The sequence below is a fragment of the Rana temporaria genome, chromosome 3 (assembly GCF_905171775.1).
Source record: "Rana temporaria chromosome 3, aRanTem1.1, whole genome shotgun sequence".
Lineage (NCBI taxonomy): Eukaryota > Metazoa > Chordata > Amphibia > Anura > Ranidae > Rana > Rana temporaria.
The window spans coordinates 198,913,860-199,454,200 of record NC_053491.1 but is presented as its reverse complement, the minus strand read 5'-3'; the positions used below and the strand labels follow the sequence as shown (position 1 = coordinate 199,454,200).

General features: G+C 44.0%; 7 protein-coding genes across 9 annotated transcripts in view; 2 read left to right on the top strand and 5 right to left on the bottom strand.

Moving 5' to 3' along the window:
• NR2C1 (nuclear receptor subfamily 2 group C member 1) overlaps nt 1-41,464 on the bottom strand; it is a 72,140-nt gene extending 30,676 nt beyond the window's left edge. The window contains 8 exon segments of the mRNA XM_040344118.1: nt 9,682-9,769; nt 17,811-17,958; nt 18,406-18,585; nt 18,982-19,066; nt 23,251-23,481; nt 26,976-27,086; nt 32,238-32,368; nt 41,286-41,464. Of these exon segments, the coding sequence (XP_040200052.1) occupies nt 9,682-9,769; nt 17,811-17,958; nt 18,406-18,585; nt 18,982-19,066; nt 23,251-23,481; nt 26,976-27,086; nt 32,238-32,291 (897 nt within the window). The 5' untranslated portion in view covers nt 32,292-32,368; nt 41,286-41,464.
• A 12,701-nt stretch (nt 41,465-54,165) lies between these two features.
• Nucleotides 54,166-213,019, bottom strand: FGD6 (FYVE, RhoGEF and PH domain containing 6). The gene is made up of 21 exons (XM_040344117.1): nt 212,857-213,019; nt 163,484-165,638; nt 132,004-132,142; nt 126,406-126,473; nt 126,299-126,329; nt 98,403-98,554; nt 96,759-96,915; nt 93,742-93,829; nt 80,044-80,094; nt 77,804-77,862; nt 76,074-76,145; nt 74,637-74,705; nt 72,250-72,333; nt 70,413-70,492; nt 67,935-68,037; nt 64,975-65,118; nt 64,433-64,535; nt 61,550-61,674; nt 60,460-60,588; nt 57,027-57,175; nt 54,166-54,382 (listed from the first exon to the last, which is right to left on the bottom strand). The coding sequence occupies exons 1-21, from the start codon at nt 212,864-212,866 to the stop codon at nt 54,346-54,348; spliced, it is 4,005 nt and encodes a 1,334-aa protein (XP_040200051.1). The 5' UTR covers nt 212,867-213,019; the 3' UTR covers nt 54,166-54,345.
• Nucleotides 213,020-225,831: 12,812 nt separating this feature from the next.
• Nucleotides 225,832-292,059, top strand: VEZT (vezatin, adherens junctions transmembrane protein). 2 transcript variants are annotated; one of them, XM_040344116.1, is made up of 12 exons: nt 225,832-225,936; nt 245,821-245,946; nt 247,252-247,341; nt 257,762-257,937; nt 259,111-259,392; nt 269,288-269,428; nt 274,311-274,458; nt 278,291-278,622; nt 281,162-281,355; nt 282,875-282,975; nt 284,792-284,999; nt 291,004-292,059. In XM_040344116.1, the coding sequence occupies exons 1-12, from the start codon at nt 225,901-225,903 to the stop codon at nt 291,522-291,524; spliced, it is 2,355 nt and encodes a 784-aa protein (XP_040200050.1). In that variant the 5' UTR covers nt 225,832-225,900; the 3' UTR covers nt 291,525-292,059. The 2 variants fall into 2 exon arrangements, with proteins under 2 accessions (XP_040200050.1, XP_040200049.1); XM_040344115.1 differs by having other exon boundaries at nt 269,276-269,428.
• A 31,870-nt stretch (nt 292,060-323,929) lies between these two features.
• Nucleotides 323,930-331,604, bottom strand: LOC120930408 (protein kinase C theta type-like). Its single transcript, XM_040341595.1, has 6 exons — nt 331,155-331,604; nt 330,381-330,634; nt 327,374-327,575; nt 326,411-326,599; nt 325,588-325,716; nt 323,930-324,052 (listed from the first exon to the last, which is right to left on the bottom strand). Exons 1-6 carry the CDS (start codon nt 331,602-331,604, stop codon nt 323,930-323,932), a joined length of 1,347 nt encoding a protein of 448 aa, XP_040197529.1.
• A 12,773-nt stretch (nt 331,605-344,377) lies between these two features.
• Nucleotides 344,378-414,081, bottom strand: LOC120932029. The gene is made up of 18 exons (XM_040344114.1): nt 413,895-414,081; nt 408,560-408,613; nt 402,339-402,442; nt 394,997-395,562; nt 392,219-392,293; nt 390,578-390,677; nt 390,077-390,301; nt 387,767-387,910; nt 384,267-384,387; nt 381,446-381,577; nt 379,185-379,295; nt 371,363-371,516; nt 368,816-369,068; nt 366,644-366,739; nt 363,191-363,518; nt 359,347-359,463; nt 350,685-350,827; nt 344,378-344,700 (listed from the first exon to the last, which is right to left on the bottom strand). The coding sequence occupies exons 2-18, from the start codon at nt 408,596-408,598 to the stop codon at nt 344,658-344,660; spliced, it is 2,751 nt and encodes a 916-aa protein (XP_040200048.1). The 5' UTR covers nt 408,599-408,613; nt 413,895-414,081; the 3' UTR covers nt 344,378-344,657.
• Nucleotides 414,082-425,167: 11,086 nt separating this feature from the next.
• METAP2 (methionyl aminopeptidase 2) lies at nt 425,168-446,839 on the top strand. Its single transcript, XM_040344113.1, has 11 exons — nt 425,168-425,394; nt 431,528-431,635; nt 431,995-432,057; nt 439,385-439,487; nt 440,281-440,442; nt 440,710-440,891; nt 440,988-441,082; nt 441,166-441,262; nt 443,655-443,758; nt 443,834-443,949; nt 446,195-446,839. The coding sequence occupies exons 1-11, from the start codon at nt 425,217-425,219 to the stop codon at nt 446,445-446,447; spliced, it is 1,461 nt and encodes a 486-aa protein (XP_040200047.1). The 5' UTR covers nt 425,168-425,216; the 3' UTR covers nt 446,448-446,839.
• Nucleotides 446,840-460,084: 13,245 nt separating this feature from the next.
• On the bottom strand, nt 460,085-512,367 carry USP44 (ubiquitin specific peptidase 44). 2 transcript variants are annotated; one of them, XM_040344111.1, is made up of 7 exons: nt 512,180-512,367; nt 508,734-508,926; nt 501,755-503,246; nt 472,002-472,200; nt 468,000-468,108; nt 466,433-466,638; nt 460,085-462,197 (listed from the first exon to the last, which is right to left on the bottom strand). In XM_040344111.1, the coding sequence occupies exons 2-7, from the start codon at nt 508,739-508,741 to the stop codon at nt 462,019-462,021; spliced, it is 2,193 nt and encodes a 730-aa protein (XP_040200045.1). In that variant the 5' UTR covers nt 508,742-508,926; nt 512,180-512,367; the 3' UTR covers nt 460,085-462,018. The 2 variants fall into 2 exon arrangements, with proteins under 2 accessions (XP_040200045.1, XP_040200046.1); XM_040344112.1 differs by lacking the exon at nt 508,734-508,926 and having other exon boundaries at nt 512,180-512,366.
• Between the last annotated feature and the right edge of the window lie 27,974 nt (nt 512,368-540,341).

Below are 540,341 nucleotides of genomic sequence, written 5' to 3'. Positions count from 1 at the left end.
TGTAGGCTTCTTCCAATGCATGGCAATGTTCTTGCGGGCATAAAAAAGCAGTAGGCTGATCAATGTGCGTTTAGCAGAGGACTGTACTACATTCTCAACAATACCCAGGAGACACACCTCCATTGCTAATGGCAGCTGAACTGCCGCAATCTTATTGACCGTGTTCAGTATCTCTTCCCAGTACTGTTTTACTGCAGGGCATCGCCAAAAATGTGGGAGAAGTCACCTGGGGAGGCACTACATCTCCAACATTCCGGGGGATGAGCAGGGTTCATTTTGTGAAGTCTATACGGGGTGAAATAAGCTCTGTGGACAATCTTAAACTGCACTAATCTGTCACGGATGGAGACCAGAGCACGGAAGGGGAGATCCCACACATCGTCCCAGTCATCAGCATCCAACGTGGGAATATCGCTCTGCCACCTGGACCGCAGCCCATCCAGAGGAGGAAGAGACACAAAGATCAGGTAAGAGTACAGGCGCGAAGTAGGCTTCGCCTCACAGCAGAACCTAAGTGTTCTCTCCAACTCCGACTGGGCCACGATGCAGGACGACAGCGGGAACTGTGCCGCGAACGCATGCGCCACCTGGTGGTATCGGAAGAGATAGTGCGGGGGCAAATTAAATGTTGATGCAAGCTCTGCGAAAGGTATTAGTTTGTTTTGCGAGACGATGTGCGAAACCAATTTGATACCGCACCTCGCCCACGCAACGGGGTCTATAAGTTTATAGAAATGGGCTAGGGTTGGATTCCCCCAAATGGGGGCATTGGGAGAGACCTCAGTGGGTTTGCACTTCTCGATGGCCAGTCCCGTCTTCCACACCCGGATAGTGGTAAGCATGGAAGGGGTCAAGGGGTACGGCGCGCGGGGGCCACGGAACAGCAAAAACTGAAGGGCCTCCAGCGAACCGACCACTGAGGCCTCTAGGGCAGTAGGGGCCGCAGGGCAGTATTCCAACATAATGACCCCCAAACACACCTACAAGACGACGATGGCTTAATCTCGAGAGCCCTGAGAGAACTCAGTCAGGTTATAGCCAGTCCATTTATCCTAATCTTTGAAGACAGCATACCGACATGAATTGTACCAGCTGATTGGAAAAAAGCCAATGTGGTACCAGTATTCAAAAAAGGGCAGAAACAAATCCCTGGAAACTACAGGCCAGTCAGCTTAACATCAATAGTGGGTAAATTATTGGAGGAGATAAGGAACTATATCCAAAAATGTTAAAGAAAAAAAAAAAAACATCATTAGTAGTAAATCGGCATGGGTTTACGAAAGGTCGTTCTTGCCAGACCAATCTGCTAACATTCTACAAGGAAGTGAGGGCCAAATTCTCAAAAGAGATACGCAGACTTAACTGCTGTTCAGCCTGCGTATCTCTGTGCCTAACTTTGGAAACGATTCTCAAAAGGCTTTTTCCAAAGTTAGGCAGAAAATCCGGCATGTGTAAGACACTTACACGGTCAGATTTTAGGATGCAGTACCGCATCCGCCACTGGGGGCATTTCTCATTGAAATCCAGCTTTGCGTATGCAAATGAGGACTTAAGTAGATTTTCAAAGCATTTCAGCACTTTGATTTCTGCCTAAGTTCCGAATTTGCCGGCGCAAAATTAGGGCTGGGTTTACAATGTGGAAAGTTAGCCAAACCTTGTAAAGGCCCATTTCAGCGACGGCATTTGGTATGCATTCCTGAGGGAGAACTCCACGGCAATTTTTAAATTCAAAACCGGCATGGGTTCCCCCCCAGGAGCATACCAGGCCCTTAGGTCTGGTATGGGTTGTAAGGAGACCCCCCCACGCCGAAAAATTGACGTAGGGGGTCCCCCTACAATCCATACCAGACCCGTATCCAAAGCACGCTACCCGGCCGGCCAGGAATGGGAGTGGGGACGAGCGAGCGTCCCCCCCCCTCCTGAGCCGTGCCAGGCCGCATGCCCTCAACATGGGGGGGTTGGGTGCTCTGGGGCAGGGGGGCGCACTGCGGGCCCCCCCACCCCAGAGCACCCTGTCCCCATGTTGATGAGGACAGGACCTCTTCCCGACAACCCTTGCCATTGGTTGTCGGGGTCTGCGGGCGGAGGCTTATCGGAATCTGGGAGTCCCCTCAAATAAGGGGGCCCCCAGATACCGGCCCCCCACCCTAAGTGAATGGATATGGGGTACATCGTACCCCTATCCATTCACCTGGAGGCAAAAAGTAAAATGTAGTAAACACACAACACAAGGCTTTTTAAAATATTTTATTATTCTGCTCCGGAGGCCCCCCCTGTCTTCGTTATTAGCTCTATTTCCAGGGGGGGCTTCTTCTTCCGCTCTCCGGGGGTCTTCTCCGCTCTCCGGGGGGGCTTCTCCGGACTCCGGGGGGCTTCTTCCATCTTCTCCCCTCTTCCGCTCTTGACTCGGCGAACCCCGGTTCTTCTGCAGCTCTCCGGTGCCTTCTTCTTCAGCGCTGGCTGCCTGCTATGTTTGTGTGTTAGCTCGATTTCAAACAGGCAGCCGGCGCGGTCTTCTGTGGCGTCAGGGTCTTCTGGTCTTCTGTTCTTCCGATGTTGCCTCGTCGCCTGTTGTCGCTGTAATGATGGAAGCGCGCCTTGCAGCCCATTTATATAGGCATCACCGTCCCATCATGCTCCGGTAGGTACCCACGTGCACCCACCACGTGGGTACCTACCGGAGCATGATTGGACGGCGATGCCTATATAAATGGGATGCAAGGCGCGCTTCCATCATTACAGCGACAACAGGCGACGAGGCAACATCGGAAGAACAGAAGACCAGAAGACCCTGACGCCACAGAAGACCGCGCCGGCTGCCTGTTTGAAATCGAGCTAACACACAAACATAGCAGGCAGCCAGCGCTGAAGAAGAAGGCACCGGAGAGCTGCAGAAGAACCGGGGTTCGCCGAGTCAAGAGCGGAAGAGGGGAGAAGATGGAAGAAGCCCCCCGGAGTCCGGAGAAGCCCCCCCGGAGAGCGGAGAAGACCCCCGGAGAGCGGAAGAAGAAGCCCCCCCTGGAAATAGAGCTAATAACGAAGACAGGGGGGGCCTCCGGAGCAGAATAATAAAATATTTTAAAAAGCCTTGTGTTGTGTGTTTACTACATTTTACTTTTTGCCTCCAGGTGAATGGATAGGGGTACGATGTACCCCATATCCATTCACTTAGGGTGGGGGGCCGGTATCTGGGGGCCCCCTTATTTGAGGGGACTCCCAGATTCCGATAAGCCTCCGCCCGCAGACCCCGACAACCAATGGCAAGGGTTGTCGGGAAGAGGTCCTGTCCTCATCAACATGGGGACAGGGTGCTCTGGGGTGGGGGGGCCCGCAGTGCGCCCCCCTGCCCCAGAGCACCCAACCCCCCCATGTTGAGGGCATGCGGCCTGGCACGGCTCAGGAGGGGGGGGGGGACGCTCGCTCGTCCCCACTCCCATTCCTGGCCGGCCGGGTAGCGTGCTTTGGATACGGGTCTGGTATGGATTGTAGGGGGACCCCCTACGTCAATTTTTCGGCGTGGGGGGGTCTCCTTACAACCCATACCAGACCTAAGGGCCTGGTATGCTCCTGGGGGGGAACCCATGCCGGTTTTTTCTTTGAAAATTGGCATGGAGTTCACCCTCAGGAATGCATGCTGAGCGACGCTGTCATTTTTTTTTATAATTATTTGTTTTCCCGGCGCGTCTTTTTTTTTCACCCGTCGCAACTTTAGTGTCCCGTCGAAATTCTCAAAGCCGACCGGCGTTAATTACGTTCGCGCGCTGCACGTCGGGAAAATGACGTCACACGCATGCGCAGTACGGCCGGCGCGGGAGCGCGCCTCATTTAAATTTTAAACGCCCCCAGGAGAGGAGGACCGCCTTACGACGGCGGCACTTAAGTTACACTGCGTGTAATTTCTACCTAAGTGCTTTGACGATCAGGTACTTAGGTAGAAATTTTAAGTCAGTGTAACTTAACTGCTGAAATTTAAGTTACGCACAGTTTTTGAGAATTTGGCCCTGAGTTCCCATCTAGACAGGGGAAGGCCTGCAGATGTGGTGTATCTTGATTCTGCAAAACTATTTTATACAGTTCCCCATAAGCGCTTATTTTACAAGCTGAGGTCTGAGCGCATGGACCATAAGGTTTGTTCTTGGGTAAAAAGTGGTTACAGGGGCGTATCCAAAGGGTAGTGATAGATAACGTGTACTTAAAATGGTCTGGAGTGGTAAGTGGGATACCCCAAGGTTTTGTCTTGGGACCAATTCTATTAAATGATATAGGAGGATGAGATAAATGGCTCAATCTCAGTTTTTGCAGACAACACAAAAATAAGCAGGGCAATAACTTCACAGCAGGATATAGAAATTTTACAGAAAGACCTGAACAAATTAATGTAATGGGCAAATACATGGCAAATGAGGTTTAATGTGGAGAAATGTAAAGCAATGCACTTCGGGGCAAAAAACATAAATGCAAACTACTCACTAGGGGCAGAACAGCTGGGGCAATCATGGATGGAGAAAAATCTGGGGTTCCTAGTAGATGACAGACTGAGCAATAGCATACAGTGTGAAGCTGCAGCTACAAAGGCCGGGAGAATTTTAGCATGTATAAAAAAGGGGATATAATCCAGGGATAAAAGGATAATCCCGCCACACTATAAAACTCTGGTTAGGCAACATCTGGAATACTCTGTCCAGTTCTGGTCACCAGACCTCAGAAGGGATGTGCTGGAACTGGAGAGAGTCCAAAGAAGAGTAACTAAATGAATAAGGGGACTGGACGAACTCAATTATGAGGAACGACTACAAGCACTAAATTTATTCTCGCTGGAGAATAGATGCTTAAGAGGGGACATGCTAGCAATATACAAATACCTCAATGGTGATCCCAGCATAGGAAATAAACTATTCAATCTCAGAGAAGCATTCCTACCTTAAGCTGCGCAGGGGTTCTTTCACTGTCGGGGCAATAAGGATGTGGAACTCTCTTCCACAATTGGTGGTGCCGGCAGAGAGTATGGATATTTTTAAAAGACTCTTGGATGTGCATCTTAATGAACACAACATATAGGGATATTGGAAATAATCATAGACACTGACACAAGTAGACCTACACAGGTTGAACTGGAAGGACTACTCTTTATTCAACCTTACCTACTATGTACTGTAACTTTGTAAGTGTATTTGCATTTTTAAAGTCACATTTGAAAAAAAGTTTGTGATGTGTTCCCTTCACACAGCATATCTAAAATATCTTTTAAAAATATTTCTTACCTTTTAATTAATTTCTTTGCAGCAGGCCTTTGTCAGACTGCAACTACTCTGAACAATTTCAAAGTGAAAGTGGAGGGACAAGGTGGGTACAAACTAAAATTTCCCCTCATACACATCCAATGCAGAGCCCAATCCCCTGGATTTCTAACCAATTATTATGACATACAGTGTTCAAATCTAGTTTACAACAGATAATGAGATCTGCCAGCACATCATAGACAGGGTAATTATGGTAAACGTTACCCCCCATTAAAATTACATAGAAGGGAAAAACTTCAGCTTTGGAATTTTCAGAAAACAGCAGGTAAAAAGGCAAGCATCAACTTAATTTTTATGTTATGCTATGTCAATTGGAACATGTATGAGTTATCTTGATTTGGCTGCAGAAGTGGGAATACACTTTAAAGCGGTTCTAAACACAAAAGATTTTCTTAATGTAATGCATTGTCTCTATTGAGGTAAAAAATAACTTCCAATACCTGTTCCTCTCGCCCCCATTCCTAAACACTCACCAGGATCCTCTCACACTCCAGCACTGCCCTGGCTGCAACAATGTTGCTCTCTGATCCTTGATCTCACAGGAGACTCAGAGCAGCGGGAGCCATAAACTCCTGCTGCTGTCAGTCCAATCCTATGAGGAGGGATGGGAGGCGTGGCTGAGCTGCACTTTGTGTGTCTATGAATGCAGCCCGGGCACAGGAGCGCATCCATATGGAGCGCGAAGAAGGAGCTGACAGAGCCTGTAGGGCACTCCAGAAGAGGAGGTAAGGGGCAATATTGTAGGATATATATACTTTTAAGAACAAAAAAAAAAAAACTTTAATATTACTTTAAGGCCCCTTTCACATTGAGGCGTTTTTCATGCGGTACAGTGATAAAAATAGCGCTGCTATACCGCATGAAAAAATCATGCCCTGCAGGCTTCAATGCGAAAGCCTGAAGGCTTTCACACTGAAGCGGTGCGGTAGCAGGACCGCTCCAAAAGTCCTGCTAGCAGCATCTTTGGAGCGGTATAGGAGCGGGGTGTTTACCGCGCCTTCCCATTGAAATCAATGACAAACCGCGGTAATACGCGGGCGGTATTAACCCTTTTTCGTCCGCTAGCGGGGGTTAAAATCTCACCGCTAGCGCCCGAAAATCGCGGTAAATACGATGGTATTTACGACAACTAGCGCGACTATACCGTCACCGCGGCTCCACAGCCCAATGTGAAAGCAGCCTAAGATAGATATGGGATCACAAAGTTTTTTTTTGTGATATAGTGTAACAATATATAAATTGGAGTTTATCTTCTTAATGAGTAGTGACATCAGATGTTAATGTTATCGCACTTCTCAAAGTGAATATTTTTATTTTGGAAAGTAAATATTCACTTTGATTAGTAAATAGGGTGAAGGAAATAAGGAAAAAAAAAAGGAAAAATGGGGAAAAGAAAAGTAGAATTTTTGCTTGCACCTGACTGTATTATTGAAGTGAACATTGTTTCACCTTATTCAATAAGCTAAGTGAATATACATGTTGCCAAGTAAACAGGGTTTAAAAAAACGCTGCTTTTACAGGCATTTGACTTTTTTTCAGTCTTTAAAGCGGGAGTTCACCCATTTAAAAAAAAAAAAAAATCTCCCCTTAGCTTCCTGCTCGTTCGGTCTAGGGGAATCGGCTATTTATATTAAAATATGTGCAGTACTTACCCGTTTTCGAGCTGCATCTTCTTCCGTCGCTTCCGGGTATGGGTCTTCGGGAGCGGGCGTTCCTTCTTGATTGACATTCTTCCGAGAGGCTTCCGACGGTCGCATCCATCGCGTCACTCGTAGCCGAAAGAAGCCGAACGTCGGTGCGGCTCTATACTGCGCCTGCGCACCGACGTTCGGCTTCTTTCGGAAAATCGTGACGCGATGGATGCGACCGTCGGAAGCCTCTCGGAAACCTGTCAATCAAGAAGGAACGCCCATTCCCGAAGCCCATACCCGGAAGCGACGGAGAGGATGCGTCTCGTAAACGGGTAAGTACTGCACATATTTTAAAATAAAATAGCCGATTCCCCTAGTAATAACGAGCAGGAATCTAAGGGGGAAAAGTGCCCTCTAAGGGTGAACCCCCGCTTTAACCACTTCCTATCCACCTTCCGTACTTATGCTGCGGCAAGGTGGCTCTATTGGGGGGGCCACTGAGGGGGCACGTGCATTCCGCCGCGATCATGCACTGATTGACCACCTGCAATTGATCCCCGCAGAGACAGAACGACGGTCTGCTGATGTAAACAAGCAGACCGCCGTGCTGTCAGGCATGGACACTTTGATCCAGTGTTCCTGCTAATCAGGAACACAGAAAAGAGTGTCCATGCAGTGAGCCCATCACTCCACACAGTTAGAAACACACTGAGGGAACACTGTTAACGCTTTGATTGCCCCTGATGTTAACCCCCTTCACTGCCAGTGTCATTTATACCGTGTCAGTGTATACTTTTATAATGTCACTGGTTCACAAAAAAGAAACAATAACTTTTGCGCAAACCAATCAATATACGCTTATTGGGAATTTGTTTTACCAAAAATATGTAGCAGAATACATATTGGCCTAAATTGATGAAGAAATTAGATTTTTTTTTTTTATTGGATATGTTTTATAGCAGAAAGAAAGAAAAAAAAAGTCTTAAACTGACGTTTTCTGTTTATAGCACAAAAAATAACAACAGAGATGATCAAACACCACAAAAAGAAAACTCTATTTGTGGGGGAAAAAAAAGGACATACATTTTTTTGGGGTATAGCGTTGCACGACCGCGCAACTGTCAGTTAAAGTAATGCAGTGCCGTATCGCAAAAAATGGCCTGATCATTAAGGGGGTAAAACCTTCCAGGGCTGAAGTGGTTAAAAGCATCTCCACGTTAGCCTATGTGTCCATGCACACATAGGCATTTACAGACATCTGAGAAGAGGTGCATTTTACAAGCTGAAAAAAAAAAAAAAAACCCAATCAGTGCGTTCAGGAGAGGAGCTGAAAAGCAGAACAAAGTCCAGATGCGTCTAGGCCAGGGCTGTGGAGTCGGAGTCGGAGTCGAAGTCGGGGGAAATTTTGGGTACCTGGAGTCGGAGTCGGCAAACAATGCACCGACTCCGACTCCTACTAAATTTAGATTGGAATAAAAAAATAAAAAAAAGCAAGTTTAAATGTCCCAATTCACAAAAAGTTATAATTAATGACTTCTCTACTGTAAGAATAAAGACCAATGCATGCAGTGCCTCACGTAACCGCAAAACGAACACGTTAAGTGACCGTGAAGAAGCATGCTTTTCATGTGCTTCACTATATGGCACGCAACGCACAATTAGGAGCTGCAATACTTATACTTTCCATAGTGTTGTGTTCTGCTTTTACAGGGAACGCATGTTAGAGAACCAGTAAGTGTCCAAATAAAAAAATTCCAACAGGAGTTTTATAAAGCACTAAAAGAAGTTGAAAAGTATGATCGCTCATCAAAACTTACTGTTGAAGAAGCCATCCTTGTTTATCCAGAGATCGTTAGTGATGTGGCCAGAATAGTTACTGCAATGCCACCCACCCAAGTCAGTGTCGAAAGATTATTTTCAGCCCTAAAAATAATAAAGTCTGACTTAAGAGCCTCTATGAAAGAGGATCTGGCAGAGGCAATTCTCTTCCTTAGAACTCTACATTGAATTGATTTGCATTTGCTAAGCCTAGAACTACATTTCAAGATTAATATAAACCATTTCTAGGTTCTGCAGATTTTGTTTTTGGTTCATTATAGATAAGCTTTGTTTTTGTTCTAAAACAACCAAATAATGTGGTTTGTATTTTTGAACTGGTAAAGATCCTGTTCCTGATGTTTATGCCTGCTGCTACTATCCAGCCACTTGATTGTTTTCATTGTGTTTGTCTTTTGCTTAAACTGTGCAATACAGTAGACTGTTGGCTTCCCAGCCAGTAGTCCTGTGGTAGGTTGCGTTTCTTTCCCTCAAGGAATGTATAAAATACATTTGCATATTAATACAGAGGAGTCGGAGTCGGGGAGTCGGAAGTACATAAAACTGAGGAGTCAGAGTCGGAACATTTATCTACCGACTCCACAGCCCTGGTCTAGGCATTAATGGATTCCATTGGCCAGAATGTTACACTGGAATATATTAACGCTCAAATGCCTGGCGCGACTAAAAGCGAGTTCAATATGAGCTCTTTTTTTTTTTACATCTTTTCTACTGCCAGGAGCAGTGTGCCTGAGCCCTTAATGTTATTTTGGAAGAACTGACTTAGTGTTATTGAGCATTCCCATACAAGACAGAATATATGTCTGGTGTAAGCTTTATTTTACAGACAGGACATGACATGACTAATGTGGGTTTCTCCCATATGTCTCTCTAGTTTCATGCGCTTTGTGATATTTTGGAGAAGATAAGCTTACCTTGTCATGTGTAAAAAGGACAGGTTCAGTTTTAATTGAAGAAGGCTGTAAATTAACCAAGACTCCGGGGTCTAACAAACCACTGGACCTGCAAAGAAAAAAGGCACACTTTTTTTCAGTATATTTTATATATATATATATATATATATATATATATATATATATATATATATATATACACATACACACACACAAATGACATTCTTGTTACACACACGCCACAAGCTGCCTTTCGGCTTTCCTCAGCTTTCTTAGGCCTCATGCACATGGGAGTAAAACACCTCAACATTTTTTACTGATCTCAACACAGGTGCATTTTGTCTATTGAAAAATGCACACAGCTGCGTTAAGATCACCAATATAGCACAGTACTGAGTACAGAGCTGTAAAATAAAACTAGAAAATGTTAAGTTAGAGTGCAACAATTTACACACATGTATTGCAACACTGGAAATTAGAAGAGGATGAAGACTTTTACGCATGTACACGTTTACACAAGGTATTTACGGAACATTTTACTCAGGATCTTTCTGTCAACCAGATCCTGAGTATGAGGCTGGGTTCACACTGATACAACACGTCATCCTACTTTGCTCTGCGACATCAGTCCTTCATTGGTCCTACATCCATTCAACTTTCATGAACAGGATACTACTTTGATCCGACTTTGTGATAGTCTGACTTGTTCTTTGACCAATCAAAACAATCCCAGTGTGAGATAAATTATTTTTACTGCTGCTGTAATCACATGTCGGATGTCACAAGTCGGATGGTAAGGACAAGGATCCTACTTTGATCCGACTTCAATGATATTCAATGGGCTGAAGTAGGATCAAAGTCGGACCAAAGTAGTGCAGGGGGCATTTTCAAAGTCGGACCGACTTGTGTCGGACCAGTTAAGACGGCTCTCATAGGGAAACATTCATTTTCACATGTCTTACGTCATGAACTCCTAATGTCGGAGCGTTTGTCGGACAAGTGTGAACCCAGGCTAAACATCAGTAAATGATTACGTCTGTGAGCTGCTGGCCTAATGAAAGCAATCTTGCAGCTGTACACCTGCCGGATCCCTTTCTGTAACCCTCACAGTGTGCCCCCCCCCCCCCCCAGCGGAAGAGGGACATGGAAACAGGTGAGACATCAGAGGCCTAAAAGAGAACATGTCTTAACCACTTGTTGATTGGCCGCCAGTCGATTGACGGCGACAGAATGGTACTCCAGCACAAAACGCTGTATCTGTACGGCAGGAGCTTTAATGATATAGGGCGCGCACCCGCAGAGTGACACAATAGTTTTTATGCATTGGCAGCCAGCTATTCGTGATTTCTCCTGAGAAGGAGAGAACGGAGATCTGTCAATGGAAACAGACAGATCTCCGTTCTGTCAAGGGTGAGGAGAGTGATCTGTTGTTCCTAATGCTTAGGAACAATGATCTGTTTCCTTACCCAGGCAGTCCCATCCCCCCAGTTAGAATTACTCCCTAGGTAACACAATTTATCCCTTCCCTGCTGATTACATTTATACAGTAGACAGTGGCTATTTATAGCTCTAACGCTGTATAAATGTCAATAGTCCCAAAATAGTGTCAAAAGTGTCCAATCTGTCCGCCCCTAATGTCACAGTCCTGATAAAAATCCATTACTAGGAAAAAATAAAACGATAATAAAAATGCCATAAATCTATCCCCTATTTTGTAGACGCTATAACTTTTGGGAAAACCAATCAATATATGCTTATTGTGATTTTTTTTACTAAAAATATGAAGAACAATATAAATCAGCCTAAACTGAGGAAGAAATTTGTTTTTTATATATATTTTTGGGGGATATTTACTATAGCAAAATGTAAAAAAATAAATAGATTTTTTTCAAAATAGTCTGTATTTTTTTGTTTATAGCGCAAAAAAATAAAACCGCAGAGGTGATCAAATACCACCAAAAGAAAGCTCTATTTGTGGGAAAAATGGACATCAATTTTGTTTGGGTACAGCGTCACATGACCGCGCAACTGTCAGGTAAAGCTAGGCAGTGCCGTATCGCGAAAATTGGCCCGGTCAGGAAGAGGGTAAATTCTTCCGGGGCTTAGACCCCTTTCACACTGGGGCGCTTTGCAGGCACAAGAACGCTAAAAAAAGCGCCTTCAAAGCGCCCTGAAACAGCCGCTGCTGTCTCTCCAGTGTGAAAGCCCCGAGGGCTTTCACACTGGATCGGTGCACTAGCAGGGCGGTAAAAAAAAGTCATGCTAGCTGCATCTTTAGAGTGATATGTATACCGCTCCTGACCATTGAAATCAATGGGCACCGTGGCCATACCGCCGGCAAAGCACCTCTGCAGAGGCGTTTTGCGGGCTGATAGAGGGGGTAAAAGCGGGCGCTAGCGGCCGAATGGCGTTTCAAAATTGACGGTAAAGCGCAGCTAAAAATAGCGGTGCTTTACCGCCGACACGTCCACTGCCCCAGTGTTAAAGGGGCCTTACTCATGGTTATCTCTAAACCGATGACCAGCAAGGGCCTTTACCACTTGAAGACCAAGCCTTTTCTGGCACTTTTTGTTTACAAGTTTAAATCAGTATTTTTTTGCTCGAAAATTACTTAGAACGCCCAAACATTATATATTTTTTTTAGCAGAGACCCTAGGGAATAAAATGGGGATAATTGCAATTTTTTATGTCACACAGTATTTGTGCAGCAGTTTTTCAAATGCATTTTTTTTGGAAATAAAACTATTTTAATACATAAAAACCCACAATATATACACCAATTTTTTTGTACGATATGAAAGCTGTTATGCCGAGTTAATAGCTACCCAACATGTCACGCTTTAAAATTGAGCATGCTTATGGCATGGCGGCAAACTACGGTACTTAAAAATCTCTATAGGTGACGTTTTAAACGTCTTTACAGGTTATCCGTTTAGAGTTACAGAGCAGGTCTAGGGATAGAATTATTTCTCTCGCTACAAAGTTTACGGTGATACCTCACGTGTGGTGCAAATATCATTTACATATGTGTGAGTGACTTACGTATACAAAGGAATGGTAGTGCTTTAATTGGAAAAAACATTTTTGCAGGACAAGGACAAAGCTTGTCCCAACGTGACAGAATTTCCTTCTGTAGCACCCGGGTGTGGAATTGGGCATACGGAACTGCCCCGAAAGGCCACCATCAGACCCAGAACCCTCATGCAGAATCGAAGAGATGACCACTTCTGGGTCGACAACTGCTGCACCGCAGATTGCAGTGTCTGAAGTTTCTCTGTTGGGAGAAAAACTCTCGCCTCCGCGGAATCCAGGACTAACCCCAGGTATTCCAGTCGCTGAGACGGAACCAATACTGACTTCTGGATATTCAGAAGCCAGCCGAACTCTGAGAGTCTGACACGTGATAGACACGTCCTCTTCAAACTCTAAGCTTGAGGAAGCTCTCAGGAGAAGGTCGTCCAGATATCCCACAATAGCGATCCCGCGCTGCCTCAGCAGAGCTAGGATCAGGGCGAGCACCTTGGTGAAAACCCGTGGTGCCGAGGCCAGGCTAAACGGGAGGGCCACAAATTGAAAATGGTCCTCCCCGATCGCAAAGTGCAGAAACCTCTGGTGCATTGTGCATATGGGAACATGTAGGTATGCATCCATGATATTCAAGGATGACATACAGTCCCCCTGATGGAGCGCTGCCACTACCGAGCGAATCGGCTCCATCCTGAATTTTTGCACTTTAACAAAACAATTGAGGGCCTTGAGGTCCAGGATTGGACGGACCCCTTTCTTCTTGGGAATTACAAACAGATTGGAGTAAAACCCCTGAAACCGTTCCATCGAGGTAACCGGCACAATCACTCCCCTGACCAGAAGATCCTGGACAGCCCCTGACAGATCCTTCCGGCGATCCCAAGGAGGTTGGAAGGAAAAAATCTGTTTGGCGGACAAGAGTGAAACTATCTTGTACCCCGAGGAAACTACTTCGCAAACCCAACGGTCGGAAAGAAGAGACCTCCACCCAGTCGCGAATTCGCAAAGCCGGCCCCCCACCCGAGACACGGGCGGGGGCAGACCTTCATGCAGAAGCAGGTTTGTCCACAGGCTTGTTAGGCTTGCGGTACCAGGTGCGCTTCTGCCCTGCAGCGGGGGTCTTAGCACCATAAAAACTTTTTCCTGCCGCACTGGGCGGGCGGAAAAAAAACGCTTGGGGGTAGTAAAGGAGGGCCCTTGCTTACAGGGAGGCTCCTTGCCCTTCCCAGACTGTGGTAGCAGTGTGCTCTTACCACCTGTGGCATCCTTTATGATGTCATCCAGGGACGCCCCAAAAAGCTGTTCACCCTTAAAGGGTAAATCCACCAAGTCCTTCTTTGAGGACTGGTCCGCAGACCAACACTTCAGCCACACAAAGCGACGTAGTGCCACCACGTAGGCGGAGGCCCTGGAGAGCAAAGGGAGCGTATCCAGGGCCGACTTACAGACAAACTTCAGACCCTGAACCAACTGTTCAGCCAGGTCCACACAGGTCTTACTGCCGAACCCACAACTGTGAACATGGAGCGGGCCACAGCCTCCACTCCCCTGTCTGCGGGGTCCTTAAAGGCGGGAGCCCCTTCCACAGGCAACGTGGTGGCTTTGCTCAATCTGGACACGGGGGGGTCCACTGACGGAGGAGAGACCAACTTTTTTTTAAAAGTCCTCCTCAAAGGGATAACGGGTCGCAAAGTACTTTGGTACAGCAACTTTCTGCGGCATATCCCATTCCTTGCACAACAATTTGTCCAGATATGGAACACAAGGAAACACTTTTGCGGTGCGGGGTGGCTTGCGGAACCCAAAATGGACCAGCACAGTCGATGCCTCCGCCAAATCCTCAACTTTCTGAGTATCCCGCACCGCAGAGATAAGAGCTCCAACAAATTCCTTATCATGCACTGACCCTGAAGCAGAGTCATCCTCACTGTCCGCGTGGGTTAAGCCTGCATCATCTGACATGACAGAACCAGAGCCAGACGCAATAGCAGGGCCTGATTCTGTGTCAGAGACATCCCCAGAAGCAGGCTCATGGAGGGGGCGCTTTTTACTCCCCTTCTGGCCACTTGTCGCTTCCATCCTGGCGAGAAACGCCTCAAGGACTGCTGTCATAGCCTCTACAGAGGCGGCAGGGGCATTAAGGGTTAACTCAGGCATTGCTGTGGTAGAAGCTTCTGGTTCAGGCTCCATGTTGCCCCACCGCTGTGCCTCCCTAGCACTGCAAGGCAGAAAAACCCACCGGTCACCTCCCGGCTGCAAAACAAAAGGCAGGGGACCCCCAGGGAACTCACCACCCCACCCGGTTGCAGTGTGAGCTGAAACGCTGAGAAGTGCTGGCTGCGCTGCGCTGTCCCCCAGGAAGTGATTTGCGGGCTTTTGCTGCGCTATTTCAGGCACTAGAGGCCAAGACTTTTCCAAGATGGCCGCCGTCTGAGGTAAAAAAACACCATGCAGGCTACAAGAAAATGGCCGCCGAACTATGTAAACCGCGGCAAAATGGCGGCCATACGCAGTTTAAAAAACAGTGACACAGCAAAAAACACGGCCAGCACATACAGCAACTCCCCAAACGCAAAAAAACATAGCACCTTACAGCACATGGTCCCCGGTAGCGATAGAACCCCAGGAGGAGCCCCCCGTACAGCCACCACCCAGCATGGGGAAGGGAGAGGAAAGCAGGGCGGACCCTCATTCGACCTCCCCAGGGAAGCACCAGCCATACCACCTTGGGGCCTACTTACCCGTCCTGCGACCACCGGCTGGAGGCATTCCGGACAGAACCATGTCCGCTAAACGGCATGGCTGTCGGCCAGACACACTGTGACAAGGCCATAGAGTGGGAACCGTAGTTCCGCGGCCACCCCTGGAGCAACGGGGGCATGTCGTGGACGACCCAGAGCTGAGCTGAGGGCCGGCACACGCTCGATGGCCGAACATGGGGGGACTTCAAGAGTCAAGACCCAGCCTGTCACCCAGTCGGCAGTTGATAGTAGAATCTCAGGATTCAAAAATGCAGGAACAAAACAAAACAAAAGCGAAAAAAAAAAAGCGAAAAAAAATTCCAGAGTACATGGACTCCAGAAGGCCATGTCTCTCCTGACGTTAGGCAGAAAAAAACTGGAGCTGCTGAGGCAGAGTGTGGGTTATACCCAGGGGACCACGCTTCCTGGGAGGAGCTGTACTGAGGAAAGTGTTTTAACACTTAAAGTGCTGTTCTTTGCCTAATCCCTCCTGGAAGGAAGGATATAATACCCTAAGGTCAAAGGCTGCTGTGTCCGTCCATGAACGGAAGAGAAAGTTAGATTTTATTTCCATCATTTACACTTTCAAAATTACAGAAAACAAAAAAATGGTGTCTGCAAAAGTTTGGGCACCCTGCAGAGTTAATATCTTGTACTGCCCCCTTTGGCAAGTATCACAGCTTGTAAACGCTTTTTGTAGCCAGCCAAGAGTCTGAGGTATCTTTGCCCATTCTTCCTTACAAAAGTCTTCCAGTTCTTTGAGATTTCTGGGCTGTCTGTCACGCACTGCTCTTTTAAGGTCTATCCATAGATTTTCAATTATGTTGAGGTCAGGAGATTGTGAAGGCCATGGCAAAACCTTCAGTTTACGCCTCTTGATGTAATCCCCTGTGGATTTTGAGGTGTGTTTAGGATCATTATCCATTTGTAGAAGCCATCCTCTCTTTGACTTCAGCTTTTTCACAGATGGCATCAAGTTACCATCCAAAATGTGCTGAAATTTTATTGAATCCATTTTTCCTTCTACTCGTGAAATGTTCCCTGTGCCACTGGATGCAATACAACCCCAAAGCATGATTAATCCACCCCCATGCTTAACAGTTGGATAGAGGTTATTTTTATTAAATTCTGTGCCCTTTCTTCTCCAAACATACCTTTGCTCATTCCGGCCAAAAAGTTCTATTTTAACCTCATTGTCCCACAGAACTTGTTTCCAAAATACATCAGGCTTGTCTATATGTTCATTTGCAAAGTTCAAACGCTGATTTTTGTGGTGAGGATGTAGAAGAGGTTTTCTTCTGATGACTCTTCCATGAAGACCATATTTGTACAAGTATCTCTTTATAGTGGAATAGTGTACCACAACTCCAGTGTCTGCCAGATCTTTCTGGAGGGATCGTGCAGTCAATTGTGGGTTTTTAATTGCTTTTCCTCACAATCCTGCGAGCTGTTCTGTCTGAAATTTTTCTTGGTCTTCCAGATCTTGCTTTAACTTCCACTGTTCCTGATGACTGCCATTTCTTAATTACATTCCGAACAGAGGATACTGACATCTGAAAACGCTTTGCTATCTTCTTATAGCCTTCTCCAGCTTTGTGAGCGTCAACTATTTTCAGTTTCAGTTTTCTAGACAACTGCTTAGAAGAACCCATGGTGCTGATTGTTGGGGCAAGGTCAGATGAGTCTGGGAATTTAAAACCTTTGAGATTGACATCACCTGGTCTTCCCAGACGATGATTGAGAACAATCCATGACACTGGCAGGTCTCAGCTTTGCAAAGGGGGCAGTGCATGCTATAAATTCTGCAGGGTGCCCAAAGTTTTGCAGACGCCATTTTTTTTATTTCTGTAATTTTGAAAGTGTAAATGATGGAAAAAAAATCTAACTTTTTTTGACATATTATAAGAATGTCTAATCTGTAATTTGATGCCTTTTGGAGATTTTTCCATCTTTTCTTGGCTTCGTAATGCACATTAATACAAATTTTTACCTGGGGTGCCCAAACTTTCGATCCCCACTGTAGTTTAGCATTTTTTACTCACCAAAAATGCAGCCCATTGTTTATAATGTGCCTTTACACAAAGGCGCGTAAACAAACGCTTCATATTCAGAAGTAAAAAATAAAAATAAAAACGAAAGTTCTCTATTCCCGGTCAGTATTTTGTGTCAGTACATGCGCATACGCCAGTATGGGCATGAATACAACAACATTCTGGGAGCTAGAACACGATAATACCATTAAACACATGCGAATACGCGCAAGTGGGTGCACATACGTCCAACATAAACGCCTGAGATTTATGACTAAAAATGCATATTTTTAAACATCAATACCGTGTGCAAGAGGCCTTACATGTAAATACATGCTATTGAAAGACGCACCTTGCAGTTTTATTTTCAGTTACAAAAGTGGCCGTTGCAGCAAGAGGGCTGCGTAAATCTTTTCTAATGTAGATCTTTTCTGTGGATGCAGCACAATTGGAGGACTTTTCTCTGGAGACCTCAATGGGCTTTCTCTCACATTGAACAGCTAGAAAACATAATCAGAAGTGGTTCATTTTAAAGTAAACATCAGTTCATTTCCACGAGATGTGCTTAAAAATGCATGAATAAATGCTCAGTTCATTGTGTGTCTTGAGGTTTAAATATGGTGCATTTTAAAGCATTCTATTCAAATTTCTTGAAGGAAAAAAGTAAAACAGAACACCAAAAATGCTGCATGCAGGTCTTTTTTCCTGTACGCATCAGCAAACAGCAAATCTGATGTGCTTAACCAAAATCAGTATAGACTACTTCATGTGCTTGCAACTTCTGGAAAATGGAGCATCATTCATGACAAAAAAAAAGCCAGCTAAAACATCTTTAAAAAAAAAAAAAAAAAAGAAAAACGTGCACATACTATAATAGGTTTATTATCTGCTGTTCACTAGTTAAGAGTTATAGATTAGAAATAGACCAGTGTATGTGAAATACTTACAATCTTGCTTCATTCCAAGTGCAATACACCTTTGTAATCGGCAGTACTGACATCTGTTTCGGTAGTGCTTATTGATAACACAATCTTTTGATCCTCTGCATGCATATACCAAACTTTTTCTAATACTTCTTTTAAAGAAACCTTTGCAGCCCTCACATGTTACTGCCCCATAATGTCGCCCTGAAAGAACACAACATGAAGGCAAAAGCTAAGTTTGTAGACAGAAATTGCTTTACTATCATTACTGCAATCCATTCCATGCAAAGATAAAATAGAGTGCTTTCCAGCTCTATCATTTCAATTTATTGTAGCACCACATAAAGCTAACCTCTCTGGTGCAGACTAGAGATGGTCCGAAATGACCAAGACACAGAGCCTCAGCATGCAATAACAGGAAAGGCACTGTACATGTCAATTTATTCTAAAATGGCTTGGAGTGGAATAACACTTAAATACAGTATTTATTAAGCTGAATACTTTAATTATTTCATAGACTTCTTAAATTGGCAAAACAAAAGTTATCGGCTAAACTCACTAAAAATTAGTTTTCCTTATATGCGGTCTGAGAACACATACCTGAAGCTTTATCGCCACACACCACACAAAGATCCATAATCGGCTTGTTTAAATTCTGATCTATGCATTGGGAGTCTGATAATATCTGGAAAAAAAATATTAAATTAGCACAAATGCTTTGGAAAATGTATAAGGCCCCCATACACACAAGAGGATTTATCCGCGGATACGGTCCAGCGGACCGTATCCGCGGATAAATCCTCTTGAGGATTTCAGCAGATTTCTATGCGATGGCGTGTACACACCATCGCATTGAAATCAGCGCGGAAATCCTCTGGCGATGACGCGTCGCGCCGTCGCCACGATTATGACGCGGCGACGGGCGCGACGCTGTCATATAAGGAATTCCACGCATGCGTCAAATCATTACGACGCGTGCGGGGAATCCTTTGGACGGATGGATCCGGTGAGTCTGTACAGACGAGCGGATCCATCCGTTGGGATGGATTCCAGCAGATGGATTTGTTGAGCATGTCAGCAAATATCAATCTGCTGGAAATCCATCCCAGGGGAGATTTATCCATGGATAAATATCCGACGGAGTGTACACACCATAGAATCTATCCGCAGAAACCCATTTGATGGGATTTATCTGCGGATAGATTCTATGGTGTGTATGGGGCCTAAGGCTTCGTAATGGCAAACTGTTATGGATAAAAAGGTTTCCTATGACACAAACATTAGGAAAAACAAATGAGTGGAACATTTCTATGAAAAAAAAAAAAACATCTATATATTTGGGTACTGTATATTCTACTTAATAAACTTCTTCAAAAGAAAGTATGTTTATGCCTTCACTATTGTACTTCTTTCACACAGAGTGCCGCCCTAAAAAATCACAGGTCCCCTTATTATATCACAGCCTCTGGTTTTCTGCTACATGAAGTAATATCATGTAGCTTTTTTGTTCTTACATTTTTTCAGCTCCAAAATTACAAGATTATTGGCTGCAACCATTTTTATATACATGTTCAACTCAGATTTAAATAAATTCCTTTTAAATATCACATTGCAAGTCCCATACAAGATTACTGACGATTAACAGTTACATTTCAATTCCAAGAATTCAGCCACCATCATAAATGTGCAGACATACTATGTACAACAAGGTGCATGCCACCTTCTGAACATATCCCTTATTTACATCTGACAATTTTATGGAGCTCCCGAAGGATAGCTATGCTACACCCCTGGGCTCTGAGAGGAAAGATGTTATATTCACACACATAGCATCTATGCCTCTCCCCTCACCCATTCACAAAAGCCAATGTTTTTTGTGAATGACTTCACATAATATAAACCATAAACCACTCTGAAATTAAGGAGGGGAGGGCTGGGCAAAGCATCTGCTTGCGTCACGTCAGCTGAAGTAGCCGAGACCAGAAGGTCCAACGCTGGAGCTCATTAAAACTGTCAGATGTAAATTAAATAGATAAGTCCACAAGGTGGCATGCACCTCACTGTACTCATAGTATGTCTGCACATTATATAAAGTACCAGAATTCTTGGAGTTCGGCTTTGAACCTGTTTACCTTAAGATGACTCTCTTACTTTCCAAAATATCCACAAATCCTGGCTTCTGCAAGGGCAGACACGGAATATTTACCTCTCTGGTGCACAGGAGGTTCCAATGCCACTTTTTTCAAGCACTACAATTCCAGCATTTCACACTCCTGGGAGTAACTCCTGCGTCTCCTGCCCTATGCTGTGGTTTGTCCCACCATAATGAAATAGGGGCTGGCAGGAGGAACCACTGACTGAAGGCATTTGACAATCCCAGAAGTATTAAATGCTGAAGAATCTGTCTGAGACTCTACTGCTTGAAGACAGGGGACTTAGGATTTGCCACCCATATCCTGCGTCATCTCCTACCGGAGCCAAGATCTCTTTGGAAAGAGAAAGAGTGACTTAAATTACTGAATTCTCTTTTCTGTTTATCTAAAGGTCACATTGCCCAAGTAATTAAAACTTGAGCACTTTTCCTTTATGCTGCTTGAAAACTTCCTTTTGCCTTAACAGCACTGTCCCTTTTAGCAAGCGTGCCAAGCACAACAGGTGTTTTTTACCACTTCCCGCCCACCATATAGCAAAATGACAGCCGGAAAGCAGTTCCATTATCCTGACTGGGCGTTATATGATGTCCAGCATAAGCCGAAAAGGGGGCACGCAGTGCACTGACAGGCGTGAGTAGAGAAGAGCCGATCGGCTGCTCTCCCAACAGGAGTGCATTGATTATCAGTGCAGAAATATCGAGGATGCACACCAAGGTTCACCAGGGATGCCCACCCGTAGCCACGAGTGATGCCCAACCATTACCACAAGGTAAGCCCACTAGGGATGTCAATCAGTGCCCATTAGGGATGGCACTCTGTGCCCATCAGTGATGCCTGCCAGTGCCTCCTGATCAGTGTTGCCTATCAGTGCCATCTATCTGTGTTGCCCATAAGTGCCCTCCAGTGCCACCCATCAGTGCCACTTATGAGTGCCCATCAGTGCTGAATATAAGTGCCTCATCAGTGCCAATCAGTACTACCTCATCAGTGCAGCCTCATCAGTGCCCATTGGTGAAGGAGAAAACTTACTTATTTACAACGTTTTGTAACAGAAACTAAAAAATCTAAAATAAAAACCCCAGTGGTGATCAAATACCACCAAAAGACAGCTCTATTTGCGGGGAAAAAATTATAAAGATTTAGTTTGGGTACATCGTTGCATGACTGTGCAATTGTCATTCAAAATGTGACGGTGCTGAAAGTTGAAAATTGGTCTGGGCAGGAAGGTGTATAAGCCTGTATTGAAGTGGTTAAAACTGGAAGAATGTGCCCTCCATTTGACAAATATATGCTCAAGTCCTTTACAGGAGTGTTGCTTTTATTATTGTTATGGGATGCTCTAGTCATGCATAGTACATTCAACTTTACGATATCTGTTTATTAGTTTTATTTTTTCCCCAGTTAGAAAAAGTTAAACGATAGGTACAAATATGAACAGGTCAGTAAAGCACTACAGCAGGACATTTAAAAGATCAAGGCTACGTTTACCTTTAAACCATATGCTGGGTTTAATGTATTTAACTAGAGAAAAGCATCTCTGGTCCCTAGCAATTAGTCACATCCAGCTGCCAGTTTTCTAGTCTAGGTTAGAAAACAACAGGAGGCTATACTGAATATGGTCTGTTAAAGGAGATTGAAAAATAACAGATTTACTGGCTGGATCACCAGGTGAAAAAGGGAAAGAAGTCTAATGCCGCGTACACACGGTCGGAATTTGGAAAAAGTCATCGGATATTCCGACCATGTGTATGCCCCATCTGACTTTTTCCTTCGGAAATTACGACGGAGTTAGAAAGAGAACATGTTTGGAAATTCCGTTCTTCTGTATGGAATTCCAATGGAGAAAAAAAACATGCATTTTTCTAGGCTCGTCGTAGTGTTGTACGTCACAGCATTTTTGACGGTCGGAATTTGGTGTGTGCGCTTGTATGCAAGACAGCTTGAGTGGATCTCCGTCGGAAAAACCCGTCGGAGTTTATTCCGACGGAAAAAACCATAGTGTGAACGAGGCATAAAAAAGAAAGAAAATCAATGCAGCCTCCACATTTAAAGGATTGGTCAGCTGCAATTTAGTAAATTTTTTCTTGTGGGTTTATGCCCCAAACATGATCACTTTTTGTGATGAAAAAAAATTACATTTTTAAAAACGTCATTTAAAATGATCGTGTGATGATTTTTTGTCTTCTGAAAAATGTCCAAAAAAAAAAAAATCGATCATGCTTCAATTTTTTATGTCATTTTTTAAAATGTAATTTTTTTGTGTCGTAAAAAATGATCGTGTGTGGGCAAAAATGACGTTTTAAACTCGCACATGCCCAGAAGCAAGTTATGAGACGGGAGGCAAAACTACCATTCATAGTGGAGTAAGCACATTCATCACGCTGTAACAGACAAAAAAGCACGAATCGTCTTTTACTAACAAGTAACCAGCTAAAAGCAGCCTCAAGGCGAAAAGAACTTCCCCTTTAGAGTGCCGTAACTTTGTTCATCATTTTTCAAAAACGATGGTGTGTGGGCAACATCATTTTTAATGATGAATTTGGAAAAAATTTATTTTTTTTTCATCACAAAAAGTGATCGTGTGTACGCGGCATTAGACACTTTAATGGTTCCTAACATACATATTTTCTTTTGTTTACACAAGAGCCTTGAAGAATAAAATGATTAGTAATGTTTGCATACAATGTGTAGTATAGCATATTTTACAAGTACACACCTGAATGTGCTGTGTAGAAACATCCGGGCTTGAGAAAAAGAGTTGATTGACACCAGCTGCATCAGGACTTGTTAGATACACTTTGCCATGACTGGGTTCTTGCCTAGCAAGGATTACCTTGTTCGGGGATGAGCCATCATTATTAGTCAAGATAAACCTTTTACTTGTACCACTCTGATCAAGTGCTGTTACAATTTGAATCTTCTGACCGGTCTGTTGATCTGTTACAAACTGATACAGTAAAAAAAAAAAAAAAACACAACTTTTATTAAAATCAGTTGATAACAGATCATCACAAATTCACAGAAAAAAACAACTCTTCTAAACAAGAGGTACAGGAAAACTAGGGAGGTATTACTACACAATTTTATCCACTGCACAAATTGACCACAGTAGGAAGAATTTACTACATTTGGAGTAGCTGTGCAGGGCAACCAATCAACTTCTAGCTTTCATCTTCAAAGCTTAACCAAATAAGCTGAAGTTAGAAGTGATTCAAATGCTTACTAAGACTTCAGTGTTAGTAAATTCAACGCAACAAGTTCCCATATACATACATACCGATCAGTCATAACATTATGACCATTGACAGATTAACACTGATTATATCATTACAATGCCATCTGGAAGTGGATGGGATACAGTGGTGAAAATAATTATTTGATCCACTGCAGATTTGGTAAGTTTGCCCACTTAGGCCTCAAGTACATTACTGCTGCTGCTAAACAGATGTTTAGGAGCAGTTGGACGTTTTTTTCAACGTCCCCTGAACTCTCATGTATGTTATCTTATCAGTACATGTACACAGGGTCATTAATAGTCGTTTCAAGGCAGTTGAGTTTAGAGAAATTCTTTGGAATGCAAAAGAATGCGCTCAGAAGTAGGGCTTGCAACTAACGATTATTTTTATAATCGATTAATCGGCCGATTATTGTTTCGATTAATCGGCCAATTATTGTTTCGATTAATCGGATGAAATCATTAAAAAACGTAATGTGGCATTTTTTTCATTTATTTAACAGTAATAATTATTCCTCCCGGAAACACCAATGATGGGGTACTATTCCTCCCAGGAACACCAATGATGGGGCACTAGTATTCCTCCCAGAAACACCAATGATGGGGCATTAGTATTCCTCCCAGGAACACCAATGATGGGGCACTAGTATTCCTCCCAGGAACACCAATGATGGGGCACTAGTATTCCTCCCAGGAACACCAATGATGGGGCACTAGTATTCCTCCCAGAAACACCAATGATGGGGCACTAGTATTCCTCCCAGGAACACCAATGATGGGGCACTAGTATTCCTCCCAGAAACACCAATGATGGGGCATTAGTATTCCTCCCAGGAACACCAATGATGGGGCACTAGTATTCCTCCCAGGAACACCAATGATGGGGCACTAGTATTCCTCCCAGGAACACCAATGATGGGGCACTAGTATTCCTCCCAGAAACACCAATGATGGGGCACTAGTATTCCTCCCAGGAACACCAATGATGGGGCACTAGTATTCCTCCCAGAAACACCAATGATGGGGCATTAGTATTCCTCCCAGGAACACCAATGATGGGGCACTAGTATTCCTCCCAGGAACACCAATGATGGGGCACTAGTATTCCTCCCAGGAACACCAATGATGGGGCACTAGTATTCCTCCCAGAAACACCAATGATGGGGCACTAGTATTCCTCCCAGGAACACCAATGATGGGGCACTAGTATTCCTCCCAGAAACACCAATGATGGGGCACTAGTATTCCTCCCAGGAACACCAATGATGGGGCATTAGTATTCCTCCCAGGAACACCAATGATGGGGTACTATTCCTCACAGGAACACCAATGATGGGGCACTATTCCCCTCCCTCTCCCAGGAACACCAATGGGGCACTATTCCCCCCGCCCCACCCAGGAAAACCAATGGGGCACTATTTCCCCCTCCCAGGAACACCAATGGGGCACTATCCCCCCCCCCCCACCCAGGATCACCAATGTGGCACTATTCCCCCCCTCCCAGGATCCTAGTAAATGCCTCACGATTAGCGTAAAGATGGCCAACATATGTGAGTGGAGCTTTAAGCTAGAAAAACATTTTTTTATGAAAAAGAACATGCAAATGTGATGTCACATTCCTCTGATAAGCTCCAAACACTAGAACCCACTCCACCTTCCTATAAAATATGAGATTTAAAGTGGATGTAAATCCAAAAAAAAATTTGATGTCACAATGTAGAGTATAAGATTTCCTATCATCTGTGCCCAGTCTTGCCACACAAAGTTAATCCAGCTCTGAGCAATCCTCTTATTGTTCAGTGAAATAAAACGGACTTACAGAGAAAAATCTTTAGGCCAGATTCTGGCGGCGTAGCGTAAGGCATTTACACTACGCCGCCGCAAATTACTGGAGCAAGTGCCGTATTCTCCAAGCACTTGCTCCGTAATTTGCGGCGGCGTAGTGTAAATGGCCCGACGTAAGGCCGCGTAATTCAAAGGGGGCGGCTTGTATTTAAATTAAGCACGCCCCCGCGACGATCGAACTGCGCATGCGCCGGGCATAAAAATAGCCCAGTGCGCATGCTCCAGCTCACGACGGAAAACGTCAATGCCGCCGACGTGAGCGTCATTGACGTCAGGTCGTATTCGCGAACGACTTACGAAAACGACGGAAAAAGACGACGCTGACCCGACGCCGTACTTAACATGGCATACGACAGACCTACGTAAACTTGCCCCTCATATAGAAGGGGCAAGTTTACGCTTACGGAAACGTCGTAAATTCACTGCGTCGTCCGTGCGTACGTTCGGGAATCGGCGTAAATAGCTAATTTGCATAGACGACGGGGAAAACGACGAGGCGACACCTAGCGGCGGGAAAAAAATTTGCATTTAAGATCTGACAGCGTAAGAGCCTTACGCCTGTCAGATCTAAGGGATAGCTATGCGTAACTGATTCTAAGAATCAGTCGCATAGATACGCCGGGCCAGATTAGGACTTACGACGGCGCAAATGGCGTTGCGCTGTCGTAAGCCTTTTAAGAATCTGGCCCTCAGTCCGTTCCGCCCCCTTGCTGGGAGTGACAGGTTATTTACATATCTCATGCACTAGCTTGGAGACAGGAATTATTTTTTAATTCCCACCCCCACTCCTTTTCTGAAGTCATGTGGTTACTTTTCTGGATTTTAACTGGATGTTAGTGATCATATCAGAATTTAGTGTAAAGAATACACAGAAAAAAATGCACGTTGAGTGTAGAGGAGGGCGGGGAGTCTACTGACATCACGACTCCACCCACCGAGCTCCAGACAACAGACCCACCCACAGAATCTGCAGTTTTTCAGTTCTTATAACAGACAGAGGGGAAACATTTGACAGGTAAGGATACATGCAGGAGGCATCTATATCCTTATAGATCAGCACTATGGCAGTAGTTTAGAAAGGATGAGAGTGGGTTTACATCCACTTTAAGGTCCTATTAAGCCAAGCTGATCTTTAGATTTTAATACATTTATTGATAGTATTATGTGGAAAAAATAACTTTTTACTCTTGAAATTATAAATTTGTTTAGAGTAGTTTGTTGAGAATGGTATTTTGTTATATGGACTGTCTTATGGTCAGCTTACAAGGGGCCATCTCTGCACCGGAAAGCCACAAAAGGTGTCGGAAGGCTACCCCTGCCTAACAAATTGATATAGTATGTAAAGTGTTCTTTAGACATACCTGTATTCGCTGAGGTAAGGTAACGCTGGAATCTGAGGGAATAAGCTGTATTCTCTGGGTACTTCCATCCATCAGGGCTGTATGTGTCACTTCTGTCTGAGTGCGAGAAAGCTGAAAGTACAACCAATTTTGTGTATAACTAGTTCTCACATTTTCTGTATATGGTTAACATTCATGCTGTATCCACATTTTAAAAATATAGTTTCTTTTAGATCCCTTTCACACTGAAGGCACTTTTTTCAGGCGTTTTATCGCAAAAAATAGCACCTGTAAAAGCGCTTCTCAATCTTTGCAGGACCGAAAATAAAATAGTCCTGCGAGCAGCATCTTTGGGGCGGTATCCTAAACCGCCTCTGACATTGAAATAAATGGGCAGTGCTGCCAATGCACCTGCAAAGAGCTTCAACAGCGACGCTTTTAACCCCTCGTTAACACCTTTGGGGATAAAAGCACCCCGCTCCCGCCCGCACAGCGTCACTAAAACTAGCGCCGCTTTACCGCTAACGGGGCCACGCTAGCAGTGTAAAAGGGCTCTTAAACAGAATGAACACAAAAACTAAAGGAGCCCTATGCTTATAAGATTGTCATATGGTCAGTTAAAATTTCCCAGGTTAATGACAAGTTCAACCTTAAAGTGGTTCTAAAATCAAAGCATTTTTTACCTTAATGGAGTCCCTGCTTTAAGATAAAAAAAAGTCCCAGTGACGGGGGTAAACATTTGCAGATCTCCTGAAGCCGCGCTCTTTCACAAACTACCTGATCACAGTCCCATCATGCTCCGGTACCTACCCACGTGGGTAGGTACCACGTGGTTAGGTACCGGAGCTTGAATGGGACTGTGAGGCCTATATAAATCGGATGCAAACCACGCACCTGTCATTGCAGCGAGAAGAGGCGCCGGGTCAACATCGGAAGAAGGGAGAAGAAGAAGAAGTCACAGAACAGCGGGCTGGCCGCTTGCTAGTAATTGAGCTAACACACGAAGCTAGCAGCGGCCAGCCCTGAAGGAGAAGGCACCGGACATCAAGAGAAGAACCGGGGTGCGCCGAGTTAACAGCGGAGAGCGGTGAAGATAGAAGAAGACCCCCCGAGAGCGGAGAAGACCCCCGGAGAGCGGAGGAGACCCCCCAGAGAGCGGAGGAGACCACGGAGAGCGGAAGAAGAAGCCCCCCCTGGTAAAAGAGCTAAAGAAGACAGGGGGGGCCCCCGGAGCAGACTAATAAATTATTTTAAAAACCCTGTGTCGTGTGTTTATTAACTTTAACACTTTGCCTCCAGGTGAATGGGTAGGGGTACGATGTACCCCATATCCATTCACTTAGGGTGGGGGGCCGGTATCTGGGGGCCCCCTTATTTGAGGGGGCTCCCAGATTCCGATAAGCCCCCCGCCCGCAGACCCCGACAACCAACAGCCAGGGTTGTCGGGAAGAGGCCCTGTCCTTATCAACATGGGGACAGGGTGCTCTGGGGTGGGGGGGCCCCGCAGTGCGCCCCCCTGCCCCAGAGCATCCAACCCCCCCATGTTGAGGGCATGCGGCCTGGTACGGCTCAGGAGGGGGGGGGGGCGCTCGCTCGTCCCCACTCCTTTCCTGGCCGGCCGGGTAGCGTGCTTTGGATACGGGTCTGGTATGGATTGTAGGGGGACCCCCTACGTCGTTTTTTCTGCGTAGGGGGGTCTCCTTACAACCCATACCAGACCTAAGGGCCTGGTATGCTCCTGGGGGGGAACCCATGTCGGTTTTTTTATTTAAAAATTGTCGTGGAGTTCTCCCTCTCAGGAATGCATACCAAATGCCGCAGCTAGAAATGGCGGGAATCCAAGTCGGATCTCCCGTCGCTTCTATGACGGCTTTGTCTCCATCGCGGCAAGCCAGCTCGGCGCTGGCTCCCGCGATGGGGCTCGTAGGTGGTCAATCTCGCCGAGAAAGGGAGCGAGATTGACACAATATCGCAGTCACCTACTGTATGTCGATCGACCAGATCTAGGAACAGACTATTCTCTCCTCATCCCCCATACCGCACAGCTTGGTCATAAGCTGGACATGAAGATCCTTAAAGAACCATGATGACCTGCAATCAGTCTAATGCTGTGGAAATTTATCATTATCTCTCCACCGTTTGGCTTCAACTCTGATCTACCCTGCTGTTACTTTGAAAAACTTTTTAAGACTATTATGCTGGACTTGCTAGCCATATCCTCTTTTCGTGATGGGAGTGTGTCCTAACACAGCAGTCTGTCCATTTGTCACCTATAGCAGAGTCAGATGCACTGTATCAGCTGTTTAAAATCACAATCCCGCACCGTTATTGCTATATAACCAGCAGACCACGACTTTGGACCTGAAATTCCAATTTACATCAAGCTCTCATCGGGGGAAGTGGGATTGTGAAATAACCCTTGCAAATTAGCTGATTCAAACACACAGCACTGTGCCGATACTGCTATCCAGCCAGTAGATGCACGATCTTGGGACTGGAGGACTCCAATTCCCATCTATCGCTTATCGGAGGAAGCGGCACTGTGAGTACTATATTAACTGCAGACCGATCATATTGGCAGAAACGTTTGCGGTACCCGGTGTGCAGTGTACTGCAGCTGTGTACTGGCCAGATCTGATGCTTCTTTAAACATCTTTAATAGTAAAGTATTTTACTCACAGAGTTTTTTAGCTTCAGCTTTTCAGTGACTTGAAGTACTATGCCTTCATGAACTAATATCAGTGTTGATTTAGCCAATGTGTGCACCAAGCTTTGGGAAGGTCTAAATTGCACATATGTGAGCAATCATACACAATGTAGACTGCCTTTCCCCTGGAAGACTTAGTACAGAGGTGCTCACTATATTCGCCATTGAGGTTTAGGATATAGGGCTCTCAGAGATTAGTTATTCAGATGGCCATAATGTACCACATGCACATCGCTATGCTGTTTTTTTGTTATGAATTCATATTGAGAGTAAGCCTGTGGGTGTTCATTTTTTTTTTTTTTTCTGAAGTTAGGATAGGAGTTAGAATGGGGTTGGGAGCAGGTATATGAATTGTTAGAAAAAGCCTGGACTTCCACTTTAAGCTTGTGTGTGAAACACTGCATTAATATTGGTGTTTATTTACAACTGCCTTGCAGTAGAAACAATGATAAATGCACACCATAGTGCTTCATAAAGCAGTCTCGTTTTCAATTATTTTATATTAGTTAAAGAATAAACAATTACAATTAAGATGCAATTATAAAAGCTTTGCTCAGTGAAGGGTGCAACTGTAAAAAACAAAGTCATTTACATGTAAATCTTTACAAATTTTTTTAAATAGACATGATTGCGCATAAAAGGGTCAGTAATGAGAAAAATAATCAGCTGCTGGAAGTCTACAAAAAATACTGGCGACTAGTCATTTCTCCTTTGCTTATTTTGGGGCACAGTACATGTGCAATTTAACAGTAAAACAAATAACTGTGTACTAAACAATTGTTTGTATTTATAACATTTAAGAAAACGATCATCCCTGCTTGGCATGTTGGCATTTCACAGAATCATCTAAAAGATATGTATCGCCCTACTCTAATATGCTGTATATGATCCCATTATGAAGGAAAGGTTTTCCTTCAATACTAAATACTTAACATTTTAAGAAACACTTCAAAGTGAAGGTAGCCATACTTATTAGATAAAAGGTGGCCTTGTAGCTCTTTGGGCACACTTAAAACAGATCTCCAGCTGTTAGTGAAGCTTAAATATTTCATTTAGACAAAGCTGGTCCAAGAAAACTATTACCCTTCACTAATGCCGCGTACACACGACCGTTTTTCGGGTTCTAAAAAATGACGTTTTAAAGGGTCTAGAAAAAAACAACGTTTTTTTCAACCCGATCATTAAAACGGCCTTGCCTACACACGATCGTGAAAAAAAATGCTCTAGCAAACCGCGGTGACATACAACGGCACTATAAAGGAGAAGTTCCATGCGGATGGCGCCACCCTTTGGGCTGCTTTAGCCGATTTCGTGTTAGTAAAAGACGATTCACGCTTTTCAGTCTGTTACAGCATGATAAATGTGCTTACTCCATTACGAACGGTAGTTTTACCAGAACGAGCGCTCCCGTCTCATAACTTGCTTCTGAGCATGCACGGTTTTTTTCTCGTCGTTAAAGCCCACACACGACCATTTTTTACAACCTTAAAAACGACAGCATTAAAAACGTGAAAAAAATAGAGCATGTTCGAAAAAAAATTGGCCATTTTTTAGATTGTGAAAAATGCTCTGAAGCCCACACACGATCGTTTTTAATGACATTAAAAAAAAAAACACTTCATTTTTTAGAACCCGAAAAACGGTCGTGTGTATGTACGCGGCATAAGAGATGCAGCAGCTGAAAGTGCTGTAGAAACTACAGTACAGTATACATCTCTGTGTTTCGGGACTGGGATGAAAATTTTCCAGGCCCAATCACAGAACAGGGCTAAGCGCTCAGCCAATAACAGTGAGCGTTGTATTCTATGAATTGGCGGAGGTGGGCGGATGATGTTATGATCTCCAACTTGGTACTACATGCAGAACAGAGATATTGTCAATAAAAATGCTCTGGGACACAAGGCGGTTTTAGAGTGCAAGAGCCTAAAGCCCCGTACACACGGTTGGACTTTTGACCGGCCAAAATCACATCGGAATTCCAACAAAATGTCATCAGCGTAAAAGAGCACATGTTCTCTATCTAAACTCTGATGGAATTCGTCAGAATTTCCGATGGAAAAAATCCGATGGGGCATACACACAGTCGGAATTTCCGATGGAAAAAGTCAGATCGTGTCTATGGGGCTTTAGGCCCCTTTCACACCAGGCGGATCCCTCGCAGCGGAGTCTGCCAGCTCCATCCAGCTCAGCAGGAGATCTCTCCATGAATCTCCGCTGAGCTGGCGGATGACAGGTCCCTCTCTGCTTTCTGAGCAGGGAGGGGCTTGCCCAGCGTCGCTGTCTCATATGGAGAGATCTGATGAAAACGGACAGCATGTCCATTTTCATCAGATCTCACCCGATCCGATATGCATGGATGGCGACGTTTCGCAATCTGTCTGATTTTAGCGGATCGAATCGGATGTCAGCAGACATGCCACCGCTGACATCTGACGCTCAGTAGAGAAGAATGGAGCGGGTGTTCAGGTCCACCGGAAAAACTGACAGACCTGAACGGCCCGACCGTGTGAAATGTGCCTAAAAGGCCTAGGGACTCAAGTGGTTAACTTTGTACAGTACTGTAGCTTTTAACTTACCTCTCCCATTTGCTGTTCAATAATCTGGTGGGCTATTTCTTCTATAGATGCCATGACCGCTCTTTAGAAGAATGGTATCCCTGGTAGGAACGATGTTGTTTAAGGTGTGTAGTTTTTGGCCTAACTGAAGCCTATTATAATAAAGAATAAAAATAACATCTATTACTTCCTGATATTTCAAAGGTATTTAACAGAAATCAAAATGCAGTTTCATTTTATTACATCTAAATATGTAACTGCAATTAGTGAAGAGCATGCAATTTCTGTGCGTCCTTTAAATGTTTATGCCGGCTATTATGGCGGGTTTACATCATTACTTTTTATGTGCGCTACAACACAGATCAAAGCAATCTAAAGGCTCATACACATAAAAATAATACACAAAATACCGCTTTCGAAGCAATTGTACGATAATCTGATCGTTGGTACACAGCTTTCGAGAGCGGATCACAATTCATGCAAAATTATCCAATGGGACCAGCATGAAAATTTTTCTCATACGATACCAGATCGTACGATTTTCGTTTAATCAGTACAGTTGTCCTCCATATTTCTGATATGTTTGCATGGAGAAAATGCAAGAAAAACGCAAATTGCACACACAAAGAATTAAAAACATGCCAAAAATGCCCCATGTGAATCCTATACCTATACTATAATTAAAGTCTGCTTAAAGAATAAGTGCACTTTCATTTTACCCCCCTCCCACCACAGATGCAAAACTTACCTCAATCCAAAGGTTTTATTGTTCTGCTATTATTATTTGTATATACTCAGTGCAATCCTTTACTGTCCTGGCAGCAGCACCTGTGCATTACACAGACCTCTAAGGCCGCGTACACACGATCAGTCCATCCGATGAGAACGGTCCGAAGGACCGTTGTCATCGGTTAACCGATGAAGCTGACTGATAGCCTGATGTGCCTACACACCATCAGTTAAAAAAATGATCGAGTCCAACGCAGGGACGTAAAACACAACGACGTGCAGAGAAAAATGAAGTTCAATGCTTCCAAGCATGCGTCGACTTGATTCTTAACCAATGCTTTTGCATACTAACCATCGGTTTTGACCTATCGGTTAGGCGTCCATCGGTTAAATTTTTAAAGCAAGTTCTAACATTTTTGACGGAAACATAACTGACCGATGGGGCCCACACACGATCGGTTTGGACCGATGAAAAGGTCCTTCAGTCCGTTTTCATCGGTTTGGACCGACCGTGTGTACGCAGCCTAAGAGACTTGATTTCATAGAAGAATTTTTTTTTTTTTTTTTATTACCATTATGTAATTTTTTGCGTAGAATGTAGCCTCACACCCAGACTGATGACCATGCTAAAATGTTTGGGCCATGCCAAATAGAAGGGGAATGAACAGTCTTCACTGTTAGTCTCACAAATACAAAGGTTTTTTCCTATTATGAAAAAGAGCTGCACTTGCATGACACATGAAGAAGTTTTCAATACATGCAGAGAATCCCCTTCTCATTGGTATTACTTGTATAACATTAGAATGACGAGAAGGTCTGCCATGTTGAGGTATAAAAAGTTAAAAAAGGAGAGGATTTTTTTTTTTGTAGGGGTCTGTACATGAATAGAGATTATATTGAGGCCTTCTTTATGTACCTTGATATTTTGTTTTGATTTACCTAACCATTAAAAGATAATAATATATGGATGTGTATGCTTTGTTTATAAAATGTAAAAAAAAAATGGGGAAAAAATGAAGGCAAGAAGGAATTTGGAGCAGTAACAATAAAAAAAAATAAAAAAAAATGTGATGATAGAAATATAGAGATTTACATTACAGACCCCAAGAAGAAAGCCTGGGGGTCTTCCATAATCATAGTCTTCCATAATCCTCTAACAGGGATACTTTCTGAGTTACTGACATGGAACATGCATGTAGCCAATGAAGTCAGAACTTATTTGCTTAATTTCTCTGACAGGTTACCTGGGAAATACTGAAGCTAAGAGATCAGCATACCAGCCAGGAAACTAGCATATTCAGAAACAGAAATCTACACTGTTTCGGTGTTGTAAATCTGGTTGATCTATGCTGAACAGGGAGTTTGTACTAAAAGAGTAGGCTGAGAGGGAGGATAAGGAATATGGGAGTGGAGTGGAGTGAATTGCACTGAGCAGAGGGGGTCATTTTGGTGGGACTTTGTAAAGTGGTCTGTGCGTTAGGGCTTGTTCATACTAGTGGTTGGGGGGCAGTAAAACCCCTCAGCTGAGCTGGGAATGTACCCACGCTGTGGTCACAATGCTTTGGTTTGCGGCCACGTAAGGAATTAAAAGTCTTTACTTATTTATGCTAGTAAATTTATTTTTACTATAAATAAATAAAAAAAGATGCACACCGGAGATCTTCGATCTCTTCCATGTTGTTCTGGTAGATCTCCACCTCTGCCCTATCTCTAAGACCCCTTTCACACTGAGGTTCTTTGCAGGCGCTAGAATGCTAAAAATAGTGCCTGCAAAGCGCCCTGAAAGAGCTGCTCCTTTCACACTGGAGCGGTGCGCTGGCAGGACGGTAAAAAAAGTCCTGCTAGCCGCATCTAAAGCGTTGTAGGAGCGTTTTGCGGGCGGTTTTAACCCTTTTTTGCCCGCTAGCAGGGGTTAAAAGCGCCCCGCTAGCGGCCGAATAGCGCCACGAAAATGACGGGTAAAGAGCCGCTAAAAATAGCGCCGCTTTACCGCCAACATCCCCACCGCCCCAGTGTAAAAGGGGCCCTAAGGAGCAGTGTTTCCACACTAGACTGCTTTACTGATTTGCACAAGTTACCTCCCTTCTTCTGTATTACATAAGGAAGAGAAGTTATAAAGACAGAGGATTTCCATCAGGGTCTACAGGTATCCTTTGTACTTGCAGAAAGTGTACGTGGGCTGAAGAAAATTAAAAAAATCAAGAAAACCACCAGCCACCACATCCAACGATTGGTAAGCTGCAACATTATTGTTCTTGGGTTTAGATACACTTTTATTTATTACATGTATTTATATAGCTCTAAAAATGTACACAGCGCTTTACCTTTACAGATATTTTTCACATCAGTACCTGTCCTTTGGCTGCATTCACACCAGAGCGTTTTGGAGCTTGAAGCTTCAAGCTCCAAAATTCTGTAGGGGGGTCAATGATTCTCTATGGAAATGGTTCACATCTCCACTCCAAATCCAATTTTTAGCACTGATCACCGTATTGGTGTCACTCGTCCCCAAAAAGTGTCACTTAGGGTCAGATTTGTCCACTGCAATGTCGCAGCCCTGCTAAAATTTGCTGATCACCGCCATTACTAGTAAAAAATAAAATGAAAAGTCCATAGTTTGTAGACGGGATAACTTTTGTGCAAACCAATCAATATACGCTTATTGCAATTTTTTACCAAACATATGTAGAAGAATACATATTGGCCCAAACTGATGAAAAAAAAAATATTTTTTTAATATATTTTTTTATGTATAGCAGAAAGTAAAAAATATTGTTTGTTTTTTAAATTGTAAATTTTTTTTGCTTATAGTGCAAAAAAAAAAAAACGCAGAGGTGATCAAATACCAACTAAAAGAAAGCTCTATTTGTGGGGAAAAAAGGACATCAGTTGTATTTGGGTACAGCGTCACAGTATGGTATGGTTCGGGGGGGGGGGGGGGGGGTTCGCTCTTCCCCTTCCTTTTCCTAACCTGCCGGCATGCTCGGATAAGGGTCTGGGATTGATTTTGGAGGGGACCCCACGCCATTTTTTTTTTTAATACTTCCTCTCTGAATCCTTACTAGACCCGAAGGGCCTAGTATGGACCTGGGGGGGGGGGGTGGAACCACGCCATTTTTTTTGCGATTTTTTTTTTTTTTTACATTCAGCTGTCAGTGGGAAATTCCGCTGACAGCTGATGACTTATCGGTTGTTAAGGACGCAGTGGCCAGTTTCTCAGCCCCCTCCTTAGCAACCGGCTATATACAGTGTGTTAAATAGAGAAAAATACATGTAAAATGCAGAATGCATGAAAACTGCATGCAAAAATGCATGAAAAATTAGGGTTTAAAAATGTAAAATGCACTGCAAAACATGCTTGAAAATGCATCCAGCGCAGCCGCATAGATGTGAACCTAAACTTAGATCACATATTCCAGAAGGCTGAAAGATTAGCATTTAAAGCTGTGAGGGGTGGGCCTTGTCTGATCAATGGGGCTAAATGCCCTCACATAGAAGATGCAGCTAGCTGAACAATACCTAAAAACCAGATTGCAGCTGGATAACACAAGATTTGATGCGTGGGTTAATATGTGCTTTGAAGGGCATTTACAGGTAAGTGTTAAAAAACAAGCATGGGGGTGGTGGGAGTTTAGTGCCCCTTGACCTTTTTTACACTCTCCCAGTGTGCAGTGCAATTCATCCACCTGGGAACAAAATGACTTGGTAATTTCATCAATGATTCTCTATGCAATACAGGCAGATCATGGCTGCATGGCTGCTGGGAGAAGCTAGCAGGGTTCTATACATAACTTGCTTAAAATACCATATCCTGCTACGTCTTTACTCCTCTTAAGAATCCTTAGCTCTGAAGAAAGCAGTGGACTGGCTCTAAGGAGGAGTTATGCAATTATCAAAATGACTTGATGTCAGTTTAGAGAAGTGGGAGTTCCTAGGCAGGCCGTATTTGCATGCACACTGCCCCAATTAATGCTCATGTGATATTGAGCCTCTGTAATTGAAAGAGCTGAAATACAATAAATGAAAGAGGCAGACCAGTAAAGCTGGAAAGAAGCAGCTAGATGCTGCTGGACATTATCCAGCCAGGAAAAGAGGCAGACTGACTTGCTGCAGCATCTAATGCACATTCTGAGAAGCTCCTAGTGTGCATTGAAATCAGAGTAAGCTATATCTTTACAGGAGAAGAATGGACCAAGACTGGAGGTAAAACTGGAGTTCAGCTATAAAAATGATCATTGTGATAACCAAACCTAAAGCTGACCACACACTACAAGATTTTCAAACATTTTTACAATGTTCATTTGAAAAGCACTTCAAAATGTTGTTTGCTTCTAACATTTGATTTCGGATCAAATGAACATTCCTGAACGAAAATCACATTCTCATATGATTCTCATACAATAACAGAACAAAAGATTTTCATGTAATTGCAGTGGAACCTCGGATTGCGAGTAACGTGGTTTATGAGCATTTCGCAATACGAGCTATATATTTTTTATTTATTCTGACTCGCTTTGCGAGTGTTGTCTCGCAAGATGAGCAGGATTCAAGCTGCCGGGGTGTGCAGTACCGCATTTGGCCAGAGGTGCGGGGGCACTGGAGACACTCGTTTCCTGAGTGTCTCCGTAACCCCCGCACCTCTGGCTACATGCGGTACTGCATACAATGGCGCCCCCGCACCTCTGGCCACATACAGTACTGCATAGACCAGCAATGGCTGTGGAACGGATTATCTTAGTTTACCTTATTATTTTATGGGAAAACTCGCTTTAGATTAGAAGCATGCTTCTAAAACGGATTTTAGTATTTAGTAAACTACTGTAGTATGGTATTTGTACAAAAAAAAAAATCATGCACGCTGGGATATGAAAGAATACATTACAATATAATACATCATATCACTTCCAAAGTTGTCGTAACTCAAGTAATCTATTTGTTTTCAATATGAGACTAGCATGCAAAAAAAAAAAAAACATATGATCGTTCGACCGATATTCTCATTGTGTACACCAGGCTTAAAGGATCACTAAAGGAATTTTTTTTTTTTGCTGAAATGACTGTTTACAGGGTATAGAGACATAAAAGTTAACTGATTCCTTTTAAAAATGATTAAAAATCAACCATATAATGTGCCTACAGTTTCACGTTCGTTTTTAAAGTGGAGTTCCACCCATAAATATAACATTGCATCAGTAGTTTTAAAAAAATGTCATTAGTCCTTTACGAAAAAAAATTTTTTTTAGATGCCTTCAAAGTGTTGTTGCTAGGCAGAATAGTTAATCCTGCACCTAGGTGCTTAATGCTTCCTAACCTACACCGCACAGACTCCTGGGAATGTAGTGGGTGTAACTTTCCAGGAGTCTGTGCACAGTGTTTTGTTTTTAAAATCAATCTGTTTTTTTTCTGTTAAGTTTTAGACACACAGTAATGACAGCTTAGACCACCGTGAAAAGCTCCCAGTATGATGGTTATAAGGAGCCAGACAACCAGGAAGTGTGGAGATCAGAGCAGTTTTACAGCAACATCAAAGCAAAAACAAGCAATGAGGACATGAAACCAGTACTGCAGTAAGGTAAAGGAAGCTATTTAGCTAACAAAAAAAAATCCTTTAATGAAGCAGCTGCCTGTCTGTTTAGGAACTGATTTACCCTCCTCATGACCAGGCCAATTTTTGCGATGCAGCACTGCGTTACATTCAATGACAATTGCGCAGTCATGCAACCAAATAAAATGTATGTCCTTTTTCCCCCCCACAAATGGAGCTTTTGGTGGTATTTGATCTCCTCTTTTTTTTTTTTTTTTTTTTTTGTGCTATAAACAAAAAAAAGTGACAATTTTGGAAAAAAAATGCTTTTACTTTATGCTGTAAAAACATCTGAATTTGTATTTATTTTTTAAATCTGATTTCTTCAAAAACTTAGGCCAATATGTATTCTGCTACAGTTTTGGGGGGGAAAAAATAAACAAAAAGCAAATATTGACTGGTTTACGTGAATGGTCAGCAAGTGGTTAGGTGGACCAACCACCTGCTTTTACCATCACCAGTGTGAATGAACCCTTAAAGGGGTTGTAAAGGTCAATTTTGCTTTTAAATGTCCTTATTTCTTCTGAGAATTCCTCACTTCCTGTTCTTCTGTCTGTAACTCCACACAGTAATGCAAGGCTTTCTCCCTGGTGTGGAGGAAGCCTCTTAAGGGGGCGTGCAGGAGTGTCAGGACGCTCTCTACTTTGCAGATAGAGAAAGGAGCTGTGTGTAAGTGGGCGTCCTGACACTCCTGCTCGCCCCCTCAGGAGGCTTTCTCCACACCAGGGAGAAAGCCTTGCATTACTGTGTGGAGTTACAGACAGAAGAACAGGAAGTGAGGATTTCTCAGAAGAAATAAGGACATTTAAAAGCAAAATGGATGGATGAGATAAGTGAAGGAGGACTGCACTAAGGTAAAGAAAGCTATTTAGAAAAACATTACAACACCTTTAAGCCGGCCAAAGATGGATTGAATTTTGATCCATGTATGGGCAGGCTGGTTATACTGATGTCGATTCACCGATCAACGTCAGTACATGCAGCTTGCCATTTTTTTTTTTTTTGTTCAATCCCTACTGCCAACTATGGCAGCCAGCAATGATCATTGTGATACATTTTGTATGGCTGAAATTGTGTCTGCTCCAAAATAGTGCAGGACCCTTTTTTCCGAGCTGAATCACATGGGTATTCACACTTTTGCAATCTGTTTTGGGGTGTTGTTAAAGCGAAATTCCACCCATAAGTGGGACTCTCACTTCTACACTTCCTCCTGCCCTCAGGTGCCACATTTGGCACCTATCAGGGGGAGGGGGAACTGTTCTTGACAGGTCACCTTCCTCATTTCCGGAGATGGGCCGAGGCCCGATTTCCTGAAAGTTTGGCCCCATTGCTTCATCCCCTGCTGCCAGGCCAATTACAAAGCGCAGGGCATTTCACGTAAAAGGGCGGGTGCGGACATCACAGGCTCCTTGGACAGGTAAGTGTCCCAATATTAAAAGTCAGCAACTACAGTATTTGTAGCTGCTGACTTAATTATTTTTACCCAGGCTGGAAGCGGAGTTCCACCCAAAAATGGAACTTCCACTTTTCAGGTTCCTCCCCCTGTCTAATCCGGTTATTTTCTCCCACTTCTGGGCATAGATCGCCGCAGTACCCATGGTGATCTGCCCTCGCTGTCTTCTGGGAGACACACAGGTCCCAGAAGAACAGTGAGGACGCGCAGCGCAGTAGGGAACCAGGCTGTGAAGTCGCAAGGCTTCACTTCCTGTGACTCTCATACTGAAGATGCCGGCACCTCTATCCAGAGCTGAGGGATAGATCGGCTTCGCGTGAGGACATTGCAGGCGCCCAGGACAGTTAAGTATGTACACATATTCGCCAGCACACCAAGGATCATTGAAAAATGTAATGCATAATAGCGACCAAAAAAGCAACGTTTCGAGGTCACGCAGGACCTCTTCGTCAGGCAAGTGTCTGAATATTTGGCGGAAATCCGCTTTGAGATAGCATTGACACCCGCAGCAGATCTCATGGATGCTGTGCGATTGCTTTGGAGTGCAATGCGGAAAACGCAGCGAATCTTGTGCATTTCTTGCATCGCATTAGTGTGAACCGGGGCTCAATGAGGCCGAGGGCTAATGGCTTGCTTTATAACATCACCAGTCAAAACAGAAGTCGATGTGACCCCACTAACAATTAGAAATTTGAATGAATGATCTGAAATTTTCTAAGGAAATCCTACTAGTGAACGAGCAGTTTTATTCTCAATCGAAGGCCAATCGTGTACTAAAATCAGTGGTTATGAATATACAAATATAAGGTGGGGGAGGGAAGCCCCCATACAGCTCAGTGTCAGGACACGAGAGGGGAAGGCTGGGCTTTACACAATCATACACACAGCCCAGACGGTGATTATGGTGTGTAATGCGGACGGAAGGCCTTGGCTCTGTCCAGGTATAGGCGCCATGTGCCGCCGCCGTACACGAGCCTGTCATAGAGCCACACTCCGCCATGCTCGCTTCCCCTCCCGCCTAAGGCGCGCGCACAGAGGGAGGGCACACAGAGCGTGCATAGGCGCGAAGGGGGGAGGAAGCTGCGTGTCCGGGAAGCTGTTCCTGTCGGGTGGAGGTCAGAGGTCACAGTGACAGGGTTAAAGCGTCACTCGGGCACGACGCTCCGGACGCAGTCACGAGTGAGGCTGTGCGGAGATAAGGGGGGTTCCGCGTTACTCTAGAGTGCCCGGTACATAGTGGCGCGCATTACACAGCCGCAGTCCCCTCCTTTGTAGTATCCTCAGGCACTCGCCCGCCTCTTACCTGCGTCCCGGGAAACGGGCCTGGCCTCTGCGGTAGGCCGCACCCCTGGCAGAGGACGTGTTCTCGGTAAACTACCGCACCCGGTTCCCGGCGGGTCAGAGTTCGTGACCCTCCCTCAGCTCCGCCGAATGCGCAGCTCCTCCCCGTGACCGGTGCGTAGCTGAAGGCGCGCTGACGTCAGCGGGCGCCTTGTGCGGGGTGACGCACTAAGGAAGAGGGCTGAGGGAATGGCTGCAGCGTGGGGGCTCTGTATAGTGAATGGAAGGAACAATGTGCTAAGGATAGAAAGGCTTTGTTACTTACGTGAGATAATTCTAGCCCTTCCTGGAAGGGAGAGATGTATGGAGGAGCATTCGTGGGCTTAGTTACATCAAGGTGGCTCCATTGCAGTCCATGAAACCAACTTCAACGTGTAGTGACTGTACATGTGAGTCATGTATGACACCTGAACCTTGGGGGAGTAGAAATGTTCCTGTGCAGTGGGGCTGCTGCATGCATTGTAAGGCTTAAAACAAACATGTGAAATGGTGCAACTTACCAATTCATAAAGCAGAACTACAGTAAAAATGAGCTGCTTCTTCCGGGTTCCAGTCTGTGGCTGTGTTGATTGGCATTGATGACATCCCTCCTATGCACATCCAGGAGTCCCTTATCTTGGCCTACAGACACTGTACTGGAAATGAAAACGGAACTGCACATGTGCGACTGCAGTGTTCATTCTGCAGGATATTGCAAACAAGCAGGTGTGTATTTTATTGCAGAAGTGACCATGCGTGTTTCTTTTCCAATAAAGACCATACCTGTTGTTTTTTTATTTTTATTTTTTTATCTGCTTTAAAGGTGATGGATGCATGATTTCTTTAGGCTCTGTTCACACTGGATGGCGATGCGGCTCCCAGCAGGGGTCCTGTATGTCACTGTTTCAGGTCCAAATTGTGGGCTGAAACGGACCAAAAGACGTGCAAATTCCCATCGGAGATATGTGAACCGGCTCCATAGAGAGCCAGTCACATTCTCTTGCTTTTGCGAATAGGATGTGGAGATCACCACATCCAATTCGCAATAGTGTGAACCCGGCCTTAAAGCGGAGTTCCACCCAAAAGTGGAACTTCCGCTTAATCCACTCCTCGCCCCCTTACATGCCACATTTGGCATGTAATTTTTTTTGGGGGGGGGGACTTCCTGTCCCACTTCCTCCTTCCGCCGAGGGGCTGCTAAGGCGAATAGTCTAATCGCCTTTCTGCATCCCCCTCCCTGTAGGCGATCGCCTGGGACACGTGACAGGTCCCAGGCGATCGTCTGTCCAATTGAATGACGCAGCGCCACTCGCGCATGCGCAGAGGGTGCCCTGCTGTGAAGCCGAAAGCTGTCACTGCCGGGTGCCCACACTTGGAATGAAGACGCTGGCCGGAGAGGAGCAGAGCACGGCCGGCGCGTCGCTGGAACGTGGAGCAGGTGAGTGTATGTTTATTAAAAGCCAGCAGCTATACTTTTTGTAGCTGCTGACTTTTAATAAACATAAAAAAATACTGGAACACCTCTTTAAGACTGGATTCACACCTATGCATTTTTTGTGCTTTTTGCAGATTTGCACTACAGTCCATTTAACATGGTTTCCTATGGAACATGTTCTGTAGTGCAAATGTGCAAAAAGAACTAAAACTGCATAGGTGTGAATCCAGCCTAATGTCGCATACACCCGATCGGAATTTCCGATGGAAAAAGTCAAACGGACTTTTACCATTTGATATTCCGATCGTGTGTAGCCCCATCTGAGTTTTTTTCATCGGAAATTCCATTGGAGTTTAGATATTGAAAATATTTTTCTCCGATGTAATTTGGCTGGGCAAAAGCCCGATCGTGTGTACACGGCATGTTTTTTTATCTTTAACCACTTCCATACCAGGCACTTACGCACCTTCCCGCCCAAGCCAATTTTCAGCTTTCAGCCATGTCGCACTTTGAATGGCAATTGCGCGGTCATACAACACTGTACCCAAACAAAATTGGCGTCCTTTTTTCCCCACAAATAGAGCTTTCTTTTGGTGGTATTTGATCACCTCTGCGATTTTTTTTTTTTTTTTTTTTTTATTGCGCAACAACTAAAAAATGACTGAAAATTTAGAAAAAAAATTATGTTTTTTCTGTTAATTTTTTTGTAAATACGTTTTCCTCTTTCAATTACGGGCACTGATATGGTGGCATTGATTTTGCACCGATGAGATGGCACTGATGGACATCGATGAGGTAGTACTGACGGGCACAGATGAGGTGGCACTGATTGGCGGTGCTGGTATGTGGCACTGATGGGCACGCTTGGGCGGCACTGATGGGCACTCTTGGGCGGCACTGATGGGCACTCTTGGGCGGCACTGATGGGCACTCTTGGGCGGCACTGATGGATACTTATGGGTGGCACAGATGGGCACTGATAGGTGGGCACTGGGCATGGATGGGCACTGTGGGGTGGCACTGGACACTGGGGTGGCACTGATGGACACTGTGGGGCAGCACAGGTGATTTACCCAGGTTGCCAGTAAGTGCCCATTTGTGGGCACTGATTGGCATCTTTTTATTTTTTTAACTTTTTTTTTTTTTTCAGGCTTTTTTTTTCTTCCCTGGTGGTCCAGTGTGGCGATCCGAGGGGGGGCTGCGCTGATAAACAATCAGCGCGAACCCCCCCTCTGTCAGGAGAGCCGCCGATCGGCTCTCCTATACTCGCGTCTGTCAGACGCGAGTGAGGAAGAGCCATCGACGGCTCTTCCTGTTTACATCGTGATCAGCCGTGGTTGGACACGGCTGATCACGTGGTAAAGAGTCTCCGCCGGAGGCTCTTTACCGAGATCGGAGATGCAGGGTGTCAGATTGACACCCCGCATCACCGATCGCCACGTTGCGCGCCCCCACGGGCGCGCGTGGCATGAAATCCTGCAGGACGTTCGTGAACGTCCTGTCAGGATTTCACAACCACTTCCCGGACGTAAATTGGCTATAGGCCGGGCGGGAAGTGGTTAAGGGCTCTGTCACACGTCCTTTCAGTTTTTGTGTCCGCTCCGTCGGCTCAGCGGGGATCCCCGCTGAGCTCTCGGCGGATAGGGCGGTCCCCGCACACTGTGCAGGGACCGCCCTGTCTCAGCTCCGCTCTGCCCTATGGGGAACCGGATGCAGACGGACCGTCTGCATCAGTTCCGTTCCGCCAGACGGAAGAAAAATAGGGTTTTCTTCCGTCCGAAAACCGGATCCCGACGGACGCTAGCGGATGCTCCATCCGCTAACGGACGCGCTCCCATAGGGATTCATTACAATTCCGTTAACGGACTTGTAATGAACGGACAGGCGGAGCGGACGTGTGAAAGAGCCCTAACAGTGACATGGTCAGTATCATGCTTCCAGATTGACTTCTGCAACTCCCTCCTCACTGGCTAACCCTTAAAACATGCCTTGTTTTGGGGAACTGTTAAATTGATGGGTTTAGTTTTGTCTTAAAGCGGAACTAAACCCTCCTAATCCTTTTCAGCCAAGGAATCTGTAATCCTAGCCTCGGTTGGATCTGTAACTGCCATGGTGCTGCACATGTAACACCAGCAATTTTATGGTTTAACCGTTTGGTTGAGAGCACTAGCAAATTTGACAGTTGGCAATGTAACTGTTTTTTGAGCCTGGGCTCACATTGATGCGATCTCAGAGATCGCATGTTATTCGGACCCGCACTGCAGGTGCTGATCACATGCGATCTCTGAGCAATGTGAGTTCAGCCATACAGTTGTATGGCTGAACTCGCATTTGACTCGCACAGAGCATAGTGCAGGGACTTGTGTTTCGCTGCACTAGAATCAAACCGCATGGATGTTCTCACCTATGCGATCTAATTCCTGTGCAAGTTCACAGTTCGCACTGCGATCTGTGAACAAAACTGGGGAGGTCATTAACTTTGTTAATGACACCCGCAGCAGTTCGCACAAGGCAGTGTGAACTGCTTGCGGAAGAAGAGCGATGCGGGAACCAGCACTTGTTCCCACATTGCATTAGTGTGAACCCAGGCTGAAACTTTTAACTAGATGGGTTTAGTTTTTGCTTTTAATAGTTTGTCTCAAAGGTCTAACTGCCACTTTGGACAGCTTGGTGTGTTGAATAAGTTTGAAAAATAACATACAGTGGAACTTTGAATTACGAGCATAATCCATTCCAGAAGAATGCTTGTAATCCAAAGCACTCACATATCAAAGCGAGTTTCCCCATAGAAGTCAATGGAAACGAAAATAATTTGTTCCGTATTGTGTTTTATTGCATGCAATACCGCATGTGGCCAGAGGTGGGGGGTGCCAGAGAGGCTCGGCTTAGCTGACCTCGGAAAGACTCAAACACCCAGGAACGTAGTATTTCCGAACGGCTCCGAACCATTCCCAGTGTCACCGGCGCCCCCACACCTCTTGCCAAATGTAGTACTGCACACCCCGTTGGCTTGAATTCTGCTCATTTTGCGAGACAACACTCGCAAACCAAGTCAGGATAAAAAAAAAAGTTGCTCGTCTTTCAAAATGCTCGTAAACCAAGGTTCCACCGTACGGGCCTGATCACCAGGGGGAAAAAAAGCCTAAAAGAAAACTGATGCAGCCACCACAACGAAGAATTGGTAAGCTGCAATTTATTACATTTTTGTTTTTGGGTTTAACCACTTCACTCCCTATATCACCCCCTTCGTGCCCAGGCTATTGTTTAGCTCTGCCACACTTTGAATGACAAGTACTCAGGCATGCAACACTACTCATCTTCATTAGCAATATAGAGCTTTCTTTGGTTGGTACTTAATCACCACTGGGTTTTTAATTTTTTGCTATAAAAAGACTGAAAATTAAACAAAAGTTTTTCTTAATTTTTGTTATACAATTTTGCAAATAAAAAATGTCTTCATAAATTTAGTCGAAATTGTATTTGCTACAATTCTTTGGTAAAAAAAATAACTCATCAGTGTATATTATTTAGTCTGTGTGAAAATTCTAGAGTCTTCAAACTATGGTATATTATTATATAGGATTTAAAGCGGATCTCCACTCTAAAGTGGAGTCCCGCTGATCGGAACCCTCCCCCCCTCCGGTGTCACATTTGACACCTTTCAGGGGGGAGGGGGGTGCAGATACCTGTCTACAGACAGGTATCTGCACCCACTTCCGGCCCTACGATACGGGCAAAGGACGGGTTTTTTCCTTCCTTCCCGTCCGTCCCCCGTTGTATGCTGGGAACACTCGGCTCCCAGCACACAGCGGGAGCCAATCGGTGGGCGCAGCGCGACTCGCGCATGCGCCGTAGGGAACCGGGCAGTGAAGCCGGAGCGCTTCACTTCCTGGTTCCCTCACCGAGGATGGAGGGGGGGAGCAGCAGGGTGACGAGCGATCGGCTCGTCATCTGCTGCGATCGGCGCTGGACTCCAGGACAGGTAAGTGTCCTTATATTAAAAGTCAGCAGCTGCAGTATTTGTAGCTGCTGGCTTTTAATATATTTTTCCCGTGGCACATCCGCTTTAAATAGCGCTAACAGTTTGCGTTGTGCTTTACAATATAAAGGGGGGAGGGTACAATTACAATACAGTTCTATACAGAAGGAATAGAAGGGCCCTGCTCATGGAATGTACAATCTAAAGGGGGGGGGGGGGATGGGTGGTACAAATTTAAAATTTCCATATGTTGGGCTAGTGGAAGCCAGTGAAGGGATTGGCAGAGAGGGGCAGCAGCCATGGATTGGTTATAAGTCTAGCAGCAGCATTTATAATGGACTGAAGGGTGGATCGTCTGTGTAAAGGTAGGCCAGTGAAGAGGGAGTTGCAGAAGTCAAGGCAGGGATATAACCAAGGAGTGAATACGTTTTATGGTGTTAGTGAAGAAGGGGAAAATTCTGGAAATGTTGCAGAGGTTTAAGTGGCAGGATTTAGCCAGTGATTGGATGTGGGGGGGGGGGGCCCCAAAGGAGATGTCGGAGTCTAGGATTATACCTAGCACCCTGTCATGTGCGGAGGGACCAACAGTTGTGCTGTTGAACTCAGTGGTAATGTCGGGGTGGAGGAGGAGGAAATATTACAAGCTTTTTAGTTTTAGAAAGATTAAAGGGTTTGTAAAGGAATTTTTTTTTTATTTTTTATCTTAATAGCTTCCTTTACCTTAATGCAGTGCTATTTTCACGTCCTCATCGTTCGTTTTTGCTCTCAAGTTGCTGTAATTCTTCTCTGATCTCCACACTTCCTGGTTGTCTGTTTCCTGATAACCACAGTACTGGGAGCTTTCTCTCTGTGGTCACTAATCAAGGAGGTGTGATTACTGTGTGTCTAAAACCCCACAGCACCAATCAGTTTCGTTTTCCAAACCATCACTGCCCTGTATTGGCTCTGTGGCTCTGTACAGCAGAGATAGGAAACAACATGCAAAAACGAAACTAGAAACTACAGGTACATTATATGATTGATTTTTTTTTTTATCTATTTTTAATCGTTTTTAAAAGGATTGCTCTGTAAATTTGTGATACGTGAGGGGAGTGAGCCTGGGGAATGGTGAAATAGATCAGAGTGTCGTCGGCGTAGAGGTGGTGTTGGAAGCCATGGGAGGTTATCAACTGACCCAGAGAGGAAGTGTAGAGAAAGAGAATAGGACAGAGCCTTAGGGTACCCCAACAGACAGAGTGGAGGAGATGGTATTGTATGTGTGCTGAGATGTGTAAGAGGAGAACCAGGAAAGAGTAGAGTCGCAAAGGCCAAGGGAGTGGCGTGGAGTGGTCCCCAGTCACCTTTTCTGTACCTCAGCAAATTTGAGAAATGTTTCTCTAAGTTTGGCGAGTTTTTGCCAAGCTGCCAGCAACACAAAATCCACCAGTTTTCTCTGAGTAGAAGAGTGGGTTGGATTTAGTTTATACAGCAGGAGCTTCCCAGGATTGCAGGCTTGATGTTCAAGACTGATCTTATAGTGTATACATACCCATGTCCAAATCGGGTAGCTTGGGCAAGACTACAAAGTAATGGAGGAGAGGTCCCCCCGTTCCCTACAGCCCTGATACAAATTGGAGAAGCCAAGGTGACACATTTTGAATATACAATCTGTTGGGGGTAGCAGAACAGGGACTGTCAATGTAAACAAACAGCTCCACCTTCTGTCAGGGCAGTACAGAAAATCGACTGTTCCTAGTGATTCCCACAGTTAGAAACACCTCCCAGGTAACACATTTAATCCCTTGATCGCCCCCTAGTGCTAACACCTACCCTGCCAGCATCATTTATACAGTAATACGTGTATTTTTTATAGCACTGATTGCTGTATAAAGTTCACTGGTCCCAAAAAGTGTATTCATACCCATTGAAATCCCCCCCCCCCCCCCAGTCAATACTTTGTAGAGCCACTTTTCACTGCAATTAACAACTGCAAGTCTTTTTGGGTATGTCTTCTAGAGTGACGTTTTTGCCCATTCATTTTTGCAAAATAGCTCAAGCTCTGTCAGATTGGATGGAGAGCGTCTGTGAACAGCAGTTTTCAAGTCTTGCCACATATTCTCAATTGGATTTAGGTCTGGACTTTGACTGGGTCATTCTAACACATAAATATGCTTTGATCTCAGTAAAACATTCCATTGTAGCTCTGGCTGTTTAGAATTGTTGTCCACCCAGTCTCAAGTCTTTTGCAGACAAGGATTTCTTTTAAAGATTGGAATATCCCTAAGCGCGGGGATTCCATCTATTTTCTTTTCCTTTTAAGATTGCCCTGTATTTGGTTCCACCCATATCCCATCAACATCAACTCTGACCAGATTCCTGTCCTTGCTGAAGAAAAGCACCACAACATGACGTTGCCACCACCATGTTTCACGGTGGGGATAGTGTGTTCAGGGTGATGTGCAGTGTTTGTTTTCCGCCACACATATCGTTTTGCTTTTAGGGAAAAAAGTTCAATTTTGGTCTCATCTGACCAGAGCACCTTCCACATATTTGCTGTGTCCCCCACATGCTTCTCGCAAACTGAAAACGGGACTTTTATGGCTTTTTTTCAACAATGGCTTTCTTTTTGCCACTCCTTCATGAAGGCCAGATTTATGAAATGCACAACTAATCGTTGTCCTGTGGACAGATTCTCCCACCTAAGCAGTGAATCTCTGGAGCTCCTCCACAGTTACCATGGGCCTCTTGGCTGCTTCACTCATTAATGCTCTCCTTGCCTGTTCGTTTAGGTGGACGACCATGTCTTGGTAGGTTTGCAGTTGTGCCATACTCCTATTTTTGGATAATGGATTGAACAGTGCTCCGTGAGATGTTCAAAGCTTGGGATATTTTCTATTTATAACCTAACCCTGCTTTAAACTTCTCCACAACTTTATCCCTGACCTGTTTCTTGGCCTTTGTAATGCTGTTTGTTCATTAAGGTCCTCTAACAAACGGCACCCAGCATGTAGTCACGTATGTCTGCACGGATCACAAATCCAGATTCACAGGGTCTTTGGAACGCAGGGCCCCGCTGCGCTGCCTACGTTTATGGGTTTTGCATACCCCCACGTATGCTCCATCAGGACACCCAGTGGTTCTGCATTTGTGATCTGTGCAGACATACGGGACTACATGCTGGGTGCGGTGAGAGAGCATACATACAGCACAGTGGACAAGCAACGTGATCAGAGCACCGCTTGTGGGAATAACCACAATGGCTTATGGTACTTAAACCCTACCTGTACATTATTGGTGGAAAAAGGTTCGAGCGCTGCAACCCTCCAGGAAGCCCCTGGCTCTTATCCAATTCTTTGAAATTTGAACCTTGCTTTTTGCAGTCATGTTGGAACAGGAAGGGGCCATCCTCCAAACTGTTCCCACAAAGTTGGGAGCATGAAATTGTTCAAAATGTCTTGGTATGCTGACGCCTTAAGAGTTCACTTCACTAGAAACTAAGGAGCCATGCCCCACCCCTGGAAAAACAACCCACACGTCATATTCCCCACTCCATCAAACTTTACACTTGGCACAGTGCAATTAGGCAATTGCCCTTCTCTTGCAACCACCAAACCCAGACACGTTCATCGGATTGCCAGACCGAGAAGCGTGATTAGTCACTCCAGAGAACACGTCTCCACTGCTCTAGAGTCCAGTGGTGGCATGTTTTACACCACTGCATCAGGCGCTTTGCATTGCACTTGGTGATGTAAGGCACGGATGCTGCTGCACGGCCATGGAAACCCATTCCATGAAGCGCTCTATGCACTATTGTGCTAATCTGAAGGCCACATGAAATGTGTGCGCTTCAGAATGCGCTGACCCCCGCTCTATCATTTTGCATGGCCTACCACTTCGTGCCTAGTTTCTGTTGTTCCACTTTGTTTATAATACCACTAACAGTTGACCATGGAATATTTTAGTAGCAAGGAAATTTCACAGATGGCAACCTAATCACGGAACCACACTTGAATTCACTGAGCTCCTGGGGGCGCTCATTCTTTCACAAATGTTTGTAGAAAGCAGTGCTTGGGTTATATACCTGTGACCATGTTGGTTGATTGGAACACCTGGAATTTCAATGATTTGGAGGGGGTCCCAATACCTTTGGCAATATAGTGTATAGTGTAAATGTACAGGTAAAAATGCACCGTGTGAATGTTTTTACTCCACCCGCCAGTGTTTTTTTTTTTTTTAATGCTAGTACTGTTTTAATTTTCCCACAGAGAATGAAGCATTATTTCTTTGGATATTTGCAGCTGCCTACTTTTGCTATGATTTTCAGCAGCTGTGCTGGATAACAAGAGTAGCTACAGGAAGCTGGAGAATTCGTCGAGTAGATGGCTCCAAATGGTCGATATCTCAGTGGCTACAAATCAATATCTCTGCTGTGACAGACCTTCTTTATTGACTACAATTCATATTTGCAGTTGTAGTGAAGATGTAGGTTGATGTGTGCATTAACATAGATGGTACCTTACCCATTATAGTGTGGTAAAAAGTAAAAAACCACCAACTAGATTCTGGGAAGTGTAGAAGGGATTTTATACACTGTTAACCTAGGGCAGAATTTAAAAGTTCAGAGTGATATAAAAAAATGTTTTACCATTAAGAAAAAAAAAAAAAAGGTTTTGACTACACATGCACAAACACTAAAGGGATCACCTAGTGAAAAAAAAAAGTTTAGGAGTTAACCACTAGGGGGCACTGTAGGGGTGAAGTGTGACCTCATATGTGTTTCTAACTGTAGGGGGGCGGGGCTGGACGTGTGACGTCAGTGATCGTCTTTCCCTATATCAGGGAACAGACGATCACTGACACTGCCACAATGAAGAACGGGGAAGGTGTGTTTACACACACCTCTCCCCGTTCTTCAGCTCTGGTGACCGATCGCGGGACACCGGCAGCGGTCGGGTCCCGCGGGCGCGGTCAAGGAGCTTCGGACCGGGTCGCGAGCACGCCGGCGCATTTGTGACCCTACGGCTGGGCTTAAAGAGACACGTACAGGTACGTGATTGTGCCCAGCCGTGCCATTCTGCCGACGTATATCGTCGGTAGGGGGTCCTTAAGTGGTTAAAGTAACTCAAAAAATGGCCAGGTCATGAAGGGGGGGTGTCAAGTGATTAAAGCAAAGTGTTTTTTCCTGACATGTTGGGGTTATATCTTTCACTTGGAACATACAAGTTGCACTAGTAAATACAGCTAAATAAAACAAAAAATGTGTCTGCAAACCAACAAAATGTGATTATTTGAAAGGGGGTGATTCTTTTCTATACCCACTGTAAATATAAATCACGCCCGTGAGAATTCTCTTCTTTGTTGTACAGCATTATATTGTATGCCAACTGGTACAATATAATGCTATTTTAACCCCCATGAACCATCGTTGCATTACATAAGGGGCGGACTGACCTTTCGGGGGCACCATCGGGGTTGCCAGTAAATGCAGGAACAGTGTGTGTTTTTTTTTTTTTTACATATGTCCCTGAAATGTCTGTTACCGACATCCTTTTGCAGTAAAAATGCCCCCTTCCCCAGGTTGTCTTATTTGACTTCAGAGCAGGAGATGCCGACTGCTGGAGGACAGGAGAGGGATGAGTGTACAGCCTGCTAGAAGAAGGTAAGTTGGCTGAGCTAAACTAAATGTATTCTTGTCAGTGCTTACCCTGGTGAGCAGGATGGGGGGATGCTGTGTTTTCTATAGCAGGGCTCCTCCTGTCTCTCAGGCCATTAGATCGATTTTCTATGTGAGAAGTGTACTGCTTCTGGAGGAATGACATGTTCTGAACTTCTCCAATCTGTGCTACACTTCCCTACCTGCTCACCAGTACTCAGGCACCTCTCCTGCATTACCACCTCCTATGTCTGTGAGATGCTGGGGCACTACAAGTCCCAGCATGTCAGGAGATGAGGGCAGCAGCAGTGTGTTCGATCAGGCTGATTTTAAGATGAAAAGTGCTATTGTATATCTGTGTGCAGGGCCGATCCGCCCTATAGGCTCACTATGCAAGCCGCTTAGGGCCCCGCAAAGCTGCGGAGGGCCCCCCAAATTGCTAGAGGCCCCGCCTGGTGAGAAGTCATTTTTGTCCCCTCACTCCGCTTCTCAACTCGCTGGCTGCATGGGAAAAGGGATAAGAAGTCAGCACCCCCCCGCTTCTCAATTTAATGTAAGATGTCATTTCCGACAGCATAACTCAATCAGCGGTTGTGTTGCCAACCATCCACAAAGGGGAGAAAAATGCCCGTGAAGAATCGACTTGTTGCCATTGGGAGCCAGCTAAATGGTGCACTGCTGAGCTCGACCTCGGATCAGGCAGCAGAGTAGGTCTGGGTGCGTGCCTGTGCAGTGACATCATGGCACACATCAAGCATGGCTTTTATTCACATGCCCCACTGCCAGATCTGGGGCCAACCACGGCAGTTCACTATTCCGCTGGCTCCGTGACTGCACCTGCGCAGTTCAGAGCCTGAAACAAGTAGTTTTTTTTTATTTATTTTTTTTAAAGCTTTTCCTTGCCAGCTGCCTACCACAACCCAAGCACTAATGTAAAAATGTGTGTGTAGGGTTGCCACTCTGGGGGCTCTGCGTAGGGTGGCACATGTAGGGCTCTGCGGACCTGAGATGTATAGGGAGAATGTTGAGGACTTTGATGTAAGGGAGGACGCTGATGTGAGTGTGGGGCTCATCCTGACTGCTGTACTCTACAGTATATGTTTTGTTTATTACTACTCCTGACCCTGTACTCTATACATTATATTGTACAACAGACCTAACCAAGGTGTTCATTGTCTCAAGAGTTGCTGGGTTTAAGTTAAGTTCTAGCCTCAGAAAGACAAATATCCATTTTTTTTTTTTTGTGCATAAAAACCTCTAAAAGAGAAACATTTTATTAAAAAAAAAAATATCTTTTGACTGAGATTTATTTGTGTCTGCGAGATTATCGGTTGCGACGTAATTTGAATTTTATGGGTACAAGGACTGTGGTATGTTTGCATTGTATACAGCAGATGCAGATTCTGTTCAATCTTCCTTTAAGACTCTCCCATCTGGCCATGCCCATTGTTGGCCATTGTGCGCTATGCATTGCCGCAGTTCATCTCCCTGGTAGGGGGTCCCAGTGCATTATCTTGCCCAGGGGCCCATGATACTGTTAAGGTGGCACTGCCCATGAGAGGCTCCTGGTGCCTTTACTGGGTCACCAGCTTTAGGTCTCCTGCCACTCTGCATGTTGCTGAGCTTGGAGCCCACATTAATGTTGCGTCAAAAAGGTGGCGGGCTTCTGTAAGCCTGGGGCCCCCATTAACTCCTATTGCCCAGGGGCCCCCATGAGTTGTCAGTCCGCCCCCTGCATTACATAATAGCACTTACATTTCAATAGTCCAAATCATTAATACACAGATACTCAACACAAAAAGTCTGAACACATTGAATACATATTCAACCAGGTTGAAATCTGTATTTAATAAATAATCTGTACAGAAGTTTGGAACAAACTAATTTACAAATGTATAAAAGATCAAAAAAAGACATGAATATCCAAAAATATGAAATGCTATATAAAAATGCTATGGCAGTATGTAGTGTCCATATAACTAGCAGGTCTCCAAGTGTTACAATACTGTTCCTTCTTGAAAAGCTTCAATCCACCTTGGAGAAAAGAAACCGGAAAAAAAGGCTGTCATTTCAACTAGTCATGAAGCTAGTGCATATAACAGTACAAACAACTATAGTAAATGTGGTAGTTGCAGGGCTTTTTCATGAGCCTGTTTAAGACACAGTACCCCAGAGGAAATGTCGGGCCTATCACTGCACCATCTCACCAACATTATCTGAATTCATATCACAGTTTAAACGTTCATACATCGGTCAAATGAACGGGTGCATTTGTATTTACCAACATCAAGTTAGAATATGTTAGACTTACAAAAAATGATACAAGTTGCTTTTTGATGATTTCCTTTAAAATACCCAGACCAGTCACAATAGCATAGCAGCGATGGCCAGTTTATTTGGGCACACCCATTGTTTATTTTGCCCTGTTTGTGCAACCCCCAAAAGCTCACGTTCTATCTGCTGGTGCCCGCTTTCCCCATTACCCTGCTGTATATGTAGCCAACACATCAACATTCAAAGTAACGTTGAGATTGCATTAAGGCCTCATGTACGACAGCAAGCTGATAAACTGACATTTAGAAGAAAGATGGAAATTTTTTTCATGGCCCCTTTATCACAGTCTTCCTTGCAGTCATGCCCCCCCCCTCATCACAGCCCTCATTGGGCGAGTCATACCCCCCCATCACAATTCTTGCCTGCCCGTTATGCTCCCCCCATCACAGTCCTCCTGCATTAACACCCCCCCCATCACAGTTCTGCCCCACAGTCATGGCCTCCATTACAGTCTCTCCTGCATTATTGCCGCCCCCCATCACAGTCCCTCCCCCCTGTAGTCATGGCCCCCCATCACAGTCCTCCCTCCCTGTAGTCATGGCCCCCCCATCACAGTACTCTGTGCAGTCATACCCCCATCACAGTCCTGTCTGCAGTCCTCCCTGTCCTCCCCCCCCCCCCCCCCCCCCTCCCATCCCCAATCCTCCCTGCATTAATGCCCCCCCCCCCCATCACAGTCATGCTCCCTAAAGTCATGTCCTCCCTCCCTGCAGTCATGGCCCCCATCACAGTCCTCTGTGCAGTTGTGCCCCCCATCACAGTCATGCCAGCCCATTGCAGTCTTCAATGCAGTCATGCCCCCCATCAGTCTTCAATGCAGTCATGGCCCCCCCCCCCAATCAGTCTTCAATGCAGTCATGCCCCCCCCCATCACAGTCTTCAATGCAGTCATGCCCCCCCCATCAGTCTTCAATGCAGTCATGCCCCCCCTCTCATTACAGTCCTGCCTGCAGTCTTGTCCCTCTCATTACAGTCCTGCCTGCAGTCTTGTCCCTCTCATTACAGTCCTGCCCTGCAGTCTTGTCCCTCTCATTACAGTCCTGCCTGCAGTCTTGTCCCTCTCATTACAGTCCTGCCTGCAGTCTTGTCCCTCTCATTACAGTCCTGCCTGCAGTCTTGTCCCTCTCATTACAGTCCTGCCTGCAGTCTTGTCCCTCTCATTACAGTCCTGCCTGCAGTCTTGTCCCTCTCATTACAGTCCTGCCTGCAGTGTTTGTCCCTCTCATTACAGTCCTGCCTGCAGTCTTGTCCCCTCTCATTACAGTCCCTGCCTGCAGTCTTGTCCCTCTCATTACAGTCCTGCCTGCAGTCTTGTCCCTCTCATTACAGTCCTGCCTGCAGTCTTGTCCCTCTCATTACAGTCCTGCCTGCAGTCTTGTCCCTCTCATTACAGTCCTGCCTGCAGTCTTGTCCCTCTCATTACAGTCCTGCCTGCAGTCTTGTCCCTCTCATTACAGTCCTGCCTGCAGTCTTGTCCCTCTCATTACAGTCCTGCCTGCAGTCTTGTCCCTCTCATTACAGTCCTGCTGCAGTCTTGTCCCTCTCATTACAGTCCTGCCTGCAGTCTTGTCCCTCTCATTACAGTCCTGCCTGCAGTCTTGTCCCTCTCATTACAGTCCTGCCTGCAGTCTTGTCCCTCTCATTACAGTCCTGCCTGCAGTCTTGTCCCTCTCATTACAGTCCTGCCTGCAGTCTTGTCCCTCTCATTACAGTCCTGCCTGCAGTCTTGTCCCTCTCCAATCACAGTTCTCCCTGCATTAATGTCCCCTATCACAGTTCTCCCTGGATAAATGTGCCCCCATCACAGTCCTCCCTGCAGTCATGGCCCCCCTAATCACAGTCCTCCCTGCACAGTGCCCATTTTAATCTGTCTCACCTTTGGCAGGGCAGAGGCATTTAGCAGCCTGTGTATATTCTCTCATGTCAACCTATTAGCAAGGCAGGGGCGGGGAAGGCAGATGGGCGGCTGCAGATCAGGACAGAGAGTGGGAACTGACAAACTTATATTAACAAGCGGGCGATCACCCGATTATTATGAAAAGTCTCCAGCTCTCTCTCATGAACTGCAACCCGCCCCCCCCCCCCCCCCCCCACCCCCCCCCCCCATCCCCTGCCTTGCTAATAGGCAGCCAGTCAGGAGACTGAGAGAATACACACACAGGCTGCTAAATGGACCACAGTTCATGAGAGCACTCCCCTCCTGCTGTGATCGTGGCCCGCTCAACAACAGGCCATGGACCGGTACCAGTCCGCGGCCTGGGTTGCCCTAAAGGCTAGGTGCACTTTAATACAAAGAGCACTTTCCCACCTATCCTAGCCTAACTGACCCATACGTGAAACTTACCTTTCTGTTGTGTTCGCATCATCAGCTCTGAAGATGTAAAATAAAGTGTTTTTGTGCAGCAGATGAATGGCTTTCAGCTCGGTGCTCTCATCCTGTACGACTTTGACTGTGAATCCCAGTAGAGGCTGACTTTCCAAGGCTGCAATATCCTGAAAGGATATACCAAAGCACAAGTTAAATGCTAGTTTTATAAAGTTTGTACACACACAATTGTGTAAAGTCTTTTACAGTAATAATTTGTAGGGTTTTTTTTTTACAATGTGGAGGTGTGCCGTCTTCAGGTCCAAAACTGATTGGATTGATTTTGACTTCAGGGGTAAACACCTGAACACCTTACGTTTTTAATTTTTTTAGAAATGTGTTTTTATAAATATTTATTATAAATGTAATTGGATTTATACACATGATTATAGGGTAGGAATAACACAAGCTCAATGCATACAAATCTATATGTAGTATCCACATTATAGTAAACTATAAGAATTCTGTTGCACCAGCACTATATTCGCCAGCACCAATATTCCTCTACATATGAGTTTATAAAGTGAATACGTTTACCCCATAAAAAAAAATCTTATCCAAAACCTCCAAGAAAGTTTAAAAAAATGACAAGTGTCAGAATATATTTTTGATAAATCTACTTTTACTTATGAACACCAGTATAATCATTCTGTATTAACCATTTCTGTGGCAAAATTACAAATATTGACAGTTTTCTAATTTAGCCCATATACAAAATGCAAACTAGGTACAGATTGTTTTTGAAATGTTTTATTTAATTCATCTAAAATTCCAACCACCTCTTCATCATACTGAAACCAGTGTACTGGAACTGGGATGTTTGCTATCATGTGGTCAGATCTTGTAGGCCAACCATAGACGGAAATAGCTGTAATTTCGACCCATCTATATATAGGAAGGCTGGTTTTACTGTAGTAGATCAATGAACTTCAGTACAACAAGCCTGTTTTTTTTTTTTTTTGTTTACTGACAGTGGTTATAGCCACCAGCAGTAATCATAGTATTCTGACGGCTGAGAAACCTCCCACTGTCAGAATACAACAGCGCAGCAGGAGGGATGCCCCCATCAACAATGACTGTGTTGATCAGTATGTGTTGAGTATTTTACTTTCCTTCAACAAAATATTACTGCATAATGTATGGCCTGCCTTAGACTCAGGGGTGCACTAACAAAGCTAATGTCAGAATTGCTTTTTACATGTTGGAAAACCTGTTTGTGTCTTGGCCAATTCTCTTCTCAAAGTGAAGGGGAAAGGAAGTTTCAGCTGGATATGTTTTAGGCATCTTGCACACTGCAGCTTAACCACTTAAGACTTTTTGCGATTCGGCACTGCGTCGCTTTAACTGACAATTGCGCGGTCGTGCGACGTGGCTCCCAAAACAAAATTGGCATCCTTTTTTTTCCCCCACAAATAAGAGCTTTCTTTTGGTGGTATTTGATCACCTCTGCGGTTTTTATTTTTTGCGCTATAAACAAAAATAGAGCGACAATTTTGAAAAAAATGCAATATTTTTTACTTTTTGCTATAATAAATATCCCCCAAAAAGATATAAAACTTTTTTTTTTTTTCCTCAGTTTAGGCCGACATGTATTCTTCTACCTATTTTTGGTAAAAAAAAATTGCAATAAGCGTTTATCGATTGCGCAAAATTTATAGAGTTTACAAAATAGGGGATAGTTTTATTGCATTTTTTTTTTTTTTTTTTTTTTTTTTTCTTATAAAGGCGGCGATCAGCGGTTTTTTTTTTTTTGTGTCTGTGACATTATGGCGGACACATCGGACAATTTTGACACATTTTAGGGACCCTTGTCCTTTTCACAGCAAAACGTGCTATAAAAATGCACTGTTAACTCTGAAAATGACAATTGCAGTTTAGGAGTTAACCCCTACAGCGCCCCCCCTAGTGGTTAAGTGTGACCTCGTGTGTGTTTCTAACTGGGGGGGGGCTGGACGTGTGACATCAGTGATCGTCTTTCCCTATATCAGGGAACAGGCAATCACTGACACCATGAAGAACGGGGAAGGTGTGTTTACACACACCTCTCCCCGTTATTCAGCGCCGGTGACCGATCGTGGGACACCGGCGGCGATTGGGTCTGTGGGCGCGGTCATGGAGCTTCGGACCGGGTCGCGACCCCACGGCTGGGCTTAAAGAGACACGTAGAGGTACGTGATTGTGCCCAGCTGTGCCATTCTGCCGACGTATATCGGCGTGAATGGGTCCTTAAGTGGTTAAGAAAGCTGTAACATTATGGGCCTATGCACACAGGTGCGTAAACAAGCGCTGTGCATTCTTGAGTAAGAAACAAAAATCGGCTTTTTTGGTCAGTAATTTACACCAGGGCTTGACAAATCCCGGGCGCCAGGTCGCCATGGCGACTAGAAATAGGGTCCTGGCGACTTGAATTGGAAGGGGGGCAAAAAAAAAAAAAAAATTTTTTTTTTTTTTTTTTTTGAGCTGGGGCCATCTGGTGGTGAGCCGTTGGTATTACAAGTTAAGCATTACAAGTTAAACAGCAATTCTAATGTTGTTTTTCACTATTTTCACTGCCATCTTCTTCCCTCTTAATTAGAACCCCCAAACATTATATATATTTTTTATCCTAACACCCTAGAGAATAAAATGGCGATCGTTGCAATACTTTCTGCCACACCGTATTTGCGCAGCGGTCTTACAAGCGCACTTTTTTTGTGAAAAAATTACACTTTTTTTAATTTAAAAAATAAGACAACAGTAAAGTTATCCCCATTTTTTTTTTATATTATGAAAGATAATGTTACGCCGAGTAAATTCATACCCAACATGTCACGCTTCAAAATTGCGTCCGCTCGTGGAATGCCGACAAACTTTTACCCTTTAAAATCTTCATAGGCGACGGTTAAAAAAAATCTACAGGTTGCATGTTTTGAGTTACAGAGGAGGTCTAGGGCTAGAATTATTGCTCTCGCTCTACCAATCGCGGCGATACCTCACATGTGTGGTTTGAACACCGTTTACATATGCGTATGCGTTCGCTTCTGCGCGCAAGCTCGTCGGGACGGGGTGCGTTTTCTGGCTCCTAACTTTTTTACCTGGCTCCTAGATTCCAAGCAAATTTGTCAACCCTGATTTACACCTCATGTGCGCAAAATGTGCAGAGCGAGAAAAGTTTTTTTTTTTTTGCACTTGCACGAGAAAATGCTCAGACGCATATACACAAAAATGTGAGCAAATACATACAAAAAATAAGACGTCTGAAAAAGTAGATGCTCAAACAGAAGCATCAGTGCACAAGATGAGTCTCAGTCAGCACTACCCAAAGGTGGTGGGTCTGGCTGCCTGTGGCATCTCCTAGTAGCACAAAATGAAAAGCTCCCGTTTGGTTTACAGCTGCTTATATATGTATATGCACTACAGAATAATTTCTTACCTCACTAGCAGCATATGTATATAAAACTTTGTTCTTTATCACAAACCACATCTGCTTCCAGGGCTTTTTGCTACCCTTTGATCTTTGTAAGTAACCACTCATTGATGAGTCTTCTGTACTGGCACATACCTGAAAGCAAACAAAATGATAACAGTCCCTACATTAGACTTTATGAATTTCATTAAGATGAAGCCTATAGGGAGCAGGTTCTTGGGGGCAGATTCTCGTAGATCTGCGGCGGCGTAACGTATCATTTACGCTACGCCGCCGCAAGTTCTACGGGCAAGTGCTTGATTCACAAAGCACTTGCCTGTAAAGTTGCGGCGTAGCGTAAATCCCCCGGCGCAAGCACGCCTAATTCAAATTAGGCGGGTAGGGGGCGTATAGCATTTAAATTAGGCGCGTTCCCGCGCCAAACCTAATGCGCATGCGCCGTCCCTAAAATTTCCCGACGTGCATTGCGCTAAATGACGTCGCAAGGACGTCATTGGTTTCGACGTGAACGTAAATGGCGTCCAGCCCTATTCACAGACGACTTACGCAAACAACATAAATTTTTAGATTTCGACACGTGAACGACGGCCATACTTAACATTGGTTGCCCCTCATATAGCAGGGGCAACTTTACGCGTCGCAAATCTAACGTAAACATCGTAACTTCACTGTGTCGACCGCGCGTACGTTCGGGAATTCTCGTATTTTGCTAATTTGCATACCCGACGGGGAAACTAACGGAAGCGACACCTAGCGGTGGAAAAAAAAATTGCATTTAAGATCCGACAGCGTAAGAGCCTTATGCCTGTCGGATCTAATGGTTATCTATGCGTAACTGATTCTAAGAATCGGTTGCATAGATACGACGGCCCAGATTAGGACTTACAACGGCACACATTGCGTTGTGCCGTCGTAAGCCCTTTGAGAATCTGGGCCTTAGAGTCTGTCTGAGACAGGAAAGAAGAACCAAATTCAAACATGCCTATTATTTCAGTTACTAGAGAATAGTAAGTGGGATAGTTCATATACATTTGCCAATCCATAAATGATAACAACGACTAAAATCATTGACAGTCCTGCTAACATCCAAACTTACTTTAAGAGCTGCTGGGATTTTCTTGTGTTTCCTTCCAGATGGAATGCTATGTAGCACCGAAGAAAGGGCACTGGACGGGGACTTATGGTTTGCAGGAGAACTTGATTTGGCTGTGCTTGGACTATCTGTTTGGAAAAAGGTAATCGTATGGAAAGAGATATTAACTAAAAGGCAGTACACAGGAGACACAGAATTGTATTCAGAACATTAAAATCTGTAGTGGATGCAATGCCTCGTACACGTGATCGGTTTTCACGTGGTCAAAAGTCTGCCGGGGAAAATCGAGATCCGGCTCGGGTTGCTTTTCCCCTGTACACACGGCCAGTTTTCCCGACAGAAAACTGCCATGACAGCTTTGGTCAGGCAAACCGGCCGCTTGTATGCTGCACTGCAGTGTTTTTCCATAGGAAAACTGCTGAGCAAAAAAATTGCGGCGGGAAAAAAGAGAACAAGTTCTAATTTTTTGGTTGAACTGTGGGGCTCCCTGAGAAGACGGAGGGAGGGACCCCCACTGAATTTGTTGAACAATGGCTTTTGCAGGTGTTTGGGAAGGAAGTGTTTACCCCGCTGTACTCAGTGGAGAGGGCGCACAGGGTGTCACCCAGGCCCTTACCACCAGGGAGTCCACCGCACACCATGATAGCCAGGCTGCTCAACTATAACTACAAAGATTGTGCTCCGGCAGGCGATGGAGCGGCAAAATATTTATTTAATGGGGCCCGTGTCTCTTTTTACCCTGATTACTCAGCAGAGATACAGAAACGCAGAGCCAGATTCACTGATGTCGAGAAGAGGCTGCAACGGCTCCGGGCCACATATGCCATGCTTTTCCCGGCAAAACTCCGGATTACAGCAGGTGGCCAATCTCACTTTTTCAAGTTTGCGGCTGATGCGTCCTCGTGGTTGGACGCCAATAAGCATGTCGTCCAACAGGGGGATTGATCGGATGCCCCAGAGTTTCCGGAATTTATACAGGTCCGTTTCATCACATTTGGCTGGGAAGCCACAACCTACTGACACTCTACCAGCGTTAAGAGCGAGTGAATTTATCTAACTCAGCAGTTCAGAGACCTTTTTGGTTCAAAGTGCCCCCTTGGAAGTGTTACCCCAAAAAAGGGCCTTGGGGGTTATGGGTCCTGTTGTTCTGAATGACCCGAAAAACTTTTTTGCTACCTATGTTTTTTTCAGTTTATTATCCATTTGTCTTTGCAATCCCCACCTTTGCCTTGCAGAGTGGGGGGCTCTCCCTCGCAGCACAGGGGATTCTACCACCCCATCCAAGGGAACCGGGGGGTTTTGTTTACCTGTTTTATCTATTCTCTTTTTTTTTTTCTTTTTTTTTATTATTTTTGTATGTTTTAACTTTTTGTTCTGTTATTTGCTTCTTTTTTCTCTCAATAATGTTTGTTTTTCACTTAAATTGCTAAGATGCAGTACAGAACCATTTCTGATATAGTCTACATCTTTGGATGGGTATGAGTTATCCTGCTTCGTACACTTTTGTATGAGTAAAGAATTGTGTTAGGATGACACTGGTATTATGTATTCTTTTTGCTGTACAAAGTAATGGAATAATTGTTAATCTGTACGATTTTTTTGCAATAAAGCCTTTTCTGATTTAAAAAAAGTATGTGGCTTGATAACCTTTTATAGTCATGAACTATTATACTAAACAAAGGAGTCTCAACCAGACAGACATTTTCTAGTTTATGGAGATGCCTCTTAGGTATTTACATTCAGTATGAATAAAAATAATAATTTCATTGTAAGCTTTCGCTCTACTCAGAAGCAAATGCAACTTAGAATGTGCATATTTGCTTAAAGCGGTTGTAAACCCGCGATTTTTTTTTTTTCACCTGAAAGGCAAAAGCCATAATGAGCAAGTATGCACCGCATATTCGCTCATTATGAAATACTTACCTCGGAACGAGGTGAGAGGAACTTACCTGGTCCACACCGAGCGAGATGTCATCTTGACTCGGCGTGTCTTCCGGGTATCGCCGATCCAGCGCTGTGATTGGCTGGAGCGGCGATGACGTCACTCCCGCGCATGCGTACGGGAGACTTCAATTCGGCAAGGTCCGGCGGCTGCCGGTCCTTTAGCCGAGGATCCCCGCTGCGCATTCGCCGCTGCAATCAGCGGCGCATTGCGGGGGGAATATCTCCTAAACTGTACAGGTTTAGGAGATATTCTTTATACCTACAGGTAAGCCTTATTATAGGCTTACCTGTATGTAAAAGTCATAAAGTGGGGTTTACAACCACTTTAAGTCCCTGTACCTGAGTAAATCTAGAAACATCTCCACCTAACTAAAGTGATTGCAAATGCTAGATATTTGTTTTTTTAAATAACAAATATGTTATAATTACCTGCTCTGTGAAATGGCTTTGCCCCAGTCCTCTTCTTGGGTCCCCGCTAGCGCCTCTGGTTTCTTGCTCCCTGCCAAGTGCCCTCATAGCAAGTCACTTACTATGGGGGCATGCTGGCTCCCAAAAACTGCTCGTGGGGGCCATACAACACAGAGTAAGGCTTGCTCTACCCCCTCCTCATTGGCTGTGATTGACAGCAGCAGGAAGCAATGGCTCCCGCTGCTGTATCTGAGCCACTGAAAAGAGAGAGAGCCAGGAGAGCCTCTGCTCTCCGCTGGAATGAGTTTGGGCTCAGGTAAGTATTAGGGGAGTGGGGGGCTCAGGTAAGTATAAGAGGAGGGGGCTCGGGTAGAGTATTACGGAGACTCTGTGGAGGCTGCATGCAGAAGTTTTTTTTTTTTAACTGAATTAAATGCATTACGATAAAAAAATTCTGCCTTTTACAAACAATTTTAGGCGATTAATAACATCAAAAAAAAGGTTTTGCAAAACCATGGTAAGACAATTAAATACCTTGTTTCTGCAGTTCCTGAAAACACAGGTCACATACTCTGGCTAAATGATACTTGAGATACTCCAAGCTGTACTTGTTAGTTGAACATGCTTGACATACAATCTGAAAACAAGATAAGAACAGAAATACTCAGTGAATCTATCAAATTTCAAACATTCCTTTTGGTGCATAATTTGGGTGATTTAGTACTGAATTTGCATAATCCTTTGCCTTACAAACACAACAGATGGCAAACTAAACCAAAATTCATTTATGCATTTTTAAAATAGTATAACTTTAGTAGTGCCTCTATCAGTATTCTCCATCTTTGAAAAGGTGATTGTAGTACGTTTTTACCAAACTTTGGCACACTTCCTTAATTAATTTCACAAATATTGGTATTGTTCGTTGTAACTCTTCATATTGGAATGCAAATACCTGCAATATTCTGCATTATAGCGCAGGCAAGTTTTTTTTTTTTTTTTTTTTTCCTTTACTTCCTCTATTTCTTAGCAGTATATCCAATTTGTAAGCAACAGTTAAATACTGGATTTTAACAAACCTTGCCACATGCTCTGCAGTGATGTCTCCTGTAGGTCAGTGTAAATTCACTAGTACAAATCATACACATGGTAGCTCTGCCATCAGGAATCCAAATGGGTGCTTTTGTGCCAAGTGTATTATCTCCTTCCTCTTCGGGGTCAGTCTGAAAGACATATTACTTGATATTAATACTGGTGTTTGTCATATTTTGTAGGCATTTATTGAAATACAAAGTATATTTATATGGCCCCCCATTACTAAGTTTTAGGGGTCCATTTATAAAAGATTTGTTGGACAAATGTCATAAGCATTCATGCTGTCTGCACAATTTTTTACATATTTTCTGTAATACATTTATGATCGCCAGCTCCATCTAATGGTCAAAATTCAGTTTTTATGAAATACCTTAATGAGAAAACATATAGCATTTTGGCCACTAGATTGAGCTAACAATCACAGGAATTAAAGTGATATTAAATGTTATATTTTTAGTTACAATAAAAAAAGATTATTTTTACCTGTCCTGTGCAATGGTATTGCACAGGGCAGTCCCTTACCCAGTTTCCTCGAGTCCCCCACCACTGCTGTTCGCTCCTTCTTCTTACAAGTGCCCCCCTCAGCAAGCCGTGGGCAAGCATGCTCCCAAGCCAGGCTGTGTGCATCCCTAAACACGCACGACGTGGCTCAGCCACATCCCCCCGCGCCCGCCTTACAGGATTTGACTAACAGCAGCAGGAGGCTATGGCTCCCCTTGCTCACAGAGACCAAAAAGAGGGAGCAGCGGCACTGTGGATGGGTAACCAGGTAAGTGTTCAGGGAGGGAAGGGTGCACAATAAGTACTGGTATGTTTTTATTTACTTTAATGCAAGCCATTAAAGGTGCAAGGTTAAAAAAAAAAGCAGTAGTTTTGACTTTAGAGACACTTTAATATAAAATGTGGGCACCCTACACAAATGATTTTGAGATTTCTCCAACTGGTAGTGTTTAGAGGCAATGAAGTCACTCTAAATATGCACTTAAGGGCTCCTGCCCATTTTATTTATCAACAAAAGCACATTTACACAGGGGTTTCCCTTCCAGGGGTTCTTAGCACCTTACAGAACATAAGTTCAGCTTCCCGGCTATTGAATTGTCCAAGTTGGGCTGTATAGGCTCTCAGCCCACTCAAGCACTGTCTCACAGAGCTAAACAGTAACCCGCTCACTTTCTCTCAGACGTTGGTCTGGCCAGGGTGGCTGCCTGTCTTTGAGGTCAGACAGGCTGGGACATACACTCTTCTAGTGTGCCTGTACAAACACTGCTCCCTGCCCTCTTACTGCATATGACTGTCTCCCCGCCTGGTGAGACTCAGTGCCTTTTGTGGGTCTATATATAGACTTGACAATCAGTCCTCCGACTGCTCAGGGACTCTTGCATACTGCAAAATCCGTCTCTTTACAAAGTGACAGAGCTCACACACACACACAGTATGTATACCCACAGACCTACACTATTGCATGTACAATGATGTGGGCTAGACATATCAGATCATATTTTCCCACAAGTTGTGGGAATTTCCCCATTATCACTAACGCTTAAGTAGTAGTAGTAGTAGTAAACCTCAGACTTAAGAAAAAAAAAACTTGCAAGACAATGGCATAATGTGCTAGTAAAATACATTGCCTACAAGCACATTATGAAATACTCACCTTGGAACAAAGACCTCCAGGGGTGACCACTGACAAGGCTTTTATCTTCAATCAGTCTTCCTTTCCGGTTCATGTGCTCTGCCTATCTGATTGGCTGAGCCGCGATTACATCACTTCCGTGCATGGAGCAGCACAGAGCTCTGAAGGGATGGCACGGGTATGCCATCCCTTCAGAGCGCATGCGCTGGTGACATCACGGTCTGCATGTGGTGAGAATATCTCCTAAACAGTGCAAGTTTAGGCGATATTCACTGTACCTACAGGTAAGCTTTACTACCACTTTAATGCACCATATGTTAACCTTACTAGGTTAGAGTGTGTTTTATGATTATTGGTCCTCTTTAACTCTTTCAGGAAGCTATATCTATTTCAGCTGTATATCTATATAAACTACTTAATTACCCACCACCACCAATAACCACTCTTGATGTGCTTTATACCTTTTTCCTTATCCTTTACCACCTCAGTGTTGCATTCCAGGATGCCATTTTAATTTAAAGTGGTTGTAAACCCAAAGGCCCCTTTCACACTGGCACAGTGCGCCAGCAGAACTGCCTGCTCGCTGATCAGGTGGATGATAGGTCCGTGTCCACTCTGCTGATGCAGGGCAGACACAGCCTGCTGTCTTCTATGGGCTTTCAGATGGAAATTAACCATCTGTCCATTTCCATCTGACTATCATCCGATCCACCGGATGGATGGGGAACGGATGTTTTTAGCAGGCAAGATCGGATCGCATGTGTCAACGGACACATGTCTTTTTGACATTCACTGGTCTACATATACCCAGTAAAGTGACTGGCCTCAGGTGATACACAGAGATAAAACAAATACTCCTAAGTAAGTTGTACCTAATTATCTGAAGCCTTCTCTTCTCTACATTTCATTCAAAGAATTATTAAAATAAAAGATTCTGAGCTGTCAGAGGAAAAAAAGAGGGCGGAGAGCTGAAATATACACTCTACAGAGCTCAGTGAGGAAAGCTGTAACAGCCGATTGAGGAAAGGGACATGGCCCCTTCACACAGCACATAGGAACAGGGCTGAGGTTGTCAATCTGCTGGAGGTCCCTTCCCTGTCACCATTTTTCTCTTGGTGTCAGCAAAACTTGTCAGAAGTAATGCATGCCGATTATAGAGAAAGGAAGCAGCAGACAGAAATTACATTTAGTGCTCGTAATTGGGACAAGTACATACTAGAAGGATATGCTTTGTTCATATTTCATGCCTATGGTTTACAACCACTTTAAGCAAACAATGTCAATAAACCTTAACATATATTTAGGACTTGCCTCTTCTTGACTTTTTGTTGGGTTAAAGGTTGTTTTCTTCTTGGCATATTCTTCAATTGCCGTGGAAATTGCTTCAAGCCAATCATCCCTTTCAGTAGCAGAACTGCAATGAAAGAAATCAATGCTTTACCTGCACATTCCATCCAACATGATCTAAATATAAAACATTTCTGCAGGAAAAAAAGACCTCACTGGTAACATTCATTCGATGCAGTAAAACTATAAATACTTAATTTAGTCAGCATCAAATGTCCTAGCAAAATACAGATACAAAAATAAAAAAGCGCAAAGGTTGTTACATTTTTAAAGTGCATAGTCACTGATAAACTATAAAAAAAAAGACGCCTAAAGCCCTGTACACAACGATCAGAATTTCCGATTGGAAAAAGTCTGGCTGATTTTTCTTTTCCATCGAAATTCCGACCGTGTGTATGCCCCCATCTGAGTTTTTCCATCAGATATTCCAAGGAATTCCATCTGAGTTTAGATAGAGAACGTGTTCTCTTTTACTCCGATGGAATTCCGATGCGAGTTTGGCCGGGTAAAAGCCTGGATCGTGTGTACGGGGGCATACAGAGGAACTAAACTTGAAGCTGTTTCCAAAAAAAGAAAGAAAGGCAGAGGGTGAAAGACAATTTACCAGTATTGCCCATGGTCTCTCTGCTGATCTTTACTATGCCTTGTTCTACACTGTCTTTGCTTGGAGGTGACCATTCTGGTAGTCAGGGCTTTGCTTCCTCCTCTTAGATCCTCCAGACAGGAGAGCAGTGAGCAGTACAGTAATGGCATCTCCAAATTTCCTAGGTCTAGCAGTTAGTCACTTTATTTTATACTGTAAAGCTATGAGGCTATTGGTATAGGGGTGTCTGAGCATCCTGACAAAACCAAGCGCACTCTTACTTTTTCAGGGGCAAATCAATACATAAGATACATTTCCTTGGCACTGCTTCGGTACAGTGAACACATTTTTCCTATACCATAGCAAATCTTCACTTTTTTAATTCTGTTCCACCTTATTGTCAATGCTTTTTGGCGGCCTTTAATTTAGTGACCAGACTTCTGACCCAGGCAAGCAGTAAAACAAACAGGAAACAAGAGTAATGAACAGTATCAGATTGTGGGAATCATAAAGGATGTTGAATCAGAATTACAAGCTGGGCTTTAACTCTTCTATAAACACAGCTTGTTAAGTTCATGATGATGATGGATGATGATATTTGCCTGTATTTTAAACTTTAAAAGAGAATGAATGTAAAGCAAGCTTCAGTTTTGACTACTTTTCATCAATAGATTTCCACCACGTGTTTAAAACAAGTGGAGTTATTCAATTGTGATGCACAATGACTGCCAATGCGATACATTTCTGTTCGGTAGAAGGCAAAAGGCCCTAAAAGTGAACCAGGAAAGATGCGAGTTCAGATTCTTTACTACATAGTGTCAGACAATGCAGTCAATTTCTATGTGAGAACAAACCTAAAAACGATTAATCTACTCTCAAGTGGTTGTTTACCATATATGAAAGGAGTAGAATACACCATCTGTCCCTGCATCATATCCACAGGTGATATTTTGCTGGTTCCTGATACACGGTCTTACACAGGCACAAGATTTTCTTTACATAAATCCTAACTCCAGCTTTCTGCCAAGTTGGTCCAAACTAAGTATTAACTTCACTTACAGATGCATCTGCTGTGAGCGCTATATGCAGTGAGGGAAAAAAGTATTCAATCCCCGATTTTGTACAGATTGACAATTATTTTGTATTTCTTCCATTTGCAAATAATCACACCAACTGTTGTCACCCTCTAACCAAGCTGCTTGGCGATGGTCTTGTAACCCATTCCAGCCTTGTGTGGGTCTACAATCTTGTTCCTGACATCCTTGGTCTTAGAAATGGTGGAGATTGGAATCTGATCAATTGCTTCTGTGGCCAGGTGTCTTTTATACAGATAACAAGCTGAGATTAGGACCACTCCCTTTGAGGCTGGGTTCACATTACTACACTACTTTCATCCTACTTTGCTCTGCTACATTGGTCCTACATTTATCCTACATTTGTCCTACATCCATCCTACTTTCATGAACAGGATACTACTTTGGTTCGACTTCAATGATATTCAATGGGCTGAAGTAGGATCAATGTAGGACCAAAAGTAGTACAGGGAGCATTTTCAAAGTCGGACCGACTTGTGTAGGACCAGTTAAGACGGCTCTCATAGGGAAACATTGATTTTCACACGTCATGCTACATGAGGCTCCCAATGTAGGACCGTTTGTCGGACAAGTGTGAACCCAGCCTAAGAGAGTGCTCTTAATCTCAGCTCATTACCTGTATATAAGACACTTGGTAACCAGAAATCTTGAAGATTGATGGGGGATAAAATACTTATTGCATTAATTAAAATGCAAATCAATTAACGAACTTCAGAAACAGAACTCCACATGAAAAGCCCTAGAATTTCATGCATAGTTCAATACCTGGCTGACAAAATGAAGGACCTCTCCACACTTTCTATGTTTAGCTCATTCTGGTAGGCCTCTTGTGTTGGTTTTCTCACCTAGAAATACAAAGTACAATGACATTTAAAAAAAAATATGTTCAATAATAAATTAACACTCTTAAACCAAACTATCAGCCTTTAGTCCAGCCATGTAATAATCAAAATCATTAAATCATCAAGTGTATCTGCCTGAAATACTCAGCATTGCAGAAATCAGAGGTTTTATGGACTAGGAGCCAATCGGAGCTCTACCACTGGAAACTGGAGGAGAGATGTTAGGCAGTTTACAGGAGGAAAAAAGCACAGGAAGAATCCAATAGAAAAAGTAAAAATCCAGCACCAGGACATCTCGACATAAAAACTGTTACTTTATTTCTTCCATTGAAACATAAAATGGATGTTCTCCTGCCTCCTTGTAACATCCTCTATGAGCTCCCAAACTTCTTCTTTTTATGCTTCACCTGTTTTTTTTTTAGGAGTGAGCATTAGTTGTGGCCATGCACACTGCTCTCTACACACTACAAATCTCATAGTTCATAATAACTAGTCCAACTCTGGAGCATTCAAGTGGTAGTGGCGGCTACGTTCTTAGTTACAGCGGTACCATAGAGAATGAACATAGTCAGCCTCTAACACAGGTGTCTCCAAAGTTTCTAAACAGGGGGCCAGTTTACTGTCCCTTGAACTTTAAGGAAGCAGGACTGTGGCCACTGGAAGTAGAAAAGGTCCCAACATCAGTGGGGAATAAACAATGTCCCATCTTTAGTGTCAGTGGGAGGAATTGTGCTCCATCATTGGTGTCATTGGGAGGAATTGTACCTCATCATTTGTGTCATTGGGCCCAGTTGTTAGTGTTATCAGGAAAAATTCTGCAACTCCGTTGGTGTTGGTGGGAGCAGTTGTGCCCCATCATTGGTGTCACTTTTACCAATTGTTGGTGTAATTGGAGGAATTGTGCCCCATCATTGGTGTGATTGGGAGGAACTGTGCCCCATCCTTGGTGTAATTGGGAGGAATTGTGCCCCGTCCTTGGTGTAATTGGGAGGAATTGTGCCCCGTCCTTGGTGTAATTGGGAGGAATTGTGCCCCGTCCTTGGTGTAATTGGGAGGAATTGTGCCCCGTCCTTGGTGTAATTGGGAGGAATTGTGCCACGCCCTTGGTGTAATTGGGAGGAATTGTGCCCCGTCCTTGGTGTAATTGGGAGGAATTGTGCCCCGTCCTTGGTGTAATTGGGAGGAATTGTGCCACGCCCTTGGTGTAATTAGAAGGAATTGTGCCCCGCCCTTGGTGTAATTGGGAGGAATTGTGCCCCGCCCTTGGTGTAATTGGGAGGAATTGTGCCCCGTCCTTGGTGTAATTGGGAGGAATTGTGCCCCGTCCTTGGTGTAATTGGGAGGAATTGTGCCCCGTCCTTGGTGTAATTGGGAGGAATTGTGCCACGCCCTTGGTGTAATTGGGAGGAATTGTGCCCCGTCCTTGGTGTAATTGTGCCCTGTCCTTGGTGTAATTGAGAGGAATTGTGCCCCATCCTTTTGGAGGAGGGCGAGAGCAGTAGAAGGTCATTTTTGACTTACAAATACAGTACATAAGTGAAAAAATAAATTAAAAAAAATTATATAATTATATATATATGTATATATTTTTTTTTTTCACTTAACAGAATTTTGTGTCACTTTAATCACCAAACTGGCTGAGCATAATTACAAATAATAATATAGTATATGTATTATGTCTTTAGCAGTTTGCCTGGATATCTACATTAAAACAGGAAGTCTAAGAATGTTGACAACATTGACAAGTGAGAAGTTCCTACCTTCATTCCAGCCAAAGAGAGCATGTTGTTAAGTTTAAACATCCCCGACTGAACTAGGGTCGTATACAGCAAGGCATCATTGAACTAAAAGGAAAAAAAGCATCAGAGTTATTGTTTATTACAAATATGTCCATTTATTTGTAACAAATATCTCACTCTTCTGATAAAATGTATGAAAACTATAAAATGTTCTAAGGCACGTGGTAATGCTAATCTTCAAGCTGTCAAGGTGACCCAGTACCTACGCCCTAAATCCTTAAACAATTAAGCAGATTCGCAGTTGTGATTTCAATCCTGATTTCCTCATACTGAAATCAGACAGCCAGGGAGCCACCATTTCCAGAAAGTCAGCAATGATAGCCCTCTCAGCAATGGTTTTCTTCAATGTGCACATATTGTGCAGCACCAAGGCTGGGTTTACACTAGTGCGATATGATATGCACCACATTGCTGTGCACATCACATGCGATGTCTGTGCAATGCAAATTTATGGCTGAAATCGCATCGCATTTGCACCATAGTGATGCAGGACCCTTTTATTGGTCCGCATTGGAATTGGATTGCATGGGTGTTTACACCCACTTGATCAGATTCCTGTACCATTTCACAATTCATACTGCGATCTGAGAACCAATTTAGGGGTGTCCTTAACTTAACATTGACACCCGCAATGGTTCTCAGATGTCAGTGTGAACCGCCTGCGATTCAGGTGCGATGCAGGAACCCACACAGGAACCGAGCCTAAAGAAAAAAAACACAAATTAAGGTCTTTTTTTTGTTTTCCATGTTCACTTTTCTACATGTATAGCCGTGAGAACATTTGCAAGTTACTAATCTTATCACCAAACTGACAGCTGGCGAAAAGTGCCCAAGGCTGCTTTTACACGACTCCATTGCAAGAGCACGGTGAAAACATATGCGTTTTTGCCACATATCCGGTGTGTTTGGCACCTGAGGATGCCAAAAATGCAACCACGGGTGCTTTTCTGATGCGTTTTTTTAAATGGTTTTGATGCATGTCAATAGGGAGATGTATTTTTTTTTTTTTTTTTTTAACGGCACCAAACATGCAGTATTCAGGACTTTTTAAAATGCAACTGACTGGTGTGAAGAGTTCCTTTAGGATTTATTTTTCTTCCACTTTTGGTAAGGAAAATGGAAGAAAAACTGATCAGTGTGATAAGGCCCTTATGGATAGATTCGCTTGTGTTCTACCCCTATCCAAAACTGACACATATAGCTAGATTCAGAAAGCCCGCCGCATCTTTGCGGCGACATAGTGTATCGTATTTACACTACGCCACCGTAAGTTGGCAAGTACTGTATTCACAAAGTACTTGCCTGCTAAGTTACAGCGGGGTAGCGTAAATGGGGTTGGCGTAAGCGCACCCAATTCAAATGAGGATGTGGGGGGCGTGTTTTATGTATATGAAGTGTGACCTGACGTGATTGCTGTTTTTTAACACCGGTGCATGCGCCGTCCGTGTACATATCCCAGTGTGCATTGCGGCTAAGTACGCCGCACGGACGTATTGGTTTTGACGTGGACGTAAATTACGTCCAGCCCTATTCACGGACGACTTACGCAAATGACGTAAAATTTTCAAATTTCGACGCGGGACCGACGGCCATACTTAACATTACTAGTCCAGCTATTTGATGGAATAACTATACGCCTGAAAATGCCTTACGTAAACGGCATATCTGTACTGCGTCGGCCGGGCCTATGTTCGTGAATCGGCGTATTTAGTGATTTACATATTCTACGCCGAACGCAATGGAAGCGCCACCTAGCGGCCAGCCTAAAAATTACACTTTAAGATATGACGCTGTAAGACACTTACGCAGCTCGTATCTTAGCCTAATTTAAGCGTATCTGGTTACCAGAATACGCTTAAATTTGCATTGGCGCAGATTCAGACTTAGTCTTTCTGAATCCACCTAATAAGCTTCTTCCATTTTGTATTTATGAAGTGTCAATAAAGGATTATCTTTGAATTCATGGAAGCCTGTACTTTGAGAAATATGTAGTCTGCCTACAGTGAGCTCTTCTTTTTAACAGTGCTAACTGCTTGGCTGTAATGTTGATCCGCTGACTTTGCAGATCAGGAGTTTGAATTTCACTTGCTGCATGCTTTACTGAGGCTGACTAAGACATCTGACATAAATGAAACCAGACACAGCCAAGCAACTAGCATTTTTGATGGCATATTTCTCTCAATACAGGAGGCACTTTTCTAAATGTAAAAAGGTACTGAAAGAGTTACATAAAACTACACAACAAGACACACTGCTTCCTGCCCTTGGTAAGCAGACGACTGCACAAATAGACGGTTATGGTCACTAGAGGTTTCCTCAAACGTGTTTGCACTAATTTGGCAACTTACCAAGAAAAACATTCGTGGCTGCATAACCTTCCGGGAAAGCTTCATCAAAGTCCCCTCTTTTAGAAAAACCTGAGCAAGCAGAATGAACAATAAAACAGTCTGTGGAACATGACCTGATTACTTACATAATATACTTCATGTACTACACCACAACGTGACAAGGGATTTGTTTACTATACAGGACATTTTCTGTAGGTGCATCACATTTAGGCTGCTTTTACACTGAGGCGCTTTGCAGGCGCTATAGCACTAAAAATAGCACCTGCAAAGCGCATTGAAAGAGCCTTTCCTTTCACTCCAATGCGATAGCGAGAGGGCTTTCACACTGGAGCGGTGCGCTGGCAGGACGGAAAAAAAAGTCCTGCTAGCTAGCCGCATCTTTGTAGCACTGTAGGAACGGTGTATACACCACTCCTAAATTGCCCCTGCCCATTGAAATCTATGGGCAGCGCTGCCAAAGCGTCGTTGCAGCGGCACTTTGCAGGTGGTTTTAATGCTTTTTCGGGCGCTAAAATTAAAAGCTAGTGGCAGAAAAGCGCCTCAAAAACTATGCAAAAATGTACTGCTGACGCCTAGCGCTGCTCAGTGTGAAAGCAGCCTAAGGCCGTGTACACACGATCGGATTTCTGATGGAATAAAATCCGATGGATTTTTTTGTCGGATATCCGATGAAGCTGACTTTTATCAGTCTTGCATGCACACTATCAGACTAAATTCCGACCGTGCCAAAACGCGGTGACGTACAACACTACGAGGGGCCGAAAAAATGAAGTTCAATGCTTCCGAGCATGCGTCAACTTGATTATGAGCATGCATGGATTTTTCTCCGATGGAGTTCCACACAGACGATCTGAATTTACTATCATTTTTTATCCTTCGGAAAAATGTAAAACATGTTCTATTTTTTTACACCGATGGAAAAAAGACAGATGGGGTCCACACATGATTGGTTTGTTCGATGAAAAAAGTCCATCGGATAAACCAATCGTGTGTACACGGCATTAGGCATCATGCACACTGGACGTTTTTACAGCTGCTGTTTTTGGCTTCAGCCAGTAAATTCTCCAGCATGTTATCCTAGGTGTCTATGCACACATAGGCTGTTAGCGTTTTTGGCTGGAAAAAAAAACCAAACTAGTGGGTTTTGAGAGGATTTTTTGAGCTGGAGAAACAATCTAACTCTGAAAAATGCGGCTATTTGACATTTATGAGAATTTTTCAGCCATAAGCTTTTGCAGGGGTATAGTTTTGCTAAAAAAAAAAAAAAAACACTAAAAAAGTGAATGCAAAAACACTGCAAAACTTGCGGTTTTAACGCAGCCTTCTACAGCTAAAGCTACTGGCTTTTTTTTATAACATCCAATGTGTATGAGGCCTAATACTGAGCAATACAGGGAAGCATAGTTTATATTGCACCAACTTATTTTCTATACATACCCTTCCAGGCTGCACAATCTCATGATGGCCATTTAAACTATACTGGATCTGCATCAGCTTTTGAAAGTTGTCCTAAAAAGAACATAGCAAATATCAACTGTAGGTGAAGAACGGTAAAATCCTCACTATGAAGAGAATTGGCAAAACAAATGCATTCTGTGCAGAAATGGATGACAATTTGGCCAGCTGTAAAAGTGTTGTAGCAGACTCTGTTGCATATTAGCCTTAGAAATCTAGGCGAGTCCTGTGCGCCCCTTTTCCTGCTGTCATGAGAAGCACACCAACTTGTTCTTATGGTTGTTGTATAAAGAGTGTCTTCCGCTGCTCATCATTAAAAGGGGTTGTAAAGGTACAATTTTTTTTTACCTAAATAGCTTCCTTTACCTTAGTGCAGTCCTCCTTCACTTACCTCATCCTTCCATTTTGCTTTTAAATGTCCTTATTTCTTCTGAGAAATCCTCACTTCCTGTTCTTCTGTCTGTAACTACACACAGTAATGCGAGGCTTTCTCCCTGGTGTGGAGAAAGCCTCTTGAGGGGGGAGGGGGCGAGCAGGAGTGTCAGGACGCTCTCTACATTGTAGATAGAGAAAGGAGCTGTGTGTTAGTGGGTGTCCTGACTCTCCTGTAGTCCAAGGGAGGGGGCGAGCATGACACTCCACACCAGGGAAAAAGCCTTGCATTATTGTGTGGAGTTCCAGACAGAAGAACAGGAAGTGAGGATTTCTCAGAAGAAATAAGGACATTTAAATGCAAAATGGAAGGATGAGGTAAGTGAAGGAGGACTGCACTAAGGTAAAGGAAGATATTTCGGAAAACAAATGTTGTACCTTTACAACCCCTTCAATCCAGAAAATGTACAACATTCCTTCATATGCACAGTAGCACCATTAGGAGCTCCCAGTGTGTAAATATGGTATGATGCGTGAACAATGGACTTCAGGATAGCATTTGAATTACACGCCTATACTGTATATGAAGGCATCCTTTAAATAGTTCATGGTAACATCTGTACTGGTTATTAAAGCAGACCTAAAGGCAAACATTTTTTTTTCATTTTGGACCGATTAAGGGAGGGTTATAACCCCCTGCTGTTTTTTTTTGCCATCTGTGCCCCATTGTCCGTTAGTCAAAACAGGAGGTTAGAGGAAATCCCAGAAAAGTGAGAGAATCCCTGGTTGTTACCAGGGTCACCAGAACTAGTGTCCACATTGGAAGATTTCCCCTCTATTGCTCTCCCGGGGACACCCCAAAATTTGGGATTTTATTTTACTTTCGGTGATGATGGTAAACAGGTCAAATAGAGAGGGTGAATCTCTTTAACAGGCCCCAGACAGCAATTAAAAGTCATAAGTGGTAGCACTGTAGAGCAGGTCTCATTTCCCGAGCCGCCCTACTGGACCTGTATCATATAGTTCATTTTCTTCAACTATATGTAATTGCAAACCATATATTGGTGTCCCAAAAGATCCACTGTATTGCTACAATGTATCAGTAGAGACGTCTATCTATCGGCTACGCGGGTAACATGTAAAATGATTGTATTGAACAAAAGTAATAATGTTTGTGCATTGGAAAATTGTACATTTTTTGAGGGGGGGAATAAAAACGTTTTAATAATAATAAAAAAAAAAGTCATAGGTGGTCTAACCCCTTTCTTTGTTATTGTCAGGGTAATGGATCAATTGTTTTATCAAAAATGACATTCATATACATTTTTGGCACCACTTACCCCTTGCTTCAAGATGTCATTGGCATGATTAGCAACCTCAGTCACGACACTCAGGGCAGCTGAAGAAGAAAGTTAAAAGGCTATCAACTCCTCCTACCAGAAACCAACAGGCATCAAAAAAATCTGCATAGTTATGTCAGGTGGGTGGTTTTTATATAATCAAGCAGATAAACTGGAATCTTAAATTAGAGAGTCAAAGTTATCCTTTCCTGGTTGCTAGCATTAAAAGCAAACTTAATTCTCCTAAATAGTATCAAATTGTGATTCCACTTAGGTGCCCCCCTCCTCCCTCTGGGTCAATTGATCGAAGCTGGGTTCACACCATTGCCAATTGCATGTGGGGGTTCTCTGCATCCAATTCGCATAGCAAGAGATTTTGACCAGCTCTCTATGGTGCCGGTTTACATATCTCCGCAGCGTGTCCGGTGCGATTTGCACAAAAACGCTGTGCGTCTTTTGGTCTGTTTCAGGTCCAAATTCGGTCTGAAATCAGACCCGAAATGGTGAACCAGGACGCACCAGACCCCTGCTGTAATCCGCATGCAGCTCATATATGAACCCAGCCTTAATTTCTTTGTACTCACAGAAATTTGGAGGAGTAAATATGTTCACCGAGATAGAATGCCCATATTGGGCCTGAATAGGTAAATATATGGGAGGGGGTGCACATTAGGGGAAGGGATGGGTAGAATCCGAGCGAAAGCTAAGAGTAGCTCCTCCTGGGTGCTCCCCCTAAACCTTTATAAATAGTTCACATAATTTTTAGTTTGGCTTTTGCGTTGTTCTTGTTTTTTAGGCTCAAATGGGTAAATAGGTGGGAGGGAGGGTGAAAAGGGGGGTATGGATATGGGAGCAAGGTGTAGGAAGGGTAGAATCAGGGAGGTAGCTATGAGTAGCTTCCCCTGGTTCTTCCTCCTAAATAAGTATAAATATATATATTTATAATTTTTTTTGGTTTGGCTCTGGTTTTGTTGTAGTTTTTTGGGGGCTTTTGGTTATTTTTTTTCCCCATCTTTCCCACTAACATAGGAAGCAGTGGGTGACTGGAGGAACCTGGGGATCGGGGACTAGGCGAAGTGGCCAGGTAGACCCTAGACCAGTGATGGCGAACCTTGGCACCCCAGATGTTTTGGAACTACATTTCCCATGATGTGCAACTACACTGCAGAGTGCATGACCATCATGGAAAATGTAGTTCCAAAACATCTGGGGTGCCAAGGCTTGCCATCACTGCCTTAAACTATAGTTGGGAGGAAGATCAGAAAGGGTACCTACTCTTTGAAGAAGGTTTCCCCTACTTCTCCCTGGTTTCTTGCCTCTTTTTTTGGTGAAGAATGTGATATATATGGATGTAAAGCTATGCTCCAAGGAGATACACCTTGTATTTTATATCTATTACACGTTTGTAACTATTTATATATTGTGGCGTATGTGAAACCTTTATGGTTTTGTTTTCTCGCTTATTTCAGGAATATTATTATCTGTGTTTTTTGATGGTCTTGTATTGTTATGTCCTTTTTGATTGAATAAAGATAATTGAAACACTTAGGCCTTGTACACACGGTCGGACCAAACCGATGAGACTGGTCCGTCGGTCCGTTTTCATCGGTTCACCTCTGAAGTGGCCTGACGGCCTGATGTGTGTACACACCGTCAGTCCAAAATCCGATCGGGTCAGAACGCGGTGACGTAAAACACACGACGTGCTGAATAAAACGAAGTTCAATGCTTCTAAGCATGCGTCGACTTGATTCTGAGCATGCACAGGTTTTGAACCAATGCTTTTCTGTACTAACCATCGGTTTGGTCCGATGGGGCAGCGGTCATCGGTTCGGTTTTGAAGCATGTTTAGAAATTTTGGACCGAAGGAAACCAGACCGATGGCCTGTACACACGGTCAGTTTGGTCCGATGAAAATGAACTTCGGTTCATTCTCATCGGACCAAACCGACCGTGTGTACGGGGCCTTAGGAGGCTTTATTTTTATATTCACAAGGAACGCATTCAAACAAGATCACTGAAAGCCGACAGTTGGACCCTAACAACATGCAAATAACGGGTCTGTTGTATCTTACCATAAAGCTCTACAAAAGAAAAAAACAACAGCATTTCTTCAAGCCTCAAATAGCTGTCACAGACCATAAAGGACGTGATGTTCCCATACAACCACAAGACCGGCTTTTAATAACCCCTATTACAAAAATGCACGTAATATTTCATAAATGTGCTGGTGAGTTTACCTTGTGTGTCACTGTAGTCTGATGATTCTTCTGAAAGGTTCTTTAGATAATCTGTAGAGGAAAAATGCACAGAAAATAAATAAAATAGTGGTCTTAGAATGAACAATGGCAATTTAATAATGCTAAACGGAATAAAGGGGAGATATATACAGGGAGCATGGTGTAATCTCAAGTATGTACCTCCCTATACACAAATTATATGTACAGAAATACTCCTAATTAGGACTTTATCGCTACCCATTCATCTCGCCAAACACCAGGCTAAAATATTTTACATTATTTTACTGCAAATTCCTTAAAGTGGTGGTTCACCCAAAAAAAAAAAAAAAATTAAATTACATCTAGCAGAGCCAGCATACTAAGGACATTACATTTTGGCATTTTTTTTTTCTCGGTACATATCTTTATATCCTGATGTTGTCCAGGGCTTCTGGGTTCCGATGACTGCAGGACTGGGCGTTCCTATCCTTCCGTTCGATGATTGACATCTTGTGAAACAGGTGACCTGTCGCACAACGCGCGTCACCAGATTTCCTGGAAATAGCTGAGCTGCGAGTCGGCAATATACGGCGCCTGCGCAGTCAGTTCTACACGGCGGGCGCTGGCGCCGTATAGTGCCGACTCGCAGCTCGGCTATTTCCGTAAATCTGGTGACGCGCGTTGTGCGACAGGTCACCTGTTTCACAAGACGTCAATCATCGAACGGAAGGATAGGAACGCCCAGTCCCGCAGTCATCGGAACCCTGAGGCTAGGATAGGAACGCCCAGTCCCGCAGTCATCGGAACCCTGAGGCTAGGATAGGAACGCCCAGTACCGGAGTCATCAGAACACAGAAGCCCTGGACAAAATCCGGATATAAAGGTAAGTACAGAGCAAAAAAAAAAAAAAAACCTGCTGAAATAAAATGAAATGTCGTTACTATTGTACTATTAATGTAAAAAAAATGTTTTTAGGGTGAACCTCCACTTTAAAAGAGACATCCACATATAAAAAAAATACAATTGTTCAAAAAGAACATCCAATAGGTGCGGTCCATCAGCTGGGCTTTGTTTCTTTGGAATGATCTGTTCCCCCAGATAAAGAATACATGATAGAGCTCAAAATAAAATAATGTCATGAATGTTACAATCTTGTTGATAATTCTGGGTGGAAAGTGGATATATTTATATAGGAGAAAATTATGTAAACTACAATATGCCTGATTTCATTTGATTTGATGAGTGGAAATCACTTTTAATTGTTTTATAGTAAAAGGGATTAGTGTTTTATGGGATAAAATAACCAGTACCAATTGGGGATAGTTAGGGATGTAGAGATATTTTATAACAGATTTTGGACTTATCAATAATTTTTTACATACAATTAGCCAGATTCAGATATCCGTGCCTAACGTTACGCTACGCCGCCATAAGTTAGAGAGGCAAGTGCTGTATTCACAAAGCACTTGCGTCCTAAGTTACGGCGGCGTAGCGTAAATGTGCGGCCTAAGCGCGCCCAATTCAAATTGTGAAGAGGTGGGCGTGTTTTATGCTAATGAATCGTGACCCGACGTGATTGACGTTTTTAGCGAGCGGCGCAAGCGCCGTCCGTGGACATATCCCAGTGCGCATGCTCCAAATTACGCCGCAAAGACTTATTTGTTTTGACATCTACGTAAATATGCCCAGCCCCATTCACGGACGACTTACGCAAACGACGTAAAATTTTTAAAATTCGACGCGGTTCCGACGTCCATACTTAACATTGGCTGCGCCATCTTTTTGGTGGAATATCTTTAGGCCTGTAAACGCCTTACGTAAACCGCGTATCTTTACTGCAACGGGCAAGCGTACGTTCGTGAATAGGCGTATCTCACTGATTTACGCATTCTAGGCGTAAATCAGCGTATAGACCCCTAGCGGCCGGCCTAAATAGACAGCTAAGATACGACGGCATAGGAGACTTACGCCGGTCGTATCTTAGCTAGATTTAAGTGTATCTCAATTTGAGAATACACTTAAAGTTACGACGGCGTATCTACCGATACGCCGACGTAACTCTCTCTGAATCTGGCTAAATATTTCTAAAGTCCGCAAACATTAAATCGCTGCCCATACAAGTATTAGGCCCCGTGCAAGCGGCGCCATTTAGCTGCAGTCTGTCTCTCCTGGGGTTTTAGAGTGTCTGGGAGGGACGGCAGCAGTGTCCAGTCCTGCCTGCAGCCTGGAAAAGTCTATGGCAGGTTTCAGCTGGATGCTGTACCAAGTGGTACCCATGTTTAGGACCTTATGCATTCAGGGACGAGTGCCCTGAGTACCAGTCTTTAAAACTGATCACATGGGGCCATGAACGCAGTTACCACTCAGTAAAGCATTCAGCACCCTCCAGCTGCAGATTTTTTGCAGGCAGTGGAGTTGGATGCTGCGGTCTTTCCCAGTTGCACCAAAATGCCAGGAACAACGCACTGAAGTTAGGCGGTCCCATGTGCAAGGGGCCTTTAAAATAAAACACAGTTAAGCATTGTAAGTTATACTTTATTTGTTCTGATCGTTTGTCAAGGCAAAGTTTAGAGAGATGCAGCTCATTCTTCCAATTCAAGCAGTATCAGGTTACAAGTACACCTACTATATACGCCTACAATGGCGTCCCAAAATGAATGTTCCAAAATAGCATACATTTACTTTTCGACCACTAGAGGGCAATACTAGCAAGGGGTTGTTTCTGCTGGCTCTACACTACAAGCTCTCCAGATCCCCTCCAGCATTTCTTAGCACAGCAGAAAGATAACACACTTGGCATTACATCGTTGACTGTGGGCCGTCAGGGAGTAAAAACCTTCCCTCCCAATCTATAAACTTAATGAAAAATAACACTATGTTGTTTTAATAAGACAGCCCTAAATCAAACAGACGATCAAAGCAGAAAACTGAAGCATAGCCATGGCCTTGACTATAAATAGCCTTCTGTTGACATATTCAATGCATTTTACCAAGACAAGCATAAAAAAAAAATTCATTAAGAACACTTTGGCGTAATTCCACTTCTCAAAAAAAAATAAAAGTATATTCAAACTAACCTTAAACTGTATATCCAGACCAAAAACCCTTTTTACTTAAGCTGGCCATACATGGCTGAAAGCAGGAATCTCTAATAATTTGAGCAGCATCACCCAGCTTAACAAACGTCAATTGAAACACACTGAGCTGGCTCGGAAGCAAACCTGCACAAGTGCCCCGGGGGAACCTAGAGCACCAGCAGGGGCCCCAAGAAGAGGAGGAGTGGGGCTGCTCTGTGCAAAACCATTGCACAGATCAGGCAATTATGACTTGTTTATTATTAAATTAAAAAAAAAGTCAATATCCAAGAACAATTTTGCTTTTCAAAATATCTATATATTTCTGGTCAGCCAGTCTTGTAATCTAGACATTCCTACCATGCAGCAGAATTAAAGTAGTTTTCAGGCGTTTTAGCGCTACAAATAGCGCCTACATACTGCCAGAAAAACTCCCTGCAGTCTCAGTGGGAGGGCTTTCACACTGGAGCAGTGCACTAGCAGGACCGCTCCAAAAGTCCACTCAGCAGCATCTTTGGAGCGGGGTGTTTACCGCTCCTTCCCATTGAAAGCAATGGGAAACCGCGGTAATACCGCCAGCAATGCGCCGCTAGCATCCGAATACTGCAGCAATTCCAACGGTATAGCACCGCCCGCCTCAGTGTGAAAGGGGCTTTACTGCCCATTTATCTTTCTAAAGCACCGTATATCAAACTGACACCATGTTTTTTCCCCCCCCTTTTTAAAAATACCCGTTTTAACAATTTTTCGAGATTTTTTCTGCTACTTTCTATCTACATGTACTTGCTGCAGTGGTTACTGTACGTCTTTGCTCAGGCGTGCTTCCTGTTGTGACAATGGCAGAACATGCTTGTGCAATGAACATGGTCACAGACACTTATAATTTCCACACTGCAATGACTGTGACATGGTGACAATGTAGCAGAGAGTTTGGGAGATGGACAGAGCATTTTTCAACTATAACAGAAGGGACCCAATTAAGGACCTTCATGGTAGTATCACCAAACACTATCCTAATTAAAGCTAAATAAATAAATAAATAAATAAATAAATAAAGATGGACATGACTTATTTTGTTCTTTTTTTTTTTACGTTAAATGTTTATATTCTTCATGACATTTATGTTTACGTTTATATGAGATGTTAGGGACAGGGTTTAGATCCACTTTAAGTTTGTGACATCCCTTTGCAGTTAAGCAATACAACTTGAACAACAGTCCACCCCTGCCTGTTGGTTGGACAATGAAGGATCAGCTGAGCATTGAAGCGATTACCCTCAACATTACCCATCTGTAACCATGCTCAGAAAAGGAGAGGGACGGTACTCGCTAAAACAAGTTTGGGTTTAGAATTCTAGGGACATGGTTAGTCCAATTAGTACAGCTTGGACAACGTTGTCCCTTTTTGTATTACAGGTTTTTAATGACGGATAAATTTGTAAATAAATATTTCTTAGCTTGGCATACTCTAAGGTTGTGTCCTTATTACTTTCTTCTTTACTATCTTATAAGGGTATCTGACCAAGTTTGGGGGGGAAAATTATGTCATTCAAAACGCGTACTCCTGCTTCCACACATTTTATCTTATTAACACTTGAAGAGTGAATCTTAGGGGTTTATTTATACAAACAAAATTACATTAGCCATTCTTTTACTAAATCTACATGTCCTGTAAATTTATTCTGTATGAATTTGGCAAAAGCAAAATGTTTTTTATGCTATTTTCTCCTCTGAACAATTTGTTCTTTCATTGTGGGCAGTAGTAAAATACCACATTATGGCCACTAGATGGCACAGAGGAGTATAATAAATACATACAGCTTTGTAAGAAGAGATACAATGCAACAATTCTAGAGAACATTAGAGAGGAGTTACAAATGTAACCATCACACAAGCAGATTTAAGGCAAATAACTATACTGTACACATCTTTTATAAATTGACCCCTTAGTCATGAGTATGCAAAGCCTATCGCATTAGATTGTGCTCCCCAAAGCTCAAAACACACACACACACACACACACTTGTTTTAAAGCTTTGTGAACCGAGCCTAAATTCTGATACTTATTATAGATTCATGTAAAAGTACATTCAATTATTTTGTTTAATGAATACATAGCTGAATTAAATTCTGACTGTGTTTTGTCCTGGAGTTACAACTTAAAGGGGTTGTAAAGGTAAAAAATGTTTTCCCTAAATCGCTTCCTTTACCTTAGTGCAATCCTCCTTCACTTACCTCATCCTTCCATTTTGCTTTTAAATGTCCTTATTTCTTCTGAGAAATCCTCACTTCCTGTTCTTCTGTCTGTAACTACACACCGTAATGCAAGGCTTTCTCCCTGGTGTGGAGTGTTGTGCTTGCCCCCTCCCTTGAGGGGGGAGTAGGCGAGCAGGACGCTCTCTACGTTTCAGATAGAGAAAGGATCTGTGTGTTACTGGGCGTCCTGACTCTCCTGCTCGCCCCCACTTCCCTCAAGGGAGGGGGCGAGCACGACACTCCACACCAGGGAGCAAGCCTTGCATTACTGTGTGGAGTTACAGACAGAAGAACAGGAAGTGAGAATTTCTCAAGAAATAAAGACATTTAAAAGCAAAATAGAAGGATGAGGTAAGTGAAGGAGGACTGCACTAAGGTAAAGGAAGCTATTTAGGGGGGAAAAAATACCTTTACAACCCTTTTAACTTGCAAAACTAACTCCAGGCAATTTAATTTGAAAAAAAAAAGACAAAAACAAACAAAAAAAAACATTGTAAAGATGTTTGCAAAGTACTACAAGTGTCTGAAGTCTTAGAACCTCCACTGCCACTTTTAATAGAGGAAATGCCAGGAAATAAGGAGCAAGAGAAGAACAAATAAATCTATCATCACATCAAAATGCAAAGCTCATGCCTTTTCTGAACATGCCGGCTTTGATGTGGCACAAAGGTTAACACATAAAGTGGATACTCATTGAGCGGAGAGGCTACAGACTTCAGAGCCAGCTGAGAGGCCTCTGCCCCTCTGAGCCAATGAACTGTTCTGCTTTGATGTCGAGTTTTGATTAAAAAGAAGGCTGAATAAACTAATCTCCAATTTCACAGGCACTAAAAAAAACACAAAAAAAACAACATACACCAGTGGTGTCACTAAAGGGACAAGGTGGGGGGGAAAAAAATGTCTTCTTCATTTCCTATGTTAATTACACAGAACTAAACTAGACAATGTTTACATGGCAAATCAGCCACTATGCAATTAGGTGCTTTCTCAAATGAGCAGATCACATGCACTATTCCTGATTTCTGCTGCAAGTGCCATCAAACCAGGAGTCTCCAAACTTTTCAAACAAAGGGCCAGTTTACTGTCCTTTAGACTTTAGGGGGGCCGGACTCTGGCCAGTGTGGGTAGAAAATGCCCTGGGCCTAGCATCAGTGAGAATAAACATAGCCTTAGTGTTGGTGGTGGTCAGTAGATAGGGAAGTAGTGCCCCATCATTGGTATTAGTGGAAGAAATAGTACCCCATTGTTGGTATCAGTGGGAGGAATAGTGCCCCATGTCATTGGGAGCAATAGTGCCCCAAAGGGGACGGATGAAGGCTAGCAAAGGGCCACATCCGGCCCCCGGGCCACAGTTTGGAGACTTCTGATCTAGACTTTTGTGATGTTCTATTATCACCTACAGAAAGGCAGAGGGGTAGTATAACCAGTACTGGACACATAGTAGTGTCTTAAGTACCTTTGTGTCCCATCAATAAATAACTTAAAGAATAATTATATGTGCTATTGTAGACACACTAAGTTCCTTCCTCTGTAGGTGGCATCCCGCTTTCAAACAGAGCCCCTTCCCATTTTTTCCTATTATTTAACCAACTGTAAGGCTCTGTTCACATCTAGACGTTGCTCTTTTACAGGCGTTTTTCGAGTGTTTGAGATGTTTTTTGGCCTTTTTTGGGCATTTTTGCAGTTTTGCAGCATTTTGTACAGGCGGTTTCACGCCCCTGTACTTTGAGCGACGAGTGAATTGCTTCAGGCGACAGAATGCTCAGATGTGAACAGGGGCTGTTGAAATTAATAGGATTTGACTTGTTGGCGTTGGAACTTTACCAATGCGGTTTATGCAAGCTTAGTTTTTTTTTTTAGTGGCTAAAGCCCCATACACACGGTCGGACTTTTGGCCAACCAACTTCAAAATCCGCAACAGTTCGCATTTGTCCGACCGTGTGTACGTTCCATTGGACAAAAAGTTGGGTCTGCAAACGGACCAACTTTACGTCAACAAAAGTCCGATGGTGCAAAGTCCGACCGTGTGTACAGCAAACAATCGGACTTTTGGACAAACTACAAATGCGCATGCTGAGCAGCCGGAAGCCTTCTGTCTAGTAAAACTGCCTTCTGTCTAGTAAAACTAGTGTTCGTATTTGAAAAAGCACGTTCGTGACGCGGCAAGTTTCGAAATCTAGAAAGCACTCACACGAAACATCAACTAACTATAGAGTAGCTGAAGGAACTCAATGGCTGACGTCGGAGAATTGAAGTTCCTCTTTTAAACACTCGGCAGTACGTTGAAACGTCACTACGTTCGTGTTGGTTGCCGAAAAAGTCCAAGCGTGTGTATGCTATGGGTGTGATCGGACAAATCAATTAGGACAAAAATCCAAGGGAAATTTTGTTGGATGTCTGACCGTGTGTACGAGCCTTTAGAGAAAAAATGAACAGATAGTATAATGCATGCAAATGAGTTGGATGGAGGAAGACTTCCACCCAGACTCATTCATTGGGACTGATTTACAAAAATTGAAGTGTGCAATATCTGGTGTAGCTGTGCATGGTAGCCAATCAGTGTCTAACATCAGCTTGTTCAATTAAAGTGTTATTAAACCCACAACAGTAAAATCGTTCTGTATATGCATGATTGGTATACTCGCTGTGGAACCTAAGGGGTTAATAAGCAATTACATTCAAACTCATGGCAGTCAGTACACACCCGCTATCATTTAAAGTGCCTCTGATTAACCCCAAATAAAGCTCAGCTGTTCTAGTAGGTCTTTCCTGACTTTTTCTTATGCCCCGTACACATGAACCGAAAATCGGATGTCAGATTGTCTGACTTTTTTTCGATTAATAGTCGCAAGTAGAAATTGAATAGGTGTATGAGTGTAGCGCTTAAACAATACAAAATATGATACCAAGTATTGCATACAATAAATAGGTATGACACAAAATAATGATAACTAACAGTGACAAAGTAGTGATAACTCACTGTAACATAAACAATCCAATAAAAAATATAACATAAAATGGTAAACTAAAGTCCATAAAGAAATAGATGGTCCACCAAGTGCCGAGAAAAAATTAAATATAAAATGAAGAGAGGAAAAAACTTCCAAGTGTTTCTTGTGAACACAGAATCATGACTTCTTGTGCAAAGTGTGATGACCCACCACCGGTAAAATTGTGAGCTTACCGGAAAGGATGGACTCAATCAAACAGGCATGTATGGAATAAACCAATATGTCGATGACTGGAAGAATCCTTATAAGGCCCCGTACACACGGTCGGACAAAACCGATGAGAATGGTCCGACGGACCGATTTCCTCTGAAGTGGCCGTACGGCCTGATATGCGTACACACCGTCAGTCCAAAATCCGATCGGGTCAGAACGCGGTGACGTCAAACACACGACGTGCTGAATAAAATGAATGAATGAATGAATGACTTGTATAGCGCAACGCATGCGAACTGAATCGCCTCTGGGCGCTTTTTCCAGCCAGTATCTGCTTGGCTGGTGTGGTCATTTTCACCCCGTAGGATCATGACACGCTAGGGACACACAGTCATACACACATATATACATATATACTGGGCCAATTTGGACGAGATCCAATTTACCTACCAGCATGTCTTTGGAGTGTGGGAGGAAACCGGAGTACCCGGAGGAAACCCACGCAGACACAGGGAGAACATGCAAACTCCAGGCAGATGGTGTCGTGGTTGGGATTCGAACCAGCGAACCTTTTGCTGCTAGGCGAAAGTGCTACTCACTGCACCACTGTGCTGCCCAAGTTCAATGCTTCCAAGCATGCGTCGACTTGATTCTGAGCATGCGCGGGTTTTGAACCGATGCTTTTCTGTACTAACCAACGGTTTGGTCCGATCGGGCAGCGGTCCATCGGTTCGGTTTTGAAGCATGTTTTAAAATTTTGGACCGAAGGAAAACAGACCGATAGCCTATACACATGGTCGGTTTGGTCCGATGAAAATGAACTTCGGTTCATTCTCATCAGACCAAACCGACCGTGTGTACGGGGACTTAGGTGTACATCTTGACCTCCGATCATCAATAGTAAAGGTGCGACAGAACATGCAGTGGAAATTGATAATGGATACACAAACTTGCCGCCTGTCGGGTGTTCTCAAAGTGAAATGAGCTCAGGTTAGGAGAGGAGGAGGAGAGGATCCCACGACAAGTACAGCACCACCAGCCTCGTCCACAAAGTCCACAGTAGACATTGAATAGGTTACTAAAGTCACGAAAATTCTCGTACGACAGAAAAAAAAAAATCGGAAGTGATGTCATGTGTTTGTATTGTATTTTCAGACGACAACTATACTGACTAAACAAAAATCATATGATCTGGTATTATGCAAGGAAAATTTTTGCGCTTGTTCGATCCAATAATATTGGATGAATTGTCGTGATCGGCTTTCGAAAGCTCTGTACCAACAATCTGATTATCGTACGAGTCTTCCTCGGACGACAGTTTTTTTCAGATTTTTGGATCGTGTGTACGGGCCATTAGTTGCATCCTACAGCAAAAGCCATGGTCCGCAGAGAGCTTCCAAAGTATCATAGGGATCTCATTGTTAAAAGGTATCAGTAAGGAGAAGGGTACAAAAGAATTTAAAAGGCACCATGGAACACAATGAAGACAGTCATCATCAAGTGGAGAAAATATGGCACAACAGTGACATTACCAAGAACTGGACGTCCCTCCGAAATTGATGAAAAGACGAGAAGAAAACTGGTCAGGGAAGCTGCCAAGAGGCCTATAGCAACATTAAAGGAGCTGCAGGAATATCTGGCAAGTACTGGCTGTGTGGTACATGTGACAACAATCTCCAGTATTCTTCATAAGTCTGGGCAATGGGTTAGAGTGGCAAGACAGAAGACTTTTCTTACGAAGGAATTCAAGAAAAACATCAAAGCCCGGCTAAATATTGCAAAAACACATCTAAAGTCTCCCAAAACCATCTGGGAAAATGTGTTATGGTCTGATGAAACCAAGGTTGAACTTTTTGGCCATAATTCCAAAAGAGATGTTTAGTGCAAAAACACTGCACATCACCAAAAGAACATCATACCCACAGTGAAGCATGGTGGTGACAGCATCATGCTTTGGAACAGGGGCCTTAGTCAAGATAGAGGGAATAATAAACAGTTCCAAAGACCAGTCAATATTGGCACAAAACCTTCAGGCTTCTGCTAGAAAGCTGAACATAAAGAGGAACTTTGTCTTTCAGCCTGACAATGACCCAAAGCATACATCCAAATCAACAAAGGAATGGCTTCACCAAAAGAAAATTTAAGTTTGCTCATAGAGCCCAGACCTGAATCTGATCTGATGAGGTCTGTGAACAGGAGATGCCCTTGCAATCTGACCGATTTGGAGTGTTTTGCAAAGAAGAGTGGGCAAATATTGCCAAGTCAAGATGTGCCATGCTGATAGACCTGTAAACTGGTATTAGTTTAAGGGTGTGCACACTTATGCAACCATGTTATTTTAGTTTTTTAGTTTTACCCCCCCCCCCCCTAAAAGATTTCAATTTAGTTATACAGTTTATAGGTCAAATCAAAAGGTGGAAAAAGTTCTCTGAAGTTATCTGTGTTTCATTTTTTTATTAGCATTAATATTAACAAAAATTGATCATTGTGAGCACCCGTCAGTGGAAAATAGTTTGACTTAACCCTCCAGCTGCTACACCTGCAGGGCAGCTTGTTCTGTTGAAAAATAACAGACTTACTGGCCAGATCACCAGATGCAAATGTTATTATTATTATTATTATCATACTGAATTTATTTAGGGCCAACAGTTTGTGCAGCGCTTTACAACATGAGGGCAGACAGTACAGTTACAATACAGGAGAAAGCAGGGGGAATAAAAGCCTAAAAAAAGAAAAACAAATGCAGCCATCACATCTAAGAACTGATAAGCTGTAGTATAATAAATGTTTGCTATTGGGTTTAATACCACTTTAATTTTTTTTAATTTGTAGGGTCCATAGCCAAAGAGATTCAATGTCATTCTGATCGTGCATATATAGGACTAGCAGTACACTATGCAACATTACACTTTATACAAGATGCAACAATCAGAATTTTGATTTACAAAGCAGTAAATGATATGTGATATCATTTACTATTATATATCATTGCGCAATGTTTAACCACTTAAGGACCGCCTAACGCCCATATACGTCGGCAGAATGGCACAGCTGGGCACAATCACGTACCTGTACGTGATTGTATAATGCCCAGCCGTGGGTCACGGGCGCGCTCCCGTAACCCGGTCCGAAGCTCCCTGACCGCTGCCGCGGGACTCGCAGACCCGATCGCCGCTGGAGTCCCGCGATCGGTCCCCGGAGCTGAAGAACGGGGAGAGCTGTGTGTAAACACAGCTTCCCCGTTCTTCACTGTGGCGCTTATATAGGGAATTACAATCGATGATGTCACACCTACAGCCACACCCCCCTACAGTTAGAAACACAAATGAGATCACACATAACCCCATCAGTGCCCCCTAGTGGTTAACTCCCAAAGTGCAATTTTCATTTTCACAGTAAACAATGCATTTTAAATGCATTTTTTGCTGTGAAAATGACAATGGTCCCAAAAATGTGTCAAAATTTTCGGAAGTGTCCGCCATAATGTCGCAGTCACAAAAAAAAAAAAAAAAAACGCTGATCGCCGCCATTAGTAGTAAAAAAAAATTATTAATAAAAATGCAATAAAACTATCCCCTATTTTGTAATCGCTATAAATTTTGCGCAAACCAATCGATAAACGCTTATTGCGATTTTTTTTTTACCAAAAATAGGTAGAAGAATACGTATCGGCCTAAACTGAGGAAAAAATTTTTTTTTTTTATATATTTTTGGGTGATATTTATTAAAGCAACAAGTAAAAAATATTGCATTTTTTTCAAAATTGTCGCTTTATTTTTGTTTATAGCGCAAAAAATAAAAACCGCAGAGGTGATCAAATACCACCAAAAGAAAGCTCTATTTTTGGGAAAAAAAGGACGCCAATTTTGTTTGGGAGCCACGTCGCACGACCGCGCAATTGTCAGTTAAAGCGAAGCAGTGCCGAATCGCAAAAACTGGCCTGGTCCTTTAGCTGCATTTTGGTCCGGGTCTTAAGTGGTTAAAAACTGATATTAGGTCTGGAATACAAATGATTCGACTCACATTTGATTAAATAACCAGCGCGTGTTACAAACGATCACATGCATATAGCGAATATCCTCCTCACTCCACATCTACTGTGTTGAGGCACGATAGATGTCGTCACTGGCCCAGTGAGTCGAATCATTTGTATTCCAGACCCCAATATCAGTTTTTAAACATTGCGCAATGATTGATTCTCAAATAAAACAAGAGAAATCTATGTACACTAGGAAACCTAAAGGAAGACAAGAGAGATCACCTGAATGCAAATCGTTGAACTGATTCTGGGCAGGTTTGCTCTATATGAGAAAACAATAGAGAACCTATGCTCTAATTAATTGAACAGGCTAATCAATGTAAGTAGGTGGTGACTATTGTGCACTTTGGGAAGATATATTCTGTCACTTTCACTTTGAAGATTTTTTTCACATTTTTCATATATTTTTTTTTTACAATTTAAATGTGTCTTAGCATATATATTTATTTATATCTATTTAATCGGTCCCTTAAAGGGTTTGTAAAGGATTTTTTTTTTATCTTAATAGCTTCCTTTACCTTAATGCAGTGCTGTTTTCATGTCCTCATTGTTCGTTTTTGCTCTCAAGTTGCTGCAATTCTTCTCTGATCTCCACACTTCCTGGTTGTCTGTTTCCTGATAACCACAGTACTGGGAGCTTTCTCTCTGTGGTCACTAACTTCAAGGAGGTGCAATTTTTGTGTGTCTAAAACCCCTCAGCACCAATCAGTTTCGTTTTCCAAACCATCACTGCCCTGTATTGGCTCTGCGGCTCTGTACAGCACAGAGGCAGGAAACAGCGAAACGAAACTAGAAACTACAGGTACATTATATGATTGATTTTTATCTATTTTTAATCGTTTTTTAACAGGAATCAGTTAACTATTATGTCTCTATACCCTGTAAACAGTCATTTCAGCAAGTCATTTTTTTATTTACAACTCCTTTAATAGGAGGTTGATTGCAGCGCACTATTACTTGCTAAAATATCACATATTGACGATGTCAGAACACTATTTTTATGGTTGCAGCGTTAATCATTTATTTATCTTTTAATAATTATCATATTTAAATATTCATATCAACGCTTGAGTAAAATCACTTTAATCAGTAAATGATACATGATACTATAAAACGACAGGTCACGCCACACACACAAAAAAAAAAAAAAAAAAAGATTATTCACACTAACAAGCTGCATTATGTACCTGTTAAAAGTAATCTGTACTGAGGAATCCTTTGAACTGGTTTGAGTAAATAGTGCTTCAGAGCCAAGTTGGCACAACGAGGGCTGATCTGAAAGGAGAAGAGGTCAGTGTTTAAACAGCTTTGTATTCCATTACTGTGTGTCTACTGGTGGGTTACTACTACATCTGTAATTATGGACCACTTTTGTATTTTATAGTTCAGAGCAAAATGTTATAGTACAGTAAAACCTTGGTTTGAGAATAACTTGGTTTGAGAGCGTTTTGCAAGACAAGCAAAATGTTTTAATACATTTTGCCTTGATATACAAGCGATGTCTTGATATAAGAGTAGCGTCATGTCACAACTGAGTGTAAAAAAGGAGAGAGGAGCCTCTAAGTGTAGCAATATGGTTACATTTAATGAAGGTACAACATTTAGCAACTTATTGCTACACTTAGAGGTGCCTCTCTTCTCTTTTATACCCTGTAAAAAAAATGCTTTGATATACAAGTGCTTTGGATTACAAGAATGTTTCTGGAACGAATTATGCTTGCAAAACAAGGTTTTACTGTACTTTGTACATCAGTACATCACGTATACAGCAATGCAAAATTAGAAAGTCCCAGAAGACCAACATGATCTCCCAACTTGCTATTGTTAGAACAATTTATTTCTGAGAAGACTGAACAGAAGTGATTGTTAAATGGTTTGCTACATCTGGGTCCCCCTCAACATTTAAGGTTGTGTCAAGTTTTCATTATAGTGATCACAATTGCATTTGTTAATCACTGATGTACCTAAAAAAGTTTATCTATTTCCTACTCTTTCTGTGCTTTGACAACACTAATGTGTTTGGCCACCTTTTGGCCATTTTTATACTCTTCTCTATCAGCTACACCTCTTGTTTCCCCGAATCTCTTATTTGCAGATTTCATCTTTACAACCCTACTTACCTCTTCAGTCAACCATGTTGTTTTTTCTTCCGTATAGTCTTACTAATTTGCCTGACCTATAATCGAGTTGCCTCCATGATGGTAGACTTTAACAGTTGCCACTGATTAAAGAAGAAGAGTTTCCCCGAATCTCTTATATGCCGATTTCACCTTTACTACCCTACTTACCTCTTCAGTCAACCATGTTGTTTTTTTTATTCCGTATAGTCTTACTAATTCGCCTGACCTGTTCTGCCTCAACGCGGTGTGTCATTTCGGCCCCCCCCCGCTGCCTTCTGGAACCTGTGTGTGTCCCAGAAGACAACAGGACCATTAAGAAAGCGCAGCACGACTTGCGCATGTGCAGTAGGAAACTTCACTGCCGGTTTCCCTTAATTGCAATGCCAGCGCCTGCACTTGAGCCGATGCACGAATCAGCTTCAGGGGCCAACATTGTGGCATCCCTGGACAGGTAAGTGTTCTTATATTAAAAGTCAGCAGCTACATTATTTGTAGCTGCTGACTTTTATTTTATTTATTTTTTAGATGCTGGAACTTCACTTTAATAAATCCTTTTTAAATACTAATCTACAAGGTTATCATCATTTGCATTTCCCCCTTGCCAATGAGACTGTGGAGGAATTATTTAAAGGGAGAAGATCATCTTGGATAACCAAGACTGAATGGTTTTAGCCCTACAATGTCCGAGATATCATTGAATGAGTGATAACAGCCCCAATTAGGAGACCCACTTACCTGTGAGCGCTGTTCAACTTCCTTTGAGTAAGGGGGTCAAATTTTTCTGGTAAGTGCGGGGTGTTGTCACCTGGTGAGCACTGTTTGGTGGATCTGTTGAGCACCTAAAGGTATTGCACAACAAGCACTTTTTGCAGCAAACACTTTGATTGAACAGCAAGCATTTTATTTAAGGAATTTTTGGGGCTTTTATGAATGTTTTATGTATTGTTTAGAACATTACTGAGCACATTTTGGTTGTAAAATATGTTATTTTTTTATAATTTATTAAGCACCATTTAATTTGGCACAAATATTGGAATGAGCGTAATTTTCGTCCTTCATTGTTTATATATTTCAGCTATATTAGCTGTAAGGTACGCAGCTCCTATAATTAAGTACATTACCCTGTTGTTTGTCTACCAAGAGAATTTCGTATTAAGTTTTCTGCCAATTCAAGATCCCTTTGTTGGTCAATAATCCCTATATTCCTTTTTGAACTTACCCGGTTAGCGAGTCTTGATATTTGGAGTCACTGTGTTTCCTCCATTCTGCTCTGTATACGTTTGGGCCTCACGCTTTGGGTCATATTAGACCCTTGTGGATTAATAAGCACCCTTCTCTTGATTGGCCTCCTGACTTGGAGCTGTAACTGATGTTCCACTTAAATTGTTGTCCATTCAAAGTACTCCTCAACAACAAACTCCCTGAAGAAGACTGTTTTAGTTGAAACGCGTAGGGATATTTGTGTTGTAGTACTGTTTTGAGGAATGACATCATGTGCAATTCTTTGATCTCCACATGTATTGCTTACTTTGTGTGCGTCATGTTTTAATTTTAAATGGACTTTAAAATGTTTGCATTGATAAAATTCCTTTAATTCAAATACCATTGTCATAATTCTAGGTGTCCTTTGGTGCCTCCAATTTTTATTTTCTGTTCCAATATCCATTGGGGGGGGTGGCACCCTTTTGACACTTGGACAGCTCAGGTCCCTCTGAATGAATACATTTTCCCTAATTAAGTACATAAATTTTTGCGCAGAGATCTACAATCATTATACATACACACTAGTCCACGTTGGAGGCATTTCCCCTCACTTCTTGTCTTGTGAAACCACTGTCATCAGAACAGGAAGTTAGGGGAAATCTCTCTAACAGAGCCCTGGATATATCAGTAAAAGCCAACAGGATCTGCAAACCTTCATCACTCTATCCAAATCTCAAAAATAAGATTTGTCTTGTCCTACACTTTAACAACAAGGAATTCCCAAATAGAAAGGACCACAGGAGTCAAAAAACACAGCCATTTTACTAAATATCCCAGATAAATATTACTGTATTAATAGAGAACATTTAACTTGTCATTACCTCAAAGTCTTTAACAACTCCAGCAAATGCAGAATTCTTCTTGCACTGCTCATCCAATAGTGCCACATTCCGATCAAATTCTCGAATGTAGGTCGAATACATCTTGAGGTAAGGACCCTTCTTGACAAAAATATCAGCAATCTTCTGGTGCTCATTCCTACGAGCCAATCATAATTTTGACAAACCATAAGACAAAAAGAATATGGTCGGCATTGCTACTTTGTGGCACAGAGGTAATGCACAGACTTTGTATGTTCTTCACTAAACTAGACGAGTGTTTTGCCTATGCAAGACAACAGACGGCAACAAAACAATACATTTTATGTACTGTATTTATTGGCGTATAACAGTCACTTTTTTACCCTGAAAATAGAGGGTAAACTGTGTGAAATAAAATACATACGCGCTAAAAACAACTAATTGATGTGATGCCTACTAAAAAAGATCAAAGCAATCCAATGTGATCAAATACATTCAAAATATGCTGGTTGATAATAAGTAAAAAGAGCTTCCGACAGGTCTCGTACGGCAGGCTCCTCCCCCACGCGTTGCGTCACTTGCCACGTGACTTAATCATGGGACGGTTATGTGACAAACCAGTTTGCAAATGATGCTCCTTTAGTTTGTTTGTTTATTATTTACCTCCTATTGTGGTGATATAACACTAAGCTCTTTTTACTTATTATCAACCAGCATATTTTGAATGTATTTGATCACATTGGATTGCTTTGATCTTTTTTAGTAGGCATCACATCAATTAGTTGTTTTTAGCGCGTATGTATATTATTTCACATTGCTTTTTGGTTGGGTCACCTTTTTCACATGCTGCAGCTTTATACATTTGATTATTAATTGTGTGGTGTAATCTTGGATCTAGTAGCGGTGTAGTTTTATTCCTTTATTTTAGAGGGTAAACTGTGCCTGCGTGTTATAAGCAGGGGGCAGTGGAAAGTTATTTTCCTGAAACTTCCCTCTTAAAGTTAGGGTGCGCGTTATACACCTGTGCGTGTTATACGCCGATAAATACGGTAATACAAACCACGACAGCTACACACAGATACTTTGCCTTTGCTCCCCTACTGTCCCGTATGGCCACTGGGAGTAACTTGGAGCTTACATTGGGCTACTAGCGATCTGCCCACCCCCAAATGAATACACTGGATACCCAAGCGGCCAATCAACATGCACAAATGAGGTCATGTGGGAGTAAAGGGTAAGAAATCACATGCTCCTTCATACTCAGAAGTCCGGAGGTATTTTTATTCGCTCCCAGCAGCTAAACTGAGCAAAAAGATAATCAGGTGAGCAAAAAGATAATAAAAATATGTTGCTGTCGGGACTGCCATAAGAGAGAAGCTTTAGATATAAATGTCATGGGCACATTACAAGAAGGTGCTACATTAGGTAAATGTGTGACTGAACCAATGTGCATTTGTCTTTTAACCAGTCTATAATATTTTATGTTGTGTAGAAGGTGTTGTATAGAAGGATCTTTATAAAGCTCATAACATTTTTTATTGCTATACAAATAAAAACAATAAAATGCTGATCAGTTATTCTGAATCCCATGAAAGGTCTAATGTAAAAGTGTATACACTGTAAAGATTATATACTAATATTATGCACATAGCAGCTGCACAGTACCATTGAGACATCCTCTCCTTCAGTTCCCGCAGTACGTCACGGTTCAGTTCATACAGCTGTGGCAGGTAGTACAGGATTTGATTCAGGATCCTGTCCTCAATCACTGGCTTCCCGAGGTTTTGGGATGTTTGAGCCACAGCATAGCGGAAATCCTGCCAAAAGTTAAGGATAATGAAAGTTGCCTGATCATAATCACTTCCTCTTCATGGAAAACAGTGCAAGCTAAGCATTAACAGAATTGTGTATGTGCTTTCTATAACATAGCATAGAAAAGATTGCCACTACAGTAACAACACTTGCTTTAAATGCAGTAATTCATACAGGGAGTGCAGAATTATTAGGCAAATTAGTATTTTGACCACATCATCCTCTTTATGCATGTTGTCTTACTCCAAGCTGTATAGGCTCGAAAGCCTACTACCAATTAAGCATATTAGGTGATGTGCATCTCTGTAATGAGAAGGGGTGTGGTCTAATGACATCAACACCCTATATCAGGTGTGCATAATTATTAGGCAACTTCCTTTCCTTTGGCAAAATGGGTCAAAAGAAGGACTTGACAGGCTCAGAAAAAAGAGATTTTTAATACAGCTTACCTGTAAAATCTTTTTCTTGGAGTACATCACGGGACACAGAGCGGCATTCATTACTATATGGGTTATATGGAGTACCTTCAGGTGTTGACACTGGCAATCTCAAACAGGAAATGCCCCTCCCTATATAACCCCCTCCCATAGGAGGAGTACCTCAGTTTTGTAGCAAGCAGTATGCCTCCCAAAATGGTCCCCAAAAGAGGGGTGGGAGCTCTGTGTCCCGTGATGTACTCCAAGAAAAAGATTTTACAGGTAAGCTGTATTAAAAATCTCTTTTTCTTTATCGTTACATCACGGGACACAGAGCGGCATTCATTACTATATGGGATGTCCCAAAGCAATGCTTACAATGAGGGGAGGGAGAACATCTCCAAGACAAAAGGATTTAATTTAGAGAAATACTCAAATCATAATAAATCCAACTTAGTTGAGAAAAATAATTTTAAATTTTAAATTTAACTCAAAAAAAGAGGAGCCCCCGGAATCCGAGGGTCTCAAACTGCAGCCTGCAGCACTGCCTGCCCAAAGGCTGTATCAGAATTCCTTCTTACGTCCAACTGGTAGAATTTTGTAAACCTGTGGACAGAAGACCAGGTTGCCGCCTTGCAAACTTGAGCCATAGAGATCTGGTGGTGTGCTGCCCAGGAGGCGCCCATGGCCCTAGTAGAATGAGCCTTTAATGATAACGGAGGAGGCAACCCTTTCAAGCCGTAGGCCTGAGTGATTAATTGCTTAATCCACCTAGAAATGGTAGACTTTGCAGCTGCCTGCCCCTTCTTGGGCCCATCCGGTAAAATGAACAGCACATCTGTTTTCCGGATCTTCTTTGTAGCTTTAAGATAGGCCTTCATGGCCCTGACAATATCCAAGGTATGCAGCAACCCTTCCTTTCTGGAAGTAGGTTTAGGGAAGAAGGATGGTAATACCAGATCCTGGTTCAAATGAAAACTGGATATAACCTTCGGTAGGAAGGAAGGATGAGGGCGGAGAACGACCCTGTCCTTATGAAAAATAAGATATGGTTCCTTACAGGATAAGGCCGCCAGTTCCGATACTCTTCTTGCGGAAACTATGGCGACCAAAAATACTAACTTCCTTGTCAGTAAAACCAAAGGAATTTCAGCCAACGGCTCAAACGGTTGTTTCTGTAAACTTGACAGAACAAGATTTAAATCCCACGGGCAAAGCGGGGATTTAACTGGAGGTTTAATATGCAAGACCCCTTGAAGGAAGGTCTTAACCAGCGAGTGGGTGGCCAGCGGCCGCTGAAACCACACTGACAGAGCAGAAATCTGTCCCTTGATTGTGCTTAATGCCAATCCTTTATCCACTCCTAGCTGGAGAAAACTTAAAACTCTATCAATGGTGAATTTGCGAGGAAGCCATAGCTTGGACTCACACCAGCCTACATAGGCCTTCCAGACCCTGTGATAAATCACCCTAGAGACCGGTTTCCTGGCTCTGATTAGGGTAGAGATTACTTTCTGAGACAGACCTCTACCCCTGAGAATCAGGGATTCAGCTTCCAGGCCGTCAAATTTAGATGCCGTAAGGCAGGGTGGAGGATCGGACCTTGCGATAGCAGGTCTGGCCGTAGAGGAAGAGTCCAAGGGTCTCCCACTACCATCCTTAAGATTAGTGAGTACCATGCCCTTCTGGGCCATGCTGGAGCTACCAGGATAACTGGTATGTGCTCCACCCTGATCCTGCGCAGCAGGCGGGGTAGTAACTGGAGCGGGGGAAACGCATAAAGAAGTTTGAACTGATGCCAAGGGCAAACCAGCGCATCGGTTCCGCAGGCCATCGGATCCCTTGAGCGGGACATGAACTTGTCTAGCTTCTTGTTGAGTCTCGATGCCATGATATCCACGTCCGGCACTCCCCATCTTTGGCAGAGTGCTTGAAAGATTTGTGGATGCAGAGACCATTCCCCCGGCCATAGAGTCTGGCGGCTTAAGAAGTCCGCCTGAAAGTTGTCCACTCCGGGAATGAATATTGCCGATATGCAGGGCACATGAGCCTCTGCCCATAGGAGAATCAAGCTCACCTCTCTCTGAGCGGCTTGACTCCTGGTTCCCCCTTGGTGATTTATGTATGCCACGGCCGTGGCATTGTCTGATTGAATTCTCACCGGGAACCCCTGCAATCTTGACGTCCAAGCCCTGAGGGCTAGTCGAGCAGCTCTGAGCTCCAAGATGTTGATGGGCAACTGCTTCTCTAGCTTTGCCCAAGTACCTTGGCGAGTGCAACCATCCAAAATTGCTCCCCAGCCTGTCAGGCTGGCGTCTGTGGTCACTATCTTCCAAGCCACTGGGCTGAAAGATCTCCCCTTCAGTAGATTCTGAGGGTCTAACCACCAACACAGACTTTGTCGGACTCTTGATGAGAGCGGCAACGGGATATCCAAGGCCTGTGGCCTTCTGCTCCATGCTGACACGATGGCTGCCTGCAGGATGCGAGTGTGACTCTGGGCGTATGGTACCGCCTCGAATGTGGCCACCATCTTGCCTAGTAACCTCATACATAGGCGAATAGTCGGTTCCTTTTTGCTTAGAACCAGTAGGATTAATTCCTTGATGGCTTTGACCTTCCTCAGAGGTAAAAACACTCTTTGTTGTTCTGTGTCTAATCTCATGCCGAGATATTCCAACTGCCTTGTGGGCAGGAAAGCTGACTTTTCTCGATTTAGGACCCAGCCGAACTTCTCGAGGTATTGGACCGTGAGGGCCACTGCTCGCTCCAAGCCGGGAGACGAGTGATCTATGACTAGGAGGTCGTCCAGGTATGCTAGGATCGTGACCCCTTGGATCCTTAGTTTGGCTAGGATTGGAGCTAGGACCTTCGTGAACACCCGGGGGCCGTAGCCAACCCGAAGGGAAGCGCCACGAATTGGAAGTGACGCGAAGCCACCATGAAGCGTAGATATCTTTGATGTGGCTGATAAATTGGAACATGAAGGTAGGCATCCTTTATGTCTATGGACGCCATGAAGTCGTCCTTTTGGAGTGTGGCAGCTGCTGACCGCACGGATTCCATCCGAAATGAGCGGATCTTTAGGTATGCATTTACCATCTTTAGGTCCAAAATTGGCCTGACATCTCCATTGGACTTCGGGATGATGAATAGGTTGGAGTAGAAACCTAGCCCCTGTTCCAGGACTGGTACCTCTACTATTACTTCCTGGGAAAGTAGATGATTTAATGCCGACATTAATGCGGCTCCTTTCTCCGGATCGTTTGGAATCCTCGACTCCTGGAAATGAGGAGGAGGAAACTTTAGGAAATCTAATTTGTAGCCCGTGGCCACGGAAGACCGTACCCACTCGTCGGGAATGCTGGCTTCCCAAACCTCTGAAAAGAGTCGCAGCCTTCCCCCCACCTTCGTGGGTGGGGGCGCCCCTTCATAAGGTTGGCTTGGGGGCTGGTTTTGCTGGTTTGCGAAACCACTGCTTTCTGCCTCTAGTAGCCTGTCCTTGAGACCTGCTGTTGAAGCCGAAGTTTGCTTTCGCAGGAGGCCGTCGATACTGTTTGGCATTAGAGGGCCCCTGCCCAGGGGAGTACTGTCGTTTAAACGCAGGCCCCTGAAACTTCTTCTTAGTTGGCAAGAGAGTACTTTTGCCGTTTGAAATGGTCTGAATGTATTTGTCTAGGTCTTCTCCGAAGAGTCGTCCTCCATGGAAGGGGAACCCTACCAGGAGCTTCTTGCATGGGGGCTCGGCCTCCCAGCTTTTTAACCATAAGAGTCTTCTCATATGGATAAGGGATAACGATAAACGTGACGCTTGCTGGACCGAATCCTTAATTGCGTCTACCGTAAAACATATGGCCTTAGGGACATCCGAAAATTCTTCTGCCTGCTGGGCAGGAATAAGTTTAAGCATCTGCTTAGTTTGATCCGATAATGCTTGAGCAACCCCAATCGCAGCCACAGCTGGCTGTACTACTGCCCCTGCAGTAGTGAAGGAGTTCTTAAGTAGTGCTTCCAAGCGTTTATCAACTGGATCCTTGAATACCTGTATGTTTTCTACAGGGCATGTTAACGACTTGTTAACACATGAGATGGCTGCGTCCACTGCAGGAGTAGCCCATTTCTTGGAAAATGTATCTTCCATAGGATATAGGGCAGAGAATCTTTTAGGTGGTAAGAAGATTTTATCTGGCTTGTTCCAATCTTGGAACAAAACTCCCTCTAATAGAGGGTGGATCGGAAACACTGCATTGCTTTGAGGCGCCCTCAGTGAGCCCAAAGCTGAAACCGTCGATACCTGGAGATCTGGTACTGGCAAGTTGAATGCATTATGGACCAAGTCCGTTAAGGCTTGAATCCACCAGCTCTCCCTTTGGGAGACTGCTCCAGACTCCTCAGTATCCGGATCTTCGATCCCTGAACCTACTTGGTCCTTGTCCAAGAGGTCGTCCAATTCCCCTGAGGAAAGGACCTCCTCTTCTGAGGGTCCACGCTCGGGCGACGGAGATCTACTCCGTTTACTGCCCCGCATAGCTGTGGCTATCATTTTTCCCATTCTTTTCTCCATCTCTCTTAAAGAGGTGAGTAATACCTCGTCCGTGACCATCTTAGGGTTGGACTGACCCGCGCCAGCTCCAGCCCCAGATCCCGATGGCCCCAAGGCTCCCTTTGGGGAAAGCAGCGGCATAGCTTTGTCCGAGACCTCAGACTCTCTGGGGGAATCCCCACCTCTTGTACCCTCTGACCCGGATGCCATGGTACAATACCGAGGTACACCTGCCACTTATTGGTACTTGGAACTATAAAAGTTAATTGCCCAAACACCTGTTTGGGGGACAAAAAAAAATGCTTCCTCTTCCCTAGATGACCTTTTTTTTATTTTATTTTTTTTCAATCTTTTTTTTTTTTGTTTCAAATCCAGGAAAGAAAAAGCATTCTGTCCCCCTGAGTAGTATTGCAAGAAAAACTATGAGATGGAAAAGAAACAGCCTATTTCTAGGCTTGAAAACAGTCTTCTGAAGACTGCAATATTCTCTCTGGCCACTGTGTGTCCTTGGCGCCCCGTGCTGCCGCTCTGGTCTTTCCTCCCCAGTTCCAATGTATTGAATGAGCTGTTTGGAACGAAAAAAGGAAGGGCCGCCCCTTCCTTAAACCACTGACCCGCCCTTCCCCCCTCAGCTAAACGGCGCGAATTGCGCCTATAACACGTGAACGTGCGCCCGCCGATAGGGGGGGGGGGTTGGGGGGAAGGGAGCCTCTCAGCTCCAGCTGGAACCACGAGGAGGTCAGCGTTCTGCCTGCTTGCAGGCTCTGAGGAGGAAGACTGATGGAGCATCGCCTGGAGGCTTGCAGGTAAGCATAGCTCTCTGACACACACATACACTTTATATTACACAGGCCCCACTCAATGCTTTTCCAACACTACAAGGGAGGTCACTTCTTATGGGGAAAAAATACACATAGAGCCATCCTATCATTAAGATATGTGACTAGTTTGCCAGATGCAGCGCATAACTTTAGGCATGTCCCCTGTGACCCCCCAGAAAAAACCTGCTAAGAACCAAGTTCCGCAAGTTTTCCCCTCACTTACCTGCTCCATGCCGCAGGACTTTGCCAAGCAAGAGGCCCAATCTTCCCCCATCTCCGTGGGGATGTCTAGACCTTCAGGCCCTGGGTTCCTATGAAGGATCCACTGTCCTGGGCCCATATAGCACCCTGGCAACAGAAAAACATTAGGCACCCAAAGGTTTCTAAGTCCTGGGCCCAGGGTCCAGCTCTCTAAAAAGAAAAGCATTATGGGCTATACCCCAAGGGTTTGGGGTCCGGTTACTGACCACTTTAGCGCTGAGGCCTTTGGACAGAACCGGTTAGCTCACCTAATCCCAAGGATGCGGAGGCAAGCTAAACCATGACCAACACCTAAGACACTGGCGTAAAAACTGAGGTACTCCTCCTATGGGAGGGGGTTATATAGGGAGGGGCATTTCCTGTTTGAGATTGCCAGTGTCAACACCTGAAGGTACTCCATATAACCCATATAGTAATGAATGCCGCTCTGTGTCCCGTGATGTAACGATAAAGAAAGTCAAAAATAGTGAGATATCTTGCAGAGGGATGCAGCACTCTTAAAATTGCAAAGCTTCTGAAGCGTGATCATCGAACAATCAAGCGTTTCATTAAAAATAGTCAACAGGGTCGCAAGAAGCGTGTGGAAAAACCAAGGCGCAAAATAACTGCCCATGAACTGAGAAAAGTCAAGCGTGCAGCTGCCAAGATGCCTCTTGCCACCAGTTTGGCCATATTTCAGAGCTGCAACATCACTGGAGTGCCCAAAAGCACAAGGTGTGCAATACTCGGAGACATGGCCAAGGTAAGAAAGGCTGAAAGACGACCACCATTGAACAAGACACACAAGCTGTAACGTCAAGACTGGGCCAAGAAATATCTCAAGACTGATTTTTCTAAGGTTTTATGGACTGATGAAATGAGAGTGAGTCTTGATGGGCCAGATGGATGGGCCCGTGGCTGGATTGGTAAAGGGCAGAGAGCTCCAGTCCGACTCAGACGCCAGCAAGGTGGTGGTGGAGTACTGGTTTGGGCTGGTATCATCAAAGATGAGCTTGTGGGGCCTTTTCGGGTTGAGGATGGAGTCAAGCTCAACTCCCAGTCCTACTGCTAGTTTCTGGAAGACACCTTCTTCAAGCAGTGGTACAGGAAGAAGTCTGCATCCTTCAAGAAAAACATGATTTTCATGCAGGACAATGATCCATCACACGCGTCCAAGTACTCCACAGCGTGGCTGGCAATAAAGGGTATAAAAGAAGAAAATCTAATGACATGGCCTCCTTGTTCACCTGATCTGAACCCCATTGAGAACCTGTGGTCCATCATCAAATGTGAGATTTACAAGGAGGGAAAACAGTACACCTCTCTGAACAGTGTCTGGGAGGCTGTGGTTGCTGCTGCACGCAATGTTGATAGTAACCAGATCAAAACACTGACAGAATCCATGGATGGCAGGCTTTTGAGTGTCCTTGCAAAGAAAGGTGGCTATATTGGTCACTGATTTGTTTTTGTTTTGTTTTTGAATGTCAGAAATGTATATTTGTGAATGTTGAGATGTTATATTGGTTTCACTGGTAAAAATAAATAATTGAAATGGGTATATATTTGTTTTTTGTTAAGTTGCCTAATAATTATGCACAGTAATAGTCACCTGCACACACAGATATCCCCCTAAAATAGCTAACACTGAAAACAAACTAAAAACTACTTCCAAAAATATTCAGCTTTGATATTAATGAGTTTTTTGGGTTCATTGAGAACATGGTTGTTGTTCAATAATAAAATTAATCCTCAAAAATACAACTTGCCTAATAATTCTGCACTCCCTGTATGTCTATAGGTCAAAGTTAAATGAAAACAATATATACTCTGGTCAAAGTTACTAGAAAAAAGCATTTGAATGTAAACTTCAGCCAAAACTAAAAAAGGTTTAGTATACACAAGCGAGTTGCCACATACGTTGATGTCTTTTGTTTCTCTGGAATTTGGTTACTATACCTGTGCCCAACATAAAGCTGTTCAGCTAAAGTAGAACTAAAGGCAAAACCTTTTTTATTTTTATTTTTTTTATTTTTTGAGGTAAGGGAGGGTTATGACCCCTGTCAGTTTGTCCCATTGAGGAGATTTAGCTTCACTTCCTGTCCCATAACCACAACAGGAAGTGAGCAAAAATCCCTGTAAATTAAGGAAATTTATTGGGCCCCCCCAGAACTAGTGTCCCCATTGGAAGATTTTCCCTCTATTACTGTTCTGGTGACCTTTTAAACTTTCACGTTCGATAGCAGTAAACAGGATAAATGGAGAGGGTGAATCTCCCTTATGGGGGCACAAACAGCAATAAAACCATAGAGAGGTTCTAATTCCTCTTAACTCCATTCAAAACTAAAAAAGTTTTGCCTTTAGTTATACTTTAACCAATTAAGGACCGCCTAACGCCGATATACGTCGGCAGAATGGCATGGCTGGGCACTTTCACGTATCTTTACGTGATTGTATAATGCCCAGCCACGGGTCGCCCACGACCCGGTCCGAAGCTCCGTGAATGCTGTCACGGGACTCGCGGACCCGATCGCCGCTGGAGTCCCGCAATCGGTCCCCGGAGCTGAAGAACGGGGAGAGCTGTGTGTAAACACAGCTTCCCCGTTCTTTACTGTGGCGCTGTCATCGATCGTGTGTTCCCTTATATAGGGAATCACAATCGATGCCGTCACACCTACAGCCACACCCCCTACAGTTAGAAACACAAATGAGGTCACACAACCCCATCAGCGCCCCCTGTGGTTAACTCCCAAACTGCAATTGTAATTTTCACAGTAAACAATGCATTTTAAATGCATTTTTTGCTGTGAAAATGACAATGGTCCCAAAAATGTGTCAAAATTGTCCGAAGTGTCCGCCATAATGTCGCAGTCACGAAAAAAAATCGCTGATCGCCGCCATTAGTAGTATAAAAAAAAAAAATTCATAAAAATGCAATAAAACTATCCCCTATTTTGTAAACGCTATAAATTTTGCGCAAACCAATCGATAAACACTTATTGCGATTTTTTTTACCAAAAATAGGTAGAAGAATACGTATCGGCCTTAAACTAAGGGAAAAAATTTTTTTTTTATATATTTTTGAGGGATATAGCAACAAGTAAAAAATATTGCATTTTTTTCAAAATTGTCGCTCTATTTTTGTTTACAGCGCAAAAAAATAGAAAATGCAGAGGTGATCAAATACCACCAAAAGAAAGCTCTATTTGTGGGAAAAAAAGGACACCAATTATGTTTGGGAGCCACATCGCACGACCGCGCAATTGTCAGTTAAAGCGATGCAGTGCCGAATCGCAAAAAGGGACCTGGTCCTTTAGCTGCATAAAGGTCCGGGTCTTAAGTGGTTAAAGCACCCTATAGCTCCATTGTTGTAAGATAACATACATTATTAATATGGCTGTATGTTTAAAGTGCACCCATCAGCTGACTACTTCTTCTAAAAATGCAAGTTGCCTGGCTGAATCACTGACTCAAAACAAGAATAATATCGGGAGTTCCAACTTCACTTGTGGCACATTTGTTCTAATCAGTGGATCAAAAAGTTTAATTTACTTACCCCTAAATATAATCATTATGTTGGGGGCTGTACCGAGGGTGAATGCCGCTTTGTGGCCCAAAGGTTGAACACACACTTATGCCACGTACACACGATCAGTCCATCCGATGAAAACGGTCTGATGGACCGTTTTCATCGGTTAACCGATGAAGCTGACTGATGGTCTGATGTGCCTACACACCATCAGTTAAAAAACGGATCGTGTCAGAACGCGGTGACGTAAAACACAACGACGTGCTGAAAAAAATGAAGTTCAATGCTTCCAAGCATGCGTCGACTTGATTCTGAGCATGCGTATTTTTTTAACCGATGGTTGTGCCTACAAACGATCGTTTTTTCTCTATCGGTTAGGTATCCATCGGTTAAATTTAAAACAAGATTGCCTTTTTTTAACCTATGGATAAATAACCGATGGGGCCCACACACGATCGGTTTGGTCCGATGAAAACGGTCCATCAGACCATTCTCATCGGTTTGACCGATCGTGTGTACGCAGCATAAAAGGACAGAGGGTTCAATATGGGTAATTCAGCCTCTGTGCTGCACCCCCCCCCCCCCCTGTACTTCTATAAGTGCCACCTGTCATCTCAATTGGTCTCTTGGATGGCACAGACCCAATTGGGTTACATCTCACAGAAGTGCATCCATATTCAGCAAATCCGTGATACCAATCTCTGCTTGTTTCATATAGAGTTCATTTATTTCTTGCAAAGTCCAAGACAATTTACCAATTTACTGAAGAAGTGCATACATCTCAGAGATTTAGTAAATTTCAGCTGCAAAGCTTGATGCACACTATTTACATTACGCAAAGTGCGCTGTATTTAAATGGAGCCCAAGTATACATGATTGGACAAGTACTGTAAACAAAACTCAATAATGTTCATATTGGAAGAAATAGATCATAGGAAAAATACTTCCGAGTGGAAAACTGAATTCTTTAAATAGAATTGAGGACCAGCATATTTGTAGGCTAAAGAGCAAAATGTAAAGCTTAATAACTCAATAGCAACCAAAGCTAATTTCACAGAAATCTGCCATTGGTAAACGAAAAGCTTATTGCATCGCTATGGGTTCTACTACAGCACTTTATTAAATATGCCTCGGGTAAAGAATACATGCGTGTCCCCTCTTCATACAGTTATACTGAGATCATTCTGCAATCTATTTTAACCCTTTCATGCCTACGCCTATTTCTGACATTTGTTGCAGATTAAAATCCATATTTTATATTATATATATATATATATATATATATATATATATATATATATATATATATATATATATATATATATATATATTTTTAGCAGAGACCCTAGAGAATAAAATGGCGATCGTTGCAATATTTAATGTCAGACTGTATTAGCGCAGCGGTCTTTCAAACACAACTCTTTGGGAAAAAAGACACTTTAATGAATAAAAAAAAACGAAATAGTAAAGTTAGCCCAAAGCGCGGAATAACTGGACAGGTAAGTGTTCTTATATTAAAAGTCAGCAGCTACAGTATTTGCAGCTGCTGACTTTAAAAAAAAAAATATTTTGAGGCTGGAACTCCTCTAAGTAAAAGTCCTCATCACCTTCCTCTATGATCCATACTGTGCAGAAGCTGCCATATGTGTCCCGTTTACCATTATCATTGAAAGTGAAAAAAAAAAGTCCCCAGAAAAGTAATAGAGGGGAAATCTTCCAATGGGGACACTGGTTCTGGCAACCTGGGGGTCCCCGAGAAATTCCCTTAATTTGCAGAGATTTCCTCTCACTTCCCGTTTGGCTATGGGACAGGAAGTGAAGGTAAATCTCCACAATAAGACACGGATGGTAAAAAAAAAAAAAAAAAATCCTTACAGGGGTTATAAACGTCCCTTACTCTACCCAACATGAAAAAAAATAAAAAAGTTTTGTCTTTTGATCTACTTGGAAAAATAAAAAATTATGAACAGGCATGCTTTTTATTGCACAAGAGAGATGTAGTGTCTCTTCTGCAGTAAAATACATATACCTGACTGTTCACAATGCCCTGTAGAATGTGCACGGAGCTGCGCACGCACAGCGCAGTTTGCATTCCAGCATGCTGCCTGTGTGAAGGAATGACTGCACACCTGCACATGTGCGCAAGTGAAGTCATTGCACACCCACCAATCAAGATGGCCAGAAGAAGCTAGGGAAAAGATGCCGGCACCGCTGAGGGACCCTAATGCGTCGGACGGTTGGGACAGAGGCAAATATTACTGTCTTTAGTTGTACTTCAATGCACAGAAGCGTTCCTTTTGTCCATAGAAACCAGATTCGGAAGCTAGTTTTAGTTCTAAAAACTATTTTTTAAAATTCAATAAAAAAATAAATAAAGGGCATTGATAGGTATAACAATTTCCAGGGTCATACCTGCATATCCCAGGATGGTCTCTGGAAATCAAACACAGTTGTTCTGACCTTTGCAATGCTCTGGGATCAGCATCCTGCCATCTCTGATAAAGTGGCGCTGTTTTAACAGTTTTTAATGGCTAAAGCCCTGTACACACGATCGGTTTGTCTGATGAAAACGGACCGATGGACCGTTTTCATCGGACGAACCAATCGTGTGTGGGCCCCATCGTTTTTTTTCCCATCGGTGAAAAAAAAATAGAACCTGTTTTAAATTTTTCCTATGGTTAAAAAACTGATAGAAAAAAACGATCGTCTGTGGGGAAGTCCAATGGTCAAAAATCCATGCATGCTCAGAATCAAGTCGACGCATGCTCCGAAGCATTGAACTTCATTTTCCTCAGCACGCCGTAGTGTTTTACGTCACCGCGTTGGACACGATCGGATTTATGACTGATGGTGTGTAGGCAAGACTGATGAAAGTCAGCTTCATCGGATATCCGATGAAAAAATCCATCGGATTAGATTCCTTCAGATATCCAATCGTGTGTACAGGGCTTTAGACTTATGTCATTCATTGTTCATGGGCACAAGTTAGGTTAGCTACAGTTTTATGCCTAAACATTCCTGGTATATAAATTCAGTCCTGAGGGCCGATTCACACCAAAATGCGTGTTTTTTATGCATTCCGATGCATTTTTAAAGGAGTTTCCGAATGCATTTTTTTTTTTCACTGTACTGGGGGCCGGTGCGTCTTTGATGTGTTTTTGAGGCATTTTAAAGTGTTTCAGTACAGTCCAGTGCAGGAAAAATGCAGCATGTTTTTTTTCTGGAATTGAAACGCCCTGGAACTGACCGCACTGGTGTAAACAATGCCATTGGAAACCATATAATCTACTTTCTTTGTATTTTTGATGCAGAAAAGAAAAAACGCACCAGACTGCATGTGGTGTGAACTGGCCCTGGAGACTGAAGCTGTAAACTCTGTGGGCCAGATTCTCAAAAGAGATACGACGGCGTATATCCAGATACACCGTCGTATCTCTGAGTCTGGCCGGTCGTATCTATGCGCCTGATTCTTAGAATCAGTTACGCATAGATTTCTATTAGATCCGACCGGCGTAGGTCTGTTACGCCGTTGGATCTTAACTGCATATTTACGCTGGCCGCTAGGGGCGTGTACGCTGATTTACACCTAGAAATATGTAAATCTGCTAGATACGCAAATTCACGAACGTACGCCCAGCCGACGCAGTACAGTTACGCCGTTTACGTTAGGCTTTTCCCGGCGTAAAGTTACCCCTGCTATATGGCGGCGTACCAATGTTAAGTATGGACGTCGTTCCCGCGTCAAATTTTGAATATTTTACGTCGTTTGCGTAAGTCGTCCGTGAATGGGGCTGGACGTCATTTACGTTCACGTCTAAACCAATACGTCCTTGCGGCGTACTTTGGAGCAATGCACACTGGGATATTCCACGTCGGGTCACAAGTTATTAACATAAAACACGCCCCCCTGTTCCAAATTTGAATTAGGCGGGCTTACGCCGGCCTTTTTACGCTACGCCGCCGCAACTTACGGAGCAAGCACTTGCCCGTCTAAGTTGCGGAGGCGTAACATAAATCGGATACGTTACGCCCGCGCAAAGATACGACGAACTACGAGAATCTGGCCCTATGGCTGTTGCAATAAGACAAACACACTTGGAGCATCTGGTCAATGGCTTGCAGGTAATGTTATATCCACAGCTGATCCTACAGAGATCATTCCCTGTTCCTTATAGATCTGTACATTTTGCATTCTTTATCTAACCTCCAACAATGGCAAGCTTGTGCAGGCAAGTTTTTTTATTATGCTTTTCCACAACACATGATCAAGGGAGACTCCTCTGACTGAACCAATTCAAACATGTTGGCTTATTAATCAAGGTGGGTTTGTTGGTTTAAAGTTAAACCTTGCAGGCTTCTAGAGTATACCGCCACACTTATTAAATGTGTAAGCCATGCATTCTGTGCTTGGCCTATGATCCATATACAAATGTTCATTTGTTGCAGCAGATGTTCTCATTAATCACAATTACACTTCTTAATTGCTTTGTAGTCTTACAACTAACCAAAGTCAATGAAGTAACCTGACTCCGGAAACCTAAAATTTAATTGCCTTCAGCCTCTGAGCAGTAGACCGCGGCAAAACATATTCCACTAATAGGAAATTAACACCAGGCATATTAGACACAGAACACAAAATGCAATACCAAGTTATATAGAATACGTTGAAGACCCAAATTTGCTGTTATTTGAAGGTACACCTAGATGCATTATCCTCAACCTCAGCTTGAAGTGGTCACCTGAAGTATATGATCCATTATCCTCCCCAGTATCCCTCCAATTTGATGGCACGAGCAGTTTTAGGGCCCTTTCACTTAGGCGTACCTTTCAAGTCCACCTGCCAGTTTTTTAGGCAGACCTGAACGGGCGCTCCGTGCTCCTCTATGTCCGCGGTGACATGCCCGCTGAAATCCAACCCGCTCCACGGAGGAAAACCCTACTTTTCCATGGCGGATCGGATGACAACGGAATTTAGGGTCCGTCTTCATCCGATCCCCCATAGGAGAGAGCGGTGCTCTGACAGGTTCGGTCCCTGCACAGTGTGCAGAGACAGACCAGTCATCTGCCTGCTCAGCGTGGATCGACGGAGCGATCCCCGCTGAGCTAAAGTGGAGCCCACACACTGACAGCCCCATGTGAAAGGACCCCAAGTTTGTAGTTGTTTCAATAGATGTATTAGAACTTATAGGGCAGTTAAAATGTATGTTGTCTAAGCCGGGGTATGCCCAGAGGCTTTATTTTGTAACTCTTTCTTTCTTTCTTTTTTTTCCACACAAAAATTCAATAAATAGTATTAAAAAAAAAAAGTTATATAGAATACTGTACATTAACTAATGGAAGCAATCCCAAATACTGTCATGCAGCAGAACTTGCATCATAAAAGTAATCCCAGCTACATAGTTCAAGTACAGAACTTGTAAATAGATTTTGACAAGTTTATAAATGGAATAGAGTAAATGGATTTTGACAAGTTAATAAATTATAATGCAATTGGCTTGGATAAAAAATAAGAATGGGAAGAAACTGACGGCACCAAGGCCTCCCCTTCTTAACCAGAGATGTGAGCCTCATCTCAACCCCTTATAGAGAAAGTGAAAATAGTGAAAATCCTGCAATCTCTCTCAGTGACTTGTACAAACACTTCCCAACCATAATACCATGAAAATGTATTGTGGAGATGGACAGCCGCTTCATGATTTTGATAAAGAACACATATAAGATACTTGATCACCTGTTCTCAATCATACAGCCCCAGAGCTGATGGCTATGTAATATGCACTAAAGCTTAATCCAAGAGATTATTTTTAGATTAGGATACAGCAGAGTAAATCTAGCCTGTACAATACCCACTATAGAAAACACATCAATATTTAACATATAAAGCCCCCAACTCACACCTACACGTTTTGTCATGAGAAGCGTCACAATGCTCAAAATTAAGAATACCATTATTCGCAATGGGCCTGTTCATACCTTAGCATTGTTTTGCTTGTCATATGAAGTTCTAAAAAATACACAAGCTTCTTTGGGGCAGAATTAAGAAAAATTGGCCCAATAGACATTTTCAGGCAGTCTATGATGCCAAAAACTCAATTTTGCTCATGTATAATGAGTCACGTGAAAAACTAAAAATACAAAATCTAAAATCACCTGGCTACACAAGTTCAAGTGTAAATGAGCACTCAGATCTACATATTGCTCAAAATCTTAGATTCTATTAGAAAGTTTCTATTGGTTAGCATTTCTTCGATATGTAGAAAAGATTTTCAACATTTCAACCTGAATTTCAGCTACGGATTTCTCTCCAAAAATCAGATATGTAGGTGTGGCATAAATGCTGAATACTACAATCTTATTTCCTTGTCTTGGCTTGCCTGTGTGCTACACTCTTGTTTGGAGCATGCAGAAATTCCCCTCCTACATAACGGAGACTTTCATTGCAGCTAAGACACACATCCCTAACACACTTTCATCACAAGTCTTGCATTAGGTTTGCTTTAATGTTTCGGTAGTAGAAGTTTAAAAATAAGCCTCCGTCAATTTTTTTGTGGGGAAAAAGAAAAACTAAAACAGTCCACAGATTTCCTGAAAAACAGGAAAAGTAAACGGCCAAGTACTCAATAGTACTCATTTCCTGCAAAATATATTGCTTCTGATCAAACGTGACACATTTAAGGACAGGCCTCCCACAAACAATTCTAGCATTTCGTTACAATTTTATATAAATGTATATACAATAATCTGTATAATTTTACAGTACACAGAACCTTCAAATTTTAGTCCCATAAGGTTTGGGTAGCTTGATGCACTGTTAATTTATGATTAAATCTGGTACTTTGAGCTCTTTGACCTTTTTCAATAAGGCAGTGCAAAGAACAGTGACAATATGCAAGTTGTGAAATAAGCTTTTCTTCACTTTTTCATGGCATGGGTGTTCAGATCTATAAATACTGTATAGCCTAAAAATAGGTTTGTCTCAAGGTCTAAAAGTTAGGAACGCTGCAAATATACACATTAGCCGATCCCTGTTACAGCGGCCCTGAGACGGGGTTAGATAAAGTCCAAAAGCAATGCCTTGTGAAGAAAACGGCTTCAACCTTACATGTCCATCAGTTGGTTTAAAGAACCTTCCCTTTTTAGCAGAGCTCCTGGCACTAATGCTATCCCACCCATTGCGTGTGTTGAAGAGCATGCCCCCATTGCCTTTTGTGGTTGCTCTCGACAACCCCAATGTCACTTTTGTGCCATGCAATGACTGGAGATCAACAGGATGAACCACAAGGGCCAGCAAGGGGGAGGGGCTGTATTATTTGACCAACCAGACAAGTCCAACAGGGCAGCAAAGTGGTTAGCACTTCTGCCTAGTAGTATTAGGGTTATCGGTTCGAATCCCAACCACGGCACTACCTGCCTGGAGTTCTCCCTGTCCCTGCGTGGGTTTCCTCTCGTACTCCAGTTTCCTCCTATATCCCAAAGACTTGCTGATAGGTTTATTGACTCCTGTCTAAATTGGCCATAGTATGTGTATGTAAGTTAGGGACATTAGAGTGTAAGCTCCTTGAGGGCAGGGACTGATGTGAATGTACAATAGATATGTAAAACGCTGCATAAGTTGATGGCTCTATACAAGTACCTGCAGCAAATAATTGGAGTGAGACTATGGCTGTACTGGCCTAATCACTTTATGATATGCAAAGGAAGATGGGCCACGTAAAGATGTGTCCGTCTACAGGAGAGATGGGTGAGCCCATTAAGTGTTTTTTTTCCTGGAAAGAGGCTTTTCTTTTTCTGTAATTGCATTTAAAATTATAATATACATTTATTGTAGTTGCAAATATTGTTGAGTCATTCAAAGCCCAACTACAGCCAAAACCTTCTCTTAAATTTTTAATCGAAATGTCTATTGTTGTCTTTGACTCCTTTGAAGAGCCATCACTTCACTTCTTGTCCTTGAAGCAGCAAAGCAAGAATTTTATAAGATCGCTGATCAGCCGACTTCGGCCAGACCGGCTGCAATACACATCGGCTGAATGTCAGACGGTTTCCATTTAACCGGCTTATGCTGTCCAACATTCGGCCCGTGTGTACTAGTTTCGGTGAACCCGACAGTATCATGTCACCAAAGCATGGTCATGTCCATGTCAAAATTTTGCTGGACCCCTACATGGGCCCAAAAAAAAAAGTACCTCTTCATAAAGGAGTCATTGGACTACACCAGTATGGGCTATGAGTGTTGACTTTCACCATAGCAGCTGCTCTAAGGGATTTGAAGCATTAAGAAGGATTTTGCTATATTTACAAGCACTCGATTTCCTCAGCAGTTCTGGATTTCCTCCTGATGTAATACTAGTGATAAGCCAACAGTAAACTCAACAACAGCTGTCTGCTTACATACCAAGCAAAGAGCTGACTGAAACTTTATCACTATAGCATTGTTGCAGACATTTACTCAACATTATGGCCAAGGATCCTTGCTCAGATTTAATGCATCTTTACTTAAAACTAGCACAAGGTACGGGGATCAGTCCTTTAATCCCCTGTACTCAGACTAGGACAAGAGAAATCAGCAATTTAAGCCAGTCAAGGCTTTCTCGGTTTATACCATGCTTTTTTTGCATGGATTTTATTTTTAAAGAAAACCATAATGAGAGGAAAAAAGGGGATTCCACTGCTGTGACATTGGTTACCTGGCTAACTAAAGGGCTCTATTTTTTTCTATTTCAATCATTTTTATTGTTTTCCACAAAAACAAGAACTGTAAATTCCAGAGGTCAAAATGTACAAAGAGTCAAGAAGAGGCTTTAAACATCAAGAAAAATGCTCAAAGACACAGTGACCATCAATATACAGTAAAACCTTGGTTTGCGAGCATACTTAGTTCCAGAAACATGCTTGTAATCCAAAGCACTTGTATATCAAAGCATTTTTTTTACAGGGTATAAAAGAGAAGAGAGGCACCTCTAAGGCCCCGTACTCACGACCAAACATGTCTGCTGAAACTGGTCCGCAGACCAGTTTCAGCAGACATGTTTGGCCGTGTGTTGGCCCGAGCGGACCATTTTGGGACGGATCGGACAGGTTTCCAGCGGACAACTGTTTCCCGGACTTGTTTTAAAACAGTCCGCTGGAAACCTGTCCGCCCGGACATGTACGGTCGTCTGTACAGACCTACCGTACATGTCCTGCCGCCCGCATCCCTCGCATGCGTCGAATGACTTCGACGCATGCGTGGAAGCATATTTAAGGCGGCCCGCCCACGTCGCCGCGTCATTGTCGCGGCGACACCGCGTCATCGACGCGGCGACACCGCGGACACGCCCCGCGTAATGTTTACGCGCGGGCTTCTGTTCGATGGTGTGTATAGCCATCGAACAGAAGTCCCCGGGCAGTCCCCGGCCAGACATGTCCGATGGAAACGGTCTGCAGACCGTTTTCATCGGACATGTCCTGCCGTGAGTACAAGGCCTTAGTGTAGCAATAAGTTGCTAAATGTTGTACCTTCATTAAATGTAACCATATTGCTACACTTAGAGGCTCCTTTTTTTATACTCAGTTGTGACATGACGCTACTCTTATATCAAGACATCGCTTGTATATCAAGGCAAAATGTATTAAAACATTTTGCTTGTCTTGCAAAACGCTCTCAAACCAAGGTTTTACTGTATATAAATAACCAACACTATGATCAGAGAACGTAGATATGGTTCCAGGTATTATACATGAATGCAGCCCCATTAGGGGCTGATCAAATAAGAACGATAAAGAAAAAGATCTCATGAAAGAGTTGGAGACTTAACTGAGCTCTTACATAACATCCAAAAAGACAACCACTTGGGTAAAAAATAAAAACAGGGAAGGGGAAAGCGTAAGCACTTGTAAAAGGTATACAAGAACTTTTTGAGGTATATAGCCACCTCAACAATACACAGACAATAGATTACCAAAAGTATTGGCATACCTGCCTTTACACGCACATGAACTTTAATGGTCCAGTCTTAGTCTGTAGGGTTCAATATTCAGTTGGCCCACCCTTTGCAGCTATAACAGCTTCAACTCTTCTGGGAAGGCTGTCCACAAGGTTTAGGCCCCGTACACACGACCGAACATGTCTGCTGAAACTGGTCCGCAGACCAGTTTCAGCGGACATGTTCGGTCGTCTGTACGTCCGGCCGGACAATTTTCCGGCGGATCGGACAGGTTTCCAGCGGACAAATGTTTCTTAGCATGCTAAGAAACATGTCCGCTGGAAGCCTGTCCGTCGGACATGTTCGGTCGTCTGTACAGTCTCACCGGACATGTCCGCTCGGCCGAAAGCCCTCGCATGCGTCAAAGTGATTCGACGCATGCGTGGAAGCATTGAACTTCCAGGGCCGCGCACGTCGCCGCGTCATCAGCGCGGCCACGTCACTGCATGGATTTCTGTTTGATGGTGTGTACAACCATCAGACAGAAATCTCCGAGCGGACATGTCCGATGAAAACGGTCCGGCGGACCGTTTTCATCGGACAGTCCGTCCGTGTGTACGAGGCCTAAGGAGTGTGTCTATAGGAATGTCTGACCATTCTTCCAGAAGCGCATTTGTGAGGTCAGGCACTTATGTGGACGAGAAGGTCTGGCTCGTAGTTTTCGCTCTAATTCATCCCAAAGGTGCTCTATCGGGTTGAGGTCTGGCCTCTGTCTAGGCAGTCAAGTTCCTCCATCCCCAAACTCGCTAATCCAAGTCTTAATGGAAATTGCTTTGTACACTGGTCCAAATCGTTTGGTGGAGGGGGATTATGGTATGGGATTGTTTTTTAGGGGTTGGGCTTGGCCCCTTAGTTGCAGTGAAGGGAACTCCTAAGGCATCAGCATACCAAGACATTTTGGACAATTTGATGCTCCCAACTTTGTGGGAACAGTTTGTGAATGGCCCCTTCCTGTTCCAACATGACTGCGCACCAGTACACAAAGCAAGGTCTATAAAAGATGTGGATGAGCGAGTTTGGGGTGGAGGAACTTGACCTCAACCGATAGAACAACTTTGGGATGAACACACTCCTAAACCTCGTGGACAGCCTTCCCAGAAGAGTTGAAGCTGTTATAGCTGCAAAGGGTGGGCCAACTCAATATTGAACCCTATGGACTAAGACTGGGATGCCATTAAAAAGTTAATGTGCATGTAAAGGCAGGCGCCCCCAATCTTTATGGTAATATAGAGTATAAAGGTACCATTTCCCATAGTGTGGAAAAAAACAAGTAAAGCTAATTTGTGCCCGAGGAGTACTGGATAAGAAAAGTAAGAGTGGAAAAGAGTACCAAGAAAAGAAAAGGATAGGGAAAAGGAAAAAAGAAGAGGGAGCACCCATTCGGAAGTCTGGTTCCACCAGACTGCTGATACACCACTATTCAGGTAGTGTTTGTATTTAAGAGAGCCAGGGGTTCCAAACCCTTTCAAACATCAACTGTTTATCTTGGAACGTGCTGACTATTTTTTCATTAAGTTTATGTTTCAGTAAGGAAAAGTCAATCACAGGGCACTTCCATGCCGTAACTATTGCTATCTTGGCCACTAAGAATAGAAAATAGATTAGTATTTGAGTGTGTCTAGGGATACTTCAAACTGGCTCATTCAAGAGGACAATTCTTTGTGATGTTTTAAGGGTCTCTATTTTTAGAGCAGGTAAGGATTAGAGACACTGTCAGATTTTATTTGCATCTACATCTCTATTACAGAACCACCCTCCCCTTCCTGTCAAGGGCAGGAAGTGATAGGAAATCTGCAACAGGGACAGAGATACAATCAAAAACTTTTTTTTAGCTATGTGAGGAACAGTTTGCTGTCTGTCTGAAAGGGATAGGAAGTGAGGGAAATAGACAGACAGACAACCAATCGGAAATAAGTCTTCCCCACGCAATTCACAACAATTTTTTCTTTTTTTCTGGTGTTGGTTAAAAGACTAACTTGTCAACAATGGGCAGCTTTTGAGCAGAAAGGGAAGTCAGATATACAGTATAATGGATGACAAGGGTAATCTGAACCCTGCTTTGCTTTGGAATATTAGCTCATTAACCACTTAACGCCCGCCGCACGCCTATATACGTCCGCACAATGGCACGGACAGGCACAAGGGCGTATATATACGCCCTTGCCTTCTAGCGGGTGGGGGGTCCGATCGGGACCCCCTCCGCTGCGCGCGGCGGGCGGGATCCCTCGGGGAGCGATCCGGGACGACGGCGAGGCTATTCGTTTATAGCCGCTCCGTCGCGATCGCTCCCCGGAGCTGAAGAACGGGGAGAGCCGTATGTAAACACGGCTTCCCCGTGCTTCACTGTGGCGGCGCATCGATCGAGTGATCCCTTATATAGGGAGACTCGATCGATGACGTCCATCCTACAGCCACACCCCCCTACAGTTGTAAACACACACACAGTGATCCTTAAATCCTACAGCGCCCCCTGTGGTTAACTCCCAAACGGCAACTGTCATTTTCACAACAAACAATGCAATTTAAATGCATTTTTTGCTGTGAAAATGACAATGGTCCCAAAAATGTGTCAAAATTGTCCGAAGTGTCCGCCATAATGTCGCAGTCACGAAAAAAATCACTGATCGCCGCCAATAGTAGTAAAAAAAAAATTATTAATAAAAATGCAATAAAACTATCCCCTATTTTATAAACACTATAAATCTTGCGCAAACCAATCGATAAACGCTTATTGCGATTTTTTTTTACCAAAAATAGGTAGAAGAATACGTATCGGCCTAAACTGAGGAAAAAAATTTTTAGATATGTTTTTGGGGGATTTTTATTATAGCAAAAAGTAAAAAATATTGAATTTTTTTCAAAATTGTCGCTCTATTTTTGTTTATAGCGCAAAAAATAAAAACCGCAGAGGTGATCAAATACCACCAAAAGAAAGCTCTATTTGTGGGAAAAAAAATACGCCAATTTTGTTTGGGAGCCACGTCGCACGACCGCGCAATTGTCAGTTAAAGCGACGCAGTCCCGAATCGCAAAACCTGGCCTGGGCATTTAGCTGCAAAATGGTCCGGGGCTTAAGCGGTTAATATAGCTAAACAATTCAAGAAAGGTAATAACTCACAGCAGATTAACAGAAAGGAGACATACAGTGAGGGAAAAAAGTATTTGATCCCTGCTGATTTTGTACGTTTGCCCACTGACAAAGAAACGACCAGTCTATAATTTTAACGGTAGGTTTATTTTTAACGGTAAGAGACAGAACAACAACAACAAAAAAAATCCAGAAAAACGCATTTCAAAAAAGTTATAAATTGATTTGCCTATAACCACTCAAGACCCGGACCTTTATGCAGGTAAAGGACCTGCCCAGTTTTTGCGATTCGGCACTGCGTCGCTTTAACTGACAATTGCGCAGTCGTGCGACGTGGCTCCCAAACAAAATTGGCATCCTTTCTTTCCCACAAATAGAGCTTTCTTTTGGTGGTATTTGATCACCTCTGCGGTTTTTATTTTTTGCGCTATAAACAAAAATAGAGCGACAATTTGAAAAAAAATCTATATTTTTTACTTTTTGCTATAATAAATATCCCCCAAAAAGATATAAAAAAAAATGTATTCTTCTACCTATTTTTGGTAAAAAAAAATCGCAATAAGAGTTGATTGGTTTGCGCAAAATTTATAGCGTTTACAAAATCAGAGATAGTTTTATTGCATTTTTATAAAAAAAATGTTTTACTACTAATGGCGGCGATCAGCGATTTTTTTCATGACTGCGACATTATGGCGGACACATCGGACAATTTTGACACATTTTTGGGACCATTGTCATTTTCACAGCAAAAAATGCTATAAAAATGCATTGTTTACTGTGAAAATGAATGGCAGTTTAGGAGTTATGTGTGACCTCATATGTTTTTCTAACTGGAGGGGGGCGGGGCTGGACGTGTGACGTCATTGATCGTGTTTTCCTATATTAGGGAACACACGATCAATGAAGCTGCCACTGTGAAGAACGAGGAAGCTGTGTTTACACACCGCTCTCCCCGTTCTTCAGCTCCGGGGTCACGGTGCTTCGGACCGGGTCGCGTGCACGCGCCGACGGCGCACGCAACCCAACGGCTGGGCTTGAAGGGCCACGTACAGGTACGTGGATGTGCCCCGCCGTGCCATTCTGCCGACGTATATCGACGTTAAGGGGTCCTTAAGTAATTAAAGGAGTGAAATAAGTATTTGACCTCTTCGCAAAACATGACTTTGCCAACAAGGGTTTTGCCACCAAGTACTATCACAGAGGTCAGATGTTTCTTGTAGTTGGCCACCAGGTTTGCACACATCTCAGGAGGGATTTTGACACCACTTTGCAGATCCTCTCCAAGTCATTTAGGCTTCGAGGCTGAGGTTTGGTAACCCGAACCTTCAGCTCCCTCCACATATTTCCTATGGAATTAAGGTCTGGAGACTGGCTAGGCCACTCCATGACCTTAATGTGCATCTTCTTGAGCCACTCCTTTGTTGCCTTGGTCGTGTGTATTGGGTCATTGTCATGCTGGATACCCATCCATGACCCATTTTCAATGCCCTGGCTGAGTCAAGGAGGTTCTCACCCAAGATTTGAAGATACATGGCCCCGTCCATCATCCCTTTGATGCAGTGAAGTTGTCCTGTGCCCATAGCAGAAAAACACTCCCAAAGCATAATGTTTCCACCTCCATGTTTGAAGGTGGGGATGGTGTTCTGGGGTCATAGCCAGCATTCCTCCTCCTCCAAACAGAGAGTTGAGTTGATGCCCAAGAGCTTAATTTTGGTCTCATCTGACCGCAACACTTTCACCCAGTTCTCCTCTGAATCATTCAGATGTTCCTTAGCAAACTTCAGATGGGCCTGTACTTGTGCTGTCTTGAGCAGGGGAGCCTTGAGGGCGCTGGAGGATTTCAGTCCTTCACGGCGTAGTGTGTTACCAATTGTTTTCTAGGTCCCAGCTGCCTTGAGATTATTGACAAGATTCTCCCCTGTAGTTCTTGGTTTGATACCTCACTGTTCTCATGCTCACTGAAACTCCACAAAGTGAGATCTTGCATTGGGGCCCAGACCGAGGGAGATTGACAGTTATTTTGTGTTTCTTCAATTTGCGAATAATCGCACCAACTGTTGTCACCCTCTCACCAAGCTGCTTAGCGATGTTCTTGTAGCCCATTCCAGCCTTGTGTAGGTCTACAATCTTGTCCCTGACATCCTTGGACAGCTCTTTGGTCTTGGCCATGGTGGAGAGATTGGAATCTGATTGATTGCTTCTATGGACAGGTGTCTTTTATACAGGTAACAAGCTGAGATTAGGAGCACTCCCTTTAAGGCCCGATTCACACCTATGCAGATTGCAGTTTGCATATTTCAGGTGCATTTTAAGTTTTTCAATACACATTTTTGATCCATTGAAGTCTTTGGAATCCCTGGCCCTTTCCATGTTGAATGGACTGTAGTTCGTTTCTGCAAAACTAAAAGCGCACAAAAAAAATGCATAGGTGTGAACCAGGCCTAAGAGAGTGCTCCTAATCTCAGCTCATTACCTGTTTAGAAGACACCAGGGAGACATACATTTTGCTGATTGGTAGGGATCAAATACTTATTTCACACATTAAAATGCAAATCAATTTATAATTTTTTTAACCACTTCAGCCCCGGACCATTTTGCGATTCGGCACTGCGTCGCTTTAACTGACAATTGCGCAGTCGTGCGACGTGGCTTCCAAACAAAATTGGCATCCTTTTTCCCACAAACAGAGCTTTCTTTTTGTGGTATTTGATCACCTCGGCGGTTTTAAATTTTTGGGCTATAAACAAAAATAGAGCGACAATTTTGAAGAAAAAAAAAAGAATATTTTTTACTTTTTGCTGTAATAAATATCCCCCAAAAAATATCAAAAACATTTTTTTTCCTCAGTTTAGGCCGATACATATTCTTCTCCGGGTTCTCGCTCTGTAACGAGTGCCTGGCGGTGATTGCGCCCGCCGGCACTCGCATCGACACCAGGAGCGATCGCACCTAGTGGCTGCAATGCAAAATCACGTTATATTATGTGATTTTGCGCAGCCGAGCCGACCTGCCGCCGTAAAACTACGGTGGGCGGTCGGCAAGAGGTTAAAAGCATTTTTCTGCATATTTTGTTATTTTGTCTCTCACTGTTAAAATAAACCTATCATTAAAATTATAGACTCATCCTTTCTTTGTCAGTGGGCAGTCAGTGGGCAAACCTACAAAATCAGCAGGGGATCAAATACTTTTTTCCCTCACTGTAGGTGGATGAAATGTACTTCAGGTCAGTTAAGCTGAATGTAGGGCCATAGTGGCCATTCTGGACAACAAATTTCATAGCAGACAACCTAGTGGTGCCTGCACCCCATGTAAATTGTTAAATGTGCAAAAAGGATTAGAATGGGATTATCACGGTGCTTACAGATAAAAAAGGAAACCATACATATATAAAAATATATAAATGTATTATGAACATGATTAAAAACCAAACATAACAATTAGTTGAGTTTTGTTGAACATCTCTATTATGGTGGTCATGTAAGAAGAGTTCCAGTTGAACAAAGATTAGATATTTGTATCCAGACACGTTTCGCCTTATGGCTTCATCAGTGGATATTTATATATGTATGGTATCCATTATTAACTGTAAGCACCATATTAATCCCCTTCCAATCCTTTTTGCACATTTGACTTATTGGGGTGAGGTGCTAGATACCAGGTGTCTACCTTAGTCAGATACAAACGGTAAATTTAACATATTTCAACAGGCTAAACAGTAGATCTTGGGCGAAACGCACAAAATCAGCAGGGGATCAAATACTCGTTTTCTCCTCACGGTAGGCGTCAATTAAGGTTTACAGATTATACTTCACAAGTGAGTTTGCGTATTTATTTATTTATTTAAAATGCTTATTGGGAGCGGTCATTACCCGAAGGCCTTGATGCGCTCATAGAACCAACATATACAAATACAAAACACATCTCTCATTATTATAAGATAACAATATAAAACCACATAATAACATTTAAAAGAGCTAAAAATACTAATATCCTACCCTAATTAGGGCCATACACTTGAAAAAATAGAAAAGTTTTTAAAAACTTCCTAAATTTTAATAAATCCTTCTCACGTCTTATGTATACAGGTAGAGAGTTCCAGAATAATGAACCCTGTGCATCCAGCATCCTCCCTCCACATTTAGTTCTTCTAAATTTAGGGACAGTCAGATTGGCCTGATCAGCAGATCTCAGCGATCTGTTGGGAAGTAACAGGTAAATTTTTCCTGCAGATACCCTGGGCCTATCTTATGGATAGCTTTGTGGACGATACAACCCACTTTGAACAAGACCCGTTCAGCAACCGGTAGCCAATGCAGGGCTTTCAAAGAAGGTGTAATATGGTCCCGACGACCCACACCCATTAATAACCTGGCTGCGGCATTTTGGATCAGTTGAAGCTTATACAGAAGGGTTTTTGGACACCCCATGTATAGCGCGTTACAATAGTCCAGCCGACTACCAATAAAAGCATTGATCACTTGGACTTTGTCCACCTCGTCAATGAAATGCAATGTAGAGCGCAGGAGTTTCAGTTGATAGTAACATGCGCTTACCACCTGATTTACCTGCGCCTTCAATGACAATTTGGAATCCACAATGATTCCCAAGTCCCGAACCTGGGTAGCCAGGGCCGGGGATGGCATAAACGAAACCGGCCAAGAAGGAAAATCAGTCAAACTGGTTTTGCTCTGATTACTGATAATAATACATTCTGTTTTTGAGCCATTAAGTTTTAAATAATTGGCTCCCATCCAGGACTGTATTTCCTCCAGGCAGGATGCCACATCTACCTGGACTTCCTAATTTTTAGGTAGCTTAAAATAAATCTGCGTATCGTCTGCATAAACGTGAAAGCTAAGATTATGGCGCCGAATAATATATAGTAGCGGCCTTATGTAGATATTAAATAATATCGGCGATAGCGCCGAACCCTGAGGAACCCCGCAGGACAAGGAGCTATTAGATGAATAATACGCCCCTAGTCTTACCCTCTGAGTTCTATTCTGTAGGAATGAGGCCATCCATGTCAGTGCCATGTCCTCAAACCCGGCCACAGACACCAGCCTTATAGTCATAAGATAAATGAATAATGTAAAAACAAGTGGATAAAAATCTATATATAATTGAGAAGAAAAGAGTACTGTACTTACAATATGCAACAGCTTAAGGACATCAACAAACCTGTTAATTTAAAAAAAAAATTGTGAGAATCCAAATTATCCTAAGCATTTATAAAAGAGAAATCTGTAATACTTACACTTTTTCTGAGCTCATGATCTCTTTAGCAATGTAGTATACTTTTGTCTTCTTTCTTGGTTTCTTTTCCTGCATATAAAAATGTGTATGGTTTAATAGAAGCTGCTTTATAATGACTATGCTGTAGCGTTTGATATGGCGGTGGAAGGTTTGAACTCCTGTCATGTTTTACTGATGAACGCTACCCCCATCCCTGTTATGTCCCTGTAGCATCAGGACACAAAATGAGGGTAACTGGGGTCACTGATACAGAATGACAGGCAGCAATAAAAATATGACAGATTTTACCCTTTAATGTCCTACTTAAAGCAGTGTCTATGTCTCCATTGTAGAGCTTTACCCATCACTTTCTGGGTCTTTGACACACTGCTGAGACAGGAATTTGGGGCAAAATCTTCCAATGGGGACACAGACAGCAAATAAAGTATATGCCAGAGGTTGTAAACATTCCCTACTCTATCAATGTGTTGTCAACTGACAACCAGAAGCCATATGCTCTTATATAACCAGCATGGCTACCGACACAATGGGGTAGATTTACTAAAGACAAATAAATAGGCTGTGCTCTTAGAAAGTGTAGTTGTACTCATTTCCCCCAGAGATGAGTAAACATTATTTTCATCGTCCAATCATGTGCAAGCAAACATGTTACTTTTTTTTTTTTTTCTCCTTGCACCCGATTAGGAATTCTTTACAAAGTGAAGTTTTACCACATTCACTAAGCTCTGGGGAAAATGAGTGCAACTGCATTTGCAAAGTACACAGTATATTTTCCTTTAGGCTGCATTCACACCTGAGCGTAGCTTGTTTGGTCGTTTTTTCGGGCGTTTTTTTCCGGCGTTTTGTCGCGCGTATTCATGCGTATTTGCGCGTTTGCATACAGCGTCGTCCGACGTTTTTGTACTTCAAAGTTTTTTATTTTAGCCAATAGGATAAATTATCATCTTTTTATCACTTGTTGCTATGTTGGTAGATTTTATTTATCTTCTGCCTGGGTGAAATGTTCTATTGATTAAAGCGACAAAACGCCCGTAGCAAACGCTCGTTGTCGCGCTAGTCGCTTGAATCCGTTTCCATTACTTTCTATGGGAAATACAAACGCTCAAAAACGCCCAATTTGCGCGACAAATAAGGGTCCGGAACTTGTTTGAGCTTCAGGCGTTCGGCATCAGGCGTTTTGGAGTGGAGATGTGAACCATCTCCATTGAGAATAATGTATTTTTTCCCCTCTAGTGTTTTGGAGCGTCGTGCTTCAGGTGACAAAACGCTCAGGTGTTAATGCAACCTAAGTAAAGGGATGTTAGAGCAAAAACATCAGCTGTCTTACATAAAGCTGTCTAAGAGGTCTGTGTAGTAGGAGAAGGGGAGGGGGGGGAAACCTTCTTTTGCTTCATGGGGGCCCCCCCATCAGGTAGATGGGGGTCCAAGGCAATTACTCATCCCCCACCAAATACGGTGGTCTCATTTTATGGGTGCTATTGAAATCAATGTAACATACTGCAAAATCAGCTATGCTATACAGCAAACTTAAAAAAAAATATTAAACTGATAACAAAAAGCTTACACTTCACATTCTCATTTTACTGAGTAATACTTATTGTTGCAGGATACAAAAAAAAAAAATATGCTATTGAGTGTTGCATGTTGAAATGGGGAACAATCCTTGGTGTGATCTTACAAAATGTGTGGGTTGTCTGGAGCTGGGTCAAAGGTATGGATGACACAGCTGTCAGCTGCACAACAATTTGTTTGCTACATGAATTCAATTTGAATATCCCTAATGATTTGTTTTTATGATGCAGATTTATCCGCGAACGGCAATGTTTGCAGATAATTAAGAAACGACAATTATGCACATTTATAATGTTACACAGACAAAAAAAAAGTCTGAATACATGTATTTAATTTTCATTTACATGTTAGATTCTTTATTGTGTATGTTTATTATAAAGCTAGATTTAGGAAGAGAATTTTCAGCAAAACCACATAACATACTGTAGCTTTTGCAAAAACATTTAAGATGCATATTGACAGTAAGTTATTGTAATGTTTACAGGAGAGTACTTTGGATGTATTTATTTTTTATTTTATGGTTGTTATTTTTTTTAGGCTATTTCATATAAATGTTTTGGTCCACATTTCGGCTGCATTTACACTGTAACGCGGCGTATTTTGCCGCGATTTGTTAATTTTTTTTTTTTACAAATCATTTACATTGATGTCTATGCCGAACGCCGAAAGCCACCTGAAAAAAAGGGTCCGGGACTTGTTTTCAGGTGGCAGGCGTATGGCGTTTCGGCGTTCGGCGTGAGATGTGAACCATCTCATAGACATCAATGTAAATTCGCCCCTCCAGCGGCACGAGCGGCACGCTTCAGGCGTATATACGCCTAGGTGTGAATGCAGCCTTAGAGGCTGAATGCATGTTAAACATAATCTGTCACTTTGTCTGTTCTGAGAAACCCCCAGCCACCTACATTCACCTTCAATGTACTCCCCCCCCACCACTCTATTGAGAGACCGCAGTAAATACCGGTATTACCGAGCGGGTATGGAGAAGCATGGCACTTTCTTCTAAGATACACGGTTTGGGCCTAAGCAGCCACTGGCAAAGTATTTTCCAATCACATAATCCTGCAGCCCTGTGCCAGTCAGCAGCAGCTGCAGAGAAGAGGAGGGAGCGCTGACAGCAGCTGGGCCATGGGAGATGTCACAGCTCTTGGAATTTCTAACATTTGTCAAGCACTCCATAACACAGGTGAGCCGGAGCTGCAGGATCACGTGACCAGACTAGACTAAATTAAGGTAAGTATACAGATCTGTTTTTTTTTTACGCAATGTAGATAGGATAGGTGTGGGGGGGGGGGGGGGACATTTATGAAAAATAGTTAGTGACGGACTTGCTTGAGGCAATGGTAGCCATAGCTTTTGGGCTTTGTCCCCTTCTTCAAGGTCCAAGCACTACCAACTTCAGCAGTGCTAAAACTTTGTGTATTAGTATGGCTTGGACCTTGAAGCAGGGGGGCATACCCCGAAAGCTTGTCCTGACAAATTGTATGTTAGTACAAATAAATAAGTATCACAGATAATACTCAATTGTTAGTGATAGACTTGAATTCCACTTTAAAAACTGCCAAGACAAAATCGTTGGCGATCTACACATTTTTATGACAGTAAAGCACTGTGCTGTATTACGAAACGGGAAGCAGAGCATACCTAGGTTTATAGCTTCCTTTGTGTAAAAAAAAAAGAAAAAAAGGAAACTTTTGGGATTTTGTCTGCCTCACCAGTGCTGCTAAGTCAGTTAATACTCATCGTGATCCTTTGGATAATGGCCTTATCTGTTGGGTATACTTGCCAAGTTACAGATACTGAACTAAGTTGTGAGGTCATGTGCAGGAAATTCATATTAGGTACCATCTGGACACAATACAAACTTTATCCAGAATCAAACCCCAGACCCTAGTCTTTCAGGACAACTCAGAGATAATCAGCACAGCCTCATAGCACTATTAAAGGGATACTAAAGGTTAGTTATTTTATTGTCATACTTACCTCCACTTAGTTAGTTTTGCACAGAGTGGCCCCGATCATCCTCTTCTGGGGTCCTACGGCGGCTCCTCCCCACAAGTGCTAACCCCCTTTGGGAAGCTCTCTCCCGAGGGGGTTACCTTGCGAGCACGTTCCCGTGTGATACACCTGGCTGCCATAGCCTCCTAGTGTATGACTTGTCCCCGCCCCCAGACGCGCCGCATCATTGATTTGATTGACAGCAGCGGAAGCCAATGGCTGCGCTGCTATCAATTATCCAATGAAGAGCCGACAGGAGATGGGGGAAAGCCACGCGAGATCGCGCCCATGGAGATTCGGGGCTCAGGTAAGTAGAAACGGGGGCTCGGGGGGGGGGGGTCTGTGACTGCAAGGTGTTTTTTCCACCTTAATGCATAGGACGAAGGTTTAAACCCCCTTTAAGTCTTTTTAATAGTTGTTTGGGCAATTACACCGATGTAGTATAATGGAAACCTGCAAGAAAACTGAGCTGGAAAAACACATTTTAAAATACAATTTGCTAACAAAAATATCAAAATTGCTTTAAATCACTGCTTGCTGGTAACTTAAAAAACATACACAAGGTAGCGTTAAACTCATTTTGGACCATGTTTTACTAGACCATGGGTGCGTGTAACCCACAGCTTTATATGGACCAAACTATACCGATAATGATTTTTGTACAGGAAAAATTGATTTTGCAAGCATAAGATGTGGACATATTAAAAGGAAATAGAGAGCATTTGTTCTGGAACTTAGGTTTACTAGTTAATAAGTTAAGTCAAGTCAAAATAGTTTTGAATTGATGGCAATGGTAGATTGGATTGCTCACGGGTATGCTACATTTTTTTTTAATAGGGACGTCAGCAATTAGATCTTCCCACTAAAGTTCCCATTTCTACTAGGGACATTGCAAATTCAAACAAGAGAATCTGACTCCGGCTCAGGGTTGCCAACTTTCTGTAATTCTACAAACAGTTTGTAAAATCTGTACTTTTTGCATCTGTCCTTGAATGTCCATTACGGACATGTAGGCCGGTAACCGACATTCCTGGACAAATGCAACAGTTATGGATTTTACAAACGGTTTGTAAATTTACTAAAAGTTGTCAACCCTGCTCCTGCTGTTGTATTCTCTGAAATGTGAGATAATCAGATATTGCAGGATGCAAAAATATAAACCTCTCAAAATGCCTGACACCATAAATTTGTTAAAGAGACACCTCATTTCCGGAATCCCTCAGAATAAACAGCATGTAAAATAAATAACGAAATACCAGTCAAAAGTTTTTTTTTTGGTTTGGATTAGGATTAGCAAGAAAACATTTTTGGAGGGCGGAACAGCAGAGCAATCATAGGGTGCTTCTGAGCAAAGAGATATCCTATCCTGATATTCCCCTGTATTATAAATTCACTGCATCGCCATCTGAAAATCCTTGCCTTTGCTTTACTTTGGAGAAAAGGAAATAAACCATAGTTCAGGTGCATCTGCCCACAAGCTGATGACGTTGATGAAATCATAGCAAAGTGGAGAAGAAATCTCAATGAGTCAGGCAGATCTCTCATTATGTGATCTCACTAAATTTCCAGTGCATGATACACATACAGTATAAAGACAAAATGATTCACGAATGCCATACAAATGTTATTATAATTTATGGTCGAAGCCCTATGTCCGATATGGATATGAACAAGATAGATAGACTTAACATAAGACTTACCACATGAAAGAGACCTGAAGTGTGCCCTGATCTGATGGACGGTATGCCAAGATAAGGGGGCATACCCAAGATTACAGATGAATATTTTGTGGAGAGAAATTAATTTGAGAAATGCCGTAAAAAGGGGATGGGAGGGTGGGTATTGCTCACAGGAAACCAACAATGACCACAGGTGAGTGGGCTGGTTAAATAAATACCCCCGGTCTCCTCCCATAAATTCAGGCCAGCATACTGGCCTTGTTACATATACAAATGTACTAGTGAGGAACCAGAACAACCTAAATATACCCAGGAAGAGAACTGCATCACATGCAGGCATATTTACATACCGATTTACATTCCAGATTATCAAGATCTGCTTTGCTGGAGTCCGAGCTAAATTCATCCTCATCTGAGCTATTGAGTATTTCTTCTTCATCTGAGAGGACCATACCCATATCATCCTCAGGGTCTTCTTGGGATGCTTCACTACAAATGACCACAGAAAAATTATTAGATGACAGGCTGAAGCTTTTAAAGCTATTAAAAATAAATTAAAAATGTAATAGTTGAACTAAGTGCAATGCATTTAATAGGTGTCATCCTAATAAAAGTGGTAAAATTCAATACAAATAATAATAAAAAAAATTCCTACCTATGCCAAAAAACATTACTGAGTGTTCTGATCTTTTTTTGGAGAAAAACTGTAATAAACTGAACTTTTACGGACAACCAAGTTGGTAGAGATTTACTAAAGTTGGTGCACACAAAATCTGGTGCACCTGTGCATGGTAACCAATCAACTTCTAGGTTTTAGGCTCCGTTCACACTAGTGTGACTTTAAAGTTGTGCGATTTTGAGTTCAACTTTGATGTGACACTCTCAAGTACTCAAATAACATCAAAGTAGTGCAGGAACTACTTTAAATGAGTGCCACTGAAATCAATGGGCTGCGATGGGGTGATGATGTCATAAGGGACGGGGCCTCCATATGACGTCACCTGGTGACCCCATGCCACTATAAGTAGTGGCACACCACCCACGCAGCATTAGAGCGGGAGAGAGCGTCGCATCAATATCGAAAGAAGAACAGATCCAACAGAGGCAGAAGACAGTGGACAGAGGGAGAACAGCCAGAGAGGGCTAGAAGACCCGCCAGAGGCAGAAGACGTCGCTAGAAGAGGGAGAAGAGCCGGAGAGGGGAGGAAGTCGGAAGAGACGCCGGAGCGGTCTTAATAAATTACTTTAAGAACCTCTGTACTGTGTTATATTTTTGACACTTTTTTTTTAGGTGAATGGGTAGGGGTACAATGTACCCCATACTCTTTCCCATTAGATGGGGGCCGGGATCTGGGCGCCCCTTGTTAAAAGGGGCTTCCAGATTTTGATAAGCCCCCTGCCCATAGACCCCAACAACCAACAGCCAGGGTTGTCAGGAAGAGGGCCTTTTCCCCCCATCAACATGGGGACAAGGTGCTTTGGGGTGGGGCGCAGGACCCCCCTGCTTTAAAGCACCCACCCCCCATGTTGAGGGCATGTGGCCTGATACGGTTCAGTGGGGGGGGCGCTCGGTCGTTCCCACCCCCTATCCTGACCTGCTGGGCTGTGCGCGCAGATAAAGGTCTGGTATGGATTTTGGGTTCCCCTTAAAATCCATTCTAGAGCTAAGGGCTCTTTGAGGGGGAACCCATGCCGTGTTTTTTCTTTTTTTAAATTTTTCGTGGAGCTCCCCCTAAAGATTGATACCGGACACAGTGCCTGGTATTGTCGGGGATCAAAGTTGGATCCCAGGGTGGAGCTAGCAGCTGATATGTGAACAGCGGTGTGAAGAAGCTCCGGCCCGGGACAATTTATCCTGAGTGTCAGAGACACAGATTCTCTGCAGCACCAGCACTGGTACACTACCTGGACCTGGCGGAACATAGAGATATGGTGAAATACGGGCCGGCACCCATGGAATCTGCCATGGACCGTCTCTTCGCTTTCGCTTTGCCTGGGGATCCCAAGATGGTGGCGACCATGAGGCAGCGGAGCAAGGCCCCAGTAACACACAGCGGAGAAGGGCTGATCAATCGCCCACTAATCCTGGCAACATAAGCCCGCTGCCCACCAGAAGTATGGCGATGAGAAGAGGCCTCTCCCTAGATAGATTTCCCAGCAAGGATGTGGGGGAAATGGCACTGGCAGAGGGGGAAGTCGGGACCCTCCCTGAAACTAATTATGGAAGCCATATAAACGTGCAGAACCACCTTAACTGCACATATTGATGGGATGAGGGCAGAAATATCCTTCCTAAAACAGAATGTAAAGTCGGATCCCAGTTCATTGAAGTCGGATGGATGCAGGACCAATGTAGGACCGATGTTGCAGAGCGATGTAGGATGATGGTGGTATGACTGTCATGTTGGATCAAAGTAGTATCCTGTTAATTCAAGTCGGATGGCTGTAGGACCGATGTCGCAGAGCAAAGTAGGATGACAGTCGTATGAACCCAGCCTGTCAAAGCTTCAGGCTGGGTTCATACGACTGTCATCCTACTTTGCTCTGCGACATCGGTCCTACAGCCATCCGACTTGAATTAACAGGATACTACTTTGATCCAACTTTGTGATAGTCTGACTTGTCTTTTGACCAATCAAAAACAACATCAGTGTGACATAAATTCCTTTTACTGCTGCTGCAATCACCATGTTGGATGTTCACAAGTCAGATGGTTAGGACAAGGATCCTACTTTGATCCGACTTCAATGATATTCAGTGGGCTGAAGTACGACCAAAGTCGGACCAAAAGTAGTGCAGGGATCGACTTGTGTCTGACCAGTTAGGACGGCTCTCATATGGAAACATTGATTTGCACATGTCATGCGACATGAGCTCCCAATGTCGGAGCATTTGTCTTACCAGTGTGAACCCGGCCTAATTGAACAAGCTGAAGTTAGAATCTAATTGGTTAATATGCACAGCTGCACCAGATTCTGTGTGCACCAGTTTTAGCAAATCTCCCCCAATATATATTGAAATGTTGAAGTGTTTCATTTTAAACAATCTTTATAAACTTAACAAGAAACTGTCTGTTGATTATATGAATTCTGAGAAGTCAGTTCACATACTAATTGTATAAAAGCTTGCATTCTTTTTATATAATCTCTCACATGGCATCTTCCTGAATATAGGCATTGAGACTAATTAGTCACCCTTTTATTCCTGATAAAGATAAAAACAATAATAAAATGTCTCATGCAAGATGATATACTGTCTGAGGTAACAGCCGGAGTACTGATTAAGAATGTAATTATTTGCACCTAAACATTAGAGATCTTAGGAGGGCAGTGTGCGTTTAAGTGGACCAGTTCAACAGCCACCTATATACACTGCCTTAAAAAAAGTATTCATACCCCTTGCAATTTTGCACATTTTGTCATGTTACAACCAAAACGTAAGTGCATTTTATTGGTATTTTATGTGATAGATCAACACAAAGTGGCACATAATTGTGAAGTGGAAGAAAAATTATAAAAAAAATTTTTTTTTACAAATAAATATCTAAAAAAGTGTGGCGTGCATTTGTATTCAGCCCCCTTGAGTAAATACTTTGTAGAACCACCTTACGCTGCAATTACAGCTGCAAGTCTTTTTGGGGATGTCTCTACCAGCTTTGCACATCTAGAAAGTGACATTTTTGCCCATTCTTCTTTGCAAAATAGCTCAAGCTCTGTCAGATTGGATATAGAGCATCTGTGAACAGCAATTTTCAAGTCTTGCCACAGATTCTCAATTGGATTTAGGTCAGGACTTTGACTGGGCCATTCTAACACATGAATATTCTTTGATCTAAACCATTCCATTGTAGCTCTGGCTGTATGTTTAGGGTCGTTGTCCTGCTGGAAGGTGAACCTCCGCCAAAGTCTCAAATCTTTTGCAGACCCTAACAGGTTTTCTTCTAAGATTTCCCTGTATTTTCCATTCATCTTCCAATCAACTCTGACCAGCTTCCCTGTCCCTGTTGAAGAAAAGCATCCCCACAACATGATGATGCCACCACTGTGTTTCACAATGGTGTGTTCAGGGTGATGTGCAGTCTGTATTTCAGCAGACCACGAGTCCAGTCTGGTGACTGAAGGAACAATATCAGCAGGAAGGCCAAAACTGGGGAAGCTCTGCCCTAAGGAGGAATAGACAGAGCTGTCTGAAAAAATAGCAAGGAGTCAAAAATATATTTGTTTTCATTGTTATGCAGTACAACACCCGTGTGGATAGAACACTGTTACTTTGATGTGTGGCTGAAAAAAGTTTGCGAGAGTCCTTTAAGCTCTGCCCTTGATGCTAAACCCTCACAACAGATCATTCCTGTGCTTGAAAAAGCCTCACTAGTCACATGCAAATGGAATCTTAAGGCTTCATTTCCATGGACGTTTTTACAGCCACTTTTTTTAGCATTTTTTATCACTTAAAACCGCCTGTCCATGTTTTTTTTTTTTTTTTTTGAGCTGGAGCTCAAAAACGCTGTGGTAGCGTTTTTTTGCGTTTTTTAATGTCTGGCGTTTTTACAGCTTTAAGGCTGGAGCTTCAGAACGCACTGGTCCTGTTTTTTTTTTTTGCACCTAAAAACGGCTCAGCCATCTACAGCTCAAAAACATCATGGTGGGCATGAGGCCATAGACGAACATGGAGAGCCGTTTTTAAGCTGCAAAAAATGCTCAGAAGAGTGGCTGTAAAAACGTCCAAAAACGTCCATGGAAATTAAGCCTTATAGATCACTTCTCTAGGCACATGAAGGGATGGGGGGCTTCATAGTCCTTCACTTGGTTTTCAGAAAATTCACAAAACACATGCAAGGTTAGATGAGCCCTGGGCCCAGCCTGGGTTAGATGGGGCCTTGGCATGCTGTGCTGAGCCCTAACAGCATTTTTTCGATTGGCAGAGCCATGGGACAACGTGGAGCATGCCTGGTGGAGGCCACCATATCTCCCTATTTCTTCTTCTCTTCTTTCTTTTTCTGGACTTTCCACTTTCCTATCCCCCGTCGTTGTCTGTCTGTCTGTCTGTCTGTCTGTCTGTGGTTTGTGTGTTTCTTTGTTGGTCTGTTTGTTTTTTTTTTGTTTTTTTTATTTAGTTTCTATTCCCTTGTTCCTCTTCTTTGGGAATTAGTACATAGATCCCTGCGCACCTGCTTAGCTCAGGTGGTGTCTTCCGCCGCTGGGGTTAGCCCCTTGTTTGGGCCGGATCTCAATGTGCAGCTGTGGTCTCGCCTCCTTCATCTTGGATGGGGGGATTCCTAGTTGTGTGGGGCCCCTATTTTCTAGACGCCTATGGGCCAGATTTTGGTCGGGGAGGGTCTGATGGAGGCCATTTGGCCCCCTCTCCCCATATTGAGCGCTGGGATGTGGGGGCTCCTTGCTTGGCTGGGTCCAAGACTCCGGGATTTGATGGAGGACGAGGAAGAGATTTGGGGAGGGGTGGACCCTCCTCAATGGATTAGTGTTCCTATTTGGGAAATGGTACCTTGTTTTTAAGTTGCTCTGTTGCATCTTTGCACTGTACTGATAAATACGATACTTGCGGACCATGTTTAACGTAAGCTGCACTTCTGTTTGTGTATACTTGTTTTTTTCTTTTCTTATTACTTAATAAATACAGATTATAAAAAAAAAAAAGATGGGGCCTTGGCTCCCTCTAGGAAATTGGAGTATTCATGGACTATTCCTATACTTGTACATAGAATTGAAGCAAGGCGAGGTGAGACCTGGCCCCACATGAAACAAATGGAGTCATAACCAGTTCTGGCTGTACATGAAGCTTCATTAGACACATGCAGGAGATCAACTGAACCATAGCCCACCTCACGAAAGAGGCATTTCACAGATCATCACTGGGTTTGCAGAAGCTTCACAAAACACATGCAAGTTTAAATGAGGCCTGGGCCCACCCTTGGATAATCAGGGGGTAGGTCTCCACAGAATTATAAACTCTTCAGGAAGCAGACTAAACACATACAAAGGTTAGAGAGGGCCGGGGCTCACCCCAGAGAAGTGTGGATCTCCAGAGGTCTCCTGCATGTTCCCCATATTTTAAACAGCAGAATACATCACCGATGTTCAATGTAAACCCTGACATTCAGAGAACGTTATTTGATTAAAATATTTACGTTAAAAGCACATGTAAACGCACATAGAGATAAGGTAAATTTAGAGTGGAATATATTAGGAGCAATAAAGTAAAACAGTTAAAAGATCTTGACAATGTGTTATCCTGGAAAAGATAGGTTCACCATCATGCAAGTCTTAAATGGACAGCCAGATATTGGAATTCTCTAAACAGTGTCTGGGTTTTACTGAAGCTAGAATAGGTGATTAATATTATGCTTACTGTAGTCTAGCTGCAAGGCCATGAGGAACTGTATGTTTATAAATCAGCACAGGAAACTCTATGTGACTCTATCCTGCTCGGACTACATTACATTCAGTAATAATTTGGAGCCGACATAGAAGTTTGTAGAATTGCTTGCGCAACTATCCAGACATACCAGACCAGATTTTTGGCATTAAGAAAATGTATAATGTTTTCTATGTACAGTAAAACCTTGGATTGCAAGCATAATTCGTTCCAGAAACATGCTTGTAATCCAAAGCACTTGTATATCAAAGCAAATTTCCCCACAAGAAATATGGGAAACTCAAATGATTTGTTCCACAACCATTTATTCATAGGTCCTTCAGTTTATATAAAAAGATTATAGCAAGGTGATAGGTTGTGTAACCATAAAATGTCCATCCACAAATGGAAGCCTCCCCAAGGGGATTAGAGGCAAAATCCAGCAGGAGCCACAGAGTATAAAAGAGAAGAGAGGCGCCTCTAAGTGTAGCAATATGTTGTCAATTGTTGTACCTTCATTAAATGTAACCATATTGCTACACTTAGAAGTGCCTCTCTTCTCTTTTATCCTCAGTTGTGACATGACGCTACTCTTATATCAAGACATCGCTGTATTTCAAGTCAAAATGTATTTAAAATTTTTGCTTGTCTTGCAAAACGCTCTCAAACCAAGGTTTTACTGTATTTTGTAAATTGTATTATGTTAATTTATTTTTTAAACCTAGTTTCCCTATATCTCTTGCAATTATATACTCGTATGTACAGAGGATGGCCATAATTTCCCATTACAAGCACAGGCTTCCTGTTATGCAGCGCTATACACTGGTGGTGCTCTACCGATCCTTCTTATAATGCAAGTCTATGAGTCATGGAACTGGGCCACTGAGAGCGCCGTCTAGTAAATCTCTACATTTAGTACAATACCGAAAAAATATGGAAGACTGAGCTTGTAAAAAAAGTGTTTCCAAAAATGACTTGATTTGCTAAATAAAAACTCAAAATATCTAAAAGATATGCTAATTACTTACTATGCACTATACTTATGTTTAATAAAGAAGAAGCTTGTGAATGTGTATATGTAATGTGTACTTAAAGCAGGGGTTCCGCGGTCCTGACGTTTTTTCCTTAACCACTTCCCGCCCGGCCTATAGCCGATTTACGTCCGGGAAGTGGTTCTGAAATCCTGACAGGACGTCCATGGACGTCCTGCAGGATTTCATGCCGCGCGGCGATCGGTGATGCGGGGTGTCAGTCTGACACCCTGCATCTCCGATCTCGGTAAAGAGCCTCCGGCGGAGACTCTTTACCACATGATCAGCCGTGTCGAATCACGGCTGATCACGATGTAAACAGGAAGAGCCGTTGATGGCTCTTCCTCACTCGCGTCTCACAGACGCGAGTAAAGGAGAGCCGATCGGCGGCTCTCCTGACAGGGGGGGTTTGCGCTGATTGTTTATCAGCGCAGCCCCCCCCTCGGATCGCCACATGGACCACCAGGGAAGCCCACCCTGGACCACCAGGGTGGGGCAAAAAAAAAAAGCATGTAAAAAAAAAAAAAAAAAAAGATGCCAATCAGTGCCCACAAATGGGCACTGACTGGCAACATGGGTAGATCTGTGCTGCCCCACAATGTCCATCAGTGCCACCCCAAGTGTCCATCAGTGCCACCCTACAGTGCCCATCCATGCCCAGTGCCCACCTATCAGTGCCCATCTGTGCCACCCATAAGTATCCATCAGTGCCACCCATAAGTGCCGCCCATGAGTGCCCATCTGTGCCGCCCATGAGTGCCCATCAGTGCCGCCTATGTGTGCCCATCAGTGCCGCCTATGTGTGCCCATCAGTGCCACCTGTGTGTGACCATCAGTGCCACATACCAGCGCCGCCAATCAGTGCCACCTCATCTGTGCCCATCAGTACTACCTCATCGATGTCTATCAATGCCATCTCATAGGTGCCCATCAGTGCCGCCATATCAGTGCCCGTAATTGAAAGAGAAAACGTACTTATTTACAAAAAAATTAACAGAAAAAAATAAAAACGTAATTTTTTTTTCTAAATTTTCTTTTCTGTCTTTTTTTAGTTGTTGCGCAAAAAAAAAATAAAAAATAAAATCGCAGAGGTGATCAAATACCACCAAAAAAAAAAGCTATATTTGTGGGGAAAAAAGGACGCCAATTTTGTTTGGGAGCCACGTCGCAGGACCGCGCAATTGTCGTTCAAAGTGCGACATTGCTAAAAGCTGAAAATTGGCTTGGGCGGGAAGGTGCGTAAGTGCCTGGTATGGAAGTGGTTAAACTCTTGTTATGTTAAAAAAATATTACTCACTTATTTTATGTCTCTACTGTGCCGCAAACTCTGTTGGCATAAAATCTGACTTTATAAAATGCTCTTCATGCCGTTTCCATTTTGCTTGTAGGCAGCGTGAAGCCCACAAGCAAATGTTTCCGGGAATTCGATCTCCCATCATCGCGTGACCTGCTTCATGGGTCACGTGATGACTAAAATCCTGCCATATTTCATCAATCTGTCTTATCACTCGTCTCCTGAGAAGCGGGATGCTGTGCTCCCAGGAGACATTGGGGTGCTTGGAATGTAATGACACGCCCACTCCCGCGGGAGGGATACCCGGAAGTGCCTTGAATTGTCTCCTGAATCAAGGTATTTGAATAATTCAAAAAATTATCGATAGCAGACTTTCCATGTATGTATTGTGCCGGTCTCAATAAGCTGCAGTTTGTATTTAGGGTGAACCTCCGCTTTAATTTCATAAGTAATTAAAATAAGCTATGTGGACTATCTGTGGAAATAGAAGAATACTTTAGATAATCTGCAAAGGTGGTTGAGTATACAGTAGTTTAGTTGTTTATTATTATTTTCGTTTTTAGTTTGTGTGTGATTGAGCCTGGGTATGCCCAATAGGCTCTGTATTGTATTGTTTTTTACCTTGAAATTACAAAAAAAAAAGCTCAGAAATTTTGAATAAATGATTGGAAAAGAAAGAAAAAAGCTCAACCAATGTTCTCCAGTCTAGTCCTACACAAATACAATCTACTTTAAAATGTAGGTCACAACATAACAATTTGGCAGTCCGGAAAATCAAACACTTTGATGTCACTTGAAATAGAAAGATAAAAAGAAGTGTACATCTATCACTTTACATTTTTGCATTGCATACTCGCACAATTATTTCACACACATCACTTAACACCACAACTGAAACACGTGAGTTGTTTGCCAAAATGATCTTACTAAAAACCACTTACTATATATAAAATCAGCTGAAATTTATTTTACACAAAATGATCACGCTAAGAGCCAGTATCCAACACTAACGTTGGTGAATGGTAGACAGATACTGCTTGGCACTAAAGCAACAAAGTTCCCATTATATTCTTCATAGACAAAAGAGAAACTGTTAAAGAATGAGCCTAACATTCAGATGGGCATCCTGGGTACAGGAACACTTAGAGATACTTGAAAAAGTACATTGCTCTACAGTCAAGCACAAAGAAAATATGTATGTCTGCTTAAAAAGTACATTCAAAATTCTATGCAGCATTAAGGGCCAGTTCACACTAATCGGACAGGAATGTGGGCTAAACAATTTGCATTTTAATGCAATCAGGCAGGCCCTTGCACTACATAGTTAAAGTAAATTTAAAAGTAAATTGAATAAGAAAATTGTATAATGCAGGGTTCAACGAAATCCGGGCGCCAGGTCACAATTGCGACAAAAATTAGCGACCTGGCTCCTGGGGAAGGAGGCATAGGCCTGCAGAAGGCCGCAAAGCCACGGCCTCAATTACCGGCCGGTGTGGCTCGACGCCATACCCCATCCTGTGTCTCCGTGCGCCCCCACCCCCCGCCACGCGATCGCGGCAGGCCGCGCCGGCCGGTAATTGAGGCCGCGGCTTTGCGGAATTCTGCAGGCCTATGCTTCCTTCTGTGATCTGGCGCCATCTTGTGGTGGCCGTTGGCGTAACAAGACAACCAGCAATGCTAATGAAGCTTCCCCTCTGTTTTCACTTCCCTCTAATCAGAACCCCCAAACGTTATATATACCCTAGAGGATAAAATGGCAGTCATTGCAATACTTTCTGTCACATCGTATTTGCGCAGCGGTCTTACAAGCGCACTTTTTTTTGCTAAAAATACACTTTTTTAAATAAAACAATAAGACAACAGTAAAGTTAGCCCAATTTTGTTTTATATTGTGAAAGATAATGTTACGCCCAGTAAATTGAAACCCAACATGTCACGCTTCAAAATTGCGTCCGCCCATGAAATGGTGACAGATTTTTACCCTTTAAAATCTCCATAGGCGATTTAAAAAAATCCTACAGATTGCATGTTTTAAGTTACAGAGAAGGACTAGGGCTAGAATTATTTCTCTCGCTCTACCAATCGCGGCAATACCTCACGTGTGGTTTGAACACCACTTTCATATGCGGGCACTACTCACGTATGCGTTCGCTTCTGCGCGCGAGCTCGGCAGTTCGGGGTGCGTTTCTGGCTCCTAACTTTTTTAGCTGGCTTCTAGATTCCAAACAAATCTGTCAAACCCCGGTATAATGTATGGACAGAATAAGAGCGCAAGGTCGCAGAATCGCAGGGGCAATGCGGTTTGAATGTGCACAAATGTGCACAAAAACACGGGTTTCCCACACTGTGTTCTATTATGAACCGGCACTAACGGTCTATATATCCTTATACAGTACGTCATCATGTCTAATGCCTATATATCATTGTAACACAAATAATAATTAGTAGAAGGCTAATCAAGGCAAACCCACTCTTTAGAATACAAAAGAAGCACTGTTGGAACATCTATGCCAGGTTAAAAAAAAAAAAAAAAAAAAGGTAAAAGTAGTAAGCTAAACAGTAAGGTTTCACCTTTCATCAGTGTAGTCAGAGCAAAAAGGTAAACTCCAGGCAAATAGTAATAAGACACAAATGCATCTGTGTATTTGAAAAACATTTTTTTTAATTAAAATTTGAATTTGAACTTGCCGTTTAGCAGATGCGTGAGGGTGACATGAAATCTAAATTGCACGCTCCCGCATTGGAAAACATGGCACGTTTTTCTGTATATGGAAACCTATAGCACCATGTGGTTTCCGTGTGCCTGTTGTTTTAGAAAAGGACCTTTCCCCTCTGTTCCCTGCACGTATAGCAGCCTATTCAAATGAATGGGCTGCTGTGCCTGCACAAACTGGGCTCCAGGGAACTGCGTAAGTGTGAACCAAGGCTCAGATGTCCTAACAGGGAATATGCTAACAGGAGGACAGAGCAGTGAGATGACCTCATTAGTCTGTTGTTTCTCCTTCAATGTCCAATCACAGGCTGGGGCAGGGATGGGGCCTAGCTGTGTTGCCTAAAGTAAAGGCCACATCTTTAACCACTTAAGGACCGCCTCATGTAAATATACGTCAGCAGAATGGCACGGACAGGCACATGCACGTACCTACAAGTCCTCTGCTTGACGTGGGGTGGGGGTCCGATCGGGACCCCCCCCCCCCCCCGGTACATGCGGCGGTCCTTAAGCCTCGGGGAGCGATCCGGGACGACGGCGCGGCTATTCGTTTATAGCCGCCCCGTCGCGATCGCTCCCCGGAGCTGAAGAACGGGGAGAGCCGTATGTAAACACGGCTTCACCGTGCTTCACTATGGCGGCGCATCGATCTAGTGATCCCTTTTATTAGGGAGACTCGATCGATGATGTCAGTCCTACAGCCACACCCCCCTACAGTTGTAAACACACACAAAGTGAACCAAAAATGTTACAGCGCCCCCTGTGTTTAACTCCCAAACTGCAACTGTCATTTTCACAATAAAGAATGCAATGTAAATGCATTTTTTGCTGTGAAAATGACAATGGTCCCAAAAATGTGTCAAAATTGTCCAAAGTGTCCGCCATAATGTCGCAGTCACGAAAAAAATCGCTGATCGCCGCCATTAGTAGTAAAAAAAATAAAAATGCAATAAAACTATCCCCTATTTTGTAAACGCTATACATTTCGCGCAAACCAACCGATAAACGATTATTGCGTTTTTTTTTTTACCAAAAATAGGTAGAAGAATACGTATCGGCCTAAACTGAGGAAAATAAAAAAAATTATATATGTTTTTGGGGGATATTTATTATAGCAAAAAGTTAAAAATATAGAATTTTTCTCAAAATTGTCCCTCTATTTTTGTTTATAGCACAAAAAATAAAAACCGCAGAGGTGATCAAATACCACCAAAAGAAAGCTCTATTTGTGGGGAAAAAAGGACGCCAATTTTGTTTGGGAGCCACGTCGCACGACCGCGCAATTGTCTGTTAAAGCGACGCAGTCCCGAACTGTAAAAACCCCTTGGGTCATTAGGCAGCATATTGGTCCGGGGCTTAAGTGGATATTGAAACATGGTCACATTCACCAGCCCCTCACCCCAAATTTCCCGAGTTACCCTTTTTCTATCCACCCTGCTTTAGGAAATCAGATTTTTTTTTTTTTTTTAAATCCGATTTTTTTAATACAATGCTTTTGGAGTAAAAATCTATCTAAAGATAATTTTTGGATTTAAGATACATAAATTTGTTTATTCAGCATTAAATGGAGCTTAGTATTGTAGCATGAGGCTGTATATTCTGCAATATTTATATTGTTGGTAAACTCATTCAATGAATCCAAGCTCTGCAAGCTAAAATAACATGCACTGACAATGTTATTGTTTTAATGAAATAAAATCATTTGAGTAGTTCTCCAACTATGTGTGATTAACCTCAAATCGGTTCTGATATCGCTGTTTTACTAACCTGACAGCTTAATATTCTAAATGGGAAACCTTCATTTTGTTTGCAAATATTAAAGATTCTAACTACCAGCAAGAATAAGTCCTTACATTTAATGAGCACCTGTCATTTCAGATCCATCATGGCAGTGGACATCCACTAACCTGCTGCCACCATGTCCCTCACCTTGTTGTGTCTGTCTCATTAAAGTGAATGACTGTTGTCAGATCAACAGCGGGTAAAAGGAGGAGCCGCTGTGGGACAGAGATGACAGTTGCTCTTTAACACCTTCCCCACCGAGCCATAGTAAAATGACATTGGTGGGGACCTTTCGTCCTTCAGACTGGACGTCATATGACGTCCTGTCTTTTCCGGCCGCTAGGGGGCGCGTGCGCGCCGCATTCCTCGGGACCCGGTGCGCGTGCCCGCGATGTCCGCCGGGCACCCGCGATTACCCGCAATCACGGCAGGACCATGGATCTGTGTGTGTAAACACACAGATCCATGTCCTGTCAGCGGTGAGGAGACCGATGTGTGTTCCCAGTACAGAGGAACACACATCGATCTCCTCCCCTTGTGAGTCCCCCTCCCCCTAACAGTTAAAACACACTTTAGGGAACATATTTAACCCCTTCAGCGCCACCTAGTGTTAACCCCTTCTCTGCCAGTCACATTTACACAGTAATCAGTGCATTTTATAGCACTAATCGCTGTGTAAATGTGAATGGCCCCAAAAATGTGTCAAAAGTGTCCGATATGTCCGCCGCAATGTCACGGTCACAAAAAAAAAAAAAACGCAGATCGCCGCCATTACTAGTAAAAAATATAAATAAATTAAAATGCCATAATTCTATTTCCTATTTTGTAGACGCTAGAACTTTTGCGCAAACCGATCAAATACGCTTATTGCGTGTTTTTTTTTAACCAAAAATATGTAGAATACGTATCGGTCTAAACTGAGGGAAAAAAAACTTTTTTATTATGATATTTATTAAAATCAAAAAGTTAAAGATAGTTTTTTTTTTTCAAAATTGTCGCTCTTCTTTTGTTTATAGCGCAAACAAATAAAAACCGCAGAGGTGATCAAATACCACCAAAAGAAAGCTCTATTTGTGGGGGAAAAAGGGTGAGAATTTTGTTTGGGAGCCACGTCGCACGACCGCGCAATTGTTAATCAAATTGCGACAGCGCTGAAAACTAAAAATTGGTCTGGGCAGGAAGGGGGTGAAAATGCCCTGTATGGAAGTGGTTAAAAATTATGATTTAAGGCTTCATTTCCACGGACGTTTTTGGACGTTTTTACAGCCACTTGCGGTTTTTGCAGCTTAAAAACGGCTCTCCATGTTAGTCTATGGCCTCATGCCCACCATGACGTTTTTGAGCTGTAGATGGCTGAGCCGTTTTTAAGCTGCAAAAAAACAAAACAGGACCAGTGCTTTCTGAAGCTCCAGCGTTACAGCTGTAAAAACGCCAGACGTTAAACGCTCAAAAACGCTCAAAAACGCTACCGCGGTGTTTTTGAGCTCCAGCTCCAAAAAACATGGACAGACGTTTTTAAGCTGTAAGACAGGCTAAAAAAAGTGGCTGTAAAAACAACCATGGAAATAAAGCCTAAAAATTGAGTTGATTTAAATCAAGCCTTTTTACTAGCGATTTAAATAATGATTTAATGATTTAAATCGTCTTGATTTAAATCAAATCCACCCTGTCCTAAAGCATCCTGTTTTCAATCTCTGCCTGCACAACCATGTCATACATTCATAGATCCATTCAAAAGCAACTGTGAATAGACACCGAGTCCCATCTGTCACAACACCATTGCACTTGTTTTGTCTAGTGCTTAGTACATCTAGACCCACAACAGAAGGTCTGTACAGTGGGGAGCTAGGGGAACGATGTGCAGGAGCCCGTGCACTGCATCAACAATTTACTGATCACAGTTGCAAGGCTCTGCAAACTTCAATGCAAATTTTTTTTTTATAAAAAAGGCACATTTGTTGCTATATGAATCTGGGTGAATTTATTAAATTTGTGCAAAACCAACTACAGTAAAACCTTGGTTTGAGAGTAACTTTGTTTGAGAGCGTTTTGCAAGACAAGACAGTACATTTTGCCTTGATATACAAGTAGCGTCATGTCACAACTGAGTATAAAAAAAGAAGAGAGGCTCCTCTAAGGCCTCGTACACACGGCCGAGAAACTCGTCGTAAATGAAACATCGTTTTCCTCGACGAGTTCCTTGTTAGGCTTGTGGAGAAACTTGACAAGCTTTCTTTGCGTACACCCTGTCAAGACCAAATCTCCTCGTTCTCAAACGTAGTGACGTACAACACATACAACGGCTGCTTTTGCTAATCTCATGTTACTGCGTGTTAAGTAAAAGTTTGGTGAGAGACGATTCGCGATTTTCAGTCTGTTACAGCGTGACAAATGTGCTATCTCCATTACAAACCCTACTTTTACCGAAGGTGCCCTCCCGTCTCATACTTTATTCTGCGCATGCGCGGGTTTCTTAGCATACACACGAACGTGTTTCTCGTCCAAAACCAGCCCGACGAGAAACACGACAAGGAAATTGAGACTCCCATCAAGGAAAAAGAGAACTTGTTCTCTTTTTTTCTCATCGAGTTCCTCGACAGTTTCCTCAATGAAAAACATACACACGACCATTTTCCTCGGCAAAAAAGCTCTGCCACCAAGTTTCTTGATGGATTCTGTCGAGGAAAACAGTCGTGTGTACGAGGCCTAAGTGTAGCAATATGGTTACATTTAAAGGGGTTGTAAAGGTGGGAAAAAAAAATTCCCTAAATAGCTTCCTTTACCTTAGTGCAGCCCACCTTCACTTACCTCATCCTTACATTTTGCTTTTAAATGTCCTTATTTCTTTTGAGAAATCCTCACTTCCTGTTCTTCTGTCTAACTACACTAGGGCTGAAACTAATTGATTAATCGACAACTTATCGATTATGAAATTAATCGATTACAATTTTCATAATCGGCCAGTAACATAATGGGGTTAAAACAGCTAAAATTAGCCCTTTATAGTACAAAAAAGCAAATCGCTACTGTAAATATTACTTTCACTGTCCCACAGTAAAAAATGATCCACCTTACAGTAGCGATTATTTGCTCTTTTTGTACTTATTTTTGTTTTTTTTAACCCCCATTATGTTACTAAACATCTCAGGCCTGGGTTCACACCTCTGTTTTTTGGTGCTTTTTGCTTTTTTTAGGGATTTTTTTTTTTTACCTTTACAACCCCTTTAACAGGGGTCAAGTCCTGGGGAAAAAAGTGTGGGAACTCCCACCCAAGATCCACTCCCCCACCAAAAACAAAACAAAAAAAAAATTATGGGGGGTGGGTGGTATGTAGATAAGAGGGGTGCGGATTTTATGGTTTGGGTAGTGTAAAATACACCACTGGCCAGTGGCAGTTTATTAACCCCTTTGTGCTGCATTAGTGACACCAGTGTCAGTGTTTATGAACCTTTTTATGCTGCACCAAATAGGGGTAATAAACACTGACACTGGTGTCACTAATGCAGCACAAAGGGGTTAATAAACTGCCACTGGTCACCAATGCATCAGTGGAAGTACATTATCCCCCTCATTGCTGAATACCATTAAAAACAGACAGTTAACACAGCTAAGCCACTGTGATACAACACTGCCTTAGGTAGGTTAGGTTTTTAGCCTCTGCAAACTTACTTACGTACTCCCCCGCCCACAGTACAGATCCCCTCCCCTCACAGTACAGATCCCCCCAGTACAGATTCCCCCCCCCCCATTCAGTACAGATCACCCCCATTCAGTACAAATCCCCCCCCCTTCAGTACAAATACCTCCCCCTTCAGTACAAAGCCATCCCCCTTCAGTACAGATCCCCCCTTCATTACAGATCCCCCCCATTCAGTACAGACCCCCCCCCATTCAGTACAGATCCCCCCATTCAGTACATATCACCCCCCATTCAGTACATATCACCCTTCAGTACAGATTCCCCCCTTCAGTACAGACCCCCACAGTACAGATTTCACCCCTTCAGTACAGACCCCCACAGTACAGATTTCCCCCCTTCAGTACAGACCCCCACAGTACAGATTTTCCCCCTTCAGTACAGACCCCCACAGTACAGATTTCCCCCCTTCAGTACAGACCCCCACAGTACAGATTTCCCCCCTTCAGTACAGACCCCCACAGTACAGATTTCCCCCCTTCAGTACAGGCCCCCACAGTACAGATTTTCCCCCTTCAGTACAGACCCCCACAGTAAAGATTTTCCCCCTTCAGTACAGACCCCCACAGTACAGATTTTCCCCCTTCAGTACAGACCCCCACAGTACAGATTTTCCCCCTTCAGTACAGACCCCCACAGTACAGATTTTCCCCCTTCAGTACAGATTTTCCCCCTTCAGTACAGACCCCCACAGTACAGATTTTCCCCCTTCAGTACAGACCCCCACAGTACAGATTTTCCCCCTTCAGTACAGACCCCCACAGTACAGATTTTCCCCCTTCAGTACAGACCCCCACAGTAAAGATTTTCCCCCTTCAGTACAGACCCCCACAGTAAAGATTTTCCCCCTTCAGTACAGACCCCCACAGTAAAGATTTTCCCCCTTCAGTACCATAATGTACCTCAGATGATCCTGACATGCACGGACAGCACTAGTGGACTGGTCAGGCCCCTGTGTAGACATGCAGGAGGAGGGGGAGGCATCACTCTGCTCGTGCCAAAACTGATCAGAGCCGCGACCACGGAGAGCAGGGCAGGACCTGACGGGTGTCACTCCAATGTGGCTCGCACACCCCCCCCCCCCCCGCAAAGCCACTACCTCAGGTTCCTCTCTCTGTGAGTCTTCTGAAATTGCGCGCCGCTGCCTAATCCCACCCGCTGTCTCTGAACCCGCCCGCTCGCTGCCTCTTCAGTGGGGGGACGCCTGCTGCTCCGCTGCCTAAACCCGCCCGCTGCCTAATCCTAATCTCTGCTCGAGTCCTGCAAAGGGAACGCGCGTTCCTGCTGTAAAAAAAGTGCAGGGACGCCGTTCCCACGCGTTCCGGCAGGACTCGAGCCCTGCCCTTTAATGAAGGTACAACATTTAGCAACTTACTGCTACACTTAGAGGCGCCTCTTTTCTTTTATACCCTGTAAAGAAAATGCTTTGATATACAAGTGCTTTGGATTACAAGCATGTTTCTGGAACGAATTATGCTCGCAAAACAAGTTTTTACTGTATAACTGCAACTCAGAAAGTTCAGGTCACCAATCTTAGGATTGGATGGACAGAGATGCAAATCCTTTCGTTGATCTGACTGTTCACATTTCAAAGTGTTAATCAGTTTGCCTAGAGCAGGGGTGCCCAACCTTTTTTGAAGAGCGAGGACCAGTTTAGAGACTTGGTAACCAGTCACGTGCCACAACGAGAGGAGCGGGTAGATGACCGGCCTGTGTCTATATGCAGAGCAGACACAGCCCACTCTACATATGGGTCCCCGATCCACCCAGACAGAAGGGGAATATTGGAGATAGGCGGTTGTAAACACAAGTCAGTTTACATCTGCCGCTTTACAGAGGTGAATGGAGAGTCCGATTGCGTCCACCTGAAAAACAGACAGGTGAACATGATCAGACGGATTGTGTGAAAGGGGCCTAAGCCTGCTTTCACACGGATGCACTGCAGTTTACCTGCACCTTAACTGACCTCAATCTTCACTTCTTCCTCAGGATGCCTGCAGGTATCGCTGGCTGCTGCTATTCCTTAGGTGGGTATGGCTGGTGGCTGCTGCTGTCCCCCCAGACTGCTGCTGGCTGTCCTCCAGGGCTGGTATTGCTGGTGGGTACTGTTGGCAGGTATTGCTGGCTGATTCTTGACCTGCCATTTCCGAACAACAGTGTGACAGGAGCTGGCACTAGAGGAAGCATGAGGCTGCAGTAGAGAGCAGAGCCGATGCTTCCTGTATTGCTCCGGTCACAGGCAGAGTGCATTTGGTATCGATCCGCCTGTGACAGGAGCTGGCGCCTAACAGGGAGCATGTGACCCGTGGGCCAGCGGTTGGGCAAATGTAAGGTCCCCATTTTCTCTGAGATTGTGGCTTTTTTAAGGTACAGTTACATGGCCTTTAGTAATATACTTGTAGGCCATCAAATATCTGCAGCACACTGAATCTGTCAAGTGCATGGTTTTAATTTTTAACTGGGAATTAAAAAAACAATGTAATCATTAAACCCCCTAGTATGCCAACCGCAGATGAAGTTAGTAGACACAAAAGAAGCAGCTCTGTCCTTGTATCAAGATAGGCTACTGCTACAAACACAGTATCTTTCTACATGCCAAGATGATTATGGCATACCCCTTCAGGTCACTTTAATTTATTACATAATAAAAAGTAACAGGACTGCTTTAAAAAAGGTACCCCCCCCCCCTCTTTTTTTATTTTACACGCCATCTAGACACTAAAAAACTTGTAAGACACTTTCAACTTATATTGGGCCTTGCACTATAAATGTAAGCAAGTCCTCATTTATTTTTTTCCATCCTTTCCCATTCTAAAAATCTGCAATAATAAAAATCTAAAGGGAAAAAAATGATTCAATAGAATTACCTTTTCCCAGCCTTCTGCCTAGGGTATCCAGGCAAGGGTGACATTACGTTCCTCCCAGTGAGATCCCAGAAAATGCCCAGTAGCCCAAATCCTTAGAGAAGACATGCCTTCACTGTGCTGTAGCGTCATCTGGCACAATTCAGGCTACTCAGCACTGCCCAGGATCTTGCAGGGTAGAGGGGAAAGGCAATTATCTTTAACCTTGTTCTTTACGTTTTTTTTTATATATTTGCCACTTTTGGATAAAGGAGGAATGGGGTCGGCAAATTAAAAAGTGGACCATGCCAATAGTGCTAGGTCCGTTTTAAAAAGTGACAAACTGCTTGTGCGCAAACACTAGAATGTGTCTGCTATTACCTACCTATGTTAGCCATACAACTCTCCTTTGAGCAACTTTCTGATTCTAAGGTGACTTTGTTAAGCTGGTCATAGATGGGCCAGTGTTTTTGTCCTGCCCGCAAGTTGAAAAAAAAACGATACGTTTCCCTTATCCACACACACGACGTGGATGCAAGAGTCATCCCTGCTGTGTCATTATACGCCGACAACTGGGAGACTACACTGCCATCAGAATACATAAATTAGCCATGCAGCCTTTTGCCTGTGGCGCTGATCAAGCAATAGGGTGATTAAACAGAAGCTGATCAGTAAATTGACTTCTGTTCTACCACATGGATCAAAATTCATTGGGTCCCTGGTGAACTGGATAGCTTTCGATCCATGTATGGCCAACTTTACTAAGGAAAACAACTTCACTGATGTTGAGATTCATTTGCTGGTCATCCCATGTTCATATAAGCCCCTCAGCAGACAAATAGGGTGCTTTCATTAGACAGGAAGATTGTAGGCGGGTGAAATTTACTGAAGTAATTTAAGTGAAGTCCTTACAGAACAAGATGAATGAAGAGCCACAGTAGCCATTCTTGATACCAAATTTCATAGCAGACAGACCTGTGGTGCCTGCATCCCATGGAAATTATTGAAAATATTGCCTATGGATAAATGACAAAAAACTAATATGGTATACTGACTTTCATGATTACACCCCTACATTTACCACCAAATTAGAATCCGGTGTTCCAGATTCAATGACTACAACCTTGTTAGCGTATGTAGGTGAAACCTGTTATTTAAACATCACCATGCCAAGCTCAAAGGCCCTAGGAAACAGAAGTTGTGGGTGCCCAGCAGTCTGACAAGTGACTTAAAAAGACTGCCAAATGATTTGAAAGCTACCATTCTAGTGGAAGAAAAATAATCTACATGTGGCATAGAATTCAAGAACTGCTAATTTGTCCAGGACTGGCTGAGCCAGCAAATTTAGTCCAAGAATTCACCATTTAATGCAAAACAAAAAAACAAAAAAACAAAAAAAAGAACTCTCCAAGAACCACAAAATGTACTTGTAAGATGTTCAGGTAACTCTTGCAACAGTTGGTGTCAAAGTACATTCATCTAAAATTTGAACCTGCAGGAGAGGGGTGTTTAGAATTAAGGCTTGCGGTAGACAAAGCCTGAAATTTTGTAGGGGTAGTTCATGCAAGGAAACCCATCAACATCTATCGTTAAATAAATAATTAAAAAGCAAACTGTTAATAGTGTTCTATCATCTATAGGCACTGCTTGAATAAGGATCCAACATCTACCTGTTCAACTACAGGGAGTCCCGAGTTACAAACATCTGACTTGCATACGACTCGTACTTAAGAACTCAGGAAGTGTGATGACACGCTGCTCCCTGAAACTGCAGGGCGGCCATTTTGCTGCCACCTACTGTCCAGCAGACCTGTCCGCAATCCCACATCACTGCATGGCCAGTTAACTCTTCCCTATGCTACCCAAAATGTAAAAATATTTTTTTGGCTGGCGTTATACTTAAAAATTGTACCTGTTCCAACTTAGATACAAATTTAATGTATAACTAAAGGCAAAACGTTTTTTTTTAGTGTTGGATGGAGTGGAGATGGATTAGACCCCCATGTCAGGTTTTATTGCGATCAATTTCCCCGTTAGGGAGATTCCTCCTGACTATTTGTCCTGTTTACCATTATCATTAAAAGTGAAAGTAAATGAAATAATCACACATTTTGGGTTGTCCCCCAAAAAAGTAATAGAGGGGAAATCATCCAAAGGGGGTCCCAAAAAAATTCCCCTAATTTGCTGGGATTTCCCTTCACTTCCTGTTTGCCTATGGGACAGGAAGTGAAATCTCTGCAATGGGACACAGATCGCAAAAAAAATCAAACACGTATAGGGGATAGAACAGCCGCATGCATTGATATTGACTATTTTAATTATGTGTGACCATTTCAGTCTATGATAGAACACCGACATTCATTGGCTTTTGTAAGTGAAAGGAAAATGGAACAACCAGAATACAATGAAAGATTGTCTTGGAAGGAGCATTCATGTAATACCTTAGCAAATAGTAACATATTGTTGGTTTGGAACTTTGGGCTTCAATGGTGTTGCCATCAAGGGATTCCAACAGTCAATACCTTAGTGAGTGAGACTTTTAATGACATCGTTAAAAATGCAGCCGTCTAAGGAACATCCACCACGTCGGCTTTTTTAGTACTGATATATAAACAAGACACATTTAAAAAAATAAAAAATAAAAAAAGGGGTGGGTCATGTGATCCCCTCGGCAATAATTGAATCTACCTGTACTTTATCTGACTGTCAAAAAAATATACTTTTATAAAAACTCAGACGAGTTACCCAAATAACTCAAAAACATCCTGGATAGAAAACAGCTCCTGTAGCCCAAAACAGTCTGGTGTATTTGGTTAATTCGATTTACTACACATAACACGGTTACAATGCGGAAATGCTTTGTATGTGCATCCAATAAAATCTAATAGGGGTCCTAAAAATAATGAAATTCTCCTTAGCAGGACCCAATTATTGGTAAAACCATAGAACATCCTTCATTTAGCAGATGGCTTCCACAAAACCACTTTGCTATTGTATATGATTAGATGTCGAATAATGGAAGATTTTACTCTTTTTTTTTTAATAATACAAAGAAATCACCATCTGGCAGAGCTATAATCTCAATAGCCTTATCTGACACAAAACAGGTCATATAATGCCATTCATTAGGTCATATATGAGAAACGAACAAAAAAATATGAATGAATGCTACCAGACCCAAAATAAAAGACATTCAGCTTTACCACAGTGGTTTATCCCATTCCAGAAACGTTTTCTATCAAGTTTTAAATACTGTCTGTGTCACTGTTGAGGAGACTTGATCTTACCTTCTATGCTGACAGCTATGTCCTGGGCAGGTAGAGAGTGTAAATATCCCTCACAAGGAGAGATTGGCAATACATTTCTGACAGGGGTTCTAATATCTCTCTCTCTCTCTCTATAGATTTATATTATATATATATATATATATATATATATATATATATATATATATATACACACACACACACACACACACACACATACATATGTAGCGCCCTGCTCCCAATGACTGGGGCGCTATTCTAAATGTAGAGGGTGTCTGAGCCAATAGTGGGCTCAGAATTTATTGAATTTCATTGAAATTAGCCTCTGCTCTGGCTATGGTTGTGTTTGAAAAGGATTTTCCCCTGTTGCCTGTAGGTGGCTTTACCGCCTCAGGCCCATTTTGGAACACAAGCGAACCATGGTGTGTTAGATGACCCTTCTCGGGAGCAGCCCAGTGGGAGTGGTGCCCTGCTGTGCATGCCGGAAGGGGATACTTAAGAGGCAGACGCCGTTTTCCGTGGTCCTTCGCCTCGTGACCTTCCTGGCGCGAGGCACGTGTGTGAGATCTTGACCTCAGGACCACGTTGGTCTGAGGTCACATCTCCATGGAGTAGGCCGAGCTATGCTGGCTAAGGCCTACGATTCAAAGGGGGATCCCAAGCTGTCCATCCAAGAGGGGGAAGCTGCTTAACAAAGGAAACCGGGGGAGGACCTGCCCTGGAGGAGACCAAGCAAGGCAAGCTAATGTCTCGGGATAGGCCCGGTGACTTTGTTATAAAGGGATCCACTATTATTTTTTTTTTTTTTTTTTTATTATCCAACAAAAAGGTTTTTATTGATGAAAAGGCGGTAAACAACTTATGACATCTATAGCATAGCCAGACAAACAGTCATCAGAAACAAAATACAGCATTAAAATTACTTGAACAATGTCGCCTCTTTCACAATTCATGACTGCACATACTATGGTACTCATCCCGCATTCAATCCCAACAATCTGCCCATGACCAGGTCCACCGGGAAAAGCACCGGTGTATCCAGCCACGGAGCCCATAGGTTGGGATCCACTATTCTATTTGTCTTACAGTCTGCCAGATCAGCTTAAAGGCTCTTTTACTGTAAAGCTGGAAGTTCGGGACTTAAATCCGGTGGCAGAGGATTCATGGCTACCCATGATCATTCTCAGATGGTCTGTGGCAGAGACTGTCCTCATACTGTTTGTGCATCATCCCGGCTGCTAAGCCATGTGAAAGGGGTCTATCCGGATGAGCAATACCTACTTAAGAGAGAGTGGTGAATACTGGAACTTTAGATATTTTTGTGCATTTTGTACCGCGTACTTGAACCTTCCCCTTCACTCTATACTCTCCACTTTCTTCACAAGTTTTATGCAGCAAGGTTTTACATCTTGTGTGGACATTGCAATTTCTATAGACTTTCTTCCCCTTTCTTCGGGGGTAGTGCTACATATAGATCTATATTTTATCTATCTATCTATCTATAAATTATCAGGAAGCGATAGAAGAAATCTCCCAAACAGGGAGCCACAGATAGCAATTAAAGTTGACTTAGACCTGGTTCACATCTATGCATTTTTTAGTGCATGTTCTGTTTTGCAGACTACAATCCATTTAAATGGTTTCCTATGGATGTAGTTCACATCTGTGTATTTTATGGAAAGGGCTAGGGTTTTTTTGCTTTTTTTTTTTGTTTTTGGTTGCATAGACTTCAATGGTTTGAAGATGTGTATTGAAAAACGCAAAATGCACCTGCAATATGCAAACTGCAACCTGCATAGGTGTGAATCAGGCCGAAGTCCTAACCTTTGCCCAATCAACCAAAAGAGTTTGGGCTGGAGTTACGCTTTAAGCCAATATAACAGCTATAAAGAAGCTAGAATACAAATCAAGAGGTATGTACTTAACTACTTGCCGACCAGCCGCTGCAGTTATATGGCGGCAGGTCGGCTTGGCTGTACGAGATCACGTAGCTATACGTCATCTCGCGTTTCAGCTCCCGGTCCTGTCAGAGGGAGAAATGATGGATCTTCTGTTCATACAATGTATGAACAGCAATCAGTCATTTCCACAAGTCAGTCCCACCCCCCCCTTCAGTTAGAACACACCTAGGGAACATAATTAACCCCTTCCTCGCCCCCTAGTGTTACCTCCTTCCCCGACAGTGGCATTTTTATAGTAATCAATGCATTTTTATAGCGTTGATCGCTATAAAAATGCCAATGTTTCCAAAAATGTGTCAAATGTGTCCGCCATAAGGTCACAGTACCGATAAAAATCGCAGATCGCCGCCATTACTAGTAAAAAATAAATATTAATAAAAATGCAATAAATCTATCCCCTATTCTGTAGACGCTATAACTTTTGTGCAAACCAATCAATAAATGCTTATTGCGATTTTTTTTTACCAAAAATATGTAGAAGAATAAGTATCGGCCTAAACTGAGGAAAACATATATATATATATATATATATATATATATATATATATATATATATATATATATTTTTTTTTTTTGGGATATTTATTACAGCAAAAAGTAAAAAAATAGATTTTTTTTTCAAAATTGTTGCTCTATTTTTGTTTATAGCGCAAAAAATAAAAACCGCAGAGGTGATCAAATACCACCAAAAGAAAGCTCTAATTGTGGGGAAAAAAGGACGTAAATTTTGTTTGGGAGTCACGTCGCACGACCGCGCAATTGTCAGTTAAAGCGACGCAGTGCCGAATCACAAAAAGGGGCCTGGTGATTGACCAGCAAAATGGTCCGGGGCTTAAATGGTTAATGAAACCACTAATGCAAGGATTACATTTTTTCATTATTGTTACATACTATGTATGGCAGAGAGCATACCGCTATCTGAACAGAATTATTTTTTGACAGGCAAGACAATTATGTCAAATGAGAATTTAGCTGTCTCCCTAATGTCATATTTTTAAATGTATTTTTTAATACTGGTGCTTTTTTTAGTACTAAAGACAGCATTTGATTGTTGTAGGTAACATCTGCCAGAATTTATAAAAAAAAAACATTAATGTTGCAAGCTGGGCTCTACTATAAGAAAATGAGGGCTAAAGCTGACCATACATATAAAAACGTGTCTAGTTCTGCCAGCAAGATTGAGAAATTCACAGATTCGCCGTTCCACGCTAGACAGCATAGATGGAAAAGTCTACCACTGCTGGCTATTGTATTCTGATGGCTGGCACTGGCATTGTCAGAATAACCAAACATTTACAGTTCATTAGCTGCAGTCACTGTTCAGACTCCAACCTGGCACCTTTGATTTCTTAAACTAACTTTGTCAAGCCGGATGGTGTTGGCAGGGCCACCAACAGCTCAAATTTCAGTTGATTCTCAGGTCGATTCTTCCAGGACTTTTTTTCTTCTTAATTAAAATAGCAGCCGACGATTAATTTCCCCCCTATGCTTATCCCCATGACTAAGCTCCAACGGCGGAGTGAAACGCATTGGAAACATGGGCCTGGTTGGAGCCCAGGCTGAGGTTGTCATACCATTTTCTTACAAGGTTTTGCAGAGATGTGCGACTTCCAGGACTTTTCCCTTTGATGTCTAGAGCCCAGACAAGCTTTGTCCTTGTCTGCATCCCAAGCAGTTGCTACATAAGAGGACCTGGTGGAGCCTTGAGCGGCACCTGTCATTTTAGTTAGGGTCACTAAAGGGGTGATTTACTAATGAGACGTTACTTGTAGTTGGCCACCAGGTATCTCAGGAGGGATTTTGTCCCACTCCTCTTTGCAGATCCTCTCCAAGTCATTAAGGTTTTGAGACCGACGTTTGGCGACTCGAACCTTCAGCTCCCTTCACATATTTTCTATGGGATTAAGGTCTGGAGACTGGCTAAGCCACTCCAGGACCTTAATGTGTTTCTTCTTTGAGTCACTCCTTTGTTGCCTTGGCTGTGTGTTTTGGGTCATTGTCATGCTGGAATACCCATCCACGAACCATTTTTTAAAGTGGTTGTAAACCCTATACAACCACTCTTCACTACAGGCAAGCCTATAAGGCTTACCTGTAGCTACCATGGATATCTCCTAAACCTGCACGGTTTAGGAGATATCTCCTCTATCAGCACATGCGCACTGAAACAACGGTTCGTTCGTGCCGTTGCTTCAGCTGACCTGCAGTTACCGGCGCCTGCCATACGCATGCGCGGAAGTGACATCGTCACGGCTCCAGACAATCACAGTGCCGGAGCCCGCGATACCCGGAAAAAACTCCGGGAGACATGTCGCCGGGAAGAGCAGTGGGCCGGGGGCTTCGATCCCGGGTCAATTGTTTATAATGAGCTATTATGTTAGGCATACAAGCTCATTATGCCTTTGTTTTGCAGGGTTTTTTTTAGAGGGTTTACAACCACTTTAATGCCCTGGCTGATGGAAGGGTGTTCTCACCCAAGATTTAACAGTACATGGCCCCATCCATCGTCCTTTTGATGCAGTGAAGTTGTCCTCACCTCTTAGCAGAAAAACACCCCCAAAGCATGTTTCCACCTCCATGTTTGATGGTGGGGATGGTGTTCTTGGGGTCACACAGGCAGCATTCCTCCTCCTCCAAACACGGTGAGTCGAGTTGATGCCAAAGAGCTTGATTTTGCTCTTATCTGACCACAACACTTTCACCCAGTTCTCTGAATCATTCAGATGTTCATTAGCAAACTTCAGGAGGGCCTTTACATGTGCTTTCTTGAGCAGGGGGACCTTGTGGGCACTCCAGGATTTCAGTCCTTCACGGCGTAGTGTGTTACCAATTGTTTTCTTGGCGACTATGATCCCAACTGCATTGAGATAATTGACAAGATTCTCCCGTGTAGTTCTGGGCTGATTCCTCATCCTTCTCATTGAAACTCCACGAGGTGAGATCTTCCATGGAGCCCCAGGTCGAGGGAGATTTACAGTTATTTGTGTTTCTTCCATTTGCAAATAATTACACCAACTGTTGGTCACCCTCTTACCAAGCTGCTTGGAGAGAGTCTTGAAGCCCATTCCAGCCTTGTGTAGGTCTACAATCTTGTCCCTGACATCCTTGGACAGATCTTTGGTCTTGGCCATGGTGGAGAGATTGGAATCTGATTGATCGACTGCTTCTGTGGACAGGTATCTTTTATACAGTAACAAGCTGAGATTAGAAGCACTCCCTTTAAGGCCCATTTCAGACGTGCGGACCTTATGTCCGCATTTTCATCCATCCATTGCAGATGAAAACGGGACATACATTGGTCCCTATGTGATTGCGGGTGTCCGCAGATGACCATCCGCTGACACCCGTAATCACCCGCCTCCGCAAAGCTCCGCAAAATCGGACAGAAGAAAATCCTATTTTTCTTCCGTCTGGCGGATCGGGTGAACACGGACATCCGGTCCGTGTTCATCCGATCCTCCATAGGGGAGAGCGGAGGAAAGACAGGACAGTCCCTGCACAGTGTGCGGGGACCGCCCTGTCAGCCGACGGCTCAGCGGGGATTTTACGGAGGATCCCTGCTCAGCAAAGCGGACACATGGAGGCGGATCATTACTGATCCGCCCGTGTGAAAGGGCCCTTAGGGAGTGCTCCTAATCTCAGCTCATTACCTGTATAGAAGACACCTGGAAGCCAGAAAGCTTGGTGATCGATAGGGGATCAAATACTTATACTCGCTAAAATGCAAATCAATATAAGTTTTTTTTAAATGCGTTTTTCTGGATATTTTTGTTGTTATTTTGTCTCTCACTGTTAAAATAAACCTACCATTAAAATTAAAGACTGATAATTTATTTGTCGATGGGAAAAGGTACAAAATCAGCAGGGAATCGAATACCCTTTCCCCCTCTCACTGTATGCACAGTGTGTTTGCCTTTAGATATATGCAAAGTATTTGCTTTTAGTAAATCAACCCCTATAGTCAACACTGTGGTTATGTTACTATATAAAATAGGTTTCCTAAAAAAGCTACACATACAATGAATCCCCATGTGATGTTGATGAAGTTAGAAGTCTAGGGAGGATGTAATTCCCCAAGTTAAGGACTGTGGAAAACATAGTTATCTTTGGAACTGTGTCAGCTGACTGAGCTTCCTGAATGGCATAACAGAACACAAGCTGGCAGGCCGCGGTGACTTACAGTACAAAACGCACTCCAATAAAACATGTGTCTTAAGTTAAACACAGGAAAGACGATCAGGCAAGAGGGAGGTAAAGAGATAAAACCCTGGGAGTGTAGAGTGATGTAGGAGAATTAAACATCTACATTTGTTTGATGTATTTCTAAATCCTGATATCTGAACAGTGACAAGGCAGTGACTAATTTCCTCTGTACAGGCTTGACTATGAATAAAATAAAAATGTTATATTGGTCATATAGCTAGCTAGGTCATCAAAGAATAAATTGCCCATTTTGCAAATGAATGCCAAAAGCCAGGGATTCTCCTTTCACCACAGAACAATTTTTAAAAATACAGTGTATGCCCACTGAAAGATTGCTCCCTTTTCTCAGGAAGCACCCTGTCGTGAAAATTATTTTGTGCAAATTTTCCAGCAGTCTGAAGATTTCCTGCAGCGTTCTCTAGGACTTTCAGTATGCTAATCATTGCTCAACGTTTTTAAAATACAAAATCAAAGCAGTATTAATCCCAAAAACAAAAAAATGTGTAAATGTTTACCAATCCTTAAAGCGGAGTTCCACCCTAAAAATGAACTATTAACAGCTTGCCTTTAATGTAAATAAATAAAAAAATAATGTTTTATTCATTTCTATCTGGCTGTTACCAGGCATATTTCGTAATCTGCCTAGTTCCTGGTCCTAGGTGGTTCAACTTCCTGTCCTAAGACCCCATTGCCTCCTGGGAAATGAGGACACTCATTTCCCAGGAGTCTCTGGGCATTACTGTGCCAAAAAAAAAAAAATCGCCCAGCATGCACCTCTCTCTGAAAACCAGGAAGAAAAAGGAACTGGGCTTCACATGCCCACACATATGATGGATACGGCCACAACATGAGCTGGAGGATATATGGCAAGTGTTTGCAATGATTTCTGGAACGATTTGGGAGCTAGTAATACGTTTTAGGGACTATTTAATGTGATTAATTTTACCTTGCAAAAAAAAAAAAATTATGCCCAGAACCCCGCTCTAAATGTGGTAGCGGATTTAGTTTTCTTTTTGAACACTTTTTTCCCTTTATTTTCACATGGTAAACTAGACAGTAACACACTTCCTGTCTTAAAGCGGAGGTCCACACAAAAAGTGAACCGTTGCTTTTCGGAACCCTCCCCCCCTCCGGTGTCACATGTGGCACCTTTCAGGGAGGAGGGGGGTGCAGATGCCTGTATAATACCCACTTCCGGGCATAGAACCCCCCCCCCCCGCGCCGTCCTCTCGGAAACACACTGGTCCCAGGAGACAGCGGGTACCAGTGAGGACATGCAGCCGCAGTGCTTCACTTCCCGATTCCCTCACCGAGGATGGGGCAGCCGAGAGCCGAGCTATAGCTCGGCTTCGGCTACAGACATCGCGGGCACCCTGGACAAGTAAGTGTCCATTTATCAGCAGCTGCAGTATTTGTAGCTGCTGGCTTTTATTTTTTTATTTTTTTTGGTCGTACCTCCGCTCTGGAAGAAGAAGCAATGGAACACACTTTGGTACAGCACCCTTTTCAATCTGGGGAGAGGGCAGTTTAGGATGCACTAGCAAATTTAGATGGTCTTGACTAACAAATGAAATATATAAACTATACAGCCCTAGCAGCTCATACAGCAGCCATGGGGAATGGGAGAAAGATAAAGAACTCTGACCAAACTTTCCATTGGTAAAATTACATAGCATTTGTCACAATTTTCAGAAAGTGATTTTTACATTTGGAGCCACTGCCATGCCTGTAACCAATCCCAGCAGGAACCACTGTCAGCTGCTTCTATGTGCACAGACAGAGTACTTCCCCATCTGTGCGTGACATCACCCTGTTTCTTAGAGTGACATGCCCCCTGCTATGCAGAAATGGGACCCGATATAATTTTTAATAATGGAAGGCCAAAGTTCTAAATTGTAATCTAGAATAATCTTTATCCTGACTATACAGGTTCTAATGAAAAGAGATACAATGCAGTTCTCCCTTAAAGCAGACGTTCGCCCTCTTCGACATACTTCCCTCCATCCATCCTCTATACCTATCGCACTGTGCCTCCTGGGATATGCACATCACATATCCCAGGAGGCATAGCCTTCCATTCAGGAAAGGAGGAGGAGGCAGGCCTATTGGCGCATCATTGGGAAGGCCGGCACGCTGAGCCAAGAAGAGCTGGTGGGCATCTTGATGATGTCAGAAAAAACATGGTGGCATGGGACAGAGCTGTGGCCGAGCATGAGGGGATCTCAGCAGGACAACGCTGGATCCGCTGGGAAGGGGAGCATCTGAAATATGCAAATACCACCTGGCGGAGTTGAAAAACAAAAATGGGGTGGGAGGGCAGGTGCAGATCCGCTTTAATCACTAGGAAACATGCACACCTTCTGGGAAGTACTTATTGTAACATCCAACTTAAGCACTGCAGTAAAAATAATGTGCATCTAGTGCCAACAGGGATTTAGGAGCAGTTTTTGTTAAGAGCAAGACCAAATTGAAGCAACTTCACAAGAGATTAAACATGTTTACTGTGGAGATACAATGTCCAAGGCAAAAATAGAATCAGTTTGACGTGAGCAACAACATTACATTTATGATATCTGGACTAAAATGAACAACTACCTGCATATCTAATCAAATAAAACACATACAAATACTAGGATCAGAATAAAAGAAAGAATTAAGGAGTGGCACCTACCTATGGTTACCCTGCAGGCCCGTTGAAGAATGTAAAAATTCAATTGGGTCTTCGACCTCATAGATAGTTGCATCACATTCATTTATATCTGAAACTACAGTGAATGGCAGATTTTCATATTCCGGGATTTCTTCATAGTGACATATATTTTCATACTCTGGTATATCAGACTCTGGCATCTCTGTTGAAGATGCCACCTGTGTTCTCTGTAGTGATACCAAACTATCATCCAAAGACTTTGAGGTGGGATTATTTACAGGACTGAAGTCATTCTTGTTTTTCTGTTTTTTCTTAGACAGTGGACTGAAGGAATCAGCGGAATGTGCTTTTGATGGTTTCACCTTCCTCTCTAAAGTTGGAGATGACGAGTGTCCAGTACAGGAAAAGATATCAGAGGTGCCGCCGTCTCCCGACAAACTGCCACGGGATAAGAATTTTTGAAAGTCATTTTTTATTACACAAACTGACAGTTTCAAGTTAAGAAACTTCTTTAATGCATTTTTTTTAGGACTTTCGTTTGTTTGGCTTTCTATTCTATTCATATCCACAGCAGACAAAGACTTGGCTCTGGGCTTGGTGAGTGGATTGGTACGGTCATTACTTAAAGAGGTTTTGAGTGATTCTGGGCTTCCAAGAAAAGGTAATATTGGGTGCTCCAACTTCCACAATGGTTTTTCCGAAGTCTGTGATCGATTTTGGAAAGTCCCTTCATGTCCCAAAGTAGCATAAGAGCTGCTGCCATTGGAACTGTAAAGTTTTTCCTCAGAAGCAGCCTTCTTGAGCAGTCCAGCTGCCGGTAGGCTGAATCTTTGAGGCTTTTTTGGAGCAACTCTTGGTGAACTTGCAGCTGGTGTGTTGGGTGCAAGGTGCTTTTCCATGGCAGCATTCCTAACAGGCAGCTGCTGTTCATAAATAAGTTTCAATTGTTTCGGTAAGCTCATTGACAGGGAGCTGCACCTTTTAAAATTGCTATCTTCCTCAGCCACAGATTTCATTTCGTTTTCAACACCAGTTGGAGTCAGTTCTGTACTTGAATGACCAACATTAGATTCACAATTTTGAATATCTTGATACTCTGGATCTAAAATGTTAGGTATAATGTATTCATCATTAGAATGTCCAACTTCATTCTGTCCTGGCTGATAGTTTGTTGGTGAACTATCGCCGAACGTTCCATGATCACCGTTGTTTTCTGCAATGCCATCCACACAATCTTGTCGCACAAGACACGGTGTTCGCAACCTCCTTGGTTTTGGAACTGGAAGGGACTTATGTGGAGGTGGAGCTCGTGGTAGACATTTGGACCTTCCACTGTGTTCTGTTGAGAAAGGCCTTTTGTCAAGTGGTATTCCATTGCATTCTTTCACATGATCAATGGTTTCATGCTCTGGATCAGATGGAACATCCTGAGAGGGAGCAACAACAGGCTCTTTGACTAATGAATTAAGTTTTTTTGTGTTACTAGTAAGTTTATCCATATTTGAAAAAGGCATCTCCCATTCGCTCAATTCAGTTGAACTTGCAATAACATTGTGACCGGTTGTCCTAATGCATTTTTCAGAGTTCTCCTGCTTGTAGGCGTGTCCATTGGCAAAGAGATTATGAGTTATAACATCTTTAACCTTGTCTTCTAAAATGCTGGCCCTCAGAATGACTTGGTTTGCTTTAGCCAACGTGTCCTGTTGAGTGCAAGTTTTCCATCTTGTTCTTACACAGGGAACTGGCTGCCCACACATTTTCTTATTTTCTAAGTTTTCCAGCTGTTCTATTACCTTTTGGGCTTTCTGAAAAGAATCTCCATTGCCAAGCTTGTGATTGCAGTCAAAACTGCAGGAACAAGGTGAAATTATATACGTTACATTTGATCTTTCGTCGTGGTCGAATGTTTCATGCTTATAATTGAGCGTTTCAGATTCTGCACCTTTGTGTTCATCATTGTTAATACCATTTGATTTAATGTCACTTTGTCTCCACTCTTCAGAGACAGATGAGCTTTGAAGGACCTTTGGCTTTGGAGCTATTGTTGGCTTTAATTTTTTTGAAGCCGGTGACACTTTGGCCTGAACTACATCTGGCTTGGGAGCAACTGGTGGTGGGCTAGGTTTCTGAATGGATACATGTTTCGGCTTTGGAGCAATTGGAGGCTTCTTGATATCTGTTAATAAATTAAAAATACATAAGAAAATCTTTAGTCTTAATTTTATAATAAACGTAATTGTTTTAACTGTAACAAATATGTATAGCATAGAGCACCATAAAAGCACTGAAATAATTTAAAAGCAAAAAACAGTGTTACAAATGAAATTGTATAAAAAAAATGAGTGTATGATTGTCTCCTTCTCTCTTTGGTAATACGAATGACTAATGTTAATACATTATCAGCAAGGCCCCTTACACACTGGCTGAGATCTCTTCGCTGAGCAGGCGGGTGACAGATCTGTGACTAAAATGTATTCTGCTACTTCTTTGGTAAAAAAATAGAAATAAGTGTATACTGATTAACTTTCATGCAAACCAAAGCGGAGTTCCACCCAAAAATGCAACATCCGGTACCTTTCGAGGGGGGAGGGGAGCGGATACCTGTCTAATACAGGTATTTGCTCCCACTTCCGGCGATAGATGGCCGCAGGATCCGCGGTGATCTCTGCCATGTCCGGCCCCTCCTCCATCCCCCCTGCTGTCTTCTGGGCGACACACAGATCCCAGAAGACAGCAGGGACCAGTCGCATGTGCAGCATGACTTGCACAGTAGGGAACCAGGCTGTGAAGCCACAAGGCTTCACTTCCTTATTCCCTTACCGAAGATGCTTGGGCCTGCACCCTGGAGCCGAGGGACAGATCAGCTTCAAGTGAGGACATCACGAGCGCCTTGGACAGGTAAGTGTCCTTATTTTAAAAGTCAGCAACTGCATTATTTATAGCTGCTGACTTTAATAATTTTTTTTCAGCAGAACGCCGATTTAAAGCATCTACATACTATGGTATAGATATTGGAATTGTAATGAATTAATTAACTTTATATTAGTAATGGTGGTGATCAGCGACTTATAGTGGGAACTGCGATAGTGCATCAGGCAATCTGACACTAACCGATGCTGGGGGGGGGGGCTGACCAACTGCCACTGACATCACCAGTTGACACCAATATGGTAATCAGTGCTAATAATATACACAGTCACTGTACTAATGAAACTGGCTGGGAAGGGTTTAACATCAAGGCCGATTAAAGGGTTAACTGCATGCATAACAAGTGTTAATGTGTATATACTGCGTGCTGTTTTTACTAACTAATGTCTCGGTCTTTCCTCCCTGGAAAAAAACGACATATCACTGCTGTCTGTAGAGAGCCCTATGTTGTTTACCAACACAGGGCTCTCTTCTGTCGTTCACTCAGCCGATCAGTGGGTGCCAGATATATATTCGCTGAGGAAGCCCTTACCCACGGACGATATGTGTGCATGAGGGCTATGTGATGTCAGGACAGCCACCTACCTGGTTTTTCTACATATGCTACATGACTTAAACCCGAGCATTGGGATACAGTGCCGCTTTTGTGAGTAGTAATTATTTTTAATAAAGTAGTATTTTTTATGCATACAGAGAGCACTATGTACTTTCTTTGAATCTTTACATGAACAAATGCATGTCTAAGAGTGAGTTTGGAGGCTATTGATTGACTGAGGAGATTGAGTGAAGGACCATACATGAAGACATCCCAATCATCTTTACAATTGGCTTTGTTAAGGGACTGCTTGAATGAGCTTTGTTTGTTCAGAGGTCCATTCGTTAAGATGAGAGGCCTGTAACTTTGGTGGAGGAAACATTGAAATGGATGCACAGTGATTGTTTCAAGCACCCTGTTCACTGCCCAAGGATTCCTCTTCCTCTCTCTGTTGCTTTTTACTGTCAACACCTCTTGGCCTCAGCATTCCACACCCTTGGACTTGTTCCTTCAATTTTAGTTTTAGTTTATTTTCAGCGCTGCACTGCTTTTTTTATATGTGTTTTACGTAAGGACTTTTTTAAATTGACCTCCTGCTGCATCCGTTAGGATTGGTTTTGCGCTGTCTAATTTTCTTTACTGATTGGCCGGGACACGCTGATCGGGTTGTGCTGCAGTGAGTGGCAGCTGAAGCTTCCGAATGTAAGAGCGGACCAAGAAGTAAGCAGTAACGTACAGGTACACGATTGTGGCTGTATGAGCCAACCGGCAGCAGTAAATATGCTTAGAGTGGTAATATCTTCTCACCTGATGTCAATTGTACTTGCAGCACTGTGCTGACAGGCTGAAGTACAGTACAAGCTGTATAAAAAAAAATCATAATAATAATAATAATAAAAAAAAAGGTGCTACTATAATCAGATTTTTTGCTGATTAAAGAGCAAAAAAAAAAAAAAAAAGGAAGCACATTGCAAATGTAATGTCTAAACATAATTTGTAAGTATTATTAGCAAACATTTTTATAAACTTTTACACTGTAAAGGCTTTATACAGATTTAACAATAACAGCGGATATGTGGAAAGGATGTGACTCAAAATATCCAGTGCTGCTACAGGAATGGATAACCATTCCCCCTAGGCAATACTTCTAAATAAGATTTTCTAAAATTTACTACACTAATGACTGTGCAGCTTCTACTATAAAATGATAGGAAAGATCAGTGCGACTGACAATATACCCCGTTGGGATCATAACAGAAGGATATAGAAGTTTAACTGGCCACTAACTAAATATAGCTGGGAAAGGGGAAAAAAAAAGTTTGGCCATTATAGGTCAGACAGCTAGAACACCAAAAGTCCCTTCAATTAAAAAAAACACACGGGATGAATAATTTCCAACTATCCCCAATTAGAATTTAGAGATCAGCCTCATTTAACTGCCTACCCTTTGGGGCATGCTAATGGAGGAAAAATCTATTATACAAATAGAGAACATTTTTCTTTACCAAACGTATACAAGAATGTAAAATAAATATGGAAACAATTATTGGTGAACCGCACACCCTTGAGATATATTGTGCAATATCGTGCAATAATATAAACAACCACTGGGTGTCCTCAGTGAGTGATATAGCAATGATACTATGCAAACAATTATAAAGTGCAAATAGTGAACATAGAAATGATGGTGAATAGCAAATTAGTACAATGGGTGTGGTTGAGTGTAAAACGTCACTTCCACACACAGTGGAACGCAGGTAGAGCGCACAACGGCGTTCCCGTGTCCACTAGAGGATTGGAAGAGGCAGACATCAATTCAAATTTAGGTAAATACACTAGCTGCGTTAAAGTGGTTCTAAAGCCTTTTTTTTTTTAACCTTGCATTCTCCTTCTGAGTGCAGCTACTGTAAAGTACCTGAGCCCAATCTCGATCCAGCGCTGTGCACAAGAGCAGTGTCTCTTTCAGCTCTCTCCCTCCTTATAGACTCAGATACAGCAGCGGGGGCCACTGGCTCCTTCTGCTGTCAATCACAGCCAGTGAGGAGGGAGCAAGGAGGTGGGGGCAAGCTCTGTATCAATGGACACACAGAGCATGGCTCAGGAGCAAGCCCGCATGAGTGCCCCCATAGTAAGTGGCTTGCTATGTTAGGCACGCTGACAGGGGGGGCAGGAGCACTGTCAGGGGACCTGAGAAGAGGAGGACCAGGGCTGCTGTATGCAAAACCATTGCACGAAGCAGGTAAGTATGACATGTTTGTTATTAAAACACATACACACACACACACATATATACACACACAGGATAGATTGAGTGTGTGTGTGTGAGTGTGTGTGTGTGTGTGTGTGTGTGTGTGTGAGAGAGTGAGTGAGTGAGTGAGTGAGTGAGTGAGTGAGTGAGTGAGAGAGAGAGGTGGCTTGCATGGCAAAGGCGTTACCGAGAGAACACTTTGCATTTTGCATTAGACAAGGTGGAGAGGCCAGGTAGGGCAGCACAGTGGTGCAGTGAGTGGCACTTTCGCCTAGCAGCAAAAAGGTTCGCTGGTTCGAATCCCAACCACGACACCATCTGCATGGAGTTTGCATGTTCTCCCTGTGTCTGCGTGGGTTTCCTCCGGGTACTCCGGTTTCCTCCCACACTCCAAAGACATGCTGGTAGGTAAATTGGATCTCGTCCAAAATTGGCCCAGTATATTTGTGTATATGACTGTGTGTCCCTAGCGTGTCATGATCCTACAGGGTAAAAATGACCGCACCAGCCAAGCAGATACTGGCTGGAAAAAGCGCCCAAAGGCGATTCACTTCGCATGCGTTGCGCTATACAAGTCATTCATTCATTCATTCATTCACATGTATTACCTACAAGCTGGTCCAATGTGACTATGCAAAATACCTAGTCTTCAGCTTTAAAATTGTTAAATGTCTATGTATTACTGAATACAGAGCTGCATTAGGTTCTTTATTTATGTCTGCCTGAAGTTCAGCTTAAAAAAAAAATCCTGCCAGTTAATTTCCCCTCATGTGACCTGCACCGAGGGACGACTATACATTACTGAAATTACAGGCATGTGAGAGTAATACTAGCAAACCACAAACACAGGGATCCTTGTGCGGAGAGGTTACCCATGACACGCAACATCATCAACAAAGTGAGCAGGGCCAGAAGGACACAACAAAGCAAAGAATTGTCAAACACGGCAATAACATGTTCCTATAGTGACATGATAACCAAGCTATTCCACTTCCACATTGTCAATGTAACCAGATATAACAAAATTTAAACTGTCTAGTACCAACATTCTACTCTTCCCTTCTGGTACTCCCAGAGTGCCTTGAAATTTGGAGCCACCATTGGACCTGTCATTTGAGAATAAAGTTTGTTATTAGCTAGGTAATCATACGGTAGTTGACGTTACTCTTTGAACCAGGCTCAGGGAATGCAGAGAATATTAACAGATGCTGGTACTACCAGAGGTGGGAAACATTGTGCCAGCTGTGGACAGGTAGGACAGCATAAACTCTAGTTTCTGAATACCAGAAGTACTGAGGTGCCACCAATGATCTGCCTGAGGCTTTCTATGCACGTGCAGAATCCCCGATTTTAATTTCAATGCACTTATCAAGCAACTGGCCTTCCTCTTCTTTTCACAGCGTAAAACTAAGGCTGGCTATACACTGTTCAAATCTTGGCCGGTTCAGCCGAGATTCAAATCGTTAATGGGCAGGCTGAGTGTACCAAGTTGATCAATCGATCGATCAACTTGGAGACAACCAGCCTGCTGTATTCTCTTACGATTATTGCAAGCTGCTATAGCCTCTAGCAATAATCACGGTCTTCTCCAAACGGGGACGGTTTTCCATACTCCCCCGCCAGAAGCAGATAATAGCTCGGCAGGAAGGATTCCCCTGTTAGCACTTTCTATGTTGATGGGGGAATCGAGCACATTTCTTTCCTGCAACCAAATTTGCACCGTGTATGACTGGCCCAAGTACCCACACAAGAGAAAAAGTGCGCACTGGCCTAGTGCATTATCCTAAGATCAAATTTTATTAAGGTAAAACGTGGCAAGTATCATATACTCACCGAGTGTAAAAATACCAAAGCTCATAGTGAAAAATACATCCATTCGTATGAAGATCTACGAAGAGGAAGAGGGTTATCCTCGAAATGTGTCAGCCTGTTGGCTCCTAATATGAATGGATATATTTTTCACTATGAGCTTTGGTGTTTTTACACTCGGTGAGTATGATACTTACCATGTTTTACTTTAATAAAGTGTAATCTTAGGATAATGCACTAGGTCGGTGCGCCCTTTGTTTCTTTTGTGCAGTTGCAGTGTTCCATACCCCCCCCCCCCCAGTCTTAAAAGGCAGCAAGACCTGGTTTATCCAATTAGAAACAAGACAAAGATGTAGCCTTTATCGTTGGAGCGGGCACTATCCCAAACGCAGGAAACATTGGCCTGGATTCACAGACAGCGGCGCACATTAATGCCGCCGTAGCGTATCTCCTGTACGCTACGCCGACGAAGCGCAGAGAGGCAAGTATGGAATTCACAAAGCCATTGCTGCCAAAACTGCGCTGGGTTTCTCAGGCGTAAACCGGCGTAGGTGAAAGTGGGCGTGAGCCATGCAAATGAGGCGTGACCCCATGCAAATGATGGGCCGAGTGTCAGACAGATACTTATAACGAACGGAGCATGCGCCGTCCCGTGGACGCATCCCCGTGCACATGCTCAGAATCACGTCGGAACTGCCGCCTAAGATACGTCGGATCACCGCCTACGGCGTGAACGTAACCTACGCCCAGCTAGACACACGTCCAACGTAAACTACGTAAAATAAGACGGCTTGTGTTCCCTGGTGCAGCCCTTTGCATGGATGCTGCCGAGTTACACCTCCTTTATGGGGCATAACTTTACGATGGACGTATGACTTTACGCGCACTGCGTCGGGCGCACGTACGTTTGTGAATCGCCGTATCTCCCTCATTTGCATATTTGAATAGAAAATCAATGGGAGCGCCACATGCATCCCGCGTAAATATGCGCCTACTCTACGACGGCGTAGGCAAGTTACGTCGGTGAAATGAAGCCTGTTTTTAGGCGTATCTTAGTTTGTGAGTCTGGCGCACAGATACGACAGCGCATATTTGCACTTACGCAGCGTATCTGGAGATACAACGGCGCAAGTGCTTTGTGAATCCGGGCCTTTGTGTTTGTGGCCTAAGTATCCACAGCTCTCTCACCCAGGAGGAGTAGATGTGAACAGAGTCTAAACTGCCAACATAACCATCTGCATTCATTTTGCCTCCTCTGTAGAATAGACCAATGTCCACGCCTCACTTTACCCAATGCTTGACTAGGACTAAAACAATCTTGATACATATTTGCGATGAAACTCTGTTTAGACTCATTGAGCATACGATTACCAGAACTGCCAAATTTGGTAAACAGGTCAAATATCAGCCGGTTCAACAGAAACCGGCTGACATGCCCAAAAAAAAACATCTGCCGATCGGCATCTGATCACTGCTCTCAGCCAATGGTTGCAATCGATGACTGGTGTGTTATGTCGGTGGGGATAGCCCCCCTGTCAGAACACAATAGCTCAGTGGGGAGATCCTTATACCAACATCAGATAGTTAGTACAGCGTGCTCCTCAGTTGTTTTTTAATTTAGCCTGCTGGGTTAAATGGAAAAAAATATAAAAATTAATAGTGTGTACTAGGCATAAGGCTAAGTAACCCGAAGAAACACAGAAGCTCTTGACTTGACCCAAAACAGAATAGCTTGCACGTCGGTCTGGTTTCATTTGACTTGATTTTGGCACTCACAAGCACAAAACTTCACTAGACACCTGGGCTTCTGCTCTTGGGATGTGTGCGCATAGTCGCTTTATATAATGATTCTCAGTGTTCCCACCCCACAGCAGATGTTAGCATATTAGTAATTCGAATGACACTGAAGCCAGCACCCCTTAAACCTAATTACAGAGAACTGTTGTGTATTGTCTTCTCAGTTTGTTAAACACTTCCTACAGCCTACATATTATACGTGTTCAAATTGTGATTGCTCTATCACGTTTTATAAGATGATTTTAGAGTTTTGCTGATTTTTTTTTTTTTTTTACAGCATTTCATATCTAAAAACATGTACGGTACATAACTTGCTTTAAAAAAAATTTAACCTTTATCTGGAAACTAAATCAGATCTGCAATCCAGACACATTTTTACTGGTATTTTGCAACCATATGCTTCCTTAATAAGAAGCAAGTGCCCAAGGAGCAATAAAGAAACCATAGCAAAACATAATAATTACTTTGCATTTGTCATCAGAAATGCCTTATTTACCGCTAGCTAAAAGCTACTGTGGTATTCCAATAAGAATGTCAAGCGCCAGTGGAGCCTTGCTGACTGCTACAGACCAGAATTAATACAATCCGTACAGTTCATGTACGTCACACAACCTAGTAGTATGTGATATCAATATAATGCACAGTATATTGTGTTATGCCATTTTTTTTTTTTTTAAAGAAAAAATTCAACGGTTTCAGTTAAAATTTTACTTTTGAAGAATTGTGAGTTTTAAAAAACAGATGTATTATATTTTATTATTTCCATAAAATCTTTATGTAATAAACATATAACACAGGATGCACCGACGGCTCATTCTCAGATAAAAAAGGCCAGAAGATTTTTCTTTTAAGACTCTTTGGAATTTCTTTATTCGTTATGAAAGACTCTCACTCTTTAAAAGGTGATCTTTTTTTTCTTCAACTCAGAGAACACTAACAAGAGACATAATCAATTTTGCGTTCATGCGCCATCTCCATCCTGGTTCGCATCATGGTAGGAAAAAAATTGCTTTTTTTTGCTTTGTTTGTTATATCAATATATAGGTATAGACATACTGAGCCTATATGGCCATAAAATGGAAAAATACAAATAGTGAAAGTTTACATAATAATAAAAAGTGCCCCTACCCAAATCCTCTAACCCAAAGCGGAAGTCTCCCCTTGGAATCGGTGTGCAATATCCGGCGCGATATACCATTGTGATAGACATTTAAAATTCATTTCTATCAACCCACAGTTAGTTGATGTAATGTGCACCATTTTTAATATTTTCCCGAAGTCTTTCTCGGTGTCCCCTGTTGCCAGCTCCTCATCCCATTTTTTAATATACGGAGGTGGCCCCTTATTTTTTAATCCCAACAGTATTTTATACATCTGTGAGATCCCGCCTCTTCCGTTCGGCGCTAAGCACATACGCTCTAATGGGAGCAGGTTTCCCTCTAGCCTGATCGGATGGGGAAGGGAGTCCACAAAATGTTTCAGCTGTAGATATCTCAACCAATTCAACTCAAACATTTCTTTGTATTCCTGATAAGTACAAATTTTACCGTCTTTCAGTATATCCCTTAGTTTTACGTTGTTTTTTTTTAATCCAACTCCCAGACAAACTTACTTTCCCCAGTGCAAAATAATTTGCATCATATAGTGGGAAATTATATCTCCATTTTTAATTTTTGTGTACCCCATCCCATATTAACATAGATGTCCGTGTGATCGTGTACATGTGCTCTTTTGACTGTCTAAATTGTGCCGGAATCCAAATCTCCTTCCCTAACCTAAATTTGATTAAACTACTTTCCAATTTAACCCACAATTTTTCTTTATTTTCTCTAACCCATTCAACCACCCGTGTCATGTGTATGGCCGTATAGTATGCCTTGATGTCTGGTAACCCCAAACCACCATGCACCTTGTCTCTAATTAATATAGACATACTTATACGCGCTCTCTTTTTCCGCCATTTGAATCTACTTAATAACTTTAACGTTTTAAAGTATGCTTCTGGTATTGCAATCGGTAGCATTTGTAATTTATATAGGATCTTGGGCAGGGTTAACATTTTAAAACTATTTATTCTTCCTAATATGGACCTCTGTCTGGAAGCAATTTTGTTTAAATCCATTTTAATATCATTCAATAGTGGAATAAAATTATGTTGATAAATTGACTCAAGAGATGCTGTTATATTGATATTGTAGATATTTTAATTCAGTGTCTTTCCAAATAAATGGGAAGTCTTTTTTATATATCTGCTTACGTCTTGTGCTTTCACACTAATATTCAAGATTTCAGATTTTAAGGGATTAATTTTGAAATTAGATACTTCCCCGTAAACTTTAAGAGTTTTTAAAAGGTTAGGGAGAGATGTGGTTGGATTCACTATGTATAACAGAATATCATCGGCGTATGCCACGATTTTGTGTTCCCTGTCATCTGTCTGTATCCCCTCAATGTCGGGATTGTTTCTAATCCCAGACAGTTAGGCCCCATACTCACGAGCAAACATGTCTGCTGAAACTGGCCCGCAGGCCAGTTTCAGCAGACATGTTTGGTCGTGTGTGGGCGCGAGCGGGCCGAATTCCAGCAAACATTTGCCCGCCGGGCCTTTTCCCAGCAGACAAATATTCCTGGACTTGTTTTAAAACAGTCCGCTGGAATTCTGCCCGCTCGGACATGTACGGTCGTCAGTACAGACCTACCGTACATGTCCAGGCGCCCGCCGTCCCTCGCATGCGTCGAATGACTTCGACGCATGCGTGGAAGCATTTTAAAGGCGGGCCGCCCACGTCGCCGCGTCATTGTCGCGGCGACACCGCGTCATCGACGCGGCGACACCGCGGACACGCCCCGCGTATTGTTTACGCGCGGACTTCTGTACGATGGTGTGTACAACCATCGTACAGAAGCCCTCTGGCAGACATGTATGGTGAAAACGGTCCGACGGACCGCTTTCACCATACATGTTTGGTCGTGAGTACCCGGCCTAAGGGTTCTAGAGACAAGATGAACAATAGGGGTGACAAGGGACAACCCTGTCTGGTCCCGTTAAACATCTCAAAAAGCCCGGATACCGTCCCATTTACCTTAACCCTGGCAGTTGGGTGGTTATATAGAGCTTTTATCCATCCCAACATCTTGGGACCTACCCCATAAAACTCTAAATTAGTCTGAAGAAATGCCCAGTCTACTCTGTCGAACGCTTTTTCGGCGTCTATTGACAGAAGTAGACCTGGGGACTTACCCTCTTTTATTCTCTGTATCAGTAGTAGTGTCTTAAAACTGTTGTCTCTACTTTCCCTACCTGGGATGAACCCCACTTGATCATTATATACCAGTTTATTCATAATATTCTACCAGCTAAGATTTTAGCAAACAACTTCACGTCCGCATTTAATAGGGAGATAGGTCTATAACTGGAGCATAATAAAGGATCTTTACCTACTTTGGGGATAATCATGATCGCAGCCTCCAGTGCCTCGCGGCGAATGTCCCAATTAGTGCAGATGCCATTCATATAAGAACACATCCTAGGGACTAAGATATCACTAAATTTCCTGTAATACGCGGTTGTTAGCCCATCAGGGCCTGGGCTCTTCCCTGTTGGGGACTCACTTAGGTTTTTCCGAATTTGCATTTCTGTTCTAGGGTCCTCTAAAAAGCTGAGTTTACCTGCTGGTATTTTTTTTAAACCTGCTTCATTTAGGCATTTTTTGTTATATTCTAGTCTCCTTTTCACCTTCTCAGGGGGATAGTTTTGAGATATTGAGTACAGCCTCCCATAGTATTCTTGGAATACTCCCGCTATTTCAGGGGTTGTGTATACCTTGTTATCTTTACTCGTTCGTATGCTTTCAATAAAATTTCCTTTAAATTCGTTTAACATTTTAGCTAGGTATTTACTCTTTAAAAGGTGATCTACAGTGTGGAAAATTATTTAATCCCCTGCAGATTTTGTAAATTTGCCCACTTGCAAAGAAATGAAGGCTCTAGAATTGTTATCATAGGTGCATTTTAAATGATAGACATATAATATCAACCAAAAATCCAGAAAAACACATGATACAAATGCTATAAATTAAGTTGCAGTTCAGTGAGTAAAATACGTTTTTAATCCCCAAGCAAAACATGAAGTACTTGGAGGAGAAACCCTTGTTGGCAAGAAAGACGTTTCTTGCAGTTGGTTACCAGGTTTGCACACATCTTACAGATCTTCTCTATCTCCCGTTCTGAGCCCTGGTATAGCCGCATCAGGGGTCCAGGGCTTAGAATTACCTGCAGCTGAATCTCCAAAACAAACCCTGTCAGGAGAGACGTTTCGGAGCATTCTAATTGGCCTGCATGTCACATGGGCGGCGCCGACCAATTGGAACCTGCAAAGCCTGTCCCGTCAGTGGGGAATAAGACGTGTGAATGCCGAGGGTATTTCTAAGACCCAGATACTCAGAATGGGAGATCGCCATGCAACAGGTCAGCGGGACTGGGGAGGGGTAGCTGAGAGTGAGGAGGGCATCCTGTGTAAGTTCACCTTACAGATTTTTCTGTAAAGGTGAACTTACACATTAAGGTTTCTTGGCTGTCGCTTGGCAACTCAAGCTCCCTACATACATGTTCTATAGGATTAAGGTCTGGAGACTGGCTAGGCCACTCCATGACCTTAATGTGTTTCTTCTAGAGAAGTGGTTCCCAACTCCTGTTCTCAGGACTCACTATTAGGCTAGGTTTTAAGTATTACCTTGGGGAGATGCAGACTAGAATACTACAATCACTGAGCAGCAAATATATCACCTGTGATGCATTTCAGTTATCTTGAAAAGTTGGCCTGTTAGTGGGTCCTGAGGACAGGAGTTGAGAACCACCGTTTTATAGCTACTTCTTGGTGGTATGCTTTGGGTCATTGTCATGCTGGAAGACCCATCCACAACCCATCTTCAGTGTTCTGGATGAGGGAAAAAGGTTCTCATTCAAGATTTTATAATACATGGCCCCATCCATTGGACCTCAATGCAGCAAAGTCAACCTGTACATTTAGCAGAGAAACTGCCCCAAAACATAAGGTTTCCACCTCTGTGCTTGATTGTAGGGGTAGTGCTATTAGGGTCACAGTCAGCAGTTTTCTTCTTCCAAACACGGCGAGTTGAGAGCTCAATTTTGGCCTCGTCACCACAGCACTTTCTCCCAAACTTCAGAGGGGTCTTTGCATGTGCCTTCTTGGGGAGGGGGACTTTGTGGGCACTACAGGATTTCAATCCATGGTGGCGCATTGTGTTACCAATGGTTTGTTTGGTGACTGTGGTCCCAACTGCCTTGAGATCATTCACAAGCTCCTCCTCTGGGCTGATCCCTCACTTTTTTCATGATCATCCTTACCCCATGGGGCAAAATCTTGCATTGAGATCCATACCGAGGGCGACTGAGGATTATTTTGTATTTCTTCCGTTTGCGAATAATCGCTTTAACACTAAGCTTCTTGCTGATGGTCCTGTAGCCCATAGCTTTGTGCAGGTCTACAATCTTGTCCCTGATGTCTTTTGACAGCTCTTTGTTCTTGCCCATGATGGTGAGATTTAAAGAATGGAAGAAAGAGAGAGATTCAGTGGACAAGTGTATTTTATACACAGAACGAGTTGACATTAGGAGACCTTCTTAAATTGACAGGACTAATAGGTGTACCAGATGAGCACCTACTGTAGTCAGTCTGTGGGAGACAGAATTACCGTTGGTTGGTGGCAGATCAAATACTTACTTTACTTACTGAACTGCAACTCAATTTATAACATTTGTATCATGTTTTTTTCTGGATTTTTGGTTGATATTCTGTCTCTATTATTTCAAATACACATCATATGATAACAATTATAGACCATCCCTTTCTTTGTAAGTGGGCAAACATACAAAATCTGCAGGGGATCTAATAATTATTTTCCCCGCTGTATAGTCACAGCATGTGATTTCATTTAATAACACGAGCATTACAATAATGATACATTTCCTGATGACACCATCACAGCAAAATGCATAGAAGTCAGATTGCTGCCTAGACACCCGTGGACCGCAAAGTGAGGTCACATCCGCTCTGTTAGTGGAACGCACGCTGGAGTTGGGTATGAGAAACGGCGGAGCCAACTGAAAAATTTGACGTGGATATCTTTCATGTACCCAGATATACTAGTCAAGCTGGTGCCGGTTTTAAAAGCATCGGCAAGCCTGCTGATCTTACAGAACAGTATCAAAACAGTGTGATGGATTTCGAAAACCTGTATTTCACTATATAAGTTCAGTTTACTGGTAAAAAGAAGTGCGAAATACAAGACTCCGGTGGGTGTACAAAGACGTCCACTTGCCGCCTGGACAAATACGTTTTGTCTATAGTTCTACTTTAACCCTTGCCTCACCGCAGATTGGCGGAGGGGGTTGGACAGATTAAGATTTCCACTGAAACGGGGGGGGGGGGTTAGCTAAACTTAGGCTATAAGTACGTTTGTGTAAATGAGGCCTAAGTTAGCCTATTCAAATTACTAAGCCATCCTGATGTAACGCATGTTAGCACTCATGCATTAATGCACTGCAACAGTATGAATCCAGCCTTAAATTCTGCACAGAACTGTGTTTGTCAGTGGAACAGGTAAAGAATAGGCAGGTTAACAATTGAAAATGAGCTGCAACCTATAAATATAAAAATCTTTACATGCAATCTTTCTTAAAAAAAATATATATATGCATACATACACACATACACACAATATATGCATACATAAAATATATGCATACATCAGGGCTCGACAAATCCCGGTCGCCAGGGCGACTAGAAATAGGGTCCTGGCGACTTGGCTTGGAAGGGGGGGGGCAAAAAAAAAAAAAAAGCTGGCACCATCTGGTGGTGAGCCGTTGGTATTACAAGTTATTACCACCAGATGTGTAAGCTGGCGCCATCTGGTGGTGGCCGTTGGTATTACAAGTTAAAGCGGGGGTTCACCCTTAGAGGGCACTTTTCCCCCTTAGATTCCTGCTCGTTATTACTAGGGGAATCGGCTATTTATTTTAAAATATGTGCAGTACTTACCCGTTTACGAGACGCATCCTCTCCGTCGCTTCCGGGTATGGGCTTCGGGAATGGGCGTTCCTTCTTGATTGACAGGTTTCCGAGAGGCTTCCGACGGTCGCATCCATCGCGTCACGATTTTCCGAAAGAAGCCGAACGTCGGTGCGCAGGCGCAGTATAGAGCCGCACCGACGTTCGGCTTCTTTCGGCTACGAGTGACGCGATGGATGCGACCGTCGGAAGCCTCTCGGAAGAATGTCAATCAAGAAGGAACGCCCGCTCCCGAAGACCCATACCCGGAAGCGACGGAAGAAGATGCAGCTCGAAAACGGGTAAGTACTGCTCATATTTTAATATAAATAGCCGATTCCCCTAGACCGAACGAGCAGGAAGCTAAGGGGAGATTTTTTTTTTTTTTTTAAATGGGTGAACTCCCGCTTTAAGCATTACAAGTTAAACAGCAATTCTAATGTAATTTTTCACTATTTTCACTGCCATCTTCTTTCCTCTAATTAGAACCCCCACACAGTATATATATTTTTTATCCTAACACCCTAGAGAATAAAATGGCGATCGTTGCAATACTTTCTGTCACGCCGTATTTGCGCAGCGGTCTTACAAGCACACTTTTTTGGGAAAAAATTACACTTTTTTTAATTAAAAAATAAGACAACAGTAAAGTTATCCCCATTTTTTTTTATATTATGAAAGATAATGTAAATTGATACCCAACATGTCACGCTTCAAAATTGCGCCCGCTCGTGGAATGGCGACAAACTTTTACCCCTTAAAATCTCCATAGGCGACGTTTAAAAAATTCTACAGGTTGCATGTTTTGAGTTACAGAGGAGGTCTAGGGCTAAAATGATTGCTCTCGCTCTACCAATCGCAGCGACACCTCACATGTGTGGTTTGAACACCGTTTACATATGCGGGCGCTGCTCACGTATGTGTTCGCTTCTGCGCGCGAGCTCGTCGGGACGGGGCGCGTTTTCTGGCTCCTAACTTTTTTAGCTGGCTCCTAGATTCCAAGCAAATTTGTCAACCCCTGGCCATACATACATACATACATACATAATATATGCATACATACATACACATATACATTCAGACAATATATGCATACATACACACACACACACACACACACATATAAATACATTTCCTTAACATCCTTTATCTCAGGCCAACAAAACTAAATGGCAAACAGATGATATCCAGATGGCATGGAGATACACCACTGATCACTCAAAACTTCCGCACATATAGGCCAAGATGTGTAGATTTGTAGCATAATCCTAGCACAGGGATTACTCAAACTCACTTTCCAGCATTGGCTTCTATTAACTTTACTCTTCCCGATGCACTTAAGGCTATACAGACTTTATCAATTAACCCTCTTCACATTGCTAATACTATGTCAAATGCCAAACATTCTTTCAATTCTTTGCAATAAAACAATTTCAAGTAAATGTATATTGCTAGCCTTGGATCAGAAGAATGTAAATGTTACCAGAAATGTTTTGCTATCTTTACTCTTTTTAAGATATCCTTAGAGATGATCATTTCCCTTGGTACATTGAAGATGATATACACGCATGCTAAAATTTCATACTGCCTTGGATTATGGAAGAAAAGTATGTAAAACTACAATGCTGCACAGGAGCATTAAGCCTACCTCAAAAGAACGTTACCGAATAATATCTATAACAGAAAATTGCCATTGTCAAAAAAGACAAAAACACTTGAATTGGTCCCAGAACTTGCTATCATTTGTGCCATAGACATGTCCCATTAAAGCGGAGTTCCACCCAATAATGGAACTTCTGCTTTAAGAGCAGGTGACCCCTTGACATGCCACATTTGGCATGCAATTTTTTGGGGGGGAGCGGAAACCCTCTTTTTAGAGCAGGGGTGTCAAACTCAATTTCATCGTGGGCCGCATCAGCATTACGATTGCCCTCAAAAGGACTGGTTGTATCCGTTAGGCCTTGTACACAAGGGCAAGAATCTCGTCAGGAAAAAAAAATTGTTTTTGCCCCCCGACGAGATTCTTGGCAAGAATCTCTTGCCGCCCGAGTGTACACACTGACCTTTCAAAAGAACCGCAGCTCTCTTGAAAGGCAAGAACGCGGTGACGTCATTGCGTACGACGAGCATGCGCTTGTCACATTCGATGCCATCGCCGCCATCTTGCTTCACCCTACCTATGCCGTGGAAGCTACCGCGCATGCGTCTAAGTTATTTCGAGCATGCGCAGGTTTCCACGGCAACAGGCAAGTATGCCCACTCTCGGGTTTCTCGTCGGGAAACAGGCCGACAAGAATCTCGACGAGAAAATAGAGCGCAGGTTCTCTATTTTTCTCATCGAGATTCTGGCCAGATTTCCCGACGAGAAACCTGAAAGCCTCGTACACACGAATGTTTTTTTGGCAAGAAAGCTCTGCCAGCAGTTTTCTTGCTGTTTTTTGCAGAGAAAACCGGTCATGTGTACGAGGCTTAAGATTAGATGTCCAGCGCATCCCCCCCCCTTTACATTGGATGTCAAGAGCCACCCCACCATCAGAAGTAGAGTCCCCCACTCTCCCTTACATTACAGTTCACCCGCTTTTCCTTATGCTGCTGCTGGGAAGAAGCTGGATGCATTGCTTGAAAGCAGAAAGTAAGGGTCTGGAGTAGGACCAGAGGAGGGCTGGAGCTCTCCTGCAGCTGCTGGAGCTCTCCTGCAGCTGCAGGAGAGGTGCGAAGGCCACATGAAATGGCCTGGAGGGCTGGATTCGGCCCGCGGGCCTTGTGTTTAGCACCTATGTTTAAGAGGGTTCCAGCTCCCACTTCCTCCCGGGGCTCCGTAAGGAAGTTCACCTCTCCCGGCAATCATCTGGGAGATCCCACATGATTGCCCGGCCAATCACGTCGCGTAGCGTAGCTCGTGCATGCGCAGTGCGTGCCCGGCTGTGAAGCAAAAGCCGGGCGCCCACAGTTACGATGCCAGCACCACAAAGAGGAGGGAAACGCTGGAACCTGGGACAGGTGAGTGTCCGATTAATAAAAGTTAGCAGCTACCCTTTTTGTAGCTGCTGACTTTTATATGGGTTGAAGTATTCATACCCAACACAAAGTCGAACATAATTGTTAAGTGGAAGGGAAATGATGAATGGTTTTCAACATTATTATTTTTTTACAAATAAATATCGAAAAGTGTGGCATGCATTTGTATTCAGACACATTTACTGATAATCTCTAGTGGAACCAATTGCCTTCAGAAGTCACCTAATTAGTAAATAGAGTCCATCTGTGTGTAATACAGGGCTTGACAAATTTGCTTGGAATCTAGGAGCCAACTAAAAATGTTAGGAGCCAGGTTTTTTTTTTAACGACTGACAAAGCTTTAAGCAGGCCATACACGGTCGAATTTCGAACAAATTTTCATTTCAAAATCAGAAAGTTCGTTTTTTTGTGATCCGATGATGCCACCATTGATTTTTGAAATTTGGCCGACCAAACCTTCATGTTGCCGGGAATATTCGTTTCTCTCCGGGAATATTCTTTTCTTGCACATGCGCATTTTTTTTATATTACATTTCTCGCACGATTCTTCCATCATTGATCAGAAAATCATTTGGTTTTTCAAAAGATTTCCAACATGTCGGATTTCTCAAATTTTTTTGCCGCACGAAAATCGGCTGTTGCTGCAGCCCACTAACGGTGCGAAATTCGTACGAAAATTCTTAGATACGATTTTCGAAAGAAAATTCTTTTCATCGCACCTCTCCTTTCATCTGTTCCATTCGATGACATCACTGGCTCATGCGCAGTGTACACTGCATTAAAGCGGTGGTTCACCCTCCATAGCAACATTTTAGCATAAATTAAGGCATAGTAGCGCGAGCTACAGTATGCCTGTCTTGATTTTTTTAGCGCGGTACTCACAGTGCAATCCTCTATAGAAGATTCCGACTCCCCGCGGGGAATGGGCGTTCCTATCCAGACGGAGGATGATTGACGGCCGGCTCTGGCACGTCACGCTCCCCGAAGACAGCCGGAGTAGGTCTCGGCTCTTCACAGCGCTATACGGCGCCTGCGCACAGACTATGCGCAGGCGCCGCGAAGAGCCAAGCCTATTTCGGCTATTTCCGGAGAAGCGTGACGTGCCAGAGCCGGCCGTCAATCATCCTCCGTCTGGATAGGAACACCCATTCCTCGCGGGGAGTCGGTATCTTCAAGGTATGATTGCACTGTGAGTACCGCACTAAAAAAATCAAGACAGACATACTGTAGCTCGCGCTACTATGCCTAATTTTATGCTAGAAGAAAAAAAAATGTTTTTTTTTTTGTTTATAGGGTGAACCCCCGCTTTAATGACACATTGAGTGTGCCGTGATTGCAGGGAGCGCCGCAACAGTGACTTCTGTGGGCATGAACGGGAGTGATGTCATTGTGTCCTGGCTTTTCAAATGGCCAGAGCACAAACCTAGGAGGAAGAACGGGAGAAGATGGAAGCACCGGGATCAGTAACAGCTAAGTGCTGGAGGGCTTTGCTTGAAAGGCAAGTCTGACTTAAAGTGGTTGTAAACCCTCGGGGACAAGTTACACCTACAGGTAAGGCTATTAAGGCTTACCTGAAGGTGCTTGCAATATCTCCGAGACCATATTTGCAATTTCCCTGAGTGACAACTTCAATGGCGTATGCGCCGTCTTGAAAGGGCACACTGTGCCGTTTCAAGCCGGGGTCATGCGCGTGGGAGTGATGTATCGCGACTCCGGCCAGTCACAGAGCCGGAGTTTATGGCCCCCCGGAAGAAGAGAATGGTGAAGAATGGATGCTCGCTGCCACGGAGGAAGACGGTGACATCGCAGGCTTCTCCAGAAGGTAAGTGTCTTATAATGGGCTACTATGCGATGCGACAGAGGACTATCTACTGCTGTGCAAGGCTGAAGTTTAGCTTTAAATATAACCCAGGTGGGGAAGGTTGTGGCCAGTACCTAACCCCATGCATAGCGATACCTGGACCCGCGACAACCACCAGCTTATCTTATAGAACATCACCATCTAGGCAGCAGGGAAACCACATCCACAACGTTGGCCTGGACCCAGTGGAGCCGATTATCACAGCATAAAACTTGTGTATACCATAAATAAACCTGTCTCCTGTTCTAAACACGTTCTACATTTCTGGTGTATTTTAATAGAGAAAGATTGTACCTGTGTGGGCTGTGATCTAATGGCTTGCTAATGATTTGGGCAGACAGAACACACAGCCCTGCCGTGTAGGTGTAAAGAATTTTCCGCAAAGACAGAAGGAAAAGAAAACAAAGTGTTCTGAAAATGTCATAGCTGTGAGATCGATTGTTCAAAGCTGTGCTAAATATACAAATAAAGATATATTCTGAGCGATAAACAAGCCTGACTGGTTTGTTTTTCAAACCTATAGCACTAACTGACATGCAAAGGGTTTTTCTTTAGAGGTTACATTTTTCTCCGGCCAGCATAATGGAAAATAACAGTTTGAGCCACTTGATGGGTCTTTAGAGCGTAGATCATTTCAACAACCTGTCAACAGACCCTGGACAGAAATCACAGTTTTTAGATAAAACTCACAATAGCTTGCTATACAGTTCCTGGAAAAACTAACAACTTGCAGGCAGACCTCTATCCCTGCACTTATGATTCACAACTAATAAACCCCCCCCACTTGTTGGCACCAGTGGACAGTTATCTGCTATGTTGCCAATGGCCCACACACTATTAAAGGAAAAATTACTTGGCAAAGACCTAGTATGTTCTAAAAGAGCTATCCCACCTTATGAAATTATCAGCCCTGTGCTGACCCCTGCACTGAAGCTTGAGAGCAGTTGAAACTGAACTACGGGCATATAAACTTTTATTTAAAAAAAGGAGAAGTACAGCCAAAGCTTGTTTGGCTGTACTTCTCCTATGGATCGCATGAGTGCAGTTCGTTCTGCACTCCTGCGATCCGTTTTCAGCAGCCATCGGGCTGAAGCGTGCTGTCAGCTGAGGTCTGACCGCTGGCCACGAGCATCGGCTCCCGTGCTATCCCACTTAAAGGACCCAACGTACAGGTCCTTTTCCTCATCGACATGGGGACAAGGTGCTTTGGGGTGGGGGTGTGCAGGGTCCCCCTGCCCCAAGGAAACCCACCCCCCACGTTGAGGGCATGCACTCGCTTTCCTGACTGGCTGGGCTGCGTGCTCGGATAAGGGTCTGGTGGGACCCCCATGCTGTTTTTTCAGCATAGGGGGTTCCCCTTAAAATCCATACCAGACTGAAGGATCTGGTATGCCCTTAGAGTGGGAACCCATGTAATTTTTTTATTTTATTTTTATTTGGCGTGGAGTTCCCCCTCAAGATCATCAGAGCACAAGTCGCATGCCAAAGTCGGATCAGTCAAGACGACAATCCGACTTAAGTAATATTCAATGGGCTGAAGTAGGATCAAAGTAGTACAGGGAGCATTTTCAAAGTCGGACTGACTTGTGTCGAATCGGTTAAGACGGCTCCCATAGGGAAACATTGATTTCCACACATCATGCGACATGAGCTCCCAATGTCGGAGCGTTTGTCATACCAGTGTGAATCCGGCCTCACGCGACTTTGAACGTGGCATGGTTGTTGGTGCCAGACGGGCTGGTCTGAGTATTTAAAAAACTGCTGATCTGCTGCGATTTTCACGCACAACCATCTCTAGGGTTTACAGAGAATGGACCTAAAAAGAGAAAATATCTAGTGAGCGTGTGTAGATAAACATGCCTTGTTGATGTTGGAGGTCAGAGGAGAATGGGAAAACTGGTTTGAGAGGATAGAAAGGCAACAGTAACTAAAATAACCATCTCTGAACGCACAACACATCGACACTTGAAGCAGATGGGCTACAGCCGCAGGAGACCACACCGGGTGCCATTCCTGTCAGCCAAGAACAGGAAAATGAGGCTACAATTTGCACAGACTCACCAAAATTGCACACTAGAAGACTGGAAAAAAAATGTTGCCTGGTCAGATGAGTCTCAATTTCAGCTGCGACATTCAGATGGTAGGGTCAGAATTTGGAACAAACAATATGAAAGCATGGATCTACCCTGCCTTGTATCAATGGTTCAGGCTGGTGGTGTAATGAGTTGAGGGATATTTTCTTGGCACACTTTGGGCCTCTTAGTACTAATTGAGCATCATTTAAACTCCATGGCGAGTATTGTTTCTGACCATGTCCATCCCTTTATGACTACAGTGTACCCATCTTCTGATGACTACTTCCAGCAGGATAATGCACCATGTCACAAAGCTCAAATCATCTCACCACTGGTTTCTTGAACATGATAATGAGATCTCTGTACTCCAATGGCCTCCGCAGTCACCAGATCTCAGTCCAATAGAGCACCTTTGGGATGGTGGAACGGGAGATTTGCACCATGGATGTGCAGCCACCAAGTTTGCAGCAACGGAGTGATGCCATCATGTCACTATGGACTACAGCTGCACGATTAATCGCTAAGAATCAAAATTGCGATCTTTTTCCCTTTGTGATCTTCAAAACAGCATGTCACAATCTTTCTAACAAGTGCAGATAGTTCTCACAGCTGGGGGGGGGGGGGGAAATCCAGGCAGTCTGCCAAGTTTTATAACAACTAATAAGTGAAACAAAAGTATCTCTTCATTCTTTTATCAAAGGAAAGAACTCTAGATGAAGTATGTTTAACCATTTAAAGACCAAACCTTTTCTGACATTTGTTGCTTACAAGTAAAAATCATTATTTTCTGCTAGAAAATTACTTGGAACACCCAAACATGAGATATATATATATATATATATATTTTTAGCAGAGACCCTAGAGAATAAAATGGTAGTTGTTGCAATATTTTATGTCACACCTTATTTGCACAGCGTTTTTTTGAACAATTTTTTTTGAAAGTTGGCACAATTTTTTTTGTATAATGTGAACGACGATATTACACCGCGAGAATCGTGATCTTTATTCTAAGCAAAAAAAACGCGATTCTCATTTTAACCAGGTATTAGCAAGTTGTACTTAATTTAGTAGACGATCAGTGCATGGTCTATCGAAGCCATTTTGTAACCGTAGGACGTCGTATGACGTCCTGGACTACAGTGGGATATCTGACCGATGCCTGCAGCTACTGGCATCATTCAGATATCCTCCTCTTCAGGCGGCGATTCTGCGCACCATAGGAATGATCATGGTGGTGGTTCCGCCGCTTGATCATTCTTATAGGCGGCGGGAAGACACATCTCCCCCCTCCTGCCGCCATCCGGTGCTTCTCCAGGCTCTCCCGTGCCATCGGAGGCCCAGAGAAAGAATCGTCCGCCGCCGAATGGGGAGGATAGAGATTTCCAGTGACCAGATGGTCACCGGTCATCTCTATCACTGTCGAAAAGCCCGGGTGTGACGCTTACCCTGAATTAAAAAAAAGTCGCAATCGCTGCTGAAAGCATTAGATTGGGAAAAAAAATCACCAATCTCATGCTTTCAGCCTGGAGGAGAAATGTGGGGCCCTTTTGACCCCGCATCTCTCCATAAAGAGGACCTGACATTCCTTGTAATAGGATCAAAAGTGATAATAAAAAAAAAAAAGTAAAATAAAAGAATAAAAACATTTTTTTTTTTAAACACCCCTATCCCCAGTAGCTCGCGCTCAAATGCAAAAGTATATGTAAACACTGTTCAAACCACACATGTGAGGTATCGCCGCGTGCGTTGGAGCAAGAGCAATAATTCTAGCACTAGACCTCTGTAACTCTAAACTGGTAACCTGTAAAAAAAAAATTAAAGCGTCGCCTATGAAGATTTTTAAGTACCGAAGTTTGGTGCCATTCCACGAGTGTGCGCAATTTTAAAGCGTGACAAGTTAGGTGTCTATTTACTCGGGGTAACATCGTCTTTCACATTATACAAAAAAAATGGGCTAACTTCACGGTTTTGTTCTTTTTAAAAAAAAATATTTTTTTTTTTTTAAAGGTGTTTGAAAAATGATTGCGCAAATACAGTGAGAGATAAAAAGTTGCAATGACCGCCACTTTATTCCCTAGGGTGTCTGCTAAAAAAATATAATGTTTGGGGGTTCTGAGTAATTTTCTAGCAAAAAAATTATGATTCTTACATGAAGGAGAGAAGTGCCAGAATAGGCGCGGTATGAAAGTGGTTAAAACTTATTAAAAAAAAAAAAAAAATCCACATCAATCTTCAGCTGCTTTTAAAAAACATCCATAAAATCAAATGTTTCTTTCTTGCAATAAGTCTAGTTATAGAGATACAAGTTACATTACAGTCGTCCCCCCTGCAAAAGTTTCATTTTTGGTGACATGGTCAAAAAAGCCCCATCTACTTCTAAAGAGATGCAGACATTTCAGCTTTTCTCAAGAGGGACAGGTGGTTTTCTTTAGAACAGAAAGAAATGAATCTGCAAATAAATACTGCTTAAATCCTTGTAATGCGTAGAATACCTAGAGGGACTTTTTTTTTCAACAAGTTTTACTTTAAAACCTGTAGTCCTTCCGATAATACAAATGAAGAATCAGGGAACTAGTGTCCTTGATCATTGTCCATACTATACATGCCTACTGCAGCTATAGTATGACCTTGTCTATGACACCTATTTGTGTCTTCATTTACACTATGCTCTTCCATGGCAGGCTGTCAAATTAAGATGTGGGTGGATTTAAAGTAAAATAGGGTCAGCTCCCAGCTGTCAATGTCTTGCACTAAGCAGCAGGTGTGTGGACTGGTTTCTAATAAGGCAAACAGACAAATGTCTCACCAGGAACCAAAATATACAGAACAGCTTACTCAAACAATTATGGCATAGGCCTAGCTTCAAAAAATAGATCGATATTTATTGGAACGGCATGACCATTGGTCTTTTTTTTATATATATATATATATATATATATATATATATATATATATATATATATATATATATATATATATATATATTTAGAAATCCCTTTCTTTCATTAGGTATATAAAAGTTCCTGCAAACTGTGTAAATAGATTACTAGTAGTTCTGAGCGTACCGCTACTAATGGCATCATGCCGTTAGTGGCGGGAGTGATGTCATCGCTGCTCCGGGCCCGTCACAGCGACGGAGCAGCGATACCCAGAAGTCACTCCAGGTATCATGGCGGCGTCGGAGGAGGGGAACAAGGGCCGCTGCGGGGGCTTCGATCTCAGGTAAGTAATTCATAATGAGCTAGTATGCTATGCATACTAGCTCATTATGACTTTGTCTTGCAAAAAAAAAAATTAAGCTTTAGTATCACCTTAACTACTTGCTGACCAGCTCACAGTATGCTGCTACCCGTACGTCGCAGTGCACATGTGCACTGGCACAGCCCCTGGGGCAAGCAGTAGCGTGAACCCATGACTGCTGTGTCCAGTGAACACAGTGATCAGTACTATGAGGGGCTGGGGTATCACGTGATCGCTATGATTAGCCCATTAAAGAGGAAGTAAACCCTCTCAAATATATATATATATTTAAACCCTGCAAGAGAAAGGCATAATGAGCTAGTATGCACAGCATATTAGCTCATTATGTGGCACTTACCTGAGATCGAAGCCCCCGAAGTCCTCCTCGGTCACGTCCACTGCCGCCACCGTAATGTCCCCTCGAAGCTTCTTCCTGTTATCGCCACTCCGGGGCTGTGATTGGCTGGAGCGACAATGACGTCACGCCCGCGCATTTGCGGCAATATACGGCATTAACACTGTAATGCCATTCACAGGAAACGGCACGCTCAGTGCGCCTGCTCCGTTGTCTACGGCGCGCATGTGCTGTAAACATCGTTGCATTCCTTATTGCAAATATCTCCTTAACCGTGTAGGTTAAGGAGATATTTCTTGCACCTACAGGGGAGCCTTAATCTAGGCTTACCTGTAGGTAAAAGGTGAAAAATCGGGCGGGGGGTTTACAACCACTTTGAAGTAGAACAATGTTGATTAGCAAAGAATACCCAGGTCAGGAAGGGGGTATAAACCTTCCGGTGGTCAAGTGGTTAAAAACTATGGGAAAAATATATCCATATGGTGCAAATTGGATAAGTTTTGTTTACAAAAAACATTTCACTGAAATTAAAACTAAAAACTACAGGCAAGTATAAAACACCATTTACTACAGTTACATCAGGGAAGAACCAAAGGCATAACCGAAGGCAATACAGAGGATTTAACAGTCAGGGCCATGAGGTCATCATAGGGCCAAAGCGTAATTGCTACACCCACTTATTTACAGCGGTAACTTCGTATTTCACACTGTTGAGAATAAAGAAATGCTTGTATTGATGAGTTATGACTTTTTTTTTTTTTTTTTTACAAAGCCAATAGTAGCCCTAAAAAATAAAAAAAATATAAAAAAAAGGGGGACTTACTATCCTGGATCAAAGACCAACAGAAAATCAATGATCACCCACAAAGACCAGCAGTTTTATATTACAAAAATGCAGGCGGACTATATTTATTACCATTTCCAAAAGTAGATCCTCTTTTTTTGTTTTCAATCTAAAAACAAATTTTCCCTCAGACATTGTTACCTAGGCCGTAATCTTAATTATTAATACAGGTAGTACAGATGACGAACAAGGAAACACACTGCAAGCTAGAACAGAAATAACTGGGAGCAAGCCTGCACTGGTCTACAATGACTCACAACAAAGGAGCTCTGTACAAACAATTTAGCACAGGAAATTACATTTTTACGCAGCATATTTGTAAATCTATGTGGGCTTAATCTCTGTATGTATCAAATGGGTAAAAACACTTCATTTTACAAGTTTATGTTAAAAAAATTAATACCGTCTGTCACCTTAGAAGAACTTTGCTAACACTTTGCACTAGAAAAATATGATTTACAAATGACAGGAAGAAGGGGCAGTTCTAGCCCCCTTTTCCTCATGGGAGAGCGACGGGGGGCATTTTCAGGCCCCCCCTCTGAGGTATTTGGGTTCTTGGCCTTTTGGTGACCTTTCCTGGGGTCTGAGTAGAAAACCCGGGAAAGGTCAGTTCAAACTGGCTCACTTGGCCTTTAGGTGACCTCTCCTGGGGCATTTTTGGCGGGCTTCTTGGCCTTTGGGTGACCTTTCCTGGGCGCTGGATAGAAAGCCCGGGAAAGGTTAGTTCAAACCGGTCGGAACCAGCAAGTTTTCAGCCCGTTTTGGGCTATTTAAAGCTGGTTCCGTCAGCCCAGGCTTATTCGCCTCAGAAGACTTAGGAGCTGTGGTGTTCTTCCCCCCCCCCTTTTTTTTTATTATTTCATATCTTTGTCGCGGTTGTTTCTTATGTGGTGGTGTCACCTTTGCTTTAAAAAAAAAAAAAAAAAATTCAACAGCAAAGGGGGACTAGCTTTGTATTTATTTACTTATATATTTATGAAGAAAATATGATTACTTAATTCTAACTGGGTAGTGTGTTGGCAGCCTGAGCCGTAGTGGCTAGGTTAGCTTTAATGCTTAATTTTTATGCTTATTTATTCTTGTATTGTGTTGATATTATTTATCACAATATTTTGAAACCAATTGTAAATAACCGCGGCCTTTAACATCCAACAGTAGTCTGCTGTCTTTTATTTATTAAAGTATTAAGGGTATTTTCCGTCTGCTGTCCCATGATCTGAAGTTTCTAATTTCTCGGAAGGCATCCTAGAAAAACAAACATACACATTGGAAACCACCTTGCAAACTGTACCATGGATAACTAAGCTGCTTATTATGAAGTCAGGTGTAAAACCCCCTAAACTGGTTCATAATGACCCCATGGGTAGCTTAGGATTGGTTACCCTTGCGGGCAATAGCAAACTTTTCTTTTAAGAAGTGGTGGTCATTATTACCCTGCCTGCTGGAAACATACATTTACTAAGGCCAGGTTCACATATGTGTGGCCGCAGGTTCGTGCCTGGGGTCCGAGGCGGGTTTGTTCACCGGTTCACGTTAGAGCTGCACGATTCTGGGAAAATGAGAATCAAAACTATTTTTTTTTGCTTAGAACAGGGGTCTCCAAACTGCGGCCCGAGGGCCAAATGTGGCCCTTTGCTAGCCTTTATCTGGCCCTTGGGGCTCAATTCCTTCCACTGATATGAGGCACTATTCCTCCCACTGACACCAACAATAAGACACTATCTTCCACCGATCCCAATAATGGGATACTATTCCTCCTACTAATAGGGGGAATACTACTCCTATTGACCACCAACCCTAAGGGCATATTCATTCCCACTGATGCCGGGCCCGTGACATTTTCTGCCCCTGCTGGGCACACTCTCCGGCCCTCCTAAAGTCTGAAGGATAATAAAGTGGCCCTTTGTTTGAAAAGTTTGGAGACCCCTGGCTTAGAATAAAGAGAACATCATCTTTCACATTATATCCAAAATTGGGCTAATTTTACTATTCATTAAAGCATATTTTTTTTCAAAAACAAAATGCATTTGAAAGACCGCTGGGCAAATACAGTGTGGTATAAAATATTGCAACAACCACCATTTTATTCTCTAGGGTCTCTGCTAAAAAAAATTAGATATCTATATCTATATCTCTATATCTACATACACACACACACATATAATGTTTGGGGGTTCTAGGTAATTTTCTAGGAAAAAAATAATGATTTTAACTCGAAACAACTAGTGCCAGATAAAAGGTTTAGTCTTTAACCCCCCTGGCGGTATTTGTGGGGAAATTCGTCATCAAACACTGAAGGTAATAATTTGTATTATTATTAGATTATTTGTTATAATTATATTATAATTTATGATTTTGTGTTTCAAATTGTATTATACCCGGGATGTCTACTAGACTCTTGTTTGGGCAGATTTAAAGTGGAGGTTTACCCTATAAAACATTTCATATCCAGCCCAGTTGTGCATATAAAATGACACTGACCTTTTTTTTTTTTTTCGTAGATAGCGCTTAGCCGTGGAATTCACCGCGGCTTCCGGGTAGGGAAACCCGCGGGAGTGGGCGTTCCTATTGACATGCCAATTGATTGACATGCTAAACGACGGCGCACACAGCGCGTCACGACTTCCTGAAGGAAGCTCGGGTTGGCTTGGCTCTATTCGGCGCCGGTGCGCAGAGCTTCCTTCGGGAAGTCGTGACACGCTGTGTGCGCCGTCGTTTAGCATGTCAATCAATTGGCATGTCAATAGGAACGCCTACTCCCGCGGGATTCCCTACCCGGAAGCCGCGGTGAATTCCACGGCTAAACGCTATCTACGGAAAAGAAAAGAAAAAGGTCAGTGTCATTTTATATGCACAACTGGGCTGGATGCAGTGTTAGAAATTTTTTATAGGGTGAACCTCCACTTTAAGTGAGTTATTCCTAAGAATTGCAGGACTACAATATAAATCGCCAAATTTCCATGCAAAATAATTGTACCGCTTTCAGCACCTAAAATCTGAAAGAATCATACCGCCAGGGAGGTTAAAGCGGTTTCCCACCCAAATATAAAACTTCCGCTTTTCGGAGTTCCCCCCCTCAGGTGTCACATTTGGCACCTTTGAGGGCGACTGGGCATAGATAGCCACGGTATCCGCTGATATCTATGCCACGTCCGGCCCCTCCTTTGTTCCCCCCCACTGTCTGACAGCAGGGACCAGTGAGGATGCACAGCACGACTCGTGCATGCGCAGTAGGGAACCAAAATTAGGGGGAAAAAAACTTGGCGGAACTTTGCTTTAAGTGGTTAAACTGACGTCATTTACAGATGCATGTCAAATTGCCCCTGAAGTCGGACTGCATTGCCGGTTTGAAATGTAACCCGCAGTCAGTGTGATCCTGGGCTAAAACCTGGAAGCCGATTGGTTACTATAAACAGCTGCACTGTTATACCTTTGGTCATCTAGAACACATCTGCCAATGTATGGCTAGTCTTAGTTTTTGGTCACATGCACAAAGTCCTCAAGCAAAAAATCCCTGGCGCTTTACTGCGCTTGGGGAAGCCGCAGGTGCCGTATACATTAGCCAATACAAGTGAATGGGCATACTCATGCAAATACAATGTAATCATGTACAGTACATTCTCCAACTTCAAAAAAAAGTGGTGCATTTTCAGAAATGCGCCATACGCACATGCGTGGCAATTTAGAAGAGTACGGCCTAATACAGCCATTTCTTTATATTGGCGGTTGTGTACACGAGACCTTATGGCCCTGTGTGGGTGGGACCCAAGACTAACGCTCAACATATCAAGACCTTACAGGCAAACGTTTTAATTTCTCATTCCTTTATTCTATAATGCAGGGATCTTCAAACTACGGCCCTCCAGCTGTTGCAGAACTACACATCCCATGAGGCATTGTAAAACTCTGACATTCACAGACATGACTAGGTATGAAAAAATGTGTCTGGACAGCCGCACTCCAAAAAATCTTTGTTGCCTTTTATTAGTAAAACAGGATAAAAGAGCCACAGCAAAAAACTGAACAGCTGACGCGTTTCACACTAATACTTAGTGCTTAATCATAGCCATTGCCAGCACCCGTGGCTTCTGAGAGGAGGTTAATCACCAATTAGACCAACCTGGAGCAGTAACTAGGTGACCAAGTATGATGGGAATCCCGCTTCAGAAAGTTGTCCCCAAAACTGGGATCTCTATTAAAAGATCCCCTTACTTTTTGTTCTACAGACAAATAAAAAATGCTGGATTTTCTCTTTCTTGGTGACCATGGTCACCACAACAAATAGGAGAGGTGACACTATAATGGGGACCCAGACGGCAATAAAAACTTGACAAAGGATGTACGTCTTCCCTAGTCTATACAAAACAAAGTTTTGCCCATAGATACACGAAGGAGCTGAGCACAGGAAGACCAATAGTACAGTTTCCATAGGTTGTTCCGTATTGTTCTAAACTAAGGGCTCTGCTGGTAGGATATATCCAGAAAGAATTTTATCTGGAAGCAGCTGGTTGCATTAGGTGAAAGGGTCAACCTATATTTATAGCTGTTGGTTACAAGAGGCAGCCATTTCCACTGTAACATTAGAGTTTTCCTTTCTTGCTTTTCAGCTAACCAAAGAAATGGAACATATTCATGTCTATTGTAAAAACACGGTTGCATGATTAAAAAAACGGTTTATTATTTTTATCAACATCCTATTGCCATATAAGAAAATAATGGCAATTCTGAATATAATAAAAAAATAAATAAATAAATAAAAAAAAAAAATCGCTCTTTTTCCCTTTTATGCATTTATTTTTTTATTTCTATTGACTTCTACGGCTTGATTTACTAAAGACAAACAGGGTGTTCACATTGCAAGGGGATTGCACTTTGCAAGGGGATTTACCCTTGCTTAGTGAACGCTATAAAATGTAATTTTTCAAAAGAATACCCACATCACATAAAAAATAAATAACATATTTGCCTTTAGTAAATGAACCTTAAAGTATATATCTGGGTCGGAGGCATGTGGGGTAGATTACGCAGGAATGGATAAGTGCATTTATAAATATTTTTTTATCATCAGAAATGTACTAATAGATTATATATACCGTATTTATCGGCGTATAATTCGCACTTTTTTCCCCTGAAAATAGGGGGAAAATCACGGTTGCGCGTTATACGCCGATACTGTACCTCGGCTTGGAGGGGAACGAGTGCTGCCGGAATTCACGCGCCGTCTCTACCGTTTACTCGGCACACATCACACACATTCCCGCTTCCGCCACCGGCATTGGACCAGTGTTCTATCAATCACAGAAGCTGGTCCAATGCCGATGGCGGAGGCGGGACTGTGTGTGTGACTGCCGCCGAATGAACAGGAAATGACGGCTCGGCTCGGTGATTCCCACGAGAGAAGGTGAGGCTGCATTTGGGCACAGGCTGAATTTGGGCACAGGCTAGGCTGCATTGAGGCTGCAGATGGACACTGACCACAAAATTAAAAAAAAATAAAAAAATCCTGAAACTTGGAGGGGAGACGCTGTGTTCACAGGGATGTAGTCCCAAGGGAGAAGGCGAGCACGCTGACTAACCCCCAGCTAGAACGGCTCGGATGATGGGGGCAAGCTTACTGGGGAACAGGAAGTGAGAAATTCAGACAAAGAAAAAAAACATTTAGAAGGGAAATTGAAGGAAAAGGTAAGTGAACCAACAATGCACTAGCTTAAAGGAACCAATCGTTGCCGTACATATCGTTTTATAGATATATGTTCACCGCGGCTTCCGGGTATAATCTGCGGGACTGGGCGTTCCTAATTGATTGACATGCTTCCGACCGTCACATACAGCGCGTCACGAGTTGCCGAAAGAAGCCGGACTGCGAGCCGGCTCTATAAGGCGCCTGCGCACCGACGTTCGGCAACTCGTGACGCACTGTATGCGACGGTCGGAAGCATGTCAATCAATTAGGAATGCCCCGCGGTAAACATATCTATAAAACGGTATGTACGGCAACGATTTAAAAAAAAAAACACCCGATTATCATTCTAAAAACTCGCCTGAATGTAATGTTAAAAACATTTTTTTGGGTGAACCCCCGCTTTAACTCATATCTGAACTTCCTTTTAGATAGCTAGCAAAAGCGTGCCTGTTTGTTGAATTAAAAAAATACGGTAGTACCCAGTGCGGACAAGTGTATACGTGGGCATCTGTGCATTACCAGCCAGTGAATAAGGGCCCTTTCAGATGTACGGACAAACGGTCCGTTTATTACAAGTCCGTTTACGGACTTGTAATGTATCCCTATGGGATTGCATCATCCGCTAACATCCGCAAAGATCCGCTTTTGCGGGCGGAAGAAAACCCTATTTTTCTTCCTTGCGGCGGAACGGATCGGATGAATACGGACACACGGTCCGTATTCATCCGATTCCCCATAGGGGAGAGCGGAGGAGAGACAGGGCGGTCTCTGCACTGTGTGCGGGGACCGCCCTGTCCGCCGACAGCTCAGCGGGGATTAACGGAGGAATCACCGCTGAGCCAAACGGGCTAACGGAGTGGATCAATACGGATCCGCTCCGTGTGAAAGAGTGTCTGTATATTTTTGTGAAAGAGTGTCTGTATATTTTTGTAAAATAGATGAACTAAATGTTAAACAATATTAGAGTATTGCAATGTTTTTAAAAACGTTATTTCAGAAGTACAGTCAGAAATTATATATTTGTATAAGGGCAGCCATACTGGCCAATTACATCCATATTATCTGCTTATAGCGTAGTAGTATTAAACATTGGTTGCGCTCGATTATTTCATCCCAATATTCAAGTTTCTGAGATGAAGTTTAGAAGATGGCCATTTCATTAAAGCAATACATTTTCTGTTAAGCTGATATCTTCTTATCTCAACAGCTGTTGTAAATGTTCAGTTTTTTAAAATGAAAAACATTCTATACTTACCTGCTTAACCAATGGTTCTGCACAGAACAGCCCTGATCCTCCCCCGCCAGCACTCCTGGCTAACTCCTCTCCCACCAACTGCCCCTCATTGACACACAGAGCGCAGCTCAGCCCCACCCTCCACTTTCTCCTAACTGGCTGTGATTGACATCAGCAGAAGCCAATGGTTCCTTCTGCTGTATGAGCCAATGAGGAGGGAGAGAGCCGAGAAAGCCTCTGCTCTTGTGCACATTGCTGGATTGAGATCTGTCTCAGGTGAGCTGGGGGGTGCTGCATGCAAAAGTTTTTTTACCTTAATGTAGAGAATGCACCTCACCGGATACCCGTTTAAGGTGTAGAGATACTTATCTACATATCTTGTTTGAGTTTACCAAAATTTGTCCCCTTTGGCAACCAATATTAGCAATTTATAATGATTTAGATCAGGGATCCTCAAACTATGGCCCTCCAGCTGTTGCGGAACTACAAATCCCATGAGGCATTATAAACCTCTGACATTCACAGAGATGACTAGGCATGATGGGAATTGTAGTTCCTGAACACCTGGAGGGCCGTAGTTTGAGGACCCATGATTTAGATGGTAACTCCCTCTCTCCGACCCCAAAAAAATATTTAAAAAAATGCGTTACTTTCTATAATCCCTGGGTTGGTCGCACAACACAACAAAAATCTCCTCCATTGTCAAAGTGGATTGCCATGGTAAATTATATTAGAAGGATGGATGAATTTCTGGCCTTACCTATGGACAGTGGATCCTTTATTAGGATTCAGATACCCTTAAAAATAGGCCGTAACTCCTTGGTTTAACCTAACTTTTCTCCTCCCCCCCCCCCCCCCTATCTTTTTTTTTTTCATCCCATTTCTACAATGTGAAATGAGTTGACATTTTCACCACTACATATTGCCCAGGTACGGACCATCCCCACTTCGCTCTCTCTTTCTCCCTTCACACTTACTTACCCACAATTAAGCTGCTGTCTCTCTCATCATTGGATAGATTGATAGCAGCAGGAACCATTTGCTTCCGCTGTTGTCAATAAAATGCAGTGAAACCGGAGCAGGGGGTGGGGCCAAGTCACGCTGTTTGTGTCGATGGACACAGCAGTGGGACTCGGGTGCCACCAGGAAGAGCGGCTATCCAAGGGGGCACCCGATGGAGGGGAGGAGCAAGGAGTGCCACTGGGACATCCCAGAAGAGGAGGAGCCAGGCTAAAATCCATTTCACAGAGCAGGTAAGGAACATGTTTGTAATTTATTTATTTTTAAAGACTGAACCTTTACAACTAAAGTGGTGGTGCGTCCATAAAGGGCGCATGGGTGCCGCCTCCTCTCTCCTTCCACCTGTCTATCACCATAGATAGATTCATGCCATGCATGAATCTATCTATGTCGCTGCTGCTACCCCCTATTCAGATGCCCCGCCCCTTTTCGGGTGCCAGGCACCTGAATTACAGCGGCTGGGTATTTTTTGGAAGCACCCGATTAGAGCCAAATTGCTCAAATAGATGTCCAAAAAGGTGAATAGCGGGCCCATGCTAGGTGCTCGCAGTTCACCCAGCGTTGTGTTAGGAAAGCGAATGAATAAATGCTTTCCTAACACTGAACCGCCTCTCAGCCAATCAGGTGCTCGGGCCTGTTACCCGTCACCTGATAGGCTTTCAATCACAGCGCCTGTCGTTTCAGCCAATCAGGCCTCCAATCATAGCAGAGGACAGGACAGGAAGAGAGGACGGGAGAGGAAGAGAGGACGGGAGAAGACATTGAGGAGTGTGGAGGACATCGCCACAGTGACATGCTGCCCCATCTAGATAGGAAAGTGCCGGGTGGGCGGGGGATGCACACTGGTCGCATTTGATGGGCACAGTGGCTGCGTTTTTTTTTCCAGTTTGTTTGCTCCCCCCCCCCCAAAATGTTGGGCACCAGCCGCCACTGCTTTACGCAAATAAGAAGAATGAGGTTGCAACAGTTATGCCTTGTTTCCACTGAGCAGATCGGTACGCTATTTTGGGTAATTCTATTATGAAATTGCGCCATACAACCGAACCATACCGCACCATTCTGGGTCCTGCTTCAGATGTGGGGCCATAGAAAATGGTATGGTTCCGTTAGGAAGGAGCTACAATACATTCCACTGATTGGCGGACATGCTAGGCATTTTTTCTAAACCCTGTATGGCCCCTGACGGTCCAACTTGCAGAGGAAACGCTCACCAGAATAGACCGGACCTTTCTAACGTTCCAAACTGTACCGACCCGAAACCGTTCTGCTCAGTGGAAACAAGGCATTACAGAGCATTGTCTAGTGGTTAGTTGACAAACCTTTATATTTTATGCAAAAACATAAAATGTAAAAGAAAACATTGTAAAATTTGAAAATCACATTAAAATGTACTCTGGGGTAAAAAAATGCAAATAATGTGGCTGCTTGATTCATTATACTCCGCAAAGGGAGTGATCATGCAATCCAATACAACTGATAAGCAAGAAAAGACCTGCTTCCCAATTATGGCTCAGCGAAGTCTATTTACGGGATAATTCCTTTTTACAGCTTACAATGTAAATGCAGACTTGTATGCTGTAATGAAAAAGGTCCCAGGAAAGAACATTACTCATTAAACTAAGGTCACTCATTTCCTCTCTTTGTGCCCCAGGCTAATGTGAATGCACCACTGAAAAGCCATAATGACTTAAAGAAACTCTGCCTTTTGCCTTCTCCAAAAGACCACATATCAATACATTACTTGATCTTTTTGGGGTTTAAAAAAGAAAAAAAAATTCAATAGAATGCATTAGGGTGAAAACCCTTGAGGCTTTAGAACCACTTAACTATTATAGTTAAAGCCAAATGGCTTTCCTAAAATGCACTTTCAAAGCTCCTACCTACATTTACAAACATTTTTACATGGAAGGCATAGATTCAGCATTTTTGAACACATTTAATGTTATCCTATGTATCCATGCACACATTCACGTTTTTTTTGCGTTGGGTTTAGGCTCATTTTTTCAGACACAAAATTTTGGGTTCAGACGCAAACATTTTTGCGTTTCAAATCTTTGGGAGGGTCTACAATGTCTTTGTTATGAACGCTGATAGCCTCAAATGCTGTAAAACGCCACTAAACACGGCAAAACACCCCCCATATGTCCATGCACACATAGGCGTCTGGAGGAGTTTAGGAGCAACAGTTTAGAGGCAGTCAAAGTTCCTTCTCCTTAATGCAGAAGAACCATGTTCAGGAGAAGAGCTTTTGGGCATAAAAGAACTCAAACTGTGGCAAGAAGTCTAAACGCTAGGCACGTTAAGCACTTCAGTGTTTATTCATTTAAAGAAGTTCATGTTTTTTCACCTATGCATTAAGGTGGAAAAACACCTTGCCGTCACGGGCCCCCCAGCCCCCCGTTTTACTTACCAAAGCTTGTTCACCTGCTCTGCGCATCCACGGCGTCCTCTTCTCCCCGGAGTCTCGGCATTGATTGGATAGATTGATAGCAGTGCAGCCATTGACTCCCACAGCTGTCAATCAAATCCAATGACGCGGCTCCCGGGGGGGGGGGGGGCAGGACCAAGTCATACACTCTGTGTCTATGGACGATATATTGATAGCAGTGCAGTCATTGACTACCACAGCTGTCAATCAAATCCAATGATGCGGCTGCCGGGGGGCGGGACCAAGTCATACACTCTGTGTCTATGGACGATAGATTGATAGCAGTGCAGGCTCCCACAGCTGTCAATCAAATCCAATGACGCGGCTGCCGGGGGGCAGGACCAAGTCATACACTCTGTGTCTATGGATGCAGAGTGTATGACACGGGAGCGCGCCCGCAAGGTAACCCCCTTGGGAGAGTTTCCCAGAGGGGGTTAGCTATTGTGGGGAGGAGAGCTGCCGTGGGACCCCAGAACAGCAGGATTGGGGCCACTCTGTGCAAAATAAACTTCACAGTGGAGGTAAGTATGACGCAGCTTAGGTGAGCTTTAACACAGATTTTCTCCTGTCAGGAGAAACGCGTTAACGATAAACCAGTGTGGATGAGGCCTTAATGTTAGAAAACACAGGATTTCTCTCTTAAAGAACAGATTTTCAAAAATGTGATTTCCAATCCCAAACCTTCTGTCTTCTAAAGATCCTTGATTGAATTACGTGTTACACCCAGATTTCCATAACAAAACACATGAACTGTCATAGTACCATCAGACAACAATACCTTTGGCTACGACACCAACAGCAATGAATCACGGACAAAATCTGATCAGTGTGGTTATTGTAGGCTAGACTATTGAAATGATGTCAGAGACAAGACCTATATACAGCACACATCCACAATCAAGCGATTCGGCACTGCGTCGCTTTAACTGACAATTGCGCGGTCGTGCGGCATTGGCTCCCAAACAAAATTGGCGTCCTTTTTTTCCCCACAAATAGAGCTTTCTTTTGGTGGTATTTGATCACCTCTGCGGTTTTAATTTTTTGCGCTATAAACAAAAATAGAGCGACAATTTTGAAAAAAAATTCAATATTTTTTACTTTTTGCTATAATAAATATCCCCCAAAAACATATAAAAAATTTTGTTTTCCTCAGTTTAGGCCGATACATATTCTACTAGTTATTTTTGGTAAAAAAAATAAAAAAAATTGCAATAAGCGTTTATCGATTGGTTTGCGCAAAATTTATAGTGTTTACAAAATAGGGGATAGTTTTATTGCGTTTTTATAATTTTTTTTTTTTTTTACTACTAATGGCGGTGATCAGCGATTTTTTTCGTGACTGCAAAATTATGGCGGACACTTCGGACAATTTTGGGACCATTGTCATTTTCACAGCAATAAATGCATTTTAATGCATTGTTTACTGTGAAAATGACAATTGCTGTTTGGGAGTTAACCACAAGGGGGCGCTGAAGGGGTTAAGTGTGACCTCATGTGTGTTTACAACTGTAGGGGGGTGTGGCTGTAGGTCTGACGTCATTGATTGTGTGTTCCCTAATATAAGGACGCACAATCGATGACAGCGCCACAGTGAAGAACGGGAAAGCTGCGTTTACATACAGCTCTCCCCGTTCTTCAGCCCTGGGGACCGATAGTGGGACATTTTTATAGTAATCAATGCATTTTTATAGCACTGATTGCTATAAAAATGCCAATGGTCCCAAAAATGTGTCAAAAGTGTCCGCCATATTGTCGCAGTACTGATAAAAATCACTGATCGCCGCCATTACTAGTAAAAAAAAAATATATTAATAAAAATGCCATAAATCTATCCCCTATTTTGTAAACGCTATAACTTTTGCGCAAACCAATCAAACGCTTATTGCTATTTTTTTACGAAAAATATGTAGAAGAATACGTATCGGCCTAAACTGAGGAAAAAACGTTTTTTTTATATATTTTTGGGGATATTTATTATAGCAAAAAAGTAAAAAATATTCATTTTTTTTCAAAATTGTCGCTCTATTTTTGTTTATAGCGCAAAAACTAAAAACCGCAGAGGTGATTAAATACTAGAGGTCGACCGATATGTGTTTTTCTCTGGCCGATGCCGATGCCGATATTTGAAAATTGGGGCGGCCGATGGCCGATATGTGATTTTTGCGGCCGATATTTTAGGCCGATTTTTTTTTTCCTTCATCTCAAAAAACCTAGGATGCAGAGGAGATAATTGTTTAGGTTGGAGAGGTGGGGTGCAGCCTATCAGTATCCATAAGTTCCACATCAGTGCCCACCAGTGCAGCCCACCAGTGCCACCTCATTAGTGCAGACTATCAGTGCCCACCAGTGCCACCTCACCAGTGCATATCACATCAGTGCCAACCAGTGCATATCACATCAGTGCACACCAGTGCATATCACATCAGTGCACACCAGTGCATATCACATCAGTGCACACCAGTGCATATCACATCAGTGCACACCAGTGCATATCACATCAGTGCACACCAGTGCATATCACATCAGTGCACACCAGTGCATATCACATCAGTGCACACCAGTGCATATCACATCAGTGCACACCAGTGCATATCACATCAGTGCACACCAGTGCCTCACATCAGTGCCCACCAGTACAGCCCAATGTTATTCACTGCCACCTAATCAATGCCCACCAGCATCGTTCCATCTCCTAGCCCAGCACAATAAAGTTTCATTTGTCCCTGGCCCTGACGTGCTGCCCCGCCTCTGCCTACAATCTCCAGAATGCAGAGCGGGCCGGTAACAGCCAATCGGCGGCCGCCGCTGCCTACATCCTCCACTCTGGAAAAAACATCCCCTGACGTGCTGCGTGCCCTGCCTCTACCTACAAACCCCAGAATGCAGCGCGGGCCAGCAGTTACCGGCCCGCGCTGCATTCTGGGGTTTGTAGGCAGAGGCAATGGCGTGCAGCACGTCAGGGGATGTTTTCTTTACAGTGGAGGATGTCGGCAGCGGCGGCCGCCGATTGGCTGTTACCGGCTGCCGACTTCCTAAACTAAAAATAGAAAAAAAAAAAAAAGGTCAGCAGCGAGCGAGCGGGTGATCGAGCGGGCGGGCAGGCGGACAGATAATCGGCCTATTTTTCATAATAATCGGCCAATGCCGATATCTTCAAAAAGGCGAAATATCGGTCGACCTCTATTAAATACCACCAAAAGAAAGCTCTATTTGTGGGAAAAAAGGGACGCCAATTTTGTTTGGGAGCCACGTCGCACGACCGCGCAATTGTCAGTTAAAACGACGCAGTGCCGAATCGCAAAAAGTGACCTGGTCTTTGACCAGCAATATGGTCCGGGGGTTAAGTGGTTAAAGTATAACTAAAGGCAAATCTTTTTTGTTATAGTTGTGGAGAGGTTTTTATTGCCATCTATGTCCCTGTTAAAGCGGATGTGCCACTAAACAAATATATTAAAAGCCAGCAGCTACAAATACTGCAGCTGCTGACTTTTAATATAAGGACACTTACCTGTCCTGGAGTCCAGCGGTGATCGCAGCAGATGACGAGCCGATCGCTCGTCACCCTGCTGCTCCCCCCTCCATCCACGGTGAGGGAACCAGGAAGTGAAGCGCTCCGGCTTCACTGCCCGGTTCCCTACGGCGCATGCGCGAGTCGCGCTGCGCCCGCCGATTGGCTTCCGCTGTGTGCTGGGAGCCGAGTGTTCCCAGCATACAACGGGGGACGGGCGGGAAGCGGAGAAAAAACCCGTCCTTTGCCCGTATCGTAGGGCCGGAAGTGGGTGCAGATACCTGTCTGTAGACAGGTATCTGCACCCCCCTTCCCCCTGAAAGGTGTCAAATGTGACACCGGAGGGGGGGAGGGTGCCGATCAGCGGGACTCCACTTTAGAGTGGAGATCCGCTTTAAGGTGCTTCACCTTCTCTATGTGTCCTGTTTACCATTAATATTGAAAGTGAAAGTAAAAGAAAATCCCATATTTTGGGATTTGCCCAAAAAAGTAATAAAGGGGAAATCTTCCAATGAGGACACTAGTTCTGGTGATCTGGGGGTCCCCAAGGAATTCCCTTAATTTGTAGGGATTTCCTCTTACTTCCTGTTTGGCTATGGGACAGGAAGTGAAGGAAACAGTGTGTTTGCCTGCACTGGATCACATGGTACAAAATCCCCATGCAATCCATGTGCATGCACTTCTTTGGTGAGAAGCGGTTTAATTTGAGCCCATTCAAAGTGAATGGGCTCAAAATTGCACCACGCTAAATCGCATGCGAACTGCACAGGAATGCGGTGCGGTTCATAGTGTGAACAGAATGCCAATGACAGCAATATTGGAGCCTACATTTTCCAGCATCAGTATTTGGTAGAAGATTTCAGCCATCTGTTACACTGATGTAAAAGTCACTGCATGCTTCTGAGATGTTTTGCACAAACATGTGGAAATGACTTGTAAGTAGAAAAACTACAGCCTGGAATATGAAAAATAAACATCCTGTTTGGCTACAAAGGGAAACACTTCACCTTCTCAAAATATGACCCCGTCATCCATAACAGTAATCATTTCCTTCCTATAGACGGCACAACGCCTGCTCATCTTCACAATCATGTATCACTAAAGAATCTGTACTGCAGAAATGTTAGCACACTAAAGCCCCTTTCACACGGGGCAGTGGAGGTGCAGTGACGGTATAGCGGCGTGATTTTTAGCACCGCTATACCGTCGTATTTACCGCAATATTCGGCCACTAGCAGTGCAGTTTTAACCCCCGCTAGCGGCCAAAAAGGGTTATTATCGCAGTTTCCCATTGATTTCAATGGGAAGGAGCGGTAAACACCCCGCTCCTATACAGCGCCAAAGATGCGGCTAGCAGGACTTTTGGAGCGGTCCTGCTAGCGCACTGCTTCAGTGTGAAAGCCTTCGGGCTTTCACCCTGAAGACTGTAGGGCATGATTTTTTCAGGCGGTATAACAGCGCTATTTTTAGTGCTAAACCGCCTGAAAAACGTGTCAGTGTGAAAGGGGCCTAAGGGCTCATTTACACTTGCTTCGGATTCAACAAAGCTTAGGACAGGCTTTGTTAGAGATCTCTGAACGCTAGTCACAGCTCATGTCACTAAATAAAATGGTTAGCTTACAGCAGGGGTCTCAAACTCAAATTACCTGAGGGCCACAAGACAAGTTTTCATATGCCATGGGGGGCCGCATGCAAACTTTCAAACTTCAAAAACAACAGTACTGGTGTCAGCGAACACATTATTAACCCCCAGCACTGGTGTCAGCGAGCGCATTATTACCACCAGCACTGGTGTAAGTCAGGGTTTGACAAATTTGCTTGGAATCTCGGAGCCAGCTAAAAAAGTTAGGAGCCAGAAAACGCACCCCGTCCCGACGAGCTTGCGCGCAGAAGCGAACACATACGTGAGCAGCGCCCGCATATGTAAACGGTGTTCAAACCACACATGTGAGGTATCGCCGCGATTGGTAGAGTGAGAGCAATAATTCTAGCTCCTCTGTAACTTAAAACATGCAATCTGTAGATTTTTTTAAACGTCGCCTATGAAGATTTTAAAGGGTAAAAAAAGTTTGTCGGCATTCCACAAGCGGACACAATTTTGAAGCGTGACATGTTGGGTATGAATTTACTCGGCGTAACATTATCTTTCATAATATTAAAAAAAATGGGGATAACTTTACTGTTGTCTTATTTTTTAATTAAAAAAAGTGTAATTTTTTCCCAAAAAAGTGCGCTTGTAAGACCGCTGCGCAAATACGGCGAAACAGAAAGTATTGCAACGATCTTGTAATACCAACGGCCACCACCAGATGGCACCAGCTCACATCTGGTGGTAATAACTTGTAATACCAACGGCTCACCACCACTCCCCTCACTTCCACCCTGCCTGGGGGCCATTTATAACTGGTCCGCGGGCCGCAAATGGCCCGCGGGCCGGTACTTTGAGACCACTGGCTTACAGTCTTACACCTTGCTTTTGCTTATACCCCATGTAGCTTTAGTGGTGCTTCAAAGCCTCCATAGAAGTCTATGGCAAAGCCTCATCGAAGCCCCACTAAAGCCCCATTGAAACATCAAGTAAAAGCAAGGTGTAAACAGAACTGTAAGCTAACCATTTTATTTATTGACAGGAGCTTTTGACTGGCGTTCAGAGAGCTTCAACAAAGCGTGCCCGAAGCCTTCTGTTGAAGCAAGTGTAAACTAGCCCTAAAGGTGACTCTCGCCATTCAATGAGCCAGCTCTCTGCGTACCATATCTAATAGGCTTAAAGAAACTTTCCATAGCTTTTTTTAATACTGTAGGTAGCCAGGTCTTTCTTCAACCCTCTACAGCAGGGATCCTCAAACTATGGCCCTCCAGCTGTTGTAGAACTACACATCCCATGAGGCAATGTAACACACTGACATTCACAGACATGACTAGGCATGATGGGAATTGTAGTTCCTGAACAACTGGAGGGCCGTAGTTTGAAGACCCATGCTCTACAGCTTGGCACTAGCATGCAGAATGTGGTACACATATGCACAAGCCAATTTGTACAAACATAGTAGGGCCAATTAACCTACCAGCATGTCAGAGTACCTGGAGAAAACCAACCTGAATACATGCAAACTCCATGCAGATGTTGTCCTGTCCCATTACTGCAAAGCAGAAGCACTAAGCCACCACATTAACTATAGATGGCCTTATACACAGCAGTACAGTTAACAGTGTTGGGACAGGTTTGCCCAACACCAAGGGCAAAGATGCAGAACTGCGTCCCCCTCCCTTGCTGCCAACACCTGATGTAATTCGGCATACCCCCCTATAATTATTTTACAGGATTTATATAGCGCCGACAGTTTACGCAGCTCTTTACAACTTGAGGGTGGACAGTACAACTACAATACACTTTAAAACAGTAGGAATCAGAGAGCCCTGCCCGTTAGAGCTTACAATCTAAGAGGGAGGGTAAAGAGATACAAGAGGTAATAACTGTGGGGGGATGTGCGGATGGAGAAAATAAACGTATAGTTGTTAGGTGGGGGCCAGATAGGCTTCTCTGCGCTTTCAGGGATTTTCTAAAAGTGGACAAAGTAGGAGATAGTCGGACATATTTGGGTAAAGCAAATTACAGATGATGGGAGAGGCTCGGGAGAAGTTCTGGAGACTAGCATGGGATGAGATGACAAGGGAGTTAGAGAGCAGGGGGTCCTGGGTAGGAGCGAAGAAAACAATTAGGTTGGTATTTTGAGACCAGGTTAGTGATATAGCTGGGGGCCAAGTTATGCATGGCTTTGTAAGTTATGGTTAGTATTTGGAAAGCATTTGTTGGTTGAGTGACAGCCAACGGAGGAATTGGCAAAGAGGGGTAGCAGATGTAGAGTAGTTTGTAAGGTGGATGAGCCTGGCAAAAGCTTTCATGATGGTCTGAAAGGGGGGATAGCCTATTTAAAAAGGCAAGCCAATGAGGAGCAAGTTGCAGAAATCGAGACGAGAGATGACCAGGGAGTGGATTATAAGCTTTGTGTCGTTGGTTAGGAAGAGGAGTATCTTGGAGATGTTGCGGAGGTTGAGGCAGCAAGCTTTGGACAGCGACTGGATGTGGGGTCAAAAGGATAATTCAGAGTCCAGGATTACACCTAGGACCTTGGCATGGGTGGACTGATAGTTGAGCCGTTGATTTTGACAGGGAAATCAGAAGAGCAACATGGGGGAGGAAATATCATGAGCTCAGTTTTGGATAGGTTGAGTTTGAGGAAGTGATGAGACATCCAGGCTGAGATGTCTGATAGCAAGTTGGTGATGCGTGAGGAGACTGAGGGAGTGATGTAACATCCAGGCCGATATGTCTGATAGTATGTTGGTGATACGTGAGGAGACTGGGTGCTGAGGGGTGGAGAGAAAGATTTGGGTGTCGCCAGCGTAGAGATGATATGAAAGCCATGGGAGGCAATCAACTGACCCAGGGAGGTGGTGTAGATTAAGAAAAGGAGAGGTCCAACAACAGAACCTTGGGGGATTCCAACAGAGAGAGGAAGAGAAGAGGAGGTAGTAGAGTTGGAAAAGGCACTGAAGGTGCGTTGGTATAGGTAGAATAAGAACCAGTGAAGAGTACAGTCACAGAGACCAAGGGAGTGGAGTGTCCACAGCGTCAAAGGCAGCAGAAAGGTCCAGGAGGAGTAGTACAGAATAGTGTCCGTTGGTGTTAGCCGGTAGTAGGTTGTTTGCGAGTTTAAGAAGAGCAGTTTCCGAGTGTTGGGATCAAGATGTTTGTTCTTAATCAGATGGTCGCTCAGTCAGGTGTAAGAGTCATGCAAAGAGTTTGGAGGAGTAAGGAAATGGGGTGTAAGTTGTGAAGATTGGTGGGGTCCAGTGAGGGCTTTTTAAGTATAGGGGTGACTAGAGCATGTATTAGAGAGTTGGGGAAGATGGCAGAAGAAAGGGATAGATTGAAGATGTGAGTTAGAGAGTGTAAAATCAAGTCAGAGGGTGAGCGTAGCATTTGCGAGGGAGCAGGTGGTTAGATGGGTGTTAGAAAGAAGTTCAGCAACCTCGTTAATACTAGCAGGGTTGAAGGAGGGAAGTAATGATTGTATCTGTGGAAATGGGGTGTTGAGTGGAGGAGGTTTCTGTGCATTGGAGATCTCCTCATGAATTGTAGCAATCTTATATTTGAAGTGATTGGCGATCTCCTGGGCAGTGAGTGAATTAGAGGGTGGAGGACAGAGTAGAGAGTTAGGCCCTGTACACACGATCAGTCCATCCGATGAAAACGGACTGAAGGCTGAAGTCTGATGGTTTGATGTGCCTACACACCATCAGTTCAAAATCCGATTGAGTCCAACGCGGTGACGTAAAACACAACGACGTGCTGAAAAAAACAAAGTTCAATGCTTCCAAGCATGCGTCGACTTGATTCTGAGCATGCGCGGGTTTTGAACCGATGCTTTTGCGTACTAACCATCGGTTTCGACCGATCGGTCAGGCGTCCATCAGTCCGATTTTAAAGCAAGTTCTAAAACTTTGGACTGAAGTACAAAAGTCTGATGGGGCATACACACGGTAGGTGTGGACTGATGAAACTGAACTTCAGTCCGTTTTCATCAGTTTGGACTGATCGTGTGTACAGGGCCTCAAATGTAGAGAAGAGTTGACGGGGACTAGATGAGAAGGTGTTAATGAGAGTGACAAAATAGGTCTGTTTGGCACTTAGAAGGCAGAAATTGTATTTTAGGAGGGCAGATTTATATTGGTTGAAGTCTTCCTGGGACTTAGTCTTATGCCACATGCGCTCTAGAGCGTGGCTATGTTTTCTGAGACTTCTGGTGTCGTCTGTTTGCCAGGGTTGTAGTGGTCGGGCCTGATTCTCCGTGTAGCGAGAAGGGCGAGCTAGGGAGGATGACAGTGAGCCGTTATAGACAGAAGTAGTTAGGTTGGGGCAGGACAGGGGTGGGATTTTGTCATAAAGATGGTCAGTAGCAGAGTAGAAAAGAGAAGGGTTGAGGTGGCTAAGGTTTCTACAGGTAACTGGAGGGAGGTTAGGTGATTGGAGGGAGAGGAGGTGAAAGACAGAAAGCAAAACTAATAAGGTGGTGATCAGAGAGTGCTCTACATGCTCTAGTGTGCATGTTCTTCTTCCTCAACACTGAGTACCCAGAGGTGTCATGGAGTGTGCATGCATGGCCATTTGCTGGCTTTGTGATCAGTATTACACATATCCATAGTAAGTGATTAGTAGTACACCGTCTATCCTGCAGTCCAGACTAGGTGGTCAGAGGTAGTAGTACACATTATATCCTGTAATTCAGATTAACGTGATCTACTACTGATCACTGGACTACAGTATGTAATGTGATCTACTACTGATCACTGGACTACAGTATATAATGTGATCTACTACTGATCACTGGACTACAGTATATAATGTGATCTACTACTCCTGATCACTAAGTCTGGGCTACAGTATATAATGTGATCTACTATTACTACTGATTGTTTAATCACATTATATACTGTAGTCCAGTGATCAGTAGTAGTTCACATTATATACTGTGGTCAGTGATCAGTAGTAGTAGATCACATTATATACTGTAGTCAGTGATCAGTAGTAGTAGATCACATTATATACTGTAGTCAGTGATCAGTAGTAGTAGATCACATTATATACTGTAGTAGTAGATCACATTATATACTGTAGTAGTAGATCACATTATATACTGTAGTCAGTGATCAGTAGTAGTAGATCACATTATATACTGTAGTCCAGTGATCAGTAGTAGTAGATCACATTATATACTGTAGCCAGTGATCAGTAGTAGTTCACATTATATACTGTAATCAGTGATCAGTAGTAGTAGATCACATTATATACTGTAGTCCAGTGTTCAGTAGTAGTAGATCACATTATATACTGTAGTCAGTAGTAGTAGATCACATTATATACTGTAGTCCAGTGATCAGTAGTAGTAGATCATGTTATATACTGTAGTCCAGTGATCAGTAGTAGTAGATCACGTTATATACTGAAGTCCAGTGATCAGTAGTAGTAGATCACGTTATATACTGAAGTCCAGTGATCAGTAGTAGTAGATCACGTTATATACTGTAGTCCAGTGATCAGTAGTAGTCGTAGATCATGTTATATACTGTAGTCCAGTGATCAGTAGTAGATCACATTATATACTGTAGTCCAGTGATCAGTAGTAGTAGATCACATTATATACTGTAGTCCAGTGATCAGTAGTAGTAGATCACATTACTGTATATACTGTAGTCCAGTGATCAGTAGTAGTAGATCACATTATATACTGTAGTCCTGTGATCAGTAGTAGTAGATCACATTATATGCTGTATGTAGTCCAGACTTAGTGATCGGTAGTAGTAGATCACATTATATGCTGTAGTCCAGTGATCAGTAGTAGTAGTAGATCACATTATATGCTGTAGTCCAGTGATCAGTAGTAGTAGTAGATCACATTATATGCATTAGCCCAGACTTAGTGATCAGTAGTAGTAGATGACATTATGTCCTGCAGGTCAGAATATATGTAATCAGTAGTAGTGTAGATTGTATCTCTCGTGCAGTGCACACAGTGAAGGAGTTAGTAGCAGTCAGTGTGTCTCCCAGCACAGCAGATTGCCGCCCCCCTTTCTTCCCATAGCGCTGCCCAGGAAGCCTCTCGCACATCCTTAGTCCGGACTGATGAGCAGCGAGTGGAAAATCCCCATCCCGGATCCCGGATCCCGCACACAGCACTCACCAGAACTCATGTTCCTTCTTCCATCAAAGTTGCCGTTTAATCCATTGTAGTGATCCGGACTGTATACATGAGCGGAGCGGGCAGGATGAGTCCCAGCACTGTCCGTACAAGAAGCTGCCTGCCGGAGTCTCAGGACACTTCCCACTATGGGAAACGGGGCGGAATGGGGGCGTGCCCGAGGAGTGACGTCACACTGACTGCACATTGCTAGCGATCAGTATCTGGGTGTTCTGCTGTTGGTAAAGTTTTATGAAAACACACAAAGTCCTGAATTCATCACACAAAGTCCTGAATTCATCACACAAAGTCCTGAATTCATCACACAAAATCCCGAATTCATTACACAAAATCCTCTGAATTCATTACACAAAATCCTCTGAATTCATTACACAAAATCCTCTGAATTCATTAGATAAAATCCGGAATTCATTACACAAAATCCTCTGAATTCATTACACAAAATCCAGAATTCATTACACAAAATCCTCTGAATTCATTACACAAAATCCGGAATTCATTACACAAAATCCTCTGAATTCATTAGATAAAATCCGGAATTCATTACACAAAATCCTCTGAATTCATTAGATAAAATCCGGAATTCATGACACAAAATCCGGAATTCATTACAGAAAATCCTCTGAATTCATTAGATAAAATCCGGAATTCATTACACAAAATCTGGAATTCATTACACAAAATCCTATGAATTCATTACACAAAATCCTATGAATTCATTTACACAAGATCCAGAATTCATTACACAAAATCATCTGAATTCTTTTACACAAAATTCTCTGAATTCGTTACACAAAATCCGGAATTCATTACACAAAATCCAGAATTCATCACACAAAAAATTCATTACACAAAATCCTGAATTCATTACACAAAATCCTCTGAATTCATTACACAAAATCTTCTGAATTCATTACACCAAATCATCACACAAATAATTCAATACACAAAATCCTGAATTCATTACACAAAATCCTGCCATCATCTATAGACATATAGAGCCAGGGCCGGATTTACATCTCAGCAGGGCTGGACTGTGACAAACATTTGGCCCTGGACTTCATCCAGACCGGCAATTTTTGCAAACACGCACAAAAACAGTATATATTGTGCAAAAAAATAAGTAAAAACATTCAACTATTGGGCATAGGACAGGGCATAGCCACACCAGTGCCCATTAATGCAGCCTCACCAGTGCCCATTAATACAACCTGATCAGTGCCCATCAGGGCAGCCACACTCATGCCCATTAATTCAGCCTGATTAGTGCCCATCAGGGCAGCCACACCAGTGCCTGTGACAGTATTGGTATGATATCCCCGTCAAAGATTCCCTTCTTCCATAAGAACATCACCCAATATTCCACTAGGAGGAATATTCCTGAGATCGCCCATTAAGTCACACATTAGTCCAAGCTTAATGCTAGAACAAGACAGTTTAATGTTATAACACACAGCTTATATGTAATTTCCAAAACTGTTACAATGACAAATCTCCGCCCCCTCACACTGGGGCTTCCATACAGATGATTAGGCAGACACGACGGAGTTGTACTGAATACATTAACTAGACAGCTCGACCCCGCATATAGAGAGATAATTACCACAATGGAGCAATCAGAATAATTAACACAAGCCACTTAAACACAGATCTCCTTCACACAACACAATAGATCAATTAACCTTTAGAAATAGTGAGGGGACATTAGCACGTCAATAACCTGTTAGCCGAGGACAGAATCACACAGGGCAAGCAGGGAGCATTAAACTGAGACATATAGGCAAATGCATCACAATGGCCCCCCTTTTTCTCCCTGCTCCAGCAAACCCGGTTGGACCTTTCCTGGTCCAGTAGGGTCGACGGGTTCAGAGCTTTTAGTCCGAGGTTAACTCCGTTTGGCGTGACTGACCTCCCTTGGCAACTGCTTCAGACTTAGGTATGTCACCGGGTCGTCAGATCACACGCCGTTCAGTCCCCAAGTCTTTGTGCGATCTGCAGAGTCACCAGAAGTCAGTGTGAAGACGGCGAATGGGTCTGTGTGCCGCCATCTAGGTGTCCCGCTATGGGAGGGGGCAGGTTATGGCTCTGAAGTGACAATCACAGGAGATTCATAAAAAGAAAAAGTTATATTTGTTGAAATGCTGTAGCACTGGTGCTCAGAGTTCGGGGGGGGGGGGATCAGAGCCCCATAGGGTCAGCCACCCTCTGCTCCCTCCACAGCCACCGGTTCTCCTCTTTGAGCTTCTCCAGCTCCATGTCCAGTTCATGGAGCCTGGGGGGGTCAGCCCGCTGTGACCTCAGGTGATTGTTCTCCTCCTCCATGCGACTTATGCACTCCTCCAGCTCTATGTACTCACCGATCAGCTCCTGCTTGCTCATGTCCTGCAGGCTCTCCACGTGGTCCTTCATCATCAGGAACTGGGTGGTGGTGTAAGGGGCCACCGGTGGGCCCTTGGCGAACATCTCGGCCCGCATCTGGGACGCCCGCTGCGACTCCCTCTCCTCCAGTCGCTTCTTCTCCTCCCAGGTCAGCTTGTTATACGGCTTCCAGGACCTCTTCTTCTTGGGGGGTAGCCGGCGGTGCCTCTTTCTGCCCAGCTCCCTCCAGGGCCCCTCCGGCTCATGGCTGTCGCCCATGACCAGCTGACAATGGTGTTCCCTGTTGTCCGTAATACCAGATTGTACCGTGAGGACTTCGTAAAGGGTGTCCAATGGTTCTTCCTGACCCAGCTCCTGGGGATCCCAAGCCGAGTCTACACAATGGGCTGCTGCTGGTGGGCGGTACCCAAGTTGAGACCAATTTGACCTGGTGTTGTCGTTCATGGGGCAATTCTGCTTGAAGTGACCCAGCTGTTTGCACCGGAAGCAGCGTTGTTCGTTGTCCTCCTGGCGTGGATAGCGAGGGCTAGATGTCATCGGTCTGTTAGGAGGTTGGTATCTAGCGGCTGGTGGGTGTGAGGGCACCGTTGGTCGTGGAGGTTGTACCCGTGGTGTGACCTGGTTTGTCTTGCGAGTATCCGCATATTCATCCGCCAACTTCGCGGCCTCTGGTAGAGTCATGGGCCTGCGATCTCTCACCCAATCTTTGACATCCGTCTGGATGTGATTGTAAAATTGCTCCAGGAGCATTAGTTGCAAAATGTCCTCTGCGGTGGTGGCCTGGCTGCTGTTAACCCAGTTAGAGGCCGACAGGGACAACTGGCATGCCCATTCCGCGTAAGAGTCTTTCGTGGTTTTGCGTGAGTCCCTGAACTTCTGTCGGTGGGACTCTGGGGTTACTGCATAACGAGCCAGGAGCGCTTCTTTAACCCGGGCGTAGCTATGGATATCCTGATCTGGCACGGTCCGGAAAGCATCAGAAGCTTTGCCTGACAGTTTGCCTGACAATATTGCAACCCACTCTCCTCTAGCTATTCGGTGCAGGTTACATTGTCGCTCAAAATCTGCCAGGTAGTTATCAATTTCACAGTCCTTTTCATCAAAAGCTTTAAAAGCGCTAAACGAAATCTTCCTTGCGTCTGCTGTGCTGTACTCACTGTTTGGAGAATGTGCGGCTGCTTGTCGGACTGCTGCCAGTTTTAACTGTAGTTCTGCGTCTCTTATTTGTTTATCCTCCTGTAGTTCTGCGTCTCTTATTTGTTTATCCTTCTGTAGCTCTGCGTCTCTTATTTGTTTAGCCTCCTGTAGCTCTGCGTTTACTAACAGGTCCATCACTTTCAGCACCACATCCGGCGTTGGGTTCGGACCGAACCAAGCTAGCTTCTCTCTCATTAGCTTGTTGGCTGGCGATTCCTCCTCCTGAATCACTGGTCTCTCCATCTCTTGTACTGCTGGCGTTGCTGCAATCCCGTCCTCCTGGTCTAGCTCCATTAATTCTGCTATGATGACCCGCTTGGTTTTGTTGCTAGCAATCCTTCCACGAACTTCCAGTAGTTCTTCCAGTGTCTGCTTGGAATCCGGGTGTAAAGGGGAATAGAAGGGAAGATCCCACTGCTGCCAACCAATTGTGACGGTATTGGTATGATATCCCCGTCAAAGATTCCCTTCTTCCATAAGAACATCACCCAATATTCCACTAGGAGGAATATTCCTGAGATCGCCCATTAAGTCACACATTAGTCCAGGCTTAATGCTAGAACAAGACAGTTTAATGTTATAACACACAGCTTATATGTAATTTCCAAAACTGTTACAATGACAAATCTCCGCCCCCTCACACTGGGGCTTCCATACAGATGATTAGGCAGACACGACGGAGTTGTACTGAATACATTAACTAGACAGCTCGACCCCGCATATAGAGAGATAATTACCACAATGGAGCAATCAGAATAATTAACACAAGCCACTTAAACACAGATCTCCTTCACACAACACAATAGATCAATTAACCTTTAGAAATAGTGAGGGGACATTAGCACGTCAATAACCTGTTAGCCGAGGACAGAATCACACAGGGCAAGCAGGGAGCATTAAACTGAGACATATAGGCAAATGCATCACAGTGCCTATTAATGCAGCCTGATCAGTGCAGTCCCAACAGCACAGCCTCATAAATGCCCATCAATGTTAGTCCCCCCATAACCTGATATGCACAGCTTCTTCTACCTAGGTCCCGGGTGCAGTGCTTGTCCTGTAGGTGGTTCCTCTAGAGCTGGGAGCCCAGGGCCAGCTGTGAATTTTAGGGCAAACAAACGCAATAAACTACCCCAATTTTTGCTAAAATATAAAAGCCGAGGTTGCACCAAGTAAATAGATACCCAACATGTCAAACCTTATATTTGTGTGCACCTGTGGAATGGTGACAAACTTCAGTACCCTTTATTCACTGTAGGCAATGCTTCAAAAGCCCCCTATATTTCATCAGTTTAGTGTTATGGAGGAGGTCTTATGCATGAATTATTGCTCTCACTCCGGCGTGAACGGCGATATGTAACATGTGTATATCGCAATCAACGCGTAGGCGCCCTCGACGCATGTATGTACATGTATGTACATTTTTAGGCGACAGGTTCTCTTTAATGACACCTGAGGTGACATTATACACGTCACTTTCCAGGTCACCTACAGGAAGGGGATGTTTGTCAGCTGTTCTCCATCCCCTCCATCTGCCGGCACCCGCCATGTTGGTCCCTGGCCTGCAAATTGGCAATTGGCGCCCAGCATACATGCAGGGGGGGGGGGAGTACTGAGGGTGTGTGGAAGCAATCAGACTGCCAGTTTCACCCACAATCCCATGGGCTGCAGCCATTCCACTGGATTGTGAGTGAAACCCCCACTGTCAGGTTCATATGAGGTATAGACCTGGCAGCGAAAGGGTTTAAAAAAAAAAACTCATACTGACAGATCCTAGAGGGGCGCCTGTAAGCACATGCCTGGATGAATCAGTACCGCCACTGACCACTCAGTACTCTGCTCCATCCGCAGCCTTGCATATGCTTTGACAGGCTGCAGGCAGCAAAAGCTGGATACTTCACACTGGTGCCAAGAAGGGACAAAGTGCAGTCAAACAGCCTTTGGCTGTACTTCTCCTTTAAAGCAGAGGTGCACCTGAATTTTTTTTTTAAAAAAGCCAGCAGCTACTAATAGTGCAGCTGCTGACTTTTAAAAAATGAACACTTACCTGTCCAGTGCGCCCACGATGTTGGCAGCCAAGGCTGAGCAATCGCTTGTCCCTCGGATACTGCCACCGCCATCCTCGGTGAGGGAATCAGGAAGTGAAGTGTTGAAGCTTCACTGCCTTGTTCCGTACTGCGCATGCGCGTTTAGCGCGGCGCATCTTAACTGGTCCCTGCTCTCTCCTGGAAACAGTGTGTTTCCCAGAAGACAGTGGGGGGCAGAGTGGCATGACTCCCACGGGAGTCTATGCCCGGACGTGGGTGCAAATACCTGTCTTAGACAGGTATCTTCACCCCCCACCCCCCTCCCCCTAAAAGGTGCCAAATGTGACACCGGAGGGGGGAGGGTTCCGAAAAGCGGAAGTTCCATTTTTGGGTGGAACTCAGCTTTAAGCCTTGTTCACATTTGTGCCCGGGGAGTGGTAAAAATAGGCTACTGAGCCATGGTTTTATGGAACCCCCTAATTGCCCACCTTAATTTTACATGCTGACCAAATGGATTGGTATACATGCCACAGCAAAAATTATACCCCATGTAATGTTCAGCAGGCAGTGCTACCGCCAAACATAACCGATTCGAGTAATGGGGCTTTCCTGCAACCATGTGCACTACACGCAATTGTGGCATGGTGGCGGCATAGTGCTGCAGGCTTTCAAGGGTTAAAAGAGGTGGCCAGGAGGTGACGTATTGCCTCCCAGCGGCTTGTCAACTGCCCACTGAGAAGTGGTCCACCACAATTGCTTTTTGAAGGAGAGGCAAACACAGACACAAGTGTAAAGCCCTGTACACACGACCGGGAATCCCGTCGGGAAAAAAAAACGTCAGTATTCTAGACGAGATTCCTGGCAGGCTTGACTTGAAAAGCTGTGTATACACACGGTCACACAAAATCCTGCCGTTCTTTTGAATGGCAAGAACGCGGTGACGTCATTGGCTACGACGAGCCGGTGTCTAACACACTAACCTTGTATGCTATCGCGCGAATGCGTCGAAGTGTTATCGAGCATGCACGGTTTTTCACCCATACAGACGACCAGTTTTCTCGGCAGGAAACACTCTGCCGGGAAACCCGACGAGAAAATAGAGAGCAGGGTTCTCTATTTTCCCATTGGGATTCCCGTCTGTTTTCCTGTCGGGAAAACTTCTAGGGAGCATACACACGGCCGGGATTCCTGGCCAAAAGCTCTCCTGGCAGTTTTCCTGACGGGAAAACCGGTCATGTGTACGAGGCTTAAATGAAAAAACTAACAAGTGGCGCTCCTAATGCAAACAAAAATTTAATATGGGATAACCATAAATGTTCAGGTAGTGATAATCAAACATAAAAATTGCAAAGGTGTCCAATAATGAAATCAAATAGTCCATATATCTTTAAAAGGTGGAAGAACTGTGAAACAACGATGTGGAAACCAAGGAAGAACAGCTGTCATCTTGGACATGGCATAGGGCTCATCGTGGTCTAACCTCTGGCAGCTCCTTACATGGATCAGGGAGGAGCTGACAGATACAGACAAGATGTAAAATGACAGGGCACAGAGATCTGACAAAACAATTGTCGATTTTTTTTTATTTTTTTATTTAACTACTTGAGCCCCGGAAGAATTGGCTGCTCAATGACCGGGCCATTTTTTGCGATTCGACGCTGCGACGTTTTAACTGAAAATTGCGCGGTCGTGCGACGCTGTACCCAAACAAAATTGATGTCCTTTTTTTTCCCACTAATAGAGCTTTCTTTTGGTGGTATTTGATCATCTCTGCGATTTTTATTTTTTTGCGCTATAAACAAAAAACAATTTTGAATAACAAAAATCTTAAAAAAGCAAATTTGTTCTCAGTTTAGGCCAATATGTATTCTTGCAAATATTTTTGGTAAAAAAATCGCAATAAGCGTATATTGATTGGTTTGTGCAAAAGTTATAGCGTCTACAAAATAGGGGATAGATTTATAGCATTTTTATTATTATTATTTTTTTTACTAGTAATGGTGGTGATCTGCGATTTTTATCAGGACTGCGACATTATGGCGGACACATCGGCACATTTTTGAGACCATTGTCATTTATGCAGCGATTAGTGCTATAAAAATGCACTGATTACTGTAAAAATGTCACTGGCAGAGAAGAGGTTAATACTAGGGGCGATCAAGGGGTAAACTGTGTGTCCCTAATGTGTGTTCTAACTGTAGGGGGATGGGACTGATCTAGATGAAATTACAGATCGTGGTTCCTACCTGAAAGTTCTTCCTGTGCCTGCGTGGGTTTCCTCTGGGTACTCCGGTTTCCCTCTCCAATTGGCTCCTGTCTAAATTGTCCCTAGTATGTGTATATATGGATGTGAACTAGGGACCTTGGAATATAAGCTCCTTGAGGGCAGGGACTGATGTTGCTGCACAATTTATATATGTAAAGTGCTCTGTAAATTGACAGCAATATATACGTACCTGAAATAAATAAATCATTTGCTTGGGTAAAATACAATCCGATTCTTGCACAAAGTATCTCAGTGTTGCTAATTGATGCCACATGATTGATAATTTTGCATCCTAGTTGATTTATTTTGTTATATTTATTACAGGTACTTATAAAGCGCAGTCAATTTACACAGTATAGTACATTTACATCAGTCTCTGCCCTCAAGGGCCCAGATTCACAAAGGACTTACGACGGCGTATCTCCACGTACGCCGTCGTAAGTCCGAATGTGCGCAGTCGTATCTACGTGCCTGATTCTTAGAATCATTTGCGCTTGAATTCGGCCAAGATACGAGCGGCGTAAGTCTCCTACGCCGTCGTATCTAGGGGTGCATATTTACGCTGGCCGCTAGGGGCGCTTCCGTATATTTCCGCGTCGAATATGCAAATGAGCTAGATACGCCGATTAACGAACGTACTTGCGCCCAGCGTATTTAAATACGCTGTTACCGTAAGGCATAGGACCGGCGTAACTTTACCCCTCATAAAGCAGGGGTAAGGTATGGACGTCGGAAACGTCGGAACAGCGTCGTATTTTACGTTGTTTGCGTAAGTCGTACGTGAATGGGGATGGGCGTTCACGTCGACTAAGCATTGAGCTGGCGTAACTTAGGGAGAAAATTTGACGTGATACTGAGCATGCATGCGCATGCGCCGTTCGTTAGGCGCGTCATTTACGTGGGGTCACGATTCATTTCCATACAACACGCCCCCTACCAGCCTACTTTGAATTAGGCGGGGCTTACGCCGGGCCATTTACGCTACGCCGCCGTAACTTAAAGCGCAAATTCTTTGTGAATACGGTACTCGCCTCTCTAAGTTACGGCGGCGTAGCGTATATGAGATACGCCTAAACTTAAGCCATTCTTTGTGAATCTGGGCCAAGGAGCTTACAATCTAAAGTCCCTAGCTCACATTCATACACATACTAGGGCCAATTTAGACAGGAGCCAGTTAACCTACCAGCATGTCTTTGGAGTGTGGGAGGAAACCGGAGAACCTGGAAGAAATCCAGGCAGGCACAGGGACAACTTGCATCAACATGATCTACATTAAATGCAAATTGGTTGGAATGAAAGTTATGCCTTTTGATTGTTTGCCAGTTTGATAGTTTTTATTGAATTGTACATCTTTGTCCAAAATTATTTCTTTTTTTCTCTTCCTCCCTTCCCCCTTTTCCTCCCTCGGGAAGATTTCACTCTCTATTATTCTATATCTATTCCAAGAAGTCAGGTAAAGCTGATGATATATTACAATAGCTTCCACTAGCTAGATAACGCTGGTTTCTATAATGCTACTTTATTATGTGCAGTGAGATTTATTATACCAAAAAAAAAAAGCCATTGCTTTCATATTGTATTCTTATTCATTGTGCAATTTAACATTATGGTCTTCTTTTACATTTTAGTCTCACATGATAAATTTTAGTACGAATTTTGATACGCTTGTTGCTTCACAAGATGCATTGTTTTGTATACTTGACATTTAATGTTACTTTGTATTTCATTGAAAAATTGCGATAAAACATCAGTTATTTAAACAATCTCAAAGACAAGTATCTTTGCTGCTCTATGCAAAACCAGTATAACATGTTTGTTATTTTCATACAAATAACAAACAAACAAAAAAATATATACTTTACAATCACTAATTGCCAGTACACGCGATCCGAATATCGTACGACTTTTTTCGCTTAATAGTCGCAAGTAGAAATTTAATAGGTTATTAAAATTCTCGTACGACAGAAAAAAAATCGGAAGTGATGTCATGTGTTGTAATGTGTTTGTATTGTATTTTCGGACGACAACTGAACTGACTAAACGAAAATCGTACGATCTGGCATTGTACGAGGAAAATGTTTGTGCTTGTCCGATCGAATAATATCAGATGAACTGTCGCGATCGGCTCTCGAAAGTAGTGTACGCACGATCCAAAAATCGTACGATTATTCCTCGGACGATCGTTTTCGTCCGATATTCAGATCGTGTGTACGGGCCATAAAGGTTCCCGTTTAAAAAAAATAAAAATAACAAACATGTTATACTTACCTCCACTGTGCAGCTCATTTTTCACAGAGTGGCCCCGATCCTGGTATTCTGGGGTCCCTCTGCAGCTGCCTTGGCTCCTCCCCGCATCAGCTAACCCCCTTTATGGGAAGCTTTCTCCCAAGGGGGTTAGCTTGGGGGCGCGCAGGGCCGGCCCTATAATGGGACCGGGTGGTACCATGGGTACCAGGCGGCACATTTAGGGGAGCGGCATTCTGCTGCCCCTGCCAGCCCATTCCGCCCGCTCCTCTGCCTGTGAGGAGCATGGCGCCGGGCTGCCGTGAGGACACTCGCAGCGGAAGCAGTTAGCAAGTGAGAAGGGCAGGCAGCCGCCGCTGCCTCTCAGGAGCCCGGCGCCGCTGCTGTAGTGGTGACATGACAGGACACAGGAGCGGGCGGGCCGCCAGTACGGCTTGTCCGGATTAAACACGTGACATGTGCGTGAGTGACTGTGGGTGATCGCGATTCGCGGCCACCCGGAGTCCCGCCCCCCTGCCTGGCACGCTGTTCCTTCTGACTGCCTGGGATGAGGTCTGTGACTGTCATCATCTGCTCTTCCACCCGCCCGTCTGTAAGCATCCCCCTGGCTGTCAGGCTCAGCAACCCCCGTCAGCAACCCCCCCTATCAGCCCCCTCTATTTCACCAACCCCCCCTCCCTCTGTCAGCAAGCCCCCCTCTCTGTCAGCAACCCCCCATCAGCCCCCCTCCCTGTCAGCCCCCTCCCTGTCATCAACCCCCCTTGTCAGTGCCCCCCTTCTGTCTGCCTGCCCTTCTCTGTAAGCCACCCCCCTCTGTCAGCCCCCTTTCTGTCAGCAACCCCCGTCAGCCCCCCTTTCTGTCAGCCCCCCTCTCTGTCAGCAACCCCCCTGTCAGCCACCTCTCTGTCAGCAACCCCCCTCCATCAGCCCAATTCTCTGTCAGCAACCCACCCCTGTCAGCCCGCCCCCTCTCTGCCTCTTTGTCAGCAACCCCCCTGTTAGCCCCCCTCCCTGTCAGCAACCCCCCTGTCAGCCCCTCTCTCTGTCAGCACACCCCCCTTTTAGTCCCCCTTTCTGTCAGCAACCCCCCCTATCAGCCCCCTCCCTGTCATCAACCCCCCTTGTCAGTGCCCCCCTTCTGTCAGCCTGCCCTTCTCTGTAAGCTATTCCACTCTGTCAGCCCGCCACCCCTCTGTCAGCCCACCCTTCTCTGTAAGCCACCCCCTCTGTCAGCAACCCCCTCTCTATCAGCCTTCCTCTCTGTCAGCAACCCCATCTGTCAGCCCCCTCTCTGTCGTCAGCCCCCTCTCTGTCAGCAGCCCCCGTCAGCCCCCCTCTCTGTCGGCAACCCCCCTGTCAGCCCCCTCTCTGTCAGCAACCCCCCTCCATCAGCCCCCTTCTCTGTCAGCAGCCCGCCCCTCTCTGTCAGCCCACCCTTCTCTGTAAGCCACTCCCCTCTGTCAGTAACTCCCCTCTCTGTCGGCCCCCTCTCTGCCTCTTTGTCAGCAACCCCCCTGTCAGCCCTGCTCTCTGTCAGCAGCCCCCCTCTCTGTCAGCCCCCCCTCTCTGTCAACCCGCCCCTCTCTGTCAACCCGCCCCTCCCCTCTGTCGCCTACCCCTTCCTCTGTCAGCTATCCCCCTTCTATCAGCTACCCCCAAACAGCATGCAAACCCCTCCTTTCTTCCCCCGCTCCAGCAGGGCTAATGTCCTGCAGCCAGGTCACACTGCACTGTCTGTGCACTTCAGAGACAGTGAATGGAGGGCCACATCTTTGCAGCTGCTCCTGGAAGGTAATGTTTTTTTTTGTCTTGCTGTAATGGAGGTCTTTATTGGGGTGGGGACAGGCACTGTCTGATATTTAATCTGTTATTTTCTTCTCTATTTCTGGGGTGCCTGTGGATTGCGTTGAATTTTTTGGGCTTTTTTTGTAAGGCTTGAAAGGGTTGTAGAATGCACAGTGGCACTTTGTGAACAGTTTGTATGGGGTTGGGTTCAGTAGAGCTGATTCAGGTTTTTGGATGGAGGTACAATGCTGCTGACACCGTCCACTGCTCTACTGACACCGTCCACTGCTCTACTGACACCGTCCACTGCCCTACTGACACCGTCCACTGCCCTACTGACACCGTCCACTGCCCTACTGACACCGTCCACTGCCCTACTGACACCGTCCACTGCCCTACTGACACCGTCCACTGCCCTACTGACACCGTCCACTGCCCTACTGACGGTTTTTATTTTTTGTGCTATAAACAACAAAAAAACGACAATTTAAAAAATATATATATATTTTACTTTTTGCTATAATAAAAAACGAATTTCTTCATCAGTTTAGGCCAATATGTATTCTTCTACATATTTTTGGTACCAAAAAAAAACACAATTCGCGTACATGGTTAGTTTGCGCAAAAGACATTGTAGCCGCCGGCAATGCACAGGTCCCTTTATACTCCTGGATACATGTATAGAACCATGACAAAAATCCGAGTTCATCACAACGGAAATTCCGATCGTGTGTACAAGGCATAAGATTCCCACTAAACCAGGAAAGAGCAACACAAGGGGGACACTTCACACTTATTATCCCTTTTGCTGATTTATTTTTATTTCTTAAACTTAGGCTTGATTATCAGGAAGAGCTGTCATGTACATTGAAAAATGCTCTTATTTCCGTAGAGCCACCATTAGTGTCCAGTGCTCAGTACACCCAGCCGTGCACTCCTGTCCTGATCCCAGCACTGCCCTCATCACAGAGCACTCTCCCGCTGTTCTCGGCCTGGATATAGCGGCCGCGGGGAACTCTGGGAGATGTAGTCCTGTCCTCCTGTCCCCTTCAGCGGCACTGCCGGTGACGTCACGGGCTGCAGACTCCATTTCCCAGTGTGCCGCGGAGGGTGGCATGGCGGACAGCAATGACTGCGGAGTTTGATGAAGAAGTGGTGTTTGAGGTTGGTGACAATAGCTGGCTTCCTCCGCTGAGTTCCCCTATGAGCATGCTATGTGATTGGCAGTGCCTGGGCAGTCGGCTGAGCTCGTGTCATAGTGTCAGGCTGCTGGTGGCATTGTTCTCTGATCCCTGGATATTGTGTGTGTCTGTGCTGCTCTGCTGTCATAGGGATTCCATGGGATCCTCCAGCAGTCAGCAGATTCATTCATTAGTAGGTGTCTGTGTATGACACTGCACACCAGGATGTAGGTGTTACTAATATCCATATGGGTGTGTAGACTGACCTGCTTGCTCACCCTGCATGGGATTGATTGTGCTTTTGTATTTCTGATAAGCACGGTAATCAGGGGGGCTTACGAAGACTAGACAACCAATCAGCTTCTAGCTTTCATTTTAAAAGTTTAACTGAACAAGCTAAAGCTAGAAGCTGATTGGTTACTCCAGTTTTAGTAATTACCCCTCAGTATGAGGCTGATTTACTTTAGGGCTGATAATCTTCAATCAATACAGTGGGTGAATTTTCTGTATAGGACTTGTCCACACTAGTCTGCATGCTAAAACACTTGCACACTAATGTATACGGGCGGTGACACGCGTTGTTACAATGCATCACACTGTTTACTTTTTTTTTTTTTTATGTTATTAAGATTTTCCAACATGACATTTCGTTTATCTCTATGCACTGTAGCATGTTGGCACAACATTGGTCACTTTAGGTTGCACTCTATAAAAATGTGCACCTCCTCATGTGTTTTATGTGAACAGAGCAGAAAGATTTTTTTTCTATGTGCCCTTGCTTGATCTATGCAGCTTAAAGCGGAGTTCTGCGAAAAAAAAAAAAAAATTATCTGTCTCTCGGGTGGAGGCGCCGCTATCTTTGGTAAGGGAATCAGGAAGTGAAGCCTTGTGGCTTCACTTCCTGGTTCTCTACTACGCATGCAAGAGTCACGCTGTGCGATTTCACTGGTCCCTGTTGTCTTCTGGGACCTGTGTGAAAACGGGGGGGGGGGGGGGTGGACATGGCGTAGACTGCCGCGGATACTGCGCTGATCTATTCCGGGAAGTGGGAGCAAATACCTGCATTAGGGGAGGAATCCGAAAAGCAGAAGCTCCATTTTTGAGTGGAACTCCGCTTTAATGGACATGTCAATTACCCAATCATGTGTAAAGCAATCTCTGTTTACTTAAAGCGGGGGTTCACCCTAAAAAAATGTTTTTTTCCTACCATGCTATCCAGCATACTAACGCGAGCTACAGTATGCCTTTATTTTTGGCGCCGTACTCATAGTTTAATCCCTTAGTTAAGTAGGCGTTCCTAGGCAGAGGGGAAGATGATTGACGGCCAGCTATGGCGCGTCACACTTCCCGAAAATAGCCGAAATAGGATTTGGCTCTTTACGGCGCCTGCGCAGTCAGCTCCTAGTCTGTGCGCAGGCGCCGTATAGCGCCGTGAAGAGCCGAGTCCTACTCCGGCTCTTATCGGGAAGCATGACGCGCCATAGCCGGCCGTCAATCATGTTCCCCTCTGCATAGGAACGCCCATTCCCCGCGGGTGTCTGAAATTTAACTAGGGGATTAAACTGCGAGTACGGCGCAAAAAAAATAAAATAAAGGCATACTGTAGCTGACGCTGGTATGCTGAATGGCAAGGTAGAAACTTGTTATTTAGGGTGAACCACCGCTTTTAAAATGGAACTTCAGTCATTTTTTCATCTTTCCATCTATTAAAGCGGTTGTATACCCGCATGGACAAAAAAAAAACCTTTAGGACAAAGGCATAATGAGCTAGTATGCACCGCATACTAGCTCATTATGAAATACTTACCTTAGAACGAGGCGTCGGCATCTGATCCTGGTCCACGCAGAGGGAGCTGCCATTTTACCCTCGTCGTCTCTTTCGGGTATCGCGGCTCTGGCGCTGTGAGTGGCCGGAGCCATGATTACGTCACTCCTACGCATGCGTGCGGGAGTCTTTTTCCCGGCAAGGTCCAACAGCATCCTTCCGGACTTTAAGCCGGCATTCAGAGCGCATGCGCCGCTGACGCCAGCAGCTGCATGCAAAGTGAATATCTCCTAAACCGTAGAGGTTTAGGAGATATTCATTTTATCTACAGGTAAGCCTTATTATAGACTTACCTGTAGGTAAAAATAAAAAGGGTATACGACCACTTTAAATCCTCAGCCCTTGTTGTTTTAACTTTGGATAGTAAAACCTTTTTTTTTGGCCAGTAAATACCTTATACAGCCCACTTTCTGTTTTCTTGTCTGGTAAAAAGCCTAGGCATATGACATCTTGCACAGCTCTCTCTCGCTCTCGTGAGAGTTCGCCAGGAAGGGAGGGGGGATGAGTCATAAGAGGCCCAATAAGAGCTTCAGAGCTGGAGGTGTGTGTGTGTGTGTCTCTGTGTAAATCCAGGAAGTGAACAGGCAGCAGCTTCAGCTGCCCACAGTTAATATGGACGCAGCCAGACTCAGTGGAGGGAGATTTTTGCAGTATATTTGGCAAGTACAGAATCACAGTATATATAAAATATGCAAAGTGGTTGGAGGGAAGCTTCAGAATGGCAAAGATGTTTTTATTACAAATTCTGTGAGCAGACTGCAGTTTCTCTTTAACGACTTGCCAACCAGCTCACGTACATTTACTGTGGCAGGTTGGCTCTCCTGCGCAAACCGTCGTACCTGTGCAAGGAGGATAGCGGGGGCGGGAGTGTGCCCGCAGGTCCCGCGGACTCGATGTCCGCCGGGAACCCGCTAGAGCAGAAAGGGAAACTGCCTATGCAAACAAGGCTATTCCCAGTTTTGCCTAATGACATGTCAGAGATCTTCTATTTCCAGTGATCGGGAACAAGTGATCTCTGTCATGTTCCTGGCAGCCCATCCCCCCTACAGTTAGAACACACACACACAGGCAACACTTAAAGCGTGTACATTTGGCACGTAATTTTTGGGGGAAGAGTCTCACTTCCTGCTTCCGCCTACGTGCCGCCTAGGCGACTTCTCTCCCCTTAGGCGGCCTCTCCCTCTCGGCAATCTTCTGGGACACGTGACAGGTTCCAGAAGATTGCCTGTCCACTGGGAGAGTTTGTAGACGCGATAACATTACACGCCTATTGCGATTTTTTTTTTTGTTTACCAAAAATATGTAGAAGAATATATATCAGCCTAAACTGATGAATACATATATACCGGTACTATTTTTTTTCTGCATATGTATTTTTTTATCGAAATTGACGGTCTTTTTTTGTTTATAGCGCAAAAAATAAAAATCGCGCCGATGTTATTAAATACCATCAAAAGAAAGCTCTGTTTGTGGGGGAAAAAAAGAACGTCAGTTTTGCAATTTTTGTGCAATTGTCAGTTAAAACGACGCAGTATGATATCACAAAAAATGGGCTGGTCATTAAGGGGGCAAATCCTTCCGGGGCTGAAGTGGTTACAGTGTTACTAAACCCAGGACCCTGCATTCACGATATCTGATCTCCCACCGTACGCAGAACATGGAAATTCAATTATTTTAGTAAATATAAACTGCTAAATACCTTTTTCTTATCAGCAGTATATAACAGTCTTGTGACTTCGATCAGTCTGGCTGAGCACTGGTTAAAGCTTGTAGGAGGAGTTTTCATTCTCCTCTGACTGTCCTATGAGGCTGCATGACTCCTGACCCTCTCTCTGGACAGTGCTGATTTGCCCTGTGCTGATCATGTGCACGCTTCCAAGAAAAAAAAAAGCTCTCTAGCAATACACACCAAACTGAGCATGTGCAGCTTGCCCCCATGGCTCTGTTCTATCAGCAGATGGACTGGGGACCGTGGAAGAATGGGAGGATCAGAGAAGACAGGATCAAACAGCCTTTTTACACAATGCAGAGGATTAACCCCTTAGGTTCCACAGTGAGTATAACAAGCATACTTTACTGCATATACAGACTGATTTTTACTGCTGTGGGTTTAGTAACACTTTAATTTATTTGTACATGACTGGATACTTAAAGGGGTTCTAAAGGCAAAAGTTTTTTTTTTTATCTCAATGCATTCTATTGGAGCTGCACAATTATCGTCAAGAATCGTTATTGCAATTTTTTCCCGTTGTGATCTTGACAAAGTTTTTCTTGATCTTTTATATGCAGAGAATTCTCTCTGCTCTCAGCCAAAAGTCTGGGCAGTCTGCCAAGTTTTACAACATTCTTTATCAGTAGAACGTTAAGTGTAAACTTTGTATCAACTTGTCTTTTACATCAAAGGAATAGACTTGTGTATGTAAATTAGGAAAGTTTAAACACTAAACCTTTTTCTGACATTTTGTTGTTTTCAAGTTAAAATCATATTTTTTATTTATTTTTTTGGCTAGAAAATTACTTGGAACCGCCAAACATTATATATGTTTGGCGGTTCCAAGTAATTTTCTAGCCAATATATAATATATATATATATATATATATTTTTTTTTTTTTTTTTTAGAGAATACAATTGTGGGTTTTGCAATGTTTTATGTTGCACTGTATTTGTGCGGTCTTTTTTTTTTTTTTTGGAAAAATTTACTTTATTGAATGAAAAAAAAACAACTAACCCGTAAAGTTAGCCCAATTATTATTTTTTTTATATATAATGTGAAAGATTTAACACCGTGAGAATCATGATCTTTATTCTAAGCAAAAAAATTGTGATTCTCATTTTGGCCAGAATTGTGCAGCTCTACATTCTATGCATTAAGATGGAAAAGAAAACTTCTGTGTGCAGGAGCCCCATCTCGATCCAGCGATGTTGCACCAGAGCCTCCTCTGTCCAGGGACTCTACCTCCTCATTGGCTGAGCCATTGGCGCCTGCTACTGTCAATCAAAGTCAGCGAGCCAATAAGGAGAGAGAGCTCCGTGTCTGAATGAACACACAGCAGCGGCTCAGTTCCCACCATAGCAAGCTGCTTGCTGTGGGGGCACGAGGGGCCAGGATCATCGGCAAGGGACCCAAGAAGAGGAAGATCTGGGCTGCTCCGTGCAAACCCACTGCACAAAAAAAGCAGAGATTCTAATATCACTTTAAAAGTGATCACTCATTTTTTTTAAAATAACAAACATGTTATATTTGCCTGCTCTGTGCAATGGTATCCTCCTCTTCTCAGGTCCCCCACTGTTGTCAGCCCCCTCTCCTGCTGATTGCCCCCATAGCAAGCCGCTTGCTATGGGGTCACTTGTGTGCTTGCTCCCAAGCTGGCCCTGCTCTTTTTTTCACTGGCTCCCGTTGCTGCCTTCCTGTCCAATGAGCAGAGAGGGAGACGCTGCTTTCGCGCACATGACAAATCAGCCTTATTCTTGCTCTCCAAGTACATATAGAAGACCTTCATGTTCGTTTATATTGTGAAATAGTCTCCTTTTTTTTTCTTCTATGAAGTAAAATGACTCCTTCACTGTATAGAATCTGATTTTGCTGCACATCAGGTCACTGTTCTGCACTTCCCTTCCTATCCATCTTGCATTTATGGCAGCTTCATGGTGTCTTGGGGAAAAAAATAATATTTTAACACAAGGGATTGTGTAATATTAAAGGGACACTAAAGGCAAGATTTTTTTGGTTTAAAAATAACAAACATGTTATACTTGCCTCCGCTGTGCAGTTAGTTTTGCACAGAGTGGCCCCGATCCGTGTCTTCTGGGGTCCCTCGGCGGCTGTCTCTGGTCCTCCTCGCAAAAGCTTTCCACGTTCATGGTGGAAAGCTTTTGCGAGCGCGCTCCCGTGATACAGCGCCGCCGCCTGTATCACTCGGCCCCGGTGCGCCGCGTCATCCGCTGTGATTGACAGCAGCGCCAGCCAATGGCTGCGCTGCTATCAATCCTCCCAGCCTAGCCAATCAACGGCCAGGCTGGGAACCGAACAGGATGACGAGAACGCGCACGGGACTTTCGAGGGGTGAGGTAAGTAAAACGGGGGGCGGTGCTGTCAGATGTGTTTTTCACCTTAATGCATAGGATGCATTAAGGTAAAAAAAACTTTTACCTTTACAACCCCTTTAAAGCTGACTTCCAGGGGTTGCTCGCTCAGCACAAGCATTATTCACAGATTGCCTTGCATCAGTTCCAATAAATGCAAAGCGTTTTCTGTGTGGACTTGGCAAAGATTGTTATCACCACCCCATCTCTCCACCTCATCCAATCAGAGAACACCTTGCACTTGTTGGGTGGGGGAATGCAATGCGATATGGTGCAAGGAATGCAAGGCGATCTGTGAATAGTGCTCATTCCAAGTAAGCGTGCCCCTATATTCACTATGCAAGAGGGCAATAATCTCAGCACGATGGCAATCACTGTATAGTGCAGCGGTGCTCAACCTTTTAAAGAGCGAGGGCCAATTAAGGCTGGGTTTACACTGCGGTGTGGAGCAGCTCGCAGCGGTGGTCTGGTGCGTCACTGTACACCATTTCAGGCCCGATTTGGATCCGAATTTTGGGCTGAAACGGACCAGAAGACGCATAGGACTCCTGTGCAATTCGCTCCACAGCCGTCCCGGAGCTGTGTGAATCGGCTCCATTGAGAGCCAGTCACAGGCTCCTGACATGCGAATTGGATGCGGAGAAATACCTGTGTGGAAGGTAGACGCCCAGAGTGGCTAGGGTTTATTTTATGTTTGATTTTGTTTCTGCTGTTTGGATGCTTGCAATTGTTTTCCAGCAAGATGGAAAAATAAACCAAAAACGTTGTTTTCAACCGTCTTCGACTGCCTGTCTGTATAAATTCAGTGTGTGGTGAACCCATCCAAGGGGTCACACACCCCGCTACCGAGCTAACCCCCTACAACAGTTATAATATGTTAATCCCGCTCAATGTGTAAAAAGCTGTTTGATCCTGTCTTCTCTTAACCTCCCCATCTTCCACTGTCCCCGATCTATCTCCTGATAGAACAGAGCACTCTGCACATGCTCAGTTTGGTGTGGAGTGTTTTTTCTCGAGAGGGTTCGGGTGATCAGCACAGGGCCAATCGGCACTGTCCAGACAGAGAGGGTCAGGGGTCCTGCAGCCTTATGGGACAATCGGAGAATGAAAACTCCTCCTACAAGCTTTAACCAGACACTGATAGAAGTCACAAGACTGCTATATACTGCTAATGAGAAAAGTTTTAGCAGTATATAGTTACTAAAATAATTGCATGTCTATGTTCTGTGTACTGTGGGAGACCAGATATAGTGAATGCAGGCTCCTGGGTTTAGTAACACTGTAACTGTCTTCCTATAATGATAAGCTGGCCATGTTTACAGCTCTGTATGTCTATAGAATGAAATAATTACTAGCAGACAATGTTTCATCTGTCTTGTGAATGCATATTTTTCTTTCTCACTCCTCCGTAGTATCACGGCTAAATGAAAATAAGCATGTGACACAAAGCAGTGAGTAAATATTGCCTGCAGGGTTAGATGAGTAGGCCAGATTTCAGACGAGTAGAGATTTGAATACGCATAGTATTTTCTCTAAAGTGTAAAGGTGGATATTTAGACAGCTGCTCAGAGGTCTAGGCAAGTCGGCATCAGCAAAGCATTCCATTTCCTCCTGGATTTTATAAACAGGATTCAGCACTGAGTCTGGCCGAGGAGTTCTGAGGCCGAGGAGTTCTGAGGCCAAGGAACTCGGCACAGATTTCTTCCATTCCTGTCTCTGCTGTATCTTGACTTTATATGCAAGAGGTGTAATAACAATACAGTGGGTTGTTTGAGGGGTGTAAAGGGGAAATCCACTTAATAACATTTATTGCAGGGTTCATTTGATCTCTTTTATCCCGACAATAAAATAAATCTGCGTTGTAACCCCTTGGCGCTGGCCACATATTTGCGTACATTAGTGCAAATACAGCTGTGCCGAGAGCCTGCTAACGAATAGCTCCCAAATGCTACTTTCAGATCATGTGACTGCCGTGATTGGCTGTCACATGGCCAATTGCAGCAGTCACATGATCATAAACCTCTTAAAGGGGGCATCACGAAATGTCGGTTTGCGTCCGGACCGCCACTTTTGTCCCCAGCCTCTGCCATTAGCAGAGCTGACAGCAGGAGGTGGGACAATTCTGGATTGGGGGCGGGACCAGCACTGCATGGATAGAGGCAGCTGCCTGAATAAACTTTTCACGTTAACCAGGCAGTGATTGGCTGCTTGGAGGTGGTCCTAGCAATCGATCACCAGCTTGCTAATATGAAAAGTTGTCCGGTAGCTCCCGCACCCCATCCAGTGCTGCTGTGCCTCCGCCTTCTGATTAGGATTGCTCTGCCTTCTGCTCTGTGAAAGTTAGGAGAGTGAAGGGAGGAAAGGACATGGCTGTGAACTTGTGAAGGATGGGGGGCAGGGGTTATGTACTGTGTGGGGGGGGGGGGCAGTGCTGTGTGTGGGGGGGATGGGTGGTGTTAAGGGGGACATTGCTGTGGGATATAAATGGGGCAGTACTGTGAGGGGTGTGTGAAGGGGGGCAGTGTTTTTGGGGGTGATATGTGAAGGGGGACAGTGTTTTTAGGGGTGATATGTGAAGGGGGACAGTGTTTTTGGGGGTGATATGTGAAGGGGGACAGTGTTTTTTGGGGGGTAATTTGTGAAGGGGGACAGTGCTGTGGGGGGGACAGTGTGAAGGGAGACAGTGCTTTGGGGATGATATGTGAAGGGGGGCCAGTTCTGTGGGAGGGTGTGAAGAGGGACAGTGCTCTGGGGGTGATATGTGAAGGGGGACAGTGCTGTGGGGGGATGTAAAGGGGGACAGTGCTGTGGGGGGATGTAAAGGGGGACAGTGCTGTGGGGGGATGTAAAGGGGGACAGTGCTGTGGGGGGATGTAAAGGGGGACAGTGCTGTGGGGGGATGTAAAGGGGGACAGTGCTGTGGGGGGATGTAAAGGGGGACAGTGCTGTGGGGGGATGTAAAGGGGGACAGTGTTCTGGGGGGATGTGAAGGGGGACAGTGCTGTGGGGGGGTGGATGTGAAGGGGCCAGTGTTTTTGGGGTCATATGTGAAGGGTGACAATGATGTGGGGGGGGGGATGTGAAGGGGGCCAGAGCCTTTTTACACAATGTAGAGGATTAAGCCCTTAGGTTCCACAGTGAGTATAACGAGCATGCTATGCTGCATATAGAGACTGATTTTACTGTTGTGGATTTAGTAACACTTTAACTCCTGGATAAGTATATATTGTTTAAATACAGGCATGTGTATTCTTACTTAAAGCGGAGGTTCACCCATAGCCAACACCTTTTCCCCTTAGCTTCATGCTCGTTTTGTCTAGGGGAATCGGCAATTTGTTTTAAAATATGATCCGTACTTACCCGTTTTCGAGATGCATCTTCTCCGCCGCTTCCGGGTATGGGCTGCGGGACTGGGCGTTCCTTCTTGATTGACAGTCTTCAGAGAGGCTTCCGACGGTCGCATCCATCAGTCACGATTTTCCGAAAGAAGCCGAACGTCGGTGCGCAGGCGCAGTATAGAGCCGCACCGACGTTCGGCTACGAGTGACGTGATGGATGCGACCGTCGGAAGCCTCTCGGAAGACTGTCAATCAAGAAGGAACGCCCGCTCCCGAAGACCCATACCCGGAAGCGACGGAGAGGATGCCTCTCGTAAACGGGTAAGTACGGATCATATTTTAAAACAAATAGCCGATTCCCCTAGACAAAACGAGCAGGAATCTAAGGGGAGAAGAGAAAAAAAAAAAGAATTGGGTGAACTCCCGCTTTAAATACTGGTGTTCTTTGTGTATTTCTACCAGATCTGTGCAGTAATCCTGTGTGATCTTTGCATCTGTGCAGAGCTTTCTGTAATATAGACCGGTCACTTCTGCTCTCTCTCCTTGTGCAGGGTGACGGGTCTTGACTCCGCCCCCTCCTGTAGTTTCCTGCAGTGAGTGGGTTTGATGGCCCCTCCCACAGTTCTGCTCTCTACCCAGTCTATATACAATACAGTGCTGATGTTCTCACTACTTTTGCAAGGTAATATTTGGGTTTGTAAAGGCATTTTTGCATGGGCTTTCGCTGAAATCTTTTCAGGGGGGGGTACTTTGGTATCGGTGATACTGTCGCATTAATTTTTTTTTTTTCAAACACTAGCGGGGGTTAAAAGTGCCCGCTAACGACCGAATAGTGCAGCTAAAACGATGGTAAAATGACACTTTTTAGTGGCGCTTTACCGATAACTCGGCCAGCTGGCAGTGTGAAATAGCTCTTGAGATAATTCAGCTCTTCAACACCTTCTTGATTTTCCAGGGGGGGTCATTTGCTCCCCCTTGCCCTATGGAGCGGACGCCCATGGCATTCGGTGCTCTCAAAGCAGATTAATATCCCTTGTGATTTTAGAGGAATACATTTAAGTGGTAATGTTTGTGCACATGGTTTAGAAGTTATTGCCTACATATTGTGGTATTTTTTTTGCGTAACAGGAAAGTGAGTGATTTTCTGTTTTAGTACCTTCCGGTGGTTGATTCATAATGTGGTATTTTTAGCCAGGTGACTTTCTTCTGTAGGAAATTCCACTGTGAAGAAGTACCTTTTTCTATCCGCAGATGTGTCATGTAGATTCCTGGTGACCCCTCCCAGCACAGGTAGAAGATCATAAATTGCACTTCTCCGACAAGACTCCAGCTGCTGAGTAAACTGAGACTTAGACAGGTAACAAGGCAGTCAGTGGATTTGTCCCGGAGCAGTGAAGATATGTATAAGGAAATTAATATGACTCATGCCACTTCAAGTGACTATGACCTGTCTGACCTGCCCGGGTAAACCTGGTCACATGTAGGCAGATTTTCCTTTTCAGTATTTTGCCTTAGTGGTTTGAGGTGTTGCCCTAAGATCAGCACACACAGTAGTGGTGTAACCATAGGGCACCCATGGCATATACACGGGTTGAACAAAAATATGGAAACGCTACATGATTTACAGGTGAGAAAGTCACGACATGTTTCGCGTTGAAAGTGGAAGTGAAGTAACATGGGATGGTAGGCGGCATAAACTCCAAACATACAAACACTACAAATTGGGTTAATAACGGCCACGGCCTTGTTTATTGTTTTTCACAAATATTAACCATTAAAAATTAAATTCTTTTAATCAATAAATACTTTAAAACTGTAAACAAAATCAGTGTGGCGCTCATCAAATATCTCTCTGGTGACTGGCAAGGACCCCACTCAGCCTCTTGCATAAATAGGGGTCCTGGGAGTTTCTAGAATGTTCTGTTGGGGGTCAGGTGACCTTAAATGATCTATCCTATAGGACCCCCTAGACCAGGGCTTGACAAATTTGCTTGGAATCTAGGAGACAGCTTAAAAAAATTAGGAGCCAGGAACACGCCCGTCCCGCCAAGCTTGCGTGCAGAAGTGTACGCATACGTGAGTAGCGCCCGCATATGAAAGCGGTGTTCAAACCACACATGTGAGGTATCGCCGTGATTGGTAGAGCGAGAGCAATAATTCTAGCCCTAGACTTCCTCTGTAACTCAAAACATGCAACCTGTAGAATTTTTTTAAACGTCGCCTATGGAGATTTTAAAGGGTAAAAGTTTGTCGCCATTCCACGAGCGGACGCAATTTTGAAGCATGACATGTTGGGTATCAATTTACTCGGCATAACATTATCTTTCACAATATAAAAAAAAAATGTGGCTAACATTACTGGCGTCTTATTTTTTTTTTATTAAAACATTTATATTTTTCCCAAAAAAAGTGCGCTTGTAGGCCTGCTGCGCAAATACGGTGTGACAAACCGCCATTTTATTCTCTAGGGTGTTAGAATAAAAAATATATATAATGTTTGGGGTTCTAATTAGAGGGAAGGTGATGACAGACAGGGGAAGCTCCATTAGCATTGCTGGTTGTCTTGTCATACCAACGGCCACCACAAGATGGCACCAGAGAACAGACAGAACCATAGGCCTGCAGAAGGCCGCAAAGCCGGCAGCCTTAACCACTTACCCCCCGGACCGTATTGTTGCCCAAAGACCAGAGTACTTTTTGCGATTCGGGACTGCGTCGCTTTAACAGACAATTGCGCGGTCTTGCGACGTGGCTCCCAAACAAAATTGGCGTCCTTTTTTTCCCACAAATAGAGCTTTCTTTTGGTGGTATTTGATCACCTCTGCGGTTTTTAGTTTTTGCGCTATAAACAAAAATAGAGCGACAATTTTGAAAAAAATGAATATTTTTTACATTTTGCTATAATAAATATCCCCCAAAAATATATAAAAAAACATTTTTTTTCCTCAGTTTAGGCCGATACGTTTTCTTCTACATATTTTTCGTAAAAAAAAATCGCAATAAGCGTTTATTGATTGGTTTGCGCAAAAGTTATAGCGTTTACAAAATAGGGGGTATTTGTATGTCATTTTTATTATATTTTTTTTACTAGTAATGGCGGCGATCAGCGATTTTTTTTTTTTTTTTTTTTTTTTTTTTTTTTTTTTTTTTTCGGTACTGCGACATTATGGCGGACACTTCGGACACAGCTTCTCCTTACACTGTCTATCATGTCTGATTTACTGCATCAACTTTAGTCATGACTGCAGCTTCTGTAACTACCCGTTGCCCACGGGATTTACAAGGAGATATAGCTTATAGTATCACTTATCATCTTAGTAGTATGCTGCCACAGTAACATTTACCGTGTGAAATGTTTAACTTTGTTTGCTAGTAGGCGCCCACCATGGAAACTAGGAACGTCCTGGGTCAATCAACTAAACTAACTTGATTGGATGGGCTTCCACGAGTATAATCCCTGATTGGCTTTCGCCGCATAGTGGGAGGGACCTTTCCATGGTGACGTCTGCTATTTAAATCACTGGCAGCGGCATGCGTGTACCCGCTTCTGAAGACGTAACTGAAACGAAACGTACGTAGAGCGGACACACGCACGCCGGCACGCACTTCCGAGTTAACCAGTGGACCACAGCTGATCTCACGGTGGAACGCACGCCGTTCCTCAGGCTGGCGCGGACTCATTCAACTGGTTACGAGCGCTGTGCTGGGAGGCTTGCTACTTTGTTAGCTGCCTATCTGCTCCTATTTTGATTTTTAATTTTTTATTGGAATTCATTCCTAGTTTGCTTACTTTTTAATCTTTGTAAAAACTTTTTGCTTTGGTACATGCCAGCACTGCGGCGGTACTATTAATAAAACCACCCTTGTTTTGAATATACTACCCTATGGGAAGTCCTTTTCTTTTCCCCTGGAGGAAGTTGGATACTCAAAAGGCCCGGTACCACCCGCACCAGAGAAACACACCCGGAAAACCCGGAAAGGCGAGGGATTTGGATACCATCATTTTATGCACTTTACCCCTGTAGGGGTGAGTGCCTCTGGTGAGTGGGGACCCAGGAGGGGGAGCACCGGAGCCACTGCGAGAAGTCACACAAATTGTCGACTGTGAATACTCACTTTGATTGGATGCACTTGGTCACGAACTATATAAATTTTCTATACTTTATATATATATTTTTTATATATATACTGTCTGATTTAATACGAATGGACTATTAATTAATATGTTTTATGTATTTTTTCACATTGGACTGTTTATTTGGAATTTCTGTTTTTATTTTTTATATCCTACCTCATTCTTGCACCACCGGCCCTGGCCGTCAGCGGTGAGGCCGCTGTTTATTGCACCATATTGTTATATTGCTTCTTTTTTGTATGGATTCACAATCATTTTGCTTCACTTGTGACTGCTAGTCACATTTACTATATACCAATTTTTGGTACACATTACTGTGTTTCAGTCCTCCTCTGAGCACTTTATTTAGGCACCTTTATTTATTACACACTTAGACCTACTCCACTATAGCTCTATTGGGTCTGATAAAAGTCAATTACGTACTAACTATCCGGTACTTACAGCCTCCAGCAGAGACAGCGCCACCACCCCCTTACGCCTTTTATTCACTTCGGACACTTTTGACACATTTTTGGGACCATTGGCATTTTTATAGCGATCAGTGCTATAAAAATGCATTGGATTACTATAAAAATGCCACTGGCAGTGAAGGGGTTAACACTAGGGGGCGGGGAAGGGGTTAAGTATGCCTGGGTGTGTTCTTACTGTGGGGGGGGGGTGGCCTCACTAGGGGAAACACTGATCCTCTGTTCATACATTGTATGAACCGAAGATCAGCATTTCCCCTGCTGACAGGACCGGGAGCTGTGTGTTTACACACACAGCTCCCGGTCCCCGCTCTGTAACGAGCGATCGCGTGTGCCCGGCGGCGATCGCGCCTGCCGGGCACAAGCACGGGAGTCGGGGGCGAGCGGGGGGCGCGCGCGCGCCCCTAGTGGCGGCTGCGAGAGAGGACGTCATACTACGTGCTCTCGCCCAGCCGAGCCACCTTGTGGGCGTATAACGGCGGTGCGCGGTCGGCAAGTGGTTAATTACCGGCTGGCGCGGCCCGATGCGATTGTGAGGCGGGGGCGCATGGAGACACAGGATACCCCAGCTGTGCCGCCCCAGACACCAGTTCGCCAATTCTAGTCGCAATTGCGACCTGGCGCCCGGGTTTTGTCGAACCCTGCCCTAGACCTTCCAGAACATTCCAAATCAGCTGACCTTTTTTGACCTACCACAATCTCCTACCGACTTGAAACTCCTACCGCCACCATCCCATGAGTGAAGAAGGGGCCCCCTTTTCCCCTTCCCCTTCTAGCTAACAGATGGGAAGCCTTACTTTCGTAATTTGCTGCGTGCGCTGCTAGTAATATGGAGTCATGTATGACTGATATTAATGTTTAGAAGCCAAGCTTGGATGACGTCATCCGTTCCCATAGAATTACACCAGCCAACCTACCTTTGTTGTGTGGGATCTGCTAGCACCATTGACTGCCTGTTAGCTCAGGAGTCTATGCAGTGAGGTGAGCGTAGACATACTACCTGAGGTAGAGGTTCTGTCACCATATATTACTGCTGTTTGATTTTCACCGGTGAAGCCTTTTCTGAAATTTATGAGACTTGTAGTCATTTCAATAAGGACTTTTTCTGGACTTTATGTTACTTTTATATTCTCTTGTGTTTATTGTGCATTGCGCTGCACTTTTCTACTATTGTATAATGTTTAGAAGAGGTAAGAGTAGTGAAACGCCCATAAATCGCGGACTATCAATGGAAGACTGTAATATGGTCCGATGAATCAAGCTTCACACTGTTCCCAACCACCAGACGTGTTGGCATGTGACGAACACTGTCCCAAGCTTACGACCAGGACTGTCTTGTGCCAACAGGAAAGCCAGGTGGCGGCGCAATCATTGTTTAGGCAGCCATATCTTAATATTCTGCAAGCCCCGTCATCAACCTTGAAAGGCAAAGTCACTGCCAGCGATTATGTACAAATTTTGGCCGACCACGTGCACCCCATGGTGCAGACATTGTTTTCTGAACACGGCGTCATTTACCAAGCCGATAAATGCACTGATTCACACAGCAGGTCATGCAGACGAAGTCTCACACCTTCCCTGGACGCCGCAGTCACCAGACCTCAATATCATAGAGCCACTTTGGTCAATTTTGGAGGAAGTTTTGGGCTCCTTTACTGCCTTCGGCATCTCTGCAAGAACTGGAACGATTTTTTGCATGAAGAGTAGTATCGGATTCCATTATTCATCATCATCCAAGACTTGTATTTGTCAGTTCCTAGGAGAATTCAGGCCGCCTTGGATGTCAAAGGCAGTCCAACACCAGATTAGGTAACAGTTTTGTTCATTTTACCTGGTGTTTCCATATTTGTCCAACCTCTGTACATGTGCCTTGTGTAAAAGATTGCAAGTGCATAAATGGACATACAGGGCCAGATTCACGTAGCAGTTACGACGGCGTATCTCCAGATACGTTGTCGCAACTCTGAGTGCGGGCCATCGCAACTCGGCGCCTGATTCATAGAATCAGATACGCCTCACAGTTGCCTAGATACGAGCGGCGTAAGTCTCCTACGCCGTCGTATCTTAGGGTGCATATTTACGCTGGCCGCTAGGTGGCACTTCCGTATATTTCCGCATCGAATGTGCTAATTAGCTAGATACGCCGATTCACGAACGTATGTGCGCCCGGCGTATCAAGATACGTTGTTTACGTAAGACATACGCCGGCGTAAAGTTACCTCTCATAAAGCAGGGGTAAGTCATGTTAGGTATGGACATCGGAAACGTACGAACAGCGTCGTATTTTACGTAGTTTGCGTAAGTCGTCTGTGAATGGGGCTGGACGTTAATTACGTTCATGTCGAAAGCATTGACTATTTGCGGCGTGATTTAGAGCATGCGCACTGGGATACGTTCACGGACGGCGAATGCGCCGTTCGTTAAATGCGTCAATTACGTCGGGTCACGATTCATTATCATAAAACACGCCCACACCAGCCGACTTTGAATTACGCGGGCTTACGCCGGCACAGTTACACTATGCCGCCGTAACTTAGGGCGCAAGTTCTTTGTGAATACGGGACCTGCCTCACTAAGTTACGGCGGCGTAGTGTATCTGAGATACGCTACGCCCGCCTAAAGATGGGCGCGTCTACGTGAATCTGGGCCACAGTATGTATAGAAACATAAGAGTGACAGCAGAAAAAAAGTTTCAGAATCTCAAAGGTGTTTTTTTTTTTTTTATATCCTTAAAGCGGAGTTCCACCTAAAAATGGAACTTCCGCTTAACCCACTCCTCGCCCCCTTACATGCCACATTTGGCATGTAATTTTTTTTTGGGGGGGGAGTGGGGGCTTCAGGAGAAGGGGACTTCCTGTCCCACTTCCTCCTTCCGCCGAGGGGCTGGTAAGGCGATTAGCTTAATCGCCTAATTGCAGCCCCTCCCTGTAGGCGAGCGCCTGTCCAATCGGACGGCGCCGCGCGCATACGCAGTGGGTGCCTGGCCGTGAAGCCGAAAGCTGTCACTGCCGGGTGCCCACACTAGGAATGAAGACGCCGGCCGGCGTGTCGCTGGAACCGTGGAGCAGGTAAGTGTCTGTTTATTAAAAGCCAGCAGCTACACTTTTTGTAGCTGCTGACTTTTAATAAACTTAAAAAAAGGCTGGAACACCCCTTTAAAGTACACAACCTTAAAAAAATGAAACTACAGCTAAAACTGTGTATTAAAGTAGTTGTAAACCCCCAAAAAAATAAATAAATGCAAGTCCTAATGAGCTATTATGCATAGTATACTAGCTCATTATAAAATACTTACCTTAGATCGAAGCCCCCGCAGTGGTCCTGGCACACGGATGAGGTCGGCGAAATGTCTCCGGAGTTATTTCCGGGTATTGCGGGCTCCGGCACTGTGATTGGCTGGAGCCACGATGACGTCACTCAGCGGAAGAAATAGCACGTCAGCACTTGCTGGTACAGTGAATATCTTCTAAACGGTGCAAGTTTAGGAGATATTCACAGTACCTACAGGTAAGCCTTATTATAGGCTTACCTAATTGTAAACCCTTACACACCACTTTTACCAATGCTTTTGTGTCAAACACAAGACCCGCGGGCCAAATCCGGCACCACAGACCTTTTACTGTGGCCCCTGCACACAGGGCTTTTTTTATAGCCAGATTGTGGTGGAACTGTGTTTCACCACCTCCCGCTCTGCTCCCCACTCACCACTTTTACTTGTAAACGCAGAAGCCTTCTGTGTTTACAAAGACAGCTTTTTTCTCGGTAGCTCTTACAGATCCCTGTCTGCCCTGCACTTCTAGCAGGAACAAGGGAGATACAGGTGCAGTGTGGAATGGGGCATCATGTGGTAAGCTGCACTGTGATCCCCATCTGTGCCCGGACGCACAGATACCGACCATTGATCTCCCTGCAAGTGAGAGAGAGGCAGATCTTGCTGGTACATACTAGAGCTGGGCAGGGTAGGTGAGATATGAGAGAGACTTTGGGGGGTGAAGGAAGAGCTGAGAAGAGGTCGACGTGAGATGTGGACAGCCTGTGAAAGAGACCTGAACCCTGCTTACCCCAAAACCTTGCGCTCTGTATGTAGCACATTCCTCAACCCTACACTCTGTGCGTATGGCAGCCCTGAACTCTGTGCGTATGGCAGCCCTGAACTCTGTGCGTATGGCAGCCCTGAACTCTGTGCGTATGGCAGCCCTGAACTCTGTGCGTATGGCAGCCCTGAACTCTGTGCGTATGGCAGCCCTGAACTCTGTGCGTAGAGTAGCAATGAACTCTGTGCGCAGGGCAGCCCTGAACTCTGTGCGCAGGGCAGCCCTGAACTCTGTGCGCAGGGCAGCCCTGAACTCTGTGCGCAGGGCAGCCCTGAACTCTGTGCGCAGGGCAGCCCTGAACTCTGTGCGCAGGGCAGCCCTGAACTCTGTGCCTAGGGCAGCCCTGAACTCTGTGCGCAGGGCAGCCCTGAACTCTGTGCGTAGGGTAGCAATGAACTCATGCTAATGTTGACTGCTGTGAAATTGAGCTTGACAACCCTGAACTAATTGATAATGGAAATAGTTGACAACTATTTTTATAATCGATTATATTGATTAGTTGCTTCAGCCCATTAGGCCTCATTCACACTTGGCCGTTTGGGTCCGTCTGTCGGCGGACCTGAACGGCCGCTCCATGCATCGCTATGGAGCGTCGGATGTCAGCGGAGACATGTCCGCTGACGTCCGACCCGCTAAAAACAGACGTATGGGGGCCACGTCCCCATCCGTCCATGCGGATCAGATCGGGTAAGATCTGATGAAAGGACATGCTGTCCGTTTTCATCAGATCGCTCCATAGGGACACAGCGGTGCCCGACAAGCCCCTCCCCGCTCAATGAGCAGAGAAGAGCTTGTCATCGTCGGCTCAGCGGAGATCTGCGGACTGATCTCCCGCTGAGCCGACGGGAGCAGGCCGACTCCGTAGCGACGGAGTCCGCCAAGTGGGAATGAGGCCTTAAGATAAAGAAAAACCTTCAGCCTTCAAAACCACGGCACTTCCCCTTCACTTTCTGGACAGGAAACGTAAAGATATCTCCCCAGGGGGGGGAAAGGCAGAAACTATTGCCTGGCAAAGGTTCCAATCCTTACCCTGTCTTTTTATTTGTATTATATATATATATATAATTGCACTGTGTATATGTGTGTGTGTGTATGTATGTATATGTGTGTGTGTGTGTGTGTGTGTGTGTGTGTGTGTGTGTGTGTGTGTGTGTGTGTGTATGTGTATATATATATATATATATATATATATATATATATATATTTATATATATATATATATATATATATATATATATATATATATATATATATATATATATATATATATATATATATATATATATATAATATAATATAATTTTTTTTTTTTCAAAAGTACAGCACAATTATAGCAGTTGTGGCATGGATAAACGCTTCCAAAAACTGTTCCTGTCTTTCCTCTGTTGGGGGGATTTCCACTGTAATGTTCTTGTGTTATTTTTGTCCCCAAGAATGTCATTCACTAAAATGTATTCTAAAAACAGTTCAGGTTTAGAGTGCCAAGTGGCATACTAGTTGGCAGTCTGAAACCTTTGTGACATCTGGTTCAGTGAAATATTTTAATAACATTTTAACACTTCATTAACTTAATCAGAAGTTCTAAGTAGCCAGCTCAAGGCAAGATGAAAGCGGTAGGCTAAGCATTTGATTTGTAATTCCCTGGTATATAGCGGACTCCAAAAATGCTTGGCACAGACAAGACCGTTTTCTTTTCTTTTTAATACAAAGGGGCCAACGATTAAATAATGTCTGCATTTTTACAGCAGATAGGAAAGTAAGCATTTGTATGTGTTGGCCTAATCCAGGAAGGTTCCAGGCTTGTTGGCCGGTAAAGCAATAATGTTTTCTTTATGCCTTTAATTATATACTGTAATTTTACCAGGATGCAGGTTTTCTGCTACACATTAAACTGTCCCTTTCCAATCAATTTTGTTTATTTCAGAATTCACCACTGTACCAGTATCTGCAAGATTTGGGACACACAGATTTTGAAATATGTCCAGCGGTGACGCCAGAGGAGCGGCTTTCAGAGAATGGGAGTCGAGGACTGGGAAACACAACTGCAGAGGTGTGCTTGATACCTTTTTTATTTTCCATGTCCAGAAACGTTATGTAAGATTGCACATGTATGTTTTTTTGTTGTGTTTATTATACACTTTAAAAACGAGTTTAAAACCAGGCAAACCACTAAATACAAAGTTACAAAATAGGGTATAGGATTTGCTTTCCATCTGAGATTTATACAGCCCTACCAGGAGGCGATTCTAGCTTTTCTCTACTGAGGTCCCCCCTCTGCCACAGCCTGTGATTGGACAATGATTGAACAGGAGCAGACTGGCATCTTTCTGCTCTCTCCTACTGTTAGCATGTTCCTTTTAAAATGCATGTGTGCACAGCATACTTTATTGGCTTCTAGCATCTCCCTTCCTGTCTTAGCACTGTACAGGACAATAGGTTAATGACAGACGGTGGTACTAAGACCCCTTTCACACTGAGGTGCTTTTCAGGCACTTTCAAGCTAAAAAAAAGTTCCCGAAAAGCTATTTCCATTAGCGCGCAGCTCGGCGATTCGGCGATTGGTGGTGCGGGGTGTCAGTCTGACACCCTGCATCTCCGATCTCGGTAAAGAGCCTCCGACGGAGGCTCTTTAGCACGTGATCAGCCGTTGTCCAATCACGGCTGATCACGATGTAAACAGGAAGAGCCGTTGATCGGCTCTTCCTCACTCGCGTCTGACAGACGCAATTAGAAGAGAGCCGATCGGCGGCTCTCCTAACGGGGGGTATACGCTGATTGTTTATCAGCGTAGCCCCACCATTGATGCCCACACTGGACCACCAGGGAAGCCACCAGGACCACCAGGGAAGGGGGCAACATGGATGGCCATGTATGTACCACATGGCCATCCACGTGTTAAAAAAATATTTGCAATAGATGCCAATCAGTGCCCACAAATGGGCACTGACTGGCAACATGGGCACAACAGGAAACATTTAAAAAAGTGATGCCCAGCAATGCCACCCCTCAGTGTCCATCAGTGCCACCCCTCAGTGTCCATCAGTGCCCACCTATCAGTGCCCATCTGTGCCACCCATGAGTGCCGCCTATGAGTGCCCATGAGTGCTGCATACCAGCTGGCTTGGGCAGGAAGGTGCGTAAGTGCCTGGTATGGAAGTGGTTAAGCAAGGTAACTGAACTGTGACCATGGAGTTACGAGCATGTGTATTGTTGGTGGGAAGGACTGATGTTTTCAGGGTTAGTGTTGTAATAGTAATATTTCCTAGAAATTTTCCAAGGAAAATTTATATAATTGTGTTGTGTTACATAATAAACACAATAAAGATTTTCCCTTTTTTTTGTTTCCTGTCTTCAGCCAGGCATATACAAGAGAGTGCTTGGTTGTTTGCAAAGCTGGAACCCTTTTATTTCAGAAAAGAAAAAAGATGAAAGAGTCCATTTGTTGGTAAGTTAAGTATTTGCTATTACCTCTATTTTAGAACTTGTGTTTAGTGTATTTTATTTTTACATGGCTTGTATTAACTTAAAACATAACTAAAACGAGAACAAATATATTCTGTATTGCAGCTTATTAGTCCTTAGATGTGGTGGCTGCTTTCTTTTTTTTTTCAGACTAAGTACATTTTCATCAAGTACAGGAAGTTATCTTGCTGTGTAAACTACTAATCCCATCATACCCCATGTAATGGAGATGGGGAAAAAAAAGTAGACATGTTTTGAAGTTCAGCACAGTGGCTAAGTGGTTAGATCTTCTGCCTAGCAGCACTAGGGTCATCGGTTTGAATCCCAACCATGGCACTACCTGCCCGGATTTGCATCTTCCCCCTGTGCCTGCGTGGGTTTCCTCTTGGTTCTCCGGTTTCTTCCCACACTCCAAAAACATGCTGGTAGGTTAATTGGCTCCTGTCTAAATTGGCCCTAGTATGTGTGTGTGTATGGCTTTGAGTTTAGGGACCTTAGATTGTAAGCTCCTTGAGGGTAGACACTGATGTGAATGAATAATATATGTAAAGTGCTGTGTAAATTGATGGCGCTCTACCTGTAACGTAATGGCCCGTGACACCCAGAGACCTTTGAAGGATGTGGGGTACTCCTGTGCCAGCGTCACTAATGACTCTTGAGTCAAGGGTCATCCTGTGCCCCTTTTGGGCATAGGGTGACTAAGAAATTATAATTATAAATTACATGAAATGGGACATTACTGATGATTCATGTTTTGCAGGATATCTTGGAATATTACAAGTTGTTAAAGTCTGACTCTAACAGGTCAATAGACTGTTGAGATGTTAATTGATGTTACATCACCTCCCAGCTACCTTACCTGGCTGTAGTGATGGGGCTTGCGGTGATTACATTCTATTGTCCATTTTGTGATGCTAATACTGTTTGCATCTATTGTACTAATTAAGTCTGTAAAGGTCAGATGTCTAGCTTTGAGGTGTTAATTGAGTCTGGCTCTGAAAGACCTTTCATCGTGGATGCTAATGACACCATTGATACTATTGATGATAATATGTGATGCGAATAGCAGGTGAAAGTCATAACGTCTGACTTTCCAGGTGTAGTAATTAGGTCATGTTAATTATGTCAGACCGGTGCCAAAACGTCTGACATAGGAATGTGTTTTATGCAGGTGAATCGCTTATTGTCGGAGTCGGACGTCTGGGGGATAATTAACTCCTCTGAATGTCATTATCTAAAAGAATGTGATTGAAGCCCCATTGTGTGATGTGTGGGTGGAGTGTTTCTTTGTTCCTTTGATTACTGTGACATATTTTTACTGTATATAAGAAAGCTAAGGTACCATTAAAAGTGTTCATACATTTTGGAACCAGTAACAGAGCTGTGCTTGAGTCTCGTTATTCTGGGAAATGGAATGGATCGTGTCTGATGTCTGTCGGACAAGCTGTCGTGGGGCGATGGAATGGCATATTGTAAACGGTGGTGACCATTACAGTACCTGTGATAAATAAAATGCATAAATAAGCAAAGAAAGTGTCATTTGCAGGATGACAGGTGAAAATAAAAGAAACTAAAAAAAAAAAACTAATGCAGCCACTACATCTAAGAACTAGCAAACTGCAATATATTACATTTTTTGTCTTTGGGTTTAGATTTTCTTTAAAAACATGCTCTGTATACTGTATGTTACCATTCAAAGTCTTGCTAATCATTAGATGTAGTGGCTGCATTGTTTGTTTTTCTTTTCTAAGTCTTTTTCCCTCCTCTATTTTCACCTGGTGATTTGGCCAGTAACACACCTCCTGTATTATAATGGGTTGTATGTAAATCCTCCTGGTATTTCACCTTAATGCATTCTATGCATTAAGGTGAAAAACCTAGTGTAGTGCACCAGCCCCCCTGTTTTACTCCCCTAAGCTCGTTCGTTCCCACGCCAGAGACACGCACACCCTCTCTGGCTGGTGTCTCGGCTCTTGATTGGATAGATTGATCGCAGCGCAGCCCGCTGCTGTCAATCAAATCCAATGTCCTGGGGGGCAATGCCCGAGTCCTGTTTTTTGCGTCTATGGACGCAACAGCAGGACACAGGAGCGCGCCTGCACGGGTGCCCTGAATGAGAGGGTTTCTCCGACGGGTCACTCGATGCGGGGAGGAGCCAGGAGCGCCACGGAGGGACCCCAGAAGAGGAGGATCGGGGCCACTCTGTGCAAAACAAACTGCACAGAGGAGGTAATTATAACATGTTTGTTATTTTAAAAGTGGAAAAAAAAGAACCTTCAGTGTCCCTTTAATCTGGGGGGAGGGAAGTGTTAGATGCACTAGTAGATTTAGATGCACTAACAAATTGAAGCTGAACTCCAGTAGTTACAGCAAACCATTTTTTTTCTGTCCTTTTTGGGATAAAGGTTTTGCATAAATAAAAGCTGATGGTTGTAAAAAAAAAAGGAAAGGAAGCCTAAAATAAAAAAAACCCCAAATACAACCACCACATATAATAATTGGTAAGGTGCGATATGTAAAATATTTGCTTTTGGGTTGAATATAGCTTTATTTCACGTTCCATCTACTGATGTGGTAAGCCTTTCCATCTTTTATACAGTAGTATGTGAAGCTTGCCCTGAGAAAAGCCTACGTCTAAGAGCCGGTTCACACTGGGACGACCTGGGATCCGACTTCAAGTCGTCCCAAGTCGCACGGTTGAGAAAATGAATGGGAACCGTCTTAATACACACTACTGCAGTCGCTCCAACTTCAGAAAAGGTTCCTGTACTACTTCAATCCGACTGCTAGGTAACTTCTAGGCAACTTGTACCCATAGATTTCAATGGAAGTCGCCACAGAAGTCTGATCACTGTCTTAACTGAAGCAACAATACAGGAAGAGAACATACATTTCTCAGGCAAACCCCTCCCTCCCCCTACATCCCCCAGAGATGATTGTTGTTTGATTGGCCACTGGAAACCCTCCTGTCCTGGAGGCAACTTGAAGTTGCCTTGTAAGTTGCCTGATGATTCATACTCAAGTCGTGTCCAAGTTGCCTCCCAAAGTCGTGCTGGAAGTCTTGTTGCCCCTGTGTGAATGGGCTCTTAGATGTTCATTTACTTGAAAGTGTGAAAGTGAAAGACTGGCTTCAATGACGGAACTCGTTTTACTCAGGTGTGACTCTGTTTATTCATCCGTTATTTATTTATTCTAGTCTGTGTGAATCAGCATGTCTTGCATCTCTGTTCAAGAAAGAATGCTTGTCTTAGGCTGCTTTCACATTGAGGCGTGCAGCCGCGGTGACGGTATAGCCGCGCTATTTGTAGCACGGCTATACCGTCGTATTTACCGCGATATTCGGGCGCTAGCGGTGAGGTTTTAACCCCCGCTAGCGGCCGAAAAAGGGTTAATACCGCCCGAGTTGCAGACGGTATTACCGCGCTTTCCCATTGATTTCAATGGCGCGGTATAGGCGCGGTATAGGATCGGTGAACACACCGCTCCTATACCGCGGTAAAGATGCGGCTAGCAGGACTTTTGGTGGGCTCCTGCTAGCGCACCGCTTCAATGTGAAAGCCTTCGGGCTTTCACATTGAACACTACAGGGCATGATTTTTCATGCGGTATAGCAGCGCTATTTTTAGCGATGTACCGCATGAAAAATGCCTCAATGTGAAAGGGGCCTTAGAAACCGTAACCCATAACTACCACAGTCAGGCCTAGGGACAGTGTCAACAGGCTTTTAACATCAGGTGCATTTGATCTGCAGTTGTCCTCCTTCTGACCTGCATTTCACCTGCCTCCAGCTGGTTTTGCTTTCCTATAGACTTGTATAGGATAGAGAAGTAGTTCTGACATATACAGAAAAGCCTGTCAGTACTGGACATTATACTGGTCTGCAAGTTTCTATGACTAAAGTAAACCTGTTAGGAGAGGCCAGGTATGGCAGTTCTGTTGGTTCTATGACTATAGGAGTACTTTGAATGCTTTTTTTACAATACAAACTCATTTTGATCATTTTTTTTTTTTACAAATAACGTGGTGTTTTATTAGTTGAAAGGAGAAGTGACATACAGAATATGTAACAGTACATCTTGTGCAGGTGAAGCAAGTACAATACAGGAGTCAATGCGTACAGTGAACATTGGAAGTACAGTGCAGATAACATCAGAATACCATTAAGCAGTCATGAAGACCTAGGAAAACGGGAGATCAAAGGGGCCAGCCGGTCACACATCCAGGATACACAGTCGGGCCAAGAGGGAGGGTCAGCAAGCTCAGTCAGGCAGGGCATTGCACGTAGCGGCATTCTTCACCCAGTCATCCCACACTTTGTCATATTTGGCCGAGCAGCCTCTATGGGCATAGATTTCCTTTTTATACGATAACACAGAATTAACTGCAACTTTCCACTCCTGGAGAGACGGGGGTAGGGCCCGAAGCCATTTACGTGCGAATAGCAACTCTTGGAGGAATAATTTATGGTGTTTGTCCGAGTCTGGGTCCGGGAACACACCCAACAGACACTGTTTAGGGCACAACGTCAGGGGAGACCCCATCTCGTCATGAATGAATTTCACAATCTGTGACCAGTAACCCTGTATTACTGGGCAGGACCACATAAGGTGAAAAAAGGTACTGGAGGGGCTATCACACCTGGGACACAACGGGTTTTACCCAGGTTTGTATTTGGCCGGGCGGGGGTTAGATATGACCTGTGTAAAATATATAGGTGCGTAAGACGGTCCGACAACCTGGGTGAGACCACCTTGGTAGCATCCAAAGCATCCTCCCACTCCTCATCCTCCAGCTCCCCCACATCCCCAGACCAGCGATCTTTAAGTTTATAGGCCAAAACAGCAGCATAGGGCCGAAGAAGAGAGTTGTACAATATCGAGATTAACTTACGGGAGTCCCGTTCTGCTATGGTGCGAAAAACCTCAAGTTGTCCAACACCTGGGGGTGTATCCCCAAACTGGGCATGAAGGGCATGACGGAGCTGGAGGTAGCGAAAGTGCATGGAATTGGGTAAGCTAAATTTGTCTTTAAGCTGTTCAAATGACTTTAACATTTTGATCATTCTATTAATATTTAAAGCCCAACTTTGGGCAAAAAGAAAATTTTTCCCAAGCTGTGGGGTTGTGCCTGCGCCGGGTTAAATCATGGGTGCTCAACCTGTGACCCTCCAGCTGTTGCAGAACTACAAGTCCCATCATGCCTCTGCCTTTGGGAGTCATGCTTGTAACTGTCCAGCCTTGCAATGCCTCATAGGACTTGTAGTTTTGCAACAGCTGGAGGGCCACAGGTTGAGCACCCATGGGTTAAATGCTTGTTTTTGTCTAGTAGAGAGGATAAAGGAGATTTACTTACCTAATCCTCTGGTCGTCCCAGCACAAGACCGGTCTGGCACCCTCACACTCCAGTGGTCTTTTAGGCCGCATTCACACCGTAGTGTTTTCAGTCGTTTTTTTCCGGCGTTTTGTCGCGTGTATTCGCGCGTTTGCATACAGCGTTGTCCGATGTTTTTGAACTTTTTCTTTGTCATTTTTTTATTTTAGCCAATAGGAAAAATGATCATCTCTTTCATCACTTGTTGCTATGTTTGTACATTTTTTTTATATTCTTCCTGGGTGAATGTTCTATTTCACAGAACAGATTAAAGCGACAAAACGCCCGTAAAAACGCTTGTTGTCGTGCTAGACGCTTGAATCAAGCGTTTCCATTCGTTTCTATGGGAATACAAACGTTCAAAAACGCCCAAATCAGCCCAATTAGCTTCAGGCGTTCGGCTTCAGGCGTTTTGGAGTGGAGATGTGAACCATCTCCATAGAGAATTATGTATTTTTTCCCCTCTAGCGTTTTATAGCTTCAGGCTACAAAACGCTCAGGTGTGAATGCAGCATTATTGTGGACTGTTCCTGACGTCATCAAGCAAAGAGCAGGCTCTTACGTGGATCAAAGGCTTGGGTGAGTATAAACTTTCTTCTCACTCCTAGACAAAGCAAGCAGTTTACCTGTGCAGTGCCAACACAGCCCCACTGCATGGGAAAACTTTTTTTTCTTTTTTTTTAATCTTTCTTTTTTTTTTTTTTGTGCCTGGAGTTGAGCTTTAATATCTCAGTTGGTCATTTAGTATATTTTAGAATCCTGTAGTTCTTCACAAAACATCAATCAGACTGGGAAAGGAAGAGGTAGGACAGCAAACCAGTCAGTTTACACAGCAGAGGGTACAGGGAGTTCATTGATTGGAGAAAATAAAGCACAGTTTTGTTCACCAGCGTGTTGGACAGTCTGGAGTGATTTGTATTGGTTTACCTGCAGTAGGAAAAAACATATCCCTGGATAATGTTGAGGTTGGTCGTATAAACTGAGATCTGACACTCACATTCAAATAAAGCTTGTACAAATGCATCCCACCCAACAGTTTCCTGATATGACTGTTCATATGCCATGCAATGTCAATTTGTACAGCGTGATTGTATGTGTACATTACTCTTCACCACAGTGCAGTTTCCATCAGTGCCAGTATTCCACTCACCACCCTCTTGTCCTGCTTTTTGCTCTGTTATGGAAATGGCAGAAGAAGCTGCAACCTTGTATCTCTTTCTAAACTGATGAGCATAGATGGGGAAAAAAATATATTTTCTGAGAGTTGGTTCACTCGTAGCACTTTCTGTTGAAGCCAGATTATAATGTTTTTTTTTTTTTTTTTTCCTCCGCCTCAGAGAACTATCAGGAGACTTAATCAATTTGCGTTCATTCGCAGTCTCCTTAGTTCGCATCATGGTTGGAAACATTTTTTGTTATTGCAAAGGTGCATTTAAATATATGTCAATAATGTTATAATGTTAAGATATACTGATATGTACATTTTTAGCACGTCTTCCAAGTAAACGCACAAGTTTGCATACTTTGTTTTGTCGCTTCTGTGATTTTTTTTTTTCCGCCATGTTGGATAGAGTATCAAGATTTAGCATTTTATTTTATGAATGCCACCATTCAAAAACCAAACTGCACCCTCACAGTTGGATGACTGCTTATCCTTGGCACACGCTGTAATTGCTAAACTTCTGGCCGATGTTGGTGATGGTGGCTTGGTTTTGTGAGATGCAAATGACTGAGAGTACTGTTACTGGAATGGAGCATTCCTCTGCCCTAGAAAGCCTCTTGGCCTCCTCTAGTACTGTTTTAATATGTGTAGGTAAACAGAAATTGCATTCTTGGCTCATGCAGATGTCTCCTGCTAGAAGCCCACCTACGTTTTTGATACTGACCACTGAGAAGCCACAGTTAGTTTATGTCATTGCTTATTTGCATATTCTTATTTACAAAGTATATGTTTTATTAGAACTTGTTTTTTATATAGTTTCAAATTAATTAACTTAAAGGAACACTAAAGGTTCGTTTTTTTATTAGAACAATTGATTGCTGTAAGCTAGAGCATTTAAATATCACTTACCTCGTTTTTCCTTTTGACCTCCAAAATACAGTAATCCAGGTTTGAAAATGCCATTTTCTGTCACTCCTCTTCTTGCTTTCCACCAGCACCTGAGCTGTTTTGCATGGTGGAAAGCAGAATGTGCTCACCCCCTCCCTATGACTACAGCCCTGCGTGAAGATGCTCTTTTATCCCTCACAGGCATGGAGGCTAAGCCTAATGGGAACTGTAGTTCCCATTAGGCCGTGATGTAGCAAGAATAAATGCGCACCGCAAACCAGGAAGTCAGTGAGAATAAAGATTCAGGAGTGACGGAGGTGAATAAAACAGCCCGATTTCAACAGGTATCAAACTAGTTATAATGCAAAACATTACTTTTTACTTCATCAGCTACTGTCAGACTTTAATTTAAGAGGAAAATAATTTTGTCTTTACAACCCCTTTAAGAATGAATATTCTTTAAGTGGATGTAAACCCAATTCATGAAATTTGAGCTGGGCACATATATCTGCAGTATTTTGTTATCTCTCTTCAAAGAGCTAAGTCCCGTAGCTCTCTCCTGACCCATTTCTCTGTTATCAGCCTGATAACTCCTGCCAAATTTTTGGACACTTTAGATAAAAGCAGCCTGACATTTCTGTCCGGGGAGGTTGCTAAAATAGATTAGCAGGGAGCTTGCCCTATTACAAAATACTGAAGAGGTAAACAGGTAATACGGCCACCCAGGTGTACTTCAGATAATGAAAGAAGAGCTTCAATGACCCACAGATTCGGAGAGACAAATGACACTGAGACAGATGTGCTGCTCATTAGATCTCTAAAGTGTATTCTCTCAGAGTGGCTTATATGCAAAAGAAAGATAGGAGGGGCTGCATGTTAATGCATATGTCTGTAAATATTATACAAAGTCAGTATATTCTTATCATGACTTAAACCAGCTGAATTTAGTTTTAACAAGGACTAAAAGATGACTTTGCTTATACAATCAGGCTGTTCATTGAATAAGCTTAACCACGATGACTTGGCAGTAGCAGGGGGTGACTTTATGCAAACTGTTAGCTAAGCTAATTATGTCAAAACACAAATAGAAAAGTTAATTTCTACTTAAAATGGAGTTGAAAATTAATACATTCTATTACAAATACCTCATGAGAGTATCTGCCTATGATGAGAGGGGGTGTGTGCCTTTCCTCCAATCAGCAATGTTGGCTATCTTGGCTGTATGCCCAGACATCACACTCTGTGTTAAACAAGAAGAGAAAATCTCCTAATAGATCTGAACATTGTGAACAATATATAAATGTGAAGACAGCAGATATAAGTGTAAAACCTATGTAGGGAGATTTGGTTCATCCCTGTGTATCATCTGAGGCTGATCACTTCACTGGGTGTATGGAGGGTTTACATCCAATTTAAATGTAAGACACCAATGTTTCATCCTGACTTTTACATACACCTGTAGGCCTCACTCACATGGGCCATGAAGCCCAAAGACGATGAGTGGGACAGGTGATTATGTGGTTTAAGCCATCAGGTGCTGTATGCAGGTAGTCCATTTACGGCTATGGGGATGCAGCGGTAGCATGGACATAGCTGCTTGACCAAATTTGACAGGAGTGCGGTGAGTGGCCTCGAACGCAGATGGTGTGCATTTAGAGGTACGCACCTGCATACCTGTCAGATAAGGATGGGCGAGTGTGTCCGCGCAGCCGATACATCCCCCTATGCTTACATAAGCTGCCTGCATGCAGCACATGGCGGCTCAAGTCACATAAACACATGACTGATTCATGAACTTCAGGCCTCAGCCCATTTTTCCATTAATCTTTACCCTTCGTGTATGTTTAATATCCAAGTGACTAGTTTACCTTTTCTCCATTGACGTGCCTCGAGTTCCATGTTTAACAAAATATATTTTTAGAAGAGTAGCTATTGACTGTGCTTTTGTTTCTTGATTTTGTTGGTCAAACTCCCAATTTTCTTGTGTTAGGCCCTGTACACACGGCCGGGAATACCGTTGGGGGGGGGGGGGACGTTGGTTTTCCTCATGGGATTCCTGGCAAGCTTGTCTTGCAAAGCCGTGCATACAGACGGCCATTCAAAAGAACTGCCGTTCTTTTGAATGGCAAGAATGCAGTGACGTCATCGACTACGACGAGCCGGCGCTCGTCACATTCGATGCTGACGCCGCCATCTTGCTACACCCCACACTAAACTTGTATGTTCCTGCGCATGCGTCAAACTCTTATCGAGCATGCACGGGTTTATCTGGGACAGGTAAGCATACAGACGACCGGTTTTCTCGGCAGGAAACACTCTGCCGGGAATCCTGACGGGAAAATAGAGAGCAGGGTTGTCGGCTGTTTTCCTGACGGGAAAACTGCTAGGGAGCATACACACGGCAGAGATTCCCGGCCAAATGCTCTCCTGACAGTTTTCCATTCCCGGGAAAACCGGTCGTGTGTACAAGGTTTTAGAGTATTGTGGAAAAGATTGGACCCTCTGTCAGATTTTTATTCCTGTTTTTGTCCACTCAGGGACATTTTCCTTCTATTTGCCCTGGGTATTGGTGCTCATTTACTATGTTAAACCCAGTTTTATCAAGTGTTTGTATTGTCCAGGGAAAGCTGTGAATCTAACACATTATCCAGCACTTACTGGGTCCCCGTGTCAGCCTCCATGTTATTACTGCATATAGCAGTGACGTGGAGGTCAGCAGGGGGACTAGGAGATTGACACACCCGGAAGTGTCAGTTCCTGCCATTTTGTTGTAATGGAGTGGCTTTCAATGGTGCTGGCAACAGGAGAGGTAACTGAATACTTTCTTATAGAAAGAAGCTATTGTCAACAATAGCCAAATGTTTTCTGTATTTCCATTTGTGCATTTATTTGTGTCCATGCACAATTCCACCTGTGCCTCTTGTTGTTTTGCTCACAATAAAGGGTTAAGAGCCATCTGTTTTTCTTTCCTCCACCCTGTTAGGATATTGGATTCCGACTCGATGGCCTGCGAGCAATCTTGTTGCAGGAAGTCCTGATACAGGAGGATGTGGAACTGATTGAGCTGCTTGACCCTGGGATCCTGTCTGCTGGTCAGACCCAGAATCAACAAAAAGGGCATCTTCCAACACTGCGCTCCCTAGCAACTCCTAATATTTGGTACAGTCAAGCAAGTGAAATCACTGATTTAAAACGTTTTTTTTTTTTTTTATATTAAGTGTATATGTGTGTGTGTGTGTGTGTGTGTGTATATATATGTATATATATATATATAAAACATTTTTTTAAACCATTCTCTACATATAAAACGCAAAGATGAAACAGATTTAGGTGCTGTACTTTGCTATATTTCTATGAAAAATGATTTACAAGTTCATCATTTTATACAGAGTGATATAAGCCGGCGCTCAAAAAATTCACAGGACACTGTGAATGGAAGACATAGGCAGGCAGAGTGTGACAGCTAGCAGGGGACGGGACGGGACGGGACAAACTGAGAAGCTGCTAGATCGGGGGGAGAGGGGGCCGGTGCATCTGTAACATGTTGCACCCTGAATATTTCGAAAGGTGAACTTATCCTTTAAACTTGCTTCCACCCCTATTCTAAGCCCTATACTAACTACCCTGTAGAAGGAAGATGCATATACTTACCAATTCTGAGAGCAGTCACATGATCTTACTATGGGGCATCTGTTGGTTGTCCCTCCTCTACACTGTAGATGGCGCTGGGAGCCAATCATGTGATTGGACTGAGGCGCCCTGAGAATAGTATGGACATCTTTCCTTTTTTTCAAGGTAGTTGGTATCGGGCTTAGAATAGGGGTGGGTGGAGGCAGGCTTAAGTTTAGATTTGATTGATCTGATCTGACCTCTACTTTAAGAGCCCTGTCACACTTTACCGTAGTTTTTGCGGCGCTATTCAGCCGCTAGCGGGAGCTTTTAACTCCCTCAAGAGGCCAAGAAAGGGTTAAAACCGCCCGCAAAGCGCCGCTGCCCATTTATTTTAAAGGGCAGGGGCACTTTAGGAGTGGTGTACGGCTAGCAGGACTTTTTTTACTGTCCTGCCAGCGCACCGCTCCGGTGTGAAAGCCCTCAGGCTTTCACACTGGAGTGAAAAGAGCGCTCTTTCAGGGCGCTATTTTTAGCGTTTATAGCGCCTACAAAGCACCTCAGTGTGAAAGGGGTCCAAGTTTGTCATATTGCCAACGTGATAAACTATCAATCTGGTGTATTCGCAACTTTTATCATAAGATGACATATTAGAATTTAGTTTTGCAGAGTAGGTAGTTCTGATCTGAGCCCTAATGGACAATTTTTCCATTCCTTGTACAGGGAGCTGTCTGTATTGTTTGCTTTCCTCAGTGCTTTGGCTGCACTGAAATCTTGGCACTTTTCTTCCTTATTCATCTGGGGGCCCAGCCTTCTCCTCTTTGCCATTTTTGCCGTCCTGAGAGTGCTGAGAACATGGAGCGCAGCCAGGCTACAGGTCAAACTGAAAAAGTACTGCGGCCAGTTGGAAATGACCGTAGCAAACAGCCGAGCCTTCACCAACCTTGTGAGAAAATCCCTGCGCCTGATCCAAGAAACTGAAGTTATTTCTCGGGGATTCACCCTGTAAGTGTTTTTTTTTTTTCATGTATTGTAGAATGTTTTGCATTGTGTGTATGGTCAGGTTGTTTAACCATATTTACTATATTATAAAGCGGTGAAGAGACCACCCAGCTTAAAAACCAGCAGACATGTTTAATGAGCCCTGCTTTTAAACATAATATAAAAGACCCACAGAGGGTAGGTGCCAGCCATACTAGCCATCTTAGCCCAGTGTCTGCCTATCGCCTGCCATTCATTTTTCTTGCAACATGTTACACACAAATTTGGGGTGTGATATGTTGCTGAGCAAACCCCCCCCTTTTTTTTTTTTAAGGTGAACTTTGCTTTTAAGATTTGCGAGGATCTGAATTGTCTAATGTAAACTGTTTATCCTCCATCTTTGCAAGATCCTTGGATATGCTGTTTAATCAGCTGCATTGAAGACCAGAGGAGAGATCTAGGCCCAGATTCTTAAAGGGCTTACGACAGCGCAACGCCATGTACGCCGTCGTAAGTCCTAATCTGGGCTGTCGTATCTATGCGACTGATTCTTAGAATCAGTTACGCATAGATAAGCATTAGATCCGACAGGCGTAAGGCTCTTACGCTGTCGGATCTTAAATGCATTTATTTTTTTGGCCGCTAGGTGTCGCCTCCGTCGTTTTCCCCGTCGAGTATGCAAATTAGCTAGATACGCGAATTCCCGAACGTACGCGCGGCCGACGCAGTGAAGTTACGACGTTTACGGTAGGCTTGTCCCGGCGTAAAGTTGCCCCTGGGTATATGAGGCGCAGCCAATATTAATTATGGCCGTCGTTCCCGTGTCGAAATGTGAAAATGTACGTCGTTTGCGTAAGTCGTTCGTGAATGGGGCTGGACGCCATTTACGTTCACGTCGAAACCAATGACGTCCTTGCGACGTCATTTGGAGCAAGGCACCCTGCGATATTCTTCGGACGGCGCATGCGCAGTACGTTCGGCGCGGGAACGTGCTTAATTTAAATGCTCCACGCCCCCTACCCGGCTAATTTGAATTAGGCGGGCTTGCGCCGGGTGATTTACGCTACGCCGCCGCAACTTTACAGGCAAGTTCTTTGAGAATAAAGCACTTGCCTGTAAAACTTGCGGCGGCGTAACGTAAATCAGATACGTTACGCCCACCCAGTTTTACGCAATTCTACGAGAATCTGGGCCCTAGTGTCTATTAGCCCGTAAAGGCTCTCCATAAAGAGGACCTGTTACGGCCCATGTTGTTACAAGGGATGTTGGTCATCCCTTGTGATGGCAATAAAGTTGATCAAAAAAAAAAATTTAAAGGTACAGTGTTGGAAAAAAAAAAAATCTATTTAATTATAAAAGTTTCCCTGTCCCTCTGTGCTCAATGCGCAAATGTTGCACACATATGTAAGCAGTGATCGCACCACACGTGCGGTATTGCCACAAGCTTGAGAGCAATCATTTTAGCACCAGAACTCCTCTGTAACTCTAAATTGATGACTTGTAAGGCCCCTTTCACACTTGTGCGCCCTGAAAGTCACACAATTTTTGCCGCGACTTGAAGCAATGCCTGTGTAATGTTGAGGTTTATGGGCCTCAAGTCGGATCAAAGTAGTGCAGGGACTAATTTGAAGTCGCAGAGATAGGAATGGTACTCTTTGAGAATCATGGGGTACAACTTGCCTAGGAGTTATATACTGCTAGAGAATGTGTATCTTTCCCACTGCAGTCTTCAAGTGCTTACAAGGAAGATCTTGTTAAACTTGCACAAACTGTTTGTGTAAACTTCTCTCAGTATAAACAACCTGAATAAAAGTGACAAGTGAACTAATGAAAATAAATTTGTTTGCATATGCATTTCTATGGGGGGGGGGGAAAAAACGGTACAAAGAGCATGGTCAGTGACCTAGATCAGGGGTGTCAAACTCAAATTCATCGTGGGTTGCATCAGCATTATGATTGCCCTCAAAAGGGCCGATTGTATCTGTACGATTAGATGTGCATCGCATCCCCTCCCCTTACATTAGATGTCAAGAGCCACCCCACCATGAGAAGTTGAGTCCCCCACTCTCCCTTACATCACAGTGCACCCCCTTTCCTTATGCTGCTGCTGGGAAGAAGCTGGATGCATTGGTTGGAAGCAGAAAGTGAGGGTCTAGAGTAGGACCAGAGGAGGTGTGAGGGCCACATGAAATGGCCTGGAGGGCCGGATTCGGCCCGTGGGCCTTGTTTGACACCTGTGACCTAGATAGTGTGTTGTACTAATTTCTTTTTTTTTTTTTAGCTCTTTTTGCCACTAATTCATTGAAATCTTTTTCTAAGAGCACTTTCACAGGGGAAATCCAATGAGGTCAACGTGTCAGTTTTTTAGGCAGATCTGCTCTAAAGGTCCATTCATTTTTATAGACTGGTGGGTGTAAATGGACTTGTGTCCATTGAGCTTATCACCAGCCTACCTCTGGGTTCGATCAGGCCCACAAAAAAATGGAGTCCAATATAGTTTGGGTGGATCGTATTGGAGGTAGCTGGGTGTAAATGGACACCCAGGGTCTGTCCATATCAACTCTGCATAAACTGAGCAGACACGGACCTGTCATCTGCTCTGATCAGCTCACAAATCCCCTGCTGATCAGAATGGAAGGCGCCCTAAGTTGCCATTTAAAGCAAAACTCAAGGTCAACGGCAAAATGCAACTTTGAAATGTATATATTTACTGTATTACTTACCAAAGCATTTGTAATTCGTTTTTAACATATTTCCACACTGCACACCCAGACAGGCAACATATTTAGTTCCTAATTCAGCAACTCCTGCTTCAGTATTTTGGCTTCCTATCTCTTCCCCCTCCACTTTTTTGGATAGTGGAATAGCATCATCACATCTGTCTAGTGTGCATAAACTGATTTAGGAAGTAGTAATGCTAATCCAGGGAGTAGCAGAGTGATGTTCATAAATAGCAGGGGTGTTTATATCAGAGTGACTGGACAAATTTGCAAATCCCTTGACAGATAAAACAGTAGACATAAATACCTGATTGGAAAACTTATCAGTTTGCCTGGAGTTGCATTTTAATATTTTTAAAATCCCACATTAAGATGTGTGCAAAATTACCCAATAAGTCAAATGATCTGTGCATCGTGTAGTATGTATTAACCGTATAGTGAAACATACAAACGATCAGGGTCAACATGAGGTTCAAAAGCACAGAGACCTTGTTTGTGAAGAGACAGTATGGACAGTTAGAGATTATTTCTGTATGCCCATACAATGTTTATATAATGTATGTGTAGAAATCATTGAACACCATTGAGAGCCGGTTCACACTGGGGCGACTCGTCAGGCGGCTCAGCGTCCCATTTAATACAATGGAACCGTTCTAATAGGAGCGGCTCGGGCGACCTGCATTGACTTCTATACAGAAGTCGTTTTGCAGGTCGCCTCTGAAGTCGTGCCGCGGAAGTGTGAACCGGCTCTAATAGAATGCACTATGACAATATAGAACTTTTTGGTTTCCTTTAGCCTGCCTCAACTCAACCTCAGTGGTTTTTCAATTAACTTTACTGCAAACCCAAAGATCTGTTCTGCTAACACTGTTAGTGAGTTCTAAGATGTGTGCAAGATATATTTTAGTATGTCATGATGCATTTCTGCTAAAGTCAAGCTACTCTAGATAAGTGGTTTGTCAAAGGAGAATATATATATATATATATATATATATATATATATATATATATATTTTATATACATACATATATACATTCGATCTTTATTCAGACACTTCCTACAGATAAAGGGAATATACTACTGTAGAAAGCCACAAGAAATATTTGCCTTTTGTCTTTTTACTCCTTTGTATAACAAAATGACAGATGTAACGGTGTTCTGTGGAATAAATGAGTACACCCTTGGCATCAAAGGCTGGTATTGCCCCTTGTAGTAGAAATTACTTTTTGGAGGTTATTTGTAAAACTGCCCACCAATCTGTAACAACGACTTTACCACCTCTCCAAGAAAAGATCTCTCAGATGCAAAATGTTTGTGTATTTCCTTTTGTATGAACTGCTCTTTTTAGAATGGGAATCTGGGATTTTACTATTCCAGTCCATGAGTCTCCATTTTCTTTCTTTTTGAGCTATTGCTTAGGGATTTGCTAGTGTGTGTTGGATCATTATCATGTTGAAATACCCATTTGTGGTTCAGTTTTTGACAGATGGCCTCACATTCTTATCAAACACACTTTCATATGATGCAGAATGAGTTGCCTAGGCATAGCAACCCCAAACTATAACTTGTTCACCACCATGCTTCATAGTTGTTACAAGGTTCCTCTGAAATACTGGGGTTTATTTACTAAAGCTGGAGAGTGCAAAATCGGGCTCACTTCTGCATAGAAACTGATCAGCTTCTCGGTTTTAGTGTAAATGGAATAAGATGAGGTTAGAAGCTAGTTTCTATGCAGAAGTGAGCCTGATTTTGCACTCTCTAGCTTTAGTAAATAAACTGCACTGTCTTCATTTTGCGACAAACATGTCTACAGTTAGGCCCCTTTCACACATGGGGACCGTATGTCCGCTTTTTCATCTATCCGTGTACAGATGAAAAAGGGACATACATTGGTCCCTATGAGATCACGGGTGTCAGCGGATGAACATCCGCTGACACTCGGTCTCACCCGGTTCCGCAATCCTCCGATTCTGCAGACGGAGGAAAACCCTAATTTTTCCATCCGTCATCGGATCGGGTGAACACGGACAGACGGTCTGTATTCATCCAATCCCCCCCATAAAAGAGAGCGGAGAAAAGACAGGGCTGTCCCTGCACAGTGTGCGGTCACCGCCCTGTCATCCACCGGCTCAGCGGGGATCAACGGAGCGATCCCCGCTGAGCAAGCGGAGGTTCACGGGGGGAACTTTACTGATCCGCCCTGTGTGAAAGGGGCTTTACTGTGACCAAACAACTCATTGTTTAACCACTTCAGCCCCGGAAGGTTTTACCCCCTTAAAGCGGAGGTTCACCCTCAAATTTAACTTCATAGCAATCATGTCTGCAGCCTTAATAGATGCCTCTAGCCTCACTTCCGGGTCTTCTTCCCTGCGGGGAGTGGGCGTGTCGCTCCTTTTCCCCGACGAGGCGTAATTGAAAGCTGTGCGCAAGGTCTCCTGGGAGTGACGTTTCAACACTCTCTCACAGGAGACAAGCTCGAGTGTCATGTGACGCGGGTCACATGACGCGCAAAGCTCCTCATGTGACTAGGAATCCAGGAAGTGTTTGCTTGTAGGATTCAAATTGCCCACAAACAAGATGAAAAAGGCCAGGACTCTTTTTTTTTTTTTTTTTATAAGTTATCCTTTTTGGCGAAAACGGAGCGGACGGACGTACGAGCGGCTAGCAGGTGAGTAGTAGCCTGCTAGCTCTATTACCATGCATTGGAGATTAAAAAAAAAAAAAAAAAGCAAAACCCGCGAAACCTCCGCTTTAATGACTAGGCCATTTTTTGTGATACGGCACTGCGTTACTTTACCACCTCCCACCCGAGCACATATACAGCCGGGTGGGTGCTTCCTCCTTCTGAGTGGACGTTCAGGAATGTCCCTCAAAAGGAGGGGGGTCGTGCGTACCTGCGCAGCGGTGTGATCCCGATGTGCTTTTGTCTCCCGGACACGGCGCATCTCCAATCGGCAGGAGGGCTCTGTGATTGGCGGTCCTGATCACATGACGCCCGATGTCTCCCGACATTCTCCCCGTGTGTACTAGGCTTTAGGGAGCTTTAGTGAACTTGGCATGATGACACCACACGTGGCAATAGCAAAGAACACCTGATTGTAGATCTCTCGGGTTTAGATAAGATACTAACTCCCTAGGAGGTTCTAATCATTTTTTTATATGACAGAGATTTTCATTTTTATTTATGTAGATCATATATAAATGAATACACAATGTCAATTTTATGTGTTGTGTATTCAAGTGTATCACCTTTATCTGTTGGCATTATTTAAATCTAGATCGAATGTTTTGTGTGTGTGTCACAACCGCTTGGCTACGTGTGCTGCTTCTCCCTCTCAATGTCTGAGCTCTGCTGTAAATGGATTGCCAATACCAAATCCAAGTTCAAGTTTTTTGATTGCTTGACTTTAATACAGTATTCATGAATACAAAGCTGCATTAACTTGAGTGTTTTATATCTACCTGGAGTTCTTTAAGTTGAGACCTTCTTTGCCACCTCAATATTATTGATTGTTCGGTATGCACACAAAGTACAAGTTTGTGATTTCAGACGTGAACATTTACAGTATGTGTTATCTAAATATTCACTCATATAGTGGACATTTGGTATTGTATCTGCATGGCTAGTGTCATCCAATGAAACTCTTTGGTGTTCATGAAGCTTGCACTAAAGTGAAAGTATGCAGCTAGTTTCCATATTACTTCACTTACTCTTTTAACATGTTTTATAGCTTCCCAACACCGTGCTAAAAACAGGGCTTAGTGCTTAGACCGTACTGCATTTTCTTTTATTGGGGAATTTCTTACACTTTATTGGATTAGTAACAAGCTGTAAAGGATGCAATAAACTTGGTGCAAAATGTTTAATCTTATGGCTTTCTCCCCACACAATAAGGCGCTAAACAGTTCATATAACGCAGTTGGTTCTTTGATCACGCTAGCTGTGTGAATTGGAAGCATATAGGGCCAGATTCACAAAAGAGATACGACGGCGTATCTCCTGATACACCGTCGTATCTCTGTTTCTATCTATGCGACTGATTCATAGAATCAGGTTCCGCATAGATAGCCAGATCATCCGACAGGTGTAATTGTTTTACACTGTCGGATCTTAGGATGCAATACCGCGGCCGCCGCTGGGGGGAGTTTGCGTCGTAAACCAGCGTCGGGTATGCAAATTAGGAGTTACGGCGATCCACAAAGATTTTTCCCGTCGTTACGGCATCGCAAGTGTTAGATTTCCGTCGCAAAGATAGGGCACCTTTAACATGGTGTAAAAATACTCCACCATGTTAAAGTATGCCCGTCTTTCCCGCGTCGCTTTTGAATTTTTTTTACATTTTTTATTTTTCCCGGCGTAAGTCTTTTTTTCACGTCGTGATTCACAAAACGTTGGTGCGTCGTAATTTCGCGCAAAGCACGTCGGGAAATTTGCGATGAGAGCATGCGCAGTACGTCCGGCGCGGGAGCACGCCTAATTTAAATGGTACCCGCCCCATTTGAATTGGGCCCCCTTGCGCCGGACCTGTTTACAATACACTGCCACAAATTTCCAGGTAAGTGCTTTGTGGATCGGGCACTAAATCGGAAAAATTGCGGCGGTGTAACGTAAACCGGTTAAGTTACGCTGCGCCCGCTCTACGTGAATCTGGCCCATAGTACTTTCTCAATGTACTTTAATAAGCCAGTGAATATTGGTACCACCAGGGCTAATTTTCTTAAACAATAGGTGCTGGAACTCAACTATGACCCCCCCCCCCCCCAAAAAAAAACTCCCTCTACACACACCCTCCAACTCGCATCAAATAGTGGGTGTTGTCAGTCAAATTTCACGAACAGTTGGAGGGTCTTAAAGGGGCAATAAAATACCAAGATTGCATTACATGCAGAGTTCAGGAGGGTTGCACACAAAATGCAGAGCTATCACTTATAAACACAGAAACCGGACTTCTGTGTTTACAAGTGATTGTGGTGAGCAGTCAGTCTACATGTATTAATCTCCTGTATATATGTGAGAATCCCTGCAAATTGTACAGATGTTCGTTCTCTGCGTGATTTGTATAATCTTTTACGTTTTGCACATATACAGGTAGATAACCGCAAGCACCAGTTTTTCCAATTTTTCTTTTTTCTGTTTTGTTCCTCTCCCCTTTTGTTTTTTAATATGGCATTCTTGACATTTTCCTCCTTTTTTTTTTTTTTTGCATGCTCTAATTGGGCCACCCAGTGTCATTTGTGATCCTTTTAATTAGATATTGATCTTCCTTGCTTTGAATTCTGGCATTCTAATTATTACGTCTCTGTGTTTATACACGTCCGCATACTGTTACGTGCTTAGATTATATCTATTGCAAACTGAAACTACATAGTTAGTTTACTGTATTATTTCATCAAGGTCATAGACTGCTTATGGCTCTTAAGGGTTTTTAATACATGGATGCATAACTTCAGACATTGGAGGGAGCAATCAAAATAAATGATGTTACAGCCGCAGAAGAAATGACCTCTTGGCAGGTGGCAGGAAAGTTCAGCTGCTTGATTGTTTTTACAGGCTACTCACCTGGGCAATCGGTGAGCCGGAGAAGGAATCCACCATCAGCAGAAGTTGACCATAGAGATTTCCAGGGAACAGATGGTGCCTGGTCATCTCTATGATTCTCGGAGGTCCGGGCGTAAAGTTATGACATCACACCCGGGCCTGGCAGTTGTAAATACTGCCATGTACTTGGCTGGAAAGTCAAGATCGTCCTGTCCTTCTTTTTTTTTTTTTATCTTGGTCTTTCCAGCCGGGAGGAGGGATGTGGGGTATTATCGACCCCACATCTCTCCATAAAGAGGACCTGGCACTATTCCTATTACAAGGGATGTTTACCTTCCTTGTAATATGAATAAAAGTGATCAAATTTTTTTTATCACAGGGAACGTCTCAAAATCTAAAAATGAAAATAAACAATAATAAAAAAAAATATTAAAGTGCCCCCGTCCCTGCAAACTCGCACACAGAAGCAAACGCATATGTACCTTGCGCCCACACTTGTAAATGGCATTCAATTCACACATGTGAGGTATCGCCCTGAATGTTGGAGGGAGAGCAATAATTCTATACCAAGACTTCCTCTGTAACTCTAAACAGTTAACCTGTAAAACAAATTAAAGCATTGCCTAGAGGAAGGGAGTCACCTCTCAAGGTAGAAAATGCAATGATGAACCTCTTTACCAAATCTGAAGCCCTGGGTGTTGGCAATGCATGTAGAAATGCAAATGAACGAGGATATCTGGACAGCCGCACTCCAAAAATATTGCTTTTTATTGTTAAAACAGGATCACAGGATACATGCCGCAGCAACAGGATACAAGCTGCCGCGTTTCACACTAAAACGTAGTGCTTAATCATAGCTGAAGCGTTGCCTAGGGAGAGTTTTGAGTACCAAAGTTTGGCGCCATTCCACGAGTGAGCGCAATTTTCAAGCATGACGCGTTGGGTATCTATTTACTTGGCGTAACATCTTTTACAATTTGGGCTAACTTTAGTGTTTTGGTTTTTTTTTTTGTATTGTTTTTATTGAAATGTTTTTTCTTCCAAAAAAAAGTGCATTTGAAAAATTTCTGCGCAAATTCCATGTGACATAAAAAGTTGCAACGACCACCATTTTATTCCCTAGGGTCTCTGCTAAAAAACATATAATGTTTGGGGGTTCTATGTAATTTTTTTCCCCAAAAAATATGATTTTTACATGTAGGAGCGAAGTGCCAGAATTGGCCTGGATGGGATGTGGTTGAGTATAAAATAAATATATTTCCACATGCTACCAGAAAACTGCCGCGCTTTAGTTATGTCATTGTATGATTTACTATACATTTCACTTTTATATTGTGCATGTGTTGTTTGAATGTCTGTGTATATATGAAATATAAAATATGATGTAGGTAACCGTATGCCAATATTATCAGCAGTAAGCAGGTGTCATCCATTGCAGAACAAATGAATTTATTACATATCTGATTGTATGATAACAGCATGTTTAAAAACTAGTAAAATTGTCTAGCTTTGTAAAACTGAATTGACATTATATAGAAATGTAGAACATTAGATGTATTTGCCATTAGTACAGTGAATAAAACAGTATATATGTGGTGTAAGTGGTTTGGGACATCTGTACAGATGTATCACATTTTACTTTTCAAGTTTGCTTGACAGGGTCAGTGCTGCTTGCCCATATGATAAGGTTGGACAACATAGTAGTAGCCAGCATCTCCTTGGGTTGCGTAAAGCTGTCTACAGGACCATCAGGACCAACTTCCGAATTTCCCGACTGGCAACACTGTACATGCTTAAGAAATATCCTTTCCAATAATGGATGTTAAGAGTGATTGGATTGATTGCTAACATATCTTGTAAAGTGGACTTTAGGTGTTTCAATAGGACAATATATGTACATTGGAAAATAATGCCACAAATGATTCCAGAATACTGTGCCTTATGCCACGAGCACCGTGGCAAACATATCTTCTAATATGTTCACACCCAAAAAAAGTATTGATCTTGAACTTTTTAAGTTAGTTTACTGTTAGTGATGGCACAAGGGACGGAGTCTATATGAATACAGTACAATACAAGCTCTAGCAGTCAGTTAAAAAATAATAACATTTCCCTCCCCTTCTCCCCATGATTCTCCATAATAGAATTTCCCTCCCCTTCTCTCTGGGATTCTCCATAATAACATTTCCGTCCCCTTCTCCCCAGGATTCTCCATAATAAAATGTCCCTCCCCTTCTCCCCAGTATTCTTCATAATAACATTTCCCTCCCCTTCTCCCCAGTATTCTTCATAATAAAATTTCCCTCCCCTTCTCCCCAGTATTCTTCATAATAAAATTTCCCTCCCCTTCTCCCCAGTATTCTTCATAATAAAATTTCCCTCCCCTTCTCCCCAGTATTCTTCATAATAACATGTCCCTCCCCTTCTCCCCAGTATTCTTCATAATAAAATTTCCCTCCCCTTCTCCCCAGTATTCTTCATAATAAAATTTCCCTCCCCTTCTCCCCAGTATTCTTCATAATAAAATTTCCCTCCCCTTCTCCCCAGTATTCTTCATAATAAAATTTCCCTCCCCTTCTCCCCAGTATTCTTCATAATAAAATGTCCCTCCCTTTCTCCCCAGGATTCTCCATAATAACATTTCCCTCCCTTTCTCCCCAGGATTCTCCATAATAACATTTCCCTCCCCTTCTCCCCGGGATTCTCCATAATAACATTTCCCTCCCCTTCTCCCCGGGATTCTCCATAATAACATTTCCCTCCCCTTCTCCCCGGGATTCTCCATAATAACATTTCCCTCCCCTTCTCCCCGTGATTCTCCATAATAACATTTCCCTCCCCTTCTCCCCAGGATTCTCCATAATAACATTTCCCTCCCCTTCTCCCCGGGATTCTCCATAATAACATTTCCCTCCCCTTCTCCCTGGGATTCTCCATAATAACATTTCCCTCCCCTTCTCCCCGTGATTCTCCATAATAACATTTCCCTCCCCTTCTCCCCGTGATTCTCCATAATAACATTTCCCTCCCCTTCTCCCCGGGATTCTCCATAATAACATTTCCCTCCCCTTCTCCCCAGGATTCTCCATAATAACATTTCCCTCCCCTTCTCCCTGGGATTCTCCTTAATAACCTTTCCCTCCCCTTTTCCCTGGGATTCTCCATAATAACATTTCCCTCCCCTTCTCCCCAGGATTCTCCATAATAACATTTCTTTCCCCTTCTTCCCAGGATTCTCCATAATAACATTTCCCTCCCCTTCTCCTTGGGATTCTCCATAATAACATTTCCCTCCCCTTCTCCCCAGGATTCTCCATAATAAAATTTCCCTACCCTTCTCCCCATGATTCTCCATAATAAAATTTCCCTCCCCTTCTCCCTGGGATTCTCCATAATAACATTTCCCTCCCCTTCTCCCCGGGATTCTCCATAATAACATTTCCCTCCCCTTCTCCCTGGGATTCTCCATAATAACATTTCCCTCCCCTTCTCCCTGGGATTCTCCATAATAACATTTCCCTCCCCTTCTTCTCCCCATGATTCTCCATAATAAAATTTCCCTCCCCTTCTCCCTGGGATTCTCCATAATAACATTTCCCTCCCCTTCTCCCCAGGATTCTCCATAATAACATTTCCCTCCCCTTCTCCCCAGGATTCTCCATAATAACATTTCCCTCCCCTTCTCCCCAGGATTCTCCATAATAACATTTCCCTCCCCTTCTCCCTGGGATTCTCCATAATAACATTTCCCTCCCCTTCTCCCCATGATTCTCCATAATAACATTTCCCTCCCCTTCTCCCCAGGATTCTCCATAGAGTCCCATGGGAAGTTGGCGTTTGCATTTAGGAATGGTCACCAGAAAAATGCCAGACAATATAAAGTTGATTTACTAAAGGCAAATATACCATTTGATTTGCTTAGAAAATGAGGTGAAGCTCTGCTGACTTTTGTGTAATGCTGTTTTTTTTATGTGCTCCTGATTGGGTATTCTTTGAGAATTCATCACATTCACAAGTCTATTTGCATTCACGTCTCATTTTTGAGTTCCCAAACTCTCTCTACACAAGGTATTGTCTCCCCTTTCAATGGCAGATTTCTCATTCATATATTAATTTATTTTACATTGTGGAACAGCCACGTAAGAGATTCAGAGGTGCAGCTGCAGCCATGATCCTGGCATAACTTTTTAGACACAGCGATCCCTTTTCTGTAAATTCTGTAAATTCTTTAATTTATTTAGTATGTGTGTGTGTGTATGTGTGTGTATGTGTATGTATGTATATATATATATATATATATATATATATAACAGTTTGCTTGTACAAGCGGAAAAGTAAAAATTTGTACAGCATGTTCTTTTTATAATTCATATAGCACAATGACATATTTTATACATTTGAACAAAAGGTATTCTGACATATTCAAAGTTTTAACCTGGCATAGTTTTTCCTGCCCATTTTATGGTTGATATTGCGTGCATGTATGTGTAGATGTAAAGTGTCAGCTGTTCCCTGTGCCTCAGTACCACAGAGCTAATAGACTTGGTGTACCTAAACCTAAAGCTTGTTTTTTTTTTTTTTTTAGTTATAGATACAGTGATGAGAGGTCACTACCCTTGTCAAGTTTTTATTGCTGCCTGCATCCTATTTTGATTGATTTACTCTCGTTGTTATTCTGGTGATGTCTATTGCAGAGACTTAAAGTGGTTCTAAAGGCTCAAGTTTTTTTTTACCTTCATGCTTTCTATGCATGAATATAAAAACCTCTTCTCTGTGCAGCAGCCCCCCCCCCCAATAGATACCTGAGCCCCATCACGAACCAGCGATGTGCACAAGAGCCACTGCTCTCCGGCGACTCCCCCCCCCCCCTCCTCATTGGCTCCCACTGCTTTCAATCCTAGCCAGTAAGCCAATGAGAAGAGAGAGCGGTGGGGCCGAGCTGAAGCTCTGTGTGTGAATGGGTAGTAGAGCAACGGCTCGGGAGCAAGCCTGCTTGAGTGTCTCCATTGCAATCTGCTTGCCCTGGGGGCACTCGAGGGAGGGGCCAGTGGCAGCGGCAGGGGACCTCAGAAGAGGGGGATTGGAGCTGCTCTGTGCAAAACTATTGCACAGAGCAGGTAAGTATACCATGTTTGTTATTTTTAAAACCAAAAATAATTCCATTTAATATCACTTTAAAGTAAGAATAATTCCAAAAGAGACTTTTCTTTACTGTGGAGAGCTGTTTTCGTTTCTGCTGTATATACAATATACAGGATAAGATATATAAGGAAACCCCCCCCCCCCCCCCCCCCCCCGTGAGATGGCAAGAAAAACAAATCCTTCCCTCATGTATCAAAAAAAAAAAAAGTTGGAAGCTTGGCTTTAGATTTACTAGTGCTAAGAAGCTGCTGCTGCTGCTGCTGCAAAAAGGCCAACACATTTACTGGTATACAGAAATTGTTCAATGTTGTTCCCAGAATTTGCATAAGTGATGTTGTTAATATTTAATTTTCTAATTGTCATATCCCTTACACAATATCTTTTAGGTAAATTATCATTTTGAAATCTGAATCTGAGCCAAAAAAAGCATTTCTGTCAATTTCAGGGATTCCTCCTGAATACTTGATAAACATTATGGGCCAGATCCACAGAGAGAGTACGCCGGCATATCTACTGATACGCCGGCGTACTTTCAAATTTCCCGCGTCGTATCTTTAGTTTGAATCCTCAAATTAAGATCCGACGGCATCTGGGTTAGATCGGACAGGCGTACGGCTTCGTATGCCTTCGGATCGTAGATGCAATACTTCGGCGTCCGCTGGGTGTAGTTCGCGTAGTTTTCCGCGTCGGGTATGCAAATTAGCTATTTCCGACGATCCACGAACGTACGCGCGGCCGTCGCATTTTCTTACGTCATCTCTAGTCGGCTTTTTCCGGCATATAGTTAAAGCTGGTATTTTGCGGCGTATAGTTAGACTTGCCATGTTAAGTATGGCCGTCGTTCCCGAGTCTAAATTAGATTTTTTTTTTGCGTAAGTCGTCCGTGAATAGAGATGGACGTAATTCACGTCTAAGTTAAAAAAATGACGTTGCTGCGACGGGAAATTTAGGGACGGCGCATGCGCAGTTCATTCGGCGCGGGGACGCGCTTCATTTAAATGAAACACGCCCCCTACTTGCTGATTTGAATTACGCGCCGAGAGATACACTACGCCGCCGTAACTTACGGCGCAAATTCTTTGTGGATTCAAAGAATTAAAAAGCAAGTTACAGCGGCGTAGCATATCTCACATACGCTGCGCCTATCTAATTGTATGTGGATCTGGCCCTATGTTTTCTGAATAGACGCATGAAGATTGAACAAAGCAGAAAACAAATGATTTACAAATTTACTGAATGTAATTGGTGTTATAAAAGTGTTTGCAATTGTTTTCATGCTTTTTGGGCCTACTGCCAGCTCTTGTATCTAGAAGTTGCTCATGTGCTGATGCAGGTTGGTAAGCTCTAGTCTTGATGTCCTTTAAAATAATTTCTTGTAACATTTTTGCTTTGTTTTTCATCACACACTGTAGAAATAAAATGGCTTATCTATGTTAAAAGCAGTCAATCTGTTAAGAAAATCCTAATTGTGTATGATCCTCAACCCGTGCATGTATGGCATTTCCAAACTAGTTCTTACTTTTCTTAACTGTAATCAAACTTATCCCTTAAATTCCGAGATAGACAACGTGACTAACTACATCTGCGTGGTTCCTTTGAAAGACCTGGGCATGGGTTTAAGCGAAGAGCAGGTGTCTGAGGAGGAGGCCCACAATCTCACAGATGGCTTTAGCCTCCCTGCTTTGAAGGTAGGCACCGTACCGGAACTGCTTAACGCCTGTATATTAAAGCCCAATTGAAGTCACAGATGTTTAATAATGATACTAACAGCCTTTGTTTTCATAGTCTAATCTCAATTTTGTTGTTACAGCAGTTGTACAGGGTGTCTATATAACTGGGCAGCCCGAAATTCAGTATGACCTGGTCTGGTAAACCCTACTCTCTTCCTCCGCACTGCAAGTGTGTGTGAGGACACTTTTGGTGAGGGGTGTGACCCCCTATTTATCTATTTTGGCATAGAGTACTGGGGTGGGAGGGCAGGAAACACATTTCCACTGAGAGAAAGGGAATGTTTGGGACCTTTTTTAAAGCAATAATCGGTTACAAACAATATGCAGCAATGTAAGACTTTTAAAGGCTTGTGACTTCAGCTGAGCTTTAACGTAGTTGTAAAACTCAGACATGAATTATAAACTAAGCATATCCCTTTATAGTGTGTTCTTGTCTCAATCCAGTGTCACTTTTGTCTGCTGCTTAGTTCCGCTGCTATCGGCATAAATCGCTTCTGACAGGTTTTCCTGACACCAATCACACCATACCTTTTACCTCCAATCAGCTCTCAGAGCTCTCCTCATTAAGCGCTGCAGAGTGTAATTTTAAGCTCTCCAGCCCCCTCGAAACTCTCAGGCAAGCTTTAAAATTCAGCACTTTGGACGGATGTAGAGATGAAGGGGCTGCAGATACAGGTACAACTTAGGAGGATTTGTTTAATCTCTGTGTATTATCTGAGGCCAGTCACTTCACTGGGTATATGTAAGGGTTTATAGTCACTTTAAACATTACATGCCTTTTGGCATTATAAATTTACAGTAGTACAGCATTCTCTTTCCTGGGTTACACGGATGAAGCACCCTGGGGTTTAGTCAGGGTGCTCCTCACAAATTTACTTGCCAAGAGTAGCCATCTTGGTCGATTGATGGAGATCTATTGTTTGTTTTCTGTTTGACCTTGTTGCACGTTTCTCTTCTACCGCTAGGTGGCTGGGAACTTGGTGGTACTAACCACCAGCCAACCCAAGTCAGGTTATGGGTATATGGGGTATCTCAGCCAATGGACAGGGGTTTTCTTGAATCCCTTGGCCAGCAGGGAGAACCTATATATTTGTGGGAGGTCAGGTGATCTGGGTTCTGTGCAACCTGGATGGCTGTCTGGGTGGACGGGTGTCATATGCCCTGAGCTGCTAGGCCGGAAATTGGGCCTAACCCGGGGGGCATTTGGCTGCCAGACTGTGTGAGGGCCTATCCAGAGGCAAGAGGGCAGCGCAGGGTTGGGACTGCAGCTTGCAGTCCAAACAAAAGTGATGGTTCTGTTGGCAGAAGAACCTGTCAGTGGTCGGAGGTAGAAGGGAAGCTGTCACCACAAAGGAACCAACCACCTTTACCAGGGACCACAGTGAGTAACTAAAGAAAGTACCGGAACCATATTCTCACTGAATGAGCACAGTGGAGAATCGGAAACTTCAGACGGTGATGAAGTCAGGGACCCAACCAGCGGAAGAGACGCTTGCAGGGCAGCCTAGTGAGTCAAGCCAGGGATCTCGCCGGTCAGCAGGGGTGAAGCTTGAGAATGATCTGGAGTGCCAAGCTAGGGACCCAGCAGGAAAACATGGGTGATGTTTGAGGGCGGTACCAGTGAATCGGTGGGTCTAGTGAGAGACCGGGAACTCGGTGTTGAAGAACTTCAAGAGGCAGTTGTAGTGTGGAGCTGAAAGAACTGTTATGTTTGAGTTAGGAACTGTTAAAGGACTATTGTCCTAGGAGACAACAATCCTGCATGTGCAGAAGTGGCACCTTGCTGGGGCATTTCCCTGCACGGCTGTCCTCCTATTGAAGTCTCAGAGTCTGCTAATTGAATCTATAACTACTTAAGGGTGTCCGGACCCTAACACTCTTTCCCCCAAAAATACAAAAAGGACTGTCAAAAGAAATAAAACCGCTTTTACACACAAGAAGTGTCTTGCGCCCAACGACTTTCACCACCTTTGCACCCGCTATGCCTCACAACCCACTACATATCGATGGATGACAGCTATCTTTTGGCCTTCAAGGTCCTCATTACACTGGACAAGGCCGGAGACCTTGCTACATGTATATTAGATGTTAGTGTACCTTTCTCCAACTATAGTTGGATAGTATATTAAAGGGTAATTAAAATTTTTTTTAAGATAAATTACCAATACCTTCCCTACTTATATCTGCGGAGCCAAGCACCATTCACCCTTATTGGCCAGAGCTGTGACATGATCATGCTGACCATGAACACCAGCCTTTGCCCCCTGTCGAATAATGCCCCCTTCTGTAGGCGTCCGCCCCTCACACGTGCCCATGATGTACAAATCCCCCCCCCCTGCAGATTTGCACAAGCAGTGAGGGCGTGTGGCACTATGTCGGCTAAAGTGCGCAGGCCCCCTTAACAGCTGTTTGTCAATTCCCAGGTTCGATTGCTTTCGGCGGATCGGTACTGCGCAAGCACTGCCCATGCGCAGTGGCTGGCATTATTTGACAGGGGGCATTTCTCGTCACAATGGGGGCATAATTCTGTCTGGGAAACAGCTGTCAGAGCTGTGTGCAGAGTTTAACCCTTTTGTTGTGATCCAAGGTTTACTTTGGTTGCAGTGGGGGGGTGTTACACATATTTTTCAGCAAGAGTGTGTATACCTTTCACAAGCAGACTGTTGGTTTTCTGATGAAAGCGTTCTGCACTCCATTATCTTAGATGGCAGATGGGACCCCTGATATCTTATTAAAAAGAACTTGTCACAAAGAAATTATGTAATATAGGAAAATTTGTGCCCCCTATATAATATACAATAAGAGGGCACAAAGTATAAGTTACAGAGTGAAAAAAAAACATGCCGGTGTAGAACAACAAACGGCACAGAAAAACAACAAAAACAGTGTGGGAAAAAAAACACAACCCTAATATAACTTTGCCTAGACAGATATGTACATGACATTGCCCTCCTGCCGGAGGTGTGTTACATAGCGATTCAGTGCGTGACCCCCTGCCTATTACTACAGGAGAATGTCTGCTAATACGGTCTCCCCCCTCCCCTATACCCCCAGGAAAAACTGAAATCTTTAAGTATATTAAAAAAAAAATACGTTTTAGTGGGGGGAAAAAAGTGCCAGAAAAATAAGGTTGTAAAGGTGACCAAAGGAGTGAGCTGCTAATTTGTTGTCTGACTGAATAATTGGGGCAGGGAGATGACCAAGCAGTATTTGTTGGTTATTAGACGATCGGGTTCACTGCCAGCTTTCCTGGCCCCTTCCTCCTGCTGAGTGCCCCCATAGCAGGGTTCCCAAGCAGGCTTGCTCCTCAGCTCTGTGTGTCCATTCACACATGGAGCTTGGCTCAGCTCCGCCCCCGCTCTCTCCTCATTGGCTCACTGTCTGTGATTGACTGGCTCCCACTGCTGTCTCAGCCAATGAGGAGGAAGAGACCTGGGAGACCTTGTGCACGTCGCTGGATCTAGATGGGGCTCGGGTAGGTATTTAAGAGAGGGCTACTGCACACAGGTTTTTTTTTTTTTTACCTTTTTATGTATAGAATGCATGAAAGTTAGAAACCTTGAGCCTTTACAACCACTTTAACTTCTTAAACGGACAGATTACCTGAAGAGGTATAGTTGATGATATTTCTTCTTTTTTTTTTTTTTTTTTTTTTTCTTTTGTCTTTTTGATTGTTTACAGGATTTAATGAAAACTTTTTTTATTGTAATGATTGTCTATTCTGCCTTTTATATATTCCGAAATTGTGCTGCCATGAATTTTCATAAGTGGATTATTTTTGTCTTGACAGGTTCTGTTTCAGCTCTGGATAGGCCAAAGTTCAGAGTTCTTTCGGCGCCTAGCCCTACTGCTGTCTCCTGAAAATGCATACCAAGGCCCAATCACTAACCCAGAGCTGCTTCCACACTACATTTGGTGTGATGTGGTTCAGGATCTACCTCACACGCAGTCTACCTGCTTAACTGAACTGAAACGTAGCTATGAGTTTTATCGTTACTTTGAAACACAACACCAGTCCAGCGCAGAGCGCACAAACAGGAAAAAAAGGGAGACCGGGGAGCTAAACAGTCTTCATGGGGCTGTACGGAGTCTGCAACTACATCTGAAAGCACTACTCAATGAGTAAGTGTAAATCTAAGTAAAACCATGTTTTGTATAGGGTATTTGTGCTCGCTCATCCATGTCTTTATGGACCTTGCTTTGTGCACTGGTCCAAATCATTTCGTGGAGGGGGATTATGGTGCGGGGTTGTTTTCCAGGGGTTGGGCTTGGCCCCTTAATTCCAGTGAAGGGAACTCTTAAGGTGTCAGCATACCAAGACATGTTGGTCCATTTCATGCTCCCAACTTTGTGGAAACAGTTTGGGGATGGCCCCTTCCTGTTCCAACATGACTGCACACCAGTGCACAAAGCAAGGTTCATAAAGATATGGGTGAGGGGGTTTGGGGTGGAGGAACTTGATTGTCCTGCACAGAGTCCTGACCTCAACTTGATGGAATATCTTTGGGATGAATTGGAGTGGAGACTGCGAGCCAGGCCTTCATCAGTGCCTGACCTCACAAATGCACTTCTGGAAGAATGGTCAAACATTCCCATAGACACACTCCTAAACCTTGTGGACAGCCTTCCCAGAAGAGTTGAAGCCGTTATAGCTGCAAAGGGTGGGCCAACTTAATATTGAACCCTACGCACTAAGACTGGGCTGCCATTAAAGTTCAAGTGCGTGTAAAGGCAGGCATCGCAATACTTTTGGTAATATTGTGTGTGTATGTGTATATGTGTGTGTGTGTGTGTGATATATATATATATATATATATATATATATATATATATATATATATATATATATATATATATACACACACACACACAGTATCTCACAAAAGTGAGTACACCCCTCACATTTTTGTACATTTTATTTTCATGTGTCAACACTGAAGAAATTACACTTTGCTACAATGTAAAGTAGTGGGTGTACAGCTTGCAATTTTCTGTCCCCTCAAAATAACTCAACACACATCTATGTGTAAACCGCTGGCAACAAAAGTGAGTACACCACTAAGTGAAAATGTCCAAATTGGGCCTAAAGTTTCAATATTTTGTGTGGCCACCATTATTTTCCAGCATTGCCTTAACCCTTTTGGGCATGGAGTTCACCAGAGTTTCACAGGTTTCCCCTGGAGTCCTCTTCCCCTCCTCCTGGTGGATGTTAGAGACCTTGCGCTCCTCCACCTTCCATTTGAGGATGCCCCACAGATGCTCAATAGGGTTTAGGTCTAGAGACATGCTTGGCCAGTCCATCACCTTTACCTTCAGCATCTTTAGCAAGGAAGTGATTGTCTTGAAGGTGTGTTTGGGGTCGTTATCATGTTGGAATACTGCCCTGTGGCCCAGTCTCCGAAGGGAGGGGATCATGCTCTGCTTCAGTATGTCACAGTACATGTTGGCATTCATGGTTCCCTCAATGAACTATAGCTCCCCAGTGATGGCAGCTCTCATGCAGCCCCAGACCGTGACACTCCCACCACTATGCTTGACTGTAGGCAAGACACACTTGTCATTTGTACTCCTCACCTGGTTGCCGCCACACATGTTTGGCACCATCTGACCCAAATAAGTTTATCTTGGTCTCATCAGACCACAGGACATGGTTCCAGTAATCCATGTTCTTAGTCTTCTTTTCTTCAGCAAACTGTTTGCGGGCTTTCTTGTGCATCATCTTTAGAAGAGGCTTCCTTCTGGGACGACAGCGATGCAGACCAATTTGATGTAGTGTGCAGCGTATGGTCTGAGCACTGACAGGCTGACCCCCCCCACCCTTCAACCTCTGCAGCAATGCTGGCAACACTCATACGTCTATTTCCCAAAAACAACCTCTGGGTATGATGCTGAGCACGTGCACTCAACTTCTTTGGTTGACCATGGTGAGGCCTGTTCTGAGTGGAACCTGTCCTGTTAAACCGCTGTATGGTCTTGGCCACTGTGCTGCAGCTCAGTTTCATGGTCTTAGCAATCTTTTTACAGCCTAGGTCAGGGGTGTCAAACTGGCGGCCCTCCAGCTGTTGCAAAACTACAAGTCCCATGAGGCATTGCAAGGCTAACAGTTACAAGCATGACTCTCACAGGCAGAGGCATGATGGGGACTTGTAGTTTCGGAACAGCTGGAGGGCCGCCAGTTTGACACCCCTGGCCTAGGTCATCTTTATGTAGAGCAACAATTCTTTTTTACAGATCCTCTGAGTTCTTTGACATGAGGTGCCATGTTGAACTTCCAGTGACCAGTATGAGAGTAAGAGCGATAACACCAAATCTAATTTAATTCCGCCCTCCTAAATTATCTCATGAAATTACACTTAATTGTTTTATGCAGAATTAAGTTACAAAAATAAATATTAGCAACAACTTTATTCGTGCCTATCAATGCAGCCTGACCAGTGCCCACCAATGCAGCCTCATCTGTGCCCATCATTGCAGTGAGCTGATTATAGTAATGGTTGTTATTTGGGAACGACTAATTATAGTGTCAATAAGACTCTTGGAAATTACAAAACACGCATGAAACTGTATAATTGTAGAGTGGCATAGAATAACATGAAAAAGAGGAAATCCAACCAGCAAGCCTATATTCATACTTGCAATGTTTTGTATCTTTCTTGTCCAGAGTGATCATACTCGAGGATGAACTAGAAAAGCTTGCATCCTCTAAGGAAACCCAAAGCATGACAACTGAAGCTTCATTCATCCTGGAAGAAAAACTAAGGCTGATACAGCCCCATGTGCAGGCCAGTAACACATGCTGGGAGGAGGCCTTGTGTCAGGTGGAAAGGATGGTTCGGAAACCCCCAGCTATAAAAGGTATAATACACCTCTGTTGTACTGGTTTCATAATTTTTTTTTTGACAATGCAGGTCTTTGCTATTGCTGCCTATAAAATTACACACATGGAATTTGCGGTCACATGCTGACCATGTGTTTTGACTTAAAATAGTGGAATTTTTTTTTAAAGGGGTTGTAACCCCTCCTGTTTTTTCACCTTAATGGATCCTATGCATTAAGGTGAAAAAACTTCTCTCAGTTACCCAGCCCCCCCGTTTTACTTGCCTGAGCCCTGTAATGTCCCATGCCGAGGACGCGTCGTCTCTGCCCGGGGTTCTCCGCTCTTGATTGAATAGATAGCAGCGCAGACATTGGTTCCCGCTGCTGTCAAATCCAATGACCGGGGGACGGGGCCGAGTCCTGCATTCGACGGCAATGGACGCAGAATGCTGGACACGGACGCGCTCCCACAGGGTAACCCCCTGGGAGAGTGTTTCCCAGAGGGGGTTATCTGATGTAAGGGAGGAGCCGCCGAGGGACCCCAGAAGACGGCGTTCTGGGCTACTTTGTGCAAAACGAGCTGCACAGTGGAGGTAAGTATGACATGTTTGTTATTTTTTATTTTTTTGTGAACCTTTAGTATCACTTTAAGTTGTCCATTATTGTCAATCTCATTACATCAGTTATTCATTTATAGACCATCTTAACCATGAAATTATGCCCAGTGCCACATAAATAATGTTTTATTGATTATTTTGCATTTAGTTTATAGTCTGAAGTGGGATAATATAATGAGAATAACATTTTCATCCAGGCTTATCAATTGTTATACTTTTTTTTTTTTTTTATACAACGCCAACAGTTTCTGCAAAGCTTTACAACATAAGGACAGACCGTACAGTTACGATATAATTCATGAGGAAGCAGGGGCCCTGCCTGTTAGAGCTTACAATCTAAAAATTGTTCTTTTATGTCATAAATGCCCTTTTTTTTTTTTTTTAAATAGCACAGGAGAAAGTGTATGTGTGATGCAAAGTGCACTTTTCACCTATAGTTTTTAATGCAGTTTTCTGGTTCAGTGGTTGCACTCCTTAAGCCTCGTACACACGATAACAATATCGGACAAATGATCATCCGTTTTTATTTTTTTGCATACTGGTCTCATATGGAAATGCAATAGGTTGCTAAAGTTAGGAAAATTCTCATACGACAGAATACAACTTTGGAGGTGATGTATAATGTATTCTTTCATTTCTGAGCATGCGTGGTCTTGGTCACACAATTTTTTATTTATTTTTTTGTACCAAATACCCTACGAATTAAACAAAAATCATGCCTTCTGTTGTGGTATGAGAAGAATCTTTGTGCTTGTCCCTTCGGATATTTTCGCATAACCTGTCGTGATCGGCTCTCAAATGCTGTGTACTAATGATCAGATTAATGGAAGATCACTTCTGAAAGCAGTATATATTGTCCAATTTTTCCATTGTGTGTGTACTAGGCTTTCCTTGCTTCTGCCACATGTCAGGTCATTGATATATTTAACCTTGTGTCTTAGAAACTGCAAACAACTCTTGTGAAAATTCACATTGCCTTATGGTGCCCAATGTGCCTCCCCCCTTACGAATTGAAGACCGAGATCCGGTGCCAGAGGAACAGGTAACCCAGGAACTAGTCTATTATCATCTTTTTTTTAACAAACAAGGTTGGTCTTTATTGAGTCAACGAAGGTGCAAGACACATTACAAGCAATAAAACAAGAAAGCAGGGTACATCATACACACAGTACATGAGATAGGGGGCAAGCCCCATGATATGTCGAGCAGGGTACATAAACCAGGGAGGCAGCAATACCAAGACAAAGAGTATTTAAATGAGTGAGCCACGAGCGGGGAAGGGGAGGAGGGGGAAAAAAAGGGGGGGGCGGGAGGGAAAGGGGAGGAGCGGGAGGGGAAGAGGAGGGAGGCCCACATCTACCACTACACAATGGAGCAGACACATCTAGATACAATTTACATGGGATTAATCCAAGGGCCCCAGACTCGCTTGTATTTCAACGGGCAACCCCTATTAATGTATGTCAGTTTGTATAGAGGCAAAGCAGCATTAATTGAGTCCATCCACGCTCCCACCGTGGGGGGCGCCCTAGAGTTCCATTAAAACAGAATTACCTTTTTAGCATAAAAGAGTAACATTGATAACAGGGTCTTAGTAAATCGAGGTCTCTGGTCATCATCCTGTATCCCCAAGAGGCCTAGGGCCGGCTCCACCGGAACATCTAACTGCAGACGAACATTAATAAAGTCAAAGACGGCGGACCAAAAGTCCGAGAGCTTGGGGCAGGCCCAGAACATATGGACGTAGGTGGCTTCGGGAGATTGGCATCGCGGGCAGTTAGGAGAATGTTGGAAATATTCCATGCAGCCTCTGAGGCGTATAGTATACCCTATGGAGGAACTTCGTCTGTATCAACCTGTCTCTGGATGATATCACTAACCTATAGCTATCTTCAAAGCAATCATCCCAGGATTCCCTATCCAGGGACGGGATATCCCCCTCCCACTTTCTCCATAATGACTCCATCTTCGGGGAATCCTTCCGCAGCAGAGTTGCATACAGCTCTGACAGGGGTTTAGCTAGGGAGCTCTGGGCCAAGAGATCCTCCACCACATCCAAACCCAAGACAATAGGGGCCCCAAACTGGGCCCTGAAGGCATGCCTCAGTTGGAAGTAGCGGAAAAGCATCCAGCCCGGCAGGCCATACCTGCCCGCCATCTCCCTAAAGGGGAGCAGAGCTCCCCCGGAGACAAGGTCCCTCAGCAGCTTGACTCCATATCTGGCCCATAGGTGCGGATCGGGGATAGATCTAAAGTGCCCCAGGGAAGGGTTACCCCACAACGGAGTGTAGGGAGACCACCGGCCCGGAGACATGAACCGGCGCCTGGCCGTCCCCCACACCCGCAATGTAGTTTTGGAGGGGGCTGGTAGCGAAGGGTAAGCCGAGACCCCTCTGTACGCCAGATTGCTGAGTTCAGAGAGAGATCCTACGATAGCCGCCTCAAGGCAAACAGCCGCATTGGCCCTGGACTGCTGAAACCACCATTGCACAGTCACCAGTATAGCCGCCCAATAGTACACCAATCCCCCAGAGCAGAGAGGCAGCTGGAGAGTCGATCTAGCCAATCTAGGGGTCGACCCTTTCCATAGAAAAGAGCCAATGCAGCTATCCAATTCTCTACAAAATGAGGGGGAGATCCAAACTGGGCAATTCCTAAATACGTACGTAAATTTTGGTAAATATATAATTTTTAGCACGTTAAAGCGTCCCAGTCTATTATCATCTTACTATCAACCTTCATGTTTTGCTTGTTTAGTTTTTATTAGACCTAAATCTCTGGATCCCCACTTACTGAAATTTCTGCTAAAATGTCCCTGTATTCTGCTAACATATCACTGTTTTCTTTCTTTCTTTCAGGAATTAGTAGCCTATGTGGAAGACCTTGCTGTAGACAATGAATTTATCAGGGATGACGTCTACCTATTTACACCAGAAGAGCGGGAAAGACAGAAGCGAGAAAGGGAGGAGTCTAAGAGAGTTCTCCAAGAGCTAAAGGCTGTTTTAGGCTTAAAGGCTTCAGAAGAAGAAAGACAAAAATGGAAGCAACTGCTTTTTAGTGATCATGGTGTGTATTCCAGATCCCCTTCCAAAGTGTTACCAATGTGTCATACACAAGTGTACATTATAGCCCCCATCCAGTAAAATATATTTTTATAAGTTTTGGATATTCTGTGGAAGGGTTAGATCCTCAAGCTTTTATTGCGGTCTGTGTCCCTACTGGTGGTGGACTTTCCTTCATGAGACAGGAAGTGGAGAGAATCTCTCCAGAGAGAACACCTACAGAAACACAATATTTTTTTTAATGCAGTGGGAATTGGACAGGACCCTGTTAATTTGTACAGCTGTCTGTGTACCACCCTGAGAAATTCTATTCATTTTGTTTGAGAAGGAAGTAAGATGAGGATTTAAAGTGATTGTAAAGTTGTTATTTAACATGTTATATTTACCTGCTCTATGCCATGGTTTTGCACAGAACAGTCTAAATTCTCGTCCTCTGGGGTCACCTGCTGGTACTCTGGACTCCTCCTCTTTCCTGTGTGCCAGTGCCACCATAGGAAGACGCTCCCTATGGTGACTCATATGCTGGCTCAATTGACCCACACAGTGCGGCTTGGCATTGAGTCCAGTGAGGAGGGAGAAAGAGAGTAGCACCATATCGACATCAGGCTCAGGTAAGTATTTGGGGGGAAGCTGAGAATAGAAGATTTTTTTCCTTAATGCAGAGAATGCATTAGGGTAAAAAACCTTCAGCCTTTACAACCACTTACAGAGATACAGTTCTACCCTATTCTTAGATATTTAAAAATGTTAAAATCCAGTTTTAGCTGGAGTTGTGCTCTTAATGACACATCTGTTAAGTTATTTTGCAAAAAAAGCATTGGCCATTAAGTGGGTTGAGGGCCTTTCACCGCCTGAACTGTGGACCAGGCCATTAGAATGTTTTTTTAATTCTTCGTTGAGGGACACGGGATATCAAGACAAGTTACACTGTCGCTACAAGAGGATTTGGACACTAGCATATTAAAAAAAAAAAAAGCGAACTGTCTAGGAAAACCCCTTCCACTCCCAGCATTCCAGAATAGTCCCATACTCATCCTGCAGGGTCAACGTATGGCCTCCAAACTATTGGTGAGTGGGCCATGTAGGCTATCATTTTTATCTCTGTTTTCTGAGGGTTTACAGTGGAAAGGGTTATTGCTGAGAAATTGAGCACTGACATAATCTCTTAGGTGGCGTGTCACAAGCACGCTCTGATTCAGTGTGAGGTAACACATTCCTGGCTGCGCAAGGACCTGATGCGAATAGCCTGGTGGAAGGTTGTCTTCTGCTTGAATCCTAACTTGGCTTTAGCTCCATCAAACGTGGCCCCCTTCTTGTTTCTATCCTGGTAGGATTTTACCAAATTTGTGCAGGACCCCAGCAAAAAAAAAAAAACTAGACCCAAAGTGCCCCGTTCAGCAGCATGCCTTTGGGAACTTTCACACTGGGGCCGCCGAATCATTAGCACTAAAGCACTGCTCGTGTTCGCGGGCCTTATAGCGCTGTTTGGCCATTAGCGGGGCGCTTTTAACCCCCGATAGAAGGGGTTAAAAGCACCAGTGTTTATGGCTCTTCAGAAGCGCTGCCCTTTAATTTCAAGGGGCAGGGAGTTTTGGGAGCGCTGTATACAGCGCTCTTAAACCACCCCAAAGATGCTGCTTGCAGGACTTTTTACAATGTTATGCAAGTGCACTGCCCCAGTGTGAAAGCATTCGGGATTTCACATTCAGGGAGCATGGGAGACAGTTTTCAGGCGCTATTTCTAGCGCTAAAACGCCTGAAAACTGCCTCCGTGTGAAAGGGGTCTTAGACTTAAAAATCATCTAACCCCGCAGACCAATCTTATGGAATGAAGGAGTGCCTACACTTTCCAAAGTGGAGGATATCTGTTAGCCTTTGCAAACACTTTGACAGACAACACCTCAGACATCTGGATGCAGAAGGTGATTTATAGGGCCTAAAAGCTAGAGTTTTGCTCTGTTTCCTTCCTGGTTCTTGGTTTACAACTTGGTTGTGCCAGATTTGTAGATGTTCATATAGCCCTTGCAAGCCTTCTGGATCAGGGGACTATTGTCTCGTTTCCTACATGTCTTCAATCTACCATTTCTGTCATAGCCTCCCTCCATTAGCATGACCTACTCACTTCTGGACATAAAAGACGCATACTTGCATGTCCCTGTTTGTCCAGCACATCGGCCCTTCCTTCACTTTGTGTCCCCAGCACTTAGTTTGTGGTCCTGATATTTGGCCTCTGCTGCACCTTGAGTGTTTAAAGGTTCTGACCCAGTTGCTACCCAGTGCTCCTACGATATCCCAAATGTGGGATATCTGGACGACATCCTGATGGGGGAGCAGTTGGCACACGTTGTGGCATGACAATGTGACCGGGACAATCCAGAAACCTTGAAAAAGTTTAAAAGTCAGCACTGGATCTGTCTCATCACTTGGATTTATCTCTGGTCTTATCCTAGACACAATGCAAGTCAAATTTTTATTTTTATTTTTCCTCAAGAGAAACAACTCTTCAGCCCAGTAGTTTCTGGATTTTTGCTTCTGCTTGAGACTCTGTGGGGGATGATGGTTGCCTCCTTTTTGAGGCAGTCCTGTTTTGCCTAATTCCAGAATGCAAAAACTCAGCATCCTGTCATCATGGGACCTGATCAGACTTCTGTCATGCTCTGTGGATTCTTCAGATCTTCGGGACCTTCAGTCTCTAGGACTAGTTTATCATCCTGTTTTACAGTTGCTGGCTTTAATTGCATGGCTGAAGGAGGAACAGAAGTATCTTTTTGCAAGTTTGAGATCAGTAAGTGGTCCTTGGTACCATCAAGGGCCAGAAATTGGCTTCTATGAACTTGTTCAACAAATGGCTAGTCTCCTATTCTTTAATTAGAACTTTTGGTTTTCTTTTTAGTCTAACGTGTAGCTCTCCCTGTACGTTGACTTATGACTCATTGGGATCTGAACTTGGTTCTCTCAGCACGAAGGTTAAAAAAAGTGTTTTGTTTTTTCTTTTTATATCGGGGATATTCTCTTTCCACTCCTACATCGTCATCATAACTGCATGGCATGTGTCTAGATATTGCCTTTGTCCTGGAAAGATCCATTTTTGGTCTTTCATAAGAACAAGGTGGTGTTGAGGCCTAGAACTTCCTTCCTAAGATGATGTTTGCCTTTCACCACAGCCATATCCTCAACCAAACTTGTGGTCTTTAGTATCAGGTTCCGTTCTTCTCTGTCAATGTGCACTCTACTAGGTCTGTTGGGTGCTTCTTGGCCTTTTAAGGATCAGGTAACTTTACCAAATTTGTAAGGTTTTCACCCAGTAAAAAAAAAAAAAAAGAAAACATTGAGTTCATTGAGGAACATAAGTCCCATCCCTCTGTGTCTACTTTTAGTATTGCATTTCTTCAAAACTGAAACCTGCTGGAAGTGGGAGGGGTTGTACATGGCTGGTTCCTGTTTGTGTTTTGTTTTTTTGCCAGTGTCCGAATCCCCTTGTAAGCAGCAGTATAACCCAGTTGTGTACGAATCCTGTGTTTCTCAGTTATCTCCATGAAATGGGTTTTATGTTAAGTGCAAAAATCGACTTTTACTTTGCTTTATCAAATCGATTTGGTTTAGCGCATACATCAATCTATTTGCTCAGTCAAGTATTTAATGGCTAGTGATGATTGCATTTTTTTTTTCCAAATAGCAGTTATTACACATTTGATGAGCAAAAAAATGTTTGATATAAAATGTGTTAATACCTTGGTGTTGAGTGCATTAATGCTAATTCCAGATGGATGTTAGGAACTACACTGAAAATGATTTTTATGAACTGAAACCACTCAATTAATAACTATCAATTAATAAATACCTTGACTATTTCATGCAATTAAACAAACATATTTTACACTTTCCACCAGTAGTTGCACTTTTCATACACAAACCAAAATTGCCAGATACTAAAGACAAACAGGCTCTTTAAATACACCATCTCCTTATGGGCCAAATTATGCCACTTGGGCATCACCACAAATACATTTGTGCTGCACAAACAAGAAACACTTGGAACTAGGAAACAATCGATCTGTAATGCAGAAAACCTGATACTATAGATCCCTATAGATCCCTTTGTCAAGGCCCATATCCCCCCAACACCGATATAAAAATGTTGTGCATTTTAATTCACTTGCTATGGACACCCATCAGTTAAGAGTAGATTTATTTTATGGGTACCCTATCACTTATGAGGGTAGTTGGCTCTGGAGGCACAACCTAACATCCCTACAGCATCTTTTTTACACAGTGCTGACAGAGATATGAATGTCTGGCAGATTCTGCTAGGATGTGTTCTCTGTGGGATACAGAAGCAATCACATCAGATTTTCTCAACTTTGATCCAAGTCCCCACCACCTTTCCCCCAACATGAGCATTTTGCTATAAATTGTTAGGTTGAGCCACTCTCTTTTTTTATATATATTGGCAGCTTGATTCCTAGAAACTTCCTTGGACACAAACATTTAATAATATTGCCCAAAACCTGTAAATATTGTAATCACAAAAATTGGTGTCTCAATACTTATGACACTTTTGTTGTCCAGCTATAAGAACAAAAGATTACAGCACATACATTCAACAATGACATTTAACTCCTGCAAGGCTTTTTAAAACACCTGAGCATATTCCGAAAATATGGGGATTTAGTTACACCATATGGCCATATAGTGCCAAGCCCACTACTACGTCAAAGTACCCCATTATCAGTGGGTCCCACACTATCCGTAGAATGGAATATCCTGCTTCTATGAACTATGAGAGAAATCCTGTGTTATATGAGAAGTCCTTTAGTTCTCCCATATAGAAGAGTGTATTTCTCAAATGGTCCAGAGAAGCAGGATCTTCCATTCTATGAATAGTGTAGGACCCACTGATAATTGGGTCCTTTGACACAGTAGTGGGCTTAGCACTATATGGCCATATGGTGTGACTAAATCCCCATATTTTCTGAAAAAGCTCAGGCGTTTTAAATGTCATTTTTGTATGTGTGCGCTTTAATCTTTTGTTCTGTTTATATGGTCTTATGGCTGCACCATCTTTAATGCATTTTTTAGGGTGTGCCCCCCAAATCTTTGTTGGTCAGCTATAAGAGACACATTTTGTTAGTCTTATGTGGTTGGCAACAGAAATTACATTGAAGCTCACCCAACAAAAGACATAATAGGCTATATATTGTATATAAGACGGTTCAGCTAACCAGTTTCCACTATGAACTGAGTAAAATAGTTTTGGGCAAAGTTGGCCTTTAATTCCTTTTGTCCCAGCATGTCATCCTTTTCATTATCCCTTTACACAGCCAACTGCTCATGCACAACCCTTTCATGTTTGAGTCCCAGGACTGACATTATGGTACCAGAGGAGGCATATCAGCAGCCACTTGGCCCATGGAGTCATCACAACTTCGATTAAGTTAAAGGGGTTGTAAAGGTAAAAAAATGTTTTCCCTAAATAGCTTTCTTTACCTTGGTGCAGTCCTTCACTTACCTCATCCTTTGATTTTGCTTTTAAATGTATTTATTTCTTCTGAGAAATCCTCACTTGCTGTTCTTCTGTCTGTAACTGCACACAGTAATGCAAGGCTTTCTCCCTGGTGTGGAGAAAGCCTCTTGAGGGGGGCGAGCAGGCAAGTCGGGACACTCTCTACTTTTGCAGATAGACAAAGGAGCTGTGTGTAAGTGGACACTCCTGCTCGCCCCCTTCCCCCTCAAGAGGCTTTCTTCACACCAGGGAGAAAGCCTTGCATTACTGTGTGTAGTTACAGACAGAAGAACAGCAAGTGAGGATTTCTCAGAAGAAATAAGGACATTTAAAAGCAAAATCGAAGGATGAGGTAAGTGAAGGACTGCACCAAGGTGAAGGAAGCTATTTAGGGAATTTTTTTTTTTACCTTTACAACCCCTTTTAATATTTGGCATTTCTAATACTAAGACGTAAATACAATTCTGTAATCTAATTTAAGCAATATTTTTATATTATTTTTAAGCTGCAGTGAAACCTTTGACAAACGAGCAGACTTTGACTCTTTCTACGTCAACTGAAGAACCAGAACATGCCGCCCAGTATGATGGCAAGCCGCAGAGATTTCATGAAGACGTAACACAATTAAATGGGACTGAACCTGTTCACAAAGAAGCCACCACTCATGAGACACTAGACTTGCCTGTTAATGACCACATAAATGAGATGGACTCATTTCGTCTGCTTGAAAAGCCTGTATTAGCCAGTAGTAAGGAGAATGTAGAGCCTCCTCCTGAACCTAGGACCGTGCTACCTGCCTCCATTAAAGAAAGGCTGACTCGAATCCATCAGTCATCAGATTTACACTTTGCCTCTGGGGTAGCAGCACAAGTGGCTGCACGATCACTAACCTTCACTTTTTTTCAAGAGCAGACTTTTGGGGACGAGTGGGATGATGATGATGATAATAATGACACTGAGTGCGGGGATACTCAAGTTCAAGATGAAAGAAGTGGTGATGACCTATGTTCGGAACACGAAGAATAACCCACTTGGTTCTAGGCATGACAGGCCTTTCAGTTTCTGTCTGAGAGAAAGCTAGAATGATAAACATCCTCTGTGCCTGGAGAGCCTGCAGTGTCTCAGTAAGCCTACCACAGGCTGCTTTATCATGTTATAAACAGTTTAGTGTTTTTACAGTTACTACTCTTCAGTCCGGCCTCTAAACTGGTGGAGTTTGTTCCTCTAGTTCACTGGCAGTCTACAGTATGTATTAATTGTACAAACCAATGCAACTGCCTAATATTTATTTGGTTATTTTCTTATTTTAATGTTATTTATTCAAATGTTTTCTTTTTGTTGCAGAACAATAATACTGTGCCCTCCTCTTCTGCTGTTTTGCTTTCTAGACAATATGATGGTTTGTTTTAGAAATCCAGACAAATGCTAGTCATTGCCACCTTGGTTCTATCTTTCCAGTATGTACTGGCTAATGATGTTGTTCCTCTGTGACTATATTTCTTAAAATGTTCTACTTACCTGAGCTTGGAATGTCTTTTTTAAATAAAAAGTAAAATTTTAATGTTTGCTGGATTATTAATTTTCGTCTTGCGCATATATAGGATTCCTGCCTCTGAGGTGGCTATAGGCTTCCTATTGCTTTACCTTACCAATTACCAATTACTTTTATTATAACTGCAAAATGTAACCATACTGATACAGAGCATGACACCAGACTTCATCGTCCATTCCTGCTATGTGTGTCATGGGTAGTCAGAACCTTTATTTGAAAGCGCATAATATGACGTTTTTATTTGAGTATAGCATTGACTACACTGTGGGTTAGAATTGTGTTTAGAGGCATGTACGCTCACTGACCACTTTATTAGGTGTAACTTGCTAGTACAGGGTTGGACACCCTTTTGCCTTCAGAACGGCCTTCATTCTTCATGGTATAGATTGTTGGTAAAATTCCTCTGAGATTTTGGTCCACATTGAAATGATACATCACACAGTTGCACATCCATGATGCAACTTTCTCCTTCCACCACATCCCAAAGGTGCTCTATTGGATTGGGATCTGGTGAATGTGGAGGCCATTGGAGTACAGTGAACTCATTGTCATGTTCAAGAAACCAGTGGTGAGATGATTTCAGCTTTGGAACATGCTGCATTATCCTGCTGGAAGTAGCAATCAGAAGATGGGTACACTGTAGTCATAAAGGGATGGACATGGTCAGCAACAATACTCAGGTAGGCCGTGGCATTTAAATGATGCCCAATTGGTACTAAGGGGCCCAAAGTGTGGAAAGAAAATATCCCCCACACCATTACACCACCACCAGCCTGAACCGTTGATACAAGACAGGATGGATTCATGCTTTCATGTTTACGCCAAATTCTGACCCTACCATCTCCATGTCGCAGCTAAAATAGAGACTCCTCAGACATGGCAAGTTTTTCCAATCTTCTATTGTCCAATTTTGGTGAGCCTGTGCGAATTGTAGCCTCCAGTGTCCAGTTATTAGTTGACAGGAGTTGCACCCGGTGTGATCTTCTGCTGTTGTAGCCCATCTGCTTCAAGATTGTTGTGCGTTCAGAGAGGGTATTTTGCATAACTTTGGTTGTAACAAGTGATTATTTGAGTTACTGTTGCCTTTCTATCATCTCAAACCCATTCCTCTCTGACATCAACAAGGCATTTTCATCCAAACAACTGCCGCTCGCTGGATATTTTCTCTTTTTTTAAATCCTTCTCTGTAAACCGTTGAGATGGTTGTGCGTGAAAATCCCAGTAGACCAGCAGTTTTTGAAGTGCTCAGACCAGCCTGTTTGGCACCAACAACCATGCCATGTTCAAAGTCGCTTAAATCCCCCTTTCTTCCCCATTCTGATGCTTGGTTTGAAATTCAGCAAGTCATCTTCACAGTGTCTAGATGCCTAAATCCATTGAGTTGCACCCATGTGATTGACTGATTAGTAATTTGTGTTACCAAGCAATTGAACAGGTGTACCTAATAAAGGGGCTGGTGAGGGTATATGCATTGTACTGGAGGTTTTGTTTTGTAACCATTGTAGCAAACACAAAAGAGCTTTCTCTCGCAAAGGAGTGTGTGTGTCCGCACAATTCAGTACACAACAAAGGGAAGATTCAACCTCCTGGCTAGCTGTAAGACCCGTAGACTGTTAAGGCACAGCCTCCCTCTCCCCCCTCCCTCCATTTCTCCCTCTCCTCCTCCCTCCTATTCTCCCTCTCCTCTACTTATCCCAGAGGAGGCGTTTATTATTTACCAGGTGAAGAAAGTGATTATGCCAATGCTTAAGCCTCTGCACACTGCTACAATGTCCTAACTCCAGTTAAAGGGTCAGGTTAATCCATTGCAATAATTTTTATAACCTAACTCAGCTGAAGAAAAACGGCCCCAAAGCATGATACTGCCACCACCATGCTTCACTGTGGCTATGGTGTTATTTTGGTGATGTGTCAGACATGTTTTGAAATTATGGCCAAAAAGTTCAACATTGGTTTCATCAGACAACATTATCCCACATGCTTTTGGGAGACTTCAGTTTTTTTTGTAAATTTAACCAGGCTTGGATGTTTTTCTTCGGCATAAAAGGCTTCTGTCTTGCCACTCTAGCCCATTGCCCAGACATATGAAGAATATGAGAGATTGTTGTCTTATATACCACACAGTCGGTACATGCCAGATATTCCTGCAGCTCCTTTAATGTTGCTGTAGGCCCCTTTGCAGCCTCCCTGACCAGTTTTCTTCTCGTCTTTTCATCAATTTTGGAGGGACGTCCAGTTCTTGGTAAAGTCTCTGTTGTGTCATATTTTTTCCACTTGATCGTGACTGTCTTCATTGTGTCCCATTGTATAGCTAATGCCTTTGAAATTCTTTTGGACCCTTCTCCTTACTGATATCTTTTAACAACAAGCTCCCTCTGATGCTTTGGAAGCTCTCTGCGGACCATGGCTTCTTGTTGTTAATGTGAGGGTAGTGCTATGGCATGTATACAGTTTCGTACAATATACGATCTGAAAACAGAACCTGCTTGTGGGGGTGTTCTGGTGATTTGGGGACACCCCCACAAGCGGGTTCTGTTCACAGATCGTTTAGTGTACTGAGCTGTATCCATACCATAAATTTCCTCTAAGACCAGCAAGAAGGGGTAGAGAGCTCCTGCAAACATTGATGCTGTACTGGAGTCCCGTCATGATACTGCCTGTACCCAAGTGGGCTGTTTGTAAGTGCAATACTTATTTTGCTTTTTATTTTTTAAATTAAATTATGTTTTGCTCTATCTGTTATGTACCGTGGCTTGTGTTTTTCTTTCTAAGCACTTGGACAGATTTATCCCTGCGTATTAACAAGAGAGTTATGCCAGCTCAAAGGTCCTTGCAAGGTTATGTCTTTTCTGAAGACTGGTATGGTTTGTTTACAGTGGGCCTAGCACTGAATGTTTCTGTCTCTGTAGAATGTGCTATGCAGGCGGTAAGTGTGCTGCCTTATTTGAATTACCGTATTTGCCGGCGTATAAGACGACCCCCTAATTTTCCATGAAAAATTTTGGTTTTGGGATATACTCGCCATATAAGACTACCCCCTTCCTTCTAGTCTTTCTGGAAGCTGAGGGGTAGCCAGAACAACCGCTGACAGAAACAACAGCTGACAAACAGGCTTTTTTCAAATCTCGCTGTGCCATTACATTACATGCCCCACTGTGCCATTACATTACATGCCCCACTGTGCCATTACATTACATGCCCCACTGTGCCATTACATTACTTGCCCCACTGTGCCATTACATTACTTGCCCCACTGTGCCATTACATTACATGCCCCACTGTGCCATTACATTACTTGCCCCACTGTGCCATTACATTACATGCCCCCACTGTGCCATCACTTGCCCCCACTGTGCCATCACTTGCCCCCACTGTGCCATCACTTGCCCCCACTGTGCCATCACTTGCCCCCACTATAGCTCGGTGGGATTAAGTTCACAAACCGTTCGACCTGAACATAAAAAGGCTTTTATTCATAGGTCAACAGAAAATAAGGCTTTTCTCAGCACACAAGGAAAACTATAAACGAAAAGTCCACTTAGCTTCAGCATCAAATAAAGTCTGCTTATCTTCAGCACCAAAAATAAGTCAAAACAAAAGACATACAGTTCGTTGGTAGACGGGTCTTCGCTCCCTGTATTCCAAAAGTCCTCACTGTATTGTGAACAGCAGCTATCAGACTCCCAGCTTGTCTTCACAGGTGCAATCTCCACACTCCTTCACCACCTCCAGCATCACTTCCTGTTTAAATGGGTGGTTCTCTGGGAGTGTTAACACCTTGTGTGCTGGCTCCTCAGTGTTTAGGAGTGGAGGCTCTTTCCCACCCAAATAGCACTTTAGAGCCTCCAGAATTCCAGGCCCCAAATTACTCTATCAAGACAGAGAGAACTGCGAGCCAGTCCTCTCTGGATTAATTCTTACCTGGAATCCTTCAATTTGGGTGACCCCCTGAACACTCTTCCCGCTATTTAAAGGGACCATAGCCCAAATAGTGGTGCTGTATAGCACCCGTCCAGGACCCAACCCTGGCGTCCTGTACAATATATATAGTGTGTGTGTGTGTGTGTGTGTTTTTTTTTTTTTTTTTTTTTTACCTTCTGTGGAAGAAAGCTGAAGCACTCATAATATTCATATACAAAGGTGCTAACCACAAAACCACTGTGCCATATGAACTATTTTCTTCAGAATGATGTATCATGTCCACATCATATTTCATATATAGCTTACGACTATTTACACCAGAGAAATGTACGACTGAATGATTACTTTTATTGAAGCTTTAAATCTTAAAACATACATCATGCTGGGGCTTTATTCCCATTTCTCTGAAACCGATTGGAAGGTTATTTTATCCTTACTTGCTGCAGGGGTTCACATGATCTCACTATATAAATGAGGCATTTCCTGGTCTTTTTATGTCTTAACAATGGTACTAGTGTTTAGGGCCATGTTTATTGGGAACCCTAGGGAATAAACCAGTAGCACTACATTTAAGATATGGCAGTCTCTTCATCAGTGCTAAAAGCTGTTTTGTAGGCGTAAATTCTTTTCTTCAAGTGTACTGCTCCTATTGTGTTAATTGCACATAATGGTTTTCTTTCAAAGACTTGATGCAGACTTCAGTTTATCAAATGATATATGGTAAATTTGCAACTCTGCTAATAAAACTGTATAATGTTTAATGCAAATTTTTGTTTTGCGTTTTCAATATGTTTCAGATCAGCAATCTTGGTTGCTGCGATTTACTTTTATATATTTATGTGCTAATCCTGCAAGTAACTCTATTGTTTTTCCAACTTCCTTTTTAAAAGACCAAGCTGCACAGCAAATATGGTCGTTAGAGGACTGGGAAAAATATTTAACATTGGTAGGGGTGTTTACAATGCTCCGCTTTTATTCATTTATGTAAAACCTTTATCCCAAAAAGGAAAAAAAATGCAGCTATAGGTTTTAACAGTGTTATTTGGAGTGCGGCTTTAATTTGATGGTCAAGTCTAAATCTGCTAGTGCATCTTACGAGAACTTCTCCCCAGATTGACCGTACTGCTGCCGCTGGGTTTCCTATCTCGACTTAATACAGCTGTATGCAATTTCATATGGTGTGGTAAGAAACTTAGGGTTAAACACAATGCCTTGACGTTACCTAAGAGTAAGGGCATAGTAGCCCTGCCAAATATGACAAAGTATTTACATGACTCTTGCTTGATTAGGCTTCAGTGGCGGCTGGTGCTCCATTTTTTTTGGGGGGGGGCGCAAACAAAACCCCAGCCAACCCCCCCCCCCGCCAACGTCACTTGCAGACAATGGGACCTGCAGACCGACAGACAGATATTCTGATAGATAGATAATTGGATAGACAGACAGATAGATAAAGAGAGAGAGACATAGATAGATAGATAGATAGATTGATAGAGCTGTAGATAGATAGATAGAGCTATAGATACAGAGATAGATAGATAGATACAGAGATAGATAGATAGATACAGAGATACATACAGAGATAGATAGACAGACATAGATAGATCGATAGATAGACACATAGATAGATAGATAGACACATAGATAGATAGACACATAGATAGATAGACACATAGATAGATAGACACATAGATAGATAGGGAGATAGAGAGAGAGAGAGGGGGGACAGAGAGAGAGAGGGGGGCCAGATAGACACAGAGAGAGAGAGAGAGGGGGACAGATAGAGAGAGGGGGAGGGGGGACAGATAGACACAGAGAGAGAGAGGGGGGGCAGATAGACACACAGAGATAAGTGATCTGTTAAGCACAGCTGCAGGATGCTGTATTCAGAGCCCGGCTCACACACAGACAGGAGATGTGTAAGGCTCTGATGATTGCTGGGTGAAGCACGGCACACGGCACCCTCCCTCCTGTCCACCCTCCCCCGATCACAGTACAGGCTGAGCATACAGCACGAGCTGCTGCTGGACATGGATGGGGTGGACAGGACAGACAATGAGACAAATAAAGTATTTTAATAAGTTTCCTACCTTAGATTCCTCCTGGAGCCAAAACGAAAGTAACACTGCCCTGGGAAGCACCGCCCATTTCCTTTGGCAGAGAGGAAGCAGCAGGACCCAATTAGAGTGGAGACTGTGGAGACACTTGAGAGTGATTGGCTCGTGGCGCACAGCACATAGCCACAGAGCTTAAAAAAAACTGCAAATGAAGCGTCTTGCCTGCTTGTATTGGCATGACACTTCAATGACGCTATAGCAGTGCACTGTGACCGGCGCCCACCCTGAGCATAGTAGTGCTGTTAAAGGGCCTTTTTTTTCCTTACTGGCTTTGGGGGAGGGGGGCAGTGCCCATGCGCCCCCTATGGACGGGCCCCCACTGTTAGGCTTATAGATTGGTATCATGGGGACCCTTCTGAACTGGGGACTGTTTGGAGAATGATCTTTTCACTCCAGGCCTAACATCCTTGCCTTGGGCACTACCCACTCATAGACCTCCCCATGAATCTGTACCCTTTCTAGTAGCTGCAACTCTTAAGATCTGAGACACATATGTAAAAAAGGTCCTTCTCTCCACTATACCTAGTCCCTTTAATCCCACTTTTTGGTAATAATGAATTTGTTTTTGATCTATCATGCTCCCATTTTCTCTCCAGAAAAAGGGAAGTAGAGCATGCCTTAAGGTCAAGTATTTCCACACTGCATCCCCAGCCTTGTCCTAGGGCATTGATGGAAACAGCACAAAAGTAAATGTACCCCATGTGTAGTAAAAGTGATCCTGCTACAGGTGCCTAGTGTAGCCCAGAAAAGCCCACCCCGGGGTAGGCCTCTCATGTGACCCTTGCTTGGTGCCCAACAATGAAGGAAGCATGGAGGATGTGATGACCACATTGTCACCAACAAGCTGCTGCCTTCATTACATACAATTCACGGTTAATTGATGATGCCAAGGCTCCACCAAAGACTGGATTCTTGAGGGGAAGATGGATTAACGATGGAGCAGAGAGTCCAGTAAACAATGCAACCTCTTCTTGTACCCCCTAAACTTAACAAGTATTTAACCCTTGCAGTGAAGGGGTTTCTTTTTGGTTTTGCTTGGATTAGGACTTTAAATCTCTCTCTCCTCCCTCCTATATTATCTCTCTCTTCTGTAGTAAAAATATATTTTGGTATATCTGAAGGCTTATTTGGTGTTAGCAAGATATCTTATGTGTAGTTTAACACTGTTCCTGTTTACAGAGTAGAACAATGATTTTGAGTCATTCCATGCCAGGGCTTAGAAGCACTCTTTATTGTAAATAGGAAGCTGGCCAGCTCTGCCTGGGATTTCTGCAGGCCTACTTACAGACAGGCCCAGACATATTGACCCAGCACAGCATCTTTAACTCTTTTTTTCCTTTTTTAATCCAGTCATTCGATGAAAAGAGGAGAAACTCAGTGGCTGGCATACATGAATGGAAGGAAATATTTATGCTGGGGTTGTATGAGGTGAGCTCATTTAGTAAAACTAATTAATAGCCTCAGACTGTCTCCTTGCACTATTCTTTCTAGACAATGCTATGCAACAAACTGTGTAAAACAATGCATAAAAAGCGTCCTTTTTTTAATGCATTCTTGGTTTTAAGTTTATACAAAACAGACAGTACGTATTTTATTGATATCAAGCGTAATGTTTGTTAGATCTATTGCATGATTTCATTACATTTCCATTACTGAGAACGGTTGACTTACCTAAAAGGACAAGAGACACAGAAAAGTCACATGACCCTCCTAAACCACAGAGCCTAAAGGATTTCCTCAAACTGAAAAAAAGGAGAAGTAGTGTAATTATTAGTCCCCGTTCACTGTGCTTCTTGTGGGGGATAGCTTTGTGTCCGTTTCTTGTAATGGAGTGCAAGAACCACCACATAAAGGAAAAGTAGTGTAAAGGGCAAATATTAGTCCCCGTTCCCCATTCACTGTGCTTCTTGTGGGGGATAGCGTTGTGCCAGTTTCTTGTAATGTGGTGGTTCTTGCACTTCTATTAAAGCGGGAGTTCACCCATTTGTTAAATTTTTTTTTTTCTCCCCTTAGATTCCTGCTCGTTCGGTCTAGGGGAATCGGCTATTTGTATTAAAATATGAGCAGTACTTACCCGTTTTCGAGCTGCATCTTCTTCCGTCGCTTCCGGGTATGGGTCTTCGGGAGCGGGCGTTCCTTCTTGATTGACATTCTTCCGAGAGGCTTCCGACGGTCGCATCCATCGCGTCACTCGTAGCCGAAAGAAGCCGAACGTCGGTGCGGCTCTATACTGCGCCTGCGCACCGACGTTCGGCTTCTTTCGGAAAATCGTGACGCGATGGATGCGACCGTCGGAAGCCTCTCGGAAGACTGTCAATCAAGAAGGAACGCCCATTCCCGAAGCCCATACCCGGAAGCGACGGAGAGGATGCATCTCGTAAACGGGTAAGTACTGCACATATTTTAAAACAAATAGCCGATTCCCCTAGAGAAAACGAGCAGGAACCTAAGGGGAAAAAGTGCCCTCTAAGGGTGAACCCCCGCTTTAATGTTGGTTAGTGTGGAAGCTTCTGACCACTTAGATCCTCAAGGTCTATGCAGAAGAGAAGAGGGCCAGCAATATAGCGTTTGGAGACAAAGGGGCCCCATCTAGCCTCATAGTTGTCATCAGTCTACAGGGAGAAGCCACCAACCAGGTCACAGGAGACAGGATGAGTTTAGTTTTGTAAACTTATAGTGAAGAAATTAGTTGGCCGAAACTACCACTTGTTATATAACCAGCTAGTGAACCAGGAAAGCGTTTTAACCATTTGATACAAAAGGACAAAAAAAAAACACACCAAAGGGTAGGTGCTATTAATTTTGTTAGCGTATTTTGTGCACCGCTCAGATTTTTATTTTTTTACCCTATTGTTACTTATTTTCCTGATTTCTAGGCTTAACGCAGCAAACAACTTGTGGTGTTAATAAATACCAGCTACGAGGGCAGGACTTAGGATGGTGGGGGCCCCTGGGCTTGAGTGTTGATTGAAGGGGCCCCAACCGCTAACAAAGTTGTTGAGCGATGGGGGGCGCTGATCGACGACCAATCATAGTTGTTGGGGGGGGGGTTCAATAGATATTAATGCGCTTTGCTTATCCCATACTGCAAAAATTGCTCCGGCCCCTACCATCACTGACCGGCCACATTTACTTCGGGAAAGACAGAAAAAACTGGTCAAGCCCTACTCAATTGAGTCTATTCAGGCCCTATATGTAAATGCCCGATCCGCAGTAAAGCACTGCGATGAAATTCACAATGTGCTGCTAATTTCTGGTGCTCATATAATGGGAGTTACAGAAACCTGGTTTAAGGACAGCTCAAAATCAATCTACGATGAATTACTACCCAGCAACTATAGCATCATGACCAAGAATAGACAAACTAAAAAAGGTGGAGGCATATGCATTATTCACGACACTAATTTGATTTGCCAAGAAATCTCCTCTTCTCCCTATAATACCTTTGAACACCTAGCAGCGAAATGCTTAGTGAATGATAACGCAACATTCACATTCGCAATCATCTATAGGCCTCCTGGCCCTTTGGCCCAATTTCTCTCTGATTTTGCCGATTTCTCTATGCAACTTTCATTGATTTCCAATCATGTAGTGATTCAGGGTGACATAAATCTGTGGCTAGATGATGTACGGAACCAGGATGCTCAAGATCTCCTGGATGACATGCAGGCTTTACATTTCACCCAGCATATCAAGGAACCCACTCATATCAAGGGCCACACTTTAGATGCCCTTTTCCTATATGGTCTTTCCATTTCAAAAGTGACGATACAAAAAATTGTGTGGTCAGATCATTTTTTGACTTCGTATGTTCTTCCCGACTTTGCTCTCAAAAGAATACAGGCGGGTAATAACATGCGTAAGTCAATCCCATTTCGAAAACTTAAGCCTGTGAACTGTGATGAATTCAAGAACTGCTATATTAAAACCGACAACGAGATTGAGGAGAATAAGCTTGTTGACGATCCCGAAGAAGGTGTTCTCCAATTAGAGAGTGCCTTGGACGATTTTGAATCTAGGCTAAAAAAATCATTGAACAAAGTGGCACCCTTTCAGGTGGCTAACAACCGACCGAGATTACAGAAATCCCAACCGTGGTATTCATCTAGCCTCCTCCCTCTCAAAAAAAAGAGACGGTTCTTGGAGCGAAAATGGCTAAAATCTCAATGCAATCTGGACAAACAAGCCTACCGCATACATTGCAGAGGTTATGCCAAGGCAGTAAAAACGCTAAAAAGAACATATTATAATACCAAAATTAGCGTTGCCCCTAATCAAACGGGAGAACTGTTCGCCATAGTCCGGGAGATTTTTGAGCCCAAAAGATTCCACTCCAAGATTATGGCATCCCCACAACTGTGTAATAATATCCACCAGTCTTTCATTTCAAAAGTGGAGAAAATCCGTGCTCGATCCTCCTTAGCACCCCCCTGTGCAACATCAAAAGCCAAAACCACCCCGGAAAAACTACAGAAATTTCGCCTAGTGTCAGAGGAGGAAATCAGAGCTATCATCTCAAAACTGAAACCAACCAGTTATCCTGATGACCCCTGCCCTGCCTGGTTCATTCAGAAGCATGTAGACACTCTGATTATTGACATCTGCAGAGTAATTAATTTGTCCCTCCGCTTGGGTATAGTGCCTTCTAGATTCAAGAGAGCAATCATACTCCCATTATTGAAAAAAGTGTGCCTGGAACCCACGATACTTACCAACTACCGCCCCATTTCTCTACTGCCTTTTCTATCTAAGGTCCTGGAGCAGGTTGTGTTTACCCAGCTGCAGGAGCAGTTTGAGTCACACGGTCTGTTCCATGACTGCCAGTCGGGATTTCGACCCGGTCGCGGTACGGAGATGTCTGCCCTAGATATGAGGGAACGTCTGCTGGGTGTCCGCGATGCGGGGGGGTCCGCAGCCTTGGTGCTGCTGGACCTCTCTGCGGCGTTTGACACCATTGACCATTCTATCCTTCTCTCTAGAATGCAATCCTTATTTGGCTGTGAGGACGCAGTGTTAAATTGGATTAGATCTTTCCTGTCAGAAAGAACACACTCCATAAAAATGGAGTCGTACCGCTCAAATACCCAGTCATTGACCTGCGGGGTACCTCAGGGCTCTGCCCTTTCTCCCTTATTCTTTAACTGCTACATGCGCCCACTTGCCGACCTCATTACCAGCTATGGTCTAGGCTGCCAGATCTATGCGGATGACACACAGATCTTGGCAGACCTTGCAAGTGGACCTAATATGCCTGAGCAGCTGAATAAGGGATTATCTAACATCCAACAATGGATGGACTCAAACAGGCTAGGCCTTAACGCCGACAAAACTGAGCTTTTGCTGATCGGCCCACAAGCCAACTCTACCTTTTTACCTGCCTGGCCATCCTCGTTTGGCCCTGCCCCAACTCCAGCTAAGCAGGTAAAAAATCTGGGTATAATTTTTGATGCTGAACTAAGCTTTGTACCTCACGCAAAATATTGCATAAAATCAGCCAACTATCATCTGCAATTATTACGGAAAATTAAGAATCTCTTCACTCAGCACAACCGTATGATCTTAGTTCATGGACTTATCCACTCTAGGTTAGATTGTTCTAATGTTTTCTTTCTAGGGCTCCCACAGAAGTGGATAAAACGATTGCAGATTACACAGAATCATGCTGCAAGACTAGTCACAAACTGCCCAAGGCGGAATCACATCTCCCCGGTGCTTAAGAATCTACACTGGCTCCCGATAGCAAAACGGGTTGAGTTCAAGGCACTCTGTCTGGTGTTTCGGGCCTATTGGCAACTAGGTCCGATGTACTTATCGAATATGACACAACACTACTGTCCACCCAGAGAGCTTCGCTCGACTGACGCCCTGTTAGCAATTATTAAATCTAGTCGATCAGCTTCAAAAGGTGGCCGCCGGCTCCAAACACTGGGGAACTCTCTTTGGAACCAGCTCCCTCATCGGCTCCGAGCATCCTCCTCCTTGATGGCCTTCCGTAAGGGCTTGAAAACACTTCTTTTTTCACAAGCCTACAGATAGAGACTTGGCCTTCCAAGCCTTTAGCAGGACGCTGCCTTAATCCCAGGCTGCGGTCCATGGTCAGGGAGTAGGGATAGGCTTTTTGTGCCCTGACACCCCCCCCCTCTTTTACTTAGATGTCCTAGCTTCTTCTTTTTGCTCTTGGGAACTGGATACCCCCAGCTTGTTGGTAAGCGCTTAGACGCGAGTTTCACAACTCGCATTCGGCGCTCTATAAGTATTTATTCCAATCCAATCCAATCCAATCCAATCTAAGTTGTTGAGCCGGGGGGGCGCGGCACGATCACAGTGTCTGAGCGGGGGGTGGCGGTCGTAGTTGTTGAGCGGGGGGGGGGGGTGCTAACGCTGGGGCCGGACTTCTTACCTCTCCATCCACAACTGCATGGCTCTTCCTGCTTCCTCCTCCCGTGCTGCAGGGCTCTTCCTGCTTCCTCCGGGGGCCCCCCATTGGGCGGGGCCCATGGGCTTCAGCCCAGTCAAGCCCAATGGTAAGTCCGGCCCTGCCAGCTACAGTATATTAAGTAATATCTGATTAATTAATATCTGAAAACACTGCAACTAATCAGCAAGATTACTCATCATAATGTCCCAAATGTAAAAATGTTTTTTTTGCTTCCAAAAAATCTATATTTCTTACTATTAGTTTAAGTATTGTTCCATGTCATTATGTGTCTCTTCCAACGAACTGTTAAGTCAATGCTTGCATTTCACTTGTATTATTCCATCACATTCTACAACCCTAATTCCAAAAAGGTTGGGACGCTGTGTAAAATCTTCATAAAAACAGAATGCAGTGATTTATAAATTTCATAAACCCATCTTTTATGCGCAATATTAAATGTTTAACCCCTTCCCACTGCCGCCTCCCAGCCCCACTGCTACCTCCCAGCCAAGAGGGAGCAGATACAAACGAAAAACAGTACTTGTTCCCCTCCTCCCAAAAAACCTGCATGTCCGATAAAGGTTGGGGAGAGGGAAGAGAATCAGGATTCAACCCCCTGACTCCCACCCCCCCCCCCCCTGTGCCATAGACTTAAACCAGGGCAGATTTTCTAACCCCGAAACTGCAAATAAAGTATATTAATAACAACTATGTTTACTTTTTCATCAGAAATGTGTAATCTACAGAGGTAAGCGATATTATTAAATTGGCATTCCGCAGGTTCTGGACCTAATAATAATCTTGAGGGATGAATCAATCAGTGGGTCCATAGATATATGCAATTATAGTTGAGTTTGACGCCACCCTAAACCATCCCTATTGGTTCTGTAGTATGATGGGGAATATCAGAGACCACAAAGAAGGTTGGAGAGGTAGTAGGAGGCGGGGCCAAGCTTGAGTTTTAATAAAATTCAGTTGTGTATACATTTTTCACTCTATTGGTTTATATAGTGTTCTATTATATGAGGGTAACTTTTGCTTATGCAATTTTTCAGCACATGCTCATTTTGAACTGCCAACGAGACAGGTTTGCATTATCGTCACTTTGTGTGACTTCTATATGTAGCAATTGTCACTTCCACTAATTTACTAAAGCAACTTGTCATGTGAAAACAAAACAGAAGTTATATTGTGGCTTATGATTCACTAAGTAATGATCGCATATTGCACAAGGTTCTGAGGAAATCCGTGACCATATTGTTCAAGCTAATCAAAAGTAATGCTATAAATATTCATGTTGTGTAATATTGTTCTCCTTGTATGATTTGACAGGATCTGGAGCAAGAAAGTCCTGTTTTACGATCTTCAAATATTTCTTCAAATAAAAATGCTTTTTATGTATTGTTGAGCTGAGGGAAATGAGGTGAAGTTTGAGTAGGTATATAAAATCAGGGTCAACCAGGGGCGTCGGGAGGCCGGGGCTTGGGTGGCTGGAGCCCCGAATGGGTCCCCGAAAAGCCCCGAGTCTCAGCATGCAGGCTCACTATTGTGACCCCCGAGCCGAGTGGCGACCGCCGGGAATGATCTGTTCCCGAGCGCCGCCAAACCGAGTCCTGCCGAGTGCCATAGCAGCAGGTCCCGCCTTCTGGAGCCTGTGATGGACGTCCCACTGCTCCAATACCGCGCCGCAGGAAGTGTGACGTCCATCATAGGCGCCGCAGGCTCCAGAAGGCGGGAATTACAAATACACATACACATCGCTAGGCGCTCGGACGGGCGGCTCTCCTCTCCTCAGGCTCCTCGGCTCTCCTACCCCCTACCCTCCAGGCTCTAGTCCTCGGCTCTTCTACCTGCCTCGGCTCCTCCACTGACGCCGGAATGACTGACTGCAGTGCCTGCTGAGGTAGGTCAGAGACAGTGTAATGTGTATGTATATAGGTCAGTGTACATCAGGTCACGACCGTCAGTGTATGTCAGGTAGGTCCGTGTATATAGGTCAGGTCACTACCGTCAGTGTAGGTAGGTCAGTGTATGTCAGGTAGGTCAGTGTATATAGGTCAGGTCACTACCGTCAGTGTAGGTAGGTCAGTGTATATAGGTCAGGTCACTACCGTCAGTGTAGGTAGGTCAGTGTATATAGGTCAGGTCACTACCGTCAGTGTAGGTAGGTCCAGTCACTACCGTCAGTGTAGATAGGTCAGTTTATGTCAGGTAGGTCAGTGTATATAAGTCAGGTCACTACCGTCAGTATATGCAGGTCAGGTCAGTGTATGCAGGTCAGGTCAGTGTAGTCAGGTCAGTGTATGCAGGTCAGGTCAGTGTAGTCAGGTCAGTGTATGCAGGTCAGGTCAGGATAGTCAGGTAGGTCAGTGTGGTCTGGTCAGGTCAGTGTGGTCTGGTCAGGTCAGTGTGGTCTGGTCAGGTCAGTGTGGTCTGGTCAGGTCAGTGTAGTCAGGTCAGTGTAGTCAGGTCAGTGTGGTCAGGTCAGTATAGTCTGGTCAGGTCAGTATAGTCTGGTCAGGTCAGTGTAGTCAGGTCAGGTCAGTGTATGCAGGTCAGATCAGGTCATGTCAGTGTTAGTACACACACTGACATAACCTGCATACACTAACATAGACACTTACGTAGGTCAGGGTATGTGTATCAGGTAGGTCACCCTGCGCCACTCCACCAACCGCGCCTGTCCCCCCCCCCCCTCCAGTGCCGGCTTGGCTTCGATCTTTTTGGCACCTAGCAACGCCCCTGGTTTTGTGTAAAAAAACAGTATACAAAACCAGACAACTACCCCACTTTTTGTTTTATAAATGTTTTTATTTAACCACTTCCCTACCACACGCCATCATATGACGTCGCTGACTTTCGGGGGGATATCTGAATGATGCCTGCAGCTAGAGGCATCATTTAGATATCATTCTTTGCAGCCGCAATTCTGTGCACGATAAGAATGATCATAGCGGCAGTTCTGCTGCTTGAATTGTTCTTATAGGCGACGGGAGGGGACGTCCCCCCCCTCCCGCCGAGACCCGGTGCTTCTCTGGGCTCTCCCGTTCCATCAGGGGCCTGGAGAAAGTATCGGCCGGTGCCGGATGACGATGATGGAGATTTACAGTCATCTCTATGGCCGTCGGAGGCCCGGGTTCCCGGATGTAAACAAAGCAGCTAGTAAGCATGAGATCCGTGAATTTTTTTTCTCGATCTCATGCTTTTCAGCCTGTAAAAAATTTAAAAATTAAGTAAAATAATAAAAAAAATTAAAACGCCCCTGTCCCCGGTACCTCGCATTTAGAAACGAACACACATGTAAGTCCCGCCCACATATGTAAATGAAAATCCTCACATGCGTTAGAGCGTGTGCAACAATTCTAGTACTAGGAAGTCTCGGGCACACGCTTCACCATACAGACCGGCCGGCTGTTTTTATGCTTCTATTTATACAGATTGATGTAAGTGCGCAATCTTCCTTTTATTGATTAAACCGTTTATACAGTAATACGCTATGAGCTGCCTTTGATTCTTTTTGCATACTCTGGAACTCTGCATCGGTTTGCTTATTGGCTTTTATTGCTGTGGCGCTAACTGAGGGTGGATGGATGCTCAAACCCATTCCTGCTGAAGATTTAAAGGCTTTATCTGTATTGCTGTTGTATACTGTCCTTCTGGTAAGAGTCAGTGTTACCTGTGGGTGGTGGTCTCCCGTCTGTCATCATTCACCCACTGTGGATTTGTCTAAATCACACCTGGGATTCATCTTCTCTCTTATTATTTGGGACTGTTACAATTTTTATTTTTTTACATGTCACTTAATGGACTATTTCTGCACATTTTTCTTATATAGAGATTTTTTTGATTAATAAGTGCACTGAATGATCTTTATACTGATCCTTCAAAATAAGGACCTTCTTATATGTCACAAGTGATTTACTTCCTGTTTTTTTCCTTTAGCAGGGGTTTAGTTCACACTACACAGGTTTTCACATTTTGTTCAATAAGCGCGACTCCTTTTTTCTATATGTTTGTTTGATGTTGTATGACATCTTTGAGACGCAGCTGGTGCACAATTATTGTTAATTTGGTATGCGCAATTTTTTTTCTGTTTTGAATTCTAGTACTAGACCTCCTCTGTAACCCTAAACCGGTAACCTGTAAATAAATTTAAAGCATTGCCTATGGAGATTTTTAAGTACCGAAGTTTGGCGCCATTCCATGAGTGTTCGCAATTTTAAAGCGTGACATGTTAGGTATCTATTTACTCGGCGTAACATCATATTTTGTATTATACAAAAAAACTGGGCTAACTTTACTGTTTTGTTATTTTTTAATTCATGAAACTGTTTTTTTTTTTGTTTTTTTTTCAATGCATTTGAAAAATGATTGTTCAAATACCGTGCGAGATAAAAAGTTGCAATGACCGCCATTTTATTCCCTAGGGTGTCTGCTAAAAAAACATATATAATGTTTGGGGGTTCTGAGTAAATTTCTAGCAAAAAAAATATGATTTTTACATGAAGGAGAGAAGTGCCAGAATAGGCCCAGTATGGAAGTGGTTAAAGGATCACTAAAGACAATTTTTTTTTTTTTTTTTAATATCAAACATGTTAAACACTTAAAAGCAATTTCATTATTTTTTTTAATTCATTTAAAAAAATAATTTGTAATTTATTTTTTTAATAAATTAATAAAAAAATATATATAATTTTTTTAGAAAAAATTGTGTAAGTGTAAAAGTGTGTAAAAGTGTAAATCTATTATGTAACTGACGCAAACGAGGTAATTGCGCGGAACTTGGCGCAATTTGCGGGACTTGGCGCAATCGGGTAAGAGAGCAACTTAAAATAATCGGACATTGATGCAATTTGCGACCATTAATACAATTGGGGTAATTCCGGACCTTGATGGTTGATAGCGCTGCTGTCAACCATCGGAACTTGACGCAATTTCGGGCCTTGACGCAATTTGCGACCATTGATACAATTGTAGTAATTGCGTAACTTGACAAAATTTGCGGAACTTGCCGCAATTTACATTGCCAGCTGTACTTGTTGCAATTTCGGAACTTGAGGCAAATCGTGCAACTTTGCGCAATTTACCTTAAACGCGGTACTTGCCACAATTGGTTGATAGCGCAACTGTCAACCATCGGAACCTGATGCAATTAGCGGAACCTGACGCAATTAGCGCAAATTGGCGCAATTAGTGCGACTTGACACAATTTGCGGGACTTGGCGCAATTTGCGACCATTGATACAATTGTGGTAATTGCATAACTTGACAAAATTTGCGGAACTTGCCGCAATTTACATTGCCAGCGGTACTTGTCGCAATTTCGGAACTTAACGCAAATCGCGCAATTTACCCTAACCGCGGTACTTGCCGCAATTGGTTGATAGCGCAACTGTCAACCATCGGAACCTGACGCAATTAGCGGAACCTGACGCAATTAGCGCGACTTGACGCAATTAGCGCGACTTGACGCAACCTGACGCAATTTGCGACCATTGATACAATTGTGGTAATTGCATAACGTGACAAAATTGGCGGGACTTGCCGCAATTTGCATTGCCAGCGGTACTTGACGCAAATTCCAGGAACTTTGCACAATTTACCTTAACCGCGGTACTTGCGCCGCTGTCAACCATCGGAAATTGACGCAATTTCGGAACTTGATGCAATTCGCAGGACTTGACACAATTTACCTTAACCGCGGTACATGTCGCAATTGGTTGATAACGCCGCTGTCAACCATCGGAACTTGATGCAATTTGCAAACCCTGACCATTCTCATTGGATTGGACTCCCAGGCCACCATAGCTGGTCTCCATGGAAACCATGACCATTCTCCTTGGATTGGACTCGCAGGCACTATAGCTGGTCTCAATGGAAACAATACCCACTGTCCCTGGATTGGACTCACAGACATCAAGGCTAGTCTCTATGGAAACCCTGACTACTCTCTTTGGACTGGACTCGCAGGCACCATAGCTAGTCTCCATGGAAACTATTCTATATGACTATTCTCCTTGGACTGGACTCATGGGCCACTGCAGCTGGTCTCCATGGAAACCTTGCTCACTTACCCTGGATTGGCCTCACTGGTCACCATATCTAGTCTCCATGGTAGCAATACCCCCTCTTCCTGAATTATCCTCACAGGCCACCATAGCTGGTCTCAATGAAAACCCCCACCAAATATCCCTGGGTTGGACTCACAGGTTGCCGTAGCTGGCCTCCATGGAAATACTGCCCACCCTCCCTGGCTTGGACTCACAATCTGCCATGGCTGGTCTCTATGGAAACCTGTCCTCACATGCCGCCATAGCTGGTATCCATGGAAACACTGCTCACTCTCCCCGAGTTGGATTCTCAAGCCACCATAGCGTGTCTCTATGGAAACCCTGGCTACTCTCCTTGGATTGGACACCTAGAGCGCCATAGATGGTCTCCATGGAAACCTTGACCACTCTCCTTCAATTAGACTTCTAGGCCGCCATAGCTGGTCTTTATGAAGATGGGATCCCGGAGATACAGAAGAATGGCTCCCCTTTGTGTACAGTAAGTCTGGACAGCAGAGACAGTGTGGTGGAGGGACATCTTCTCTCAGATCACAATGACAGCGTCTGTACCTTTTAAAAAGTCAGCAATGGCGGAGCCAATATTTCCATCCTCACAGGTTAAAACCTAATATGAGAGAAATACACAGCTTGGCATTGCTCACCAGCTTCTGAAAATGCTGATTAACTGGCTGTGACCCAGAACAAGTATGGAGCCAATGAAAGCAGATCTCCTAATCTTGTTCTGGGTCAGTGCAAGAGAAAGGCTCAGAGCCAGAGGATCAGCATGACAGCCAGGCAGCTCGCTTTTCCAGGAGGAGAGGTTAGCCGTGGCAGCCTGATGGTGATCCTAGTTCCTTGAATATGTATGTAATGCCCAAATCTATATTTATTATATCTGGCATCAAGTCTCTCTGTATACAGTTTTCTTAAAGTGGAACTAAACCCTTCTCTCCCTTACAGCCAGGGGAGCTTCCATCTTAGCCTCAGTTTGATCTGCAGCTGCCATGATGCTGCACATGTGATCAGTTATGGCACCAGTTATTTGATGGCTTGACAGTTCGGTTGAGAGCCCCAGCAACTGCGTCAGTTAGCATTATTGACACGCTCCGTTAAATTGCTGGGTTTAGGCCATTTTAAGCAAATCCTTTTGTGTGAATCTTTTGCCGAGTTTCTTACCTGGAGATCCTGCCAGTAACAGCACTTCCTAATGGGGACTTACAATGCTAAGCCACTGCTTTGCAATTAGCAGCAGTGTTGTCGGCCTGCTGTGTGCACTCTGTCATTTGGCCATTTGGCTGTCTATCATGTATACAACCCAAGAGCTAACTGAAGTAGCTTGCATGGCAGGGTGACAACGGTCATATACATTGTGGCTTATGGTTGTCATCCTGCAACAGGAAGTGCTACTGCTACTGGCTGGGCCTCCAGGTAAGAAACTTTGCAAAATTCCATTTGTTTTTTCTAAACTGTATACAATGAGATATGATGCCAGATATACTCAATAGATTTTGAGTATCCATACACTTCTATACACTTTAACACTGATCGGTTTTTGATACACTTTTGTTGTTTAACCCCTTGGCACCAACTCCCACCGGTCCTTTAAAGCAGTGGTCCCCAACCTTTTTAGCACCGGGGACCGGCATTGTGGATGAAAATTGTGCCAAGGCCCAATGATGCGGGCCGACGATGCAGTTTTTTGCGGTCAATTTGTCAGGAAATGGCTGGTGTTAGCACTTCAATCATCACAACACCATGGTTAATATGGTGTCAGGATGATTGAAGCGCATTACTTTTATTATTATATTGTAATATAAAATTAAATAGTTAAACTATAGAATCTGCCACCAGATGCAGATTGCCACATGCCTCCAGATGCAGATTGCCACATGCCACAGTCATATGCCACCAGATGCAGATTGCCACATGCCACAGTCACATGCCACCAGATGCAGATTGCCACAGTGCCTGTCACTAGATTACCACATGTCTCCAGATGCAGATTGCCACATGCCACAGTCACATGCCACCAGATGCAGTGTTCTGACACCAGCACCCAGATAGAGAACAATGACAGCAGCACCCAGATCGAGAACACTGACACCAGCACCCAGATCGAGAACACTGACACCAGCACCCAGATCGAGAACACTGACACCAGCACCCAGATCGAGAACACTGACACCAGCACCCAGATCGAGAACACTGACACCAGCACCCAGATACAGAGCACTGACACCAGCACCCAGATACATAGCACTGACACCAGCACCAAGATACAGAGCACTATCTGGGTGCTGGTGTCAGTGTTCTATCGTGGTGCTGGTGCCAGTGAAGGAGGTAGCCAATCAGCAGGCAGTACCAGCATAGGATGCAGAGCGCCCCCGGTCCACCACAACCGAGCATCAGCACTGGACTGGGTTGGGACCTCCCGACCCCCTGTAGTGGTGCCCTGCATAGGTGGGGGTAAGTGCAGGGTGGAGGGGTCAGGGGCTGTCAAGCACAGGTTGGCACACTGGCACAGAACTGTGCTGCCCTGAGTGTGGCACTGAGGATCAAGAGGAAGGGAGTAGGGGGATGGGGCGAAGGTGGCTATAAAGACCAATGGCTGAGGGATGCTGGAGGAGCAGGGGTGGGGGCTGACTCTCTCTGATGGTGGTAGCTGGCTGCAGAAGGGGGTTGTGGCATGACACCTCTTCTTTCCTACCTCACATCGGCTTCATACAGCCCTGGTGAGGCTTCCTCCCCCGCGGGGCCCTCCTCCCCTCTGCTTACTAGATGTCGTACGCCTCCTCCGTGTGTGCGGGGATTGCTCAGAGCAGCACTCCAGTGGCACATTGGGGGGTGACGGGGGGCTATCTGTGTCCCCAGAGTAGCGGGAACCATTAACATTTTGCTGCTTGGAATGTGTCTCCTCCCCTTCTTCTCCTCAGGACAACACAGTGCTGGCCCCGCCTCCTCCCCAGGACACATACAGAGCCACGGCTCCATTCTCTCTCTCCAGTCTCCACTGCCTGGCTGTAGAGCTCACGCTGCTGCAGTGTGTGTGCTGAAGTGCCGTGATCCAGGCGGGCGGTGAGAGATATCATCTCTCTGCTTGCCCGCCTTCGCGGCCCGGCTGCAAATAGGCTACGGCCCGGCAGTGGGCCGCTGACCGGGGGTTGGGGAACCCTGCTTTAAAGGGTTTGAACTGCCAGGAGGCGGGGTGGGGCTTATGGTCATGTGACTGCCGTGCTCTGCTCCCCAAGCCCATCCTTTTTTTTAGCCTCATGCCATGTACACACGTCAGTTTTCTCGTTGGGAAAACTGACATGTTTTCTCTTGGACAAGAAAACCGGCCGTGTGTAAGCTCTACAGCAGTTTTCCCAATGAGAAAACCGCCCAGAATCACAACGAGAAAATTTAGAACATGCTCTAAATTTTTCTCGTCGCGAATCGAGTGTTTTTGCTCGGCAGTTTTCCCATAGGGAAACACTCCTAGGGAGCCTACACACGTCTGGTTTTCTCGACCAACAAAAGGGACCAGGCCGGTCCTCGGTTTTCCCATTGGAGAAACTCGATCGTGTGTACGCGGCATCAGGCTCTAATTATGTGCTTCAAAAAAAAAAAAAACATTGAAATCCATGCGCCCAGCGCCCCGCATTTAAATTTGTGTGGAGGGGGGGCAGCGCCCATGGGGGGGGGGGGGGTAAAGGCAGATAGTATGTCACCTAATTTACATTTTTTAAGTTGTCTGGTTATCTTTAGCTTCAATATTTTTAGAGCCTTTCACCCAAAGCAACCGGACGGGGGAAAGAGGAGGAGAGGCTGGCAGCGCTGTAGGGGGAGGCAGAAGAGGTGTCTGCAATAAGACAGTACAGTCGACCCTCCTGCTTAGCAGGCGCCCAGGCCCTCCTTTTGAACTGATGGGGCCCGGGCCCAGTACAGGAGGGCTGACTGTACTGTCTTATCAGCAGCCCCGGTGATAGCCTTAGCTGTCAGAGCAGACAAGAAGCGCAGGCCACTGCTGGAGCATGGGGGGAGTGCCATCCACTGAATGGGAGGATCAGGTAAGTGAAAATGCTTCCTTTTAGACTAAACAAGCAATAAACCCTCACAGTGTGGACACAACCCTGCTGCCAGGGATCACTTTCAAATTTGCACTTTAAAGTAAATGTCACTTTATACAAGAAGTACTCATACCTCCCAATTTTTTGAGATAGGAACGAGGGACAACTGTTGGCAAAAGTATTTAGGCATAGGACACGCCCCCTGTCACGTCCCCTTAAAGGAGAATTATACAAAAAAATATTAGTTAAACCCATAAGTGCTTTTTTTCCCCTCAACTATTCCTCTATTTTGGCTTCTGAAATGTACAAATGCAGCAATTTTTAAATTGGATGAAAGGTTTAGCACTGGGAAACACGTTTTGAAAGATAAAAAGGTTGATAGGTGTGTGCAGGAGGTGTGTCTGCTGATGTGGTGCTGATTTCCCCTATTGTCTGGGCTTCCCCCCATGTTGTACCCCCCGCAGTGTTGCTGGCTTCCCCCCCTTTTCTCTCCCCCTGGCTGCTGGGGGGGATGTTTCAAAATGGAGAGTGGGGGAAAGGGGCTAGTAAATATGTAATTTACCGGTCCCTTCCTTTTCTAAATGAACACAGCGAACACACACTCACTCACTGTGTTCTTCATAACTGAAGCATAGTAAACTGTTGACTATGCTTCAGTTTTTGCATGAACAGGAAGCCGCTCAGCACAGAGCACTTACCATTAATTTACTGTCCAGTGCAGTTGAGGCTGCAGAGAAAGGCGTGCGTGTTTGAGCTGCAGGGTGCACACCCTAATGCAATAGGCTGCGCACACCTATGTACATGTTATATATATAACTGCATAGATCAGAGCAAAATGAGGAAGAAAGAGGGACAGAGGGACTTCTCTGATTGTGATGGTGTTATTGAACTAGGTATAGCAGGGTTATATGTGGGTGTTTTATTCATTTTTATTATGAATTTAATATAAATTTGACAGTATCATCCTTTTATTATACTTTTATTATGTGGAAACAAGAGGATGGTGTTTATCCGTTTTTCCCTCTTTGTATAATTGAGAGAATTGGAGTCCAATTGATGTGAACCAAACAACACCATACAGATGATAGAACAGGCACGCTGGAGCTGCTATTGCTATGGAGTTTGTCTCCCTAGTGAGTGGCGTGTATCACAAGGGTGAAGGAATGCAAAGAGATTTTATAGGGGATCCAAACTGAAAGACTGAGGATTTGCTGTTATAGGTGTAGCGCCTGGCTGTTTTCAGAGCCGGTGCTATGTTAAATTTAGGGGGAGAATTCAGAGAAATAGTTGGCTCTGAATTAGTTTTGATTGGTTAAATTTGGGTCTCTGCTCTAGCTTGGCTGTGCCGTGGGCTGTGCTTTTGTCCGGGGACTCCCGTGGATGGCAGGTGGCAGCAGTGTGGTAAGGTGTTCTGAGTATCACTCCTTAGCAGCCAGTCAGGGGTTGGCTTCCCTGCTGTGCATGCTGGGGAGGGGTATTTAGGGGGCAGGCGCATTACCTCAAGGTTCTTTTACGAGTGGCGCCCACCATTGGGGTAGCCACTCCACGACACCCCCACATATGGCCCTCCTGGCCGGGGTGTGCGTGGGTAGCAGTGTTCCTAGTTCTGGGACCACATTGGCCCGAAGCTATTGATCCACTGTGAGGGCCCAGTAGTCGACTGGGTTCCCAATTTGGAGGGGGTCTCGAGCTGTCCATCCAATTGGAGGAAGGTGATCGATGAGTAGTTTGTTTGAAGGATACCGAGCACAAGGCTGGTGTTCCAGGAGAGGCCTGTCCATTCGTCGGGAGGCCACAGGAGTTCTGACAGGCAGGATGTTGGTCACCTGTCAGTTGCTAATTCTGCAAAAACTACCTGAAGGAGATCCGGGTGCTGAACCTACTGAGAGAGGATTCCGGACCATAATTGTCTCAAATCTTTTAGGAGGGTTTGTGGCAGAGACTTAATCCTAAGTGACACTCTGACTGCCAGGCTGGTGAGAGAGGCCTGTCCAGGTGCGCTATACCCACTCCGGCTGGAGTGGCGAAGTAAAGTATCGTTGGAGGCAGGACTGTTTCCCGTATTCAGTTACACTTGGATCTGATGTCTCCTATTTGCTATCCCTTCACCTTTCTACTGTTTAATCGTTTTTACCCGGCTGGGTAATAAAAGCACAGGACATTCCATTTGCTGCAACTCTCATCAAGTACCCTAGACGGCGGAGATACAGAGGTAACGTGCCACCCAAAACAAACCAGCAGCTCCTTCGGGGGTAGTGCTTCATAGGAAACTAATATACATGTCAATTGTGTCTAATCTCTGCCCTAAAATGTATCCTTTGTCTCCAATTTCTCCTGAAAGATAGCCCTTCCTGGTATGTGAGTGTGCCTCGGCACTCCTGTGCCTAATTCCTCATAGCTGTATATCTGCAGCTTGAGATCTAAGGCATTGCTGCATCCCACTGCTAGTCTCTGGAGGTTTGGAGTCAGATTTAGTGATTTCACTAGTGTTTTTCTCACTGTTTTCCTTGCTGGAGGTTCTAGCATAAGGAAGCAGACCCCTGCCTCTACCAAGATGGCCACCTCCACATGGAGACCGTGCAGAACAAGGCATTGCAAGTCAGTAATCAGAGAAACAATAAGCTGCAGGGAGACCACAGGAAATAGTAATGACTAGTTATTTTAGTTACATAGTAGGTGAGGTTGAAAAAAGACACAAGTCCATAATTTTCTGTTTTGCCTGCCTATATTTTTATTTTATTTTCATTTTTTGGGCACAGGTTCCAGAAAAGTTTGCAGAGATCTTTGCTGCTTATGCACTTGTATGGACTATATACCATATATCACTTGAGTGCTTTACTTGATGTTCTTTATTTGATGTGTGTATTCAGTATTTTAGGATTTTTTTATTTTTACCTTTTTCCATACCTCCCAACTATTTGAGATGGGAATGAGGGACTCCTATTAGCAAAAGTATGTAGGCATAGAAACATCCCCCCCCCCCCCCCCATACCGTATTAAAGGACAATTCTACGAAGATGATTGATTAAACATACAATTTTTTTTTTTACCACTACCATTACCACCTTTTATATTGGCTTTTGAAATTTACAGATACAGCCGCTCTGAGGGACTTTGGTCCAAATCAGGGAATTTGGGACAAATCAGTTGGTCCAAGTCTGGAGAACAGTCAGTGGGGAATGCAGGCTATCAACGGGCTTGTCTCAGCTCAGTGAATGCAAATAAGTAGGATCATTTTAGGTGCCGCACATCCAACAAAATTTATAGGTAGCGATAGTCAGAGCAGCCTCAGCCTAGACTCCATCCAAGTCATGCCCTCAGCTCGTTTCGCTTGCCCACGGGTCTTTGTCATGGAGGTCTTCCAAGGCTGAGTCCAGTGGACAGGGCGAAACATGTCAAGGCCTGGATGGAGTCTGAGCTGAGGCTGTTTTTACCATCACTACCTATGGGTTTTGTTGGATGTGCAGGAATGATACTTCTTATTTGCATATTTCAGAGGAAATTGAGATATTCATTTATTTATTTCCTTGGTTAGTCAGTCTATTTCTTGGCCTATTCCTCTTTTTTTCCATCTTTTTTTCTTGCACAGTTAGCACTTCACGAGCACTTCATTGAGGGTCACAGGTCATCCCCATCTATTCTGATTTTCATGGCAGTTTCCGTTGGCTTTCGTTCTTTATTATTCAACCTTAGTATCCTCCTTTTACCTTCATACTTCTCTTGGTACTACCAACTCCTCCTGAGCTCTCAGGAGTGGAATGGCCTACTGAGTAAAGGGTAATGACCTTCTTCTTTTTGCTTGGTGTCCATCCTCTGAGGAAAGGGCTTCTACAACAGAGGCCTTTTAGCAGGCCTACATTAACAGCCATGTCTCGTGTTCTTTCTACCGCTCCCCTCTGAGGATTCAGTCACACAAATCTTCCCAAATTCAGGCTTTGTCTGCCTAGGGTGACCACATTTCCAAACTGCCATTCAGGGACACCCCCCTCCTTCACAAAAATTTGCCAATTTTTAAGTTTTTTTAGGAGCAGTGATTCTAATTATGCTTAAAGTGCAACAATAAAAATGAACACTTCCTCTAAATATAGTGCCTGGGGGGTCCCCTTAGACTGCCTGTAAAGTGAGGCATGTGTACCATGTATAGAACATGTAGCAGAAAAAATGAAATTTCTACAGAAAAAAAAAAAAGAGTCAAATCACATTTAAATTGACTCACGGTTGCAATTGCTGGCACCTGGCTATTGAAAAAAAGAAAAAGCAAAGAAAACCTAGTGCCCCCCCCCCCCCCAGTCCATACCAGCACCCGTGGGCTCTACCACCCCCCCCCCACCCCAAAGCGTCATGTCCCCATCTTTCCCTGGCTGGTGGTTGTGGTGGCATGCAGGCAGGGGGATTATCAGAATCTGGAAGCCCCCAAAGGACCCAAAGGGTCTGGAATGGACTAGGGGAGGGGGTCCCCACGCCATGTTTTTTTTTTTTTCTGACAGCTTTATTTTTTACTTAGCTGTCAGCGGGAAAGCCCATTGACAGCTGAAGACTCATCAGTTGTTAGGGACGCCGGCGTCCCAGCCCCGCTCTCTCATCGGGTGTCAGTTTTTATTCTGGGACACTGTATTGTCCTGGAATGAAGGTGCCCGGGACCCGGGACAGAACTGCAAAATGCGGGATACGTGGTCACCCTATGTCTTCTGTGCTCTGGGAATTTTTTTCTGGTGATATGTTTGATATTTATTGACAACAGAAAAATTGTATATGTATAATATCGATACAATGCATTAAGACAGTCTTCACAAGAATGACAACTACACAAGTTTTTTTTTTTATATATATAATTGTAGTTTGTATTAAAGTTTCATCCAAAAACAGTACACAATTCAAGACAACTAACTCCCTGTTTTTTTATAATTGCAGTTTTTATAAAAGTTTTGTGTAAAAAAACAGTATACAAAACAGGACAACTACTCCAGTTTTTTTTTTTTTTTTAGAAATTGTAGGTTTCAATAAATCTTTATTTAAAAACGGTATACAAAACCAGACAACTACTTCACTTTTTGTTTTATAAATGTAGTTTTTATTTAACCACTTCCTTACCGCACGCCATCATATTCGCCATCATACGTCGCTGACTTTCGGGGGATATTTTAATGATGCCTGCAGCTACAGGCATCATTCAGATATCATTCTTTGCAGCTGGCGATTCTGTGCACGATAAGAATGATCGTGGTGGCAGTTACGCTGCTTGATCGTTCTTATAGGCGACAGAATGGGACACCCCCCCTCCTGCCGTCATCCGGTGCTTCTCCGGGCTCTCCCATGCCATCGGGGGCCCGGAGAAAGTATCGTCCGGCACCGGATGACGATGATAGAGATTTCCGGTGACCAGATGGTCACCAGTCATCTCTATGACCGTCAGAGGTCCAGAATGTAAACAAAGCCACGATCTCAGCTAGTAAGCATGAGATCGGTGAATTTTTTTTCTCGATCTCATGCTTTCCAGCCTGGAGGAGAGATGTGGGGTCTTATTGACACTGCATCGCTCCATAAAGAGGACCTGTCACAATAGATTCCTATTACAAGGGATGTTTACATTCCTTGTAAATGGAATAACAGTTAATGAAAAAAGTGTAAAAATTAAAAAATTAAGTAAAATAATAAAAAATGAAAACGCCACTGTTCCGGGTAGCTCGCGCTTAGAAGCGAACACACATACAAGTCCCGCCCCCACATATGTAAATGCCATTCAAACTACACATGTGAGGTATCGTCGCATGCGTTAGCGCGTGTGCAACAATTCTAGCACTAGACCTCCTCTGTAACTGTAAACTGGTAACCTGTTAAAAAAAAGTGCGCAATTTACTCAGCGTAATATCATATTTCACATTATACAAACAAATTGGGCTAACTTTTAACGTTTTTTGTTATTTTTTAATTCATGAAACTGTATTTTTCGCCAAAAAATGCGTTTGAAAAATTATTACGCAAATACCGTGCGAGATAAAAAGTTGCAATGACCGTCATTTTATTCCCTTGGGTGTCTGCTTAAAAAAAACAAGTATATGATGTTTGGGGGTTCTGAGTAAATTTCTAGCAAGAAAATTATGATTTTTTACATGAAGGAAAGAAGTGCCAGAATAGGCCCAGTATGGAAGTGGTTAAAGGATCACTAAAGACAATTTTTTTTTTTTTTTTAAATATCAAACATGTTATACTTGCCTCCACTGTGCAGCTCGTTTTGCACAGAGTGGCCCCGAACTTGGTCTTCTGGGGTCCCTCGGTGGCTGTCTCGGCTCCCCCCGCAAGGACTCAACACCTACATGCGAGTGAGCTTGCATGGTGGCGAGTTATTGCGGGCACGCTCCAGTGATACATCCGGCGGCCATAGCCGCTCACTGTATGACTCGGCCCCGCCCCCCGGTGCTGCGCTGCTTTCAATCCATCCACTGTAACCAATCGACGGCCAGGCTGAGCGGCGAAGAGGATGTCAGGGGCGAGCGCGGGACTTTCGAGGGGTCAGGTAAGTAAAACGGGGGGTATTGTCGGATGTTATATCGCCTTAATGCATAGAATGCATTAAGGTGAAAAAACTTTTACCTTTACAACCACTTTAAGTTGTATCTAAAAACAGTGTACAAAGCAGGACAGCTACAGCAGTATATAACTTGCTTTTGAAGTAAGGTGCACATGGAAGGGCTTTGCACATCACAAAAACAGATTTCCCAGCACACTTACTAGCTAGCCTGCAAATAAATCAAAAAGGCACAATCTAACACTTGACATTAAAAACAGAGGTCTTAGTTGCACACATTTGCAAATGGGGAAGCTGCACTACTTTGCCAAGGCTGCTCTGAAAGTGCAGTCCTAAGGCCTCGTTCACACAAGGAGTATGAATCCATACCCTGTGCGAGGGGTACAGGCGCTCTGTGCATCCCTGTGCAGGCAGTCACATTGCACACATTTGCAAATGTATGTGGAAGCTGCACTGCCTCGTCAAGGCTCCTCTGTACAGTGCAGTTTTTTGTTTTTTTTTGTATGTGGGCTTGCTGGCTGGCACCCTGATGTGGGTGGGCCTGCTGGCTGGCACCCTGATGTGGGTGGGCCTGCTGGCTGGCACCCTGATGTGGGTGAGCTTGCTGGCTGGCACCCTGATGTGGGTGGGCTTGCTGGCTGGCACCCTGATGTGGGTGGGTTTGCTGGCTGGCACCCTGATGTGGGTGGGCTTGCTGGCTGGCACCCTGATGTGGGTGGGCCTGCTGGCTGGCACCCTGATGTGGGTGGGCCTGCTGGCTGGCACCCTGATGTGGGTGAGCTTGCTGGCTGGCACCCTGATGTGGGTGGGCTTGCTGGCTGGCACCCTGATGTGGGTGGGTTTGCTGGCTGGCACCCTAATGTGGGTGGGCTTGCTGGCTGGCACCCTGATGTGGGTGGGCTTGCTGGCTGGCACAGTGCCATTTGTTTTGTATATGGGCTTCATGGCTGGCACCATGCTGTGTGTGGGCTTGGTGGCTGGCACCATGCTGTGCATGGGCTTGCTGGCTGGCACCATGCTGTGTGTGGGCTTGCTGGCTGGCACCCTGATGTGGGTGGGCTTGCTGGCTGGCACCCTGTTGTGGGTGGCTTTCTTGCCGGGCCCCCCTATGTGGGTGGGCTTTCTGGCTGGCACCCTGGTGTGGGTGGCTGGCACCCTAATGTGGGTGGCTTTCTGGCTGGCACCCTGATGTGGGTGGGCTTTCTGGCTGGCACCCTGATGTGGGTGGGCTTTCTGGCTGGCACCCTGGTGTGGGTGGCTTTCTGGCTGGCACCCTGGTGTGGGTGGGCTTTCTGGCTGGCACCCTGGTGTGGGTGGGCTTTCTGGCTGGCACCCTGGTGTGGGTGGCTGGCACCCTAATGTGGGTGGCTTTCTGCCTGGCACCCTGATGTGGGTGGCTTTCTGCCTGGCACCCTAATGTGGGTGGGCTTTCTGGCTGGCACCCTGATGTGGGTGGGCTTTCTGGCTGGCACCCTGATGTGGGTGGGCTTTCTGGCTGGCACCCTGGTGTGGGTGGCTGGCACCCTGATGTGGGTGGGCTTTCTGGCTGGCACCCTGGTGTGGGTGGCTTTCTGGCTGGCACCCTGGTGTGGGTGGCTTTCTGGCTGGCACCCTGGTGTGGGTGGGCTTTCTGGCTGGCACCCTGGTGTGGGTGGGCTTTCTGGCTGGCACCCTGGTGTGGGTGGGCTTTCTGGCTGGCACCCTGGTGTGGGTGGCTTTATGGCTGGCACCCTGGTGTGGGTGGGTTTTCTGGCTGGCACCCTGATTTGGGTGGGCTTTCTGGCTGGCACCCTGGTGTGGGTGGGCTTTCTGGCTGGCACCCTGGTGTGGGTGGCTGGCACCCTAATGTGGGTGGCTTTCTGGCTGGCACCCTGATGTGGGTGGGCTTTCTGGCTGGCACCCTGGTGTGGGTGGCTTTCTGGCTGGCACCCTGGTGTGGGTGGGCTTTCTGGCTGGCACCCTCGTGTGGGTGGCTGGCACCCTAATGTGGGTGGCTTTCTGGCTGGCACCCTGATGTGGGTGGGCTTTCTGGCTGGCACCCTGGTGTGGGTGGCTGGCACCCTAATGTGGGTGGCTTTCTGGCTGGCACCCTGATGTGGGTGGGCTTTCTGGCTGGCACCCTGATGTGGGTGGGCTTTCTGGCTGGCACCCTGGTGTGGGTGGGCTTTCTGGCTGGCACCCTGGTGTGGGTGGCTTTCTGGCTGGCACCCTGGTGTGGGTGGGCTTTCTGGCTGGCACCCTGGTGTGGGTGGGCTTTCTGGCTGGCACCCTGGTGTGGGTGGGCTTTCTGGCTGGCACCCTGGTGTGGGTGGGCTTTCTGGCTGGCACCCTGGTGTGGGTGGGCTTTCTGGCTGGCACCCTGGTGTGGGTGGGCTTTCTGGCTGGCACCCTGGTGTGGGTGGCTTTCTGGCTGGCACCCTGGTGTGGGTGGGCTTTCTGGCTGGCACCCTGGTGTGGGTGGGCTTTCTGGCTGGCACCCTGGTGTGGGTGTCTGGCACCCTGATGTGGGTGTCTGGCACCCTGATGTGGGTGGGCTTGCTGGCTGGCACCCTGCTGTGGTTGGGCTTGCTGGCTGGCACCCTGCTATGGTTGGCTTGCTGGAACCCTGCTGTGGGTGGCTTGCTGGCTGGCACCCTGCTGGCAGGCACTGTCAACTAAAAACTAAACACTACACACACTACACACACTACACACACTACACACCACACGCCATACACCACACACCATACACTACACACTATACACTACACACTACATGTTGACAGGCATGACAGTACAGGTTGACAGCATGACAGGCCTCCTCACAGCCTGTCGATGTTTAGGAATCCAGGAATGTGTATTTTTCTTCCTGGAATTTCCAATGCCTTTACATCGATCGCTGATGGAGGAAGTCGACAGGTTGTTTCCTTGTCCATATCCAAGGGCTGCAAAATGAAAAAACAAATATGAGATTCTGTATTCATAGATCTCTGACCTGAGTAAATATCAGGATATTGCTTAAAGTCTAATTCCAGAAACATGCATAAATTACCATTGCAGTATTTGTGTGTGTGTGTGGGGGGGGGGGGGGGATTTTTTGCCTAGGGGTAGAGCAATAAGGTGTAATAATGTATTCCTTGCTTTGGACAGCCTTCATCTATGTGACCGGTCCCTCACAGACCCTCTCCAAAGCTTTCCCAACCACGGTCACATGCTTACCCCTCACATACAATGTAGGACTGATAGGCCTGTATTGTACATGGTGATGCAGAGAGGTTAGGGCGAGGTTCCTCTTTCTCTGCCCCTAGAGTTTACAAGCATAAAACATTAGAGTGCCGGGTAGGGTGAGGGTGGTGGTTGCCTACTGTGCATTTTTTTTTTTTAATTGGGCTTTTACATTGACCAACTTCTTTAATACGACCTAGAACCTTCTTCCTCTTTCCATGCAGTGGGGGAGCAGATAGGATACAAATCTAGAAGAAAACTACATGTCTGGTCCCATGCCTTCCACCACATCATGATGGTCGAAGCTAAATGTCCTAGACAGCCCAGAGATTGTATTATGAACCATTGCACCTTCTCACTTCAACTGTCACTCCCAGCTGTGCACCAATGGGGCTTATTTACTAAAACAGGAGAGTGCATAACCTGGTGCAGCTTTGCATGGTAACCAATCAGCTGGCATTTTTTTTGTCAAAGCTTTATTGAACGAGCAAAAAGTTAGAAGCTGATTGGCTACCATACAGAGTGGCATCAGATTTTTCACTCTCCAGTTTTAGTAAATTATCCCCATTGTGTCTGATGCATAGAAAGTTTCATTCTTAATTACTTCTCCCGTAGAAAATTAAATACAGTGGAACCTCGGATTGCGAGTAACGCGGTTAACTAGCGTTTCGCAATACAAGCACTATATTTTTAAAAATCGTAACTCGGTTTGCGAGCGTTGTCTCGCAAAACGAGCGCGATGCAGGCCAAATCGGTGTGCAGTACCGCGTTTGGCCTGAGGTGGGGGGCGCCGGAGCCGAGAGGAGCCAAACAGCGATGATCGCCGCTGTTTGAAAATGCACGGAAAGGCCAGAGGACAGCTCGGCTGATCTCGGGAACGGAGTCTTTGCGAGGTCAACCGAGGTGTCTTCAGGCCTTTTCTGGCCACTTCCGAGGCTCTCCTGCCCCCCCCACCTCTGGCCGCATGTGATATTGCATGCCATTGAAGTCAATGCGGAACAAATTGTTTTCGTTTCCATTGATTTCAATGGGGAAACTCGCTTTGATATGCGAGTACTTTGGATTACGAGCATTCTCCTGGAATGGATTATAATCCGAGGTTCGGCTGTATTGACTGATTAGTCTGTGAGGTTTTCCTGCAGGCTGGCATATGTCTGTACCTCCTACATTAGCTGTAAGGACACAGCAATGCTCCTTACAGTGTGTAACAATCTTCTTTTTGAATCCTCATCCTACAAAAGATTTGTGTACTTACCTGGGCTACTGAGAAAGGTGGCCGTCCTTTCCCTTGTTCCAGCGACTTCCAATTGATGAGCCTCATGAATAAATGCCGTCTTATGTCTCTGCCGACTCCAAGCCTCTTGTCTGGACATTTGCATAGAAGCTATAAAAGAGAAATTAAGAGTTATTTTGCATTCATTTTGCACTTTTTATAAAATAAAATAAAAACTTTGACTACAGTGCGTCTCCTCCTGGGCGGTCCTTTCACCCATTGGACGATCATAGCATGTGAAGACACATATAGCCAAGTACAGGTGCTGGATGTCTGCTGACATGGATGGAATTCATATTATATTCCAGCACAACAAATGAGTACACTTTATGATGTGCCGCCATTACATCGCTTCTAACTCCCTGAGCTCTTTAGATGAATGGAGTTGGAAAGGGTTAGAACCTCTCTGTTGTGGTTGCTTTCTGTGTCCCTCCTTGGTGGGATTTCCGTGTCCCCAGGACAGGATATGAAACAAAATGTCCACAACAGGGACACAGACAATATTACAATGATGGCAGGTGATCTAATCCTCCCTACTATGCTCAAAACAATAGTAAATGGGGAGGAGTTCTGCTTTAATAACCTCATAAAGTGATTGACCCCATGTGGCATCTTCTGAGCCCTCAGCTTCAGGATGAAGTATTCCCATTGGATGTTCACCATGGGATGAAGAAGCCAAACTACTCAACAGTCCGCCTGACAACCAGACTTGGCAACCCCCCCACATTCTACCCCTAAAGAAGCAGCAGTAGGCCTAGAAACCTTCCCTGTGCCTCTTCAGAATTAGAAAACGTCTTGTACTTACTCCATCTATGAAGTTCTTCAGGTGTTGATCCATGTCGGGGGGGTAAACAGGATTTTCAGAACTCACAGCCTTCCTGTATACCTGGGTGTTACGGTTGCAGAATGGCTTGGTGCCTGTAGCCATGATGTATATGACAACTCCCATGGAAAACCAGTCGGGTTCAAACTGGTAGAAGTCGCCGTTTATAACCTGCCAATCGGAGAAGAGAAATCGGTTAATTAGTTCCTACAAACTTACATTCCTTTTATAGGGGAAACAATAGTATATATTTATTGAACATGTATTCTAAGGGAGGCATTTACAAAGCAGCAGTATGTCCTTACTGTGGCAATAGCGCTATATTAATAAAAATGACATTCATAAAGCACAGAGGTGGAATTGGGACTTTGAGTGCAGGGAATGGGTGTAAACATAAAAAAATAAACGTAAGCGAGAGCCTAGTCATGTGACTCACCCTAATCAAATCAGGGTTCTCTTTGTTATGCCAAGTATACAGAACTTCATAGGATACCACAGGCTCTACACAGTGGCATGCATTTAATGAATGGGCCGTAATTCTGCAGAGTGTAACAGAGAGCAGGTAGTGATATCTGCTCTCCAGTAGAAATCATTGGAACATTAACCTTGATGTAGCTTTTTAAATTTTTATGTTTACTATTTCATATGTCCATTATTATAGAGATTGTAGCTAGGCTCGCTTTAAGCAAGAGAAATAGCAAAGAACAATCACTGTGCCCAACAGCTAAACCAGGAGGCAGAGCCGGCCTATGCAATGGCTGCCCCCCCCCCCCCCATGGACATATATTAACAAATTATTAAAAAGATCCCTAATGATTACCAATCAGGTGATTTACATTGCAGTGTTCGGTATACAGTCTAAAATGTTCATATTACAAGTATCAGAGGGATTGTGATATACTGAATAGATGAGGCCTAGTGATGGGTAAAAAGAGGATGACTTACTTCTGGTGCCATGTATCCAATTGTTCCGGCTACTCCCGTCACCGTCGTATCGCCATACAGATCCATTACTGCCAATCCATAGTCTGCAATGCGGACATGTCCTTTGTTGTCCAGTAGGATGTTTTCTCTCTTGATGTCTCTATGAACGATGCCACGCTCATGGAGGAACTCCAATCCGCAGGATATTTCCGCCGCAATGAATCTATAAAGGAAGGAATTACATTTTACAGTCATTAGATTTAAGTAGAAACATTATCCATGGGGAGGGGGAGGGGGTACCTGGCTCTATCCCATTACCGGTCCCACCTTTGTGGTTATTTAGGTGACCGTACGGCCAGAGTTCTGGGTATGGCACCTGCTCACCATTTCTGGTTTTACCAGATGCCAGATTCTGGAGTCTCCTGGGAGATCCCATTGGTAGGATCCAGGCTATAAACATGCTTGTCACAGTAATAGGCATGTGATCGGTACTATAAGACCCCAAGTCTCTCCTCTGCCCTTAAAAGCATCCACAACACCGAGATCTGTGTTTTTAAATAATTTTGATTTCTTAAAAATGTCAGGTCACAATGTCATCACATCCGGGTTACCATAGCCAATCACGGCTTTGTTCAGCTGACCAGCCAGTAAACGTGGCGGTTGGTCGTCTGGGTCTCCCGGTAGGATGGAAGAGCCTGAGAAAGCTGTGGAAGGTGCCGGGAGTGGAGGAAGTCTCCTCCTGCTGCATATAAAATGAATCCAGCGGTTAGTTAGACGGCCACCTCTAAAAATCAGTACCGGGGTGATAAGGTACCGGTACATCATTGGTCCAGAAGTGTTAACCCCTTCATGCTGGTGGTATGCATATATGTGACCTCTAGGTGGGTGGGTCTTATCGCTGAGGCCGCATATATGGGTACCAGAATGTAAACAGAGCTGTTCTGAGAATGCACTCCTGGCACAGTTACCGGTGGCTAAAGGAAATCTCTACATACGATTGGGAGCTCTCTGATCATGTGACCACTGTGACAGCCAATCATGGCAGTCATACGATCAGAAACCCCGCTGAGTCTCCCGGCATCAGAAACCTCTCCACCTCTTTGGCGGTAATCCCGATTGTGGCTCGGGGTGAATTTTCAGTACCAAAAGCACTAACCCCGAGCCACACTCAGGATCGCATCGCAGGATCCAGGCAAAGTTACTTACCTTGTCCCCAGGATCCTGCGATGTCTCCCCGCTGTGTGTGCGGGCCGTGTCTCCTCCACTTCATTCACAGTGCCAAGCGCCATTCCCTGCGAGCGCTGCGACACACGGGAGCGGAGCACGGCGCCAAATTCAAAAAGTAAAAAACACACAATACATACAGTACACTGTAATCTTACAGATTACATTACTGTATATAATTATCTCACACCCCTTGTGTCCCTAGTGGTTTGTCCAGTACCCTGCATGTAGTTTTTTATTATAAATACTTTTCTTTCTGCCTGGAAACTGGAGATTGTCCATAGCAACCAAAAAGCGTCAAACAGCGAGAATAAATCAGAACCACTTGCAGAATTTTGACCGCTTTGGGGAAACTGGCATTGCAGAATGGCATGTGGATGAACTGTCTACTTTGAACCCCAACCCTACCGTGATAATATAGAGTATGTAAGCTTGGGAGAGGCGTGGTGTCCCCTGCTGTGTATTGTGTCCCTCATATATTTATGGGGGACGGAGTGACATTACTCTAAAGTATCTACAATAAGATCAAATAACAATACTGGTGTTACAATAAAATAAGATCAAATAAATGATACATTGGGCTAGATTCAGGTAGAATTAGGCGGGCGTAGCGTATCTCAGATACACTACGCCGCCGTAAGTTTGAGCAACAAGTCCTGTATTCACAAAGAACTTGCGCTGAAACTTACGGCGGCGCAATGTAACTGGGCCGGCGTAAGCCCGCCTAATTCAAAATAGGCTGGTTGGGGGCGTGTTCTATGTAAAATACTAGCGACACCACGTATTTTATGTTTTTAATGAATGGCGCATGCGCCGTCCGTGGACCTATGCCAGTGCGCATGCTCCAAATGACGTCGGCAAATCGGCATGCTTTCGACGTGAACGTAAATTACGGCCAGCCCCATTCACGGACAAGTTACGCAAACGACGTAAAATTTTCAAATTTCGACGCGGGAACGACCGCCATACTTAACATTGGCTGCGCCATGTATTTGGTGGAATAACTTTACGCCTGAAAACCCCTTACGTAAACGGTGTATCTTTACTGCGACGGCCGGGCGTACGTTCATGAATCGGCATATCTAGCTGATTTACATATTCTAGCCGTAAATCAGCGTACTCGCCCCTAGCGGCCAGCGTAAATATGCAGTTAAGATACGACGGTGTAGGAGACTTATGAGCATACGATTAAAGTTGCGACGGCGGGGATTCGGACTTACGACGCCGTATCTACTGATATGCCCGTCGTAAGTCTATGTGAATCTGGCCCATTGTCGTTTTCACAGGAATTCATTGGTACATAGTTTTCGGATCCCACACACCTTTTGGACCCTATATATTATACATTTTCACATATTTACTGGCCCCAGGGTTCACACAGGACTAGATAGGCTGGTGAGGCTGTTTATGCTTTGTCTGGTTATGACACCTTGACATATCGGCTACATCTTACATCTAGCTAGTAACGGTGCTGCTCACTTGTTGATATCCATTGCTGACTAGAGCCATACATTTGGTACACCTTTGTTAATAACTACTAGCTAGTTAACCCATTGATTATAGTGGGAAACTTTTCTCCTCTACCTATCCACTATTCCTACATCAATAAGGGGCACATAGACAGCGCCAACACCCTCTCCACTTTTATCTAAAGTATCTACGTCACATCTGGGTGGACTGATGTAGCTCTTAGCATGCTAATGGAGTCCAATGTAATTGTAAACTCCTAAAGCCTGGATTGTAAAAGGACATTTCTTCTAAAGATTGCTTTCTATTGTATTGTCATTGTGGTGATGAGACTTACCTTATGACGCAAACCGGAAGAGGCGAATACTTTACGGTGAAATCAAACAGATCCCCTCCAGAGACGTATTCCATAGCGAAACAGGCAGAATGGCGGCTCTGAAAAGTCATGTGAAGCTGGGTGAGGAATGGGCACCCTTCCGCCTTCTGCATGACCTTCAGCTCTGTTTCAATGGCGTCACGTTGATCTGAAGTCTTCACGACGGACTTGATGGCCACGATCTTCTTGGTTGCACTATGAGTTGCCAGAAAGACCTAAATGAGAGAAAAGAGAAAAATCATTTGTGTTATTATAGCATAGTTTCTCAATTCCAGTCCTCAGGCCCCCCCAACAGGTCAGGTTTTCAGGATTTCCCTCAGATGAAAAGGCTGTGGTGATTACTAAGGCAGTGAAACTGATCAAATCACCTGTGCAAAATAATGGAAATCCTGAAAACCTGACCTGTTGGGGGGGCCTGAGGACTGGAATTGAGAAACACTGTATTATAGGAAAGAACGTTCTTGATTTTTGGGAAAGGATGGAACTAGCATTGGGGAGGAGTCACAAGTAGTTATTGATGAAGGCTGCGAGGCTCCATGACGTCTTCTGATATCTAGGACAGGGAGAGCTTTCTTCATTTTGTGTTCCCGGCTCCTCCCCTCCATAAGGCACAGTGACATCATTAAGTCTACAAGTAGCTGAGTCCGTTTTGGGTGGCTGCTACACATTGGCTAGTTACTGGGGAGGGATTTGTTTTGTGGGTGGAGCTACTAATCTAGGAAAATTAGAACTTACTTGTCCGAATCCACCTTCTCCGAGCAGACGGTGCAGTATGAAGGTTGATTGGCTGTCACAGCGTGGAGGTCTTACTTGTAACTGGATGTCACGGCTCGGGGGAGTCACAAGAGGTGGGACCTCTACTGCTGCATTCCTCATAGGCTTCCTAGATGGAGCGGCATTCCTCATGATGTTTCTAATCGCTGCAACACGTTTCATGGTGTTACTAGTGTCGCAGCTCGGAGGAGTCACAAGAGCAGGGACTTGTGCTGCGGCATTTTTCATGGGCACTCTAGATGGTATGGCATTTTTCATGATGTTTCTAATGGCTGAAACACGTTTCATGCTGTTCCTAGTGTCACAGCTAGGGGGAGTCACAAGAGGTGGGTCTCCCACTGCCACATTTTTCATGGGCTTTCTAGCTGGTACAGCATTCCTCATGATGTTTCTAATCGCTGCAACATTCATGGTCTTATTAGTGTCAGAGCTTTTAGGAATCATCCTTTTATCTCCTTTCACTGGTTAAAAACGCAGAGAAAATCACAGAAAAAAAGGTCAGAAGAAGAAATCTCAGGAGATCAGAAAAACACGTCTTCACTCTCGAGAAGTCAGGACTCTTCTGTGCTCCTCCCCGGTCAGGCTGCTATTTATTGCGGCACTGTCCAATCACGTCGCAGGGATGTCACTTGACTCCTCCCCTTATTATTGCTGTGATGTCACAATAGGTAAACAAGTCCAGCTGTTTCAACTGTCAAATTCCAAATTTTCTCTATTCTGCGGGGGAGGGGAGATGACTGTTGAGATTTAAATTTCTGGAATAATCCAGTATATTCCGTTTCACTTCCCATTGATAAATGTCACATTCAGAAACACAATCCCATCCATGAAATGTGCAGTCCTCAGATTGGCAAATTTCACAAAGATAACACACCAGGATAAGGATCCTATGTTTTCCTTTTCAATGTCAGCTTTTAACCCTTTCATGACCAGGACATTTTTGCTACTTCAGTTGGCAATTGTATCATTATGCAACACTCTAGTCTATACAAATGGCATTTACAGTTTTTCCCACAAATAGAGATTCATTTTGGTGGTACTTGATCTCCACTGGGATTTTTTATTTTGTTATTATTTTTTTTATTATTAATAATAATAATAATAATAATAATAATAATAATAATATTTTTTATTTTCAGTTATAAAACATATCACAAAAAAATATTTAAAAAAAAATCGAATTTCTACATAAACTTAGGCCAAAATGTATTCTGGTTCATGTCTTTGATAAACAAAAAAAAAAGTTTATATTAATTGGTTTATTTGTTACAGCGTCTTCAATCTTTTTGGTAAAATAAATAAATAAAAATTTATGAAAAAACACTGCAAATTTTAAAAAGGAATATTTTTTATTTTCAGTTAAAATAAATAAAATAAAATAAAGAAAAAGGCGCAATGCTCTGCAGCCCAACTTGTCGCAATTTCGGACCTTGACGCAATTTGCATTACCGTCGATACTTGACTCAATTGGATAATAGCGCGACTGTCAACCATCGGAAGTTTACGGAATTGCGTAACTTGACGCAATTTGCATTACTGGCGGTACTTGACTCAATTGGGTAATAGCGCTGCTGTCAACCATCGGAACTTGACGCAATTTCGGAAATTGGCGAAATTTGCCATTATAGCGAAACATGACGCACTCGGGTAATAGTTTGTTTAAAAAAAAAAAATCTTTCTTTTTAGGGCCCTTTTCACACTGGGGCGTTTTTCAAGCGTTTTTTGAGCGTTATTCAAGCGTTATTCAAGCAAAGCCTCATCTGCAATCCCAATGTGCTGGTAAAGCACCGATAACACCCTAACGTTTTAGGGCGTTTTTGCAGTGCCTCAGTGTAAAAGGGTAAGGCGTTTTTACAGCGCTTTTCAATTCATTCAGCGCCCAAAAGCTGTTTCAAAGATGCTGCTTGCAGGACTCAGTGTGAACGGGTCCATTGAGATCCATGGAGAGCGTTTTATGAGCGCTATTTTTAACGCTAAAACGCTGTAAAAACGTTTCATTGTGAAAGGGGTCTAAATGTCATTTTTTTTCCCTTTTTTTTAAAGACATAAAAATGCTTTTAAGTGTAAATGTATTTATGCGACTGACACAATCGGGGAAAAAGCGCAATGCTCTACAGCCCTGGGAGAAAGGCGCGATGCTCTGCAGCCCTTGTAGAAAGGCACGATGTTCTGCAATGAAAGGCGCGATGCTCTGCAGAAAAAGGTGCGATGCTCTGTAGCCCTGGGAGAAAGGTGCGATGCTCTGCAGGTAAGGTATGATGCGCTACAACGAAAGGTGTGATGCTTTGCAGCCCTGGGAGAAAGGCGCGATGCTCTGCAGAGAAAAGGTGTGGTGCTCTGCAGCTCTTGGAGAAAGGCACAATGTTCTGTAGATAAGGCACAATGCTCTGCAGCCAAAAGCGCGATGCTCTGCAGGTAAGGTCTGATGCTCTGCAAGAAAAGGCACGATGCTCTGCAGCAAAAGGTGCAATGCTCTATAGCGAAATGTGTGATGGAGAAAGGCGTGATGTTCTGCAGGGCAAGGCACGATACTTTGCAGCAAAAGGCGCAATGCAGCCCTGGGAGAAAGGTGCGATGCTCTTCAGCAAAAAGGCGCGATGCTCTGAAATTTTTGCGTAACTTTTAAGTGAAATTGTAAAAAAGGTGCAATTCTCTGCAGAGCTGGGAGAAAGGTGTGATGCTCTGCAGGTAAGGTATAATGCTCTGCAACGAAAGGTGCGATGCTCTGCAGCGAAAGGCATGATGCTCTGTATCGAAAGGTGTGATGCTCTGCAGCCCTGGGAGAAAGGGATGATGCTCTGCAGCGAAAGGTGTGATGCTCTGCAGCCCTGGGAGAAAGGCGCGATGCTCTGCAGCTAAGGTATGATGCTCTGCAACGAAAGGTGTGATGCTCTGCAGCAAAAAGCACAATGCTCTGTAGCGAAAGGTGTGATGCTATGCAGCCCTGGGAGAAAGGTGTGATGCTCTGTAGGTCAGGTATGATGCTCTGCAATGAAAGGCGCGATGCTCTGCAGAAAAAAGCACGATGCACTGCAGCGAAAGGTGTGATGCTCTGCAGCCCTGGGAGAAAGGCATGATGCTCTGCAGCCCTGGGAGAAAGGTGCGATCCTCTGCAGCGAAAGGCACAAAGCTCTATAGCTAAAGGTGTGATGCTCTGCAGATTTTTGTGTAACTTAGCTTGCTTTTAAGTGTAATTGTAAGAAAACTGCAAAAAAGGCGCAATGCTCTGCAGCCCTGGGAGAAAGGTGCGATGCTCTGCATGTAAGGTATGATACTCTGCAACGAAAGGCGTGATATTCTGTGGCGAAAAGGCGCAATGCTCTGCAGACCTTGGAGAAAGGCCCTATGATCTGCACGGAAAGACACGATGCTCTGCAGCGAAAGGCGCAATGCTCTGCAAGAAAAGGCATGATGCTCTGCAGCCCTGGGAGACAGGCGCGATGCTCTGCAGCAAAAAGGTACGATGCTCTGCAGCGAAAGGCACGATGCTCTATAGCTAAAGGTGTGATGCTCTGCAGAGATAAGGCATGATGCTCTGCAGATTTTTGCATTAATTTAGCTTGCTTTTAAGTGTAATTGTAAAAAAGGGCAAAAAGGCACGATGCTCTGCAGGTAAGGTATGATGCTCTTCCACGAAAGGTGTGATGCTCTGCAGCCCTGGGAGAAAGGCGTGAAGCTCTGCAGGTAAGGTATGATGCTCTGCAACGAAAGGCGCGATGCTCTGCAGCAAAAGGCACAATGCTCTGCAGCCCTGTGAAAAAGTCACAATGCTCTGCAGAATTACATTTATACTTAAAAGAAATAAAAAAAAAAATACATTTTTTTATTTCATAAAAAAAAGTTTTTTTATTTTTAATTAATAATGAATTTAATATATATATATATAATGTATTACATTTTTATATATTTTTTGAAAATTGCTTTTAAGTGTAAATGTTTTATGTAACTGACGCAATTGAGGAATTGCGGAACTTGACACAATGGGGGTTATTTACTAACGGCAAATCCTTGGAAGTGCAGTCGCTGGAGATCCGAGGGAGACAAAACAACATTTTAGCTTGTATATGATTGGATGATAAAATCAGCAGAGCTTCCCCTCATTTCATATCTTCCCCTCAGATTTACAGCGACTGCACTTGTAGTGGATTTGCCTTTCGTAAATAACCCCCATTTGCCTTCATAGCGAAGCTTGATGCCATCGGAAATAGCGCAAAATATCGTCCCTTTAAAAAAAGACATAAAAATGCTTTTAAGTGTAATTGTATTTATGCGACTATATGCAATCGGGGCAAAGAAGGCGCAATGCTCTGCAGCCCTGGGAGAAAGGTGCGATGCTCTGCAGGTAAGGTATGACACTCTGCAATGAAAGGCGCGATGCTCTGCAGCCCTGGGAGAAAGGTGCAATGCTCTATAGCGAAAGGTGTGATGCTCTGCAAAAAAAAGGCACAATGCTCTGCAGTCCTGGGAGAAAGGCGCAATGTTCTGCAGCAAAAAGGCACGGGTTAATTGTGTAACTTAGTGCAACCGAGGTGATTGCGGAACTTGACGTGATTGGGGTATTGCACAACTTGCAATCATCGGAATTGACACTATCGGCCAATAGCGCAACTTATCGCCCCATTTTTTGTCCATTTAAAAAAATTGGGGTCTTTTTTCATATTTTTTTCTTTTTAAATAAAATATTTTTTAGGTCCGGTTCACACTGCTGTGATCCCCTGCGGGTTCCCGAATCGCATGTCTCCCGGCGGCAGTTCACACTGCGCTATGCAAACTGCTGGGAGTGTCAGATAAAAGTCAATGACACCCCAAGAATCAGTTGTCATATCGCAGTGACAGGAGTCAGATCACATGTGACCCCCCATGAGATCCCATTCTGCTGCGGACAAAAAAAGGGTCCTGTGCGAGTTTGATGCAAATTCAGCCATACGATCTTTATGGCTGAAATCGCATCACACATGTGATTTGTACTGCAGTACGGTGCGAATCCCATCCGATCTCCGACCACACCAGTGGGAACCGGCCCTGAAGTATAATTGTATTTACGAGACTCACGCAATTGGGGCAATTACGGAGCTTGATGGAATCGCAGGGAAAGGCGTGATGCTCTGCAGTAAAAGGCACGATGCTCTGCAGCTCTGTGAGAAAATGCGTGTTCTGCAGTCCTGGGAGAAAGGCATGATGCCCTGCAGCGAAAGGTGTGATGCTCTGCAGTTAAGGTACGATGCTCTGCAGTGAACGATGTGATGCTCTGCAGATAAGGTACGATTCTCTGCAGCGAAAGGCGTGATGCTCTGCAGAAAAGGCGGGATGCTCTGCAGGGAAAGGCGCAATGCTCTGCAGCCTTGGGAGAAAGGTGCTATGCTCTGCAGAAAAGGCATGATGCTCTGCAGCCTTTGGAGAAAGGTGCAATGCTCTGCAGGGAAAGGCACAATGCTCTGCAGCGAAAGGCGCGATGCTCTATAGCTAAAGGTGTGATGCTCTGCAAGAAAAGGCACAGTGCTCTGCAGACCTGGGAGAAAGGTGCAATGCTCTGCAGATTTGTGTGTAACTTAGCTTGCTTTTAAGTGTTATTGTAAAAAAGGGCAACAAAGGCGTGATGCTCTGCAGCCCTGGGAGAAAGGCAAGATGCTCTGCAAGTAAGGTACGAGGCTCTGCAGCGAAAGGCGCGATGCTCTGCAGGAAAGGCGCAATGCTCTGCAGCCTTGGGAGAAAGGTGCTATGCTCTGCAGAAAAGGCACGATGGTCTGCAGCCCTGGGAGAAAGGTGTGATGCTCTGCAGGGAAAGGCGCAATGCTCTGCAGCCTTGGGAGAAAGGTGCTATGCTCTGCAGAAATGGCACAATGCTCTGCAGCCCTGGGAGAAAGGTGTGATGCTCTGCAGTGAAGAGACACGATTCTCTGCAGTGAAAGGCGCGATGCTCCACAGACACCACAGCCAATGGTTGTGGGGAAGAGACCCTTGTGCCCGTCAACATGGGGTCATGGTGCTTTAGGGCTGACGAGGGGCTTATCATAATTTGGAAGCCCCTATAACAAGGGGTCCCCCCAAATCCCGGCCCCCCCTATGTGAATGAGTATGGTGTACATTGTATATTCTCGCTCCTCCCCAATAGGGCCACAAACTGCAATAAAAAAGGGAGAGACTCTAACCCTTCTGAAGCTGATTCTAAAAACGCTGGAATTGGGTTCATCAATCAATCCTTATTTGTTGGAAAGTAATATTTCAGTGCTGCTCTTTCCTGGCTTGTGCTGATTACTTGAAGTGGAACTAAACCTTACTATCCTCTAAAGCCGAGGAAGCCACCATCTTGGTTTCTGGTTGATCTGCAGCTGCCATGGTGCTGACACATTTCATGTCTTGACAGTTTGGCACAAGCAACTGTGACATCCATCATTCCTGGAATGTCTTGACTGTATCTTGTTTAGGGAACAGTTAAATCAATGGAATTCCTTCCACTTTAATTGGAGACGCCCCTCCCTAGTGGCACGAGAGACCCCACTTGGGGCCGTTACTCCGCCTTGTTTGCTTCCCTTTATTCCCCCTTCACACTGGGGTGTTTTTCAGGCGTTTTTGGGCTAAAAATTTCGCCTGTAAAATGCCTCCCCTGCAGTCTCAGTGTGAGAGCCCGAGGGTCGCCACACTGAGGCGATGCGCTGGCAGGACGTAAAAAAAACTCCTGCGAGCAGCATCTTTGGAGCGGTGAAGGAGTGGTGTATACACGGCGTCTCCACCGCTCCTGCCCATTGAAATGAATGGGCAGCACCAGGGGCTTCAGCCCAAAGCCTAGCTGACACCGTGGGGGGGGGGGGGTGCGGGCGCGGTCGGGAGAGTGGCGCAGGGTGACCTACCTGATACACATACCCTGACCTACGTGAGTGTGTGTGTTAGTACACACACAAACACACACTGACATAACCTGCATACACTAACACTGACATGACCTGACTACCCTGACCTGACCTGTCCTGCATACACTGACCTGACCACACTGACCTGACCTGACTACACTGACCTGACCTGCATACACTGACTTGACTACACTGACCTGACTACACTGACCTGACCTGTCCTGCATACACTGACCTGACTACACTGACCTGACTACACTGACCTGACCACTCTGACCTGATCTGCATACACTGACCTAACTACACTGACCTGACTTGACCTGCATACACTGACCTGACCTGACTACACTGACCAGACCTGCATACACTGACCTGACCACACTGACCTGACCTGACTAGACTGACCTGACCACACTGATATGACCTGACTACACTGACCTGACCTGACCTGCATACACTGACCTGACTACATTGACCTGACCTGTCCTGCATACACTGACCTGACCACACTGACCTGACCTGCATACACTGACCTGACCTGCATACACTGATCTGACCTGACCTGACTACACTGACCTGACCTGCATACACTGACCTGACTACACTGACCTGACCTGACTACACTGACCTGACCTGACTACACTGACCTGTCCTGACCTGCATACACTGACCTGACTACACTGACCTGACCACACTGACCTGACCTGCATACACTGACCTGACCTGACTACACTGACCTGACTACACTGACCTGTCCTGCATACACTGACCTGACTACACTGACCTGACCTGCCTACACTGACCTGACCTGCATACACTGACCTGTATACACTGACCTGACTACACTGACCTGACCTGAACTGCATACACTGACCTGACCACACTGATCTGACCTGCATACACTGGCCTGACCTGACTACACTGACCTGACCTGCATACACTGACCTGACCTGTCCTGCATACACTGACCTGACCTGACTACACTGACCTGCATACACTGACCTGACCTGCATACACTGACCTGACTTCACTGACCTGACCTGAATTGCATTCACTGACCTGACCACACTGACCTGACCTGACTACACTGACCTGACCTGACTTGCATACACTGACCTGACCTGACTACACTGACCTGCATACACTGACCTGACCTGCATACACTGGCCTGACCTGACCACACTGACCTGCATACACTGACCTGACCTGACCTGCATACACTGACGGTAGTGACCTGACCTATATACACTGACCTACCTACACTGACGTTAGTGACCTGACCTATATACACTGACCTACCTGACATACACTGACCTACCTACACTGACGGTAGTGACCTGACCTATATACACTGACTTAACTACACTGACGATAGTGACCTGACCTATATACACTGACCTACCTGACATACACTGACCTACCTACACTAACAGTAGTGACCAGACCTACCTACACTGACGGTAGTGACCTGATTTATATACACTGACATACACTAACCTACCTACACTGACGGTAGTGACCTGACCTATATACACTGACTTACCTGACATACACTGACCTACCTACACTGACGGTAGTGACCTGACCTATATACACTGACCTACCTACACTGACGGTAGTGACCTGACCTATATACACTGACCTACCTGACATACACTGACCTACCTACACTGACGATAGTGACCTGACGTACACTGACCTATATACATACACATTACACTGTCTCTGACCTACCTCAGCGGTGTCACAGCAGGCACTGCAGTCAGTCATTCCGGCGTCAGTGGAGGAGCCGAGGCGGGTAGAAGAGCCGAGGACTGGAGCCTGGCGGGTAGGGGGTAGGAGAGCCGAGGAGCCTGAGGAGAGGAGAGCCGCCCGCCCGAGCGCCGAGCCATGTGTATTTGTAATTTCCGCCTTCTGGAGCCTTCGGCGCCTATGATGGACATCACACGTCCTGCGGCGCGGTATTGGAGCAGTGGGATGTCCATCACATGCTCCAGAAGGCGGGACCTGCTGCTATGGCACTTGGCCGCACTCGGCAGGACTCGGTTTGGCGGCGCTCGGGAACAGATCGTTCCCGGCAGTCGCCGCTCGGCTCGGGGCTCACAATAGTGAGCCTGCATGCTGAGACTTGGGGCTTATTGGGGACCCATTCGGGGCTCCAGCCACCCAAGCCCGGGCCTCCTGACGCCCCTGGGTCAACACTTTGTGCCCCAAGGGGTTCTATTGCTTTTAACAGTGCCGTCAGTCTAACACCGTGAACACACTTAAAGAAGGAATGAGCGTAGTGTTACCCCAGTGCCGGCCCAAGACATTGTGCTGCCTGGGACCAAGAATGAAATGCTGCCCCTTCCCCCCCCAAAAAAAATCACGTCATGGCTCTATACATGTATAAAGAGGACCTGTCATGGCTCTATTCATGTGATAAAGACAAAATTGCTTAAGGAAAGCAACCAATGGTCGGACTTTATAGGCAACACCGACAGGAATAGCAAAAAATATATAATTTTATTACAAAGTAGTTACATAAAACAACATTAAAAAGAAAACCATACAAGATGTCAGGTATGTATGTTGCCTATAAATGTCCCCTGTGGGTCTACGCGTTTCGCCATGAGGCTTCTTCAGGACAGACAAAAGAGGAAAATAGTCAAAGTCATCCGAACCACATAGGCATAGGCATACATATATCCTGTACACAGGCTGTCTCCCGGGGGCGAACGCTGCTATCCAATCTGCCATAATGAGTAATTACATTGTACCGGGGACACGCACGGGGACGGGGCGGTATTAGGATCATAAGAATTTGTGGGTAGAGTAGAAGGGAGTGGCAATGCAGAGGGCTGGAGAGGCGGAATTCCGATCGGAGCCGAGACCCAGGGGGAACAGAATCCGACGGGCAACCATTCTCGGCACAACAGGTTCCTCAGAGGGAGCAGCGCCTGCCTTTCTCACTCGCAGACTGCTCCCCTCTGGTTGTGAGTGACCTCACAGGCAGCGGAGTGGGCTGTCTGGCGGGCGGCAGAATGCTGCCCCCCTAAAAGTGCTGCCTGGTACCCATGGTACCACCTGGTCCCATCATAGGGCCGGCCCTGTGTTACCCTGATCAGTGTTTTGGTGTTTCTTTATTGTCCAAACAGAAGAAAAATTTAGTTACTGGCCTGGCTGTGCTGTCTGATAGGGTTTCCAGAATCACAAGATTGACTGAACAGAATTACAACTATTTGGCAGGTAAGACATTTCACATATATGTCTTTGAAATGCTTATCAACAAAGTTGCCATGAATTAATTCATTCATTACAGCTGTGTTTCCTATGCTGTGATTGGCCCACAGCTATAACATGGTACCTGGGTTAATGACAGCACCCTGTACCATGTGATTAGCTCTAGTGAATCACAGATCACTAGTGATCAGAGCTGTCATAAATCGAACCCATTCATGACAGTAGAAAAGTTGCTGTTACATCTTCAATATAACAGCAAACAAAGTACTGTATATTGAAAAAAAAATCCTTGATCACCCCCTCAGAGTAGTACAGTGTTACTATGGTGACATTGAACTACTCTAAAATATAGTGTGTAAAAGCAAATAAAAAAAAAAAATATATATATAATTTTTTTTTTTTAACACACTGTCGCCAGTCAGTGTCCCTGATCACCACCACATGATCCATGTGATGATGTTTATACTGCACTTGTGACAGTATGTATAAAAAAAATTGTGGGGAAAAAAACAAATTTTATAAAAAAAATAAAAAAAATCCCCAAAATTGTGACAAAAAATTACAACTTCCAAAAACTTGCAATGCCTCAGGCTGTTTACTTTCCAAAAAGTAGTAATTTGGGGGGAATGTATACTGTTCTGGCATTTTAAGGCCACAAGAAATTATATAGGCCGTGGGTACATCAGAACTGATCAATTTTTGAAATATATATATATATATATATACCATAGTTTTGTAGACGCTATAACTTTCACGTAAACCAATCTATATATACTTATTAGGATTTTTTTTAACCAAAGACATGTAGTAGAATACATTTTGGCCAAATATATATGACGAAATTTGATTTTATCTGATATTTTTTATAACAGAAAATATCATTTTTTTTTTAATTTTCAGTCTTTTTATGTTTATATCACAAAGAAATGAAAAAAGCCAGTGGTGATCAAATACCACCAAAAGAAAGCTCTATTTGTGTGAAAAAAAGTATTTTAAATTTAATTTGGGTACAGTATTGCATGACCGCGCAATTGACCGTTAAAATAACGCAGTGCTGAACAGCAAAAAAAGCCTGGTCATGAAGGGGGTAAAATCTCCAGGAGCTTAAGTGGTTAAATGCCCATGTGAAGGAGCCCTTAGTTAATCAGGTGCCTCCACTGGAAGATTTCCCCTTACCTCCAATTCCGGTGACAACAGTAGACGGTGGTCATCAGCAGAAATAGAGGGGGTGAATAGAGCAGCTGCACAGACATCAATAAAAACGTGTCACAGCTTCTAATCCTTCTCAATGGTCTATCAAAAAAAAAAAAAAAGTTTGGCTGTACATGCATTTTATGCACAGTTATTGTTGTATCGAAATACAGTAAAACCTTGGTTTGCAAGACGAGCAACATTTTTTAATAAGTTTTGACTCGATATACAAGCGATGTCTTGATATAAGTGTAGCGTCATGTCACAACTGAGTATAAAATAGAAGAGAGGCTCCTCTAAGTGTATCAATATGGTTACATTTAATGAAGGTACAGCATTTAGAAACTCACATGGTTGGTGATTAAGATAGGAACATCTAAGTATGCAAGTACCTGGGGTAAAGCCAGGGTTGGACTGGCCATTGGGACTACAGGGAGTTTCCTGGTGGGCTGATGGCTCAGTGGGCTGGCTTAAGTGACAGCGGACCACCGCCCCCTCCACTCCTCTGTCTCTCCCTCACCGCAGCACTCACCTGGGGGGAACAAAGAAGCAGGGGGAGGACCAGAGGAGCAGGGGGGATGACAGAAGAGCATAGGGGAGGGGACAGACAGCTGACTCAACAGCTATGGCCTGGGAGTTTCTCACTTCTGCCTAAACTTGTCCCATAAGGGGGGCACTAAACTGATTCTTTGCCCTGGTTGAAATAATGTCTAGCTACCCCACTGGTACTGCCTATAAGAGTACCAGTACCAGCCATTCTACTCTAATAAAGTAAAATGGCTAGTGGCTAGTGAAGGGGGAGAGGGGACTTGGGTGGCCGGGGGGTGCGGGAGTTGTCTGGCTGCCATGGGAGAGACCTGTCAAAGTGGGCCAGTCTGGATGAAGTCCAGGGACAAATTTTCGTCCCAGTCCAGCCCTGGGTAAAGCTGTCCACAGACCATCATCCTCCTCCGCCTTTGATGTAGTTCCTTCCACGAGCGGTTCAAGACACGCTTTCAGATTGTTCTACTGCAGGGTAGTCTTCCTGGTCACAATTGCAGACTAACAGAGGTGAGAGCCGGCGGTGAGGATGACAGTGTATATATCGCTTTACCCCAGATGCCTGCATACTTAGATGTGCCCCTTTTAGGCCCCATTCACACGATACGGAGTCCGCCTGCTCCCGCCAGCTCAGCGGGAGATCTGTCCGCAGATCTCCGCTGAGCCGATGGATGACAAGCTCCTCTCTGCTCACTGAGCGGGGAGGGGCTTGTTGGGCACCACTTTGTCCTATGGAGCGATCTGATGAAAACGGACAGCATGTCCGTTTTCATCAGATCTTACCCGATCCGATCCGCCGTGGACGGATGGGGACGTGTCCCCATACGTCTGTTTTTAGCGGGTCGGATGTCAGCGGACATGTCTCCGCTGACATCCGACGCTCCATAGGGATGCATGGAGCGCCCATTTAGGTCCGCCAACAAAACTGACAGGCGGACCTGAACGGTCCGTCCGTGTGAATGAGGCCTTAATCATCAACCATGTGAGTTGCTAAAATGTTGTACCTTCGTTAAATGTAACCATATTGCTACACTTGCTTCTAATCCCCTTGTGGATGGACATTTTATGGTTACACAACCTAGCACATTGCTATAATCTTTTTATATGGACTATAAACTGAAGGACTTATGAATAGTTGTGGAACAAATCATTTGAGTTTCCATGATTTCTCATGGAAAAATTTGCTTTGATATACAAGTGCTTTGGATTACAAGCATGTATCCAAAACTAATTATGCTCACAATCCAAGGTTTTACTGTATTAGTAAGTGACATATCTCATCAGTACTGGGAATATACAGTCTGCATTGTACAGCAAGTTTAGGTGCATGATGAAATGATTTTGGACTTCCCCCTGTAATACACACTGAATAATACTGCATAGTCACGTTGACAACATTTTTATTCTGCATCATGGTTAGCTGGATGTTGAGATCTTAGTGATGAAGCAGGAAGACCATGTCATACAGGCTGGCATGATGAGTGGTCACAGTTCTAGTATGTGGGTTATTTTATACATGTTTTAGAATATGCTTTACATCTGTCATAAGGAACAGAGCCGTCTTCTTCATACACTGGTACATGGGCCATGGGGGTGATTGTACATCATGTCCTGGTTTAATCAATATTATCTGGGAGAGGCAATTTCAAGAACTGTATTATGTCTACATTGCATTGATTGAAGAAACGTTCAAATGTCTGTCATATCTGTAAGCAAGGAAATCAAAAAACATTTCATAATTATTGTATATGTTCACTCTGCCCAATGCTGAAGAAACAGAGAAAACAATAGGTATACTTGCACGCTGCTATGTTCAAAAGAATAAGGTGATGTATCCAGGGGTGGACTGACAACTCATGGGGCCCCCAGGCAATAGAAGATTATGGGGCCCCTGGGCTTACAGATGGCCACCATGCCAGGAGGCATTACAGAGGCGGGGCAGCTAAAATCTTGGGATTTTCACATCAAAAGCATGTCGGTTTCGGACATATCAGGGACAGGTGTAAAAAAAACATAGATTTTTACATACTGTCCCTGGTTTTACTGAGCCTGGCAACCCTGATGGGGCCCCCTAGTGGCATGAGGCCCTCGGGCAGTGCCCCAGTGACTCAATGGTCAGTCCGCCCCTGGATGTATCTATAATATATGTATCTAGTGCTATTGGATCGCTCACAAAAACACACACTCATAAACGGTGTATATACTATGCAAATATAAACCAAGTGGTACTGCGCTCCTATATAACTGAAAGTGTGATGTTGTTCAATAATGTTGCTGTCTCTTTAAATCATCTGTAAAAAAGCCTATATAAAAAGCAAAGATTGTGACAAATATATATAAAATTGTGACAGAAAAATAAACAAAACAGTTCATCAATGTCCTTTGATGTGAAACATAAAAATCACCAACTTCAGCAAAAACATGAAACTGCCGTAAAGGTTCCCTATATCCCCAAAGAAGACTCCGGGAGGCCACTCCCTTACGCGTTGCGCCACAGGGTCACTGTGACGCAACGCTTAAGGTGAGGGGCCTTTTGACGTTACGGCATGTTCGAGGAATTGCGGTAAATAAACTACCCAGGAATATTATTTTAAGCTACATGGCTATGGTTACTTGCTGTTTATAGTCTGGTGCACTTACAGCACCACGTAAATGTGAGTGTTTTGGTATTAGTTGTATTTAAATAAAGACCCTATGTTTTTAAGGATAAGCACTATGTATAGTTTTCTTTTATGATGACTTGGCAGAAAGGAGGTGAAATCAAGGAGTGGAGCAAAACCCAGAGGTGTCCATAGCATTGGGACATTACTAAAGATCCCCTATGGTGGGCATTGGTCAACTCCCCCAGGTGAGGGCACATCTGGTGAAGGTAGTCACTATTGCATGAAGATATTTGCAGCCCAGAGCCGTAGACACTTGTGAATAAGCTTTTTCCTTGGCAACTTTACAGCAGATTCACATTTTTGCTGGAGTTGGTGATTTTTAAGCTTCACGTCACTTTAAAGAACATTGATGAACTGTTTTATTTATTTTTCTGTCACAGTTTTATATATTGTTTGTATTATTTTACATATTTTTTTGTTTTTTTTATATGTTTTTTTTTTATGGATGATTTAAAGAGACAGTAACATTACTGAACAGCATCACACTTTTGGTTATATAGGAGCACGGCACCACTTGGTTTATATTTATACTAAAGAAACAGAACTGGGTAAGCTGCCACTGTATTATGGGAAATTACACATTTATTTTACCTGGTTCAAAGAGGTTACAACCAATTATCTCCAAAACAACATACTCAGAGAGGCACTGGGAACTTTTAGACTTGCATATGTGTAGTTAGATGAAGGAAACCTTTAAACAAGATCAATGGCTCTGGAGAGGTGGCTCCCATGTAGCAAGGCTTCCCTCGATTGGCTCAAACAGTAAAAATGCAGAAAGGCGCGCCAGAATAAAACTGGATGAAACAGTCCAAGATCTTTTTGGTTAAAAAAAAAGTAATATAAAAACATTAATAATATGTGAAAATAAGCAAAAATCCATATAGTGCTGAATCCACTAAGAGTGCATAGTGCAAACAAATAAATATATAGTGAATCAAGTCCAATAAAAATATGAATCAATATAAAAACATCAAATGTGTTAAGGGGCAACACCACCCCAAAGTGCTGCTCAGCAACTGTTGTCAAGTTGTTACTCTATGCAGAGAATTCAATACTGGTTAAAATATATAGATCTGTGAAGTTTCTGGTTTCTTTACGTCCATCCAAGAATAATCCTGTGTTGAGCCCTGATGAAGGTGTTGCCCCTGAAACGCGTTGGCTTTTTTTACAACTTTTTTTTACCAACAATTAAAATGATCTTGCACTCTTTTATCTGATTTTGGTCTGGTGGTCCTTTCTGCATAACCAATTCTATGGTAGATTTACATTACAATTCTGATAGTCATTGTACTTTGAGGGGTTTAAGCCTCGGTTCACACTGCCGCGACTCGTCATGCGGCTTGAGAGTTTCAAACATAGAAAATGTCACCAGCACACCAGGATCACCAAAATTTGAGTCCAAAATTTTAATTAATGATCACATACGTACAAAAAAGGCGAAGTTTTGGAGCCACATCAGCCTTCATCAGGCATGTGACCACTTCAGTACCTAATTGGAAATACAGCCATTTCTGCAGGAACTTGTGCATTGGGAATATTGCATTGAGAGTTTTAAAGTCGCATGACAAGTTGCACCCCATTAAGGGCAATGGAACCGCTCTAATCGGTGTCACTCAAGCCGCTCCGACTTAGAAAAAATTCCTGCACTACATTGGTGGGACTTCAACACAACTTGCATTGACTTCTGTTAAAAAAGTCATATGCAAGCCACAATGAAATTGTGCAGGTATGTCGGATTCAAAGTTGATCGACTTTGAAGCCGCTCAGTGTGCAATGCAATGTTTTTATAGAAATTATGTAAATAAGGTTGTACAGATGGCTAGGTTTAAAAACCTTTTCCCTTTCTGCACACAGACACTGATCAAGGAAGTAACTGTAATCGCCATTTTTAATCAGGCTAAAGGCCTAACAATAAAAGACGAAGAGTGCAATGATACAGTATTATGTGCTTATGTGACTAGACACAGTTGTAGGTGAACAATACACCAAATCTAGCACAGGTCAGGGCAGGTAAAAGTCATTATTTGTAATCAGGTCAGGTCTGCATCAGTAATAAGTAATGAAAAAGAACCCAGCCTAGAACAAGTTAGAAGCTCACTGAATGAAGTTTAAGGTAGAACTAAAGCAAAACTTTATTCATCTTGGATAGAGTAATGGAGGGTTATAACCGTTCTTTTTTTCTTTGCCATCTGTGTTCTATTGGGGAGATTTTCCTTCACTTCCTGTCCCATAGCCAAAAGGGACGTGAGAGGAAATCCCTCCAAATTAAGGGAATCCCTGTTTGTCGTTAAAACTAGTGTCCCTATTGGAAGATTTCCCTTCTGTTACTGTTCTGGTGACAACCCAAAATGTGTGATTTTCTTGTACTTTCAGTGAAATCAGTAAATGAGACAAATAGAGAGAGGGTGATTCTCCCTAAAAGGGGCACAGACAGCAATAAAAACGGTTTTAATTCTTCTCTACTCAAAGCTAAAAAAATAAAACTTTGCCTTTTAGTTGTACTTTAAATAGGCACACTGAGATGGGATCACAGACACTGTCAAAACATACTGATGCAAATAAACACAGAGAAAGGGCAGGGTAAACAAAAGACAAGGGTGTGTAACAAACAATGTGAACTATTCTGAGTTCTAGTATTTGTATGTGATTAACAAGACTATGGGGGGTTATTTACTAAAGGAAAATCCACTTTGCAATACAAGTGGAAAGTGCACTTGAAATTGCAATGAAAATGCACTTGGAAGCGCAGTCGCTGTAGATCTAAGGGGGACATGCAAGGGAAAAAAAAAACAGCTTAGCTTGCACATGATTGGATAATAAAATCAGCAGAGCTTCCCCTCGTTTCAGATCTACCCCGCATAAACTCCCCCTCCACCAAGTACAAATCTGCTTCCCCCTGCTGAAATCTCCCCTCCCAGCACAAATCTTTGCCCTCCCTCCCCCAAATTCTCCTAACACAACCCCCCCGCCCCCAAAAAATCAGCCCCCCTAACACAAATCCACTACAACTCAAATTTCCACCCCAAGTACACATCCTCTCCCCCCCACTTGGCACCAATCGCCTCCCCAAAAAATGAGCGTGACCGTTTTGTGAATGGGGTCATGCCGTTAAAGACGGCTCCTGCGAGCATGCGCGGGAGTGATGTCGGACCCCGGAAGAAGAGGGGTGAAGATGGGCGCTCGCTACTAGCGAGGAAGATGGGGACATTGCGGGCTTCTGCTGCAGGTAAGTGACATAATGGGCTACTATGTGATGCATAGTAACCCATTATGCTTTACCTTTGCAGGGAAACAAAGAGGAAGTAAACCCATTAGAGTTTACTTCCTCTTTAAGACAAAGGTGTTTCAGACTCCTTTATTATTTCCCCCAGTATGTCCATTGCTTTCCTTTTTCCACCCATATTTTTGAGACAGAAACCGACCTATGGCTATTACTCCTTCTATAACTGATTGATAAGAAAAGGCATAACAAACCAAACCAGAGACTCATTTACTTATGTACATATATTAACTTACTTATCCATGATGGATCGCTTTTCAGAGGTAGTTTGACAGCCAGTGTGCAGGTGTTATGTTTTAACTTCTAAAAGCTGCACTAATGCCCAACAGTGTGCATTGCATGTGGTTTTGACATGGCCCCATTTAGCGTGACAGCAGAGATCATGGGGTGGAAGCAAGCATGTACTGGCCATCAGGACTACTGGGAGTTTCCCGGTGGGCCGATTTTTATGCAGAGTTCGGCAACAGCGGGAGCATGGCAGCAAACAGCGGCAGGGATTCGGGAAAGGTGGCCAGCGAGGAGGGCAGTTGGATGTGAGAGCCAGGGAGGGAGAAGAACTCCACCCCTTCCCTGACTACCAAAGAGAAGAATAGGAGCGGGCGCGGCCACCACGGCGCTCCCAGAACCTCGATTCCTCCGACACCTCTCTGCTCCAAGAACAGTGCGACCCAGGCCGGAGGACGGGCTGACTGGGGGCGCAGAGGAAGAGGACAGGTGGGAGGGAGTCTGCCAAGGAGCCACTGGAAGGAGCAGAGCAGCGAGAGCACCACCAGATCAAGAGGGAGACTTTGCGTTGCCTCTACTGGCCATCAGGTCTCGCTACTGGCCCATGTCTGCCAGACCCCACATGTCTCACAGCCCACCCCCGTCTCTCAGCCCCCTTGTTTCTCAGCCCCTCTTCTGTCTCTCAGCCCCCTCTGTCACTCAGTCACTCACTCCCTCTCTCTTACACTCACCCCCTCTCCCTCAACCCCCCTCTTTCACTCCCACCTCTCTCTCTTTTACTCCCTCTCTCTTTCAGCATTTTATCAATTAAAGTGGGCCGGTCTGCATGAAGTCCAGGCCCAAATTTTTGTTCCAATCCAACCCTGGGTGGAAGTCTCCCCAATAGACTGCAGGTCTCAATAAATAAATACCCGACCGCCACTGTTTATGTATATGTAGGACTAAATTGGTATTGAATGAAAATATGACTTTTGTAAGGGTTGGTGAGTAGGGTATTCCTCTGTAAAGCATCACTAAAGCAATAGTTAAAGTAGAACTAAAGGCAAAACTTTTTTTTTCCTTTGGGATAGAGTAAGGTGGTATTATAATCCCTTTCAGGTTTGTTTTTACCATCTGTGTGCCATTGGGGAGATTTCTCTTCATTTCCTGTCCCATAGCCAATACAAGAAGTCAAAGGAAATCTCTCCAATGTTAGGGAATCTGGGTGTCACCAGAATAAGTGTCCCCATTGCAAGATTTCCCCTCCAATACAGTTCTGGGGGCAACCCAACATTTTAGATTTTTTTTTAAACTTCTGGTGATCGTGGTAAACAGGACAAATAGAGAGGGTCTAATGGGGCAGATACAGCAATAAAACCTGACAGGTGTTCTAACCCCTCTCCGCTCTATCCAAAATGAAAGAAAAAGTTTTGCCTTTAGTTATACTTTCTTTTCTAGACAAATTTACTTCACACACATCACTTCAGCAATGCACGTCACATTTTCACACAGGAGACACTTTTGAGGAGAAAGACATAATTACCCAAACTTAAAGTCGCTGGGCAAATGGTTTCCTGTCTGATATTCATTCCTAGTTTTCACTATTTGTTTCTGAAGATCTTTTATGGATCTGCTATAGCCATTTAAAATATAGTTGGCAAACATCAGCTTCCCATAAATATACATCTAGAACAAAAAGAAACAGAAAAAAAATGCAATTATAATATAAAACAAAGTCAGTGTGCTGCTGAGCCATTCACAGGAAACTTGGTATTTTAACCCCTTAACGCCCGCCGCACGACTATTTACGTCCGCACAATGGCACGGACAGGCAGAAGGACGTATATATACGTCCTTGCCTTCTAGCGGGTGGGGGGTCCGATCGCTGCATGCGGCGGGCGGATTCCCTCGGGGAGCGATCCGGGACGACGGCGCGGCTATTCGTTTATAGCCGCTCCGTCGCGATCGCTCCCAGGAGCTGAAGAACGGGGAGAGCCGTATGTAAACACGGCTTCCCCGTGCTTCACTGTGGCGGCGCATCGATCGTGTCATCCCCTTTATAGGGGAGACACAATCGATGACGTCAGACCTACAGCCACACCCCCCTACTGTTGTAAACACACACTAGGTGAAGCCTAAAACATTCAGCGCCCCCTGTGGTTAACTCCCAAACTGCAACTGTCATTTTCACAATAAAGAATGCAATTTAAATGCATTTTTTGCTGTGAAAATGACAATGGTCCCAAAAATGTGTCAAAATTGTCCGAAGTGTCCGCCATAATGTCGCAGTCACGCCGCCATTAGTAGTAAAAAAATAAAAAAATAATAAAAATGCAATAAAAATATCCCCTATTTTGTAAACGCTATAAATTTTGCGCAAACCAATCGATAAACGCTTATTGCGATTTTTTTTACCAAAAATAGGTAGAAGAATACGTATCGGCCTAAACTGAGGAAAAAATTTTTTTAGATATGTTTTTGGGGGATATTTATTGTAGCAAAAAGTAAAAAATATTGCATTTTTTTCAAAATTGTCGCTCTATTTTTGTTTATAGCGCAAAAAATAAAAACCGCAGAGGTGATTAAATACCACCAAAAGAAAGCTCTATTTGTGGGGAAAAAAGGACGCCAATTTTGTTTGGGAGCCACGTCGCACGAGTGCGCAATTGTCTGTTAAAGCGACGCAGTGCCGAATTGTAAAAACGCCTTTGGGCATTTAGCAGCATATTGGTCCGGGGCTTAAGTGGTTAAGGAATAAATACTAGGCTCCCTCTGATTGGCTGAGGTGGAAAGGCAGATAGATGGACAATCTCCACCTCAGCCAGTCAGAGGAGTGCGCAGTGTAGCAAGATGGCGGCGACGGAACGTCGATTCCATTACCAATTCTGACGGGCCGCCTAATCTGACGGAACACAGGCAGTGACATACAAACCAGCTTATGTGACCTCAAACTAGGGTTGCCACCTCATCCCTTTAAAACAGAACACATATGAATTACACAGGTTCTGTGGCTAATTAAGGTGGTAATTAGACTCATTTGGTGCCTTACCTGCATTAAATCAGCCACAGAACCTGTGTAATTCATATGTGTTCTGTTTTAAAGGGATGAGGTGGCAACCCTACCTCAAACATTAGAGCCAGGCACAAGCAGGCACATTTCTTAAGGGAAATAGGAAATAGTTTGTCTGAACCAGCTTGGCCCAAACAATCAATTTAAAGTGATACAAAGCTAGTCGGGTTTTAACCTAATTTTTTTTTCTCAAATAACAATTTTTTTATTTTCATAAAAGGTCAGTACAAAATATAGCAGCAGTTAACCTAATTTTTTAATGAAAGGCTTTAAAGTCTTCAATTAAACTTCAGAAGTTCAGCTACTTTGTGAAATATGCTGAATTAGTAGGGTTATGTAGGGCATGCCACCTCGTGAACTTATCTCTTTAGGCCTGATTCACACCTATGCAGGTTGCAATTTGCATATTCCAGGTGCATTTTGCGTTTTTCAATACACGCTTTTGATCCATTGAAGTCTATAGAACCAAAAAACAGAAAAAAGTCCTTGGCCCTTTCCATAAAATGCACAGATGTGAACTACATACAGAGGAAATCATGGTAAATGGACTGTAGTGTGTTTCTGCAAAACTGAAAACGCACTAAAAAATGCATAGGTGTGAACCAGGCCTTAATTCACATTTTTTTGGAGTGCCAAAAACTATTTCTACGCTTTTGCCGCTCCGACACTGGAGTCTCTGGTTTCAGCTCCTGAGGCTGCAGAGTCGCATGCAGCCTCTATGTCCACCCCTCCTCCTGTCCAATCACAGAGTGCTTTGTATTAGGTGAACTCATTCACAACATACAAAGGCTTCTGTGAATGAACAGCAGAGGGGAGAGTGGTGTGCAGGGATGCAATGCGTGAGAACACTATGGGGTTGATTTACTATAATTGGAGAGCGCAAAATCTGGTGCAGCTCTGCATTGGAACCAATCAGCTTCTAGGTTTTTGTCAAAGCCTAATTGAACAAGCTGAAGTTACGGTAGAAGCTAATTGGCTACCATTGACAGCTGCACCAGATTTTGCACTCTTCAGTTTTAGTAAATTAACCCCAGTGTCTCTCCTGTCTGAGTTCCAGGAGCACAGTGATAGCTGTACTCCTGGAGCTCTGTAAAACTGTCAATGAGATAACTCCATTTAAACTTAACTCATAATATGCCAGCACGTTTTACAGATTGGCCAAATTCTTAGAGTTCAAATTTCAAGCTTGAGTTTAGTTTATGAATCGGCACAAAGCACAGTACTTACATTGCATGGGAAGTGTCCCTTGTGCTAGTGGTCTCTCAGTAAGTCTTCAGTTGCCCCAGTGATAATTTCCCAGTGCTACGGGGGTTAATACAAGTTGCTGGATCTGTCATAAGCACTTGTCAAAAGTGCCGACTTTGCCTGCCTTTTCCACCCACCTAGGGTTGCCACCCTTTCTTCAAGCCAAACTCCAACACTTTGGTGGCCTGGGACACCTTTGAGTGGCCCAAGGAGAATAGCAATGCATTGCACATAGCAGTGAACAGTGGGTGTGGCCACAGCTAACAGTGGGTGTGGCCAAATTCCTCTTTCTGACATCATCATCCTGTTTCCCAGTGATGCCGAACCTGCCCCCAGACAGCTGCCCACAGGTCCCGCACAGCAACAGATTTGTGTGTGATTGTCTTGGTTACTTGGGGAGCCACAGCCTCGTCTGAAGAATGTCTCCGGGTTTCAGTCCACTTGAAACCCGGAACACATGACTCAAAACCCAGACTATCCAGGTGGCAGCACTACGGCCCACATCCTTCATTTTAAAAAGTTGTACTTTAGCTTCAATCAATGAAAATCACTCGATGAATGGCTGATGAGTGGATTAATGAAATGTTAGACTCCTCCGTTCCCAGAGTGCTTTTCAAATGACTTTTAGGCCACATGCACACTAGGGACGCAGGGCTGTCTTAACTTAGAGGGCACACCTGGGCACTGCCCAGGGGCCCCAGCTGCATGGGGGGCCTTTTCCCAAAGCAGCTGGTCCTTGAGCCCGGGCTACCCCTCTACATCCCAGATGTCCCCCCAGCACTCTGACCCCTCTTCACTCTAGATATCCCCTACCTCCTACCTACTTGATTTCTGTTTACCTGCACTCCATTGTAGGGGCCCCAGAGCATTACTTTGCCCAGGGGCCCATGATGCTATTAAGACTTCCCTGTAGGGACGTGTACCCTGAACACTACATGCAACACAGTGTTAAGCCCCATCCAGCATATTTCAGCCTGCTTCAGGTAGCAGGACTGGACGCTGAAGCTGTGACTCCCGGGAACCCTTAAACACTGGGATTGGAGGGACATGGGTTAAATGCCTAGTAGTGTGCATGTAGCCTTATTGGTAATTGGAAAAAAAAACAATATAATGAACCATGTAAATGTAATTTGCTGTAAAATCAGGTCTCTGAAAAATAAATGGTCAATAAAAGGTTAATGTTGTGTGTTCTAATAGTACTAGAACAGCAAAATGTGCTATAATATAAGCCAGCACAGCTAAATCCCCCTCATCTGTGTACAGTAAACAATGTTGTCAAGTCAGTTTTTTGTGTACAGCAATGCCAAACATGACATCATTTACTGAAGAAAGTATGTGTGCGGAAGTATGCGCAGATTGCTGACATTGGCAGGCAATCACCGTTCAACCTATATTTTTTTCAGTCCTAGTGTTGTCTTTTTAAATAAAAAATCATTGGCAAGAACATGAACAAAAGTAAATAAAGTACAGCAGGTCCCTGCTTGATGTGACACAGTGACATAAGAGGGAAAGGCTTCTAGAATGGTATTAGTGAAGGCTCATACTGCCACCCAGTGGACAGTATAATAAAATCTTTTGTAACACTACAGCATCTGAAATGTGAAGGCTACCACTGCTGACCTTTGCTTGTGAAAATACAACTTACCTGCCTGTCATGCTGGTCCAGATTTTAATATCTTCTTTTTTTGTTTGTCTGTTTCTCAAGTTACATTTGCCATTGTATAGCAGCTTTCTCTTGTTTTGAATGAGTATGTTTGAGTTTGAACCTTTTATCTGCTGCAGCAGCTTATAGCAAGTATCAGGGGCGGACTGACCATTGAGTCACTCAGGCACTGCCCGAGGGCCCCATGCCACTAGGGGGCCCCATCAGGGTTGCCAGGCTCAGTAAAACCAGGGACAGTATGTAAAAATCTGTGTTTTTTTTAGATCTGTCCCTGATATGTCTGAAACTGACATGCTTTTAATGTGAATATCCCAAGATTTTAGCTGCACTGCCTCCTGGCGTGGTGGCCATCTGTAAGCCAGAGGGGCCCCATAATCTTCTATTGCCCGGGGGCCCCATGAGTTGTCAGTCCGCCCCTGGCAAGTATGACACAAATATAGCATTGGGGGGGGGGGGGGGGGACAAAGTGACAGGATTGTCTTTTGAGCCTTTGTTTGTGGAAAAGAAAGAATCTAATGGCCAGATTCACATAGAGATACGACGGTGTATCTCCTGATACACCGTCGTATATAAGAGTTGCGTCGGTCGTATCTATGCGACTGATTCATAGATATGCCTAAGATCCGACAGGTGTAACTGTGTTACACCGTCGGATCTTAACTGCAATTTTAAAATGGCCGCTGGGGGCGTTCACGCTGATTTACGCCGAGAATATTTAAATCAGCGAGATACGCCAATTCACGAACGTACGCGGGCCCGACACAGTCACTTTACGCCGTTTACGTAAGGGTTTTCCTGGCGTATAGTTACCCCTACTTCTATGAGGCGCAGCCAATGTTAAGTATGGCCGTCGTTCCCGCGACGAAATTTGAATTTTTTACGTTGTTTGCGCATACGGATGGACGTAATTTACGTAAACGTCAAAACCAATGACGTTCTTGCGACGTCATTTGGAGCAATGCACGCTGGGAAAATTTCCGGACGGCGCATGCGCTATTCGATCGGCGTGGGAACGCGCCTGATTTGAATAGTACACTCCCCCTAGCCGCGGAATTTGAATTCCGTCGGGGGATTTACGATACGCCGCCACAAGTTTTGAGGTAAGCGTTTTGTGAATTACCCACTTGCCTCAAAAACTTGCGGCGGCGCATCTTAAATCACATAGGTTACGCGGATCCGCTAACCTATGTGAATCTGGCCCTAAATCTAGATTACATAGGGTAGGGTAATTCTAGTTAACCTTTACCAAAATGCACACTATGCTGTCCCATATGGATATAGAAGCATAGTGTGCTAAACCTACCTTCCAGACAGAGCTTTCTTTCAGATCAAAGAATGTAGGTCAAGACGGCTTTAAAGTGGTTGTAAAGGCTGAAGGTTTTTTGCATGGTAAAAAAAACTTCTGTGTGCAGCTTCCTCACAGCCCCCTTAATACTCCCCTGAGCCCCATCTCGATCCAGCAATGTGCATGAGAGTAGCAGCTCTCCCGATTCTCTGCCTCCTTATTGGCTGAGATACAGTAGCGAAGCCAATTGTCAATCACAACCAGTGGAGAGGGGTAGGGGCCAAACCACGATGAAAGGGGAGGGGTCAGGAGTTGGCGGCAGGAGGGCCCAAGAAGAGGAGGATCGGGGTTACTCTGTGTAAAAGCCCTGCACAGAGCAGTTAAGTATAGCATGTTTATTTATGTATTTATTTATTAAAGCGTGAGCCTTTACTATTACTTTAAAATGTCTACAGATTGTGATTGCTTTGCGTTACTGTAGAGATGGAGCAGCAATTTGGACCAGTGCTACAGGAGGGAGTGCCAATCTGTTCCTTCATGCCGCATATGTGTAGTGTGTACTTTCTTCTCTCACCTATGATACGCTCAGCAGCCGCAACAGGAGCGTGTATACACTGCATGAGTGGCCCAAAAGAACAGGACTGGACTCCCTCCTACTGGTCCCATTGGCTGCTCCTTCCCTACATTGACCCGTCAGGACACAGCCATCACAGAGTGTAGAAGATTTTTTAACAAGGCTTCTTATTAATGTGGTTTTGGCCTACACTTTTTGAACAGAAAGGGAGCTCTGGCTGGAAAGTGGGTATAGCACACAATGCTGCTATGCTCATATTGGGCAGAAAATTGTGCTTTTTGGTAAAGGAGAACTTACCCTTTAAGTGTTTGTTAAAACATTATTACAAGTCTATGCCAGCCCCTCTATTAGAGGCTGACATAGCACACTGTGTAAGTTGTATTTAAAAAAGCGCTGTAAATACTGAATATCAACTGTCTTCAGGCCGGTCACATCACTCGCGGTTGCTTTCCAGGTATGATAGATGTCTTCTGTGAAAGGGGCCCTGATCTCCCTCTGACACCAGAGGGGGATCACGTGCCTGCTCGTCTTTCGCAGAAGCCACCCATCGGAGTAGGAAAGCGGCTGTAAGTCACGTGACCGGCCTGAAGACAGATGATATTCAGTATTTACAGCGCTCGTTTTTAAATACAACTTACACATTGTGCTATGTCAGCCTCTAATAGAGAGGCTGGCAGTGACAAATTTTATATTTTAATATTAAAATAATAGCGGTGGGGGGACGGGGCCGAGCCGGAGACGGAGAGGGCGCTGACAGAGGGGAAGGAGGGGATGAGGGTGGAGAGAGGAGAGCAGAGAGCAGGCAGCCTATCACAGAAGGAGGCACTTTGACCATGGTAATCAGGGCGGAGCTGCCCTGGTTATCGTGGTCTGTTTACAGAGGGCATACAGGAAGTGGTAGGTTGCGTTTTTTTTTTTACAGTTTAGAGGTGGGCAGATTGCATAGCAAAAGCATTGTGCTGTGTAATCTGCTTTAAGGGACCAGAATCAATTTTTTTTTGGGGGGGGGGGGGGGGTTAAAAAAAATCTCCCAGCAAGTTTCTTGCTTGTTTTTGGCGAGAACCTCGGTCGTGTGTACGAGGCCATAGGTGGCATTTGGGAAAGTTGGAGCACCAAGAATCATTGTGGTCAGGGGGTCATGTTTGATCAGAAAAAACTCAGTTCTGAAATATGTATCTTGAGTAGACAAATAATGAGTAAAATTTCTCCTCCAAGGATGAAAAATTCACCAGATATCAAAAAGCTGATGAGTATGGAGAACTCTAAACTTTAATACCTTTTGAGTCATTGCCTTGAAACAAGTATGCAGATTGCTCACTTCACTCAGACTTATGCCGCATGCACACGATCAGGCTTTTGCCCGGCCAAATCTCACGGGAATTCCGACGGAATTCCATCGGAGAAAAATAGAACATGTTCTATATCTAAACTAGGATGAAATTCATCGAAATTTCCGACCAAAAAACTCTGATGGGGCTACACAAGATCGGAATATCAGATGGAAAAAGTCCGTCTGACTTTTTCCATAGAAAATTCTGATCATGTGTACAAGGCATTAGTTTGGGGCATGCTTTTTCAGGCTTTGTGACCCAGAAGGTATCAAAGCTGTAGGCAGCTAGGCAGTTTCAGAAGGAGGTCAGAAATGCATTCTACAAGTCTCTCCCAATGCACATGTACCGTATTTGCCGGTGTATAAGGCGACCTGGTGTATAAGACGACCCCCTAATTTTACAGTTTTTTACGATTTTTTGCCTGTACTCACTGTATAAGACGACCCCCCTTCCGAGGCTTCCGACGCCTCATATTTTTTCCTTCTGGAGCCATATTCTTCTTCATTCTTGCTGGAGCCATATTCTTCTTCCTTCTTGCTGGAGCCAATCATGGAAAGCGATATATTCTATTAATGAAGACAAAGCCTGCTTGGATTGGCAGAGGCTGTAACATCAGTCCACGCCTCTCTGACTCTCAAAGCCAATCCGAGCAGGCTAATGTATATAGCCTACTCTGATTGGCAGAGGTTGTTACTCCAATCCGAGCAGGCTTTGTATTCATTTGAATACATCGCTTACTGGGATTGGCTAAGCGGTATATAATGTGTCTAGCTGAAGCTACATACAGTATTACCGCACATCCAACAGGCATCCAAGCAGCTGACCCGGCGTATAAGACGACCCCTGCTTTTTGACCAGTTTTTTCAAGTGTAAAAGGTAGTCTTATACGCCAGCAAATACAGTACTTTATGTCTTTACTTGCATGTTTTTAGATCATAACTCTCCTATGTATAGTATTCTTCCAAATACATAACCCCCATCATTCCCTCTATCCTGATAGTATGAGAAATTGTGTAAAATTCATCCTTGGACCATACCAGGAACATTCCAGGCGCTGCATTGTGCCTCTGAACAAGCAAAGGATCCTCGTGAACAGTGTACAGATTGCAATTGGTAATGTCGTACTTCAATAGGCGGAAAGAGTCTAGTCGGCTCTGTAATACAGGATAACAAGTATTTAACTATGTTAATTAAATGAAATGTTTGGATATGGAATATCTGGTCTATTGGTCTACTCAAGTATTTGAAGAGTTTGGTAGTTTAGGAAGCTTGCACCAATATATTCGGATACAATTAGATTGTAACACAAAAGTATGATGTGACAAAATGTAATGTAGCACCTATATTCAGATACAGTCTTAAAAATATAACCTACAAATAGGAATTAAAAAAAAACTGTTATTTAAAGAAGTACATGAGGCCTTTTTTTAATTTTTCTACCTTAAAGTATAACTAAAAGCAAAGTATAATTATAAGTAATGGATAGAGTGGAGAGGGATCACCTGTCTGTGTCCCTGTAAGAGCCGGTTCACACAGGGGCAACACGACTTATAGCACGACTTGAGTATGAATCATCAGGCAACTTACAAGGCAACTTCAAGTCGCCTCCAGGACAGGAGGCTTTCCAGTGGCCAATCAAACAACAATCAGCTCTGTGGGAGGGAGGGGTTTACCTGAGAAATGTATGTTATCTTTCTGTATTGTTGCTTCAGTTAAGACAGTGATCAGACTTCTGAGGCAACTTCCATTGAAATCTATGGGTACAAGTTGCCTACAAGTCGGACTGAAGTAGTACAGGAACCTTTTCTGAAGTCGGAGCAACTGCAGTAGTGTACATTAACCCCCCTGGCGGTATTCCCGAGTCTGACTCGGGGTTACATTTTTGTGCTGCGATCGGTAACCCCGAGTCAGACTCGGGCTCGCCTCGCAGAATCCACAGTCTTGGTTTACTTACCTTGTCCCTGGATCCAGCGATGCCACCGCGCTGTGTGAACGTGTGGGACCTCGCACGATTCACATAGTGCCTCTGTGTGCCGTCGATCTCCGTTCCCTGCGACGTTACGACGCACGGGAGCGGAGAACGGCGCCAAATTCAAAAAGGTAAACAAACACATTACATACAGTATACTGTAATCTTATAGATTACAGTACTGTATGTAAAAAATACACACCCCCCTTGTCCTTAGTGGTCTGCCCAGTGTCCTACATGTTCTTTTATATAATAAAAACTGTTCTTTCTGATTGCAAACTATAGATTGTCCATAGCAACCAAAAGTGTCCCTTTATGTCAAAAACGGTTTTAGAGCAGCTAGAAAACAGCGATAATAAATTATAATCACTTGCAGAATTGTGCGATAGCGATTTGTGGGGAAATTCGTCATAAAAAAATAAAAGTAATGACAGCGACAATTCTGCAACTGAGCAAATTTCAGTGATTTTGATCTGATTACATTATTGAATAATTTTTATTATAATTATATTATTATTTGTTATAATTATTTATTATATTATAATTTATAATTTCGTTTTAAAAAAAAATTCATACCCGGGATGCCTACTAGACTCTTGTTTGGACAGATTTAAGTGAGTTATTCCTAAGAATTGCAGGCCTACAGTATAAAACGCCAAATTTCCTTGCAAATAATGGTACCGCTTTCAGCACCTTTTTTCTGAAATAATCATACCACCAGGGAGGTTAAGACGGCTCTCATTCACTTACATTGATTTTCTCAACCGAGCGACTTGGGACAACTTGGGGAGACTTCAAGTCGGATCCCAGGTCGCCCCTGTGTGAACCGGCTCTTACGGACCTTCACCTTCTCTGTTTGCCATGCTTACTGTTATCACCAAAGTGAAGAAGAAAACAAGATTCCAAATTTTGGTTTGACCCCAGAACAGTATTAGGAGGGAAATCTTCCTATAGAGAAGTTCCACTTCTTATGTCCCTGGTGACAACCAGAGGTTCTCTCAGTTTGGAAGGATTTCCTCTCACTTCCTGTTTTGGCTATGGGAAAGGAAGTGAAAGGAAATCTCCCTAATGGTACACAGGTGTCAAAAAAAACAACTGACAGGGGTTATATAATCCTCCATTACTTTAGTCAAAAAAGTTTTGTGTTTAGTTTCCCTTTAAAATACCAATGTAATACAGATATGTTTACTAGAGCTTAACATCAGATAAATGACTACTGTGTTATTCAAACAAACCAGCTTAGAAAACAATTGGATTATAATGTTTTAAATGTATCACATTTACAAGTTTAGGTTGGTCCAACTGCTACAGTATAATGTACAAAATATAGTGTATAAACAAAGAACACACCTGCTAGTACAAGCAGATAAAAGGAGGTTCTGTAAAGGGCTTTTGCACTTAAAAAGGATTTGCAAGTATGGATATTTTTACATGGTTATGTTGGTCCAGCTTGAACCAATGTAACTATATACAGTACCTGTGAGATCCCTCTAGAAGCTGGAAATCACTGTAGTAGGCATTTTGTCAATGAATGCAAAGCATTCTCTGATTGGACGATGTGGAGTGTGACACCACATTACATTTTGGTCGCACAATCTCTTTTCAATCTACCAATTTACCAAAACTATGTACTATTATGGTTAACCTACACATTCCATTCACTTTGTATCCAGGTGCATAGACCCTGAAGCCTCGTACACACGACCGCGGAACTCGACGGGCGAAACGTCGAGTTCCTTGTTAGGCTGTCGAGGAACTCGACAAGGCAAGTTTCTCCATTCCCGTCGAGGAAATAGAGAACTTGCTTTCTTTTTGGCTCGTTGAGTTTCTCGACAGTTTCCTCGACGAAAATGTACACGCGACCGATTTCCTCGGCACAAAAATATCTCCCAGCAAGTTTCTTGCTGGTTTTTGCAGAGAAACTTGGTCATGTGTACGAGGCCTTACACTGGGTAGCTGGTAGATCTAAAGATGATTTTACAACCATATTGTGTATGATGAGCTTTAGGCTGGTCAAACACAGTTGGATGCTCATGCACAATCCACTTTTAATAAAGGCCTCTGTTTCAGCTTCTCCCCTGATCGAGTCAGATGATTACTATTGTCTAAGGCTCTAAGCCAATGGAGGAGTAACCGTGCACAGATGATAACATGAGCAATTGAACCAGATTCCAAACTGCTTGATAGGGTTATTTTCTAAAAATGCTAATTTGTTAACTCTGTGCACTTTCCCATTCACTGGCATGATTAGTCATTCCAGTCACTTTGGGAGACTGTTATCTAAAACCCCGTTCACAGAAGTGCAATTTCTCCTACGTCTGCCACTACTCTACAGTGTACAACATTGCAGGTCACATTATTCCATATGGTTCCTGTTAATATCAATGCACAACGGTGCAGTGTGATTGTTGAAAAGGTGCAGCATAATGCAGTTTGGGCCCAATAAGCTTCAAAGGGACACATGTTCATGAAAAACACATGTTCATGCAATTTGCTGCGTTTTTGGTCAGGGTTTTGTGCTTCACAACCAGTCTCCTACACAAAAAATGGAATCCATCAAAACGTGTGTAAAAACGTGCTACAAAAATGCACTAAAAAGTGCATGGTTATTCAGCACCTAGGCTAATGTCTGTGAACCCCTTAATAATCAAGAGATCTCATTTGGGTAAGTTGCTTATTTGGCATGCCCCTAAGCTGATATCAGATTGGCATTGCTAAAGAAGAGATTGAGTTTGTGGCTGGGCAATAGACAGTCTGGACTGGACTACTTAGGCTGCTCCCTACTAACCCCTCAGCATAAACAAACAGAAGAATGTTTTAACATATTTATTTCATGAATATATTCTTCTATAATAAAGACAGATATCCACTTTTGGGAAACAGACTGACAGCACTAGTGCCTCTATACATACCTGCATGCATGGCATACTTCTGTATTTGTTCTTTTTTTCATACAATTGATCAAGCACATCTGGTCTGTGCTGTTCCTCTGAATCCAGCGAGGACACAACACATATAACAATGATTTGCTTTGAAGGCAACAATTTATTGTTAACAAGCTGGTCAAACTCCAGGTCTGTGACATAGGGGATCTGGTGGTTACTACACCTACATATCCCACCTTCCTCACCCAACAGGACTTTCTGTAAGACCACAGGGCATGTGTAGTGTGATGTGTGCCATAGCTTTTCAGATTCTTGTTCAAGAATACCTACAGGAACTGATAGTGCTGTTTCAGGCCTACAACAGGGAAAGAAAAAAAAAAGGGCAAAAGGGACATTTAGTTGGAGTACACAGAGGAAAGAAGTAATGTGCCAAACATACAATAAATACAAGACAACTGAACATTTTAGGTGTTGACATCTACATCATTGACTTATATTTTGCCACAGAGGATCAAACCAATTCACATACTGTAGCTAAACACATGAATGCTAATGTGCTAGTACAGTGCTCTCCAAACTGCGGCCCGAGGGCCGGATGCGGCCCGTTGCTTGCCTTTATCCGGCCCTTGGGGCACTATCCCTCCCACTGATACGAGACACTATTCTGCCATCTGACACCGATAATAAAGCACCATTTCTTCCACTGACACAACTAATAGAGCACTATTCCTCCCTATGATACCAGCAATGGGGCACTATTCCTCCCCCTAATACCAGATGTTTACTAACAATGATGCCAGGAAAATTTCTACTCCAGCTGGCCAAAGTCCGGCCCTCCAAGAGTCTGAAGGACAATAAACCGTCCCTTTGTTTAGAATGTTTGGAGACCCCTGTGCTAGTAGAATGAATTACCACTGGGTCAGGCTAGAGCCATCCAACATTTTAAATGTTAGAGAGAGAGAGAGAGAGAGAGAGAGAGAGAGAGAGAGAGAGAGAGAGAGAGAGAGAGAGAGAGAGAGAGATGGTTAGTGAAGGTCATCTGATCTTTTTTGTATCTTCACTTAATAATAAATGTAGATACATTTTTTTATATCTGAACCCAGGTGATGATATAAGTATTTTGCATACTTACTTTGGGCTAGCTTGGAACAATGTAATATGCATATATGATACTTGATCAGCCTCTGTGGACGCTGTAGATCACTGTAGTAGCTACTACAGTGATGGGTGCAGTCTTCCAAGTAGATATGTGCATTCCCGTTCGTACGAATGTTATTTTCGTACGAAAATGTTCATTTTCGTACCCGCAGAATAATGTGTACATACGAAAAAATTAAAGCACCAAAATACGAAAACGACGGGATCACGAATGAGCCACATAACGAACAACCGCAAATACGAACGAACGATCCGACGAAAATACGACAAAACGAAAACGGCAAAAGAACGAAAATGACATCTATAACAAAAGACTTGCATTCTGTATTTTGTTTGAATCCTTGTTCTGTTCGTATTTTGATTTTCATTCGTATGTTCATATGACATCTAACAAAAGATTTTCATTCTATATTTTGTTTGAATCCTTTTTCTGTTTGTATGTTCATATGACATCTATAACAAAAGATTTTCATTCTGTATTTTATTTGAATCCTTTTTCTGTTTGTATGTTCATATGACATCTTATAACAAAAGATTTGTATTCTGTATTCTGAATTCCTTTTTTCTGTTCGTAATTTGGTTTCAAAATACAAAATGCAAATCTTTTGTTATAAGATGTAATTTTCGGTTTTTTGAATGGGCAGTGAGTGTAGTTAGTGAAGCAGCTTCTCTTTTGTGCTGAGTACAGTAGTACAGTAAAGCCAAAACTTTTCTGTGGATTTTCGTCTGAAGGGAGATCAGTTGGCCAGACTTTTGAACCTGGAACCCAAAAATGGTTTTCTGATGGAGTTTAAAAACTAACGAACGTTCGGTAAAACGATCGTTTTTATGTTTGTTGTTAAAAAAGTCTGACCAAGTGTATGGGGCTTAACAATAGTTAATATGGATGAGCCACGTGTTGAAAGTGCCGCGAATCCCGTGATATATTTACGAAAGTACAAAATGACGAAAATTCACGAAAATGATTGTCTAACAAGTAACGAACATGAATTAAACAGAATAACGAACCATCCCGCATGTACGAAAATAAAACGGTAACCAAAATACGAAACGATCGGAATACGAAAAAATCGCGTCGTACGAAAAACGAACGGGAACGAACAGGAAAACGGGCGTCTTACGAAAAACGAACGGGAACGAACCTACGGAACGATACGAAACAGAACAAAAAAAAAATGAAAAAAAATTCTGTGCACATGTCTACTTCCAAGTGCTGTGGCAAACAGCTACTCTTCATAGTAACCACAGGGGCTAATTCGCTGGGCAAGGCCATCATTAAAAGAATGCCTTGCATTTTTCTTAATAAATGCAAAGCGTTCCCTAATTGGATGAGGTGGAGGGGAGGGGCGTCATGATCATCCAATCAGAATACAATTTGCATTAATTGCGAAAAATGCAAGACGTTCCCTGATTATTGGCCATGCTGAGCAAACAACTCCTTGTGCTTACTATGCAGAAGGGTAAACACTCTGCACAGCACCTAGAAGACATTAGCCATCACTGTAGTAGCTCGGGCTACAACTTCCACAGAGGGAAATCGGCCAAAATAGCACAGTGTAAGTATGCCAAATATATCATCCTTGGAGTTCAGCTTTAAGAACCATCTCACACAAAAGGGAAGAATCTACTAAAATTGGAGCAGACAAGATCTAAAGCACATGTGCATATTAAAAAATTAGCTTCAGCTTGGTCAGTTAAGCTGCACCAAATTCTGTCTGCTCAGTCTTAGGCCGGCTATAGACAGTTCAAATCTGGGCTGATTCAGCAGGAACCAGCCCAGATTAGAACCGTGTGTGGGCAGACTGAATGTACTAAGTTGATTGATCGATCAACTTGGGCACAACCAGCCTGTTGGAGCCACTTGCAATTTTTGATACAATCACGGTCTTCTCCTGGCAGGGACGGCAACCCCACATGCAGCATTTTTTTGTTGCTAGACAAGTGATAACCTCCTCTGATACTTTTGATTTTCTTATAGTAGCCTCATTTACATACGTAAAGGCCCTGAAACTGCACATCATAGTAATAGTCCAGTATGAATGTAAGTGGCAAAACTTAGCAGCAATCCCTGGCATTAGCCGAGGTGTTGGAGCTTTACCTGTCAGAATAATCGAGTATTTAGCTGGGAAAAAAGGTTTGGAACGCTGCTTCAGCTATGTGCAGGCATTCTAAATAATACTGTCTGTATTTATTTTTATGACATAGATAAAAAAACAGAATACATTTTTGGAGCATTCATGTAGAATTTCAAAATTCCTAATGGTCCCAAATAAGCATTGTTTAGCTTGAAATATCTGTGATGTAATACTTACTGTTACTTACACTGACTTACTAACAATATTTAAGCCGGATAGACTTTTACTAAAGATTGGATCAGCAGATGTGTGCTCCTTTTTGGTGCTTGACAATGAGGAAGGCCTGAAATAACAACGAAAAAGTGCTGATGCATCAACTGCAGTACGTTGAAGCAGGGAATAAATAACAATATATTACATTTTGTATATATACTGTACTGTCAGTATGTAAATAAAGTATATCTAAAGGCAAAACTTTTGAGAAGGGAGCAGGGGAGAGGCTGAGCCCTACTCTCTGTGTGTCTTATGGACATACAGAACATGACTCGGGAACAAGCATGCACGAGTGCCCCCAGTGCCCACGAGTGCCCCCAGAGCAAGTGACTTGCTCTGGGGGCACTGGGTGGGCGGAACACATAGCGCCAGCGGGGGACCCGGGAAGAGGAGGCAAAACCATTGCACAGACCAGGTAAGTATAACATGTGTGTTGTTTTAACCTCCCTGGCGGTATGATTCTTTCAGATTTTAGGTGCTGAAAGCGGTACAATTATTTTGCATGGAAATTTGGCGTTTTATATTGTAGGCCTGCAATTCTTAGGAATAACTCACTTAAATCTGTCCAAACAAGAGGCTAGTAGACATCCCAGGTATAATAAAATTTGAAACACAAAATCATAAATTATAATCTAATAAATACATATAAATAATTATAACAAATAATATAATAATAATAAAAATTATTACTTTTAATTTTTTGATGACAAATTTTCCCACAAATCACTATCGCTCAATTCTGCAAGTGATTCTAATTTATTATCGCTGTTTTTTAGCTGGTCAAAACCACTTTTGACATAAAGGGACACTTTTTGGTTGCTATGGACAATCTCCAGTTTCCAGGCAGTTTTTATTATATAAAAGTACATGCAGAACACTGGGCAGACCACTAGGGACAAGGGGGTGTGTATTTTTTACATACAGTACTGTAATCTATAAGATTACAGTATACTGTATGTATTGTGTTTATTAACTTTTTTAAATTTGGCACCAATCTCCACCCCCCGTGCGTCGTGACGTCGCAGGGAACGGAGCTCGGCTGCACTCGGCACTGTGAATCGAGCGAGGAGGACACCGCTCAATCACACAGCGGGGAGGCATCGCAGGATCCAGGGACAAGGTAAGTAACTCTGCCTGTGGACACTCCGAGCGATCCCGAGTCTGGCTCGGGGTTACCGCTTTTGGTCCTGAAATTCTACCCCGATCCAGACTCGGGAATACCGCTCAGGGGATAAAAAAAAAACTTTTTGGTAACCCTTAAAGGAGACTCATCCTCTCCATTTGTCCGGGTGACCATTATCACTGAAAGTGAAAAAAAAAGCCAAATTTGGGGTTGTTGCCAGAACAGGAATAGAAGGGAACTTTTCCGAGGGGGACACTAGATTTGGTGACCCTGGGGACTACCAGGGATTCCTTCACGTCACTGTCACTTCCTGTTGTGGCTATGGGACAGGAAGTGAAGGAAAATCTCTCCAATAGGATCCAGATGGCAAAAAAAAAATGGACAGGTTTGCCTTTAGTTCTACTTTAATATAGCCATGTATTACAGATATGTTTTTTAGAACATAACATCAGACAAATAACCACTGTGATTATTCAAACAGCTTAGGAAATACTATATTATAATGTTTTAAATGTATTACAGGTACACAATCAGGCCCAACTGATAGGCCTCGTACACACGACAGAGTTTCTCGGCAGAATTCAGCGAGAAACTCGGTCAGAGCCGGATTCTGCCGAGAAACTCTGTCGTGTGTACACTTTCAGCCCGATGGAGCCGCTGAGGAACTCGTCGAGAAAAGAGAGAACATGTTCTCTATTTTCTCGTTGTTCTATGGGAGAACTCGGCCCGCCGAGCTCCTCGGCGGCTTCAGGGCTGAACTGGCCGAGGAACTCGATGTGTTTGGCACGTCGAGTTCCTCGGCCGTGTGTACGAGGCCTCAGACTCCATCAGGGGAATTTGTTCAAATTTGACAGTCAGAATTTGGAAAGTTGTGCATGGCAACCAAGCATCCTCTAGTTTCCATTTTCAAAGCTTATCTGAACAAGCGGAAGTTAGAAGCTGACTGGTTACTTCAGACTCTGCTCCAGTTTTGGTAAATTCATCCTATATCTCATAATATAGTAAATATACAAACTCTTATACCTGGGGGAAGCAGAGCTTAGGGATCTATCCCAGCGTGTAAAAGGAGCACGGACAGGTGCTGACAGAAAGCGTCCGTATGGCTGAGAACCTTCTTTGCTTGGTATATTCCTAGCTTCTGTTTCTGTTTCTATGACAGGCTGAGTCTTCGACACGGGTGTACTTATTGGGAAAGAAGTAGCAGATTGGACTTTCCTTTTGCGTGATGTTTTGGGAGGTGCGTCAGACATCCTCTGTATGTGAGGTGAATCAAGTCCTACAAAATCAGACTGATGTCATGAACTAAACCTCTGAATCTTAAAAAACTCATAATGGTCTCAAGTGTAATACTTTTAATCTAATATCATAAAGAACATCTGACATCACCAGGGCTGATCTTGGGTGGTGGTCCACTATATATAAAATACATATGCATACCATAAAAGCATTTAAGTTAATACATCTTGATGGAGCATTAGACTTTATTCCATTTTACAGCCATACTACCATGCACTTTAATAATACTGTATATTATCAGTCATATGCGGGTTACATGGCTGACTGGCTCCACAGTATCCAGGAAAACGCTTTGTCTTAAATTAAACTTTTGCATTCCTCAAGTATGTAAACATAGAAGTACCTTCATAATCTGTTCCATTAACTTCCCTGCATTCCCTCCTTTCCCAGATGTGCAGCCTAAACAAACTACAATTTGGACTTTTTTCCTATGCTGTGTAAAAGGTACCAGTGATTTATTTATAAGCTATTTAGTTAAAATACTGTATAGTGTTGATTTCCTAAAATATTGGCAAAGGAAAGGGCTGCTAGAAATGAATACTTTAACCACTTGCTTACTGGGCACATATACCCCCCTCCTGCCCAGGTGAAATTTCAGCTTTCGGCACTGCGTCGCTTTAACAATTGCGCGGTCGTGCGACGTGGCTCCCAAACAAAATTGACGTCCTTTTTTCCCCACAAGTAGAGCTTTCTTTTGGTGGTATTTGATCGCCTGTGCGGTTTTTATTTTTTGCGCTATAAACAAAAAAGAGCGACAATTTTGAAAAAAATACAATATTTTTTACTTGTTGCTATAATAAATATCCCAATTAAAAAAAAAAAAAACACATTTTTTTTTCTCAGTTTAGGCCGATACGTATTCTTCTACATATTTTTGGTAAAAAAAAAAAAAATCGCAATAAGCAACTGGTTTGCGCAAAAGTTATAGCGCCTACAAAATAGGGGACAGAATTATTATTTTTTATTATTTTTTTTTTACTAGAAATGGCGGCGATGTGCAATTTTTTTATTGGGACTGCGACGTTATGGCGGACACATCGGACACTTTTGACACATTTTTGGCGCCATTCACATTTATACTGCGATCAGTGCTATAAATATGCACTAAATACTGTATAAATGTGACTGGCATTGAAGGGGTTAACACTGGGGGGTGAGGAAGGGGTTAAATGTATTCCCTGCATTGTGTTCTAACTGTAGGTGGAGGGGGGTGACTGGGGGGGTGACCGATCTATGTCCCTATGTACAAGGGACACAGATCGGTCTCCTCTCCAGAGACAGGACGCTGTCTCTGTGTAAAACGGCAATGAGAGATGATCTCATATGTTTACATATGAGATCATCTCTCATTGGCCGCACAGATCGCATCGCAAACGGCCACTCTGATTGGCCGTTCGCGGCGAACTGTAATTGGCTGTGTCCAAGGGACACGGCCAACACAGAGTTTCCCCGCTGCGCGCTCTAGAGCGCGCGCGGGGAACGCCCTAAGGGGCGGACGTCAATTGACGTCCAGTTGGATTTTCAGGTCCGCGCTGTAGCCGTCATTTGGCTATAGCGCGGGTCTGAAGAAGTTAAGGCTGTGTTAACACTATTGCAAATTGGATGTGGCTTTCACCGCATCCAATTTGCATGGTTCTCTATGGAGCCGCTTCACACATCTTCACTGTGGCTCCGATGCGAATTTGCACAGGAGCTCTGTGCGTATTTTGGTCCATTTCAGGTTTCAAAATTCGGTCTGAAATCGATTCTGAAACGGTAAATGGAGACGCACCCAACTCCTGCTGTGAGCTGGAGCGTGCTGCGGTGTGAACCCAGCCTAAAGCCTAAATGTGAAAAAGAGGCAGACATATAGGGGTAGGGTTAACTAATGGGAAATAGACTGTGTGCACTTTGCAAAGTGCAGCTGCACTCTGCAAGTGCAGTTGCTCCAGAGCTTAGTAAAGGCAGCACAGTGGTGTAGTGGTTAGCACTTTCACCTAGCAGCAAAAAGTGCCGCTGGTTTGAATACCAACCATCTGCCTGGAGTTTGCATGTTCTCCATGTGCCTGCGTAGGTTTCCTCCCACGCTCTAAAAACATGCTGGTAGGTTAATTGGATCCTGTCTAAATTGACCCTAGTATATGTATGAATGTGAGCTATGGATATTAGGGTGTAAGCTCACTGAGGGCAGGGACTGATGTGAATGTACAATGTATATGTAAAGCGCTGTGTAAATTGTATTTATTTATTGAAAAAGTATGTTTCCAATTTATTAGGACAATAGATGGGACTCACCGGAAGCCAAACTATAATGCTCCATCCAATCCTCAGCAATATTTCTGATCTTTCGTTGTAGTCTCCGGAGCTCAGTCACTGCATTTACGTCATTTGAAGGGCTGATGTGGTCCTCAGGAATTTCAAGTGTTTTTACCAGCTCAGATAAAATTGTCTGCAAAATAAAAATGGATACATGCATATTGTGATATAAGACATGCAAATCTTAACCACTAGATTCACATCAACCTTTCCAATGTACCGTATATAGATTCTGCTTAGATTGTATACATAAAGAATGGGAGCACACGTACATTATGTGTTTCCATTTTGTTATGCTGTATCTAATTATTGCAAGAACGGACACCCATAGGAATTTTTACCTTTTTATGCTACTACTGCAATTATGACAACAGCTGGTCTGCATAAATGAAATCCAACTCTAAAGTGTGTGTGCTACATTATATTATATGGTTCACTGGGGCAGGAACTGATATAATTACATGGTCATTTCAAAACAAGTTGGTTAAGTTAAATAAGCAGTGATAAGTCAAAGGGTAAAATAAGTAGGGAGGAATGAGACACAGGAGTGGCTTTTTATGGGCAATAGTATGGCCACATATCGGGTTAAGATAGGGGAAGCCCGGGAAGGGGGGCGGAGGGTTAATTAAATGGGGGGGGGGGGGTTTTGGTGATAGTGTGGCCAATAAAGGCCTCTTACACGCATTAGGTCAAAGGGTAGGGGAAGGGGGGAGTGGGGGTCCCTTTTTTTTGGGGGGGGGCTAATGGATGGAGTGGAGGGATGGGATCACTGGGAAAGAATAGATTGGACACTTATGCACAGGTATAGAAGGGGGTAAGGTGCTATAGTAGAACTAAGAAAAATAGGACCCCGAATAGAAGAGGTAGCTTCCAGAAATGGAAGTGATGGAGCCGACCCAATTCTTACTATGGTCAAAGCATGCACTAAGGAGGGAGGAATAGAACCATGTAGGGTTTTTGTTTTTTTCTTTCTTCAATTTTTTATATATTCTTTTTCTCTCTTTTTTTTTCTTTTTCTTCTTTCTTTTCTTTTTCTTCTTTCTTTTCTTTTTAGGTAGGGGGTTATACATGTTAGTTTTGGGACTAGAATATATTGAAATGTTTGGGCTGGATTCAGAAAGATGAGCGGATCTTTCTGCGGGCGTAACGTATCTCAGATACGTTACGCCGCCGTAAATTTGGGCGCAAGTTCTGTATTCAGAAAGAACTTGCGCCCTAAGTTACGGCGGCGTAACGTATGTGGGCCGACGTAAGCCCGCCTAATTCAAATGGGGATGTTGTGGGCGTGTTTTTATTTAAATTTAAGATGACCCCGCGTATTTTACATTTTTTGTGAACAGCGCATGCTCGAAATTACCCCGCAAGTCGTCATTGCTTTAGACGTGAACGTAACTTACGTACAGCCCTATTCCCGAACGACTTACGCAAACAACGTAAACATTTCAAAACTCTGCGCGGGAATGACGTCCATACTTAACATACGCTACGCCTCATATAGCAGGGGTAACTTTACGCCGGAAAAAGCCTAACGTAAACGACGTAAAAAAATGCGCCGGCCGGACGTACGTTTCTGAATCGGCGTAAATACCTAATTAGCATATTCCTTGCGTAACTATACGGAAGCACCACCTAGCGGCCAGCGTAAATATGCACCCTAAGATACGACGGTGTAAGACACTTACACTGGTCGGATCTTAGGGAAATCTATGCATAACTGATTCTCTGAATCAGGCGCATAGATACGACGCTGCACACTCAGAGATACAACGGCGTACCTGGAGATACGCCATTGTATCTCGTATCTGAATCCTGGCCTTTGTATTTATGTATTCCCTTTTATGATATTATGGAATACAATAGAAGGTTATATAATAACAATGTGATTTGTTGAACTTTTAAAAAAACAATACAAATTTGTATAATAAAAATCCCCAAAAATAGGCAGTGATAAGTATTATAATTTGTCAAATGCTGATATTGTCTTCAAAGACTATTATGATGCCATACAAGGCCTGTATTTTTTTCACTGGGTTTCTTTGTCATCACAGATACAGTTGTGCTCATAAGTTTACATACCTCGGCAGAATTTATCTTGGCCATTTTTCAGAGAATATGAATGATAACTCAAACACTTTACTTTCACTAATTTTTAGTGATTGGCTAAAGCCATTTATTATCAATCAACTGTGTTTACTCTTTTTAAATCATAATGACAATAGAAACTACCCAAATGACCCTGATCAAAAGTTTGCATACCCCAGTTCTTAATACCGTGTATTGCCCCCTTTAACATCAATGATAGCTTGAATTCTTTTGTGGTATTTGTGGATGAGGCTTTTTATCTCCTCAGATGGTAAACTGCCCATTCCTCTTGGCAAAATACCCCAAGTTACTGTAAATTCTTGTGCTCTCATTTGCACATTTGAGATATCCCCAGAGTGGTCAATGATATTGAGGTCAGGAGAATGAGATGGTCACTCCAGAACCTTCACGTTATTCTGCTGTAGCCAATGACAGGTCGACTTAGCCTTGTGTTTTGGATCATTGTCATTGTCATGTTGGAATGTCTAAATACGTCACATGCGCAGCTTCCTGGCTGATGAATGCAAATGTTTCTCCAGTATTTTTTGATAACATAATGTAAACTTATGAGCACAACTGTATATGGGCTACTCTGTCTCTTGTTACAGCCTTCAGTCTGAACTATTTAGAGCAGTGGTCTCCAAACTGCGGCCTGCAGGCCTGAAGCGGTCCTTTGCTCGCCTTTATCTGGCCCCTAGGGCACTATTCTGCCCACTGATACCTCCCATTGATACGTGGCACTATTCTTCCCACTGACACCAACGATGAGGCACCATTTCGTCCACTGACAACAAAGATGGGGAATTCCTCCCATTGACCACCAAGCCTGAGGCTTTGTTTACTTGTTGTTGTGGCATTTTCTACTCCCACTGGTCACATTCTGGCCCCCTGAAAGTCTAAAGCTGGATTCAAACTAGATATCGCAGCAGCTCATAGCAGGAGTCTGGTGCGTCTCCATTTACTGATTCAGGTCGGATTTCAGCCCGAATTTTGGGCTGAATTAAGACCTAAAACCATAGAGAGCCAGTCACAATCTCCTGCTATGCGAATTGGATGTAGGGCATCCAATTCGCAACAGTGTGAACCCATCTTAAAGGGCGGTAAACTGGCCCTTTGTTTAAAATGTTTGGAGACTTCTGATTTAGAGTATGAGGCCTCGTACACATGACCGAGAAACTCATCGTAAAAGAAACATTGTTTTCCTGGACGAGTTCTTTGTTAGGCTTGTCGAGAATCTTGTCAAGCTTTCTTTGCATACACACTGTCAAGACAAAATCTCGTCGTTCTCAAACGCTGTGCCGAACAACACGTACGACGGCACTCTAAAGGGGAAGTTTGATTCCACTGGCGCCACCCTTGGGGCTGCTTTTGCTAATCTCATGTTACTGCATGTTAAGTGAAAGTTTGGTGAGAGACGATTCGCGCTTTTCAGTCTGTTAAAGCGTGACGAATGTGCCATCTCCATTACGAATGCTACTTTTACCGAAGTTGCGCTCCCGTCTCATACTTTATTCTGAGCATGCGCGGATTTCTAAGCATACACATGAACATGTTTCTCGTCGTAAACCAGCCCGATGAGAAACACGACGAGGACATTGAGACTCCCGACGAGAAAAAAGAGAACTTGTTCACTTTTTTTCTCGTCGAGATCCACAACGAAAAACATACACACGACCGTTTTCCTCGGCAAAAAAACTCTGCCACCAAGTTTCTTGATGGATTTTATCGAGGAAAACGGTCGTGTGTACGAGGCCTAAAGGTGTTCGTAACAAATCTATTATTGTCATCTGTAAAATTATAGCACAACTAACATAAAAATAAACTACCTGCTTCTCTGCTGCATGATTCCAGGTAGCAACTCATTGGAAAACAATTCTCTCATACTACCCTTTCGTCTTTTAATGACAATAAAGGAGATAAAAAATACAATGTTGTGGACAAATGTTGAGCTTTCATGAGTAGCTTGTATTATGCAGTTTAATGATTGCATTTAATAGAATAGAATTCAGAACAATAGCTGTAGTTTATAATGTATGAGACATGGGCACATGTCAGTAATATTATCCTCAGTGAATACAGACATGCTGCATAGTAGAGGGTTATTGAGTTGATGTCGCCTGACTGCCCTTTTCAGGGAAAGTTGAAACTACAAAAAATATATATACTTTTTTTAGATGTATAAAACAAAAGTATTACAGACATTTATTAATGGTATAAATATTGTAAATAGTAAATGAAACAATGAAATAAATGAAATATTCCCTATGTAGGTGACTCGTAGATATAGCAGAAGTGTAGTCTAAAGGTGCCCCTTTGGTCTTTTATCCAAAGTGGAGGCACTCTATACAGGGGGTGTGCTACTGGCCAGATGACCTGGTGAAAACAGAGAGAAAAAAAAATCTAGCAAAAGAAAATGAATGCAGCCACCACATCTAATGATTGGTAAACTGCAATATATAACATTTTTGGTTTTAGGTTTAATATCTCTTTAATTAACAAAAAAAATGCCAAAAATACAGTGTGACACTAAACCAAGGGAATTAAAGCAGAAGGATTCAAAGCTGTGTTTTGACTGTAGAAAGGTAAGTCATTTGAGGCAGAACTAGCTTGTTTACATGGCGTTATTCTGCAGTTGTTCTCATATTCAGCCCCGCCTAAACACATTATAAATATAGAGATGAATTATTCACTATTTGTGTTTTTTTTTTAAATATGCAGCCATGTTATTTTAGTACAAATTCTCTTCCTAGGTCCCAGTATAGTAACAATGGGCCAAATCCACAGAAGAGATACTCCGGCGTAAGCCGTCGTATCTCTGGTTCTAACTTTGGAACTGATCCTCAGAAGCAGTTTTCCTAAGTTAGGCAGAAGATCCGACATCTGTAAGGGACTTACACTGCCGGATCTTAGGATGCAGTACCGCATCCGCCACTGGGGGCATTTCGAGTCGAAATGCCTCTGTTAGTATGCAAATTAGCACTTAGGGCGATCCTCAAAGCTTTTGTGCCTAGTTTTTTCGCCGTAAGTGTTAGTTTGCCTGGTGTAAAACTAGGGCTGCTTTTACAAAGTGTAAAGTTAGTCACACCTTGTAAAGGCCCATTCAAGCGATGGCATTTGGTATGCAGTCCCGAGGGAGAACTCCACGGCAATTTGTAAATTCCAAACCGGCATGGGTTCCCCCCCAGGAGCATTCCAGGCCCGTAGGTCTGTTATGGGTTGTAAGGAGACCCCCCCTCCGCCGAAAAATTGACGTAGGGGGTCCCCCTACAATCCATACCAGACCCGTATCCAAAGCACGCTACCCGGCCGGTCAGGAATGGGAGTGGGGACGAGCGAGCGCCCCCCCCCCTCCTGAGCCGTGCCAGGCCGCATGCCCTCAACATGGGGGGGTTGGGTGCTCTGGGGCAGGGGGGCGCACTGCGGGCCCCCCCACCCCAGAGCACCCTGTCCCCATGTTGATGAGGACAGGACCTCTTCCCGACAACCCTTGCCATTGGTTGTCGGGGTCTGCGGGCGGAGGCTTATCGGAATCTGGGAGTCCCCTTTAATAAGGGGGTCCCCAGATACCGGCCCCCCACCCTAAGTGAATGGATATGGGGTACATCGTACCCCTATCCATTCACCTGTAGGCAAAAAGTAAAAGTTAATAAACACACAACACAAGGCTTTTTAAAATATTTTATTATTCTGCTCCGGATGCCCCCCCTGTCTTCGTTATTAGCTCAATTACCAGGGGGGGCTTCTTCTTCCACTCTCCGGGGGTCTTCTTCCACTCTCCGGGGGTCTTCTCCGCTCTCCGGGGGGGGCTTCTCCGCTCTCCGGTGGGCTTCTTCCATCTTCTCCCCTCTTCCGCTCTTGACTCGGCGAACCCCGGTTCTTCTGCAGCTCTCCGGTGCCTTCTTCTTCAGCGCTGGCTGCCTGCTATGTTTGTGTGTTAGCTCGATTTCAAACAGGCAGCCGGCGCGGTCTTCTGTGGCGTCAGGGTCTTCTGTTCCTTTCTTCCGATGTTGCCTCGTCGCCTGTTGTCGCTGTAATGATGGAAGCGTGCCTTGCATCCCATTTATATAGGCATCACCGTCCCATCATGCTCCGGCAGGTACCCACGTGGTGGGTGCCTACCCACGTGCACCCACCACGTGGGTACCTACCGGAGCATGATGGGACGGTGATGCCTATATAAATGTGATGCAAGGCGCGCTTCCATCATTACAGCGACAACAGGCGACGAGGCAACATCGGAAGAGGGGAGAAGAACAGAAGAGAAGATGACGTCACAGAAGACCGCGCCGGCTGCCTGTTAGAAATTGAGCTAACACACAAACATAGCAGGCAGCCAGCGCTGAAGAAGAAGGCACCGGAGAGCTGCAGAAGAACCGGGGTTCGCCGAGTCAAGAGCGGAAGAGGGGAGAAGATGGAAGAAGCCCCCCGGAGTCCGGAGAAGCCCCCCCCCCCGGAGAGTGGAAGAAGAAACCCCCCCGGAGAGCGGAGAAGACCCCCGGAGAGTGGAAGAAGAAGCCCCCCCTGGTAATTGAGCTAATAACGAAGACAGGGGGGGCATCCGGAGCAGAATAATAAAATATTTTAAAAAGCCTTGTGTTGTGTGTTTATTAACTTTTACTTTTTGCCTACAGGTGAATGGATAGGGGTACGATGTACCCCATATCCATTCACTTAGGGTGGGGGGCCGGTATCTGGGGGCCCCCTTATTAAAGGGGACTCCCAGATTCCGATAAGCCTCCGCCCGCAGACCCCGACAACCAATGGCAAGGGTTGTCGGGAAGAGGTCCTGTCCTCATCAACATGGGGACAGGGTGCTCTGGGGTGGGGGGGCCCGCAGTGCGCCCCCCTGCCCCAGAGCACCCAACCTCCCCATGTTGAGGGCATGCGGCCTGGCACGGCTCAGGAGGGGGGGGGACGCTCGCTCGTCCCCACTCCCATTCCTGACCGGCCGGGTAGCGTGCTTTGGATACGGGTCTGGTATGGATTGTAGGGGGACCCCCTACGTCGATTTTGCGGCGGAGGGGGGTCTCCTTACAACCCATAACAGACCTAAGGGCCTGGTATGCTCCTGGGGGGGGAACCCATGCCGTTTTTTTTATTGAAAATTGGCATGGAGTTCTCCCTCTCAGGAATGCATGCCGAGCGACGCTGTCATTTTTTTTTATAATTATTTGTTTTCCCGGCGCGTCTTTTTTTCACCCGTCGCAACTTTAGTGTCCCGTCGCAATCCACAAAGCCGCCCGGCGTCAATTACGTTCGCGCGATGCACGTCGGGAAAATGACGTCACACGCATGCGCAGTACGGCCGGCGCGGGAGCGCGCCTCATTTAAATTGTAAACGCCCCCCGGAGAGGAGGAACGCCTTACGACGGCGGCACTTAACTTACACGGCTTGAAATTTTTACGTAAGTGCTTTGTGGATCAGGCACTTAGGTAAAAACTTTAAGTCAGTGTAACTTAACTGCTGAAAGTTAAGTTACGCCGCCTGGCTGAGGATTTGGCCCAATATTCTTATTTAGTTCTTATTTAGTTCAGGTTAAAAAGTTTAGGAAACCCTGCTTTTGAGTAAAGTTCTGTGTATTTTCAGTGAGCGCATTATTATTGCTGTATTTACCTTAAAGTAATTTTGGGACATCTGCATTTTTACATGCTTACTCGTTTTTTTATTGTACTTAATGTACTAATAACCTGTTTTGCTTACTCAAACACATGTACTTACAGTTTTCTTTGTACTTCTCTTTAAATCCTTCTCCTTGGCCTTCTTTCTGTTCCCCTTGGCCATTTCTTTGGCAGTTCTTGATGAAAAGTTTTCATTTGTTATAAGTTGACCCTAAAATAATAGAGGAAGAACTGGAGGAAGCTATAACCAGAAGGAAGCTAAGCCCATAATAGAGGAAGAGTGGGAGGACGCTATACCCAGAAAACTAAGGCCACGTGCACACTGGGCTAAACAAAAATCACTTTCCTTGGTCTTTGAGGCCGCGTACACATGACCGGTTTTCTCGGCAGAATCCAGCAAGAAACTCGATGGGAGACGTATTCTGCCGAGAAAACCGGTCGTGTGTACACTTTTCGCCGAGAAACCCGTCGGGAAACTCGTCGAGCCAAAAAGAGAGCATGTTCTCTATTTCCTCGACGGGCAATGGGAAATTTGGCTCGACGAGTTTTTGACAGCCGAACAAGAAACTCGACGGGGAAAACGATGTGTTTCGCCCGTCGAGTTTCTCGGTCGTGTGTACGCGGCCTCACACTTTTTTTCTGCCTGTAAAAGCTCCTTCATGTTAGCCTATGTGTTCTTGCACACATAGGTCTTTATAGATGTTTAGAGGCAGAAAAAAAAAAAATCCTCACTTGCCATACAGGAGAGGAGTTTTCTGGCAGAAAAAGGGCAGAATGTGCATAAACGCGTGTAAACACATCTAAATGTTCTAGGCGCTTTAAGTTTGAGTGTTTATTAATTTCAATGAGCAGAGTAAATGAATATTCCGGCCAATGAAATGCCTGAACAGGCCTAAACATATTTGCAAAATGCGACTTTACAGGGGTTGGACGAAATTATGGAAACACTAGGTAAAAGAACAAAATAGTTACCTAATCTGGTGTTGGACTGCCTTTGGCATCAAAGACAGACAGAATTCTCCTAGGAATTAACAAATATAAGTCTTGGATGGTGGATAATGGAATCCGATACCACTTTTCATGCAAAAACAATGTCTGCACCGAAATTTGTAGCAGTAAAAGAATGTGAGGAAAAGGGGGGATAGCCTGTTTTAAGGCCCTCCTTTTCCTCATGGGATGGTGGTGGTAAGAGTTTCAAGCCCCACCTTGATTGATTTCAGTGGGGGAGTTTGTGATAGGTCAAAAAGGTCAGCTGATTGAGAATGTTCTGGGGGTCCTTTAGGATAGGTAATTTAAGGTCACCTGACCCCCCCATAAAATTCCTGAAATTCCCATGACCCCTATTTAAGCGGCGGGGGGTTGCCAGCTATTAAATAACCTTTAATGACCTATCACAAACCCCCCCCCCCCCCCCTGAAATCAATAGGGGGCTTGAAACTCCTACTGCTATCATCCCATGAGGGAAAGGGGGGCCTTAAAACAGGCTATCCGCCTTTTCCTCACATTCTTTTGCTTCCACTGCCGCTAAAAATTTTGGTGCAGACAATGTTTCCCGAAGACTTTGGCTGATTTTGTTTAGTTTTAAAGTATTTATTGATTACTGGTATAAGAGTTATGGCGAATTAATTGTTTATATTTGTGAAGACCAGGCCGAGACCATTAATAGTCCAGGTTGGTGTGTCTAGTACAGGTGTGCCCAACCTATTGAAGAGAGAGGACTACTTAAGCGACTTGGTAATCGGTCGCGGACCACAATGAGCGGAGTGGGTGGATGGCAGCTCCGTGTCTGCTCTGTATATGCAGAGCGAACACAGACACAGCCCACTATGCTCTCTTTCTTTTTTTTTGCAGATTGGATATGATTGGAGGTAGGACACAAGTCGGTTTACATCTGCTACTCCTTAGAGGTGAATGGAGGGTCCAATTGGGTCAGACTGGGTCAGACTGACCGTGTCAAAGGGACAGAACAGATATGCCCATCTATACACTGTGATTTTAGTAATAAAACTGACCTTTAATAACAGTATTTTATTCTATTCCATCCCAGAACAGGAGGTTGCGGGCCACATCAGAGGGCTCTGCTGGCCACATGTGGCCCCGGGCCACTGGTTGGGCACCCCTGGTCTATTGTTGTCTGTATATTTGAAGTTTATGTCACTTACTGTCCCATGTTACATCACTTCTGCTTTTAACGGAGAACATGTCATCACTTTCTCACCTGCAAATCATGTAGTGTTTCCATATTTTTGTCCAACCCCTGTAGGTGCGTTTTAAAATCTGCTTTTCTTCTGCCAGGAGAGCTGGGCAAACGCCTCACTGTGCATGAGGCCTAAAAAAGAGTTGGTCTTTGGAAGAGCTTACCAGATCTTCAGCCTGTGGAGGAGGGATGTCCTGAAGTGGTGAGAGAAATAAACGTACAAACTCATGCTGCCATTTGTAAGTCAAACTAATGGCAAACTGCCCAGAAATTTTAATAGAGAGGTATTCATTGACCTAGAGATAAAAAAGAAAAGTTTTAAGTACCATTTCATTTTAATGGTTCAGAAACCCAAATTCTACCCTCTAATGTCATATAATAAGCAATCAGTAGACTGTGTTAGAAAGTGTTTGTGTATTCCAAGGAGTATGTTTTCCCTGCTGAATTACATGGAGAACTAGTTTAACTGCTTGCCGACCGTCGCACTTATATGTCGACAGCATGGCACTCCTGGGAAAAAGGACGTACCTGTACGTCCCCTTTAACCACTTGAGACCCGCGCTATTGACAAAAGACGTCAACAGCGCGGCTCTCAGGTGCCAAGTGGACGTCTTTGGACGTCATTTGAAAGCATTACCCGCGCGCGCCACTGGGGGGCGCGCAGCGGGTAAACACTATCCCGGCGCATAGCTGGGGACCCCGATGCGTGTATCTGGCGGCCGCGATGTCCGCCGGGTACACGCGATCGTCGGTAAGACAGCAGGGACGTGGAGCTCTGTGTGTAAACACAGAGCTCCACGTGCTGTTAGAGGAGAGGAGACCGATCTGTGTCTTTTGTACATAAAGACACAGCATCGGTCACCTCCCCCAGTCACCCCCCTCCTCCCACACAGTTAGAACACACCTAGGATACACATTTAACCCCTTCCTCACCCCCTAGTGTTAACCCCTTCCCTGCCAGTCACATTTATACATTAATTAGTGCATTTTTATAGCACTGATCGCTGTATAAATGTGAATGGCGCCAAATTTGTGTCAAAAGTGTCCGATACGTCCGTCGCAATATCGCAGTCCCAATAAAAATCGCAGATCGCCGCCATTACTAGTAAAAAAATAAATTAAAAAAAATCATAATTCTGTCCCCTATTTTGTAGGCGCTATAACTTTTGCGCAAACCAGTCGCTTATTGCGATTTTTTTTTTTATTTACAAAAATACGTCGAAAAATGCGTATCGGCCTTAACTGAGAAAAAAAATATTTTTTTTTTAAAAAAATGGGATATTTATTATAGCAACAAGTAAAAAATATATATATTTCTTTTTTAAATTGTCGCTCTTTTTTTGTTTATAGCGCAAAAAATAAAAACTGCAGAGGTGATCAAATACCACCAAAAGAAAGCTCTATTTGTGGGGAAAAAAGGACGTCAATTTTGTTTGGGAGCCACGTCGCACGACCGCGCAAATGTCAGTTAAAGCGACGCAGTGCCGTAAGCTGAAATTTTGCCTGGGAACGAAGGGGGTTTATGTGCCCAGTAAGCAAGTGGTTAAGGAAGCGGCATTGTGGACACACAAGCCCGCCACGAGCTCCGTGGGCCTGACCGCGGGTCCTACAGACTTGATCGCCGCAGCGATACCTGCGATCATCTTACTGTGAGGAAGAATGGGGAGATGCTGAAGTAAACAAGCATCTCCCCACTCTGCCTAGTGACAATGACAGTGATCACCGCTTCCTGTAATCGGAAGCGGTGATCACTGTCTTGTCACACACAGCCCATCCCCCCTACAGTAAGAATCACTCACTAGGGCACACTTAACCCCTACAGCGCCACCTAGTGGTTAACCCCTTCCCTGCCAGTGTCATTTTCACAGTAATCAGTGCATTTTTATAGCAAAATGTGTCAAAGGTGTCCTATGTGTCCGCCACAATGTCGCAGTCATGATAAAAATCGCAGATCGTCGCCATTACTAGTAAAAAAAAAAATATTAATAAAAATGCCATAAAACTATCCCCTATTTTGTAGATGCTATGACTTTTGTGCAAACCGATCAATAAACGCTTATTGCGTTTTTTGTTGTTTTTACAAAAATATGTAGAAGAATACTTATCGGCCTAAACTATATATTTTTTGGGGATATTTATTATAGCAAAAAGTAAAAAATATAGATTTTTTTTCAAAATTGTCGCTCTATTTTTGTTTATAGCGCAAAAAATTAAAACCGCAGAGGTGATCAAATACCACCGAAAGAAAGCTCTATTTGTGGGAAAAAAATACGTCAATTTTGTTTGTGAGCCGTGTCGCTTGACCGCACAATTCTCAGTTAAAGCGACGCAGTGCCGAATCGCAAAAAGTGGCCCGGTCTTTAACCAGACAAATGGTCCGGGGCTTAGGTGGTTAATGGTAGCTGCTATTGGTTTCAAAAATCTTGTCTCTTTAATTGACAATAGATATACAGTAAAACCTTGGATTGCAAGCATAATTTGTTCCAGAAACATGCTTGTAATCCAAAGCACTTGTATATCAAAGCGAATTTCCCCATTAAAAATAATGGAAACTCAAATGATCCACAACCATTTATTCATAAGTCCTTCAGTTTATGGTCCATATAAAAAGAATATAGCAATGTGATAGGTTGTGTAACCATAAAATGTCCATCCACAAATGGAAGCCTCCCCAAGGGGATTAGAAGCAAAACCCATCAGGAGCTACAGAGTATAAAAGAGAAGAGATGCGCCTCTAAGTGTAGCAATAAGTTGCTAAATGTTGTACCTTCATTAAATGTAACCATATTGCTACACTTAGAGGCTCCTCTCTTCTTTTTTATACTCAGTTGTGACATGACGCTACTCTTATATCAAGACATTGCTTGTATATCAAGTCAAAATGTATTAAAACATTTTGCTTGTCTTGCAAAACGCTCTCAAATCAAGTTACTCTCAAACCAAGGTTTTACTGTATAAATTATGTATCATTATAGCACAAAATACCTGTAATGTAATAGGGTCAGGTAATTTTCCTTTCTTTGGCCAGTCCCATTCTTTTATAGTCTCTCCTTCTTTGTCACTCATTACTCCACCAGTCTGATTATAGTGCAGTATGTAACAATTGCTACATAAACAAAAAATGTAATATAATTAATTGTAATAAAATTAATGAAAAAATTGTTGGATGTAAAATATACACTGTGTTTTTTTCACATGAATTAAAATAGCAATTTACTTTAATTTGTTTGTATTAAAAGGTTAACTTTAGATTTTAATAACATGCCTACAGTGAACAAAATATGTAGGCAAATGACTGACCTCATTCTGAAAATACTGGTTGCCTGGTTGTCTCTAGTTTTAATACATTCCACGACACTGACTAGCAGCAAGTTGGTTAGAGTGTAGATAGAGTACCTGATCTGCATACCTATCTCAGATTAGTTACTTACAACTTACAAAAGATAATGGATCAGCATTAGAGCCAGGCAGCTACGATTTTCAGGATAAGAGGTCAGTAATTGCAAACTACCTATTTTTCTCAGTACAGGTTTCTTAGGCCGCGTACACACGGTCGGTCGGTCCTTCGGACCGTTCTCATCGGTTAACCGATGAAGATGACTGATAGTCTGATGTGCCTACACACCATAGGTTAAATAACCGATCAGGTCAGAACGTGGTGACGTAAAACACAACGACGTGCTAAAAAAAAACGTTCAATGCTTCCAAGCATGCGTCGCCTTGATTCTGAGCATGCGTGGATTTTTAACCGATGCTTTTGCATACTAACCATCGGTTTTGACCTATCGGTTAGGCGTCCATCGGTTCAATTTTAAAGCAAGTTCTACTTTTTTTGACCGAAGGATAACTGACCGATGGGGCCCACACACGATTGGTTTGGTCAGATGAAAAGGTCCTTTAGTCCGTTTTCATCGGTTTTGACCGACCGTGTGTACGCGGCCTAAGTCTTAATAAGGCCACACAAACTCCCTATTTTTGCAAACTCTGCCTAATTCTTAGAAAGCATCTCTTTTGAAGCATGCAATCAGTGTTGTTCTTAAATCAGGGCTTAGGTTATTTTAGACAATGTACAAATCAATAATAATAGGTGGAGTATTAAAAAGGTATCTAACAAACAGATACAATATACCATGATAAAAAAAATAAAAAGGCAAAAGAAGTCACCTCACAACCAACCAGATATTTAAATGAACTTTGAGTTTTTATTAGAAAATGGCAAAAAATTCAATCTAATTGATTAGTAATTTATGTGATAATTATGAAAGAGTATCAACTTTACAGGACTAAACTTGGTCTCTGGATCCTTTATCTAGATCTGGTGTTTTTTTTTGGATACTTGCCATATACAAGGATTGTTGCACCCTACGTCCATTGGGAACAGTACACCACAAGTTAGAGATGTACAAATTTGGGCCACATCTACCGTATATACTCAAGTATAAGCCGACCCGAATATAAGCCGAGGCACCTAATTTTACCACAAAAAACTTGGAAAACATATTGACTCGAGTATAAGCCTAGGGTGTCCATCTGCATGCCTCACTGTGCCTCACTTTGTCTCACTGTGTCCATTTGCATGCCTCACTGTGTTCATGCCTCACTGTGCCCATGCCTCACTGTGCCCATGCCTCACTGTGCCCATGCCTCACTGTGCCCATGCCTCACTGTGCCCATGCCTCACTGTGCCCATGCCTCACTGTGTCCATGCCTCACTGTGTATAACACACAGTGCTTTTCCAGCAGTATTTACTGTGTTAGTCACAGGTGTCGGATTTATTTGTTTTTCAACTGATGTCCTAGACTAGACTGACGTTTAACATGGGAGTCTATGGAAGGGGTGCCCGGCTTTAAAAATTGGTGCTCCCCAGCCTTAGGTCCCCCGGACAACAAACGTTGCACACTTGTAGAGGAAGAGTGGGGCTACATGTGTGCCAAGTTTGGGGCCGGCCAGTACTGGGTCCACAGAATCCGGGAGATCAGGCGCAAAAAGGTGACTCAAGTGTAAGCTGAGGGGGGCATTTTCAGCACAAAAAAAGGCTGAAAAACTTGGCTTATATACGGTAATTATTTTCAGCTTTTCCAGCAGTATTTACTGTGTTAGTCACAGGTGTCGGATTTATTTGTTTTTCAACTGATGTCCTAAATGATAATAATTGCATAGCAAAATCTCATTGAAAAGAGTTTTAAAAAAATGGAAAAAGAAAAATCTGATTGGATGATCTTTGTTAATTCCACCTTTATGTTATGTATCTTCTAGTGCAGGGGTCTCCAAACTGCGGCCCGAGGGCCAGATGTGGCTCTTTGCTAGCCTTTATGCGGCCCTTGGGGCACTATTCCTCCCACTGATATGAGGCACTATTCCTTCCACTGACACCAACAAGGGGGCGCTATTTCTTCTACTGATATCAATGATGGGATACTATTCCTCCTACTAATAGGGGCCCTACTCCTCCTCCTACTGACCACCAACCCTGAGGCCACATTTATTCTCACCGGTGCTGGGCCCGAGACATTTTCTGCCTCCGCTGGCCACAATCCGGCTCTCCTAAGGTCTGAAGGACAATAAAGTGGCCCTTTTTTTGAAAAGTTTGGAGACCCCTGTTCTAGTGTATATTCTCATCTAAAATAGCTGTAAAAATAAGAAATTTGATTATATGATTTACTGGAGAGAATATACCCATGTTTATCGGCATATAAGATGCACCCTAACTTTAAGAGGGAAGTTTCAGGAAAAAAACATTCCACAGCCCCCTGCACAGTACACAGACCCCCTGCACAGTACATGGACCCCTTTCCCTGCAAAGTACACATCCCCCTTTCTCTGCACAGTACACAGCCCCCTTTCCCTGCACATCACACGGCCCCCTTTCATTATAAAGCCCCCCTGCACTCCCAGGAGATCCCTAGTCTCCTGGGTCAGCATTACCAGCATACTCTAAAGTTGAGAAAACATCACCGTCAGCCTCTTCTCATACACCACTCCTTCTGTGTCACTGTCATAAATGAGAGCTTCTAAATACCTCAATTAACGCCGCTCTGTCATGGACCCGGTCATGTGACTGCTATCCTCTCCTGTTTCATTGACGGTCACATGACCGCTCTCCTCCAATCAAAAGCTACACTCAAGGAGGAGGCAGAGCAGGAGGGGGACAGCGGCCAGAAAGGACGGCATTAATTGAGGTATTTAGAGGCTTCCATTTACATTGAGGGTGACACAGGAGGAGCAGTGTATGAGAAAGGACTGGCAGTATTGTTTTCTTAACTTTAAAGTATGCTGGCAGCACTGTCCCAGGGCCAGGAGAGGTGGGGCAGCCGGCCTGACACCCCCCAAAGGGTGGCACCCAGGGCAGACCGCCCGATTACCGATCCCCGTTGGTAAAAAAAAAAAATATTGGCGTATAACACGCAGGCACAGTTTACCCTCTATTGTAAAAAAAGTGTGTGTTATACGCCAATAAATACAGTACTTTAAAAGTAGCACTAACCTGTCAGGAAAAAAAACGCTGCCATGTCCAAATGGAGTGAATGTACCCAGAATATCTTCATCTGGAGAGAAGATGTTAGTATAAAGTCCTCCATATGAAAGGCCTGAGTGACTTTGACACACAGCCAGTTGCCCAGTTGGATAAATGAACAGTAAGTTAAGGGAATGTTTTTCATCATCATACTTAGACTTATGAATTACATATATACTGTAAAATATATAGAGGAAAAGACAATCTACAAATGGTGATCTTCTTGTTCTTTTGTCCCCACACCAACCACCTAGGCCAACTGTCTTATGCTGCCCTAGCTCTACCTAAATTAACTTGTAATCTGTACTCAAATAAAAAGTAGCTTTAACACTAGCAAAGTCAGAGGCTCAATTTTAACACAAGACATTTTTATTTTAGCCGTTCAACTGTTTTTGTGTTCAATTGTCGTTGGACTCTTTTTTTGTAAGCTTTGTGAATACTGCAGAGCCTCAGGTGTCTAAAAGCACGCCAAGGTTGAAGGTGACAGTTTGCTCACTCTGTATCAGTACACATAGAACTGACAACAAAGCTGCCATTTTAGTCTGTTGGCAGTTCAGTTCCAGGTGGGCAGATCCAGAGGGTTAAAGTGTAGGGACAGCAACAATGAGGACCCAGTCAGATTGCAACAGCAAGTGGTAGTCTGAAGCCTTTTATTTACATGAAAATCTATTACTATTGGCACAATAAGAGGTGGATGACTTTGTGTTGCTCTTGCCAGCCCTGCTACCCTAGGCACTTGTCTATATTGGATATGCATAAAATGTGGCCCTATAGGCAAATAATAATGATATGGTGGGAGTTATGCCAATCCTAGAAGGCTTTTTAGAATTGCAGCTGCCCTTAAAAAAAATTCCAGCTAGACTGGTTTCGGCATCTTATACAGATGACTTCTGAAAGGTTTCCAAGGAGCTTATTAGGCTTGTCCAAATAGGAGGATGGCCTGGGGCCTCCCAGCTGACCTGAATATATATTGAACTTTGCCAGGAATAGGTTAACCGATGAAGCTGACTGATGGTCCGTCGTGCCTACACACCATCGGTTAAAAAAACGATCGTGTCAGAACGCGGTGACGTAAAACACAACAACGTGCTGAAAAAAACGAAGTTCAATGCTTCCAAGCATGCGTCGAATTGATTCTGAGCATGCGTGGATTTTTATCCGATGGTTGTGCCTACTAACGATCGTTTTTTCCCATTGGTTAGGAATCCATAGGTTAAATTTAAAACAAGTTGGCTTTTTTTTAACCTATGGTTAAATAACCTATGGGGCCCACACACGATCGGTTTGGACCAATGAAAACGGTCCATCAGACCGTTGTCCTCTGGTTAACCTATCGTGTGTACGAGGCCTAAGGGTTGAGGGGAGTCAGTAACTGCCTGGGGGTCACTGGTAAATTGGATGGTCAATGGATAGTCAGTTAAGGTAAATTGATATGTTGGTTAGGGTCTTAGAATTTCACATTAGTTTCTTATTCTAAATGTGAGGTGGCTAGTTGTAAGACAATGGTTTTGATATTCTAAAGGCAAATAAACTGTGCAAGTGCAGAGTTTAGCAGATGAGGTGAAGCTTCACTTTGTAAAGAATACCTATATGCATGCAAGAAAAAAAAAACAGCATTTTTGCTTGCACATGATTGGATGACGGAAGCCAGCAGAGCTTCCCTCGCGTTTCAAGGCCCTTAACGGGGAGGTTCACCCTAAAAACGACTTTCCCTTATTACACTGGCCCCCCACATTACAATACGATTATGCCTATTAGTTTTTTTTTTATGCTGTACATACCTTCGTACAGCTATTCACCCGTGGCTTCCGGGTTGCGAGTCCCGCGGGAGTGGGCGTTCCTAACATGCTGGTGATTGACGTTTTGACAAAAAACAAGCTCCCCCCCGTCGCGTAAGCCGCGTCACGATTGGCGAAAGGAGCCGAACGGCGAGTCGGCGCTATACTGCGCCTGCGCATCGCCGTTCGGCTCCTTTCGCCAATCGTGACGCGGCTTACGCGACGGGGGAGCTTGTTTTTTGTCAAAACGTCAATCACCAGCATGTTAGGAACGCCCACTCCCGCGGGACTCGCAACCCGGAAGCCACGGGTGAATAGCTGTACGAAGGTATGTACAGCATAAAAAAAAAACTAATAGGCATAATCGTATTGTAATGTGGGGGGCCAGTGTAATAAGGGAAAGTCGTTTTTAGGGTGAACCTCCCCTTTAACTTAGAGTCAAGGACTACCTGTTACTGTCTTGTAGATGGTAAGTAAGATTTCTTTTTTTCTTAGAGGATACTAAACCATTGAGGAGCCATCTATCAAAGCATAGTGGAGTTTTTGCAGAGATGGATTGTCCCGCCTGATCTCTGGGATATGTGGTTTTCCATTCATCAGTGCAAATACAGGAGGTTTACTATTCTTTTTTTGTTTCAATATTGGATCCTTTTTGGTACCACCATAGTGTCGAAGAATAACTTGCTTGTTGAAACCCTTGTCATTTAAACTTGATAATTGTTTGTTTCTGTAATAAAAAAAATGTAATTAAAGAATTAAAAAAATATATTTCTCAACAAAGTCACCTTATTTTAAATATGTTCTAATAATCTCCAGGAACATTTACATATTCATACAGAATTGTATTACACATATTTGAACAAAGCAGTTAGAGAACAGGATATCATTTCTATTATGTGGCCGTTTAATTTTTACATTGTGAGGCAGCTTATTTCTGCTGCACTTAACTGGCTCTACATAGACTGTATGGATTAAAGAATTCATAACCGTGTCGAGTCCATACATTTGGATCTGTGCAAGCTGCAGTCTCTCTAGCGCCCAGGAAAATAAACCTCTCAATTCCATTTCTTCAGATTTAGAGTCCTTTCTTTCAAAAATCCACCCTTAACAAAAACAGATATATGTCAGGCGCCAGTTTAAAATGCACAAATCATGAAAATTAAAGAATTAAACTTTGGCCACAATTTAAATAAATACCAATGACCAAATACCAATGTATTTATTTTATGTATTCAATAAAATTTACAGCCCCAGAAGATTTTACCCCCTTCCTGATCAGAGCACTTTTTACAATTCGGCACTGTGTCGCTTTAAATGACAATTGCGCGGTCATGCCCATAAATAGAGCTTTCTTTTGGTGGTATTTAATCACCTCTGCAGTTTTTATTTTTTGCGCTTTAAACAAAAAAAACTAAACATTTTGAAAAATAAAAAACTATATTTTTTACTCTTTGCTATAATAAATATCCCCCCCCCCCCCCCCCAAGAAAAATCAAAAACAAATTTCTTCATCAGTTTAGGCCAATATATATTCTTCTACATATTTTTGGTTAAAAAAAAAAAAATCACAAAAAGCATATATTGATTGGTCCACAAACTATGGAAAAGATTTATGTTTTTTTTATGGCATTTTTATTTGTTATTTTATTGTTACTAGTAATGGTGGCGATCTGCGATTTTTAGTGGTACTGCGACATTGCGATGGACAGATCGGCCACTTTTGACACATTTTTGGGACCATTGACATTTATACAGCGATCAGTGTTATAAAAATGTACTGATTACTGTGTAAATGTCACTGGTAGTGAAGGGGTTAACTCTGGGGGGCGATCAAGGGGTTAAATGTGTGTTCACTCAGTGTGTTCTAACTGTATGGGGATAGGACTGAGGAGAGGAGACATATCGCTGTTCCTACTTACTAGGAACAAACAACAAGTCTCCTCTCCTCTGACAGTTTACACATACAAATCCCCATGCTGGCGGGTCCCCCGCCGTGCATGCGCCCTGGTGGCTGAAGAAGGAAAGGACGTACCCGTACAGGTTTTCGCCCAGGAGAGCCAGTGTGAAGCAGTATATCTGTGTGAGCCGGTTAAAGTTGAAATGTTCTCATAATATTGCTGCTACATTGTCCATTCAGAATGAATGGAGTGCATTCTGAACCCAGCTGAACTGCTTGGCTGCAATGTAGTCAGCAGGGAGGTATAGAATATGGCTGCACTGTCTGGCAGGGATTACCTGATCACAAAACTTGCAAATCCTCTAGCAGGTAAAACCATTTATATATATAAAAAAAAATTAAAACCCATTGGTGATTAAATACCACCAAAAGAAAGCTTTATTTGTGTGGAAAAAAAACGATAAAAATTTCATATGGATACAGTGTTGCGTGACCACGCAAGTGTCATTCAAAGTGTGACAGCGCTAAAAGCTAAAAATTGGCCTGGGCAAGAAGGGTAAAATTGCCCGGTAGGTAAGTGGTTAATTTGGCTTAAGCCATTTATAAGGGCATACTGCGAGAAAAGTGTTGTACGTTTTTTATTCAATTCCTCTGAATGTTTCAAACCATCATATTTCAATCGTTCTTTTGTAACTTTTTTTTTTCTTTTTTTTTTTGTTCTTTTGTAATTTTAAAAATTTCCTTTACCTTTATCTTCACATACTCTTGATGACATAGAGAAACTGATGGTGACTGGTACATGTGATGCAAAAATCTGAGGAGCTTAAAGAAAAGAAAAGAAAAAATACATTAAACATAAACGGCACTAAAACAAAATCAAATTTTCTGGCATAGACAAAGGCACAATAGAATTAAATACTTATTTTTCTTTTGAAGATTTAAAAAAGTAACTTTTTCACTCCCTGAGGAAAATGGCAGGCTTTAAACAGATCTATCGTATTGCTGAATTATAATTTCATGGTTCAGAATGTAGCACCACTCCCATATGAGCCGGAAAAATATTGCCCAGGTCTTCCCCAGATGTTTTGTCCCACAGCCCCGCACATAAGCTCAGTTATGCCACGTACAAACGATCAGAATTTCCGTCAAGAAAAGTTCGATGTGAGCTTTTGGTCGGAAATTCTGACCGTGTGTAGGCTCCATTGGATTTTTTCTGTCGGAGTTTCCGACAGCAAAAATTTGAGAGCTGGTTCTCAATTTTTCCGATGGGAAAAGTTCTTGTCGGAAATTTTCAATTCCGACGCGCAAAAAAACACGCATGCTCAGAATCAATTCGACGCATGCTGTGAATCATTGAACTTCATTTTTCTCGGGCTTGTTGTAGTGTTGTACGTCATCGCGTTCTTGTCGGAATTTCCAATCATGTTTACGTGGCATTACACATTTTTTCAATGACAAGTCTAGGGATGTTTTTTTTTTTTTTTATTGTTTATTTACGAAATTTTCAAAAAAAAGTATACAGCGTATGACAATGTAACAAGTTAGATAGGGTTGAGGGAATTGAGTGGGATACTCCAAAAATAAGAACTAGGTACAACTTGAGGACTATGTATTATTTCTGGAAAAAGCTGTAGTAAAGTCTGTGCTTGCAATAAACAGTGGGCTTAGCTTTGAGGTGGTAGTAGTAGTAGGTAAATGCACACTCAGCCCCTTAGCCTTAGCCACCCACCTGAGGCCTCACAGACAGCAAGCAGGTAGTAGCATTGCCCTGGAGGGCAGCAAGCCCTTCAGTCTGGACCGATCCTCTCCAGTAAAAGACCCAAAGCTGGGTATGCTCAGAGAATATATACAGTTATGCAGCATGCCATCAGGGCCTTGCTCCCTGGGGTTGGCAAGGGTTGTATAAATATTTATACTGCCATCTGCATAACTCCACACCTATGTTCCAGAAAGTTCTCACAGCAATTCTGGACAGCAGAGGGAGTCAACAGACTAGCAGCAGCTGAGAACACTGAGCAGACCTAACTAGTCAAATGCAGCTGCACTGGATAGAGTGAGCAACTAAATTTTTCACTGGTACTTTTTCTTTATGCTGGCCTTTCAGACTTATGCATACAATCGTTTAGTTGTTGGATCTACGACTTATTGCATTGTCACATTCTGGTAACTAAATAGTGTAATTCTTTCCCGATGTCTATACATTAGACCAAAAAATAGACAAATGTGAAGGAAAGAGGAATGGAGGGATTTGGGGTTGATTTACTGAAACCGGGGAGTGCAAAATCTGGTTCAGCTGTGCATGGTAGCCAATCAGATTTTTTTTTTAACTTGTTCAATTAAAGTGTTACTAAACCCAAGACCCTGTATTCACTATATCTGATCTCCCACCGTACACAGAACATGGAAAATTCAATTATTTTAGTAAATATAAACTGCTAAATACCTTTTCTCATCAGCAGTATATAGCAGTCTTGTGACTTCAATCAATGTGTGGTTAAAGCTTGTAGGAGGAGTTTTCATTCTCCTCTGACTGACCTGATGCTGCATGGCCCCCTGACCCTGTGTCTGGACAGTGTTGATTGGCCCTGTGCTGATCACATGCACCCTTTCCAAGAAAAAAACAATCTAGCAATACACACTAAATTAAGCATGTGCAGAGTGCCTCCGCTCTGTGATATCAGCAGATGGATCGGGACAGTAAAAGAAAGGGAGGCTCAGAGACAACAGGATCAAACAGCCTTTTTACAATGCAGAGAATTAATCACTTAGGTTTCACATTGAGTGTAACAAGCATGCATTTACTGCATATACAGACTAATTTTACTGTTGTGGGTTTAGTAACACTTTAAAGGGGTTGTAAATCTTTGCAGTTTTTCACCTCAATGCATTCTATGCATAGAGGTGAAAAACCTCTTGTAGTGCACCAGCCCCCCAGAGCCCCCTTTTTACTTACCTGAGCCTGATCGTTCCTGCGCTGGGGGCGAGCACACCCGCTCCAGCCAGTGTCTTGAGTCCTGATTGGATAGATTTATAGCAGTGCAGCCATTGGCTCCCGTTGCTGTCAATCGAATCCAATGATGCGGGAGCCGGGGGGCAGAACCGAGTCCTGCTGTCTGTGTCAATGGATGCAGCAGCAGGACATGGGAGCGCGCCCGCACGAGTGCGCCAAGGGAGAGCGACTCTCCAATAGGGCACTCACAAAGAGAGGGAGCCGGGAGTGTCACTGAGGGACCCCAGAAGAGGAGGATTGGGGCCGCTCTGTGTATGACAACGTTTACATATCCTTTAAGATTTCACAAAAAGAAACCTGGAAGCTGCACCAGGATTTTGTACTCTCCAGTTTTAGTAAATCAACCCCAGTCCAACCAAATCAGGGACAGTTGGAAGCTATGAGTTTACCTTAATGCTCTGTTTCTTTAAACTAGATTTTTAAATAAAGAGTATTTAAACCAAAGAAATAAAATGCTCATCATAAAAAAGCAATCATAATCTAATGAAGTGTTTGCTTTGTGTTAGCAAACTCACATCTGTTTCCTGTAGGCTTGGACTGTGGAAGTTCTTGGCCTGCTTTCTCCTTGCCGTGCTCCAGAAGGGTGGCATTAGCCTTATTTTTAATGTACTTTACATTGTCTACAGTCTCAGGGGGTGCTGTGCTTGCTCCAGGTGCTTTGTAGTCACTCTCCTCAGGGGCCATACTTGTGTCTGTTGTCATCTTCTTGGAGGACTGACAATGTTTCTTTGTGTATACCGCACCCTCGATGAGCTCCTGCCAGCTATAGTTAAGCACATTCACTACACCCTGAGGAAAAATGATCTCATACTGAGAGAAAAATTGCAGTAGTTTCCCAAGCTCATATAACAGTGTTGGAGCAACATATTTATAATCATCAAAGGGGTTCATGAAGTGTTCTTCATCGGTGATGACATGGCTGAGTTTTTGGTTACTGATCTCCACAGCGTTCTTTTGTAAAGTAGAGCTGCCGATTTCAGGTAATACCGCATATTTTTCTTTGTGCATTTTTTCATCCTTGGGAAGTGGATTTTGCTTCCTCTCAGCTTGAGCGGGACCTCCTTTTTTATTCCTGTTCAGGCTGAATATAAATCAACAAAACAATGCGTAACTACAGTACATAGTAATGGAAAATCAGACAGCCCAAAATCAAACCCTAATCAAAGCAGCTAAAACACTGAAGGTCAATATAAAAGTCCTTAGATAAAATACATATAAAAAACAGTGCAGCGCTAGAAACTAAACTTTAAAATATAAAAATAAATATAAAAAATAGCATCAATAGTCCAAAAATATAAAGCAAGATGTGGCCAAAGGATGTTGAAGGACATCTTAGATAGTGAATAGGGTGCTTGAATCAATCACCGTGCATCCAAACAAGTGGGTCTCCTCCGCCGGAAGTACAAACCACTCACCTGAACGTACGGACCTCTGAGCAAACAGAAGGTCAAACACGCTTTTCCCTTGACTAGGGTAATTTTAAGGATGAAAGGTATTGTCTTCACGTAAGGTCCTTCACTCAAACTCCTCAATCAATGGATAGATGGTCTCCAAATTCACTTGCATATATATAATGGATCATGTAAAAGTATAAAAGAAACACATAGGGCCAGATTCTCAAAAGAGATACGACGGCGTATCTCCAGATACGCCGTCGTATCTCTGAGTTGCGCCGTCGTATCTATGCGCCTGATTCTTAGAATGGGTTACGCATAGATTTCCCTTAGATCCAACAGGCGTAAGTCTCTTACGCCGTCGGATCGTAACTGCATATTTACGCTGGCCGCTAGGGGCGTGTACGCTGATTCACGCGTCGAAATATGTAAATCAGCTAGATACGCCAATTCACGAACGTACGCCCGGCCGACGCAGTACAGTTACGCCCTTTATGTTAGGCTTTTCCCGGCGTAAAGTTACCCCTACTATATGGTGGCGTAAGTGCGGCGTACCAATGCTAAGTATGGCTGTCGTGCCCCCGACGAAATTTAAAAATTTTACGTCGTTTGCGTAACTCGTCCGTGAATGGGGCTGGACGTAATTTACCTTCACGTCAAAACCAATACGTCCTTGCGGCGTATTAGGAGCAATGCACACTGGGAGATTTCCACGGACGGCGCATGTGCCGTTCGTGAAAAAAGTCAATCACGTCGGGTCACAGAACATTAACATAAAACACGCCCCCTGTCCCACATTTGAATTAGGCAGGCTTACGCTGGGCGATTTACGCTACGCACTTTCCCGTCTAAGTTGCGGAGGCGTAACGTAAATCGGATACGTTACGCCCGCGCAAAGATACGCGGATGTACGAGAATCTGGCCCATAGTGCTCTCCATTTGAAAAAAGCAACACTATTTTATTAAAATAGAAACTACTCACAAGTACGGCACTATATCCCAGTGCACGGAATGAGGTCATATATAATACACAACGAGAACCAGGTGAGTGGCTGTCCTGACATCACTATAAGCCCCCCCGCACGCGTATCGTCCGTGGTGCAGGACTTCCTCAGCGGATATCCGGTGATTGATTCAAGCACCCTATTCACTATCTAAGAAGTCTTATACCTCTGTTGTCCTTCAACGTCATTTGGCCTCATCTTGCTATATATTTTTGGACTATTGATGCTATTTTTTATTTTTATGTTTTAACGTTTAGTTTCTAGCGCTGCACTGCTTTTTATATGTAACTACAGTACAAACTGATTTAAAATACAACTGTGAAGCGTCGTACACAGGAAAACTGCCAGGAGAGCTTTTGGCCTGGAATCCCGACCATGTGTATGCTCCCTAACAGTTTTCCCGTCAGGAAAACAGGCGGGAATCCCGCTCTCTATTTTCTCGTCGGGTTTCCTGGCAGAGTGTTTCCTGCCGAGAAAACCGGTCGTCTGTATGGGTGAAAAACCGTGCATGCTCGATAACACTTTGACGCATGTGCGGTAGCATACAAGGTTAGTGTGGGGTGTAGCAAAATGGCAGCGACGGTATCGAATGTGACGAGACACCGCTCATCGTAGTTTATGACGTCACTGCATTCTTGCCATTAAAAAGAATGGCGTGATTTTGAGTGGCCGTGTATATACACGGCTTTTCAAGTCAAGCCTGGTGACCAGGTGATCCTGCCAGTAAGTCTGTTGCTTTTCAACAGAACAAGCTGCCCTCAGAGGTAGCAGTTGGTGGGTTGAGGCAAACTATTTACTAATGACAGGGGTGCTTAACCACTTGACCTCCAGAAAATTCATCCCCCTTCATGACCAGGTCATTTTTTGCAAAATAGTACTACATTACTGTAGTACCTGACAATTGCGCTGTCCTGCAACCCTGCCCCTAGATGAAATTTATGTAATCCCCCCCACTTATAAAGCTTTCTTTAATCACCGCTGGGCTTTTTATGCTTTAAAATCTATCCTGTAAAATATAAGAAAAAAAAAAAAAAATCCCAATAAGTGTATATTGATTGGTTTGCACAAGAGTTATAGCGTCTACAAAATATGGTATATATATACTGAAATTGTATTTATTTTTTATACTAGTAATGCTGGCGATCATGACTTATAGCGGGACTGTGATGTTGCGGCGGACACTTTTTGACACTTTGTAGGAACCAGTGACACTAATATAGTGATCAGTGCCCTGCCATTGTATTAATGACACTGGCTGGGAAGGGGGTAAACATCTAGGGCAATCAAAGGGTTAAATGTGTGCCTAACCAGTGTTTGTGTGCTATGTGTGTTGTTTTTACGAAGGGATCTGATGGATTTTTTTTACCTGCATTGCAGGGAAAGAAAATCCACCACATGCCTGCGGACAGGACAGAGCTCTGCCTTGTTTACATAGGCAGAGGTCTGTTCTGTATCTCCCCTCTCCGATCAGCGGGTGCCGGTGGACATCCATTGGCTTGTGCTGTGTGAATCTAATCACAGCCATTGTGCCAATGGCGCATGCACACCCCCATACTCGGTATGTGATCCCGCGCAGGAGAGACAATCTGCCGCCGTATAACTAAATTATGTGGTCAGCAAGTGGTTAAAATGGTCAGCTTTTATTTATGTAAAGTCTTTATCCCGAATGGAAAAAAAATGTTTGTTGTCACTGCTTTAACCTCTCCTATTCTCGATCTACACCTCCTCCCTGGGTCAGATGATAGCCTCTCATGGCTTTCCATACCATTTCTGATGATACCCAAATCTATCTCTCTACCCATCAGCTCACTCCATGTCTACTTGCGCATTACTAATTTACTAACAGACAACGGTGTCACACCACTTCCTCAAACTCAACCTATCCAAAACTGAGCTCTTAATCTTTCCTCCCCCTGTGCCCCTTTCCTTGACTTCTCTGTTATCTGCTTAAGGACCAGCACACAGCGATATATGTCGGCACAATGGCACGGCTGGGCAGATGGACGTACCTGTACCATACCATACCATACCTGTACGTCACCTTTAAGATGCGGCATTGTGGGCACGCGGGCACGCCGTGAGCTCTGTGAGTCCGACGGCGTGTCCTGCAGACTTGATGTCCTCGGGGATACCCGCGATCGTCTTACGGAGAGGAAGAACGGGGAAATGCTGATGTAAACAAGCATTGCCCTATTCTTCCTAGTGACTGGACACTGATCACAGCTCCCTGTAATTGGGAGCCGTGATCAGTGTTGTGTCACACATAGCCCATCCCCCCTACAGTTAGAAGCACTCCCTAGGACTCACTTAACCCCTTCAGCGGCCCCTACTGGTTCACCCCTTTACTGCCAGTGTCATTTATACAGTAATCAGTGCATTTTTATAGCACTGATCGCTGTATCAATGACAATGGTCCCAAAATGGCATCAAAAGTGTCCGATGTGTCCGCCATAATGTCGCAGTCACGATAAAAAAAAAATCGCTGATCGCCGCCATTATAAATAAAAATGCCATAAAACGATCCCCTATTTTCTAGACGCTATGGCCCAGATTCTCGAAGGGCTTACAACGGCGCAGCGCCATGTACGCCGTCGTAAGTCCTAATCTGGGCCGTCGTATCTATGCGACTGATTCTTAGAATCAGTTACGCATAGATATCCATTAGATCCGACAGGCGTAAGTCTCTTACGCCGTCAGATCTTAACTGCATTTTTTTTTTGCCCGCTAGGTGGCGCTTCCGTAGTTTTCCCCGTCGAGTATGCAAATTAGCTAGATACGCGAATTTCCGAATGTACGCGCGGCCGACGCAGTAAAGTTACAACGTTTACGTTAGGCTTTTCCCGGCGTAAAGTTGCCCCTGGGTATATGCACGCCGGGATATTTTAGGGACGGCGCATGCGCAGTTCGTTCGGCGCGGGGACGCACTTCATTTAAATGAAACACGCCCCCTATCCGCCGAATTTGAATTCCGCCGGGTGATTTACGTTACCTCGCCGCAACTTTACACGCAAGTGCTTTGTGAATTAAGCACTTGCCTGAAAAACTTGCGGCGGCGTAACGTAAATCAGATACGTTACGCCCACCCATTTTTACGCCATTCTACGAGAATCTGGGCCTAGAACTTTTGCGCAAACCAATCAATAAGCGCTTATTGCGATTTTTTTACCAAAAATATGTAGAAGAATACGTATTGGCCTAAACTGAGGAAAAAAACGTTTTTTTGTATATTTTTGGGGGATATTTATTATAGCAAAAAGTAAAAAAATATTGCTTTATTTTTTAAAAAAATTTGTTTTATTTTTGTTTATAGTACAAAAAATAAAAACCGCAGAGGTGATCAAATAGCACCAAATGAAAGCTCAATTTGTGGGAAAAAAAGGACACAAATTTTGCTTGGGAGCCACGTCTCACAACCGCACAATTCTCAGTTAAAGTGACGCAGTGCCGAATCGCAAAAAGTGCTCTGGCCATTGCTCTGGGCTTAAGTGGTTAATGATCAATGCCGCAACCATCAACCCGCCCCCGCATGCCAGGGTACTTGGTGTAATCCTGGTCTCCGAAATATCCTCTTGGCCCCACATCCAATCACTGTTTAAATCTTGCTGCCTCAACCTCTACAACATCTCTAAAATGCACCGCTTCCTAACCAATGACACCACAAAGCACCTAATTCACTCCCTGGTTATCTCTCACCTTGACTACTGCTAATCCCTTTTCATTGGCTTACCTTAACATAGGCTATCCCTCCTTCAGTCATTCAGTCTACCAGACTCATCCACCTTACCAACTGTTCAGTGTCTACCCCCCTCCTTGCCAACCTCTCCACTGGCTTCTGCTCACCCAACAAATTATATTCAAAGTACTAATGACAACTTATAAAGCCATCCTCAACTCTGCCCCCAGCTACATCACTAACTTAGTCTCAATATACCAACCAAATCGTTCTCTTTGTTTCTCCTCCTGTGCTCACCTCCAAGACTTCTCTTGAGCCTCCCCATCCTCTGGAACTCCCTATCCCAATCTGTCTGACCATCTCTTACTCTGACAACTTTTAAGTGATCCCTTAAAACCCTTCTATTCAGAGAAGCCTATCCTGCCTCCACCCAACACGTGTTTTCTCCATCAGCCTATCCCCCACAATTATCTTTTGTATCACTTAACTTTTAGATTATAAACTCTAATGAGCAGGGCCCTCTGATTTCTCCTGTACTGAATTGTATTGTAATTGTACTGTCTATCCTCATGTTGTAAAGCACTGCACAAACTAATGGCGCTATATAAATCCTGTATAATATTAATAATATAATATTAACAATAATAAAAGTATTAGCTGGAGTTTAGCTTCAATTTATTAGTGTATCCAAATCTGCACTCCCCCCCTCCTTCATCCACTCATCCACAGGAGGTCTGTTACTGGCTGGATCACCAAGTGACAACAGAGGGAGGAAAAAATGAAAACCAATGCAGCCACCACATCTAAGGATTGGTAAATTGCAATACATTACATTTGTAGTTTTTGGTTTAATACCGCTTTAATGTTCAGACTGTCAACCTAACGTGGCAGTATCTCACACACTTCCAGCTGCCATGGTTCTTGGATCAGAAAATCCAATAAATCAGAAACAAGGGGCCATATTCTAAGTAAGGATGCGATGGAGTATCTCAGGATACTCCATCGTTTGGCCCGTGTATCTATGCGACTGATTCTTAGAATCATTTTCGCATAGATACACTTAAGATCCGCCATGTGTAAGTCACTTACACTGTCGGATCTTAAATGTAATTACTCCGTCCGCCGCTAGATGGCGTTTACGTTCAGGTCTCATTTGTTTATGCAAATGAGCCTGATACGCAGATTCCCGAACGAATTTGCGTCGCGTAACCGTCGCTAACGTCGTTTGTGTAAGCTGCTATATGAGGGGTAAGTTTACGCAAGTCCCACGTAGGCCATGTTAAGTATGGCGTCGGGTCCGCGCCGTGTTTTTCCGTCGGCTACGTCGTTTCCCTAAGTCGTTCTTGAATACGACTTTACGTCAATGACGCACACGTCGGCGTCATTGACGTTTAACGCCGAGAACTGGAGCATGCGCACTGGGCTATTTTAAGCCCGGCGCATGCGCAGTTCGTTAGAATCGGGGCGCGCTTAATTTAAATAGAAGCCGCCCCCTTGGAGATACGCGTGGCTACGCCGGGCCAAATACACTACGCCGCCCCAAACTACGGAGCAAGTGTTTGGGGAATACAGCACTTGCTTCTGTAGGTTGGGGCGGCGGAGTGTAAATGGCTTACGCGCCGCCCGCGGGAAATCTAGGAGAATATGGCCCTCGGAGCTGTTTCAATGCACTGCTGATTTTCAAAAGACGAAGATTCTTTGTTTAGAAGTGACCATGTAGGGTTACTTTAAAAATGTAAGTTCAGGATTTAATGAGTTTGGCTGAGAACTCCAAGTAGTTTCTTACCTGTTAATGAAGCTGGCCAGACGAGGATTAATGTTTAAGTACTTCATATCAGAAGGTAATTCTTCAGGGATCTTCTTACTTCGCTTAACTGCCCTCGTTTTTAGCTAATACAAAGAAAAGGATATTTCTTCTACATTATAGAAAAGCATTGGAAAAACTGCAGGTGCCTACAGTCGCCCTCTAGACCCAGCTTTGTGTCAAAAATATAAGGATTGATTTACTAAAGACAAACAGGCTGTTTATTTTGCAAAGGAAATTGCACTGTAAAGGAATTTCCCCAGAGCATAGTGAATGTGGTGAATTTTCACTTTTTAATGAATACCCAATCACGTACAAGAGAAAAAGAAAACCAGTATTTTTGCTTGCCTGTGATTGGATTGTGGAAGTCATCAGAACTTCATTCAGTAAACTCTGGGGATAGTTCACTTACAAAGTGCAACTTCCCTTGCAAAGTGAATGGTCTATTTGCCCTTAGTAAATCAACCCCATAACATCAGAAAGTACATTGTAGTATCCCCTCAGTAAGAGATTAATATAATGGTTCGTCCTTAACCCCTTTCTGCTGGCCGTGCACTGATATGCAGTCTCACCAAAGTGGGTCTTTAACCATAAGGCCGCATATCTGCATACCTCTCTTTGTGCTGGGAGTGTGCTGCACAGTACAGTAAAACCTTGGTTTGAGAGCGTTTTGCAAGACAAGCTAAATTTTTAATACATTTTGCCTTTCATACAAGCGATGTCTTGATATAAGAGTAGTGTCATGTCACAACTGAGTATAAAAAAGAAGAGAGGAGCCTCTAAGTGTAGCAATATGGTTACATTTAATGAAGGTACAACATTTAGCAACTTATTGCTACACTTAGAGGTGCCTCTCTTCTCTTTTATTCCTTGTAAAAAAAATGCTTTGATATACAAGTGCTTTGGATTACAAGCATGTTTCTGAAACGAATTATGCTTGCAAACCAAGGTTTTACTATATGTACCTAGCACAGAGACTTGGCTCTCACTGAGAGGCCCGGGTTTTGTACTAACGATCGGGACCAGTGACTCCTGGTTCCTGGTCCCCTGATCGTTGTGATCACAGTGATCAGTGACTGTGCACCCCGCACATGTAAATAATGAGACCTAATAGGTAGAGGCAAAACAGGCTGCTTGAGGCCAGTTAATGGCTAGTACCATAGGTCAACAAGGAGAAGAAAATGTGGGATTGGGATTTTTAGAGGCACTGGTAGAACACGAGGGTATATATAAAAATATAGATATTTATTTGACAAAGTACAAAAATACAAAATAAATAAAACACATTTGGGACAAACCCCACAAATCAGATGGATAGCAAAACCATTGATCTAATCGGTGGAGCCATAGATCTCGACCGGTTTCGCGGTATAAAACCGCTTCTTCAGGAGAGTGTCTAGAAAATACAGATAAAATATACAATAAAATAACAAGCAATGTGTACAAAAAAGTTTAACATACAAGAAAGAACAATTCAATATTACATTCTGCAGGAGAGTCAAGAAAAACTTGCTCACCTTTGCTGGTCAAGGTGATCATGCGCTAGGTCAGGCAGTCGCCCTGTGGCGCACGTGGGGGATAATCAAGACGGGCTCTATGGAGTAAGGTTAGTTTGATCCGTTACAATGATTATTTAATTGGTGACAAGGACACCGAGTGCTGGGGAGAGGGGACGCTGGGGGAATGGTAGGTGGTGAGGGGGTGACAAAGGGAATAAGGTGGGGGCAACATAGAAGGAAAAAAAACCTTCTTTTCCTTCTATGTTGCCCCCACCTTATTCCCTTTGTCACCCCCTCACCACCTACCATTCCCCCAGCGTCCCCTCTCCCCAGCACTCGGTGTCCTTGTCACCAATTAAATAATCATTGTAACGGATCAAACTAACCTTACTCCATAGAGCCCGTCTTGATTATCCCCCACGTGCGCCACAGGGCGACTGCCTGACCTAGCGCATGATCACCTTGACCAGCAAAGGTGAGCACGTTTTTCTTGACTCTCCTGCAGAATGTAATATTGAATTGTTCTTTCTTGTATGTTAAACTTTTTTGTACACATTGCTTGTTATTTTATTGTATATTTTATCTGTATTTTCTAGACACTCTCCTGAAGAAGCGGTTTTATACCGCGAAACCGGTCGAGATCTATGGCTCCACCGATTAGATCAATGGTTTTGCTATCCATCTGATTTGTGGGGTTTGTCCCAAATGTGTTTTATTTATTTTGTATTTTTGTACTTTGTCAAATAAATATCTATATTTTTATATATACCCTCGTGTTCTACCAGTGCCTCTAAAAATCCCAATCCCACATTTTCTTCTCCTTGTTGACCTATGGTACTAGCCATTAACTGGCCTCAAGCAGCCTGTTTTGCCTCTACCTATTAGGTCTCATTATTTACAAACAACTGGGATGTTGGCACATCTAATTAAATTTACTATTAGCCTAATTGAGGCAATACTCCCCTTTATGAACACCCCGCACATGTGTTTACTTTTCCTTCTGCATGGAGGGAAAGATGTAAACAAACACAAATGTGTAAAAAAGCTAAAAAAATAAAGAAAAAAAATTGCTACATTAAAGGGGTTGTAAAGGTTAGTTTTTATTTTCTAAATAGGTTCCTTCAAGCTAGTGCATTGTTGGTTCACTTACCTTTTCCTTCCATTTCCCTTCTAAATGTTTTTTTTCTTTGTCTGAATTTCTCACTTCCTGTTCCTCCTCAGTAAGCTGTTCTGGCTGACTAACCACCAGACAGAACGGCTCGGATGATGGTGGAAAGCTTACTGAGGAGAAACAGGAAGTGAGAAATTCAAACAAAGAAAAAAAAACATTGAGGCCTTGTACACACGGTCGTTCCAAACCGATGAGAATGGTCCGACGGACCGTTTTCATCGGTTCACCGCTGAAGTGGCCTGATGGTCTGATGTGCGTACACACCATCGTTCCAAAAAACGATCGGGTCAGAACGCGGTGACGTCAAACACACAACGTGCTGAATAAAACAAAGTTCAATGCTTCCAAGCATGCGTCGACTTGACTCTGAGCATGCGTGGGTTTTAAACCGATGCTTTTCTGTACTAACCATCGGTTTGGACCGATCGGGCAGCGGTCCATCGGTTCGGTTTTGAAGCATGTTTTAAAATTTTGGACCGAAGGAAAACAGACCGATGGCCTATACACACGGTCGGTTTGGACCGATGAAACGGAACCTCGGTCCATTCTCATCGGTTTTGTCCGACCGTGTGTACGGGGCCTAAGAAGGGAAAGCGAAGGAAAAGGTAAGTGAACCAACAATGCACTAGCTTAAAGGAACCTATTTACAAAATAAAAAACAAACTTTATATTAGTATCAGTGTCAGTTAGTATCAGTGTGTTTTCCATAAGATAAAAAAATAAAAACGCGCACTATTGTTTCTGGGTCCTGCTACAGGTACAAACTAACATACACAAATGGGGTATTGCTGCGATCGTCAGGAACAGGGAAATTTACTTTGGATTGTTTTGGGTTGTTCTTTGGTGGTTAGTTATGGAAATAGCAAGAAATATACAGCTACATTTTTACTATTTTGGGCCAGTTTACCTTTGATAATAAAAAATATCAGGAGATATCCATTACCATTTACCACCAAATAAAAGCTCAATTTGTCCTGAAAAAAAACAAGGTATAATTTACCTGGATACACAAAGTCGGTGATAATATATACAATTTTACTAACGCATGTCAAAGTTGCAAAATTGTGTTCAGGCATTAACATTTGCTTTACCTTCCATCACTAAGGGGTTAATAAGCCATAAGCACTTTGATAACAATTATCAGGTTCTGAGCATTAGCAATGACCAATATGACAGCTGGCAAAAATGAACATCCTTCTTGCTGACAGCACAGCTAATAATCTTCACTTATTATTTCTATATCGCATTAGGAGGTTTTTTGCTTGTTCAAACTAAAGCATAAGAGCTACTTCCTACAGGCCATACACGTGGAAAATTGATAGAGCAGTTAAATACATATCATGGTGGTTTGATCAACAAGAAGATGGAATCAAAATCGCTTGAAAAATGTAATTGCTTCAGCAAAGTGGCCATAGTTTTTTCATGTTTGATTAAAGCTGTCAACATTCACAATCAACCACATTTTGGATGTCAATCAAACTTGTGGGTATTAGATCAGAACTGTCTTAATGCATGGGCACCTCTGGGCACTGCCCAGGGGCCCCAGGTGCATAGGGGCCCCATGATCTTGCATTACATAATACTTAACGGGACAGTCACGCTTTCTACTAACTAAGCTGTCCCAGGATGGCCATGTCCCAACCAGTGTCCCATAAACTGTACCGTGCCCTCCTGATCCCAGTATTCTGCCCTCCTGACTCCCCCTGTACTGTGCCCTTTGTGTGGATTAGTCTTTGATTTATGGCATGTTTTCTTATTGTTTAAAATCTATTTTATTATGTTTAATTCTATCAACTATTTATACTTTAATTCTTAAGAGTAGGTGCGTAAATTGGGACAGGCTGCTAGGGGCCCCAGTGCATTACTTTACCCAGGTGCCCATGACGCTATTAAGATGGCCCTGTATTAGATTGCTTCGTTTTTGGCAATTGCATGTGATCATATACGTATATGGCATTCCTTGTGAATGGAAAGTGGTTCAAATGTAATAAAAATTGTCCCAAGATTGGCTCCAAACATGACCATTTTCATGGAATTCACCTATGCTCAACCAACTTTTTTTAATGTGACCTACCACCAACGGTTTCTACTGACACCATGAAATGATGTACAGTGTTGCTGGTAGGTTAACTTGATCCATTTGGTTGTATTTTTCTATTGAAAACTTATTAGAATTGCCTTAGAATTGTTATGTGTGAGGCCAGCAATAAAGCTGAACTTCAGGCAAACAGCAAACTAAAGCCTCATACACACGATCGGACTTCCATCTGTCTTTTCCGTGGATTTTGCTCCGAAGGGCATTGTCCGTGAACTTGGTATGCATACACACAGTAGGACTTTTTAAGCCAACTTTCACCAAATCACGTGGTTTTTCAGCTCTTTACCGCCACCCTGTGGGCAACTTCTGCTATTGTTGTCTGATCTTTAGCATTGCTTCTGAGCATGCGCGTTTGTACTTTGGACTTTAGTCCGATGGACTTGTGTACACACGATCGGATTAGCCTCCATCGGAAAGTTTGTCTGTTTGCACAGCGAACATTTGTCCGATAAAAAACACAAAAAGTTTGTCCGATGGAGCGTACACATGGTCGGATTGTCCGATCAAACAGGTCCATTGGACATTTGTTGTCAAAAAGTCATATTGTGTGTATGGGCCTTTACACAGACCGAATAGATGTAGGAGAGACGCTTTACCTGCCAAAGGACTTCTCTTAACGTCTATTCAGTCCTGAGATATCCTGGGTCCTGTCTAGCCAGAGAGTGGACATGGCCAGTCCATGTTCTTACATGGCATTTAAAGTATAAATGTTGTGGTGAATTAATCAACACAGAGTTGCATTAATCTGTGCCATTTTTATCTGCCTGGAATTCAGCTTTAACATTAGCCCATAACACTTAGGCCTTGTACTCACGGCCAGACATGTCCGATGAAAACGGTCTGCAGACCGTTTCCATCGGACATGTCTGCCCGGGGACTGCCCGGGGACTTCTGTTCGATGGCTATACACACCATCGAACAGAGGTCCTCGCGTAAACAATACGCGGGGCGTGTCCGCGGTGTCGCCGCGTCGATGACGCGGTGTCGCCGCAACAATGACGCGGCGACGTGGGCGGCCCGCCTTTAAAATGCTTCCACGCATGCGTCGAAGTCATTCGACGCATGCGAGGGATGGCGGGCGGCAGGACATGTACGGTAGGTCTGTACAGACGACCGTACATGTCCGGGCAGACAGGTTTCCAGCGGACTGTTTTAAAGCAAGTCCAGGAAACAGTTGTCCGCTGGAAACCTGTCCGATCCGCCCGAAAATGGTCCGCTCGGGCCTACACATGAGTACGGGGCCTTAACCTGCACCATAACATTTACCTATCACTTCATTCCCTATCCATTGACCCTAACTTTATCTACTTTTAAAACAGACAATCAAATTGTCATAAACAACAAATTCATACCCAAAGATATAAAATCTTCTTGTCAAATGTATTTTATTAACACTGGACTAATATACTGTAATACAACTGGTTGTGAAACTTACCTGGTCATAGAAGTACACTGGTCCTGTTTGCACCATCATGACATTACTTATTTTCTGGTATATAAAGGGAAAGTTACAAAAATACATTATTTTATCACTGTCACTTACATACTTAATTTTTGCTGAAACTGCTACTGATATTCTACATTATAGCCAATATCCTAAATTACAGCTAAAATCCACACATACGTGTAGCCACCCTGCCCTAAGCAGGAGAGACTATCTAAATAAAGTGTAAAGTTGTAAACCTCAGACATGAATTATGAACAAAGCATTTCCCACTATAGTGTATACTCCTCTCAATTGAAAGCATTAAGTGTCATTTCTGTCTGCTGCTTTGTTCCTCTGCTATCAGCATGAGTCACTTCTGACAAGTTTTCCTGACACCAAAAGAAAAAAGGAGACAGGGGAGGGACCTTCAGCAAATTGACAGCCTCAGCTCTGTTCCTGTGTGAAAAGGGGGGGGGGGTCACTGGGTATATGGGTTTACAACCAATTTACTTTCTGGGAGGTAAACAGTCCACGTTGACATAGGTGTGCGCAGTCTGTTGCATTAGGGTGTGCACCTGAAAGCTCAAAAACACGGTACCGATCTCTCACTATGTTCATTCAGAAAGGGAAGGGGCCGGTAAATGACATTACCCCTTCCCCCACTCGTCCTGAAATATCATCTATGAGTGCCCAATGCAGTAGCCATTGGGAGAGGAGGGAAGCCAGCCATGCTGTGGGAGGGGACACCAAGCAGCAGGGGGAATCTGTACTGCAGGGAGTGATTAGGGTGTGCCTGGGCACACCTGGCACACCCTGTGCGCACACCTATGCACGTTGATTTGTAGTCTGCACTCATTTGACCCTCCCTAGGCTCGGTATTGCTGTTTTTTTGTGCCTGCTGACAGTAGGTGTCACTTGTACTGTGTAGCTCTGGCAATGAAATGAGAGGCCACAGTAATGTTAGATTATGAATATTTATGCTCCCTCTGGCCAGTCTCTAGGATGCCTATTACCAGTGGCACATGAAGGGGAAGACATAAGTATCTGGGGCTGAACTTGTAATGCCTTGTACACACGATCGGAATTTCCGATGAAAAAAGTCTGAGGAATTTGTTGGCCCCATCGGACTTTTTTCCGTCCTCGAGTTTAGAAATAGAACATGTTTTATTTTTTTCCGAAGGAAAAAAATCCTATCGGAAATTACGATTGTCTGTGTGGAACTCCGACGGAGAAAAAAACACACATGCTCAGAATCAAGTCGACGCATGCTCGGAAGCATTGAACTTAATTTTTCTCGGCTTGTCGTAGTGTTTTACGTCACTGCATTTTGGACAATCGGACTTTGGTCTGACAGTGTGTATGCAAGACAGCTTGAACGGAATTCCGGCGGAAAATTCCATCGGATTTTATCCCATCGGAAATTCCGATCATGTGTACAGGGCATTAGAGTCTCTTCGGCCGGGGGATGTGTGCGATCAAGTTATCTGACCTTCTAGACCTGCAGCCTAGAATGGATCCAATGCGCTTTCTATTGGAAGCTAGGACTTGGCACACACTGCCCCACCATAAAGAAGGAGAGAGCTGACCCAAGACTGAAAGCCAGGAATGGAGACTCTGCTAGAGGAAGGAGCAAAATGGAGGCTGGATCATCACAGGGGCCTGGTGACTTTCCTGGGATGAAGCTCTGAGAATGTCCGCTTGAAAGTCCTTTACACTGTATAAGCTGGAAGTGGATCTGGAGTCTGTAAGCATTGCTATGGGTATCTGCAGCCCATACCTTTCCCTTCCTGTAAATTGCCAGAAGAATAAAACCTTTGAAAACCCTTAAAATGGCGTGCACCCAATGTTTCTTGATTCCTCATTACTAGCCATGGACTCAGCCCTCTGGGTAAATATCAACCCACCTTACTTGGGGATCAGGCGGTAATAAATAAAGATGGCAGACCTGATGGTAAATCTTTAAAAACAAGGTAGCAATGCCAGACCCCATGTTTCTATGCTGACAGGTCCCCCCTCAATGCCAGTCAAAACTATTTATTTTCAGTTTTAGATAAGGAGTGGCAAAGGGTTGGAACCTCTGTTAAATTATTATTGCTGTCTGTGTCCCCAATGGGGGACATAAAATGAAGATAAGTCCAAGCTCATAGCTGTTACCAGAACAGGAACAGAGGGGGAAAAAAAATAAAGAAGAAAACGGCATGGGGTCCCCCCACAAAAAAATCCATACCAGTCCCTTATAAGAGCACGCAGCCTGGCAGGCCAGGAAAGGGGTGGGGCGAGCGAACACCCCCTCTTCTGAACCATGCCAGGCCACATGCCCTCAACATAGCGGGGGGTGGCTTTGGGGCAGGGGGGCTCTAATAATGAATTTCAACGAATATGAAAGAAATTTTATCGAAAATAATGAATTAATTTGATACGATTCGTTCATTCATTAAAGATCTAATGAAACAACAGGTGAACTCAGAGTAAATCTTATGCCACGTACACACGATCATTTTTCGGCATGAAAAAAAAAACAACGTTTTTAAAAACGTCATTTAAAATGATCGTGCGTGGGCTTCACATCGTTTTTCGGCTTCTGAAAAACGACAAAAAAATAAATTCGAACATGCTGCATTTTTTAACGTCGTTTTAAAAAAATGACGTTTTTCGGGTTGTAAAAAATGATCGTGTGTGGGCTAAAACAACGTTTTAAACCCGCGCATGCTCAGAAACAAGTTATGAGACGGAAGCACTCGTTCTGGTAAAACTACCATTCGTAATGGAGTAAGCACATTCATCACGCTGTAACAGACAGAAAAGCGCGAATCGTCTTTTACTAACACGGAATCAGCTAAAGCAGCCCAAAGGCGAATAGAACTTCCCCTTTAGAGTGCCGTCGTACTTGTTGTACGTCACCGCGCTGTTTTCATCATTTTTTTAAAACAATGGTGTGTGGGCAACGTCGTTTTTAATGATGAAGTTGGAAAAACTTCGTTTTTTGGACATGCTGAAAAACTATGTTTATTTTCATGCCGAAAAATGATCGTGTGTACGCGGCATTACAGTCCAATTAGCTGATTCATTTTGTGCTGGAGGTTGGATTACAGGCAAAGTGCATTCCTGGGAACTGAGTGAGAAGGGTGTTGTATTGCATTTGAGCAGAGGAGAAGGGATATTGTCATTGTGTTTGTTAATAGATTCAATAAACAAACGACTTTCCAAACTACAAATCGTTATCATGAATATATATAAAGTGCCTTGAAAAAGTATTCATACCCCTTGAAATGTTTCACATTTTGTCATGTTACAACCAAAAACTTAAATGTATTTTATTGGGATTGTATGTGATAGACCAACACAAAGTGGCACATAATTGTGAAGTGGAAGGAAAATTATAATTTTTTTTTCACATTTTTTTACAAATAAATATGTGAAAAGTGTGGCGTGCATTTGTATTCAGAGTTAATACTTTGTAGAACCTTTCACTGCAATTACAGCCATGTCAAGGCACTGTACATACATAAATATTGAATCGATATACATACAAAACTAATCGATTTGGTATAACGAATATCGACACTCTATGGAAATAACAAATGATCCAAAAACAAAATTAGCGTAACATAACGAATATAACAGAATGAAAAGATGTATTTTACGAATGGAAACAAAACCAACTTTTCCGGTTTGTCCCTCAAGTCTAATTAAATGTGAGGTAAATGAGCCACCGCTCAAGGAATCTTGGTTAAGAGTGGCTGCATTAGCGTATGCTTGGTAAACTGTAGACAGCAATGTGTAGTAAAGATGTTCATGTTATTTTACTGCTATCGTATCTCATATCTATATCCAAAAAATTAATTACTACCAATATTTAGAAAAAGCAATTAGTACAACACATACAGTATGCTGTATATCACTTTAGTTCATGTGACACCGGGTGCGTATATTTCAATTCTTATGCCGCGTACACACGATCGTTTTTCGGCATGAAAAAAAATGTAATTTTTCAGCATGTCCAAAAAACGAAGTTTTTCCAACTTCATCATTAAAAACGATGTTGCCCACACACCATCGTTTTTGAAAAAAGATGAACAAAGCGCGGTGACGTAAAACACGTACGACGGCACTCTAAGGCCCTGTACACACGACCAAACATTCGGTCGTGTGTGGGCGCGAGCGGGCCGAATTCCAGCAAACATTTGCCCGCCGGGCCTTTTCCCAGCGGGCAAATATTCCTGGACGTGTTTTAAAACCGTCCGCTGGAATCCTGCCCGCTCGGACATGTACGGTCGTCAGTACAGACCTACCGTACATGTCCAGGCGCCCGCCGTCCCTCGCATGCGTCGAATGACTTCGACGCATGCGTGGAAGCCTTTAAATGGCAGGCCCGCCCACGTCTCCGCATCATCGCCGCGTCATCGTCGCGGCGACGACGCAGACACGCCCCGCGTATTGTTTACGTGCGGACTTCTGTACGATGGTGTTTACAACCATCGTACAGAAGCCCTCTGGCAGACATGTACGGTGAAAACGGTCTGACAGACCGCTTTCACCGTACATGTTTGTTCGTGTGTACCCGGCCTAAAGGGGAAGTTCTATTCGCCTTGGGGCTGCTTTTAGCTGATTCCTTGTTAGTAAAAGACGATTCGCGCTTTTCAGTCTGTTACAGCGTGCTGAATGTGCTTACTCCATTATGAACGGTAGTTTTACCAGAACGAGCGCTCCCATCTCATAACTTGCTTCTGGGCATGCGCGGGTTTAAAACGTCGTTTTTGCCCACACACGATCATTTTTTACAACCCGAAAAACTACATTTTCAAAAACGACATGAAAAAATGCAGCATGTTCGAATTTTTTTTTTGTCGTTTTTCAGAAGGCAAAAAACGATGTGAAGCCCACACACGATCATTTTAAATAACGTCGGTTTTTTTCATGCCGAAAAATGATCGTGTGTATGCGGCATTAAACCTCCACAATGCAGCAAATGGGGTACTGTATATGTAAATGCAGGAACAGAACATTTTCAAAGACATTTGCAGGCATAATTTTATGACTAAATGAGATACAATCAAAAAAATAAATAAAACCGATTATTACATTTCTATTATATTACATTCGACCCTGTCAACTTACTAACTACATTGATGTGTTGCAGTAGCACTTACACAACTAATCAAATTGCATCGTCAATAAACCTAACACAATGTGAATTCTATCAAGTTACAAACAAGAGAAATAAAAAGTTGAGAGTGAGAACTAAAGAGTGAAAGAACACATTATAGTAAGGCACATTTTACTTTCTCTTGAAAAAATATTAATACTACAAAATCACAAACAAAAATAAAAAAATAGAACTTACATTGTGAGTTTGTTAGAAGTTGAAGAGCTGTGTGTGTTTACTGGAGTCGTCGTCTTTCTTTCGGTGTTAGTTTGAAGGCTGGTTGCCTAGTTACCAGATGCATTCTTTCTGCTGTGGATTTAGTTTCTGCATTACATGCAAGGGGTTGTTATCTAGAGCACTGTTTCTTTTTTTTCAGTCGTGGGAATAATAATGTAAAAAAGGGTAATTGTTATTTATCATTTGGAAACCTGAGCCTGGTAGTAATGCAAAAATGAATATCAATCTTCCTCCTAAAAAAATTCTAACAGTACAAACAAAATCCAAAAAAAAAAACATGTGCAGAGATGAATATTAATCTTCCTCCTTAAAAAGTGCTAATAGCGCAAAGTCCCAAAATTAGGTGCAAGGATGAATATCAATCTTCCTCCTTAATAAATGCATGTGCAGTGTCCCCAAGTGCAAAAATAGTCCACATTGTCACCAACACCGCACCACCACCTCTGCAATGCACTCACCAGATAGATGAAATGTATAAGCAAATAGATATCCAATCTATATGTCGCCTGATGATCATCAGACTCCAATAGCTCAGGTTCCGGCAATCCTTTCTCTGCATATAAAGTTCACACCATGAAGCCCACACAGAAAAAGTATAAAGAGTAGTATTTTATAGTATATAATATATATATATATATATATATATATATATATATATATATATATAATATATGTAAAATAAGCAATCTACATGTAAAGTATAAGCAATTCACATGAAAAGTATATAAGATTGCAATTAACTCACTCCAGAGGCCACCGATCCAATTTAGTGGTGTGACGTCAGCGCGTACAGGCTCCACCTAATGCGTTTCGTCCTAAGGGGATCCACCTACTTATTACCTTGCATTGTGCAAGCTTCTTTTTTTGCCTGTTTGGATCACTCACTCAAATTATTACACCCACCCAGCACATATGTGCCCCCCCCCACTAGCACAAGCCCTCTCCCCTCCCAAAGCACCCCCAGCACATATATGATCCCCCATCCCCCCCTGCTAGCGCTAGCCCTCTCCCCTCCCAAAGCACCCCCCAGAACATATGTGATCCCCATCCCCCCTGCTAACACTAGCCCTCTCCCCTCCCAAAGCACCCCCCAGCACATTTGTGATCCCCCATCCCCCCTGCTAGCACTAGCCCTCTCCCCTCCCAAAGCACCCCCCAGCACATATGTGATCCTCCATCCCCCCTGCTAGCACTAGCCCTCTCCCCTCCCAAAGTACCCCCAGCACATATGTGATCCTTTTTCCCCCCCTGCTAGCACTAGCCCTCTCCCCTCCCAAAGCACCCCCCAGCACATATGTGATCCCCCATCCCCCCCTGCTAGCACTAGCCCTCTCCCCTCCCAAAGCACCCCCCAGCACATATGTGATCCCCCATCCCCCCTGCTAGCTCTAGCCCTCTCCCCTTCCAAAGCACCCCCAGCACATATCAGACTCCTCCCACCCCCTATTTTAGCATAAGCCCTCTCCCCTCCCAAAGCGCCCCCCCAGCATATATCTGACCCATCCCCTGCTAGCACTAATACTCTCACCAGGGCCGGACTGGGAATAAAATCCAGCCCTGGAAAAAAATTCATACCAGCCCCATAGCATTTTTATACCAGCCCAACAGCAAACGTCATTATTTTCTTGTACATGAAAGGGAAAACTATACATTTTAAAGCACATTTAAAGAATGTATTATATATATAGAAGTCAGATATGAAAGCATATATATAAAAATATATATATATATATATATATATATATATATATATATATATATATATATATATATATATATATATATAAAAGTGCTAAAAGTGGTCAAGCATCAGGGGGGACCCCAGGAACTCTGGGAAACGTGGGGGGGATGGGACTCTGTTGACCAGAGACCACCTTCCACAGAAAGAATACACATTCGGGTTACTAATATTGGGGGAAACCTTTATATCAGAACCCCCCTTACATTGTTGTATTCACTCCCCCCTTACATCAGTGACCCCCCCCCCCCTGACTGGCCTTGCGGCACTGTCAGGTGCACCTTGCAGGGATCAGTCAGTCGGCTTCAGCTTGGTTTGGTGGCTCTGGTTTTATCCTATAGTCTTCTCTCCACAGTCCACACGTCTGACTTCTCCCATGACCCCCATCCCAGCAGCACTCCCTCGCTTGACTCCTCTCCAGACTCCCTCAGAGACTGCAGACATGATATAAGACAAGAGAGGTTACAGACACGATACAAAAGATGGTCAGAGACTGCAGACAGGATACAAGAGATGGTCAGAGACTGCAGACATAATACAAGAGATGGTCAGAGACTGCAGACATAATACAAGAGATGGTCAGAGACTGCAGACATGATACAAGAGATGTTCAGAGAATGCAGACATAGTACAGGAGATGGTCAGATACTGCAGACATGATACAAGAGATGGTCAGAGACTGCAGACATGGTACAAGAGATGGTCAGAGAACACAGACATGATACAAGAGATGGTCAGAGAATGCAGACATGGTACAGGAGATGGTCAGACACTGCAGACATGGTACAAGAGATGTTCAGAGAATGCAGACATGGTACAAGAGATGGTCAGAGACTGCAGACATGGTACAAGAGATGGTCAGAGACTGCAGACATGGTACAAGAGATCAATAGAGCCTCACTCTGCCCATCAATGCAGCCTCACTGTGCCCATCAATGCAGCCTTACTGAGCATATGAATGCAGCCTTACTGTCCATGAATGCAGCCCAGCCTTACTGTCCATGAGAAAGCAGCCCAGCCTTACTGTCCATAAGAATGCAGCCCAGCCTTACTGTCCATGAGAATGCAGCCCAGCCTTACTGTCCATGAAAGGAGCCCAGCCTTACTGTCCATGAATGCAGCCCAGCCATACTGTCCATGAAAGGAGCCCAGCCTTACTGTCCATGAATGCAGCCCAGCCATACTGTCCATGAATGCAGCCCAGCCTTACTGTCCATGAAGCCTTACTGCAGCCTTACTGTCCATGAATGCAGCCTTACTGTCCATGAATGCAGCCCAGCCTTAGCCCAGGTTCACACTAGGCTGCGGGAGTGAAATCGTGCAAGTTCAGCTGAACTCGCACAATTTCACTCCCGCTGGCAGTCCCGATTTCGGCCGCGATTACAGAGACATCTGTGCAGGTTTCTGCACAGATGTCAATGTAAATCGCAAGCCGAAATCGCAAAAAGTAGTACAAAAACTACTTTTTGAAATCGGTGCAGTGCCGCAGATGCGGTGTCGCACCGATTAGGACGGTGTCATTGCCGGGAAATCACAAGTCAAAATGCACCAGTGTGAACCAGGGCGTACTGCCTGTAGGAAGGTCCAATCAGTGTTCCATGATCCATCTACTATCACACGAGCAGGTCTAGAGGGGCGGGACCTTCCTACAGGCAGCACAGCCGAACACAGACCCAGCTCTCACACACAGTGTGACACATAGGAGAGAGAGAGGGAGTGTTGCATTCAGCTGCAGTTCAAAGCAGCCCCAGGACAGGCAGCCTACCGGGAATTATCCCGCTATCCCAGTGGGCCAGTCCGGCCCTGACTCTCACCTCCCAAAGTAGCCCCTCCCCAGCATATATCGGACTCCCCTTATTACCTTACTTTGTGCCAGCTGCTTTTTTTGCCTGGTTGGAGCACTCACTCATATAATAACACCCTCCAGCACATATCTGCCCCCCCTGCTAGCACTAGCTCTCTCCCCTCCCAAAGCACCCCCATTGCATATCCAACCCTCTCCTGCTAGTCCTAGCTCTCCCCCCTCCCATAGCACCACCCAGCACAAATCTGACCCCACCCCCTTGCTATAGCAGCAGTCCTCTCCCCTTCCAAAGCAACCCATGCCACATAACTTCTTACACCCCCTGCTCCAATTCAAAGAGATGCCAGCTGCCACATAGGGGATGATCATGGCTCTGGGACCCTGGCACCCCAAGAGATGCAGGACATTTGCCCCAGATGCCCATGCTAGTGCCCTCCTGCCAGGAAAGTTAGTGGAGCCAAGTGCTAGAACTTGTTTCCACACTGGGCTCCAGGACTCTTGGATTCATGGGATGCTGGGATATTTTTCAAATCTGAGAAAAGGCCCATGAAAGACGTAAAAAAAAAGTCCTGCCGAAGCGCCTTTATTCGGCTGCTAGCGGGGGTTAAAAGCGCCCCGCTAGCACCCTTAAGTTTGTATCTTTAACCACTTCCCGCCCAAGTCCGTCATATGACGTCCTGGACTTTGAGTGGGGATATCTGAATTATGCTTGTGTCCCCCCTCCCCCCCCCGGTGCTTCTACCGGCTCACCCGTGCGATTGGCGAGCTGAAGAAGGAATCCGCCGGCGCTGGAAGATGACCATAGAGAATACTGGTGATCAAATGGTCCCCGACAGTCTCTATGATCTTCGGAGGCCCGGGCGTGACATTATGACGTCACGTTCGGTCTGGTAGTTGCAAATACTGCCGTGTACTAGGCTGGTAAGGCCGAAATCGTATTTTAAAAAAAATACCAGTTACACTTACGGTAGCTGTTTTTCTGTAAGTCTTACAGGACGGCACCTTGAGAGTAGACTGGCTCCACCTGACAGGAAACACAATCAGAAAGAGGTTTAAAAGCCCCGCCCCTCCCCGTGCAACTCAGTTAGTGATAAAGTAACCACCATTAGAGCACGGGAACCAGTATATAAAAATACAAACCATATAAATTCCTCAGGGTGGGAAATAGGCCTGCCGTCCTGTAAGACTTACAGAAAAACAGCTACCGTAAGTGTAACTGGTATTTTCTCAAGTCGTCTTCCAGGACGGCACCTTGAGAGATAAGCAAGTAACCCTCAGGCCTACTTTAGGGCGGGACAACTGCCTGCAGGATTCTTCTGCCAAACGTCAAGTCTTGGGGTGACAGAAGTTCCACACGGTAGTGTTTGAGAAAGGTGTTCTGGCTTGACCACGTTGCTGATCTACAGATTTGTTCCACTGAAACTCCTGCTCTCTCTGCCCAGGAGGTTGCTATAGATCTCGTGGAATGTGCCTTGACTTTAGGTACTGTTTTGCCAGCCTTAATGTATGCTAATGAAATTGCCTGTCTTATCCACCTAGATATAGAGGCTCTAGATGCTTGGCAACCCTTTTTCTGTCCTGAAAAATTAATTAGCAAGTGAGATGAGCGTCTGAACTCGCTCACCCTTTCCAAATAACTTAACAAACAGCGTCTTACATCCAAACAGTGGAAGGTCTTTTCCCTTTCGTTCTGTGGATTTGCGCAAAATGAAGGAAGAATAATTTCTTGTGACCTATGAAATTTCGTTACCACCTTAGGTAGGTACAGGGGATCCTGACTTAGGACTACCCTGTCTTCAAAAAGACAAAAATAAGGCTCTTTGATTGAGAGCGCCTGCATGTCTCCTATTCTTTTGGCTGTAGTAATAGCCAGAAGAAAGGAGAATTTAAAGGTCAACAGCCTAACCGGAATGCTGTCTATCGGTTCAAACAGAGGTTTGGATAAATGGTCTAGTACCAAGGTGAGGTCCCAGGGGGGAACCCTGGAGATCTGAATAGGGGATAACCTATCCCTAGCCGACAGGAACCTCTTGATCAGCGGATCCAGGGCCAGCCTCTTGTCTAAAAAGTAGGACAAGGCGGCTACTTGTACTCTTAGGCCCCATAATCACGACCAAACATGTCTGCTGAAACTGGTCCGCGGGCCAGTTTCAGCAGACATGTTCGGTCGTGTGTGGGCGCGAGCGGGCCGAATTCCAGCAAACATTTGCCCGCCGGGCCTTTTCCCAGCAGACAAATATTCCTGGACTTGTTTTAAAACAGTCCGCTGGAATTCTGCCCGCTCGGACATGTACGGTCGTCAGTACAGACCTACCGTACATGTCCAGGCGCCCGCCGTCCCTCGCATGCGTCGAATGACTTCGACGCATGCGTGGAAGCATTTTAAAGGCGGGCCGCCCACGTCGCTGCGTCATCGTCGCGGCGACACCGCGTCATCGACGCGGCGACACCGCGGACACGCCCCGCGTATTGTTTACGCGCGGACTTCTGTACGATGGTGTGTACAACCATCGTACAGAAGCCCTCTGGCAGACATGTATGGTGAAAACGGTCCGACGGACCGCTTTCACCATACATGTTTGTTCGTGTGTACCCGGCCTTAAGGTTCTTGTGGCTAGTCCTAGATCAACTCCTTCCTGGAGAAATTCCAGGATGACAGATATTTCAGGTAGTGGGGCTTGCCTGGCTGCACACCAGCGTGAAAACACCCCCCAGGTCTTAGCATAGATCTTTCTAGTGACCTCCTTATGACTAGCCAAAAAGGGTATTTATTACCTTCTCCGAACATCCTCTCCACTGCAGGTTCCACCTCTCAAGTACCAGGCCGTCAGACTGAAAAAGTCGGGCTCTGGGTGAAAGATCGGTCACTGCCGCAGAAGGTCCACTCGGACCGGAAGAGGAAGGGGGGGAAGAACTGACCAACGTTCTAACATTGGGAACCAAGCTCTTTTGGGCCACTGTGGAGCGATCAGGATCAGCTTCCCTCGTGAGCGACTCAGTTTCTGTAGGACCCTTGGGATCAGACTCAGGGGAGGGAAGGCATAGGCCAGATGAAATGTCCAGGCCTGGGTCAACGCGTCCACACCCTCCGATCCCTGATCCCGGGAGAGGGAGAAGAATCTTTCTACCTTCCTGTTCTTCCTGTTCGCGAAGAGGTCTATTTCTGGGTTGCCGAAACGATGTCGAACCCAGTCGAAGACTTCTCGATTTAATTCCCACTCCCCCTGGAGGATGGGTTGGCGGCTTAGAAAGTCCGCTTCTAGGTTTAAGACTCCCCTGATGTAAATTGCTGAAAGGGAGAGGACTCTCTGTTCTGCCCAACCTAGAATTTCTAAGGACAGCCTTAGGAGAGAACGGGACCTGGTGCCTCCCTGGTGATTTATGAACGCCACCGTGGTTGCGTTGTCGGAGAGAATCTGTATTTCTTGGTTCATGACTCTCTCCTCGAAAGCCTCCAAGGCCTTCCCGACCGCTAATAATTTGCGGAAGTTGGAAGAGGACCTGCTTTGTTGTCGATCCCAGGGCCCCTGGGCCTGGAGACCCGACATGTGGGCTCCCCACCCCCAGGAGCTGGCATCCGTGGTTATCCTGAGAGGATTTGTCTGGTTCCATGGGAGGCCTTCCTCCAAATTCTGAGGAATGAGCCACCACCCCAGTGTGCATTTTACAGACTCCGGGATGCTGACCCTGGAGTCTAGGGATGAGTCCTTCCCGTCCCAGGAGGAGAGCAGGAAGGCCTGCAGGGTTCTGTAATGAAGCTGGGCCCATGGGACCGCTGGGATGCATGAGGTCATCAGTCCCAGTAACCTCATGATCTGCCTGAGGGAAATTTCTATTGAACCCATGACGGACCTGACCACTGACCCGAGTCTCTGGATCTTGTCCTCTGGAAGGACCAGCTTTTTCTCTACGGAATCTATCAGGAACCCCAGATACATTTTTCTCTGTTCTGGGAGGAGAGAAGATTTTTCTCTGTTTACAATCCATCCCAAAGATTCCAGAGTAGTCAGGACGGTGGCCAGATTCGAGAGAAGAAGCTCTCGGCTGGGGTTAAAAAGCAGTAGGTTGTCCAGGTAGGGGACAAGGGAGATCCCTTTCAGATGTAGAAAGGCGACCACCTCTGCCAGGACCTTCGTGAAAACCCTTGGGCTGGAGGCCAGACCAAAGGGGAGTGCGGTGAACTGCCAGTGCTGAATCCCCTGAGGGGAGGCAATGGCAAATCGGAGGAACCTTTGATGGTCCCTGAAGATTGGGACATGGAGGTAGGCGTCCCTCAAGTCTATGGTTACCAAAAAGACTCCTTCTAACAACAGTCCCTTGAGACTGTAAATGTTTTCCATGCGGAACTTCTTGTAGAGGAGAAAGGTATTTAAAGGTTTTAAATTTATGATCAATCGGAATTTCCCCGAAGGTTTGGGCACCATGAAAATATGTGAGTACACCCCCTGACCCTGTTGTCCTGGCGGAACTGGGATTATGACTCCCTGCTGAGCTAGATCTGTCACATTTCCCAGAAGGGCAGCTGCCTTGAGGGGATCTTGGGGTAGATGAGTGAGGAGAAATATTGGGGGGGGAAGTTGGCGGAATTCCAATCTGTAACCTTCCCTCACTATTTGCAAAATGTGAGGACTCCGTGTTATACTCTCCCAGGCTTGGAAAAAATTGGGAGAGTCTTCCCCCGACTCTTAAGTCACTTGGAGTCCTTACCTGCGGGTTTGGGATCGGGGAAAAGGATACCCCCTTTAGGCTTATCCTTTCCCGTGATCCATCGCTTATTAAAGGCCGATCTTCGGTCAGAAGGTCGGTTTTTATTCTGGGGGCCTCGAAAAAATCTTCTCCTGTTAGGTCTGGGTTTTGGGGGAAACCGTTTCCCCTTTTCTGAGGCCCTAGTTAGAGCTTGATCAAGTCCTGCCCCAAAGAGAAGAGTGCCTTCAAAGGGCAGGGCACATAGACGGGTCTTGGAGGCAAGATCACCTTCCCACGTCTTGAGCCATACCGCCCTTCTGGCGGCGTTGACGAGAGCACCCGTCTTAGCAGAGGATCGGACTGTTTCAATCGATGCATCTGCAAGATAGGCTACCGCACTGCCTATGACTGTAAGAGAATCTCTAATTTCTTTAAACTTGGAGGTCTGAGGTACATGCTCCAGAAGTCTGGTTAACCAGGTATCTGCATTCCTAGCGATGCAGGAAGAGGCCAAAGCGGGTCCAAGGGCGGCCGCATTAGCCTCCCAGGCCCTGCGAAGGGAGGTGTCTGCCCGCCTGTCTAAGGAATCCTTTAAGTTCCCTGCATCCTCAAACGAGAGGTCAGACTGCCTGGAGAGTTGGGCTAGAGATGCATCCAGTTTAGGAGTTTTAAACAAAGTATTTTCTAACTCCTCCTTAAAGGGACAGCGCTTTTTCCAGGTCTTGTACCTTAGCAGTTTCTTTTCAGGCTCAGCCCATTCCCTCAGAACTATATCTTTGAGTGACTGATGGACTGGGATAACCTTTGGCTGGGGTTTAGCTAGACCCTGGTACATTCTGTCCTGAGGCGACACCAGCTCTGCTGGCTGCTGGACCCCTTCAGAGGCAAAGACAGCAGACAGCAGACCCCCCATGTCATCTGCAGAAAAAATATATTTGCCTGATCTGGCATCCTCATCCTCAGAATGGCTATCAATTACCCCATCTTCTGGGGCCTCTGAATCTTCGGTGTCAGATAGGAGAGACTCCCTGGCCCTGGAAACTCGTGGCACTGGGGTGGATGAGCTCTCTTGGGAAGAGGGGCCGGCTGCTATGGGCTCAGGATCCCTATTTTTTAAGGTGTCCTTAAATTCCTTTAATGTGGAGAGCATTTGGGATTGGACAGTTAGGAATTCTTTCATAATCAGGGAAGTTTCCTTTCCTGCCAGCTTTTGTATGCATTTGGCACAAAGAAGTTTGGAGTAATCTGCAGCCAGCTTAATGCTACAGTTACCACACCTCTTGGTTTTGGAAGTGTGTTTTAGGGAGAGATTAGCAGCTTCCCCCTGGGCAGAAACCTCCTCCCCTGTAAGGGGAGAGAAAACAAAATATCACAGTCCATACATACAAGTGTGAGAGGAGGGGGGGGGGGGGGAAGGAGAGGACCCAGTCCAATATGCCCCCCTGACATTCTGAGGCAGACTCACCCTTGGTGGTGTCCTCGGCAGCGGCTGCTAGCGAACGATCCTCGCGCTCCATAGCGAAGTCGTGCAGGCGCCACTCTCCTCCTTGCTGCAGTGAGAACAGCGAGGAGCCGACGCCGCTGGCGGCCGCAATTTTGGTGAAGACCGGAAGCTTCGTCATCACCGCGCGCCGCCTGTGACGCGGCGTCGACTGCTGGCTCCATTCGAAAATGTCCCCGGGAGGACAGTACACCGGAGCCACGCTGAGGAAGCCCTCACACCCGCCCAGCAGGTAAGGGGTCCTGGAGGAGAGGGAACATGGCCAAAATAGGAGTACTGGGATAGCCACTATCCCAGGGATTCCTATAGAAAGGAAAGAAGGGGGGTATTGTTTGCAATCTTCCTCCCCCCCCCCCCATCACACGGGGAAAACCCCCCGGGACAGGCATTACACCTTTAGCTGAGGCAGGGACGGCCTCCCAGGACCCACTGCTCAGTACCCGGAGGGGGACCACCAGCCCCAGGCCTTAGGTCTGACAAAAAATAACAAACTGTTTCGCTGGTGGGAAACACAATCAATAACTGAGTTGCACGGGGAGGGGCGGGGCTTTTAAACCTCTTTCTGATTGTGTTTCCTGTCAGGTGGAGCCAGTCTACTCTCAAGGTGCCGTCCTGGAAGACGACTTGAGAAAATATGTTTTTATCTCAGCCTTTCCTGCCTTTTAAACCCCACATCTCTCAATAAAGAGGACCTGTCATGCCCTATTTCTATTACAAGGAATGTTTACATTCATTGTAATAGGAATGAAAGTGATCAAGAAAAAAAGTTGAAAGGGAAAGTGTGAAAGAATAAAAAAAAGTAAAGTGACCCCATCCCCGCATGCAGAAGAGAACGCATACGTACGTCGCGCCCACATATGAAAAACAACGTTCATATCCCACAGGTGAGGAAATGTTCGAGCGAGAGCAATAATTCTAGCCAAGACCTAATTCTAAACTGGTAACCGGGTCGCCTATGGAAATTTTTAAGAACCGAAGTTTGGCGCCATTCCCCCAAATGTGCACAATTTCAAAGTGTGACATGTTAGGTATCTATTTACTCAGCATAACATCATCTTTCACATTATACAAAAAAGTTTTGCTAACTTTAGTGGGTTTTTTTCCATTCATGAAACGTGTTTGAAATATTGCTGCGCAAATACCGTGTGACATAAAAAGTTGCAACGACCGCCATTTGATCTCCTGGGTTCTCTGCTAAAAAAAAACATATTTAATGTTTGGGGGTTCTGAGTAATCTTCTAGCAAAAAAATATGTTTTTTTTACATGTAGGAGAGGAGTGCCAGTAAAGGCACCTGAACCCCAAACTTTATGTAGAAATATTTCACAGTAGAACGTATATACAGAAGAAGGGCTCATGTGTAGAATACAATCTATGAGTGTTTGTGTAAACAGCTCTAGACATTCCACAACAGAAAGGAAACGACTGGAGTCTATGCTGGTCAGTGCAGCCAGCTGAGTCCTCCACCGTCCGTCCCAGCATGCACCTGTGCGCTCCTCCCACCACACTGAAGTCCCGGAGACTGGCTGCTCGCTGCCTTCCTCTCTCTGGTAAGATGGCGGGCGTCGAGGTGCAACGAGAGAGCCCAGGGGTGGAGGTCCAGGAGGACGACGAGCGCCATGTAAACGGGGAGCGCCATGTAAACGGGGAGCTGGACGAGGACGAGCTGACAGCGGTTGGGGACAGTGCTGCGGGGAAGAAGAAGAGGAAGAAAAAGAAGAAGAGCAAAGCGGGTGAGAGCAGGAGGCGCCGCGTGTGCGGAGCGCCCCGGTCCCCATGTGTGCGGAGCGCCCCGGTCCCCATGTGTGCGGAGCGCCCCGGTCCCCATGTGTGCGGAGCGCCCCGGTCCCCATGTGTGCGGAGCGCCCCGGTCCCCATGTGTGCGGAGCGCCCCGGTCCCCATGTGTGCGGAGCGCTAGGGGCCCCGGTCCCCATGTGTGCGGAGCGCTAGGGGCCCCGGTCCCCATGTGTGCATAGCGCTAAGGGTCCCCGTGTGTGTGCAGAAGACTAGTGGCCCCCAGTCCCCATGTGTGCAGAGCGCTAGGGGTCCCGGTCCCCTTGTGTGCAGAGCGCTAGGGGCCCCAGTCCCCATGTGTGCAGAGCGCTAAGGGTCCCCGTGTGTGTGCAGAACGCTAGTGGCCCCTGTCCCCATGTGTGCAGAGCGCTAGGGGTCCCCCTGTGGTGTGCGCACAGCTCTAGGGGCCCCCAGTCCCTGTGTGGTGCGCGCAAAGCGTAACGGCCCCCCAGTGCCCGTGTGGTGAGCGCTAGGGGGGCCCCCTAGTCCCCGTGTGGTGAGCGCTAGGGGTGCCCCATAGTCCCCGTGTGGTGAGCGCTAGGGGGGCCCCCAGTGCCCGTGTGGTGAGCGCTAGGGGGGCCCCCAGTGCCCGTGTGGTGAGCGCTAGGGGGGCCCCCCAGTGCCCGTGTGGTGAGCGCTAGGGGTGCCCCATAGTCCCCGTGTGGTGAGCGCTAGGGGGGCCCCCAGTGCCCGTGTGGTGAGCGCTAGGGGGGCCCCCAGTGCCCGTGTGGTGAGCGCTAGGGGGCCCCCCAGTGCCCGTGTGGTGAGCGCTAGGGGGGCCCCCAGTGCCCGTGTGGTGAGCGCTAGGGGGGCCCCCAGTGCCCTGTGGTGAGCGCTAGGGGGGCCCCCTAGTCCCCGTGTGGTGAGCGCTAGGGGGCCCCCTAGTCCCCGTGTGTGCGCAGAGCGCTAGTGGGGGGGTACCCTAGTCCCCGCATGCACACGTGCGCCCCCTAGTGGCCAAAAGGCAAGGCTTCACACAGGGGAGCCAACCTGCCACAGTAAAACTGCGGTGGCTGGTCCAGAAGAGGTTAAAACAAGTAAATATGACATTCCCATCCATTTACTAATGCTTGAAGCATAAAGATTAAAAATAGTCAACGTTGATTGAGAGAGTGGCTGGGTTGTTGGATGCATTATTTGATGGTAGGCTGGAGCTTAGTCACCTCTGACACTTCCTGGGAATAGCACTGCAGCTGCTCCATCTTCCCAGCCTGGCAGCACACAAAATCCTGGCAGTGGTCCAGAAAGTCAGCCTGAGAAATCTGTCTTTGTAGATCAGGGGTCTCCAAACCCCGGCCCGTAGCTCACCCAGACTCTGCCAACAGTAGCTCCTGTTAGCGGCAGTATGTCTGGCAGGTCCCAAACAAAACTGCTCCCCCACACCCTCCCATGCTGCACGTTGTTCTTTAGGATTGGCTGCTGGGACCACCAATGTCCTAGCAACCAGTGGTGTCAGCGCGGCCTCTCCCGGCTGCCCGCCCACTGTTTGCAATAAAGATCCTTCCGTGGGTGTAACAGCTGGCGGGAGTCGGCTAATACTGAGGCAAGAGGCACACGTGCCGAAGATGACATGTACAGGACACTCTGATGGGGACACTGCTAATGGAGAGGCTGCTGCTGGGGTCACTCTGATGATGAGACTGGATGACACAGACGTGCGGAAAGGCTATGATGAGATTATTTTATGAACACATTTTTTGGAGCCACTAATATTTGTAAAATCTACAATGTGGCCCTCGGGCTAAAAAGTTTGGAGTCCCCCTGTTGTAGATCATGCAAGGCTTGTCATCGGGAAGCTGAGCATCTCACCTTCATCCCATTCTTCCCTAATACGGATGCTAACCTCCCATACTCTGTCCAAAACAAGAACTCCATTTTTACTGTATTTCAGCTTTAAAACAATGATTGAATTTTGGGACCTGACATGCTGAAGGGGGGAATCTCACTTTTTTTTACTCTGAAATGCTATGATTCCCCCCTCCACCTGATCCCGAGTGCCTGCATGCCAGCTGAAGGTTTCATTCTGGTATCCATGCCTGTGTATTGATTGTTTGCTGTAATTTTAGCCTGGATCTCCTCCCTGTTCAAATGAAAAATTATATATGGTGCTTGTAGCTGAAAGTTTCCTTTCCTCTCAATAGAGGAACTTTGTCGAGATCTTGTGCATGCACTTTAATGTACTGTTATGTCTTTTTACGATGCTTCCATAAACATGAAATTCAAAAAGTTAGATGTTTGGAATGCTGCCTATTTTTTGGTTTTCCATTACCTTTCATATACTGTGTGGAGTGTTTTAACCACTTAAGACCCGGACCAAAATGCAGGTAAAGGACCAGGCCCCTTTTTGGGATTCGGCACTGCGTCGCTTTAACTGACAATTGCGCGGTCGTGCGACGTGGCTCCCAAACAGAATTGGCGTCCTTTTTTTCCCACAAATAGAGCTTTCTTTTGGTGGTATTTGATCACCTCTGCGGTTTTTATTTTTTGCGCTATAAACAAAAATAAATCGACAATTTTGAAAAAAGTGCAATATTTTTTCCTTTTTGCTATAATAAATATCCCCCAAAAACATATAATTTTTTTCCCTCAGTTTAGGCCGATACGTATGCTTCTACCTATTTTTGGTAAAAAAATATGGCAATAAGCGTTTATCGATTGGTTTGCGCAAAATGTATAGTGTTTACAAAATAGGGGATAGTTTTATTGCATTTTTATAATTTTTTTTTTTTACTACTAAAATGCATTGTTTATTGTGAAAATGACAATTGCAGTTTGGGAGTTAACCACAGGGGGCGCTGAAGGGGTTATGTTTCACCTACTGTGTGTTTACAACTGTAGGGGGGTGTGGCTGTAGGTCTGACGTCATTGATTGTGCGTCCCTATATTAGGGAACACACAATCGATGACGGCGCCACAGTGAAGAACGGGGAAGCCGTGTTTACAATCGGCTTTCCTCGTTCTTCTGCTCCGGGGACCGATCACGAGACTCCAGCGGCGATCGGGTCCGCGAGCCACCGCTGGGCTTTATACAATCACGTACAGGTACGTGATTGTGCCAAGCAGTGCCATTCTGCCGACGTAAATGTTCAGGAGGCGGTCCTTAAGTGGTTAATATAAATGTAATCCATTAGTAGTATATACAGTGCTGTGAAGACATTTCCCCCCTTCCTGATTTTTTTTTTTTTTTTAATACTCTTTTGCATATTTGTCGCACTTAAATATACAGTAAATATGTCCTAGACCATGCATGTTTAGGACATATAGTACCTATAGGTAAGCCTTAGACCCCTTTCACACTGAGGAGTTTTTCAGGTGGTACAGCGCTAAAAATAGCGCTGCTATACCGCCTGAAAAACTCCTGCCCAGCAACCTCAATGTGAAAACCGGAGGGCTTTCACACTGAGGTGATGCGCTGGCAGGAGAGAAAAAAATCTTCAAGCAGCATCTTTGGATTGTTTTTCCCATTTAAAACAATGGGAAACCGCAGTAATGCCACCCGTAATGCGCCTCTGCAGAGGCGCATTGCGGCCGGTATTGACCCTTTATCGGCCGCTAGCGGGGGTTAATACCGCACCGCTAGCGGCCGAATCCCGCTGCAAATCCGACGGTATAGCGCCGCTATACCGCTACCGCGCCTCCCTCCCTTTACTCCCACTTTAAATGATTCAGATCATCAAACAGCATTTTAATATTGCACAAAGATAACCCAAGTAAATACCAAATGCATTTTTTAAAAGATTTATTTTATTAAGGGAAAATGCTGTCCAAACCTGCCTGGCCCTTTGTGAAAATACAATTCCACCCCTTGTTAAATCATAAATTTCACTTGCCAAGACCTGTTGAATCAAGAAATCACTTAAATATAAGCTGTCTGAAAGTGAGTCTAAAAGATCTAAAAAAAAAAAAAAAAAAAAAAGCAACACATCATGGCGCCATCTAAAGACAGATGAGAAGCAAAGTAATTGACATGTACCAGTCTGGAAAGGGTTGCAAAGCCATTTCTAAGGCTTTGAGACTTGTTAACCATGATGAGAGACATTATCCACAAATGGAAAAAACTTGTAACAATGGTAAATTTTCCGCGGAGTGGCCGGCCTACCAAAATGACTCCAAGAACACAATGACGACTCATCCAGGTGGTCATAAAAGAACCCAGAACAACATGTAAAGAACTGCAGGCCTCAATTGGGGTCCGTGTTCATGATTCCACTATAAGAAAGAGACTGGGCAAAAATGGCATCCATGGGAGAGTGCCAAGGCGAAAGTCACTGTTGACCAAAAAGAACACAGTTTACTTGTCTCACATTTGCCAAAAAACATCTAGATTATCTCCAGGACTTTTAGACAAATATTCTGTGGACAGATGAGACGAAAGTTTTTTGGAAGGTGCGTGTCCTGTTACATCTGGCGTAAAACTAACGCAGCATTTCATGAAAAGAACCTCATACCAACAGTGAAGCATGGTGGTGATGGTCTGGGGCTACTTTTGCGCTATACCAGAAAATCCTGAAGTTGAATGTCTGGTGATCGGTTTGTAACCTCAAGCACACTTGGGTCATGCAGCAGGACAATGACCCGAAACACACCAGCAAGTCCACTTCGTAATGGCTCAAAAAAATCTAAATTAAAGTTCTGGAGTGGCCTAGTAAAATTCCGGACTTAAATCCAATTGAGATGCTGTGGCATGACCTTAAACAGGCCGTTTATGCTGGAAAATTCTCCAGTGTTGCGGAGTTAAAACAATTCTGAAAGGAGTGGGCCAAAATTCCTCCACAGCGATGTGACAGACTCATTGACCGTTATTGCAAACGTTTGATTGCAGTTGTTGCCGCCAAGAGCCAACCAGTTATTAGGTTAAGGGAGGCAATTACTTTTTCACATCGGCCAGGCAGGGATGGAGAGTTTTCTTCACTTATTAAATGAAATAATTTTAAAACTGCATTTTTGATTTACTCAGGTTATCTTTGTGTATTAAAATTAGTTTGATCTGAATCATTTGACTGTGACAAAAAAATAAATAAAAAATCAGGAAGGGGCAAATACCTTTTACACAGCACTGTGTAGGTCTGTTTTTAATAGTAATTATCGGGTGAGGTCAATCTCGGAGTTACTATTCGTGCTCTTGTGAAAACGGTCTAAAACCCTGAAGAAGATAAGATAAGTTTGGGACTTTACATGAGGCATATGATCAACAAACATACGCCTCCATCCCTATTAATGGATATAAGAATAATAGGGATGAGATGCGTTTTAAGCAATTGTTCAAAAAGAATTATGTATGTGTGTTTCCATAATGACCAGGCTCAAAATTACAGACCAATCCCCAACAAACCAAATTCACCTGTCTAACTGTATGCATTAAAAACAGAGGTTTAGTTGCACGCATTTGCAAATACATGTGTAAGTTGCAGGCCCCGTCAAGGCTCTCTGTGTACTGCAGTCCAGTCCTAACTATAACATTTTAAAGTCTCCTCAGTGGAAGCACATATATGCTGATGAATAGATAAGGGGCAATAATTTTGAGCCTGGTCATTATGGAAACATTTTTTGTGTGTGTGTGTGTATATATACTGTATCCTGTGGTCAGAATACACTAACCAGCACTGCTGGATATAGCTGGCAGTACTGATTTGAGCACAAAAATCAGACACGGCAGTTGTACAGAAGTTGATTGGTAGAATGTCTTCTGTACAACCACCCTCCCCATACATGGATTGAAGCTTGGCGTGTCCCTGTTGAACTGGCTGAATTTCGATCTATGTATGGGCTGGCTTTAGACTTTAGGAGCATGGGAAGCTGAGAATTTTCTAATGCTCCTGATTGGCTAATGGTTTCACTGGAAAATAGACACAAATATAACTGGGAAATGTACAGTTTCACTGGCTTTATTGTAGCAGTCTTTTCATCTTTGATTCTTCACAATCTGCATAACATTAGTTTGTAGTAAAATTCAAGCAATAACAATTTCCTCTTGTGAATATTGACACGTGCCTGATTTACCTAACTTGAACTGCATGTAATGGATAGGAGTTACTTTGAATATCCTTTAATACTTCTGTTCTTTATTTTAGCACAAGAACCCGAGAAAGGAGGAGAAGCAGAAGCAGCCCAGATTATAGATGATGTGACAAAACAATTGGAGAAACAAGCACTTGAAAATAAAGATGATGAGGAGGAAGGTTTGTCCATCTTGTATTATCTGCATGTCTGATTGTTGGAGGGGGTGGCAATGTACTAGTCTGACACCCTAGTGGTTTCTATTTTTGTACCAAATCAATCTGCACACCTTGGATGTATTTGCAGCAATGCATTTCAGCAAACCACAAAGTACCTGTTCTCAAGAATTTAAATAAAGCCGTTTAGTCCCCACGCCTGTAACAAAACTGTGTATCCAGTGTGATTAGGACTATAGATTTTGACTGTCGAGTGGCACCTGTGAAAAAAATCAGCTTGTCCCCCCCCCCCCCCCCCCGTTTTTTTCTTTGCCTAAATTTTATACTAGATCAAGTATGTTCTAACTCTCTTCTTCTGTGTTAAGATGGTGATGGTAAAGGAGATGGAGCAGCAGGAAAGAAGAAGAAAAAGAAGAAGAAGAAAGGGGGTAAGTTTGTCTTTAACCACTTAACCCCCGGACCATATTGCTGCCCAAAGACCAGAGCACTTTTTGCGATTCGAGACTGCGTCGCTTTAACTGACAATTGCGCGGTCGTGCGACGTGGTTCCCAAACAAAATTGGCATCCTTTTTTCCCCACAAATAGAGCTTTCTTTTGGTGGTATTTGATCACCTCTGCGGTTTTTATTTTTTGCGCTATAAACAAAAATAGAGCGACAATTTTGAAAAAAATGAATATTTTTTACTTTTTGCTATAATAAATATCCCCCAAAAATATATAAAAAAAATGTTTCCCTCAGTTTAGGATAATACGTGTTCTTCTACATATTTTTCGTAAAAGAAAATCGCAATAAGTGTTTATTGATTGGTTTGCGCAAAAGTTATAGCATTTACAAAATAGGGGGTATTTTTATTAATATTTTTTTTTTTTTTACTAGTAATGGCGGCGATCAGCAATTTTATTTTATTTATTTTTTCGGTACTGCGACATTATGGCGGACACATTTTTGGGACCATTGGCATTTTTATAGCGATCAGTGCTATAAAAATGCATTGGATAACTATGAAAAATGCCAGGGAAGGGGTTAACACTAGGGGGCGGGGAAGGGGTTAAGTATGTTCCCTGGGTGTGTTCTTACTGTGGGGGGGGGGGGGGGGTGGCCTCACTAGGGGAAACACTGATCTCCTTTTCATACATTGTATGAACAGAGGATCAGCGTTCCCCCCCCCCCTGACAGGACCGGGAGCAGTGTGTTTACACACACAGCTCCTGTTCCCCGCTCTGTATCGAGCAATCGCGGGGGTCCTTGTTTAGGCACTTCTTTCTTTGGGATGACAAATGTCTCCCTGTTGTGTCACCCTGCTGTACACTCCCCTGGTGAAGGCTAAAATTGGCTGTTCCGACACACATTGTGCCGGCATGGTCCAACTTTGTTGCCATCGGGAGCCTGGTGCAGAGCAGCAATGCGCAGCATCCTAGAATGCATTGTGTACACAGAAAGATGTTGAAAGAGGCTGTAGGAGATTAACAGCATTGAGATACTGTTTGACCTCTTCTACAATGTGGTCTAACTTTCTGATTATCTGCTCTTTATAATTTAGGGTGGAAGAAAGTCCTATCTTAAAGCGGGAGTTCACCCATAAAACAATTTTTCCCCTTAGATGGATGCTCGTTTTGTCTAGGGGAATCGGCTAGTTGTTTTAAAATATGAGCAGTACTTACCGTTTACGAGATGCATCTTCTCCGCCGCTTCCGGGTATGGGTCTTCGGGAGCGGGCGTTCCTTCTTGATTGACAGTCTTCCGAGAGGCTTCCGACGATCGCATCCATCGCGTCACTAGTAGCCGAAAGAAGCCGAACGTCGGTGCGGCTCTATACTGCGCCTGCGCACCGACGTTCGGCTTCTTTCGGAAAATCGTGATGCGATGGATGCGACCGTCGGAAGCCTCTCGGAAGACTGTCAATCAAAATAGGAATGCCCAGTCCCGCAGCCCATACCCGGAAGCGGTGGAGAAGATGCATCTCGTAAACGGTAAGTACGGCTCATATTTTAAAACAACTAGCCGATTCCCCTAGACAAAACGAGCATCCATCTAAGGGGAAAATGTGTTCTCTATGGGTGAACCCCCGCTTTAAGTATTTTTTTTTACACACATCTCACCAGAGTAACAGGGCCTGGTGCTTTTAAATGTTGGGCATGATCCTCAAAGCCAGTAGTAGGGGCTCCTGATTGACTACACGGTGCTAGTATCATCAGGAGCCCATCTTACTGTCTTCTGATAATACCTGATTAGCTGTTAGCTGTCCATGATGGCTCAATCGCAGTTCTGGGACTTGCCTGATGGAGCAAAATAAGACGCATATATACAGTGGTTGTGTGTTAAGGCCCACCCATCCTTCGCAACATATATGCATATTGCGGTCTTTTAGTGTGACTAATACATCAGTTTAAACTGCTGGTGAGTATATATCAATATACATATATTTAAGGAGGACTAAAGGTCCAAAAAGAAATCTTTAGAGGATCAATTGGTCAATTCTAAACAGCTTTATTACAGTATATTTAGTAAAAATAGAACATGAAAAATGTCAAAAACCTCCCACATAACAAAGTTAAAATGACAACGTTGTCAAAACCAGACAAGAAAGCAGCTGCAGACACCCACACAAATTGCACATCCACACACTCATCCAATCCGATGGTTGAATCAAAGAGGCACTAGTACAAGTGACTGCAGATGGAGTATAATGTGGTTTAACCACAGTTGGACAGTCTATGACTTCATACAAATTTTATGTGGAAAAATTGACTTTGTGGGCACGTTTGTAAAATATAACAATTTTTAATGTTTCACAATTGTGACATATTAATGAGCGAATACAAAAAAATGGATCACGTGATAAGACTCAAGGAGAATGACGCAATAATAATGTAAAGGGCTTGCTGCGATGGTGTCTATGATACCTGTACTCAGCATAGGCATCTGTATCTCCTCGGTGTAAAATCCCATAAAGAGAAATAAAAAATAAAAATATTTTTAGATGCATTTGCTCATTAACAACTTCAATACTGGGCACTTTCACCCCCTTCCTGCCCAAGCCATCAGCGCTGTCACAATTTAAATGACAATTGCGCAGCCAAATGAAATTTTTATTTTTTTCCCCACAAATAAAGCTTTCTTTTGGTGGTATTTGATCACCTCTGTGGTTTTAATTTTTTCCGCTATAAACAAGAAAAGCGACAATTTAAAAAAAAAAAAGCAATATTTGTAACTTTTTGCTATAATAAATATCCCCAAAAATATATAAAAAAAAATGTTTTTTCCCTCAGTTTTGACCGATACGTATACTTCTACATATTTTTGGTTAAAAAAAAATCGCAATAAGCGTATATTGATTGGTTTGCGCAAAAGTTATAGCGGCTGCAAAATAGGGGATAGATTTATAGCATTTAAATGATATATTTATTTTTTACTAGTAATGGTGGTGATCAGTGATTTTTTTTTCCGTGACTGTGATATTGCGGCAGACACATCGGACACTTTTGACACTATTTTGGGACCATTTTCATTTATACAGCAAACAGTGCTATAAATATGCACTGATTACTGTGTAAATGTGACTGGCAGGGAAGGGGTTAACACTAGGGGGGCGATCAAGGGGTTAAATGTGTACCCTAGTGAGTGATTCTAACTTTAGGGGGAGGGGACTGACTGGGGGACGTGACCGATCTGCGTCCCTATGTAAAGGGAAACGGCATCAGTCTTCTCTCCCTGACAGAATGTGGATCTCTGTTTACACGCAGAGATCCACGGTCCTGCTCAGTTACTGGGCAATCGCGTATCGGGTTCCCAGTAAGGCAGCGGGTGTGTGCGCGCCCCCTAGTGGCTCGGCGAGGACGTCATATGACGTCCTCCTAGAACGAGAGGATTATCGTGCCACCGTCAATTGACGGCGGCTGGTGGTAAGGTGGGGTTAATATGTCAAAATTGTGAAACATTACTTTTTTTTTTTTTTTTTTTACAAACGTGCCTACAAAGTAAATTTTTCCACATTTAATATTTATTTAATATTAGGACGTGACACAATTGTCATTCAGGGGGTTGATTACCACCCGAGGTCATCTGTAATCAATTTATACAGTCTGACTTCAATGGTAGTAGAGGGCCAGACGTATTATGGAGTATATGAGGGATGGATTGCTGAGTCCGCTAAAACAATTGGTGGTTCATTTGCATAGTACAGCCATAGGTAAAGGCTGATTGGAGTCTGCTCAATGATATACTGAATGGAAGCCAAACGGCTAACCTGTCTGTGTAAAGCTCGAGTGTAAGCGGGTGGTCTGGTGTGGATAGGATCAGGGTGAGTGCAGTTTCTTGCTAGGAGGCTGGCTTACATGTGGTTGAGTCTGTGTTCTATGGAAGGTATGCAGAAAGTAAGTCAGTGCGATCTCGCCACTTCCCAGCCATACTGAAGGCTCCTAATGCCTCATGGACAGAATCCACATGGAGGTAGTCCACCAGAGCACTCTTCGTTTGTCCCGCTCCGTATTTGCAGTGTTGGTCCACAGGTAGATAACATGGGTGTGGGAGTCTGCAGGGTCTGGTCTAGGAATGGACGTCACAGGGGTAATGCCGTGCTGACCTTTTTCGTTTGTGAAAACACAAGCTTATTCAGAGCCAAATGTATATCAATATACAGTAGGTGTAATTTTGAGACAGCTTTCTTTTGGTGGTATTTAATCATCACTGGCTTTTTAATTAATTGCCAAACGAAAGTAAAAAAGTCCAAACATTTTGGGAAAAAAACTAAATAAAACTTTCTTTCAGTTATAAAATGTTGCCAATAAGTATTTTTTTTAATAATGTGCGCTGACGAAGCGGCACAGATAAGACACTGATCAGTGTAACTGTCCCCTGTCACAGGAAAGCCGGTTATCAACTTTCCTTTCCTCAAACAGTGACAGTGCTGAGAAAAAGAAAATGGCGATAACTGGAATTTGTTTACATGTGATCAGCTGTGATTGGACACAGCTGATCACATGGTAAAGAGCCAACATCATTGGCTCTTTACCCTGATGGGTTATGTGCTGTATCCGAGAGACACAGTTTACAACCGGTCTGCGCGCCAAGAATGGGAGGATATCATGGGTGGTCCCACCCAGCTGTCATTATACGATAGGCTGTCCGGGAACCGGTTAAAGGATGTGAGGATAATTTGAAATGCATAGCGGCCCTTCCCAGATCATACCTGTGCCTCCAGCCTGCTCATTGGGCAATGAATCTGCATTATCAGCTCTGTCTAATGAGCAGGAAGGTTATCTGATGAAGTGAACTTTTTTTGTGCACTGTGGTAGAGGTTGTGTAAGTTACAAGAGTGGCTTTACAGTACTCTATATACGCATGAATTATTCTGTTTCCCTAAAGTTCCAAATTAAACAGAATTATTATCCCTTAGGTTTAATGGCTTGTTTTTAAAGAATTTTAAAATAATTTTTCATACTTTATATTGGTGAAATAAGTTTTAGAGGAAGAAAAAAAAAGCATTCCAACCAGCTAAATGCATTTTTGTGCATGCCTGTTTTGCTGCTGAATCTCACCGGTTTCTATCCTGCTTCTAAAAGATTTGACAGGAAAAGTTGAAGTTTTAGAATTATGCGAATGAGGTGGGAAAATGGAAAAACATAGGCAAATTAATTTTATAGGTCCCAATATAAACAATAGAAAAGAGGTTTTGCTACCTATTTTAGGAAACCTTTTCTGAGCATCCTTCTCGTAACCTTAAACAAGTCGCCAGGTTTAAAGGGTTAGTTCACCTTCACCAAAAAAAACTGCCTTTGCAGATGAGGGACGTCAAACTGTGCAGCTCTGGCCAAAATTTAATGATGCCTTGCATAGGTGTAGACCATTTGCGTACCTCATGAAGCATGACCTAAAAACTCCCAGGATGTTGCTAAGCGAGGCCTAGTTATTACTGGAGTAAGCTTTTTTCTCTGATTCAATCCTTCTGACATGCGCTTTCTTTTCGCTGATGCAGTGGCTCTGATCTCAGCGCTTTAGAGGTCACTCCTGTGATGGGGAAGGAGAACAGTAGAAGCTGGATCTATCCTAGGCCCCTTTTGCACTGCCGCGACTTGAAAGTCGCACGGTTTTACTGTGATTTTGATGTAATTTTGCCATGACTATGACACGATTTTCAGGCTATGCCTGTGTAAACTTGGTCTATGGACCTCAACTTGCATTAAAGTCAGACCAAAGCACTTCAGATTTAAATGGACCTTGCCAGGATATGCATAAAACACAGGGCGACTGATTACTGTGAAGGCAATTATTTTAGTGTACCAACGTCCCGATAATATGGAGATGGGAATTAATTTGGACTAATAAAATGGACTTTTGGCGGTACAGGTAGTTACTGTAAAAGATCTAGAACTTCATAAAAAAAATGTGATATCAACATATGATCTCAGTACATGTTACATACTGTATTTAAAAAAAAAAAAGCCTATTCGTATGCAGATACACTCATAGCATGAGAATGTGTAGCATCAGAGGGTGTATATAAACTTTTAGTTCTTGAAACTGAGTTCAATATGCGAAATAGTAGATCTTGCTTTTACTGTCGACATGTTTCGCGTACAGGACGCTTCATCAGGAGCATAGAAGTAGATTAGTCGAATTTCCACAAACATGTGTGGATCCGACCATTGGTGGTAAAGTAGGGTGTGTACAATGTTGTTACCCAACCAGCCTCCTGGGCATATGGTAGGTGCTCTAAAACAACTTTATATGTAGTGGTACAAGAGTGGGACTGTGAAACAGGCTGTTAATCAGTTATGGTGATGGGTAAGTGACAGGAACCCCATCCAATGTCCATATGAATCTCCCTAGGTATAGTTGGGCTCCAAGTACTGAGTTTCTTGAGAGCTGAACAGCGGAGGGGGAGTAACCACCTCAGCACAAGAAAGGGGGTAATCCTTTTCACTAGTTCGGCGTTGCCTTCATATCCTAGAAGTAATCGCCAACAAGGGGATAGATGGTGAGCAAGGAGGGGGTCTTGCGTCCGTGTCGCACTTCTGTGTGCAGAAGTGTGTTTTAGAGCACCTACCATATGCCCAGGAGGCTGGTTGAGTAACAACATTGTACACACCCTACTTTACCACTAATGGTCAGATCCACACATGTTTGCGGAAATTCAACAAATCTACTTCTATGCTCCTGATGAAGCGTCCTGTACGTGAAACATGTCGAGAGTAAAAGCAAGATCTACTATTTCGCATATTTAACTCAGTTTCAAGAACTAAAAGTTTATATACACCCTCTGATGCTACACATTCTCATGCTATGAGTGTATCTGCATAAGTATAGGCTTTTTTTTTAATGTAACATGTACTGAGATCGTATGTTGATATCGCATTGTTTTCATGAAGTTGCGTATACAATTTTCTTCATATATATATTTATAGATCTTTTACAGTAACTACCTGTACCGCCAAAAGTCCATTTTATTAGTCCAAATTAATTCCTATCTCTAAAGTTGTACAGGGACTACTTTGAAGTCGGTACATCTTGAAGTCGCATAGATATGAATGGTTATCGGGAATCATGGGGTACAACTTATCATACGACTCTGTCCAAAGTCACAGGGAATGTCGCACAAGTGTGAAAGGGGCTTTGGCATCCTACGGGCCTGGGCACAGTGTATTTTACATATGTAATGATGATGCAATAAAAATCCTTAATTTTAAAAGTGTTTTATATTTAATTGCATGTTTTGATAAATGAGTTCTGATTTTATATCTTGATTTTCTTGCAGCCAAATCTCAAACAGATCCACCTTCTATTCCTATTTGTGAGCTGTTTTCAAGTGGTGCTTTCCCAAAAGGACAGGAGTGTGAATATCCAGCAACCCAAGATGGGTATGTATATGAGAACATGAAAGGTTCTGAACTTTTATACACATTGGGGTTTATTTACTAAAGGCAAATCCACTTTGCACTACAAGTGCACTTGGCAGTGCAGTCTGAAACGAGGGGAAGCTCTGCTGATTTTATCATCCAGTCATGTACAAGCAAAACATGCTGCTTTTTTTTCCTTTCATGTCCCCCTCGGATCTACAGCGACTGCACTTCCAAATGCACTTGTAGTGCAAAGTGGATTTGCCTTTAGTGAATAATCCCCCACTGTGCTTTAATGGTTATTTAAAAGAGCAAATGTCAAAGTAATATAGAGGACGGTTCCTGCAGTTTAATATCTAGCTTTCTATGTATTTTGAAGTCCTTTTGTACTTTGCTAGTGAGGGATGAAATACCATTTAGACGGAACACTTTTTATGAAACCAATTTTAAGATTTGGCAGACATTCTGCAGGGGGTTGTAAAACAAGAAATAGGACTGTGATTGTATATTGAGCTTTGAAACTCGACTCCAATCAGTTTTCATTTTATATAGAGAAAAGATTGGTACCTCTGTCAGATTTTTATTGCCATTTTTGTTCATACCCCTTCCTATTTCCTTGAGTGGTAAGACCAATAAAATCCTGACACCAATTTTACTCTTTCCTCATTTAAAAAAAAAATGCAGTTAGGCTTTAAATATGTGGTCTATCACCCACTCATTTTTCCTTTGCTATAATTGCTGGTGAAGAGCTACAATTTTATGTCATTTTCTAGGTTTAAGTATGCATTCATGAATATATTTGCATATTTCTCAGACGGTCTGCCGCTTGGAGGACAACCAGTGAAGAGAAGAAAGCTCTGGACCAGGCCAGTGAGGAAATATGGCTTGATTTTAGACAAGCTGCTGAAGCTCATAGACAAGTGAGGAAGTATGTTATGAGCTGGATAAAGCCAGGAATGACCATGATTGAAATCTGGTAAGCTTTTAGTTTGGCATGCTCTGGATACAAATAAAATAGGCAGATTGAAAATGTTGGTGAAGGATCTCTTGGCATATAAATTATAGGTGTCAGAAAAAGCTTTATTTTATTTATTTTTTTCTACCTCTTTTATTTTTGTAGGTATTGTATACCACCTGCTAAAACAGATCCTTGGAAAAAAACAATATTTCTTGTTGCAATGCTGCAACTGAAAAAACTGATTAGTAGAAATGTTGCTAATGCATTTTTTTGTTTGTTTTTCAGTGAAAAACTGGAGGACTGCTCTCGCAAGCTTATTAAGGAAAATGGACTGTATGCTGGGCTTGCTTTTCCTACAGGCTGTTCCTTGAATAACTGTGCAGCTCACTACACTCCCAATGCTGGGGATCCCACAGTGTTGCAGTATGATGATGTTTGCAAAATTGATTTTGGAACACATATCAATGGTAAGGTGCTGTGATTTATATTTATCTAGGCACAGTAATTAAGAAGCCCATAGTGAGTAACATTTTTAATTTTTTTTTTTTTTTTTCTCTTCTCAGGCCGTATAATTGACTGTGCTTTCACAGTCACATTCAATTCAAAGTATGACAAGTTGCTGGAAGCTGTTAAAGATGCTACAAACACTGGAATACGGGTATGTTTCCTAATGACCCCTTGAACTTTCATCTTGAGGATGTGTAATCGGTTTCTGATTTTTTATTTATTTGCCGCCTTCAGTGTTCCGGTATTGATGTTCGCCTTTGCGATGTTGGTGAAGCAATACAGGAAGTTATGGAATCGTATGAGGTTGAACTTGATGGCAAAACATATCAAGGTATGCATGTAGACATTCATTTATCATGGACATAAATTGGGTTGCAGTATATATTTTTTTTTTTTTGTGAACCCTTTTTAAAGTCTGCTTATTTTTACTTCTAGTAAATTTTTTAGAACTTTTCAGAATAAGTACAGTGAATAACGCGTAGTTATAATGGCATACCATAGGCAATAGTAGGGAATTGGTATCAAGTTTTATAGGTGTCACCGGCGCAATTTTTTTTTTTAAATATATACGTGATCTGCTGCAATACTGTGTGACCCTCAATAGAGGGTTAAAAGTGCATATATGAAAAAAGTGTTACTGCGCTGATCTATTTATCCAAAAAGTGCTATTAGACTGTAAACTGAATTAGTGCACAAACAACTGTAAATAAAGTGCTATATCAAGTACAGTGACATAGTTGATATGCTGTATGGATAAACATTCGTGAGTTTATCACGCTATACCAAAAATAATTATTAAATAAATAAATGGATGTTATAAAACTTCATACAATGTGCTATAAGCAAAAAAATGTAAACAGCGGTTAAGTTATCAACATAGGACATCAAAGAACACAGTCAATGCATGTTGGGCTTCTATGATGTAAACATTCCCGCTAATAGTGCGAATACCGGAAAAAATAAATATATATATATATTAGATTTCAAAGTCCCATAAATAGCTAGTGAATGTGCAAACAGCACTCAAAAAGTTCAATCATGGAACAGCAAACAATTTTGCAATTGAACAATGGATTCCAATGAGATATGGAGAGAGGGATTCAATGCTGGTAGTGCTCGTTACACAAAGTAAATGATTAAAGGTGCAGCTGTCTCTTCCACCCGACAAACATGTGCCACCATCACCAACGGCTAAACTGAACACTCGCCAGACCCCGGATATTAAAAGGCCCCAAAATGGTTTATTTTCTGACCGCCACTGGGTATGTCCTCCTTCTCCCTCTTTCAAGATTTCCTTATTGCCTCAAAAACAAGGGGCTCATCATAGTGCACTATGTAAAAATACTAATATTTATTAAAATAATAAAAACAATGCACTTACAAGAAAAAGTGCCTTTGACGGGGACTGAGTATCTCTGGCAGTGTCGAGCGTTATAGCCGCTGAGTTACAGTGTCTGAGCTTTTGTGTTCTGACAGGGGGACTGCACGCCGCCAGAACACTCCGATCAGCGCTCTCTGCCATTGGCGGAGAGCGCTGATTGGGAATTGGTGGAATGCTGGTTTTCCAGCATGCACATCCTACAGAAGTCGGCCAAACAGACCGGCGTACACACACACACACACACGGACTGAATACTGGATGTTTTTTTAAACGGCAGTTGCCCTCTGACATTTGGCCCATTTGTACCCGGCTTTAGTTCCCACATTTTCACAGCTCTTACTGTAAATCACCCCTTCTGTATTCTGTGTTCTTCCAGATGCAAAATGTGCCACTTTGTCCTTTTTTGATGACCTTAAAGTGAACCCCTTTGCCTCAAGTTCACTATATATATCTATATATCTATATATCTATATATCTATATATCTATATATATATATATATATATATATATATATAGAGACTGTTTTATGTATTTATACTAGTGATCTGTATCCCTCCTAAATGGCTGTTTTTAATACAAGAAATGATTTTGTTTGCTTTATTAACTGCAGCTTGACATTGCATGCTGCTGTTAAAGGAGTTGTAAAGGTTTGTTTTTTATTAGGTTCCTTTTAAGCTACTGCATTGTTGGATAACTTGCCTTTTTCCTTCGATTTCCCTTCTAAATGTTTTTTTTTTCCTTTGTCTGAATTTCTCACTTCATGTTCCTCCTCAGTAAGCTTTCCCCCATCATCCGAGCCGTTCTGGCTGGGGGTTAGTCAGCGTGCTCGTGAACTCCCCACAGCGATGTAGTCCCAAGGGAGGGGGCGAGCACGCTGACTAACCTCTTGCCAGAAGGGCTCGGATGATGGGGGCAAGCTTACTGAGGAGGAAGTGAGAAATTCAGGCAAAGAAAGAAAAAAAACATTTAGAAGGGAAATCGAAGGAAAAAGTTAGTAAACCAACAATTCACTAGCTTAAAGGAACCAATTTAGAAAATAAAAAACAAACCTTTACAACCCCATTAAGGTAGCTACGAAGACACCCGCAGATTAAATTCTGTTATTGACCGTTCTAGCGTGTATGATGCATGCATGTGTTTACCGCATAATTTCACATTTATTATTATTAAACCTCATTTGTCATATGGTTGTCCAATCAGATAATTTTTGCTGCACTGTAAAGCATTGTGGGTGTGGGATGTGTATACCCTTGTACAATAGCTCTCCCCCCTAAGGTTGGGATTGAGTGTGTGCATTGCTTCTGTTAACTTTTTGTAATGTAATGTAACTTTTCTTTTAAGTGAAACCGATTCGAAATCTGAATGGTCATTCTATTGGCCCTTATAGAATACATGGTGGAAAAACTGTGCCCATTGTGAAAGGTGGTGAAGCAACACGAATGGAGGTACATGTTGCAGTTAATAGCACTTTTTATCTCTGCTCATTATAGTATTTGGAAATGACAAAAACTATTTTTCAGGAGGGTGAAGTATATGCAATAGAGACTTTCGGTAGCACCGGGAAAGGAGTGGTTCATGATGACATGGAATGTTCTCACTACATGAAAAACTTTGATGTTGGGCATGTGCCAATTAGGTAGGAGACTCTTCTGAATTTTTATGTGTTTTAAATGAAAATACTGCTGTTCAGCAGTGCCAATGTTTTGTATCTTTGTAGTCTTCCAAATGTGTCTGACCAGTGTTTGTGTATTAAATGAAATGCAATGAACAAATCTGTATGTGGAAAGGAAAGGCTAATATGTGCTTGCACTCAAGGACGTACACTTGCTGCTAACAGTGAACACCAATACTCAAGTGTGTGCCCTTGCTGAGACCACATGCTTAGAAGGATGTGTTGCTTTTTCCCCACTGCTAATTTTTTATACATATTATACAGCAGTATAGGTAAAAAGGGGGAAGCTTTTCTTTTTCCCCACATTTAAAAGCTAAAATACACCCCTCACCCCCCCAGAGCCATAACCTGCTCTGGTGCTTACATCCAAATGCTGGCATTGCCTATGCAGTGATCCCTCACACTTAAAAGGGAAATCTTTGGAGACATGTCGAAGATACGTGGAGGCAACACTGAAAAGATGGGGACAAAGGGGTTGCCAGTGAGGTGAGTTTACTACCTGTAGAAGGTAAATCATTCCAGACGCCTACACATGCTGCAGGTTTAGTCCGATGGGAGACAATTTGATAAATGCTTAGTAACGTATTTCAAAAAAGAAAGGTGTAGACGTGAACTACTTACTTTCACGGTCTATAACACATACGTAGCTGGCATTCCAGAATTATTTGAAAGACTAGGCTAAGTTCACCTTTTCAAGCAGAATGTCACTTTTCCCACTTACCTAGTCCATGGTAGCTTTAAATCTTCACTCTCTCTTTTCAAAAGTTCAATAGATGCATTCTAATCCGTCTTCTTTACCATTATTTGACCAATTTGGGACACTTCACATCCCATAATGCCTTTCCCTACTGCAGCACAGAATAGGGTGTGTTTTACCTCTCTGGAACATGCCTTCATTATTGGTTTTAGAAAGCACTGCAACATGGCTGAACTAATGTATTGGAGAGGTGCAAGGGAGCAATCTCCTGGCGGAATAGGGCAGGAGCATAGTTTGTTTTAATGAGGTCACTGTTGAAGAACCTTCTCAATCTACTAATGGCTCTGACATCCTGCAGGAAGAATATCGGGAAGACATGCAGTAGCTTTGTATAGAAAAAGGGCTGAGGCATGCCTGCTTCAGAACTTGGGGAAATTTTTTTTTTTTGTGTGTGTGTGCAACAGAGGTACATTAATGATATATTGGAACATAGGAAAGCTATACTTTAGAGCAGGGTCTCCAAATTTCTAAACAAAGGGCCGCATTGACTGTCTTTCAGACTTTAGGGGGACCGGACTGTGGCCACCAGGAGTAGAAAAAGCCTCCAACATCAGCGGGAAAGAACAATGCCCCAGCTTAGGTGTCGGTGCAAGGAATTGTACCCCATCGTTGGTGTCAGTGGGAGCAATAGTTCAATACCGTTGGTGTCATTGGAGGAAATGGTGCCCCATCCTCAGAGTCATTAGGCTAACTTTTTGGTGTCATTGGGAGAAATTGTTCCCCATCATTGGGGCCAGTGGGCGAAATTGTGCCCATCATTGGTGTCATTGGGTTCAATTGTTGGTGTCACTGGGAGAAATGGTGCCCCATCATTGGTGTTATTGGGCCCCATTGTTGGCATAATTGGGAGAAAATGTGCCCCAACATTGGTGTCATTGTGCCGCATTGTTGGTGTCAGTGGGAGGAATTGTGCCCCTTAATTGGTGTCCGTGTGGGGGAATTATGCCCCATTGTTGGTATCAGTGGATGAAATATTGCTTCAAGGGCCGGGTAAAAGCAAGCAAAGGGCTGCATCTGGCCCCCGGGCCGTAGTTTTGGACACCCCTGCTTTAGAGAAAATAAGTGACCTTTGGCCTTTAACCCCTTTGCGCTGGCGCCTCCCAGCCCTTTAAAAGGTTTCAGATGCCGGGCTGAGGTTTATGATCATGTGACTGCCGTGATTGGCTGTGACGGCTGTCACATGACCAGAAAGCTTCCGACAGTGAGCTTGCCGCTAACGCACAGCGCGCACTCTCGGCACAGCTGTATTTACCCTAATTCACTCAAATATGTGACCGCTCAGCACAAAGGCCCATCCGCCGAGAGGCCGCATTTTTGCATGGGGCCCGGTGCCAAGGGGTTAAGAGTTGACCTTTTATTTTCCTACTATAGTGGTGAAATTCATTCCAGCTGATGTTTCGGTGTTTTAACATTTTTTTTTCCTCTTATCGTTCCCCCCCCCCCCCTTTTCAGACTTCCAAGAGCTAAACACTTGTTAAATGTCATCAATGAAAACTTCGGCACTCTTGCTTTTTGTCGCCGATGGCTGGATCGACTTGGGGAGAGCAAATACCTGATGGCACTAAAGAACCTGTGTGATTTGGGTATCGTGGACCCCTACCCACCCCTCTGTGATATCAAAGGCTCCTATACAGCACAATTTGAACATACCATTCTATTGCGCCCTACCTGCAAGGAAGTTGTGAGCCGAGGAGATGACTATTAAAGCTGATGTTGAATTTGGTGCTGCCTTTTTCTAAATGCTTCTTCTGTGGAAGCATATTGTAAGAGTTGTTTGGAGAAGTGATTTCCTAATGTCCGCACCTCAAATTGGAATAAATGTGGATTAAAGACATAGCTTTACTAACATTGGGCAAGGCTAACTTTCAGAGCGTTTAAAAACCCGAGTCTTTCTTCAGCTCATTGGTTCAGGGGAATGTTAATTATGCTAAATTTTATGTTTAAAATATTTTGCATTTGAGATGCTTTTGAAATATTTATATTCAGATATATTGGCACACGTTTCGCAGATACTAGCATTGCATTTTAACTCCCTGGAAGCTTTTCTTTTTTGTTTTTTATCAAAAAAATAAATAATTTCAATTTTCGAATCAGAAATCCTCCAGAAAAGGAGAATTCAACTCCCTTGTAAACTAATTGCTGTGTGTAGGTTGACCAGGTTCTCATCTAGGTCTAATGCAGGCATTTGCAGTGTAACTCTGGAATCTATCCAATATAAATAATTGTGACTAATGGGGTTTCAACATTCTTTGATCTAGTGACATATGCATCACCAAATGGGTGTAACAAATGTACCAGTTTATTTGCAACATTTATCAAATCGTGCACCTTTCACTTGTTCAGATTTAAAGGAAAAGTATAATAGTTTTTAGACTTGCTTATTTAGGCTGATCTTTTAGATTTTAAATATCATTTTGTTGTTGACAATATTTTAAAGACTATTTTAGGGATTTATTCATATATGTTTTCACATAACATTCACACTTCCCTTTTTTTTTTTTTTTTCTAATTTAATTAATTAATTAATTTGGTTAACTGCTTCAGCCCTGGAAGATTTTACCCCCTTCCTGACCAGAGCACTTTTTACAAATTGACGCTGTACCCAAACAAAATTTGCTTCCTTTTTTTTCGCACAAATAGAGCTTTCTCTTGGTGGTATTTGATCACCTACGTTTTTTTTGTTTGCACTATAAACAAAAGAACAGCGACAATTTTTGAAAACTTTTTTTTTTTTTAGTTTTTGCTATACTATCCCAATGTTTATATTTTTATATATTTTTTTTTTTTTTTTAAATGGGTTTTCCCTCAGTTTAGACCAAAATGTATTCTACATATTTCTCTTTTCGCCCATGGATGGACACAGCCTTCTTAAGTTTTGACATATGGGTTATGTTCCCTTTCATAGGAGAGGACTACGCAGATATTTAAACACATGTTACTTTAAACCAGAGATCCTCAAACTATGGCCCTCCAGCTGTTGCGGAACTACAAATCCCATGAGGCATTGCAAAACTCTGACATTCACAGACATGACTAGGCATGATGGGAATTGTAGTGCCTGAACACCTGGAGGGCCGTAGTTTGAAGACCCCTGCTTTAAACAGAGTTGAACAGCCCCGCCCAGGCGGCGTTCCCTCCAGACATAACCTTCTGCCCTGCAGTCAGCAGCTCTGTTTTTTTTTCTTCTGCCTAGCCGAGAAGGACGTGGCTCCCTTTGGGCCCAGAGTCCTAGAAAAAAATTATTTTATATTTGCCATTCTTCTATCAACTGTCGGCTGGGTGACAGGCTGGATATTATAGATCCTTGTAGTCACCCCAGTCCGGCCAGCGAGTGTGAGCAGTCCTTAGCTACGCGCTGGGTCGGCCATGACATGCTTCAGGGGCGGCCGGTGAGCTTTTGCTCCAGGGTCCACATATGACTGGGCTGCTTGCTGTCACTCACAGTGGACTGGGCCGACAGCTACTCCAACTCTGTTGTAGGTCTGTCAGGGACGCACCAGCAGGTCCTCACAGGAAGTCCATGCCTCTGCTTTCTCGTCCTCATCGCGGTGCTCGGGCAGCCATTTTCTTATGGTCGCGCCCTTTTGGTGATTCCCTGGGTAACCCCCCCCCCCCCCTCATTTGTTGCCAGGATGGAAGCGGCTTGCGAGCATAAGGGGGGGTAAAAAGTGCCCCCCTTCCCCCGGGGAATGTTCTGACTCAGACCTGGGCCTAGCTGCAGCACAGGACCCCGGTTCTGGGTTGTCAGAAGATGCGGACCTGGACCTTCCTTGTGAGGAGGACCCCTCGTCCGGGTCAGTGCAAAATGGGGCACTTGTTAGTGTACTTGTCAATGCTGCAAGGGACTCTCTCCTGCTGGAAGGTGCAGCTGAGGTGTCCACGGAGGGGTCAGTCTTTTGGCTCGCACAAATCGAACCGCTCTGTAAAGGTGTTTCCCTATGTGTCTTTCTTTGATAAATTCGTAGATAAGGAATGGGAAAAGCCTCAGAAGTCCTTTGTGGTCCCTTAGGCCTGCCGATCAGGTATCCACTCGGTTGAATAAAGTAACCACTCTCCCTGTAGAAGGGACCCCTGCATTTAAGGACCATACTGATGGGAGGTCCGAGGTGGTGAGCAGGTCCATGTTCACCATGCTTGGGTCTGCGTTGCGGCCTATTTTAGCTGCAACCTTGATGTCTCAGACACTCACTGAATGGGCAAAGATATTGCACCAGACTGTGGAGGAGCATAAGCTCCCTCCAGAGTGTGTAAGACTGTCAGACCAGTTGGTGCAGGGCCTTGTGTATGTCTGTGATGCCACTCTGGATACAGCCCCCTTAATCTCCAGTGCCTCTGTTTCTGTGGTGGTACTGCGCTGCCTAATTTGGCTAAAATTCTGGTCCGCTGACCAGGCTTCTAAGAAAGCCCTGGCAGACTTGCCCTTAAAAGGTGGGAGGCTTTTTGGTACCTCGCTGGATGACATTATCAAGGATGTCACTGGAGGTAAAAGCACTCTTCTCCCTCAGTCCACTAAGGGGAAGCAGAAGTGGCATTTTCATCAGTCGGGGTCTGCGGGTAGACCCTCCCAAGCTGACAAAGGGCCTGCTGGGGGGACAGAAGCGTCCCTGGGTGCGCAAGCCGAATAAGCCTGCCACTGCAAGAAGTTTTGCCCCCGCCCGATTCGTGGGTGGGGAGATGACTTTGCAGGTTCACAGCCCGGTGGTTCTCCCTGCTCTCAGCGGAGGTGGTCACTTTGGGGTACAAGATAGAGATTCTGTCCCTCAAATCTCTCTATTCTTCTGCCTCGTCGGTCTGCCCTATTGGGGGCAGTGCAAGATTTGCTAAGGTGTGGAGTGATTTACCTGTACCACTGAACGAGAGGTTTCAGGGATTTTATTTGAATTTGTTTGTGGTCCCAAAGAAGGACAGAGTCTGTCCAATCTTGGACCGCAAAGCCTTAAATGCCTTTGTAAAGGTTCGGTGGTTGCTGCGCTCCATCCGGGGGACTTTCTGGTGTCCAAGGACGCATACTTGCATGACCCAATCTGCGCAAGGCACCAGAGGTTTCTGCGCTTTGCAATCGGCGAGGACCACTATCAATTTGTGGCTTTTCCCTTTTGGCCTAGTGTCAGCACTGAGGGTTTTCACCAAGGTGCTCGCCCCGATTCTAGCTTTGCCGAGACAGCGAGGCATTGCTTTTGTGGGCTACTTAGACCAGTGTTTCCCAACTCCAGTCCTCAAGGCACACCAACAGGTCATGTTTTCAGGCTTTCCATTATTTTGCACAGGTGATTTGATCAGTTTCACTGCCTTAGTAATTACCAAAGCCGTTTCATCTGAGGGAAATCCTGAAAACATGACCTGTTGGTGTGTCTTGAGGATTGGAGTTGGGAAACACTGACTTAGACGATCTTCTTTTGAGAGCAGCTTCTGGCTCAGAATTAGGGGAAGATGTGTCTATATAGCCAGTCAGCCCCTCAGAGAATTCAGTTGGGTGTTAAACATTCAGAAGTTGGTCCTGATACTGACTTAGTGTTTAGGGCTGATTCTGGACTCCGCAGAGGCGAAAGTATTCCTTCATTTTGGAAAAATTGCAGACACTCCAGATGGTGGTGAAATTGTTAATATCCCACAATTGGTCGTCTCTCTGTTTTTTGCATGCGAGTCCTGGGCCTCATGGTAGCCTCCTTTGAGGCAGTACCGTATGCCCAATTCCACACTCGAGTCTTGCAGAAGGAGATTCTGTCCAAATGGAACACATCTCCATTGTATCTGGATTGTCAGATTCCGGTGAGTCACCTGGTCAGGGCCTTTCTGAGTTGGTGGCTGAGATCCCCGGCTCAGGGTCGCTGGACTCTGGACGAATCCCGTCTGCCGATCAATGTCCTGGAACTTCAGGCAATCAGACTGTGCCTCTCCTTGTGGTCGAGGAGGTTACAAGGACGCCCGATCAGGATCCAGTTGGACAACGCAACGGCAGTGGCTTATGTCAACCATCAGGGGGGAACATGAAGTTCAGCTGCAGCGTCCGAGGTCGCTCACATCCTGTGGTGGGTGGAAAGAAGCACACCGGCTCTGTCAGGCATCTACATTCCGGCGTAGAAAACTTGCAGGCGGACTATCTGAGTTGCCAGATGCTGGACCAAGGGGAATGGTCATTACATCTGGAGGTGGGGCATGCCAAACATGATGGATCTCCTGGCATCTCAACGCAATCGCAAGGTGTCAAGATTCATGGCCGGGTTCAGAGATCCCTGGGCAGACGCATTGGTGGCCTCGTGGGGTTGGTATTGGCTCATTTATGCCTATCCCCCCAACTGAAGTTGCTTCCTCATCGGCTCCGCAAAGTGGGGACTGAGGTGATTCTAATCGCTCCAGATTGGCCCCAGTGTCTTTGGTACGCTGACCTTGTGCGCCTGATGGCGGATGCAACCTGGCGACTGCCAATGCGGAAGGACCGTCTGTCTCAAGGTCCCATACTTTATCCTGCTTTACAGTCGATGGCTTTTGAAAGCCAGGTACTGAGGTCTTTTGGATTCGGTCATCTCAACCATGCTGAGGGCACGGAACTCTTCTTCCAGGAAGATCTACAATCGCGCCTGGAAGGCCTACATCTCTATGTGCGAAGAGATGGGGTGGCGTTCATGGACGTATTTGGTTTCCAGGGTCCTGCTGTTTCTACAGCGTAGAGTAGATCAGAAACTTGCCTTAAGCACCATTAAGGGGCAGATTTCAGCCTTGGCTGTGTTCTTTCAACAGCCTTTGGAGGCCCATTCCCTGGTAGGTACCTTTTGTGCAGGGGGTTTGTCATGTACTTCCCCCTATTAGACCACCGCTTCCTCCATTTGAATCTGGTGCTCTTGGTTCTTCAGGAACCTCCCTTTGAAAATATCAGAGAGATTCCTCTAGTGGCCATTACATCTGTCAGAAGGGTTTCTGAATTTGCAGCCTTGTTTGGCAAGTCACCATACTTCCTCCTCCATGAGGATAAAGATGTGGGACGCCCACGGCCTTCTTTCCTTCCGAAGATAGTTCCGGCCTTCCGCTTGAATGAGGACATTGTGCTTCCGTCCTTGGCCGTCGCATCCCAGAGAGACTGCGCTCCATACTTTAGACGTGGTACGTGCCCCTGTCTGCTACGACTCAGTTTCGGAGGTCTGACTCACTGTTTGTGTTCGTGTCTGGTCCACAAAAGGGCCTGGCGGTCTTGTCGGCCACCATTTCTTGGTGGATCAGGGAGACTGTGATACAGGCCTATGCCCTTAAGGGGTGGGGGTGGGTGCCTCCCTTTCCGGTCACAGCACATTCATCCAGGGCAATTGGTGCTTTCTGACATCAAGCGCACAGGTGTGTAAGGTGGCGACTTGGTCGTCCGTTTAGGTTGATGTGAGTGCATCTTCAGATGCAAGGTTTTGCAGGCGTCTGTTTAAAGTTGCAACTTTTCCGTTGAGGAGCTCTGCTTGTTTGGGGGCTGAAGTTAGTTGGTTTTGATACTGTTCCCACCCCTCATTTTTTTGACACTGCTTGGGGATGTCCCATATGTCAAGATTTGAGAAGGCTGTGTCTGTCCATGGACGAAAAGAGAGAGGATTTTACGGTGAGTACAAAAAAAAAATCCTATTTTTTGGTTTAAAAAAAAAAAAAAAAAAAATAATCACAATAAGCGCATATTGATTGGTTTGCGCAGAAGTTGTAGCATCTACAAAATAGGGGATAGAATTATGTTGTTTTTTTTTTTACACTAATAATGGTGATTTTTTATTTATTTTTTCTAAATCAGGACTGCAACATTATGGCGGACAGATCGGACACTTTTGGGACCATTGACAATTTTACAGCGATCAGTGCTATAACAAAAAAAATTGTACTGATTACTATAAAAATGTCACTGGCATGGAAGGGGTTATTTGTGTTCCCTCTGGGGGGGAGGAATGAATGAATGGGACTTACTAGGGGAAATGGACAGATCGCTGTTTGTACTTTGTATGAAACGAATGTCGTTTCGCTTAGCCGTGCCGCCGCAGTAAAACTGCGGCAGCTGGTTGGCAAGTGGTTAATGTGTTAAAGTTTAGGACTAAAAGAACCGACTCACTCTAATGATGCACTGAATGATTTGGTTTGTTTTAAAAGGTGGAGTATCAGGGATATGTGACTTGTGTATTGTATATGCACTTAATATATACACTTGGCATAATTATACCTTACTATGAGGATGACTGACCCCCCAAAAAAAAAAAAATCACTCCTAGGCTCTATGTTGGAAAGTCAATATATTTCTTTATACCTTGGTGTAGTATAAGGGGGGCAGTTTGTGATTAAGAAAAGCTGTATCCATCCAATTTTATACTAATTTGATTTTAAAATATATTCATCTGAATGCATTTTATTTCCTTTCCAGCTAAAGCAGGATACCATAGTGCTTTTGAAGCATTCTCAAGAGCTAGTGTTTATTACAGCCTTGATCAAACAGGGTGCCTTCATATTTCCCACAGGGTTGCCTTGGCAAAACACTTAAAGTGGAGTTCCACCCATAAATATAACATTACATCAGTAGTTTAAAAAAAAAAATGTCATTAGTCCTTTAAGAATTTTTTTTTTTTTTAGATTCCTTCAAAGTGTTGTTGCTAGGCAGAATAGTTATTCTTCCCTCTTCCTGCACCTAGGTGCTTAAGCTTCCTAACCTACACCTGGGAATGTAGTGGGTGTAATTTTCCAGGATTCTGTGCACTCCCCAGTCTCGAAGAATCATGTGACTTGGACAGTACAGGTGCTGAAACCTGATCTGAAACCTATTACACTGCTTGTGCAGCACTGAGCATGTGCAAGGCTGAAATCCAGCAAGTCATACAGTCTGGCTTCATGATGCCCACACTTAAGATGGCCCCAGTCAATTTCTATTTTATAAAGTGTCTAAATGCTGTAACAACCTAACAAAACGGACCTTAATTTACAGACTAACTTTACTAGAATACATTAAGCTTGTGTATTACGGGTATTTATATTTAAAAAGTGAAATTGTGGCCGGGAACTCCGCTTTAAAAATTACCCAAAGATTGTATACAAGCCAGCCTTTTAGTAACACAACACTACAGGTTTTCATTGTGCACCATTACAGCTTTGTAGCTGTTGACACCTTAACCGGCGATATCTGGCACCTGCATAGCATCCTTGTTTGACCCTGTCAGCACTGGTATCACATTAGCTGAATGAGGGAGAAGAGAAACATTGGCATACTAGTCAGTACCAGTGTGCACAGGTGTATTTTCTTTGGAAGAATAAACCACCTTTAATGCCCCCTTTCACACTGGGGCAGGAGGTGCATCAGCAGTAAAGCGCTGACATTTTTTAGAGGCGTTTTACCACCAATTTCACGGCGCTATTTGGCTGCTAGCGGCCAAGAATGGGTTAAAACCACCTCTGCAGAGGCGCATTGCCAGTGGCACCGCTCCAAAGATGTGACTAGCGGGACAACACTTATTTTTTTTACCATCCTACTAGTGCACCGCTCCAGTGTGAAAGCCCTCTGGCTTTCTCACTGGACACAGCAGCAGCTGTTTAGGGTCGGTTTGCAGGCGCTATTTTTAGTGCAATAGCGCCTGCAAACCACTTCAGTATGAAAGGGGTCTAACAGGTATCCTATGTGTGTGCTGCATTATGTAAACCTATTAGTTTCTTATTTTAGAACGGTGTGCTGCAAGATTGTGAGCAGTTTTAAAGAATTCCTTCACTGGTTTAGCATGTTTGCTACATCACACTGGACATATAAACATTTAAAGAAATGTTGATTTTTCACACAACAGTAAAAGGTGGTTATTTTAAATTTACCTATGCCAGCAGATTGTAAGGGAGACCTAGGAGTATCACGATTTCCAGGCAACTAGTGTGTGTATGTATTGCTTTGAAATTGTATACCAAGCTCCTACTAACTTCTGTACAGGGAAAACAAAGCACTTAAGAATAAAAAGGTATTTCTTTACCAGCAGTAAAAAATCCTTTAGTTGGCCTCCCTCAAGGGACACAAAGTCTTGCCGGTCAGGTTATGCCACCACCTACAGGTGCATTGTATACTGAAAAACAAGTGTGCTCCCACTATGCCTTATCCTCCATTGAGAGGCACAAGTAGTTTTAACTGTCAGGCTGTCCAAAAGCAATACAACTGAGCACCAGCAACCAAAATGCAAATTTTCCCACAATAAATTAAGGACTGCCTGTAAGCTGGTAGCAGATGCGGCCTGAATAACCAGATAAAACTTGAAGGCTGTGTGTACAGATCAGGTGGCGGCCTCGCACTAGTTACATGAAAGCGGAGTTCAACCCAGAAATAGAACTTCCATAGATCAGATTCCCCTCTGGTGCCACATTTGGCACAACAAATATCTCCTAAACCTACACGATTTAGAAATATTATGTCTACGGCGCACTGAGCATGCCGTGACTAACCGCGATCATTCCGTTAGTGGCGGCACGCATGCGCGGAAGTGACGTCATCGCAGCTCTGGCCAGTCACAGCGCCGGAGCCGCGAAATGCAGAAGTCACTCGTGGAGCGATGGCGTAGACGGAGGAGGTGACCAAGCACCGCTGCGGGGGCTTCGATCTCAGGCAAGTACTTTATAATGAGCTAGTATGCTATGCGTACTAGCTTATTATGCCTTTGCCTTGCAGGGTGTTTTTTAAAGGAAAAAAAAGAGGGTTTACTTCTCTTTAAAGTCCAACTGAACCCTAAAGTTTAAAGTAAAACTAAAAGTTCCACTGTGAGCAGGCAGGCTTTTTTTTTATTGCAGAAGAGACATTTAAAGTCTTTAGATCCACTTTAAATCTGCAGCAAATTAACCACTTAAGACCCGGACCATTATGCAGGTAAAGGACCCGGCCAGTTTTTGCGATTCGGCACTGCGTCGCTTTAACTGACAATTGCGCGATGTGGCTCCCAAACAAAATTGGCGTCCTTTTTTCCCACAAATAGAGCTTTCTTTTGGTGGTATTTGATCACCTCTGCGGTTTTTATTTTGTGCGCTATAAACAAAAATAGCGACAATTTTGAAAAAAAAAAAAACTATTTCTTGCTAAAATAAATACCCCCAAAAAAGATATAATTTTTTTTCTCAGTTTCGGCCGATATATATTCTACATATTTTTGGTTAAAAATAAATAAATAAATAAAAATCGCAATAAGCGTTTAACGATTGGTTTGCACAAAATGTATAGTGTTTACAAAATAGGGGATAGTTTTATGACATTTTTATTAATTTTTTTTTTTTTACTACTAATGGCGGCGATCATCCGTGACTGCGACATAATGGCGGCCACGTGTGACCTCATACGTGTTTCTAACTGTAGGGGGCGGGGCTGGACATCACTGATCGCCTTTCCCTATATCAGGGAACAGACGATCAGTGACATTGCCACTGTGAAGAACAGGGAAGGTGTGTTTACACACACACACCTCTCCCCGTTCTTCAGCTCCTGTGACTGATCACGGGACACCGGCGGCGATCGGGTCTGCGGGTCCCGTGGCCACAGAGCTTCGGACCGCAGGCGCACACCCGACCCACGGCTGGGCACTTAAAGGGGACGTACAGGTACGTGCATGTGCCCAGCCTTGCCATTCTGCCAACGTAAATATGCAGGAGGCAGTCCTTAAGTGGTTAAGGTGTTCAATGTCTTGCAGTTGTTATTTTCCAACGAGTATATAGCCCAAGTAGACACGCTTGCCCCATGCCAGCAACTAAAGCAGTATTCCTTGCATGCATTTGTGGGGAAGCAAATCAGAGAATCCTCTCCAGAGGAAAGTTTGACTCTGCAATTGGTGTGTTAGACCGCTGCAGAAAAATCACGACTTCTGCAACATATTGTCAGGCTGGCCAGACTTTTAGGCTCTGGGTTGTGACCATTTAATAAAGAAGTCAAACACAGTTTTTTGATGCACCTAGAATGTACTCGAGTGAGCCTTATTCTGACGCAAAATCATTCTTCCATGAATGTTAAAAAAAAAAAAAGATGCTGAGCTCTGTTGCAAGTGTGCCTGTATGTTTTTTGCTGCCCCTCCGCATGCATCATGAAAACACATGTCTTGAGGAAGTACCTGGTGCAGAGACAAGCGCTGTCAATCAAGACTAATAAAATATTAATCTTTTGGTTTATGTGTGACAAGACAGCAGCAGATGCGTTGTCCAGCACACTACCTCAAAACCACTTGGAAAAAAATCAAGACAATAAGCATTATGCACTTTGTCACTTGGGGGAACAGAAAAATTAAAAAAAACTACTTCTTTATTACAGTGATAGAAATAGTCAGCCTAATTGAATTAATGGAAAACTTTTTTTAAAAATAATTGTTTTCCAACAAAAGGGTTGTTTGGAATCGATTTTAACAAAAGATTTACATTATATTAAAATAAATGTCAAACAATTAAAATAATTCAGTCTGAACAAACCTAGTATCACTGCTTTGGATAGATGCCAGCAAATAAACCAATCCACACAATATAATCCCTTAAATTGGCCATACATGGATCAAAATTTGCCAAATTTCAATCCACATATGGGGACTGACCGACGTCTATATAATAAATGCTGTTTGATCAGCGCTATGGGCTAAAGCAGACGTCACTGATCAGTGTATTGAGGGCGGGGAAGTCTCACTGCTGACAAAACACATTAGCTCTGCAGGAGTGATTCCTTCATCCATTTCATACACATATGGAAGAGGGAGATTGGGTCAGTTTTTTTGTGCGACCCACTAGTTAGAAAAATAATTAAAATGTATGATCTGCTTTTGGTACTCCAGTGCCAAAACCTGTACACCTTTATTCATAGGCAATCCACTGGTACCAGAAACCTCATCATTCCTATTGGATTTACAAGAAATGCAGCAGAAAGAAAACGACTCCATAATAAAGACAAAGCTGATAATCCTGATAGAGAATTTTTGTGAGATACCACAGACTAAGCTATGCATTTTCCATGGACTTACCATTCCCTTTTTGTAACCAATGTCAGTATACAAATAGGTCAACTGCGTGATACAATACTCAACTAAATTTAAAATAACCAGGTAGAACCGTAAAAAACAAGCAAGAGAACAGTTACTGTAAAAATACAATGCATGATGTATTAAAATGAAAAAAAAAAAAAAAAAAATCTAAAACCATAAAATGACATCAAGAAATCACAAAGTCAAAAATCAGCCTGAGGTCAGAACTATACAATTTACATGGGAACAGCAAAAATATAGTTTGATAAAAAAATGTTTTAAAGTTATACATTGCCAATATACAAAATGTTACCATCATTTTATTCTATTTTGAGTGCTTAATTCCATAAAAATGTATAAACATATTGTACACAAAAATTGAGAAACATTGTCACATTCTTTCAATCATGGTGCTTATACAAGCATTTCGGGATGACATGTCCGCTATAGCCTGCCCCTAGGGCAGCAAGATATAAAAGATCATTTTTGTTTCATCAGCCAGGAAAGTGTTGTTCATTTGCTTCCTTTTGGCTCCAGGTTGTTGGGTAGCAAAACCCACAGACACTGTTTGATCAAATGATGCTTCCAGATTTATTCAGGGTACATGTCAAATGACATTCAAGGACAGGACCCTACAACAATGCATAGGACCAAAAATGCTATTGTTCACAAAGTGCATCCCCTCCAATTGACCGAGCAACACAGTGGACCCCCACAACCAAAAAAAAACCTGCATGTCTGAAACCTCTGCATTGAACTGCTTACTACCCGTAATGGCACTAGGGGTATTTATTCCTGTGAGAACGGATTTTCTCCCAAAAAGTACCTCTGAAGGATCTTAGAAGTATCTCTAACAAATTTCAAATGCAAGCTGAATGCACCCAAAACAATGTTGAAGTTTCTAATCTACACTAGGCCCAACGTGTAGACAATTGAAGGGAAACCTGGAATAAAATACAGAGGCTGTCATTGCAAATACAACCAAGGTGTTAGCATTTTCATTAAGGTCAGCAATGGAGGCATTCATATTTTTCACAGTCCAGGCTTCCTTTACTGACAGTCCAGATAGTTTTCTATGAAAAGCATATAGCACATTGTCTGTGCAATGCTGGTTATGTTCTGTATTTTAAAATAGGGTTTTTGTACTCACAGCAAAATGTTTTTCTTGGCATCCATTGAGGGACACAGGACGCAATAAACCTTTGGGTTATACTGCCACCTACAGGATTGGACACTGGCAAAACAAACTGTAGGCTAGCCAGGATACCCTCATAGCATGCTGCAATTTCCGAGCAAAGCAGTACCAAGAGCATGAGACCACAAGTTTGGATTTGAGCCACCTAGAAATGGGGGACAATCTGGGAATCAAGTTTTTTCTGAAAAGTTGTGTCTGAAAGACCGACTCGCACCCCAAACCACATACGGCCTATGGAGAGAAATCTTAGTGAAGTGGAGCGGGACAGAAGAACGATATTATGGTTGAGTTGAAGTACAGAAACCAGGTAGGAAGAAAGTCCTGGACCTCAATGGCACTTTGTCCTTATGCAAAACCAAAAAGCATTCCTTGCAAGATAAGACCATTAGTTAGGATACTTGCCTTGCAGAGATGATGGCTACAACAAATACCACCTTGTGAGTGAGGGGGAGCGAGGAATGTCCAATGCTTTTTGAAGCAGAGAGCGCCAGATGTAGATCCCACAGTCACAGGAGAATGAATAGGGGGAGCTATGATGAAAACGAACCTGTACAAATGGCAAAACCAGGGAATGTGAAGTTATTGGTCTCTGACACAAGATGGAAAAAGCAGAAATCTGACGATTTATAGTGCCGATAGGTAAACACAGATTCAGACCCAGCTGTAGGAAGCAGAAGATTCACCCAAAGAAGAAACATAGGATGGAAGCCCAGAGACTTGCACCAAGTGAAGTATGCCTTTCATTTTACATAAGACATTTTGGGATGTAAGCTTCCTAGTTTTAACTTCCCAGGATCCATGGATTCAAAGATGCCACTGTCTCTCTGAACCTGGGTTCCAACCGTTATGCTGTTGAAACCAGCAACTGTGAAGTAGGCTGGAGACGGAAAATTTGGACAATCCAGTATAGCCCATGGAGCATCCATCAGGTGTCTTACCATATCCGCCTGGACCAACCAAAACTATGAGGATCAATGCCCTGAATCTAGATCCTATAAAGCAGTTTACGAAAAAAAAAAAAAAAAAAATCAGAGTAGGAGAAGCATAGATCAGGGTGTGCGGATCCAACAGAGCATCTGGAGCAGTGATGGCGAACCCATATGCTTTGGAATTACATTTACCATGATGCTCATGCACTCTACAGTGTAGTTGAGCATCATGCGAAATGTAGTTCCAAAACATCTGGGGTACCAAAGTTCCCCATCACTGCTCTAGAGCATATACACTTCTTCAGCTAGAGGATCTCTGTACCCGGAGACAAACCTGGGCAGTTTAAAGTTGAACCTAGACATTACAAGGTCCACATCCAGCTTCTGCCACCTGTGACAGGTCCTGAAACATCTCCAGCTGTAGGAACCTCTCTCCCCCAAAGTCGAAATGCCAGCTGAGGAAGCCTGCTCCTAGAATTTACTCAGCAGTCAAGCCCGAAATGTAAAGTTTTGCCGCTCTACCTCTCGTCACAATGCGACTTTTGGATCCTTCCTGATAGAAGATTTATGCCACAAGTGTGGCATGTCTGACTGAATCCAGATCTCATGACACTCCAGCAGGATGGTAAAACACTGTAAAGAAAGCCAAATCGCCCAAAGCTCCAGAAACTTGGTCTGAAGACTGACGATGACCAAGTCCCCTACAATGACAGGGTGCCTAAGACCCATTCCAAGGCCCATTAGACTTGCATCTGTCATGAGGGTCTTTCAGGAGAAGGAACTTTCCCCAATAGCAGAGCTAGATTCCTGCAGCACCAGACCTGGGACAGCCTGGTATTTGGCACTAAGGGAATTGGTCTGTTCACAGATAAATAGACTTCTCCCATGACAGAATGTTGCGCTGTAGAGATCTAAAAGGTTAAAACCGGACTTCCTTGGAGGCTACCATCACACCTAAGCTTCCTATACAGAAGTGGAGAATAAGACAACTACTCAATTGTAGAGTTTAAATCTGGGATCAGAGAATCTGAAATTTACCCTGTGGGGGGGAACATTTCGGGTTTGACCTGTGTCTAGGACTGGACCTAGATTATCTTAGTGATAAGGGCACCCAGTGCAGTGGGACTATTCTCTCAGTATCTAGAACTTGGCAATAAGGCAATGTAAAGTACAGGGATGGGGCTAGGCCCCAGGTACTCATGAAACCCAAACAGTTGGTAGCAGATGAGGGTTGGATGGCTGGAGGCAACCACATATACTGTAGGTCAGCAGAAGAAAAGGAACAAAGATCAGAGTACCACATGGCTAACTGCGAGCAAGAGCAGAAACGAGGAGACGCTTCCTCGATGGTGAATTGCAGGAAAGAGAGCAGAGCACCCAACACACCCACTCAACAGAATGAGTATTTTCAAGGGGCCCAGTGACCAATCTAAATAAGGGACCTTCTGGTGACTCAGCCTGACCAGCCTACTCACTAAATGAGTCTTCAGAGACAGGGCAAGCAGAGGCAATGCCAGTGGCTCTGTACTTGGAAAAGGCGCTGCAGCCAACTTGTTACCAGAGTTTGAAAACCACCTTAAGCTGAATCCAGTTGCAACAGAAGAGAACATCTCTAGTAGCAATGTAGAGAAGAGTTTTGATTAAAGAAAAAAATGTTGCTAGTAAAAATAGGTTAGTTTTTTTCACAACAGAGCAGACAAAGATGTTCCGTTTGAAAGCAGCAGCAAAAGACTGAGGCATTCTGGAATTAGGATGGGCTATCCTGGGCTGCCCTACAGTTTTGTTTGCCAGTGTCCGATCTTCCTGTCAACAATCAGCAATTCACATTAAGGTTATACTGCTGTGTTCCTTAATGGGTGAGAAACACTTGCTTCCTTTGACAAGTGAGAACATGTATACAATATTCTGCTTACAAGGCATATCGATTTCCTCAATAGACCTGGAGTCAACATTTGATGTTGGGAGCATGGTAGTTTCTCTGCTGGATTCTGCCAAAGATAAATCACTTTTGCAAGCCTGCATTGACAGGACTGTTATTTAAAATTTACAGCAATGTTCAAATATCTTGAGTGGCCAATACTAAAGTCTGTGCTGGTTGGGTTGAAAATAATGTGTACTATACACAAGCAGACACACCAATGGCTCCAGGAACTGAGCTTAGAAGCTGCCATTAAGGTTACAATTTTCTACGAGTCTCTCTCAGCAAGGTGTAGACAGTGGACTACTAGACGGAGTGCCGTGGCCTGAAAGCTTGTTAGACAAGTGTCCATTCTCCTGAGTGACCCGTTGTGTGTAGAACAGGATGTAAGCTTGTGCCTTGCAGACTTCTTCCACTGTGCATGTGTGCAGCTTAGAGTCATTACAGTGCACCCAAAAGCCTAAAGGAAAAGGTAAGAGTAAAAACATAATAAAAAAAAAAAGTTAACATTGGGGGAGTTATTTGTTCATCTATGTGTCTGGAATGTGTCAAAACATGATTTGATAAAAAAAATAAAAAAAAAAATGGATAAACACATACAAATCTTTTACAATAAATTGCAATAGTCTTGGAGAAGTCTAGATGTAGATTTTAAACAATGTATATTTGAAAAATGAAAACGCTCAATTCGTTGCGTAAAGGAAACCTCAATGTTATGTCTGTAGATATGCACTTTACATACTACTGGCACGTTTTTCAGTGTTTACAGTTATTCAATAGTATTACACTCAAATTCTCAAAAGGATAGGTGAGAATGAAAAAGGGAGGGAAACATCATAGATGAGATTAAAAGGGAGGCTCAGAAAGACAATGCATTCTGTGGTGATGAGAGTTACCAATGCCCACTAATAGTAAGTAAAATGCTATATATTCTGACTATATGCTGCATCTTCGTTTAGTGTGAAGAAGATACTGTCTCCTATGAGAACATTTTTACAAACCATGATGTGAGCCGAGCCTGTGTTTGCAAGCAGTTCTACCACACACAGCTTAAGCTCTATCACATCTGATACTGCACTAAGGGTAGGTGCAGCAGAGGGCAACTAGAAAGAGAAGAATACAATACACCTAGAAGCGTCATATTCTTCACATTTTCCCCCTGCCTGTAACTTTAGTAGTGTGTTGGAATAAAGCACTAATATACGGTAATAAATAAAAAGCGGAATTTTGACTTACCTGTAAACGCCAGGCTGAACTTCATAGACTCTGGGTTTTAGGGTCGTACCTTTTGGTGATTGGACACTTGCAAAGCCTTTGAGGATATGCCCCCTGGATGCCTCCCCTATAACCCTACACAACTCCATGAGTCCTCAGTTTTGTAGCAAGCAATGCAGCGTAACCCAGGAATAAAAGAGGGTGGCTTGTGTGCTGTACTATACTCCCAAATATCTAATTTACAGATCAAATTTCCTCTTAACGGTACAGGACACAGGCTAAGTATTCATAGACCATGGGATGTCCCTAAGCAATGAATGAGAAGGAATGGAAAATAGGCAAACAGAACTGTGCCAAAAGGCCCAACAGGGATCAACAGACCCAATCTCAAAGTGCAACTGCAAGTACATTGCAGCCAAAGCTACATTTGCAGAAAATTGGTTGTCTACCTGGTAGAAATCAGAAAATAAATTAAATGATGAGAGGAGGTTTGGTGCTGGAAAACTGAGAAAATACACAAACTGGGGAGTGGGAGCATAAAAATGTAGTTTTCCTTCCTTAAAAAGAGTGTAAGCTCTGAAGAGTTGTCTTTTTCATCTAGGGATGGTGGACTTTGCAAGGTCCTGAGGGTGAGCCGAAAAAAGAAGTCCATCTTCCGGACAGAAGCAAATGCTTTGGAGTAGACCAACTGCTATGACTACATCCAGGCAATGAGGAGCCATTTCCATAGGGTCTTTGAAATAGGGCATAATATGGAAGGACTATGTCTTCATTGAGGTGGAAGACTGAAGCCACCTTAGGAAGAAAAGAGAGTCTTGGGTGGAAGACTACTTTTTCTTTGTAAAGAAGAGGAATGGCTCTTGAGCCATATCTGACAGGAAGGCTCATCTGATGGGTTCAAAAGGATGGTTTCTCCAGGGCAGGGAGAGCCAAATTGAGGCCCGATCCAAGATACACTTTGGATAAATGTTGTAAAGGAGAGTCAGGTCAGAGTATGTTGAAAGAGAATGGACAAGGCCGAAAGCTGTCCTTTCAGAGCATTAGGCCAACTTCTGGTCAAGTCCTAAGTACTAGGATTAAAGTGCATGTGTTCATACCAGGCTAAGTAAGATTTCCAAAAAGCATGCACCAATACAGTTTTTTTTCCTTTTAAAATCGGCGGGTAACGATACTTTCGCTCAAGTTCTTGCCAATACCAAGTACCGATACTTTGCGGAGCAATATGCACCCATACAAAATGAATGGGCGCAAATCGCACTGAAAATAAACTTTTTGTTTGCCCAATTTCTTATGAGCTAGGCACGCACTTTTGGTAAGTGGAGGGCACTTGGTGTGAAGATTTATATTGGAAGGCTCACCTAGTGGTGGAAATTTTACGTAATGCACAGCTGGACCTTTCTGATTAAATGCTTTGGAGAATATATATAGTATGTGGTAAAGGAAATTTGCAATGAATTTGCGTGACGCTGCATTCTCAGGTGTACAGGAGTCTGGAAGGGAGAAATCTTCCACAGTCTCCAACATCGGCCGAGTCATTCTCCTCTATTTCCACCTCTTGTAGGCTGGGAATATAGGGATCTGACTCAGGCAGAGATGGCAGAACTGGAGAAAGTGCCTCCATTTTGGAGCCCTGGACAGCGATGACTGTATTAATGCCATTAATTGGCAAAATTGTGATATAGTTTAAAAAAAAAAAAAAAGAAAAGAAAAAAAAAATAGTTGAGTAGGCTGCTTTTTGCGTGCCTGAAATAAAACTACAATTGGATGCAGAGCCCACTATTAGAATCGGGTCCTGCTCTGATGCAAGGAAAGAACTGTTACTCTGAGGTTGAGTGGGCCTTTGGCACAGCAAATGTTCATTTGAGTTTGCCGTGGCTTCCTTTTTGCCTGGTTTTCACACTAGCTACAGATAAGGGTATTCCCCTGTGGGGTACTCAAGGAGTACTCAAGGAGTAAAATGCAGAATATAGAGTAACTGTATCTGAGAAGGACAGCTTACGCAGTAACAAGGGTGCAGACCATCCTGTAGCAAAGTCCCCATGGCAAAGGGGCAGGAGCAAGTCCTCAAGTACAATATAAGGGCTCTAGTCTAGGCAAAGTGGCAGTAAACTCTGTGACCCTGTGGTGTGATGCAACACCTGGTCCTCCACAGGAGGCTAATCGCCAAGTGGTTGAGTTTTAGCTCAAAGTGTGAAAAGTTTACACTGTAAAGTGAATACATTGCCAACATAACCCTGGATTTTACAGTAATGGACAAAGACACAGGGTGACCCTGGCTTACGTTGGATCTGATGAAACAGCGGATGCTGAGAAACGCGTCATCCTATTGGTTGGCCCGAGTTCCCACGTCACTTCCGGTTTAACGACGGTACGTTGCGCTCCACGCTGGAACGCATGCCGCTCTGAAGCAGCGTTCACGGTTCCTGGTCCTCCTGCGGTTCCCAAGACCTTGGATTTTGATCTCCTCCGGCACCGTGGTCCTGAGAAATGCCAGCTTGAACCCCTGGAGCTGCTAATGACACACTGACACCGGATCAGCTTCTTGCCCTATCTTGCCTGTGAGTAACCAATTTATTGTTTATGACATAATTTTTAATTAAATCCTTACATACTGCACTTAGTTTGGCGCATCTCCTTCTTTTCTGTATATCTTCCAGAGCTCGCTTCTGCTTCAGGATTGCTGCCGCTAGTGCTTTTGGACTATTATTGGACATTTATTTAATTAATTTTTTTCTCCCTTGTTACTGACATGGACCTTATGAAATGCTAATTTTACCGATTGTTGATTATGCTCTTTTAGTAATGCGCCAACCAATTTTTTACATTGACCCTGGCTTACTGGACACAGTGCTGGTCCTTCTATAGGGTCCAGGCTTCACCCAACAGAGTGGGCATACCCCCGAACAGTTCTGTGTTCAATGAGAATGGATCACGGCCCTACACCTGTGTAGAACTCTGTGGCTAACTACACATGCTGATTCAGTGCAGGATTCAGTGCCTGAATCAAGATTACAGGCCCCACTGTGTGTGGTTTTATCAAGGTTGAACCGATTTAGGCACACTGCTTATATTGTTGTATGAGAAGAAAAGATGACAGAAGAGTTGACTTAAGAATCAGAAGAAAAAGTAGTTAAGCTAAGAGTGATGTCTCTATAAGGGAGAAGGCCCATCAGCTTAGGACACTAGCAAAAAACCGAGAACTCTTGGAGTGCGGAAGGGTTATAAGGGAGGCTGCCTGGAAGCTGATCCTTAAAAAGCTTTGCCAGTGTCCAATATCTTGAAGTTTGGAACCAATAACCCAGGGTCTACAAATACGGAACCTGTGTCCTATACTGTACTATTAAGATCGTTTGGTCTGAGGACAAGCTAGAATTACAATCATTAAATGCAACTGAAAGCATTCTAATATATGTGTGCGCTTTTTAAATTTACTTGGAAAGCCTTACAAGCTTTTACAATCATATTAACCATATCAACTACCTCCTTCCGGATTGTAGCAGAAAGCTGTATAATGTCCAGAACCAAATCCTTTTCCATGATGCATCACCACAGCAGACAGGTCATAGATAAAGTGATCCGATTTCAGGGCTGCAGTAGATTCTATACAACAATACGGCTTCATGTTTAGCATTTGATCAAACTGCACGTGTACTCCAATTTTCTCACGATGATTGCGACCAGACCACCTGAAAATGAAAACAATTAAAGTTATGTTTCGGTGTGAATACCCACTTTCTGATAAGGTTAGCGTGCGCTTGAAAAGGTAAGTTTGGGTTTGACAATTTGAGTGTATTTTTAGCATTAATGGTTTAAAGTGTTAAAGTTAATTTTAAGGTTGAGGTCAAGGGTTATTAGCTTAGATTATTAAGTGTACCTGACCTGGCCTGAAACATTTCCAAGATAAAGCTAAAGTGCAAACATGTTGTGGTAAGTACCCCCATCAATCTTCAAATCAAACCTTGTGCAGCACCTTGGATCCTAGACCTAGGGCTTGAACTTGGGCTTAGCACCAGGAGGGGGTGATACTTGACCTTTACTTGGGCAAGAGCTGAAGATCCATGTTCACTCTAGGCCTAGGACTCGAGGAGCTCCATAGGATACAGCGTTTGATTCCAAGACTAATACAGGTTCTGTTACCTTAGAAATGTTTTAGGACATGTTAGATATATGTCCAGGTTTAAGGATAGATCACAAGAACAGGGTTAGAGTCCGTTTGGCAATCTTGTTTTGATACTGAAAGCCCCAAAACACCCAAGAGCAGAAAACCAACATAACAGAATAGAAAACTGCTACTGGCAGTAGGCAACCTCAGCACTCCAGCTGTGTTATAAATACACATCCCATGAGCAAGACTGTCAGCCACAGGCATGATGGGATTTGTATTTCATCACAGCTGGAGTGCCAAGGTTGACTATCCCTGGGCTATACATTTATAACTGAAAAATCAGATTAAATGGCCCCTTAAATTCAATCAATCTCCACCTGAAGAAATGTTTCCTGTTTTTGGTGAAACAAAATGAGGTGATCAACCCCCAGGTTGGTTGTAACTCTGCATCTGTACAGCCTCAAGCAGCATAGACTTCTCCATTTATTCCTACAGAATGCCTTACGAGACAACACGGAAAACCCATTGCTGAATTTATAGGAAAACTCCAGGCAAACTAAAATATTAAGCCATGAACATTGAAACTTTAAAGTCATTCACTTGTGTCTATGTTTGTTTTTGAATGTTGTATTTGAATGAAAACCCGTTCCACATTTTTTTTAGCCTGCGCCTGGAAATTAAAGATGAGACAGCATACTGTTTGTGCAGTCTGCACAAAAAATAGCCATTGCACACAATACAATTTCTTTCAATAAACCCTCCATGTCAACAATTAGAAACTTGGCCTCAAATGTAAAGTTCACTTTTAAATTTGCATACATTTAAGGATCACCTATCTTTGCAAGACATATCCATATAGGTTTCTCCCAGATATCAGAAAACCAGGCGCACACAAGGGCTCGGACTGTCCGGGAATCCTTTGGAGCATGCCTATACCATTACCTGAATCTCTTGAGATGGAGTCGCAAGACTTGAGGTAGCTGACACACCATCAGCTGTTTCTGAGCTTCTGTAAGGATGACCGGTTTGGATGAGAACTTCCTCCGCTTGGCTGCACATATCAAGAAAGAAATGGGTAGTGGAATTGTAAACGCACAGAAAAACTATATTCTCATACATTTCTAAGCTACGCTTATAGCCTTGCCTTTTGTAACATATATTCCTTTGGTTATCTTCATAACACTTAAAGTGAACATTTGAGGACAAACAAATTAAACATTTCAAAGCCAAAATGGTGTTTAAGTTTTGGTAAAAATAAAGAATGGTTAAAGAGACAGAGAATGAAGTTGCCGCAGCGGGGGATACAGAGGCCAATAAAGCCTGCATTACCTTTAAAGCAGGTATAGGCTATCTTAATTATTTTGTTTCAACAATGTGTCCCTCAAGCACAACCCTTCCAAAGCAAATGTGACATTATGGACTTCCCCTAGTGGACCTCCCAAGCGGCAATGGCCATACCCGCTGAAATAATGCAATAACAAATTGTGTTTTTTTATTGGGAGATGGAAGCGGAAAGGTGTGTCAAATCAAAAGTGGCATTTGCTGTTGTCTCAGGGCAGAATGTATATTTTCGTTTTGAATGAATGAAACTTGAATGAAAAACTTATAAAGCGCGGCGCATGCAAACTGAATCGCTTCTGGGCGCTAGTTTTACACACAGGGCTGAAATATATGTGCCTTGGGATGCTTGTATGTACTTGTGTTTGCCTTCAAAACAATCACACAGGGTGTACCTCCCCTGCTTTCCAAATGGAGTCTAAACTCTCTGCCCTGTCCTGACACCAAACCTCACACCACCCCCGCCCCATCATTCCTATCAAAATGTCAGCACCTCTAGCAGGGCTCAAGTAAAATCAACTAAACAAAACTAAGGAGCCTATTCATAAATGATGTATAAATCTGGAAGGTGAATACAAGTTTCAGCAATTTTCTTTCATGCTGCAATAAATTGTATTGAGTGATAATAATAAATGTACTATGGTTGGAAAGCTAGTGAATGTACTGTATGCTTGGAAGGGCACGTGAACTTTAAGAGATCGTACACACCTGCCTGCAGCGTTTTATGCCCTGTACACACCATCAGGCTTTTGCCCGGCCAAAAGCACATCTGAATTTTGACAGAATTCCATCGGAGTAAAATAGAACATGTTCTATATTCAAACTCATATGGAATTTTCGATGGGGCATACAGACGGTCGGAATTTCTTATGGAAAAAGTCAGTTGGAAATTTCATATTGTGTGTACAGGGCTTTACTGTGTGGGCAGGCATGTGTTGTGTGGCAGTGGTGAAATGGGCAGTGATGAGCCGTTATAGCGTATCACATTGTTTACAGGTTTTTCTTCTAGAAAAAGACACTTCATTAAAGTTTAAGCACCACATCTGAGCTGCAGTGTGTAATTCAGAGAGTTGTGCTACAGCAGGTCTGCAATTTTCCACACGGCTGCATATGAATGGAGCACAAAGGGAACAACTGTTTTCTATGTGCCCTAGAGGTCATCTACATGGTTGCTCTGCAGAAAAACGTGGACTACCACATATAGTGTGAATAAGCCCTTAGTATACTTTTCCCTTCAGGGTTCCCTTTCCACAGTCATTTCCATAATAATGCTGCACCTAAACCACATGTCTCCAGTGATTTTCATTATAAATTCTTACAGTGTTGTATGTATGGAGGGAGCTGCATTGACTGGCATGGTAGATAAACAAAAAAAAAACAACCCACATAGTGAATATAACCAACACCGTAGTTTAGACAAGTATGACTGGTTAGGAAAATAACCACAGGGAGGATGGCCCTGAATGGTAAATTCACTGAAAGTTAACTTTTTTTTATACAAATTTTACCGATTTCACTGCCAAGTCTGTATGCCGTACAGACCTATAAAAGGTCCTGCAGGTGGCCAGGTCAGTACAGTGTACGGACCTTCCTTCTCCCTCTCCTATAAGCTTATGGTCACTTCAATGACCATAAGCTTATATCAGAATTGTTCATCAGACGCTGCTGAACAATTCTATAAACACTGATCAGCAGATTATAACCTGCTGATCAGTTATTAACCCCTAATGTGACTGACCCTCCCCCTCTCCATGCCGCCACTTTCCTGTCACCAGCCTTTCTAACTCCCGCAGCTTCCTTCCACCTAAAACGACTTCCCCCACTCTTCTCTCCTATCCCCTACAACCCCCCCCCCCCCACAACACCAACTCCCCCCCCCACCCTCCCTGCGGCCACCATAAGCCACCATTCTTCCTGCGCCGCTCCTGCCGGCTTCAGGTGCTGCTGGGGGGGCCAAATCTGGACCCCCCCCCCCATCAGATAGCCCCCCAATACTGGCACCCTGCACCCCGATCAACCTCTGCTCCAGCGGCATCTCTCCCTCCCCTCCCGCAGCTTCTGCCCCGGTAAGTCAACAGGCTGGGGATCGTGGCAGAGGGAGAAGGGGGGGGGGGTTGAGAGAGCGGTGTGGGAGATGTTTGGGCTTGGGGGGCTTGGTAAACTTGTGTCCACCATCCCCCTAAGTGTGGCACCCTGGGTGCATGCAGCAATCACTGTGATCGCTGCCATGTGCCCACTGCCATCTCATAATAGTAACCCGTGAATGTTACTATGTATCAGACTGTCAGTTTATAAAAGACTGAGGAATCTCTATACAGATTCCTTATCAATTCAAGTAAAGTGATACAGAGAAAGACTCTCTCAGTCCCTTTCTCTGTCTCAAAAAAATAGATATGGGGGTCTGTTTAGACCTCCGATATCTCACCTGAAAAACGGACAGGCAGACCCGAATCGGTGTGCTTGTGTGAAAGGGGCCTATGGCCTTGTTCACACAGGGCATACACAGCGTACCTTTACAGGGATGCACAGATGTTCTGTGCATCTCTGTGCAGACAGTCCCATTGATGTCATTTGGGATGTAGCACCTGCACCAACAGAGCCGTTGCTCCCAATTTTACATCCACGTAGGTCCGCATGCATGTCCCTGTCAGTGTTCGGGGTCGTGTACCCACACGGATGTCAGATTGGGAACAGCAGCTATGCCTGTGCAGTCGTTGCATCCCAATAGACATAAATGGACATGCCTGTATGGAGATTCAGGGAACACCTTTGCATCCCTATGCGGTTAAACATGGCCCCCCATGGGTGTATATTTTAGTATGCCACATGTGAATGATGCTTTAGTACACATTTGGCAGGAATTTTGTAAGTTATGTGTTTATGTGAAATATTAATGATTTTAGTGTATTTTTTGAGAAAATGGCAATATGATGAACATTTGCGCAATTATTGCAGGGCCCACAAAATCTGTAGCACTTTATTTTTTCCAGGTCATGTGCTTTTAGAAAATGTCTAGTTTGAGGGGTCTTTTCAAATTCTGAAAGTAAGTGAAAAACGAAAACCTCCAGATTTGAGAAATGTTTGGGTACGTTGAATTTTTACCATTTTGCAAAAAGGCACAATTTCAAGTTTACAAAATATTCACTAACTCCATACAGGTTAAGCTTTTATATTTAGTAAGGATTCAGCAGGAATTTTGTAAAATTTGCTGTTTTTTTTATCTGCCAATAATTTTAGTGTATTTTTTTGCAAATATATTGCTTTGATAAACATTTGCGCAAATACCATGGGGTCTAAAAAATCACTAGCAGCTTATTTTTATTCTACTGATCATGTGCTTCAGAAAATATATGGTTTGTGGGGGTCTCCCACAAATTCTGAAAGCTATAAGTTAGGGGAAAAATAAAAAAAAGCAAAGGAAAAAGTGCAAAAGTGGTCTGGCCACCTGAGTGTACAAAATGGAGCACAGGGCCTGGCAGTGAAAGGGTTGAACAACAGAGACACCTACACTGTGCATGCTGCATTAACACTAAGCTATTAGAACAGGACAAACGTAACGTTGGATAGTACAGAATACCCTTGAGAATACATACTGCATCTACTCACTGTTGCACTGATCACAGGCGTAGATCTTCCCCTCTAAAGCCTCAGTCTCTGTAAACTTAGCCAGCATCTCGGTCAGTAGGCAAGGTCGCTGAGAGGCACTCTCTTTTCCACTGCAATGATATCTCTCAGGAAACTCCAAGGATAAGTCCCAAAATGGCTCTACTGTATTGGACTTGTTGTCACAGGCAAGACAGGTGACCTGAACAAAGATGTGATTTATTATCCTTCAGATTTAGAAATACAATAATGACTTAAAGCACTATAAAACAAAAAAAAAGGTAAAAAATAAAATAAAAAATCTGGTGTACACCAAAAAGTGTCAAATTGTCAATAATGCATGCATCATATTCCGTAATAGTCTATGAAGAAAAGAGTTCTTTTGACTGAGTATATGACAGACAACCCAGTGTGCCCTCCTCTAGCCTTGATAGGTGCTAAAGAAGAGGTTTGAGGTAGCAAAAAACAAATACACACTCACCGCTATGCTGCAGCTGTCCCTTATCAGCTTTAAAGTGGATGCAAACCCTCTCATACCCAGTGCAGTGAACAGCATCAGATGATACACAGAGATTAAACAAATCTCCCTACATAAGTTTTACATGTATATCTGCTGCCTTTGCCTTTCTAAAATTCTTTAAAAAAAGAAGTGCAGAAATCTTTCTTCCCGTTTCAGCAGTGGGAGGGGAGTCTGGGCATACACTGTGTGAGCTGATTGGAGGAAAGGCATACACCTCTCCTTATAGGCAGAGGAACGAAGGAACATGCAGAACTGCAATCTGAATAGAGACGCTCTCTGCTCATCTCCAAGTTCTCTCCCTGATACAACATTTCCAGCTGCTTTTATCTCATGTGTCGGAGAGCTCGTCAGAAATTATGCTGAAAACAGAGGAACAGAGCAGCAGAAAGACACAGCAAAAAAAAAAAAAAAAATAGCGCTGCTATACCGCCTGAAAAACTCCTGCCCAGTAACCTCAATGTGAAAGCCGGAGGGCTTTCACACTGAGGCGATGCCCTGGCAGGAGAGAAAAAAATCTCCTGCAAGCAGCATCTTTGGAGCGGTATGTATACCGCTCCTTCCCATTTAAAACAATGGAAAACCGCGGTAATACCGCCCGCAATGCGCCTCTGCAGACCCTTTTTTGGCCGCTAGCGGGGGTTAAAACAGCAGTTCTAATTTTGTTATTCATGGTTTTCACTGCCATCTTCTTCCCTCTAATTAGAACCCCCAAACATTATAGATTTTTTTTATTCTAACACCCTAGAGAATAAAATGGCGGTCGTTGCAATACTTTCTGTCACACCGTATTTGCGCAGCGGTCTTACAAGTGCACTTTTTTGGGGGGAAAATACATTTTTTTTTTTAAATAAAAAAATAAAACAGTAAGGTTAGCCCAATTTTTTTTTTTATATTGTGAAAGATAATGTTACGCCGAGTAAATTGATACCCAACATGTCACGCTTCAAAATTGCATCCGCTCGTGGAATGGCGAAAAACTTCTACCCTTTAAAATCTCCATCGGCGACCTTTAAAAAATTCTACAGGTTGCATGTTTTGAGTTACAGAGAAGGTCCAAGGCTAGAATTATTGCTCTCGCTCTACCAATCATGGCGATACCTCACATGTGTGGTTTGAATACCGTTTACATATGCGGGCGCTACTCACGGATGTGTTCGCTTCTGCGCGCAAGTTTGGCGGGATGGGGTGCGTTTTTTGGCTCCTAACCTTTTTAGCTGGCTCCTAGATTCCAAGCAAATTCGTCAAACCCTGCCTCAGATGATACACAAGGATGAACCAAATCTCCCTGCATAGGTTTTATATGTATATCTGCTGTGTTCACATTTATATACCGTTTAGAAAGTTGAGATCGTGTTAGAACATTTTCTCTTCCTGGTTAACACAGAGTGTGATGTCTGGGCATACAGCCAAGATAGCTACAATTGCTGATTGGAGGAAAGGCACACACCACCTCTCATCATAGGCAGAGACTCAGAGCGGTTTTGTAATAGGAGCTGCTCTCTGCTGCTCTATTTTTGCACCCTCCTTTGACAAAAGATTCTGGCTGCTTTTGTCCAAAACGTCAAAAAATTTAAGGAGTTCTCAGGCTGATACCAGAGTAACCGTTCAGAAGAGAGCTATAAGACTTAGCTCATTGGAAAGAGATAACAAAATACTGCAGATATATGTGCCCAGCTTAAATTTCATGAATCGGTTTACATCCACTTTAAAAAAGGAGAAATCCAGCCTGAGTTTTTTAGGCTGGGCTTCTCCTATGGGTCACAGGAGTGAAATTTGTTTGGCACTCCTGTGACCTGTTTTCAGTGGAGCGTGGTCTGAAGCCCGCTCCCCACTGACATCAATGCCATCAGTTGGGGCAGCGCGTCATCACGACTTCCATGTCGGGATCCGCCAGCTGCCCTGATTGATGAAAGTCTCAGCGAGCCACTGAGACAGCTTCTCCCCGTGTCTCGGTTCTCAGTGCAGACAGTGGGGGGCAGCTGCAGAATCAGTCTGATGCTCCATCCACTGAGGCAAGTATGAATAAACAAAAACAACTGAAAACCCACATTTCCTTTTTAAGTGGTTAAAGCGGATCTCCACTCTAAAGTGGAGTCCCGCTGATCGGAACCCTCCCCCCCTCCGGTGTCACATTTGACACCTTTCAGGGGGAGGGGGGTGCAGATACCTGTCTACAGACAGGTATCTGCACCCACTTCCGGCCCTACGATACGGGCAAAGGACGGGTTTTTCCTCCGCTTCCCGTCGCCCCCCCCGTTGTATGCTGGGAACACTCGGCTCCCAGCACACAGCGGGAGCCAATCGGCGGGCGCAGCGCGACTCGCGCATGCGCCGTAGGGAACCGGGCAGTGAAGCCGGAGCGCTTCACTTCCTGGTTCCCTCACCGTGGATGGAGGGGGGAGCAGCAGGGTGACGAGCGATCGGCTCGTCATCTGCTGCGATCACCGCTGGACTCCAGGACAGGTAAGTGTCTTTATATTAAAAGTCAGCAGCTGCAGTATTTGTAGCTGCTTGCTTTTAATATAGTTTTTTAGTGGCACATCCGCTTTAAGATCGGAAGGGAGGTAGAATCTCGATTCTTTAACGATTAATCGTGCAGCTCTACTTTGAATACAGTGCAAACCAAGCACTAACATCTAACACTATTTAGCACTTCCCTCACCAATATGTGAGAATGGTAATTATTACAGGCATCTGGAGAAAAAAGAAACTACATTACAAATTTAAAGCGGTATTAAACCCAAAATCAAATGTAAAATATAAAATATAATATTAATAATATTTGACCCTACTTCTCCTGTGGGTCACAGGAGTGCATTTAGGTGCAGACCCAAGTGCACTCCTGTAACCCAGATTCATCTGACAAGATAAAATCTACTGTTGGGATCCTACCAGATGCCTGAGCAGCCGCGGTTGCCCCTCAACAGGCCATAGCCCGTATCCCCCTTTTCTTCTTCAGTGGTCTCTTTATTGCTGATGTAAATGTACCCATGATGGTGGAAGGAGAGGAGAAAAGGGGAGTAGACATTGAGGGGGAGAGGTATGAGATGTAAATGGGGTTTGTAATTAAAAAAAGGGGGGGATAGAGATTGACAAAACAAGAAAACAAATGAAAGTGCAATTAAGGGACTCCAGGGAAAGCCTATATAAAGTGGCTATCAATCATCTCCATGAGGCCTTTCCACTTTCAGGTCCCCGGGGTCAGCCAGGCTTTGGATTGCTACTCAGGGTGTGGTGTATTAGTGAGCTCCAATGTCGGGCTCTGGTTACACTGAACATGACATTACATTCAGGAATTCCGGAGTGGATTCGTAGTGCGTTTACCATGTCTATGTCTTTTTATATTTTGGTCAGCCAATCCTGAGCAGAGAAGTCTTTCTGTCCAATTCAAACATGATCCTGTCTACTTGAATAACTTGCAAGGAATGTGCACAGTGGCTCTTCCTCCCTGTCCTCCCCAAGCAGCTACTTCTCCAGGCTGCCTCCAAGAATGCAAATAAAGTTGCAGAACTGATCCAGTCAGAAATGCTATTATCACGTCACCGGCCAACTAAAATAACCATCTGGGTCCACAAAAACATTGAACGTGATTTATGAGATTCTGCAAAATGTTTTATATACTGTATTATATGGACTGCTCATAACATGCTGGATATGGTCATTTTAACCCGCAGGAAAGCTGTAGGTACACTGCATTGCACCCACAGTGTGGGTAAAGTGCAGCACATCAGTGTGAAAGCAGCCCTATACTATTATGCTTTACACGGACCTGAAAATCTTTTCTTTCCTGTGGCCGGCTGGAGACCGCTACCTGCCATAAGAAGCAGAGTGCAGTTGGTATCAGGAGCCAGCACCTACAGAGGAGGCATCGGCTTATGCGGCTCTTGCTCCCTACTACAAATCCAACTTTACAAGTCGTCCCCTTTGCATTGCACTCTGATGCTCTGGAATGGCAGGTCAGCAAACAGAGACTTTTGAGTGAAACTCTGCTTTAAGTTTCTAAAATCAGGCCAAATAGATTTTTACATTTCAACCATAGACCTACCGACTCAGCAAGTAAACCATATCTTTTGGGGAAAGATATTACAATTATTTCAAATTTATTATTAATATAACTAAAATTATGGATTTAACAAAATGTTTCTAGTACAAAGCATTAGCATAGAGATTTACAAATTAACTTAACCACTTGCCGCCCGGCAATGACAAATTGACGTCGGCAAAGTGGTTGTAGAATCCTGACTGGACGTCATTTAACGGGGGGCGCGCATCGCGGCGATCATTGTTGCAGGGGGTCAGTCTGACACCCCGCAACACCGATCTCGGTAAAGAGTCTCTCACGGAGACTCTTTACCACGTGATCAGCCGTGTCCAACCACGGCTGATCATGATGTAAACAGGAAGAGCCGTTGATGGCTCTTCCTCACTCGCGTCTGACAGACGCGAGTAGAGGAGAGCCGATTGGCCGCTCTCCTGACAGGGGGGGTTCGCGCTGATTGTTTATCAGTGCAGCCCCCCCTCGGATCGCCACATGGACCACCAGGGAAGCCCACCAGGGAAGGGCAAAAAAAAAAAAAAAAAAAAACGGGGCAAAAAAAGTCCAAAAAAAAAAAAAACGTCTGGGGAAAAATAAAAAGATGCAAAAAAAAGATGCCAATCAGTGCCCACAAATGGGCACTGACTGGCAACAAGTAAATCAGTGCCGCCCCACAGTGTCCATCAGTGCCACCCCCACAGTGCCCATCAGTGCCACCCCCACAGTGCCCATCAGTGCCGCCCATGAGTGCCCATCAGTGCCGCATACCAGCGCCGCCAATCAGTGCCACCTCATCTGTGCCCGTCAGTACTACCTCATCGATGTCCATCAGTGCCACCTCATCTGTGCCCATCAGTGCCACCATATCAGTGCCCGTAATTGAAAGAGAAAACGTACTTATTTACAAAAAAAATTACAGAAAAAAATAAAAACGTAATTTTTTTCAAAATGTTCGGTCTTTTTTTAGTTGTTGCGCAAAAAAAAAAAAAAAAAAAAAAAAAAAAAATCGCAGAGGTGATCAAATACCACCAAAAGAAAGCTCTATTTGCGGGGAAAAAAGGACGCCAATTTTGTTTGGGTACAGTGTAGCATGACCGCGCAATTGCCATTCAAATTGCCACAGTGCTGAAAGCTGAAAATTGGCTTGGTCGGGAAGGTGCGTAAGTGCCCTGTATGGAAGTGGTTAAATTCAACGCTAAACAAAAAAAAAAAAAGAAAAAAAAAAAGCTCTTATGTATGAATGGTCAAGTGTTTGTAAATGCTATATATATACGGACATGAATGGATGGTGTACCGAGCTGTATGTGTGCTGCGCTGTGTATACGTACATGAATGGATAGTGTACCGAGCTGTATGTGTGCTGCGCTGTGTATACGGACATGTATGGATGGTGTACTGAGCTGTATGTGTGCTGCGCTGTGTATACGGACATGTATGGATGGTGTACCGAGCTGTATGTGTGCTGCGCTGTATATACGGACATGAATGGATGGTGTACCGAGCTGTATGTGTGCTGCGCTGTGTATACGTACATGAATGGATAGTGTACCGAGCTGTATGTGTGCTGCGCTGTGTATACGTACATGAATGGATAGTGTACCGAGCTGTATGTGTGCTGCGCTGTGTATACGGACATGAATGGATGGTGTACCGAGCTGTATGTGTGCTGCGCTGTGTATACGGACATGAATGGATGGTGTACCGAGCTGTATGTGTGCTGCGCTGTGTATACGGACATGAATGGATGGATGGTGTACCGAGCTGTATGTGTGCTGCGCTGTGTATACGTACATGAATGGATGGTGTACCGAGCTGTATGTGTGCTGCGCTGTGTATACGGACATGAATTGATGGATGGTGTACCGAGCTGTATGTGTGCTGCGCTGTGTATACGTACATGAATGGATGGTGTACCGAGCTGTATGTGTGCTGCGATGTGTATACGTACATGAATGGATGGTGTACCGAGCTGTATGTGTGCTGCGCTGTGTATACGTACATGTATGGATGGTGTACCGAGCTGTATGTGTGCTGCGCCGTGTATACGTACATGAATGGATGGTGTACCGAGCTGTATGTGTGCTGCGCCGTGTATACGTACATGAATGGATGGTGTACCGAGCTGTATGTGTGCTGCGCTGTGTATACGTACATGTATGGATGGTGTACCGAGCTGTATGTGTGCTGCGCCGTGTATACGGACATGAATGGATGGTGTACCGAGCTGTATGTGTGCTGCGCCGTGTATACGTACATGAATGGATGGTGTACCGAGCTGTATGTGTGCTGCGCTGTGTATACGGACATGTATGGATGGTGTACCGAGCTGTATGTGTGCTGCGCTGTATATACGGACATGAATGGATGGTGTACCGAGCTGTATGTGTGCTGCGCTGTGTATACGTACATGAATGGATAGTGTACCGAGCTGTATGTGTGCTGCGCTGTGTATACGTACATGAATGGATAGTGTACCGAGCTGTATGTGTGCTGCGCTGTGTATACGGACATGAATGGATGGTGTACCGAGCTGTATGTGTGCTGCGCTGTGTATACGGACATGAATGGATGGTGTACCGAGCTGTATGTGTGCTGCGCTGTGTATACGGACATGAATGGATGGATGGTGTACCGAGCTGTATGTGTGCTGCGCTGTGTATACGTACATGAATGGATGGTGTACCGAGCTGTATGTGTGCTGCGCTGTGTATACGGACATGAATGGATGGATGGTGTACCGAGCTGTATGTGTGCTGCGCTGTGTATACGTACATGAATGGATGGTGTACCGAGCTGTATGTGTGCTGCGATGTGTATACGTACATGAATGGATGGTGTACCGAGCTGTATGTGTGCTGCGCTGTGTATACGTACATGTATGGATGGTGTACCGAGCTGTATGTGTGCTGCGCTGTGTATACGTACATGAATGGATGGTGTACCGAGCTGTATGTGTGCTGCGCCGTGTATACGTACATGAATGGATGGTGTACCGAGCTGTATGTGTGCTGCGCTGTGTATACGTACATGTATGGATGGTGTACCGAGCTGTATGTGTGCTGCGCCGTGTATACGGACATGAATGGATGGTGTACCGAGCTGTATGTGTGCTGCGCCGTGTATACGTACATGAATGGATGGTGTACCGAGCTGTATGTGTGCTGCGCCGTGTATACGGACATGTATGGATGGTGTACCGAGCTGTATGTGTGCTGCGCCGTGTATACGGACATGTATGGATGGTGTACCGAGCTGTATGTGTGCTGCGCTGTGTATACGTACATGAATGGATGGTGTACCGAGCTGTATGTGTGCTGCGCCGTGTATACGTACATGAATGGATGGTGTACCGAGCTGTATGTGTGCTGCGCTGTGTATACGTACATGTATGGATGGTGTACCGAGCTGTATGTGTGCTGCGCTGTGTATACGTACATGTATGGATGGTGTACCGAGCTGTATGTGTGCTGCGCTGTGTATACGGACATGAATGGATGGTGTACCGAGCTGTATGTGTGCTGCGCTGTGTATACGTACATGTATGGATGGTGTACCGAGCTGTATGTGTGCTGCGCTGTGTATACGGACATGAATGGATGGTGTACCGAGCTGTATGTGTGCTGCGCTGTGTATACGTACATGTATGGATGGTGTACCGAGCTGTATGTGTGCTGCGCTGTGTATACGTACATGTATGGATGGTGTACCGAGCTGTATGTGTGCTGCGCTGTGTATACGTACATGTATGGATGGTGTACTGAGCTGTATGTGTGCTGCGCTGTATTTCCTGATATGTAAACAAATAATGCCTTCTGTATGCAGGCCAACTAATCAGCTGACCAATTCATCGATTATGAAAATAGATGAATATTTTCATAATCAATTAATCGATAAGTTGTTTCGGCCCCAATTCCAACTTAATGAAAGATTGAGGGACAATAAAGTAAAATTCATGTCAGGAACTGTATACTAAAAGCCAGAAAAGAATGCCTAAAATCAGCTCCAGATAAAAACTGCAGCAATATCTCACTCGAGGCCACCTGAAAACTGGTCAGTTCTATTAAAAGCCGATTGCCTGGCAACACTGTCTATATCTTTTTCATGCTTTATCACCTCCGAGGGAACCATTTGGAAAAGTGGAGTCATCTAGGGGGCTTCAAACAGTATGATGCCTTCGACAAAATAAAACTTCTCATTGCTAGTGCAAAAGCATACTAGCAGCGTAGATTGTTAAAATGTGTGACAAACTTAGAATATTGCCTCCAAATAATGACTTTGTAATGTATTTGTGAGAAAATAGTGGCATCGCTCCAAGACCCCTTTCACACTGGGTCGCTTTGCAGGTGCTAGAACGCTAAAAATGGCACCTGCAAAGCGACATGAAACAGCCGCTGCTATCTCTCCGGTGTGAAAGCCCTCAGGGCTTTCACACTGGAGCGGTGCTCTAGCAGGACAGTAAAAAAAAAGTCCCGCTAGCAGCATCTTTGGAGCGGTGGGTATTGCGCTCCTCCACCACTCCTGCCCATTGAAATCAATGGGCACCGCGGCTATACCACTGGCAAAGCACCTCTGCAGAGGCGCTTTGCGGTGGTTTTTAACCCCCTCTCGGCCACTAGCGGGGGGGTAAAACCGCGCCCGCTAGCGGCCGAATAGCGACGCCGCCCCCGCGTGAAAGGGGACCAATTTATTTTAAAAGCCCTTGATAATAATACAAGTCTTGCATCTCCCCTAGGTTTGTTACGAAGGTGAACTTATATACCAAGTAAAATATGACACTAGAAAATTAGTAGCAATGTTTTGTTTTTGCAACTAATACCCTAAGGCCAGACACACACGGAGCACATTTATTTTTACAGGTTGCAGGAAAGAAAGTTAGCATGACCCCCCCCCCCCCATCAACACAGACAGTGCTGACAGGGGAATCCCACCTGCTGAGCAATTGTCTCCTCACAAAGATAGTGATTATTGCTAGCAGCCGCTTGCGATAATTGCAAGTGAATCCGACAGGCTGCGTGAACCCAACTTGATCAATCAACTGGGTACATTCAGCTTGCCCATTAATGGTTCCACTCTCGGCTGGTTCAACCACACTGTGTATGGCAAGCACGCTGCCACTTGGAGGAAAGGTTACTACTGATGGAGCACCTGTGGTTGCAGGAAAGAAAAATTGCTCCGTCTATGGCTGACCTAATGAGAACATTCTCACACATTGTATGTAGAAAAGGGGGAACGGACAGGGAAGGGATGAGTGCAAGATATCCACTAGTGTGTATAGAGAATAATGTAGATTCTCTAAACTGATCTAATACCCAAATGGGTTGTGTTGCTGTAATCGATAACTGTAATAACAAAATAAATAGGATGAAAAACGGGGTAGGGGAAATTTAGAAGAAAGAATGGGGGAATTGAGTGAAAGGGAGGAAATCAGCCAATGAGGCTTTAAAGGGATTACTATAGGCAACACTGTAGTGATCAATGGTAAGGACAAAGATACATTTTAGTAAATGTATTTGTATCAAAAATATGAAAAATAGGCATTAAATATTACAAGTTACATAATGGGTACTAGGTTGCCATAAAGGTAAATTGAATATGGCTACCTTAAAAATTCAGATAAACACTAAAAATTAATGGACAAGACAGAGACAAACATTTAACAGAAAACGTGATCCGGACACGTGGTGTTCAGACCGATCATGTATTGACACTCAAAGTGTATGAATTTTACTGCAGTAATCAAGTAGTGGGATAGAGGGTGAAAAACAATAATGATTATCCACTCTGCAAGATCAATAGAGTGTCAATAATAAATGATGGGGCTGAACACTGGCATGGTGGAGGACAGGAGGTAGGAGGGTTAGGTAAGTTGGGGTGGATATGCACGAATCATGCATATATTGTTGGTCGACTTTGCGCTTGATGGTTTGTTAGTTCACAAAGAGTTCAGTATTCAGAAGTTTTGGCAATAATTGAAAATATATTAAATTATAATAATTAGTGAAAAAAGAATTGTGTTAAACAACTGGATATTGATCGTTTGTCAATGTGACATTTAGGAGAGCACTGATAAATTGCCTAGTATTGGTTAGTATATGTGAATATACCAGTGGTTAGTCCAGAGAAATAAACATGTACTAGGCAATAAAAATTGGTGTGCCAGCAGAGGAGAAACGGGATCATTCATGCACAGAAAGAAGTCCAACCCGTATTAATGTACTGGACCAAACACCAGACTCAAAGATAGCAGCTGGTAAGAGTGATAAGAAATGACATGACTGGCCGTCCCATAGAAGGGAGGCTAATACATTACCAGTCCGCTGCTTGTGGAGTTAATGGGCTAAGTCCATCCATGAGATGCAGCTTTTGTCAGATCCACTCTGGTGCTCTGCTTATTGCTGGCTGGTTAGTTGTGATGTGCAGTTGTCACATCAGTGACATGCCGTACCAGGTTCTGTGAGGTGCGTTGATCCCTTGATGGCAATCCACTTAAGGTCTCCTCTGTGCCGTGTGACGGCTCCCGGCATCAGGCGCCACTTACAGGTCGACCAAAACAATCCATCCGATGCGGATGCCCGTAGGCTTCCGTCCTCCGTCCAGCCGGATCAACTTCCGGGGTCACGTGATCACGTTGTTTAGGTGACGTCAACGCGTTTCGCCATGCGCACTGGCGTAGCTTCGTCTTGCACTGAATTAGGCATGTACTTTAGTAGAGTAAATAAACACCAGTGTGGTGAAAAATTGGACTGAAGCATCAGACAATGCAGGCTTTTGAAAGACTTTCCGCTCCATAGGCCTCCTGTGACCAGCAACAAGTGCTGCTCTACGACTTGCTCACACCAGCAAACTCTGCTGCAACGTGTGAAATGTTCATTTAAAAAGGGTGCCCAGTGTACTACAAATGTACCACAAATTGAGCATGAAGCATTTTTGTGATGCCATTCAGAATAAATATGAATGTAAAGCAACGTCATTCTGAATACCAATCCAATCTCAGCAGGTTTAGGTTGCAGCAAAATGCCAAAAAATCTGCATGCATAATTTTTGGTTCATTATGCAGGCCAATGAGTGGGCAGCACTAACACAATGTGCATGTCAACAGGTCTTTAAAATAATTTAAAACAAGATGAAAAGAGAAAAAAAAAAAAAACTTGATTGTGCTCAAAATCAAAATATTGTTTTTTTTTTTTTTGTTTAGATTGAGTAACTTTTTACATGAACAGCGGAAGTTATTATTACACACGCTTTGTATAGCGCCAACAGTTTATGCAGCGCTTTACAATGTAGAGGGGGACAGCACAATTACAGTACAGTTCAATACAGAAGAGCTTACAAGTTAATAAACAAAGTCCAACTACACAGTCTGGCCCTTATTTTTGCGATACGGCAGTGCGTCGCTTTAACTGACAATTGTGCGGTCGTGCCACGCTGGACCCAAACACAATTGACGTCCTTTTTTTTTCCCCTACAAATAGAACTTTTTTGGTGGTATTTGATCATCTCTGCAGTTTTTCATTATGTCGTTTTTTTTTTTTTTTTGTTTATAGCGCTAAAAATTAAAAAACAATATTTTGTACCATTTGCTATAATAAATATCCCAATTTTTAAAACAAATTTTTTCCTCAGTTTAGGCCGTTACGTATACTATATATTTTTGGTAAAAAAAAAATAAGCGTATATTGATTGGTTTACACAATGGTTAGAGGGTCTACAAAATAGGGGATAGATTTAGGGGATTTTTTTTTTTACTAGTAATGTCGGCGATCTGCGATTTTTATCGGGACTGCGATATTGCAGCGGACACATCAGACACTTTTGACACATTTTTGGGACCATTAAAATCTATACAGCGATTAGTGCTATAAAAATGCACTGATTACTGTATAAATGCCACTGGCAGGGAAGGGGTTAAACACTAGGGGGCAATCAAGGTGTTAACCGTGTTCTAACTGTAGGGGGCATGGGACTAACTAGGGTATGGGTCTTCAATCTATGGCCCTCCAGTTGTTCAGCAACTACCATTCCCATCATGCCTAGTCATGTCTGTGAATGTCAGTTTTACAATGCCTCATGGGATGTGTAGTTCCGCAACAGCTGGAGGGCCGTAGTTTGAGGAACTAGGGGGAAGAGAGAGATTTGTGTTCATACTTTGTATGAACACACGATCAGCCTCCTCTCCCTTGAAAGAACCAGGATCTCTCTGTCACGAGCGATTGCTGTTGCCCGACGGTTATCACGCCTGCCGGGCACTCGCATCGGCTCCGGCGGCACGCGCTCCTAGTGGCCAAAAGGTGAAGTGACGCATGGCAATGCCGCTTCGCCCAGCCGTGCCATTCTGCCGCAGTAAAACTGCAGCGGCTGGTCGGCAAGGAGTTAAAACCATTTTAAACATGCAGCAGCTCAGTTTCACCTCCTCAGAAAATACAAGCTGGCTGGCACTACAGTGTTGCTTATGGATGTAATCTATGCCGCATGAAAACAGCTGACCTACAATACTTTCAGACTGAAGCACATTGCTCTTATCTGACTTGCATAACACCAGCTGCTACTCCCAGAGCAGATACCAAGAAATGGACACCTCTGATGACAACACATTAAATGGAAAGGAGAGGGGACCCAGCACCCCGTCAGTCAAGATGAAAGTGGTAGAAACAGGTGTGCACACATGAAATGACTTTAACCACTTCAGCCCCAGACGGATTTACCCCCTTCATGACCAGAGCACTTATTACAATTTGGCACTGTGCTGCTTTAACTGGTAATTGCATGTCAGGGTTTGACAAATTTGCTTGGAATCTAGGAGCCAGCTAAAAAAGTTAGGAGCCAGAAAATGCGCCCCGTCCCGACGAGCTCGCGCACAGAAGCGAACACATACATGAGTAGTGCCCGCATATGTAAACGGTATTCAAACCACACGTGAGGTATCGCAGCGATCGTTCGAGCGAGAGCAATAATTCTAGCTCTAGACCTCCTCTGTAACTCAAAACATGCAACCTGTAGATTTTTTTAAACGTCGCCTATGGAGATTTTAAAGTGTAAAAGTTTGTCGGCATTCCACGAGCGGATGCAATTTTAAAGCGCGACATGTTGGGTATCAATTTACTCGGCGTAACATTATCTTTAAAACAGGGGTTCACCCTAAAAAAAAATTTCTAACATTACAATGAGCTGACCTGTGACACGGACATTATGCTGGTCTTTTTTTATTCGTACATACCGTTTTATCTGTATTTTCTCCCCGGATTCCCCGCGGGAGTGGGCGTTCCTATTCACAGGATAAGTGATTGACGTTCTTCCGACCAGCGCATACAGCGCATCACGAGTTGCCGAAAGAAGCCAAACGTCAGTGCGCAGGCGCCGTATAGCGCCGACCCGACGTTTGGCTTCTTTCGGCAACCAGTGACGCGCTGTATGCGCCAGTCGGAGGAACGTCAATCACTTACCCTGTGAATAGGAACGCCCCCTCCCGCGGGGAATCCGGGGAGAAAATACAGATAAAACGGTATGTAGGGGAAAAAAAAAGACCAGCATAATGTCCGTGTCACAGGTCAGCTCATTGTAATGTTAGAATTTTTTTTTGAACCCCCGCTTTAACAATATAATAAAAAATTGGGATAACTTTACTGTTGTCTTATTTTTTTATTAAAAAAAGTGTATTTTTTCCCCCCAAAAAAAAGTGCGCTTTTAAGACCGCTGCGCAAATACGGCATGACAGAAATTATTGCAACGATCGCCATTTTATTCTCTAGGGTGTTAGAACCCCCAAACATTATATATATTTTTTATTCTAATAAGAGGGAAGGAGATGGCAGTGAAAATAGTGAAAAATGACACACATTATAATTGCTGCAATGCCAAAGGCCACCACCAAATACCATCTCACAGAAGCTTCCGAAGAGCTTAGGACTTCACAAGGCCGTGGCCTCAATTACCGGCTGTCACGGACCTGCCGCAATCGCGCGGCGGAGGAGGTGGGGGCGCACGGAGACACAGGATCCTGTGCCTCCGTGCGATCGCGGCGGCCGGTAATTGAGGCCGCGGCTTCGCAGCCTTGTAAGCCGCGGCCTCAATTACTGGCGGGCACCAGGTCAAAATTTCTTGTCGCCAATGCGACCTGGCGCCCGGATATTGTCGACCCCTGTCCTGGGTAACATTTTTTATAGCGTCTACAAACTAGGGTATTGGCATTTACGCAGCTTTTAGTTTATGACTGCCTTGAGGTGCTAAAATGGCGGGGCAGTACAAAACATCTCCAAATTACCCCTTTTTTGGAAAGTAGACACCCCAAAGAATTAGCTGAGAGACATGTTGAGCCAATTGAATATTTAAAAATGTTTTTGTCACAAGTGATGATGACTGAAAAAAAAAAAAAAAAGTTTTACACAAAGTTGTCACTTAAATGATATATTTCTTACACATGCCATGGGTATATGTGAAATTACACCCCAAAAATACAAGCTGTGTACAAGACCCCGAAAACCAATCACTGCCTTCAGGCTTTCTAAGGGCGTAAAATGGCGATTTCACTTCTCACTACCTATCACAGTTTTGAAGGCCCTGAAATGTCAAGATAGCACAGACACCTAAACCTGCAGGCAAAGTCCAGCATGTCGCTGGTCCTTGTTGGGCTTATATTGTAATGTTATTTTTTTCCCCATGCAGCCTGTGGGTTAAATGAAAAAACATAACCCAACAGATGCATCTTCTGGAATAAAAATCCTGCCTTTTTTTTTTTTTTTTTTTAGCTAAAGAGGAACTGCTGTCTGTTGACATAATTTGTAATTAAAACATCTTTACCATTCTGAAGCTTCCCTGCAACGGCGTTTTACCAGACAAGAAACATGAAGTGTGCTGTATAAGGTATTTACTGGTAGAAAAAATAAAAATAAATGGTTTTACTATCCAAAGTTAAAACAACAAGGGCAGAAGATTTAATAGATGGAAGGTTGGAAAAATTACTGAAGGTCGCTTTTAGACCCCTTTCACACAGAGTGTATTGCAGGCGCTATAGCGTTAAAAATAGCACATGCAATGTGCCCTCAAATAGCTGCTCTATTGTCTCCAGTGTGAAAGCACCGAGGGCTTTCACACTGGAGCGTTGCGCTAGCAGGATGGTAAAAAAAGTCCTGCTAGCCGCATCTTTGGAGCAGTGAAGGAGCGGTGCGTTTACCGCTCCTCCACCACTGCTGCCCATTGAAATCAATGGGACAGCACAGCTATACCGCCCGCTATGTGCTGCTTCAGCAGCGCATTGCGGGCGGGTTTAACCCTTTCTCGGATGCTAGCGGGGGGTTAAACGCACCCCGCTATCGACCGAAATGCGCCGCAAATCCACCCATAGCGTCAGCGTTAAAAATATCGTGGTTTTACCGCTGCCGACGCTATGGGCGGCTCAGTGTGGAAGGGGTCCAAGTGTGAATGTTGGTTATACAATGTTTTTAAAAATCCAAAACCCCTTGGCAAAAGCAATACTACGAACACTTAGCATTGAAATGAAAAACCTGCAAAGAAGTTATTGGAGTATCTCCATGCACTGGTTCAAACTCTTTTTATAACAAATCGCCCTTCACGGCAAGCCATGCTACACTTCATATCAGGGTCACTGGCATGCAGGAGTATCAGGTTTACTCTTGTTTAATGGTTAGGCATCTGGGTATTTCACAGATAATAGGTCTCTCTTCTGTAATTTGTAACATCATCCACGTCTTTCTGAGATTGCTTCCAGTATTCCCATACTAAACCCACTAAGCAAAGCTACAAACATTTAACCTAGGAGAAAACGCATGGTAATGATACCTTTATACAATACATTTTTTAAACATTAGTAGAAAATTAAAGGGGATTTCCAGGTCTAAAACAGAAATCAGCCATCTGCTACACACATTACAAATGAATATTGAATTCAGAAGCTGGGCTGTCTAAGAAGCCATGACACATATGTGTGCATCGACAGTGGGAAACGGCAGAAAAGTCTGTGCCGTATTTTACCAGCACTGGTGCTTTTGGGACCAGACAGTCTGACCCTACCAATGGCCTCTTGGAAACATAAGCTGCTGCTTAAAGCGCAACTCCACTTTTGTTGAGAAAAACACAGAAATCCCTGTGTGTGTGTGTGTGTGTGTGTGTGTGTGTGTGTGTGTGTGTGTGTGTGTGTGTGTGTGTGTGTGTGTGTGCGCGCGCCTCTCTTCCAAGTGGGTCTAATGGGAGTGGTTTCATAATTATCTGTCAGCTGTGCAGCTGCAGAGCACCAATGAGGAAATCTGCTGGGCCTGCATCCCTTTAGAAGTTCCTATTGAAAATCTCTTTCCAAAAATGAAATTTGTGTTGCAGGGGATGCCTGAAATCGAACTTGTATCTTAGTGTAGACTTCTGGGAAAATTTGTGAGCCAATCACACAAGCAAGAAATTATGTTTCTGGGGAGTGTCAGTCAGTCTATGTACAGAACTCCAGGTAGCCATATTGCAATGAATTTTCAGCTGCACCGAATCTCAGAAATGAAGGCCAGAGGGGGTTCAGATACCCACAGCAGAAATGGACCCTGCCTGCTTACGAGATTAGGTTAGTTTTGCACCATGTAAACAAAATAAAAAGGACCACATTAATGACATTATTTAAATGTTGAAGTGGACACAATTATGGCAGAGCATTAGAAAATAAAAGAAATTAATTGGGGGACTGGAACTCTGCTTTAACCACTTGCCAACCGATGGCGTCAGAATGGTACTCTTGCGCGAATTGCCGCAGCTGTACGGCTGGGGGCGCTTTGAGTATAGGACGCGTGTGAAGCAGGCGGCTACCCAAGATTGCTCCTGAGAAGGAGAGAACGGAGATCTGTCAATGTAAACAGACAGATCTCCGTTCTGTCAGGAGTAAAAAGAGCGATCTGTTGCTCCTACTGCTTAGGAACAGCAATCGGTCTCCTACCGTAGGCAGTCCCCCCCCCCCCCAGTTAGAGTCACTCCCTAGGACACGTTTAACCCTTTGATCACCCCCTAGTGTTATACCAGTGACATATATACAGTAATCAATGGCTTTTTTTTCCAAAATAGTCTGTCTTTATGTTTATAGCGCAAAAAATAAAAACTGCTGAGGTGATCAAATACCATGAAAAAAAAGCTCCATTTGTGGGGGGGGGGGGAAAAGTCAATTTTGTTTGGGTACAACGTGCACGATTGCACAATTGTCAGTTAAAGCTATGCAGTGCCATATCGCAAAAAAATGGCATAGTCAGGAAGGGGGTAAATACTTCCGGGGGGTAAGGGGTTAAAGGCCAAGTTCATAAAAAAATAAAAGCTTTTTCCAACGTCCTTTCTGTCCCAGCCATCCCAATGTTCTCTCTCACAGGAAGCTTTCAATCTTCCATGTTTCTGTTAAAAAAAAAAAAAAAAAAAAAAAGCTTTTTTGCTTCCATCACGTCCTGTAGATCATCTCCCATCATGCACTGCCTTGCTGCATCACATTCTAGGTGTGTATTATTCCTCTGGACCACAAATCTCTCTTTACTTTACCACCTCTTGTTTTATTTCTACCCACTTTCTGTACAATTTGATTGTACAATTTCCTTTAGATCTACCATTAGCTATGCAGTGCAAGGGACTGTCTGATTTGATACAAATTGAATAGATTGTTTAGGGGGGTCCTCCTATTCCGTAGTTTTGGTAAATCGAAAGGAAATTGCACTGCGATTGTACAATCGGATTGCATAGTGTATGGCCACTTTTATACAAGTACATAAGAGGGAGTGGATGGGGGAACAGCCGTCAGGCCCCATAAACATTTGCACATAGCGGGAACTCCCGCACACGGGTTTTCTGGGGCGTTTGAGCGTTTTCACTTGTCACACATAAGGTGAATGGGCTGCCCTATGGATAACAAACACCCCAAAGAAGCTCCAGAACTTTTTTTCTTTTTTTAAAGTGGAGTGTGGTACACTTTTTTCTGCGCCGTTTGTCGTATGGCAGTTGTGTGCCTGGTATCTGCACTAAGGGTTTCAGTACCATTTAATTGCGTTGCAAGTGTGATGTGCGTTTGCAGCGCATTTTAAAACTGCGTGTTTTCTGTGCAGTTTGCCATGCATTGAGAAACAAACAGATGTGAATGGAGCCTCATAGTTCATTTGTAAACACAACAATTTCACATTCAGGCCCCTTCACACCTAACGTAGTGGGAGCGCATATTTTTTGGCTCATTTTTTCCCCTTAACACGCATAGGGCAGCACATGGATTACCATGGGCACAATAATGGAAGAAAAATGTCCCTGTGACCGCAAAGCCATAGCTTTCCAGGTATGGTGGTAAGTGGAACCCTCCACCTGGACTCCAGCCAGGCCACGCCCCCAACACATTTCGCTCCGCCCCTCCAAGCTTAGTCATGGGGATGGACATTTATTTAATTGGAGTGTGGGTGCATTCGCTGTTCACACTGGGGCGGCTTCAAAGTCGCTCGACTCTGAAGCCGCCCTGCAGAGCGCGGCTTGCAAATGAGTTTTGTAATAGAAGTCAAACTCTTGGCAAAGTCCGATACACTTGTAAACCTTTTACATAAAATTTGCTTGGCAATTTATTTCTGTTTATTTTTTTTAAGAGGTAGATCACCACAGCTTTCCTCAATCTTCCCTGTTTGCATGGGCTTGGAACTAGCATGCAGAATGTGATAAAACAAGCTTATTGCCAATTTGTACACACATACTAAAGCCAATTTAGAGAGAAGCCAATAAAAGTGGAGTATCACCCAAAAGTGGAACTCCCACCATCTGCTTCCTCACCCCCTCCGATGCCACAATTGGCGGCGATGTCACCGCGGGGCTCCCTCCTCCTCCCCCAGCCAATAGGAGAGAGGAGCGGGACCTCGCGCATGACCAGTAGGGTTCCCGGCATGAAGCTGAAATGCTACACTGCCGGGTTCCCTTACCTGCAATGGCAGCGGCAGCACCCGACAACTGCTGACATCGCTGGACTCCGGGACAGGCAAGTGTCCTATTCTTAAAAGCCAGCAACTGCAGTATGTGTAGCATTTTTACCAAAATGTCTTGAGCATGGGAGGAAACACTAAACCACAGGTAGAACATTCAAACGCCATGAAGATAGTGTCTTGGCTGAGATTCAAACCAAGGACCTCAATGCTGGAAGGCATAAACGCCAACCACTAAGCTGCTCATTAAAGAGGAAGTAAACCCTGATGGGTTTTACTTCCTCTTTTGTTCCCTGCAAAGTAAAAGCATAATGGGCTAGTATGCATCGCATACTAGCCCATTATGTGGCACTTACCTGCAAATGAAGCCCACACTGTCCCCAATGGAGGCTGCATCCATCTTTGCCCCTCTTCCTTCCGGGCCTGTGGACTCAGGCAATGTGACTGGCCGTTTCTTCACAGCACATGTGTGATGACATCATCGGCTCTCTACAAGGTAAATATCTCCTAAACTACGCACATTTAGGAGATATTTACAGTACCTATAGGTAAACCTGGCTTACCTATAGGTACAAGTTCTAAAAATGGGTTTATAACCACTACCAAAATAGTTAGGTTACGGTAGTAGACCTCTTCAGTAGGTGGCCATGGAAGCTAAATTCTGTTTTCAGTCTCTACGATAGATTCCTCTTAGTACTACCACAATTACAACTCTATAATTATTATATATAAAACATACTATAAAGAATTACAAGCAAAGAAATTATATATACACATAAAACTCTAGTAAACAAAATGGATCAGCCACCGCCACGTATCTTAGGACTCCTTCTGGAATGCATAACAGCTAGAGGGATCATAACACATCCTGACCCAAGTACTACTCATTTCAGCCTCTGTTAGCTTGTGGCACACATTAAAATAAGAATTGTGGTAAGCCACATAACATAGGAAGAAAACAATGTATATTAAAGTGGTTGTAAAGCCACTAACTGATCATTTTATCAGGAGGGAGACACAGGAGAGCTGCAGATAGCAGCTTATAACAGAAGCACGTACACTGGCCATGGTGTCAGGGCTCAGCAGCCCTGATATATGGTGGCCAGCGTACAGAGGGGAGGGTAGAAACTGGCAGGATCAGCCTAGTATTTTGAGGTGATAGAAGGGGCCAAAATACAGTACAGCATAAGCACTGTGCTGTTATTCATGCCTAAAGGGAACAGGATCCATTTGGGGGGGTTGGTTAACCACTTTAAAGCGGGGGTTCACCCTAAAAAAAAAAAACAAAAAAAATCTTGGTCTACCATGCCATCCAGCATACTAGCGTCAGCTACAGTATGCCTTTATTTATTTTTTTGGCGCTGTACTTACAGTTTAATCCTTTAGTTTAGTTTCAGACCCCCGCGGGAGTAGGCGTTCCTATGAAGAGGGGAACATGATTGACGGCCAGCTATGGCGCGTCACGCGTTCCGAAAATAGCCGAAATAGGACTCGGAGCTATACGGTGCCTGCGCAGTCAGCTCCTAGTCTGTGCGCAGGCGCCGTATAGCGCCGTGAAGAGCCGAGTCGTACTTCGGCTATTTTCGGAACGCGTGACGCGCCATAGCCGGCCGTCAATCATGTTCCCCTCTTCATAGGAACGCCTATATCCCGCGGGAGTCTGAAACGAAAGTGACAGATTAAACAGCAAGTACAGCGCAAAAAAAAAAGCATACTGTAGCTGACGCTAGCATGCTGGTTTGGATGGTACATTCAAAAAGGTGGAGTATAGCTTCACTTAGAGAACATAAAAAGATATATAAAAACGTACCATCATCCAATTAACTAAAGCAAAATGGGGGTAAGTGGGGAGGAGGGGGCAGTAGCTGAAACTGCACCCAGAATATCCCCACTCAAAGGGATTTCCTGGACTATATCGGTACTGGTAATGACAAGATACAAAGTAATATATAAAAAAAAGGATTTATTGGGAAAATCAATTATACAATTAACACTATTAAAATTGAACAAAGGAACAGACGCTCGGGTGACCCCCAAGAATCATCTGTAATTGTCGATTGCTAGATTGGTCGAAGTCTCGACTAGTTTCGTGGTTGCCCACTTCCTCAGGAGAACCAATCTCCACTAAAATAGACAATTAGTGTGTGAACCATGGACGCCATACAGGATCCCCTGCGGCGGACAAAGGGGGTATGGGTGGATACCCGAACAAGTGTGTCGGGAGCAGAGTAAATGGCGAGATATTGTGGCTGTGGGAGCTAGGGAACAGGAGAGATGTATCTGATGTGGCTTGCGAGGGGTAATGGGGAAGGGAGATACACATAATGAGTGGCTGGTAACAACCAGTAGTGACTCAAGGAGTACATATAAGCAGTTAATGGCCTCGGTAGCATGGTAATGCTGAATACTGGGGCAAACGAGTACAGGTCCCCAGAATTACTTCCTCGATAAGCAGCCACATCAAGCCTGTATATGCCTCACCACAGCCAGCGCCAGAAAGGGGATCCACCATGCTCTTCCATAGGTGCCGAGTGGGGATATTCTGGGTGCAGTTTCAGCTACTGCCCCCTCCTCCCCACTTACCCCCATTTTGGATGGTACATTGTTTTTTTTAGGGTGAACCTCCGCTTAAAGCAACACCAGCATGGTTTTGTACTTATGGCAAGTGTATAAGGCTGGTCATACATTATCCAATGTTCTTACTATTTTCTTTAGATTTACCTTCAACTATGTAGTGCAAGGGCCTGCCTAACTGAATACAATTGAAAGTGTTGTTTAGTTACCTCATATATATTTTTTTGGTAAATCTAAAAAGGAACATTGTAAAATAAAGTTGACCATACATGTTCAACTTTCTAGTAAAATGAAAAAAATCTAAAAAGGAAAGTTTCTCCTAAGCCACTGTCCTATATATGGATCATTTAAATTCCAAAATCAAAATTCTTCATATCAGCACATCACTGAATGTTCAAAAGATTACCTTAATGAGAACTTTGCCAACAGTTGGCTTAAAGGGGTTGTAAAGGTACAATTTTTTTTTCCTAAATAGCTTCATTTACCTTAGTGCAGTCCTCCTTCACTTACCTCATCCTTCCATTTTGCTTTTAAATGTCCTTATTTCTTCTGAGAAATGCTCACTTCCTGTTCTTCTGTCTGTAACTCCACACAGTAATGAGAGGCTTTCTCCCTGGTGTGGAGTGTCGTGCTCGCCCCCTTCCTTGGACTGCAGCAGAGTCAGGACGCCCACTAACACACAGCTCCTTTCTCTATCTGCAACGTAGAGAGCGTCCTGACTCTCCTGCAGTCCAAGGGATGGGGCGAGCACAACACTCCACACCAGGGAGAAAGCCTCATATTACTGTGTGTAGTTACAGACAGAAGAACAGGAAGTGAGCATTTCTCAGAAGAAATAAGGACATTTAAAAGCAAAATGGAAGGAATGCGCTAAGTGAAGGAGGAATAAGGTAAAGGAAGCTATTTTTTAGGGAAAAAAAAAAATTGTACCTTTACAAAACCTTTAAAGTGAAGCTTCAAGCAAATAGCCAAGTACAGACGTGAAAAACCGGTGTAGAACTTTGTAGTGCTCATGCCATTCACACAATCCTGCCACAAGATGAAGTCACTTTATTTAGAGCTAGTAGCTGGCCGAGTCACATTCCAGCCTGGTGACTGGATTAGGAATGGAGTGTAACTACACTGGAGACATCCAGTACCTACCGTGTTTCCCCGAAAATAAGACACCGTCTTATATTTATTTTTCCTCCAGAAATCACACTATGGCTTATTTTCGGGGGACGTCTTATTTTTTTTACCGGCAAGTATGGTACAACAGTATGGAGCCGACCTTACCATATTTATGGGGCTGCCGACACCTCTCCGGTCACTTAGAGATACCGTGGAGCAGATAAGAAGGGCTGCACGACTTCTTTACAGCTCCTGAGCTCCGCACCAGTACAGTACGCCCATCACGTCTTGTTTTCCCGCCCGCGCCGCTACACATACGACACGCCATCGCTACGTCTTATTTTCGGGGATTCGACACGCCATCGCTACGTCTTATTTTTGGGGGGATGTCTTATATTTCGATTTTGCGTCGAAATCCCGCTATGGCTTATTTTCGGAGTACGTCTTATTTTCGGGGAAACACGGTATTTCTTTCCCTCCTATAGCCCCTTATAAACAACCCTTGTGCCGCGTACACACGGTCATTTTTCGGCATGAAATAAAATGACATTTTTAAAAACGTCATTTAAAATGATGGTGTGTGGGCTTCACATCGTTTTCCGTCTTCTGAAAAACGACAAAAAAATAAAATATGGCAAAGGGGCGTTGGCCATGAACTTGGTATGCCAGGGCTTGACAAAATATTGCGACAAGAAATTTTGACCTGGCGCCCGGGGAAGCTTAGGCCTTCAGAAGGCCGCAAAGCCGCGGCCTCAATTACCAGCCGGCGCAGCGGGGAAGCATGGAGACACAGGATCCTGTGTCTCCGTGCGCCGCCACGCGATCGCGGCGGGCCCACGCCCGCCGGTAATTGAGGCTGTGGCTTTGCGGCCTTCTGCAGGCCTAAGCCTCCTTCTGTGATCTGTTCCAATGCGTTTTTCACTGTTTTCAATGCCATCTCCTTCCCTCTAATTAGAACCCCCAAACATTATATATATTTTTTATTCTAACACCCTAGAGAATAAAATTGCGGTATACTTTCTGTCACACCATATTTGCGCAGCGGTCTTACAAGCGCACTTTTTCGGGGGGAAAAATACACCTTTTTAAATAAAAAAAATAAGACAACAGTAAAGTTAGCCCAATTTTTTTTTTTATATTGTGAAAGATAATGTTACGCCGAGTAAATTGATACCCAACATGTCACGCTTCAAAATTGCGTCCGCTCGTGGAATGGCGACAAACTTTTACCCTTTAAAATCTCCACAGGCGACGTTTAAAAAAAATTCTACAGGTTGCATGTTTTGAGTTACAGAGGAGGTCTAGGGCTAGAATTATTGCTCTCGCTCTACCAATCGCGGCGATACCTCACATGTGTGGTTTGAATACCGTTTACATATGCGGACGCTACTCACGTATGCGTTCGCTTCTGCGCTCAAGCTTGGCGGGACAGGGCGTGTTTTCTGGCTCCAAACTTGTTTAGCTGGCTCCTAGATTCCAAGCAAATTTGTCAAACCCTGTGGTATGCATACACACGGCAGAACATTTTCAGCCAACAAAGACCAACGTAGTGACGCACTACGTGTTTTTTTTTAGCAACTTCTGCTAATGTCGTATGGTTAGCATTGCTCCTGAGCATGCGTGTTTGTACTTTGGATTTTAGTCCAACAGACTTGTGTACACGCGATCGGATGATACGACGTAACACATTTGTTGCCGGACAATTTGAGAGCATGCACAGCCAACATTTGTTGTCGGAAATTCCGACCACAAATTGTCCGATACATACAAACGGTCGGATTAACCGGCAAAACTTGTCCGTCGGACAATTGTCGTCGGAATAACCGATCGTGGGCCTCTAGCCCCCAGTTTCTGAAAACACAATCTGCTAATCCTTGCATCTGGAATGACCGGTGTGTGCGAATAACTGCAGACACCCAGCCCATACAGGACAATGACAGGCTGATGGCAGGTTTAGCTATCTGACTGTTTGTACAGCAAGCGATTAACTGCAGTGATCGTATTTGGATGCACACAAAATGCATCCTGTCACAATCACTGCAGGTAAATCACTGGCTATGTGATCAGTCACGAAGAGCAGCCATTTGCACACACCTGTCATTCCAGATGTAGGAATTGGCAGATTCCTGCCGCTGGAGATCACAGGGTGTGCTAATCATCCATCTAAAGCAGCTCTAGGGTGACAGAAATGCAGTCTGATCCAAATTGCTTTCAATGATCCAGCTTTTAGACTAAGTTGTGCTGTGATCAGGAAATGTTAGTATACAGAAAGATAAAATGTGATAAATAATATTCTACCCAGATATTTATATAGCGCCAACAATTTACGCAGCACTTTACATACATGTTGTACATCTACATCAGTCCCTGCCCTCAAGGAGATTACAATCTAAGGTTCCCATCTCACATACATACACATTCTAGAGCCAGTTTAGACAGGAACCAATTAACCTACCAGCATATCTTTGGAGTGTGGGCATAAAGAGTACCCGGAGGAAACTCACACACAGGCACAGGGAGAACATGCAAACTCTATGCAGGTGCTGCCACGGTTTAGATTTAAACCGATGACCCTAGTGCTGCGCCAAGTATATGTGCCAACTACTTAGCTGCCCAAAAATACTAGCAACTAAACTAAGTGGTGCATATTACCTGCCTGGAACTTGTCTTTAAAGTGGAACTTTTTGCGTGTGAAGTTCCCTCCTCTCCAGCTCCAGATAAAGCACTTTTTTTTTCCTTAAGCCTAGGCAGGCCTTGGATGATGTCACACGCCAAGATGGCAGAGCAGGACCAAGCAGGGGCAGAATTCTGACAGAGATCGCTGGGCGGGTGAGTATCTGAAACAGTCAGTACCCCACCACAAGGTATGCAGGGGTTTAAAACCAATAAGAAAAAAAATGGGGGGGGGGGGGGCGGGGGTTTAAAGAGGCATACTTTTTGCCTGTAAACACGATCCGAATGTTGGACAAAAACGATAGTCCGAGGAAGAATTGTACGACTTTCAAGAGCCGATCACGACAGTTCATCCGATATTATTCAATCGGACAAGCACGAAAATTTTCCTTGTACGATGCCAGATCGTACGATTTTCGTTTAGTCAGTACAGTTGTCCGAAAATACAATACAAATACATTACAACACATGACATCACCTCTGATCGTGTGTACGGGGCATTACTTGCAATGTTTTTAATTTCCATAATTATTATTTACAAATATGAATTTGAACATGCAAACTTTGACTAGTCGTGTAGCCCAGCCCCCTTCCACGTCATGGCTCTTTCCCCTTCTGGGAGTGTCTATTTAATCTATGTGCTGCTCCAGCTCCTCCACCTGACTACATAAACTAATAGGTAACTGATGGAGGAGGAGTGAGGAGGAGTACTTTAGAGCAGTGGTCATCAACCCTGTCCTCAGGGCCCACTAACAGGCCAGGTTTTCAAGATAACTGAAATACATCACAGGCGATACCATTTGCTGCTCAGTGATTTCAGTATTCTAGTCTGCATCTCACCAAGGTAATACATAAAACCTGGCCTGTTAGTGGGCCCCGAGGACAGGGTTGATGTCCACTGCTTCAGAGAATCCACCAAGTTAGGTAGGTAGGTCATAGATGGTTTGAATTTCAGCCGGTTCATAAGGAACCAGCAGAGATTCAAAGCGTATGTGGGGACCTACTAAGGTTGGGTCATTGAATAATTGGGGGGGGATTACATTCTGTGTTATACCCTGGAGTATTTTGTTATGTATTCTTTTTTTGTCATGACAATGATGCCAAACATTATATGGTGTTCTGTACTATGATTGAGACCTCTCAGGTGTTCATTGATATTTTCAGAATTTGTGGCGATGTTTCTGTATTGTTGTAGTATTCTTTCAATAAAAACTATTGAAATACAAAGCGTGTGTGGGGAGGCTGAATGTACTAAGTTGATCAATCAACTTCGGTACAACCAGCCTGCCAGATTCACTTGTGATTATTGCCATTGGATGATATAGTATAGCAGCCCCCATCTTCTCCCATCAGCCCTCGCTGGGAGCAGACAATTGCTCAGCAGGAAAGATTTCCTTGTCAGCACTGCCTGCGTTCAAGTGTGCAAATTTCTTTCCTGCTACCCATGGTTGCAGGAAAGAAATTTACATCATCTATGGCCTGCCTTACCTTAAAGTGGTTATAAAAAGGCAGAAGTTTTTTTTATTTTAATGCATTCTATGCAATCTATCCAGAACATTTTGCTGGAATTATTGGTGCGGTTCTCTAAATAAAGCCACATCCAACCGAGAAAAAAAATTCTGGCTTTATTGCAGATTTTACACAATGCAGCCTATCTGGCTGCTAGAACTTCAGGCAAGCTCTGGTTGTATTAAAGCATACCTGCTGTAGAAGTTAGTGCAAGGGAAAAGAAAAGAATGCACACAAATGAATTCGGTATCATGCCAAGAAGTAGTAAGGAAATGTGGGAGATCAGAACGCTTGCATTGATTCTGCTTGCCCTTGATGGGATTTGATTGTTATGCTTCAGCGCACTTAAAAAGGTTTCTTCCCAGTGTCCACTCTAACAAAAGAAAGGGGTGCGCACAGTTTTTTTGTCACGGAAAAGGTTAAACAATTAGAATCGATGCCTGTTAAGAGTGAAAAAAAACAGCCCTTTTGCTCCTGGGCCTTACATATGCAGAAGGAAAGTCATAAGAGTCCAGTGTGCATAACAATTGGCACATCCACCACTATGACCAATGCTTTCTGTACCGTACACAATTAGTGCACTGTCCACACACACACACACACACACACACACACACTTAAAAGTAACTACTAAAAGGCAAGACTTATTTTTGGATACAGTAACCCCGCTGTGTCACCAGATTTCCCCTTTATTAGTGTTCTAAAGTCCACCCAAAAGTTGGGATTTTCCTTTACTTTTAATAAGAACTGTAAACAGGACAAATAGAGTGAATTTCCTTAACAGGGGAACAGACAGCAATAAAAAAAACCTGACAGGTGATCCCTCTCCACTCTAGCCAAAACAAACAAAAAAACCAAAACATATATATATATACACACAACACATTTTTTTTCCTTCAGTTACACTTTAGGCTGTTTTTGCCTAGGTGTTTTTCTGCTGTAAGCCTCAGCGCTAAAAATGCCCAACAAGGCAAATCCCATTCATTTAAATGGCCCCAGTTCACATCCAAGCATTTTGTCATCTGAAGCAAATGGCTGAAGCTCAAAAAAGTGCAGGAGCTTCTTTTTTGGCAGATTACAGGCGTTTTCTGCTTTTTACATTGGTGACCTTTTGACCTGTACAAAAACGCAGCTGTGGTATTTACGAAGGCTGGACACACACTATACAATTTTCTTTAGATTATTTCTTTTAGACCTACCAAAAACCATATAATACAAGGACAAACCTAAACACTTTCAATTTGTATGCAATCAGGCAGGCCCTTGTACTACATAGTGGAAGGTAGATCTAAAAGGAAAACCAACAACAAAAGTTGTATGGCGTATATCCAGTAAGAATGAGCTCCGGCCTGTTCGCACAGTCCGTGTGCAGAGCCCGCCAGTAAGTCGGCACTGCGCTAATCACAGCCAGCGAGACATTTCCCGATCTCTGCAGCCGCGCATCGGACAATGTCTCGCTCCTGTGATTAGCGCAGCGCCGACTTTCTGGCAGGCTCTGCACGTGGGCTGTGCGAACATGCCGTTGCTCATCTATAGTATCCAGCTTAAAGGGGTTGTAAAGGTAAAAAAAAAAAAAAATTCCCTAAATAGCTTCCTTTACCTTTGATTTTGCATTTAAATGTCCTTATTTCTTCTGAGAAATCCTCACTTCCTGTTCTTCTGTCTGTAACTCCACACAGTAATGCAAGGCTTTCTCCCTAGTGTGGAGTGTCGTGCTCGCCCCCTCCCTTGAGGGGTCGAGCAGGAGAGTCAGGACGCCCACTAACACACAGCTCCTTTATCTACAACGTAGTAAGCGTCCTGACTCTCCTGCTTGCCCCCTTCCCCCTCAAGGGAGGGGGCAAGCACGACACTCCACACCAGGGAGAAAGCCTCACATTACTGTGTGGAGTTAAAGACAGAAGAACAGGAAGTGAGGATTTCTTAGAAGAAATAAGGACATTTTAAAGCAAAATCGAAGGATGAGGTAAGTGAAGGAGGACTGCACTAAGGTAAAGGAAGCTATTTAGGGGAAAATGTTTTTACCTTTACAACCCCTTTAAGCCAGTGACACTGATCAAATAATTGGAAAGCCCAAAAACATGACCGGTTAGGGATACTTGAGGACTGGATTTGAGAAACAGTGCTCTATACAACTGACAGGAAAGAGAAAAATGACATTTAATAATATCAGATCCTGGTCTCTCATCACTAGGAACACAAAAATCACCCGTGGATAAATAAAACCTCTTGACATTCCTATTTGCTAGCACTGTGATAAATACAAAGTTCAGTTAAGTTGCACCTAGAGCCACAATCAACTCTGTTTATAAACCTAGTAAATGCTCTCTAGGTCACATTAGCACATAGATAGAAAAAAAAGTTAATTTAATGCTGGCAGGTTGTGAAATCTCTGCTAATGGCATGCTATAATTAGTTTACATACCTGACTGAGAAGCTGTCCATGGAAAATTGTGTTGACTACATTCAGGACCTGTTTGATGAGTTTCCTCTGAGTGCTGGCAATCAGGGTTGGGTACCCGGTCCTGGTTGTCTCCAGTTCCTGTTGTACTTTATCCAAAAGTTCACATAAAAATTCCTGAGCATCTTGCTGTGCGTAACCACGAAAGGCTGGAATTAGCCTCCACACTGAATGAAGCATGGCAAAGGGGGAGACTAGTGCCCACTTACCAGACCACATAACTTGGAAGAGAGTATGCAACTCGTGGCATAGGGAAATGTGCGTTGAGCTGGGTTTAGGTTGAATGAGTTCCATATTTCTACCTTTTGATGCCCCACCACTGAGGCCAGATGAGGAGCTTTGGCGCTTTACCAAAGGCCTTTCTACTTTAATGTGCTTTTGTGTTATTTTAACAAAGTCTGTAGCAGGGAGGATTTGGCTGGATGATCTTGTTTTTCCATTGGCTGCAGCTACCAAGAGCTCCTGAGTTTGATTTAGGTCAAGTTGTAGGAAACATTCCCGGAAAACATGCAAATGACTCAAAATCTGAAGAATAGAGTTCATATAGCAAGTGTTCCCCAAGTTCCTTAGCCCTGTCACCCCAGGGGTCACAGTCGATTTTTTTTTAACAGGGGAATCGCTTAATTTTTGTCTACAAGTGCTTTCCGAGGTAGATCCTGAACGATTTTGTTTTGTGGTGGCGGTTGGCTTTTGATGCTTTTTCTGCAGCGGTGGCAAGGTCACATTTTGCAGTTGCTCTTGCAAGCGGGAACTCTTACGTGGCGGAGTACTTTCCAACTCTTGCTTTAATTTGTGCTTTAGCATCTGACGCTTTTTCCTTGCTTCCTCCCTCCTTTGTTTGGCCTTTTCCCTGAGGCGCTCGTCCTCCAACCTCCGTTTACCTTTGGGAGTCAAAGAAAACCAAGACCTAAACATTTTCCCCAATAGCGCATGTCTTCTATGCCAAAGAGCAGTAAATGCAAGGTCTTCATTCTGGAGCAGTGCCTTTGCACCTTGATGAGACGTAAAATTGTCATCCACAGCTACCATAGATCGCAGCGTCCGACCACTGCGTGTTGTGCAGTCATAGTTCTGACTTTTGATTGCACTTAATGTGCTACGTAAAAGTTTAAGGTCACCAGTGGCATTGTCATTGAGAACATAATCATCACAAAGGTAACAGAAAACGTAGAGTTCATTCACCTCCAGTGCTAAAGAATGTTTACTTTCCTGAAAGTGTTGCAGTGCATGTTCTTCAATGTATCGGCCACATGCTACATGTGAACAGCTCAGGCAAGCCCATACTGACTCTGTAGTGTTACAGTCCACACAATGCCACTTTTGAGGGTTCAATATCGAATGGTCTTGGGCGACACGCAGTCGTCCCACATGTCTACACTTATCCATCTTCAATATTCGGGATCTGAGGTCAGCTATGGGGTACCTCATCTGTTGCTTTTTGCACATACATTCTGACCTGCAAATACAAGAATTATGATGAATAAAGCCGTATTGGAGAAGTGTGGGAATGGTTGTACCAAACCTATCAATTATTATTAGACATTTAATATACAAGAACAGCATGTTCTTGCACATGCTGCATTCTTACAGCATGTGCAAAACAGCTTAATATTAAGGTTGTAAAGGCAGAAGTTTTTTTTTTTTAAATCTTATTGCATTCTATGCATGAAGATAAAAAAAACTGTGTGCAAAAGCCCCCCTCAGCCCCCATAATACTTACCCGAGCCCATCTCAATTCAGCGATGTTGCATAAGAGACTCGGCTGTCCGGGACTCTCCCTCCTCATTCGCTGACACAGCAACGAAGTGCCAATGGCTCCCGTCAGTCAGTGAGCCAATGAGGAGAGAGAGGGGGCAGGGCCACGGCTCCATGTCTAAATAGGCACACAGATCAGCGGCTCAGCTCGGGTGCCCCCACAGCAAGCTGCTTGCTATAGGGGTACTCAGCAGAAGGGAGGGGCCAGGAGTGCCAAAGAGGGACCCGAGAAGAGGAACATCCAGGCTGCTCTGTGCAAAACCACTACACAGAGCATGTGTGACATGTTTTTCGTTAAAAAAAACAAAAAACAAACACACACACACACACACACACACACACACACCACAAGACATCACTTTAACTTAAATAAATATGAAATTAGAAAATTTCATAAAAACAAACATGTAATGAAAAAAAACTTTAAAGTGGAGGTAAAGGCGAATTTGGATCTGGTTAAAACTGTTGCCCCCCTTTTCTTTTCATACCTACGCTGCATACTGTTCGATAAATGGATCAGTGTAAATATCTTTTTTTTTACGTTCTGGTTTCAAATCAGCTTTGGTGCAGTCGCGGGACTGAGAAGTTGCGGCTCGCCTGCATCATGAAGCATTCAAAAACGGGGCTGAAATCAGAGCCATGATGTTACCAGACAGATTTCATCACCCCTCACTTGTCGGCGCTCCCTCTCATCCTCTCTCGCAGCTACTCAATGACACATGGGAGGCACAATTTCTGAATCACGTGGCACACTAAAGCTTGGGGGGGGGGATAGTTATTTCCACCGATCTCTTTTAAAAAACAGTGGACAGCATAGGTATAAGGAGGGGGATGCACGTTTTTTTTTAACCATAATATTAGCTTTTTTATTTCCACTTACATTTCCAGGCACTTTGTATGTAAAAAAGTGCAATAGATCTTTGCCAGGCTAGAATGTTCCTAGATCATTTTAAAATAATCCAGTGGAAAGATCAAATATCATCGAAAAACAGCTGTGCCATTTATAAACATCAATTATCCTGAGGACTATAAAGTTTACCAAAAAGGTTGATTGGCAGGGCTGTGTATTTTCAAAAAGGGTTCCATTATGACTGCAATGGCCAGCCATTTATCATCTGACCATACAAAATGTATGTCTTGTGTACAGAAATATTTCATTGGTTGAAGTTTCTCATGAATTGCCAACATCCAAACTAAACAGATAACGCAAAGCTTTAATCCCATTCAGCAAATTTCAGAGACTGATGAATGCTGAACCAAAACACAAGAAATATCAGTAAGCTATACTGAAAGTAGCCAATTCAACACAGGGAGTACCATTCTGGGAAAAGCCCATACTTCAATCACAGCTACTACCCAGCATGCACAGATTGGGGCACACATGCGTTGGCAGAAAAAGGAATATTAAAAACTGGATTGCCTTATGGTAAATATGGCATTGATGTAATATGGAATATACTAGGATTTATCACTAAATGTACATCGCACTAACACAAATGTACACTATATTACCAAAAGTATTGGGACACCTGCCTTTACATGACCTTTAATGGTCCAGTCTTGGTCCTTGGGATTCAATATTGAGCTGGCCCCCTTTGCCGCTATAACAGGTTCAACTCCTCTGGGAAGGTTGTCCACAGAGTTTAGGGAGTGTGTCTATGGGAATGTTTGACCGTTCTTCCAGAAGCACATTTGTGAGGTCAGGCACTGATGTTGGGCGAGAAGGCCTGGCTCACAGTCTCAGCTCTAATTCATCCCAAAGGTGTCCTATCAGGTTGAAGTCAGGACTCTGTGCAGGCCAGTCACATTCTGCCACCCCAAACTCACTCATCCATGTCTTTAAGGACCTTGCTTTGTGCACTGGTCCAAATCATTTGGTGGAGGGGGGATTATGGTGTAGGGTTGTTTTTCAGGTGTTGGGCTTTGCCCCTTAGTTCCAGTGAAGGGAACTCTTAAGGCGTCAGGGTAACAAGACATTTTGGACATTCTCATGCTCCCAACATTTTGCGGTTTATATTTAGAACAACTTTTTTCTAAAAATGAAACTGCTAAACACTGGCAAAGAAATAGGTTATCCCCTTCCCATCAATCTCGGAACCCCCTTGAAAAATTCTGATCCCCAGGGGCAGAAAGGATGGGTGATAATAAGACCACTATGATGGACTGTGACAGCTGGACTGGAAGCTGGTTCCACCGGCTACTGATCGTTGATGGGTCTTTACATCTTAATCTCTATGCTGCCTGTGCGCAGTGAATGTGCCCCCTCTAAAACCTCACGTTAGAGTGGCAATAGGCATTGAAGAGCCAAGGGAAGTCCTAGAGTCCTCCTTGACTCCTCAGAGAGGAGACCTGAAGGAAACTCCCTCACTCTACCAAACACCTCTGCATCTGAGGTGTGAATTTTAATTATTACCGACTCATGAAATCTGTGGCATCATTCAAATGGATTTTCCATACTGCAAATTCAAGTGGCAGGAAACTACCGATTGACTGACTGGGATTGACGGCAGCTATTCACAACTGTTCAGAAAGCCAGCGATTGCGGCGGGACACACAGTGTGCAATCACCTGTGGCGATGGCTGTATGGGCTCAGCAGCTGCCGTTATCCATACAGAAGATCTGCACAATTGCCTTTGCAATAATAATTCCTTCTGCATCCTCAACAAGAAGTATAAAGTCAGCAGGTCACTCAATTAATAAATAATAAAAAAAACCTCAGGACAACTGACCATTTAACCTGACTAAATGCTGAATACTGTGATGACATGGTCTTTTAGCACACCCTATGAAACAATACATGACAAGTCATACAAATAGATGTTCCTCTCAGGGCATATGTCAATTATAGAGACAATGGGGGTTATTTACTAAAGGCAAATCCACTTTGCACTTCAAGTGCACTTGAAAGTGCAGTTATTGTAGACCCGAGGGGGACATGCAAGTAAATTAAAAAACAGAATTTTAGCTTGCACACGATTGGACGATAAAATCAGCAGAGCTTCCCCTCATTTCAGATCTACCCCTCAGATTTAAAGCGAGTGCACTTGTAGTGCAAAGTGGATTTGCCTTTTGTAAATAACCCCCAATGTCATCAATTCCTTTACAATTGCGGTTTATATTAGAGAGGTCAGGTTTATTTAAAGCAGAATCCCCCCAAAAATGGAACTTCCACTTTAAGTGTTGTGACCCCCTGACATGCCAAATTTGGCATGTCATTTTTTTTTTTAGGGGAAGAGCGGGTACCTTGTTTTGACAGGCATCCAGCTCCCACTCCCTCCCCTGGCAGTGCGGGAAAGGAAGATCCCCCCCCTCCCTCCAATCTTCTGGGACAAGTCACAGAAGTTTGCCTGGTCAATCACAGCGAGCAGCACGGCTCACGCATGCACAGTGCACGCCCGTCTGAAGCCACAGCCGGGCCCCCGTAGTTACAATGCCGGTGGCGCGAAGAGGAGGGGGAGAGGAGCGGGGCTTTGTGCGCCCACACCACTGGACAGGCGAGTGTCCTATTATTAAAAGTCAGCAGCTACACTTTTTGTATCTGCTGACTTTTAAATGGGTGGAACTAGGCTTTAAGCAAAGAACAATAACTAAAAAAAAACATGGATCACAGGCCTGATTAAGTAGTTAAGTGAAAGGTACTTGGTTGCTGTTTGTTGCTTCACTGTTCAGATACTATGAAGTTGTTTTTCCTTTTTTGCAGCTTTGATCAAATTGTGTCACATACAAAACCACCTGTGAGACGAGACTAGAATGGAAACTGCCATTACTAGCTGTAGAGCAGTGACTAAAGCCTCTTTCATACAGCGGTTGGGGTGACGGTAAAAACAGGCAGCTGAACTTTGCTTTTCCTGTCTCTCTGCCCCCCACATAAAAGTTAAACAACCAGAGGAGGCTGTTCACCTGCAGTGGCATGCCCAGTTGACAGGCAGCACTGCCTATCAAACTTGGCCACTAAATTGAATGGGGCCTACAACCATGAGCCAAACACTTGGCTTGCAGTTGTGGTGCACTAACCCCAATATAAAAACTGCTGCCTGGCAGAAAAAAAAATGAAAACAGGCATTCTGGAGGTGGCAGGATCACCACCTGACAGCCGGTTGCTTTTTACTGCTTTAGGTAGTGTGAACCTAGCCTTACATTGGGCATACATTGCTTGTTCTCATTACTGATTTGACAATACGATGCAATAAATGGATTGGGCCTTTATGGGCTATCATAGAAAGGAAAAAATAATGTTTACAGCCATCTGCAAAATTACTTATTTCATCACCCTAGTACATTGCATCTTAAAGGCGAGAAAAACTTCCATTCAGAAAAGCCCATTTGTAATCACTAGTCCTACCAAATGACTGAAGGTTTTTTTGTTTTTACTGGGAAACTGTTGTGCAAGGGCAAAAGAAATTTCTGTTTTTGTCCATTCAGTGTAAAGACACTGCATTTCTGGTGCCCAGGATGTCCTAGAGTTGTGTACAGGTATGAATGGGTGAAGGAGGCTGTACGCAATTATGCGCTGCTATTTATGTAATGGGGCACACATGAAGAGACACAATGTACTGAACACACATTAGGTACATCCCAAACACCAGAACTACACAGGGGTTGATTTAATAAAACTGGAAAGTGAAGAATCTGGTGCAGCTTCTGCATGGTAGCCAAATCAGAATCTAACTTCAGCTTGTTCAATTAAAGGGGTTGTAAAGTTTTGTTTATTCTCTAAATAGGTTCCTTTAAGCTAGTGCATTGTTGGTTCACTTACCCTTTCCTTCCATTTCCCTTCTAAATGTGTTTTTTGTTTTCTTTGTCCAAATTTCTCACTTCCTGTTTCTCCTCAGTAAGCTGTTCTGGCTGACTAACCCCCATGGATGATGGTGGAAAGCTTACTGAGGAGAAACAGGAAGTGAGAAATTCAGGCAAAGAAAAAAACATTTAGAAGGGGAATTGAGGGAAAAGGTAAGTGAACCAACAATACACTAGCTTAAAGGAACCTATTTAGAAAAAAACAAACCTTTACAACCCCTTTAAGCTTTGACAAAAGAAACAAACTGGAAGTTTCTATGATTTTGCACTCTCTCGTTTTAGTAAACCAATTCCAATGTCTTTATGCTGCATGGGAAAATGCACCCATGTGCATGTAGCCTAAAAGCATGTCTAAACCCAGGAACAAAAACGCAACATACTGCAGCTTACCAATCCATTTTCCTTTATGTTCACCTGGTAATCCAGCCAGTACTTTCTGTGCTAGGGTGACAGCACTCCATCATTGTAAATGGCAGTATTGTCAACCTAGGCTGCTCTTCTGATTTTGACTACAAACACCTCTTACTTCTCACCTCGTCTTCGTTACTAAGGGGAAAGTTGTTCCATAGTTCACATAATACAGCTGGGAAAAAATAAAAACATTGTTTGAGATTTCAGGTCAGGTAAGCAACAAGGACGCTGGATTTATGACAGGATCAACACGTAATTTGTTCTACACAGGGAAAACATTCTTCAGCCGATTAAAAAAAAAAATCAATGCAGCCACTACATCTAAGGTCTGCCAAGCTGCAATACATTACATTTTTGTTCTTGGGTCTACATATCCTTTAAATACTGGACAAGATACTAGAACACAAAATAATCAAAATATTTCTCACAATTGTGTCAAGGAGAGAAATGGAGAAATAGCTGTGAAATCAGTTTTTTTGCCATACACGGAGCAAATTTTGGCTGAACAGCACCCGCATCCAATCAGATGCAGGCAGTGTTCATGTATTCTAAATGGTATCGGCTGTCAGAATACAATTCCCACAGTGGGAGGTTCATCCATTCATGCTGTTTAATGTGAATGAAGAAATGTGTTAAGATTTATTTTGAAAATAAAATCCATAAATGTATGGCCAGCTTAACCCTACTACTGGGTGACTATCAGATCTCCCTACTGTCAGTAAAAGGTCACAAAGGACACACCATGATCTCAATATAATACCATCAAACAGATGTAAAACCAGGCAAGCCCATACTATACGGAACCACAGGCCCTGCTGAAAGTCTGACATCTAAAAGAGCAGACACAGGTCCCAACACTCATTTAGGTGACATGCAAACATAAGGCATTGTCATGTTATGTAGTAGTGGGGTATTTTACAGCACAATACAGAAAAAGCGGGACAAAAAAAAAAAAAAAAACAGGACACCTAGCAAAACCAGTCTGGAACTACAGAAGTCCCTAAAATGTTGTGAAAAAGAACAGATTATCTTCCAATTATAAAAAAATAAATAAAAAGGGGAGTCTACAAATTCAGATGTAATTTTATATAACAGCCGTCGTGCATTAAAGAAAACCTCCACCCATTCCCAAAACATGTCTTCCCCCACCGACTTACACAACTGCAGAAAAGAAAAGGAAAAAAAAAAGAAAAAGGAAAAACTGTAAATAACTTTCTTATTTTTTTCAGTGTTGCTTCCTTAAACCCTGTCTAGGCAATATTAAATATAGCGGCACTGCTGTCTCCTGGGATGTCTACGTCACACATCCCAGAAGACTATGAGGCTCTGCTAGGTCTATGGGATCTGGCAGAAACTGTGCATGTGCTAGATCTCTCTTCAAGATGACGGTGCCGGGATCTCTGCGGAGCAAGGGGAACTTCACCTGCGAGAAGACTACACTGGACTGCATGGACAAGTCTGTTTTTTACCTTTCATGCAGGGACAATTTATAGGAATATTACATTTCCTTTTTAATACCTAGGGTGGAGTTCCTCTTTAAGATCATTCTTCTATTGTGACAGCTTTATGCTGCATAACGATGTGTGTACAAAAAAAAGTGCCTTAGTAATCGGATCCACTGTCACAGGCGTCGGGGAACAGATCCACTGTCACAGGCGTCAGATCTGCTGCCGCTGGCCTCAGGGGAACTGATCCGCTGGCCTCAGGGGAACTGATCCGCTGGCCTCAGGGGAACTGATCCGCTGGCCTCAGGGGAACTGATCCGCTGGCCTCAGGGGAACTGATCCGCTGGCCTCAGGGGAACTGATCCGCTGCCGCTGGCCTCAGGGGAACTGATCCGCTGCCGCTGGCCTCAGGGGAACTGATCCGCTGCCGCTGGCCTCAGGGGAACTGATCCGCTGCCGCTGGCCTCAGGGGAACTGATCCGCTGCCGCTGGCCTCAGGGGAACTGATCCGCTGCCGCTGGCCTCAGGGGAACTGATCCGCTGCCCTCAGGGGAACTGATCCATGGAAACAAATCCACTGTCACAAACGTCTGGGAACAAATCTATTGTCACAGACTTCAGATCCACTGTCACAGTCATCAGGGAACGGATCCACTGTTACTGGGCGTCAGATCCACTGTCACTAGCAACGGGGCTGGATCCACCTTCAACAGCGTTGGATTTGAGGGTCACTGGTGTTGGAGAATGGAACCACTGTCGCTGGTGTCGGGAAAATAATCCACTGTTGCTGGCATCAGATCCACGGTCACTGTCATAGGAGATCAGATCCACTGTCACAGGCATCAGGGATGAATCCACTGGTCCTGGCATCAGATCCGATGGTCACCGGAACCCGGGGGCAACGGAGCCACTGTCACCGGAACCCGGGGGCAACGGAGCCACTGTCACCGGAACCCGGGGGCAACGGAGCCACTGTCACCGGAACCCAGGGGGCAACGGAGCCACTGTCACCGGAACCCAGGGGGCAACGGAGCCACTGTCACCGGAACCCAGGGGGCAACGGAGCCACTGTCACCGGAACCCGGGGGCAACGGAGCCACTGTCACCGGAACCCGGGGGCAACGGAGCCACTGTCACCGGAACCCGGGGGCAACGGAGCCACTGTCACCGGAACCCGGGGGCAACGGAGCCACTGTCACCGGAACCCGGGGGCAACGGAGCCACTGTCACCGGAACCCGGGGGCAACGGAGCCACTGTCACCGGAACCCGGGGGCAACGGAGCCACTGTCACCGGAACCCGGGGGCAACGGAGCCACTGTCACCGGAACCCGGGGGCAACGGAGCCACTGTCACCGGAACCCGGGGGCATCGGAGCCACTGTCACCGGAACCCGGGGGGCAATGGAGCCACTGTCACCGGATCCGGGGGCAACGGAGCCACTGTCACCAGCGTTAAATCCAATGGTCACTGGCGTCATGGAACTGATCCACTGGTGTCGGAGATTGGAGCCACTGTACCCGATGTTGGGGGGGGGGGGGGGGCCACTATCACTGGCAGAGATTGGATCCACTGTCACCAGTATTGCGGGTAGGATCCACTACTACTCTTGTAAACAGAGTATGTGAGAAAACTATTTGTATTCCCTACAAACATGCAGCTTTGGTGAGTGAGACTTGGTGAGTAATAAAATGATGAGTGTGCTCTCTATACAATGTATACACTCAGGATTGGACCCCCTGTGTCAGTAGTGAAGTTGGGTGTGCGGTCAGTCACTGGCCGTTAGTGTCCCGTATATAGGAGAGCCGGGGCTCCATTGTATTCAGTACCCCTGTGGTCCCCAGTGGGGGGGGTGAAGCCCGGCCACCCTCCAGTCCCAGCCGGTAGCCGGGTGACATGTGCACGCACAGCCCGGCCGGCCTCCCTCACACACACACACAGCGGACGTCTCCCCCATTGTCCGTACACAAGCAGGCACTCACCGTGCGGACGTGTTGCTGCTCCCCGGGGAGGGAGAAGCGGAGCGGGGACAACAATAACAAAGTGGGGCTTTTCACTCAGCCCGCCGCTCGGCTCTCTCTCACGACGGTGACGAAGAGGATGACGTCTGGGGACGGCTAAGGAGAGGGGGGGAGGAGGAGGGGGAATCCGGGCACACAGCAGCTCTGCCTCCGGGGGTGGGCGGGGCCTGACACTGAGCAACAACAGCTGGCTCTCCTGATTGGAGGAAGGAGCCAAGAGGGGACGTGCCGTACAGAGAGAGCGGGCGCCATGTTAGCTGTGGGTAAAGGATCCCATGTGCTGCTATAGAGCGCTTTAGCTGATTAGTATGTGTGACACCCAATGTACACACGTAGGAGCGGGGCGAGGAGGAGGCGTACATGTCAATCACAGTGTTCTATACTCCTCAGAGGCTTACTACTAAAGGAAACCTAGACGGCGTTCTCTAGCTTAGTCCCGCCGTTATTGGTGTGCGAGACGTCCGCAGCTAAATGCCTGCCACAGACAATGGGGCTCAGTGCTGAGCGCTGCACAAAATGGAGGGATTTCCCTAGCAACCAATCACATACCTGCACTGGCTGTGCTTGCCATTTTCTGATTGGTTGGCAGGTGAGAGATCTGTCTCCTGCCAGACGATTCGATGAGCCGATTTAGCCCAGAGCCCGAGGCCATACATTTGTTGCTAGCCTAGTTCATGTGTACTGACAGGAGAATACAATCAGGACCTATCACTAGGTGCTGGGGGGGTGAGAGGACATCCTATCTGTGGATAGCACATCCTCAAAGCAAACCTTCACTATATTGCAGCTTACTAATTCTTACATGGCCAGATCATGACACCAGGTGAAAATGGAGGGAAAAAGCCAAAGAAAACGAATGCAGGCGCCACATCTAATGATTGTTAAGCTGCAATATATTACACTTCTGGTTTGGGTCTAACCACTTGACTACTGGGGACTTTTCCCGCCAATTTTCAGCTTTCAGCGCTGTCACATTTTGAATGGCAATTGTGTGGTCATGCAACACTGTACCCAAATGAAATTTCTTTGGTGGTATTTATCCACCACTGGGTTTTTTATGAAAAATGGCTGAAATTTTTATTTATTTTTTCTTAATTTCTGTTATACATTTTTGCAAACAAGTAATTTTTCTTCACTGATGAAGCTGCACCGATGGGCGCTGATGAAGTTGCACTGACGGGCGCTGATGAAGTTGCACCGACAAGCACTGATGAAGTTGCACTGACAAGCGCTGATGAAGTTGCACCGACAGGCGCTGATGAAGTTGCACCGACAGGCGCTGATGAAGTTGCACCGACAGGCGCTGATGAAGTTGCACTGACAAGCGCTGATGAAGTTGCACTGAAGGGCGCTGATGAAGTTGCACTGACAAGCGCTGATGAAGTTGCACTGAAGGGCGCTAATGAAGTTGCACTGACAGGCGCTGATGAAGTTGCACTGACAGGCGCTGATGAAGTTGCACTGACAGGCGCTGATGAAGTTGCACCGACAGGCGCTGATGAAGTTGCACTGACAAGCGCTGATGAAGTTGCACTGACAGGCGCTGATGAAGTTGCACTGACAGGCGCTGATGAAGTTGCACTGACAGGCGCTGATGAAGCTGTGCTGTTGAGGCTGCACTGATGAGGCATGTGCTGACAGGGCTGCACTGACGGGCACTGATGAGGCTGCACTGACGGGCACTAATGAGGCTACACCGACGGGCGCTGATGAAGCTGCACTGACGGGCGCTGATGAAAGCAAATACTGATAACTGGCATATGTTTACATGGAATAAGCTGTGATTGGACACAGCTGATCACATGGTAACGGGCCACTGTAATTGGCCCTTTACCTCGATCTGTGATTAGCTGTGTCCAAAGGACACTGGAATCATAGAGCGTGCACAGGGAGAGGGATTCTGTGCGTATGTCAAAAGACGCCCTCCCAGAACTAGATGGCCGCACTGTAAGCGTCATTCAGCTATAGCACAGTCAGCAAGTGATTAATACTGCTTTAAGACCTAACCCCAAGAAATCTGGTAACTCTCTCCTGCAGTGGGACTGAGTCTGCAATGCAAGGCTTAAAGAGGAAATGCAGTCTGCTCACATAATTTGTAATAAAAACATCTTTGCCATTCTGAAGCTTCCCTCCAACCACTTTGCATATTTTATATATACTGTGATTCTGTACTTGCCAAATATACTGCAGCAAACTCCCTCCCCTGAGTGTGGCTGCATCCATTTTAACTGTGGGCAACTGAAGCTGCTTCCTGTTAATTTCCTGGATTTACACAGAGGCACACCTACAGCTCTCATTGGTCCTCTTATTCATCCCCCCTTCCCTTCCTGGCAAACTCTCACGAGAGTGAGAACTGTGCATGATGTCTTAAGCCTAGGCTAATGACCAGACAGGAAACGCAAAGTGGGCTGTATAAGGTATTGACTGGCAGAAAAAAAAATGTTTTACTATACAAAGTTAAAAGAAGCGCAGAAGATTTAATAGATGGAAAGATGAAACAATGACTGAAGTTTCACTTTAATTCTAACCCTCAAGCCTCGTACACACGTCCGGGAATCTCGTCGGGGGAAAAAAACGTTTTTGCTGACGAGATTCCTGGCAAGCTTTTCTTGCAAAGCCGAGTGTACACACGGCACATGGCAAGAACACGGTGACGTCATTGGCTCGTCGCATTCGATGCCATCGCCGCCATCTTGCTTCACCCTACACTACCCTTGTAAGCTACCGCGCATGCATCGAAGTCTCATCGAGCGTGCGCGGGCTTACAGGAGGACAGGTAAGCTTGTAGCCGCATAAACACACACAGTTTTCTCGTCGGGAAACGGGCCGACGAGAATCCCGACGAGAAAATAGAGAGCAGGTTCTCTATTTTCCTCGTCGAGATTCCCGGCAGTTTTTTTCGACGAGAAAACATACACACTACCGGTTTTCTCGGCAAAAAGCTCTGCCAGCAGTTTTCTTGCCGAGGAAACCGGCCGTGTGTATGAGGCTTCAGGCTTGAAATATGAGCAAAGCACACCCTTCTATACTGTGTACATGCCTCTATCCAAAGCTCTGTGTGTGATTTGTTTTTTCTTTCTCTGATACCTTGTTCCTCTGTATGAGTTACAATTGACAGATCTTTCCAACACTGAGAAATAAAAGGGCTACAGGGGAAAGAAACACCCAGTATACAGCCTGTGACTGATGTCTTCTACTCTGCATGTTATCTGTGAGCTCTGAGGAGTGATGGTAGTCACTTTTGCTGGGTATATGTGGGGATTTTCAACCCCTTTTAGATGCTTGTTTATTCTAGGAGAGAGTAAAAGCAGTTTTATTTTCCTGGTCCTCAGCTCCGCCAAAATACATCACTTCCCCGTGCTCAGCAGTTATCTGTTCCCTGGTCCAGTGCAGGGCTATGGGCCCTACATCAGTGATGATGTCAGAGGGCCTTAGAGAATGGGGGAGAAGAGGCTGCAGGGACAGTTCTAGCTGTTCGGTGGAGCCTGTAGGACCAGAGGATCGGTTAAGTAAAAAATGCTTCTCCAAATCACATAGACAAAAATAAGCGGGTGACCCTTGCAGTGCAGGCGCAGCCCCGCTGCATGGGAGATTTCTTGGTTTCTGCATTAATTTTTTTCGTTTATTTTCTCCTGGTGATGGTCAGCAACACTTCCTGCCATAGGATGAGTCCCCTCTGGATGGAGGAGCACCCAGGAGGCACAGGATATAGTCCTGCTGCCAGCGGCCAATCAAAATCTATGGCAGGCTGAAATACATAGGAGCTGGGTGCTGCCCTGAGTATTACTCTGGGTTTAGCATCATATGCAGTGGCGGCTGGTGCTCATTTTTTTTTTTGGGGGGGGCGCAAAAAAAACAAGTGCCATGCCATCAAACGCAGCCACTGTGCCATGACATCAAACGCAGCCACTGTGCCATCAATTGTCACCACTGTGCCATGCCATCAAACGCAGCCACCGTGCCATCAATTGTCACCACTGTGCCATGCCATCAAAGGCAGCCACTGTGCCATCAATTGTCACCACTGTGCCATGCCATCAAACGCAGCCACTGTGCCATCAATTATCACCACTGTGCCATACCATCAAATGCAGTCACTGTGCCATCAATTCGCACCACTGTGCCATGCCATCAAACGCAGTCACTGTGCCATGCCATCAAACACAGCCACTGTGCAATCAATTGTCACCACTGTGCCATGCCATCAAACACAGCCACTGTGCCATCAATTGTCACCACTGTGCCATGCCATCAAACGCAGCCACTGTGCCCCTCAAATGTCGCCACTGTGCCAATTGTCACCACTGTGCCCTTTAATTGTCGCCACTGTGCATGCCACTGTGCCCATTGTCACCACTGTGCCCTTTAATTGATGCCACTGTGCCCTTTGTCACCACTGTACCCATTGATGCCACTGTGCCCTTTGTTGCCTCTGTGCCCATTGTCACCGCTGTGCCCTGTAAAATGCACTTACCTTTCTGCTTCCACGTCCCTCGATGTCCTCTCCCGCCCTCGATGACGCTTCAGCCAATCAGGTTACTGATAACCAGAATCGGTTAACCTGATTGGCTGAGACGGCCATCAGTCTTATCCAAGGAACACACCCCCCGTACGTTCCGAGGATAAGACATCCGGGAGCTGAGGGCTGTACTCGGAAAGCTTATCAGAGCCGCTGGCACTTCCGCACAGCCAACCAGCTGCCGTTATTCAGGTAGCCGCCCATGGTCCGGCCATCTGAATAGACCAGCGGCAGCTGGCCACAATATCATGCAATGCATGAATGTATGTTATTTGCGAGAGCCAGAGGGGGCGGCGCTGCAGAACGACATTTTTAAAGTCTTAAAGGGCCTGTTTTTTTTATGACTACAGGAGGGGGGGGGGCGGCGCCCGGGCGCCCCCTATGAACGGGCCGCCACTGGTCATATGCGTTCAGGGACATAAATACTGAATGCAGGAATTCTGTGTTCAGGGCATACATAGTTGGTTGAAAATAGACACAAGTCTATTATCAAACCCAATAAAAATGTATTGTCAAAAAAAAAGAAAATAGACACAAGTCCTAGTTCAACCAAAAAAAAAAAACATACAATCCCATATACACAATGCTATAACCACAGTTGATCCAAAGGAAGGCAAAAAAAAAACCTTGAACTCGAACACATACTTGAATACATATGGCTCACATATTACTGGACGCTGTGCCTCATGGGTGGTCAGAAATGCTGCTGATGGGCCAAAGCAGCTGTGTGCATGAGGCCTAAAGCTGAGCTGCAGGCAGACACCCCTGTCTCGTTCCTCTTTCAGCGAAAATGGTGAGGATATAGATCCATTAATCTGTACTCTTGCACTCGGAGCACTATATAATAGTTGTATCCATTTTATAAATCTTGGTCCTATTCCAAATTGTTTTAGACAGGCCCATAGGAAATCCCACTCTATACTATCAAACGCTTTAGTTGCATCTAAGACGTGATAGCTCTATTTCCTGTATTGTCTATGGGTAATTGTAAACGTCTAATATTAGCTGCTGATCTATTCTGTATGAATCCCGATTAATCCCAGTGTATTCATTTGCCAATATACTTTGATATTCTAGTTGCCATTGCTTTTGCCAGAAGTTTGGCTTTAGATGTCAACAATGAGATTGGGTGATATGCATCAGTCTTTGTTGGATCTTTACCTGGCAGATGATCACTGCTTCATTCATCGAGGGGGGCAAAGACCGGGACAGAAGGATCTCTGTTTTTTAATTACGTATTTCTATTTGTTTGTTTTTAATAACGTCTCACACCACCCCTTTCTTATCTACATATAAAATAACATGTAATAATACATTTTGCATGGAATGGACATTGCGACTTGTGAATCCGTTCCTGCAATTGCTGTATTAACTTTGCTTTTTAGAGTCCCAATTAGAAATAGTTCCCATAACAGGAGTTTGGCAGAGTCTCCAGAAGGATCCGCACTTTGATCAGGATCATCGGGAACGCAAACCTCTAAATGACGGCTATATTTCTGCCTTTCCTATGTATCCTATCTGTTGGTTCTCAAGGAAACCAGACCACTCTATGACCTTTCTGGTTGGGCTACGTGTGTGTGTGTAAATGTGTTTGTGTCACCCGTTGTGGGTTGGACTGTGTGTGGCTCGGGAGAATCCTCTGAAGTTCCCTGCATTGACTCCTTGTGGGCGGCCTGGGTCAGAGGCGCATGGTAGGGTCAGATAAAATCCACAGAGAAGAAACAAGACGAGGAGGGTAACTTAATGAGAGTTTTGCCTATTGTCATAATCAAGACTATGCTTGTTAATCTGCAGATTTGCTGTACTATTTGTTTTAGAGGCAAGAGAATATAGGCACAATTGGAGATGACTGGCCAGTCATTATGGGCATTAAATTGAATAAGGGAATGAAATGTGAGAGGCCTTCAGATGAGGTCAAGTGGAAGATGAGAGCTATAGAATATATGAACTGAAGATACAGTTTCGCTTATACTGAGCCACAGGTCAGTGGCCATCAGAACCCACAGGTCAGTGGCCAGCAGGACCCACAGGTTCACAGCCAGCTGCCAGCAGGACCCACGGGTCAGTGGCCAGCAGGACCCACAGGTTAGTGGCCAGCTCCCAGCAGGATCCACAGGTCAGTGACCAGCAGGACTCACAGGTCCGCAGCTTGTGGGTCCTGCTGGGATCTGGCCACTGACATGTGGGTCCTGCTGGCCACTGACATGTGGGTCCTGCTGGCCACTGACCTGTGGGTCCTGCTGGCCACTAGCCTAGGGTGACAAGTAGTCCCCAGCACCGCCAGATTACAAATATCTCCTGTTTACATAGCTCATGGCAACACAGGTCAGGTAGAGGGCCCCTTGGCAGAATTTTGCTTAGGGCCCCAGGGAGGTCAGGATCGGCACTGGCCAACACACACAGACGGATCCTGGACATGGGCTTCAAATGTCGTATTCCTCTTGTCAAGCCACTCCTGAACAAAGAACGTCAGAAGCGTCTTACCTGGGCTAAAGAAAAACAGACCTGGTCTGTTGCTCAGTGGTCCAAAGTCTTCTTGCAAATTTTGCATCTCATTTGGAAACCAAGGACCCCGAGTATGGAGGAAGATTGGAGAGGCACACACTGCAAGATGCTTGATTTCCAGTGTGAAGTTTCCACAGTCTGTGTTTATTTAGGGAGCCATGTTACCTGCTGGTGTTGGTCCACTGTGTTTCATTAAGTCCAGGGTCACCGCAGCCATCTACCAGGAGATTTTGGAGCACTTCATGCTTCCTTCCGCAGACAAGCTCTATGGGGATGCTGACTTAATTTTCTAGCAGGACTTGGCACCGCCCACACTGCCAAAAGCACCAATACCTGGTTCAATGACCGTAGGATTACTGTGCTTGATTGGCTAGCAAACTTGCCTGACCTGAACCCCATAGAGAATCTATGGGACATTGCCAAGAGAAAGATGAGAGACATGAGACCGAACAATGCAGAAGAGCTAAAGACCGCTATTGAAGCATCCTGGTCTTCCATAACACCTCAGCAGTGCCACAGGCTGATAACTTCCATGCCACGCCGCATTGAAGCAGTAATTGCTGCAAAAGGGGCCCAAACCAAGTACTGAGTACATATGCATGCTTATACTTTTCAGAGGTCCGATATTGTTCTATGTACAATCCTTGTTTTATTGATTGCATGTAATATGCACATTTTCTGAGATTGTGGATTTGGGGTTTTCATTAACTGTAAGCCATAATCATCACAATTATGACAAATCACGGTTTGAACGATCTTGCTTTGCATGTAATGAGTCTATCTCATATATTAGTTTCACCTTTTTAAGTTGCATTAGTGAAATAAATGAACTTTTGCACTATATTCAAATTTTTCTAGTTTCACCTGTATTCTTAAAGAATGTGGTGTAGACGTCACAAATCTAGATAAGATGGTTAGTGAATGGAAGGTTTGTGAAAAATTTCCCCAAATATATGGACAAACAAGACATGCTGAATTTATGAATGCTGAGCAAGGAAAAGAGGAAGCTGCAGGGGCTCATTGGAGGCGATCAGAGGCGTTGCTAGGGGGGTGCGGGGGGTGCGGTCCGCACCCGGGTGACACTCGCTAGAGGGGCGACACCATCCGTTTTTTTTTATGGCGTACTAAGTGGGGGGCAGACCGCCCCGGGTGCCACACACTGGGGGGGGTGTCAGGCTGGCGCCCCCCTCCTCCATTACAGAAGCAGAGACAGCGGGAGTGGGCAGCCTCGGGTTTAAGCAGCGCAGACAGTGACAGGCAGCCTCAGCAGGTAAGAACAATGCAGTAGCGGGGGGTGTTCGCTGCGCTCGAGTGACACCCGTCTCTCGTGGCCGCTCTGTCTGATCTGTCTCTGCTGCTGTCTCATGTCATGCAGAAGAGCTGTGTGAAGCCACCGCCGCCTCCCCCTCCTCCGTGTAGACTACACGTCACGTGCCTGCATCATGTCCCGCGCTGATCATCTGAGGCGAGGCGACATGCAAGTTACATTATGGGTCTGAAGAGGGGGGTCTGTAGTGTATTGTAGGTCTGGGTCTGCACTGTAGGGGGTGTCTGAACTGTGGGGGGGTGTCTGCAATGTAGGGGGGGGTGTCTGAACTGTAGGGGGTGTCTGCAATGTAGGGGGGGTGTCTGAACTGTAGGGGGGTGTCTGCACTGTAGGGGGGACTGACTGCACTGTAGGGGGTGTCTGCACTTTGGGGGGGCGGAAAGTTGGGGGTGTCTGAACTGTAGGGGGGACTGACTGCACTGTAGGGGGTGTCTGCACTGAATAGGGGCTGTCTGTACTGTACGGGGGTCTGTTTAACATGCAGGGGGTCCAGAACTGTTAGGGGGGATGTCTGTGTAACATACACGCGTCCAGAGCTGTGGGGGTCTGTGTAATGTAAAGGGGCCCAGAGGTGCAGGGTGCTGTGTAATGTAAAGGGGTCCAGAGGTGCAGGGTGCTGTGTAATGTAAAGGGGCCCATAGGTGCAGGGTGCAGTGTAATGTAAAGGGGTCTAGAGGTGCAGGATGCTGTGTAATGTAAAGGGGTCCAGAGGTGCAGGGTGCTGTGTAATGTAAAGGGGTCTAGAGGTGAAGGGTGCTGTGTAATGTAAAGGGGTCTAGAGGTGAAGGTAGCTGTGTAATGTAAAGGGGTCTGTAGGTGAAGGGTGCTGTGTAATGTAAAGGGGTCCAGGGGTGCAGGGTGCTGTGTAATGTAATGGGGTCCAGGGCGCTGTGTAATGTAAAGGGGTCCAGGGTGCTGTGTAATGTAAAGGGGTCCAGGGTGCTGTGTAATGTAAAGGGGTCTAGAGGTGCAGGGTTCTATGTAATGTAATGGGGTCTAGAGGTGAAGGGTGCTGTGTAATGTAAAGGGGTCTAGAGGTGCAGGGTGCTATGTAATGTAAAGGGGTCTAGAAGTGAAGAGTGCTGTGTAATGTAAAGGGGTCTAGAGGTGCAGGGTGCTGTGTAATGTAAAGGGGTCTAGAGGTGCAGGGTGCTGTGTAATGTAAAGGGGTCTAGAGGTGAAGGGTGCTGTGTCATGTAAAGGGATCCAGAGGTGCAGGGTGCTGTGTAATGTAAAGGGGTGCAGGGTGCTGTGTAATGTAAAGGGGTCCAGAGGTGCAGGGTGCTGTGTAAAGTAAAGGGGTTAGAGGTGCTGTGTAATGTAAAGGGGTCCAGGGTGCTGTGTAATGTAAAGGGGTCTAGAGGTGCAGGGTGCTGTGTAATGTAAAGGGGTCCAGATGTGCAGGGTGCTGTGTAATGTAAAGGGGTCCAGGGTGCTGTGTAATGTAAAGGGGTCCAGAGGTGCAGGGTGCTGTATAATGTAAAGGGCCCAGAGGTGCAGGGGGCTATGTAATGTAAAGAGGTGCAGGGGGCTATGTAATGTAAAGGGGTCCAGAGGTGCAGGGTGCTGTGTAATGTAAAGAGGTCCAGAGGTGCAGGGGGCTGTGTAATGTAAAGGGGTCCAGAGATGCAGGAGGCTGTGTAATGTAAAGAGGTGCCTGCTGTGTAATGTAAAAGAATGCAGTTGTGTAGAGTGGGGTACACAGTAGTAACAAAGAGATATTGAAGGATGCAGAGGTATGCAGGGGGTGTTTTCACATTTTAACGTGGGGGGGTGCCAGATATTGGATCCGCCCCGGGTGCCAAATGCTCTAGGTACGCCCCTGACTGTATTGATTGGAGCGGTGCGAGCAGGGCATCTAGCCGTGCGGGGAGGCTGCTTGTAACATTCCTCTGTCAGGCTAGCCCCGTGTGAGCCGGAGTTGGTGGGCGGAGCTGTGGGTGTGGCTGCCTCCTCTTCTCCTCCCACAGACTCCTTCACCATCAATGATGCTGCAGCTCAAGTAGCTAGAGGTGAGGACACAGCAGCCCCGCCCACAAGTCCGGGTCTCCATCTGCATTCATGCTATGTAAGTAAGTTACTCTGCAGTGTCACTACATAGAGTTCCAAGATGCACTGTGCCAACACAGCCTACCTTGTACCACCCAGCCTGCCCTGTACCACCCCAACCTACCCTGTACCACCCATCCTGCCCTGTGCAATGCCAGCCTACCCTGTACCACCCAGCCTGCCCTATGCAATCCCAGCCTGCCCTTTACCACCCCAGCCTGCCCTGTGCCACCCAGCCTGCCCTGTGCCACCCAGCCTGCCCTGTACCACCCCAGCCTACCCTGTACCACCCAGCCTGCCTTGTGCAATGCCAGCCTACTCTGTACCACCCAGCCTGCCCTGTGCAATACCAGCCTGCCCTGTACCACTCCAGCCTACCCTGTACCACCCCAGACTGCCCTGTGCAATCCCAGCCTGCCCTGTACCACCCCAGCCTGCTCTGTATCACCCAGTCTGCCCTGTACCACCCCAGCCTGCCCTGTACCCCCCAAACAGCCCTGTACCACCCCAGCCTGCCCTGTACCACCCAGCCTGCCCTGTACCACACCAGCCTGCCCTGTACCACCCAGCCTGCCCTGTGCCACCACAGCCTGCCCTGTACAACCCCAGCCTGCCCTGTACCACCCCAAACTTTCCCATGCCACCCCAACTTGCCCTGTGCCACCATAACTTGCCCTGTACCACCCCAATCTGCCCTATGCCACCATAACTTGCCCTATACCACCCCAAACTGCCCAATGCCACCCTAACTTGCCCAATGCCACGCCAACCTTTCCCATGCCATCCCAACTTGCCCTATGCCACCCTAACTTGCACTATACCACCCCAACCTGCCCTGTGCCACTCTAACTTGCCCTATACCACCCCAACCTGCCCTATGCAACCCTAACTTGCCCTATACCACCCCAAACTACCCTATATAACCCCAACATGCCCTATACCACCTTAACCTGTCCTATACCACCCCACTACACCAACCTGCCACTATACCACTCTATACTACCCTAACCTGCCACTATACTGCCCTATACTATCATTTACAGGGGCTGGTTTGGGGTGTGCCCCGTGCGCTGCCTGCTTGGTGCTGGGCAGCCTAGACAGAGGGAGGGTGACACCATGTTTTACCGCACGGGTGACACCAACCCTAGTGACGCGATTAAGCGATATGGCTGAGGAAGCAGGCCTTAAAATAGAGGAAGAGAAGGCGAAGTCCTTGTACACAACTGGTGAACCAAAGGTTTCTTGATGGTTTAACCGCTTAAGGCCCGCCTCCTGCACATATACGTTGGCAGAATGGCACGGACAGGCATATCAACGTACCTGTATGTCCCCTTTAAATGCCTGTCCATGTGGTCGCGTGCATGCCACGAGGTATAAAGCGGCGAGATGCTTGTGTAAACAAGCATCTCCCCGCTCTGACTAGTGACAATGACACTGATCTTGGTTTCTTGCACTCGCAGCGGAGATATGTGTCATGTGACACAGAGCCCACCCCCCTACAGTAAGAAACACTATGCAGGGAACACTTAACCCCTACAGCGCTACCTAGTGGTTAACCCCTTCACTGCCAGTGTCATTTTCACAGTAAACAGTGCATTTTTATAGCACTGATCACTGTGAAAATGACAATGGTCCCAAAAATGTGTCAAAAGTGTCCGATGTGTCCGCCATAATGTCGCAGTCACAAATAAAATCACTGATCGCCGCTATTACTAGTAAAAAAATAAAAAATAATAATAAATAAAATAAAAATGCCATAAAACTATCCCCTATTTTGTAAACGCTATAGCTTTGCGCAAACCAATCAATAAACGCTTATTTTTTTTACCAAAAATATGTAGAAGAATTCGGCCTAAACTGAGGGAAAAAAAATTTTTTTATATATTTTTTGGGGATATTTATTATAGCAAAAAGTAAAAAATATTGTATTGCAGAGGTGATCAAATACCACCAAAAGAAAGCTCTATTTGTGGGAAAAAAAGGACGTCAATTTTATGCGCAATTGTCAGTTAAAGCGACGCAGTGCCAAATCGCAAAAAGTGACCTGGTCCTTTAGCTGCAAAATGGTCCGGGGCTTAAGTGGTTAATACCCCAGTTGAAAGAAAGTTGTTCATAGCAAGGCCTGAGGCAGGCAATATGTCTATTCGAGACCTCCTGCCTATCCTGTTATCCATAGGAAACAGGATTAACCAGAAAGACAGCAAACCCAAGGTTATGTACATGGGGAAGAAGAGGCAAAGGCAAGTTCAGACATCATGGCAATCGGGAACCAATTATATGCTACAATTGTAATGGGGAAGGACACATAGCCAAATTCTACCATCTTCCTGACCATAGACTGGAAAGGAGCTTAGAGGCACCTCATGGTGATCCCAGTTATCTGCCAAAAGCAGTGGATCAGGCATAGGAAAATGGCATGCCAGTATCAATCATGTTAAATAGGGGAGACAATGGTCCAGAGGCCAGAGTAAAATATTTTTTACAAGAACTCCCCTATCCTGGGGGGGGGAGAAACAGAATTAACCTGTTTAATTGAAACTGGTGCAAGCCGAATCCGTTTTTAATATAGAGGACCTACCTTCAGGATTATTATCTACAAATGTTATCTCTGGTGTTGGCCTAACCCGGGACCTCTACTGATTTGGTTGAGTCCTAGCCACTTGCCATGTTCTTTTTCACCTTAATGCATCCTATGCACCTGGCAGTCACCGGCCCCCCAGCTTCCCATTTTTTTTTTACCTGAGCCCCCGAATTTGCCTTGGCGGGGACGCGCTTTCCCTCTCTCATGAGGTCCCGGCTCACGATTGGATAGAGCCATTGGCTCCCGCTGCTGTCAATCAAATCCAATGACGTGGGTGCGGGGTTATAGATGCCGATTAAATTAATCAAAAGCGTGCCCGCAAGGTAACCCCCCAGGAGAGCGCTTCTCCTAGGGTGTTATTTGATGTGAGGAGGAGCGGTGAGAGCTGTCGAGGGACTCCTGAAATCTACATTCCTGATTGCAATTACGTCAGCTTGTAGGGTCAGCGAATTGCAGGTCCTCTCAGTTAGGGAACCTTTTAGGGAAAGTTAGGGAACCCCTCAGTTAGGGGACCAAAAAGGTCCTCTCAGTTAGGGAACCTTTTAGGGAACCTAAACCTTTTAGGGAAAGTTAGGGAACCCCTCAGTTAGGGGACCAAAAAGGTCCTCTCAGTTAGGGAACCTTTTCTCACGATTTTTGATGATGGAGTGGTGGTAAAAACAGACCTTATTTTCATAGATCACAGAATATTGTGCTACTGACTTTTTGCAATTTGCCTAAGAATAAAAAGGAGAAGAATTTTCGTTTCCTAGATGTCAGAAGAATTCTTCTTGTCTACCTAGAAGTTACCAAGAGCTTTAGGAAATCGGATACCTTCTTTGTACTTCTTTTTTTTTTCTTGGGCCCACAAAGGTAACGGAGCCTCTAAGGCCACCATATCCAGGTAGATAAAGCAGCTATTGCTGAGGCCTATAGGGTTTTGAAGGTTTCCCCGCCATTTGTCAATGCACATGCAACAAGAGCCTTGTCCACGTCTTGGGCCAAAAGGGCTGAAGCCTCACCCGAACAAATATGTAATTTTGTCCAATTTTTCTACTTTTAGGTAAGCATTATTGCCTGCCTGGACCTCCTCTCTTACAAGGAGCAGGCGTTTGGTCAAAGTCCTCCAGGCAATGGTCCCCCCTAGACTGGTAAGTTCTAGCTCATCGTCTCATGGGCTGTCCTGGAAGACGACTTGAGAAAAGCGAAGTTAGACTTACCCGTAACTCCTTTTTCCAAGAATCTTACAGGAGAGCCGGATTCCCACCCGGCTTTGTCTTGAATTATGTGTTGTGCATAGGTCTTGCAGGGACGTCCTTCAGTTCTTGAGAATACTGAAGTGGAGGACTGGTGGGGTTAACAGGTTTCCTGTCCTGGTAGAAGGAGTCATAGGTCTCATGGGCTGTCCTGGAAGACTTTCAGAAAAGGAGTTACCAGTAAGTCTAACTCAGCTTTTTCTACGTCTTTAGAGTAACAGCAACATCGGGAGCATTTCCTCACACATCATCGCTCATGATGGGATCCATAGTGAAAACACAAAAATAAGACCACTATCTGCAAGCACACTGCTCTCTGCTGCTGCTCTCTCTTCTCTCACAGAATGTCTGAAATAGTTAATGGGTTGTAAAGCTACATTTTGTTTTAGCAAAATCTCATCTATATTGTGCATAGATCCTGAATCTAGCTCTTATTTATGCTGACATTTTTAATTTACCTCTTATCTAGATAGTCTTTTTCTGCACTTCCTCCTGAGTCCTGAATGAGAAAAAAAAGCAGAAATGCAGATTCCTATAGACACCACTGGAAGTGATCTTGGTACACCCATCTGAGCTCATTCTCTCTGCCCCTCTTTTCTCTCTCCCTCTCCCCCCCCCAGCTCTTTCCCTCCTCCCTCTCTCTCTGATCCTCCCTCCTTCTGCCTTTTTTTCACCCTCCCCATCTCTCCTCTCACCCCCCCCCCTCCTCCCACTCCCTTATCTATCATATCCCCCTTCCCCCTCTCCCTCTCATTATCCCCTCTTTCTCTTTGTTTGCTTACTTTTTTTCCCTCTGCCAGAATAAAATAGCATGGCAGGGATGATTCCTCCATCCACCTCACTTGTGTGAGTGGAGGAATCAGTTTGTTTTTTTCTTTGTTTGCTAAATGAAAAAAAAAAAAAGAAGATTTCTCTATGGGCATCTTTTACTTCTGACCCCTGCACTCTATATACACTACATTACCAAAAGTATTGGGACGCCTGCCTTTACACACACATCAACTTTAATGGCATCCCAGTCTAAGTACGTAGGGTTCAATATTGAGCTGGCCCACCCTTTACAGCTACAGTGCCTTAAAAAAGTATTCATACCCCTTGAAATTTTCCACATTTTGTCATGTTACAACCAAAAACATACATGTATTTTATGTGATAGACCAACACAAAGTGGAACATAATTGTTAAGTAGAAGGAAAATGATAAATGGTTTTCCAAATTTTTAACCAAAAAGTGTGGAGTGCATTTGTTAAAGTGGAGTTTCCATCCCAATTTTTGTTTTCATTATTGTGCTCATTAGACCTAAAAAATAAAAAAATAAAAAATAAAAGTTTTTTTTACTTATCTGGAAATGCCTGTTGCTATGCAGTCCCACAAAATCTGCCTTTGGAATCACCTAGGATCCTGACATCTCCCTCTAATGCTCCTGGGAAATGTGTGTCATCATTTCCCAGGATGCAGTGCGCTACCCAATTATCACTCCCCATCCAAGACTTCCAGGAAGTAAGTGCTTGTGGGCTTCACAATGCCCACAAGCAAAATGACAACGGTGTGGACATAGTTTTATAAACTATCTTTTTTGAATAACTATGCGGAGCGGCGGCGGATTGTAAAATAGTAAGTGACCGGATTTATATCATAAAAACACATGATGAAAGGACATACATTTAAAAAATGCTAATTGTGGTTGGAACCCCGCTTTAATACTTTGTAGAACCACCTTTAACTGCAATTACAGCTGCAACTCTTTTGGTATGTCTCTATCAGCGTATTTTAAACTTTGTTGCAATTTGTAGGCTATACTCGTTTCAACTCCTTATTGCTGTTAAAGAACCAGTGCTGAGAGAACTACAGTGGTACCTTGGATTACAAGTAATCCAAAGCACTCGTATATTAAAGCGAGTTTCCCCATAGGAGTTAATGGAAACTCAGATAATCAGTTCCACAGTGACTGCTATTGTATCCAGTACCACATGTGGCCAGAGGTGGGGGGTGCCAGAGACACTCGAGAGGCTCGGAGACACTCTGTCCACACATCTCCCACAGTAATGTTCACACATCTCCCCCAGTAATGTTCACACATCTCCCCCAGTAATGTCCACATCTCCCCAAGTAATGTCCACACATCTCCCCCAGTAATGTCCACACATCTCCCCCAGTAATGTCCACATCTCCCCCAGTAATGTCCACACATCTCCCCCAGTAATGTCCACACATCTCCCCAGTAATGTCCACACATCTCCCCCACTAATGTCCACACATCTCCCCCAGTAATGTTCACACATCGCTCCCAGTAATGTTCACACATCTCCCCCAGTAATGTCCACATCTCCCTAAGTAATGTCCACACATCTCCCCCAGTAAGGTCCACACATCTCCCCCAGTAATGTCCACACATCTCCCCCAGTAATGTCCACACATCTCCCCCAGTAATGTCCACACATCTCCCCCAGTAATGTCCACACTTCTCCCCCCGTAATGTCCACACATCTTCTCCAGTAATGTCCACACATCTCCCCCAGCAATGTCCACACATCTCCCCCACTAATGTCCACACATCTCCCCCAGTAATGTTCACACATCTCCCCCAGTAATGTTCACACATCTCCACCCATAATGTCCACATCTCCCCAGTAATGTCCACACATCCCCCCCAGTAATGTCCACACATCTCCACCCATAATGTCCACACATCTCCCCAGTAATGTCCACACATCTCCCCCACTAATGTCCACACATCTCCCCAGTAATGTCCACACATCTCCCCAGTAATGTCCACACATCTCCCCCAGTAATGTCCACACTTCTCCCCCCGTAATGTCCACATCTCCCCCAGTAATGTCCACACATTTCCCCCAGTAATGTCCACACATCTCCCCCACTAATGTCCAGACATCTCCCCCAGTAATGTTCACACATCTCCCCCAGTAATGTTCACACATCTCCACCCCTAATGTCTACATCTCCCCAAGTAATGTCCACACATCTTCCCCAGTAATGTCCACACATCTCCCCCAGTAATGTCCACACATCTCCCCCAGTAATGTCCGCACACCTCCCCCATTAATGTCCACACATCTCCCCCAGTAATGTCCACACATCTCCCCCAGTAATGTTCTCACATCTCCCCCAGTAATGTCCACACATCTCTCCCAGTAATGTCCACACACCTCCCCCAGTAATGTCCACACATCTCCCCCAGTAATGTCCACACATCTCCCCCCGTAATGTCCACATCTCCCCCAGTATCGTCCACACATCTCCCCCAGTAATGTCCACACTTCTCCCCCCGTAATGTCCACATCTCCCCCAGTAATGTCCACACATCTCCCCCAGTAATGTCCACATCTCCCAGAATAGAAAGCACACTCACGGCAGGCAGCAGACGATGACGTCAGCGCGCCGCTAATAGGCCGCCGCCAGGTGTACCAAGATGGCTGTGCTCCGGAGCTAGGCCGAAGCCGCGGCCTTTCCTATGGGCGAGATCGCAGAGCTCAATCTGCGGATCTCGTACTCGATCAAAATTATTTTGATCGATCAAAGAAATTAACGATTAATCAAGGAATTGATCGTTAATTTCCGCAGCCCTAATATATAATGCTCCACAGTGTAGTGAAAGAATCAGCCATAGGATATAAAATGTGTAAGCATGCTATCTGCCAAAAATGTACATCTATCAAATCATGGCTAGACTAGAGCGTAAAAATATGTTATCAGTAAATAAGTGCAATGTAGGAAATAGAGGTGTGGATTGGAATGTAAAGTAACTAACACAATGGGGGACTACTGGATTCAACAGGCTTTCTTAACCCTTTTGAGCCAGCACCTCCCAGCCCTTTAAGGGGTTTAGGATCATGTGCCCGCTGAGATTGGCTGTCACAGCGTTCACATGATTGGAAAGCTCTCGATCGCAAGCTTTCGGTTTGCCGCCAGTAACTTGATGGAAGCGCGCAGGGTACGTGCTCTTAGCACAGCTGTATACCACCAATTGACGCCAATATGCGGCTGCTTGGCGCCAAGGCCCACCCGCCAAGAGACCGCTTTTTTGCATGCGGCCAGCACTAACGGGTTAATGAGACCCTGTCACCAGCCTAAAAAATACTAACAAATATATCAAGTATTTTAAATGGTCACCTGTAGTGTTTTTCTTCCTTGAGGCTCGGTTCACACTGGAACCGGCTGCAGATCGCACAAGAAAGCTGAGCGTCCGTGTTCTCCGTTTCAGGGACGATTCGGGACCGAATCTCTGCCTGAATTCGGCCCTGAAATGGAGCCAAAGATGCAATTTTTGTGCAGTGCGCTCCGCAGCCGCCCGGAGATGTGTGAACCGACTCCATAGAGAGCTTGTCACATTCTCCTGCTATGTAATGGATGACTAGAGCGCTTCACTTCCTGGTTCCCTCACCGAGGATGGTGGGGGGAGCAGCAGAGTGACGAGCGATCGCTCGTCCTCTGCTGCGGACGGCGCTGGACTCCAGGACAGGTAAGTGTCCTAATATTAAAAGTCAGCAGCTGCAGTATTTGTAGCTGCTGGCTTTTAATATTTTTTTTTCATGGCACATCCGCTTTAAGTGTATAAAAACAAATCACAAATGAAACTATTGATTGTTCACTTTATGATCGTTGTAAGAATTTTAGGACATCAAATTTTCAATAAACCTTGTAGAAAAAACTGGACTGTGTGTGTGGCCAATCTTTTGGTAGCTGCATAGATCTGAAACTGATGCGATCCTGCCAGTAATCCAACACGTTCCTAATTTAGCACTTCTTCCTAAGCTCCTGAGTTCTCTCTGTTGGACAACAGAAAACCCACTTACAGTTGTGCTCATAAGTTTACATACCCTGGCAGAATTTATGATTTCTTGGCCATTTTCAGAGAAAATGAATGATAACACAAAAACTTTTCTTTCGCTCATGGTTAGTGTTTGGCTGAAGCCATTTATTATCAATCAACTGTGTTTACTCTTTTTAAATCATAACAGAAACTACCCAAATGACCCTGATCAATAGTTTACATACCCCAGTTCTTAACCACTTACCCCCCGGACCATATTGCTGCCCAAAGACCAGAGTACTTTTTGCGATTCGGGACTGCGTCGCTTTAACAGACAATTGCGCGGTCGTGCGACGTGGCTCCCAAACAAAATTGGCGTCCTTTTTTTCCCACAAATAGAGCTTTCTTTTGGTGGTATTTGATCACCTCTGCGTTTTTTATTTTTTGCGCTATAAACAAAAATAGAACGACAATTTTGAAAAAAATGAATATTTTTTACTTTTTGCTGTAATAAATATCCCCCAAAAATATATAAAAAAACATTTTTTTTCCTCAGTTTAGGCCGATACGTATTCTTCTACATATTTTTCGTAAAAAAAAATCGCAATAAGCGTTTATTGATTGGTTTGCGCAAAAGTTATAGCGTTTACAAAATAGGGGGTATTTTTATGGCATTTTTATTAATATTTTTTTTTACTAGTAATGGCGCTGATCAGCGATTTTTTTTTCGGTATTGCGACATTATGGCGGACACTTCGGACATTTTTGACACATTTTTGGGACCATTGGCATTTTTATAGCGATCAGTGCTATAAAAATGCATTAGATTACTATAAAAATGCCACTGGCAGTGAAGGGGTTAACACTAGGGGGCGGGGAAGGGGTTAAGTATGCCTGGGTGTGTTCTTACTGTGGGGGGGGGGGTGGCCTCACTAGGGGAAACACTGATCTTCTGTTCATACAGTGTATGAACAGAAAATCAGCATTTCCCCTGCTGACAGGAACGAGAGCTGTGTGTTTACACACACAGCTCCCGTTCCCCGTTCTGTACCGAGCGATCGCGTGTGCCCGGCGGCGATCGCGCCCGCCGGGCACACGCACGGGAGTCGGGGGCGAGCGGCGGCGCGCGTGCGCCCCTAGTGGTGGCTAATAGGCAGGACGTCATATTACGTGCTCTCGCCTAGGAGAGCCACCTTGTGGACGTATTTCGATGGTGCGGCGACGGCAAGTGGTTAATATCGTGTATTGCCCCCTTTAACATCAATGACAGCTTGAAGTCTTTTCTGGTATTTGTGGATGAGGCTCTTTATCTTCTCAGATGGTAAAGCTGCCCATTCCTTTTGGCAAAAATCCTCCAGTTCCTGTAAAATCTTGGGTTGTCTTGCATGAACTGCACGTTTAAGATCTCCCCAGAGTGGCTCAATGATATTGAGGTCAGAAGACTGAGATGGCCACTCCAGAACCTTTATTTTATTCTGCTGTAGCCAATGACAGGTCGACTTGGCCTTGTGTTTTGGACCATTGTCATGTTGGAATGTCCAAGTACGTCCCATGCGCAGCTTCCTGGCTGATGAATGCAAATGTTCCTCCAGTATTTCTTGATAACATACTGCATTCATCTTGTCAACAATTTTGACAAAATTTCCTGTGCCTTAGTAGCTCACACATCCCCAAAACATCAGCGATCCACCTCTGTACTTTTCATCATAGGCCTTATTGACTCCTCTCCAAATGTAGAATTTATGGTTGTGACCAAAAAGCTCAATTTTGGTCTCATCACTCCAAATGACTTTGTGCCAGAAGGTTTGAGGCTCGTCTCTGTGCTGTCTGGCGTTTTGTAGGTGGGATACTTTGTGGCATTTGCGTAGTAATGGCTTTCTTCTCATGACTCGACCATGCAGCCCATCTTTCTTCAAGTGCCTCCTTATTGTGCACCTTGAAACATCCACACCACATGTTTTCAGAGTCCTGTATTTCACCTGAAGTTATTTGTGGGTTTTTCTTTTGCATCCTGAACAATTTTCCTGGCAGTTGTGGCTGAAATTTTAGTTGGTCTACCTGACCGTGGTTTGGTTTCAACAGAACCCCTCATTTTCCACTTCTTGATTAGAGTTTGAACACTGCTGACTGGCATTCTCAATTCCTCGGATATCTTTTTATATCTCTTTTCTGTTTTATACAGTTTAACTACCTTTTCCTGCAGATCATTTGATAATTCTTTTGCTTTCCCCACGACTCAGAATCCAGAAACGTCAGTGTGGCAACAGGATGATAGATGCAAGGGTCTGTCAGGAGTTCAGAAACTCATTGACTATTTATACACACACACTAATTACAAGCAAACAGATCACAGGTGAGGATGGTTACCTTTTAATAGCCATTCAAACCACTTTGTGTCAAATTATGTGCATGTTATCAGGCCAGAATCACCAGGGTATGTAAACTTTTGATCAGGGTCATTTGGGTCGTTTCTGTCGTCATTATGATTTAAAAAGAGTAAACACAGTTGATTGGTAATAAATGGCTTCAGCCAAACACTAATCATGAGTGAAAGAAATGTTTTTGTGTTATCATTCATATTCTTTGAAAAATGGCCAAGAAATCATAAATTCTGCCAGGGTATGTTAACCTTTGAGCACAACTGCATGTTTATGGAAACAAGGAGAGGGGAATGTTTTTTTTAGTCCAGCAGAGAGCTCAAGCAGGGCTCACTGTTTACATTTTAATTGAAGCAGGGGTAGCATTGTCATCTCATTTTACAATGTGGATTTCACACATTTTCTGTACTTATTTTTTAATTAGAGACCAAGCATGGGGAAATGTGCATGTATTGCAGCGATGTGCTGCATAGTTTATTTTATTCTACCCAGACATACAAATGTATATTGGAAACATAGGTGTGCGCAGCCTATTGCATTAGGGTGTGCACCCCAAAACTCAAACACACATGCAGGTATGAAACTGGGGGGAGAGAGAGATGGGTAAGAGGGAGAGAGGAGGGGTTGAGAGGTGGGAAAGAGAGAGAAGGGGGTGAGAGAGAGGGTGGCGAGAGAGAGAGAGAGGGGGGGTAAAACAGAGGGGGGCAAGAGAGGGATGAGGGTGGAACAGAGGGGGGAGAGAGACGGGGTGAGAAAAAGAGGGATTAAGAGAGAGATGGGATGAGAGAGAGAGGAAGGGTGAGAGAGAGGAGGGTGAGAAAAAGAGAGGGATGAGAGAGAGGGGATTAGAGAGAGAGGGGGGCAAGAGAGAGAGGGGTGAGAGAGAGGGAGGCAGGGAGGATGTAGTGCGTGACAAGGCACAGTGGGTCCCCCTTGCCCCATGGCTCATGTGCCCCTCTATACTTCTGAACACTGGCAACTGGGATGATTAGGGTGTACCCTGGCACACCCGGCACCCCCCCTGCGCACGCCTATGATTGGAAACATACATAGATAACAAAACACTGTTATAGTACAAAACCCCACAGATTAATGAAATATGGTTCATCATAATGGTTATAACATTTGGAGTCAGTTTTTTGCAAAAATAATAATAAAACATTTTTTTTTTTTTATATTTTAGAAAGTACCAGCTCTAAGATATTTTATGGTATAAAGATGCCCTTCCTAACCAGTGTTCCATAGAACCCTAGGGTTCCTCCAGAGGTTGCTAGGGGTTCTTTGAGCAATGAGCAACTTTCTGTAAGGGGGAGATTCTTCCCACCGACCACCAAAGTAAAAAAAAAACAACAAAAAAAAACATTCTTCCCACTGACCACCATGTTAACGTACTTTAAGCTGTAGATACAGGAGTTATAGTCGGGTTCTCTGGGACCTGGAAGTTATTTAAAGAGTTCCTTCATGTTAAAAAGGTAGAAAAAGGTTGGTACACAGTAATCTCTTAATGCACCTAGAATTTAGGTCTTCCATGCATAAGGTATTTCAAATGTAATAAAATATATATATATGACTTATGGTGATTTTTTTTCTGTCCTGTATTGAGAACAAGCCGCCTCTAGCTGCATTATGGCTAATGAGCACTAGGTGGCAATAGAATCTTATTGTTTTATTGTTCATCTCTTAAGAAAAACCCACAGGGCCAGATTAACGAAGCAGATACGACGGTGTATCTCAGATACACCATCGTATCTCAGCTTTTTTCAGGTCCTATCTATGCGCCTGATTCATATAACCAGTTACGCATAGATAGGGCTGAGATCCGACAGTGTCACACTGTGTTACACTGTCGGATCTTTTTTTTGAATTAAAAATGGCGCCGGGGGCGTTCCCGCTGATTTACACTGAATAATATGTAAATCAGCGAGATACGCGAAATTCACGACCGTACGCGGACCCGACGCAGTGTTCTTACGTCGTTTCCGTAGCGCGGTACCCGTCGTATACTTACCCCTGTTAAAAGCAGGGGTAAGTATTGTTAAGTATAGCCGTCGTTCCCGCGTCGAGTTTGAAATTTCCTACGTCGTTTGCGTACGCCGATTCACGAACACGCGCGTCGCAAGTCTAGCTCCCGTCGCAACCACTGACGTCCTATTGACGTCAGTGGGAGCAATGCACGCCGGGAAATTCCCCGGACGACGCATGCGTATTTAAATCGGCGCGGGAGCGCGCCTGATTTAAATATGACACTCCCCTAGCCGCGGAATTTGAATTCCGCTGGGGGATTTAGGATCCGCCGTCGCAAGTTTGGAGGTAAGTGGTTTGTGAATTAGCCACTTGCCTCCTAAACTTGCGGGAGCGGATCTTAATTCACGTAGAACGAGCGGATCTATTAGATCCGCTGCGCTACGTGAATCTGGCCCACAGTATCTATCTATCATGTAAATAATTGTATACGTTTGTATTAAAGTTTACAAAATGTATTTAATTTTCATTTTTTTTTTTGGTCGTTTCATTTAGTTACATGTATATTGATTTTTCCAATCACAAAGAACAGTTACAACCAAACAATTTTACAGCAATACAAAGGGAGACCACACATAACAGGTTTTACAGTTTATTTTACAGAAAAAGATATCGGGTGCTTTAAAGAGTTGCACACTGTGAGGCCTATGGAGACCCACACCTACAAAAAAATTGTGTACCTGAATTGCACCAATGTCCTAACAAGTGCCAATGATATTTTACATAACTTTAACAAAATATCAACTTAAAAATGCAAATGAAACTCTTGATCTTTTATTTAACAATATATCCATAACAAAGAGTGGTTGATTCAGTAACCCAGCATGCTGTAAATGCAGTCTAAATCACCTCTGCACTGTGAAATCTGGGGGCAAAGCTGGATAGTGCCTGTATTGGATCAGCATCGTGCATTTGCATGGCGTGGGTAGGCTGGGCCGTCTGCACCATGGAAACACATGAAGCTGTTTATTGCTATTAAATGAAGGATTTCACAACAAAATAGGGATGCTTTGATCCGTTAATCTGAAGAGGGTGCTTGGGAGTGCTTGCAGGATTTTGGGGAGGGGGGGCTATAGCACACCCAGAAACCCACCTGGTGCCCTGCTTGCACGGCACCTCCTTCAAACAGCACCAAAGGCATGCGCCATATCCTGGATACACCACTGCTTACCTCTGCATTCTGTAGACTTGTAAATCAGGTGTGGGTAAAATCATAAGGATTGATAGTTAATGGTTGACATAAGATAGTTCTCAATTCATGGATTCCATAATAAACAGATTTTTTTCAATGAAATCATTGTGTACAGCCAATATTTTCTCAAAGAACATGGTTTGGTATTTTACATTTTGAAATTCAGGAGACGAGCTCGGGCGTATTATTTGGATATATCGTATTTATTGGCGTATAACACGCACCTTCACTTTAAGAGCGAAGTTTCAGGATTTTTTTAAATTTTAAATAAAGAACTGTGAAGCAAAATATGGTTCAGTGCCCTTCTGCAGCCTCACAGGTGCCCTTCTGCAGCCTCACAGGTGCCCATCTGCAGCCTCACATGTGCCCATCTGCAGACCCACCATTGCCATGAATGCAGCACCCACCATTGCCAGGAATGCTCTCACTATTGCCAGGAATGCTGCACCATTGCCAGGAATGCCGCACCATTGCCTGGAATGCACTTACCATTGCCAGGAATGCACTCACCATTGCCAGGAATGCAGCACCATTGCCAGGAATGCACCCACGAATACCAAAGTTTACCTACAGGAGAATCTCCTGTTTACACGGCGGCCTCTTTAATAGAAAGTCCTGCCTCCTTTGATAGACAGAACAGTCGTCCAATTGCAGCGCCGAAAACAGGACTTCCTATTACAGAGGCCGCCCATAAACAGGAAATTCTCCTGTGTATGTACGGCACTCGTCCAGCCTCCTCCCTGTCCTCCAAGGCATATACATCTTTGTGGCCCCGGGACTGGGAGATCGTCGGGGGCCACAAAAGATATATATGTCCAAACAACCAGGCGGGTCGCTCGAAACCGGAACGCGGGCCGCATTTGGACATGTCTGGTGTAGGCAAACCATACTCTGACTCGCATTTTAAAGCATTCCGGTCAGTTTTTTTTTCCTTAAAAAACACCACTGTGATAGTTTGAAGCCTCGTACATGCGCTCGTTTTTCACGGCAAGAAAACTGCTGGCAGAGCTTTTTGCAGAGAAAAACTTTTGTGTGTATGGTTTCTCGCCGAGAAAACTGTTGTGGATCTTAATGAGAAAAAAAGAAAACCTGCTCTCTATTTTCTTGTCGGGAGTCTCAATTTTCTCATCAAAAACGTTCGTGTGTATGCTTTTCCGAGTCTTAAAAACCCGCACATGGTCAAAATCAAGTATGAGATGGGAGCGCACATTCGGTAAAACTAGCGTTTACAATGGAGCATATTCGTCACGCTGTAAAAATGATTGCATCGTTTAAATGCTGCGCATTTAAATCTTCTTTAGAATGGTACAATAATGAACAATAACTTGTTTTGCTGCTGATATTCACACAGAGTTCTGACAAATTTTTTGCAACATTTTTAATGCTGATCTCATGAATATATTTTATTATTTTATAGAGCAAGATATATATATATATTTTTTTAAATTTTGAATACAGATCTGCATTTTAAATTATTATTTAATTTCTAGAGATCTCCATGATTTGATTTATAAACTTGTTGTGTCAAGTTACCCAAATTTAAACATTATTATCTTGTATTGTTTGACCTTCAAGGAGATTGGTGTTATCTGTCCCTTTTTAATTAGACCTTTTTTTTTTTTAATGTTAAAGTTTAAAGTTTTTTAAAGTTACCAAGCTAAATTTTTAGGTTTAAGAAAAACACATAGGCAAGTATTAACTGTTGAAAAAAAATAACCATTTATTCTGGTATATATTAATAATAATAAAATAAATAGAAGGCAGCGCTGGAGAACCTGCTGCAATTTGTGCAACTCTGTGTGGACACTAACATTGGGACCTTGGGAAGCACATACAGTAGGGAGCTCAATCTGGTCCTGGACTCCCAGAGGTCAGGAACAGCAGCAGGTAAGATATACGTCCCAAGTTTGTGGTACTACAACAGCCTGCCTTCTGTCAGACCCTGTTGAAGCAAGGCCATCACTTTCTTGGCTTCCTGGTAGCCTTCCCTGCAGCCTTCTTTGCTGCTTTCTCTGTAGCCTGCCCTGCAGCCTTCTCTGCAGCCTTCCTTCTCCGCTTGGCTGGAGCCTGTGCCTCTGGAGGTGTACTCGTGTCAGGAGGAGGAGAAGGAGGTGGAGGAGGTGGAGGAGAATATGGTGGAGGAAAAGAAAGTGGAGGAGGTTGAGAAGGAGGAGGTTGAGAAGAAGGGGGTGGAGGAGGATGGCCGTGGTCATAAATTACAGTGGATTATGTAATTGTCCCCATCAACCCCTTATTTAAAAGGCTAATGAGCAGGGGCTCGCATAGGAGGCGTTGGCCCATCGCCATCTGGCTCATTTTGATGCCAACTAGGGCGGCATAGCCCTCTTCAGGGGTGGTTGGTTGTTGGAGGGTGGCCTGTGCCTCTTTAATCAGGGCCAGTGCTGCCCCACTCACATCCTATCCCTCCTGGCCCTTCATGTTGGAAGGTGGATGGGAGGCACCTGGCACTTCTGCCACTTACCCCTGCCACCTCCTCTCTGCCACTCACCCCTGCCACCTCCTCTCTGCCACTCACCTCTGCCACCTCCTGGCTGCCACTCACCCTGGTCTCCTCCTGCCTGACTGCTTCCAGACCCTCATCCTGGCTGATGTCATCCTGTGTATAAAAAAAGGGACATAGTTTGAGTTTTGGGTTCATCAATCACACACAATTTTCAGTTCATGACTTTTGCAAATTGAATGAAAATAAATAGAAAAGACAATCATTCTGACCCCAGCAGTTTTCATTCTTTTCTCCCTAACATTTTGGGCCACTACTGTCTATTGATATGTAAAATACTTTGGCGGAATCTGATGAGCAGGTGTCTACAATTAGGCACATTTTTGCAACTAGCCTCTGCTCAGCACTGATGGCTTACCGCATAAAGGTGTCCTGCCTGGTGATATAGAGGTATACCAAAGAGATGCTGAAAAAGGGGGTCAGACATCCTAAGAAAATTCCTGTAGTCATCAGGATTATTCTCCAGGATCTCCCGCAGCAGAGGCATGTGAGAGAATTGGTCCCTCTAGAGCAACCAATTCTTGATCCATGAACCCTGTTCATGGACTCGTCTTGGTCTAAAACAAGAAGACCCAACACAAACTGACTGCATAGCACAAACTCTAGGACGAGAACGTACCTGCTACATGGCTAGATAACGAACGTCTGATCAGAACAAACTAAACAGAATGCACTGAAGAACAGCAAGTCCTATGAAGAACGACCTGAAAATCAGAAACGAGTGAACAGGAACACGCACTGTAAAACAAATGCGACCTGACTACACGCCCTGAAAGACAAGATATAAACCCACAGGCACAAACAGAACCGCAGAAAACGATCTGAAAGCACAAAGACTGAAAAGCGCGAATCGTCTCTCAGTGCCACTCGGGACTAAGAAGGAGCTTGGGCGTGTTATTTAAATATACCATATTTATCAGCGTATAACGTGCACCTTCACTTTAAGAGGGAAGTTTCAGGAAAAAATTTTTATTTTATATAAAGAACTGTGAAGCAAAATAAGGGTCAGTGCCCATCATTGTA

Coding starts and splice junctions, on each gene's coding strand:
- FGD6 (XM_040344117.1), bottom strand. Junction 126,474..132,003: donor ATAATCTGGAATGTAAATCG/GTATGTAAATAT, acceptor TTTTATATGCAG/GAAAAGAAACCAAGAAAGAA. Junction 70,493..72,249: donor TCTCTTTGGCTGGAATGAAG/GTAGGAACTTCT, acceptor TTGTATTTCTAG/GTGAGAAAACCAACACAAGA.
- METAP2 (XM_040344113.1), top strand. CDS start 425,217: ATGGCGGGCGTCGAGGTGCAACGAGAGAGCCCAGGGGTGGAGGTCCAG. Junction 440,892..440,987: donor TTTTGGAACACATATCAATG/GTAAGGTGCTGT, acceptor TTCTCTTCTCAG/GCCGTATAATTGACTGTGCT. Junction 443,759..443,833: donor GTGAAGCAACACGAATGGAG/GTACATGTTGCA, acceptor ACTATTTTTCAG/GAGGGTGAAGTATATGCAAT.
- LOC120930408 (XM_040341595.1), bottom strand. CDS start 331,604: ATGAATGTTGCAGCGATTAGAAACATCATGAGGAATGCTGTACCAGCT. Junction 330,635..331,154: donor GAGAAGGTGGATTCGGACAA/GTAAGTTCTAAT, acceptor TCTCTCATTTAG/GTCTTTCTGGCAACTCATAG. Junction 326,600..327,373: donor TTGGATACATGGCACCAGAA/GTAAGTCATCCT, acceptor TCCGATTGGCAG/GTTATAAACGGCGACTTCTA.
- VEZT (XM_040344115.1), top strand. CDS start 225,901: ATGACTGCGGAGTTTGATGAAGAAGTGGTGTTTGAG. Junction 245,947..247,251: donor TGGGAAACACAACTGCAGAG/GTGTGCTTGATA, acceptor TCCTGTCTTCAG/CCAGGCATATACAAGAGAGT. Junction 274,459..278,290: donor TTAGCCTCCCTGCTTTGAAG/GTAGGCACCGTA, acceptor TTGTCTTGACAG/GTTCTGTTTCAGCTCTGGAT.
- USP44 (XM_040344111.1), bottom strand. Junction 466,639..467,999: donor CTCCATCTCAAGAGATTCAG/GTAATGGTATAG, acceptor TTTCATTTTCAG/GTGGTCTGGTCGCAATCATC. Junction 462,198..466,432: donor CTGCTACAATCCGGAAGGAG/GTAGTTGATATG, acceptor CTTTTCCTTTAG/GCTTTTGGGTGCACTGTAAT.
- LOC120932029 (XM_040344114.1), bottom strand. CDS start 408,598: ATGATGGTGCAAACAGGACCAGTGTACTTCTATGACCAG. Junction 392,294..394,996: donor CAAGCCTACAGGAAACAGAT/GTGAGTTTGCTA, acceptor CTTTTCTTTAAG/CTCCTCAGATTTTTGCATCA. Junction 344,701..350,684: donor CCCAGCGACTTTAAGTTTGG/GTAATTATGTCT, acceptor CCTTGCTTACAG/ATATGACAGACATTTGAACG.